The sequence below is a fragment of the Eulemur rufifrons genome, chromosome 7 (assembly GCF_041146395.1).
Source record: "Eulemur rufifrons isolate Redbay chromosome 7, OSU_ERuf_1, whole genome shotgun sequence".
In the NCBI taxonomy this organism is placed as follows: domain Eukaryota; kingdom Metazoa; phylum Chordata; class Mammalia; order Primates; family Lemuridae; genus Eulemur; species Eulemur rufifrons.
Genome location: NC_090989.1, coordinates 160889358 through 161416105, shown reverse-complemented (window position 1 = coordinate 161416105; position 526748 = coordinate 160889358). Strand labels below are relative to the sequence as shown.

The window sequence follows — 526748 nt, the reverse complement described above, 5'->3', positions numbered from 1 at the left end:
GAGACTGACTGGAGCAGAGGCCTAGAAGTAGGAAATATCGTATAAGTAGGTGTGACCTGCACTAAGAGTGTGTGAAAAAAAGTTATTGGCAAGAGATAGGACTAGAAATATAGTGAGGAAGCAGGATGTGGAGGAAATTGAATTCAAAACTCAGAAGTCTGGGTTTTGTCCCCAACAGTAGGAAACCATCTGGGATTTTCAGCAGAGGAGGATGTGATAAGATCTTGGTTTTTGAAACTTCTTGGTGATAATTACTTATCCTGTGTTGCAAAGTTACATTTTCTAGCTTGTGGAGAGTGGGTTTGTTAAGCAGAGAAAACAATGAGTTTCTTTAAGAAACTTTGATGGACCTTTTTTGGATATAGGCTGATAGGACCTATATATGACCCCCTCTAGGCATCAAACATCCTCCATAGGGGAGTGGGGGACACAGGGAAAGCCTGAGAGCCAGAGCCTTGGTGTTTCACTTTTAGATAGTCTAAGTTGCCTAGGTTTCTAATTCAACTAACTCGAGTTGATGATTTGAATTTGCTTAACCTTTGGATTAAGTTTATTTCAGATCTTGACTGTGCTTCATGTGTTGGTTTTCCATTTTACATGCAATGTCTCACTGTATCTTTCTCCATTACATACCCCACTTTCTGTAGAAAGTCTTGCTATTCAAAGTGTGGTCCTGGGACTAGCAGCATTAGCATCACTTGGGAGCTTGTCAGAAGTAAAGAGTTCTCAGGACCCACCCAGCCCCACTGAATTAGAATATACATTTTAACAAGATCCCTGATGACGTGTGTGCACATGATGTTTTAAAAAGCACTGCTCTTAAGCATCCCTTAACGAATGGCTCTTCCAGTCTCCCTTGGGAGCCCTTCAGCACCTCAAATAAATATCCAGAGTATTTGCTTTCTAAACAAACTTCTGAACAAGTCCCCTAATCACCTTCTCCAACTAGAGAGCTTTCCACACTCTATCTTCTGTATAGAAAATGTGAAACAGCGATTGCTCTGAATGTGCAGGACTTCTAAAGGTAAAATCCTTAGATCACCTGGATCGAAATAACCTAGAGGGTTTGTTAAAAATGCAGATTCCTAGCCCCCACCTTACATCTGCAGACTCTTATTCTTTTAAAAGGCCAGCAAAACACTTTTTAAAGTAACATCGATACCTACCAACCGTCAAAGAACCATCAGAGAACTCCTAGCTGCAGAAACAAATGCAGTTTCTGATCTTAACACCTCCCCTCTTCTCAGGATTGAATCCTCTTTCCAGCTCTGACTCCACTCCTTCATCCTGTACTACAGTCAGTTATTTGAAACACCCTAATTTAGTTATGACCCTTTTATTGGTGCTATTTTTGTGAAAGATCCCACACAAACACTGTTCTGGTACCTTTTTTTCAAAAGTATGCAAATAGTATTCTAGCATTTGACTTTTTATTAATTATCAGTCACCAATACACAAATGAAATGTAAATGTTCCTATCAAATAATTAAATGTTTATTTATCTTCTTCTTAGGATTTTCTTATGAAATAAAAGAGAATATTTTTCTAACATCTGATACTTTTTTTTTAAATCACTGTGTTTCCTTCCTTTCACTGATGTCTTACATCAGGCAGCCAGTTTTGTAGTCAATCCTACTGGAAAAGCACCTAGGAAGAGGAAGGAGGAAATGCCAGATATATCTTTTGTTAGTTTGTGATATTACATAGCTAAATTTGACTTTGTCATACCATTCTTCTGGGCCTGTGAGTTGGGGGGCAGTGATAAATGCTGAAACAGGCACTTGGTGGCTGTAGTTTGCTGGTCAACCTCTTTATCACTACAGACTACATCAGAGGCTCCCACTGCTGACATGAAAGTCAAGGAGAATGGGTGAGGCCGGGAGTGGTGGCTGACGCCTGTAATCCTAGCACTCTGGGAGGCCAAGGCGAGTGGATCATTTGAGTTCAGGAGTTTGAGACCAGCCTGAGCAAGAGCGAGTCCCTGTCTCTACTAAAAATAGAAGAAATTATCTGGACAGCTAAAAATACATATAGAAAAAATTAGCCGGGCATGGTGGCACATGCCTGTAGTCCCAGCTACTCGGGAGGCTGAGGCAGGAGGATCGCTTGAGCCCAGGAGTTTGCGGTTGCTGTGAGCTAGGCTGACACCACTGCAATCTAGCCTGAGCAAGAGAGTGAGACTCTGTCTCAAAAAAAAAAAAAAAAGAAAAAAGGAGAATGGGTGAAAGAATGGTAGCACTTGTCATATAGTTATTAAGAAATTAAATTACACAGTTGGAATCCACATTAATAGATATTAAATGTTAAATTAATAAAATGATACCTCTCATGAATTAAATCTAAATGAAGTCCTAATCTTAATGAAGAGGGATCAAAAGGGGGAGAGAATAGAATGTATTCCAGACTTCTGTATCCACCCTCAACAGTGTTGTTTTAGATTAAAAAATACTTTTTTCAAGAAATTAGTAAATCTAGGCCAGGCGCGGTGGCTCACGCCTGTAATCCTAGCACTCTAGGAGGCTGGGGTGGGTGGATCACTTGAGGCCAGGAGTTCAAGACCAGCCTGAGCAAGAGTGAGACCCTGTCTCTACTAAAAATAGAAAGAAATTATCTAGCCAACTAAAAATATATATAGAAAAAATTAACCGGGCATGGTGGCACATGCCTGTAGTCCCAGCTACTCGGGAGGCTGAGGCAGGAGGATTGCTTAAGCCCAGGAGTTTGAGGTTGCTGTGAGCTAGGCTGACACCACGGCACTCTAGCCCGGGCAACAGAGTGAGACTCTGTCTCCAAAAAAAAAAAGAAAAGAAATTAGTAAATCAAAAACAAAAGTTTCTTTTCTCTCTCAAAGGAGTTCAAGTCTTTAAGAGTGTTCTTTAATATATCATCTTTATGTATCCTTTCTGAACCCCCAGCAAGGTATAATCTTTCTTTTTTAGATCCTCTATAGCACTTCCTTTTAAATCTTCATTTTCCAATTCTCTTACTGATCCTTGATTTGTAGTCATATCTGGACCTCCCGTTCTTGTTCCCTTGGCCAGTTATAAATTCCCTTAGGCAGAAACTGTACATTCTCTTCTTTGTTCCTATCAACAAGTATTTATTGGATTCTCCATACTCAGCATAGTGAGGCATTCAAAAGCATAAATTATAAAACAATTAATTCAGCTTGGAAGAAAAATATTACCCATATAAAACTGTAGTAGTTACTGTAAGAATACATATGATATAATATAATATAATAGAGATATTAGTCCTAATCCTATGCAGTTCTGTCCTGGGGGATACAAAACTGCTGAAGATTTATGTGCCCAAAGCATTTGTACCCCCATAATATTCCAAAATAAAAAAAAAAAAAAAAAAAAAAAAACCACTGAAGATGTATAGGGTGCCTGGGCCCTTAGCTCAAGAAATTTAACCTTGGAACCTGTAGTAAAAGTCCCAGTGATCTAGAGAGAGTAGATGTCCCCAGCAGAGCTGCTCATACTTAAATAATCAGTGAATATCTCCAAGCCATAATGATGAAGCAAAGGCCAGCTTCTTGGTCCAGTTTTCATGGATTGCATAATTTCCAGGATCTATGTATGCTTCCAGGTGGGGAGGGCACCTGAAAATTGGTTATTACGTTAACCAGATAGATAAGGCCAGTGTCAAATTTAATTTGACTCAGAAAAATGAAATTAAAATTAAGGTAAAATAAAATGTTTTTTAAATTAAATTAATTTTTTTTTAAAGAGACGAGGTCTCACTCTTGCTCAGGCTGGTCTCAAACTCCTGAGCTCAAGCAATCCTCCCGCCTCAGTCTCACAGAGTGCTAGGATTATAGGCATGAACCACTGTGCCTGGCCCCAAATTAAATTAATTTTTTTTTAATGGGTGAAATTTCTACATGGTATTAAGTAATTCATAAGGTTACATAAATCACGGTCTTCATAGGTTGTTTTTACCTCCCAGTGTCTCTTCTTCTGATTACCCTCTCTCAATTTTCCTTTGAAACTCTCCTTACTCCATTCTGAGTCCACTTGACTCAGGCAGTGCTCTACTCCCAGTTTTGGGGGTGGAACATGTGACCCAGATCTGACCAGTTAGCACCCAGAATTCCACTTAGCACAGTGTTGGTCTAGGGATGACCAATCAAGTGAGAAAGTGAACTCCAGGAGTTGCTTAAAAATTTCCAGGAAGAATTGCTCTCTATTTTTCCTTTGAACTCGAACCTGGGCAGATATGAAGCTGGAGCTTTAAGGTGTGTCGGGGGTGGAGGGGAGAGATCACACAGATAGAGCTCAAGAATAAAGCTAACTCAATGGAAGGCAGAACTCAGAAATGGAAAGCAACAAAATCCTGATAACAGTGTTGGAACCTCCTTTGGATAGAGCACCAATAAAGGAAGATATACTCTGAAATTTTAAGTTACCTGAATCGTTAAATTTCCTTTTATTGTTTAACAAGTCCACTTGAGCTGAGTTTTTTGTCATTTGCAACCAGGGGTCCTAATTGAGTGACACATAAATTCTAAATTGTATGGTGCCTACTATAAATGTTTCCATTGAGAGGGACTAAGTAGTACAGTCAGGGTGATGCCAGTCAGGGAAGACTTTATGAATAAAATGGGGCTTGAATGAGTCAGAAAGAGATAAGGAGAAAGAAAAGTGGAAGTGAATGCTTAAAGCCTTGGGGTAGGAATGAGCACACTGGGTCTGTGGATCCCTAGGGAGAGGAAGACAAGTGTCAGGGAAGAAAGGATGGTAAATTAAGCCAGATAAGGTGTGGCTAGGTTATGCAGAGCCTTGAAACTGGGGTAAAGGAATTTAATGTGATGTGATAAGAACAAATTTGTAATTAAGGAAGATTAGATTATGATGAATGTGGTTAAGGATGAGAGAACCTGATATTAGAAAGACTGACTTTCTAAACTGATATACTAACACAGGCCCCAAGAGATACAATGGTGGGATCAGCAATGGTGAAGAAGAGATAGGTGGGATAGAAATGAGAGCTGTTTAAAGGGAAACACTTACAGCTTTTGGTGGGTATGGATAATGAAGAAGATAAGTTACATATAGGTAGATGCACCCTTTGGACATTATATGCAGGCACTTAAAACTTGGTAAAATGAATCAAAGTTAAAACACAAAAAGGGGTGGGGAATTGGGGAGAAAGAATCAAATTTCTCATCACTGTATCAGCTGAGGATTTCCTTTGTAAGTCTGTATTTCTGCAATGAACATACTATATTGAAAATCTTGATCTGTTTCTCTCCATCTTAACTGCCTCCATTCTAGTGCAAGCCATCATTGTTTCTCACCTGGATGATTGAAATTGCCTCTTATATGGTCTATCCACTTCATTGTTATCTCCTTCTCTGTACTAGGGGCTCCCAAGATCACTCCAGTTTCAATAATTTGCTAGTAAGACTCATAGGGCTCAGAATATAGTCATATGGATATGATTTATGGCAGCAAAAAGACTCAGAGAAAAATCAGCAAATGAAAAAGCACATGGGGCAAAGTTAAGAAGGAACCAGGCCCAAGCTTCCAAGGATCCTCTCCCATTGAAGTCACACAGAATGTGCTAAATTTCTTCCAGCAACAGGTTGTGATGACACAAGTGAAATGTTGACAACCAGGGAAACTTTTTAAAGACTTAGTGCCCAGGGGTTTTATGGGAGCTAGTCACATAGGCACCTTCTGCCTGGCACATACCCAAATTCCAGATTCCTCAAAGCAAATTAGGTCTTCAGCATTGTATAGTCTGAATGTTTATGTCCTCTCAAAATTCATATGTTGAAATCCTTACCCACAAGGTGACAGTATTATGAGGTGGAACCTTTGGGAGTTGGTTAGGTCATGGGGCCAGAGCCCTCAAATGGCATTAGTGCCCTCATAAAAGGGGCCCAAGAGAGACCCCTCATCCTTTCTGTGTTGTGAGGACACAGCAAGAAGGTGTCATCTATGAACCAGAGAGTGGGCCCTCACTAGACACCAGATCTACCAGTGTCTTCCTCTCGCACTTCCCAGCTTCCAAAACTGTGAGAAATAAATTTCTGTTGTTTATAAGCCATCCAATTTATGGTATTTTGTTGTAGCATCCCACATGGACCTTGGCATAAAACACATTATTTGTATAGTTTAGACACAGTAAGCCATTCTTTTCATTTAGGTGATGGGAACCCTCCCAAAATTGAAGTTCCAGCCAAGAACCAACATTGTAAGCTGGACTTTCAAAGGATAGCTATCAGATCTGCTATGTTAACTCTTCTGCATACCTTCCAACCTCTTCTTCAATCAGGAGCTAGAGAGAATCTTCTTAAAATATAAACCAGATTATATATGTTGTACTTAGACCAAAATTCAAACTCTTTGCCATGATGCACAATTTCCTGCATGACATCAACACTGAATTCTTCTCCAAACTCATCTCTTGCCACTCTACTCAGCATCACCCTTTAGCCACACTGGCCTCAAACTTTGTAGAATACTACTGACCAAAAGAACTTTCTACGATGATGAAAATGTTCTTGTATACTGCCCAGTTGCCTGCTGGTGTCCACCAACCACATGTAACTATTGAGCACTTGAAAGGTGGTTAGTGTGCCTGAGGAAATAAATTTTTAATTTTAGTTAATTTAAATTTAAATAGCCACATATGGCTAGTAGCTATCATGTTGGGCAGCTCAGTTCTAGAACACATCAAGCTTTTCCCATTTCAAGGCCTTTTGTTGTGTGGCAATTACCCTAATGCAATGGTAAACTTCAATTATACTGTCAGGAAGGCAATCCCAAAGAGCAAAGAATAGAAGGGCTTACAGACCAAATTAAAATGCTTAAATCACACACACAGCTTATTAAATCATCTTAAAATATACATCAAAAATCAAGGGGAAAGAAAAGGGGTAAATTAACACATTATTAGGAATGGGTGTGAAGCAAGATGGAAGGATCACACTACTTAAATCCTGGGTTATGCAATGTGTGTGTGTCCCACATCTCTCTGTTGCAGCAACCTTCTCTGCTGATGAACCAGAGTTGAGGTTCAAGCAAGGGGGCCCACAGAGAGAAGGTGTCCCGGGTCAGTGACACGCACTTGTTCTACCAGAAGGGCTTAGGAGGAACAAGTACACCTGGCCTACAGCTGTAGCTTGCCAATTAACCCACTGAACAACTATAGGTTTTATTTGAGCTATGGGTTTATGTTCTTTGGGCAGAAGACACAAGGACCAAAGAGTGGTTGAATTAAGACCTCATAAATATTAAGTGTTCATGTATATTTAGTGTATCCTGGTCATTAAATGTCTTGTATATATATTTAATTTGTCATGAATATTTAGTGCCTATGTGCCTCATGTATATTTATGCCTCATGAATATTACTTTGAGTTCTTTCATTTCTATCTACATTTAACACACACATGCTCTACCCATCAATTACTTACCTATACTTAACATATCTTTTGAGTTTCGTCTATCTAATTTGTTTTTTATTTTCTTCTGCAGCATAACACTATTTTCAAACAGTATCACAAATGCACGTTACACCTCTGCACACATTTCCTCTCTGTAGTGACCTTCCTCTGGCTCATCCTATAAGGAGCTCTTGTGGATCCTTTAGGTCTCAGTGGAAATGTCACCTACTCAGAGAGGTCTTCCACTATCAATGGTCTGTTATAGACTGAAACCCCCCCCCCCCCATTCTTATGTTGAAGCCCTAACCCTGTATTTGGAGATACGGCCTTCAGGGAGGTAATTAAGGTTAAATGAGGTCAGATCATAAGAGTGAGGCCCTAATCCAATAGGACTGGTGTCCTTATAAGAAGAGGAAGAGACAACAGATCTCTCTCTCTCTCCCCCATCTCTCCAGGCACAGAGGAAAGGCCATCTGAAGACATAGCAAGAAGATAGCTGTCTATAAGCCAGGAAAATAAGGATTCACCAAAAGCACAACACTGAGAGCACCTTAATCTTAGACTTCTAACCTCTAGAATTGAGAGAAAATATATTTCTGTTGTCTAAGCTACCCAGTTTGTGGTATGTTGTTATGGCAGTCTCTGACCTGTTTCTGCTCATAATATTTCTAAAACTAAATGTGTGGGGTTTTTTCTCACACCAACCAATTCTCTAACTCTCTAGATACCAATTGGATATCCAACAATTTGATTCAATCCTGACACTACCTGGAGTTAGCATCAGGTCCCACAAGTTAAAGGCTCAGTTCCACAAGGCTGCCTCCATGTCAGATGCCAGTTGTAAGTCCCCAGTTGCCACCTGCACTTCTGACCAATCAGCTATAAATCGGGGGTTCTCACTACCCACCCCGCCTCATGTTTAACAGTTTGCTAGAGTGGCTCACAGAACTCAGGGAAACACTTTATTTGCTATTACCAGTTTATTTTAAAGAATATAATGCAGTAACAGCCAAATGGAAGAGATAGATAAGGCAAAGTGGAGGGGGGTGGGAGCTTCCATGCCCACTCTGGGAGCACCACCCTACAAGCATCTTGGTGTGTTCACCAACCCAGAAGCATTCTGAACCCTATCCTTTAAAGTTTTTATGGAGGTTTCATTATGTAGGCATGATTGATTAAATCACTGGCATTGGTGATTAAGTGAATCTCCAGGGCCTCTTCTCACCCCAGAGTTGAAGGCAGGGCTAAAAGTTCCAAACCTCTAATCATGCCTTGGTCTTTCTGGAAACCAGCCCCTATCCCCAAGCTATCTAGGGGCACCTAGCTAGCAGTGATCTTATTAGCACACAAAAGACATTCTTATCACTTTGAGTGATTCCAAGGGTTTTAGGAGCTATGTGTCAGAAACCAGGGGGAGAGATCAAATGTTTATTTTTATTGTTAATGTATCACTCAGCTCTAGCAGACAATAAACCATCTACCAGATCCATCTAAAGTGGGTCTTCCCACCCCCATTTATCTGCTAAAATTTTATTTATTTCTTCACACTTATCATAATTTATTATTTTATTCATTTATTTGTTTACTTTGTTTTTACCTGTTTCCCTCAATAAATTGTAAGCTCTGTTACGGTTGCAACTGTGTGTGCTTTGCTCACTGTTGTAACCTCAGCAGGTTGTCAAAGAGTATTTGTGAATGGAACTTCAAAGCACGTATTCAAAAATGAAAGAATGAAACTTCAAAGTGCATATTAACATATGAGGAAAACATTCCTATAGGTAAGCAAGCCTGGCTCTTGAAAATTATTTGCAATGTACTTATGTCTCTGAAACCAAATTTTTTTATTGTTGGAAAATATACATAACATAAAGTTTACCATTTTAACCACTTTAAAATGTACAATTTTCTGTGGCATTAAGTACATTCACATTATTGTGCAACTGTTGCTCCTATCCGTCTCCAAAACTTTTTCATCTTCCCAAACTGAAACACTGTGTCCCCTAAAACTAATAATGCCTCTTTCCCTCCTTCCTCCAGGCCCTGACAGCCACAATTCTACTCTCTATCTCTATGAATTTTACTGCTCTAGGTACCTCATGCAAGTGGAATCATACGGTATTTGTCTTTTTGTGACTGGCTTATTTCACTTAGCGTAATGTCTTCAAGTTTCATTTATGTTGTAGCATTATCAGAATTTCATTCCTTTTTAAGGATGAATAATAATCCACTGTCTGTATATACCACATTTTTTTTTTTTTCTGGAGACAGAGTCTTGCTCTGTTGCCTTGGTAAGAGTGCTGTGCTGTCAGTCTAGCTCACAGCAACCTCAAACTCCTGGGCTCAAGCAATCCTCCTGCCTCAGCCCCCCGAGTAGCTGGGACTACAGGCATGCGCCACCATGCCCAGCTAATTATTTCTACATATTTTTAGTTGTCCATATAATTTCTTTCTATTTTTAGTAGAGACAGGGTCTCGCTCTTGCTTAGGCTGGTCTCAAACTCCTGACCTCGAGCATCCTCCCACCTCGGCCTCCCAGAGTGCTAGGATTACAGGCATGAGCCACCACGCCTGGCTTTATACCACATTTTTTTAATCCATTCATTTGTAGATGAACGTTTGGGTTGTTTCCACCTTTTGGCAATTGTAAATAAAGCTGCTGTGAACACTAGTGTACAAATATCTGTTTGAATCCCTGCTTTCACTTCTTATGAGTATATACCTAGAAGTGGGATTGCTGGATCGTATCGTAATTTCATGCTTGACATCTAAGTATTTCCTTTATTTTCTCTAGACAAAGCTCTTACTCACAACACAATTGGAATTTGCAGTATTCTAGTCTTTTGTGCAGACTGGCACTGCCTAGCTGGGAAATCAGCCAAGGAAGACTTCCTGGATTGTTTAACTTAGGTAACTCTTTTCGTTTGCACTATCAGACTCCATTAGTTGCCTAGAAAAGAGAAGAGAACAAACATGTTCTAAACAAGCTGTTTGGGATTTTTCTCAGGCAGGGTTGCTATACCTTCAAGGTTAGACTAATAAAAAACAAAAGTCAATGAGAGAAAAACCGTGACAGAAAGCCGAAGCCAAACTCTGATAATTGAGGCAGAGCCTTGGCTGTTTTTCCTCTATAAATGATAAAGAGAGGATCAATCCTATTTTAGTGTGATTTTTGAGATTCTTCATTTTTAGGTTGTGCTGAAGAAAAATTATAGTTCCAGAATCTTTCTGGTATTTTGCTTTTCTCCTAACAGAGGTAGGGTGGGGTAGTAAGAAAGAATGTTGGACTGCGTATAAGAGGTCTGGTTTCTAGTGGGATCTTGCCATGGACTTGCTGTGAGAACTAAGTCACTGGCTCTCGGAGCTGCAATTTCCTCCACCACGAGTTGAAAGAACTATTGCTTCTCCAAGAAGTCTTAACAGCCCTAATAATGTTACAGAATTATTTTTAACCTCCTCTAGATATTATTTATTATTCTCTAATTCTCAGAGAGTAGTGTATAACTTATTTACATACATGTTTTATCTGCCTTGCTAAATTGTAAGATCCTAAAAAAGAAACATTCCATTTGCTATCCCTCATGGTTTAGCACTGTATCTTTTATAAATTAAACAAATATTTGAAGGAAGGAAAGGAGAATGAATTGAGCTACCTCTTTTTGTTTTGAAGATAATTTTTCAATGAGAATTATTTCTTTTTTTGGTGAGATAAATATCCTTTTAGCTAGGTGATAATGATTATACTATAGTAATGATATTGCTCTCTATTTTGTCCAATTAAAAATAATTTGTGGATTATTTTAGAATATAAAAATCCAGAAACAATGCATTAAGTTAGTATTCTATTTTGCTGGTTTTTTTTTTTTTTTTTTTTTGTAAATAAACTCTCAGGGAAGTTTTCATATATAATGAGTCAGGACTATTTACCATGTGTAATTATATTAGTCAGGACTCTCACAGTTGCTCATGTCAGAAAACCTAGCTCAAACTGGCTTAATCAAAAAGGAACATTTATTGACTCATGTATGTGAAAATTTTAGCCTTGGCTGAATCCCGGGCTGAATGATGTCATTTGGACTTGCTCTTACTCGTTCCATTTCTTGGCTTTTTCTTTGTTGGGTCAGCTCTACCTTTGTGGCTATAAGGCTCTGAGTGCCAAGCTTACATGCTGTCCTCTCAGCAATCTTGGTGTTTGGACACTGCCTCTTTTAGAACAGTTCTAAGGACTCCCAGAGTTGAGTTGCATTGCTTGGTCATGCATGGGCATGGGGATGTGCCTGGACCCATCACTGTTCTAGCTATATGGAATACATTGATTGGCTAGGTCTGGGTTATTGCCCATGCAGAGTCCAGGGGCAGTGCTTACCTCCTTCTTAACCTCATGGACTGAGAATGTTGGGAAAGTGGCTCCCCACTGGACACCTGGGGATTCTGAAGCAGAAGGCGGCACAATGGATGACGGACGGGCAGGTATAAACAGTGGGACTCCACACAAAACTAACAATAAACAAATCCTAGTTCTGCAAGGCAATTTTTTAAATGTATAGTCATCTTTATTTTAATTCATAAATACACAAGCTTTTGTGCTAATTAGGTGAATTTTTTGTTGTTTTCAGAAACACTAGACCCCAAAGAGTTTTATTATGTGGATTATGAATATTTACATTAGAAAATAAAACCAATATGGATTTTCTTAATACAGGAGATTTAGGTTTTCACATGCTTCTGTATTCCATTCATTTTATTATGTACCTGTTGTGAAGTTATTTGGAAACTTCATTATTTACTTGAGAATGTCTTGGTGTTATTATGACAAATTTTGACCTCACAGGCACTCTGAAAGGATCTCTAGGCCTCTCAGGTCAAAGGACCATACTGTCTCAATAGACCTGCCTGTATTTGGTGCCTTCTAGAATTCCTTATAAATTTCGATGGGCACCTGGCCAACTGAGCAGCCTGTTATTCTACTAGTTCTTAAGGTGTGGTTTTATGGTGACATATGGGAATTTGTATTTTAACCAATTCCCAGATAATTCAAGTCTTTAATGCTGAAATAGCAGACTTTTCTGCTTTCCTTTGATTTACTCTAAAGGGCTGTTTTTTTAAAAGTCGTCAAAAATGCCCAAACCTCAGATTTTCAAGCCCTCCATGTTCATCTTCCAAAAATAGTATATCATTCACTTTACCAACTCTGTCTGTTAAATAAAAGACCCAAATAGGCTGGGTGCCATGGCTCACGCCTATAATCTCAGCACTTTGAGAGGCCAAGGCAGGAGGATTGCTTGATGCCAGGAGTTTGAGACCAGCCTGGGCAACAGAGCAAGGCCCCATCTAAAACAAAGAAATAAACAAAAACCCCAAAATTAAGTATTAAGTTTCAACCACCCAAAAGTCAAGGTGAGGCTCCTCTTTTCTTCCCAAATCAGAGTTATTTGTAATCCTAAGCAAATTTGAATGAAGTGAATGTAGAGTACTACTAGTCTTTCCTCAAAAGAGCAAAACTATTTTAAAGTCTGTTTTTGTACAAAAGTGATTAATTGAGAAGGCAACTCTAAATACAAAGTTGTTTCCAGCTTCTATCTACGATTTGAACTTTCTGATGTTGTTTTGTACATTGTAAAAGTTTTAATGCCAAAGCTGACTCATGTCAGTTATGAATTGCATTTGGCTCCAAATGACAGATCTAAATACAGTGCCTTAAACAGGTAAGAATTAGTTTTTGTCATATAGGAATTTCAGAGGCAGGTTGTTGCTGGCATGGGTTTGGCATATTATGGATGTGAGTGTCTTGATGCTTTCTTCTTAGTCCCAAAATGGCTTCTGGAATTTTGGCCTTCACATCCAGGTTGACAATAGGAGGAAGAAGACGAGTACAAAAGGGCAACAACTGTTTGCTTTATTTATTTATTTATTTATTTATTTATTTCTGTTTGCTTTTTAAAGAGTATAACCAGATATTCCGATTAATCAACACTTTTGCATACATCTTATCCTTCATATGGTCACGTATATGTTCAATGGAGGCTGAGAAATATAGTCTTTTAGTTGGACTCAGTGATGCCCTAAAATTAAACCAGGCTGCATTACTAAGGAGAAGGGGAATAATAGATACTGGGTGGCTATCTTGGTCAGCCTGGCTGCTATGACAAAGTATCATAGACTGGCTTAAATAACAGACATTTATGTCTCACAGTTCTGGACACTGGGAAGTCTGAATCAAGGTGCCAGCCAATTCAGCTCCATGGTGAGGGCTTTTTTCCTGGCTTACATATGGCTGCCTTCTCACTGTGTTCTTACATGGTGGAGAGTGAGCAAGCTCTATTCTCTCTTCTTCTCTTAAAAGTACACTAATCCTATCATGGACCTAGTTATCTCCCAAAGACCCCACCTCCAAATACTATCACATTGGGGTTAGGGCTTCAACACATGACTTTTGGGGGGGACACATTTAGTCTATAACATTCTACCCTTGCCCCCCCAAATTCATGTCCTTTTTGCATGCAAAAATACATTCATTCTATTCAAATAAGCCCCAAAAGTCTTATCTTTTTCCACCATCAACTCTAAAGTCTAATGTCCAAACCCTTATCTAAATATCTTCTAAACCAGATATGGATGACACTAGAGGTAGATTCAACCCGAGACAAAATTCCTCTTCGGCTATGAACTTGTGAAATCAGATAAATTATGTGCTTCCAAAATACAATGGTCACACAAGCACAGGATAGATGCAGTCATTTCCCCTCACTGATGAGGGATATGTTCCAAGACCTCCAGTGGATGCCTGAAACTGCAGCTAGTACTGAACACGATATACATTATGCTTTTTCCTGCACATACATAACTGTGATAAGTTTTAATTTATAAATGAGGCACAGTAGAGATTAATAACAACTAATATTAAAATAGGGCCGGGCGCGGTGGCTCACGCCTGTAATCCTAGCACTCTGGGAGGCCGAGGTGGGCGGATCGTTTGAGCTCAGGAGTTCGAGACCAGCCTGAGCAAGAGCGAGACCCCATCTCTACTAAAAATAGAAAGAAATTATATGGACAGCTAAAACTATAGAAAAAAATTAGCCGGGCATGGTGGCGCATGCCTGTAGTCCCAGCTACTCGGGAGGCTGAGACAGGAGGATCGCTTGAGCTCAGGAGTTTGAGGTTGCTGTGAGCTAGGCTGACGCCACGGCACTCACTCTAGCCTGGGCAACAGAGTGAGACTCTGTCTCAAAAAAAAAAAAATAAAATAAAAAAAAAATATTAAAATAGAACAATTATGACAGCACTGTTCACAATTTCACAGATAGATTTGTTCTTACTATAGATCTTAGCAACTTCAGTACATGACTTTTTTTTCTTTCCTTATTAAATCAAGAGCCTTTCCCTTTTCACTTAAAAGTAGTATTTTATGGCTTCTCTTTGGTATATCTGAATTTCCAGCATCTTGAGCTTTGGGGCCATTATTAAGTAAAATAAGTGTTAATTGAATACAAGCACTGCAATAAGGCAACAGCCTATCTGATAACCTACAAGGCTCCTAAGTGACTAATCAGCAACTAAGTGATGATTCCCTCCCCAGGCAGGACAGAGGGGCCAACTCAAGATTTCATAATGCTATTCAGAACAACGTACAGTTTAAAACTCTTATGAATCATTTATTTCCAGAACATTCCATTTAATATTTTCAGACCGCAGATGACCACAGGTAACTGAAGATGGAAAGTGAAAAAACAGATAAGGGCAGACTACTGTATTCCTATTCTAAAAGGGAGAAATTGGAAGGAAGGAAAGGATAATGGGTTTCAAGCAAGTCCAAAACCTAGCAAAGCAAATACTATTAGATATTAAGTTGTTTTTTCTTTTTCTTTTTTTTTTTTTTTGAGAATAGTCTTACTCTTTTGCCCTGGATAGAGTGCAGTGGTGTCATCATAGTTCACTGCAACCTCAGACTCCTGGGCTTAAGTGATCCTCTTGCCTCAGCCTCCCAAATAGCTGGGACTACAGGCACATGCTGATGTCCAGCTAATTTTTCAATTTTTAGTAGAGACAGGGTTTTGCTTTTGCTCAGGCTGGTCTCAAACTCCTGAGCTCAAGCAATCCTCCCACCTCGGCCTCCCAGAGTGCTAGGGTTATAGGCATAAGCCACCGTGCCCAGCCCAGATATTAAGTTTTGAGAATAATTTTCTTTGGTTTGATGCTGCTTTCCAGACCCACTGGGACATTGGTGCCAGCTCTGTGGCTCTTCTGGGTGGGGGTTGCACGCCAAAGCTTCTGGGCAGCTGCTATCTGGCCTGTTGACTCCTCTCCTGCCTCCACTTTGAATGTGAGGAGGCAGTCCTAATGATCTCTTTGGGATCATTCTTCCTTTGTCTTGAAGAATAGTGTACATTTGCAACCGAATAGCTCTATGATCTGGTCCTGTAAAATCTGAGAAGTCCAATGGCCTTCTTTAGTTTTGTCCTACCTTTAACCCCTTCAGTTCAAACTGGCAGTGTTTCTGCTGGGATGGCTGATTAGGTTTGTGGTTCACAACCATACTAATGACCTTATCAAATGGTTGTTTGGGTAGGGCGCGGTGGCTCATGCCTGTAATCCTAGCACTCTGGGAGGCCGAGGCGGGTGGATTGTTTGAGCTCAGAAGTTTGAGACCAGCCTGAGCAAGAGCGAGACCCCGTCTTTAGTAAAAAAAAATAGAAAGAAATTATCTGGACAACTAAAAATATATATAGCAAACAAAAATTAGCCAGGCATGGTGGCGCATGCCTGTAGTCCCAGCTACTTGGGAGGCTGAGGCAGAAGGATTGCTTGAGCCCAGGAGTTTGAGGTTGCTGCGAGCTAGGCTGACACCACTGCACTCTAACCTAGGCAACAGAACAAGACTCTCTCTCAAACAAACAAACAAAAACCAACACAGTTCCGCTAAGTTCTTTGCTACTTTACAACAAGGGTCATCTTTTCTCCATTGTCCAATAAGATGTTCCTCATTTCCATTTGAGACCTCACCAGAATGGCCTTTACTGTCCATATTTCTAGTAACATTCTGTTGATGATTAATTTATGTATTCTCTAAGATGATGGAAGCTTTCTCTCCAGCTCTCCTCTTTTCTTTCTGAACCCTTACCAGAATCATCACTCTTAACGTCCATATATCTAGTATGCACCTTAAAACTCTTCCAGCCCCTACACATTCCAAAGCTGCTTCCACATTTTTAGGCATTCGTTGCAGCAGCACATTACTCTCAGGACAAAATCTATACTAGTCTGGGTTCTCCAGAGAAACAGAACCAGTAGGAGATAAATACATACATTCCTCATAAGGAACTGGCTCACGTGGTTATGGAGGCTGAGAAGTCCCATGATCTGCAGTCAGCAAGCTGGAGACCCAGGAGACACCAATCTAAGTCGAAAGGCCTAAGACGTAGGAGAGCTGATGGTATAAGATCTAGTCTGAAGGCAGGAGAAGACCAATGTCCTAGCAAAAGATAGGCAGAGGGAGCAAATTTGGCCTTACTCAGGTACTTTAGTTCTGTTCAGGATTGGATTGAGGCCCACTCAGACTGGGGAGGGCAGTCTGCTTTATTCCATCTATGGATTCAAATGTTAATCTCATGCAAAAACACCCTTGCAGACATACGCAGAATAATGTTTAAACAAATATCTGGGCACCTCATGGCCCAATCAAATTGACTCATAAAATTTGTTATCACAGTCGCCTATCAGTTTCCATTACAAAGATATTATTGATAAAGTATAAGTTTATTTCACTTCTGTTTTAGCTGTTTTCTTGTTCTGAAAACAAGCTTTTAGTTACATAGATGTTACACAGATGAAATAAATGTTTAATTCCAAGCAAAAAATTTCCATCAGGATATTTTTTTATCTGCTCACATGTCTTTTTTGTTTGTTTGTTTGTTTGTTTGTATGTAGTCTGTAAAAATAGGATCATTCATTATATTTTGTTTTGTAACCCACTTTTTTCTATTTAAAATATATATTTTGAGCATTTTTCTGTTACAAAATATTAGTCTATGACATTTTTAGTGACTGTATAATAGTCTATTGAATGGATATATATTTTTTAATTAATTCCCTATTGTTGGACATTTAAGTGTTTTCCAATTTTTCACTATTACAAGCAACTCTATTAAACTCTTGTTATCTCTTAATGTTTTAATTATAAAATGAATACCTGCCCTCTCTAACTCAAAAATATAGAATTGTATAAAATAAAATGCAAAATTCTCTATTTATTCTCCAGTACTTCTATTTCCCAGCACTTCTATTCCCCATAAGGCACCCACTATTAATAGTTTACTGTATATCCTTCTGAATGTTTGTTTCCTAACTCCTTTTTTTCTTTCCCTTTTATTCTATTAAGCTATTGCCTTTGTTTTCTGCTCTTGGCATGCTGCACCTCAAGCAGTCTCTTTGCTCTTCTTATTTGCTTCTTAGTCTTGGAAACCAGACAAACAAATCTGTTAGAGTTATGTGTAAATTTAGACAAAATAATTTATGAGTGAAGGCCTTACAATTCTCTGATCAAAGAGTATGAACTTTACTGGTTACATTTTCTGTTTTGCATCTCGACTGCTATTAGGCATCTAAAACCTACTTCCTGATACTAACTGCATCAGACAGCTAAAAAAGTAACCTTCAAATGAGGGCGATGTTAGTATCTTTACTTTTCATAAGCTGAGAGTGAATTACATTTATAAAACATTTTAATGTTATCTTTTCATGTGTTCACACGATTGACCATGAAAAGAAAATTCTGTAAAATAAGAAAACAGCAGTTAAAGATACTTTTTTTTTTTTTAGTGTGTTCATTCATTCAGTAAATGTTTACTGAGTGCCTGCCATCTACCAGGCACTGCACAGATATTGGGAATGTGAAGATGAAAGAAAACAAACCTCTTCACTATTTTTTTTTAAAGCTTTCACAAATACTGCTTAGGAACACCTAATAGTGCATGTTATAGTTTCTTTGGCTGGATTCTTCCTTAAAAATTTGCATTTGAGGTAGGTTGAGTGCAGTGGTTACAACTAATTGGGCGCACAACCAGCACAGATTCTTTTTTTCCTTCTCCATTCCCACTGCTTCACTAGACTAGCCTAAAAAAAAAAAAAAAAAATCTGCCCTTTGTCTTTCAAAGATGTATAGCAGTAAACTCAGTTCTCTATTAATAACATATTGGTACTTGGGCCTCTGCTTATTTTTCTATGTGGTTTTTTTTTTTTTTTTTTTTTTTGCTACCATAGTGTAGTTATGCCCCAGTTGCCCTGGCAGCGTTTACTTTAAGTGCAAGAGGGAAGTCCCATCTAGGTGGTTATCAAGGGCATTTGGAGTCCCCACAGGACTTTTTGGTAAAACTAAGCCCAGAGACATGACATTGCAATTCATACCATTGTCTAATATTCTTTTCTTTTTTCTTTCTCTCTTTCTTTTCTTTCTTTTTTCTTTCTTACTACAAAAATTGCTGAAATGCCAGGAGTTTGGTTAGGGGTGAGTAGGGAAGTTTGGAATGTTTTTAATCCTGTGTTCAGTGTTCTTGGTAACACTAGAAGAGCAGCAGAGCCATGAATCCAGTCATGCTCTTGGCTAAAGCAGTCTACCCTGACTTAAGTGCTCCTCACATGAAAAAAGATCTAGGGCTTTAGTTGATAGTAAATGCAACCTGAGCCAGTGATGTTGCTTGGCTGCCAAAACAAGTAAATGTAATCTGAACTGGCATTAAGAGAAGGCTGATGGCTGGGGCAAGGAAGGTTATAGTCCCAGAGTACACTCTGCAATGGTCAGATCACACCTGGAGGATGGTGTTTCCCCCTGCATGTTAAAAGTGATGTTGACAAGTTGGAATATGCCCAAGTTGGGCAACAGGATAATGAATGGCCTAGCAACTACGTCCTTTGAGGAACAGTTGGAGGATCTGGGGTAGTTTACCCTGGAAACTAGAAGACATGGTGGTGTGGGATAACTATTTTCAAACATTTGCTGGGTTATCATGTAGAAGAATTGGACTCTTCTATGTAATCTCAGCAAGCACAATTTAGACCAATGGGTGTACATTACAAAGTAGCTGGTCTTGTCTCCATAAAATGAAGAATTTTCCAGCGCTTATGAACATCTAGAAAATAGCAGCTCTGAAAGGTAGTAACTTAACCTTAATAGAGGGTGCTGGAAAAGAGGCTGGCTGACTGAACATCAGAAGATTCATTAATAGGATGGGAGGTTTGGAGAAATGACCCAGTGCAAAATCCTTTGAGATTCAAAGGCTCTGATGATGAACCTTAAGAAAGAAGAAGGTGTCAGTATTTTTTTTTTCTCAGCTTCCATACAAGTATTGACTAAAGAAACTGTGTTAGAATAGATTCTACGGCAGAATATCAAAGGTATGACAGTAAAGAAAAAAAAAAGCCATAGCTACTTTGTTTTCCCTGGTGGTTATTTATTCTGTGTATAAAGGTTTAAGTGTGTTTTTTTTTTCCAAAACAGGTTACAGTGCTACAGCTCTTTTAGAATTTGTCTATCCGGTTTTCTGGTCCTCACTGGAAGACTCCTTTTAAAAAATAAAAACAAAACAAAACAAAAACAGGTTGAATAATTTTTTTTTTCACTTTAAAAAATTCTCTAGAACCTTGGTGTGCTTTCTTTGTCATGAAACTTCCGGTCCTCTTAATATCTTATTTTCACGGTACTATATTTTGACAAGATTGCCCTTAACCCAATATTATAAAGCAGCATGTCAGAAAATGGTAATTTGTGTTCATATGTTAAAGAACCAGCCCTGTGGAACAACTGGTGTTTAGAGTTCATCAATTTTTTTTTTTTTTTTTTTTTTTTTTGAGATAGTCTCACTCTGTTGCCCCAGCTAGAGTGCCGTGGCATCAGCTCACGGCAACCTCAACCTCCTGGGCTCAAGCAATCCTCCCGCCTCAGCCTCCCTAGTAGCTGGGACTACAGGCATGCGCCACTATGCCCGGCTAATTTTTCTATATATTTTTAGTTGTCCAGCTAATTTCTTTCTATTTCTTTAGTAGAGCCGGGGTCTCACTCTTGCTCAGGCTGGTCTCAAACTCCTGAGCTCAAACGATCCACCCGTCTTGGCCTCCCAGAGTGCTAGGAGAGCTCATTAATTATTAATAATAAAGTAGCATCCAGTAAAATGTGTGTATTAGGATAGCTTGGTTCTTCCCAACAGTCAGAGAGGTGAGTTAGTAATGATCATTCCCATTTAGCAATGCAGAAACTGGGTCTTGGAGCAGCTTGCCCACCATGACCATGGGTGGAGCTGGTGCTGGAATCAGACCTTTTGGCTTCCAGTCTGGTGTTCTTTCTAATACAAAAGGCTACTGTTCTTTCCTAATAGTGGATTTGGAGACTTTCTTGAATGCAGAATAAAGTTTTTGTCTTTTTTCTTTTGAGACAGAGTCTCATTCTGTTGCCCTGGGTAGAGTACAGTAGTGTCATCATAGCTCACTGCAACCTCCAACTCCTAGGCTCAGGCAATCCTCCTGCCTCAGCTTCCTGAGTAGCTGGGACTACAGGTGCGCCACATGCCTGGTTAATTTTTCTATTTTTGGTAGAGACACGGCCTTGCTTTTGCTCAGGCTGTTCTCAAACTCTTGAGCTCAAGCAGTCTTCCCGCTTTGGCCTCCCAGAGTGCTAGGATTATAGGCCTGAGCCACCACACCTGGCCCGGTTTTTGTCTCTTAACTATAGTGATTTTCTGGAGTGGGATCGCAGGTTGCTTTGGCCAAAGACTTGGCCTCTAACTTAAAATTGTGGTCCTTACATTAATCTTTTGTCCTAAAGAAAGTCTCTAGCAAACACCACTACTGATGTTTGAGGATACTTGACCATCTCCTTGAAAATAGGGATGCTAACACTTGCTCCAAACAAAAATTCTAATTTGGAGAGGACAGTGTTTGTCAAAGGGAATGGATTTAACTGGATAGTGCAACAAAATGCTTACGTGCTCAGGCTGATTCAAAAAGACCTAGGTTTAAATCTCTGTTCTACCACATCTTCATCTCACAGTGCTTCAGTTTCCTTATCTGTAAAATGGAAATAATAATGGACCTATCTTTTGGATTAGTTAAATTAGATATGATAATGAGTGTAAAAGTATGAACACTATGCTGAGTTTTTTGTGTGTTTTTTTGTTCTTGTTTAGTTTGTTTTTTTAGAGACTAGGTCTTGCTATGTTGCCCAGGCTGGAGTGCAGTGGCTATTCACAGGTGTGATTTTAGCGTACTACAGCCTCCAATTCCTGGGCTCAAGGGATCCTCGTCCCTCGGCCTGTCTCAGCCTCCCAAGTAGCTGGGACTTACAGGCACACATCACAGTGCTTGACTTATGCTGTTTTTTTTTTAAAAAAAATGTTTATTGTAAGTTATTACCAATTCTTTTTTACTCATTTTTCAATTGGGGTATTATTGTGTGTTTCCTATTTACTTTCACTATGCTGTTTATACACAGCATAGTAGGTGCTAAATAATCCTAGTCAGTAGCATCGTGCTGGACCAATAATCAGGAAACAATTCAACAGAACAAGTGCCTTCCGGTTACCCAGCACAGTGCTGATTTCTGAGAATACAAAACTGCCTGAGATCAGGCCTTTGCCCTAGTGCTCAGAGAACGTGATCCACAGGTTGCTGCAGAGGCCAACCTGAGGTGGCAGAAAGGTCTGGAGATGTGTGATTGTTAAGTGAGTCACAGACAGGCACTACAAGAAAGGTGGGAGGGGCCTCGGTGGAGAGGGAACAGCTGAGTAAAGGCATAGATCTCTTAATCAGCAGACTGCATGAGTGAACATGCATTTGAACTGGCATTTGAACTGTCATACTTGTTAGGCTAGTCATGTAACCTATCAGAACCTAATTTCCTTATCTGTAAAAAGAGATAACGTCCACTTGCGATGATGTGAGGATTCAATAACGTAATGTTCGTAAATATTTGTACTTGAACTGGGCACGTCAACTGGCATAAAGTGTTCAATAAATGTTAGCCACTGTTACCATTATGCTTTAATAACACCTTATAATAATTGTAAACGGTGTCATTCCAAGAATAATTTATTCTCTGGTCGTTAACTGAGAACGAAGGTGACAAGGATTCATAAACAACCGTTTCAGTCCTGAAGAGCTTTAAGACAAGGAGGCCAGACTTGGCTTCACGGTCCCAGACAAGCGGCAGCGTGACGTCCCCACGTCCGCGTCCCGGCCCCAGAGGACCAGTGCAGAGCCCGGCTCCCAGGGTCACGTGGCCTGCGGCCCCGCCCAGACCCAGCAGGTCCCCAGGGGCTGCGGCAACCGCGGCTGCGCCTGCGCCGAGCCGAACGCGCTCTGCGGCGCGGTCCGCGGTAGAGGCGGCGCGAACAGCAAGGGGGCGGCGGATGGCTCTGCGGGGCCCAGCGGGCTTGGGGTCCGGCTCTCGAAAGCCGTTGGACGAGGCGGTGGCGGCTGCCGAGGGGCGCGAGGCGCCGGCCCTTGTGGCTCCGGGAGCCGCGCCGGAGGACGATGAAGAGGACGATGGCCGCGGCCGGGGCCTGCTGCGCTGGGACGGCTTTTCGGCCTGGCTGCACTGCGTGTGTGTGGTGGGCTTCGACCTGGAATTGGGCCAGGCCGTGGAGGTGAGGCCCAGCCGCACCCTGTCTTCGCGCTCCGCCCCTGCGCCGGGGCGGCTCCAGCAGAGCGTGTGGCCCGCGGGCCGGCTGGCGGGCCAGGACCCCATCCGCCGCGCATCCGGGCGTGGCCGGCCTCCTCTCCGCCAGTCGGCCGGGCTGCGGTCCATAGGCAGTTCCCTTGGGAGGATCTTGGGCTGCGGTTAGGGGTGAAAAGTTCTCTCTAGGCCCCTCCTAAATCCTTGTTGATGCTCGTCTTTTTCTTTTTCTTTTTTAAACCCAGAGTCACAAGAATAAGTAAAAGGAGTAGCGACACCGGGAGAAGGCTGCAGGCAGGATGTTTGGAACTTTTTCAAGAGGGGAACAATGCCCCTAACATTTGGTGAACTATACCAAACTTGCACAACCAACTTTTTGCCCATAGATTGTTTTGGTCATTTGCAGTAACACAGAGCGTTCCACTTAGCTTGAGATGAGTCAAAATGCTCATCTCAGCATGCAATTTCTCCCTTTCTTCTTTTGTTCTTTATTTCTGTTATTTCTTGATGTTGCTTCTGGAACACTTGGCCTGAAAGCTGTCAAAGATGAAGATAGGAAAAATAGTTTGCTGTGATTCTGTCAAGTTTTATATCTTCATGGCACCTTATTGAAAGGCCTTCAAATCTTATCCATTCTTGACATTGTTTAGGGTCTTTTTTTGTAGCATAAAAGATTTCTTGTCTTTATGTGTCCAAGAAAAATCTTATCAGAAGGATGTATGTTGACGTTTTTTGTTTTGTTTTGTTTTTTGGTGTTGACAGATTTTAATGTCATTCAGAATATACTGGCCCGATTGACTAACAAAATTGGCCAGCGGCTGGTTCGTGCCAGTCCCAGCACTTTGGGAGGTGTAGGCGGGAGAATCTATGGAGTCAAGGAGTTCGGACCAGCCTGGGCAACATAGTGAGACCTCATCTTTACAAAAAATTAGTCTGACGTGGTGGCGTGGGCCTGTAGTCCCAGCGGCTGGGGAGGCTGAGGCAGGAGGATTGCTTGAGCCTGGGAGTTCAAGACTGCAGTGAACTATGATAGGGCCACTGCACTCCAGCCTGGATAACAGATCTGGACCCGTTTCAAAAAAAAAAAAGAAAGAGAGAAAATTGGCCAAGAAGGTTTTTCTTAATGTGAAGTTACTGCTTTTGTATTCAACCTGTCTTCTCGGTGTTTTGTCATAACATAATTCAGTAAACATTAAGTTTTCACTAAGATTATGGTATTATGGTAGTTGCTGGACATAAAAACATAGTATAATAATATGCTTTAACCTATATTTGTAGATGGAACAATTTAGAGGAGAACCAAGAATTAATCATAGTAGCTGAAGCTGATAGGGTAAAATGCAGTGCCTGGCACCTAGTGGCATTCAGTGAATACTTGCTGATAGAATGTGTAAATACATGAGCAGTTCTTTATTGAGGTGGGAAAAACAATCCTCAAAGACTTTGAAGAAGATATTTATAAGCCATTTATCATGTACATGTACATATTAACCTGAATTATATGTACGGCAAAATACAGTTTAACCAGAAAATATAGGATTGGGTGGTTGTAGTTGATTGCATTTTTAAATAGCTAAAGGAGATCCTTTTGGATTCTCATCATTTGGGACATTCTTTATAACATGAGTATATTTTTTGACCAAATAAACAGAATATTTAATGTAGTTGTTGTGCTGCAGAAATGTGAATCATTAAAGGACTTATTTTGAATTTCATTTGCCATAGTATATGCTACTATACAGAGTTTTCTTTGGCTCAGTATTTAACTTTTTTTGCTTCCTGGATCTTTTAAAAAATATGATGAACACCATGAACTCTTCACTAGGAAAAGGCCTACTAAGACAAAATTATCCAGCCTGAGCAAGAGTGAGACCCCATCTCTACTAAAAATAGAAAGAAATTATCTGGCCAACTAAAATATATATAGAAAAAATTAGCTGGGCATGGTGGCACATGCCTGTTGTCCCAGCTACTCGGGAGGCTGAGGCGGTAGGATCGCTTAAGCCCAGGAGTTTGAGGTTGCTGTGAGCTAGGCTGACGCCATGGCACTCACTCTAGCCCGGGCAACAAAGCAAGACTCTGTCTCAAAAAAAAAAAAAAAAGACAAAATTATGTATATGGTTCCGTGGGCTGTCAGGATTTATCTATGGACCTTCTATTCCATTGTCCCCAGATGAAGAATCACTGATTTTAGAAAATGTAGGATGAAGGTGGAGAAGATTCCCTAATAAAGGATCTAAAGAAAGATAAGCATATTAGATGAGATGCAAAACAATTTTGCTTTGTTTCCCTAAGGGAGAAATGTAGAATATTATACCTTGTCACTTTTAAAATGAAAAAAAAGGAACTCAAATTAGCAGCTAATACAAGAAAATCGTTGAGAAATATATTTCACTTTTGTATCACAGCCATATCTGTGTTTAAAATGCAGAGAAAGGGTGGCTGGAATGGGACAAGAAGGTGAGTGTAGAATTGTGTTGGAGAAGTGACATGTGGTAGCCCCAGCCCTTCAAAACCAAGGGGGCTCAAGAGAAAGATTAATTAAAGAATAGATATAAGTTTGGGCTGTAATATCCTGGAACCCACCTGTCTTATCAGAAAGACAATCATTTTTTTTGTCCTTTTTTTTTTTTTAATTCTTATTTCAGCATATTGTGGGGGTACAAAAGTTTAGGTTATGTATATTGCCCTTGCCCCTCACCTCCCCCACCCCCTGTCAGAGCTTCAAACGTGTCCATCCCCTAGACAGTGCGCATCTATACACCCATCCCTTCCCCCACCCACATCTGCCTGACACCCGATCAGTGTTATTCCTAAATGTGCTCTTAGGTGATGATCAGTGAAACCTATTTGATGGTGAGTACATGTGGTGCTTATTTTTCCATTCTTGGGATACTTCACTTAGTAGAATGGTTTCCAAGTCTTTCCAGGAAAATACAAGAGGTGCTATATCACCATTCTTTCTTATAGCTGAGTAGTACTCCATGGTATACATATACCACATTTTATTAATCCACTCATGTATTGATGGGCACTTGGGTTGTTGCCACATCTTTGCAATTGTGAATTGTGCTGCTATAAACATTCGGGTGCAGATATCTTTGTCATAGAATGTCTTTTGTTGTTTTGGGTAGATGCCCAATAATGGGATTGCTGGATCAAATGGTAGGTTTACTTGCATCTGTTTAGGGTATCTCCATATTGCAGAAAGACAATCATTGAATCTTAGAGTTGAGAAAGACTTAAGAGGCTGTTCTGCCATGACAAAGTATGCATTTGTTAGAAATCTACAAATAGTGCCACTTATTTGAGCTTAAATCCCTGCTAAAGAGATATTATAGAATATTGATCAAGAACCCAAACTCTAGAGCTGGGCTGCCTAGGTTTGAATGCATGTGACTTTGGACAAATTACTTAGGTTGTCTGAACCTTACATTCCTCTTCTTTATAACAGGATAAAAGTACCTATATCATGGCATTATTCTGAGGATTAGGTAAGTTAATGTTAGTAAAGCATTTGGAACTGTGCCTTGGACATATTAAGACCTATTTAAGTCTGTATTTGGGAAGCATTAATATTCCAGAAATTTCCTTTTTCAGCGGAGAGAAACCCCTGACTTTTGCTTTGTGAAGTTGGGCTTTAGTTTTCTCACTTGTAAAATAAAATTGAGGTACTACAATCAGTACCTTTTTTTTTAGTAGGGGAACTTTCACCCCCTTTGTAAATAAAAATCCAATATGGATCCTTAATGGCTAATCTGTTTGAAATGGGGCCTGTGTTTTGTATTTGGTTGTGGACAAAAGAAGCTAATTTAAACTAGCTTAAGCAGAAAAGGAGAACTTGCTGTAAGGACATAGAGGTGTTTCAAACTATTTAAGGCATAAACCTAGTGGGATTTCAGAAAATGTTTAGAGTCCAGAACGAAGGAAACCTTTTTGCTCTTTTTTTTGTTTTTTTGCTCTTGTTCATGCTTCATGCTCCCTGCAAACTGGCTTCCCCTGCTTCTCTGATCTCTATGGTGGGAAAGTTGCCATTTTTTCCAGCCACTTCAGTGAAAAGACTGAATTTACTCTATTCCAAATACCAGAGGAAGGTATTCAGGCCTGGTTTGGAGCAGCTTCCCACTCTGATATAATCAGCTGAAGATCTGAGTGGAAGAGGGAGTGCTTCACCTTGCATAAAATGTCTGTTGAAAGCCCTATCCTAAGTGAAGGGGACCTTAAGGAGGTTTTTTGAACTGGGAAGGTACTGAAAAAGGTGTTGACCACGGGGGTGCTTAGCTTCTTTTCCCTTGAGGTGGTTCTGGAAGCATTGCCACATAATCCAAGTGTCCACTGGAACAAGGTTTGAAATCCCCTGGATTTTACATACTTTATCACTTCCAACTTTGAAATTACCTGATTATATAGTAAAGCCTTAATTATCTGAATCCGGAATTACCACATTTATTCAAGTTTTTTTTTTTTTCTCCTGAGTGAGTAATATAACATGCTCACTGGTTGAAAACTTGACAAGAAAAGAAAATTATAAACACTAGAAAACATCACTCCTAATTCTACTAAGAGGCAATTGCCATTAATATTTCGCGTTTTTGGCCGGGCGCGGTGGCTCACGCCTGTAATCCTAGCACTCTGGGAGGCCGAGGTGGGCGGATCGTTTGAGCTCAGGAGTTCGAGACCAGCCTGAGCAAGAGCAAGACCCCATCTCTACTAAAAATAGAAAGAAATTATATGGACAGCTAAAAATATATATAGAAAAAATTAGCCGGGCATGGTGGCACATGCCTGTAGTCCCAGCTACTCGGGAGGCTGAGGCAGGAGGATCCCTTGAGCTCAGGAGTTTGAGGTTGCTAGGTGAGCTAGGCTGACGCCACGGCACTCACTCTAGCCTGGGCAACAGAGTGAGACTCTGTCTCAAAAAAATAAAATAAAATATAAAATAAAATATTTCGCATTTTTGTTAATGCTTTTTTTCCTTTATAATATAATTTTGTATCTATTGAGGATTAATTTGATTGTTAGGAACAGAAACCTTCTCAAGTAAATATAAGTAAAGGGAGATCAGTTGTAAGGATTCTGGTCTCTTGGAATCCAAGTATAGGGAGCTGAGATGAACCTGTGGGATTTGGAAAGCCCCAAGCTTTGCCTTTGTTTTTGAAGCCCTGTGGCCTTTTATCTCTGCTGCTTTTTACATGTCTGTTCCATCCTCCATGCAGAAGCTGGTTCCTTCTGCAAAGGTCTCAGTTTCTGCTCTCTCATAACTTCTGCTTGACTTTGGGTTACCATGGTACTGATTTTAGCTAAACTCTACTTTTATGGAACCAGGCTGAAGCTAATACAAATACTGGAGTATCTGATTGGCTCGGCATGGGTCAGGTGCCCCCTTTTGTTCAGTCTTCTGTGGCCTGGAGACAGGGTTGCAGTAGCAGTAGTGGCCACTTAGGCTCACTCTTGCAATAGGAGGAGGGAGTACTTCCAAAGGATGGGCTGGGCAACAATCCCCCAAACATGTCTACTATAAGAGTTTGCTTTTATTGATAAATATTTTCATAAACAGTTTTCCAGGTCATTAAGGACTCTTCATAAATATAATTTTATGGGCTATGATTTATTTAATTGTTTTCCTTAATTTGGATATTTAGTTTTCCTTTTTATACAATGTGGAGGGTTATTTGCTGCCTATACACACTTGTTGGAGATATTCTGCATCTTTGAGTGACTTTAAATCTCTTGAACTCATAGTAGGTTGATATTTCTGTAATTTGAGGTCACCTCCTGAGCCACTCTGGCCCCCAGATTTTATAAGCATTGAGGGATTGTTGATGGCTTTCTTCCTCTTGAAGGCTATGACCTATCAACTTCTTGAGCAGAATTTCAGTCTAGTGAAAAGAGCACAAGCTTTGTGTAGTCAGCACATTTTCTGGTTGTCTGACTTTCGGCCAGTTTCTTCAGCTCTCTGAATCTCATTTTGCTCTGCAATAAAATGGGAAAATAATATCCTGAGAGTGTTGCTGGAGGTACTGAGTGAGATAATGAATGTAAGAATTAATGCCTGTCATTTAAGGCATGTCCAGTATGTTAGTCCCTTTTATAGTTAGTGATTTTGCATATTTAATAATCAGTGTGGGACTGTTTTGACTATTCCATTATTTGCCTTAAATTGATATTTTTAAGATACTCATTGTATGTGAATCACCAGTATTAAAAACACTTCCTGGGAATCAAGTTTATTAGATTTCATATTGCTGATAATTTACGGTATAGAATCTTTATATGTACTTACAGTTTGTATTCCACTTCTTGCTGAAAAGAATTTCAGACCACTTAAATTATCTGTAAAAAGCAGGGCAATCTATCTTTTTTTTTGGCGGGGGGACAGGGTCCCTTTCTGTTGCCTAGGCTAGAGTGCAGTGGCGTCAAGATAGCTCACTGCAACCTCAAACTCCTAGGCTCATGTACTCTTCCTGCCTTAGCCTCCCAAGTAGCTGGGAGTACAGACAAGTGCCACCACACCTGGCCAGGGGACAATCTGTCATTAATGTATTGTATGAGTCATAGATTTCATTCTGATTACTGATCCCCCCCCCCATTTTTTATAAATTGAAAGTAAATGTTTTTTAATATTTTGGTCCATAAAATAGCTTTTTATTTGGATGGGGTATTCCAGCTCTGGTCTAGGGTGAAGAGAAACTTTTATGCGATTTTTAAAAGATCAGTTAGCAGAATTGACTGTCCTTTCTTTTACATTTCTGCTTTTTTGAATCACTGCCTGTTCTCCCTTATCCCCTACAGGGTGGAGCCTGGAATAGGCACCACAGTTTTTTCTAATCTTAGCAAAGTTTCTGCTTATTCTTTTGAGAAGGATAAAGGGAGTAGTGTGTAGGGTTGTTTGCTTTGCTTTGTTTCTTTCCCTCTTAAACTGGGTGACCCATAGCTTCAGGATTTGATCCTCACCAGGTTTACTGCTTTCATCAAAATGGGCCTTATGTGTAATTATCTGTTACTGTGCCGTCTCATTGAGCTGTTTATTCAACAGATATTTATTGGGCAACTGCCGTATTCCAGGGATTAGTATGTTCTGGAGATTATAGCCTTAATTCTCCCTCCGTGGAGCTTACCATCAATCTATCAGGGAAGGTAGGCCATTATGATAGGAGAGAGCACAGGGTACTTACAGTGGCCTTTAAATTTCCTCATGAACCAGTAGCACTTCATGGTATCTTGATATAATTCTGTGATTTGAGGGTCTAAGGCCTTAGTGACTTCTGAGCCTCTTAGGCCCCCAGATTTTATAAAGGCTTCTTTGGTATTACTAACTTCTTATTTTGTTATGAAATTATATAGTCTCAGTCTGGAGATAATCTGAGACATGCTTCTGTCCAGTTAGCACTTTCATAAATGCTTTATTTCTTTTTGTATTTACTGATGAATGACATGAAACATGGACAATTGCATCTAAGCTTTGCACTTTTTTGAGAGAAATGCTTCACTGTTCATTCCATGTTCAAACTGATCAAGTTTTCCAGTAGTGTAATTTAGCTTAGATCTTGAATGGGCTGGAGTTCAAGGCCCAGCCTATCCTGATACTGTAATGTCAGGCCATTTTTTCCAACTTTTAAAAATCAGTAAGTATTTCTATTGAAGTATAACATGCATACAAAAAAGTGCACAAACTCAAACTCTGTAGTTTGGTAAATTTTCATAAAATGAAAATACCCATAAAACTACCATATAGATCAAGAAACGGAATATTACAACTTCCCCAGAAATTTCCTTATGTCCCTATTTGGTAATGACCGTTAATCTCCCCTCTCACAAAGGGTAACCACTGTGCATATCAGCCTAGTTTTATGGTGGAATCTTAGATGAACATAAGTGGATTCTCAGAGCTTTTCTAAAGTGAATCCTACATAGCCTGACATCATAATATGACATTCAAGTATACTTTTCTCTTCTCAAAGAGTGCTTACACCCTCCGCCTCTTACTACCCAGTTTTGCCTAGTTAACTCAGTTTCACGGTTCACCTTAAATGTCACTTTTTCAGGGAAGCCTCAACCCAGCTTTTCTTTTTCCACCTTCTTTTACAAGCTATCAGCCCAGCTCTTAATGTGCTATTTTTATTTGTAACACCTAGCACAGCTAATCTTTCCTATGATGAGCCCGTGCTCTCATCCTTATCATTCTTTTTGCTTCTCCTTGTTACTTCATGCTTGTGTTTCTGATTACCCTCAGTCCACCAGGTTAGTTGTCCTGTTCTTTTTTTTTTGCATAAATTTATCTCAAGAGCTTTGTCTTTTTTAGCCCAAGGAGCTAGAATTCCTATTGCATATCATCAGTACCTTGCCAACCCAACTATGAAATCATTCCGTTTATTCTTATTGGACAGTCCAGGTAATTTCAAATCTAAAACAAAATTATGTTTTGGAGGCGGTAGAAAATGTGTGGCAAAAATATTCTTTTGTGTATATTCATTTTGTCCATATAATAAAGAGATGACTGTATACATAGAATGGTATTTTATTTTTTATAGCTTTAAACTTGATTACAGATCACATAAAGGGATTGATGTACTGGTTATCATATTAGTTCAGCTGCTGTAACAAGACCTGGATTAATACTGACTGATTAAGCATATGAGTTGTAATTTGTTTATTAGCACCTAATGTGCAAAGGATTCTATTAGATATTTTAATCAAAAGATGAGGACATGAGAATCCTTGCTCTCTAGGAATTTAACTAAAGAGATAAATAAGAGCAGACAGAAAGTGGTCCAGAGACTAAGTGAAAATTTCTTGTGGAAGGTGAAAACTGATTTGAACCTTATGGGCTACATAATTAAAAATTTAAGCTTCTATAATTTAAAAAATCACACACATTTATTCATTGAATAAAAAATTACAGAAATTACACAAAGAGGCAATAGAAATCACTTATTTCATATGCTGGATAAAATTTGATGGGCCGATTCAAAATGGTGAAGCAGTTCCTAAGCATGAGCAAGGGTAGAAGCAGGAAAGTTCAGTTGTCTTTAGAATTAATGAATAGGCTGGTCGAGGTGGCTCACGCCTATACCTAGCACTCTGGGAGGCTGAGGCGGAAAGATCTCTTGAGGTCAGGAGTTTGAGACCAGCCTGAGCAAAAGTGAGACCCCATCTCTACTAAAAATAGAAAAATCAGTCAGATGTAGTGGTGCATGCCTATAGTGCCAGCTACTCTGGAGGCTGAGGCAGGAGGATTGCTTGAGCCCAGGAGTTTGAGGTTGCTGTGAGCTAGGCTGATACTATGGCACTCTAGCCCGGGCAACACTAAGACTCTATCTCAAAAAAAAAAAAAAGAGTTAATAAATAGATCATGTACTGAAAAGGAAAAAAAGTGTGCAACACAGTAAGAATATAAATTTATATTAAGAAATATATGCATAATTTTTCTTTGAAAGATATATAAGAAAGTGTTTAATAATGATTATATTGGAGAAAGGAGACCTCAAGGTCAGTGAGAAGAGAGACATAATTTTGATTTTATACCTTTTTAAGGTTTGCATTATTAGTTGTGCCTATGTTTCCATTTTTTTAAATTCAGATATTCATATATCATAAAATTCATACTTTTGAAGTATACAATTCAGTGGTTTTTAGTATTTCACGGGATTGTGGAACTAGTGTCACTATCTAATCCAGAACATTTTTTTTTTTTTTTTTTTTTTGAGACAGAGTCTCACTCTGTTGCCCAGGCTAGAGTGAGTGCCGTGGCGTCAGCCTAGCTCACAGCAACCTCAAACTCCTGGGCTCAGGCGATCCTCCTGCCTCAGCCTCCCAAGTAGCTGGGACTACAGGCATGTGCCACCATGCCCGGCTAATTTTTTCTATATATATATTTTTTTAGCTGTCTATATAATTTCTTTCTATTTTTAGTAGAGATAGGGTCTCGCTCTTGCTCAGGCTGGTCTCGAACTCCTGAGCTCAAACGATCCGCCCACCTCGGCCTCCCAGAGTGCTAGGATTACAGGCGTGAGCCACCGCGCCCGGCCTTCCAGAACATTTTAATCACCCCAAAAAGAAACCACATACCCATTCTCTTTTCTCCCTGGCCTTTAGGAACCACTAATCTACTTTCTGTCCCTATGGATTTGCCTAATATAAATTTCATATGAGTGGAATCATTCAACATGTGGCCTTTTGTGTCTGGCTTCATTCACTTACCATAATGTTTTTTAATGTTTATCTACGTCGTAGTATGTATTAGTACTTTATTCCTTTTTATGGCTGAATAATATACCATTGTATGGCTATGTCACATTTTGTTTATTCATTTATCATTTGATGGAAATTTGGGTTGTTTCTGCTTTTTGAGTATTATGAATAATGTTACTATGAATATTCGTGTCCAATTTTTATGTGAACATATGTTTCCACTTTTCTTGGATATTTACCTAGCAGTGAAATTGTTTGGCCATTATGGTAACTCTCTGTGTAACTTTTTGAGAAACTACCAAATTGTTTTTCACCAGCAGTATATGATGGTTCCAGTTTCTCCACATCCTTGCCAACCCTTGTTATTGTCTTTCCTTTTGATACAGCCATCTTAGTGGATATCAGTGGTATCTTATTGTGTTTTTATTTGCATTTCTCTAATGACTAATGCTGCAGAGTGTCTTTTCATGTGTTTATTGGCCATTTTCTGTTTTTTTTTTTTGGAGAAATGTTTATTCAGATTCTTTGCCCAGTTTAAAATTGGATTGTCTTTTTATTGTTGCATTGTGAGAGTTATATATTCTGTATACTAGACCCTTATCAGATACGTGAATTGTGTCTTAGTTGTTCAGGCTGCTATATCAAAATACCATAAACTGGGTAGCTTATAAACAACATAAATTTATTTCTCATAGTTCTGAGGTCTGGGACATCCAATTTCAAGGCACTGGCTGATTTGGCGTTTGGTGAGGGCCCACTGTCTGGTTCATAGATGGCACCTTCTAGGTGGGTCTTCACATGTTAGTAGCGATGAGTTAGCTCTCTAGAGTCTCTTTAATAACAGTACCAATCCCAATCGTGAGGGCTCTGCCTCATGACCTAATTGCCTTCTAGAGGCCCCACCTCCTAAGACCATCACCTTGGGGTTAGGTTTCAACAAATTTTTTTTTTGTTAAAACAAAAGTTTTACATTTTCATGAAGTATAATTTATTTATGTTGTCTTTGGTTACTTATGCTTTTTGTGTCACATCTAAGAAACCATTGCCTAATCCAAGATCATAAAGATGGATTTCTATGTTTTCTTCTAAGAGCCTTATAGTTTTAGCTCTTACACTTAGGTCTTTGATTCACTTTGAGTTAATTATTGTATATACTGTTAGGTAGGGCTGTGTTTTGTTTTTATTTTTGTTTTTGAGACCAGGTCTCCTTTTTGTCACCCAAGCTGGAGTGCAGTGGTGTGATCATAGCTCACTGCAGTCCCAAACTCCTGGGCTCAAGTGATCCTCCTGCCTCAGCCACCTAACTAGTTGGGACTACTGGCACAGGCTACTGTGCTCAGCTAACTTTTAACTTTTTTGTAGAGATGAGGTCTCGGTATGTTCCTCAGGCTAGTCTTGAACTCCTGGGCTCAAGCAGTCCTGCTGTGTTGGCCTCCCAGAGTGCTGGGATTACAGGTGTGAGTCACTGTGCCAGCCCTTATTTTTTAAAAAACTTTTATTTTGGGATAATTTTAGACTTAGGTAAAAGTTGCAAAAGTAATTTACTCGGCTTCCCCTAAAGTTAACTTTGGTGATTTAAAGAACATATGGTTCATTGTTGCTGCTACTGTTGCTGCTATTCTGACAGTTGTAATTTCTCACAAATTTCTGTCCATAATCATGCTCAGCGCCCTGTGCCATCTCTTTAGCTTGCCTTTTCCTCCCAGTTGTTGCTAGGCAGTTCTGTGTTGCATTTGCAGTTCCTGTAACTCCTCACCAGAAGTGGCTGAGTTCCCTCCTTCCCAGCCTATACCTTTGATTCACTTAAGGTTAAAAATTCTTCAGCAGCGTATGTAGCCTACAATCCTTACATAGTCCTGCCTCTTCCTACTTCTTCAGGCTCACCTTGTCCCACACACACCCTAGCCCACTGGGCTTTAGCTCTTTCCACCAAGGAGGGATACTCCATCAGTGAACAACAATGGACCACTGATGTGGGAAGTACACTTTCATGTTATGGAAGCAGAAACTGAGGCGTAGATTGGGTAATGATTTCCTAGGAGGACACATCCAATTAGGGCCAAAACTGGGTTTGGTACTGTAGTGTACTTGTACTTTCCATCCTGCTCCACTGCCTCTAGGAGTTTGAAGATGAAGAGGTGTATTCATTTATTTTTGCCCAAGGTGAAAGTGAGTAAATGTGAGCTATAAGCTTTAAAGAAAAAAACTGAAGTGGAAAAGAAATAAGAAAAAGCTGAAGATTTGAGTTAAGATGGTGGAATGAGAAATAACAACAATCAAAAAGAAAGAAGGCAAAAGTTTTCATTTTTTTTTTTTGTCTGTTGCCTTCTGTGAGGGCAGGTGGGACTATATTCTAACTATGTTTCTTAGAAGATAGAAAGATGAAAGAATAGGATCTTTGCATATGGTAACCATGCCAGTTTATCGTATTTTCAAATATTTTCTTGTCTTCCCACAAACCATCTGTATTAGTCTGCTGTGACTACTATAACAAAATACCATAGATTGGGTGGCTTAAAACAACAGACTTATTTCTCTTCAGTTCTGGAGGCTGGGAGGTCCAAAATCAAGGTGCTGGTTGATTTTGTTCCCGGTGAGGGTCCTCTTCCTGACTTACAGACAACCATGTTCTTGCTGTGTCCTCACATGGTGGAGAGAAGGAGAGATCTCTCTTGTGTTTCTTCTTATAAGGGCACCAATCCCATCACGTAGGCTCTACCCTAATGACCCAATTACCTCCCATATGTCCTCATCTCCAAATACTATCCCATTGTGAGTTCTGGCTTCAATGTATGAATTTTGGGAGGACACAATTCAGTTCATAGCGCCATTCAAATACACTAAATGTTTCTGGATTTGAATCCAAACTGTATCCCTATACTGTATTTCTTACCCCCAAATTGCCTGAAAAAATCTAATCTTAAACTATTTTCATTCTCTGTTTAGAAACCAACTACCATTGTATGCCCCCCCAGGGCAATTAAATGTGTGAAGTACTCTTTATGGGTCTTTAAGAATGTATTTCTCAGAAGAAAATAGCTATTTGTCAAGGTATTTATTTGGGGGGAGGATCCCCTATTGATTTCTGATAAGCTGAAAGGACATCCTTGTTAAAATGTCAAGAAGATACTCTACAAAGCTGTATTTATTGTAGAAAAAAGTACCAAGAGAAATGATTCTAAGACTGCTAAAAGAGTTTGATATTTGGTCTAAGTGGGCTATGGCAGACAGTCCTTTCCTTTTAGGACTTATTTCCTTTAAGAATGGCTAAATGAGATGTGTTGGATTGGTTTAATGAGGTATTGAGATGAGTAACTGATTTTGACAAAAATGGCTGAATTAGCATTTAGATGGTTGGTTGGATGTTAAAGATGACATAGCAGTTTACAAAGAGTAGGATATAATTAACCCCTACCAAGTATCTCTATTTAGGGATGGAGAAGGATTATAGCTGGTAGGGGAAAGAGTTAAACTTCCCATTAATGCAATGCAGTGCAAAGCCAGGAAGAATGTTTGAGGTCTGGTGAATTAAGACCTAGTAGTACCTTCTGCTATCAAGGGAAAAATATCAATCATGATTCTTTCTGGGTTTTTTTATTATTATTATTTCAGTATATTGTGGGAGTACAAAAGTTTAGGTTACATATATTACCCTTGTCCCCCAACCCCATTTCTGTTAAAAGTGACAGAAACTTATCCCAAACTGGCATAAGAAAACAGTGTTTATTGATTCATGTTATTGCAAAGTTCATAGGTAAGCCAGACTCAAGGCACAATTGAATTTATGGTTTAAATAATGCTGTAAGGAGTTGGTTTCTATCTTTCTGCTTTGTCTTTCACTGCAGATGATTGATTAAAATAATATGAAATATGAATGGCAGGTGGAAAGAGTTATTAAAAGATAGCAGTAGGGCATTACATATCAATGGAAAATTGTCTGAAGCAAACTGTGTTGGGAAAATTTGCAATTTGCAGAAAAAAAAAATTTGAGCTCTAGCTCAGAATCAAAGAGAAAGCCTACAAAATATTAGCAGAAAATATGCAAAAACTTAATTCATTGTTTTCTAAATTTCAGTTATTCCTTGTCTTAATTGCACTATTATTTAATATCGGTTTTTAGCTGGACTCTTCCCACCTCTTTGCCCATTTTTTTTACTTAGCTGTGTCTTAAGCATTTGTAGCCATGTATGCTTTTTTTTTTTTTTTTTTTTTTTTTTTGAGACAGGGTCTTGCTCTGTCACCTGGGCTAGAGTGAGGTGGTGTCATCATAGCTTACTGTAGCCTCAATGTTCTGGGCTTAAGCAATCCTCCTGCCTCAGTCTCCCAAGTAGCTGGCACTTGGCAGACCAAGTCCCACCAGGCCCGGCTAATTTTTTTATTTTTTGTAGAGACAGGGGTCTTCTTCTTGTACAGGCCGGTCTTGAACTCCTGACCTCAAGCAATCCTCTCACTATGGCCTCCCAAAATACTAGGATTATAGATATGAGCCCTGTGCCTGGCCACATGCTCTCTTGATTTTGAGGGTTAGGTATTTTTTGCTAATACACATTAAAATATGTACAGTACATATAACTATTAAAATTAAAAAAGAGGCTTCGCATGGTGGCTCATGCCTGTAATCCCAGCACTTTGGGAGGATCATTTGAGGATCATAGGAATCTATGACCAGCCTGGACAACATAGTGAGACCCTATCTCTACAAAACAATTAAAAAAAAATTTAGCTGAGTGTGGTAGCACGTGCCTGTAGTACGTGCCTGTAGTACCAGCTCACTCAGGAGGCTGAACCAGGAGGATTGCTTGAGCCCACTAGTTGGAGGTTGCAGTGAGCTATGATCAAGTCATGGTACTCAAGTCTGGGAGAGAGAACAAGACCTTGTCTCTAAAAAAAAAAAAAAAGATAAGAAATAAAAATAAAAAGTCTATGTACCATATAATATCTTCACTGGCATGTATGCTATACCTTAGAAAATAAGGATTTAACTGGTAAGAAATTAGGAAAAGACTTTCTAAGAGTAAGAGCAGGAAGAGAAGTCAAATAGTAAAAAGTGTAGATTTTACTATATTTAAAGTTTTTTTCCATAAAAGAAGAAATCCAAAGTGCAGACTATTTACTAGGAATTTGAAAAATATATAGACTGCTGAGTCATAGTGCCTGCTATACAGGTAAGACTAAATTGTGTGTGTATGTGTGTTGGGGGCCTGACTCTCTACCTCACATGGCCTCAGCACCACCAGGTGGCTTATAAGGCACCTCTGGTATCCTGTTTGGAAATCACTGGTTTTTGCTAATTGATGGCATGAGGGAGAGGCATTACTGCCAATGCACACAAGATGCCATACATCAGTAACATATAGTGTCAGTTGACCAGTCAAAAAGTATTGAATATCTATTTTTTGTCACTGTAGTAAGTTTATTGTTCATCTCCTAAGAAGGTCCGGTTGGTCATAACATGGCGGTTGGTTGGCCTGTAGAGTGTGTGCCCTTGCGTCTGGTGTTTACTGGTGTTTGTTCTAGCAGTAGCTGCTCTGACCTAGTCCTGCTTCTCTGCAGTGGCTGTGGGGTAGGAGTTTCCCTAGAAGGTGATCGTGGTTACTACAGGCACTGACTCAACCTATCTAAGAAATTGCATAATGATTATTTAAAGAGATCAGAGGGAATTAGGGTAGCCTTTTTGGTTGGAGATGGGCCTTTTTTTTTTTTTTTTTTTTTTTGGTTACACAGAGTCTAGCTCTGTCACCTGGGCTAGAGTGTCGTAGTGTCAACCTAGCTCACAGCAACCTCAAACTCCTTGGCTCAAGTGATCCTTTTGCCTCCCAAGTAGCTGGGACGACAGGTGCATGCCACTGGGCCTGGCTGATTTTTTCTATTTTTAGTAGAGACGGGGTCTTGCTCTTGCTCAGGACTCAGGCTGGTCTCAAACTCCTGACCTCAAGTGATCCTCCCACCTCGGCTTCCCAGAGTGCTAGGATTACAGGCGTGAGCCACTGCGTCTGGCCTAGGAGATAGTCCTTGAGGTTTCTTAAACCACAGATAATTATTTTGCCTTTTCATTTTTCTTTTACTACAAAGTAGTTAGTGTTGTGTATCAATTCTTGGAATCAATAGAAAATTATTATTTCTTAAAGTAGATGCCGGCTGAAAGATTGATCAACTTTAGATTATAGGCTTCCAAAGAAAAGACTCAGTAAGCTTTGAGTTATTAGTAATTCAATTGGTAAATTATTCTTTTTTTTAATCTTTTTTTTGTTCTTTTTTCTTTGTTTTTTTCCCCTCCCTTCCCCCAGTAAACTATTCTTGATAACTCAAGATTTCACCAATCTTTTAAAGATAAAACTTTGAATGAAAATTTTTTTTACCTAATGTAAATCCTAGTCCGTTCTCCTAGCTTTATCCTTGGTTGTTAAAGTTTGTGAACTATTTCCTTTTTTTTAATTTTTAATTTTTCATTATTATGGATATATAATGTATATATTTATGGGGTACATGTGATATTTTGATATAAGCATACAATGTGTAAAAATCAAATTAGGGTAATTAGGATATCTATTATCGCAAGCATTTATCATTTCTTTATGTTAGGAACATTCCAATTCCAATCTTTTAATTATTTTGAAATATACAATAAATTATTGTTAACTATAATTGCCCTATTGTGCTACTGAACACTAGATTTTACTCCTTCTATCTAACTGTATTTTTGTACCCGTTAACAAACCCCTCTCTATCCTCCCACCCCCACCCCACTATCCTTCCCAGCCTCTGGTAACCATCATTCTACTATCTCCATGAGTTCCATTTTTTTAGCTCCCACATGTGAATGAAAACATGGGATATTTGTCTTTCTGTGCCTGGTGTGTTTCACTTAACTCAATGTCCCCGAGTTCCATCCGTGTTGCAAATGACAGAATTTCATTGTTTTTTATGGCTGAACAATATTCCATTATGTATAAATACCACATTTTCTTTATCCATTCATGTGTGAACTACTTTTTAAAGCTATTTGATCAAAGCTAAGTAATATTTTAGAAGTACCTGCTAATGCTTGTAATATGTCCAACAAAATGTAACTCTTTTCTTCCAGGTAATTTATCCTCAACATTCCAAACTTACTGACAAAGAAGTAAGTAAAAGCATTGCTCTGTATACTCTACTTTTATATTTCTATTTGTTTTTATTGGTTATGTGTGTGTGTCAGCATATATAGCTTTTGTTTTCTTTTTCAGAAAACCAATATTTGCTATTTGTCTTTTCCAGATTCAAATTCAGGTAACTATTTTTCATGTGGTGTTTGTATTGAATTTTATACTAAAAATACTGGTCCTACTCTTATTATATGAAAATTGATTGAAATTGCACATTAGAATGCAAACTCAATTTCTCAATCTGCCAAACAGATCAGTGATTTTGGTTCCTAGTTCAATGATGCCTAGTCATGTCATTGTTGATTTTAGTTGGTTCAACTCTTAAAATAACTGTTACGGTGTGATGAGGTAAATCATCCAGGAGCAATAAACTGTTGAAATAGTGAAGAGATTGAAAATGAGCGACATTGGTATGTTTGGGAGTTATGTAGTATATAGTTTACCTTCAGTTCAGAATTTGGGAGCTTGCCAGGAACTCTGTAAAAGCAGTGAGCTTAAAAAAACCAACAGAGTAAATCCAATTAGGAAGTATGGCTATCAATTATTTGCAATAGTTTGTATGGGTTAATATATGTAAAGTGCTGGGAATAGTGCTTGGTGTATAGAAAAACCATGTAAGTGTTTTGCTTATTGTTAAGCTTCGTTTTCCTGGTCTCTTTCAAATTCTCCCTTTGTTGTGTGGTCCTAATAGTTGACATATTTCAGGTTACATCTGTGTTTCACTTTCAAAACAGCTTCTTTGGCTTATAGTGACCAGGGCATTCAGCTTCTAGGGCCACACACAGTTATAACCCTATAAAGCAGAGACACTGCAGTTCTTTTTCCTTTTAATATCCTGTTAATTTAGTTCAGTTAATCTGATTTTTGGAGATTTGACATTAAATTTTTTTTTATTTATTTTTTATTTTTTTAGCATTTTTTCCTTTCTGTGTAAATGCTTCCAGAGTTTTTGCCTATACATTTAGAATTCAGCTTTGGTGTCACTCTAAGTGAAAGAAAAGTGATATCTTGGTAAATTAGATACTGCCTTTGAGAGATCCCAGTAGGACTTTTGTTCTGACCAGGAAGTGTTAGACTCCTTTAGTGTTTTTTTGGTCTATTAATGAAATAATGATAGAGAGGTCTTATAAAATTTATCCTTATTTCTTTTTTTTTTTTTTTTTTTTTTTTTTTTTGAGACAGAGTCTCACTCTGTTGCCCAGGCTAGAGTGAGTGCCGTGGCGTCAGCCTAGCTCACAGCAACCTCAAACTCCTGGGCTCAAGCAATCCTCCTGTCTCAGCCTCCCGAGTAGCTGGGACTACAGGCATGCACCACCATGCCCGGCTAATTTTTTCTATATATATTTTTAGCTGTCCATATAATTTCTTTCTATTTTTAGTAGAGATGGGGTCTCGCTCTTGCTCAGGCTGGTCTCGAACTCCTGAGCTCGAACGATCCGCCCACCTCGGCCTCCCAGAGAGCTAGGATTACAGGCGTGAGCCACCGCGCCCGGCCATAAATTTATCCTTATTTCAGTTAACATTTTCCTTATAAAATCTGCACATACAGTTCTGAATATAGTATGTTGGATTGTATTTCCAGGACTCAGGGTAAGCTGAGTTGTATGGCTTGCAGGATGAACTGACTTTCTGTGATTGAAGTCCTAGTGAATTATACTGTATACTCTTCTTTTTCTGATCATAGCTGGTTGTCATGTCTCTTATTCTTTTTTACCTCTCTACCTGAGCTTGAAGATTAGAATTGCTACCCCCAAATATACCATTTGGCATAAGGATTATTTTGAGCTGAAGGCGATTGAAAAACAGCAGATGCAAAAAGAGCCGTTTACCTTCCCTCTGTAGGCCTAAAGGCAGGACATAAATATCCCTTTGTGAAGCTGTCCCTCTTCCCCTTTCCTGTACCAGGAAGAGGAGAGGGATTCTGAATCACCAGAGAAGACTTTATCACTGGAGATAGTACAAACCTGAGTCTGTGTAAATAAAACTTACTAAAATAACCCTTATCTTTCATTAGCTTCCACCATATATATATCTACCTTCCCATAATTTATCATCCCTAGAAGCCGAAACCCTTTTTCCTTTGTCTAGTCACTTCTCTGCAGTTTATTACCCTTTGTTAAAATGGTATGTAAGCTCACAGGCCTAACCACCTCTTTGGGTGTTTACTTTTTTTCTGTGAAGCCTTCCTGTGCATGTGAAATAATTTTTTTCTCTTGTTAATCTGTTCTTTGTCAGTTTAATTCACTGGCTCCAGTTACTGAACTGGAGAGGATACAGGGAAAGTCTCCCCTACTCAAACATGAAGGCTAAGAAATTAATTCTGTGTTGTATAGATTGCCTTTTTTATGTAGTTTTATAGTTAGTCTCTGCACGTGTCATTTTCTTTTTGGAAGTTAAACTGAAGTGGAAATCTATGTAAACTAAGATGTTTTTAGTATTTTAGCATATAAATGACTTATAAATGCCTTTTTTGTACGCTGCACATCAAATGAAGTGTGGTTCATGTGACCTGAAGTGTGGTTGGTACTTACAAGTAAAATCAACAAAAGATCTTGAAAGCAGGCACCTTGCTGTCTTAACAGATGAGCATTAATCTAGACAGCAAGAGACTATGTGTTTTGTACATATTTGAAATCACTATTCTCAATGGTGGTTATCCAAATAGCTTATTTCTTTTATGTGTTTATTAAATAGAAGTTGGGATTACTGTACACACTTTGAAATGGATTTAATTTTTCCCAAAATAGCTTTTATTGCTATAGAAGGAAATCCAGACATAGTAGAGCAGTCTTTAGGAAACTCATAAATTGAAGGTTTGTTTCCATGGTAAGCACTTAAAGTAAAGCAATATTTTAGACTGTTTGAAAAACTATACAGATAAGAAAAATACTTCAGGAATTCCCAGTGGAATGGTTTGCCAAGTACCCATGACTCCCTTCCCCCGCCCCTTAGGTTCTCATAACGTTTAGAAAAACTTTGGTTCGTTTTGGGTTTCAATTTCTTTTTCCAATTGAATGACTTTTATCTTTAGGAGCCTAAGTTCAAAGTGTGTATTCCCTTTGATAAATATTTTTTCTCCTTATTGTTTACTGTTAACATCATCTGGAGGTAGGCGTTTCTGAGGCTTAAGTTGTGATGGATAATCAAGGACAGTAAACATGTCCAGAGAGAAACTCAGCATTAGTAGAGAGAGTTTGAAGTGATGGTGAATCTGAGGTATAGCTAAATCCGTGCTCTGGATGGACTTGACATGTAGAGAATATTTGTCTCAACAGATTTCTTCTCCAAAAACAACAGGGGGCATTATCATGTGCTTTACACTTTCCAATGGCTAAAGCAGTGCTTTATCTGTGTTGAAGGGCCAGTTGGAGCTTTTAAAATTTCCAACCTTTTGTGGAACAATATTTTTGTAAAATACAATTTAAATGAATTATTAGAAAAATGAAATAGGAAAAAACCAAAGACAAAAGTCCACATTGTCAAGGCAATATCAAATTGCTATGAAAGTTTCTAAATGTACATTCTCAACTTGTATATTTATTTGGCTATGGATTAGTAACAAGAGTTTGTGGATTGGCATCAGTCCATGGGATATGCTTTGAGTCTAAATTACTGCTTGGGTCTAAATTACTGCTTCTCAGCACTCCAACTCAACACTAATCACGTGGAGAGGCTGAGAGCCAAGGGAGGGGACTAGCTCTTAAATTGCCATGTTTTATTTTAATCTTACATATTCTGATTTACCCTATAGCTGTGTTTGTGCTGATATGGAAATAATATTGCAAAGTTGTCTGTTGCTTTCAGTAAGAATATTTAAGCTTTTTTCCCTCAAATCTTTGAGTGATGTATTTGGTACATTTGCCCTCTGTTTACCTTTATCTTTGCAGTATCTGTTTGAGTTGCATTGGTTAAGGCAGCTTATGGAATAATACACTGTGCCTTTGATAATTTTAAAATGGGAGGAGATCTCTTCCTGCCATGCCACATGACAGCCATGTAGGAGGAGCCATGACTAAACAGACTGGCTCCTTACTTGAATGAACTGTGTGACACAGAGGCCGGCGAGTTCAAGAACTCTGCGATCTGAAAGACCTGTTTCAGAGGGGCTTCTGTATTTTGACTGAAGAAAAGAAAATTCTGGCAGGTGTGGTGGCTCATGCCTATAATCCCAGTGCTTTGAGAGGCCTAGGTGGGAGGATCACTTGAGGCCAGGAGTTTGAGACCAGCTTGGGCAACACAGGAAGACCCCATCGGTACAAAAAACTTTAAAAAAATTAGCCAGGTGGTGCTGCACTCTTGTAGTCCCAGCTGTGAGGAAGGCTGAGGTGGGAGGATTGCTTGAGCCCAGGAGTTTGAGGTTGCTGTGAGCTAGGTTGATACCATGGTATTCTAGCCCAGGCAACAGAGTGAGACTCTGTCTCAAAAAAAAAAAAAAAAAAAAAAAAAAAGTATATTAAAAAAAAAAAAGTGTGTGTGTGTATATATATATTTTTTTCTGTAAAGATGGGTCGTGCTATGTTGCCTGGGCTGGTCTAGAACTCTTAGCTTCAAGCAGTCCTCCTTCCTCAGCCTCCCCAAATGCTGGGACTATAGGCATGAGCCACTGTGCCCAGCCTTAGTTGCTATTTAAAAAATTTAAACATACTGTCAGTTTCTATTTCCTTTCTTGAGAACATCACATATTAAATAAATATATCTGTGTGCAATAATAAGTATTAATAAAAATCTTGAGCACATTTCACAATTATTTGATGTTAATAGTTCTAAATATAGTAACTGGGAAAAATTTGAGTGACGTGTCACTTCATGTTTTTTTATAGGCTAATTTTTAGAGTATCAATGGTTTTTTGTAATTGCTGCCTGGCAGTTTAGGTAAAGTTTACATGTTTTAAGAGATGTTTTCTAAAATGATTAAAGTTTTAAAAAATTAATTTTTAATTAAAATGGTTAAAGTAGTAAGTCTGTTACTTGTGTTCTGAGTCTGTATATTGTATTTTTTTTAAAAGAACTTATTGGGAAATATGAAACATATACTAGGTGAAGAAACAGAATTTTGCAGGTACCTCAAAGCCCCCCATGCAACCTCGCAAACACTATCCCTCTTCTTCCTCCAAATGCAACCACTATCTTCTCTTATAACAATAATTCTCTTGCTTTTCTTTATACTTTGATCACCCAGCTATGTATCCCTAAACACTACAGTTTAGTTTTACCTGCTTTGAAAAAATTTATATCGATGGATTTGAACAATGTGTTCTTTTGTGTTTGGCTTCTTTTTTTTTTTTTTTTTTTTTTGAGACAGAGTCTCACTCTGTTGCCCGGGCTAGAGTGAGTGCCGTGGCTTCAGCCTAGCTCACAGCAACCTCAAACTCCTGGGCTCAAGTGATCCTCCTGCCTCAGCCTCCCGAGTAGCTGGGACTACAGGCATGCGCCACCATGCCCGGCTAATTTTTTGTATATATATATTTTAGTTGTCCATATAATTTCTTTCTATTTTTAGTAGAGACGGGGTCTCACTCTTGCTCAGGCTGGTCTCGAACTCCTGACCTCGAGCGATCCACCCGCCTCGGCCTCCCAGAGTGCTAGGATTACAGGCGTGAGCCACCGCGCCCGGCCGTGTTTGGCTTCTTTTGCTCGTTATTATGTTTGTGAGTCAACATTATATGCAGACAGAGTCCAAAAAATTTAAATTACGTTGGGGAAGTGGAATAGGGAAAATAGTAAAGAGACTAAGGAGTTAAGATGCATGTTTTACTTCTGGCTTTGCCTCTAAACCAGTAAAAATGGCTTTGAACAAGTCACTTGAACTCTTAGGATTTCATTTTTTTTCTCTTAAGACATGGCAGAATGGGTTAAAATGTTTGATAGGATTCCTTTGGGTCTAAAGTTGATGAAATTGGATAAATAAATATTACCCTAAGCTATCCTTAATTTCTTTCATTTTTGTTTTCATTAGGTTGTCTTGGAGATACCCAGTTTTGTTTTAGATTTCGACAGTCTTCTGGGAGGAGGGTGTCACTGCATTGTCTCCTGGATCAATTTGACAAAGATTTACCAGTTTACTTAAAGGTTGGAAAAGTGGTCATAGAAATGTCCATGTGAGAGTAAACCTTAAAACTCATTTATTCAGTTACCTCTGATAGCATCAGAAACATTTTGCTTTTGTTTTGTTACTATATTATGTATAGCTGGATTTCCTCAGTGAGTCTTATTCATAAGGAATCGCATGTGAATGAAAGGGACTTTGTAAAGTTACTATTCTTGAAACATAATGCCATTGTGAATTATAGAAATGGGTTAGAATGTTGAGGTAATATTCTTTCATTTGTTAATAATTCTTGTTTTAGATGTGGGAGTGGAATTTACTATATAGTAATATTAATATCATCCAGAGTTGAGGGGGTTATTCCTTGTGGTAATCGCTGTGTACTTTATAACATATAGTTGTCTCTTTGTGATGTTTTAATGAGCTTTGTTTTACAGTTATTATTTATTAAAAATTTTTAATAATTCAGATGATTTTAGAACCTGTAGGTTTTTCTCCTTGGTACTCCATGCTTACTTCTCTAACTGGATGAGGAACATTTCCATCTGGATGTCGTACCTGCACATCTAATGTGAACTTGACATTCATTGTTTGCCTGATACTAGCTTTTACAATTTACCTTCCTGGTTCCACTAATGGCAGGAACCTCTCTCTCAGCCAAGATGCTACCTGTGAAATGTCTCTTAGAGCCATCTATTCCTTTTGATGTCCTAGTATTACCACTACTAACATATTCTTCCAACTGAGGATAATAATAGCTATTATTTATTAGGGTTCTTTATGTTCTAGGGACTGTATTAATAAGCATATGTTATCTCCATTAATTCTCCCTACATTGCTCTGAGAGAGTTCCTTTTGCAGATGAGGGAATTGGGGGTTATTGAGGGTACAAAATTTGCCCAAAGACATCCACCTCTTGTTTTTTCCAACACCATACATCTTACATCGTGTTGTCAGCTAAAGTGTACATATATATTATAAAAATAAAATCTAAAATTACTACCAATTGCTTAATGAATAAAGAGCTAATGATAGTCCTATTTCCTTGTCCTCACATTTTGGACCTTTATCCTGTCCAGTTTCCAACCTTATCTTCCTTCTGTATGTGCCATATATCTGCCATATTTTAGCCAAATTGAACTGTGTGCTGTTTCCTGAGATAGCATGTATATGTCTGTCATCATGTTTTTGCTCAAACTCCTAGCCCTTTAAAACCTAGAATATCTTTGTTTAAATCAAATTCATCCTCCAGTGCCCAATTCAAAAACAGCTGCTTCCATGAAATCTTTACTCTTCCCTCTTGGCCTTCCTGTACTCCTTTGTGCTTTTTCTTGGTACCCACCCACCTATTACATAATAGTCCTTTTGTGCTTTTCTTATACCTCCTACATTGTGATCTTAAGGAACTGAGTCTTATGCATCTTTTTATTCACTTTGCACAATACCTTGTTCAAAGTAGGTGGTCAATAAATATTTAACACATTGATTGCCACGCTAGAGAAAAATTTTTTTCCCTGCAGCCACAGTGTTTTGTTATGAAAATAGAATAAAACTTTGAAAACAAAATGATCTTTTCTAATTTAATGAAGAATTTATTATTTTTTATTGTATTCTGTGCATGAGTTATATGCAACTTGAAAATAGTTCAAGTGGCTCCCAAGGTAATGAGAAGTGTGAGTCACATATGCTTCATGAGGCCCCAGGGTTAAAACTAGCATGAGTTAGATACAACTCACATGGCAGTTAATGTGTTAAGGAATAACAATCAAATAAGGATCTGAACCAAAGTTTATTTCATTAAAATATAAAACCTTTTTAAGTTTTTTGGAATGTAATTACCTTTTAAATTTTATGTTGAGGGTGGGTGTAGTGGCTCATGCCTATAATCCTAGCACTCTGGGAGGCTGAGCCAGGAGGATCACTGGAGCTCAGGAGTTTGAGGTTGTAGTGAGTTACACTTATGCTGCTGCACTCTAGCTAGGGTGACAGAGTGAGACAGTGTCTCAAAAAAAAAATTGTATGTTGATAAACATTGTAATGCTTCTTCATTATTGGGTTAAAATATAACTGGCTATATAAGATTCAGATTGTCATTTAACTCCTTTTATGTTCTATCTTGAAATTTTACATTAGGACACCTTATTTTGTTAAAAGATTGATCCCTTAGCCTTGAAAAACTCAAAATTGTAGATAGAATTTTTTAAAAACTAAATATAACATTGGGGAAAATATAGAATTTGATTGTTTCCTAATTTCAATAACTCCTATAGATACAAATAAAGAACATAAGCTGAGTAGTAAGATATACGGTGAAAAATCTGACTTTAGTACTTAGATTACAGTTATTAATATTTCATCTTTGGGCAAGTGTGAAGGTTTTTATTTGGTACTTGCTGTCATGGTTATTGTTTGTTGGTGAAAAAGCATAATTAGCACTTTGCATATACTGCATATCTTGATTTGGGTTTATAAAGGAACCTCATGCTAATATTAAAGGATGGCTATATATTTGTTACTTCTTTCATAGAAGGATCCTGCTTATTTCTATGGATATGTGTATTTCCGACAAGTTCGAGATAAAACTCTAAAAAGAGGCTACTTTCAGAAGGTAATTTTCATATACACTAATAAAAAAGTACTTTTTATATTGTGTTTAGAAAAATAGAAACTATTAGATTTTACAGTCTTTAAAGTCTTTGGTATTTTATCTTTAAACATATTAGAGTTTGTATTTTATCTTTTCTTTTTGATTATAGACACCTGTCCCTAGATGTTTAACTGCTATTGAATTTTTGCTATCTCTGTGCTAGATTCCTAACAGTAAGTTACAGTTATTGTATGGAACTCTGTCAAAAGCCAGAAGAGTCTGCTTAATTTTGACGTTTTAGACTAAGGGAAGGAATAAACAGATTATAATATTGTTATAATTAATAAAAGCCTGCACTATCTTTTTTTTTGAAGAGCCAGTGAATAAACTTTAGCAGCATTTTAGTCATTATTGTTTCCATTGTAAATGTACAATTCTTTTTCTTTCTTAAAAAAAGAAAATGAGTCTATCCTATTTGATCCCGGCTAGCAAGACACCCTTTTCCCTTTGTAACCAGAATTTGCCCTGATCACTAATTGATGCTGGATGGAAGGCTAAAGAGTGGTTTTCAAGAAAAAATTACATTTTAAAAAACCAGCATAGTTTATATCTGAAGTGATCAAACTGTAAAGTCACAATTTCTAAGTTGGTTGAACTGTAAAGTGTAATAGTCATAGGTCTTTGGCAAAAGCATCACAGTTTGCTCTTTCCTTCATAGGAATAGTTCACATGGCTAATTCCTGATAATGCTTGCTGAGGACAACAGAGTTAGCCTTTGGAAATTATCCATGACATTAGTCTGTTTATAGGAAATTTTTTTTCCTGAAGAGTAGGAAAATCTGTGAATACGCCATTATTCTCTTAAAGTGTAGTAGTAAGGTTTAACTGTTTGCATTCTGCAGCTATGGTTTTATGTTTCCTTTAACCATCCACCGTAAAAGCCTTTTTATTTCAAAATCCACACTTTTTGCTGACTTTAGCTTGTTAGAAATTGCTCATGCAAGAAATGAATGGCAAATTCAAATTACAATCATTAGGCAATTAAAAATATATTGTTTCTTTTTTCCCCCCAGTCGTTGGTTTTGATCAGCAAACTACCTTATATTCACTTTTTTCACACTGTGCTCAAACAGATAGCACCAGAGTACTTTGAAAAGAGTGAACCTTATTTGGAAGCAGGTGAGTTAAACATTGTATGAGTTGTATACCTTTATGAAGGAGTTTTAAAAATTTTACTGGAAATGAGTGATAAAAATGAAGTTGATTTCTAAAAAATCTAAAAAAAATTTAAGTAATACATAATAAGAGAGAGGTATAAAACTATTTGGCTGGCATCTTTACCTACAGATGTCATTTTTGTTATCTAATCACTTTGATGATATCTGTTTATTAGGATAATAATAAATGAATTTTCAGTTAACATGTCTAATACTCAGAGTACTGTTGAACAGAAATCCTTATGTCGCTTGATACAGATGGAAGGCCTCTGCCAGCTGGTGTGCTTTTGTAGCTAATTTTAGTAGTAATATATAAATGAATAGGAGAAATCCCTTTAAACCTATTAGTTTGTTGCTTTCAAAAAATTTAAGAACCAATTTATGTCCCAGAACACATGTATATTTCTGAGTGAAATATAAGGTGTTTTCATCACTTTTCTTTTTACCTTTTATCTTTCATTCTTCCCAGTGTCTTTTTTCTGCTTTGTAGAAAGTAGAGTTCTAATTTCTAATGCCTCGTTTTTAATACTTTAATATTTCCACATATACTAAGGAAATATTTTGTTATATTTTTCAGCTTGTAATGATGTTGATCGATGGCCTGCCCCAGTGCCAGGGAAAACATTACAACTGCCTATCATGGGGGTGGTAATGAAGGTAATATCCTATATCTCATTTGTTTCCTTTTTAAAGAACTCTGTAGGAAGTTTCCACATGGGTTTTGCTTTTTAATTTCCTAATAACATTTATTCATGTTATTGTATCACTTGTTTGTCATTAATGTGAGGTGTTACAGAGATAACAGAATTCACCTTGCTTCCCAGAACCATTAGTCACAATTTCAGGAGTCTCAGTCCCGTTGCATCCTGTAGAGTTTGCACAAGTGTGTCATTCATATGTAATACATGTGAACATAAATGCCAACTCCTAGAATTCTGTAACTCCATGGCCCTACCAGAGATGGGTGGTATGCAGAAACAGATCACTTGTAGAATCGAGTATGAATTACTAAAAATTAAAAGAAATTAGGAAAGCCATTGATTCTTAGTCTTAAATGATCTTCTTAACATGTAATGTCAAATCAGACATATTCAGGGTATTGTTCTCTATTTTTTTTTTAATGAATTAATACTTTGTTCTCAGGCTTGTATGAGTGTCATCTAAGTGCTTTGCAATTCACTCTCAAGTTGGAATTATTTTTGACAATATTTTCTCTTTAGGTGTTTTTTAGATTTTTGTAGGATGTATGTTTTTCCCTGGGAAATCATCAAAAGTAGTACTGATAGTTCTGAGTTGAAAGTTCTCATTGTTTCCTGTGAGATTTATCCAAAAGTTTGGCCAGCTTGAAAGGGTGTGTTTGGGTGTGTGTGTATTAATGAAGTGAAGATTGGAACAGTAAACAGGAAGCAGTATGAAGTTGATGTTCTTTTTCTGTTTTTTTTTAGCACATTTGCTTCTTAGTGAGTTAGTGATTTCTGTGTGTATATGGGTATGGAGACCTTGGTTCACTTACTTTCTGTGTGACTAGAAATAAATATGACCTTAGTTTTTTAATCTGACACAAATATTTTATTTTTGTAGGCTTTTAGGTGTTGCTTAGTGTACCTTTATGCAGCAAGATAGAGAACATCTGATCCCTCAGTCTTTTATCGCCAAAAATAATTTCTTTTTCTCTTTAAGGTACGGATTCCCACATGTCATGACAAGCCTGGGACAACACAAATAGTGCAGTTAACTCAGCAGGTAGTGTGGTACTGTGGTAGAATTATTCAGCACATATAGTCTCTTTAGCAGACTTTTTAAACTAGCACATCAAGAGTTTCTTGGGTTTATTATATATTTCTGAATATTACTAAAATATCCCATATATAATTTTTAATGAATTGATAATAAATTTTCTAATGTTTTTTAGAGTTTTTTTTCTTGTTATTTCTCAGTAGACACTGGAGAACTCAGAATTTATACTGCAATTGTGAGGACTATGGAAAAGTAAATATTTTTTTCAACAAGGTTTGATTCTGGCAAAACCTCCTATCTTAGGAGAATATCCAGCAGACTTCTTATTTTAGGAGACTCAGTCAAAAGGATTCTGCCTTTCATTTTTCCAAAAGCAACATCTGTTCATGGGTGGGGTTGAAGTTTTCATTTGAAATATTTTAACTGGTCTATTTAAGTGGTATAGCACTCCCATTGTTTTCTGAATTGAATAAAAATGGAGAGCAGTAGGAAAACTGATTTTCCTTGTTAGATATATCGACTAGTATTAATGGTAGTATTTCATACAGTTGTGAATTAATCTAATATCTGACTGTTGGATTAATTCTTTATCTGTGGCATCTGAGTTACTCTTGATCTTCTGCTATAATAGGGGAAATTGGTGAAACCCATTCTCTCTCTGGCTGCTCCTAGCGAAAGAGAATCTTAAAAAAGTAGACAGGGCAACATGGCTTATTGATCACGAGATAGAAATATTTTAAAAATTAATTTCTGAAAATTTTGGTGATAACTTCTCTATTATTTTTCTTTTCTATCTCTTAGGCAGACACACATATATCTGTTATTTTACCTACTGTTCATGAGGTGGATCTTTTCAGGTAAAAAATAAAAAATTTTATTAACTGCCTTTTCTTTCTTTTGCTTTATGATGTTGTTGTTAATTTATTTTAAAAATAGCCTGGCACAGTGGCTCATGCCTGTAATCTCAGCACTCTGGGAGGCCGAGGAGGGAGGATTGCTTGAGACTGGGAGTTTGAGACCAACCTGGGCAACAAAGCAAGACCCGGTCTCTACCAAAAAAAAAAAAAAATTAGCCCATCGTGGTGGGTGCTTGTAGTCCCAGCTACTCTGGAGGCTGAGGTGGGTAGATTGCTTGAGGAGTTGGAGGTTACAGTGAGCTATAATCATTCCACTGCACCTCAGCATGGGTGACAAGAGCAAGACTCTGTCTCTAAAAAACAATAACAACAACAGCAAAAGAATGTTCTTAAAGTCTGTGGGAAAAATTGGGGAAAAAATAGTCATTATGTTTTACCTTCTATAAAACAATGGTTTGTCCCTAGCTATATGTTATAAGCTTTGACAGGGAAATTTGGATATGCATTGGGTATTACATGGTAAAAACAAATTAGTTTTTGTTTTTCTGTGAGAATGATATTGTAATAATGTTAGAAAATGAACTTTTTAAAAGAGATGCATTTTAAATTATTCTGGGATGACAGGTCATGAGGTTTGTGTTTTATATTAAAACACAGATGATGTAAAAAATGGTGTGGCAAATATTAATTATTAAATCTAAGTTATATGTATATGAGGGTTCTTACATTATTCTTTATTTTTCTGTAAGTTTGAAAAATTTCAAAATGCAAAATTAAAAAACAAAAAAGAAATACTCTAGCACTTAAAAAAGAAAAAAAGGAAAAAGAAACATTACTGATCTTAAAGCAGCTAATTGGAAACTAAATTTACCTGGCTCTCCCCACAGTGGTTCTGTTGTATAGCTTGAGAAACCACTGCTATAAATGAGCAATTACTGGATACTAAAAGTTGCAAAAGACATGGATTTTTTTTTTTGGATGACTTTTAACTACATGGAATACTACTTCAAAGATTGATTAGCAGCCGGGCGCGGTGGCTCACGCCTGTAATCCTAGCACTCTGGGAGGCCGAGGTGGGCAGATCGTTTGAGCTCAGGAGTTCGAGACCAGCCTGAGCAAGAGCGAGACGCCATCTCTACTAAAAATAGAAAGAAATTATATGGACAGCTAAAAATATATATATAGAAAAAATTAGCCGGGCATGGTGGTGTATGCCTGTAGTCCCAGCTACTCGGGAGGCTGAGACAGGAGGATCGCTTGAGCTCAGGAGTTTGAGGTTGCTGTGAGCTAGGCTGACGCCACGGCACTCACTCTAGCCTGGGCAACAGAGTGAGACTCTGTCTCAAAAAAAAAAAAAAAAAAGAAAAAAAGATTGATTACCAAAAAAAATTTTTTAAGATTAGTTTTATATCCTTGATTCATTTTATATATTTGCTCCTAGCACAGCACAGTAATCCCATTTCTAGGTATTTACTCAATAAAAATGAAAGCATTTGTTTACATAAAGACCTGCATGCAAAAGTTTATATAGCATCTTAATTCGTAACAGCATAAAAGTGGACACAACACAAATGTCCATTTGGGTTGATATATAAACAGAATGTAGTACATGCATGCATATGGAATACTACTCAGCAGTAACAAAACAAAAAAAACAAGGAATTGTTGATATGTACAACAACATGGATGGCTTTCAGAAGCATTATGCTAAGTGAAAGGAGCCAGATTTTTTAAAAGATACTTACTGAATGATTCCATTTATATGATAGTCTGGAAAAGACAAAACTATAGGGACAGAAGTCAGATCAGTGTTTGCCTGGGACTGGGGGATGCACATCAACTACAAAGGGGATGAGGGAATTTTATGAGGTGATGGAACTATTTTCTGTCTTTGGTAAGGGTCAGTTTTACTGTTTGTAAATTATAAATGTGATTTAAAAACAATTTTCTTTAAAAAAACTTATATGTTATGGCATTTTTAGAATGAAAAGGGGTAGTGTCCCTCAAATAAATGAATAAATACTACCGGAAAAATATACTAAGAGAGGTGCATACTATTTATAGTTTTGATACTTGACTCATTGAGGAATAATCTGAAGAATTGGCATAGGTTATTGTTGACTATAGTCACTATAGTCACTTTCTTATGCTATCAAAATGAACACCCTTCTTACTCTGCTCAGTCTGTGACTCTCCCTACCAGGTTGACTCCCATATGGATACCCTCTTACCCCATTCAGGTTACTATTAATAAATCCCACTAGACCAGCTCTCCAAAAGGATGCCATCTCCCTGTTTGAGCTCTCAGTCCTGTCACCAGGTCACCCCCCACATGAATGCCCTCCTTATCCTACTTGTGGGCCTACATACCCCGTTCCAGTCTATTTCTCCAAGGAGACACCATCATTTCCCTGCTCTGACACTTTATGCCAGGTGGTCCCACACCATGGACAACCTCCTCAACCTACTCTGGCTCTGATACTACACACTAGGCTGCCCCTCTTATGCTTCCTGGACTCTGTCACCCCAAACCAGGTCACCCACACACAGATCTTCCTTACCACATTTGGACTCCAACAGCTCCACAGCGGGTCACCCCCTGCACTTAGATGTCCACCTTACCTTGCACAAGCTCTGATACCCACCTTCGGCCAATGTGGCTCTCTTGCCCTCGTGGCAGAGAGTCCTACCATGTTCTACTTTAGAACTGAGTTGTTTAGACAGGATTGAGTTGTTTAGGAAGGGAAAAGTAAGAACTCCTTTGCCTTATTCTTGAGTTGCTTTTTTTTTTTTTTTTTACCACTTCCTTTATATTTGTCTTCTTGCCTTTGAGTAGTTAAAATTAACTCTCCTAATTTCCATCTCACAAATTTGTTTCATATTTTTACTTAAATGTTTTGATTTTTCTTCTTTTTTTACATGTATGTGTTTTCAACTAGGTGGATTGATTATGATTTTCATAATCATAAGGTTTTTTTCTCTAACCTAGGAAAAATTGTTACCAAACCAGGAGGAAATTGCTAAATAAGTAAAAGTTACCATGTGTCTGAGGCTTAGTTATGTACTAGCAGAGTTGTGTCTTAACAGGCCTCCACCTAATTCCAGGGCTGCTGTAAAAATAGGCACCATTTCTGTAAGGGGAGTATCTGTCCAGGAAATAATTCTGTTCAGCATTAGAACTCCCCCTTGTGATTTGTTGTCATTATTCTTTAATGTTAAAAACATCACCTTTTAAATTAAGTACATCTAATAAGTACCCCTTGGAAAACTAATTTTTCTTGTTTACTTAAAAATATTTAGGATAGAAATTCAAATGTAACAAAGCACTATGGATAAAATAGATCTATCACATGGTACAACAATTTAATAATTATACACTTTTATTGTTTGTCAATTATTCTGTGTGTCAATATATTACATTTAATTTTGCAAAAATTAGAATGAGTCAAATTGATATATATACGTGAATAAAAGAGACTTAATGTCTCTGTGCATCACCATATTTTAAATGATTTTGTATATCAGATAAAGATATAAATAGCAGGAAGAATTTATATCAAAGTGAAGTTTTTAGAATGATTATGTAGGGATTTAAAAAACAGAAGCAGATAAACAAAATATTTCTACTATGTAAATACCTTTCAGGTGTTTTTGCCCAGTTTTCCTTCATAGTCAGATGCTTTGGGAGCTGGTGCTATTGGGGGAGCCCCTTGTGGTCATGGCACCGTCACCATCGGAGTCTTCAGAGACTGTACTGGCACTTGTTAAGTGAGTATATTTGGTTCCTGTTGATGATATTTGTAGCACTTTCCTATCTGTGGTTGTTTCCCCACACATTATTACATCTATCCATATAATAGCCCTGTAAGAAGGTAGTGTTTATTATGGCACCATTTAATGGATGAGAAAATTGATTCGGGCTCCGTGAGGGCTGGAAACCATGTTTTTGTTACTCTGAGTTACAAGCACATTCATTCATTACGTGAAGTCGGCCCTTGATAAATGTTAGTTGCACGAACAGTCAGTGTTTAGTCAAAGGCACGTAGCTAGTGAATGGTAGAGCCAGAATTTCACCCCATCTTCTGCCCCAAGCCCAGTGTATTCTTTCAGTATGTCATTCCACATTATATATTTCCATTTATCTTTCTAGTTCCCCGAAATGAGTTTACCATTTATCGAAATAAATAAATTATCCTTTTGGTATATACTGTTTGTATAGATGTTTCACAGTTATGGAGTAGGGCCTTTAATTTCTGTGTCCTTTGTTTTACATGTTCGTCCTGCTCCACAGCTGTATTTCTCCATTAAAGTACTTCAGTGATTTCCGACCTTATTTCACTATTCATGATAGTGAATTCAAAGAATATACTACCCGTACTCAAGCTCCGTGAGTAAACAGAATAACTTTTATTGACCAGGTATTACCTTTATAACTGAAGTTATGTAGATTTATTTTTGGTAATAAGAATTTAATTTAAATTTTGAACATATAGGCGGATTGATTTTATAAAAGGAAGGTTTGAGGAGCTGCTAGTAAAGATTTCAGATTTCAGGAGTTAGTATCTTATTTTCTTTGAGTGATTTTATTTGTGAATGGAAGCTGTGTTGTAATAAATAGCCATCAGACTGTATTTTCAATTCTACTTACGAAAAAAATCTTCCCAATCAGTAAAAAGAAAAAAATAATCTCACACTTTCCCTTTTAGTTCCTGCTCTTTTGCTCACCTTCTTTTCATAGCTAGGTTTCTAGAACAACAAAAATCTCTATTTACTGTCTCCAGTTCTTGATTGTCTGATTGCTCTTCAGTCTGCTGCAGGTTGACTTCTTCATATCCATTGACTTAGTTCTTGCCAGAGTCATCAAGACCCTTCTCACTGGCTGACCTAGTGAGCACATTTTTGCCCTATTTTTCACACCTTCTCTTTCTTGTAACATTTATGCTGCTGACCTTAAATATATTTTAATCCTTGATACTCTTCTCTCTTGGCTGTCTGGTGGTGAATCTCAGTCTCCTTTGCAGACTTCTTTTCTCTGCTAATCCCTTAAATGTTTGTACTCTCCAGTATTGTGTTCTGGGTTCTGATTTCAGACTGATAATTCTTTCTGTACTATCTTATCTGTACCCATGGCCTCTCTCAACACCCCATACTAATGACTGAAACATATCTTCCTAGCTCAGATCTCTGTGAGATCCAGACCTGTATAACCAGGAGCGTATGTCTGTGTGTGTGCGTGCGTGTGTGTGTGTGTGTGTGTGTGTGTTCAAGCAAGCACATTGCCACCTAGACATCTTAAATGCATCTGAAACTAAATATGTTCAAACTGAATTCTTTTTGTCTCCCTCTTTTCTCCCCTAAAATTATGCTTCTTTCTTTTTTTTTTATCAATGGCATTAGTTCTTACTTTGCTATTAGAAGACTAAATTGTCAAAAATTTCTCCTTAACATCCCCTACTTCAAATTTTTAAAAATTCTGTCAATTTGATATCCTAAAATATCTCTTATAACATTTTTTAAATTTTGTTTTCTATTTTTTTGAGACAATGTCTCACTCTGTCACCCTGGCTAAAGTGCAGTGGTGTTATCATAGGTCACTGCAAGCTCAAATTCCCGGGCTCAAGTGATCCTCCTGCCTCAGCCTCCCAAGTAGCTGGGACTACAGGTGGGTAGCACCATGCCCAGCTGATTTTTTCTATGTTTAATAGAGACAGGGTCTTGCTCTTGTTCAGGCTGGTCTCGAACTCCTGAGCTCAAGTGATCCTCCCGCCTTGACCTCCCAGAGATGGTAGGATTACTGGCATGAGCCACTGTGCCTGAACCAATAACATTTGTTATATTTTTTCCATATCTCCCTTCCCATCTTAGTGTCTCTAGTCTCATATCCACTGTTGCTTTTCCTCTAATCCCTGACCCCTCCTCTCCTTGTAGGGTATCTTACAAATTTTCCCACACTGATCTTTCTGCTAAGCACATTTCTTTCATGTGGCATTCATCCACATGGTTATCTAGTAGCTTCCCTTTGCCTGTAACACCTAAACCTCTTAGCATATTAACTTGGTACTGAATGATCTGGGCAGCATCTGCCCATCTACTCTCAGTTCTGACTATTCTTCCTGCTTTGTGCTTCAGGAATGCTGAGCTGTGTATAGTTCTACAGACAGACCATGATCTTACTTCATTGCTTTGCCACATACTCTTTGTTTTCCTACATCACCCATACCTCCCTTTATCCACTTGACAAAAAACTATTCATCTTTCATGTCTTCCTGTAAATATCATCTCTTTAGTGAGGCTGCCCTTCAATCCCCTGGTAGACATAGGTTCTTTTTGATTTTTGTGCATTTTATACCACCTTCATTGTCTTCTAATTTCTGGCATCATAACTGATTATGAAAACCCTTCCTCCTGTGTGCTGTTGGATGGACCATGTCTTTTCATCTTTATATGCCTAGTGCTAAACATGTTGCCTGGAATATAGTTAATACATAATGTGTTAAGTAAAGGCAAAGACAATGTGTATATTGTTTGCTGAAAAGAAATTGTAAGCTGCTATTCACTGATTTTAACGTTCATTTTTTTCTCACCTTTTTTTTGTTTTGTTTTGTTTTGTTTTCATATAGGCCTTCAGTCATATTAGGAGTAACCAATCCTTTTTTTGCTAAAACACTCCAGCACTGGCCACACATTATTCGAATAGGAGACCTTAAACCTGCAGGTAAAGTGTAAACTTGGTGTTCTGTTTTTAGTGTTCTGTAATGTTACTGAACAGGTGTATTTCTTCTACTTGGTTAGTTTGTGGTTTTTTTTTTTTTTTTTTGAGACAGAGTCTCACTCTGTTGCCTGGGCTAGAGTGCCGTGGTGTCAGCCTCGCTCACAGCAACCTCATACTCCTGGGCTTAAGCGATCCTACTGTCTCAGCCTCCCAAGTAGCTGGGACTATAGTCATGCGCCACCATGCCCGGCTAATTTTTCTATATGTATTTTTAGCTCTCCATATAATTTCTTTCTATCTTTAGTAGAGACAGGGTCTTGCTCTTGCTCAGGCTCGTCTCAAACTCCTGAGCTCCAACAATCTGCCCGCCTCGGCCTCCCAGAGTGCTAGGATTGCAGGCGTGAGCCACCGCGCCTGGCCTCCACTTGGTTAGTTTTTAATATTGATGGCAGCTTTCTTTAAGGCAATATAAATAAGGGCTTTTTGAGAAGAATATAACTTCCTGCTAAACTATGCAGATTTATATATATATAAAATCCATTGTGTTCTTCTGCTAAAAAATATACTTACAGTATCGTAAGCATTGAATAAAATGAAACCTCAAAAATTTGAGCTTTTTACATATGTATAAGCCAAATGAAACAGGGATTTCTACCACTGCTTGAATAAAACCTTATAGAAAGCTAGCATTATTCCAGACTTGACACATAATTCTTGGCTAGGTCTCAGAACAAGTATCATACATCCCTGTCACATAGGTAATGATTAAGAGAGTGGTCACAAGATTGAGTTTTCCTTTTGACCACCTTGCTCATGGTAGGAATTTAATAAATCTTCATTAGTGATTAAATGAATTCAGAAGTTAAAATTTTGTTAACCTAGATGACAATTTAGTGGTACCTCTGACATTCCTGTCTGGACATTCCTGAATTTTCCACTGAAATATTTGGGATGTGAGATATCTAAGGTTAGTTTTATTTATTTATTTATTTTTGAGACAGAGTCTCAATCTATCACCCATACTAGAGTGTTGTGGTGTCAGCCTAGCTCACAGCAACCTCAAACTGCTGGGCTCAGGTGATCCTCCTACCTCAGCCTCCTGAGTAGCTGGGACTACAGGCACGTACCACCATGCCTGGCTAATTTTTTCTATTTTTAGTAGAGATGGGGGTCTCACTCTTACTCAGGCTGGTCTCGAACTCCTGAGCTCAAGTGATCCTCCCGCCTTGGCCTCCCAGAGTGCTAGGATTGCAGGCATGAGCCACCACACCCAACCTCTAAAGTTATTTTCTAATAACTTTGTAAAGTGTTATTTTTAAAGCTTGTTCCTTCTGGTATACATAGATATTTTAAAACATTATTTAATAATATTATTTTATGTTATCCCTTCTGGCATTCACATACATCTAGATGGAGGTATTAGAGTCAGGGATAACATTTTAAATCACATTATTTACATATACTGGACACAGCCTTATGCTGAAATCCTTAGAAGCCTTATGAAATAGAGGAAAGAGCAAAGGGCTTCACCTTGGCAGTCAGAGCTGTGTGATATTAGGCAGAACAGGGCCTCCTTAAACCTCAAATTCTTCATCTGCTAGGGGGGTTAAACACAGTGCCTGATGCATGGCACTCTGTAAACATCATGATCCCCTGCCATTCCATTAGTTTCCTATTTGAGTATTAATAATAGTTCAGAGAATAGTAGTTGTTAAAGTCTTGGGTATGAGAAGATATGAGAAATTGCCTAAAATCCTAATTTAATCTTTTTTAAGTTCTTAATTTAATCTTGACATTTATTTTCATGGTTTTACTAATCTAGATTATTTGATTAATTGTAACATAGTAGACTGCTATTTAATTTCTCTTTCCGATGAAAGAAGGCTCTCTGTTAGGGATGTAGGTAGAGAAATTTTACACAAAATCATTGGTAGAGTAGCATGAAATAACTTTTCCAAAGTGGCCCACCATTTTACATTCTTAACAGCAGTGTATAAGGATTCTAGTTTCTTCACGTCCTTGCCAACATTTGATACTGTGTTTTTCATTATGACCATTCCAGTGTGTTTGAATTGCTGGTTTTAATTTTTTTCCCTAATGACTAATGATGTTGAGCATATTTTAATCTACTTATTATCATTCTTTGGTGAAATGTCTATTTAAATCTTTTGCTCATTTTTTAATTAGGTTGTCTTCTTATTATTGAGTTACAAGAGGTCTTTATATATTGTACACACAAGTCTGTTTTCAGATATAAGATTTGCAAATATTTTCTCACAGTATATGGCTTCTCTTCTCATTTTCTTAATGGTGTCTTGAAGTACAAAAGTTTTTAATTTTCAGGAAGTCTAATTTATCAATTTTTTTTTCATGGATTGGCCTTTTGGTGTTGTATCTAAGAAGTTGTTGCCTAACTCAAGGTCATAAAGATTTTCTGTGTCTTCTTGTAAAAGTTTTATTGTTTTAGTATTTGCATTTATGTCTGTGATCCACTTTGAGTTCATTTTTGTGTATGATGTGAGGTAAGAGTCTAAAATCATCTTTTTGCATGTGGATATTCAGTTGTCTTAGCACCATTTGTTGAAAAGACTGCCGTTTTATCCATTGAATTGTATTAGGAACTTTGTCAATAATCAATTGACCGTTAATGTAAGGGTGTATTTCTGGACTTCTGTTTCTGTTCCGCCGATCTACATGACTGTCTTTACACTACTACCACACTATCTTGATTACTGTAGTTTTACAGTAAGTTTCAAAATCAGGAAGTGTAAATTCTCCAACTTTGTTCTTTTTCAAAATTGTTTTCCTATTCTAGGTCTTTTGTGTTTTCATGTAAATTTAAGGATCAGTTTTGTCAATTTTTGCCGAAAAGCCAGTGGAGATTTTGATAGGGATTGTATTGAATATGTAATCGATTTTGGGGAGATTTGCTGTCTTAAAAATATTTAGTCTTCCAATCCATGAACATATAATATCTCTCCGTTTATTGAGATCTTTATTTTTTCTCAGCAATATTTTTTGTTTGTTTGTTTGAGAGAGGGTCTCACTGTGTTGCCCAGGCTACAGTGCAGTGGTGTCGTCATGGCTTACTGCAACCTCAAACTCCTGGGGTCAAGCGATCCTCCTGCCTCAGCCTTCTAAGTAGATGGGACTACAGGTGTGGGCCACCACACTCAGCTAATTTTTCTATTTTTTTGTATAGATGGGTCTTGCTATGTTGCTTGCTCAGGCTGGTCTTGAACTCTTGGCCTCAAGCTATCCTCCTCTCACTGCCTGCCAAAGAGCTAGCATGGCAGGTGTGAGCCACCACTCCCTGTCCAGTCTGCTAATATTTTGTTGAGGATTTTTGTATCTGTATCCATGAGGAATATTGGTCTGTAGTTTTGTTTTTTGTGTTGTCTTCCCAGCTAATATTCTTGCTGCTCCGAGAATCCTCTTCGGGCAGATGAAGTTACCATTTAAAAACAGGACCTAGGACAAGAAAGGGGAGAGGACAACTCTTAAACTTAATTTTCAAAATGGGGATGAGGGCATATATGGAATATTACTTATTCTTTATTTTAAGCAGCCTATCTTAGAGGAGAGATACTGTGTTCTCTGCTTATTTTTGTATCACATCAGTTATCACTTTTTCTATAGGATACAAGATGTTGTATGGGAGCATAGGCTTTATAGATCCTTAGGGGTCACTGAAGAGTAGATGCTAGAGAATGTCAGCGTCCTTACTTTGGTCTTTGTTCTGTTAGTAGAGGGGAGAGGTTGTAAGCAAAGGCACTAGGGATGTTTCATTGGTTTTGGGCAAGACCTATAGTATCTGACCATTTCAGGGACTAACTAGTAGGTCTTACATGAGCTTAGATCTTAACAGAAGTGAAAAATCTCATTAAATTTAGTATTTATGATACTTTTGCATAAATTTTTTTCTTTTATGTTAAAATATGCATGACATAAAATTTACCATTTTAACTATTTTCAAGTGTACAGTTCAGTGGCATTAAGTATATTCATGATGTTGTGTAATCATCACCACTATTCATTTCTCTAACTTATTTTTATCATCCCAAACAGAAGCTCTGTATCTATTAAATAATATATTTCTACCTTCCTCCAACCCCTAGTAACCTCTATTCTGATTCCTGTCTCTGTGAAACTTGTGTGTACTTCACATTAAATGGAATTATATAATAGTTGTCCTTTAGTGTCTGGCTTATTTTGCCCTACATATTGTTTCAAGGTTTGACCATGTTGAGCATGAATCAGAATTTCATTAAAATTGTGGTAAAATACACATAATGTATAATTTACCATCTTAATCATTTTTAAGTGTACAATTCAGTGGCATTAAGTATAATACATTCACAATGTTAAGAATGTACTTACCATCACTACTCATCCACAGAACTCTTCTTTTCATCTTGTAAAATGGAAACTCTGTACCCATTAAACAATAACTCCCAGATGCCCTGCCCTTGGCAACCACCATTCTATTTTCTGTCTCCATGAATTTGATTATTCTTGGTACCTCATGTAAGTGGAATCCTACTGTACTTGTCCTTTCGTGACTGGTTTATTTCATTTAGCATAATGTCTTCAAGATTCATCTATGTTACAACATGTGTCATAATTTCCTTCCTTTTTATATTTTTTCTTTTGTAATTGATACTTTATTGGTTGTGTTGAGGATCAATACAGACATTTCAATTTGTACACAATTCTTAACATACGTACTGAAAATCTAAAAAGCCATTTATTGTAATTCTTTATTTATTTTTTTTTTTGAGACAGAGTCTCACTCTGTTGCCCGGGCTAGAGTGAGTGCCGTGGCGTCAGTCTAGCTCACAGCAACCTCAAACTCCTGGACTTAAGCGATCCTACGGCCTCAGCCTCCCGAGTAGCTGGGACTACAGGCATGCGCCACCATGCCCGGCTAATTTTTTGTATATATATATTTTAGTTGTCCATATAATTTCTTTCTATTTTTAGTAGAGACGGGGTCTCCCTCTTGCTCAGGCTGGTCTCGAACTCCTGACCTCGAGCGATCCACCCGCCTCGGCCTCCCAGAGTGCTAGGATTACAGGCATGAGCCACCGCGCCCGGCCTGTAATTCTTTTTTAAACCAGTTATTCCAGTGACTTTCTAGCTTAAAATTTGGAGGCAAATTTTCCCTAAGAGTATATCAAGTACCAGTGTCTTCAGATGTTGATAAGCTGTATGTAAGTCCCACCAATTCACAATTTATTGTCGTATATAATACATATTCAAATTTTCGATCTTTCACAGCACATTAACAAAGTTATTGGGAAAACAGGACTACTATGACCAAAGATGTTACAGAGTATACACAATTCTGACAGGGAGAGCCATGATCAAGAAGTGGTTTTCTTTGGGAAATAATTGTACTAGAAGACAAAGATATTTTGTAAATTTAGAGGCTTGAATTATATAATCTCTAGATTGTCTTTCAGTTTTTTCATTTATACAGGAGGAAGAGCAGAGAAAAGGAGAAAGAAAGTGTGTTAAGTGTGCTCATGACACTTTTAAATGTGTATCTTAAGGCATTTTTCTTCCCTCTCTTTTCTTTTTTTGTTTTTTGTTTCAGGGACTTAAAAAAATTTTTTTATTGATACATAATTGTGCATATTCATGGAGTACATGTTATATTTTGATACAAGCATATAACATATAATAATCAAATCAAGGTAATTGGGACATGATTCACCTGAAACATTTATCATTGTTTTATGTTGGAAACATTTGAAAACTTCTAGCTGTTTTGAAATATAATAAATTATTGTTAACTATAGTTGCCCTATTGCACTATTGAACACTAGAACTTTTTCCTTCTATTTAACTGTATAACCCATTAATCAACACCTCTTCATTACCCCTTCCCACCACCCTTACCAACCTCTAGTAGCCACCGTTCTATTCACCACCTCCATGAGATCAATTTTTTTAGGTTCCATATATGAGTGTGAAAATGCAATATTTGTCTTTCTGTGCCTGGTTTATTTCATTTATAATAGTGTCCTCCAGATCCATCCATGTTTCTGCAAATGACAAAATTTCCTTCTTTTTCATGGCTAAATAATATTCCATTATGTACATATACCACATCTTCTTTATCCATTTGTCCCTTGATAAATACTTAAGCTGATTCCACATTTTAGCTATTGTGAATAATGCTGCAGTAAACGAAGAAGTGCAGATATCTTCTGGTTTCTTCCCTCTCTTTTAATTCTGCTTAAATGTAACCTCCTTTAGGAATCCTCAATAATTTTTTTACTCCTTTTTAGCTGGGACACTCTTCTGTGTCTCCATAGTGTCTTGTTTGTATTTCTGTCCTAGCATGTATATCCCTCAATATTGTCATTTCTCTTTGTCGTATTTTGCCATTAGACTGTGAGCTCCTTGATATTAGGAATTAGCTATTTGGTTCCTGTATTACCAGTATCTTACATTTACTAATATTTACTGAATCAGTGAAAACATAAGTCTGTATATCCATGACATTGCTTCTTTAACAAGTGTCTGTTTAAAGTGTTATCAGAGCGGTTGACAAAATTGGAGTATGGACTGTATTATTTTCCAGCTTTTCTGCAGGATTGAAATTGTAGTTGACCCTTGGACAACATGGGGATCATGGGTACTGACCCCCTACACAGTTGAAAATCTGCATGTAACTTTTGACTCCCCCAAAACTTAACTACTGATAGCCTATTGTTGACTGGAAGCTTTATCAATAACATGAATAGTTGATTAACACATATTCTGTATGTCATATGTATTTTTAAAATAAACTAGAGGAAAGAAAATGTTATTGGGAAAATCATAAGGAAGAGAAAATATATTTACTATTCATTAAGTAGAAGTGGGTCATCGTAAAGCTCTTCATCCTGGTTGTCTTCACATTGAGTAGGCTGAGGAGGAGGATGAGGAGGTGTTGGTCTTGCTGTCTCAGGGGTGGCTGAGGCAGAAGAAAATTTGTGTATAGTTTAAACCTGTCAACTGTATTTCAATGTAAAGAGTTTATAAAAATATCTGTTTTACCATAGTATATGCTCTTAAAGATGACAAGTGAAAATATTCCCTGTTCCTATTATCCCACCCCCATTTATATCACACTTAGCAGTTTGATCTATATAATGATTTAAACAAAGATATTTTGTAAATTTAGAGGGTTGAATTATATAATCTCTAGATTGTCTTTCAGTTTTTTGGTTTATGCAGACAGAGGGAAGGCAGAGAAAAGGAGAAGGAAAATGTGTTAGGTGTGCTCATGACAGTTTTAAGTGTGTATCTTGAGGCGTTTTTCTGCCTATTGTAAGAGTGGTTTAGTTTTAGCTTTCTTTGACCCCAAGACCAGGGCTACTACCTACACTGTGCAAGCTGTTCAACACACCAGACTGCTCAGAAGTCCTGTCCATCTGTGACTCAGAACTGTGGTTGTTGCACGCTGTCACCACTTGGTGGCAGGGTAAGTTTCTTTAATGCAAAAGCAGAATTTGGGGAGGTATCAGGGAAAAAAAACCTTGAAGAGACTGGGCACAGTGGCTCATACCTGTAATCCTACCACTCTGGGAGGCCAAGGCCAGAGGATTGCTTGAAGCCAGGAGTTTGAGACCAGCCTGAGCAAGAGTGAGACCCCCGACTCTACAAAAATAGAAAAACTAGCTGGGTGTGGTGGCACACCCCCAGTAGTCCCAGCTACTTAGAAGGCTGAGGCAGGAGAATTGCTTGAGCCTAGGAATTTGAGGTTTCAGTGACTTGTGATGATGCCACTGCACTCTAGCCAGGGCAACAGAGCAAGACTCTATCTCAAAAAACAAGCAGACAAAAACCTATGAAGACTGCATCTGCAGAATCACTTAGGAATTGCTTTCTATTTCATTTACTCTTAATGGGCATTTTATTCCTATTTGGCACATAAATTTCAATTTTCTGTATTCAGCATGTAGATTTTAAATTACATGTTGAATGACAAAAAGGGAAAAATTTAAGTATTGATATTAATGAAAGATCAAATATCCATTTTATATAATTCACATGAATTGTTTCTGTACTGTTATAATAATCCAGTATTCCCTTTATCTAGTTTTAAAATACCAGGACTGAACTCTTAAATATTAATTGATGTTAAGAAGAATGCTTTAACTGTAGCATCCCTAATTATTAATAATAAAATTCCAGTTTTCCAATGTATATGATTAGAATAATTATAAGCATCTTTATCCTGTTTCCTTCAGGTGAAATTCCTAAGCAGGTGAAAGTGAAAAAATTGAAGAACCTAAAGACTCTGGATTCTAAACCTGGTATTGACTTTTATTAATTTTTCAATATATACTTATATGGATAATTGGGTTTTTCTGTTTACCTTCTTTTCTTTACTTCTTAGGAGTTTATACCTCTTATAAGCCATATCTAAATAGAGATGAAGAGATCATAAAACAATTACAGAAGGTAATTACTTGCTTGTATTATTAATTTAAATTTTCTTGTTCAGGTATGTAATATCCAGTTAGACAATATTTGCTTTATGTACAGTAATGTGAAATGGGATCTCTCTTTTGAACCAAAGCTTCATAAAAATCAGGAGACTAAAGTAGGAGACCTTATGAGCTTGAATATTAGGGCTACAGCTGTACACGTGCTAATCTTACTGGAAACTTGGGAGTTACAGTGAAAATGTTATAGATTCTATTATCAGGTAGCTTAATATCTAACAGTGGGGGATAATTAGCATTTAAAAAAATGTAAATAGTATTAATATGCAAATATGAAATAAAGATTATCTTGTCTTCATTGTGAACTGATATTTTTAAGTACAGATTGGAACGATGTTCCCTAAGCTAAGGTGCTTATGCTTTGCTTCAAAGATTCTTTTCACAGGGTATTGCACAATGAACTTCAAATTAAATGACTTCAAGATTAAGTTATATTTTATATCAGTTATGAATACATATTTACACAGTATTTGAACTTGATAATTATCCATTGTTTTACATTCTTCACTAGAACATAGGTTCTCATTGTTCGCTCTTTTAAGGGTGTACAACAGAAACGTCCTTCTGAGGCTCAAAGCGTTATTCTCCGACGCTATTTTTTGGAACTGACACAAAGTTTCATCATTCCATTAGTAAGTTAAACAAATACATCTTTGCTTAATTTAATGATTTGTTGAAGGATATGTGAATATTTTTCTTATCCTCCAAAACCGTAAGTTATGTTTTGCCTGCCTAGTGTGTTTAGTAATTAAAAGTAGAGCCCTGGCCGGGCGTGGTGGCTCACGCCTGTAATCCTAGCACTCTGGGAGGCCGAGGTGGGCGTATCATTTGAGCTCAGGAGTTCGAGACTAGCCTGAGCAAGAGCGAGACCCCATCTCTACTAAAAATAGAAAGAAATTATATGGACAGCTAAAAATATATATAGAAAAAATTAGCCGGGCATGGTGGCACATGCCTGTAGTCCCAGCTACTCGGGAGGCTGAGGCAGGAGGATCGCTTAAGCCCAGGAGTTTGAGGTTTCTGTGAGCTAGGCTGACGCCACAGCACTCACTCTAGCCCGGGCAACAAAGCAAGACTCTGTCTCAAAAAAAAAAAAAAAAAAAAAAAAAAAGTAGAGCCCTTTGCAAGAGGCCTGGATTCTTGGTTCTAACAAAGAAGTAAGTCACTTCCTTTCTCTGACTTTCAATTTCCTTACCCGTAAAATGTGGCTGATTCCACTTTCCCTAAATACCTCTCAGGGTTTTTGTGAATCTTAAATGAATACTTGATATAAAATATTACATAATTATTGTATGCTGCACTTTAAAAGTTTGGAAGCTGGAGCATCTTTCTCTGTTACTGTTTTCTTGAGCATTATTTGATAAAATACCTATGAGACTGTAGCTCCATGATAACAGGGACCATATCTGTCTTGCTCATTATACTTTCCTCAGTCTGGCATATGGTAGCACTCAAATATTTATGGAATAAATGATTAGATGATATTTTTATTTTAAGGAATGCAGTGGAGTGTCATATCAAAATATTGGCAGTATCATGATATGGTGGTCGTAGTCTGGAGACTCCATAAAAGAAAGATTTTATATGGTTATTATTATAAAGTAATGTATCTATAAACATTATATGAGGGTAACCTGAAAATCTTAGCTGTTATATTTTGGAAAGGTATATTCATCTTGGCCTATGGCTGTCAGTTTATTTTGTTCTGTTTAAATCTGTTTGTTTAAATAAATAAACTTTACTGTAGTGCACAAGAGCATGGACTAAAGTGAAGTTAGACTAGACTTGAATTTGAGTCCAAGCTATGTTAACTTTGGTCAGGTTACTTAGCTTTCTTTTTTTTTTTTTTTTTTGAGACAGGGTCTCGCTCTGTTGCCCGGGCTAGAGTGCAGTGGCATCATCACAGCTCACTGCAACCTCAAACTCCTGGGCTTAAGTGATCCTCCTGCCTCAGCCTACTGAGTAGCTGGGACTATAGGCAGAAACCACCATGCCTGGTTAATTTTTCTATTTTTTATAGAGACAGAGTCTCACTCTTGCTCAGGCTGGTCTTAAACTCCTGGCCTCAAGCAGTCCTCCCGCCTCAGCCTCCCAAAGTGCTAGCATTATAGGCATGACCCACCATGTCCAGTCTACTTAGCTTTCTGAAGCCTCAGTTTCCCAAAAATACCTACTACATAGGAAGGTTGCAAGGATTAGAAGAGATTAGGCATGTAAAATGTTGAATACATATTCTGGCACATAGTTACTAAATGAGGTTAATTATTATCATTAAAAATATGTAGTTCCTTGTATTATCCAAGATTTAGTTAAATTTTTATTGAAAATCTGACTTCCCAATTTGATCTAAATTTAGCTATGCCTGTTTAGGGGAGTGATGAAGTTTTTGCTGTCCATTGAAAGAGGCTATGATGAAAAACATCCTTTTTTTTTTAAAGACAGGGTCTCACTGTGTTGCTCAGGCTGGAGTGCAGTGGTATGACCATGGCTCACAGCAACCTCAAATTCCTGGGCTCAAGTGATCCTCTCATCTCAGCCTCCTGAGCAGCTGGGACTATAGGTGTTCGCCACCATGCCTGGCTAATTTTTATGTTTTTTGTAGAGACGGGGTCTCACTGTGTTGCCCAGGCTGCTCTTGAACTCCTGGGCTCAAGTGATGCTCCTGCCTCGGCCTCCCAAAGTGCTGGGATTACAGGTGTGAGCCACCACACCCTGCCCCATCTCTTTTCAAAAGGTCTGTTTAAATATTTTTGAAGGCACTCTGGGTAGAAACACCAAACTTGTATTAACTTTTTTTCTTTATTTAGGAAAGATACGTGGCAAGTTTGATGCCCTTGCAGAAAAGTATTTCTCCATGGAAGGTATGAATATATTCAAATAAATTTCTATTTGAGTTCTTTAACTGTAGTTAACTTCTGTGAATGTATCCATTTCTAATTTCCAAATGTAGTATATCCTGTTTTCTAGAGTCCACCCCCGTTAAGACAGTTTCTTCCAGAAGAATTTATGAAAACACTTGAGAAAACGGGACCTCAGCTAACCTCTAGAATAAAAGGCGATTGGATTGGACTTTACCGGTTAGTCTTTTTTTCTTCTTTTCACCCATCTCTAGTGCTTTATTTAAAAACAAATCAGGCCGGGCGCGGTGGCTCACGCCTGTAATCCTGGCACTCTGGGAGGCCAAGGCAGAAGGATTGCTTGAGGTCAGGAGTTCAAGACCAGCCTGAGCAAGAGCGAGACCCCGTCTCTATTAAAAATAGAAAGAAATTATATGGACAGCTAAAAATATATATATAGAAAAATTAGCTGGCATGGTGGTGCATGCCTGTAGTCCCAGCTACTCGGGAGACTGAGGCAGAAGGATTGCCTGAGCCCAGGAGTTTGAGGTTGCTGTGAGCTAGGCACTCTAGCCCGGGCAACAGAGAGAGACTCTGTCTCAAAAAAAAAAAAATAAAATAAAAATAAAAACAAATCAAAACAAAAAACTGGATTTATACTTAGATTATTTTTTTAAATGCCATTTTGTGACGTGCTTCTGAGCTATAGATGGGAAAGGTATTGAGGAGAAGGAAATAAATCAGAATCAAACTTTGCTTTTTAAAATTTATTTTTATAGGCATTTCCTAAAGTCTCCAAATTTTGATGGCTGGTTTAAGGCCCGGCGGAAGGAAATGACCCAAAAGTTGGAGGCACTTCATCTAGAAGCTCTTTGTGAAGAGGTTAGAAAACTGCATGTTTGTGTGATAATTAACAGCTGTTGAAAATATAGTTATTCTTTTTTTCTTTTTTCTTTTTCTCTTTAATTTTATTTGCTCATAAAGGAAGCAAACCTAAGGATAGTTATTTTTAGAGGTTGAAGATTATACCCATATCCACTTCTTTATAAATAGTAACTATTCTAGATCATATCCTATGTGCCAGGACTGTATAGGTGCTTTAAATGGATCATCTCTTAATCTTTACAACAGTTCATTGAGGCAGGCACATTGTGAACTGCATTATGGGACCCCTGCAGCTTAGAAGTTAAAGGACTTGCCTCACATCACATCCCTGCTAAGTAGTGCAGTCAGCAGTGTGCTGGAGTCCACTTGTATTAGCTCTTAAGAACTGATTGTGTTGTGCATCTATCTCTTCCCAGCTCTGCCTTCAGGGACCTCAGGTTGGTATCTTGAAGTTGCCTGTAGTAGGATTATTACACCACAAAAATTGGCAAAACTACAAACCAGAGATCTTTTCTGGAGAACTGGTTGTTAAATATTTACCAACAATACTGGATGGAATCAGGATTCAAATCCAAGCAGTCTGACTCCAGATCTTTTCTAGTATGACTTATTCACCTTTTCTAGTTAGTATTAGGATTTTTTTTATGTGTTTGGACTTACTTTTCATAAGTAGTTTAAATCAAACTACTTGTTGGTGAAAATATAAAAGATAGTCTCATTTTCATTGGTCTTTACCTTTAAGTATTCAGATGAGCCAGCTTCAATGTCAACTTTCTTATCATAAACTCTCAGTGACTATGGCTTTGAGAAAAGGAATATGATGAAAGCAATTACAACATAAGCTCAGGAAGATGCAAAGTTTATATCCAATGGACATTCGTGTTTGGTTATCTTGATTTGTTAGCTAATATTCCTTATAAATTACTTATCCACTACTTAGTGGGGGTGGAGGTTAGTATTACAGTTTGAGTTACAATCTTATTTTTCTTACTTGATCTAAAAGGGCTACTTCAGAAAGGAATTTTCTTACATTTAAAATTTTTTTTTCATTTTTAACTATTATGGGTACATAATAGCTGTATTTACATTTTGTGTTACTTCCAAATATTAGACAATTGTTTTGGCTAACATCAAAAATTACCGAATTAACAGTTATTAGAGTATCATGAGAATTATTCTTGCACTATAATCCTGTATCTGGGTTAAATACCTTATTCTCCTTTTCCTTTCCTGTCCTTCCTTCGTAGTAGCCTTGCCTATTGAAATAGAGAAATTTGAATATTATTTTGAGTACTTGCTGATTTGGGATTTGCTTATTGTTCTAGGACTTACTTCTCTGGATCCAGAAACACACAGAAGTAGAAACAGTAGACCTTGTACTGAAGCTGAAAAATAAGCTGGTATGTAGCCAAAACAGCCAAAGAGTAAGTTGACTTTTCTTGTGAAGGTATTTTCTTCTCATTTGAGCTAACAATCCATGATGTATCACAGAAGTAACTTTTTGAATGAGAGGACTTGAGGTTGGTCAGTTGATGGTATTTAATAAATTTCACTGAAAATACTTGGTTACTCAAGCAGATCATAATGATGCCATGCCATTCCAAAGTTATTTACATGAAATCTAATGATCTCTACAAAAACATTGTCACTTACATTTCTAGGTATTCTTTATAAATGTACATAGCAACCTTTTATTGAGCTCAGCAATGTATTGCTTAAATGGAATGTTCTTTGCTTTTTTAGTTTCTGTATATTCTGGTCTAAGACTGAAAGTTTCCAAATAGATCTTTAAAACTGCTTATTTAAAGAATATACTATATTAATACAGATTCCAATAAATGCTACTAAATGCTCCTTATGTAGTTGCAGGCTGATCGAGAGTGTTTACCTGTGAAACCTGACACTGTGGAAAAGTTACGGACACATATAGATGCAATTATCTTAGCATTGCCAGAAGATCTGCAAGGCATACTACTCAAAACGGGCATGACATGATATTTGCCAGGACTTTCCCAGCCAGAAAGGATTGTGCACCATGAAGCATAATGGCATTTCAACCAGACGCACAAAGGCGGTCTCTCAGTGGCAGAAGAGTGGAAAATAGCCGTGAATGCTAGATACAGGGTGGAAAGACTGTATTGTGTAAACAGACCTTTTTAGTGCATTATTTTTAAAAATGGATATATGTTGTGGTTCCACTTTAATACTGAAACACCGAAAGGCATTTCTATATTTTTAATCATGTTCTAAAGTGCTCTTATGAGAGACCTGTGGAGCCATCAGTATTAGTGATTCCATACTGCAGTGCTGGCATTGCAGATATTTTTTTAAATTGGTGCTGTTTTGCCCAATCATGTTAAAACTCAGGGGGATATAAAAATAACATTCACACTGGCTATCTTCTTAAGAAGGAAAAGACTGAACTGTCCAACTGTAGTTAGAAATAATTGATGCTTATGTAGTGCCTTCTGTTGTCCTACATGTTTCACAAAGTCCAGCTGCTAGTCTTAAAGCTTTTTATTAGCTTGATTATGATATGTAGTTTTATAAGGCATTCTTTCAAGTGATCATTGCTTAAAAATGCTTCTTGCTATCCATTGTGTTTATTAGTAGGCATGGTGGGATTTTTTTCAATTGTCATGTAGGTTTTCATTTCACTATTGTCTTTTTTTTAAACGTGTATATTTAATATATACATAAGAGACACCCTGGGAATGAGTAGTTCTTGACATTTCACTATTTTTCTTTACCATTTTGAAAATGTTATGTATCAGTTTCTCCAAAGGCAAGAAGGCATCTAGTATTAATTACTGAAGAGTTTATTTCTCTTACTCTTTACTAATTGGGCCTGTTTAAATTAATTAGCTTGAGTGTTTTTCATAGACATCCTAATTATAACCTCATAATCAGCTATATTTTCAACTGAACTATTCTTATTTCAAAGGTATTCATAAATCCTATGTGATAGTTATTTGAGTGATTGTAAGGTTGATTTCCAGCACTGTATGTTTGGTAGTGTTTTTTTCCCCCAAATGAATGTTTCACAGAACCCTTTCCTTATTGTTGTTTGACCTGGGAACTTTTGCCTGAATCACTGCTATAGCTAGTTTTTTGTTGTTCTTGTTCTTGTTTGTTTCTGTTTTAAACTATACAACCTTGCCAAAAATAGAAGAATGTGATTTGGTAGATTAAGGTTGTTTGGTTTGTGTTTGAGTAAGAGTGTCTTGCAGACACCACTATTTAAAATAGGCACACGTGGTACATAGTACGTATATGTTAATAGCTGTGTCTTAAATTACCTTCTAAATAACCAAATTTAGTTGTATGTATTTGTAAAAGAAATGGCTTCAGAAGCTATCTCTTGTTCTTTACTGATATAACTCCTAAGGGCATTCCTGACCCAAGAAAGGCTCCTTGTGTTTGTAACTGGTCTAATACCCAAGTGTGCCCTTTTCTCATGGATACAGTCTCTTGAAGCTTACCTCAAAGTCATAGAGAGAATATGGCATTTGAAAGAAATCACTTGCCTTGGATCATATGAGTTATTTTGTGAAACAACAGTTGACCTTTCAGAAAAGGGCCAACTACTTTTATATGCTAAAGTATTTCATAATTTTCTGGGAAACCTTATTTAGGTATAAATGGTCATCTTATTATTTTTCAAAAAGGTATATTTTAATAATATTACAATTTATATACCGTTTGTGACCAGAATTTGAAAGCTGTGTCATATCAAGGATCTTTTAAATTATACCACTATAGGATGTGTCATTTCAAGTTTATTTTGCACAGCTAAAGAGTAGCAAAAGATGCCAATTAGCATGATAATGGTGTCTTCATATTTACTTTATTTAACTGAAACCTAACACATGTTGAAAACCATATCATACTTACCTGGTTTATCTTCTAATTTCAAATTATGTACTTGTAAAAATAATGTAAAGTTGTATTGGGAACCTGAGAAAGACTGTCTGGTAACTTAATTCTTTTGTGTGATTTTCAGATGTTTTATATTTTTTTTCTTGAGAAGATTTTGTTAATATCTAAACCCTGCCATTTAATGTTTTATCTCCACCAGCATCAGAAGGAATCACTGCTTTATGTGTGTTGCGTAATGCCTAGTGCCTTCTATTTACAGTGAGAAAGAGGTTTTGTGAAGGCATTTATGGTCATTACCAAAAATTGAATTAAAGGCCTTGGATTTTAAAGCATTGGATGGATATCTTGTATTATTTCTGAGTGGGGTTGGAATGCTTGAAAAAAATGCATCGTTAATGAAACTATGCATTATGAGATTCTTTTTAATTTTCTGACAGTTTTTTATTTTTTTAAGAAATTCAAATGAAAACCTTCTATAAACTTCACTATAAACAGGTGAATAGTCCAGTTTAGTAATAGATCAGTTAAGTGATTTGATATCCTTCCTAGTTGAGCATTGATTTTATGAAATGTTTTGATAAAAATATTTTAGCTTAATGTTAAGTATCATTAGATTCTCCTTCATTTGCTACCTTTTTAAATCTTAAATCTCAAACTACTTTTATTTCTTCCTCTTCCTTTTTAAAAGCTGCAAGTATATTATATTATTCTTTAGATTTTATTTGTTAATAAAAAGAAAATACATTGGATGTTACTCCTTTTTGAAGTTACTGGATAATATCCTTTAAGATATAGTACAAAATATTTTAGTACATTTAAAAGAGATGCCATTAACTGGGCGAGGTAGCTCATTTCTATAATCCCATCACCTTGGGAGGCCAAAGTGGGAGGATTGCTTGAGGCTAGGAGTTCGAGGCCAGCCTGGGCAACAGAGTGAGACCCTGTCTCTAAAAATATAAAAAATAAATAAAAGAGATAACATTAATGCTTTTTGAATGGCTTAAACAGAATTATTTGCTAATAATTCTGGAAGCTAGAAATCCAAGATCAAAGTGTCAGCAGGGTAAGTCTCATTCTGAGGCCCTCTCCTGGCTTGTTAATGGCTATCAGAGATGCCATTGAAATTGTCTTTTTGTTTTCATTTACTTATAGCTTAATTTGTTTTGTTTTGTTTTGAGACAGAGTCTCACTCTGTTGCCCGGGCTAGAGTGCCGTGGCATCAGCCTAGCTCACAGCAACCTTAAACTCCTGGGCTAGAGCAATCCTTCTGCCTCAGCCTCCCGAGTAGCTGGGACTACAGTCATGCACCACCATGCCCGGCTAAGTTTTTCTATATGTATTTTTAGTTGTCCAGAGAATTTCTTTCTATTTTTAGTAGAGATGGGGTCTCACTCTTGCTCAGGCTGGTCTTGAACTCTTGACCTCGACATATCCTCACGCCATTACAGGCGTGAGCCACAGCGCCCGGCATAATTCGTTTGTTTTTATAACATCTGGATTTTACTAACTTTATCCTTTTCCCCATAACTTGGGGAAAAAAATGTAAATACTTTCTAATATTCTCCAAAAGCAGCTGAAGAAGGCAAAAAGTTATCATTATGGATGAATGTCTTTTAAATAAAAAAATATATATTAACTCATAATAATGACTAAGGTATAAATAACTTGATATCCCTTCATATATCCAAGACATATTACTTATATGCCATTTATAACTTGGTTAAATTATAGTTTTTTATTATATAAATAGAGATTAGCATTTGTTATAAAAATAAGGCTCCTAGAATTTTTTTCCAATTATACTTTCCTGTATATATGAAATAGATGAAACAATTTGATACAAGATATACAGAATTATGATTCCTAAAATTTATTCTACATCTAACTAATTTTTTTTTTTTTTTTTTTTTTTTTTTTTTTTTTTGAGACAGAGTCTCACTTTGTTGCCCAGGCTAGAGTGAGTGCCGTGGCGTCAGCTTAGCTCACAGCAACCTCAGACTCCGCGGCTTAAGCGATCCTACTGCCTCAGCCTCCCGAGTAGCTGGGACTACAGGCATGCGCCACCATGCCCGGCTAATTTTTTTCTATAGTTTTAGCTGTCCATATAATTTCTTTCTATTTTTAGTAGAGATGGCATCTCGCTCTTGCTCAGGCTGGTCTCGAACTCCTGAGCTCAAACGATCCACCCGCCTCAGCCTCCCAGAGTGCTAGGATTACAGGCGTGAGCCACCGCGCCCGGCCTACATCTAACTAATTTTTTAATAAACAAGTTTTAAATCAGTGATTGGTTAATGAAATAGGTTTATGATATTTATTTTGCAGTAAAACATTGCCCATCTCATGTACAGATGTTAAGCAAAAAAATGTGGTAATGGAGTTCTGCTATATCATATTCTCCAGTGTCACTTTTGGACTTCTGAATACCAGCCTTTCTCTGATACCCATTACTTGAATGCCATTCCATGCCTTTCTACAAATTAAGATTATTGTTGTGTAATAATCTTAGGTCTCATTCCATTTTACTAGCTCCATCCCTAGGCTTGGGTTCTGTTTGTTTTTGCTTCTCCATTCTTGTCATCATTAGGCTATTTCTGTCTTAGCCGTTAGAAAGCTCAACTTCATGGATCCTTCATGTTTTTGCCTGTCCCTCACGTTTTTCCATATTTGTCAGTATATTCATATTCACATTGCAGTATAAATTGCTTCTAGATTAATCGAAGTGCTTTTGGAAAATAGTGACTTTATGTTCCAGAATTACCACTTCTTATTAAGTGAATGGATTTTTATACTTCAGTAAGAAACTGTTGAAATGATTGATTTTCATTTAATGAAATGGGTAAATATTTTTATAGTTAGAGGCTCTGGTGGTAGAACCCAACAGATTGTATTTTATAAATATAGCTTTACTGAAGTATAATATACATACAACAAACTGAATATATTTAAAGTGTACAATTTGATAAATTTTGAATATACCCGTAAAACCATTATCACAGCCAAGATAATGAACATATTTGTCAACCCCCAGAATTTCCTTACGCCCTTTGGCACTCCTTCCTGCCTCCCCCAAGCAACCACTGATGTTTTCTTGTCACTGTAGATTACTTGGTATTTTCTAGAGTTTTATACTATTGGCATTATACAATACGTACTTCTTTTTTCACTAAGCATAATGATTTTGAGATAGATTCATGTTGTATATATCAATAGTTCATTTCCTTTTTACTGCTGAATAGTATTCTATTAAATGGATATACATTTTTTATCAATTCACGTGTTGATAGACATTTGGATTGTTTCTAGTTTTTGGCTATTACAGATATAGCTGCTATGAACATTCATGTACAAGTCTTTGTATGGACGTATATATTTCTCTTGGGTAAATATGTAGAAGTGGTATAAGTGGGATGACTGGGTCATATGGTAAGTGAATGTTTAACTTTTTAAGAAACTGCCAACTGTTTTCCAAAGTAATTGCATATACTATTTTGTAGTAGAGAGTGAAAGTTCCAGTTTTTCCACATCCTAGCTAACATTTGATACATATAATGAGCTTTTATAATTTTAGCCATTTTAAAAGATTCATATTGGTATCTCAATAGGATTTTAATTTAGTTTTGCCTAAGGACCTATGATGCTGAGCATCTTTTTATGTGCTTATTAGCCATTTCTTTATCTACTTTGGTAAAGTGCTCAAATATTGTTTTGCTCCTTTTTTAAATTGGGTTGTTTAATTTCTTTACAGCTATGTTTTAAGAATGCTCTGTATGTTCTGGATACAAATTCTTTTTCAAGTACATGCATTGCAAAGATTTTCCACCTCCTCCCCCAACAAGTTTGTGACTTTTAAGAAAAATTATTTATTTATTTATTTATTTTTTGAGACAAGGTCTCCCTCTGTCACCCCCTGCTAGAGTGCAGTGGTGTCATCATAGCTTACTGCAACCTCAAACTCCTGGGCTCAAGCGATCTTCCTGCCTCAGGCTCCTGAGTAGCTGAGACTATCAGTGCACACCACCATGCCCAGCTAATTTGTTCTATTTTTGGTAGAGACGGGGTCTCCCTCTTACTCGGGCTGGTCTCAAACTCCTGACCTCAAGTGATCCTCCCGCCTCTGCATTCCAGAGTGCTAGGATTACTGGCATGAGCCACTGCACCTGGCCTTAAAAATATTTTTTTTAACAGTGTCTTTTGAAAAGCAGAAGTTTTTACTTTTGATGAAGTTCAGTTTGTCCATTTGTTCTTTTTTTTTTTTTTTTTTTTTTTGAGACAGAGTCTCACTCTGTTGCCCAGGCTAGAGTGAGTGCCGTGGCGTCAGCCTAGCTCACAGCAACCTCAGACTCCTGAGCTCAAGGGATCCTCCTGTCTCAGCCTCCCGAGTAGCTGGGACTACAGGCATGCACCACCATGCCCGGCTAATTTTTTCTATATATATTTTTAGCTGTCCATATAATTTCTTTCTATTTTTAGTAGAGATGGCATCTCGCTCTTGCTCAGGCTGGTCTCGAACTCCTGAGCTCAAACGATCCGCCCACCTCGGCCTCCCAGAGTGCTAGGATTACAGGCGTGAGCCACCACGCCCGGCCTGTCCATTTGTTCTTTTAAGTGTTGTGCTCTAACCCAAAGTCACAAAGATTTTCTCCTGTGTTTTCTTCTAGAAGTTTTATATTTCTAGGTTTTGCATTTAGCTTAATAAGCCATTTGGAATTTATTTTAGTATGTGTGTGAAGTATGGTTCTACGGTGGGTTTTTTTGTTTTGTTTACTGCATAGGAATATCGAATTGTTTCAGCAACATTTGTTGAAAGGTTATTTTTTGCCAAAAATCAGTTGCATTGCCTTTGCACCTTTGTCAAAATTCAGTTATCCATATATATCTGGGTTTACTTTTATACTTCCTATTCTGTTCCACTGGTATATATGTCTATCTTTATGCCACTATCACACTGCTTGATTACTATAATTTTATTTTGAAATTAGATAGTGTTAGCCTTCCAACTGCGTCCTTTTTAAAGGTTGTTTTGCCTGCTTAAGTCCTTTACATTTCCATGTGAATTCTAGAATCAGCTTGTGAATTTCTACACAAATTCCTGTGGGATTTTGATTGGGATTGCATTGAATCTATTGATGAGTTTGAGGGGGAATTGACATTTTAGTAATTTTAAGTCTTCTGAACAATAAACAAAGTATATCTTTCCATTTATTTATGTCTTTAATTTCTCTAAGCAATATTTTGTAGTTTTGGGGGCACAAGTCTTTCATATTTTCTGTCAGATTTATCCCTAAGCCTATCATATTTTTGATGTTGTAAATGATATTTTTAAAAATTTAATTTTTAATTTGCAGTTTTTCATTAAAAAAATCCAGTTCAAAAATACTGGTACTGTATGTAAAATATAGTTGATTTTTGTGTACCAATCTTGTGTCCTACAATCTTGCTATACTCATTTATTGGTTCTATTAGACTTTTTCGAAGATTCCATCAGATTTTTTTACATAGAAGATCATGCCATTTGTGAATAAAGACTGCTTTACTTCTTTCCAATGTAGATAACTTTTATTTATTTTTTCTAGCCTGATTGCATTAGCTAGAACCTGCAATGCAAGTATTGCACAGCACTGGTAAGAGTAGACAGACATCCCCTCCCTGTTTTGTTCCAAATCTTAAAAGGAAAGCATTCAGTTTTTCAGCATTAAGTATGATATTAGTTGTAGGTTTTTTTGTAAATATCCTTTACCAAGTTGATATAGTCGCTTTCTATTTCTAGTTTGCTAAGAGTTTTTTTAATCAGGAATGGGCTTTGGATTTTGTTAAATACTTTGTTTTTAACAAATGTATTCAATTGGTTAAGTGTATTTAACAATGTATTCAATTGGTTAAATGTATTTAAAAAATGTATTCAATTGGTTAAATGTATTTATTTAATTTGTTAAATGTATTTAACAAGTATATGTGTTAAAATACATTTAACATGTGTATAACATATTTAACAAATTATATGTATTTGACAAGTTTGTTAAATTCTGCTTCTATTGAGATGATCATATAGTTTTTAGTTTGTGAGTATGATTTGTTAACATTAATTGGTTTTTTGATGTTAAACCAACTGTTCCTGAGATTAACGTTACTTAGTCTTCGTGTGTTATCCTTTTAATACAATTTTGGATTTGATTTGCTAAAATTTTGTTTAGACTTTTTGCATCTATTTTCATGAGGCATATTGGTTTGTAGTTTTTTTGGTAATGTCTTTAGTTTTGGTATCAGGCTTCATAGAATAAGTTGGAAGTTTGTGTCAAGTTGGTATTATTTCTTTCCTACAGGTTTGGTAGAATTCACCAGTGAAGCCATTCGTACCTGGAATTTTTTTGTGGAATGGTATTTAACTACACTTTCCATTTTTATAAATAATATAGAGATACAAGGCTATTAAGGTTGTCTGTTTTTTTAATGAGCTTTGGTAGCTTGTCTTTTAAGAAATTTGTCCATTTCATCTAAGTTGTCAAATTTATGGATATAAAATTATTCATAATATTCCCTCATTACTCTTTTAATATCTGTAGAGCCTGTAGTTATGTAACATCTCTCACCCTTGATACTGGAGGCTTACCAGTTTTGTTAATATTCTCAAAAAAACAGGTTTTGATTATATTGATTTTCTATATTTTTCTGTTACATAGGGGTGGGCGGGGGAGTGTCTCAATCTTACTCCAGCTGATCTGGAACTCTTGACCTTAGGCATTCCTCCCACCTTGGCCTCCCAGAGTGCTACTATTACAGGACTGAGCCATCACTCTTGGCCAGATTTTGTCTTTCTGTCTTTCCTTCCTTCCTTCCTTCTGTTTACTTTGGTTTTAATTTTCTCTTCTCTCTCTTTTTTTTTTTTTAGTTACTCAAGTTAGACATTGAAGTTGTTGACATGAGACCATTCTTCTTTTCTAATACAGGATTTTAGTACTATAAATTTCCCCCTAAGTTCTTTTTTAGTGGCATCCTACAAAATCTAATATGTTCTATCTATATTTATTTTCATTCAGTTCAAAATACTTTATAATTCCTTTTTGGTTTCTTTGATCTATGGGTCAAAGAAGGATGTTACTTACTTTCCAAATATTTGGGGATTTTTCAAAAATCTTTTTTGCTGTTGATCTCTAATTTTATTTTAATATGGTCTGAGAACATACTTGGTATGATTTGAATCCTTTCAGAGTTACAATTTGTTTTATGGCCCAGAATATGGTTTATCTTGGTAAATGTTCCCGGTATATTTGAGGACAATGTGTATTATGCTGCTGTTGGATGGAGTGTTTTATGAATGTCAGTTAGGTCAAGTTGGCTGCCTGATAGTGTTGTTCACATCCTTGCTGATTTTGTGCCTACTTGTTCTACCAATTATTAAGAGAGAGCTATGGAAATCTCTTTATTATAAATGTAATTATCGATTTGTGTATTCTTTGCTCCAAAATCAACTTTGTGTGATACTAATAGAACTCTTCTAGCTCTCTTTTGACTAATGTTATTATGGTATATCTTTTCCATGCTTATCCTCTTAACTTATTTGTGTCTTTAATTTAAAATGTTTTCTTGTAGGCAGCATAGAGGTTGTTCTTGCTTTTTTATCCAGTCTGACAATTTTTTCCTTTTAATTGGTATGTTTATGCCATTTCAATTAGTGTGATTATTGATATGGTTAGGTTTGAGTCTGTTTATCTTGCTATTTGTTTTCTATTTGTCTCATCTGCTCTTTGTTCTCTTTTTCCTTTTTACTGACATCTTTCAAATTAATAGAATATTTTTTATGATCTCAGTTTATCTCCTTTGAACAATTATTAGGTCTAATTCTGTTTCATTATTGTAGTGGTTACTTAAAGGTATATAGTATACATTTTTAACTTAGTCTACTTTCAAGTGAAACTATACCACTTCATATATAGAATAAGAACCTTACAATATTTTCATTTTTTCAAGTCTTTATGATATTATTGCCTACAAATTTTACTTTTATATATGTTATAAATCCTACAATATTATTGTTTAAACAGTCAATCATCTTTTTTGATGGTTTTTTGTTTTTTGAGACAGGGTCTTGCTCTGTTGCCTGGGCTAGAGTGCAGGGGTGTCACCGTAGCTCACGACAACTTCAAACTCCTGGGCTCAAGAGATCTTCTTGCCTCAGTCTCCCAAGTAGCTGGGACTACAGGCACAAGCCACCATGGTCTGCTAATTTTTTAATTTTTTGTAGAGATGGGTTCTCACTCTTGCTCAGGCTGGTCTCGAACTCCTGACCTCAAGCAATCCTCCCACCTCAGCCTCCCAAAGTGCTGGGGTTACAGGCATGAGCCACTGCCCCTGGGATAAAGTTTTAAACAAGAAAAAATTCTTACATATAAACTCTTTTTTTTTTTTTTTTTGAGACAGGGTCTCATTCTATTGCTGATAAAAAATAATGTTTAGAGAATGTGAACTTCAAACAGCAGTGATGAAGGAGCTCAAAATACTTTACAGAGGTTAGAAGGAGATGGCAAAAATTATACTGTTGTGCAATGAATAAGTGGACTAAAACAATTCAATCAGTGGTGTAGAAAACAAAGCGAGTGACATGGATTAAATTGTTGAGAAGATTAAATGGGATGATGTATGTTAATAAGCACAATGCCTGGCATATGGTAAATACTCAATAACCATTTATCACTGCTATTAATATTAAATGTTAGTGCTATTTATAGAATACATCCTCTCAAATGCTTTGGAAAGTTCAAAGGAAGTGATATGGTTTCCTTAATAAGCTTGCATTCTAATGGGACATAACAATCAGTAAAAATAGTCAGTCATCCCTTAGTGTCCATGGGAGATTGGTTCCAGGACCCCTGCAGATACCAAAATCCACAAATTCTCAAGGCCTTTAGAGTTGGTCCTCTATCCCTAGGTTCTGCATCTGCAGTTGGTTAAATCTATAGATTTGGAACCCGCGGATACTGAGGGCCAGCTGTACATTGTTAAACCCAAGGGACTTGAACATAAATACTGCATATATATTTGTGACTGAAAAGATCTCATTAAGAAAAATAATAAGAGATGAGGAAAACATAATACTTAGTGTTGTGTGTTGTTTATGAGCACATGCTTTCGAGTCCAGGCAACCTTGTAACACCTTTCTCAAAGTAGTCAGGATTCAATGAAGTATAGTACTTGGGACATGGTAATTGATCAATAAATAACAATTTTTCTTGTGGGGCTCAATTTCTTCATTTCTAAAAATAGTGTAGTGATTAAGAGTGTTAACATCAGAAGAAATGGTTCCTTTTCCCATTCCACTGCTTTTAGCTGTGTGACCTTGGAGAGGTTACTCAATATCTCTGACCCTGATTATTTTTATCTGTACAATAGAGATATTCTAATCCACCATTAACATCCTGTTTTATAACCTACATTAGCTACTTCTTTAGCATGCATATTCTTTTTTTTCCCCAAAATATTAAGGGAGTACAAATGTTTTTATTACATGGATACGTTGTACATATAATGCTGAAGTCGGGGCTTTCAGTGTGCCTGCCACCAGGACAGTGTTTATTGTACCCAATAGGTAAGTTTTTATCCCTCACACCGCATCCAGCCTCACCCATTTGTAGTTTCCACTGTCCTTTACGTCTCTTTGTGCTTGTGTGTACCCATTGTTTAGCTCCCACTTATTAGTGAGAACGTAAGGTGTTTGTTTTTCCATTCCTGATATATTTCACTTAGGATAATGGTCTCCAGTACCATCTAAGTTGCTGCAAATGACATTGTTTCATTCCTTTTTATGGCTAAATATAATAGTATTCTATGGTGTGTGTGTGTGTGATAAAAATGATTTCTTTTCCTTTGGGTAGATACCCAGTAGTGGAACTGTTGGATTAAATGGTAGGTCTACTTTTAGTTCTTTCAGGAATCTCCATACTGTCTTCCATAGACTAGTTTACAGTCTCACCAACAGTGTATAAGCGTACCTTTCTCTCTGCATCCACATCACCATCTGTTGTTTTTTGACTTCTTTTTTTTTTGAGACAGTCTCACTCTGTTGCCTGGGCTAGAGTGCCCTGTCATCAGCCTAGCTCACAGCAACCTCAAACTCCTGGGCTCAAGCAATCCTACTGCCTTAGCCTCCCAATAGCTGGGACTACAAACATGCGCCACCATGCTCGGCTAATTTTTTCTATATATTTTTAGTTGTACAGCTGATTTCTTTCTAGTTTTTTAATAGAGATGGAGTCTCACTCTTGCTCAGGCTGGTCTTGAACTCCTGAGCGCAAAGGATCCACCCGCCTCAGCCTCCCAGAGTGCTAAGATTACAGGCTGAGCCACAGCGCCTGGCCTGTTTTTTGACTTTTTAATAATGGCCATTCTGACAGGGGTAAGATGGTATCTCATTGTGGTTTTAATTTGCATTTCCCTGATGATTAGTGATGTTGAGCATTTTTTCATATGTTTGTTGGCCATTTGTCTATCTTCTTCTGTTTGTGTCTTTTGTCCATTTTTTGATGGGGTTTGTTTTTTTTCTTGCTGTTTTAAGTGCTTTGTAGATTCTGGATATTAGTCCTTTGTCAAATGTATAGTTCATGAATATTTTCTCCCATTTGGTAGGTTGCCTGTTTACTCTGTTGATTGTTTCCTTTGCTGTGCAGAAGCTTTTTAATTAATTCCCGTTTATTTTTTTGCTGCTATATATGCCTTTGGGGTCTCAGTCATAAATTCTTTGTCTAGGCTGATGTCTAGAAGAGTTTTTCCTATATTTTCTTCTAGAATTTTTAGTCTCGTGCCTTACATTGAAGTCTTTTTTTTTTTTAGACAGAGTGTCGCTTTGTTGCCCTGGCTAGAGTGAGTGCCGTGGCGTCAGCCTAGCTCACAGCAACCTCAAACTCCTGGGCTTAAGTGATCCTACTGCCTCAGCCTCCCGAATAGCTGGGACTACAGGCATGTGCCACCGTGCCCGGCTAATTTTTTTTTATATATATATTTTTAGCTGTCCAGATAATTTCTTTCTATTTTTAGTAGAGACGGGGGGGGGGGGGGTCTCACTCTTGCTCAGGCTGGTCTCGAACTCCTGACCTCGAGCGATCCACCCACTTCGGCCTTCCAGAGTGCTAGGATTACAGGCGTGAGCCACCGCGCCCAGCCTACATTGAAGTCTTTAATTCATCTTGAAATAATTTTTGTATATGGCAAGAGATATGGGTCCTGTTTCATTCTTCTGCATATATGGCCATTCAATTGTCCCAGTACCAATTATTGTATAGGGTGTCCTTCCCCAGTGTATGTTTTTGTTTGCTTTGTTGAACATCAGTTAGCCATAGCTATATGGTTTTATTTCTGGGTTCTCTATTCTGTTGCATTGGTCCCTGTCTCTCCATTTTTATACCAGTACGATACTATTTTGGTTACTATAGCCTTGTAGTATAATTCAAAGTCAGGTAATGTGATGCCTCCAGATTTGTTCTTTTTGCTTAAGATTGCTTTGGGTATTTGGGCTCTTTTTTGGTTCCAAATGAAGCTGGATTATCTTTTCTAGATCTGTGAAATAAGACATTGGTATTTTGATGGGAATTGCATTGAATCTGTAAATTGCTTTGGGAAGAATGGACATTTTAACAATGTTGATTCTACCAATTCATGAGCATGGGATGTTTTTCCATTCGTGTCATCTACAATTTCTTTCATCAGTGCTTCAGAGTTCTCCTTATAGAGATCTTTCACCTCCTTGGTTAAGTCTATTCCTAAGTATTTTATTTTCTTTGTAGCTGTTGTAAATGGTATTAAGTCCTTGATTTGACTCTCAGCTTGACTGTTTTTAGTATATAAAATGCTACTGATTTGTGTACATTAATTTTGTAACCTGAGACTTTGCTGAATTTGTTTATCAACTCTAGGCATCTTTTGGTGGAGTCTTTAGGGTTTTCTAGATACAGGAATATATCATCACACAGGGATAGTTTGGCCTCCTCTTTCCGATTTGGATGCTTGCTCTTTCTCTTTCCTGCTTGCTCTGGCTAGGACTTCCAATACTATGTTGAATAGAAGTGGTGACAATGGGCATCCTTGTCTTGTTCCAGTTCTTAGGGTGAATACCTTCAACTTTTCCCCATTCAATATGATGTTGGCTGTGGGTTTGTCTTTATGGCTTTTATAATTTTGATATATGTTCCTTCTATGCCTAGTTTGTTAAGAGTTTTTATAATGAAAATGTGCTGCTGGATTTTATCAAATGCTTTTTCTGCATCAATTGAGGTAATCAATCATACGGTCTTTGTTTTTGCTTCTGTTTATGTGGTAAATCACATTTATTGATTTGCATATGTTAAACCATTCTTAGCATGCATAATCTTAAGTGGAAATCTGAAAAATCTATTTTGACATATATAAATTTTTCTTTGTTTGGTTTAGGGTTTAAAGGCTAGAGATAGAGAACAGAATTCTTCCATTTATTTTGCCTAAGTAACTTAACTAAACAAAACATGGATTAAAATTTAGAAGTTATGGGGAGGAAGATCCATATAATTTGGGTTTTCTTTCTTTTTTTTTAAATTTTTAAAATAAATTTTAAATCACCAGGCTCCACCCTGCCAGTTCCAAGAGTCTGGGTGGACCCTGGAGGCTCATCTTGATGAATCAGATCTGGACTCAGTTTGCAGGGTGCTGGGACCTCAGGCAGAAGCAAGCAGTAACTCTAGTCTTCAGGGCTTTGGAGGGGGTCCATATAATTTGTCTTGAGAAATTTAGGAAGTCGATTTGAGAAGACCCTCAGAATCAGGCGAACATTATTTTAAGAAATTCTATATAAAACTCAAAACTGTTCTAAACACAATATCCCTGAAAAAGGGGGGGGGGAACCCTCAAAACTGACATAAAGGCTACTGAAAGGATACAAGAACGTCTTTTGTCTAGCAAGCTTCCAAAATGCAGTTTTAAGGTACACAACTGTTAGGCAACTCTACATGTATTTCCAGTACAAAGGAGGGTGCTTTTGTTCTTCTCAAGGTAGATGTAGTCTTAAATTCCACTTAAATTAAATTCTAGTAAATATGTGGATCTCTCAGGTAATTGCATGGACTTGAAGTTATTGAAAAATTAAATAGTGTAGTATTTCACACCAAAAATTAATACACGTTTATATTAGAGTGCTTAAAGGGTTTGAAAGTCTGAATGCAGAGAACCAATTTTGTTTTCCTTTTGCATTTCCCTGGTGTTCTTTAAATGTATATTTAATTGCACTTAAATTTAATTTCACCTTAAGAATACAAATGTTATTACTGGAATATTTGGAAATTAAAAAAAAAAAAGAGTAAACCCATTGTTGGCATTACTACTACAATGACTTCACCTTATAGATCTACCTGAGTAAAGAAGTTTTTGCTTTTGATTGCCTAGAGTCACTCCTCAGAAAGGACAGTCTCTGAAGGGTAGTTCTACCAAAGGGAGATTTACTCAGCAAGCCTTTAACTATCCAAAACAGCTTACTCTCCTTGAAAGTTTACAGGTTTTTCTTATTCAACCCCATTCTGTAGAAATGCACCAGTTGAAATAACTACATAACTGAATAGGACAGCACTTTTAGGAAAATGGACTAAATCTTTATCCTGGCAATGTGTCTAATTATCATTGTTGTGAATTTAAACAATTTTAGCAAAGCAAAAGCAAAATTGGAGTATTTTGGGTTAGTGGCTAGCAAAAGAAAGAAACAGAAGATTTAAAAATTTCATTTTTTAAAAAATTGTTTCCAGTTTTCTGTTACTAGTAATGCTATAATGAACACTGAACATCTTAGAAGTACAGCCTAGCAAACTTGAGGGAAATTTTTCTTGCCATAAATTCCTAGAAGTAGAATTTTTGGATCAAAGAGCATGCACATTTAACAATTTGATAAACAGTTAAATAAGTTATTTTACATGCATACAAAGGAATTCAGCTGGTAAAAAGAATGAGTTAAATCTTTAAATACTGATATTTTTAAATGTCCACAATATATTAAACTGAAAAAGGAATTGCTTACCAGTATAAAATCCCATTAACATTTATATGGACAGTAGTATTTCAGAGAGGAAAATCTGGAGAAACATATGTCAAACTAACAGTGGTTAATTCATTCGTCAAATTTGAAGATTATTTTTTAAATTACACAAGTACAGTAATGCAGGAATAAATTCATCTTATAAAATAAATAGATACAAAAACACAGACTCCAATGTTCATAGCAGATTCATTACAGCCCAAAACTTTAAATAACCCAAAGTCCATCAATTGGTGAATGGATAAACAAAGTGTAGCATACAATGGAATATTAACATTAATAGTACTTGTTAATAAAAAAGAACTTCAGATACACTCAATAACATGGATAAATCTCAAGATCATTATGCTAGGAGAAAGAAGCCAGACAAAAGGCAAAACTATAGTGACAAGAGATCAGTGACTGGCCAGGGGCTGGAGGTGAGGGGAGAAGACGACAAAGGAGCATGAGGGAACTTTCGGGGGTAATAGGAATGTTTGCCATCATGATTATGATGGTAGTGACACTACTGTATACATTTGTTAAAAATTCATGAAATTGTATGCTTAAAACTGGTGAATTTTATTGCTGTAAATTATATCTCAATAAAGTGGACTTTAAAAAGTACAGACAAGCTCTCCTTAGACTACCACTCCAAAACTAGGTTCCCTCACTCCCTGTGAAGGCTCCCTCCTTGCTCCACACAGTTACCACCAACTACCAAACTACCATTGCTGCAAGTGAATTCTACTTAATTTTTTTTTTTTTGAGAGGTGTCTCATTCTGTTGTCCAGGGAGGGGAGGGAGTGCAGTGGCAGTGAGCTATGCCCCTGGTCTCAAGCCATGGTCCCACTTCAGCCTCCTGAGTAGCTGCGACTACAGGCACTCGGCCACCACACCTAGCTAATTTTAAAGTTATTTTTTATGGAGACCGGCGGGGGTCGAGGGTAGTGGGTGGAGGCATCTCACTATTTTGCCCAGTCTGGTCTCAAACTCCTGAACTCAGGCGATTCTCCTGTTCCAGCCTCTCAAAGTGCTGGGCTGGGCCCCGCCTACTTCAAGTGCTTCTTCTGCACTTACACACACACACACACCCCTCCAGGGGTAAAATCTCTCCCCCCCCATATATATATATATATATATATATATATTTTTTTTTTTTTTTTTAAAAGAGTCTCACTTTCTTGCCCCACCTAGAGTGCAGTGGCATCATGATAGCTCACTGCACCTTCAACTCCTGGGCTCAAGCGATCCTCCTGCCTCAGCCTCCCATGCAGCTGCGACTACAGGTGCACATCACCACGCTGGGCTGAGTTTTCTATTTTTAGTGGAGACGTAGTCTCACTCTTGCTCAGGCTGGTCTCCAACTCCGGAGCTCAAGCAATCCTCCCGCCTCGGCCTCCCAGAGTGCTAGGATTACAGGCATGAGCCACCCTGGCCGGCCAGTAATCTATATTTTTAGATTACTTTACAGTACGTACTATTTGGCGCTTTTCCACTTTTCTTTAGAATATATAGTTCTATATCATTCTAACTCCTTATAGTATTCCATAGTATGGATATACCATAGTTTACTCAATCATCCTCCTATCACTCAACCATATTTATTTTTTCTGCGTGCCAAGTTCAAGGAATACAATGGAATATAAAACGAACTAGTTTTCTGCTTTCCTAGTGTTTTCAGACAAATCTGGAAGGGGAAGCGGGTTGTCAAATATAGTAACATTAAATGTGAAATTGTAACTACGAAGGGAGGTTATGATGCTTTGAGGCTAAGTATAGGGAGATTTATCTAGTCATCAGGTCGAGTATTTTCCAAGGCATCTGAGAGGTGGGTGAACATGGTTTAACTAGAGTAAGGGTGAGGGATGCGGTAGCTACTAATCCTAAACTACAGCAACAGTGTGGCAGAAGAAATACGCAGAAGGTGGCGAAAATTATGAGGGCCCTGCTTTTCAATACTTTTTTTTTTTTTGAAAAAAAAAATACCTTATTTTATAAACAGTAAAGCAAGATCATAAATATTTTTAAAGTGAGGAGGCTTTCCACTTCCTCGACGTAAGGAATATATATATCTTTCAAGCTGCTTCTAGGAGAGAAAAAGTGCAAGAAAAGCAAGACTACCTCGTTGACTTCTATTAACAAAGCAATGGCCAGTGAAAGTGTGTTGTAGCTCTCCTGTCTTCACACATTATTAGGGATCTTCAGCTTGACCTGGCGTAGGGGTCTAAGTGTCTTAGGCCTAGCTCCTTAATAGGTTGCCACAATTTCTCCGACCACACGTTGTCTTTTAACCACTTTTGTCCACAGAGGGCAGGGCGGGTCTTCATTTCTGTACTGCGGCAAGCGTCTGGTCCCGTCCGTGAAAAGGGGTAAGTTCACGGGACCAGGGAATCCCCAACGCGCGTAGCGTTAACAAGTAGACGAGGTTCACCGTCCTAACCCATAATGCACAGCTCGACTTCCCGGAAGCAAAGACTACAGCCCCAAGGAGGAATCCATCCGGGCGGAAGCGTCTCTCTTTGAGTCTGATTGGAAGTGACGAAGCGAGGTATTGTGGGACTTTGTCGGTCTTCCAGTACGCATGTGCCAACGCCCAAAGGTGGTGGCGACGACAGAAACACGTCAGCAAAACTGGCCAATCTCCTGCGTGCGCAAGCGCCGTGGCTCAGGCAGCACCGGAAGCACGGGGGGATGGGGCGGCGGTGACGCGATTTTGTCCGCGTTGGAGGGGCCGGGCCGCTGCCGGAGTCGCCGCGGCCGTCGCGTGACGTGGCACAGCAGGAGCCTTAAGGCCAAACCCGGAGCTGCCGCGCCAGTCGCCTAGTAGGTCCTCGTCCCGCTAATTACTGTCCTGGAGTTTTATCCGACACACCGGCCAGCGAGACGTCCCTGCTGTCCTCTTTCTTTCTCAGCTCTTTCTCTTTCCTCTCCTTCAGTTTGCCGGGAGCGTGAAGAGAGAAGGCCTGGGGACGCCCCAAACCCCTTCTGCCCATCGCAAGTGCCACTACCGCCATGGGCCTCACCATCTCCTCTCTCTTCTCCCGCCTCTTCGGCAAGAAGCAGATGCGCATTTTGATGGGTGAGTGAGTGGCCCTAGTGGAGATCCGGGGAAGGCCAGGTCTCTGTGCTTGGGGCGGCCTCCGGGCCTGTTTTTTTCCTCTGCGGGCCGTGGTGGGGGAGGGGCGGCCGGTTGTGGGTCAAGAGGACTCTTTAAGGGGAAACAATGGAGCGAAGGGTGAACCATCGCCCGGTATCTGTCGCCCAACGAGGCAGGAACAGGGGCCTCGGGCAAGATTTCCTCTTCCTGGACTTCGCTTTCTCTCTTTTATCTTATTGAAAGCTGGACAAGATTGGGCGGAGATACGGGGAAAGCGAAGTCAGAAGTGAACACTGGAGAGGGCCATTCTGAGGGTGCGCTCTGCATCCCCTCTTCCCAGGGTGTGGGCAGCGGTTGGGAGGGAGGGACAGCGACTCCAGCTTTTCGCCTCCCCTTTTCCGCTTCATGTACACACTCTGCACACTGCTTTGGTATGTGAGCGAGTGGCCTCTGAGAGCCCGGAGCCGCCCGGGGGCAGGAAGTGACCAGGCCCTGTGCCGTGGCCAGGGAGCACCCAAGGTTTCCGAAGAGTCGGAGTCCTTACGCTCAATTTGCTAAACTTTGCCTCTCATTGGATTAGGCTGCGTTTTTTTCCGTTCTTCTTTTTTAATAAGTTCATTCTTCGAAAATTGAGTTTATTTTGTCTCTGTTTCTTTTGGCTGCTTTCAAGAATTTTAAATATATTTGGTTTATTCTCTTTGGTTTTCAAACTAAGTTTTATCTAGCTTGCTCAATGTTTAATGCAAAAAACTTTTAGAAAACAATTTTTTTTAAATCTGATAAGTTTTTAGTAACTGGACTAAACATGATGCTTAATTTTAGGGTAGCTTTGTTAAATAGTGACTACAAAATTGTTTTTTTGAAATTTTCTTTTTTTAGAAAATGGGCATTTGAAAAACTGCTTTTCTGGGGCCGTTTTTTGCTCAGCTGAGGGAGAAGGGCTGTCACTCAGGTGATGTAAGCAACCCCTCCCCGTAGTACTGTGAGTTGTCTCTACATCACAGTGGAGCTCTGTGGACTTGTATAATGCTAAAAGAAGCCGCTCTAACTTTGAACATTGAAACTTGTTGGTTCATTAGTGTTTTGGGAGGGGTGTTACTTTTGAGTTTTACTACCATCGAAAAGTTTTCAAAAACAAGCTTCTGTACTATTTGAAGATACGAAGAATGAGAGTATACATACTTGGTTCCTGTTTTACTTTCTTGTTAATTCAGCCTTCTTACAATTCATAAAATAATTGTTCATGATTCACTCATAAAGGTAAATCAGTGTTTGTCTCTTTCAAAGTATCCGAGATTTTCTTTGTGAAGAGGACAGAGAATTACTTTAGGAAGGCAAGCATATTATTTAAACTCTAAGTGGCTGAAAATTAGTAGTCTAAAAACAGATTGGAAGTCAATGGGAGGACTTTGTGATAAATGAATTTCCAACCTGTCGTTAAAGGGTTAACCGGTATATGGTTGTGTTCCAGAAAATGTAGTATATTGGTCTTATTACTTAAGATTTATCATAAATGAATTGCTGTTTTTCATTTCCTTAGTCTTGTGATTGCTAAAAGTATGTGTTGGAGCCTGGTGAGGTGACTTGTCCCAGCACTTTGAGTGGCTGAGGGAGTTCGAGATCAGCCTGGGCAATGTAGCAAGACCCCATCTCTATAGTAAAATAAAAAAGCTGGACATGGTGGTGAATGCATGTAGTCCCAGCTACTTAGGAGGCTGAGGCAGGAGGATTGCTTGAGCCCAGGAGTTTGAGGTTACAGTGAGATATGATTGTGCCTCTGCATTCCATCCTGGGCGATAGGACCAGACCCTGTCTCTTTTCAAAAAAAGTGTTGGGGTGGGGGGAGGAAAGGTAGAATTATGCTGGAAACACTTTCCTATGTTGACTATATTAGGGAGGCGTTTCCCTCCCCCCAGATAATGATTGGAAGAAAATGGAAGAGGAAAAGTATTTAACTTTCTGCGTTTGTGCAGGGGATTGAAGTCATGGGAGTTATTCATTTTATTTCAGATTTTTTATTACTTGGGTTTGCTATTCTTGTTTTGTACTTTAATTTTGGGATAATCAGTTTTCCTGGATTTAAAACACTTCAGTCAAAGTCAACTTTTATGGTAACTCATCAAAGAAAGTAGCAACAGATGAGGGAAATATGTGCATGAACAGGAAAAAGGATGATTTGGAAGTTTGATAATTCTTAAATTTTTCTGTCTGCCTTTATGAGTGATTCTATAAATAATCACTTTTAAAATATCTGCCCCATTCAACTGTTAGAATTATCAGTTAATGTTTTTTCATATTACATCAGTGTGCTGCTTTTTCTTTGATAATGCTTAGATAAAATTCATGCCTTCTTGAGTCAGTGGCTTTTTTAGACTTTACATTTTAAAGTGTATTAAGAGATAGCAGCTAATGTGTCTGGTTTGCCAAACTGTTCTAGAGAAGTTTTTAATTCCATTCCTACAGTAGCCACTCTCCCAAAAGTAAAAGTTCAAGTAATTTTGAAAGGTGTTTGAAAGTTAATTTGTAGTTAACTGTAATAAAATAAAAAGCCAATACAGTGTATGAAATTTAATGTCATTTGAACTGTTGATTGACAGGAATTATGTAGTAGTTATTTATAAGGGGGAATTATTCATGTGAATTATATTGCCCAAGTTAGAAAGCAATGTCTTCTGCATTATTCTATTTTAAGTCTAGTGTCTATACTTTGATCCGTGATAACATGTAATTTTGGTAAATGAATTCCTAAATTATGTTTATATCCAAAAGTGTTGTACATAGGAATTACTCTAATCTCTTTACTTTGAATTTTTGCGTTCTTGCCTGTTGAAAAGCTGAAAAGGTATTGCTTTCTAAAAGTTTCCTAACAGCAGTGTAGTTGTGTATTGCCTTGTATGTAACTGTGGTTTTTGGGAACCAGGGAGGTTCAGGAGAAAGGATCCTGTATTTGCCAATTTAAAAAATATTGCCAGTATTTAATAAGTGAGGCTTCAAGCTAAAGAGTGGTATTTCATATGTGTTCTTTCTTTTTGACTTAGCATATTACAAGCATTTTTTCAGGTCTTTTGTTCAAAATGTAATTGCCAGCCTTTTTTAAAAAATGGCCTTCTGATTAGTTATGTGAATATAGGGAACAACTGAAAAGGCAAAAATCTTTAGTTTTGTGCCACTGGAAGTTGATAGATGCAGCCATCCTTAGATGTATGTGCCTTTTTGCATTATATTACAAAGTATGGCTGTGGGGACTGCTAATTTGCTGCTAATTAACTCATTGATAAAAGTGCACATGTTCCTTCCTGATCTCTTGGTTAGAAGCAAAACCTAAGCTCATTATAATTTTTCCACATACCTGATAGTTTCAGTTTCCATTTCTGTTTGGATGGTCAAGCCTCTGAGGAATTAGATAGATAAAATATTAAGATACACTGTGTCCACCAGAAATACCTAAAGGCAGGATGACTGTATATAAATACTGTTAGAGATCTCTGGCATCAGAACTAGGTTTTTTTGTTTTGCTTTGTTTTAATTTTTTAAAAAATTGATATGCAATTCATCTACCATGAAGTTTACCCCTTTCACACCCCCCCCCTTTTCTTTTTGTGGCAGTGTCTCTCTTGGTTGCCCAGGCTCAATACAGTGGCATCATCACAGCTCACCGCAACCTCAAACTCTTGGGCTCAAGTGATCCTCCTGCCTCAGCCTCCCGAGTAGCTGGAACTACAGGCACAGTAGGCATGGTGCCACCACATCCAGCTAATTTCCTTTTTTTTTTTTTTTTTGAGATGGGGTCCTGCTGTGTTGCCCAGGCTGGTCTCAAACTCCCGTCTCAGCCTCCCAAAGTGCTAGGATTACAGTCGTGAGCCACCATGCCCAGCCACGTTTACCTCTTTAAAGTGAACAATTCATTGGTTTTTAGTATATTCATAGCTGTGTAACCATCACCATTGTCTAATTCCAGAATAGTTTCATCATCCCCAAAAGAAACCTTATACCCATCAGCTATCACTCCCATTCCTCCTGCTCCCCATCCTCTAGCAGTTATTAATACTAATCTACTTTCTGTTTCTATGGGTTTGTCTATTAGGGATATTTCATGTAATGGAATCATATAATATGTGGTCTTTTGTGTCTGCTTTTTTCACTTGGCATGATGTTTTCAAAGTTCATTCATATTATAGCATATATCAGTACTTTATTGCTTTTGACGGCCAAATAGTAATTCTATTGTTTGGATAAATCACATTTTGATCATCCATTCATTAGTTGATAGAAATTTGGTTGTCTCTACTTTTTGGGTCTAATGAGTAACGCTACTGTGAACATTCATGAACAAGTTTTTATGTGGGCATATGTTTTTAATTCTCGAGTAAATACCTAGGAGTGGAATTGTGTCATAGTAACTGTGTTTAACATTTGGAGGGAAAAAGGTAACATTTTGAGGAACTGACATAACTTTTCCAAAGCAGCTTCACCATTTTACATTCCTGCTAGCTGTGTATGAGAGTTCTAATTTCTCCACAAGACCTCGGTTTTTTTGTTTGTTTGTTTGTTTGTTTGTTTTGAGACAGAGTCTCACTCTGTTGCCCAGGCTAGAGTGCCATGGCATCAGCCTAGCTCACAGCAACCTCAAACTCTTGGGCTCAAGGATCCTCTTGCCTCAGCCTCCCAAGTAGCTGGGACTATAGGCATGCGCCACCGTGCCTGGCTAATTTTTCTCTATATATTTTTAGCGGTCCATATAATTTCTTTCTATTTTTAGTAGAGATGGGGTCTCGCTCTTGCTCAGGGTGGTCTCGAACTCCTGAGCTCAAACAATTCACCCGCCTCGGCCTCCCAGAGTGCTAGGATTACAGGCATGAGCCACCGCGCCTGGCCGGACCGTGGTTTTTTAATATCTGTTCTAGACTTTTGTGATTCTGGGGACATTTTCTGAACATTACATGGTTCATCTGAAAAATGGAAGGTTATTTTGGGGATTAAATTACAAAGGTGTATGGAATCACCTAGTATTGTGCTTGGAATACTGTAAGCACTCAGTTTCAAATTAATTTTATCACATGGCAGAAAAGGCAAGAAAAAATATTTTTAAAATTATTATTCAAAGAGAAGAGAAGCTTAAAAAAAGAAAATATTATGAAGGTGCATTTCAAACTTGTAGAAAATTTGATAAAGGAAAACATGAAGAAAAATTTTATCCATCTGAAAATATACTTTTCTTTTTCTAGTCTTTTTCTTTTCTGCATTTTTTTCCTCAAAGTTGACATAATTGGATTTAACTCTATAACTTAAAATACAAGTATTTCTTGCTGCCATAATTTGGTAGACATGCTTTTTAATAAGATTGGCAAAGATTTTTTTGAGGTAGTTTTGCTGCTGCTATATTAGCACTTTGGTCAAAGTGCTTGGTCTATTTAAGGAGGACAAGTAATTCCTGTATATCTTTCAGTACAGTGACTTGTTTATGGAGGTGGAAGGGTGGGAAAACATTGCTGGGCTATACAGATAAGTCTTATCTAACTCTTGGCTTACATTTATACAATATTATTTTGGATACAACTGCAAAAGATACTTTCTATGTGACTGTGAGCCATTAAACTATTGTCTTGTAATTTTTATTTAAAAAATAATTTGTGGATGCTTATGGTTGCATTATTCCCTTTTTTAATGAAAGTAATACATGTTTGTTGGGTAAAAAAAATTCTAACAGAGCATTAGAAGACACTATTAAATATACATACACGCAGGCATAAAACTTATTAAAAGAAATTTGGATTATCTCCGTGGTTTTCTGTAACTTAAAATAAGTATGTAATCATGAGTTGTCTTGAATTTCTTCCGTTCTTTGTCAGTATTTTTGGATTTTCATTGTTTTTAAAGGGTGGTAAAAGGTCTGATTGGATCTCCAATGAGAACTGGCAGGTGCCAGTCTTCAAAACTTGACTCATAATTTTTTTATTTTTTCTAGTTAACATTTCAGTGTCAGTTATGACTTGGCTTAATCGTATTTAGATGTAGTTAAAGGTGAATTTTGGTTTACTTAAAAATCAATCAGAATCACCAAAAGAGGTTATATGTTCTCGAGGGACTTAGCTTTGTAGAACAATTTAAAGATCTGGTTGTGTTTTGCCACCCTCCCTTTGTTTTCTGTATTTTTACTGAAGATGCCAAACTTCAAGGTAGCTACTTTTTTGTGTTTTTTAGAATTATGTTTTCTGACCTTTTTGATACTATTCTATACTCAAAAAATAAAACACTTGTGTAACAGCTGGTTTTTCTTATGTCCATGAATGAGGGCTGGGGTGAACTGATCACTCTGACTAGTAAGTATTTCGGGTAAGAGTAAACTTGCATCCCTGTATGAAGAAGTGAGTAACAGGTTTTGATTATCTTAAAGCTACCCTAGTTGGGTACGGAGTAGAAAGGGTTGTTATAGGATAGAAAGTATTGCCTGTAGCTCTCAGTTCTGTTTTGGACTAACTGATAAAAGTTAAACTTACTTGCATAGGAATGTAAATTAGATAAGTGATATGATTTCAGTTCTTTTTAACTTATTAGCATTGCTTTCATGTGTGAAGTCATGCTTTGGTTTAAATATTAAGAAAATGTCCTTGCTTAAATCAATATTCCATTGAATTGATTTTAAAGATTTGCGATAAGATAAAATCCAGGTGGCCAAATGTGATGTACTTAGAACAATGATATATTCAATGTGGTTATTAGATATTGATCTTTTATTTATGAGGGCTTTCACAAACAATGTGGAATATACAGATTTTGAGAGATTTATACTTACAATCGGTTACTTTGCTTTCATTATTATAAGGGGACTAGGACATAGTTATACAGGTATATTTTTTCCCTATAGCATCAAGATCTTTTACCTAAAATTTACTCTGTAAATAAAAGGAAAATTAAGTTTACAAATCTTAGGATAATTCTTTATTCACTTGTTCTCATATGTTCTGATTCAGCTTCTAATTTGTGTTTTTAAAAATGGTGTTAGGCCAGGGCCGTGGTTCAGGCCTGTAATCCTAGCACTTTGGGAGGTTGAGGTGGCAGGATAGCTTGAGGCCAGGAGTTTGAGACCAGCCTGAGGAACATAGTGAGACCTCATCTTTACTGAAAATAGAAAAAAGTTAGCCGGGGGTGAGCGCCTGAAGTCCCGGCTGCTCAGGAGGCTAAGGCAGGAGGATCACTCCCTCCCACCCCCCACCCTCTCAACCCAGCTTTTCGGTGACTCTGGGAAGAACGAGGAATAGAAGGAGGATCACTTGATCCCCCAGGAGTTTGAGATTGCAGTGAGCTATGAGGATGCCACTACACTCAAGCCTGGGAAACGAAACAACAAAATGGTGGTAGTTCATAGAATTAATAAGGATTTGAATTGGAAGAGATCTTAGATTATCTGATCCAATCCCTTTGTTTTATGACTAATTTCTCTGGCCTCAGTGTCCTAATGTGACCTGTTTAAAGGCATTTAGCTAGTTTGTGGCAAAGCTAGAGCTTAGAGCCTGAGTCAGCCACATACTCTTTTCTTTTCACTGCTACATGCTGTCTGTCTAGGTCTAGAAAGAAAAACGGAAAGGACTTCTGTAGGAAGTATTGATTTTGTGTGGGAATCAAAAATAAGATAATTTCATTTCTAACTCACATTTGTGCCTTGAGCAGTCAACTTTTACTTTCAAACTCTAAATATATTGTATAATTAATTATTTCTTGGTGTGTGCTTTGGGTCTATATTTTAAATTTATAATGTCTTCTAGTTGGATTGGATGCTGCTGGCAAGACAACAATTCTGTATAAACTGAAGTTGGGGGAGATAGTTACCACCATTCCTACCATTGGTAAGAAAGTTTATAGATAACTTTAATTTATAGATACCATAATGATATATTGTAAAGTGAAATACAATACAGTCTAATTTTGAAACTTTTTGTTAAGCTTGTTGATTGTCTTAATAGGACTTTTAAACTATTCTAAGAATTTCACAATAAAGAAGTTTATTTTCTTAGTGATACTTTATTTTGCACCACAGTCATTTTTGTCTTCCTTTGTAGGTTTTAATGTGGAAACAGTAGAATATAAGAACATTTGTTTCACAGTATGGGATGTTGGTGGTCAAGATAAAATTAGGCCTCTCTGGAGGCATTACTTCCAGAATACCCAGGTAAGGAATGCTATGTGTTCTTAAAACTTTTCTTTATGGATTTCATGCTCTGAAGTTTACATTAATATCTAATATTTGCTTGGATGTTGGTGTGTACTATGTGAGTTGGCATTCTTCTTATCTCTACTTCTGTATTCTTCAGTGGACTCTTACTCATGCCTCAGGCTAAATTATCTAGGGTGGAAGAGTTAATGTAGCTACCACAGTAAGATTTTGGGGTGGGATGGGTATCAGCATAATTTTCAAGAATGAATTTGGGGCCAGGCATGGTGGCTCGTGCCTGCAATCCTAGCACTTTGGGAGGCCATGGTGGGAGGACTGTTTGAGGTCAGGATTTTGAGATCAACCTGAGCAAGAGTGAGACCCTGTCACTACAAAAAATGGAAAAATTAGCTGAGCATGGTGGTAAGTGCCTGTAGTCCCAGCTACTTGGGAGGCTGAGGTAGTAGGATTGCTTGAAGCCAGGAGTTTTGAGGTTGCAGTAAGCCATGATGACACTACTGCAATCTGGCCAGGGGGTACAGAGCGAGACCGTTTCAAATTAAAAAAACATAAATAGGCCGGGCGCGGTGGCTCACGCCTGTAATCCTAGCACTCTGGGAGGCCGAGGTGGGCGGATCGTTTGAGCTCAGGAGTTCGAGACCAGCCTGAGCAAGAGCAAGACCCCATCTCTACTAAAAATAGAAAGAAATTATATGGACAGCTAAAAATATATATAGAAAAAATTAGCCGGGCATGGTGGTGCATGCCTGTAGTCCCAGCTACTTGGGAGGCAGAGGCAGGAGGATCGCTTGAGCCCGGGAGTTTGAGGTTGCTGTGAGCTAGGCTGACGCCACGGCACTCACTCTAGCCTGGGCAACAGAGTGAGACTCTGTCTCAAAAAAAAAAAAAAAAACCATAAATAAATTAGGCTTCTCATTGATAGTTTTTTTGGTTTCGTTCTTTGTTTAGAAAGTAAGGTCAAACTTTCGGACATTGTAGTTTCGAATGAATGTATTAAGACAATTGGTATTCCTTCATTTAGCCCAATTAGGCGTTTATTTTATTGAAAATACATTAATCTGCTGTGTTGATTTGTAAGGTATTTTAATATTACCATATAGTATATATATAATACTGACATGGGAAAGACCTTAGTAATCCTGTAGAGCAAAAGTTCTCAAGTTTGGCTTCACATTAGAATCACCTGGGAAGCTCTAAAAATCCTAAAGCCCTAATCGTGGCCCAAGACCCCTTGAATCAGAATCTTTGGGGATGTAATCCAGGTATCAGTAGTGTTTCTTAAACTTTAGTGTGCCTATCAATCACCTGCATATTTGTTAAAAATACAGATTGATTTAGGAGGACTTGGCTAAGGTCTGAGATTCTGTATTTGGGTGGTGTTGAAGCTGCTGATTTGGGATCTTACAACAGCAGCACTGTTGATATTTTGGGCTAGATCGTTCATTGTTTGTTGGGGATGGGAAGGGCTCTCTGTTGCCATGTAGGATGTTTAGCAGCATCCTTGTCCTCTACATAGTGGATGCCAGTAGCAACACCCCCCAACCTACTTGTGACAACCAAAAATGTCTCCACACCTACAAAGTATCCCCTGGGGACAGAACTGCTCCCTGCTGAGAAGTACTAGTCTAACCCTCTTATATAAGAGGAAACTTGGAATGACTTATCCAAGAGTGGAGAGTTTATTCTTGTTTTCCCTTTCTGTTTAATCTGGTCCCAACTCTTGCCTTTTCTACTACACAAGGGATTTCTCATCTGCTTTCTTTACTGCTTAAGTTGATTGATAAGTTTTTTTAAGTAAATTGTGATATTATAAGCACTTTATATGTTTATGATAAGCAATGTCATCTTGTTCTCCAACTCTTAAAACATTGCATACAAGTGAGGTATATTGCCACCACGTTGCAGTGAATACCCTAGGTAAAGCTTATACCATAGCTAACCTGGCTGGCACAACCAGTTTTAAGTAGTATGTCATGTTAAATAAGTGGTACGCTTTTTTTATTTAAAAATGAGAATGTTTATGTTCATTAATGAAGATGTGGCTAGAAAAGATATTTCATGTAGAGGTACATGCTTAAAAAAAACTTTATTATGGACAACCGGTAGGTTGAATATGTCTTAAACAAAATGCTTGGGACTAGAAATGTTTCGGATATGGGATTTTGGAATATTTGCATTATACTTACCCAGTTGAGCCCAAATTTGAAAATCTGAAATCTAAAATGCTCTAATGAACATAATGTTGGTATACAGAAGGTTTTGTATTTTGGAGCATGTCAGATTTTAGATTTTCAGATTAGGGATAATCCTGTCTACACAAAAGTAGAGAGGATAGCATAATAAACTCCCATATATCTATTATGTAACTTTAGTTATTAAGATATAGCCAATGTTTGGCCGGGCGTGGTGGCTCACGCCTGTAATCCTAGCACTCTGGGAGGCCGAGGCGGGTGGATCGCTCAAGGTCAGGAGTTCGAGACCAGCCTGAGCAAGAGCAAGACCCCGTCTCTACTAAAAAAATAGAAAGAAATTATATGGACAACTAAAAATATATATAGAAAAAATTAGCCAGGCATGGTGGCGCATGCCTGTAGTCCCAGCTACTCGGGAGGCTGAGGCAGCAGGATTGCTTAAGCCCAGGAGTTTGAGGTTGCTGTGAGCTAGGCTGACGCCACGGCACTCACTCTAGCCCGGGCAACAGAGCCAGACTCTGTCTCAAAAAAAAAAAAAGATATAGCCAATGTTTAATTGATACTCATCTCTAATGTGCTTGGGCATTTCATTTAGGGACTATGTTCTAGAAGTAGACTTAGATATGAAATAAAACCTTGCTAATTCTTAAGCCTTGTAATTCTTGGCCAAGAGTAACCCTGATCTTATCCCTAGATATGTTTAGAATGCTTTGTAATTTGCTTTAAGTTCTAAATTTGAGATTAGACCCATTCCTGGCTTATTTGGACCACCTTAGAATTAAAAGTCCAAGTACTACTTCCTAGGGAGCTCATGCCTGCTGGAGCAAGCTTTATGTGTCACTTGATGTAATCACAGCCAAGCTTTTAGCTTGCTTTCCAGCATTCCTGATCAGTTCTTCTAGCTATAAAATTTAAAAGAAGCTAATTTTACCTGTAACCATGTTTCTAACTTGTGTTAATCCAGAGCACAGTGTGTAGAAAATTCCTCTTCATTAGATAATTATAGTTAGTTTGCTATTGTAAATAATTAAGACAATATTTGGCTTTTTAACAAATTTTACAGTAGCTGGGCTTTAGAATTCTAGTCTCTACAATCTTGATTCTAGGCTGTTTCAGGAAGAGAACAACTTAGAATTTATTCCTAAAATAATTCTCCCTCTCAGTGTTACTTTGGCACTGATAGTGTTATTTACATTTTAAAACAGAATAAAAATGGAGTGTTTGTAGTCATATAAAATTAGATCTCTTTTAGAGGCATTACCTCTTCTAGAGGGTAGGTTCTAAAAAGGAGTAGCTTTTGAAATAGGGAAAGGAGACATAGATTTGCTAAATGCCTGCGATGAGCTAGGAACAAAGATAGATCCTTTATACCCCTATGTTTACATTTAATCTTTAGCAGGCTTATAAAGTTAGTGGTATTGTTTTTATTTTACAGAAGAGGCACATTCAAGGATTAGGTAATACATGTAACAAGTAGTGCTGAGAATTTGGGTCTGTATTCCCACCACACTATATTGACTTCCAAAACACCAAAAGTTTTTTCAAAGGATGGGATGTTTCCAACAGAGATAAAGGAAATGGACTTGAAATTTGCTAGACCAAAGGAAATTGTCATTTAACGACAGTGGCCCAATATAAGTGTTAGGTGTTGCTGCAGAGTCCAGTACTATGGTAATGCAAGGGGATAAGTAGAAAATGATGCAGGATAGTCCTTTGCCCTCACTGGATTCAATCTATTTACTTACATAAATTAATAAGGCAGGGCAATCTGATAAGTGACAAATGATCAAAAATACTTTTTAGGGGTTAGGGTTGTAGGAAGAAGAATATTTAAAATCACTTTAGTGTAATAGGAATAGATTTTTAACAAAGCTATAAAATTAATCTGCCCCCCCTCTTCTAGCTGATGATTTTATACTTTCCCACTTGAAAGTTCTTAGGAAAGTCCTAATTAATTGCTTCCCAATTTTGTTTCTTTTATGGTGTAGGATTCTAATATTTGTGAGTATGTTTAAGAATTGTTACTACCTTCCTTTTTGTTAAGGATTTCTTACTTGATCAAGTGAATCTTGAGTTTTTCTTGGTACATTTTAAGACTTCCTTCTGATTCTAGAATCAGGCAGGCAGCATTCTGGAGCAAGGCTACTTTTTTCTTTTTCCTTCCATGATGAAGCATATAAAAACTACTGTATCATTCCCCTCATTTTACTCCCCCCCCCTTTTAAATACTTTGTACGTGCCTTTGAGTGAATAAGCTAATTCATGATTGTTTAGGATCTTTGATTTATTCTTTTTCCTTTTGTACCCACTTTGTAGCTGTTTGCTAATAATAACTTACTTGCACTTAAATGTGGGAGTGCAGAGGGAAGTGGGGAAAAGGATAAAATTTATTCTTAGGGTAGTTGAGAAAGGTGATCAGTTGGTTAAGAGTAAGATTTTTTTTAGATTTGAAATTAACACTAATAAGTTAAAATCACAAATAGTACTCAAATCAATTTTCAATATTAGAGCCCTGAGTTTTGGGTTTTGGTGGGGTTTTTTTGCTTATTTGTTTTTATTTTATAATAATGAGACATTTTCTTCCTAGCAGCTAACCCTTGATGCCATTTTGCTGCCTATACTTGTTTCATATTTAGTGTATCTTTTAACTGTTATAATGTATTGAAACAATTTTTCCCCAGGGTCTTATTTTTGTGGTAGATAGCAATGATCGTGAAAGAATTCAGGAAGGAGCAGAAGAGCTGCAGAAAATGGTAAGAATATACTTAAAATTCATCATTTTCAAGATGTGTTTTTCTAGGTGACAGTGGTGGTGTTTTAGTGGTTGGTACTTGCACAAATGAATTTTTTTGGCGCTAGAAAGAACCTTGAGAAACTATATTATCCATGGGTTCTTAAGAATGCACACCAACATCTCTTGCAGCACTTTCTTAAAAACACATGGAAGAATGCCGGGCGCGGTGGCTCATGCCTGTAATCCTAGCACTGGGAGGCTGAGGCGGGTGAATTGTTTGAGCTCAGGAGTTCGAGACCAGCCTGAGCAGAGTGAGACCCCATCTCTACTAAAAATAGAAAGAAATTGTATGGACAGCTAAAAATATATATAGAAAAAATTAGCCGGGCATGGTGGCTCATGCCTGTAGTGTCAGCTACTTGGGAGGCTGAGGCAGGAGGATCACTTGAGCCCAGGAGTTTGAGGTTGCTGTGAGCTAGGCTGATGCCATGGCACTCTAGTCTGGGCAACAGAGTGAGACTCTGTCTCACAAAAAAAAAAAAAAAAAAAAAAAAAAAAGGGAAGAGTAGCTACTTCAGTAAGTTGAGAGGAAGGTGCAGCTTGTTTTTAGAGTGCTTCCTAGATAATTTTGATGCATATCTCTGGTTGAGGATATCTGATTTAGTTCAGTCCCTTATTTTACAGATATGAAATCTATAGTTTTGAAGCAGTTTTGACATAGAAATACTGATTCAAATCCTTTGTTCTCAAGGTCATCAGTTTCAATTTTCTGTATGCTGTGCCTGTAATTTCTTCAGAAATGTTTTGTAATAGCAACCAGGATAAAGGATTCCTTCTGGAAATAGGGGCAATTTGGTTGACAGTGCCATTTTAGCCTTGCCATATATCAGATTAATGTTTTCATGTATTAATATTATTAAATACCCTGGAAAAACCCCAGCTACTCAGGAGACTGAGGCAGGAGGATTGTTTGAGCCTAGGAATTGAAGGCTGCAGTGATCTGTGATTGTGCCAGCTGTGATTGTGTTTATGGCAAACTTGTAGCCATAAAGTATTTGCTGAAATGAAATCTTAATTCTCATTTATTGCTCCTGGAGTGCAGTTTGTAAAACTATGGTGCCAGTATATGTGTAACTAATTCACTGGTGGCTTTTTGCCTAACGAGTAAAATGTCACCAATATCCGCTCTTTTTTTAAAAACAGCTTTATTGAGATACACTTCACATAACATAAATTTTGGTATACACAGTTGCACAACCGTCATCACAATCTACTATTAGAAAATTTGCATCACCCCCCAAAAAAATCCTGGAACCATTAGCAGTCACTCCCCATTCCCTCCCTCCCCTACATCACACTCCCAGCCCCTGACAATTGCTAATTTACTTTCTGTCTCTATACAGTCACCTATTCTGGACATTCATATAAATGGAATCATACAATATGTGGTCTTTTGTGAGTGGCTTCTTTCACTTAGCACAAATTTTCAAGGTTCATCCATGTTGTATCATGTATCAGTACTTACTCCCACCAGCTTCTATTTTTGGTACTCTTTGTATTTTTCATTATACTGCTAATGCCCAAATAATTGTGTTGTTGTCACATTGTTGTCTGATCCAACTGACTAGAAAGGATAAAAGTCCAAAAATATCTTCTGAGTACTTTTGCTACTAAGTACCATAAAATCCTGCCATAAACACTTTATTCCCATACGTGTTTCTTGCTTTTGTCAGGCCTAACTATGGATAATTGTGAAGGCTGGAGTGGTTTTCCTTAATGAAGTGGTAGGATGATTGACTTAAAAAAGGTTTGCTTTACTTGAAGGCATATGATTGTTTGCTCTGGATTTAAAAACCGATGGATATGAGATTTAAGTTGTAAGAGTACCTGAACTTTATTTGGAGAAATTTGGTTGATGTTTAATAATATGTTTAATTATTTAATGTTGAATAAAGGGTACATATAGGAAGACCGTATTTTAGTTGATTGCAATAATTGGATTCCAGTTTGGGAGTTGTTAATGTCTTAGCTTTTATTTCCAGCTTCAGGAAGATGAATTGAAAGATGCGGTGCTGCTGCTTTTTGCAAACAAACAGGATTTGCCAAATGCCATGGCCATCAGTGAAATGACAGATAAATTAGGTCTTCAGTCTCTTCGTAACAGAACAGTAAGTGTTTGCAGGTTGATATTAACCTCCTTACTGTCGGTTATTAGGAGAATTGTTTAAGTTAGTATTTAGTATAAACATTTATTATCCCCTTTGAACAGATGAGCCCATTATTTATTTAAAAATATGGTAATATACTCTCTTGCTTATAAAAAAAATCAGCTCTTTCAGGCTTTTTTTCAAACCTTTATAAATTTTCATTTTGTTTTACTTTAAAGTACATTGATGTCTTCTCTGTTTAACTTTTAATATATCTTAAGGATCCAAAAGATATAGGAAACTACTGTAGGAGAATTAGACTATCTAAAGATTATTGATATTCTTAATTTTGTATCTTTTAAATAGCTTTACAACAAATATTTTATAATTTGGTTTTCTTCTTAAGGATCCAGTATTTAAGTTTTGAAGTTATTTTGAATATAAGATCGTAAGAAATTTTCTACTTGCTCTCAAATAGCTTATTTTAGATCAGTGAGGTATTAGCAAAACGTGATATACTATTTTATATATGAAGATGAGTATCACAAACTATTAGTGTCATGTGCTGTATAGTAATTTTGCATTTACTTGTAAACAAGGCAAATATTGTACTGTGGCAAAAACAAAAACCGTTGCAATTGCATTTACTTGTAAACAAGGCAAATATTGTACTTTGGCAAAAACAAAAACCGTTGCCTGTTTGAGATTTCCCAGGCTGATTTAAACAAGATAAAATGTAAAGGATCCAAGTTTTCCAGGCTGTGAAGGTATGAATTCATGCCTTTCCCCAGCCCTCCTATGTTACTTACTGAGGTTGGGTAGTCAAATAAGTAGTGACAACATGGTATTCCTTCAGTGGCCTTGCATCATTAAAGCAGGGTTGTTTTTTGAAGGCAAAATAAAACTGGTCAAAAAGATGATTAATAAAAATAAAGTATCTCAACAGTAAATTGCTTTGTAGGTTTCCTTCTTGATGGTTGTAACTTTTCATTGCATTTCATACAGTTACTGGAAATAAGATTCATTACCGTTTTTTAAAAAGCTGGAACTTTTTGAAATGCATGAGACTTAAGATAGTGAAATTATCTGAAAAGTTTAATCAGCAAACCCTACTCTTTCAAAAATAGGCCTCTTCTACTTTGAACTTAGTTTTATGGGAAACAAGAGGGTTATAAAAACCCAGTGGGTAGTTTACTAGTAATTTGTTCATGAATCTTTTCTCCCGATTAAGTGGTGGAAAGTGGACTAAATCTAATGAATAGGTAGGTAGAAGTAGCTTTAAATATGGGGTAGTTTTGTGAGAAGACTCCTAATGTAAAGGGTAGATAATTTTTTCTTTCCGAAAGCACAGTTTTAAGAAAAGGGGTAGATAATTTTGAGTCATCTTTATAGTTACTGAGATCATTAAATATAGAATCGATCATTTGTGTGATATAATATTTTACCATGTTTACATTTATTCCTGTGATTTTATATATTAAATTTTTTCTTTTTTCTTACATGTTTATAATTGCTGACTTGTAATACCATCGGACATTTGGGAGAAATATTTAATTTTTTGATTAAGAACACTCAAACATTGTGGCTGTATATATTGTCTTATGTTAATCAAGTATTTTCTTGTCCTTTCTTTACAGTGGTATGTTCAAGCCACTTGTGCTACACAAGGAACTGGTCTGTATGAGGGACTTGACTGGCTGTCAAATGAGCTTTCAAAACGTTAAATGAAACTGGATATCTAACCAAGGACATGTTTGATAGAATTGGTCTAGGCTTGTTACAACAAAATTAGTTTGCATCTTGGTTATTAAACAGTATCTGGGACTGGTTTGGGCAGAATATTACAGAGTTGAAACTTATTTTGTTGCCAATTATTGTTTACCAAGTATAATGTTGCTATTTAGCAATATGCTTGGTTTTAAAGAAATTCTCCTTGGGAAAAAAGTGTCCTCTTTTAATTTTACTTCCCTTTTTAGCCTAAATGCCTGGACATAGCTATGGTGAAACCTTTAAAGAAATCCGTTTTGAATGTTTTTTTGAGCCCACAACAAATAATGTTTTAAAGTTATCCCCTTGCTACTTTACTGATACCTTTATCATTCCTGGGACAGTCTGCTGATTTAAAAATGTAGCATTCCATTTGTATTTATTTCTCTCCCTTGCCAAAAAGATTTTCTAATACTGCTTGTACCAGCCAGGGAAATGCTCCAAAACACTATTCAGCTCTCTTGCACTGAGGAACTTACTTTTTCTCCCATGTTGACTCCTGGCCTCCATCAGCCAAACTTACCTTTGTGTAGTTTGGATTTGATAGCTAATTAGTTCTGTGCTGGTTGCAAAGAGTTCATATTGAGATGGTTTTTAATACTCAGCAGATTGTCTTCCTTTATGTTGTATCTTTTTTACGTTGCATGTTGCTTTTGGTATCACCCTGACTCTTTGCCCAGTATATGATAGTTCTGCTGATGTTTTATTGTTTATTGGTGAACATATCTTCATTAAGAGTTTTTGGAAAACTCATCAAATTCAATGAATACATTTTTCTTCATAACTCATTTGGAATTATTCCTAATAAAATGATAAAACATAATTGTGTGTGTTCTTTTTGAGTCTTGAAGGTATTTGAAATGGATTTTCTTATGTAGGAGAGTTGATTTGCATATTTTACATACTATGAACAATAATACAGATCCCAGTGGGTTTACTAATTGTTTAAATTGGAAATGAAATATGGGTTGTTATGTGTATAACAGTGTAGAGCAACATCAAAAACTTAGTTTTCTTTGATAAGATACTACTTTTTTTCTATAAAATACTATTTTGATGCTGTAAATTTCTGAGGTGAGATCAAGAGTAAAAGGCTGTAATAAAATGAACTGCCCACAAAGCATGTATGCATGTGTGTGTTTTACAGCTAACATTAGTTAAAAAAAAAATTCAAGTGCAGTTTGCGTGGCAGCTTACAAGGACTGTTAGTGATGTTACTCTATTTCAAAGAACTAAGTTCACAAGCAATTCCCCCCTCTCCCCCCCTCCCCCGTGTCATCCTTGTGCAGGGGCCATGCTAATCTTCTCTGTATCGTTCCAATTTTAGTATATGTGCTGCCAAAGCGAGCACAAGCAATTTTTTTTTTTTAACATCACAAATTTAGAACTTCAATAGAAAGCTGCACATAACTATTTTATCAATAAGGCAATAAAGGTATACCTTATTAACTACATCTATTAAGTTATAGACTCAACTTGATAATTTTGAATAACTTAGTTTTTGTCTATAATGTTTTATGTATTTTATAAACCTTGCTTTTTTATGATTCTTAATGGCTTGTATAGATTCAGTTAATTTTATGGATTGAAGATTTATTTCTAAAACCAAATGCATGCTTATTAAAAAGTATTTTTAATTGTTAAATCCACTAGATTAAGCAAAAAGAAATTAGAATTAATCAGTTGATGATTATTAAAAACAGTTTACGGGGATAAAGAATGTGTTTAGTTTGTATCACTTGATGTAAGTGCATCTTTCCTAGCCTACTGGATGAATTCTCCCTTCCTTCCAAATAAGGTCTTATTTCTTGGATAAAGCTAAAATACGGTATATAGTATGTGTAGTTTTATAGGGTATCAACTAGGAAATACACAACTTCAAAAAATTCAGTGTTTACAGTTAAGTTACTAAGACTTTTTTTTTTTTTTTCCTTTTCTAAACACTAATTAAGTCAGAAGTGCGTTCTCTAAAGAGGGACACCATATAATTTTTGGGATAGAAGGCAGCTGTTAGGGTACTACCAAATAACTGCATTAAGAAACTAAAATTGCCTAATTTTCACTAAATGGGTTAAAAAAGATTTGCAGAATTGCCAATTTTTTTTCAAAGAAAGCATTACCTTGGCAACTTCGCAGATGTTTTTTTACCGCCTAGAAATTACTTTTTCTTCAGTCCTGATAGTATTAGTTTTTTTTTAAGTCGAGAAAGTTCCATTTTTTTCAAATGGAAGTGATTAAACGCTTTCCAAGAAAGTATTGAGAGATAACCCCTAGAATGTCTTCCCTGTTTTATGCAAACTTACAAAAAGCACTACTACTGTCTTTATTTATAGAAGTACTCTTATGAAATATTTGACACTCAAGATTGGATGCTATTTGCTCAAATGTTAAACTTAGTGTTGGTCAATCAATGAGAGGTCTCTGTGGTGCCCCTATTATACAGAACAGTTGTTTATACCCCTACAATAAAAAGTATTCTGTCAAATAATTGTTGAATAATGTTAACAGAGAAACTGAAGAGGAATTGTGATTCCCTTAAAGACTCTCTGGCAGCATCAGAGTTGATAGTACCATTATCTATTCTCTATCCCCCTTTCCAATAAGCTTTTTTTTTTTTTTTTTTTGGTCCATCATACTCCCCATTGTCATTTGTCTAGCTTTACCAGCTGCTTTTTTATGATGTGATATCTTTGATACTTTGTTAAAGATTTCAATTTCCATGGATTTTCTGCCTTTACATATTCTGTTGATGATAAAACTTAAGTGAGATATTATCCTAGTCATGGCAGAGTATCAGTGTCTCATCGGAGACTTCCGGTTTACTTCAGTGTAGATACAAAATTATACATAATTATTTTCAAGTCACTGGGAATAAACTTTCTTAAATGTGGAATTTCTGGTTCCTTGTCATGGAGTTTTGAATGTGACTTCTGAGTTGTCATTGAAAACAAGTGCTTATACTTTCTGGTGGCCTACTGGATGTTTCAATAATACAAATAGTGGTTACCAACTATGGTAGAATTAACATGAAAACTAAGAGCAAATGGTGTATCTGCAAGTACATTATCTGAAGATCTGATGATACAGGGCAAGTTACAGAACTAGCTCTTGAGTCTGATTACCTACTGAGAATATGATTAGAAATAATCTACCAGCAGTTTACTTTTCCTAAGGACCAACAGAATTAGTGTTGGGATAGTACTGGCACACCGGGAACTCACTCTTTCTAGCCAACATTTATTTATATAATCAGCTTAGTTATTTTTAGGAAGATGTTAGGAATGAAATCTTGGCATGACATGCTTAATCTCATTAAGATCATCTAATCATTAAGCTTTAAAGACTACATTAGTATAAAATTGGACTGGACTCTAAAATTTACTCTTGAGGCTGGGCATGGTGGCTCAGGCCTGTAATCTTAGCTCTCTGGGAGGCCGAGGCAGGAGGATTGCTTGAGCTCAGGAGTTTGAGACCACCCTGAGCAAGAGTGAGACCCCGTCTCTACCAAAAATAGAAAAATCAGCCAGGTGTTGTGCACCTGTAGTACCAGCTACTCTGGAGGCTGAGGCAAGACGATCACTTGAGCCCAGGAGTTTGAGGTTGCAGTGAGCTAAGATGATGCCACTGGACTCTACTCAGAGCCACAGAGCGAGACTGTCTCAAAAAAATAAAATTTACTCTTGAGAGTTATTTAAGCTCAAGCATCTTCTTGATATATTTCTACTAGTATGTATGTTGTGACATTGTATTCAGGTGCCACTACTGAAAGGTTACTTGGTGACTGCTGTTCCTGTGTTACTTTTGGACAGATACCCTTTATAATTATTTCCACAAACCATATAAAATGGTTAAGTGGTTGAATTCTGTTAATAATAGAATTCAAAGATTGTGAGAAGTGAATAGCAAAAGCAATCATCTGGTCTAATGCAGGGAATAATTAAGGTAGGTGTATTAGTGGATGCCTGCTAGGTCATTTGTGTGTTAAAGGACAGGTTCCTTCCTGACTTTGTCAGTGCTTTCTACACTATTCTAATGGTATGTGTGCCTTCAATCTCACTGGGCGTGTAAGTACTCAGTGTTGAGGGGCCTAGCCCTGCCATTTGCAGGAGAGCTGGCTCAGGAACTCGCCAGACTTAAGTTACAATGGTTCATTTTTTAGACTGGGTTGAATGCCATTCAACTGAAAGGGATGTATTAAGCACAGACTGAGCAAGGCTTGCCTCCTGGATGGCCCTGAAGAAGCAATGGATAGTGATTTTTTTTTTTTTTAAAGGAGGGGTGGGTCAACAACACCTCATTTTAAAATGGGCAAATGATTTGAATAGATATTTCTCCAAAGATACATAGTCAATGAGCACATGAAATGATGCTCAGTGTCATGAACCATCAGAGAAATGCAAATCAAAACCACAATGAGATGCTGCTTCACACTAGAATGTCTATAATAAAAAAGATGATGAGGATGGAGAGAATTTGGAACACTCATTGCTGGAGGGAGTGCGAAATAGTGCAACTGCTTTTGATAATAGTCTGCCAGGTTAAACAGCTCCCATATGACCCAACAGTTCCACTCGTGTGTCTATGCCCAAGAGAAATGAAAACGAATCCACTCAAAAAATTGTACGCTGGCCGGGCGCGGTGGCTCACGCCTGTAATCCTAGCACTCTGGGAGGCCGAGGTGGGCGGATCGTTTGAGCTCAGGAGTTCGAGACCAGCCTGAGCAAGAGCGAGACCCCATCTCTACTAAAAATAGAAAGAAATTATATGGACAGCTAAAAATATATATAGAAAAAAAATTAGCCGGGCATGGTGGTGCATGCCTGTAGTCCCAGCTACTCGGGAGGCTGAGGCAGGAGGATCGCTTGAGCTCAGGAGTTTGAGGTTGCTGTGAGCTAGGCTGACGCCACGGCACTCACTCTAGCCTGGGCAACAGAGTGAGACTGTCTCAAAAAAAAAAAAAAAAAAAAGGTTTAAAAAAAAAAATTGTACACAAATGTTTATAATAGCCTTATTCATAGAAGTCAAAAAGTGAAGCAATCCAGATGCCCATCAACTGATGAATGGATTGATGTGGTATATCCATACAATGGAATATTCATCATACAAATGAAGTACTGATACATAGCTACAACATAGAAGGAACTTAAAAATATCCTAAGTGAAAGAAGCCAGTCATAAAACACTACATAATTATATGATGCCATTTATTTGAAATGTCCAGGATAGGCAAATCCATAGTGACAGACAGTAGGTGAGTGGCTGCCAGGAGCTAGGGGAAATGGGGAGTGACTGCTATGGGGTATGAGGTTTCCTTCCAAGGCCAGTCCTCAACTGATTTGACATACAGTGGCAAAAAGCCCTTAAAGAGAAAAACATCAATTTAGGACTGAAGAGCAAAAGCATCGGACTTCCATTTAGGATGAAGAAAAAGGACAGAAGCCAGGAAGCAAAAGGCCAGATTTCTCTAGGTATATGATAAAAAGACATGAAAGGGCCGGGCGTGGTGGCTCACGCCTGTAATCCTAGCACTCTGGGAGGCCGAGGCGGGTGGATCGCTCGAGATCAGGAGTTTGAGACCAGCCTGAGCAAGAGCGAGACCTCGTCTCTACTAAAAGTAGAGAGAAATTATCTGGCCAACTAAAACATATATAGAAAAAATTAGCCGGACATGGTGGCACATGCCTGTAGTCCCAGCTACTCGGGAGGCTGAGGCAGTAGGATCGCTTAAGCCCAGGAGTTTGAGGTTGCTGTGAGCTAGGCTGACGCCACGGCACTCACTCTAGCCCTGGCAACAAAACGAGACTCTGTCTCAAAAAAAAAAAAAAAAAAAAAAAAAAAATTCTACAGCTTGAATAGAAATATCTTTTCTTGGTTTAAGATAGACAAAACACTATACTTAACCCGGCTTTTAATGAAAAAGGCTAGTTTTATTTCTAAGTGATTTTATCACTGAATATACCATTTCTCCAAATTATTCCACAGGGGTTATATGCAATACTTTTTTTTCTTTTTTCTTTTTTTTTTTTTTTTTTTGAGACAGAGTCTCACTCTGTTGCCCAGGCTAGAGTGCTGTGGCATCAGCCTAGCTCACAGCAACCTCAAACTCCTGGGCTCAAGCAGTCCTCCTGCCTCAGCCTCCCGAGTAGCTGGGACTACAGGCGTGTGCCACCAGGCCCGGCTAATTTTTTCTATATATATTTTTAGCTGTCCAGATAATTTCTTTCTATTTTTAGTAGAGACGGGGTATTGATCTTGCTCAGGCTGGTCTGGAACTCCTGACCTGGAGCCATCCGACCGCCTCAGCCTCCCAGAGTGCTAGGATTACAGGTGTGAGCCACCATGCCTGGCCTGAAATACTTTTAAAAGTGTGTATATTATCCAATATAAGAAAGCCAACTAAATAAAGCCTAACCAATTCTCTACTGAAGAATATTCAATATGTTAAGTACGTAAACAGTATGAAACTAACGAAAGTGCAGCCTAGCAATAATTCAATACACTAAGGAAATGGCCCATTTGAAATGCTCCTGACAACTCATCAGTTAAACTCACAAGAGATAAGCTATAGATGCATCACACTCAAATAAAAGAGACACCACTACCAGAGACCCCATGCCTCCAAGATTCACTACCTTCTGAGAGACTGGAGAAACAGTGGGCTTGTGAGCCCTTAGAGGACCTAAAGTTACTCTTCCACAAAAAAAAAAAAAAAAAAAAAAAAGAGTAACATAAGGTTATATGCCCCATACATCTTATTTGTTCCTTGGAAACTTTTGTTTGCCTGGCGGCCAGACAACTCTAGGTAAGATTTCTCAAGCTATTGCCTCCTCCACTAACCTGTCTCACTGCTGGGTTTGTCATCCTAAACCTCGTTCAGTACAAGAGCATTCTGACCCTATAGTTGTCCCAGTATGCAATTTCTCTAATGTATCCCCTGTACATTAAACGTAAGGCTGTCTCTTGGATCACCTACAAGAGTATGATTAATAACTCTGTACTCAGAGGTCCCATGTTTCTTATCCAGCCCCTCATCAGACATTGTGTACCAGGTAACAGTAGGGACCCATAGTCTAATAAGTACACTTTATACTAGGCAATTGGTCTCTCTAAATTGACCACCTATTATAAAAATTCAACTGTTAGAGTCTTTTCAACACTCTCTTTGAATTATCTTATTAACAAATATTTTAACCCCTCATATAAGGATCATGAAACCACTATCTATATCATAGTATGCCAACAAAAATATAATCCCAAGGCTTGGGGAGATTAACAGCCTGCCAACTCCCAGAAAAAAAAGATCAACTCCCTTATACAGATCCTTGGTTTAAAAACATAACCTTAATATTACCTAAAATGATTCCATAAACTTTCGAACAAAAACAGGTACTTTTTATACATCTCTTAAATATACTTTAGACTGTGGAGATCAGGAAAAAAAAAACAAACAAACTCCTTAGACTTAAGGATTGCTAGACATGGGAGATACTTGTTTATTAAGACTCCTGGCTGGGTGCAGTGGCTCACGCCTGTAATCCTAGCACTTTGGGAGGCCAAGGTGGGTGGATCGCTCAAGGTCAGGAGTTCGAGACCAGCCTGAGCAAGAGTGAGACCCCCGTCTCTACTAAAAATAGAAAGAAATTATCTGGACAGCTAAAAATATATATAGAAAAAATTAGCCGGGCCTGGTGGCACATGCCTGTAGTCCCAGCTACTTGGAAGGCTGAGGCAGGAGGATAGCTTGATTCCCGGAGTTTGAGGTTGCTGTGAGCTAGGCTGACGCCACGGCACTCTAGCCCAGGAAACAGAGTGAGACTCTGTCTCAAAAAAAAAAAAAAAAAAAAAAGACTCCTCACCACTCCCTTCTCAGTCCATAACAGATCTAAAGTTACTCATTAGACCAGTTCCCTAAAATTGTTTTCACAAATAACTAGAAAAATTTTAGACAGAAACTCCATCTCGGCCGGGTGCGGTGGCTCACGCCTGTAATCCTAGCACTCTGGGAGGCCGAGGTGGGCGGATCGTTTGAGCTCAGGAGTTCGAGACCAGCCTGAGCAAGAGCGAGACCCCATCTCTACTAAAAATAGAAAGAAATTATATGGACAGCTAAAAATATATATATCAAAAAAATTAGCCGGGCATGGTGGCGCATGCCTGTAGTCCCAACTACTCAGGAGGCTGAGGCAGGAGGATCCCTTGAGCTCAGGAGTTTGAGGTTGCTGTGAGCTAGGCTGACGCCACGGCACTCACTCTAGCCTGGGCAACAAAGTGAGACTCTGTCTCAAAAAAAAAAAAAAAAGAAAAAAAAAAAAGAAACTCCATCTCGGGAATAGTATCTCCCAAGGGAAATCCCAGACAGAGAAGATTACTTTTTATGTACACCCTACTTACTACCCTGGTGGGAAATAACAGCTCATTAACATGTACTCCACAACCTAACCATAACCTTAAAAATGATCACAAATAAAGCTACAATAACAAAATCTTTAGACTCTTTAACTTGAATGGTTCTTGATAATCACATTATTCTTGACTATATTTTAACAAAACAAATATGTTTGTATTATAACTACATCTTCATGCTACACTTACATAACTACCTCCACAAAAGTAAAAATACCTGTTGATAAAATTAGACAACAAACTTCATGGTTACAACAGGTTAACAGAGATGATCTAAAAATAAAAATTAGGGCCGGGTGTGATGGCTCATGCCTGTAATCCCAGCTACTCTGGAAGCTGAGGCAGAAGGACTGCTTGAGCCCAGGAGTTTGAGGTTGCTGTGAGCTGTGAGTGACAAAGTGAGACTGTCTCAACAACAACAATAAAGTGGGTTCGAGTGGCGCTATAGTAGTAGGGGATGGGCTGGGAGCTCTGTTTCTGGTGGCAGGGACTGGGGAAGAGGCGGCAATGTCATGTCCAGCCACGAAGGTGGCAGCCCCTGAAACAGCCCAAGGAGCAGGCCAAGGAGATGGATGAGGAAGGTAAGGCGCTCAAGCAGAAACAAAAAGAGGAGCAGAAGAAACTCAAGGAGCTAAAAACGAACGCCACGAAGAAGGGCCCCACTGGTCACAGGTGGAATTAAGACATTTGGCAAAAAGTAAGCTATTCCTTCCTTGTGCCTGAGGTGATGGTGACCCTTGATTCCTATTTAAACATCTGTATTCCCTGCCATAACATCTTTTGCCACCTATAGCTAAAATGCAGTGTTGTCTTCAAGCCTATTGTACATTTAAGAATAAACTTTTGAAAAAAAAGTGAACAGATAGTATTTCAGGATTACTTTACTGTTTATATATTAATATAAAATTAAATTTTAGCATGTCTTAAATATGACTCAATACACTGAAGATGGCCAACTTGCAAAGCAATTAATTTTTTCCCATATTCTTATAATTTTTAATGTCATACTGGCTCAATATATTTTTTTAAATTTATTTTTAAAGCTTATCTTGAATTTAGAGTTTTCTTTTCAAAATCTATAATTTTTTTAATAAATAGAGTTTGGTCTTTTTTTATAATTATGCATCATAACTTGATAAGTTATATTCAGCCACGGCCATTTGTTTCTCAGGAGTTAGTATTACTATTTAGGCATTCTTGCTATCTGCTACTCTGTGTACCTAAATTGGGATTTAAAAGTGGTAGGTAAGCCAATGTCAGTAAGCAAGTTTATTCTCTGAAACAAATCACTGAAGTAGACCCATATTTTAAAAATGACCTTTTCTGGGACTTGAGTATGAGTGAAAAAAAAGAAGAAAAAAAAAAAAAAAGAAAATATTGACCTTTTTTAGGCTTAGACTTCTTATTCTTTCTAATTTATTAATATTTACACTCAAGGGCTTTGGTATTTTTATAATGTTTCTCTTGCAAAATCTTTTCAAAAGCAGCATTGAGACTGACCTTCCCAACTTGATATAAGCTTGTAAAAGTAAGAAAGAAATTGCTGAAGATGGGATCTCTGGAAAAAAAACAGAGGGGGTTGGTTAATCCATTGTGAGTAATCTAGCTCATGATTGCAACACTAATTAGGCCAAACAAGTTAAAAATGCATTGGCAGATACCATTTCACACCCACTAGAATGATTATGATTTTTTAAATGGAAAATAAGTTGGTGAGGATGTAGAGAAATTGGAATCCTTGTACATCACTGAGGGAATGTAAAATGGTGCAGCCACTGTGGAAAAGTTAGGCAGTTTCCCAAAAAGTTAAATAGAATTACCATACGGCCAAGCAAGCTACTCTTAAATACGTACTCAAAGGAATTGAAAGCAGATGTTGAAACAAAAACTTCTACATAAACATTCATAGCAGCACTAGTCACAGTAGCCAAAAAATGGCAGCATCCCTACAGTAAAATCCTCTTCAGAGTATGTAGATTAAAAAAAAAAGGCAACAACCTGAATGTCCATTTAGATAAACAAAATGGAGTATATACATGCAGTGGCATATTATTCAGCCCTAAAGAGGGATGAAGTACTAATACATACATGGATGAACCTTGAAATCATCCTAAGTGAAAGAAGCCAGACACAAAGACCATATATCGTGTGATTCCATTTATATGAAATGTCTAAAATAGTTAAATCTATAGAGGCAGAAAGCAGATTAGCAGTTGCCAGGGGCCAGTGGAAGAAGGAAATGGGGAGTGACTGCTCAATGGCTACAGGGTATAGTAATGAGTATGTTTGAGTGATGAAATTGTTTTGGAACCAGATCACATTGTGAATGTACTAGATGTAACTGAATTATACACTTTAAAATGGTTAATCTTAGGTGAATTTTCTCTCAATTTTAAAAGTCATCCAAGTTAGAGCTGGAACCCATTCTACTAAGTGAAGTATCCCAAAAATGGAAAAATGAGCATCATATATACTTACCATCAAATTGGTTTTAACTGATCAACAGTTAAGTGCACATATAGTAGTAACATTCATCGGGTGAGGCAGATGGGAGCGGGGAGAAGGGAATGGGTACACACACACCTAATGGGTGCAGTGCGCACTGTCCAGGGGATGGACACGCTTGAAGCTCTGACTCGGGTGGGGCAAGGGCAATATACGTAACCTAAACATTTGTACCCCCATAATATGCCGAAATAAAAAAAAAATTAAAAAAAGAAACCTCAAAAAAAAAAAAGTCATCCAGGTTAATACAGCTCTAATATCTTCAATATTAAAGTGGGACCACAGAACTTTAATATTATCCCTATCACTTAAAGTTCTTAAAATTGTTTCCTCCCCCAGAATGAAATCTAGTTTCCTTCATTATATTGACCAAATTATTAAAATTATCAAAACATGTAAATATTTTTGAATTGTGTTGAGAAAATTGTTGGTGATAATATTTCAGAGACAATATTGTCCCTAATGAGTTGTTATGTGGGTATTGTGATAAATAATGCAGAATTTTATCTTTCATTACATGTGAATTTTGGATTTATCCCAGTCAAACTAGAGGGAGCTTCTGCCTTTATTTCATAGCTAGAGAATATGATATATAAAGATGTCAATTCCACCACGGAGATTTTTCCCACAGTAGTGTTCTTTGACCTTCTCTCCCTTGTATTATGTTCCTCAGAGATCTCCAGACTGAAACCAGCATATTCTGATGAGATCATCTTAGTACTCTCAGAAAAGTCACCACACCCAGTGAAATTCTTGGAAATTTGAAACAATCAATTTTAGTATTCAGAATTTTACAAAGAATGCTCATTACAGCCAGAAATGATTTGCTAATGAATTATGAATTATCAGCATACATGTTTGCTGTAGTTGGCAACTGTGCAAGAGTTCATTTTAACAGAAAACATGTTCTGAAAGATTCTCACTCATTTATAACCAATACAAAATTATGGAATGTTAATTCCTACAATAAGAACTTGTGACATCATAAAATGTGGGTTATCAGAGAAAAGTTATGCCAAGTGTGGTGGGACACACCTATAATCCCAGCATTTTGGAAGGCTGAGGTGGGAGGATCGCTTAAGGCCAGGAGTTTGAAACCAGCCTGGACGACATAGTGAGAGCTCATCTCTGCAAAAACACAAAGTTGCTATCCTTCCCTTATTTTATTAAAATTAAATATACTATTTATCCAAATGTAACAGAAAAATGCAATCATAAAGGCAGCTTTAAACACAAACATTTTTGAATAACACTTTATTCTAACTTATAAGTTTAAGGAAACACTGGTATGCTATTTATACATTTTCTCAGTGTTCCCTACATTTGGACTCCAATCATTCTAATATATCTGTATGCTGGAGATTTGACCAGAGTATATGGCACTTCACAATAACATTCTATATCCTAATATTCAGAAATGCCTGTATACAATCTGATTGTAGTGTTTTGTCAGCAAAGATCAAATGGAATGTTTGATAAGTGCTTAGTTTTTCTGACCAGAGTTTAATCTAGCTAGCCATGGTATTAATATGGAACACCATATCTTTTCATGGGCATGAGTAATTATGTCACATTATAGTTTTTTCTTTTAAAATGTTTCTCAACTTTTTGCTGAGAATTTTTTTCTCCCAAGTAACTATAAGGGTCCTGTCAACATGTTTGTTTGAAAGCAGACTGAAAACATTTTAAAAAGGAAGAAAATATATTTTGCAAAAAAATCAATTTTGGTTTTAATATTTATGTATTTGTAAACTGTTAAAATGCTCTAAAAATGTTATTTAGGAAGGCACAATTTGATAGCATCAATTTTTTATTCATAACTTTTTCTAAGCAAGATCTCAAGAAATTGCCACCTTAATTTTTCCCTTCAAGTAATTTAAATACTTCAAGATTAGATCTGATACACAAGTAAAACGCTTTCATTCTCAAACTAAGTGTTAATGATACATTTGATAGTGAACAGAATATGAAAATACAGACTACTTTATCAAAAGACAATTATTAGGATATTGGGTTCAGAGATTAAAGAATTTGAAACAAGGGCTTTCATGACTGGAGAAAATCAAAGTTCTTCTTGAGGTGGGTGGGCTTTTAATACCTGAGCTAGAAATTAAGTGCAGAAATATGAATCAACACTAGTTATCCCAAACACCAAAAAAGCAACAGCGAAAGCATTATAAATAATGTATGGTGATAACTGAGTTAGTTAAGATCAGTTACCACTCTAGGCTAGACACTAATACAACTGCTTCATATTTAAGTTTTCTTTTACAATACTTATATAAATTATATATACACAATGTTGTCCTGTAACTCAAACTATAATGCTCATGTCTATAAAGAATAGTTTTTTATTTCGGAGATGCTCAAAATTTCCACTACTCCCCTTTTTCCTGTTTATAAAAAACCAGCAATTTCAAAAATACGTCTAAGCATAGAAATGCTCAATGGTTCACCCAAAATTTCAAGCCCATATCTGTAGGTAGTTTCTCATAAAGTAATATGTTGTGCTGTATTACTCTGATATTTGGTCAAATACCCTGTTGATTTATGAACGTTTTTCTTAGGCAAGAGTAATCAATGACATACAATGGGATCAAGTTGAACATGTTGCTACTCACTTTCTATACTAAATTGTGCTTGCATTCTAAAAATTAAAATGAACTGCAGTAAGAATGAGAATATAGATTATGTCCATTTGTACCATACACTAAAACTAAAATCCTAAAAATCAGAGAATGAAAATACCTTGTTAGTTGAAAAATGAAGGATAAGACGCAATACCACGTGATAGTATATTTTAATCTTTTGTTAAAGCTCTGAAATTGTAGTAAATTGCTAACCAAATTGAGGTAGAGGTAGACCCTAATGTTATTCTTTCCATGTGTCAGAACTTAGGTCTCTCACCTTAACTTATATGCATCTTCCCCTAATTATATAAACATGATTCAATTTGGAATGTAATGTTATAAAAGAAAAATAAGATCATTCAAATGGTACTTAAAAAATTCTTAATTACTAGCTAAAAAAAAACACTTATAAAAATGTACACAATAATTCAATTTTCTTCTCAAGCAAGTCATAAATGTTTTCCTCCAAGTGTAGGGGGGGAAAAAAGCAAAGATAAACTATGATGCAAACATTATGAACAGTTTCATAATAAAGGCATCTGGAGCATAACTAGTAGGGTATGAACATTTTCCCTTAGTGTCTAATTTTCCCCTTTGACCGTTCATAATCTTTGATTCATATTAAATTTTCTGCTAAAGTAACTTCCTTTTCACATCTAAAACAACTTCCATTAAACACAAATCTATTTCCATTTTAAATCACATACAAAACAAATCTATCTCCATTTTAAATCACATACAAACAAATCTATTTCCATTTTAAATCACATACAAGCGCTATGTGATCAGAGGGATGGGAAACACTAGGTAAGGCCTGGTGGGTGGTAACTTCTTCGTGACTGGGTAAAGGAATCACCTGTTCAACCTCCAAAGCATTTAAGTCAATGAAAATGTAATCTAGACATCCATGAAAGCCACCAACATAATTTGTGTAAGCAGGTTCACCACAAGCACTTTTCAGTTTGAAGAAATGCGTAAGAGACATGTTGCATCTTTCCTCTTCCCCATTGGAAGACCAGTCTTCATGATCCTCTGGAATGCTTCCATTGATGACAAAATGATACATTCCTGTTGATGGCGTACTATTAAAGTCCCCACAAAATATAACTGGTATGCCAGGATACAGATCACACGAGACATGTCTAATGTGAGCCAAGGCTACTGCCATTTGAATGAGACGAATGTACCCACCTATGAATATAAAAAACATTAATGTAAGTACTTTTTAAAGTTGTCTTTAAGTAAAAAAAGAAAAGAAAAAACTCAAACTACAGTCTTTGGGTGACATTCAAGACATATACTTGTGTAAAACAGGTTTAACAATCTTAAGTCATGTTGAAGTCACTTGTGAAACCAAATTAAACCTACCTTTTGGATGCCAGTAGAGATGGGTATTAGCAACACATATCTTTTTAGAAGAGTCCTTTGTAGACTGAAGAACTGAAACCTAAAAAAAAAAAAAAAAAAAAAAAAGGAAAGTGCCAGGAGTGCAGCTGGTACCTGCCAATCTCCTGAATGTTTTTATCTACGACTATGTGAACTAACATTTTATTCCATATCCTCCCCTTGACAAAGGAAGACTGAAATTACAAAATTTGATTTGTTATTTAAATTTTAGGATCTACACGAACAGGATTCAGTGTCACATGTTTTAATAACATGTCCAACATATAAAGCTAGTATAAAAATAATACATTTTACATGACAAAATTAAGGTTGGAGACTGTTTTCAAGCAGTTTAGTGCAGGCTTTGGAGTCAGGGAGACCTAGGTTTGAATACTCATTTTTACCATTTACAGCAGTGTGACCTGGAGAGAGACACTTTTCTAAACCAGTTTCATGCTGGTAAAGAGACAACAGGGTGGGCATGGTGCCTCATGCCTATACTCCTAGCACTTTGGGAGGCCAAGGCAGAAGGACTGCCTGAGGTCAGGAGTTTGAGAGCAGCCTGGGCAAAACAGCCAGACCTGGTCTCTACAGAAAAACAGAAAAATTAGCCGGGCATGGTGGCACATGCCTGTAGTCCCTGCTACTCGGGAGGCTGAGGCAGGAGAATCACTTGAGCCCAGGAGTTTGAGGTTGCAGTGAGCTAAGATCAGCCACTGCACTCTAGCCTGGGCAATAGAGGGAGACCCTATCTCTCAAAGAAAAAAAAGAGGAATATCGGGATTACTGTGAAGATTAAATGACCCAATAATAAATAACTAGCTGATACTGACGGAGCACTTCATAAAATACACCAGGCACTTAAATTTTAAGTACTTTAAAAATGTGTCAGGACAGTGCTTGGAACGTAGTAAAGACTATTAGCTATTACTATTATTTTTATATTTAGCATGCGTTCCTCTCGCTAGAGTATAAATACTAGGAAAGTCCCTGCTTGCTTTGTTCAGGGCAACCTGCAGCATGTGTGGTAGGCACACCAGAGGTGTTCAAAAAATACTTGCTGAATGAATGAAGACTAAATTTTTGTGCTGAAGATACTAGAGCAAACACCTTTCAACAAAGTCTGGATAGCTTTATCTCATTATCCTCATCCTCCTCCGCCCCCCCTTCCAGGCCCGTAAAAATGGGCTAGCATGTGAAAAGATAGGGGTAGCTACTTTACCTGAAGCACAGAAGATCTCTGGAGCACTCTCACCTGCGCCCATGGGTACAAAACTAGTTTCTCCAGCAGTTCTTTGTGAAGGGGGTCGGACTTCAGGGCCTCGTGGAAAGAAATGTCATGCTGGCTAAGGAGGCTGAACTTAGACTTTCGGTAGAAAGTAGCCAGGCCTTCGTGCTGCTTGATTCGAAACACGCCCTCTAGCCCAAAGGCCTCGAGGGCGGGTGCCAAGCTGTCAGAAAACACATCCCGGTCAACTTCCTGCAAACAGATGACGTCGGCGTTGTAGCCAGTGAGCTCCTTCTGGATAAGGTTCTGGCGGTAGTCGAGCTCCAGGGCGTAAGGGGCACAGTATGGGTACAAGACTGTCCGTGAGAACTCAGTCTGAGCGTACGTGTCTGCCAAGATGTTGTAGGAGACAGTGCGGATGAGAGCGTCCTCTGTCACCTTCTTAGTGTAGAGATGCCGGTGGTCAAAAGTGCAGGTGCCAGGCCCGGCTTCCACCGGACACACACTTACCCTCTCCCGGCTCGGCCCGAAGCGCTGTCCATTGCCTGGGGTGCAATGAAGCAAGAGACGTAGTCCGATGTCGGCATTAGACGGGATGTAGACGCGCTCGTCCACACCTGTCTCGATCCAAGTAGAAGAGGGCAAGGAAGGAGACAACGACGAGGGGCCACTGGCCTCAGACTCCGCCGCTCCGGGCTTGGCTTCCTTGTACCAGCGGAAGAGGGAGCAGGCGGGATCCCCAAATTCTAGGCTGAGCTTGGGGAACACGGGGAAGCCCGCCATGATGTAGCGCGGCAACTGCAGCTCGGTGAAGGCGGGCGGGTTGCGCTCCACTTTGTACTTGACATCGCCTATCTGCAACACCGCGCCGTCCTGCCAAGCGTCCACATTGAGCACGTCCTCAGCCACTGCCTCCTCCCGGTAGTACAGCTTCACCACGGGCTCGCAGGCTGTAGCCGACTCGGGCCCAGGCCCAGCACAGGCCGCACCGCCACTTGCGTTCGGCCGGTTCTTCCTGCTCTTCTTGGCGGCGGCGGCCTTAGCGTGGCCCTTGATGGCGTTCGTGGCGATCCGGCTGAGAGCCCTACCCACAGGCTCGCTCTGGTCGCGCTGCATGTTCTTGTGGCTGCCGTCGGCCAGCGCGAATGATAGGCTTAGCTTGGGCTCCGAGGGCACACAGCGCACTATAGCACGCTCCATCGCACCCGCCGCCGTCTCAGTCGCCGCTTCGGCCCGGCTGCGCTGCTCCACCGCTATCCGGACTCCACGAAGCGCTGCGCGGACGCCTGGGAGCCTCCACATGAAACTGGTGGCCCAGCGGGTGACAAGACCAGATGCCGCCGGCTTTGGGACTCATTTATACTCAGCGACTTCCGTCGAGAGAAGAGAGGGCGTGCAGTGCTTCCGCTACGCACTTTCGCCACGCCCACTTAGCTGCTCTTTCTGTGGCCATTAGTGTCTCTAGTTCCTCGCGGATTAATTTTTATCTCCAAACTCGGTCAGAATGAGGGAGAAGTGAAGAAAATATAAAGGTCCAGAGGGAAATACCAGACTCCATGATTTTGTCGAAAGTGCAGGCTGGGGGCGGGGAGGGAAGGTGCACCAAAACGGAAGTGGCTGGGGCGGTGTCACCTGTTCCGCCGCGTTGGAGAAGGCGGGCGCCTCGAGGGAGGCGCTCTCTCTGCCCGCCGGGGTTGGACTACGCGAGGGTGTGAGGAACTCCACCCGCATGGCCAGCTTAACTGGGCGTGGAAGGCGATCTCTCATTTCCTCGCTACAGCTTTGCCGACCCTGCTCGCCCTTTTCCGAGGTGTGGTGGGTTCGCTTCAGGCTGGGCCAGCGCCTGTTCGCCGAGCTGAGCCTGTGTGGTAATTAATAACGAATATGTAGTAACTCCCATTCAGGGAGCGCTGACTATGCCAAAAACGCTACACATACTGTTTTATTTAAGCCCCACAGTTACTCTGAGGTAGGTCCCTTTATCCGCACTTGGCAGATGTGAGATCCAGAGAGATTAGGTCATCTGCTTAAGGTCACACAGATAGCTAGCAAATTGGCAGAAACAAATAGTACTGACAAGCCACTGAAAGCTGTTAATTTTTAATTATTAAAGAGATAGGGAGATCCTATTTAGAGTTGCCAGATTTAGTAAATGAAAATAAAATATTTCTATTTCTTTTAAATACCCTGAAGCACGAATAAACTTGTTTTGGTTGTAGACCTTGTGAAATCCAGTGTGATTGCAGCACAGTGAGCCCAGAGGAGAGTAGCAGGCGGGAAAGATAGTTGTCCACCAGATTGCGTAGTGAAGTTGTGGGTTTTCTTCTTTTTAAAATTGTTATTTTATTTTTATTTTTAAGACTAGTCAAGTGCAGTGGTGACAAGGGGAGGAAGAGAACAAAGTGGATTTTCTTCTAAGTAAAAGGACCATTAGAGTTGTTTTGCTTCCAATCATGGAGAAGTTTTAACTTTCATTTTCCTCAAAGGGAAAAAACTAAAAATACTTACTTTAATTGTAGGAAAAAAGATTTTGATATTGCAATTCCATATAATTTTGTTTCAAAATTTTCATAGAGCCTTAATAACTCAGGAAAACTTTTCATAATTGTAAAAAACTTTTTGTAAAACTTTTTGTTTTATTCTAATAACTCTTTTCTTTTAAAGTGAAGATATAATTCACATACCATAAAATTCACTGTTTTAAAATGTGTAGTTCAGTGGCTTCTATTCATCATACTATTTAACTTTAGAACTTTCCCATCACCCTAAAAGAAACCCTATGCCCCTGTTGACCTAAAGGAAAACACTTAGGCAAATTTAATGTAAGTAGAGAGTTTATTTGGGCCAAGTTTAAGGACTGCAATCTGGGAGCATAGGTTCAAGTTGCTCTGAGGTTTTTAAAGGAATAGAAATGTCCTGCTGGATGAAAGGCAGGCTTGGCTTGTGGCTCACAGTTAATGAGTCTGTTTAATTGAAGGCTGGAAATTGCTTAGCCTAAATCAATAGCTTTGTTAAGAAGAATGGGTAACTGAAAAATATAAATCTTTACTGTATTCTCTTAAGATCTCATGCATGATATATGTCCTTCTTTATGGTTTAATGATTTCTTGCTTTTGATTGATATCAGAATGGAAACTTCAGTACCTGCTTTTGTATGAGAAAAATTTCTTTAACTTGATTTATGTTTCTTTAACTTTAGCTTGATGGATGAGATTGTTTTGTTAAGAGAAATAAATACTAGTGAGGAGAGTGTGAGGAGCTCAGGTCGAGGCTCTTGGTCTGGAGAAGCCTTGAGTCCCCAACCCCACCCTTTCTCTTCTGTTGTCTCTTTTTCCTTATTCCTGCGCAATGCCCTGTCTTCAACCCTGTTGGCTGGGGAATTCCTGGCACTTTACCTCTGTTACAAGGGTAGTAAAGTCTGATGATAGGTGTTTTTTTTTTAGACAGAGTCTCACTCTGTTGCCCGGGCTAGAGTGAGTGCCATGATGTCAGCCTAGCTCACAGCAACCTCAAACTCCTGGGCTCAAGCGATCCTCCTGCCTCAGCCTCCCGAGTAGCTGGAACTACAGGCATGAGCCACCATGCCCAGCTAATTTTTTCTATATATATTTTTAGTTGGCCAGATAATTTCTTTCTATTTTTAGTAGAGACGAGGTCTTGCTCTTGCTCAGGCTGGTCTCGAACTCCTGAGCTCGAGCGATCCACCCACCTTGGCCTGCTGGAGTGCTAGGATTTGTAATCCTAGCCACTGTGCCCAGCCTGATGATAGATATTTTAAGAAGATAACCCTGGGCCGTGTGTGGTGGCTCATGCCTATAATCCTAGCACTCTGGAAGGGTGAGGCAGGAGAATCACTTGAGCTCAGGAATTCAAGACCAGACTGAGCAAGAGTGAGACCTCGTCTGTACTAAAAATAGAAAAATTAGCCGGGCACTGTGGTGTGCGCCTGGAGTCCCAGTTTCTCGGGAGGCTGAGGCAGGAGGATCGCCTTAGCCCGTGAGTTTGAGGTTGCTGTAAGCTAGGCTGATGCCACGGCACTCTAGCCTGGGCAACAGAGCAAGATTCTATAAGTAAATAAGTAAAGTAAGCAAGTAAATAAAAAAAAGAAAAATAACCCTGGGCTAGTACAGTGGTTCATGCCTGTAAACCCAGCTGCTTGAATCCAGGAGTTTGAGGCTGCAGAGAGCTATGATTTTGCCACTGCTCTCCAGCCTGGGTGACAGAGTAAGACCTTGTTTCTACAATGATAATAATAATTATTTAAAAAATAAATAAAAAGATAACTCTGGCTTTAGGATAGACAGTGGATTGATTATAACAGGGCAGGAGTGAAAACAGAGGAAGGACTCGGGAGCAGCTGAACAAATGGTAGGGCATTTAAAGAGGGGAAGAAGTATGGGGGAGAAAAACAAGAGTTTGTCTAGACCATATTAAATGTGGCATGTTTATTAGGTTGCAGGGAGTCATTCCTCGTGTCCATAGGCAGTTGGATACAAGTCTGAATATGGGGTTAAGACCTGCTCTTAACATTCAAGGAGTCCAGGGGCAAGTATACAAACGGAGACCCATACTCCATTTAAAGTATTAATAAAAATAACAAGCTTTTAAATAAAATGTGTTCCATTCTCCTACCTTGAGAAGTTTACCTTCGAGATGACCCGAAAGGCTGGGTGAATTTGGGAATCCTGTACTCCTTAGAGTTCCGAGCCATAACATATATCTTGAGGAGAGTTAGTCCTCAACTCTTGGCCATACCCCTTATCTTTCTACCCCTGCTTCTTTCTTGTACTTTGAGAGGCTTCATGTGGATCTGTGTGGACACCCAGCCTGAATGTCCAAGCTTCATCCAAATACAACTGTCCTCTGGTCAGCCCTTGGGCCTTGAGAAAGACTACATAGGCTCTGTGTAGGCATGTCTTTTTGGCCTTATGGCCACCTCACCTTCTGGCCCACCAGTCAGAGGAGGGCCAGAGCAAGAACCATAGGGCAGAGGACCCTATCATGTGGACTCCTGGGTGAGATCTCTAGGGAGAGATTGAGGTAGGAAAGTGATCAAGACCTTCAGCCCGCCAACATTTAGAAGTCAGGAAGAGGTAAAAGAGACAAAAGTGTGTAGTTTCATGAGGGAAAGGATTTTGTATCTGTTTTGTTCACTGCTGACTCTCCAGTATAGACAAGCCCTGACTTAATATTTTTAAAATCCATACCCTATGTCCCTGGGTGGGCTTAAACTACCAACTTTCAGTTAATAGCTGAACGCGCTAGCCAATGCACTACAGAGACAAGGCCAAGATTTTTAGACTTTACCATGGTGTGTGAAAGCAATATGCATTCAGTAGATACTATCTTTTGGAAACCCATACAACCATTCTGTTTTTTACTTTCAGTACAGTATTCAATAAATTATGTGAGATATTTAACAATTCATTATAAAATAAGTTTTGTGTTAGATGATTTTGTCCAGTTGTAAGCTAGTGTTCTGAGCACATTTAAGATAGGCTAGGCTAAGCTATGATGCTTGATAGATTAGGTGTATTAAATGTATTTTTGACTTACGATATTTTTAATTTACAGTAGGTTTATCAGAATGTAACCCCATCGTAAGTCCAGGGGCATCTAAATTTAGAAAAGTCCTAGTATAGGATACGTATTCCTTGAATGAATGACAGGAGACTGAGAAGAAATAGACAATTATTGAGACAAGGAGGATTGCCAAGGAAGAAAGGAATTTTGAATATGTCTTGCACAGAGAATGGGAGAAGTAAATGAGTAAATGAGAAGTGTAGCTGCTCTGAAAGCCAAATGAAGCAAGTATTTCGAGAAACAGAGTGATGTTGTATTGAATGCTATTGTAATTAACATTCTTTGACCTTTGAAGCCTTTGTGCAAAAAAAAATATTCTGTGATTAACTGAAGAAAAAAACCTTGACAATTCAAAGAACAAATTGAGAAGACAATAAATGATCTATCTGTATCCACTTCCCTTTTTCGACAACTAGGATGTTTATTGGGTAATGTAATGATAAGCCGTACCTTTTCCTGGTTTACCATGAGAAAGATAAACTTTTTGAACTGTGTTCTAAAAGATGGATGCCTGCACAAGGATGACACGCAGACTTGTTAAATATTCCGTATTTTATTAAAAAAAGAAAAAAAGGATGAATTTTGCAGTCTTCTGAAATTTCTACTCCTGTCCTCCCCTCCCCTTAACCCAACCATAGGCAAGATAGGATACTGTTGTTATGTATGTAGTCCAGGGCTACATTACAAGAATAAATCATTAACATATTTCAGCTAACTCCCCTAAGGTAGGAAGGAAACTCTCAATACTCTCGTAACTGTCTCCATGAACCCCTGTATGTTTGGGTTTTTTTTGTTTTTGAGACAGAGTCTCACTCTGTCACCCCGGGTAGAGTGCAGTGGCATCATCACAGCTCACGCAAATCTCAAACACCTGGGCTCAAGGGATCCTACTGCCTCAGCCTCCCTAATAGGGCCACCAAGCCCAGCTAATTTTTTTTAATTTTTGGTAGAGATGGAGAGGGGAGAGTCTCCCTCTTGCTCAGGCTGGTCTTGAACTCCTGACTTCAAAGGATCCTCCTGCCTGGGCCTCCCAGAGTGGTATGTTTTTGATAATCCTTTCCCTTAACTAACAACTTGACTCTTTGAGTTGTTTCCCAGAAATGATATACTCAAACTCATGGCCTCAAGCAGTCCTCTGGCCTGGCCTCGACCTCCCAACCCAAAATGCTAGCCATGAACGACTACACCCAGTCTAAAGTGATGGATTTTCTACAAGACAAAGGAGTACATTTTCTGACGTCCCCAGGGCAGACTCCCAACACCAAGGTTCACCAACACCCACAACCTGCCCCCAATGCAAGTAGCCCCTTATGAGACACACCAGGACCTGCCCCAAGGCATATGGCTCCTCCTTTAACAGCTCATCCAATCCCTTAGAGAAACAGATTTCAGGCAACTTCTCCCATTGTCCCTGTGAGACGTGTTCAAAATTCCTTTCCTTCCTTGGCAATTCTCCTTGTCTCAATAATTGTGACTTTTGTGTGAACAACTGGATCTACACCAAAACCCCTTTACAGCTTTAACAACACTCCAGTTTATAAGACCCACATTAGGAAATATGAATTTTGAGGGGGTTTTTATTGTTATCCCCAGCGTTTTCCTTCAAGCAACCTTGTGGAACTTAATCTTAAATTAGCCTATTTAATGAAAGCTCTATAGAAAATGTGACTTTCCTTTAGACAAATGGATCTAATTTAACCCTATGGCAGAGTGTTAATCCTGGTTTTGAGACATGGCTTAAAGTGTATCACTTTTTTTTTTTTTTTGGTATTTTAATATATTTGGAAAGAAATAAACATACCCACAGTGAAAAAAAGTATCCTTCTGTTAGGTAGATAGCAAGGAATACTAGGTCTCCTACGGATGAAAATGGGTGCTGTTGTGGTTCACCCCTCAGTGGGCTTTCAGGGAGACTTATGGGAGATTCTCATGGGCAGTAAGATTCAGGTCATATTAATATAATTCCCAACTGCCCAGTCAAAGTGGTTCCATAGTGATGTCTGAGCTGTGAGGGAGGTCCCAATCCAGACATTATAAAACAAGACCTAGACCATAACCAAGCCCTTTTTGCTCTCATTTTGCTGTGATGGGCTCCGGTCCTCATCTGTGGGGAATGTATCTTGCTCTTGCTCTGTAATTCTATCTTGCTCCACATCAATAAATTTCACTTCATGCTTGCCTTACTTTGTCATGTCTGGTCATTCTTTGGCCATGAGCACACCAAGAACTGAGAACAGAGAGCAAGATTGCCAAATCTGACACTTCCTACCCCTGGCAAATTATCTGATAAAGGATTTGTATCCACAATATATAAAAAACTTGTACCTCTCAACGATAAAAAGTTAAAAATAATCCAGTTTTTAAACGGACAAAAGGTTTGTATAGGCATTTCACCAAAAAAGATATATTGGGTCTGGATTGCTTGAGGTCAGGAGTTTGAGACCAGCCTGGGCAATATAGCCAGACCCTGTCTCTACAAAAAAATAAAATATTAGCTGGGCATGCTGGCACATATCTGTAGTCCCAGCTACTCAGTAGGCTGAGGCTGGAGGATCGCTTGAAGCCAGGAGTTTGAGGTTACAGTGAGCTATTATCAGGCCACTGCACTCTGTTCTGGGTGATAGAGGGAGAACTTATCTCTAAAAATGAAAGAAGGAAGAAAAAATATATTAATGGCTAATGAACACACTAAAAGATGCTCAACATTATTAATCATTAGGGAAATGCAAATTAACCACAGATAATACAATATATACCCACTAGAATGATTATAATAAAAAAGACAATACTAGATGTTTGAAAGGGTGTGAAGAAATTGGGAGGAATGTAAAATCTTGGAAAACAATTTGGCAGTTTGTTAAAAATAGACTTAACCATTTAACCCTGTGTTGGTGCTCAGAAACTGATACCCCCCAAAATGGTGCTTTATACATGCTGAATTGATAAAGGAGCCTCAAAGTCTCTCTCACTTCTCCCTAGCCACCATCTCTCCCAACCCATAGGATAAAGTTGTTCTCTGAAGTTTCTTATCTGCCAAAAAGTCTGGATCTACCAAAGAATAAAACAATTACCTCTGGTCCCATCCTTAAGCTTTTATTAACTGAACCCATATCATATGAAGGAAGTCTAAAGTCTGTCAACAAATGTGGACAAATTTTTGTCACAGACTATTGTCTGCTCTGTGGGCCCAACAGACTTTGCCCTAGATCATTGTACGTTCTTCAGGTCCATTGAATTCTCCCTAGTAATCATTTATTGCCTCTCAACAGATATCCTCTTCTTCCTCCTCCCATAACCTGTTTTGCTAGGATCCAAGTCCCCTATTTCTTTAACTTGAAGATGGTATGTAAGTTCCTATACCCCATTAAGGGGTTGGGTCTTCATTCTGAAGGTTTTGGTGTATGCAAATAAATTTGTATGCCTTTTCTCCAATAAATCTTCTGTGAGTTGATTTTTCAGCGAACCTTCAGAGAGCCAAGAGTCCCTTGGTCCCTACACCTGCAATGAAGTTTCTCTGTTTCTCTCCACGAGAAATGAAAACGTATGTTCATCCAAAGACTTGTACACAAGTGTTCATGGCAGCACTATTTATAATAGCCAAAAACTGTTCAGTAAAAATAGAATGTAAAAGAAAAAAAGAAAAAAAACCCATAATAGCTGAAACTGGAAGCAATCCAAATGACCATCATCTGGTAAATGGATCAACCCAATGTAACATAGTCATCTGATGGAATATTATGAAGCAATAAAGAGAAATGAACTTTTGTTATTAACATATACTACACATGGATGAACCTCAAATGAACATTATAATTCATTGACGATAATGATTTTTTTTCAGGAAAGCAGATTTTATTGACAGCAAATAGATATAATGTATGGAAATTTGAGAATCATCATATAATTTATAATCTCTTTTAATCCTAAAGTCCTAAGGTTCGAGTAAAATGTGGTGTTTTCTATTTAGCCTACCACTTTGTCTGCTTAATTATCAAGTTTAAAAATACAACAAAAATTTCTACAGATTCACAGTACTATTCCAGAATAGATTTTATCTCTTCGTACCTTCTACCTAATCAATCAAGAAGAATTCTTTGTAGAAAGTGTCGATTCCAAATAATCCCCAGGAACAAGTCATCAGCACACCAATTAGACTGGCTTTGCAACACCACAGCCTGCAGTTGCCATGTGTTGCCAATAAACAATAAACAGATAACCGCCACAAAGGGAGAAGGCACTGCCAATCAGAACTCCGAAGGCTAACCACAAAAGCAGGCAGGAATCTGGAAGAAATTCCTAAAAAGCCAAGCAGGTCAGGCACAGTAGAGCAGGGTCTTTAATCCTCTGAAACTTCCTGGGCTAGTTGGGGAGGAACTGGCGTATTTCGTAGATTTAGGAGTGGAAAGTTGGCTGCTGGGAGTTCCATTAACTGAAGCTGGTGATTTGCTGCGTCGAGAGGGCCCAGGGCTTTTGGATACAGAATACTTAACAGCTGAGGATCTAGAATAAGACTTAAGGACATCGCATTCACTGTGATCCAGGACAAAGTCATCTTGGGCATAACGGAATTTTTCAGGTCCACATGCAATAAAAACATCACCAAAAACGTCTTGCGGACAAGTAACTTGCTTTCCGTCCAGGGTATAGAGCCTCTTGACTACTCCTGAGTCTAGTTCAGTGGCTTCGGTGATATCTGTTAAACTCTGTTCAAAGGAATGAGCAGTCTTTTTACTCAGAAGGATCTGCACAGCTTTTCTAGGCTTCACTCCACTTCGAATCACAGTCACTAATTTGAGTTTGATGAAATCTTTCCTTTCTTTTACTTCGCTTTTCACAGAAGAGGCAGCAGCCAGGGCTCATGTTGTCCCACTCTTGATGTTTACAGACCAGTTCGGATTAACATTTTTGGTGTAATCAACTTCACGATACGGTTCGTTGGATGCACACACGTAACTCTGACCTTCCTGGTCACTCGTCCAGGCTGGTGACCTTCCGGCTGCCGTCGATGGTATAGGTGGTGCAGACGCCCTGGGGCAGGTTCACATTGTCGCACGGGGAGCGGGTGAGCTCTAGGAGGAGCACGGTCGCTGAGATGGCAAGCACCAGGCCCTTGAAGTAGCGGTCCCCGTTCCGGTAGAAGCACGCCTTCTTGGCCTCCGAGCCGAGGGCCTGCAGGGTCCCTGTGCGGTAGAAGCTGCGGTGGGCACTGTGCGCCGGGTGGGGATGAGTCCATCGGTTCCCCTTAGGGCCCGAGCTGCTGCTGCCCCCAGAGGAGTTGGGAGCCCCTCTCCGCGACCCCGGCCGCGGCCTTTTGTCTCGTTCCTCAAAGTGCTTCAGTTCAATGCTTCTGGTGCTGGCCATCGTGGCTGCTCCAAGGGCTTCCCACAAAAAAAGTGATGCAGGCAGACTAGTGCCAGTGCGAGAACCCGTGCAGGCAGGTCTGACTGTGAGGGCCCTTAAAGCGCCGGGACACCTGGCTCTGGCATCTCGCCCTCTCCTTGCAGGTGTGGCCGATGAGCCGCGGAGGCGCCGGCCCGCCCGCGCCCGCAGCTAAAAGGGGCTGCAGCGGGGAGCTGCCCAGAGCGTTGTTCCACGTGGCTTGCTGCGAGCCTCCCGCCTGCCTGGGAGCCCCACGCCCCCCCAAGCACCTCCTTCACCGGCCATGCCTCGCAACTCCCGCTCGGGAGCTTGCCGGGAGAGGCAAAATTGGGCCGCCCGAGGCTTGCGCCGGGCCGGCGGGCGCATGCAAAGCTCAGACGCCCGGCGCGGCTCGCGTCCGCCCTGCGCTCCCGGGAGCGCCGCGGGTAAGGAAGGGAGAGGAGGAGGAGGGGCGGAAGCATGGGAGAGGCGCCGCGGCCCGTTGGGGCGTCGCGCCCCGGCCCTGCCCCCGGGCAGTGCCCGCCGTTTCGGGCTGAGAGGGTCGGGCCGGGCCGCTTCCTCCCACAGAGCCCAGCCCTAGCGGGAAATAATGCGGCCCGCCTGCCACGCAGCCGGCGGCCCAGCCCACCCGCGAGCATCCGCGCGCAGGCCCGACTCCGCCGCCGCCGGTCGGGGGGTCAGGGCTGGAGGGGGCTTCCTTCTCCCCAGGCATGCCAAAACCGCGGAGAGGGGTGCGGTGGGAGGGGAAGGAGGGGGCCGGAGCGCTCCGACGACAATGATTCTTAATGAAGACTAAGTGAAAGAAGCCAGACACAAAAGACTACGTAATGTATGATTCCATTTAGGTGAAATTGCCAGAAATTGCAAATGTATAGAGACCAAAAGCAGATCAGTGGTTGTCTGGGGCTGGAGGTGGGATCAGGGATTTACTGTCCAAGGGGACTTTCTGGAGTGATGGAAATATTTAGAACTGGATCTTGGTAACATGACTCTATACATTTATTTTGAAATCACTGAATTGTGTACTTAAAATAGTGAATTTTGATCACATCAAGCTAAAAACCTTCTGCACAACAAAAGAAACAATCAACAAAGTGAAGAGAACCCACCGAATGGGAGAAATATTTGCCAACTACCCATCTGCAGAGGGATTAATAACCAGACTATGTAAGGACCTCCAACAACTCAATAGGAAAAAAAAATCCAATTTTAAAATGGGTAAAAGATCTGAATAACAATTTCTCAAAAGAAGACCTGCAAATGGCCAACAGGTATATGAAAAATTGTTCAACATCACTAATCATCAGAGAAATGCAAATCAAAAAACCTCAGTGAGATATCATCTCACCTCAGTTAAAATGAGTTTTAGTCAAAAGACAGGCAACAACAAATGCTAGCAAGGGTGTGGAGAAAGGGACTCATTTACACTGTTGGTGGGAATATAAATTAGTACAGCCACTATGGAGAACAGTGTGGAGGTTCCTCAAAACACTAAAAATAGAACTACTACGTTATTGTAAGGTTTTTTGGATGGTCTGTGCTAGAGAAAGAAAGACGAGCAGAGTTGAAAGGGATAAGCAACAAGGCTTTATTGGAGCGCTCCCGGGCGAGAGTAAGGGCTCCCAAGAGGGTCCCGGGAAAGAGGGGCCCGAGAAGTCGAGTCACCCAGAAGTTTTGAGTGGGCTTATATATGTTTTTAGGGCTGGGGGATGGGAGTTTCTTTGGTGAGAAGATTTTTGGTGCAAAAAGTTAGGAATTTCTTTGTTGCAGTTTTAGGGCGGGTATTGAGAAATAGGAGGGGCTGGTGGTATGTGTGGACTCCAGGAACCGAGACCCTTATCAGGATAACCATCCAGGTGTGGTTATTGTTTAGCTTAGCTGGGCCTAGCAGGCATTGTTTTCATCAGGTCTCATGGGCTGCTTCTTTTTTTTCATTAGGGAGGGGAGGGGTGCCTGCCACCAGCCTTACATTCTGGCCTTTTAGTGATAATAGGGGCCCCCGAGGTCTTTCTGGCTACTTCCTGCTTTTGAGGGGCATAGTGAGGGCTATGGGTCGGAGTCAGCTGGTGGAGGGATGACTGGAAGGGGAGAGTAGGGATGAAGAAGCATCTGATTTACTGCCACTCTGGATAATTCTTGTAGGCGACGTTGGAGATACTGTAAAAGACAGGGGGCAAAGAGAAAGATTAGACAAATGATGATAATGGGTTCTATTAATGGCAATAGCCAGGTAGCTAAAGGGTACTGCCTCCGGCTGAAAGAAGATATATTTTGATGGCGGGAGTTGTGTAGGTCTTCGCTCAGAGTGTTGAGTTTATTTATATTCTGCTCTACAAAGCTGGACTCATTGACATAGTAGTAGCATTCCTCCTGAAGGAAGATGCAGGTCCCTCCTTTTTCAGCTGCCAGTAGATCTAACGCTCTTCGGTTTTGGAGAGCGACCTGAGCCAGCGAAGTTAGTTGTCCCTGTAGTGAGGCCAATGAAGTTGATGTGGTCTCCAGAGCAAGCTGTAGGCCATCTGCAATATCTTGGGCAGAAATGACACTGTGGCCTAGGGCACCTCCTGCGAGCCCTGAGGCCGCGATGAAGGACGCCAGGCTGAGACCTACCATGGCAGCAAAAAGATGACTCGTTTCGGGCAGGGCCCTGGGAGAAGCCACCCGAATTCAGACTCACTGTATAGAGTTAATTGAGGGACCACCATGACAGGGAAACAAGGACCGGGGTGGATGAATTGACGCAGCAGGTGAGCGTTCCGTTGCACCAGAAGAACTGTCCCGGAGCAGAAGAGGTGGTCGTGGCCACAGTATGGTTAGTAAGGCAGCGTCCATGAAGTTGTAGGTTGGGATCAGTGAGGGAGGTGAGATAGCACACGTGATCTGTGTAAGGTTGCCCTGTAGGCTCAGGCTCCCAAAGAGGTATGTGAGTGAGCAGAGTGGAATAGGGAGGAGCTGGTGTGGGAGTTGTTTGGGGGTTCAAATAGTTCAGAGGGACAGTGGCCAATAATGGTCGCTTAAGGAAAGCACAAAGAAAGCAGTGGGAGATATCAGAGACCATCTCTGAATAATTTAGACAGGCAAGGGTATGTTGAATAATGTCCAGCCAGGAGGAAAGAGGAGGGGGTTGAGGATGGGGAGAAAGCTGTCCTGCTAGAGTTTGTTCTGCTTGAAGAATATTGGTAGATATTTGAACCTGCGTCTGTTGGGCCAGGACATATTCACGGCTGATGTAAAGGGCTCCCAGCGGGGCACCATTGCCCCCCCCCCCCTGGCTTTTGAGGAATAGAGTCCTGCCTCTACTCCAGCTACCCAACGTGAGTCCCAAGGGTCTTTCCCTCCCTAAAGAAAAAGAAGTCCACAAGACCTTTCCAAACTAACTGCTGGGCCCAGCTAAGTTAAAGAATAACCACACCTGGATATTCACCCAGATAAGAGAAGTCTCGGTTCCTGGAATCCGTACGTACCACCAGCCCCTCCTAGTTCTCAGTACCCACCCTAAAACCATAACAGAAATTTCCTAATTTTTTGAGCCAAAAATCTTCCCACCAAAGAAACCCCCATCCACCAGCCCTAAAAACATATAAGCCCACTCAAAACTTCTGGGCAATGCGACTTCTCAGTCCCCCCTCTCTCGGGACCCATGAGCCTCGCCCGGGCCCCTCTCTTGGGACCCATTACCCTCGCCTTTCTACTCTGCTCGTCTTTCTTTCTCTGGCACCGACCGTCCAAAAACCTTACACTTATTATCTAGCAATCCCACTGCTGGGTATATATTCAAAAGAAAGGAAATCAATATATCAAAGAGATATCTATATACCCATGTTTATTGCAGCACTATTCACAGTTGCCAAGATATGGAATCAATCTAGTGTCCATCAATGGATGAATGGATAAAGAAAATTTGGTACATATACATAATGCAATATTATTCAGCCATAAAAAAGAATGAAATCCTGTCATTTGCAACAATGTAGGGAGAACTGGAGGACATTATGTTAAGTGAAATTAGCCAGGCACAGAAAGACAAATTTCACATGTTCTCACTCATGTGGGAGCTAAAGATAAAAAAAAATAAAAAAAAAAAAATGGAGCTCATGGAGATAGAGTAGAATGATGGTTACCAGAGGCTAGGAAAGGTAGCGGGATTGGGGGATAAAGTGGGGATGATTAATGGGTACAAAATACAGTTAGAATAAATAACATCTAGCATTCAGTAGCACAATAGAGTGACTATAGTTAACAACTTATTGTATATTTTAAAATAACTAAAAGAATGAAATTTGAATGTTCCTAACACAAAGAAATCATATACTTAAGGTGATGGATATCCCAATTACCTTGAATTGATCATTACACATTGTATGCCGGTATCAAAACACCACATGTACCCATAATAATTAAAAATGTAAAAAATATATATGCATGGGTGTGTATGGATTTATTACAAGGAATTGGCTTATGCAATTGTGGGATCTGGTTAAGCAACCATAAGGTCTGTAGGGCAGTATATCTGTCAGGAAGGAAAGATCTAGAGAGGGGAGAGCAATTGTAGATCCAGCTGATGTTTGGAGTCTGACTCAGGGCAAGCCTACACCTTTTTAAAGGGATTTCCACTGACTGAATCAGGCCCACCCAGGATAATCTCCCTAGATTAATGTCAATTGACTAGACTTAAATTATATCTGCAAAATCTCTTTACAGCAGCACTAGATTAGTGTTTGATGGAATAACTGGGGGAAGGTGAGTTTATCATACAATATTGCTGCCTTCTTTTTAGTTCTTGTTTAGCCTAACCAAATCTATATTTTAAAAAAAAACTGTGGTATACTCATACAAGTGTCTTGTTTTTTGCAGAAAGATTGTTAGCTTCTACAAACTACCGAGAGTTTTATTTACTCATCTCACTGAAATAACATTTTTAGAGCACCTGCTGTGTGCCAGACACAATAGTGTAGGCTTTACTCTCTCTTTTTCATTTTTGTAGAGACAGGGGTCTTGTTATGTTGCCCAGGCTGGTCTCAAACTCTTGGCCTCAAGCAGTCCTCCCACCTTGGTCTCCCAAAGTGTTGGGATTACAGGCGTCAGTCATGTGCCTGGCCTGTATTCTCATTAAAACAAAAAAATTCTTTACATGGTGACTAGCACATAAAAGGTACTCAAACATTTGTTGAATGAATATGCTATTAATACACCAGCAGGATTTATTTAATACTGTCCCCCCAATTTTACTTAGGCACATAGTATTCATATAGGCTGTTGTCATTTAGATGTAGTATACAGTACACAGCTTCAAATGGCAAAATTTCACATTTCTGTCTTCTAGCATACTCAGAAAGTTCACACAACTTAATCTGTTTGATTTTGCCAAGGATCTCCTGAAGGTGCTGTATAAACAAATAGCAAATATGGAAGCAAGATAAATTATGTTGCTGATTAGTTATAATATTTATAGGAAGTCACCAGGGGATACTTGAAGATTTGATTCTCCTCTGAGAGTGAGTGTTTGCATAAATCTATTTATTTTCCAACGGTTCCAATTTCCGGTCTTGCAGTTTACCACAATTTGAAGATCCTGATATCCTGGACCCCTTCCCAGGGCAGGCAGTACGGCAAAAAAAAAAAAAAAATCTCATTCACCCACACTCCATTTACTTGAATAATAAATTATTGTTGTGACAGGTAATCCTAATCTGTCGCAGCTCAGCAACTACCTCTCCAGGCAACCTTCAACCAGCCCTTCCGGCTGCGACCGACCACAGTTTCCATGGCGACGACTTTGTTTCTACACGGTCGGCAACCGCCCTTCTCCGGCTACTCACTCGGGAGCTGGTGGGATTCCGGCGGTTTCATCCCTCCTTATCCGCCTTTCTTCCGCCAGAGGAGGAGCTCTGAATGTTTCCCTCTCTGAAACAATCAGAACAATCAGGTACTTGTTGTCTACTTTTCGGGCTCCTTCTCAGGGCAGGTATCTCAAATTGAGTGCCAGCAGAAATACTCTCTTTCGAGGCAGGAATCTCCAAATCCTGTAGGAATTCGCGGCAAATGTAGTTGTTGCCATAGTTAAATTGTTGAGCATTTTCATGACATTTTTAGATTTGCTGTGCATTTAAGTATGCCCATTTTTGCTTCATCATAGCATCACTTTCTAGGAAAGTAGCAAGACTAAGTTACAAAACTGATGTTTAAGAGTATTAATGATGTTAATAATCTCCCTTTTTTGGGAGGGAGATTATCCGTGAACAACTGGATTTTGTTGTTCTTGTGGATTGCTTCTAGGGAAAAATTTGAACTTACAATTTTAGAGCTCTGTAAGGATATTTAGAGAGCATCTAATTCAGTTCCTTAATTTCATCCAGTAGGAAACTGAAGTCCTAAAGGGGAGTGACTGGCTCATTTCTTCACAGCAAGTGGGTTGTGTGAATTCCTGCTCACTTATCTCAACTGCCATTCTTTAGACTAATACCACCTTTGGGAGGAAGATCTAAAAAGGTTCAGAATTTTATTTTTGGTATTGTTATGTAAGATATGTTATAAATATATCGAGGCTTGCTTTTACAATAATGGCTTTATGGACTCTTTAGGGGACCAAGATGTCAGATCCAAACAAAGCTGCCATTGCAGCAGCAAAGGAGGCTCTGAACTTGAAGTTACCCCCCATTGTTCAACTCCCAGAAAACATAGGTGTTGACACACCAGCACAAAGTAAGTTGCTAAACTACAGAAGATCGAAGGAGGAGCAGAAGAAAATTAATCAGTTAGTGTAAGTAGCGTATTAGTAAATAATTCTTGCTTGGAATTCAAGTGAAGTGGTTAGTATTCATATTCTCATAAAAAATTTTTTAACTGTGCTAGGTTATTCGTGGACAAAATACTGTCTTCAAGTTAATTAGAAAAGCGATTGAAAAGTAATCATAATGATAGCACATATTACACACTACTGACTCTCTCAGACATTGTTCTTATCACTTTTCCTGTACTTCTCAGAATAACCCTTTGAGGGTAGGTACTATTTTTTTTAACATGTTTCACAGAAAAGTAAAGGTAAGTATTACACTATTGTTATCTCTATTTTTTAGATGAGTAAAGTGAGGTACAGAGAAGTTAAGTAACTTGCCCAAGATCACACAGCTGGAGTTTGGACGCAGTTGTCTGGTGCTAAAGTTCACATACTTTAAGCATCACACTATTGCTCCTCTCAATATATTATAACCATGCTGGTCCCTAAAAGTAAAACCAAGTAATTGGACCTGTACAAATAGCATTGCATTTGAATAAATACTTAATAAAATATCTTGAAACCACTTGTATTTAAATTTTTTCTACACGAAAGAGAACATAGTTCAACATTCTGCTCACCCTGCCCTCCGCCATTTATCGGAAATTAAAACTAATTTAGGTACCAGCTACAAAAGGCTGTGATAAGGATAGTTCAGTTCCATTTAACATTTACTGAGAATTTCCCAGACACCGGACTCTGCTGGGATCTGGGGATAAATAAGAGGAAAAAGATAGGAATCTCATTTACAAAATCCCAACCCAATACTAAACTATAAAATGGGAAATTTCTCTCTGGTGAGTTCCTGTTTCACTTTCTTCATTCTCTTTCCCTTTGTGGTCAGCCTCATTTAAAAACATTTTTGCAACTAAGTTTTACTATTACTTCATTGATGATCATATTGTTGCCAATTTAATAGTTTAAAGTTTTGCTAATTTTACTTATAATTAAATTGGTCTATTAATCATATAACTTCTTTAGATTTACATTTTTTGTTAGTCCATCAATGATTTACTCATATTTAAATTTAAATATATAAGCTATATTAACTAATATCAGTACATATACTATTAGAGATCTTTTACCCCCTTCATTCCTAAGACTCAATGTTTTAGTAGACTTAGAGAGTAGAGAAGGGAGTTCGCTAGGATTTATATATTATTCTTACATCAAAATATATACACATATATTTTGAGACAGGGTCTTTTTTTTTTTTTTTTTTTAATGTGAGACAGAGTCTCACTCTGTTGCCTGGGCTAGAGGGCCATGGTATCAGCCTAGCTCACAGCAACCTCAATCTCCTGGGCTCAAGAGATCCTACTGCCTCAGCCTCCTGAGTAGCTGGGACTACAGGCATGCACCACCATGTCCAGCTTATTTTTTATATATATTTTTAGTTGTCCAGATAATTTCTTTCCATTTTTTAGTAGAGACAGGGTCTCGTTCTTGCTCAGGCTGGTCTTGAACTCCTGAGCTCAAACGATCCACCCGCCTCGACCTCCCAGAGTGCTAAGATTACAGCGTGAGCCACCTCTCCCAGCCGGAGATGGGGTCTTGCTTCTTTCACCTAGGCTGGAGTGCAGTGGTGTGATCACAGCTCACTGCAGCCTCCAACTCCTGGGCTCAAACAATCCTCTTGGTTCAGCCTCCGGAGTAGCTGGGACTACAGGTGCGCGCCTCCACACCCGGCTAATTTTTTTTTTGCTTTTGTAGAGATGGGGTCTTACCGTATTGACCAGGCTAGTCTTGAGTTTCTGGCCTCAAGTAATCCTCCTGCCTTGGCTTCCCAAAGCACTGAGATTACAGGTGTGAGCCACTGTGCCCAGCCTCGGTCATTTAAATAAATATGAGAAAAGCACTCTAGCAAAGGGGATAGTAAGCATGAAAGCCCTGAAATATGAATTCTTTTAATGCACTTTAGGATTGATAAAGGCCAATGTCACTAAAGTATAATGAGCCTGGGGAAGAGTATCAGGTGAAGATGGAGAAGAAAGTGGGAGCAGATTGTTCTGGGCCTTGTAGGCCATGATAAGGAATTCAGATTTTTATTTTAAGTGCAGTGGAAGCTATTGAAGTGTTTTAAACAGGTAACTGACATAAAATCTGATTTACATTTGAAAGCTATCACACTGGCTAGTAAGAATAGACTGAGGTAGAGGGGAAGAGGGCAAGAGTAGAAGGACATAAGGAGACCAGATAGGATGCTATTATAGTAGCAGAGATGAAAACTTATTGTGGTTTGGTTAAGGCTGGAGATGGTGGAGGGGGAGAGAGGTAGATTTACAAGGGATATGTTTTAGAGCCAGAATCAATAGGATTTGCTCTTGGATTGGCTTTGGTAGCTAGGTGGATGGTAGTGTCATTTGTAGAGAATTGGAAATCCAGGAGATGGGAATAAGAAACAGTAGTTCTCTTTTGGAGTCGACATGCCTATGTTTAATAACATTTAAGGGGAAATATGTTCACTGGCAGTTGGATATATGAGAGAAGAAGTCTAGGCTGAAGATAACAAACTTGGGAGTCACCAGCATGTAGATGGTTTTTAAAGCTATGGGGAAATAGTTGAAATCACTGAGAGAGAGAAGGGGAGAGGAAGAGAAATAATTGAGAAAAGTGAAGGCCTAGAGCTAAGGTTTTAGGAATTATTAAAATCAGATGTTATGTGGGGAAGGGTCAACCTACAAATAAATTGCATAAATATGACCAATAAGGCAGAAGGAAAAGGAGAAGAGCAGTGTGTCATAAGCAGAGAGAGCAGAATGTGTTATATACAACATATCGTTGTTTATTTTCTTAGTTGTCTTTCTTCTTCACTTTATTCTGACATGCTTAAGGAGGGAGATCGCACAGTGTCTGGCATGTTATTGTTGGCGAGTGAATGAGTGAGTGAATGAATTCTTAAGGAAGAACCTTATCTTGTGCTTTATACAGATCTGTAAGTATTACAGTACCACTTTCATTTGGGCGCTTAATAAAAAAATACTGACTCAGGCCGGGCGCGGTGGCTCACGCCTGTAATCCTAGCACTCTGGGAGGCCGAGGTGGGCGGATCATTTGAGCTCAGGAGTTCGAGACCAGCCTGAGCAAGAGCGAGACCCCATCTCTACTAAAAATAGAAAGAAATTATATGGACAGCTAAAAATATATATAGAAAAAATTAGCCGGGCATGGTGGTGCATGCCTGTAGTCCCAGCCACTCGGGAGGCTGAGACAGGAGGATCGCTTGAGCTCAGGAGTTTGAGGTTGCTGTGAGCTAGGCTGACGCCATGGCACTCACTCTAGCCTGGGCAACAGAGTGAGACTCTGTCTCAAAAAAAAAAAAAAAAAAAAATACTGACTCAAAATTACCTGAAGCATAGTGCTGTATTAATACTGATGTTAGAACTGCTGTATTTTTCTTTGGGAAAAATACATTTGGAATTAAAGGTTTTTATATTGGAGACACATTTCTGGATGGCCACGGAGTTTAGGATTCTGCATCCCCTTGATACCTCTTCCTGTTAGGTGATAGGAATGCAGACTACTCTTTTTCAAAGGTAAGGTGAGTTCTGTGGATAGAGTTCCAGGGGTGAGGTAGTATGTAAGGAATTGTGGGCAGGACTGGGCCCCCTGCTAGGACCAGTCCTTGGGAATGCTTGGCTACACCAATATCATTTTATAGCTTTCCAGTGTCCCTGGAGTGAGCCTGATTTACTTCCTTGACAGCTACCTCCTTTCATGATTTAAGCTGGTGTTTCTCACCTTTACTGCAATTGGTGTCTTACATAGTATTTTGGAATTATCTAGTTTTTCTTTCTTTATTTGTTTTTAACTGTTAATATGCAAAGCAAAAACAGACAGGGAGTGAAAAGGCTTACTCTTATGTTCTTTCCAGCTCTTTTTATTTATAGCCAGTAGGAGAAAGCACACTCCAGAAATTGCTATTATAGTAAAGGGTGGCATTTATGTATAAAAAGCTCAAGGAAGTTAGACATAATTATGTTGGGATAATTATAGTGCAAGACTGCCTATGACTAGTGCCAACCAACATACCAAAGTATAAGGCAAATTCCTGAAAAGTAGCAATCCCTGAAAGCTAGACTGTTCAGGGAGATATGATACATGAGGGAAAGTCTGGCCTCGTCTTGAAGATTAACAAAGAAAAGAAGGAGGAAGATATTTCAGGCACAATGTTTTCTACTCCATGTGAAAAAGTCTTAGGAATTTCAGTTTAGTACAGGCTCAGTAAGATTCAACAGGGAAATGAGGCTACTTAAAAAATGCTAATTCAGTTTTAGGCTACTTTAATAAATGTAGAATGTCTACAATATAGGAGAGAAAATTTTCACTCCGCACCGGTCCAACAACATCTAGAATTCTGGGATCACACTTTAAGAGAGATATTGACAGACCAGAATAGATACAGAGGTGTCTTAATCCGTTTTCTGTTGCTATAACTGAATACCATAGACTAGGTATTTATAAAGAATAGAGGTTTAGTTAGCTTATAGTTCTGGAGCCTGAGAAGTCCAAGAGCATGGTGCTGGCATCTGGTGAGGGCCTTCTTGCTATGTCATAACATGGCAGAGGGCATCACATGGTGAGAGGGTGAGAGAGCCAGAGAGCTCGCTTTTATAATGAGTCTACTGTTGTGATAATGAACCCCACTCCTGTGATAGTGACGTTAATTCAGTCATTAAAACAGAGCCCTCATTAATCCATTAATCCATTCATGAGGACAGAGGGGTTAAGTTTCTAACACGTGAACTTGGGGGACATATTCAAACCATAGGAAGAGGAGAATGAGGAAATTTGAAACTGCATAAACTTCCTTGGTGAGAGTGTAGGCTCTGGTATCAGTCAGGCCTGAGTTCATATTAGTCAGGTGACTATTAGTCATGTGAATTTGGGAAGTTATGTGATTTTACTTATCTTCATGTTCCTATCTGTAAAATGGAGATAAAATAGTGCTTAACTCTTAGGATTGTGGTGAGAGTTAAATCCATGCATGTTAATGCCTAGAACATAATAAGCTCACCATAAACAGTAACTCTTATTGATAGGAATAGTTGAAGGAACTGGATGGGTTTTCCTAGATTTTGGAAGGGTAACATGGAAGAAGATGACTTTTTCTGTGTAGCTCCAGAGAATAGAAGTTTACAAGGATACAGCTCAATATAAAAAATTTATTCCTAAGAATATGAGTCAGTGGACAATAAATTGGGGTCCCTCAGAAAGTAATGATTGCCATTTTCCCCAACCCCTTGCCCAAAGTACCATGGGTACAACTGATACTGTTGAGAGCATTCATGTATCAGGTAAAGGTACTGAACTAGACATGTGAGATATTTTCCAAATTATGATCATTCCTTCAAAAGATATTTATTGAGCTCCTACACCTTGATGGAGACTATCTAAGTAGTGTGGATAGAGCAGTGAGCAAAACAAACACGGTCCTTGTCTTTATGCAAATTACCAGTGTATTTATGGCTCCAGTGGCCACCCTTTCCTTGAAATTCCTTTTGGTTCTCCTCTTACCTCTCTGACTGTGTCTGCTTTGCTTCTTCAATTGTTTTTCCCCATTCCTGTCATACTTGGCATCCTCCAATTTTCTTTCTGAGGTCTCTTTACTTTTCCTTGTATACTTCTTTGGCCATCGCTCCCAATCTATTTAGCCTTTATAAACTATTAGATTTGTTTTCATAAAAATGTTTCCATGCAAATGAACTCTCAGTGACTGTGTATTGACTTCTCTATTAAATAAAAAAGCCATTGACGCCCTTAGCTGGATGTTTCAACTCACTTCTCCAAACATATCTCCAGCTGGTCCTGTAACCTTTGGGCAAATTGGACAACCCCTGCTCCCCATTTTCCACTTTGACCCTTACCTTGCTTCCAATTTTTCAGGTTCTTTGTTTTTTCAGATCCCAGGAAAACCACATTTTCCCTGAAATCCTCTTCTTCATTTCAAGCTTGTTGCAAATGCTAACACGTATGTATGTATGTCCTTCACAGGTAGTCCCAGGTGGAAGTGAACTTGTCCCTCCTCTGAACTACCAGGGTGCTCAATATGGCACTCTGTTTTGTTCTTCCTACCCAATCAGTATATAAATTCCTTGAGATTTGTTGCTGCTATATTTTAATAGCACCTAGTATTGTGACTTGCATAATGTACATTCAATAAATATTTGCTCACAGATGAATGGGTTATACAATAGGATTATATAACTTAATTTAAAGAGAAAATTATATTTTATGTATGTCAAAATCCATAAAAAGTTTTGAAGGTAAAACTGTTTATTGAGCACCTACTGTCTGCTAGTTACTGTTCTAGGCATTGAGAATAATGGAAACTAATAAAACAGTCTACAAAATATACTGTATCAAACGAGGGTAAGTGCTATGAAGCAAGATAAGTGAGGATAAAAGGGATAGTGAAGGAAGTGCTACTTAATATGGGGGTAAGGGGAGTCTTCTCTGACAGGGTGGTATCTGAACAGAGATAAAACATATAAGGGCCCACTATACATCAGAGTTAATTTTTATGCTGTCAGTAAGTTATAACTGAAAAAAATTGATTTTTATTTTTAGTCTCACCCTTTTATATTACACATGAATAATTTAAAAATAAGGCCAGGCGTGGTGGCTCACACCTGTAATCCCAGTGCTTTGGGAGGCTAGAGCAGGAGGATCACTGGAGCCTGGGAATTTGAGGTTACAAGGACCTGTGATCACCTCACTGCACTCCAGCCTGGGTGACTGAGTCTATCTCTAAAAAAATAAATTAATTTAAAAAATTTAAAAAAAATCAAGGTCTCATTGATAATGTCTGTCGGTATTTGTTTCTCATAGAAAATTCAGTAAGATCAGTCTTGAATATCTCTTCTTCTAGTATAGTTGGAAGCATGTTCAACTTTTAATGTTTTAATAATATATGCTAATGTTATCTTCAAAAGAATCATCCATTTTTCTAACTATAAATTTCAGAGTTGATGAGGCCAAAATAAATTTAGACAGGACACTGGATAAAAGAATACCTCCATTACCAGAGGTCGATTATCCTCCAACTGTAAGTTTATGTTTTCCCTTTAAAATATTTATCGTTATAACATTTTAATTCTCAATTAAGTCAATCTCAATATAACTAATATTTTAAAAAATAATAGATACATTTTAAAGTATATTTTTACTTTAAAAAATTGAATGAATTTAAATCATTTCACCTTAACTTAATTATGTCTTGTTTGTTTGCTTTTGACAGATGACCAGTGAAATTAAAAAAAAAGGAGTGAGTTGAAATTTTATATTTCTTGTTTTGAAAATGTTCAAAGAAATTATTATAAAATTGTTCCTTCTAAGACTACCTGCTAAGTCCTGTTCTAGAAAAGAAAGAAATTTTAGAAACTGAGATTTCAATTTTCTCTGCCCAAGGGAACGAACATGTCTTGGTTGATAATATGGGTTTTAAAAATTCTACTTTTGTTGCTATTCATTATTTGAGGGTTAATTGTGTACATTTTTTGGGTCTTATTCCAGACAACTGAAAAATATATTCAAGTTATAAAGGAAATGCATCTCCCTTTTCTTTTAGGGCAATGATTGCTTATTCTAATATTAATTATCTATTTCCTATTACATAAAATTATATATTAAATTATCTATTTCCTAGTTGAGGCTAGGAATTGCTTCTTAATCAAAAACTATGGCACTGAGTACCAATAGTAAGTAAGTATTCGATAGATGATTGATGAATGAATAAATATAAACACTTATGTTCAGTAAAATATAATAGCTGTCATGATAGAAGTATGAAGAGACTACAGGCTGGGTGTGGTGGCTCATGCCTGTAATCCTAGCATTCTGGAAAGGCAAGGCGGGAGGATTGCTTGAACCTAGGAGTTTGAGGTTGCTGTGAGCTAGGCTGACACCACAGCACTGTAGCCCAGGCAACAGAGTGAGACTCTGTCTCAAAAAAAAAAAAGAGAGAGAGAGAGACTACAGTGAGGGTATAAAGTAAGAAGTTTTCAAGAAAGATTTTGAAAGTACATAGTTTGATTCAGAAAAGACAGCGTTTTGCGAAGGAAGATTGCATACTTTAATTCTAAGGGTCAAACATATTTTTATTTTGGGAGATGAAATGGTTAAAAAGAGGTGTAAGTTAAAGATACATAATTTAAATTTCCTGTCCTTATATGGTCATGTAATAATTTTATTCAAGCCTAGTTTTTTCAATATAATATTTCAGAGCTTGACCCTGACCTGCTTTATAGAACTACTGTAGTTTTGGGGGGATTGAAAAATATCTTCTTTGTCTGTAATTAATTCATTTATTCATGAATGCTTAATAGATATTTACTATTTACTTGGTCCTATGGTAGATGCTGAAGACTGATAAATAAGATGGGCACATAAACCCTTATGGAGCCTCTACTCTAATGGAGAAGATGTGTAATAATCGAGTAAACAAACAAAATATTGTTCATTTTTTATTTTATTTATTAAATAAAATTGTGACAAGTACTATGAAGGAAATACAGGGTAATATGATAGTGACTGGTAAGGAAGTGGGCCCATATTAGGCAGGTGGTCAGAGAAGACATCCCTGAGTTGGTGATGTTTGTGGAGGCCTGAATGGAAGAAAGGAGCCAGCCACAGAGAGACCTGGGGTTGAGAATTCCCCAACAGAGGGAACTGAAAGAATCAGGATCCTCAGCTTGACTAGAGCATACTGATTGAGTTTATGAGGGTATAAAGGGAACTGGAAGAGGAAGTTAGGAGCCAGATCATGAGGGCCTTGTTAGGCTATTGTAAGAAGTTTGGATTTTACCCAAAGTGACAATGAGAAGTCACTGGAGGATTCTAGCCATGGGAATATTATAACGATTTACTTTTAATGATAAAAAGTTACCTTGACAATGATGTTAAAAAACCCACTTAGATGCTTCAGAAAATGGATTGTGGCCAGGGCAAGAGTGAAAGGAAGGAAGAACCAGTTAGTTATAGAAGACAACATATAGGTAAGAGATAATTGTAGTTTAAACTAGAGTGATAGCAATAGAGCTAGAGAGAAATTGTTAAACTCGGGATATCTTTTGGATGTAGACCTGACAGGACTTGCTGACAGATTGGATGTGGAGGGTGAAGAAAAGAGGAACCAAGGATAACTCTTAGGATTTGGGCCCAATTTCACAGGGTAATTGGTGGTGCTGATTATTAAGATCATCTAGAGAGAAACGGAAGAGAAAGAGGCAGAGAGGACCAGGTTCATTACTAGACAGAGGTCAGGCCATTGATGTATGAGGGATTGGGGACCATCACAAGACTTCTAAGACTAAGCTGTATCTTAATGGAGGGACATAGAAAATGATCCTTTGGAAGAATTTTGAAGTGAGCAACTATTGATAATTTAAAAAAATTAAAAGTAGGAGACAAAAGAAAAATGTCCATCTCGTCTGCTCATTTAAACAATCTTTTTATTTTGGAATAATTTTAAACTTTCAGAAAAATTACAAGAGGAATACAAAGAATTCCCCTGTATACTTTATCAGTTCCCATAATATTAATATCTTTGCTTGATACAATGATTACTGTGGTTGTTGAATTTTAAGTCCAGGCTAAGAAACAAAAAAAGATCAAATGTTGTCTTTTTTTTTTTTTGAGACAGAGTCTGGCTCTGTTGCCTTGGCTAGAGTGCCGTGGCGTCAGCCTAGCTCACAGCAACCTCAAACTCCTGGGCTCAAGCAATCTTCTGCCTCAGCCTCCCAAGTAGTTGGGACTACAGGCATGTGCCACCATGCCTGGCTAATTTTTCCTATATATGCATTTTTAGTTGTCCAGCTAATTTCTTTCTATTTTTTTAGTAGAGATGGGGGTCTCATTCTTGCTCAGGCTGGTCTCGAACTCCTGACCTCGAGTGATCCTCCCGCTTCGGCCTCCCAGAGTGCTAGGATTACAGGCATGAGCCACCATGCCTGGCCCTCATTTGCTTTTTTTAAATTTTTTTTATGCCAAGTCTGTCAGAGACTAAGAGACTACTCAGTCTTATGGGCAAATTTATGAAATTATACTACCATTGTACTAGAATATAATCTCCAAGAGAATATAGGCTTTGTCTGTTTTGTTCACTACTATATACTCAGCATTTATTTATTTATTTTAGAGACAGGGTTTCACTCTGTGGCCCAGGCTGGGCTGCCATGGCCTAGTCATAGCTCGCTGTAATTTTGAATTCCTGGGCTCAAGCGATCCTCTTGCCTCAGCCTTTCAAGTAGCTGGGACTATCACTCGTGGCTAATTTTAAAATTATTTTTGTAGAGACACAGGTCTCACTATATTTCCCAGGCTGGTCTTGAACTCTTGGCCTCAAGTGATTCTCCCACTTCAGCTTCCCAAAGTGTTGGGTTTATAGGCATGAGCCACCTCGCCCACCCTACCCAGCATTCAGAACAATGAATATTTGTTGAATTAGTGAATTTATTTTGAATGAAGAAATAATAAGTTAGACAAAGAACCTTTGTTTTGCCTTGGGAAAATGAAGAATATGTTAATATTTATACTAAGAACATTAATTTGGCAAGAACTCATTATAAATAAAGAAAAGGATAAAATGTTTTTTTGTAAGGCATACTTTTGGACACAATGTTTTTATTCTGAAAACACGTCATTTTTCAGATTTTTTTTTTTCTTTTGAGACAGAGTCTCGCCCTGTTGCCCCAGGTAGAATGCAGTGGCATCAGCCTAGCTCGCAGCAACCTCATAGTCCTGGGCTCAAGCGATCCTCCTATCTCAGCCGCCCGAGTAGCTGGGACTACAGGCACACATTGTAACGCCTGGCTAATTTTTCTATTTTTAGTAGAGATGAAGTCTTGCTCTTGCTCAGCCTGGTCTCGAACTCCTGAGCTCAAGAGATCCTCCTGCCTTGGCCTCCCAGAGTGCTAGGATTATAGGCATGAGCTGATACACCTGGCTGCAGGATATTTTTATTCTGAAAAGAATGTTGTCTTAGGAAGAGAACGCTCAGGAATTATACTGAAATGCCACAATCATGCAAAACTTTTAATTTTTTCTTATTATGTTCTCAGTTCAACTATATTTATATGAAGCAATGTGTAGAAAGTAGTCCTATAGTACCTATTCAGCAGGAATGGCTGGATCACATGTTAAGGCTGATACCTGAGTCTTTAAAAGAAGGGAAGAAAAGAGAAGAACTCCTTGAAAGCCTCATAAATGAGGTGTCAAATGACTTTGAAAACAGCATGAAGAGATATTTGGGTAAGTAGCATTTAATACATGCCAAGCTTGTTTTACCTTTGCTCCCTCTCCTCAATTGAATCAAAAGTAAAAATAAGCAAAATGAATAGAGAACATTCTTTATTTAAACTATGTATTTATTAGATATGATTTTTATTTAAAGTTTTTATTTTAAGCCTATAATCTAGTCAAAGTCTTTGTAACTTAAGGGCACTTCTTGGGTTTTTTTTGGTGTTTATTAGCTAATAAATTTTTGGGGTTTTTTTTGTTTTTTTTTTTGGGTGACTGGGTCTCACTCTGTTGTCCAGGCTAGAGTGCAGAGTGCGGTGGTGTTATCATAGCTTACTGCAGCCTCAAACTCCCGGTCTAAAGTCATCCTCCTACCTCTTGAGTTCAAGACCAGCCTGGGCAACATAGGGAGACCTTCGTCTCTACAAAAAATAAAAAAATATATTAGCCAGGAGTGGTGACATGCCCCTGTAGTCTCAGCTACTCCAGAAGCTGAGGCAGGAGGATCCTTGAGCCCAGGAGTTTGAGATTGCTGTGAGCTATGGTCTTACCACTATACTCCAGCCTTGGCAACAGAGTGGGTCCCTGTCTCTGAAAAAAAAAGTTAGAAACTTTGATATGAATAGGTCTTACAAAGATTTTCAAGAAGTATTAACACATACATGTATTTTAGTGCAGAGTGTTCTTGTGAAACCGACAGTTAAATGGCTTGAAGATGAAGGAGGACCTTTACCTGAATCCCCTGTGTGAGTAAATTATTTTAAAAACAGTACTTCATATAGTTTTTGATACAGATTAAAAATAAACTGATCTTACATTCAAGTCTACAATTGTGAAGCTCAAAGGTATTCTGAACACATTTAAAAAATAGTACTATTGTTTTTTCCCCAAAGGTATCCTCACCATGCTTGTCTAAGTTCTGTATATGTAACTAGGGGGACTGTTAGGAATGTATAGCTCAACTTGGGCTTAAGTAAGCTTTGGCGTGTGCCAGACAGAGTTCTCCATTCTTCTCCCCAGTCCTAAAGACTGTGTTCTTTCATCTCTACCTGGGATAACTGAGCCAGAGCACACTGGAATTTAGCAGGGCACTCAGGCCTGACCCATCAGTCTGCCTTAGGCACAAATTCTTTGTTCTCTCTGAAGATAATGCACTTTGGAAATCTTAATATGTTTGTATTAAATGTATATATCCCAAGGCTCCTGTTGCTGACCAGTTAGTTCTCTCTTCTCAATCTCCAGTTTTCTCACTTTAATACTAATTCCATGTATAAACATTACTTCCTAAAAATTGAGGGTGTCTTGTTTTAATCATGTTTGATATGGTGTTTTGCTTTTCCAGAGGCCTAGATTATTCTAATCCCTGGCATTCTAGCTACGTGCAGGCAAGAAATCAAATATTATCTAATTTGCACATTGTTCATCCAACTATGAAAATGTTACTGGACCTTGGTTATACAACATTTGCTGATACAGTTTTGCTGAACTTAACAGGAATTAGGTAAAAATCCTGTGTTTATTAACATTTAAAATTTGAATGTCTCCTTACTTGAGTCTATATTTTTTGACTGTGTAATTTTTTTAAACTGATTCATAAATCTTCAGAACTTTTCTTTAGGTTTTAGAATTTAAAAAATTTATCTTGTTTCAACAATTGTGTATCAAGACAAATATGTATCATTTGCTTCAAATCATTTTTCTTTTTTTCATAAATAGAGCTAAAGGCCCAATGGATTGTGAATCACTGAGAACTGATCTATCAATACAAGCTAGAAAGGCAGAAGAGAAGTTAATGAATACATGGTATCCAAAGGTTATAAGTATCTTTACCAAGAAGGAGGCACTAGAAGGCATTAAACCTGAAAAATCGGATGCATTTTATAACTGTGTTTCCACACTTATGTCAAATCAGGTAATACGTGTTACATATACTAAATGATAATGTTATCAGAATTAGTTCAGCATTTTATTTTTTTGTCTTTTTTTAGAAGTCTTCCTAGAACAGATAGTTCAGTATTTTAAATAAGATTTTATTTAAACATAGTGCTAAGTAGTATTTTGAAATAAATTAAGAAAAATATTTCTACTATAATTTTATTTAAATAAGTTTAGCAGAAAAATACTGATTTTTCTGAAGCAATCTAAAATAGGAAGAATGTCTCCAAGTATATGTCAGTATTATGACTGATTACTTGGCTCATGCCAAGCTTATAAGCTAATTGTAGTTTTTTGGAGTTATGTTAACAAAAGAACTATCCTAGTAACATATTTTTAAACTTATTAAATTCCAAGTTGATTAATTCTCATATTGTTTTTTGTAAAATCTTGGTTTAAGATGTTATTTATCAGAGGCCAGGCCTGGTGGCTCACGCCTGTAATCCTAGCACTTTAGGAGGCCGAGGTAGGAGGATTGCTTGAGCTCAGGAGTTTGAGACAAGCCTGAGCAAAAGTGAGACCCTGTCTCTAAAAAAAAAAAAAAAAAAGTTATTAATCATCTTTAAATGACAAATAGAGAATATTAATTTTATGCAATTATATTTATGGTCTCCTCAAATTTTTATAATTGTACACATACAAATCTAAAAAAATAATTTTGAATAAAAACTTTCCTTTTTGGTGAAGATCTCTAATGATTCCATGAATTTTGCTTTGCATGTTTAAAAGGATAACATATATATTTAATATCTAGTATGTAAAATTATAACTCATATAATACATGGTTTCCTTTCTACTTTTAACCCTTAAGAGAACTATGATTATTTGATAAAAGTAAAGAGATGAGGAAGGAACATCTTGAAGATCATTTAGATTCTCATTTGTGGGCTGGGCTAAATATCCAACAATTGATTCTACATAAGAAAGCATTATTCATACGTTAGAAACTCACTGTGCATATTTCGAAGTTCCAGTGGCTTCACCTTCACCTAGTGGTGTATGTGCTAGAAATCTGGCTCTTCAGGAAAAAAAAAAAAACACCCTGATTTGTAGTGTTTGCCAATTTCTGTGGTGTAAATATTTCCACCAAATGGATTTTAAGCTTCTAAGGGTTTAACAACTGGTTCACGAAATTCTTGAACATTTAACAATTGGCTCTTCAGACAATAAGACCTAGCTGTAGCACACCACTACATGTTACCCCATTACAAACTTAGCTTTAGCTGTCAGACCTACCCTACCTCTGGTCTTCACCATATTATTTAGTCTTTCGGAATGTTTTCTGTACCAGGGACAGAATTGCTAAAGAATGGGAAAAATTCTGAGTTGCCATTTTAAAATTGTTGATATTCTATTAAAAAATTAAGGGTTGCCTGTATCGTTCTATTTATTGTGTTAGACTACATTTATTAAGAATATATTGTACTGGCCGGGCGCGGTGGCTCACGCCTGTAATCCTAGCACTCTGGGAGGCCGAGGTGGGCGGATCGTTTGAGCTCAGGAGTTCGAGACCAGCCTGAGCAAGAGCGAGACCCCATCTCTACTAAAAATAGAAAGAAATTATATGGACAGCTAAAAATATATATAGAAAAAATTAGCCGGGCATGGTGGTGCATGCCTGTAGTCCCAGCTACTCGGGAGGCTGAGGCAGGAGGATCCCTTGAGCTCAGGAGTTTGAGGTTGCTGTGAGCTAGGCTGATGCCACGGCACTCACTCTAGCCTGGGCAACAGAGTGAGACTCTGTCTCAAAAAAAAAAAAAAAAAAAAAAAAAAAAGAATATATTGTACTGCAAGAAATAATGTATACATTATGAGGACATACTGTATCTAACAAGATATACTGTTAGACTCTTTTATTCTGTAAAATTAAATTGTTATTAATGATAAAAAAGAATATGTTGTACTGAATGAAGATAATTTTCAGGATTAAATGGATTGATAGAATGACTTACTTAGTTATAATCAGCTATAGACAATTATAATCAGTTCACTGATTTTAGTTAAGGGTTGAATTTATACTTTTTAAAGTAATAGTAATGTATGATATCATGCAGCTAAAGGATCTTTTGAAGAGAACTGTAGAAGGATTTGTAAAACTCTTTGACCCACAAGATCAACAAGGGCTGCCAATATTTAAGATGGAATTGACATTTGATGATGACAAAATGGAATTTTATCCTACTATTCTAGATTTGGAAGATGTTGTTCTGAGTATAGTAGAGCGAATAGGTGAAACTCTGCAGGTATTACACCGTTCTTACCCATTGGGTTTCTTTATATGGCTCTTTTTCAGACTTAAATTATTTGAGTTTTGAGTCAAATCTTTATAAAGTGTATATGTACATAAAATGTTACACCTCTTTGTTTTATTTTCCTCCCTCAAGTTACTTTAAATTAGAAGATGTTTTCTCTTTGAAAAATCTCCTAGCCAGAGATGACATTTTCCTTCTTAGAACCTTTCTTGTAGTAATGGATTGATATTTTTGTGTATGTTTACTCTCGTCTACTGATGCAATTCATATTTGTTCTTTCTAGAGCTTTCTAGTAAAATCACTTTGACATTACTCAATAAATATTTGTTGAATGATAGAAAACTAATCCAACTTAAATTTTACATTAGACTACAAACTATGCAATCTTGAATCATTATTTTGCATCAGATTATTTTTTCTTGGACAGTTGAAGTCTGAAAAGAATGTTTTAAAACATTATAGTTATAAGATCTTCATTTAGATTAATTGCACAGTTAGATATTTATTGCATATATTATTATTTTTATTTGTGTTAGAATGTCCAAACAATACCTTCTTGGCTATCAGGAACTTCAACACCTGTAAATCTTGACACAGAACTTCCTGAACACGTGTTACAATGGGCTCTCAGTACACTGAAAGCGGTGGTACGTCAGAACTTAGAAGGTGCAAGAAAACATTATGAGACCTACGGTATGTATGACATATATAATATTATACCTTTTTTCCATCATTTTGTTTTTATGAGAATTTGGTCGGATATTTTGTTGTCTAGGGCTTTCATGAAAGAGCAAAGAGATCCAGATGTTAGTATAGGCATGGCTTTGGGCAGAGTCAAGGATCGAACCCAAGAAATTTTGTTGTCTAGTCCAAAGGGTGAATGTTAACTGGAGCAGGATAATAAAGTTAAAAGGTAGAAAGATGTTGGAATAAGAATAGGAGATGTTGGAATAAAGTCAAAAGTTAAAAAGAAAAGATTTAGAATAAATCAAGGGTTAAAGGAAGGTAATTTCTGGGAATAGTTTTGCAGAGCCTGCAGCTCAGTTTTATTGGTCTATAGTCTACTCAAGTGTTGGTCAGGTCAGGATGGATAGTTGTTATTTGACACTCTATTAAGCAACATCTATTAAGTGGTGTATCTGTACCTCTGAGTTATTTTAGGAGCCTCAAATATCCTATTACCTTTATTTTAAAATATCTATTTATCTTGGTTTGCTAAATGTTTTATTTTATTCTACCTATTTCCTTAAAATATAGTAAACTATGTATGTGAACACTCTATTAATAATAGTATTTAATTGAGTTACTCCATTCCATGATCATATGAAAAAAGCACTATCTTTTTAAAAGGTTGTTATTGATATTTTAATTAGATTATTATTTTTCAGTTGAAAAATATAATTGGCTCCTTGACGGGACTGCAGTTAAGACGATAGAGACTTTTCAAGCAGAAGATCATACTTTTGATGAATATACAGAGGTAAGTGGTAATTCTGTTTTTTATTAATGCCTTTTGCATTTTTAAATAAAATTAGGATTTTTTATTCTATAAAATAAATGCTTAAATCGAGTAGAATTTCTTATTCAAAACTTCATTTTAGTAAAACTCATTGGCTCACTTCATAATTTCTGCAGTCATTTATTTACTCATTCATTGATTCAATGAAAATTTCCTCATCACATTCAGATACCTAGCAAGATGTTGATGATGTGACAATAAATGATATATAAACGCTGTCCTTAGGAGTTTCATATTTGGCCTGGAAACCTAACAGAGAAATAACTATAATATATTGGGATACATACTGGAATGGAGATATAGATAAAATGTGGGAACACAGAAAGAGAATGATTGCTTTTACTTTGGGAAATTGGTGAAGGGTTCATGCAAAGCATGAAAAGTGAGCCAGGCTTTGAGGTAGGTATTTATAGGTGGAGAAGGGAGGGAATATAGCATGAACAAAGACCAAAAATGTTCTAAGATGTTCAGAGAACATCAAATAAACCAAAATAGCTAAAGAATAGGTAACAGAAATATAGTAAATGGCAGATTTAGAATATGATGAAGTTGGAAGTATATGTTGGAGCCACACGGGAAAGTCCTTTGGTATCTTTGGTCAAGAGTTTATACTTCGTTTTGAAGGTTTTTAGCCGTGGTAGTAATATATTTGGATCTCAGTTTTAGAAAGATAATTCTGGTAGCAGTGGGGAAAAGCAATTGAATGAGAAAATCTATCTCCTCAAGGGACCTTATTCTATTCATTAAGACTAGGCTTATTATTTCTTCATCTTCTCCCTTTATGTTGACTGTTTAGATTTTATTTTTAATGTGCAATTTATAAATTTTAATTTTTCTAATTTTTTGTTATGAAAATTTTAAACATACAGAGAAGTTGAAGGAATTTTACAAAGCACACCACTTAGATTCTAGCATTTTACTATATTTGCTTAATCACATATTTATCAATTCATTTCTTTTTTCATCTTTTATTAATTTAAAGAACAATTAAATTTAAAAATCAACTTTATTGAATTTTAGTTTACCTACAATAAAATTCACCCATTTTAATTGTACAGTTATATTAGTTTTGACAAACTTACACAACCATGTAACCATCATCCGAATCAAGAAATAGAACATTTTTACCACCTCTAGAAGTTTCCTTGTACACTGTCCTGGTCAATTCTCTCTAACCCTGACCTCAGTCAACTGCTGACATGCTTTCTGTTACTATAGATTAGATTTTTCTTTTCTAAGGTTTCATATAAATAGAATCATATATGTGTACTCTTTTGCATCTGATTTCTTTTATTAGCATAACTTTTTTTGAGATTTATCTATGTTGTGTGTATCAGTGGTTCAATCCTTTTATTGCAGAGTAGTATTTCACTGTATAGATACATGATTTGTTTATCCATTCACCATTTGATGGACCTTTGGGTTGTTTCCAGTTTTTGGCTATTATGAGTAAAGTTACTAAATTTTCTTTTCTTTTTTTTTTTTTTTGAGACAGAGTCTCACTCTGTTGCCCAGGCTAGAGTGAGTGCCGTGGCGTCAGCCTAGCTCACAGCATACACTTGTATGAACTTGTATATTAGTTCTAAAAGTTTTTTAGTGCATATCATAGGATTTTCTGTGTACAAGATAATTTCATCTGTGAATATAGTTTAATTCCCCCTTTCCAATTTGGATGCCTTTTATTTCTTTTTCTTGCCTTCTTTACTTGCCCTGGCTAGAGGGTAAAGTGGTGAAAGCAGACATACCTATCATGTTTGATCTTAGGAGGAAAGCATCCAGTTTTTCACCATTAAGTATGATGTTAGCTGTGAGTTTTTCATAGATGCTCTTTTTAAGGTTGAGAAAGTTCCCTTCTGTTCTTTGTTTGTTGAATGTTTTTATCATGAAAAGGTGTTGGATTTTGTCAAATGCTTTTTATGCATCTATTGAGATGATTGTGTGGTTTTTGCGTTTTATTCTTTTGAGATGGATGTACTACATTAATTCATTTTTGGATGTTTAACCAACTGTGCCTTCCTGAGATAATTCCACTTTGTCATGGTGTATAATTATTTTTGTATGTTGCTAGATTTTGTTTGCTGGTATTCTGCTGAGGCTTTTTGCATATGGACTATAGTTTTCTGTTCTTGTGATATAACTGTTTCTGTTTTGGCAGAATTATTCTCACTTTATTTCTGGAGAAGTTTGATCAGATGCAATAACACTGATTCCAGGCAAGGACAGGGGGCCTGGGTACCCCTGAAGCAACCAGTATCCTGTGACCCAAGGTGTCCCCCAGACCTGGGTTACCCTTCAGTTATAGTCATTATTATTATTTTTTAGCTCCAACCTTCTAGCATTCAATCAGTTACAGTTAAATATAGAGAGAAAGATCTCTCCCGGGAGACTTTAGGGAAGGGTCTTTTTCCTGTACCTGTCCTCTCCACAAATAGGAATCTGAACACAGGCCATTTACAGTATTAACATCCACCAAACCAACAAATACTACAGCCAGCTCTTCCCTGAGGAAGGAGGCCAAAGAGGTTGTGAATATATGTGTGTGTATGGGGTAGAGGGAGTTTGTCTGTTTTTTATTTCAGGGAAACACTGGCCTCAAAATTTGACTTTGGAATTGCTCCCTCGTCTTCCATTTATTTTTGAGGAGTAATTGGTATTAATTCTTTAAATGTTTGATAGAATTAATTGGTGAAGATATCTTGGTTTTGATTTTGTGGGTAGTTTTTTTGATTATTAATTTAATTTATTCACTTGTTACAGGTCTATTCAGATAATTTATTTCTTATTGAGTCAATTTCAGTAGACTATGTCTTTGTAGGAATTTGAATATTTCATCTAGTTATCTAATGTATTGGCATATTATTGTTCACAGTATTCCTTTATAATCCTTTATATTTCTGTGAGGATGCTGGTAATGTCCCCTCTTTTATTTTTAATTCTAGTAATTTGTGTCATTTCCTTTTTTCTTGGTCAATGCAGTTAAAAGTTTGTTGATCTTTAAAAGAAACAGCTTTAGGTTTCATTGATTTTTCTCTATTACTTTGAAATATTCTGTTTAATTTCCACTCTAATTGTTATTATTTCCTTCATTCTGCTTGCTTTAGTTTTAGTATACTCTTCTTCTTTCCAGTGTCTTCAGGTGGAAATTCAGGTTATTGATTTAAGAACTTTTATTTATTTATTTATTTATTTAGAGACAGAGTCTCACTCCATTGCCCGGGTTAGAGTGCTATGGTGTCAGTCTAGCTCACATCAACCTCAAAATCCTGGGATCAAGTGATCCTCCTGTCTCAACTTCCCAAGTAGCTGGGACTACAGGCGTGAGCCACTATGTCCAGCTAATTTTTTCTATTTTTAGTTGCCTGGCTAATTTTTGTTTCTACTTTTAGTAGAGATGGAGTCTTGCTCTTGCTCAGCCTGGTCTCGAACTCTTGACCTCAGCGATCCTCCTGCCTCAGGCTCCCAGAGTGCTAGGATTACAGGCATGCGCTCCCGCACCCGGTCAAACTTTCTTCTTAATATAGGCATTTATCACTTTGTATTTTCATCTAAGCACTGTTTTAGCTGCATCTCATAAATTTTCGTCTGTTGTGTCTTCATTTTCATTTATCTCAAAATATTTCTTGATTTCCCCTTGAATTTCTTTTCACCCATTGGCTATTTAGGACCGTACTGTTTACTTTCTACATATTTGTAAGTTTCCCATTTTTTTTTTCTGTTATCGATTTCTAGTTTCATGTCATTGTGGTTGGAGAACACACTTTGTACTATTTTTATTGTACTAAATTTACTAAGGTTTGTTTTATGCTCTAGTATATGGTCTGTCTTGGAGAATGTTTCATGTGTACTTCAGAAGAGTGTATTGCTGTTGGGTGAAGTAATCTCTATGTCTTTTTAGTTTAGGTAGTTTATAGTGTTGTTTATTGTGTTGTTTATAGTGTTGTTCTTTGTTGATCTTCTGCCTGGTTCTATCCATTATTGATAGTGGAATATTGAAGTCTTCAACTATTGTATAACTGTCTTTTTTTATTTTGCTTCATTTCTGTCATTTATTATGTTCTGTTAGGTGCAAATATGTATCTAAATGTCATATCTTCCTAATGGATAGAACCTTGTATTATTTTAAAATGTTTCTCTTTATCTATGGTAAAATTTTAAAGTCTATTTTTTAAAAGTCTACTTTTTCTGATGATAGCATAGGCATACAGGGTTTCTTGTGGTTGCTGTTTGTATGATACATCTTTTTCCAGGCCAGGCACCGTGGCTCATGCCTGCAATCCCAGCACTATAGGAGGCTGAGGTGGGAGGATTGCTTGAGGTCAGGAGTTTGAGACCAGCCTGGGCAACATAGTGAGACTCCGTCTCTAAAAGAAAAAAAAAGGAAAAAAAAGAAAGAAAAATTATCCAGATGTAGTGGTGTGCACATATAGTGCCAGTTACTTGGGAGTCTGAGGCGTGAGGATGACTTGAGCCCAGGAGTTTGAGGCTACAGTGGGCTATGATCATGCCATTGAACTCCAGCCTGGGTGACTGAGCAAGACCCTGTCTCTAAAAAAAAAAAAAAAAGAAAGAAAATATCCTTTCCATTCATTTACCTTCCATCTATTTGTAATTTGTATCTTTTAAATCTAAAGTGTGTCTCCTGTAGATAGCATATAAGTGAATCTTTTTGTTTTTTACTTTGTTTTGTTTTTAAATCCTGTTTGATAATTTCTTTCTTTTATTTGGATTGTTGAATCATTTAATCATTTTTTTTCTTTTTTTTTTAGATATAGGGTCTTGCTCTGTCATGCAGGTTGGAGTACAGTGGCTCAATCATAGCTCACTGTAACTTTGAATTACTGGGATCAAGCAATTCTCCTGCCTTAGTTTCCCCAGTTGCTGGCACTGCAAATGTGCTCCACCACACCTGTACACCTGGCTAATTTTTTTGTGGAGACAGGGTGTCCCTATGTTGTCCAGGCTGGCCTTGAACTCCTGGCCTCAAGTGATCCTCTCACTCCAGCCTCCCAAAGTGCTTGGATTATAGGCGTTAGCCACTGCACCTGGCTTAATGTTAATCTTTTTTTTTTTTGAGACAGAGTCTTGCTCTGTCACCCTGGCTAGAGTGCAGTTGTGTCATGATAGCTCATTGCAACCTCAAACTCCTGGGCTCAAGGGATCCTCCTGTCTCAGCCTCCCCAGTAGCTGGGACTACAGGCACATGCCACCATGCCCAGTTAATTTTTCTAGTTTTTGTAGAGACGGGGTCTTGATCTTGTTCCGGCTGGTCTTGAACTCCTGGCCTCAAGTGTTCCTCCCACTTTGGCCTCCCAGAGTGCTAGGATTGCAGGCGTGAACCACCACACCATGCCCTTAATGTTAATCTTAATAGAGTTGGATTTACATCTATCATTTAACTGTTTGTTTTCTATGTGTCATTTTGTTCCTCTCTTCCTTCTTTTTTGGTTTCTTTTGCATTGAGTTATTTTCTAATAAGGAATCTAAATTCCTTTAATAATTTTTTTTTTTTTTTTTTTTTTTGAGACAGAGTCTCACTCTGTTGCCCAGGCTAGAGTGAGTGCCATGGCGTCAGCCTAGCTCACAGCAACCTCAAACTCCTGAGCTCAAGCGATCCCCTGTCTCAGCCTCCCGAGTAGCTGGGACTACAGGCATGCGCCACCATGCCCGGCTAATTTTTTCTATATATATTTTTAGCTGTCCATATAATTTCTTTCTATTTTTAGTAGAGGTGGGGTCTCGCTCTTGCTCAGGCTGGTCTCGAACTCCTGAGCTCAAAGGATCCGCCCACCTCGGCCTCCCAGAGTGCTAGGATTACAGGCGTGAGCCACTGCGCCCGGCCCCTTTAATAATTTTTTAAAAGTTTTTTTTTTAGTGTTTACTCTAGGGTTTTTCATAGGCATCTAACTTAAACAGCTTCAGGTTTCTGCTACCTTGCTTGATTCCAGTAAGTTATATAAATATTACTCCCAAACCTTTTCCCTCCTTTTTGTGGTGTTCTTGTTATACATATTTCATATATTAATGTTAAAAAACCAACAATACATTGTTATAATTATTACTTTGCTGTCTATAGTCCTCTCCTTAGCCCAATACAGCTTTGTTTTTACCTTTTCCTTTGTACTTTCCTTTGGCAAGTATGTTTCAAATATGGTATATTTCTATATGTTATGAGCTGAACAATACATTATATGCATATTACTTTATATAACTCTTTTTCAAATTAGTTAAGAGAAAAAAGAGAAAAATATGCCTTTACACTGTCTTTTATCATTGCATAATTTACTTTATTAGTGCTCTTTGTTTTTTCCTGTGCATTTGAATTATCACCTAGAGTTACTTGCTTTCAACCTGAAGAAACCTTGTTAGTATTTCTTACAAGTGGGTCTGCTGGCAACGAATTCTTTCAGTTTTTGTTTATCTGGGAATGTTTTTTTTTTACTTTCATTTTTGAATTATGGCTTTGCTGAATGTAATATTCTTGGTTGACAGTTTATTACTCTTGCTGCTTCAAGATTATTCTTGTAAGGTTGGGGGGAGCCGTATAGCCCCCTCCCCTGCTACAAACCCCTCTGCCCTAAGCAGTGAGTCAGGTCCACTTTTCCGCTTGAACAAGCACCTGTCCTCACCAAAGCCCAGCCACGTCCTGTGACTGGCAGCACACCCAACCCCCACGCTGTCTACCCAACCCTGGAGACATCCTGCTTACTGAGAACTTGATAATCCACTTGAATAAGCACCTAAAAAGCAACTCACCCTCCACTTATGCCCCTCACCACATATAAATACTCTTTTTTGTTTGTTTGTTTGTTTTTTGTTCTTTTCTTTTTTTCTTATTTAACTCGAAGCATTTAGCTGGAACACATATAAATACTCTTGCCTCAGTCCCAGACAACTGCTGATTCTCGAGTCCCTGGAATCTCCTGGGACCTGGGAACCTCGCCCGGGTCCCTCTCTTGGGACCTGTTACCCTCACCCTGGAGTGCTCCAATAAAGCCTCTTTGCTTAACCCTTTCAACTCTGCTCGTCTTTTTTTCTCTGGTGCTGACCATCCCAAAACCTTACAATTCTGTGTCTGTTTCTGAATTTCTTTGCATTCATCTAGTTGAGTTCTTTGAGCTGTCTGTATGCATAGCCTAGTATTTTTCCATAAATTTGGAAAATTTTCAACCATTATGTCCTCAAATATTTTTTCTACTTCTTTCTTCTTATGATAGTCCCATTATAAATATGTTGATACACTTAATCATTTCCCACATCTATCTAAGGATCTGTTGTTTTCTTCTTTCTTTTTTTCCCCTACATTCTTTGGATTGCATAATGTCTATCAATTTATCTTCAAGTTTGCCAGTTCTTTCCTCTTTTGATTAAAATGTGTTGCATTGTAGTGAAGTTTTCATTTCAGTTGTTGTTTTTTTCAGTTGCAGAATTTCCATTTGGTTCTTAAAAAAAAAAAACTTCTAGCTTTTTATTAATAGTCTCTATTTGATGAGACATTATCATCAGACCTTCCTTTAATTTAAGCATGATATCCTTCAATTTTTTTGAACATTTTTAAATGGCTACTTTGAAGATTTTTTCCCTCATAAATATGATTCTGTTTGCTCTCACAAGCAGTTTCTGTTGTCTGCTTTTTTCGCAAGATATGGGTCCTACTTTCCTATTTCTTTATATGCCGCGTTATATGTTGTTGGAATCTGAACCTTTGTTTGTTTATTTGTTTAGTGACTCTGGGTGAATTATTTTAGTAATGTCTATTCCCCTCCTCCCACTCTAGTGTTGAGCCTCTGACATTGCTCCTTAGGGAACCACAGCTTTGGGTATTCCCACAGTCATCCTGGAGTGACAGTGGTTTCAACAGGGCTCTCTTTTCTCTTTTCTTGGCCACGCGTAGCTGTTAGACTCCTAATTGTTGGCTGATTGCTCTATTGTTTTTGTTTTGTTTTGTTTTGGAGATAGGGTCTTGTTCTCTTGCCCAGGCTAGAGTGCAGTGGCATCATCATAGCCCACTGCAACCTCCAACTCCTGGGCTCAAGCAGTCCTCCTGCCTCAGCATCCTGAGTATCTGGGACTACAGGCTTGAGCCACCGTGCACAGCTAATTTTTCTATTTTTTGTAGAGATGGGGTCTCACTCTTGCTCAGGCTGGTCTCCAACTCTTGGCCTCAAGCAATCCTTCTGCCTCGGCCTCCCAAAGTGCTAGGATTACAGTGCTCTACTGTTCTAAACAATTCTCTGGTGGTATAAATTGCTCTGTTGGTTAATTTAATCAAATCCAAGCTCCCTTGATGGATCAGTTCCTGAGGTCAGTGTTTGATATTTTTTCTGGCCCCAGGAGGGTTCTTCCCAGCATTCTCTTTACCTGGCTGTCTCCCACAAACAAGCCTGCTTCTTTAACAAATCCCTGAATCTCCTCACAACTTCCTTCCACCAGAACTTCCAGTTTTTGAGGACACCCTTAGGCTTGAACTTCTCCGTGCTTTATTGCAAACTAAGTCAATTTCTTTGGGAAAATATTAGGAACTATTTATTTTATGACTTGCTTCTCCTCTACTCCCAGGCAAAATCTCTAAGCCAGTGTTCTGGAACTAGAAGTGGGAATAGTGACATGTTTTTCTCGAGGGACACTCCCACTTTAGGAGCTGAACACTCAATAGAGTGGGGGACAGGAAGTAGCCTGAGGTCATTTTGGCCTGCTTCTCTTGGTCTGGAACCACCACTTTACTAGCCAGGGTAAGTGTGATGGTGTACCCAGTATGCTCAGTGGCAGTATATCCAAGGAAGAGCCTCTGTTTTATGAGTGGGGGATGAGTGAAACAAGGGGGCCCCTACCTCCTAATTACACTCACCCAGAACTTAGCTTCAGCAACAAGTAATTAAGCCCTCCAGCTGGAAGCTTGGGGGAGAGTGAGCCCTTTGTTCTTGAGTACACTAGTCTTGAGTGCACTTTCTTACTGACTGATCTGGGAAGGGTAGAGAAGAAGTGGTTTAGGTTCATTTTTCTTACCATAGATTTTCTTAAATAGATGCTGCTTATTTATTTATTTAATTTATTCTTATTTCAGCATATTGTGGGGGTACAAAAGTTTAGGTTACGTATATTGCCCTTGGACCACGCCCCCCCCCACCCCCAAGTCAGAGCTTCAAGCATGTCCATCCCCTGGACAGTGCGCATGGCACTCAGTATGTATGTATACACCCATCCCTTCCCCCACCCACATCTGCCTGACACCCGATCAATGTTATTTAAATAGATGCTTCTTTATTTTTCATATACCCTTATGACCATTTCCAGAGGCATTAAATCCTTGTTTTTAAAATATTTGTCACTATTTTCACTGGGGAGCAGGTCTACAGAGCTGCCCATGTTGTCATGCTGGAAGTCTCTCCTGGGTTTCTTTGTGTAATGTCTTTTTTATCTGGCTGCTTTTAAGATTTTCTTTTTGTTACTGTTTATTTGATTGGGAAGCATTTTGGTATTGTTTCTTTTATATTTCTTCTGAATGAGGTTTGTTGAGATTCTTAGGTCTGTGGGTTTATAGTTCTAATTAAACTTGGAAAATATTCAGACATTATTTCTTTGATTTTTTTCCCATTGGTCCCCATCTTATTCCCATTCTGGAATTCCAATTACATATATATTAGACTGTTTGATATTATTCCAGAGGTTACTGAAGGCTCTGTTCAGAGCTTTCAGTTTTTTTCTCTTTATGCTTCATTTTGGATGGATTCTTTGCATCATTTTAAGTACATTAATTCTTTCTTCTCTGATACTAAGCTGTTGTTACTCATACTAAGTAAAATTTTCTTTCAGATACTGTGTTTCCCTATCTTTGGTAAATTTTATTTTCTCCTTATTATATTCATATTTTCCTTTATTTTCTTGAACATATTGAGCATATTTCTAGGAGGTTACTGGGAGGCTATTTTGCATCATTTTGGCCCACCTTCTAGTGCTTTTTGATTTTTTCCCAACACTGCTGCATTTTAGCAGCCTTGTACTTACTTTGTTAGATTTATTCCCAAATATTTTATTTTTTGAAGCTATTGTAAATGGAATTGTTTTCTGAATTTCAGTTTTGGGTTGTTCATTTTTAGTGTCTAGAAATATAATTGGTTTTTGTATCTTGGTCTTCTATCCTGCAGCCTTGCCAAACTCCTTTATTATTTCTCATATTTATATGTGTGCGTGTATGTGCGTGTGTGTGTGTATTTCTTAGGATTTTCTATATACAGTATCATGCCATTTGCAATAGGAATTGTCTTACTTCATTTCTAACCTGAATGCCTTTTATTTTTCTTGCCTAATTGCCTGGGCTAGTACTTCTAGTACAATGTTGAATAAAAGTGGTGATTGTAGATATCTTTATCTTGTTCTTGATCTTAGAGGGAAATGCTAATTTTTTTTCTATTAGGTATGATGTTAGTTATAGATTTTTCCTAGATATGCCTTATCAAGTTGAGGATGTTCTCTTCTATTCCTAGCATAAGTGTTTTTATCATGAAAGACGGTGGGCTTTTATTAAAGCTTTTTCTGCATCTATTGAGATGATTATGTATTTTTTCTAATATGTGTATGTTTTACCATATTTGGTATTTGTGTTCATGAAACTATATTATGAATTCATAAATACATAAGTACCTCTACAAAATCAGAGATGATATACAGTCATCCATTTGTAGTTGTGGGGGATCAATTCTAGGAAACCCCCCCACCACATATATCAAGATCTGTGGATGCTCGAGTCCCTTATATAAAATGGTGTAGTATTTATATATAACTTCTACACATCCGTCCATATACTTTAAATCATCTCTAAAATTATTTATAATACCTAATACAATGTAAGTGCTATGTAAATAGTTATTATACCATATTGGTTTTTTTCTTTTTTTCTCTTTTTTTGTTTTTTTTTTATATTGGTTTTTATTTGAATTATTTTTTATTGTTGTATTGTTATTTTGTATTATTATTATTATTTTATTTTAAGGCAAGCACAAGGTGAAGTTTATTGAGTAAAGTAAGATATGTTCACCATAATGAACAGGAGGGCCTATTATTAATTGTTAGTATTTTCAACGTGTCATTGGTTGAATCTATTGATGTGGAACCCATGGATATGAAGGCCAACTGTATTCTCGTTTCTTTGTGTTTTACCATATATCTCAATGCAGTGCCACACAGAGAATAGTCACAATAAATGTTCTGTGAGCTAACAACTAATTTTTTTGTTTGTTTAACTGTAACTTATTGTGCCTATAGTGCCTATAAGCCCTAAATATCTAGAGCAAATATACGTTTCAGTAGATTTCAGAATGATTATTACCTTAGGTCTAGTATTTTGCTGTGGCATTTTCTATAATTTTGTAATAATTTCAGTATAGTTTTATGACTACTTAAAAATTTTATGTTTAATAGTATGTCCTTGCATTTCTTTGTCAATTTCTAATATTCTGTAATGGTTAGTATGCCTATTTGGGGGGAAATCTAAAAATTATGAACTATGACATCTACACAGATGAATTTATGTGATGCTTGTGATTTGTGTAAAAAACAGAACAGGGCAGGGAAGTAATAATGGGAATAGAGAAAAAAAAGATTGGCCATGAATTGCTAATTGTTGAAGCCATATCATGGGTACATTTTGTCTACTTTTGTATATTTAAAATGTTCCTTTAAAAAGAATAATATAATTGTGAAAAATAACATACAGAAAAATATATAAAGCATATATGTAAAGATTGATAGGTAATTATAACTTAGGTAGTAATAACCAGGTAGGTTAAGAATTAGAACTTTGCTGTACCCCAGAAGCCACCATTTGGCTCTCCCCAAATTATAACTTTCTCCCATCTTTATTGGTAACTATTATCCTAACATTGCTTGCTTTCCTTTATAGTTTTACCACCTATGTATATATCCTTCCTAGTTTAGTTTTGCCCATGATAATTTTATATGAAAGATATCATAGTATATATTGTTTTGTATTTTTCTTCTTTCATAATTGTGAAATTATGCTAATTTTTAAAAATTATCCCAGAGTCTGGCTATTAAGAAGTTGATATAAATTCTAATATCTTGTATCTTTGGCATAGCAGAACGCAGTATTTCTCTCCATCGCGATTATCTTGACCAAAACCAAAAAATTCCTTATATTTCTTTTCCTAACGATTGAATTAAAATCTTTAGTGAGGCATCAGTGATGGCAAAAGTGGATATTTATCAGCTATACACATTGTCACATCATATAAGTTTATTTCTAAACAGAGAGAAATGGGTTGACTCTGGGGATAGTTTTAAAAAATAATTATTGAGGGAAATTTTACCTTGTGATATGTTCAGATTTTGATGTTATAAATGACATTGTACTGAATATTTACTTGTAAATTGGCAAATTCCTTTGTGAAAGGATAGGTGAAAAAAAGGTTTATGCAATAAAAAATTTTAGTCACTTAGCAAAAGGAAATGAGTTTGCATTTGTATAATTATGAAGTTCAACACAATACACTACTATCAAATCACTGATGAATTAGAAAATTCTAAGCATTTTTTTAAACATCTTTTTTTAAGTTTATAGAAAAATTTTTCAGTCTTGCTTCAGAAATAATGCTTTTGCCTCAGTGGATTCATTACCCTATGGTGCGTTTGGATTGTGAAGATTTGAAGACAGGCCTAACAAATAAAGCAAAAGCCTTTGCAAACATATTATTAAATGACATAGCTTCAAAATATAGAAAAGAAAATGAATGGTAAGTAGAATTAATTCCCAAACTCAGAATTATAGGACTAAAAAATATTTTTCTAATATAACTTGTTTAAAAACAAAAAATTAAAATATATAAGTACTTACAACTTTTCCTCCATAGCTGCTTCCTGTGGTACCTTTGTAGTTCCATTAGACTGAGTTCTTTTTGTTTGATACTGTTTGAGACTAGTTTTTAAGGCAACCCAAGATTTTGTTTTTAAATTGAAATAAAACAGGCTGCATAATAATGAAAAGATTATAGATGCTCTGTGATATTGGCCAGATCTGGGATCATGCCTGACCTCAGTATTTACTTGTTGTATCACCTAGCTTTTTTTCTTATCTGTAAAATAGAGACAGTAATACTTCCTTTGCAGGATAGCTATAAAATTGGACTCATATTTAGTGGACTGCTAGCTAGTTGTGTCACGCAGATGTGTTTTACTCGTTTCACGCTGTTTTCTTTTGTTTAAACAAATTTTGGATTTGCTATCAACATTTTAAAATTAGAAGTTCATACACACACACACACACACACACACATGCACACACACTTACATGCCCTTCATATTTCTTACTTTTCTTAAAAATTGGGAAGACTGGGCCTGTAGTGGTAAATGAAGCTAAGAAGCAACTTTTCTCTTTAGACAGGGAATGTGTACTGTGATTTGTTCACCCAGTGCTCCAGCAACTCATCATCCAGTTTTTATCTAACTCATTTGTTACGTGCGTGGCCCCAAAAGAATCTGAGTTTGTAACTTCTATAAAGATTAAAACTGATGTATGTACAGCACCTATCACAATTCCTGGCACATAGTTAGTTATTATGTTTGTTTTCCCAGAAGCAAAGTGAAAAATATTATATTCTTTGGAATCAGAAAGACCTGAATTTGAATCCTAACTGTGCCATTAACTAGTTCTATAACTCTTGGCAAGTTACTTAATTTCCCTGAGCCTCAATTTCCTACTGTGTTAACTATGAAAAATCACACCTTCCTTGCAGGACTAATATTAAGATCACAAATAGCACCTGTAAAGCATATAGCTCCTTGCCCGGCATAGAATAGGCACCTAATAAATATTTTTAAATGAATAAACACACATATGACTGTCAGAGAGTCAGGGTTTATCAGGCCTGCTTTTTATAAAAGTGTGCTACATAAAGAGACATCAAAGAAATTAAAGTATTAGATCCTGTCCCTTTCTTAAGAGTTTTAACCATCCTCATGAGTGAGATCAACGACAAAAGTTATTTATGTTTAATATAACTTTTTTTTTGGTCTTTATTTTTATAATACCTGTAGTTTTTCTGAAAAATTTTATTGCTTCCAAAAAAATAACTATATTTTATTATAAAAGCATGATATATTAGCAGCTGAAAATTTGTCCAGTTTTCTCCACCTGGTTCATTGTTTAATTCATTCCTGTTTAAATTTCATACTTGAGATAGATAACATCAAAGGAGGAAATGTGTGCCACTAGGTTAAGTACAAGGTCACTAAAAGAGTAATTTGCTTGCTTTACAGTTTAGTTTGGCATCTGTTTGGACCACCTTGCTGTCATAGTTTTGTCTGCTTTGTTTTCTTTCTTTTTTTTTTTTTTTGAGACAGAGTCTCACTCTGTTGCCCAGGCTAGAGTGAGTGCCATGGCGTCAGCCTAGCTCACAGCAACCTTAAACTCCTGGGCTCAAGCGATCCTCCTCTCTCAGCCTCCCGAGTAGCTGGGACTACAGGCATGCACCACCATGCCTGGCTAATTTTTTCTATATATATATATTTTAGCTGTCCATATAATTTCTTTCTATTTTTAGTAGAGATGGGGTCTCGCTCTTGCTCAGGCTGGTCTCGAACTCCTGAGCTCAAACGATCCGCCCACCTCGGCCTCCCAGAGTGCTAGGATTACAGGCGTGAGCCACCGTGCCCGGCCCTGCTTTGTTTTCTTTTGCTGAAGTCTCTCTCCCCAAGGGACTCAGATCCCCAGGAGGATCATCTGTCTTTTTGCAGTATCCACATTAATGCTCTCCTCCTATATTTCCAATAATCAAGACTTTATAGACTGGGCGCAGTGGCTCACGCCTGTAATCCTAGCACTCTGGGAGGCCGAGGCGGGAAGATCATTTGAGCTCAGGAATTCGAGACCAGCCTGAGCAAGAGCGAGACCCTGTCTCTACTAAAAAAATATAGAAAGAAATTAGCTGGACAACTAAAAATATATATAGAAAAAATTAGCTGGGCATGGTGGTGCATGCCTGTAGTCCCAGCTACTCAGGAGGCTGAGGCAGGAGGATTGCTTGAGCCCAGGAGTTTGAGGTTGCTGTGAGCTAGGCTGACACCACGGCACTCTAGCCTGGGCAACAGAGCGAGACTCTGTCTCAAAAAAAAAAAAAAAAAAAAAAAGAGAGACTTTACTATAAAGTAAAATCTTTATGACCTGAGTCCTGCTCCCCTCTCTAACTTCATACTAGGTCTTCTTCCTTGTATTCATTCGTATTGACCTGTTTGCCATTCCTAAAGTATGCCAAGCTTATTGCCACCTCTAGGGCCACTGTCCTCGATGTTTTTTTTTCTTCCTGGAAGCTCTCTTCATATTTGCATGACTTACTTTTTTTCTTCTCTCACCTTGAATATCACCTCTCTAGCAAGACCTTCCCTGACAGTGGCCCCTTCCCTACCCGCCATCATTCTTTTTACCTTTACCTTGCTTTATTTTTCTTTATAGTACTTTTTACTACTTGACGTATTAATATATATTGTGTGCTTCTGTCTCTCTCCTCAGCTTGAATGTAAGCTTTATAAGGACAAGTTCTTGTTTGCTACTATATCTACAATGCTTAGAACTTTGCTTAGGAAAGTATAGGCACTCAACTATTTTTTAAATGAATGAATGACTAAGTATAATTTCTCACATATTTTCCCAAATTTCTGAACTAAAATTTATTATGAACTAAAATTTATTTTTAAAATCACTTACCTCTTTTATACTTTGTTTTTACATTTTGACATTGTGTTTCCTGATATTTCTGGGAATAGCATGATAATATAGATATTTTAAGATATAGGAAAAATATTCTATGAACTGTAGCTATAGTTGAATAGTGACTATAAGGATATCTAGGTTTATACTTACATATATGGGATAGTCTAAGAGAGTCATTGATTTTTAAAAAGTATGTATAAGAGTTTGATCTTTTTATATTGCTATACTGTCATGTTTCACAAGTTTCACAATTCATAATTAAACTAATGATTATATTAATGATTATAGTTACCAGTAAATAAGAGTATCCTATATGCTAGGCCCTGTACATTCATTATTGCATGACAGCAATCCAGCAAGATGAATGTTAACAGCTTCATTTTGCAGATACGGAAACTTAACCTCAGAGATTTGTGTGAAGTTCACAAAGTTGGTAGCAGCTCAGGCAGGATTCAGATTTAGGGCTGCATGATCTAAAGTATTTTCTGTGCTACCCTGCTTATTCGAGTATTCAAGAGGGTTGAAGAGATCACTAAAAAAAATTTAAATATGCCATAACGTCATCTGAAAAGATTACTGTAATTTTATAGATTTTATTGATATATCATGTATACTGAGTTATATCAGATAAGCTTAGACATTTTCAGATATCTTAGTGAATTAACCAATTATTTTTAGGATATCACAATTCTTGTTTTATAATAATCATATCAACACATCTATTGAGTATATCACATTAATTACCATAAGCATAATAAACTAGAGTATTGTGTCAGTATTTGCAGTGAATTTGAAGCAATTAAAGAGCATGCATTAAAAGTCCCTGAGACGACAGAAGAGATGATGGATCTGATAGCTTATATAGATAAAGCCCAGACTACAGGTATTGGAGAGTTGATTTCAAGGATCAAGGTAAGAAACTTTTAATTTACATATTTTGAACAGTTTTTTTTCATTGTGAAATATAGTATACGTATTGAAGATGTATAAAACATATAGTTAAACAAATAGCTATAACATGAGCACGTATGTTGCCGCCACCCAGGTCAAGTAATAGGCTATTGCCAGCACCCAGAAGGCCTCTGCATATAACTTTCTGATCACAGTTCTTCTCTCCCTCTCGCCCTTCCTTCTCTAGAGGTTTCCACTTAATTTTTACAGTAGTCATATCTTTTATTTTCTTTAGTTTCACCAACTGTGTGTGTATCCTTAAACAATATAGGTTTTAAAAAATATTTTTTTCAAGGGGTGGGTATTAGGAAAAAAATTTAAAAATATAGATTTTCTTTTATAGTGTCTACATTTAATACTGTGCTTATGCCTTCCCCAGCTCAAGGTTATATATGTATTCACCTATATTGTACTCTCATTCTTTGTTTAAAAACCTTTTAAAAATGAGGAACAACACATGTACCTAAATTGCATAAAACATAAATTGTACAATTTCAAATATTATAAAGTAAACAGGCAGTAATTACCACTCAGGGAAAGAAATGGAACCTTGCCAACACCCTAGAAGCTCATCATAGTCCCCTTTTTCTGGGTATTGGCACTATCTTGACTTTTATGGTAATTACTTCTTTGCTGTTCCTGATAGCTGTATAATCTAAATATGCATTTCTAATCAATATAGTTAATTTTTGTCTGATTTTGACCTTTATGTAAAGGGAATCATATGGTTTATATATTTTTTTGCATCTCGTCAGCATTATGTTAGCAGTGTCCCTGTTCCTTAACTTTAGGAAGTTTAGGAACTAGATTGCTATCTAGTATTCCATTCCACATTGTATACGATTTGTTTTTTAAAGTTTATTGTTCTGGATATTTGGTGGTTTGTACTTTTGCTATTATTAGCAGTGCTTCTGGAAACATTTCTGTACATGTATCCTGGTGCATGTATTCATTCATTTCTCCTAAGTGTCATTGGATATGCTCTTCTTCGTCTTTACTAAGGAAGGCAAAATTCTCTTCCAAAACAGTTCTAATTTCATGCTCCTTTTGGCAGTGTACAAGAGTTCCTATTAGTTTTCATCCTTTCCTATACTTACTATTTTGAGATAGTTTAAATTTTGCCATTCTGTTGCATGAAGGTTATCATATTTTCAATTTGTATTTTCCTAAAAACCAATGAATTTGAGCACTTTTCATATGCTTAGTGGCTACTTGGAGTTCCTCTTTTGTGAAATGCTAATGTGTCTTTTGCCCATTTTTCTTTTGGATATGTATCTTTTTCTTATTGATTTGTGGTTGTTGAAAAAGTTGTGGTAAAATAAACATAACATAAAATTTACTATTTCAACCATTTTTTAAAAAATTGCTTAGATTTTTAAAAAATTTCAACAGATTTAAGGGATACAAGTGGTTTTTTGATACATGGATGAATTGTATTATGTATCACATAGTGATGAAGTCAAAGCTTTTAGTGTACCTGTCCCCTGAATAGGATGCATTGTGCCTGAATAGGATGCATTGTACCTGATTGAGAATTTTGGTCCCTCACTTTACTCCTGCCCTCCCCACTTCAAAGTTTCCAAAGTCCATTATACCACTCTGTATGACCACGTATACCCATCGTTCAACTCCCACTTATAAGTGAGTGTATGTGGTATTGGTTTTCCTGTTCCTGAGATACTTCACTTAGAATAATGGTTTCCAGTTCCATCTAAGTTACTGCAAAAGACATTACTTCATTTTTTATGGCTGAGTAATATTCCATGGTATAACATTTTCTTTTTTCCACTCATCAGGTGATGAGCACTTAGGTTGATTCCATATCTTTGCAATTTGAATGGTGCCGTGATAAACATATGAGTGCTAGTGTCTTTTAGATATGATGACTTCTTTTCCTTTGGGTAGATCCCCACTAGTAGGATTGCTAGATCGAATGGTAGGTCTACTCTTAGTTCTTTGAGGAATCTCTGTACTGTTTTTCATGGAGGTTGTACAAATTTACATTCTCACCAACAGTGAATAAGCGTTTCCTTTTTATTGCATCTGCACCAACATCTATTGTTTTTTGACTTATTAATACTGGCCATTCTGACAGGGGTAAGATGGTATCTCATTGTGGTTTTCTTTTTCCTTTTCTTTCTTTCCTTTTTTTTTTTTTTGAGACAAAGTCTCACTCTGTTGCTCAGGCTACAGTACAGTGGTGTCAGCATAGCTCACTGCAACCTCAAACTCCTGGGCTCAAGTGAATTTTCTGCCTCAGCCTCCCGAGTAGCTGAAACTACAGGTTTGCACCACCATGCCTGGCTAATTTTTATGTTTTTTTCTAGAGATGGGGTCTCACTGTGTTGTTCAGGCTGGTCTCAAACTTCGGGCCTCAAGCAATCCCCCTGCCTTGCCCTCCCAAAGTGCTAGGATTATAGGCATGAACCACAATGCCTGGCCTTAGATTTTCTTTGTTTTTGATGACCTTGACAGTTTTGAGGAATACCCATCAGGTATATTGCAGGATGACTCTCTGTGGAATTTGTCTGAGGTTGTTCCTCATGGTTAGACTAGGGTATGGGTTTTTGGGATGGTAATCACAGAGGTAAAGTTCCATTTTTATCACTTCACAGCAAAAGTATATACAATCAACATGACTTATCACTGTTGATATTGGCCTTGATCACCTGGCTGAAGTAGTACTTGTCAGGTCTTTCCATTTTTTTTTTCTCCCCTCTTCCATTCTACAATTTTTGGAGGAAATCACTATATGCAGCCCCTAATTAAGAAGTGAGAAGTTATGTTTCCGCTCCTTTAGAATGGAGAATCTGCATAATTTATTTGGAATTCTTCTGCATTGGAGATTTGTCTCTTTTCTGCCACTTATTAGTTTATTCATTTCTTTATATCAGTATGGATTCATGGATATCTGGGCTATAATATAAAATTTATTTTTATATACTAATTTAATACCCATCATTCTCAATTTTTCTTTAAAATTTTCTATTTTAAAATTTTAACTTTACAAATGTTTATATATTTTTAATTTCCCCTCTTAATTTTAACAGTTTATCTGAAGATTATTTTGGAGTATCTACATGTACCATCATATAACTTGCAAATAATTACAATTTTGTTTTGTCCTCATCAAACTGTACACATTTACAAAACTTTGTTTATTTTCTTTGCTACAATGAACTGGCTGGGACCTCTAGTACAATGTCTAGTAGCAGTGGGTGAGGGCAGACTTCTCTTTATCCCCACTTTGAAAGGAAAGTTTTCAAGATTTCACTATTATGTATGACATTTCTTATAGATTTTTTATAGTTACCTTTACCAGATTAATGAGTTCCCTTCTATTGCTGATGTACTACCAGGTTTTTTAAAAAAAAAATTATCGTGAGTGGAAGTTGAATTTTATTAAATACCTTTTGTGCATCTATTTAGGTGATCGTTGCTTTTTCTCTTTTAATCTATTAATATAATGAATTACATGGATGAATTTTTATTTTTAAGTTTTATTTCTATATGCATTGCATATATGTATATAACGTATAGAATGTACAAAATACACATATATATATAGAATGTGAAATCAAAAACCTTAAATTAGCCTCTGAATTTGTATTTCAATTCTTAAAAATGACAGTACTACAGCACAGCATATGGATCAATGAAAGCTATAGGGGGTAAAAATATTCAACTTCTCTACGAAGATAAATCTATTGTTTAAATGTTTTTTCTTTTGCCACTCATACCAAACTTTTCTGGACTATTGCTGTATGCTAAGTAGGCAAAAAAGGTGGTGATATCACTGAAGATTCAAAACAAAACAAAAGATACTAAAATCTTTGTCACTAAGGTTCTAAAATAAAAAAAAAAACCATAAGAATAAAAGAATTTAAAATTCTTTAAAATCAAAGTTTAAAGCATTGCTGAACATTTAATCACTTTTTTCAGTCATATACAAGAAGGACCAAGACTACCTTTTTGTTAAGTCAACTACAAGTGAAAACTTTTAGGAAATTTTATTTCTAGTATAAAAGTATACAATTGTGTGGCATGAAGCCAAATAAATAGCACTATAGCTATTGAAATACTCACGTGATTTGGGCAATATATAAAATATCAATTAATAATCTGAGTCAAATTGACATTTGAAACAGTATTAGAGATGATTGTTGGTTCATCTCTTTTTCATAATGCCATAGATTTTTCTATATGATGTGTTATATCTGAAGTTTCTTTTGTAGGAATCCAAACGTCAAATGAGCTATTTTTTAGATGTTTTTCTATTTTCTCAAGAAGACTTAGCTTTAAATGCAACTGTCCTCATGTGGCCTAAGAAAATTAATCCAATCTTTGATGAAAATGATGAGGTGAATATACTTTCAGTAGATATTTTTGTATTCTGACATTTTAAGCAAGTGTTCACATTTAATTTCCATCCTTACTTGCCTTCTACCTTTAAACATAACTGTGTGTGTCAATGTGAGTTTGAGGCTGGCAACATTTATGGCCCTGTAGGTTTAGCACAAGCTATTAGGCTTAACTCATAAGGTCTGGTGAGTAGTGGGGCTGATATTAAAAGTTAGAGCTATTATATAAATTCATAATCCTAAGGACTGCACTAAGTACTTTCCATTTATTAAATCATTTAATACTCATAAAAATCACAAGTACTCCCATTTCTCCTGTTTTATAGATTTAAAAAATGAGACTCAGAGAAGTTAAGTAACTTGTTCAGTATCACAGAGATAAGAGGTAGTAGACTCAGACTGAATATATTTCAGATTTTGAAGAAGTCCTGATGTAAACTGGTTTATCCTAAATTGGGGGGTAAGATATTATAGTAATGAAAAGCATGGGCTTCAATCAGACAAACCACATTTTGACTTTTATGCTTTTGCAAACTTGGACATGCATCTTGACTTCCATAAGCCTCAATTTCTTCATCTCTGAAATGAGGATAATAAAAATAATACCCGTGGTAAAGTAGGTAAGATGTTTAATAGTTCTTAATACATGGCATGTGCTCAGTAAATGGTAGTTTTTATTATTATCCTAGAATCTGTTAAATAATTAAAGCATCTAATTGATAAATAAGATTTATGAAAGTCACTTTTGAGATCTAGGGAAATTTTTCTGTGTGGTCTCTTATTCTTTGCATTTTTATGTCAATCATTATAGACGACATTTTATTTTTGTACTCCTTTTTACTTCTCTAATGTTTTTTTATTACTATACAAAACATTTAGATTTCTGATTTGGTGACTCTTTGTGATAGAATAACTAACATATTAAATTGTCTTTTAAAAAGCTCATCGAGAATGCTAAACGTAAAAAAGAAAATGAACTAATAGCCAAGAGAGAGAAACTGATTTTGGAAATAGAAAAGGAATCACGCCGCATGGAAGAATTTACAGAATTTGCAGAGCTGGAACGCATGCAACAGGTCTGATAAATATAGAGGGCAATAGTTATGGCCAGCTCATGGAATAATATAGGACACATTAACATAAATTTAAAAATATAGAAAAATATGCTTACTATGGGAAACAAAGACCTAATTCTTATGCCTGGAACAAGAACTATCTATGTTATCTTTTTTGTGACTCAGTTTTCTACCTGTGGAGTAGACATCATCATACTTTTTGCTCTCTATCATAGTTATGTTGTGAAGTTAATGTTTAAAGTTGCTGTATAAATTCAAGGACATAGCCTATGTATTATCATGTGATCTTATTTTTAGAATATTACTTGGATATTTCTTGAGGTAAAAAATTATTTGTTTTCAGTATGTGACAGATGTAAGACAACTACAGAAACGTATTCAGGAATCTGAAGAAGCAGTTCAGTTTATTAATAAGGAAGAGGAACTTTTCAAATGGGAATTGACAAAATATCCTGAACTGGATAAATTAAAAGTTAACATTGAGCCCTATCAGAAGTTTTTTAATTTTGTTTTGAAGTGGCAACGATCAGAAAAACGGTAATTTCTGGTGGTGTAATAAAAATTAAGCAAATGGTATAAAAGAATTTGTAAAATTCAAATTGATTTTCTTTTTTGGTTAAATGTTTAAAAGTAGGATATATCTGTCCATTTGAGAAAGAACCAAATATATAGGAGAAGCATCCAATCCTGCTAAGGTACCACTTACCCTTAGTAATACAATAGCTGAGATCCTTTTGTTGTTCATAAGCGCGATGATTGGGTTTTCATGCTCACACGTGAGATATACCTTCCTCAAACCTTGGTACAATGTTGGCACGTTACCCATTTGACATGAAAAAACATGTATATGTAATATTTGAATTGTCATTTGGGTTTTCCAGAGTCAATTCATTTTTATTCAATTAATTTAACTAATGTTTACACCAAAAATTAGAAGTATGGGGTCAAATCTGCCTTTTATTTGGATACTGTTAGTCACTCATTTGTAATATGATACATATTTTAGCACATGTAGCATAGCTAAAATGATTTTAGTCCTTTCTGCCATCAGCTCTACGTGTGTGTGACTGAGAAAAACTGTTAACAGTTCTTGCCCTCATTTGTCTCTTTTATAAAAATGAAGGGCCTAGCCTAAAGAATCTCTAAGACCCCTTCAAACTCTAAAAGTTTGAGTTTAATAATGTTTTTTCTTTCACTTCAGGTGGATGGATGGAGGGTTTTTGGACCTCAATGGGGAAAGCATGGAAGCTGATGTAGAAGAGTTTTCCCGAGAAATTTTTAAGACACTGAAATTTTTCCAAACGAAGCACAAGAAAGAATTACAAGAAAAAAGAAAGACAACAAGAAAGCGATCTTTTGAAGAAGAGAAAACTGAAGAAGAACCAAAAGATAATCCTACTATTACTATGTGTGCTACAGTAATGGAGCAGATTAAAGTTTTTAAGGTATAAACATATTTAATGACATTTTAATACCATAGATACCTTCTCAACTTTCTGTTGCCTCATATATAAATTATAAAACCCATCCTCTGGTCTCACACTTTTAACAGTAGTCTAGTTGTGTGTCAAATGTGTTTGGTCAGTATCCAGACAATCTCATCCCCAGTGGGCATCTGACCAAGGGTGAACCAATCCTAATGCACCATCTTTCTGGCCGTGGTAATCAGTTCAGGGAGAAGCATGGACCCAAACTGGGCCCATGAGAGTTCTCCCTACACAACTGGGCTTGGGAAAGGAAGCCTCTTTTTCTCCACTCACAAGCTATAAAGATAGGAGTTGTGAGCTCCCTGTAGCCATGGAATAGCTGGTTTGAGAGAACATTGATACTTAAAGAAAAGAGGAAATAAAAGGAGACCTGATTGTGCTCACTCCCTGGGCCCCAGAATCCAGAGCCTTGAGACATTTATCTTGGCTTTGTCTCACTTTGAACTTGCAACATAATAGTGTCTTCCTTCTGCCCCCACTTTTTTTTCCCTCTTTGGATAATAAATTGGGTCTCTGTCACTTGTAATCAAAGGAATGGGGCCAAGTGAAGGTATTGAGGAGAAATAATCAGAAAAATAGTAAGATTTTTAAATCTTCTTCTATGCCTCAGCCTCTTGGTCAAGCTCTGACTCACTCCCAACTTCTGTTCTAGGCCTGGTTATTGTGAAAGGGCTCAGTGATTAGTTTTGGGAGGAAGTGGTAAAGGCAAAGAAAGGGGACTTTATTCTTCTCATCTTTTGAATAATATCTTTTTGCATCTTTTTAAAAATTTTTAAATTTATTCTTATGTTATTCAGAGATGTGGTCTCGCTCTGTCACCCAGGCTGGAGTGCAATGGTGCAATCAGAGCTCACTGCAGCCTCTAACTCCTAGGCTCAAGTGATCCTCCTATTTCAGCATCCCCCCCTCCCCCCGAGTAGCTAAGAATACAGGCGTGCATCATAATGCCTGGCTAATTTTTAGATTTTTTATGGAATGACAAGGTCTTGCTATGTTGCCTAGGCTGGTCTTGAACTCCTGGCCTCAAGGGATCTTCCCAACTCAGTCTCCCAAAGTGCTGGGATTATAGATGTGAGCCACTATGCCCAGCCCTGAGATTTAAGAATTACTCAAGAATGCTCTGATGGAGCTATTTCCACCCCCAAGTGCTAATGAAGAGAAATAGATTTGGAAGCAAAACCAAATCTCATTCGTTTGGGATTTTGGTACAGACTTCCACCCATTCATGATGTATGTGTGTATGCATGTGTGTGTATTTGTAACTATGTATTATATTATATTATTGATATCTATTTCTACATATAGTATATATAAAAAATTTGAATTTCTAAAATAATACCACAGTTTTAATTGCCATACTTTTATCATATACTTTAGTATCTTACAAACCCGTTTACCCTTCCTTCCTTTTTGCTCTTATAATTTTCCTGGCTATTTTTACATGCTTATTTTTGCAGATGACCTTAGAATCATTTTGTTAGTTTCTCTCTCCCTCCAAATTGAATTGAGATTTTGATTATACTCATATAAATATATTCAATAATTTGAAGAAATGTAATCCTTATACTATCAGGACTTCATCTATATATACATCTGTGTGTAGAAGCAAATGACTGACTCATTATTGTTAATATTTTCACCATTAGGAAAATATCCCTACTGTCTCCATTCTGTGCAATCCAGGAATGAGAGCTCGTCACTGGAAACAGATGTCAGAAATTGTAGGCTATGACTTGACTCCAGACTCTGGAACTACACTGAGAAAAGTTTTAAAATTAAACCTTACCCCATACTTGGAACAATTTGAAGTGATAAGTGCAGGTGCAAGTAAGGTAAACATAAAGATTGTCTCAAATGCTTTATTGGATGAGTTTGTTAATCAAGTAACCATTGTTTTTGTTGTGGTTAAATGTGTATAGTATTGGATAGCAGTGGGAGGAGATGGGAGAAATTGATAGCAGACCATTCTTTTTTTTCCCACAAAATGTGTGCTTATTTGTCCTAAATCTAGACTAGAAATAATCCCCTTGACCTTTTCTTAATTCTGCCATATTCTAGTATAGTTGGATGATATGCTAGTGTTGATACATAATTTTTCCATTGAGAATACTGGGTGGATATATGTATGGCATGTGATATGTGAGTATTATAAATAAGTATGGCCCTAGAGGAAGGATTCTTGAAATATGTAGATTACAGGCTGCCTTCAGAAAGGCCACTTCAAAGAAAGTAAGTCTAGGAGGCATTTTATTATGATGTCTTTTTTTTTTTTTTTTTTTTTTTGAGACAGCATCTCGCTCTGTCACCCGGGGCCAGAGTACAGTGGTGTCATCATAGCTTACTACAACTTGAAACTCCTATGCTCCAGCAATTCTCCTACCTCAGCCTCCTGAGTAGCTGAGACTATAGGCATGTGCCACCACACCGGGCTAGTTTTTCTATTTTTTGTAGAGATGGGGTCTTGCTCTTGCCCAGGCTGGTCTCGAACTCCTGGCCTCAACCAGTCCTCCTGCCTTGGCTTCCCAGAGTGCTAGGATTACAGGCGTGAACCACCACATCTGGCCCTCGATGTCCATTTTAATGCTAATAGCAGTGATTTTCATAGCAAGTTAATTTTTTAAAACTATGTAAACATTCTTCTTAGGAATTTTTGCATTGTTTTAAAAAACCATTCTAACTTAAAAAAATTATACCGTAGTCACAGATTATCCTAAGGAAATGGTAATGTAATATATCATATGCTTACTGAATGAATTTACTAGGGAAAGTCAATATAATAAATAAGATCCTTCACTATCCTATTCTCTCTCTCTTTTTTTTTTAAATTGGAAAAAGACATATAAATTTATTTAACATGTATACATGGGGAGAATCACAGAGTGATTGCTCCTATCCCATTCTTTCTTCATTCCTCCCTTTCAGGAATTTTCATTAGAGAAAGCCATGTGTACAATGATAGGAACTTGGGATGATATTGCTTTTCATATAAGTCTATATCGTGATACTGGAGTCTGTATTCTTTCTTCAGTGGATGAGATTCAAGCCATCCTTGATGATCAAATTATAAAAACTCAGACAATGAGAGGCTCACCTTTCATCAAACCATTTGAAAAAGAGATCAAGGTATGTTAAATATGATAGTCAGCTCTTGGTCATTTATAAAAATTGCAATCTTATTACATATATGTTCTCATGGAAATAAGTGAGTATGTTGGATGGCTTTTTATTATAAGTGTTTATTCAAATCATAGACCTATACCCTTGATATTTTATCTGGTGAAATATAAGAACAGATACTCAAAAATTACTATAGAAATGTATAGAACAGAACTGATATACTAATGATTATGAAAAGAAAAATTATGCTTTATTAAAATCTTCTCCAATGACAGTGATAGACTTGAAAGGAAAAGGGTTGGTATTATTTATTCTAACTTTATAAGGCCTAGACTGTTTTTTGTTTGTTTTTTTGTTTTCTTTTTCTTTTCTTTTTTTTTTTTTTTTTTTGAGACAGGTCTCACTCTGTCATTCTGGGTAGAGTGCAGTGGCGTCATCATAGCTCACTGCAACCTCAAACTCTGGGCTCAAGGGATCCTCCTGCCTCAGCCTTCTGAGTAGTTGGGACTACAGGTACACCCCACCAGGCCTGGCTAATTTTTTAATCATTTTTTTTTTTTTTTTTGAGACAGAGTCTCGCTTTGTTGCCCGGGCTAGAGTGAGTGCCGTGGCGTCAGCCTAGCTCACAGCAACCTCAAACTCCTGGACTTAAGTGATCCTACTGCCTCAGCCTCCCGAGTAGCTGGGACTACAGGCATGCGCCACCATGCCCGGCTAATTTTTTGTATATATATATATTTTAGTTGTCCATATAATTTCTTTCTATTTTTAGTAGAGACGGGGTCTCACTCTTGCTCAGGCTGGTCTCGAACTCCTGACCTCGAGCGATCCACCCGCCTCGGCCTCCCAGAGTGCTAGGATTACAGGCGTGAGCCACCGCGCCCAGCCCTGGCTAATTTTTAAAATTATTTTCTGTAGAGACAGGGTCTCGCTCTTGCTAAGGCTGGTCTTGAACTCCTGACCTCAAGTGATCCTCCTGTCTCGGCCTCCCAGAGTGCTAGGATTATGGGTGTGAGCCACCATGTCTAGCCTCCTAGACTATTTTATGTTGCATTCTTGCAATGTGTAGCAAAGTTCTCTATACCATATTTTAATTATACTTGTTAACAGCTAGCTTGTGGGTCTTTCAGAATAATGATTTATTGTCCACTTGAGAAAAACAAATGATATTTGAGGCTCCAAGATTATTTCATATCTTTATAGTTGATGTAGGTAAATGTAGAAAGCAAACAAATTATGATAACTAATAGCTTCCTAGGTATTATCAAAGTTCTAACTGGAGATTATATAAATTGAGGAAAGACAAACAACTAGATGTTTTTAGCCTGATAGTGATTGATTTCTAATTACATGCCAGTTACTGCTCTAGGAATTTTACATTTATTAACCCATTTGATCTCCACCACAGACCTTCAAAGTAGGCACTGTTATTGTCTGTATTCATAAATAAGGAAACCAAGGCATAGGAAGATAGGTAATTTGCCCAAGTTCATCTAGTTAATAAATGACAAACCAAGGCAGTCTGGCTTTAATTTGAGCATAAATAGTGCTTTATAAAATGTCTTGGCTATTATTATTTGGAAAAAAACAGAGCAATGTTTTCTTAAGAGGACATAAAGCTGGACATTTTCCCATGAATCAGGCTAACCCAGCCTTTCTTTCCTTCTCCTCTCCCTCTCCCTCCCTCTCTCCCTCTCTCTCTCTCTCTCTCCCTCCCTCCTCTCTCTCTCCTCTCTTTCTTCTTTCTTTCTTTCCCTTTATTTTCTTCCTCTCTTTCCTCTCTTTCTCTCTTTCTTTTCTTCCTCTTTTCTCTCCTCTCCTCTCCTCTCCTCTTCTCTCTTCTCTTTTTTTCTTCTTTTTTCTTTCTCTTTTCTTTTTTGAAGAGATAGGGTCTGGCTCTGTCACTCGGCTGGAGTGCAGTGGTGCGATCATAGTTCACTGTAACATCGAACTCCTAGGCTCAAGCGATCTTCCTGCCCTCAGCCTCCAGAGTAGCTAGGACTACAGGTGTGCACCACCATGCCTGGCTAATTTTTTTTATTTTTTGTAGAGATGAGGTGTTGCTATGTTGCTCACGCTTGTCTCGAACTCCTGGCCTCAAGAGATTCTTCTGCCTCATCCTTTCCAAGTGCTAGGATTACAGGTGTGAGCTACTGCACCTGGCCTGGCCTAATTTGACATATAAAACCTTAGGCCATACATTTTATTTATTTATTTATTTATTTTTTTTTTGAGACAGAGTCTCACTCTGTTGCCCAGGCTAGAGTGAGTGCCGTGGCGTCAGCCTAGCTCACAGCAACCTCAAACTCCTGGGCTCAAGCAATCCTCCTGTCTCAGCCTCCCGAGTAGCTGGGACTACAGGCATGCACCACCATGCCCGGCTAATTTTTTCTATATATATTTTTAGCTGTCCATATAATTTCTTTCTATTTTTAGTAGAGATGGGGTCTCGCTCTTGCTCAGGCTGGTCTCGAACTCCTGAGCTCAAACGATCCGCCCACCTCGGCCTCCCAGAGTGCTAGGATTACAGGCGTGAGCCACCGCGCCCGGGGCCATACATTTTAGAACCAAAGAGAGAGATTATAAGAATGGTCTTCAGCTAATGAAATGTCTTGTCAACTCTAGGGGATCTATGAGAGTAAGGAGGCTTATTTTATTTTATTTTTCATTTCATTTCATTTTTCTCCAAATTGTGGTGATGTAGAGCAAGATTTCTTAACCCAGCACTGTTGGTATTTTGGGCTCTATAATTCTTTGTTATTGGGGCTGTCTTGTATATTGTAGGATGTTTAGCTGCATCTCTGGCCTCTACCCACTAGATACTAGTAGTGTCCTTCTCCTATCAGTTGTGACAACTCAAAATACCTTCAGACATTGTCAAATGTTCCCTGGAGTGGAAGGCAAAATTGCCCATGGTTGATAACCACTGGCGTAGAGCAGGATATATTCTTGGAGGCGTTTGGGACTTGGGACGATTCACTTAGAGATTAGGAAATTGGTATAACTAACTTTTCAGTTATTTCTAATTGTGAGTTCTAATTATTTAGGAATACCTCAGACCTCCTAGAATTTTTCTAAGCCTTATGTGAGACACCCATAAGTGCCCTTAAGCTGTAAGCTGTTTTGCGTTGATTTAAAAATAACAGTAAATTTTAAATATATTTTCATTGCTATAATTTATAGCTTTTCTTTAAGAACTGGAATTTAGTACAGTATGCTTTTCATTAAGGCCTGGGAGGACCGTTTGATTCGAATACAAGAAACAATTGATGAATGGTTAAAAGTGCAAGCTCAGTGGCTGTACTTGGAGCCCATCTTTTGTTCTGAGGATATCATGCAACAGATGCCGGAAGAAGGGCGTCAGTTTCAGACAGTAGACAGACATTGGAGGGATATCATGAAGTTTTGTGCAAAAGATCCAAAGGTGAAGGTTTATTTTCTCTCTTATAGTAGGTGAACCTTTATTTTTGAATATTAAAGAAAGCATTTGACTTTTTCCCCTGATTATAAAAATCAAACCTGCTCATTGTACATAAACTGTAAAGTTCAGAAACATGTAAGAAAGCATACAAGTATTAAAATAATTTTACTTTTCAATTGATAAGATACACTACTTGTAACTCTTTAGTTTATAGTGGAGCTGCTTCAAATGTACATTTAATTCACTCGACTTCTGCTATATATACTCACTGCTCCCCTCGTCACAAAATACATAGACAAATAAAATAAAACAGGGAGAGTGGGAACAAGAGAGAGAGAGAGAGACAGAGAATGAATAATCAGTGACCCTATGTGCTGGAGGAGTGACAGGGAAAAGAGAATCTGCTGCTCTCTGAGTTGGTCTCAATTCCTGTGTGTCTCTTGTAGTGAGTATAGCACCTTGTTGAGCGGGATCTAACATTGAAAGACAGACTATGTGTTTTTCATACACACAGTACATGTAGTCCATAGATGTACATCCACTTTTTAATTTGGTATTCAACTTAAGAAATAACAATTTATTCTAATGCTAGATGAAAAACTACCTGTGCTAGACTTACTGAGAATAAGTAGTGCACTGAAATTTATGAGTTTTAAGGATTTTGCCATACCTGTTGATTTTAGAATCTTTGTGCAACTTGATTTCTTACAGATCAGAGGTCAGCAAATTTTTTTTTGCCAGGGGCCAGACAGTAAATATTTTAGGCTTTGCAAGACATAGGTCTTTTTTGCAACTATTCAATTCTGCTGTCATTGTAGTGAGAAAGCAACCATAGGTAACATGTAAATGAATGGATGTTTCTATGCGACAATAAAACTTTTTTATGGACACTGACATTTTCATATGTCATGAAATATTATTCTTCTTTTGATTTTTTTAACTTTCTGAGAGTGTAAAAATAATTCTTAGCTCGTGGGCCATACAAAAACTGGTAGCAGGCTTGGATTTGGCCTGCAGGTTGTAGTCTGCCAACTCCTGCTATAGATGGCTGAGTTTATGGTTGATGGTTGTAAAAGAAAGAATTAAATTACACACCAACCTAACAGACTCTTCTCACATTATTCAAAATAATATAGAAGAAATGAAAATATGCATGACAGTCATATCTTCTCATTTGTAGCTAGTGTCTTTGGATAAGAATATTTATGATTTATTGAATTTTAGTAGTTTTTACATTACAAAAATATTTCACTGCAAAGTTCATAAACCTTTTGACATTTTAACGTTTAAAAATTTTGACATACAATATAGATTAATATAATATTTATATCTTATGATTATATCTAGAATATAGTGCTGACCTTAACAAACATGTCTCTTTTAGGTTCTTGCTGCTACGTCTTTAACAGGTTTATTGGAAAAACTGCAGAACTGTAATGAACTTTTGGAGAAAATCATGAAAGGGCTGAATGCATATCTTGAAAAGAAGCGTCTTTTCTTCCCTCGGTATGATGGATAATCAATTGTGCTATAATTAAGAGCATTTTCTGATGTGTGGTGAATTGTAACTAAAGCTCTGCTATTTGCATGTTTTCCCCTAGTTTTTTCTTCTTATCTAACGATGAAATGTTAGAGATTTTGTCAGAGACCAAAGATCCACTTAGAGTTCAGCCTCACTTAAAAAAATGCTTTGAGGGCATTGCTAAGTTGGAGTTCCTTCCCAATCTGGACATTAAGGCCATGTACAGCTCCGAAGGTGAGCGAGTGGAGCTGATCGCACTCATCTCCACGGCGGCAGCACGGGGTGCTGTGGAAAAGTGGCTCATTCAAGTGGAAGACCTAATGCTCCGGAGTATTCACGATGTGATTGCTGCAGCCAGACTGGTGTGTTTCCTAGGATTCAATGTATCCCCCATATTCTGTAAATGCTTTGTCTTAGGAAGTTTTGAATGGGTACCAGTCAATTAACACTTAACAATTCTAACCATTTTAAACCATTTGTTATTTTTTTAACTTCTTTTTTTTGTTTCTAACATTATTATTAAAATAGCAATGTTAGTACAATTGATAATAATGTATGATTAAGTATTATAAAAGAAAAAAGGTGTTATGAGAGAGAATAATAAGAGGTATATCATTTAGAGTGGAGGAAGCTCCAATGATAAGCTTTTAGTGGAAGTGATGTTGAAACTGAAACCCAAAGGGTAAGTAGGAATTGACCAGGTAAAGAGCAAACGAGAGGGCATCTAGATGTCCTGCGTAAAAGGCCCTGGGATCAGAAAGAACTTGGGATTTTGAAAACCTAAAAGAAGACAGCTGTGTCTGTAGTAGAGAAAGCAAAGTGGAAAATAAAGTCAGATGAGGTTGGAAAGGCAGGCAGTTAGGAGTTTGTATTTTATATTAAATGCAATGGAAGATCATTAAAGTATTTTAATCAGGGGAGGGTTATAATCTGATTTGTATTTTTATACCACTATGGCTATGGTATAAAGAATGGGTTAGTGGGAGTGTGAAAACAAGAAGGCAAATTAGGATATTCTTGTATCAGTCCAGATGAAAGCTGATGTGGGCTGGTACTAGGCAAAGTGGCAGAAGGTATGGAGCGAAGTAGACAGATCAGAATAGATTTTGTAGTTAACTTCAACGGGTTGAATTGATTGTAGAGTGCGAGGAAGGCTAGGTCTCAAAAATCACTTTTAGGTGCCTGATTTGAGCATATCGGTGGCATTTACTCTAGGGGATGCCTGGTGGAGAAGCAGGTTTGTGGAGGCTTAGGGGAAGATCAAAAGTTCAATTTTAGAAATGCTGATGAGCTGGCCTAGTGGATATGTTTAGTAGGCAGACAATTATGCCCTTTAGTACATGCTGATCTATAGGACAGTTCTCAGACATGAGTATTAAATGCATGATTTAGTTTACTTACTGCTTTTTACACTTAAATAACTACTTAAAAACCCCAAATGAGATGAACAAACATTAAAGGAGGATATATAATCAATTTGAAAGACATATAACACCTCAGTACTACATGTATCTAACTTTTGCTAATCCAATTAACCTAATCTTGAATGATAAACTTCAGTACCTTTCTGCCTTTAGGACCACAAAAGAGCAGTTATGTAGTAGAATAGTTTTAAAAGACATTGAAGCCTTATATCCAGCAATTCATTGTATATGAGTGAGGCATCTTTTTCATTTCACCAAGATCTGTACGAAGCTCCTTTTCTTGTGGTGGCTATTCTGTTCAGCTTCAGTGTTCCTGCAGATAAATCTTGACTTTTTCTTTCCTTTTGCTATTTGTGATTCCAAACAAACTAAAAACATAGGAAAGAATCAACATTGTCCATGAAAGTATTTCCTTACTCAGCATAGAAATTTACCTTCTACGTACCTAGGAATGGCTCTCAGTCACCATTTATCCTTCTTTGAAGCATAGGTTAGTCATTTGCATTTATTTCTAAATATTGCCAATAAGAAGAATTTTATAATGATATATATTTATATCCTATGTTTAACATTCTTATATCTAAGATGGTATAATTGTATTAAAATTATAGTTTCCATTGGCATCAATCTCAAAATTCATTCTGCAGGTTTTTTTCAATTTTTTATTTGGGTCTGCTATTATTTAAAAAGATTTAAACCTCCTCCCAGTAAATCCATTAAATGCATCTTGAGTATAAAATGCTAGAAACAAATGAAAGTATGCTTTGAACTACAAAGCATAGATTGTTCAAGTGTATGTAATTGAACAAATATATAATTGTTTAAATTATATACCCTAGTTGCACAAGTTTTTAGAAAAGCTATGGATAAATAATACAAGGGTTCCAACTACTAATATAACCACATTTTCTACTACATTTTATAGTCTCCCCCTCAATTAAATCTTAGCATCAATGTACATAGTCAATTTGACTCATTTTTTTTAAAGCTTACTAAAACCTTTACATTTCATTATAATAGAAGTAATATGTATTCTACATCAAAAACTTGACAACTCCGCACAGCAAAGGGGCATAAAAATCCAATAGAAATCAGCTTCCAGAAGAATGAAGAATTAAATCTGTCCAGACATAATCCATTATTAACATGTTGCTCATCTTTCCATTTCTTAAATAAACGAATATTTCAAAAATATAATCATAATTTATAATACTTTTTAGGTCTTTTCAGTAGTCATCTAAAAATTTTCATGTCTATATGATATTCTAGCCTATCAGTGTAGCAAATATTTCACTTCTGTATTATTAGACATTTAGCTATTTTTTTCTCGTGCAATCTTTTAAAGTCAGAAATTCATTTAAATTATTCAGGCTTATCCAGAATCTGCAAGAAGAGACTGGGTTCGAGAGTGGCCTGGCCAAGTTGTACTTTGTGTTTCTCAAATGTTCTGGACTTCTGAGACACAGGAAGTTATAAGTGGTGGGCCACAGGTAAAGCATTTTTGATATAAACAACCACATTCTTTTCTCCATTCCATGTATTTTAGTTTGTCTATTCTTTGCAAAGGCATTACCGCCTTCAATTTCTATATATAGACTTGAAATTATTCAACTCTTTGAAAATTATTTTTAATATTTTACTAGGCTTAGACAAAAATCACTCTATTCCATAATTCATTTCTGTATTGAAATAGATTATGAAGTCAGAATTGTTTTGTAAAAGAGTAAATATATAAAATGCATGTTTTAAGTGCTATATAACATCAGTTAGATTGCCCTTTTATGTTTTAGGGATTAAGGAAGTACTATAAGGAACTTCAGAATCAACTAAATGATATTGTAGAGCTGGTAAGAGGAAAATTGTCTAAGCAGACCAGGATCACTCTGGGGGCTTTGGTTACTATTGATGTTCATGCTAGAGATGTAGTCATGGACATGATTGAAACAGGTATGTGACCTTTTCTTTAATATTTGAAATAAAGTATTGATAGCTTCTAGAAACAAAGATATATGTTTTTCTCTCTCAACAGAAATTTTTTACATCATCTTTTTTCTATAAATTGGAAAATATGAATTATTTTAATATTTGCCATTATAAAAGATGAAAAATATCTATTTTTCAAATTATTTCTGTTTAAGGATCATGTATCTTATTTTACTTTATTCTTTTTAGGTGTCTCACATGATACAGATTTCCAGTGGCTTGCTCAGCTTCGATATTATTGGGAATATGATAATGCTCGAGTTCGTATCATTAATTGCAATGTAAAATATGCTTATGAATATCTTGGTAACTCACCTCGCCTTGTCATTACTCCTCTAACTGACAGGTGTTATAGAACATTGGTATGTATTTCCATTATTTTAATTCACACATTGAAGATTACTTTTTGGTGTGGTGTCATATTTTCTGATCCAAATTTGATATGACTATCCTTATTTATTTTCTTATCTGCAATAGTTGAATACAGTTATCCCTTTCTAATCCCAGATTCTCTTTATGTGAAATTATAGTAATGTATTTACTTCTGGGTGCTTCTGTAGCATACAAGCATGTTTGATTTCTATTCTGTGAAAGTTATGAGTCACTCCCATTGGAGATAATTAAAAAAAGGAAAGTGTTGCTAATATAGTGACAAACCCAGAGCTTTGGAAAATGGTATCAATTTTTGCAGTGGAGTCCTGGGAAAGGTGACGGGAAGTTGAGGAAAGTACATTTGGGCCTTAGAACTCCAAATTAGTGCTGTTGACTAGGAGGGAGAGAGCTGAAATGTAGGGGGATGGTACTGAGGTCTGTGCTTGGTTGGGAAGCTACGGAAATAGAGCTTTGATTATAAAAACCCTCGGAATATGGTTGTCAGATAAAATACAGGACTTCCAGGTAAATTTGAATTTCAAACAAACATACAATAATTTCTTAGTATGAGTATTTCCCAAATATTTCATGGGACATATTTATACTAATAAATTATTCATTGTTTTTCTGAAATTTAAATTTAATGTAAGCATTCTGTATTTTATCTGCTACATCTGGCAACCTATCTGGGGCTTGAGGAGGAGCACCAAGAAACACCACTCTACCCCTGCTGAGTAAGTAAAATAAAAGCGTCTTCTACTGAGTTCTTTAGAAGCAGAGATGAATTGGGGATTCTTGTGCAAATGCTATTAAGAAATGTTCTCAGTAAAAACCTGTGAGGAAATGAGCACAGCAGGATAGGTCAGGGAAGAAGCTAAGCAAAGATACGGGTGTATATTCATAGCCTGATCTCAGGGGGAGCTTTGGAGCATGAACAGGCACCACAGTTAACTCAATTGAAGGCAATGGCTTTTGTGCCCCTTTATTGCCATTGGCTAAGGGTCACCCCTGGAGCAGGGATATGAGTAAGCTTTCAGGTATTTGCTGTTCAGGTAGCTCCTATTACTTGAGGGCAATGCTTAGGAGAAAAGAGCAGCTGTGGGCTATTCCCAGCTGGCAAAGCAATTAGGGGATGAATACAATGGCCTGGTAAATGAGATCTGAGTAGGGCACCAATGGGTCTAGAAAATAAAAGGTTTCACCAAACTTATTTTCTCAGGAAGCTACCTGAGGGCAGGGACCACTTCTTTACTCTAGTGATGAACAAGGACATAGTTATCCCTAAATATCTGTTGAGCAGATGAATCTCAAGCTTCTATCGTATCTAGTACCTCAGTGAAGTCAGAGCTGTGATACGCTTGCAAGGTGGAATCTAACAACTTTGAGTTGTAAAATCAGAATCACGTTAAACACTTGAATGCAATATTAGATGCAGAGAAAAACTGTTTAGGTTGAAACTTATTAGGTGCTCAGCAGGGCTGGAGGAAGAATTCTCACACAGAGTTTAGGACAGAAGGAAGTACAAAGTTTATTTTCCTGAGAAAGAAAGAGAAAGAGAGAGAGAGAGAGAAGGAGGGAGTGACCATGGCACACAAAGAAAGGAGTGAAAATGCCAGGCAGCTGAGGGAAAGTTGCTTGCCGTTTTAAAGGGTAAAAATGACTTTTTTTCTTTGCTTCAGCAGACTGATAATAGAAGCAGCTGTGAAATGCCAGGGAGTTCTTTATTTCTTTTTCTTTCTCTGTGAGGCTGGGTTGTCTGCGTCCTTGAAATCTGTTTTTTTGGCAGATCTGAGACAGAGCTGGAGCAGGGAGTTTGTACTCCTACTGTCCACTTAGGGCTCTTCAAAGCTGAGAAAATGAAATGCTTACAGAGAAGGAGTTAGGTCACAGGTGTTTTAATTAAATAAAGGATAGTTGTGCTGTGAGTTTATTTCCCTTACTTTCTGTTAGATAGGTTATTTTCCTCTGTTAGATAGTTTATTAGTAAGGCCATCTTTCAAAAAGTTTCCTAGTATATTCACTATCCATAATGAAGGGAACATATTTATGAGCATTGTCTTGAAATTGTAAAGAAGGGAGAACCTAGGGTTTTCAGCAGTCAAGTTAATGGACATTAACAGTGTAGCATTCATCATAAATTTAAAATGGGTGAAATATAACTGATATTGTAACAGTTCAAGCTCATACCGCTTGCTGCACGACAGCCAATAAGTTGAGAGGCCAGGTGTTTGGGCAACTTTTATTCAGAAAGCCAGCAAACTGAAAAGATGGCTGACTAGTGTCCTAAAGAACCATCTTAAGTAAATATGCACTTTAGGTTCCTTTTTATGTTAAGCAAACGGGGGTTGCAAGAGATGACAGAGGACCATAAACATCTGAGCATCAGCGAAGGTCCAAGGAGGTTGTGAAACTTCTTTGTTCTTGGTCAGTTAACTTTGGATGACAGATCAGATCACAATGTTCCTATAAATCTTTAACCTGGGGTTGTTACTTGTGTACCTACTTTCCTTATCTCCCTGGGAGTTAGTTGTGGGAAAGGGATGGTTACCATCTTTCTTCTAGAGTTGAACTATAAACTAAATTTTTCTTATAACTATCTGGCCTGTGGGCAGAGCTAAGCAGAAGCTTTTAACCTAACGGATGTTACTGTAGGGGGTCAGAAGCAAATGGAGCTAGTTAGGCTAAGCCTCCCTTCCACTGTTAAAATACTGCTTTTATCTTCGGTTATCAACCACACAACAAAATAAAACAAAAAATTGCCTTTAATTAGTTATCTCAATTGTTCTTTTTTTGATAAATGTAAAAATATGTATCATTTTCATAGGTCCATTTATTTTGTTTTATTTTATTTTTTTTCCTCATGAAAATGGGATGGAAAGGTCCATTTATTTTTTTAGATACACTTTTTTTAAAGAGCAGTTTTAGGTTCACAGCAAAATTAAGCAGAAAGTACAAGAGTTCCATTATTCCCCCTGCTCCCCTGCATGCACAACCTTGGTCTGCCAACCCTATTTTTTTCTACAAGAAGTTTCACAAACTCCCATGGTGGTTTTCATGAAACAAACTCAGAGAGAGCTGACTGTAATTTATATGCTTCTAAAAATTTCCAGCCACTGTTCCAGTCCTTGTTGGGGCCCAGAAATAATTCAGATACTGCTGATACTACCCTTAAGGAGCTTGAAGATTAATTGATGAGAAAAAGAATATATGTCATTAACTGTAATACAAGGTAGAAACAGATACTACTGGTAAGAGCAGTATAGAACAGTGCTATGGGAATATAGAATATGAAGAACATACCAAGAGTAGAAGACAATAGCCACGCAAATTGTAGACAAAATTATATAGTAGGTCATCTGTTTTTCTTCTACATGATGGATGCCATTTCTAGCACTCACATTCAAGCATTTACCCTCTTTGCAACAAGCCTCTACAACCATCTCCACAACTGCTTCTAATCAAAACCTTTCTGAACTAATTTTACTCCCTCAAGGCTAGATTCTCTTTGTTTTTATTTTTTATTTTTTCTTGAGACAGAGTCTTGCTCTGTTGCCCGGGCTAGAGTGAGTGCCGTGGCGTCAGCCTCGCTCACAGCAACCTCAAACTCCTGGGCTCAAGCAGTCCTCCTGCTTCAGCCTCCTGAGTACCTGAGATTACAGGTGCGTGTCACCACACCCAGCTAATTTTTTCTATTTTTAGTAGAGACGGGGTCTCTGCTCTTGGCTCAGGCTGGTCTCAAACTCCTGGGCTCAAGCGATCCTCCCACCTTGGCCTCCCAGAGTGCTAGGATTACAGGCATGAGCCACCTGACCCGACATCTCTTTGTTTTTAAAGGCAAATGGGATACACATGAGGTATTAGAAGACAATGAGATTTTGATGTATTTTCATTTTTTTTGAACTTTACAAACTGCTTTTTCTTTGTGAAGCTAGAAAATTTTGTGCTGAAAATTAACTGAACAATATAATTATATAACTGCTTCTCTGAAGCTACAAAAATGACTAAATCCATTTGGTAAGCAATTGTCTAAGTTATTTTTTTCATTTAAGCATGAGTTTCATTTTATATATATTTTTCGTTTCAGATAGGTGCCTTCTACTTAAACCTTGGAGGTGCCCCAGAGGGGCCAGCAGGCACTGGAAAAACTGAAACCACCAAGGACTTGGCTAAAGCTCTTGCTGTGCAGTGCGTGGTGTTCAACTGTTCAGATGGGCTAGATTATATAGCGATGGGAAAGGTAGTCAAACTGCTGAATTGATAATATTAAATATTACACACAGCTAGGTCTAACTGTATAAACTTAAGCAAACTCATGTTTAAGCATTATTTGAATTTGCTTTGAACATTACTTGAGCTTCGGTTTTAGGAGTAAAGACTTTTTTTTATCCTTGGGGCTTTTATTAAGTTTAACTTTCAATTTGACTTAAATGAGTATATATTTATTTTAAGAGATGATACTCTTTCCTAAGAAAAGTCACCTCCTTTTCCCCTTGTCTTTAGTTTTTTAAAGGATTGGCTTCTTCTGGTGCTTGGGCTTGCTTTGATGAATTTAATCGAATTGAGTTGGAAGTGTTGTCAGTGGTAGCTCAACAGATCCTTTGTATTCAGAGAGCCATTCAACAGAAGCTGGAAGTGTTTACTTTTGAAGGGACAGAACTGAAGCTCAATCCAAATTGTTTTGTAGCTATTACCATGAATCCTGGCTATGCAGGACGTTCTGAATTGCCAGACAACCTAAAGGTAATATTTTTTAACAGTGTAAGTTTGTTAATCAAAAATAACAGCATAATTCATTCAAATTTTCTAATTTTTCACATATGTTTATAATTTCTTTTACCTTTGCCATTTTCTATAAGGTAAACCTCCAAAAACTTTTCTAGACATCCAAAAAAATAAGAAGTACATAAAAATATTAAAGTACTACTGAAAAAATTACAGAGTTTAGGAAAAGGTGCTGCATTTGGTGAATAAACTTGAATATTAATGGAATATTTCCTGTATTATCATTTCAGCTTAAAAACAGCTTCATTTATGTAAATAACATATTTCACTCATTATATGCTTCAGGTTCTTTTTAGAACAGTGGCTATGATGGTTCCAAACTATGCTCTTATAGCAGAAATCTCCCTCTACTCGTATGGATTTTTGAATGCAAAACCTCTGTCTGTGAAGATAGTAATGACCTACAGGCTTTGCTCAGAGCAGCTGTCGTCGCAGTTTCATTATGACTATGGAATGCGAGCAGTCAAAGCAGTTTTAGTGGCTGCCGGAAACCTAAAACTAAAATATCCAGATGAAAATGAAGATATACTTGTAAGTATTTAAATATATATATGTTGTGAAAGTTTCAGTAGAAAGATAATTTTTTTTAGTGAGGTGGATCAGAAATTACAAATAGGCAATGGAGAGGGTTGTTGCTTCAAGTCTTTTCATGTGGGGTTAAAATGACAGTTTTTGTGTTATTTATTATACTTTTTATGATTATGAAGACTTTTTGGCATGATAAGCATAGTATTGGCTTTTTATTATGGGGATTCCATGGAGCAATGTAAAATAAACTTTGACATTTGGCCAGGGGTTTGGGGTGGGGTCAGGAGGGGGAAGTAGGGACATAAATGGTGGCAATTAATTTATATTGTACTTTTTGGGTGATTTTAGCTTCTTCGATCAATTAAAGACGTAAATGAACCAAAGTTTTTATCACATGATATACCTTTATTTAATGGAATAACTAGTGACTTATTTCCTGGTATTAAACTTCCTGAAGCTGACTATCATGTAAGTAAACCCATTGAGAATGACTTATTCTGCACAATAAATTCATCTGATGACTCAATTGTTTACCAGGTTTTATTAAATGAAATTATTCTGTTTGGAGGATAATTGCCCATTTTAATTAATGGGGGTAAGTAAATGTTGGTACCTCCTATTATATGATAACAGGGTTAACCTGTTAATATTCAGGTTAAAGATGATCTTCTTTGTAAGAGAGTAAATATTTTATTTCCTGCCTTGTTATTTATACTTACTAGTATGCATGCTATAATTCTTACTGTTGTGTATTTCATTAGGTATAAATCAAAGTAGTAAAACATCCTGTAGTTAACATAATAAGGTTCTGTTTCTCAAATTTAAGTAATATACTGCCTTCTTTTTTTTTTTTAAAAAGGAAACAGTCCCTTACCCCTACTCCACACACACACATGAATGGTAACTGTGGGTGGTAATGGATGTGTTAATTAGTTTGATTGTGGTAATCATTATACAATGTATATGTATATCAAATTATCTTGTTTATCTTGAGTATATATCATTTTTGTCAATTTAAATATTTTTTTAATTATTATGGGTACATGTTATATATATATTTATAGGGTACACGTGACGTTTTGATACTGGCATACAATGTGAATTAAATAAGGGTAATTGGGGTATCTATCACCTCAGGCATTTATCATTTCTTTGTGGTAGGAACATTCCAATTCTTTTAGTTATTTTAAAGTATACCCTAACTTATTGTTGATTATAGCCACTTTGTTGCACCGTCAAATATTATCCATTGTATCTATCTATATTTTTGTGCCCATTAACCAACCCCATTTTATTCCCCCCTACCCACTACCCTTCCTGGCCTCTGGTAACCATCATTCTACTCTCTATCTCCATGATATTAATTGTTTTTAATATTTAGCTCACACATATGAGTGAAAACATATGAGATTTGTTATTCTGTGCTTGACTTGTTTTACTTAACATAATGTTCTCCAGTTCAATCCATGTTACTGCAAACAATAGCAGGATTTCATTCTTTTTAATGGGTATATAATATTCCATTGGGTATATGTACCACAATTTCTTTTTTTTGTTGTTTTTTTTTGAGGCACAGTCTCATTCTTGCCTGGGCTAGAGTGCCATGGTGTCAGCCTAGCTCACAGCAACCTCAAACTCCTGGGCTCAAGCAATCCTTCTGCCTCAGCCTCTCTAGTAGCTGGGACTACAGTCATGTGCCACCATGCCCAACTAATTTTTTCTATATATTTCTAGTTGTCTGGCTAATTTCTTTCTATTTTTAGTACAGATGGGGTCTCATTCTTGCTCAGGCTGGTCTCGAACTCCTGACCTCAAGTGATCCTCCCACATCAGCCTCCCAGAGTGCTAGGATTACAAGTGTGAGCCACCACACCTGGCCTGAAATTTAGTTTCTTTAGATTTATTTGTATCCAAAGCACTCATATGTCTTTAAAATTTTGCAATTTTTTAATGTTTCTATGTTTATTTCTAGTTACTGTAGTGTGAAGGATTACCTGTCCTGTTCTTTTATGTCCTAACCCAAAGTGGAATTCTGGGAAACACTGCTGAAAGGACTCGTTGTCATGCAGCATACACACAATGCTATGATGCTGTGATCATTAATAACTTATATTGGGAAATATTAATATATTAAAAGTATTTTAAGTCTATTTGTTCTTCCCCTTAATTTGAAAAAAATAAAGCTTTAAAAAATAATTTATCAATATAGGAAGATACATTTTTACATGTAAATTTTGTAAATAAAAGGTCTATGTTTATAAGACATATATGACATGATTTAAAATACCATTTTATAAAAATGAATTTTTCTTTTATTTCAGGAATTTTTGGAATGTGCTCATGAAGCCTGCAATGTACATAATCTTCAGCCTGTTAAATTTTTTCTTGAAAAAATGATTCAGACATATGAAATGATGATTGTTAGACATGGGTAAGATTATAGATTGTTGGCTATAGTTAAATGTCATTTTTAAATTAAACTGTTAAAGCAACTATAATTGATGAACAAAAGACTCAGCAAACTTTGTATGCTAGGTATGCTAGGGAGCAAACAACCCCTCTCTTCCCAGTGGCTTAAAAAGCAAAGGTTTATTTCTTTCTCATATAATTTTTTTTTTTTTTTTTTTTTTTTTTTTTTTTTTGAGACAGAGTCTTGCTCTCTTGCCCTGGGAAGAGTGCAGTGGCGTCATCATAGCTCACAGCAACCTCAAACTCCTGGGCTCAAGTGATCCTCCTGCCTCAGCCTCCACAGCCGTGACTAATTTTTCTATTTTTAGTAGAGATGGGGTCTCACTCTTGCTCAGGCTGGTCTCGAACTCCTGAGCTCAAGCGATCCTCCTGCCTCAGCCTCCCAGAGTGCTAGGATTACAGGCATGAGCCACCATGCCCAGCCCAAAGGTTTTAAAAGTCTAATCTTTTGCCTCATTCAATCCTACATTTCCCTGAATTTCTGGATTCCCTCTATTCTTTTTCATTCCTGCTTACAAACTGGCTATTCCACCCCCCACCTCTTTCTTAAATGCAGTCATTAGCTGCCATTATATACTAATAGCATTGTTTACTATACTTTCCCCCTAAAACTCCAGTTTTGTTAGTTATATTATCTGTCTTCCAGGTTATCTCAAGGGATAAATTTAGGAGATGTTTCATCATTGCATAACAATGATTGCCAATCTTTTAGGCTCTGATAACAGTTCATTTGCTACCCACAACCTGACTTCTATGCCAATGCCACAGATTTTGGTCTTTTTTTTATTAATATTATGCCAAGCACACTTCTAGGTACCAAACTAAGATTTATTTCTCCCTCACACTGTGTGTCCATTATAGGTTAGCAGGGAAGCTCTGCTCATCATAATCACTCAGGGTCTCAGGCTGTTGGAGTAGGTACCATCCCAAAATTGTGGGTCAGAGCTGTGCCAAAGGGAAAAAAGGGCTCTGTAAGATCTCCCGGTAGCGATTATCTACCCCTGCTTGGAAGTAATCCCCATCATCTCCCTTTTATTACTCTTGGTTAGAACTAGTTACCTAGTCTTTCCACAAGAGGGCCAGGAACCCTATATGTGCCAGGAGGCAGGAGATCCAGAAATATTTGGCAAAGAGCACTAAACTAATAGCATAGCAAGTGAAGACGTTAGAAACAAAAATCTTCCCCAGTCCTCTTCTTTGGGGACCTCAAGTCTCAGCTTTTAAAAAGTATACAGATATTAGGTTTTCATTGTCATTTAGAGACTTTTTATTATATTCCCTTTTAGAGAAAATGACATTAATGTGGAAAATTTGATTTTGAGTTAATCATTGCAGAAGTTAAATGTGTTTTCCTCATGTCTGAGAAAAATTCATATAATTTCAAAAATGTGTAGTAATTATCACAGAGTAAAGTTTTATATAGTAGTATAATTTATGTTTTTAAAAGAATCTTATTGTATTATTACTTCTTTTCTTACATAGTTTTATGTTAGTAGGAGAGCCTTTTGCTGCCAAGACAAAAGTTCTGCATGTGCTGGCAGATACCCTAACTCTTATGAATGAGCGTGGCTACGGAGAGGAAGAAAAGGTCATTTATAGGACTGTAAACCCTAAAGCCATTACTATGGGCCAACTTTTTGGACAGTTTGACCCAGTGTCTCATGAGGTAATCTACAACACAAACATTCTCAACTCTCTTATTGACAGTGCATATTAAACCAAGAAATTTGTAGTGTTTTCATAGTTTCACTGCTAAATCCAATTTTATGAAGGGAATTTTCCAACTCTTCCTTTTTTTCCTCAGTGGACTGATGGTATTGTGGCTAACACTTTTAGGGAATTTGCCTTATCAGAAACACCTGACCGGAAATGGGTTGTATTTGATGGTCCTATTGATACTTTGTGGATAGAGAGCATGAACACAGTATTGGATGATAATAAAAAGGTAAATTATCATTTATTAAAAGCAAAGCAGATTTAGACATGATTGAGTAATTTTATGTATTCACCAACTAACCAACTAGGACTATATATTTAGAATAAAGGATGCACCAAGTGGAATAGATTTATTAATATAAATGATCTTTTCAGTGAAAATTGTGCTATAGTAAGCCCTTTGCTTATTTTTTTGTAAAATGAAAGTGTATTGTATTAAAATTACTAATGTTAGCAGGAAGGCATAGTAATCTACTAGGTAAGAATAAGTTGTTAAGTGAATGTCAGTCTTATGGTTTCTTAATTTTAATATTTTGGGGGAAAATAAAAAGTCCTCATTCCTTTTGAAAACATTGAATACTTCAGTGCTTATATGTAGTATATTACCCTAGAAGTTGTGAGATGTATGAAAGAATTAGAAAGTAAAAATTTTCTAATATTTGTTTTAATTAAGAGACAACATACATAAAGTATAAAATGTGCACTAGTTTTACATGTAGATTCTATGATTTTTTTAAACATATATGTACACTCACATAACCATCACCCAGATAAAGATGCATAAAATATCCTGCACCCTACAAAGTTCACTCATGTTCCTTGCCGGTCTGTACACCCTCCTCCAGAGATAATCACTATTCAGACAGACTTCTGTGATAAATTACTTTTACCAGTTCTTGAATTTCATGTGAATGGAATCATACTCTTTAGTGCTTTTCTTTTTTGATCCATATATCTATGATATTCATGTTGTTGTAGTTTCATTTTATTTATTAATTATTTTTATGTCTGTATTAGTACTCTAGTGTGTGAATATAGCATAATTTATTTCCATACTTACGTGAAATGACTACACTAATAAGGAAGCATCATTTAATTAGCATTCAGACTATACTATAATACCTTATCATGGGTGGTTGGTCACTTATTCTTTCATTCATTCATTCATTAATATTGATTGAACTGAGGATGGAAACTAAACAGACAAAAAGCAGTGATGATTCAGAAGAGAGGGGTTAATCGGTAGAGTGAAGTCCAGGAACTCAGAGCCAAGTGGCAGCATTGTCTCATATTGGAAGTATGAAAGGATAGTTATAGATATAAGTGAATGTATGGATTTGATAGTGGAAATTTGAAGACAAATCCTTTTGATGACTTCTCTTTTCTTAGTTAAGTGATAGGCCTTGGTTCTTTGCAGACTTGAGGAGAAAGGAAGAGGTTTAAATTAGCCATATAGAAAATGGAAAAGAGAGCTACCTAGGAAAACATAGAAGCACATCTGGGTAGCAGTGAGACCCTGATTGAGTTGAAGACCATGAATTATTAGTAGTAGTCATGGTCTGTCTTTGTAAGATATTCTCTACCAGTCTAAGCAACTAAGCAACTTGGGTGCAGATGTAGGTAATGTTGTAATCCTGGAAATACAGTAAGACTTTAAAGATATTGGCATGAGGGATGGTAGAAGCATTGGACCATAGAACAGAAGCTGCCTAATGAATGAAGTGAAAACAGCAGGGATGTGAAAGTCCCTGTGAAAATGAAGAGCAAGTATAGTAGGAGACGATGAGTGGGAGATCTGGATGGATCGCAGGCTGTGGGCAGAGGCTGACATGCTTGAATTTAATATTTCAAAATTGTGTATTGTTCCAGGAGAGAAGGTCCTGGATATATAAAGTGGATGGCTGGAGTGGAGCAAGGGAAAAATAAGTGAAGACAAGGTGGTCAAGGATCTGGGAGGCTTCCCAGTTGAGATTCTCATCCTCATAAACACTGAATCAGGCCAAAGTTGTGGTAGAAAAAAAAGAGACTGGGCCCACATGCCAAAGGCTTTAACTAATGAGGGGGGAATCCTTGGGTGCTGGTGGGTTACAGCAAAAAGCAGGGGTTATCAAAGAAACAAGGGTTGTACATGAGGGTGAAGTACAAGTAGGTGGGGAACAACATGGGGGAGTGAGGAGAATACTGACTCTACCTCCCGAATTTGTGGCAAGTAGGAGAATGTCCACTGAAATGATCTGGCAGAAGAGTAAAAGTATTCTATACCAGCAATGTCAAGTAGAATTTTTTGCGATGCTAGAAATATCTGCACTGCCTGATGAGGTAGCCACATGTGGCTACTGAGCATTTGAAGTGCGGCTTACTGCAATTGAAGAGCTGAGTTTTAAATTTTACTTAATTTTAATTAGTCACGCTTGAAGGTACTGACTCGGGGAGGGAGGGGTGCGAGGAGGGGATGGGTGTATACCTACATGATGAGTGCAATGCGCACTGTCTGGGGAATGGACACGCCTGGAGCTCTGACTTGGGGGGATAGGCGGTACATGGGCAACGTATGTAACTTGAACTTTTGTACCCCCCATAATAAGCTGAAATTAAAAATAAATAAATAAATTAAATAAAATATTACAGGTAAAAAAAATCTTAATTAGTCAAAATTAAATACAAATAGCCACATATGCCTAGTGGCTACCATATTGGACGATTCAGCTCTAGATCACTGATTTATTTTACAGCTAAGAAATTGAATCCAAAAATGTTAAAGCCCGCATTGTTGACATGTAACTGGATAGGGGCAAAACCGGAACTAGAGTAATGGTTGTAGAAACAGAGAGGAAACACTGAAAAATAAATATAGAGGAAGAATTTAAAAGACTTAGTTAATTTGGAGTATCAGTATTCAATATAATTATTAATATTATTAAAAGTTAATTTTAGTTTCAAAGGTATGAGCCAAGGAGATTTAAAAGGTAGGATGGCTTTAATAATAACAGACAAGATAGGAATTTGACAGGATGTAGTTGATAAATTCAGTTTTTGATATCTTTGAGGAAAGAGGAAATATTTCAGATCAAAAGAGACCAAGGAGACATAACAAACTCAATGTGTGGTCCTTGATTGAATTTTTGTTTGAATATATCAGTTGAAAAGACATTACTGGTACAACTGTGGAAATTTGAGTACTGACTGTTAGATGACATTAAGGAATTATTGTTCATTTTGTTAGGTATGATAATTGTGAGGTTTTTTGGATGGTCAGCACCAGAGAAAGAAAGACGAGTAGAGTTGAAAGGGTTAAGTAAAGAGGCTTTATTGGAGTGTTCCAGGGTGAGGGTAAGGGATCCCAAGCAAGGGATCCAGGCGAGGTTCTCAAGACCCGGGAGGGACTAGGGAAGTCGCAGTCGTCTGGGACTGAGGCAAGGGTATTTATATGCGGTGAGGGGCATAAGTGGAAGGGGGCTTGCTTTTTAGGTGCTTGTTTAAGTGGATTATCAAGTTCTTAGTAAGCAGGATGCCTCTGGGGCTGCAACAGGATGTCTCCAGGGTCGGGCAGACAGCGTGGGGGCTGGGTGTGCTGCCAGTCACAGGATGTGGCTGGGCTTGGTGAGGCCAGGTGTTTGTTCAAACAGAAAAGTGGAGCTGACTTACTGTTTAGGGCAGAGGGGTTTGTAGCAGGGGAGGGGGCTACAGGGCGCCCCACCAACCTTACAATAATGTTATTGTGGTTATATAGGAAATATCCTTATTTTGTAGGCACATTGACATTTGGATGTGAAATGCTATGGTGTCCATATGCTCTTTAAAATATTTTTTAAAAAAGACAATGCCAATGTGGCAAAATGTTATTGATTAAATCTAGGAGATGGCTGTATGAGTACTCATTATGCTATTCTCTATTTTCTAATTTTTAATTAATAAAAAAGCCTATGGCAACTTTATAAATTCTGGAGTATTTCATATACTTTTATTAATAATAAGAACTGACATTTATATAGGATTTTATAGTTTTTGGACTTTGTCTTATAGTATGCCTTCCCCCACTTCTTTGAGAGAGATATTACCCCTGTTTTATGGATGAAGAGACTGAGACTTAGAGATGTTACATATTTGCATACCAGTAATAATTGACTGAGCTAGACCTAGAATTAAGATTACTGGCTTCCATTCTAATACTTATTCCATTATATCACAGGAGATACTTTATCTTAGAATAGCTTTTTATCTGAGAAGTTTGAAATGTTTTTAAAATAAATGTTTAAAAAATCATTGCCTTTAGCTTTGCCTTATGAGTGGAGAAATCATTCAAATGTCCCCTCAAATGAGCCTCATCTTTGAAACAATGGATCTTTCCCAGGCCTCAGTAAGTTCATAATTTAATGTAAGTGTAGTTTGTTTGTTTGTTCATTCATTTGTCCATGTATTTAGTCAATAATTATATAATATTTTATAATGTGATGTGTCCTAAAATGGGTTAGGCAGTGGGAATACAAAGATGAATAAGACACAGGGTGTGCTTGTTTAGGGAGGATGAAAAGAATGCTAATAAATAATCTCAGTGCGCAGTACATGTAAGTGCTTTAAGAGTGTGGAGAGCAGTGAGCACCTATGAGGGGAATGGACAGAGGAGGACCGTGGAAGGTGTTTGATCTGATTTTGAAGAAGATGTAAGGCTTCTCCAGGGAGATTGGCTGGGCCTGGGCATTCAAATCATGACAAGATAATGCATAAAGACATGGAGCCATGATAAGTTTGGGAGCTAAACTGCAAATAGTTTTCTGTATGGGGAATGTCTAGTATGTATGAGGCTGCAGAGGTAGAAGGGCCTTTTAAGTCATGCCAAGAAGTAGTTGATAATTGCCAGCTACCATTGGTATAAAAGCAACAGTAGAAAAAGAAAACTTGTCTTTTTTTCTCTAGCCCGCCACTGTAAGCCGTTGTGGCATGATTTATTTGGAGCCCTCACAGTTAGGATGGAAGCCGCTTGTGTCTTCATGGTTGAATTCACTGAAAGGACCTCTACATGTACCAGAACATCAAGCTCTTCTGGGAGAACTTTTTAACTGGTTAATACCGCCCTCTTTAATGTTTCGTAAGAAAAACTGCAAGGTATTGTTATAATTCTCTGACCTACTCAGGTTTCTTTAGTTTCCAATCAACTTGACTGAGTATAAAGTCACAATGGTAGGGTGAATAACTAAAACCAGTTTTTCCTTACACATTTATATATCCACCTTTGGTTTTATATTGCTCAAGTTGCAGCTAAATAACCCAGAAGTTAAAATTAAACTTACTCTAGTTAAAATATTTTTATAAAACCAGCATCTAAAGCTTTAAAACTACGAATTACTTTCCATTCCATATTTTAAAAATATTTTAAATTTGTGCCTTTAACACATTAACTGCCATGTGAGTTGTATTTAACTCACGCTAGTTTTGAGCCTGAGGCCTCGTGAAGCATGTGTCACTCACATGTCTCTTCACCTTGGGAACTATTTTTCTTTTGTTTCTTTTTTTTTCCTTTCTTCTTTTAGACTTGTTCTTGCAGAGAACTATTTTTCAAGTTGCATATTAATTCATGCACAGAAAACAATGTGACAAATTTTTCATGAAATTAGAAAGGATCATTTTATTTTCAAAATTTTTATTCTATTTTTGTAATAAAACACTGTGGCCCCAAGGAAAAAAATTTTTTTCTAGTGTGGCAATCAATATGTTAAAAACTCACTTGTATATATAGTTTAGTTTTTTTTTTCCTTGAGACAGGATCTCACTTTGTTGCCTGGGCTGGGATTAGGACATGAAAATATATTTTTGGGGACCACTATTCAACCATCACCACCACCATAAACACACACACACACACAGGTGTGCGTGCACATTGGTAACTTACATATAAATAATATATTGATATGGAGAGGGCAAAGAGATATTCAGTAGATTTCTTATCTTAAAGTATTATTTTAGGGATAAAAAAATTACGCTGCATAAAAGAAAAAAACGAACAATTTCACTTTATGAAGATTTTTTTATAGTGTCTTCATAGGGAAAATATACAGGTAAAGTCTGCAAAAGTTTTTTAGTTTTAAAGCTCTAATACTTATTTGTTGTAAATAATACAAAATAGGCTCCATCTTTCTAGGTAATGGGTAGTGGATTTTCTTCTCCTAATTCATTCTCATATTTTCTACATCCATTCAGTTCCCAGGATCTGTTGATTTTCCCACCTTGATAACTTTTATATCTGTCCTCTCCTCACTACCCCGTTCCTCCAACCACCGCCTCACCCACCCTTCCTGTTATAGTACCACAGTTCTGACCTTCACTGTTTCCTACCTGAATCAATATAATGGAGTCGCTCTGGTCTAGTCTACATCCTGCTACTAGAATGAAGATCCCAAAACATAAATTCATTAGGTTTACTCCTGTACTTAAAACCCTCCATTGGAACCCTCTTCCTTTTACAATTAAATCCTTAACACAGATTATAAAGCTTTTCAGGTCCTAACTACTGCTTCTCAAGCCTTATTTTTTGCCATTCATCCTTTATACTCTACTTTCACATCCTACAGAATTCTGTTAATAATCTGTGTCTGCTCACATCTCCATTTCTTTGTATATGTAGCTTCGCTTGGCAAACTTAAATTTTCCTTCCAAATTCAGCTTAGCTATTGCTTCTTCTGGGAAGACATCCTTGACTTATCTCTCTCCCATTTCCCTCCCTCCTTGTCCCCACTCTGATCTGGGCTAATTGTTAATCCCAAGTACTCTAATAGCCTCTTTGTACCCTAAGACTTTCTCTGTCTTATCATTATTACACCGTATTATTTTTGTTTATTTAATTTTAGTATCTCTCCTTTTCAGGGATTATGTCTTTTATTTCCATATCTCCTAGCTTGGTATATAGGTATAATGTGTTTTTCATAAATGTCTGTTGAATGAATAAATGAGTGAATGGCTGGTGGAGACTTCATTTCTGCTATCCTTAGAACATTACTTATTCTCTTACAGTAGCTAGTTTTCATTTGTCAGAGAATTTAGAATAAGAATGTTATGTACAATTGTATAATATAATACAAACTAAAATATTTGAGAAATATTTTTATCATGCCTACTTAAATTATTTAAGTTTAAATGTTATAAAGACCTTCTGAAAACCATGTATGCTCTTATCAGTTTTAAAAAATAAAGTACTTATCTTCTTTTATTTTCCAAATAAGATGAAAATTAAGAAAAGTTTGAGAAGGAATTGGATGAAACTTTAAAAATAAAATAAAATTTAAAAAAAGAAAGTTAAGAGAAGTGTCTTATTCTTTTCACTTTGCAGGAACTGGTCACTACAAGCAATAGCAATGTGGTTGTATCTCTCACACGTCTCTTTGAAGTCCTGCTCTGTGATGTGGTAGAAAATGATCCTACTAGCAAGCACATCCGTGTTTGGATTATGGTTGGTTTTATACGTAATGTGGTTTTTAATTACTCAATAAAATATGCTTCTGGCAAATTATATTTGTATTGAGAAAGACATTACAAGATTCAAAGCTGATTTTTGGTGAGCTTGGACAGAATATTTATCCTCACCTGATATTCTGATATTAAAAAGTACTTTAAAGAAAGTAAATTATGTCAGAATGAACCAAAACTACTCTATTATTTATGAAATACCATAATTTGATAAACACTTAATAAAGTGTTAATATTAAACCAATTTGGACTTTAGGTGAATTGACTTTGTCTTAATGTTAGCCAGCATGTAGGCAACCTACAAGCTACCTGTGAAAGACTAGGAGCAGGCATCCAGCCAGCTAGGTGGAGTGTTGTAGGCAGAGTCCATGGAGGACTTAGGTAGGGAGAAGTCAGTAGTCCTGGTTAGCTAAAGTCTAGAGGTCAGAGAAGGCCAGAGATCGTGGCACTAGTGAGCAGAAATCATCAAAGGGAGCCAAAGGAAAGAGGTTTTTTTGCTTTTTCCTGGTTTATGTTCCTTTCCCTACCTAGTACTTTATTCCTAAAAAATGCCTTGATCCCCGCCTCTCCTCTTGTACTCTTGGCAATAGCATTTCTCTCCCATTGTTTTCTCTTTATCATGCTGCGGCAAAAATCTTCTACTTCAGAAGTCTCATATTCCAGGGTTCCCTGCTTGGCATAACCTCTTCCTTTCTTCCTCCTTTTTTACCTTTATATCTCTCCATTTTAGACGAAATTGAACAGACATGTTTGAAGTATAATTTCTTTATCACATTTTGTCTGTAGGTTTGGAACTACCCTTCACAGGACTGGTTTTAAATATTCTTCCATACCTATCAGTGTTACCTCTTATAAAATAAAAGTATCCTAGGACTAGCTTATCTATATAACCTTCAAGTTATCTATTTACTGAAAGTTTTCATTCTGTTGGTAAACCTAAACTCCCAGCTTTTTCAAATGGTTTGAGAAACACTTTTAGAAACTTAATATAGGTTGATACCTGATTGAAGTTTTTCTCTTAAAATATATTTGATTTAGTTTTTGACTAAAAAATGCATGTTAACATATTATATGTACTAATCTGTATCATTTCTCACTTATAATATGTCTTGGAGATTGTTCCATATTGGTACTTACACAGTGACCTTCTTTTTTAACAGCTGCATGTATTTCAGTGTATGTAACATAATCCAACTAAGCAGAGCCCTATTGAGGAACATTTGGGCTGCTTCTGATCTTTTGCTATTACAAATAGTGCTGCAGTGAATATTCTTATACATAGATCATTTTCAAAGGTGGAAATATATTTGAGCATAAACTACTAAAAGAGAAATTCCTAGGTCATTGGTATGGGCACTTTAAATTGTGACAGCTATTGCCAGAGAAATGACCCTTTATGTGGCTTAGCTGTCTTCCATTCCACTTTGTTTATACACATGACCTTTTCCAAGTAGGTTGAGCAGGCCCTTAATGTGCTAACTTTTGCTTAAGTTTGTCTTTAAATTTCTTCAAAAATAATTACTATAAGTTAAAATTTTTTTCCCACCAACAGGCTTGCTTTATATTCTCTTTGATTTGGTCTATTGGAGGAAGTTGTGATACAGACAGTCGTGTTATGTTTGATAATTTCATACGATTAATCATACTGGGAAGAGATGATGAAAACCCATTGCCAGCCTCTGTGGGTAAATGGGAATGCCATTTTGATGAGAAAGGCCTGGTCTATGACTACATGTATGAGGTATGACATAAAAATAAGACATAAAACACAAAGCCTTGGATCTTCAGACAGATCTCCTGGGTTTTTTCATCCTAGAGTTATTTTGACTCCTGTGGTGAGCTTTTTAGTCCTTTCTCTTTAGTTTCTCCTCTTATAACCTGTTGGCAGTATAAATAAATCTGCTTTAGTAATATAATTTCATATTTAAATTAAATCTATGTTCCACTTTATAAAAGAATTCCCCAAAACAGTTTTTAAACAGCAAGCATTTGAATAATCATTTGGTTCATATGAATTTTATTTCATAACTCATGAGATTTGGATAGACCCTTAATTATAATTTTACCTAAATCTCAAGTTTTATAGATAAAGAAGCAAACCTAGAAAGGTTTGTGGCCAGCAGAGCCAGGACTTGAAGTGTTCTCCTGACTTAACAGTATAAGGCTCTTTCCCCAAAACCATGCTAACACAGAATTTTAAGACTATGACCAAAAAGAGTTTCATCTTCTTTAGTCATAGTGGGGAAGTCAATAAAGTAATCTCTAAAAGTGAAAAATCAAGAGATGATAACACAAGCATATGCTTTAAGAATTGAAAGTTGGTGGGGGTGGGAAGGAGGGGATGGGTAAATTCATACCTTTGGGTACAGTGCACACTGTCTGGGTGATGGGCACATTTATAACTTTGACTCAAACGGTACAAAAGCAATTTATGTAACCAAAACGTTTGTACCCCCATAATATTCTGAAATAAAATTAAAAAAAAAAAAAGAATGGAAAAGCAAAAACCACGTGAACTCACTACTAAATTGGAACTAATATATCAACACTCGTGCACGTATGGTAGTAAAATTCAATGCAAATCAAACAGGTGGAAGGAAAGGAAGGGATGGGTGAATTCACACCTAATGGGTACAATGCACATCATCTGGGTTGTGGAAACATTATAACTTTGACTCAATCTGTACAAAAGCAATTCATGTAACCAAAACGTTTGTACCCCCATAATATTCTGAAATAGAAAAAAATAGATTAAAAAATAAAAGAATTGAAAGTAAATACCAAAATATCCAGCTTAAAGATGTAAACGTGGTTGCCCCCAAGGAGGGGAAAATGAGAGTAGGGAAATGTTTTTCTTAACCTTGTAAAACTGGCTCTAAAATATGTACATATATAATTTGGATAAGAATAAAAGCCAAAACTTTAAAAACTACGAATACAAATTACTGAGGGGGCAGGGTGAGGATTGGGAGGCACTCAGAGGGGTCAGGATAGCAGCTATTTAGACAGTGGTTCAGAAGAATTTAAATATCGGAACAATCAGCCATGCTGATATGTCCTGGCTGAATATTAGCTGGGATCAAAATGCCAAAGAGAATAATTTTAGAGAAACAATTATAAAGATTTCATGTGATATTTTGTTTTTAGTTTATTTTAAAATATAAAAGAGTGAATATCCCAATTACCCTGATTTGATTAATTCATATTATATGCTTGTATCAAAATACCACGTGTACCTTATAAAGATATACAACTATTATGGGCCGGGCGCGGTGGCTCACGCCTGTAATCCTAGCACTCTGGGAGGCCGAGGTGGGCGGATCGTTTGAGCTCAGGAGTTCGAGACCAGCCTGAGCAAGAGCAAGACCCCATCTCTACTAAAAATAGAAAGAAATTATATGGACAGCTAAAAATATATATAGAAAAAATTAGCCGGGCATGGTGGCGCATGCCTGTAGTCCCAGCTACTCGGGAGGCTGAGAAAGGAGGATCCCTTGAGCTCAGGAGTTTGAGGTTGCTGTGAGCTAGGCTGACGCCACGGCACTCACTCTAGCCCGGGCAACAGAGTGAGACTCTGTCTCAAAAAAAAAAAAAAAAAAAAAGATATACAACTATTATGTACCCATAATAATTAAAAATAAAAATAAATAAGATATAAAAAAGTGAAGCCAAAATCCAGGAAATTGTAACTTGAGGTACATTAGAGTGGCTTTCAAATAAATACTTGATATATGCAAAAAAATATCCTTAAGGCATTTGGGGAAGATTAGAGTGTTAAGAAGACATAAAGACAAAAGTGTCTGAAATTTTGGTTATGTTGAATTTGTGATAAAGTTTCATTATATTCTTCAGATTATCATTATAAAGGAAAATTTTTTTTTTTAATATTTTTTTCTTTTCTTTTCTTTTTTTTTTTTTTTTTTTTTTTTTGAGACAGAGTCTCACTCTGTTGCCCAGGCTAGAGTGAGTGCCGTGGCATCAGCCTAGCTCACAGCAACCTCAAACTCCTGGGCTCAAGGGATCCTCCTGTCTCAGCCTCCCGAGTAGCTGGGACTACAGGCATGCACCACCATGCCCGGCTAATTTTTTCTATATATATTTTTAGCTGTCCATATATAATTTCTTTCTATTTTTTAGTAGAGATGGGGTCTCGCTCTTGCTCAGGCTGGTCTCGAACTCCTGAGCTCAAACGATCCGCCCACCTCGGCCTCCCAGAGTGCTAGGATTACAGGCGTGAGCCACCGCACCCGGCCCAGGAAAATTGATCTAAAGGAAAATATATATTTCTTGAGTAGTAGATTCATGGATGCTGATTTTATTAATCTGCTTTATGACTTAAAATATGTTTCATACATTCAGGTATATTAATCTAATGTTTCATAAAAGGGAAAAGACTAAAGTTTTAAAAAGCTAATATAACAGTGTAAATGTTGAAAAGAACCTTTCAGATATAATAAATGCATGCTTATAATATTTGAAAATTTATATTCTCTTATAGTTGAAAAACAGAGGTCGCTGGCTTCATTGGAATGAATTAATTAAAAGTACTCATTTAGGAGGTAAACATGTCAAGATTCAAGACATCATAGTCCCTACTATGGATACAATTAGATACACATTTCTCATGGATTTGAGTATTACCTATGCAAAGTAAGGAACTCTGCTAAAAACATGATTTTTAAATGTAACAGTGCCATTCTAATAGGATTATAGAAACTTTCGAAGTAAACTTTAAGGCCATCCATTTTCAAATAACTGAGACCTTGGGGTTCCAATTGACATGTTGAAGGTGACATCTATTGCTGTTGACAAATCTGGAATCCAGGTTTCCTGTTGCCCACTCTGAAACCCTTGCCATCATTCTTTGTTGCCTTATAAGCCACCTTGTATTTCTATTTGTCTCAGCAGACTGAAAGTCAGTTGCGGTGTTGTTGTTAAACAGTTATGCATTCTTCTTTACAGTTCAGTGTGGTCCTGAGATATCAAACGAACCATGACCTTTATTCTCCCATTACGCTGAGCATTTTTCATTTATGTTCTTTGCCAGTTCTGGATCCCATAATTTAAGATAAATATTAAAAACTCAGACTTAAATCAGAAGAGTACATCAAAAAAGAGTACATGAAGGCCGGGCGCGGTGGCTCACGCCTGTAATCCTAGCACTCTGGGAGGCCAAGGCGGGTGGATCGCTCAAGGTCAGGAGTTCGAGACCAGCCTGAGCAAGAGCGAGACCCCGTCTCTACTAAAAAAAAAAAAAAAAAAAAAACAGAAAGAAATTATCTGGCCAACTAAAATATATATAGAAATAATAGCCGGGCATGGTGGCACATGCCTGTAGTCCCAGCTACTTGGGAGGCTGAGGCGGTAGGATCGCTTAAGCCCAGGAGTTTGAGGTTGCTGTGAGCTAGGCTGATGCCACGGCACTCACTCTAGCCTGGGCAACAAAGCGAGACTCTGTCTCAAAAAAAAAAGAGTACATGAAACTGACCAAAAGTTTAAACATGTACTGTATGCATATTTATACCAACTTTCTTAATAACATTTTATAGTTATTTTTCTTTTAAAACAGGCATAATTTATCACAATATTATTTAAACTAGACAAGTTTATATTTTGTTTTCTTGATAAAGAACCTATTTCCGAGTGCATTTTGTGAACAATTTATCTTATTTTTTTAGCTATTAGGGACAATTATTTTATCCCTATTTTGTATCTATAGTCGCATTTTTGCACTGAGAGGCTAATATTAAAAATTTTCTTAGGCAAGGAAGGCAATTGCCAATTCTGGGAAATGACTAGTAGTACATGAGTTTTTTTGTGCCAAGAACCACTGTCAGAACAATATTTTTATTTATTTTTTAAATAATACTTTTAAATGAATGGGTTCAAACATAGAATCACAAAAGAAACCACTTATTTATTGAAATACATTTATTAAAATATTTAATATAGTATATGTGCTTCTCTAGTGACACATTAAACAATAAGATCTATCTATGGGTCTGATGACTATAATAATTTTGAAGAAGTAATGGAAATGAGTGATATTTTTGAGATACTGTACCAATTGTTATGATTAGGATAACATCTATGATTTCTACTGGTGACAAAGACACAGGTACTGTTCATACAATTGCTACATTTTAGTTGAGGATAGCAAAGCTAAAGGTATAATGTTTTTGTCATCTAAGTTCACAGATTCTCTCAATTCTAAGAATTTCTTCAGTTGGTCCATGGATCCCAAGTTAAGAACAGCATTTTATTTATTAAAATCATTTTAATAAATAGCTTTTCATAAAGTGAGTGTTAGACTGGAACTCGTAGATGAATTCTCAGGGATCACTCTAATTCTAAAAGACCTTTAACTTTGTGATAATGATAATTTATAAAATTAATGTTAGCATAATTTGGCTTAGTTAGATGACCTCTTAGAACTGAATACTGCTACTCAGTTTCAATGCGGGAACAAGTTATCACTCACAATGACAGTATTTTATTTTTAATGCAGCATTTCTCAAAGTGGGATTCCCCAGAGTTTTGTGAACATATGATTATTTTACTCATATGATTATTTTCCCCTTAAAATTAGTTATGATCACTCAAGCATGGGAAACCCTGCTTGAAGCCTCACTGAGTGGCAAATTCTTTAGAGTTTGCTTTTAGATGAGTATTTTCAGTTAGTAACTGAATAGATTTAAAAATGCTATTAACAAGTTTTCATAACTGTTAGCTTTAGAATTCACTGTCATTCCATCTCTCACAAAAACTTTGTTATCGAGATAACCGTGAAACAGCCTAAACCTATCTTATTGTTGTCATCTTATTATTCTATTCCACACCGCCAGCCCCATGTCTGGACCCCAGCTAAAAAGTACAAACACAGCCCTTTTCCGAGGAGACAAACTTTGACTTTCTTTTCTGAAAAATTAAGCATGTTACTACATGTTTTATTATTGTCTTTGTATATCATGTTACATCTGTTCAAATAATAGTTTATTACTATTAATGTCTCTGCAACATTAATCAAAAATGTATGGCAATCTTTACATTTATGAAGTCTTTCATGAAGCAATAATGACAGATAAAAATACGAGTTTTTAGATAAAGATGATTTATTATTTAAGTTTTTAACTAACTCCAGGCTCCTTTAGTAGGGATGTATTCTGACTTTTTTCCATTTTGAATGATATATTCATTGTTTTCATAAAGGCCACTGCTTCTTGTGGGTCCAACGGGTACAGGAAAATCAGTGTATGTGAAGGATAAGCTAATGAATCACTTGGAAAAGGACCGGTACTTTCCTTTTTATGTCAATTTCTCTGCGCGGACCAGTGCCAATCAGGTTCAGGTTAGTTTAAAGACAGAAACGTGGGTCTATAATTATTGATTTTTTTGCCTTATTTGATGTGTTTAAATTGTATATTAAATAAGAAACTGTGTAAATCTTCTATGAATTTAAATAAAATTTAAAAACTTTTATTTGTGGGGTTTTGAAATTAAGTTTTAATGATAAAAGTAAGTTTTGAAATTAAGTTTTAATGACAAGAAATTTAAGAGAAAATTTTTACACTAATACTGGATTATTGAGCTTTGTCACCCCCCTTTTTTTTAAGCCTAAGAAGCAGCAACAATTGATTTCTTAACTATAGAAAGGAGTATAGGAAAAAGACACACACATGCGCGCGCGCGCACACACACACACACACACACACACACACACACGAGGTGGGGTGAGTGGTGGGGGACCCAAGAAGAAATGAGAGAATTTCCAGTTGCTCTTTCTAGACTTTCCTGGATGGTCCTTACGGGCATCTGCTACTCACTGGGTCTTTCAAACCATGGACTATTGTGTGACCATCTGTGACAGGAGCCATGTAGCCGTGCATCCCACCGTTGGCCTCCAGGTGTGCCAAGATGAAATTACTTCCTGAAACCTTTTCCAATTGCCACTTTTATCATCTATTCCTAAATTTCTGCCTATCCATTCTCTCTTGACCTCATTCTTGTTGTTTGACGCCTCTAGAATTCCCTTAACTTCAAAATCTTACAAATTCAGAACTTCTTCACTGCTTGTGAAGCTTTATTTGAATGAAAACAATAATTTTGGTTTTTTTCTTTTTGCAACGGACAAGTGAGTTCCAAAAATATCAGAAATAAAAGAAAACATCCACATTTATATCAGCTATAAAAAGTTAAGTGTTGTAAAGATTAGTGCTTTTAAATATTAAGTAAGTTAAAGTTAATAGATATGTTGGTGTATCCAATGAGGAAAATATTATAGAAATATCTATGTGTGTACAATACAAAAATAATATATTAATATATATGTATGTAACAATTATGAGTCCATAAAAGATTTTAATAAATGTTCTTCAAATGATATTGAGTATGAAGTTTAGTATCACCCTAAATATGAATAAATAAAAATAAATAAGCACACATAATGCTGCTTGGCATTATTTCCTTACAAAGACTTGTATACTTTTTTTTTCTGGTATTAAATATGTCCTTTTATGTTAAATTAATCATTGATACATTAAGCAAATAGTAACAGTTACTAATAAAAATCCCATGATTTCTGGCACCATAGCTTGTTTTTCTTGTTGATACTGATTTAACATAAGTAATGATAATTTTATAATTCAATTATAGGTAAATATACCACTTTTCCTTCTTTACATTTTAGAACATCATTATGGCTAGATTAGATAAAAGACGCAAAGGAGTTTTTGGACCCCCTATGGGAAAGAAGTGTATAATTTTTATAGATGATATGAATATGCCTGCATTGGAGAAATATGGAGCTCAACCTCCTATTGAATTGTTACGACAGCTTTTTGACTGTGGACATTGGTAAGTATTTAATTCAAGTCTCAATGAGCCATGCTGAAGTCATATCTCATTGTATTTGTTTGTTTTCTTATTTCAGCTTGTTATTGGGGTACAAATGTTTAGGTTCCGTATATTGCCCTTGTCCCCCTCCCCCCCCGTCAGAGCTTCAAGCGTGTCCATCCCCCAGATGGTGCGCATCGCACTCATTATGTATGTATACATCCATCCCCTCCTCCCCCCTCCCATCTGCCCGACACCCGATAAATGTTATTTCTATGTGTGCACTTAAGTGTTGATCAGTGAAACCAATTTGATGGTGAGTACATGTGGTGCTTATATTTCCATTCTTGGGATACTTCACTTAGTAGAATGGATTCCAGCTCTATCCAGGAAAATACAAGAGGTGTTATATCACCATTCTTTCTTATAGCTGAGTAGTACTCCATGGTATACATATACCACATTTTATTAATCCGCTCACGTATTGATGGGCACTTGGGTTGTTTCAACATCTTCGCAATTGTGAATTGTGCTGCTATAAACATTTGAGTGCAGATGTCTTTTTTATAGAATTTCTTTTGTTCTTTTGGGTAGATGCCCAGTAATGGGATTGCTGGATCATATGGTAGATCTACTTGTATCTCTTTAAGGTATCTCCATATTGCTTTCCACAGGGGTTGCACTAGTTTGCAGTCCCATCAGCAGTGTATGAGTATTCCTATTTCTCCACATCCATGCCAACATTTATTGTTTTGGGACTTTTTTAAAAAGGCCATTCTCACTGGAGATAAGTGATATCTCATTGTGGTTTTGATTTGCATTTCCCTGATGATTAGAGATGTTGAGCATTTTTTCATATGGTTGTTGGCCATTGTTCTGTCTTCTTTTGAAAAGTTTCTGTTCATGTCCTTTGCCCACTTTTTGATAGGGTTGTTTGATTTTTTTCTTGCTGTTTTCCCTGAGTTCTAAAGGGATTGTAGTTATCAGCCCTTTATCAGAGGTGTAGCATGCGAAAAATTTTCTCCCATTCTGTAGGTTGTCTGTTTACTCTCGTGACAGTTTCTTTGGCTGTGCAGAAGCTCTTTAATTTGATCAGGTCCCATTTATTTATTTTTGTTGCTGCTGTGATTGCCTTTGGAGTCACCACTTCTATTCAACATAGTGTTGGAAGTCCTTGCTACAGCAATTAGACAAGAGAGCGGAATTAAGGACGTCCAGATGGGGGCAGAAGAGATCAAATTCTCACTCTTTGCTGATGATATGATATTATATCTAGAAAACCCCAAGGATTCAACCAAGAGATTCTGAAATTGATAAATGAATTCAGTAAAGTCTCAGGATACAAAATCAATACACACAAATTGGAGGCATTCATATATGCCAATAACAGTCAAACTGAGAACCAAATCAAAGACTCAATACCCTTCACAATAGCAACAAAGAAAATAAAGCACCTAGGAATATATTTAACTAAGGAGGTAAAAGACCTCTATAGGGAGAACTATGAAACATTGAGGAAGGAAATAGCAGAGGACGTAAACAGGTGGAAAACCATACCATGCTCATAGGTCGGCAGAATCAACATTGTTAAAATGCCTATGCTACCCAAAGTGATCTACAGATTCAATGCAATCACTATTAAAATACCAACACCATTTTTCACAGATATGGAAAACATAATTTTACGCTTCGTATGGAACCAGAGAATACCTCGTATAGCAAAAGCAATCCTAGTCAATAAAAACAAAATGGGAGGCATCAATTTACCAGACTTCAAACTATACTGCAAGGCTATAGTAATTAAAACAGTTTAGTACTGGCACAAGAACAGGGACATTGACCAGTGAAACAGAACTGAGAACCCAGATATAAAACCATCCTCATATAGCCATCTAATCTTTGACAAAGCAGACAAAAACATACACTGGAGAAAAGAATCCTTATTCAATAAATGGTGCTGGGAAAACTGGATAGCCACATGTAGAAGACTGAAACAGAATCCACACCTTTCACCTCTCACAAAAATCAACTCATGGTGGGTAACAGACTTAAACCTAAGGTGTGAAACTATTAGAATTCTGGAAGAAAATGTTGGAAAAACTGTTGTAGACATTGGCCTAGGCAAAGAATTTATGAGGAAGACCCCAAAGCCAATCATATCTCATTTTATATTTTAGTTTTTCAAAGCAAAATAATATATTTTTCAAGATATTTAGGGGAAAAATAGTTGCTCAGATTCTCCTAAACAGAAATCTTCAGAAGGCCTTTAGATATTAGATATTTGTTTATTTTGATATTTAGATATTAGAATATCTTTTTTAAAACTATTTTTAGAGGAGTTTTAGGTTCATAGTAAATTAAGAGGAAGATACAGAGATTTCCCATATAGCCCCTGTCCCCACAGATGTATAACCTCCCCCATTATCAACATCCCACAAGATTGGTACATTTGTTATAATTGATGAGCCTACCTTGACACATCATAATTACCCAAAATCCATAGTTTACTTTAGGGTTTGCTTTTCATGTTGTACATTTCATGAGTTTGGAAAAATGTTTAATGACATGTATCCATCATTATAATATCATACAGAGTATTTTCACTGCTGTAAAAATCTTGGGTGTTCTGTCTTTTAGTTCCTCCCCACACTCCAACCCCTGGCAACCACTGATCTTTTACTGTCTTCATAGTTTAGCCTTTTCCAGAATGTCATATAGTTGGAAGCATACAGTATGAATCTTTTCAGATTGGCTTCTTTCACTTAGTAAATATACGTTTGCATTTTCTCCGCGCCTTTTCGTGATTTGATAGCTCTTTTCTTTTTTTTTTAGCATTGAATAACATTCCATTGGCTGGATATATTGCAGTTAACTAATCTATTCATCTACTCAAGGACATCTTGGTTGTTTCCAAGTTTGGGCAATTATGAATCAAGCTGCTATAAACATTCATGTATAAGTTTTGTGTGGACATAAGTTTTCAATTTCTTTGAGTAAATACCAAGGAACACAATTGCTGGATAATATGAAAAGAATATGTTTGGTTTTGTAAGAAACCACCAAACCATCTTCCAAAATAGTGGTACCATTTTTCATTCCTATCAGGAATTGAAGAGAATTAGTTTTGCTCCACATCCTCTCTAGTATTTGGCGTTGTCAGTGTTTCAGATTCTTAAGGTCTTTTGCCTATTTTTTAATTGGGTTGTTGGCTTTCTTGTTCAGTTTCAAAGAGTTCTTCATACATTTTGGATATACAAATGTGTCTTTTTGTAATTCTCCCAGTCTGTGGCCTGTTTTCTTTTGACATTGTCTTTCGCAGAGCAAAAGTTTTTTAACGTCCATCTTCTCAGTTATTTCTTTCATGGGTGATGCCTTTGGTGTTGTATCTAAAAAAGTCATCATTCATACCCAAGGTCAGCTAGGTTTACTCCTATGTTATTTTCTATCGGTTTTATAGTGTTGCCCTTAATATTTAGGTCTGTGATCCATTTTGAGTTAATTGTTGTAAAGGGTGTAAGGTCTGAGCTAGATTTTGTTTTTTTGCATGTGGATGTCCAGTTGTTCTAGCAACATTTGTTGAAAAGACTATCTTTGCTCTATAGTATATTGCCTTTTGCTCCTTGTCAAAGAGCAGATGACTATATTTATGTGGGTCTATTTTGGGGCTCTCCATTCTGTTCCATTGATCTATTTGTCTATACTTTTGCCAATACCACATAGTTTTGATTAAAAACAATTAAAGCTTTATAGTAAGCTTTAAATTTTGGTAGTATTAGTCCTTTGACTTCATTCTCCTCCTTCAATATTGTGTTGACTGTTGTGGCTCTTTTGCCTCTCCACATAAACTTTAGAATCAGCTTGTTGATATCCAAAAAAAAAAAACTTGCTGGGATTTAGATTGGCATAGAATTAATTCTATAGATCAAATTTGGAAGAACTGTCATCTTTACAATGTTGAGTCTTCCTGTCTATAAACATGAAATGTCTCTCCATTTATTCAATACTTTGATTTAGTTCATCAGTGTTTTGTAGTTTTCCTCATACAGCTCTTGTATATATTTTGTTAGATTTATCCGTAAGTATTCCTTTTTTTTTGAGTGCTATAGTAAATGGTGTTGTGTGCTTTTAATTTCAAATTCCATTTGTTCATGGCTGATATATAAGAAAGTGATTGATTTTTGTATATTAGCCTTTTATTCTGCAAACTTTATAAGTCATCCATAAAGGTTGGAATCAACTTCTTCCAAACTTCTGTTAATGTCGATATTTTCATCTTCTCCCATGAACCACAAATGTTCTTAATGGCATGTAGAATGGTGAATCCTTTCTAGAAGGTTTTCAGTATACTTTGCCCAAATGCATCAGAGGAATCCCTATCTATGGCAACTATAGCGTTGTGAAATGTATTTCCTAAATAGTAAGACTTGAAAGTCAAAATTACTTCTTGATCCATGGGCTGCAGAATGGATGTTGTGTTAGCAGGCATGAAAACAACATTAATCTCCTTGTACATCTCCATCAGAGCTCTTGAGTAACCAAGTACATTGTCAGTGAGCAGTAATATTTTGAAAGGAATCTTTTTTTCTGAGTAGCAGATCTCAACAGTGGGTTTAAAATATTCAGTAAACCATGCTGTGAACAGATGTGCTATCATCTAGAGTTTATTGGTCTGTTTATAGAGAGCACAGGCAAAGTGTATTTAGCATAATTCATAGGGCCCTAGAATTTTTGGAATGATAAGTGAGTATTGGCTTCAACTTAAAGTTAACAGCTGCATTAGGCCCTAACAAGAGAATCAGCCTGTCCTTTGAAACTTTTAAGCCAGGCATTGACTTCTCCTCTCTAGCTAGGAAAGTCCTAGATGGCATCTTCTTCCAATGGAAGACTGTTTCATCTACACTGGAAGTCTTTTGTTTAGTGTAGCCACCTTTATCAATGATCTTAGCTAGTTCTTCTGGATAACTTGCTACAGTTTCTACTTGCACTTGCTGCTTCACCTTGTACGTTTATGTTATAGAGATGGCTTCTTTGCTTAAACTTTATGAACCAACCTCTGTTAGCTTCAAACTTTTCTTCTGAGGATTCCTTACCTCTCAGCCTTAATAGAATTGAAGAGAATTAGAACGTTGCTCTGGATTAGGCTTTCACTTAAGGAAATGCTGTTGCTGATTTGATCTTCTATCCGGACGACTCAAACTTTCTCCATGTCAGCAATAGGCTGTTTCACTTTTTTATCATTTGTGTGTTCACTGAAGTAGCACTTTTAATTTCCTTCAATAACTTTTCCTTTGCATACACAACTTGGCTATTTAGTGCAAGAGGCCTAGCTTTTGGCCAATCTTGGCTTTCGTCATACCTTTATCACTAAGCTTAATCATTTCTAGCTTTTGATTTCAAGCAAGATATTCGGCTCTGCCTTTCACTTCAACACTTAGAGGCCATTGAAATTGGCCTAATTTCAATATTGTTGTGTCTTAGGGAATAAGGAGGCCCAAAGATAGGGAGAGAGACAGGGGAACAGCTGGTCGGTGGAGCCATCAGAACACACACATTTATCAATTAAATTTGCCACTTTATATGAGTCCAGTTTGTGGTGCCCCAAAATAGTTATAATAGTAACATCAAAGATCACTGATCACAGATCACCATGACAGGTATAGTAATAATGAAAAAGTTAAAAATATTGCAAGAATTACTAAAATGTGACACAGACACAAGGTGAGCACACGCTATTGGAAAATGGCACTGGTATACTTGCTCCACACAGGGTTGCCACAACCCTCAGTGCATAAGAAACACAGTATCTGCAAGGCACAATGAAGCACAGCTCAATAAAATGAAGTATGCCTGTACTTTTCAACTATTATTTTCAATTATTGAAAATAATTTACAGATCACATCTTTCAAAGTACCATTCCCCCAGGGTTGAGAATTTGTGGGTAGCCTCCAATGTAAGTAACTATAATTAGCACCCTATGTTTCTGCTATGTTTAACTCTCTATATTTTCTGTGACCATTTGGGACTACCATATTTTTGACAGCAGTTTCCACTCCTCCCGCACCAATTTTCTGGTAATGAGGTTAGTTTCTAACATGTAAGATATAGTTAGTATCTTTTAGTTTGGATTAATAATTCTTTATTCCTTCTCTCTCTTTTTTTTTTAGAGAAAGGGTCTTTGTGTATCACCCAGGTTGGAGTGCAGTGGTGCTATCAGAGCTCACTGTAACCTCAAACTCCTGGTCCCAAGTAATCCTCTTGCCTCAGCCTCCTGAGTAGCTTGGACTACTGGCATGTGCCACCACATCTGGCTAATTTTCTTTTGTTTTTTGTAGAGATAGGGTCTTGCTATGTTGCCCAGGCTGGTCTCATTCTCCTGGCCTCAAGTGATCCTCCTGCTTCAGCCTCACAAAGTGCTGGGATTACATGTGTGGGCCACTGCGCTGACCCCATTTCCTTCTCTTAAATGTACTTTCCTGTTCCTCAATATGCTGTGATTTTTATCTAAAGACAAGAGTAGACCAATATCAAAGCTATGTCATGTTTTAGAGATACAATTTTGTTATTACTACAGTCCCTTGGAATCCTTCCTCCAGGAAATAAACTCAGTCAATAGTGTATTCCCTATTCCTCAGTGATATTTTCTATACACATGTACTTTTTATTTTTAAAAATAGGCTCATATTACATGTAATGTTCTACAAATTATTTGTACTTAAATATTTATCTTGAACATCTTTTCATATCAGTGCATATTTGTCTGTCTCATTCATTTTATTGGCTTTTAATATTATTTAGTTGTGTGGATCTTGCTATTAATATTTAATATAATTTATTTAGCCAGTTTCCTATTGATGATTATTAGATTTTTGCCAAAAGACAAATCAGGCCAGGCACACTGGCTCATGCCTATAATCCTAGCACTCTGAGAGGCTAAGGCGGATGGATTGCTCAAGGTCAGGAGTTCGAGACTAGCCTGAGCAAGAGCGAGACCCCATCTGTACTAAAAATACAAAGAAATTAGCTGGACAACTAAAAATATATAGAAAAAATTAGCCGGGCATGGTGGCGCATGCCTGTAGTCCCAGCTACTTGGGAGGCTGAGGCAGGAGGATCACTTGAGCCCAGGAGTTTGAGGTTGCTGTGAGCTAGGCTGATGCCACGGCACTGTAGCCTGGGCAACAGAGCAAGACTTTGTCTCCAAAAAAAAAAAAAAAAAACGACAAATCATCTTTACATACTCCTAGTATACTCTTACACTAAGGAATGACTATATAAATTTCACCTAAGCCCTTCTTTTTTTTTTTTTTTTTTGTAAAAGAGCTTCAGTATTAAAGTACTTAATGGCCTGTTGAAAATAGCAACATTTTTACTGAGTGGTTCCAACTAAATTGTGTCATTTCATACACCTGTCTGATTAAAACTCCTTTGTAGCTTTATTATTCCATAATGGGTCCCTTTCTATATAACAAAATGTTCAGGTGCTATTTGGGCATTCTTTTATTGTTACTATTATTTATTTAGACATTCTTATCTGCTCCGAAGATAAGGTTTGAGATGACAAAAAGAAAATCAAGACTTTGCTATAGCTAGAGTGACTATATAATTTATTGCTCAAATTGGGACATTTCCGAGATTAAAAGGGAAATGTTATTAATAATTACTCCAGGGCAACAAGCACAAGCTAGAATTGTCCTAGGTAAAATGGGATATATGGTCACCCTACCTATAATCAACTACAAATACAATTGATCACTCATTTGTGTTTCTGGATTTGAAATAAGAAAGAAAAAGTGCAGTGGCTCACACCTCTAATCCTAGCACTTTGGGAGGCTGAGGCAGGAGGATCGCTTGAGCCCAGTTTGAGGTTGCAGTGAGCTATGATGATGCCACTGCACTCTAGCCCAAAAAACAAAGAGAGACACTGTCTCAAAAAAGAGAAAGAAAGAAAGAGAGAGAAAGGGAGAGAGAGAAGGAAGGAAGGAAGGAAGGAAGGAAGGAGAGAAAAGAAAGAAAAGAAGAGTGGAGGGTCAAATTGGAAGGAAGAATAGAAGGAAAGAAAGGGAAGGGCCCAAAGAAGAGTCGTCCCAGATACCCAGAATCTGGGCAACAGTATCAGTGTCACTGAAGGGAGAAATAGAATTCTGCTTTAAAAAAAAAAAATTGGGCCGGGTGCGGTGGCTCACGCCTGTAATCCTAGCACTCTGGGAGGCCGAGGCGGGTGGATCGCTCAAGGTCAGGAGTTCGAGACCAGCCTGAGCAAGAACGAGACCCCCGTCTCTACTAAAAATAGAAAGAAATTATCTGGCCAACTAAAATATATATAGAAAAAATTAGCCGGGCATGGTGGCACATGCCTGTAGTCCCAGCTACTCAAGAGGCTGAGGCAGGAGGATTGCTTAAGCCCAGGAGTTTGAGGTTGCTGTGAGCTAGGCTGATGCCACGGCACTCACTCTAGCCCGGGCAACAAAGCGAGACTCTGTCTCAAAAAAAAAAAAAAAAAAAAAAAAAATTGAAACATTATCTGAAGTTCTTTCAGAGAAGCTAAAATCAGATTAAATTTCTAGGGAGATTAAATTTCTAGGGATATTTCATTTCATCTTAATGTCTTTCTAACAGATTGTTTAAAATTTTTTTATGTGTTTTTCAAGGTATGACCTTAAGGACACAAGTAAAATTACTTTGGTTGACGTAGAACTGATTGCTGCAATGGGCCCTCCAGGTGGTGGAAGAAATCCGGTCACTCCCCGTTTTATTCGACATTTCAACGTCTGCGGTATTAATCCTTTCAGTGATGAAACTATGATCCGAATCTTCTCATCGATTGTGGCATTCTACCTTAGGACTCGTGAATTTTCTCCAGAGTACTTTATAACTGGCAACCAGATAGTCAGTGGGACGATGGAGGTGAGCAAACAATGCAATGTGAAATGTCTTAGTATGACATATTTCCCTCATTTGGCCCTTACTTTTAAAAATTTTTTAAACATTTTTTTTCCCCATAGCCATTTACTTTGGTCTTTAGTATCAGAGAAATTTTTCAGAAGACTAGAGAATAGATAAATTCACAGGCTTTGAAATTAGGGAATATAACAGGGGTTGAGCCTTCACTGCTATTTACTAGCTAAATGACCTTGAGCAAGTAATTTGACCTTCCAGAGGCTTTATTTATTTATTTTTTTTTTTTGAGACAGAGTCTCACTCTGTTGCCCGGGCTAGAGTGAGTTCCGTGGCGTCAGCCTAGCTCACAGCAACCTCAAACTCCTGGGCTCAAGCGATCCTCCTGCCTCAGCCTCCCGAGTAGCTGGGACTACAGGCATGCACCACCATGCCCGGCTAATTTTTTGTATATATATATTTTAGTTGTCCATATAATTTCTTTCTATTTTTAGTAGAGACGGGGTCTCACTCTTGCTCAGGCTGGTCTTGAACTCCTGACCTTGAGCGATCCACCCGCCTCGGCCTCCCAGAGTGCTAGGATTACAGGCGTGAGCCACCGCGCCCGGCCAGGCTTTGTTTTTTAATCATTAAAATGGGATATAATACCTATTTCACAAGGCTGGTATAAGAAAATCATTCCAGAACCAGAAACTGCCGTATCATAGGTATATCCCTGATTGTTAGCTTCCTACTCTGATATTTGTCAGTTTTCTCTACTTCCCTCCCATTCTTCATGCTTGTCTTTAAAAAAAAAAAATTCAGCATATAATAAAAATATACTGCATTTCCATATTATAGTCAATTAAGACATAGGAAGAAGGGGGAGAGAGAGAATTAAGGGAGAGAAAGGAAGGGAGAGAATGAATTTATTTGTTTTGAAGTCAGTGGTAGTAAAGAGAAAATGATTTCATCCTCTTCATTTGGAATGCTTCAGAGTGAGTTATCTAATTGCATTTTCTACTAAAGTTTTCTACTATTTAACTCCAGGTCATTCACCTTTAAATGAAACAACCTAAGAACTGGGAAGTGAAAGTATGTCACTTCCTGGGCTTAGACGGAATCAGATAATATTACGTTCCCTCAACTTTATAATGCCTGGTTGAGCACTCTAAATCAAAATAAACATTTATTATACCATGCTAGGCTTAGGACTATACAATTTTTCCAGCCAATGTAATCTGATAGAATAAATAAAATATTTTGTATAATATACCATTTGTTACATGACTTTGCTGATTATAAGCATTTTATTTTTGCTTTGTTGCCTTTTTCATATTCAGGTATATAAACGATCCATGGAAAATCTCTTGCCTACGCCCACAAAATCTCATTATACTTTCAACCTGCGTGATTTTTCGCGTGTTATCCGGGGCTGCTTACTCATTGAAAGAGAGGCTGTGGAGAGCAAGCACACTATGATCCGGCTCTTTGTGCATGAGGTCCTCCGAGTGTTTTATGATCGCCTTATTAATGATGATGATCGAAACTGGCTGTTCAGATTAACCAAAACTGTTATAAAGGACCATTTTAAAGATTCATTTGATAGTATCTTTTCACATTTGAGGAAAGAGAATGCACCAGTGAGTATATTAAGTGATGACAAACATATCAAGTTAAAATAGTATTAACAGCATGAATTGTCACCATCAATTAACTTAGCTTTTAAAAATATTATTGCTTTTAATGAACATACTTTTTAGCTTTCCTCATAGATAGGTGCTTATTTTGATATTTTCTTCAGAGGAATGTATGTAACATACAAATTTTTTAAAGAATAAAACTTTGTATGCCAGGGACTAAATGATATAATAGATGTAAAGTGCTTGACATGGTGACCATCCCTAGTAACTACTCAATAAGCAGGAGTCCTCCAGAATGACTTCTCCAGCTTCTAGGAAAAAAACAACAGAACTTACAATGATAGGAAAAAAGCTTACTTTTCTTTTTATTTCCCAAGGATATAATTTTAGATATTAATTTTACAAACATATTTACTACCCTAATGTTTAAAAGAATTATCTAATTATCCAATTAATAATCATTCCATAACATTGACAAAATAGAATTTTGTACATTTTCTTTTATCTACTTTAGAAAAAATTTTAGATTTTGTTATTTGTTGATTTCCTTTCTATAGGTAACTGAAGAGGACTTAAGGAATCTCATGTTTGGTGACTATATGAATCCCGACCTTGAAGGAGATGATAGAGTTTATATTGAAATTCCAAATATTCATAATTTCAGTGATATTGTGGATCAATGCTTAGATGAATATAACCAAACTCACAAAACAAGAATGAATCTTGTCATTTTTAGGTACCTATATTTGGTATTGACATTTGAAATTGCTATCTTTAAAAATTTATTATGAAGAGTTTAAAATGTACAAAAAGGTATAGAGAAACACACAGTGAATAACCTATTACCCACCATTCAGCTTAAGACATAAAATATTAGCAACTTATTTAAGTGCCCCGTTGTAGCCACCCTCCCTTACTGCATCCTCCATCATAACCTGTAGTAGTAAAAAGAAACTTGTGTTTCTTTGGACTTTTACTTATACACATGTATGTTATGTTCCTAAACATACATGCACAGTCTTATTTTGCATCTTTTAAAACTGCATATAAATGATACAATACTGGGTGTCGTCTTCTACAAGTTGGTTTATTCCATATTGTTTGTGAGAGTCACAAAACAATGAATATTTACTACTATATTAATTCTATCATATAATTATACCACAGTGTAGCCATTCTTCTGAGATAAACTTCTAGGTTTTGCTCTTATAAAAAATGCTTTGAAAATTCATGTGCATGTCTCCTTGGGTACATGTGTGAGAATTTCTCTAGGCTATTTTCCTAGAAGTGGGATTATTGTGTCATGGTATAGAAGCATGTTTAACTTTACTATTAAATAAATTTTGCCAAAATATCTTCAAAAATTATTATTACTTTTGAGAGCTTCCATTGTTCTTCACTCCTGCCAGCACTTAGGATTGCAGGACTTTATAAGTTTTCCCAGTGTAAGGAGAGTGGAATGTTATCTCATTGTAGTTTTAATTTTAATTCTCATAATTACTAGTGAGGCTAAATGTTTTTTCTGAATTTGTAATTTTATAGACAACTAGTTTCCTATTTCTTACATACAAATCTTTTTTTTTTTTTGTTTTTTGTTTTTTGTTTTTTTTTTTTTTTTTTGAGACAGAGTCTCACTCTGTTGCCCAGGCTAGAGTGAGTGCCGTGGCGTCAGCCTAGCTCACAGCAACCTCAAACTCCTGAGCTCAAGCGATCCTCCTGTCTCAGCCTCCCGAGTAGCTGGGACTACAGGCATGCACCACCATGCCCGGCTAATTTTTTTTCTATATATATTTTTAGCTGTCCATATAATTTCTTTCTATTTTTAGTAGAGATGGGGTCTCGCTCTTGCTCAGGCTGGTCTCGAACTTCTGAGCTCAAACGATCCGCCCACCTCGGCCTCCCAGAGTGCTAGGATTACAGGCGTGAGCCACCGCGCCCGGCCCCAAATCTTAATATTAAGAGATTGAAGAAATGTATTTAATAAAAGCAGTAATGTACTGCTAGTTTAGCAGCTAAGATTTCATTTTATTTGTATCACTTATATATCAAATTGCCTGAATTTGAACTTTTAGTTTTCCTCCATATCAAATGATACAATTGTAACTGCCTTTGAAAAATCACGCTTTTTGGTGATAAGCTGTTTAAAATTGGGATAGTAACATATGGGACAACAAAGGCACATTCTTCTAAGAAAACAAAACAATAGTTACATGTAAATATACATTTACATTTCTATTGTCCTGTTTAATAAGATTGTTATTTTGTGGTAGGTATGTTTTGGAACATTTATCAAGAATATGTCGAGTTCTAAAGCAGTCTGGTGGAAATGCTTTGCTTGTTGGACTTGGAGGGAGCGGTCGTCAGTCTTTAACTCGTCTGGCTACATCCATGGCAAAAATGCAGATTTTCCAGCCAGAAATTTCTAAGAGCTATGGTATGAATGAGTGGAGAGAGGATATGAAGGTAAAATTATGAAGAAACTTAGTGTCTAAAATGATAGCGGTGCATTCTTTTGTCTTTAAAGAGAGAACCAGCCTGTGTAGCTGTGTACTGAAGACCTAGGTGGTAAAGATAATAATACTATCCATAGAGCACCTACTGTGTGTGCTGAACACTGTTCTTAGTGCTTTACCTGCATGATTTCGTTGTATAGGTACAATAATGCAATGCAGCAAGTGGGCTGTCTCTGTGTTTTACTGATGAGACCACTGAAGCTGAGGGAAATGTGATGTACAACAGAGCAAGGCTTTCTAACTCCAGTCTTGTCCGCTACAGTATTCCACTGCTGCTGCTTTTTAAAAAATTGATACATAACATTTGTACTATTTATGGGATACATGTGATATTTTGATACATGCATAGAATGTGTAATGATTAAGTTAGGGTATCTAGGATATCCATCACCTAGAACATTTATAATTCTTTTCTGTTGGGAACATTTCAAATCTTCTCTTCTAGCTATTTTGAAAAGTATAATGCATTGTTGTTTTTTTTTTTTTTTTGAGACAGAGTCTCACTCTGTTGCCCAGGCTAGAGTGAGTGCCGTGGCGTCAGCCTAGCTCACAGCAACCTCAAACTCCTGAGCTCAAGCGATCCTCCTGTCTCAGCCTCCCGAGTAGCTGGGACTACAGGCATGCACCACCATGCCCGGCTAATTTTTTCAATATATATTTTTAGCTGTCCATATAATTTCTTTCTATTTTTAGTAGAGGTGGGGTCTCGCTCTTGCTCAGGCTGGTCTCGAACTCCTGAGCTCAAACGATCCGCCCACCTCGGCCTCCCAGAGTGCTAGGATTACAGGCGTGAGCCACCACGCCCGGCCTGCATTGTTGTTAACGATAGCCTACTGTGCTGTCAAAAACTGGAACTTATTCTTTCTAACTGTGTTTGTACCCATTAACCTACCACTCTTCATCCTCCTCCTCACATCCCTTTCCCAGCCTCTGGTAACTGTCATTCTACTTTTGACTTCCATAAGATCAACTTTTTTAGTACCCACATATGAGTGAGAACGTGTAGTATTTGTCTTTCTGTGCCTGGTTTATGCCTCTGACTATATCTTTATTCTAGTTCAGGGAGGACTTTCTTCAGATAAATATATGATTTCCAGCAGACTGTTAAATATGAACCTCATGATGATGATGATAATGATAATGTCATTAATGTTGTCTTAATAGTTTCTTCAAAGCTGTGTTACTATCCCAGTAACCAACAGAATAATGGAGTGCATACATGGGGCTTCATCCTCTTGTATCTAGGGGTCTGCAGTCTGCAACAGAGAGACGATCCAAAGTGAAAAAAGGAAGGGAGTTTTTGCTGAACTTCTTTCACTTTCACTGACTCTTACATACTAAATTTCTACATCCTAAAAGTTACCATAGAGAAATGGGTTTTTCTTGACTACTTGAAGATGGAAATGGTAGAATCCAAGCTGACATCACATAAGTCTACGTAGACATGAAAGAAAAAAAAAATCACATTTTCTTTGTTTTCTTTTTTTTAGACAAGGTCTTGCTCTGTTGCCTGGGCTAGAGTGCAGTGGCGTCAGCCTAGCTCACAAAAACCTCCAATTCCTGAGCTCAAGTGATCTTCTTCCCTCAGCCTTCTGAGGAGCTGGGACTACAGGCATGCACTACTACCATGCCTGGTTAATTTTCTTCTTCTTCTTCTTCTTCTTTTTTTTTTTTTTTTTATTGTACAGATGGTATCTTACTATTGCCCAGGCTGGTCTTGAACTCCTGGGCTTAAGCAATCCTCTGCCCTTCGCCTTTCAAAGTGCTAGAATTAACAGGTGTGAGCCACCATACCAGACATCCATTGTTTTTATTTTATGTTCATACTTTTGAGGAAAGCTTGTGATATATTTACTACCAAATAAACTAATAGACTTAGAAAGCAACATACTTCATGTACTATTTCATAGTAGCAAGAGCATGGACTTTGAAATCAGATAGACTCAGTTTTAATTTCTGCTTTGCATGATTTGTTAGCTATGTTATCATGGGTGTGTTACTAAATCTTTCTGTACTTTAGTTTCTAGGAACTTACCTATTTCTTCTAGGTTATCCAATTTGTTGGCACATAATTGTTCATAGTATTCTCCTGTAATCCTCTTTATTTCTGCCATCAGAAAATGTAATACTTTTTTTCTTCCAAATTTCTGATTTTAGTTATTTGAGTCTTCTCTCTTTTTTTCTTAATCTAGCTAAGGTTTTGTCAATGTTATCGATTTTTTAAAAAAAAAAAAAACAGTTTCATTGATTTTTTTTCTATTGCTTTTCTGTTCTCCATTTCATTTATCTCTGTTCTAATCTTTATTATGTACTTCCTTCTGCTAGCTTTTGATTTAGTTTATTCTTCTTTTTCTAGTTCCTCAAAGTGTCAAGTTAAGTTGTTGATTTGAGATCTTTTTTCTTTTTTAGTGTTTACAGCTATACACTTCCCTCTTGGCACTGCTTTTACTGCATCCCATGAACTTCTGTGTGTTGTGGTTTAGTTTTCATTTGTCTAAACATATTTTCTAATTTCTCTTATGATTTCTTCTTTGACCCACTAGTTGTTTAAGAGTGTGTTGTTAATTTCTATGTATTTGTGAATTTTCCAGTTTTCCTTCTGCTATTGATTTCTGATTTTGTTCCATTTTGATCAGAAAAGATACTTTCTATGATTTCAATTTGTTAAGACTTGTTTTGTGGCCTAACGTGGTCTATCCTAGATAATGTTTCACGTGCACTTGAGAAGAATGTGTGTTCTGCTGCTGTTAGGTAGAGTGTTCTATATATATCTGTTAGGTCCAATTGGTCTACAGTGGTGTTCAAGTCCTCTATTTCTTTATTGATCTTATATCTGGTCCCTTATTGAAAATGGAGTATTGAAGTTTCTTACTATTACAGTCAACCCCCCTTATCTGTGGTTTTGCTTTCTGCAGTTTTAGTTACCCACAGTCAACCATAGTCCAAAAATAGGTGAGTACAGTACAGTAAGATATTTTGAGAGAGAGACCACATTCATATAACTTCTTTACAATATATTGTTGTAATTATTCTATTTTACTATTAGTTATTATTGCTAATGTCTTATGTGTCTAATTTATAAATTAAGCTTTATCATAGGTATGTATAGGAAAAAATATAGTATATATAGAGTTCAGTATTATCTGCAGTTTTGGGCATCCACTAGGGGTCTTGGAATGAATCCCCCATGGGTAAGGGAGGGGCTACTGTATTGTGTTGCTATCCCTTTCTTCCTTCAGTTCTGTCAAAGTTTGCTCCATATATTTAGGAGATAGGTGGTTGGGTACATGAATATTCATACAGTTTACCCTTGAACAACACAGGGCTTGGGTCACCAACCCCTCATGCAGTTGAAAATCCATGTATAACTTCTGACTCCCCCAAAACTTAACTATGAATAGCCTACTGTTGACCAGAAACCTTACTGATAATATAGTTGATTAATACATATTTTGTATGTTATATGTATTCATACTATATTCTTACATAAGCTAGAGAAAAGAAAATGTTATTAACACAATAACTGCCATGTGAGTTGTATTTAACTCATGCTAGTTTTGAGCCTGGGGCCTCGTGAGGCATGTATAACTCACACGTTCTTCACCTTGGGAACCACAAGAATTATTTTTCAGGTTGCATATAACTTATGCACAGAAAATAATAAAAAATAACAGATTTTTCATTAAATGAGAAAGGACCATTTTGTTTTTGAAGTTTTTATTCTATTTTCACAATAAAACACTGTTGTCCCAAGGAAAAAAATTTTTTTTCTAGTGTGGCAGTCAGTGTGTTAAGTCACCCAGTCTATGGTATTTTGTTATGGAAGCCTCAATATACTAGGACAGTATAGAAAATCTGAACTATATTTTGCCTTTGGAAATATTCTTGTTATTTTTTTAATTCATGAGTTGTAAGACTGTCCTTTATATGCGTAGTGAGATGAAACAATTATTATAGGTGTCCATATTTATATAGAGCATTAAAAATACTGAATTTATAACTACCCACCTCAAAGTACGTTAAACCTAAACAGTTTCTATGAATTTATTTTAAAAGATAAGGCTTGAATAAGAGGACTGATTTTTAAGGTTTAACACATTAACTGCCATATGAGTTGTATTTAACTAACACTAGTTTTGAGCCCAGGGCCTCATGAAGCACATGTAACTCACACATCTCTTTACCTTGGGAGTGGCAAGAACTATTTTTCAAGTTGCATATAACTCACGCACAGAAAACAACAAAAATAACAAATTTTTCATTATATTAGAAGGGATCATTTTGTTTTTGAAGTTTTTATTCTATTTTTGTAATAAAACACCATGGCTCCAAGGAAAAATTCTTTTTCTAGTGTGGTAGTCAATGTGTTAAGAAAGTCATAAGGAAGAGAAAATATATTTACTATTCATTAAGTCAAAGTGGAGCATCATAAATGTCTTCATCCGCGTCGTCTTCACGTTGAGAAGGCTGAAGAGGTGAAGGAAAAGATGATGTTGGTCTTGCTGTCTCAGGGGTGGCAGAGGCAGAAAAAAATCTACATATAACTGAACCCACATAGTTCAAACCTGTTTTGTTCAAAGGTCAACTCTAATTGTTATATCTTCCCGGTGAATTGGCCCATTTATCATTATATAATGTCCTTTGTCTTGTTCTGGTTTTTGACTTAAAGTCTATTTTATCTAATGTTAGTATAGCCATCTGCTCTCTTTTAGTTACCATTTGCTTGGAATATCTTTTTCCATCCTTATTTTCAGCCTATGTGTGTCCTTGGGTCTTGTAGGCAGCATAATGTTGGATCTGTTTTTTTATCCATTCAGCCACTCAATATCTTTTGATTGAAGAATTTAATCCATTTACATTTTAAGTGATTACTGATAGGGAAGGATTTATTATTGCCATTTTGATATTTGTTTTCTGTGTGTTTTGTGGCTTCTTTGTTTCTTTTTCTTTTGTCTTTTTTTTTTTTTTTTTTGAGACAGTGTCTCACTCTGTCTAGAGTGCAGTGGTGTCATCATAGCTCACAGCAAACTCAAACTCCTAGCTCAAGTGATCCACTTGCCTCAGCCTCCCAAGTAGCTGGGACTACAGGTGTACACCACCACACCTGGCTAATTTTTGTATTTTTTGTGGAGAGGGGGTCTCACTCTTGCTCAGACTGGTCTTGAACTCCTGGCTTCAAGCAATCCTCCTGCCTTGGCCTCCCAAAATGCTAGGATTAGAGGCATGAGCCACTGTGCCTGGCCACTTCTTTGTTTCTTATTTTCTGTCTTACTGCCTTTTGTGTTTTGTTGATTTTTATTTGTAGTGACATGCTTTGATTCATTTCTTATTTCTTTTTGTGTATATTCTGTATTTTCTTTGTGGTTACCATTGCTATTGCGTTAAACAACTTAAAGTTATAGCAATCTATTTTAAACTGATTACAACCTAACTTCAATTGCATACAGAAATTTTATACCTTTATAGCTCTACCCCTTCCCCACATTGTTATTAATGTCACAAATTATATCTTTATATATTTATATACCAATTAACATGGATTTATAGGGTTTTTGTTTGCATGCTTTTGTCTTTTAGAATTAAAGGTAGATTTATGCTCCAAAATTACAGTAAAACAGATTCTCTATTTATCCATATATTTACCTTTACTGGAGAACTTTATACTTTTGCATGGCTTCATGTTGCTGTCTAATGCCTTTTGTTTCAACTTGAAGGATTGCCGTTAGCATATCTTGTAGGGTACATCTAGTGGTAATGATCTCAGTGTTTGTCTGGAAAGGTCTTAATTCCACCTTCACTTTTGTAAGGCAGTTTTGCCAGAGACAGTATTCTTGGTTGACAGATTATTGTTTTTCTTTCAGCACTTTGCATATGTCACCCCATTTCCTTCTGGTCTATAAGGTTTCTAATGAGAAATTCACTGACAGTCTTATGAAAGCTCCCTTGTGCATGAAAAGTTACTTTTCTCTTGCTACTTTCAAGATTTTTTTCTTTGTCTTTGACTTTTGACAGTTTGATTATAATGTTTCTCAATATGGGTCTCTTTGAGTTCATCCTAGTTGAAATTCATTTAGCTTCTTGAATTTTTATGTCCATTTTTTTCCCCTCAGATTTGGGGAGTTTTCAGCTATTATTTCTTCACATAAGCTATCTCCTTCTCTCTCTCTCTCTCTCTCTCTCTCTCTTATAATTTTGGGATTCCCATAATGCATATATTTATCCACATGATGACATCCTATAGCCCGTCAGGCTCACTTCACTTTTCTTTATTCTTTTTTATTTTTTTTTCCTTTGGATCAATGATTTCAAATAACTTTTATTCAAGTTAGCTGACTCTTTATTCTGTCTGATCAAGTCTAATTTTGAACACCTCTAGTAAATTTTTCAGTTTAGTTGTATTTCTCAGCTCTAGAATTTCTATTTGGTTGTATTTTATAGTTTCTATCTCTTTGTTACTATTCTCATTTTGTTCATGTATTGTTTTCCTGATTTAGCTTATTTGCCTATCTGTATTCCCTTCTAGCTCATTGAGCATCATTAAGGTAGTTATTTTAAGTTCTTTGTCTGTCAGTTTATGGGTCTTCATTTACTTACGGTTGGTTTCTAAAGCTTCATTTTATTTCTTTGATTGGGCCATGTTTCCCTGTTTCTTTGCAACCCTTGTGATCTTTTGTTCATAATTGACTATTTGAAAGACAACTACTGCCCCCAGTCTTTATGATTAGCCTCATGCAGGGGAAGACCTTCACCAATCAACCTGGCTAGAGGTTCTGGGATCTCTCAGACCTTTTCTGGGGATGGGTCTTCTTTGAGGTTATGTATGTGCTTTTATTCTAGAATGTATGAATGCTTTTAAATGTTCCTGTTTTTTCTCAGGAGCTTTGGTTTCTGTTGTATTCTTCTGTCTTGAATCTCTTCCTCCCCCTGAAGCCTGCCTGTGGAATTGCAGAGTTTCTGCCACTCTAAACAACCAGGGTACTCACCTCTTTTTTCAGTGGTCTCCAACCTGGTATCCAAACTATGCCAGTGTATGTTACACCCCAATCCAAGTGAGACACCCCCCGATAAGCCAGAATGCTGTACTCAAGTTCAACTCTATTCCTTCTGACCTGAGGAAGGAGCCAGGATTTGGATGGTATTCTCCAGGTCTCACCACACTATGCCAAGTTTGGGGAGGGGCTAGGGTAAGAAAAATGCTAGGTCCTCACTTACTGTTCTGTGAATAGTTCCTTCTCTTGTTTATGCTCTCTCCTGGGTGCTGCAGCCACTTAACTAGTCTCTAGATCTCTCACAAAAGCATTTTGTTCTGTATATTGCTAATTCAGTGTCTCCATGGGAGAATGAGAGCCTGGAGGTTCCTAGTTTGTCATCTTGTTGATGTTATAATACTTCCTAGATTATTCATTTGTATAAGTTAGATCACACCACTTATTTCATGATTATGATATAATGTATGTAAGGTTCTTTGTAATACTCCTCACTTATAATTAGTATTTTGAAAATGTTAATTCTTCCTATTTGGAAATAGTTGTGCACATTGTATGTTTGAATATGACTTTTAAATACAGTGATGCTCATGGAAATAAATTAAATATGTTCATATTATATTTTTCTATTTATTTTGAGATAATATTAATTGTAAAACCAAATGATTAGATATAATACTTCTTATAAAACTAGATTCCCTAGTTTTGATGACAAAAAATTATTTCTAGGAACAAAACAGCCTACATATTGGAAGATGACTTGAATGGGAAAAGGGTATAGTTTTGTACAATATAAAAATTCACCATTTATTTTATAGAGTGATAATATTAATTATAGTTAATATTTAATGATTTAAAGTTTATGATTTTTACAAAAAAGAAGTTTAAAAAATAACTTGCAGTAGTCATAATGCTATTTTCATTATGAACTATAACCAGTTTTATGCTCACAGATGTTTAATGACCCACTTTCCAGGGTTTGGGGTTAGGGAGACCTTATTTGTAGCATTTGCCAATTTTCATGGTATAAAAATTCCCACCATGGCTGATTTAAAGCTACCAACGTGAAGTCACTGAAAATAGAGTTGAAAAAACATATGCATGGAATACCATTACATGGTGTTTTACTATATAGATTCAATAGATTTAAATGATTTCCAGGCCATAGATAATAGTAAATATAATAAAATAGGACATGATGAGATTTAAATATTTATTACCTTTATTTTTAATATCCCTATGTTTTTATATAATTAGAAGTTTATATAATTTAATTTTTAATCCTGGTTGTGTTTAACAAGCTGCCACAAGTTCCTGAAATTTTAACAATCAGTTTTAACAAGTCTGTACAAGTCAGCTCCAGCACACTCCTGAGCCCATATCTTTACATTAGTTGAAAACCTTAGTTGCCATTGACCCAAGAAACCCCAGCTCAAACTAGTTTAAGCAAAAAAAAAAGTTCTTGGCTTATAAGACCGAACTATCCATAGGTAGATAGGCTTTTGACATAGCTGAATTTAGGGGCTCAAATTATGTCCTTAGTAATTACTCTTTCTATCTCCTGGCACTACTCTCCTCCATTTGGCTTCCTTTTCCAGCAGGCTCATCCCATGAGGCTGCAAGTAGTTTAGATTACTGGCCTTTACATATTCTATCTCAGAATGACAAGGATTCTTTCTTTAAGTCCATCTCAGTCCCTGAAGTAAGACTATGATTGGGGCCTACTTAAATCACATGTCTTCCTCTGAATTAATGATTATGCCCAGGGGTTTGGGGAAACTCTGACCAGTTTGTGTCTCCCACCTAGGGAATGGGAGAAATGGAAGCCCCAATGGACAGCCGCACCAGAAGTGGGGAGAGGTACTGCCCTAAAATCAAGGTGGTGTTATCAAAAGAAGGGGAAAAGGAGGGAAAGCAAAACCAGCAGATGTCCACCACATTCTGCTTATAAGTATATTTTTATTTTAAGAATCTGTTAAGGAATGCAGGCATGAGGGGCCAGAGGACAGTCTTTCTAATCACAGACACTCAGATTAAAGAAGAAGCTTTTCTGGAGGATATTGACAGTGTACTCAACACTGGAGAAGTGCCTAACATTTTTGCAGCGGATGAAAAACAAGAAGTGATGGAGGTAAATGCTTTTGAGGGAGTGCTGCTTTCAGCACAGGGAATTTCTTATCTTGAAACCTTTTCTCTGTTCTTTAGGATAAATATAGCTTGTGCAGATGATTTTTGTAATAAAAAATTTTAAGCATATTAGTTTCATCATTTTTGGTGAATTTTAAATTGCTTGTACTATAGTTATGAGACAGAATTTTTATTTTATAATTCCCATCTTCATAATCATGGCAGTTTGTTTCACCTGTTTAATGTTATTTAGCATGTGTTATGAGGGATTAGAGATTTTAAAATCGCCTCATAGGGTTACATTGGTATAAGAAAACATGACTTTAATGCTACTTGATTAGCCTTACCACTGGTTAGTAAATTTTCAAGTCTTAATAAAGCTACTTGTCTTACAGTTCTGATATATTTGAAAGTCAGGCTTTGTGATTTAATAAAAAAAAAATACAATTTTGAAGTGCCTGCTACTGTCAGATGTCACGTACTTTGACCCCCATTTCTAAGACCTTCCCACACAAAATCTCTGCTAGCAATTTCCCCCTTTCTTATCACAATAACTACTTTTACCCAGAAATATATCACTTACACAGGGATATTTCATTGCCAACCTCCAGTGATAGTATCTGGAGTGAAATGGACTCGCCCTCGTACTTCAAGCACTCCTCTTTTCTTTTCTATGGAATGGGAACAACAACCCTCCTACATAGGGTTGTTGTGAGGTCTGAGAATCAAACAAAATAAAGCATTTATGTAGTGCCAGGCACTTAGAAAGCCCTCAGTAAATGGTACGTTACAGGTTCATGGCCTGTGGTAGGGAAGGAAAAAAGAAAAAAGATCCAACAAGTTCTTTGCTTTTATCTGGGATATGTCAGGGATGTGGTCAAGGCTGCTGACTAATGGAGATTTTCTTAACTCATAGGAGAAATTCATCCTCTATACTCCTATCCAAGGAATAGTTACCTTTGGGGAGTGGGATTTCCTGAGTTTTGCTAGGCTTTCCAGCTTGCTTTAGGTATCATCTCTTTTCTTCCCATCATTTTGCTACCAAATGTTTCCATTGTTTCAGTATTTCTACTTTATATTTGCATGTTTTATATCTATTTTTTTTTAAGTTAACAAAGGGGGATCATATTCTACATACTATTGCACAGCTTGTTTTGGTTTCATTTAGTTTATCTTGCTGATCTTCCCATACCACATACCTAGATATGCCTCATTATTTTAAATAGTTGTTTAAAATTCCAGTATGGGGATGTTTTACATTTTTAACCAGTTCTTTACTGCTGGCCACTTTAGTTGTTTCCATTTTTTTCTCTTAAAAATGTCCTGTACATATACCTTGGTGAACTTTTGTGATTATCTTAATAAAGTGAATTTTGGGCAGATATTTATTTTTAAATTATAGATTTATGGAGTTGGAAGAGGTTGTCTAAGTATAAACTATATCAAAGACATTCTATTGATATGAAGACCAAAATTTAAAAGATATTTACAGGAAGTAATAAAACTTCTTCATATTCTAATATCTGCTAATCTCATTATCAGCTCATCTATTTTTATTTATGAGGGTTTTTTTTCTGATATTCCCTAGGGTGTTCGCCCAGTAGCCCAGGCTGGCAATAAACATGGTGAACTCAGTCCCTTAGCCCTGTTTGCTTTCTTTGTGAATCGCTGCAAAGATAATCTTCATGTTGTAGTGGCCTTTAGCCCCATTGGAGATGCCTTTCGAAATCGCTTGAGACAGTTCCCATCCCTCATCAACTGCTGTACCATTGACTGGTTTCAGGTTTGTAATTTTTTGTGGGGAGCGGGCAACTAACTCTTCTGAAATTTTACTGAAATTTATTTAAACTTCGTTAACATACATTCAGCAAGTGTTTCTTTATCACTTACTAGAATGACAGGCATAAATGCTCAGCAGGAGGGACTGAGAAGACTACATGATCCCCGCAGGGAGTTTACACTCTGGACTGGGAGACAGAAAAGGCAATGTGTAGTCATAGTGATATAAAAGAGACATAATGTTGGTACGCAAAAGGTACACATATGAAGACAGTGAATTTTTGAAGTATAAAGATGAATTAGTTATGTAGAGAAGTTAGGAACCACTAGATTTATATGTAAAGAAATTTATTAGAAGAATTTATTATGAGAAACTTATTATAAGGAACTGCATGATTATGGAGCTGACAAGTCCCAAGATCTGCAGTTGGCAGCTGGAGACCCAGGAGAACCAAGGGTGTAGTTCCAGTCTGAAGGCAGCAGCTCAAAACCCAGGAAGAGCCTATTCAGTTCAGGTCTGAAGGCAGAAAAAAAAACCTAGTATCCCAGCTTGAAGGCAGTCAGACAAGAGGAATTCCCTTTTATTTGGGGGAGCATTTTTTTGTTCTATTAAGACCTTCAACTGATTGCATGAGGCCCACTGACATTAGTGAGGGCAATCTGCTTTACTCAGTCTGTCAATTTAAATGTTAAACTGATGCAAGGGTGAGGAGAGCATGGCTCATTTGGGCAACTGTGAATAGTTTGGCATAGCTGACTGGCAATGAGGGCAGTGGGAGTTGGGTTGGAGCTTTGGGTGGGTGCCAGGTTATAAAGAGATTTGTAAGGTATTCCTAGGAATTTCGTTTTATCCCAAAGGTATCACAGCAGCATTAACTTATTTTTAGCTAATCTATATTTTAGGAAAAAACGAAAAACACTTAGAGGCTGTATGGTGAATGAATTGGAGTGGGACAAACCAAGAGACAGGAAGACCAATGGGGCAACAATTTCAATCATGCTGGCAGCAAGTGATGAAGGCCACTGCCTCACTTAACCTTAAGACAAATTGCCACTTGTGTAAGCCCATTAAGTATTGTCCTCTTGAGAATAGTTCATGGTACCTTCTATTTAATTGTTTTATTCCCAATAGAATGTAAACTGTACATAGACCCTGTACAGTTCTTTTAAAAATTAATTTCTGGTACTAATTTGTTTGATTGCTTTTTGTGTATTCATTATCAATTGAATGTTTGAAAAACTAATTCTGCCCTTTTGAGGATTATACATACGTTTTGGCTAGTGGATGTTTTTGTGTTCAGACAACAATAAAACCTATGTGAAATACTTTTGCTTTATGCAAACTGTATCTTAATATTGCTTCCAGTAAGTGGCCAAAACCCAGGTATTAGGGAGATAGAGACTGTGTCAGAGAAACTGATGGCATTGTTTGGTCCTGGGTCCATGAAATTCAAGAAGTGAGTGTAAACTACTCTATGTCATGTAGTCAGAAAGACACTCTCTAGTCTCCAAAGTAGGATACATACTTACTAGGGGTGCCAAAACAATTCCGAAGATTTTGCAATTTATGAAATGTTTGTGTATGAAATATTTCATGTAGATCAACATTGACACCCTGTCTCAGTTTGTAAGGCAGATGGCCATGTGTCATAGGTGGTATGCAAAGTACTCTGAGGGATTTAAGCAATGAAATGAAAATTAGAGCTATAATGCAAGCCTAAGTGGACAGTAAAAGAATGGCATTTTTCTTTTTCTTATTTTTAGTCATGGCCTGAAGATGCTCTTGAACTTGTAGCTGTGAAATTCTTAGAAACACTGGAGCTTACTGCGGCTGAACGACGAGAAATAGTTCCAATCTGTAAACACTTCCACACCTCTATTATGGATCTTTCAGAAAGGTAATATTAATAAATTTAAAAATGACAATGTTGCCTTGTATTTTAAAGCATCTCTTTTTATGGAAGTCCAAATTTTTAATATGAGTTCTATGTCTTCTAAATCTTTCTGATCATTTAGTTAAGACCCTCAGCCTACAAGAAACAGAAAACTACTTGATCTAGCTTTAACAAAAGGGGAGGATTCACTATAAAGATACAAAGGTGTCTCACAAAGCTTAAGGGGAAGAATACAGCTGGATCTCAGAAGTGGCTGGAGTTAGAAAGGCATCAGAAACCCCAAAATGCTTTTTCTGTTTCTCATCCCTGCTTCTCTCTGGGCATCCATTTTCTTCTTTCCCTTTGTAGACTGAATGTTTTACTTCCCAGTGCATTTGGAGGAAACTGGCTGCCTCTCAGCTTTCAAGTTTACTTCTTGCAGTTCCAACTGTAGGTAGAGACTAAACTGGCTGTTTCTAGCTCCCTATTCTAAATTTATTCCAAAATGCGATTAGCCTCATTTGTGTCAAGTGTCCAACCCTGGTCTGAACAGGTATGGTTAGGAGGCCAAGTTTCATAGGCCAAACATCACTGTGGAGTCACTGGGTGGAAATTCTCAGAGAATGGAAGCTGGTTGGTGAGTTGTAGATACCTCCAAAGTGTCTGTCTTACCTCTGTTCATCTCTGAGGTCCTCATTTCAGAGATGGGTAAATCTAAGTGCTCATGGTATATTGCCTATCCAGAGGTATGGCTGTATGAAGCCAGCCAGCATGATTGGCTTGGCCAGTAGCACCAAGCAGGGTAGTTGGTATATTTACCACAGAACATCATTACTTCCATTGTTTCCATGTGTATGTAAAACGGTTTTGTATTCTGGCCATATCCCATTTAGCCAACATGGGACGTTCCATGTGCAAGGAATGATGCTTGCTATCCTATCTGCAATCCGCTTTCCTACCATACTTGCCTGACTTACACAATATCTTAGGTCCCTTACAAAGTTAGATCCTCCTGGCTTATGAAACATGCAAAAAAAAAAAAAAAGCCTAGTATCTTTCTTGCTGTAGTTTACCTTTTATAGACATCGTTATTGATTTGTGCTTTTTAAATATATCATTGCTATTTGATATTCTGCAGGGTGAAATTAGGATGTGGTTATATGTAGAATTCTAGAGTCTTATAACATTCAAGTACTCAACAGCTTCTGCATAAAACTTAACCTTTATTCTTAATATTTGTTGTTAATGGTATGTTGAATTTACCTCTTTGTGATGTACATTACTTATAGTGAGATATGTTATCTGTCTCTCTTTCAGATTCTTGCAAGAGTTAGGACGACATAACTATGTTACTGCTACGTCTTATCTTGAACTTATTGGCTCATTTCGACAGCTTTTGACTAAAAAGCGACATGCTGTCATGAAAGCAAAGCAACGATACGTAAATGGGCTTGACAAATTAGCTTTTGCTGAGTCTCAGGTAAACTGGAGGAGCTACTCAAAATGGCATTATATACTGGGAAATATAAGAAATAATAACAAGAGCTACAATTTATTTATAATATGTTACATACCAGGCTCCATGTTATGTACTTCATATGCATTCCTTCAATTATTCCTCATAGCAACTCCATGGGGTAGACGCTTTTATGATCCTTATTTTTCAGATGAGTACAGTAAGTTTTAGAGAAGTTCAATAAGTTGCCCAGACCACCTAGACTCAAAAACATGCTGTTTTATTTTTAATTTAATTTAATTTAATTTTTAATTAATTTTTTGGCATTTGAGAGAATATAATAAGTCTAGGTTTCCTTTTATTGTAACAGCTGGTTAAATATAAGATTTGAGGTTTTTTTAGTTAACAAGTGCTAGCAATACTTATTAGTGTTATTTCAATATAAGTAATGGAGGTTTGGTTGGTTCATCTTTGCATTGCATACCATGCACATAGTATAACAGGGATGCCCTGAGCTGCTGCCTTCTCTTCTATCTGCATTTCTGCCATGGCAACTGCATGTTCCCACTGCCCTGTCATATACTCTAGGAAGGTAAAGTCTTTTGTGAAGCAAACTTGTCCACACTCTCATGATTTTGTTTATCATGCTAAGAACTTTCATGTTAATCATGCAAGGAATTTTCTGTTTGGTTTCAGTAATAATTATAGCAATGGAAACTTAATGACAAATTATCTATTTAGGTTGGTGAAATGCAAATTGAGCTTGTTCAATTACAGCCCAAATTGGAGGAAGCTAAAATTGAAAATGCACATATGATGCAGGTAAAGTATCCTGAATATTTTTTATTGATGTCAAAGAACAATTGAAATATATAAAATTGGCCTTGAAGATAAGCCCTAACTTTTTGCCACTAGAGTTTAAGAACTTTACCCTTTTCTATTGACTGGCTGTCTCATTGGGTCCCATGTGAGTTCTGTCTTTTTTTTTTGAGACAGATTCTTGTTCTGTTGCCCTGGCTAGAATACAGTGGCATCATCATAGTTCACAACAACCTCAAACTCCTGGGCTCAAGCAATCCCCCTGCCTCAGCTTCCTGAGTAGCTGGGACTAAAGGCGCTCACCACCACGCCGGGCTAATTTTTTTATTTTTAACAGAGACAGGGTCTCGCTGTTGCTCAGGCTGGTCTTGAACTCCTGATCTCCAGCAATCCTACTGCCTTGGCCTCCCAGAGTGCTAGGATTACAGCAATAAGCCACCATGCCTGGCCAAGTTCTGTCATTTTTAAAGGGAGGTGGTAAGCCCATTTCCAAATTAGGTCACATAGATTTGCATTTCTCCTCATTTTGTTCTAGACCCCTCTATCCTTCAAAATGATATGTTGGATTCCATAATTTTTGAATATTCTTTTATCTGTAGTATTAAAACAATAGGATGTTTGAGAAATTGTCTCTATTTTTTCTTTCTCTCTTTTCTTTAGGTTATTGAGATAGAGTCTGCCCAAGTGGAAGCAAAAAGAAAGTTTGTGAAATTAGATGAAGTGTTTGCCAGCGGGAAGGCTGAAGAAGCCCAAGCTCTCAAAAATGAGTGTGAAAGTGACCTAGCTGAGGCAATTCCGGCCTTGGAAGCAGCTCTGTCTGCCCTGGATACGCTTAAGGCAAGTGTTTGAATTAGCTACCTGTGTTTCATCAACAAAGGCAAACTGTGTACAGGTACTTGGTTAATTAGGTATGATTCTATTTCAGTGGGTGATATTATATTGTTTTTGTTCAGTCAGGTGAAACTTGCCTCTTAACAGTTCTTCTTTGATATATTGTACTTTTTATATATTTATAATTTTCATTTGGGATATTCCAGTGGGAATGGGATGAACAGGCTCTAAGAGGCCAAAATGGTTCTGTACATGGACCAGGAGGTGTATGTTAAATAGAGTGCGGAGCTACATTTCTGCAGCCTCCTGGACATGCATGCACAGAAAAACTTAAAGATTGTTTCCAGTACAGCTGTGAGTGGCACCTGACTGCACCACACTGTATTGTATGACTTTTCTTAGGGTCTTTAGGCAAGACCAGGACAACTTCACCAAGCAGAGCAGGAGAGACAGCATCTGGTGACGAGGGACACCCCGTGTAGTTCGTGGCTCAGGATATTCAGATCCCATTCTTTGCTTTCTTTCCAAATCAACGTCCTAACTTTCATGTCAGACTGTGAACTCAACCATGGGTAATTCAGCATCTCACAGGGTAAAACTCTGATTTTCACTTACACCAGCCTTGTAGTTATAAGACAAGAGATTATTTTAGGGCATTTATAGAAACTTCCTAATATTCTCCCTATGCCATGAACCAGAAATTTAAAACCCTGAGCTTATTTCTTTCTGTATGCTCTCTGGCACATTTAATATCACAGGCTACCCCATGATATTTCCTCATTCTCTCCTTAGAGGTTAATCATAGCAGCCACTTAGTCTGACAAAGCCTTGTTTTTAGGAAGCATCCATTCTAGGCGACCATGAGCATTAATTTAACTGTTTTATCACTGTATTCCGCAAACATTTGGAAACCATTAGTCTTAATCTGTGCTAAATTCTCTTTTGCTAATTCTTTCATAACCATGCAAAGTAAAAAAAAAAAAATTACAATTTCAAATAAAAAGCAGTGCTTTTATGACGATGTCCTGTTTCTTTGTTTTTGTTTTTGTTTAGCCGGCCGACATTACAATTGTGAAATCAATGAAGAATCCTCCATCTGGCGTTAAACTAGTTATGGCTGCTATTTGTGTCATGAAAGATATAAAACCAGAAAAAATTTCAGATCCTTCAGGGACTGGAGGCAAGGTAATAACTGGACACAGATTTAAATCATATTCATGAATGTACAGAACTTTTTCAGCAACTATCATCCCAGTAAATATCAACAGTACCCAACCGAAGGAAGAAAAACTGTTTTCCAGATTGAATGGATTCAGAATAAACTATGGAAAACACTGTCTTTATGTATTTTAGGGTAAAGCTAAGGCAGTATAGGGTCAGAAAAATGTGGTTCCAGTTGCTTCTATCTCCTTTTCTGTCTGTGCAGGAATTTCTATCGTCTTACGGTTGGAATGAACAAACACTGATGTACCTGCACTTTTCCAGCTAACATTCTTGAGAATGTGATACATAACACATAGGTGTTATTTCTGAGCATCCAAAAAATTCTGAGAGTTAAGCAGTATAGTGATGTTGTTTTTAATGAAAGCGTGTGCCCTGGAGCCAAAATGTTTGTATTCAGAAATCCTGACCCTGTTAGCAGCGTGACCTTGGACAAGGTGCTTAACCTTTGTGAGATTCTGAAAAAGAAAAAAAAAAAAAAAAAGTAATCATAATGCTTACCTGACAAAGTTAATGTGAGGATTAGATTAGTTAATACTTATGTACAAAGCCTCACAAATAGCTCACAATAAATGTTAGCTGTCATTATAATTATTATTTAAGGATATATCTGTTAAAAAAGGAAGGCATAGTATCTATCCTAAACTAAATTTACAAACTTATTTTCGTCTCAGGTTTTTACAATACCTAGGTTTGAATTCCTGAATTGTCTAGCTGGTCTCAGCATTAAAGAAAAAATAAAAATAAGTAAAAAAAAGAATTCCTGAACTGAAGAATTGGGTTGGGGTTTTTTGGTCCTTCTGTCCTTCACTGAGATAATAATAAATAAGTAGGCTCTTACTTTATCAAGTTATTCTCATTTACACACACACACACACACACACACACGCTGTCAAATTTCTGGAAGTAATAAAAGAATGTTCAGGTAGTTTTCCAACATCTTTTACCAGCATAAGTAGTATATGCTTTACCCTGTAACTGGTAAAACAGTGTGCAATCTTTGACTTTCTGCTTTCTCTTCTATTTCACTTGGAGAACCTGGGTGGGTAGGGAGGTTGGCTTTAAGAAAAATGTTTGCTACTTTTCTTATTCAAAAGAGTCAAATAATAAGAAAAATAAAAATTGAAGTAATAATTTATTTTCTTATATGAAACTATTTTGATGTTTATGCAAGCTGCTTAAGTTTTCAAAAGAAATAATCACATCATTTTCCTTTCAATGTTTAATTTTTATTATAATAAATCCAAACTATAAGTTCATGTCCATATTTAAAATATTTTGTATATTTAACATGTTCTTAGGGAGAGGAATCTTAATTTCCAAGGAGATGTAAGTTGATATTTTGAAAGTATATGAACATTTTCTCTGGGTAATATGTCTTAAAATGTTTTTACGTCAAGCATCTTTAATTGTACATTTAATAAGTTTTCATAAATTTTATTTATAGATCTTAGATTACTGGGGACCTAGCAAAAAACTTCTGGGAGATATGAATTTCTTAAGAGATTTGAAAGAGTATGACAAGGACAACATTCCAGTGAGTTGCATTGGATTTCTCTCTATAAATGTGACTTTGTCAAGATGTATAAGACCTTGTAACATTATGCAGTATTTTATAAAACATAAGTTGATAGTCCATTTTTAGGATTAATATAATTAATAAGAGGATATTACATTTATTATTGGCTATATTTTGAATTCTCATGGTACATAAAACCACTCCTCTTTCAGATAATTAGAAAGTTATTTAAGTTACAGTGGCTCATGCCTATATTCCTAGAACTTTGGCAGGCCAAGGCAGGAGGATCACTTGAGCCCAGGAATTTGAGACCAGCCTGAGCAACATAGCAAAAACCTGTCTCTACAAAATATTTTTTAAAATTTTGCCAGACATGGTGGCATGTACCTGTAGTCCCAGCTACTCAGGAGGCTGAGGCAGGAGGATCACTTAAGCTCAGGAGTCGGAGGTTGCAGTGAGCTGTGATCACGCCGCTGCACTCCAACCTAGGCAAGAAAGTGAGACCTTGTCTCAAAAAAAAAAGAAAAAAAAGAGAAAGTTATTTATTAAATTACTGTTCTAGTGGATTATTGACTTGAAAGAGTTCTCTAAATGTCTTCTTGTAATAAATAGTTTATTGTACTAAGAAATCTGATGCACAAATTTATGTAAGGTTAAAAAAAGTATTGTACATTCTTTTCCATCCAAATTCTTATTTATTAATTAATGTTTATGGATCTTAAAGTCAGCTAACTTAAAACAAAGAAAAAAGAGACAAATTATTTAAAATCTCAAAATATTAAAAAAGACAAATAAATGTTTAATTGTTCTTTTCCCTTGTTTCCATTTGTCCTCTCAATCTACAAGTCTTAATATTTTTGGAAGAAACATCTTGCCTCAGGCCGGGTATGGTGGCTCACACCTATAATCTAGCACTTTGGGAGGCCAAGGCCAGAGGATTGCTTGAGGCCAGGAATTCAAGACTAGCCTGGGCAACATAGCGAGACCCCATCTCTACCAAAAAATTTTAAAAACAAACAAACAAAATCTTCCCTCGATATCTGTAACAAATTTGCATATTTTGTTCACAAATATGACTTGGGTTTCTGCTACAATTATATTTGTTTTAAAACCATCTCAAAATACTGATTTTGGTTTTTAAAGACAACATAACTGTTTTATACAATTGTTTTTATTATATATGGTTATTTTTTCATCTTATGATTATGTGATCTGTGTTGAAATTTTAAAATCTAAATCTTTGTTGTATAGGTGAATGTCATGCAGAAGATTCGTGGTGAATACTTAACGAACCCTGAATTTGACCCCCCTAAGGTTGCTAAAGCTTCTTCTGCAGCTGAGGGTCTGTGTAAGTGGATCATGGCTATGGAGGTGTATGACAGAGTTGCAAAGGTATTTTGAAGATTAGCACAATATTTTCTACTAAAATATTCTCAGAAATTAAAATTTATGCACATGTTTACTAGTTAAGAAGTTTCTCAAAGTGACCCCAGGGAGAAGCTGTGCTACTGCAGCATGTCATCAGCTACTGATTGCACACCTAGCAGATGAAGTGAATATGTGAGTGTGACATAAGCTGGTGGGTGGGGCTGGTGTGGGTGGTAGTGCTGCAGGAGCAGGGATGATCAGTGGAATTGGCCAGACTGACTTATAGCTGTAGGGACCTGGGGCAAAGAATTAGAATTTGATGAGGGGAGAAGAGAAGAGAAGCAAAGAAAAATCCACAACATCAAGGGCAAAGTGGCAGATTCAAAGGATCAGAAGTGAGATGATCCAGTTAAGAGGCAGAGCATGGACAGATCCCCTAAAAGAACGGCCTGCATTCATTGGGAACCTTTTATGGAATACCCGCCAAGTTCCTGAGAGAGCAGAGAATGGTTAAGAGCATTTTGTAAATTTGGCTAGCAAAGCACTGGGGTAATACAGGCCTTAACTCTCTGTAGCTTATAGAATTCTACTCAGGGAAGCAGGAAATAAAAATAAAAAGGCAGAGGAAAATATGTGGTGGCATGTGTTTAAGACAACCTCAGAGGATAGAATGAATGATCAGGCTGTGACAATTGGCACGATCTTCCTAAACGAGATGCAATGTGCGCCTGTAGAAAGGTAGGGACTCCGTTAGTTTCAGGGGAGTAGACCTGTATAAACCTGTTAAAGAAATAAAATTAATTTTATCTTGGATGTCCTTCCATGGAACCTCTTGTCCCATCACACAGTAGTCTCGTGGCAGCTCTGTTGGCTCTCAGCTCAGCTATTTTCCACATGTCTCACAGGGCATGTGGAATCTTCTGGATTGTTTCTACAAAGCAGAGAAGCCAAGACACTCACTCAGGCTCTTTCCTGCCTTCCCTCTCTGTACTGCCACACTGCCATTTCTATTGTGATGCAGCTGCCCCATGTTGACATAGGAGGAGGGTGAAGTGGAGATATCCACTAATGTCTCCTCTGAACTCAAAAGTAGAAAAGGGAGCTTCCCACTTACTATCTACTTATTTAACACATCTTCCTTCGGGATTTCAGCCCAGATGAGAGAAAGCAGGACATCTGGTGTCTGATACCTTGCTCTCTCTGTCTTCCCTCTGTGCTTTCAGCTGCATTCATGGCAATTTACCAGAAGGGTTAGGTCTAGCCTCTTTCCAACTGGCACAAACTCTCTTTGGTCACTTTCTAAATTCTTTGTACCAAGGGCTAGTACATTCAGTGATCAAGGTGGCCAAACCTCATTCTTGATATGCTAATGAGTATAACAAAGAAGAACTTTAGAAAATTTCTTTTCTCTCGATAAAGTGTGACTTTTCAAGATTTGTTGAAGAAAATTCAATTTTGTTAGTGAAACTGAACATCAAGGATTTCTTTCTTTATATTTCTGCCATCACAGTCTTAATCCTAGGAAGGCAGATGTCTGCTTCCATCTGACTGGGAAGATCACCGACTTGGAAAGAAAAAAAAAAAAACTGTCAAAACCAAAAACACATTCATGTATTTAAACATATTATTTCTCTCTGTTTTTTGACAACAGTTGGTGGCTCCTTATTACTATTTTGAGACATCTTGTTATATATTGTGACATTTCTGCTGTATATTGTGACATTTGGTTAGTCCAGAATAATTTATCCATTTTATTGATAACAGTTTGCTAGTCCAGATGATTTATATATTTTATAAAATATATAGGTGTGTTTTACTATATTTGTGTGTAAAAATATGGTATAAGATTTAAGGCAAAATGTTCACTTTGTATAATTTATTATTATAATGCATTTCTAATCCGTGATATCTAAAAAGCAATTATATAGACGTCAGTTTTATATAGTACACATCACATCTGCTCATATTATTCCCAAACAGGTAGTGGCGCCTAAGAAAGCTCGATTAACAGAAGCTCAGAAGTCCTTAGCTGAGACGATGGAGGTTTTGAATGAGAAGAGAGCAGAATTGGCAGAAGTAGAACATCATTTGGAAAATTTACAAAAGATATTTCTTGAGAAAACGGAGGAAAAGGCTGCTTTAGAAGACCAGGTGAAACTCTGTGCTAAGAAACTTGAAAGAGCCTCACAACTAATTGGAGGACTGGGTGGAGAAAAATCAAGGTCAGATTTCTACTCATTTTAACAAAATTTAAGAATGTTAAGTTTGAATATGTGGCTGGTTGAGAATGTAGAACATTCTACAAAGCACCTGGTCAGGCCTGTCTAAATAGAAATATCAATGTTGAGGATGGTGTTTGCAACTTGCTTTCAAATGGTTAAAAACAGGGGGGGCGGTGCGCAAATAAGGCAAATGATAGCAATTTTTGAATAAGTGATGAGTATGCAATTGTTTGTTATACAATTCTTTCCAATTTTATGTATGTTCAAACTTTTTTGCAATAAAATGTTTGGGGGAAGTAGTGGATGTATGGCTCACTTGGTTAAATTTTATTTCAAAGAAGATATACCTGGATTGATCTAACAAAAACAGTAAGTTTTATTTTAATCTGTTTACTTGAACTGGACAGCTAGCTATTTCATTTATTGATTGTATTTGTTGAGTGAATAGCATGGTCAGAAGATACTTTGTAGTGCAGATTAAATAGTTATGGAATATATCTTTTTATTGTAAGGATTTTATTGAATTGAAAAGATACCTACCTTAGCAATAGTATGTCAGCTTCTGTACAACTTAAATGTAATTTTTGGTACTTAATTGCAAATGTCCCTGTGTTTTACAGTCTAACAGTAAACACTGATGTAAATAGCAGGGCCACTAGACCAAGTCATTCTGGAGAAAATTTTTAGGCAAAATGCTGATGTTTTGTTTGTATGTTTCTGGTTATTCTGAAAAGCTGAGTCCTGCAAAAAATGCCTAGTATTTTAATAATGAAAAGAAGATTGTCATTTGTATAACATGGAAGTGTATGACAGCATGTTAGAGGTAGAAGGGCTCCAAGCTTCTCATTTTACAGATAAGCAAGTGCCCAAAATTTTATAGCTTTTTGCTACAGAATTGGACTAGAAGCCCCTTGTCCTTTCAATTACTGTCTTCCATCATTCTCTAATGTGAATCTGTTTTGCCTTTGCTTTATCATATAGATGGGCTCAAGCTGCAGGTGATCTTCAGATAACATATGAAAATTTAACTGGTGATGTCTTGGTAGCAGCAGGAGTAATAGCCTACCTTGGCGCTTTCACTTCCGGCTTTCGACAAACGTGTATACAAGATTGGAGCATGTTGTGCAAGGTAGTGGTTTTACATTTTGTAAGTTTTGTTTTAGAACATTTGAAGTATATTTGGGGTATGTTGGGGGAAAGGATGATAATAAGGACAGAGAAAAGAAAAACTAACTAAAAATATGGAATCTTTCTTTTTTTTTTGCTTCTAGTTTGATCAGTAAAATCCTTCCACAGTCCAAATTTTAATTCAGTTTTTTTCTGTTCCCTTGAGTTATTAAATAGTATCTAATAACAATTAGATCAATATTTTAATTAAAATTTTTTTCCATTAGCAAAATGAAACAAAACATCAGATTTTTGTTTATTTCTTACAGGAGAAAAAAATTCCATGTTCAGAAGAGTTCTTGTTGAGTAGGACCTTGGGTGATCCAGTAAAAATTAGAGCTTGGAATATTGCTGGATTACCAACAGATACATTCTCCATAGATAACGGAGTAATTGTTAATAACTCTAGGCGTTGGTAAGAAACAAAAAGTATTTATTTTTTCCATTGTTTTATTTGAAAGTCTTCAAATATATAGAAAAGTTGAAAGAATTTTACAATAAGCACCAATATAGCTACCACCTCCTAGATTCTGCAATTAAAATTTTATTCTTTCTGCTTTATCACATGTCTGTCCATCCCTCTATCAATCCATCAAACCATTTGTTGTGCATTTTTTTTGTAAATTGCAGACATGGAAATACTTCCCTCCAAATACTTCAGCATCCATATCACTAACTAAAGTTTAATATTTTTTTTGTTTTTACTTTTGAGGTAAAATTTACAAACAATGAAATACATGAAACTTAAATATACCATTCAATGAGTTCTAACAAAAGTATATACCTGCACAACCCAAACCTCTCTCAAGATACAGAACATGATTGCAGCCCAGGAAATTCCCTCATGTCCCTTTTCAGTAAATCTCCACTCTTACCCCACCCCTGGAATTCATTATTCTGATTATTTCCCACCATAGGTTAGTTTTGCATAGGTTATTTTTGCATGAGTTAGTTCTATAATTTCATAGAAATAGAATCATACTGCATGTAGTCTTTTGTGTAAGGCTTCTTCCATTCAGCATAATTTTTTTGAAATTCATCCATATTCTTGCATACATTTGGTACTATGTTGCTATTTTTTCTTGCTAAGTAATATTTCGTTGCATGAATATATCACTGTTTATGCATTCTATTGATGGACAACTGGGCTATTTCTAGGTATTTATTTTAACTAGGTATTTCTACCCATTTTCAAGATGCTATTGCTTGATAATTTATACAGTTTAATGGATAGCGTTTTCAATTGCTATCATTGATAATCTGATAACTATAAAAACTTTTCAAATGGACTTTATTGTTACCTTTTTATCTATACTACTTTGAAAAACTTGGAAAATTAATCTGAGAAATAGTTTTCTACAGTGGTTTTTGTTATCTAATTTTAAAAGTCTTTTCATGGAACCATATCTCAGATGGATATGTCAAGCTCGTATATTCATCAGGTACTATTATAAGTGCCCTATATCCTCATAACATCCTCTTAGATATTATTATCCTATTTTACAGACGAAGAAATTGAGGCCTAGAATGATTTAGCAATTTCAAATTTAGTAAGATAACTGAGCTAATAAATGGTGGAATCAGAATTTGAAGCCAAGCAATCTTAACTTGCAACTCTTTGCTCTTAAGTACTATGCTAGAATGAAATGTGGGAAAAAATATTATGCTCACAGCCTTTAAAACCATAATGGGAATTTCTTTCTTCTTTTGAAATGTGAGATAAATTAAAGATATAAGGACATCTAACATCCTGAAAATTTGAGTTATTGCTTGTTTTATATTCTTTGGAAACCTTGCTGGAAACCTCAAAACATCTAAGTCTCCTTTATATTGATGTATTGTTTTAATAAAATAAGGATATATATAATCATGTTTTGATTGGTTTTCCATTCAAAATTTTACTTGAGAGTTAACATCCTTAGGTTGAAACATCTAAGCAATGAGCAAAATTTAATATAATCTGGAAAAAAGTATATTTTAGCTACTCAAAAGATGTATTCTATGGTAGAGTAAGGACTATTCTATTTAACCGAATAGTGGACCCCCGAGTTTTTGTTAATTCTGTTTTAGGACCCATTTCCATGTGTTTGGTGACCATTCAGATTTTTTAAATTGCAGTTTAGAAAACGCTGTTGGGATATCTGTAAGCTTTAACTGATATTCAGGGAAGCCAGAGGTTTCAGGGTAGTATATAATTTGAAGAAAACAATCTGCCATTTCTGGCAGAAAGCTGACTGTTTTAATAAAGTGACATTCCAATGAAGTTACCCTTTCTACCTATTATTTTTGGACTAGCTGGTCAGCAGGTCATGGACTGGGTAAGTTTTGGAGTATGCGCCTTCATCCTTATAGCCCAAACTCCACTTCTTGCCAGTTGGGCCCAGTACGATCATCTGTGGCTATCCTTGACACCAATAGGCTTGGTGCTGGGCACTTTGGAAGGCCGAGGCGGGAGGATCGCTTGAGCCCAGGACTTTGAGACCAGCCTGGGCAACATAGTGAGACTCTGTCTCTACAAAAAATTTAAAACATTGTCCGGGCAAGGTGGCTCACGCCTGCAGTCCCAGCTACTCAGGAGGCTGAGGCAAGAGGATCCCTTGAGCCTAGGATTGAGGTTACAGTGAGCAATGATCTGGCCACTGCACTCCAACCTGGGTGACAGAGTGAGACCTTGTCTCTAAAATCAATTTTTAAATAAAAAATAAAAGAAAAAATTGGCTACAGAGGCTTAGTCTCCTCTCTGTGCCTCCTGACAGCAAAACCTAGCAATATAACTAATGCTCGTGCTTTCAGTTACTCACTTTAAACTATCTTAAGGGTATCTCAGAGAAAAGATGGGCCAACAGCCCTCTCTGGAAAGTAAAAATGAGAAACCATTGGCAATTGAGGCAATTCTCTCTCTCTCTCCCCCCCCCCACCACCCCACCCCCACCACAGGCGGTAGAATTTATGTTCTGTGTCATTCTCTGTGCAGCTGCTTCATGAATCTGTCTCTGAAGATATTTATGCTGGCTCTGTTCCTCTGTGCACATGCCCACTCACTAAGGAAGCCTCAGTTCCTGGGTTCAAAAACCACATCAGTTGAATGATAGATTAACCTGAACCATCGAGTCCAAACTCTAATTTCTGTAAAGAAAATCTGCTTGGTCTAGCTGGGGACAAATATCTATCTTAGGTCTAGTGACCTATAGCTGGGGTATAGGTGGCGTATAAGCCATTACAGTAACAAACATGGGTATTGGAGGCCAGGAGTGTAGTTCTCAGAAAAAGAACTGTGAGCTGAGAAAGTGGTATACTTTTTTCACAGAGTTAGGACTCTTGCTTTCTTTCATTTGCATTATTGGACACCATGAAATGTAAGACTCTAGTTATATTTATTTTTTTATAATGATAACCATTTACCCCAGCACTGTATATTGAGTTATTCATCATTTCCTCACTGATTTGTAATGCTACCTTTGTCCTTTTAGTGTTTTTTGTTTTGTTTTGGGTTTTTTTTTTTTTTTTTTTGTGAGGACTTGTGAATTGGCCTGAAAAGACTATTTTTCTTCTTACTTTTAATCAGAGTATTTAAATCTTTTAGACTTAATGGAATTATTTAAATTTAAATCTACTATCTTGCTAGTCTTTTCTATTTGTCTCATCTGTTCTTTGTTCCTTTTATTTTTTTTTTTCTACTTGGATTTGGATTAATTGAACTTTTTAGGATTCCATTTTATCTTCACTATTGGCTTATTGGTTATACACTCCCTGTTTTTAGTGTTTGCTGTAGTGTTTACAATATCCATCTTTAGTTTAGACGGAATCCCTTCAAAAAATTGTATACTACTATTCATATAGTATAAGAATCTTTCAACAGTATAATTCTAATATTTCCTATCTATTGTGCTGTTGTATATTTCACTTTTTCATATACCATAAAATCCCATAATACATTGTTATAAATTTTGCTATAGACAGTAATTTATCTTTTAGAGTGATTAAATATAAGAAAAAAAGTCTTTTATGTTTACCTTCACTTATTCCCATTTTTGGACCTCTTCATTTCTTTGTGTTTCTGTCTAGTTTTACATTTCTTCTGCCTGAAGAATGTCATTTAATGCTTCCTGTGTACAGGTCTGCTGGCAATGAATTCACTCAGCTTTTTTCTTTTCTTAGTCTAAAAAATTTTTTTTAAAAATTGATATATAATTAATTGTATCAACTGATTTAGTTTTGTACGTATTTTGGGGATAAATGTGGTATTTTGATACATGTATGCAACGTTTAATGATCAAATGAGGGTAATTGGGATATTAATCACCTCAATCATTTATCTTTTCTTTGTGTTGGGAACATTCCAATTCTTCTCTTCTAGCTATTTTGAACTATACAATAAATTACTGTTAACTATAGTCACCCTACTGTACTATTGAACACTGGATCTTATTTCTTCTATCTAACTGTATTTCTGTACCCATTAACCAGCCTTGAAAAAAATCTTTATTTCATCTTCAGTTTGAAAGATATTTTTTGCTGGGTTTGAGATTCTGGGTTGATAGTTGTTTTTGTTTACGTTTTATTTTCCTTTTAAGATGTCACTCCATTTCTTCTGGCTTGCACAGTCTGATGAGAAATCTACTCTGAGCTTATTTTAGTTCCTCTTATATAATGTATCTTTTTTTTCTTCTGGCAACCTTCAGATTTTTTTCTATCTTTAGTTTTTAGCAGTTTGATGTGTCCAGGTGTTTTATGCATGTATGTGCGTGCGTGTGTGTGTGTGTGTGTGTGTGTGCTTTCATCTTGATATTTATACTGATTGAGGTTCTCTAAACTGAGATCTACCTCATTTTCTCCATCTTCTCTGAGATTTCAGTGACACGCTAATAAGTCTGTTTGATACTGTCCTGTAGCTATTTGATGCCTGGTCTGCTTTTTCTTTTTCTTTCTTTTTTCTTTTTCTTTTTTTTTTTTTTTTTTTTAGTTTTTTTATGCTTGTCACTTTTTTTTTTTTTTTGTTGAGACAGAGTCTCACTTTGTTGCCCAGGCTAGAGTGAGTGCCGTGGCATCAGCTTAGCTCACAGCAACCTTAGACTCCTCGGCTTAAGCGATCCTACTGCCTCAGCCTCCCGAGTAGCTGGACTACAGGCATGCACCACTATGCCCGGCTAATTTTTTCTATATATAGATTTTTAGTTGTCCATATAATGTCTTTCTATTTTTAGTAGAGACGGGGTCTCGCTCTTGCTCAGGCTGGTCTCGAACTCCTGACCTTGAGCGATCCACCCGCCTCGGCCTCCCAGAGTGCTAGGATTACAGGCGTGAGCCACCGCGCCCAGCCGATGCTTGTCACTTTTATTGATACATATTTTAAATGATTATGGGGGTACATATGATATTTTGTTACATGCATAGAATGTGCCTTGATCAAGTCAGGGTATTAGGGGTATCCATCACCTTGAGTATTTATCATTTATGTGTGTTGAGAACTTTTCAGGTCCTCCCTTCTAGCTACTTTGAAATGTATAATCTGTTGTTGTTAACTATAGTCACCCTACTCTACTGTTGAAATTAGAACTTAAAAATATGGAATGCTTCATGGATTCATGTGTCATCCTTGTACAGGGGCCATAGCCATGCTATTCTTCTCTCAATCATTCCAATTTTAGTATATGTGCTGCCAAAGCAATATCTGCTGTTACCACTTTTTTCTTTTTGTCAGTCTAATTTTGCTTAACCTATCTTAATAACTATATTAACTGATTCTCTCCTCAATTGTGTTGAATCTACCCACAGCTTACGAAAGGAATTCTTTAGATTTGACATATTTTTTCTTTCTAGTATTTCCATTTAACTCTTTCTTATAGTTTCCATCTTTCTGCTGAAGACCGTCTCTTTAGGCATGTTGTCCACCTTTTCTACTAACTCTTTTTAGCATTTTTTTTTTTTTTTTTTTTGAGACAGAGTCTCATTCTGTTGCCCAGGCTAGAGTGAGTGCCGTGGCGTTAGCCTAGCTCACAGCAACCTCAAACTCCTGAGCTCAAGCGATCCTCCTGTCTCAGCCTCCCGAGTAGCTGGGACTACAGGCATGCGCCACCATGCCCGGCTAATTTTTTCTATATATATTTTTAGCTGTCCATATAATTTCTTTCTATTTTTAGTAGAGATGGGGTCTCGCTCTTGCTCAGGCTGGTCTCGAACTCCTGAGCTCAAACGATCCGCCCACCTCGGCCTCCCAGAGTGCTAGGATTACAGGCGTGAGCCACCGCGCCCGGCCTCTTTTTAGCATTTTCATTATAGTTATTATTTTAAATTCTTGTCTATTTCCAACAGTTGTGTCATCTCTGAGTCTGTTTCTGTTGGTTTCATTGTCACTTGGGAATGTTTTGGTGTTTTTTCTTGCTTATTAGTGTATCTTAAATATTTGACTGAATGCTGGATATCATGGGTCTAACAATAGATGTGAACTAAATGGCATTTATTCTTGGAAATGGGCATGCTTCTTTTTCTGTCATATCACTGGGTTTTGTTGTTGCTATGCTAAAGTTTAGGGGACCAGAGGTTTCAAATTTATCTAGCTATGGGTCCTAGCTTAGAATGGCGGCTTGGGTTCTGGAATGTTTTTCTCAGTGTAGAGTTTTACCTTCAGCTTTCAACCATTCCTGAATACTTATGTCATAGAGAAAGTCTTTCTTTACATTTTTCCTCTTCCTCTGCATGTAGATTGCCCCTCTTTCCTATTCCAGCAAATTCTGCCTTCTAGCTATAGTTGGTCTTGAGCAAGAGTTTCCTAGTCCTCTCCTAGGAGAGATCTCTACTTGGTAACGGTTGATAAAGTTATAATGTTTTGGCCCAGACATTTTCCTGCCTCTCCCCTAGGGGTTGAGTTCTTCTTTTGCTCTTCCCTCAGCTGCAATGTGTGTTTTGCTTTTACTTCTTCCAGGATTCCTAGGAGTATTACTTGCCAAATATATTGTAATATTCTAGCTTGGAGTTTCCTCAGTCACATGGATAGTATAAATTTATACCCTAAACCTATATGAGACATAGACCATAGCCACAGTTTCTCGGGGGACACTTTTTCTCAGCCAGAGATTCAAAACATTTCCTCAGAAATCAAAACATTTCCTTCTTGTCTCCTTATGCATAGGGTTGGAACTTTTCTATCCATGATTTAACTAAGCTTTTGTAGGTTTCACCTTAATGCAGGGATGTCAGTTTCAGCCTCCTGCTGCATATGGACCCAGTGAGCCCTTAGGTTATCAGATTGACACTCTCCCCAAGTCTAGCTGTCAGTTCAGCCCACACACTTACTGTTCTGGATTTCAGTTTTGTCTCTTTCTGGCACCTATAATTTTCTACATTTATGTGTTATGTGTGTCTATATGTATCTTTTAAATGCATGCCTCAATTCACTATGTAATTAAAATAATGTCCTATTTTACCCATCAGTAGTAGGTAGAAGAAGGACTTTTAGGTTATATAGCCTGTCATGCTGTTGGGACCATAGTTTATAATTGTTCAATCATTGTGCTTGCTCTTCGTGATTTCTGGAAATTTGTCTGTTTATAATATTGTGGAATGTTTGAGAGCAGTTCAGACTCTGGTGTCCAGATATTTGGGTTCAAATTTTTCTCTATCACTTTCTGTATTGAGATTTTGGTAACTTACTGAACCTTTTAGCCTCAGTAGCACCATCTGTAAATGGAGATAACTCCTACCTCATAGAAATGTTGTGAGAAAGCACTTAGCACGTGGTAAGTGCTCAGTAAAGCTTAATTTTTATAATTATCTTCCAATACCTCATTTTAGTGTTAAAATTCTAGTGTTATCTTAAGTTCTGATTTTGCTAATGTTTTAACCATGATGAAAGTACTCACTGTGCTCCATTTTTTAGCATTTAATACATCACTCTGGCTACTTAATAGCAAAGCTTATTTTCTCCCAAATTACCACCTCTGTCAGAAATATAGATGGATACTTCTGCTTTATTCAGACTGCCCAAAGATCTCAAATGTAGACTAGTATCATTTTTATACCTAAAGTAAGGTATATTTAGAATAAAATACCATGGCATGGCCTCATCTCTATAATGAACACAATAACCCAATTTCACATAAGATTATATTAAGTAGGAATTAGATTTCTTTTAGAGTAGACAAGAAGCTCTAATTATTGGATTGCCAAGAACATTGATTACCATTAGAATGTTAATTTATAGACATTGTTACTTTTTGCAAAGGAATGAACAAATACTATATTTTTCCAATAATAAAGATATGTAAGGAAGGAAAAAATGCCCTTTTAAAGAGGGGCTTGGAAGGTACTAAAAACATCTAGTCTGATTACTAGGCAATTTTTAAGCAGTTGTATGCAAAGATAACTTTCTCGTTTGCAGAACACCGTTTCTCTGTTTGCTGTGGTAGGAAAAGTAGATTTTATCTTGTGATTGGACCTTTTTGTTGTTCAGGTAGGATTTCAGCACAATTTGAGCTGAGAAAGAAAACAACCAGTCAGCTAGTTTTGTCTTTTGGAAAAGAAATAAAATAAAAGAACAGAGTTATCTGGGAGTAGATTAAAGAGTTTATTCATAGGCAAAGGGAAAGGAGATTTTAGCCCTAGAAGCAGTTGTAATAGAAAAAGGATGTCTGAGAAAGCTGAAGGCACGTGGGACAAAAACTCTCCTTTCTTTGCTGTACTTTTTAAAGAAAATTTAATGGACTATACTGAATACAAAAGAAACCTAGAACAATCAGCATCATCCCTGAGGGAAGGGGAAAGCACATCATATTTTAAATATCTGAACAATGAATCATATATTCTTGTACACAAAGTCTTTACTGTACTAACTTAGAAAAAAACTGCTAAATAGATCTCAAATATATACTCTACTTGGACACTTAGTTTGTGGTTCTATTCATAACTTGAGAAAATCCTTGATAGGATAGTGGTTCTCTTGTTTTAAATTTGTATCAAATACTTTATAGTATTATTTTTCATATTATGTTAGCAAATGTCATGTATTAAAGTTACCATGAAGACAGTGTGTTATATTGGAAAGAGCAGAGCGCTCACAGGTTCACAGGGTCTTACTTTGCCTAACGCTGAACTAGTTATGGAACCTTGGAACCTTGGGTACAGTACTCCCTGAGACTGAATTTCTTTATTTGAAAAATAAATGAGAATGAAACTTCTCACAGGATTTTTTGAATATTAATCTTGATAATGTATGTAAAATACTTTGTACAAATTGATGGTGATGTTTATTATTTAAATTACATAACTTTAAAGAAATCTCAACATTTATGTATTCCTCTCAGAATTTTTCTCATTATATTTTAGGCCTTTAATGATTGACCCCCAAGGTCAAGCCAATAAGTGGATCAAAAACTCTGAGAAAGAAAATCAGCTTAGTGTTATTAAGCTATCAGATTCAGACTATATGAGAACATTGGAAAACTGTATTCAGTTTGGAACTCCACTTCTGTTAGAAAATGTTGGTGAAGAACTGGATCCATCTTTGGAGCCTTTGCTACTTAAACAAACTTTTAAACAAGGTATAAGGCAATTAATATTAGTTGGTAGAACTGAAAGATGATTGGATTATCCTTGAATCATGAGAGAAAACCTCTATGTAAATTTAATAATAATGTATATAACTCAGAATTTCTGGGTAGTGGTTATGAGTGAAAGGAAATTTGGAACAAGCTATCAGGAATGAACTTTGGTCGAGTGTTCTAAAATAAATACAATACCTTGTTCTCTCTTCATTGTCTTAACACTGTACTGTTATCTAGACTGTTATTCTTAGAGAACATAAAGAAGTTGAAGCCAGCCCAAAATTCCTTTATCTTGTGACCACTGACCACACAAAGTCCTTTATTATGAATAGTGATGGTGAATGTGGGCCAGAGTTGAGTTTAGGTGAACACTGTCCACCTTAGATCTTTCTGCTTATAGCAATTTTGTCTCTGCCCAGCACTGGTACTGTTAAGAGCTTTAGTCATATACAAATATTAATATTTTGGAACTATGATTGAAAATTGATTGAGGAAGAAAGCTCAAAAGAAATCTTGATTTACCAAGCTTCATGATATCCAGAGAAAATGTCCTATATTATCCCAGAATGAGGCCTGCTATATAATTGCTTATTTGCTGCTTTGTCTGTGATTTTGACATACCTGTTTTCTACTTCAAATTGCTTTAGGACCCTTGTAACCTAGGCAAGGCCTTAGAAGTACATAGGGAGAGGGGCTAGGTAACTGACTCACTTACTATGCATTTGTTTTCTGAACTATAGGTGGCATTGATTGTATCAGACTTGGTGAAGTCATTATTGAGTATTCCATAGATTTCAAATTTTATATTACCACAAAACTGAGAAATCCACACTATATGCCAGAGCTGGCCACAAAGGTGTCTTTGCTCAATTTCATGATAACTCCAGAAGGACTTGAAGATCAATTACTAGGTATTGTTGTTGCAAAGGAGAGGTATGTATTTTCTTAGATGCTTCCAGATGGTTTAGAGAGGAATATTTGTAGGCCATTAATACTTTTGTTTTGTGATTATTTTGAGACTTCATCAAATTTTATATTATAAGTTAAATAATCATATAATACTTTAAAACAGCCATTCTGTAACAAGTAAGTTATAAACCAACCATGTCATGTTGGGCTTTTAGTATGAGTAGTAGGATTCAGGTTACATGCCATGACTATCTGATTGTTTGAGCCAGAAATTTCACCCCTAGGAATATGTGCTATCGACATAATCAGAAATGCATTCATTCTTATGTATATAGGATGTTAATTAAATAACAAATGCTTAGTATAAGAAAGAAAAAGCAGCATATAAAACTATATACAGTATAGATAATATTTTGTAAAAAATTAATGGATGGATATATACCTTATATATATAAAAAGATTTTGGGCCAGGCATGGTGGCTCATGCCTATAGTCCTAGAAACTTGGGAAGCTGAGGCTAGGGGATCGCTTGAGCCCAGGAAGTTGAGGCTGCAGTGAGCTAGGATGAAGTCACTGCATTCCAACCTGAGTGACACAGCAAGACCCTCCATCTTAAAAAAAAAAAAAAAAAAAAAGATTGGGAAGGAATACACCAGAATGTTAACAGTGATTATCCCTGTGGTGATAAGATTATAGGTAATTTTTGTTGTTTTCTTCATACTTTATGTATTTTTCCATTACTAGTATATATTATTTTTTAAATGAGAAAAAATATTATGAGACCCAGAAGGGCTATTAGTAAAGAATTTCTTCAAGAAGGAAATCTTGTATTCCACTTGAAGCTTAATGTAACATTATCAAGTGGTCTATTAAATGAAATCAAATTGAAAGTAAAAATAAATAACTATGAGACAGTTTTGTTACTTCCAATGTTTAAAATCCTACTTGTATAGTATCCAAGACAGAATCATGTCATAACATATTCTTTTACATGGTGGATTGTGTTATTTTGCAGTTTCATCTCATCTTTGTTTATTAAGATGTGTCTATTTTGCCTTTCACTTAAAGTTGTATGACCAGTCATCCTTTCTATGTTTGCTATTATGTTAATAGAAGATATAATGAAAATGAGACTTACTGATGACAAAACCAAGAAACAGATAAGAAGTTTCAGACTCTGAGTCTCTTCTGCAGTTCTTATTCTCACATAACCTGCTACACCATATAGATCAATCTAACATATTCTTAGACTTACTGTGGCACGTGTTATTGCCACATTTTACATATGTACAATTTATGCTCTTTTTTCGCTTGAATTTCTCAAATTGTTATTTGTATGGAAGTATTTTTCCCTTAAAATTAAGATGAAGAGTTTAGTCACCATAGTTTGTATTACGTGTCTACAGAGTTATTCAAATGTCTATGAAATTGTGATACATAATATTTAGATATAAATTTACATGAAAGACTACAAATTTAGACTAAATATTTCTATCTTTTTAGGCCAGAATTAGAAGAGGAACGAAATGCTCTTATTCTTCAGTCTGCAGCTAATAAGAAACAGCTAAAAGAAATAGAGACAAAAATTTTAGAAACATTATCATCTTCAGAAGGGAATATTTTAGAAGATGAAAGTGCAATTAAAGTCTTAGACTCTGCCAAAATGATGTCCAATGAGATAACAAAGAAACAGCAGGTGAAAAAAGAATCTTAGAAATCTTTTGGTTCTTAAGTTTCTAATTTGCCTCCAGTCCCTGAGGAAAGTGCTATAATAGGCTTACTAGACAAGAAAAAGAATTGATAAAATACCAAAACATAGAAACTAATTTTAAACTTGTAAGAGAATATCTTACTGTTAAATTATTCAAAACCTGTTCTGATCTATATGGTATCTATACACAGAAGAAATAAATTTAGAATAAAAGTTTAAAATATATATTTATAATTATTGGATAGGTAAGACAGACTAGTTGGGCTCATTCAAGTTTTAGTTGACTCTTCTCCTAAAAATTGAATTTAAGAACTTGTCTTAACCTCTGTTCCAGTTGGAGTTTGAGGTGTGTGGAGATAGTTTCTGGTTGATTGGACAATAAGAGGTTCTAGGAATGAATAGAGATGTTGTTCTGACATTACCTTGTCATTTGTTTGTCAAGGAGAGAGGTATGAATGAGTGTTTAGGGTGGGGGAAGGGAGACAAGTAGTTTACAGGCAATAACGCATTTATTGCAAATTCATCTAACATGACCAAATGATATTTTATGTTACTTATCTTTTTATAGAATCATACTGTGTTATAGGTGGAAGAGACAGCTATCGGTTATCTTTTGCACTTCATTGTTGAGAAAACTAGGTCCCAGAAAGGTTAGCTGAAGCCCAAGTTGACACAATTCAATGGTGTTGCAGAATGACTTCTGTAGGCTAACTGTACTAATCTTCAGATTTTTCGGTCCTCCTTAGCCCACCCAGTGAATTAAGTACTCCTTCACTTTGGGATAAGTAAAACATAAAAGGAAACCTAAACAGAGATTGCAGTAATCTCTCAGTATCTCTCCACCACCACCACCCTTCTCCCCAGTTTATCAGTTGTGTAAATTAGATTTAGTTTTGCATGAATGTGATGGTAATGACTCTTTCTTGTCAGGAGTACTTTTGTTTTTGTTTTTTCATCTCAGGAGCGCCAAAGGAGTAGAGTCTTAGAGTAATATTCTATGGCAACCTCCCATCTGGGACCATAGCTAAGATATTCTGTAGTGTCTCCCTTCCCAATTCCTGTCCATCAGAGAAAAACAAGTTTCTCATTGTCCCCTCAGCATACTGGTTTTCAAAGGAGAGAGAATAAGGAGCATTTATTGACTTATTTCCTATGTTTTTTTTAAGAGACAATGTCTCGCTCTGTCACCCAGGCTAGAGTGCAGTGGTGCGATCATAGCTTATTGCAACTTCAAATTCCCAGGATCAAGTGATCTTCCTGGTTCAGCCTCCTGAGTGGCTGAGACTACGGGGGTCACCCCGCAGCCACCACACCCAGCCTTGGCTTATTTCCTATTAAGACTCAAGGAGACGGCCGGGCGCGGTGGCTCACGCCTGTAATTCTAGCATTCTGGGAGGCCGAGGCGGGAGGATCACTTGAGGTCAGGAGTTCGAAACCAGCCTGAGCAAGAGCGAGACCCCGTCTCTACTAAAAATAGAAAGAAATTATATGGACAACTAAAAATATATAGAGAAAAAATTAGCCGGGCGTGGTGGCGCATGCCTGTAGTCCCAGCTACTTGGAAGGCTGAGGCATAGGGATTGCTTAAGCCCAGGAGTTTGAGGTTGCTGTGAGCTAGGCTGATGCCACGGCACTCTAGCCTGGGCAACAAAGTGAGACTCTGTTTCAAAAAAAAAAAAAAGACTCAAGGAGTGGCTGGACACGTGGCTCATGCCTGGAATCCTAGCACTCTGAGAGGCCCAGGAGGGAGGATCACTTGAGGTCAGGAGTTTGAGACCAGCCTGAACAAGAGCGAGATCCCATCTCTACAAAAGTAGAATAAATTAGCTGGCTCTGGTGGTGCACACCTGCAGTCCTAGCTACTAGGGAGGCTGAGGCAGGAGGATCGCTTGAGCCCAGGAGTTTGAGGTTGCAGTGAGCTATGATCATGACGTAGTACTGTACCCGGGGCAACAGGGCAAGAATCTGTCTCAAAAAAAAAAAAAAAAAGACTCAAGGAGAAAGGGAGATATATAAGTGTTTATTGGTTCAAGGACTTTATCTTACAATGAGAGAGAGAAATTTAATAAATCATATCTTTCTGACTGGGTCCCATCAATCATTACAATCCCATCAATCATTACAAACATAGTTTTAAATTTATTATACATTTTGATCCAAAATATACTCTGTATCTGGCCCTGACTTCTATTCTTCTACCTTTCCTCCACCCACCTAATGTAGGAAAAACCATCTTAAGAGGAAGGCTCCCCCACATAATCTAAAGCCTGTTTTTCCCTTTTATCCCAACCCACAAGATTAAACAAACACAAATAAAATTGTAAGCATTTGTTCTTTAGATTTCAAAGATTATCCCTACCCCCAACTCCATTGGTTTCCTGACTGAAGTTTAGTCTTTTTGATTCTTAGAAAATATAATATTTATAAATATCATAGACCACAGAATTTTTACTAACAATGAATTATGCTCTTTTAACATCTTAACAAATACTCTCAGTGTTTATTTCTTGGAAAATGTCTTGTTCTTTGATTTTAGGCCATTCGTTGTAAATAATTTTAAAATGTATTTATATTTATTTCTCAAGTCTAGCGTTTCATACGAAGGATCCAAGTTTGGCAAACATTGTTTATAAATATACTGTAGATCAAGCCATGGAACATGATTAAATTGTTATTTACTCTTTAAAAATAATAATATTTGCTGTTTGTTTTTGCTTACTCTTGCTATTGGTGGCAAAATGGCCTTTGAGATGAAAAATCAAGGCTTAAATAACAGAAAGTTTAAATGGGAATACTAAAATTATGCTTTTTTATGTAAAATATCATTAGTTCCCATTGTTGATAACTGTTTTACTTATTTATAGTTGAGACAGGTTGAAAATTTACTTTTCATTCATTTATGGTTATACAATATAATTTTGAGGAAAATTTGTTGGCAAGGAACAGAAATCCACTCAAATTAGTTAAAAATACAAAGACACAAGGGAATATTTTATTTTCCCAATTACAGGATGTACATCCAAGCTTCAAGGATTAATGGAAAACATTAAATTTCTGTGCTTTCTGTCTTTCCTCCTATTTCTGGGGCTCTGTGGTCCTTCTGTGCTTCTCTCTATTTCATCTGAGGACCAATTTCTTCTGTAAAACTTTTGTATTTGTTCCTTCATACACTCATCTAGCATGTAGAAACCAAAATGTAGAAAAGGTCCCACTCTCTTTTAGCACTAATGCCCAATACCACCTGACTTCAGTTTCTGAGGCCCTTAAAGCTTTAATTCTCCAGGGAAAATTTTGATTAGCTTATCTTGGATCATCCCTGCCTCCTGATTGAATCAGCTACAAATAGGATTCAATATAAATATGACTACGTAGGCATACTCATTCATCAGAGTCTGTAGATAGCATTACCAAAGGAGGGAGAGTGACTTGGAACAGTGCTTGAAATATTTTGCCTATAGAATGTCAACCTATCAGATTGAGTTGTCAGTTGAAGAGCTATTATATTGGAGAAAATTTTTCTTTTTGGGTTGAATATCTACAGTCCTATCAAGTTAGAAAAGTTAAACATCTGAGAAACTAGTTGGGGGAAAAAAGTATTCTTATATGTAAAATCATCAGCCAACAAATAATTTTGAGTACCTACTTTGCTGGACTTTGGGCTGGCTTCTGGCACATGTGTTAACACCTTAAGCATATATACGTGCACACTTGCTCTCCCGCTCTCTCTTCCTCTCCCTTCCCTCTCTCTTACCTATTAAAGTAAAATGGGTTGAATGACTACAGTAGACACATGTCAGAGGCAAAGAATAAGCCAAAATTAACAGCTCTGGTATTTCTCAAATAAGAAAGAGATGGTCAGTGGTTAAACCTTTCATCTGTAAAGCTTAAGGGTTTATTTTTTTTTCTTTTTTCCTCTCTTGTTCCCTGTATCTCTCCTTCCCTTTCCTTGATCCCTGATTCTTTCCCTTTCCCCCTTTCCCTCCCTCCCTCCCTCCCCTCCTTCCTTCCTTCCTTCCTACCTTCCTTCCTTTTTAGTATGATAAAGCCCTCTCTTGTAAACTGCTTAAATTAGGTTTATATAATTTTGTCATTGAGTTAGAGGGTATTTTTTAATTTAAACGTAATTATATGAAAAGTACATAGTTAAAATACACTCCTTGTCTTGTAATCTTGCCTTTTCTCTTCACCTAGATTGCGGAAAAAACAGAAATCAAAATAGCAGAGTCTCGAGAAGGCTATAGGCCCATCGCTAAACATTCGTCGGTATTATTCTTTAGCATTGCAGATCTGGCTAACATTGATCCCATGTACCAGTACTCTCTCACTTGGTTTGTGAACCTTTATATCAACTCTATTCATGACAGGTAAACACTCTCTACCTTCATTCGTCTTCCCTAGGTTGGATTTTCACAATCCCTTCCTTTTAAAAAATATAACCTTTTTTCTTATTATTTATATAATATGTATTCATTATGGAATATTAAAATATGTAAAAGTGAAAAGAAATAAGGAAGGGAAGAAAGAAAAGAATTAAAGCCTTCTCTCTATTTTAAGTTGTTTCACTCCTACTCAAGATTTAGGCTTAGAAGGATTAGCTTCAGTTCTTTTTATTCCTCTATTTTAAATATTCAGTAAGGCACAGGACTATTTTGCTGGCAACTCTAGTTTATCTTTCTACAGGCTTCAAGTCCCTAAAAGGTTTCAGTCCCACATTTGTAATAGTTTGCTAGATATTTTCACTTTAATCAATTAATGAATAGACATAGATTTTGGAGTCAGTCTAGAGTTGGGGATTATGTCTCAGTTCTGCCACATACTAGCTACATGACTACAGGCAAGTCACTTCACCTTTTGGTAATTGCCTCAGTTTTCCTTATCTATAAAATAGGGATAATAATAGTACCTACCTTTTAGGGTTATTATGAGAATTAAATAAGATAATATTTGTAAAGTGCTTATAACAATGTCTGGTACTTAGTTAACTGCTGTACTTGTTAAGTAAAATAAAAATAAGATTTGAGCCTATCATGTGTACTATAAGAAATTTCTTTTTATGTAGGTTCTTGGTACAACACTCTCTCTTAAGTAATTGCAATCCCTAAACTTTCCCAGTTGGGATTTGGAATTTGAATTTACACAACCCACATGATGGAGGAAATTCAAACTGAAGAATTGACATAAATGTCAATAAACAGGTTTTGGCAAGGATATGGAGTAATTGGAACCTTCATACAACCGTTGGTGGGATTTTAAAATAGTGTAGCCACTTTGAAAGTTCCTCAAAATATTAAACATAGGTTTGCCATATGATCCAGCAATTCCACTCTGGGTGTATACCCAAGAGAATTGAATGCATCTGTTCTCAGAAAAATTTGAAGTTTTTTATTTGTTTTTGGACATAAAATACTGTATTCAAAATTTACTTGGGTTAGGTTTTCTGTTAAGTCATGTTACTTATTTTTCTTAGTTTTGTTTGACGATATATTTTTCTTTTTTTTTTAACCTTTTAGTAACAAATCCAAAATTTTGGAAAAGCGCCTACGATATCTAAATGACCACTTCACATACAATTTATATTGTAACATATGCCGATCACTATTTGAGAAGGACAAGCTGTTATTTTCCTTTTTATTGTGCGCCAACCTTCTTCTGTAAGTTACTTGCCTTTTCTTAATTTACTTATTTTAAAAACCTACTTGGAAAATCTAACCTGTAAATATGGCTTCTCGGAGAAGGCTTTGCTTAATTTACGATTTTACTTGTGTATTTCACCAATAACAATGGCTTCCACAATAGTATTAGTGTATTGATGTTTATTTGATTTTTAAAATTTATATAACACTCCCCGTTCTAGTTTATTTGCTATTGTTGCCATCTATTTTAATATTCTCTATAGTTTAAACTCTATATTTATTATTTATAAAATAAATCTTCATTTAAATTTACCCACCTATTTACCTTTTCTTGCTGCTATTCATTCCTTTCTTCAAGTTTCCATGTAAAATCTGTTTTGTTCTGCCTGAAAAATGCTTTTTAGTCTTTCATTTAGTACTAACATGTATCTACTGGTCATGAATTCTCTTATTTCTCATGCGTGAAAATATCTTTATTTTGCATTCATTCTTCAAGTGTATTTTTGCTAGGTATAGAAGCTGCTTTTGGCCGGCCGTGGTGGCTCATGCCTGTAATCCTAGCACTCTGGGAGGCTGAGATGGGAGGATCGCTTGAGGCCAGGAGTTTGAGGTTGCAGTGAGCTATGATGATGCCACTGCACTCTAGCCTGGGGGACAGAGTGAGACCAATTGTCTCAAAAAAAGAATTTGCTTTAGGCACTTTGGAACTATTCATTGTTCTCTAGCTTCCGTTGTTTTGAGTTCTTCTTACGAAAATAAGGTGTCTTTTATCTTAGGTTGTTTTTAAAGTTTTATCTTTTTTCCTTAGTTTTTAGAGGTGTTAGTATTATATGCTTAGATGCACTTTAATACTCTTTTTAATTGACGTATAACATACATACAGAAAAATAATCAAAGCCTACGTGTCAATTTGATGAAAGATTATAATGAATAAGCCCATATAATTATTAACTAACCAAGAAATAGAAAGTACCAGTATCCCCAGAGCCCCCTTTGTACTCTTTCTCAATCTCTGCTAGTCTCTGCTTCCTCCCCAGAGGTAACCATCATACTAACTTCTAATAGTGTATTTTTCTTTTGATTTATCCTGCTTGGGATTCATAGGCATTCTTGAATCTGTGACTTAATATCAACTGTTCTGGAAAATAGTTATAATTTTTTCAAATGTTCCTTCTGCTTCATTCTCCTTCTCTTTTCTAGTTACACATATTTTAGACTTTCTCATGTATTCCCTATGTCTCTCATCCTCTCTTCTATAATTTCTGTCCCTTTGACTCTCAAAGCTTTATTCTTCTAGTTCAATAATTCTCTCTCAGGTGTATCTAATCTGCTACTAAATCCATCCATTTAATTTTAAAATTAAATATTGTAAAAATATGGAAATACATGTATATTTTTCTTATTTTCCTTCCTTCCACAAAGATAATACACTGTAGATGCTCTTTTGCATTTTTTCTATTAATAATATACAGTGGAAGTCACTTGATAGAGTTCTCCTTTATTCTTTTTGTTCAGCTTTGTTGAGGTATAATTTACATACCATGTAATCCACTCATTGTAAGAATACAGTTAGGTGACTTTTAGTACATTTATCCAGTTGAGCAACCATCACCAAAATCCAATTTTAGAACATTTCCATTACCTCAAAAAGTTACCTTGTACCCATTTAGCCAGTTTCTGCTCCCACTCCCAGTCCCAGGTGACCACCAATCTGCTTTCTGTCTCATAGTTTGTCTATTCTAGAAATTTTACGAATGAGACTTATTTGTATAGCCAAGAATATGGTCTATCTTTGTAAGTTTTCTGTGTGCTCTTGAAAGAATGTATATTTTGGTGTTTTGAGGTGTAATGTGCTATAAATGTCAAGTAGGTCATGCTGGTCTATAAGTCTCCTATATCCTTATTGATTTTCTACTTTTTCAATCAATTATTGAAGTGTTCAAATCTCTAATTATAGGGATTTCTCTTTGCAGTTCTATCAATTTTGGTTTGTGTTATGGTGCTCTGTTATTATTAATAGATGTATAAATCTTTAGGATTATTATGTCCTCTTGATAAATTGACTAGACCCTTTTTGTACCTAGTAATATCTTTTGCTCTGAAACCTCCTTTTTCTAATATTATTTTAGCCCCTCCAGCTTTCTTTTGATTAGTGTTAACATGGTATATATTTTTCTATCCTTTTACTTCTAACTTATTTGTATTTTTCATATTATACTATGTTTCTCCAGAATGTAATTGTCTTGCTTGTTTTATCCAAGCTTATAATCACTGCCTTTTAATGAGATTGATTAAACGATTTACATTTAATGTGATAATAGATATGCTCCTTTTAAATCTACCATCTTACAATTTGTTTTTTCTGTTTTGCCTGTTTTTTATTCCACATTTTCTCATTTTCTGCTTTTCTTTGAATTGAGTATTTTCTATGATTCCAATTTTTCTCTTTTGTTGATTTATTAGCTATAATTTCTTGTTCTATTGTTTTAGTGATTTCTTTATGGTTATAGTATACGTTTTTAACTTATCACAGTCTATCTTCAGTTAAAATTATACCATCTTATATATATAGTATAAGAAGTGTAATTTTATTATACTTTGATAGTATGCTGTAAGTATACTTCTCGTCTTTCATATATATGTGAAGTATAAGAAGTATGATAAAATTATACTACTTTATACATATATGAAGTATAAGAACTTACAACATCTTTCCATTTTCCCCCCAGCCTTGTTTTATTTTTGTTGTATATTTTACTTATTACAAAAGTGTTATAAACTCCAGAGCATTGTCATTACTTAGCTCTAAATAGTCAATTGTCCCTTTAACAGGGACCTAAATAATAAGAAAAAAGTCTTTTATGTTTACCCATATAGTTACCATTTCTGGTGCTCTTTATTCTTTTGTGTATATCTAGATTTCCATCTACCTGAAACTTCCTTTAACGTTTCCTTTTAGTGTAGGTCTATTTGTATGAATCATTTCAATTTCTGTACACCTGAAAAAGAAATCAGTAAATTTTTATCTCAGTTTTCATATTTTTTATCTTTAGAAGTTGCATTTGGTCTTTTTAATGTTGTCTATTTCTCTCTTCATTATGTCATGTTTTGCTTTAACTCCTTCAGCATTTTATAAATAACTCTTTTAACAGTCTTGTCTGCTAATTGTATTATCTCTTTCACTTCTATGTCTATCTGTTGACTGTTTTTTCTGCTGGTTATGGACATTGTGAATTTTATATTGGTAAATGCTTGAAATTTTGTATTCCTTTAAAGAGCTTTAGATTTCACTTTTTCAGGCAGTTAAACTACTACTGTATTAGCTTGATCTTTTCAAGACTTGTGTTTAAGCTTTCTTATGGCAGTTTTAGAGTAGCCTTTTTTTTTTTTTTTTTTTTTTTTTTGAGACAGAGTCTCACTCTGTTGCCCAGGCTGGAGTGAGTGCCGTGGCGTCAGCCTAGCTCACAGCAACCTCAAACTCCTGGGCTTAAGCAATCCTCCTGTCTCAGCCTCCCGAGTAGCTGGGACTACAGGCATGCACCACCATGCCCGGCTAACTTTTTCTATATATATTTTTAGCTGTCCATATAATTTCTTTCTATTTTTAGTAGAGATGGGGTCTCACTCTTGCTCAGGCTGGTCTCGAACTCCTGAGCTCAAACGATCCGCCCACCTCGGCCTCCCAGAGTGCTAGGATTACAGGCGTGAGCCACCGCGCCCGGCCTAGAGTAGCCTTTAGTCTATTGCTATGTTAGCTTCACTACTAAGGCGATCCTCTTATGTCATCACTGAATTCCTTAGGTGTTCAACAAAGACTCAATTCTTGTTGGCATGAAATAATATCTCCCAGTCCTGTGTGATCTCTGGGAGCTATTCACTTTACAGATCCTCAAACATTCTTGGCTTGGACTCCTAGAGTTTTACCCTATTCATGCATGCCTTAGTACAGTCATGTGCCACATAACAATATTTCAAATGACCTGCATATGTGGTGATTGTTCCATAAGATTATAATACCGTATTTTTACACTTTCTTTTCTATGTTTAGATATGTTTAGATACACAAATATTAATACTTAACATTATGTTACAATTGCCTACAGTATTCAGTACAGTAACATACTGTATAGGTTTGTAGCCTAGGAATAACAGGCTATGCCATATAGCCTAGGTGTGCAGTACGCTATACCATCTAGATGAAATCACCTGATGATGCATTTCTTTGAACATATCCCCATCAATAAGTGATGCATGACTGTATTTATCAGTAGAATCAAGAGAACACCTAAGCAGATGTTTGGAGCTCCTTTTCCATTCCTCTCTCTCCTCTCTGGTATTCTGCCCACCAAGTCCAGCCACCTCAGACTTCCTTAACTCTAGTCTTTCTCTCTTCAATTTAGCAATACAGCTGAGCTCCCATTTTGATCACCTGTCTGCTCTGGAGTCTGGAAGGTGCCTCTAGGCAGACAGCTGAGGCAACCATAGGAGTCACCTTATTCATCTCTCTTCCCTCAAGGACCACGGTCCTGCACTGGCTATTGTACACTTTCCAAAAACAGTAGTTTCATTAACTTTGTCCAGTTTTCTAATAGTTTACAGCAGGACGGTAAGTACAGTCCTGGTTATCCCATCCAGGATATAAAAGCAGAAGTTGATGTCATTCAGTCTTAAAATCAACAATTTTGTAACAGTCCTTATTTGGGGCATACAGGGCAAAGAAAGAGATTGACTACCAGGAACTGATGTTTCTTTTGACTGGAGGAGTAAGTCTTAAGAGTGCTGAGAAAAATCCTGATCCGAGTTGGCTGCAAGATAAAAGCTGGGAGGAAATTTGTCGTGCAAGTGAATTTCCTGCCTTTAAAGGACTCAGGTAATTGTTCAAATTTGATGATTTAGCCTTGAATAGTGATGGGTAAATTTGTTCTGTAATCTAGTGATTTTTAAATGGTTCTATAGTTGTCTTGTTTCTTCCCCTTGTTCAACAATCTCTTTTTAAATTTTTCCCGGTGAAAAGAATAACTATTAAACTCTTTTCCATTAGGACGCATTTTTGTGAATACATATCTGAATGGCAGGAACTCTATAACAGTAAAGAGCCACACAATGCTAAATTTCCAGAACCAATGGATAAGAGGCTAAATGAACTACAGAAAATAATAATTCTTCGGTGCTTAAGACCTGATAAGGTAAAAGACAAATGTGTTCTATTTGAGACCAAGATAATTTGCCACTTATGAAGTATCAGTTTTAAAGTTGCTGTCATTTGGTTCTTTAACTGTCATTTCAGATACTCGAAGGGGTTGATTATCCTGCTTAGGGTTCATTGAGCTCCTTGGGTCTGTGGGTTTATTATTTTCCTCAATTTGGGAATATTTTTGGTCATTATTTCTTTAAATATTTTTTGCCACCCCAAGAAGGATTTCAAGTACATATACATTAGAGTGCATAATATTATGCCATAAGTGACTGATACTCTGTTAATTATTTTTTGATCTTTTGTATTTCTGTGCATCAGTTTGGATAGTTTCTGTTGTTATATTTGCTGATTTCTTCTTTTGTAGTATCTCATCTGCTATTAATCCCATCCAATTAGTTTTTTATTTCAGTAATTACATATTTAATCTCTAGAAATTTTGTTTGGTTCTTTTTTTATATATTCTCTTTCTTTTTTCACTCTGTTCATATTTTCCTTTAAATACTTGAACACAGTTACAACAACTATTTTTAAATCCTTGACTGTTAATTCCATCATTTCTGGATCTGTTTCTATTGACTGATTTTACTCTTGATTATAAATTATATTTTCCTGCTTCTTGGCATGTCCAGTAATGTTTGGTTGTTGGACATTGAGAATTTTATATTGTTGATGGATTGGATTTTGTTATTTTTCTATGAAGATTGTTGAATTTTGTCCTGCTAGTTCAGGGTTCAACAAACAATACCTGTGGGCCAAATCCAGCCCATGACCTCTTTTTTTCAGCTCATGAACTGAGAATGTTTTTTTACATTTCTAAAGGATTGTTTTAAAAAGAATAATAATATGCAGCAAAAACTGTGTATGTCCCACAAAGTCTAAAATATTTACCCTCTGGCCCTCTATAGAAAGTTTGTCAGCCCTTGTGTCTATGTAGTTAAATTACTTAAGTTTGAATTGTTCCTTTCGAAGATCATTTTTAAGATTTGTTAGGCGGTATAGTGGTGCATGCCTGTAGTCCTAGCTACTTTTGGGAGGCTGAGGTGGGAGGATTGCTTGAGGCTGCAGTGAAGTATGATGGCCACTACACTCTAGCCTGGATGACAGAGTGAGACTCTGTCTCTAAAAAAAAAAAAAAAAAATTGTTAGATGTGAGGGCCGGTCTAGAATAACCCTTATTCAAGGCATAGTTTAGTGCCACTACTGAAGTGCCACCCTTCTGGGGCCTTTTACTGAATGCCCCAAGTGATCACTAAGGTCTGTCTACTGTGGCTATTGAGAACTTGAATGAGTTCCCTGGCTCACAGCTCCTCAATTGCTCTTTCTCTGGCCTCATGCATGCACACCATAGTATTCAGCAAAGATTCAAAGGCCCTGTTAGGCAGATTTCTGAACTTACTTTCTGAATAGTTCTCTCTTAATTGGAACTCTGCAACTTCCAGCAGCCTTGGCCTCTTTGAACTCTTTTTCCTGTCTTCCCACCTCAGCATCACTGTGTTGCTCTGCTTTCCATCACTCTCCCTGTTCCACAGTCTAGAACATATTTCCAAGAAGAAAGCTGAGAGAATAAAAGGGTTCACTTTGTTTTCTTTTTCTCAGGGATCACAGTCTTGTACCACCTATTGCCCAATGTCCGAAAATTGTTGTTTCATTCATTTTGCCCATTTTTTAGTTGTTTACGGTGGGATGGTAAATGTGGTCCCTATAACTACATCCTGGCTAAAAGCAGAAGATGGTGGAAAATCTTGTACATGTCACAATTTTATTAGTTCAAACATGCATGAAAATCTTTCTACAGGTGAGATAAGTAGGCTGACTTCTGCATAATTCTCCTTACTCTAACTCCCAAAGACCTTTGTTTATTGTTAAAACTTACCTCATTCCTTCCTACCTGATAGTTGTGTGTGTGTGTATATATTAATATATCTGTCTTCCACTCTCACTAGACATAAGTTCCTTGACGCCCAGAATAATGCTTTATTCACTATTTTATCACCAGTAGCCTCCCTTGTTCATGGAAAACTGAGAAATGAACAGCTTTGCATCTGGGAAACACCTGCCTATTTGCACTCCACAGAATGGCTCCCTGATGGGCAACGGAAATGTTAAAAACTACATGTGGGGTTATTGCTCTGTCTGCCATGCTTGGAAGCCTATGCTTACATACCATAGCGCTTACTCCACTAGATTATATAATAATTGTCTGCTTATTTGTTGGGGTCTCCCACTAGACTGTGATTTTCTTAAGGTTCAAGTACATGTCTTACTTTGTTCTATATCTCCTGGACTCAGAGCAATGCCTGGCAGATGGCAGAAGCTCAATAAATGTCTATGAATTAAGTTGAGTTGAATTGAACTAAATTGAATTGAGCTTATATTATTCAGGGTTCTCTAGAGAAATATTACAAAAGTGGAGGGATATTTATTGACTGATTGAAAGGAATTGGGCTGTGCGTGCGCGGTGGCTCATGCCTGTAATCCTAGCATTCTGGGAGGCTGAGGCGGGTGGATCGCTCGAGGTCAGGAGTTCGGGACCAGCCTGAGCAAGAGCGAGACCCTGTTGCTACTAAAAATAGAAATAAATTATCTGGCCAACTAAAAATATATATAGAAAAAATTAGCCGGGCATGGTGGCGCATGCCTGTAGTCCCAGCTACTTGGGAGGCTGAGGCAGGAGGATCGCTTAAGCCCAGGAATTTGAGGTTGCTGTGAGCTAGGCTGACGCCATGGCACTCACTCTAGCCCGGGTAACAGAGCGAGACTCTGTCTCAAAAAAAAAAAAAAAAAAAAAAAAAAAAAAAGAAATAAAAGAAAAGAAAGGAATTGGCTCATGTGATTGTGGAGGCTGGCAAGTCTGCACAATAGGCTGGCAGGCTGGAATCCCAGGGAAGAATTAATGTTGCAGATCAAGTCCAAAAGCAGTTTGCTAGCAAAAGTTCCACGTTCTCAGCAGAAATCAGGCTTTTTCTCCTAAGGTTTTCAACTGATTGGATGAGGCCCACCCACATTATGGAGGAGAGTAATCTGCTTTACTCAAAGTCTATTTATTTAACACATTGACTGCCACACTAGAAAAAAATTTTTTCCTTGGGGCCATGGTATTTTGTTACAAAAATAAAATAAAAACTTTGAAAACAAAATGATCCTTTCTAATTTAATGAAAAATTTGTTATTTTTTATTGTTTTCTGTGCATGAGTTATATGCAACTTGAAAAATAGTTCACGTGGCTCCCAATGTGAAGAGACGTGTGAGTAACATATGCTTCACGAGGCCCTGGGCTCAAAACTAGTAAGAGTTAAATACAACTCACACAGCAGTTAATGTGTTAAATATTAATCTCATCTAAAAAATACCTGCACAGCAACATGTAGATGACTATTTGACCAAATATCTGGGTATTATGGCCTCACAGACCATCTTTGGCTCATCTGTATAACACTGTGATAGGTAAAAAATATCTAAGTATAGTTATAATTTATATTTTTTATGAGTATTAGGGTATAGACTAAGGTGCTGTAACAAAGAGATCTGAAATACAGTGGCTCAAATAAAATAGAAGTTAATTTCTCTCTCTCCTAGCAGCCCAGAGGCAAATGATTAGGGCTGACAGGACAGCTCAGTTCTTGAGATCATCCAGAAACTCATGCTCTGAGTGTGGTCTCTCTCATGCCTACAGTGTGGTCCTCATCAGCGAGATTGAAGCTGGCTGTGAACACTGTTGAAGAGGGAAAGAAAGTGTGGAAAGCAAACAGTTTCCTTATAAAAATATGATCTGGAAGTTCCATATATAATTTCTACTTGTATATCCCTCCAGCCAAAACTTAGTCACATGGCCACATTAGCTGCAAGAAATGTTGGGAAAACTTAAGATTCTATTACCAAAAAGAGACAAAGAAGTGGGACAATTTGTAGTCTCTGCTATACTGAATGAGGTTGAGCATATTTTAATATGTTTAAGATCTATTTCTACTTCATTTTCTGTAAACAGTTCATCTCCGTTGCCCATTTCACTTTTGGATTGTTGGTCTTGCCCTATCGATTTATAGACATTGTTATATATCAGAAAAATTAGTGCTTTGTTTATGATATGCTACATGCTTTTCTTGACCATTAGACTCAAATTTTATTCCCTGTTTTTTTTAAATAATAAATCTATTATGTGAAATAAAAATTACTCTAACGATCATATCTTCTCTCTTCAATAGATAGCCCCAGCTATAACAAATTATGTAACTGACAAATTAGGGAAAAAGTTTGTAGAGCCTCCACCATTTGATTTGACAAAGAGTTACTTGGATTCAAATTGCACCATTCCTTTAATTTTTGTGCTATCTCCAGGAGCAGATCCTATGGCCAGTAAGTGACTATACTGTAAACTTTTAAGAAATTATAAATAAAACATCTTGCTCAATACCCATTTCTTATGTGATTACAAATCAGTTAGTAAATCTAGTATTTATAGGGAAAGGTAACTAGAATTTTCTATGATAAAACACCTATACATATGGCATATTTTATAATTTTAGAGTAAGTAGTGTGACCATATTTTTGTGCTCTTCATAGGTCTGCTGAAATTTGCAAATGATAAATCTATGTCTGGAAATAAGTTTCAAGCTATTTCACTGGGTCAGGGACAAGGACCAGTTGCAACAAAAATGATAAGAGCTGCAGTAGAAGAAGGAACTTGGGTTTGTCTACAGAATTGTCACCTTGCAGTCTCTTGGATGCCCATGTTGGAAAAAATATGTGAAGAGTTTAATTCTGAAACCTGTAGCTCAACCTTTAGGCTTTGGCTCACAAGCTATCCATCTCCAAAAGTATGTTTTTTTCCTGTAGAGTTCAGTACATTTATTTAGCTATCTGTTACACTGTATATCTTAACCAAATTTTAGATGCTTAACCTTAAGAGGTTTTAAAAATATTTCTGTAGTTCTCCATTATACCTATATTTTTAATCCACTAGTGTGTGGATTTTTAGAGCCTGAGCCTATTACCTTGTGTAATGCTTTCTATTTATTTTGTCTTAGTTCCCAGTAACAATTCTACAGAATGGAGTAAAAATGACTAATGAACCTCCCACGGGTCTTCGGCTAAATCTCCTTCAGTCATATCTCACTGATCCAGTTTCTGATCCTGAGTTTTTCAAGGGATGCCAGGGAAAGGAACTGGTAATATTCATCTTTTGGAACTTTTAAAATGTATTTTTATAGTGATCAAATATGGAAATGTAAAATTTTTATTTAATAATTTTTTATACTTTAAGCATACCCTACAAGACAGAAATTATGCTTATCTTGTTCATCATTTTATTCCCAATGGTTTCTGTTCTGCTTCCCATATAGTAGACATTAAAATAAATATTTTTTGAATGAAATGAATATATCTTACTTTGTAAACCAATGCCCAACAGTATTTTTTATTAAGACCCGAAAGTAGAAATCTATTTTCACATCATTTATTTATTCTTTCAACAAATATGTGTGCTGGACACTCTCCTAGATACTAGATATAAAGGCAATGAGAACAAAATAGACACATAAAGAAATCTGCCTTCATGGAACTTAAATTCTGGGGGAATGATGCTTTAGCATATTAATAATGCTTTTTGGTATATCCATCTAAAACAGTTTTATACAGGGTATTGAGGAGTTTAGGGGTCACAATAAATAGCACTCATTTCCCTGCCTGAATTCTTACTAATTGAGAAAAAAAATCTAAACATATGAGAACCAAATTATAACCTTAATTATTGATAGAGGCTAGGCTGGAAGATGTAACATATCTATAACCAAAGTGGTTTCATATTACTGAACCCAGAATTAAGAAGATTTATCCACCCAGAGGAATAAAGGAAAACTCAATTTCCTGCAGGAAGCTCACTTCTAAGAGAGAAAAGGGAGAAGCAAAGCCTATCTGGTTAATTTTCCCCAAATTTATCAGTCAGATAGGCCCCTCCCCTGTCTTACAGTGAGTGAGTACAAGGACGGAGAAAAATCAGGAGTGTTATATTAATTGAGGCCTCCCCACATGGGAGGAAATATTACTGGGGAAAAATCATCCCCCTGCCATCATCCCAACATATACTACTTGCCGTATTTGCCTATTTGAGCTTGAAAAAAAATTATATTGAAGGTAAAATAAAGAACAGAATTCTTTGAAAGTCAGCTAGTTTCCCTCTGCCTAATGATACTTCTGTGTTCCCCTAGTTCTACACAGTAATTTCGTTTGTAACTCTGGGAGAAAGGGAATATTTTGGGGTTTGGGCTAGAAAGAGAGCTTAGTAGAATGGAGAAGGTACTATGGTTTCTGATCCCCATCCAGAGTTTGAGCCCCTGCAATTAGAGGTGAAGGCCAGAAACAGAGAAGGGAAGCTTTGAAAGATTTTAAGCACAAGCAGAACTAATTTGGAGTCAGATGACTCAAATAAAAATGGTGCTGAGTTGGAGAAGACACACTCTGGCTCCTTCTATATTACAACACTGAGCAAGCAACACTGGCACCTTAAGTATTGGGATTTGTGGAACATCTGAAGTTAGCACCCTTGCCATGTATCATCATGTTTATGATGAACAGTGGCAATGAGTAAGGCTTCATCAAGCAACTTCTCTGGTGGCACAACAAATGGAAGCTGGTGTAAGAGAAGAAAAAGAGTGTAAATGGCCTATGACGTGGGGTCTCAATGTGCATCATATTCTCCTGGAGGGCTTGTTCAAACACCTCTTGCGGGGCCTCACCCCCAGAGTTTCTGATTCAGAGGTCTGGGATGGGGCGTTAGAATTTACAGTTCTAACAAATTCCCAGGTGATATTGATGCAGCTGGTCCTGGAATCACACTTTGAAAACCACTGCCTTAGGGTTTCTGCAGATGACTGTTTTGTAGATACATAAGAAACTCCACTGGAGGCTCCCAGAAATAGCTGGGATGCCCTTTGATAAAGCTAATTTTGACAATTCAGTCAGCAATAATTTCAACTGTCATTGTTTGCTATTAAAAGTAAACAGATCTTTATAGTCACAGGTTGTTGATATCTTGGGCATTTGAATTATCTAGCAATGATATTAGTTATTTGTTGGTTTGTATATCTGTCTCCTATAAGCGGTTGTATTCTCCTTAAGGGCAGGCATACATTTCTGTGTCTTCATTCATTCATTCATTCAATGTACATTTATTGAACACCTACTAGGTGCAAGGCATTATTCTAGGACCTGGTAATATCGCAATGAACATATAAACGTATAAAAACATATAAAAATCCTTGACTTTGTGGAGCTTACATTTTAGTTGAAGGAAACCTGTGGAAGGCAAGCTCAATCATAATACCCATAAACCTGGGGGACTTCTAAAGCTAAAAATGTCAGCGTCCCACTCCTGGGATTCTGACTCACTAAATTTGAAGTGGAGGCTCAAAGAATTGGTATAAATACAGCACATCATACACCAGGACTAAGTGGGATTTACCCTGGGATGCAAAGATGATTCAACTTATAAAAATCAATTAATGTGATACACATTAACAAAATGAAGGATAAAAATTACATGATCGTCTCAATAGATGCAGAAAAAGCCTATGACAAAATTCAATACTCATTCATAATAAAAACTCTCAACAAACTAGGAAAAGAACCAAATTATGTCAACATAATGAAAGCAAATATGAAAAGTCCACTCCACAGCTAATATACTCAACAATGAAAAACTGAAAGCTTGTCCTTTGTGATCAGGAACAAGGCAAGGATGGCCACCCCTTTCCCTTGTATTCATCAGAGATGGGAAGTCGTAGCTGGAACAATTAGACAAGAAAAAGAAGCAAAAGGCATCCAAATCAGGACAGATGTAAAGTCTCTGTTTGCAGATGTAAATTAAGTAATTGCTCTCATTACCAAAGGTTCTTCTGCTATTATATATTTCATCACAGCATTCACCTAGATATTTAAAATATGCTTTGATTTATTTACAACATTTCAAGAATACATCTAATCAGTAAAGCATAGTGTACTTACATTTTAATATTAAAGAAATAGTTTCGGCTGGGCATGGTGGCTCAACGCCGGTAATCCTAGCACTCTGGGAGGCCAAACTGGGTGGATCATTTGAGCTCAGGAGTTCGAGACCAGCCTGAGCAAGAGTGAGACCCCGTCTCTATTAAAAATAGAAAGAAATTATATGGACACCTAAAATATATATAGAAAAATTAGCCGGGCATGGTGGCGCATGCCTGTAGTCCCAGCTACTCGGGAGGCTGAGGCAGGAGGATCGCTTTGAGCCCAGGAACTTGAGGTTGCAGTGAGCTATTATGATGCCACTACACTCTAGCCTGGGTGACAGAGTGAGACTCTGTCTCAAAAAAAAAAAAAAGAAAAAAAAGAAAAAGATTTCCAAATGGAAAGTCACAAAGTCAGGGATTATGTATTGTGATTTATTCATATCGTAATGATTAATCATTCCTCTGCACTTGTAGTCTCAAGTATATACCAGCAAGTCTAGAGAATAACATTCAAATATTTAAGTTGTAAATGTCTATTATTTACAACTAGTCAATGTCTAGTATTATTGGCCAATAGTTTGGTAAAATGGTAACATTTTTGCATTTTAATAAAATTTAATATTGTAGTTTATCTAGCTTTGGAGATGTGAATTAAGTCATAAGATGAACACTTTTTACAGTTAAGCATTATTTTAGATAGCATCATTTTAAAATAGAAGTTTGTAGGGATAGATGCTCATAAAATCTTGTAATGGAAAAAAAAATTGCCTTTATTTTACTGATAGAAATCTGATCAGAATTTTTTCTTGTATAATTTTTATATTAAAGGCATGGGAGAAGTTACTATTTGGAGTTTGCTTTTTTCATGCCCTTGTGCAAGAGAGAAAGAAATTTGGTCCTCTTGGTTGGAATATTCCATATGGATTTAATGAATCAGACTTGCGCATCAGTATCCGACAATTACAGGTAAAATTAGAAAGAAATTAACATTTGTAAAGGATCACTATTTACCAGGTCTTACGCAAGTCTCTTTGCTTAGAATAACTGATCCAGTTGTCCCAACACCAATAATAGGTGGGCAGATAGTAACAGCTATGGTTATGAAGCACTATCTCTGTCTAGATTCTTTCTGCTGCAAGTGATGAAAAACCTGATTCAAACTGGCTTAAACCATAATGAAACTTATTCTCTCATATAAAAAGGAGAGTCAGAGGAAAGACAAGCTCTGGGGTTGGTTGATTCAGCAACACAACGGTGTTCTCATCAAGGACCCTGGTTCTTTCTGTCTTTTTGCAGTGCCACCCTCAGTGGTAGCTTTATATAGGTCCTCACTATCTTCTCTCCTCCTCTACTTAGTCAATTCTACAATTTAGGTCTATCAATCAACAGAAAGAGCCTGTCTACTTTAAGCAGAAAAGTAATTTATTGAAAAGAAATTGAGTTGCTCAAAGAATCACAAAGATGTCTGGAGAGCCAAGCTCAGAGGAAAGTATCTAGAGTCATGTGCAGAATCACACCATGTCTGGTAAGGGCAGCATCTCTACCTTTGTTGAATATTAGACACCACAGCTTGCATAGCTGCCACGTAGACTCTAGTCTACTGCAGGGCCTCTGATGCCAAGACCATATTCAAAGAGACTCTTTGCTGTTCCTGCCTCTTTGTACCCTAATCCCCCCAGTTAGTCTCAGGTGGATGGAGCTTAGAAGCCAAGCCAGGTCACAGGTGTAGGCTTTAGCTGTAACGGAGCTTGGGAAAGTGAGGGGCTGGCTTTTCATACAACCATAGGAGATTAATATTTTTCTGCTTCTTTGCTGTTCTGAAGTACCTTTATGAAATGGGGCCTCATGAAGGGAAAAGGGAGACATTGATAAAGCCCAATTATATGCTGTTAGATTTCAGTCAGGTAGGTTTTTGTAAGGCTATAATTATTTAATCATGTTTATACTAAACTTTAAAATAAAAAATTACAACAGATGATTTTTATAAAAATTATTGATATTTTATCAACTCTTTAAAAAATATCAGAGCACAAACCTTAACTGGAATAAATCTGTCAATTTGAAAATCCTTTTAACAATTGTTGAAATTGTTGTGTATGGAATTGTAAATACATGATGAAATGACATTGATTTTAAACATTGGCTTTTGAGACCAATTTAGTTGGTACAGACTAAGCTTGAAGAACATTTTGCTAAAACCATCATAATGCACGTAATCAATCAACTGAGAATTTTTCCATCTTCTGGCTGGGCCCCGGCCTGAAACTTCCAGTGTCATCAACCTTTCTAGCCCCAACATTGGAAACTGCAAGCATTGACTGGATCCATCTTTCATACCTTTAGGGACTGGAAACATGAGAAGGGATTAATCTTTAAACCATCTTCACCTGGTCGTACCCGTAGGCTCCCACTCCGTAGAAAGGCAAATAAGAAAACTGATGGCTAAGTGGATAGACAACTAGGGAATGAGTTTTTGGTCTCCACTTCTTGCATATTTAACATTAAATTTTCTTGGGGTCTCTTCCTTCGATTTTGGGGAGGGAGGAGACCCAGTTGAACATACCTTCTCCTCCCCCAAAGAGAGGAAGGGGAGAAACTTTCCTCTTTTCACAAATAACTCATTCTCAAAAAAAGAGGACCTTGGGCCAAGCGTGGTGGCTCATGCCTGTAATCCTAGCACTCTGGGAGGCCAAGGTGGGAGGATCCTTTGGGCTCAGGAGTTCGAGACCAGCCTGAGCAACAGTGAGACCCCGTCTCTACTAAAAAAAATAGGAAGAAATTAGCTGGACAACTAAAAATATGTAGAAAAAATTAGCTGGGCGTGGTGGCACATGCCTGTAGTCCCAGCTACTTGGAAGGCTGAGGCATAGGGATTGCTTAAGCACAGGAGTTTGAGGTTGCTGTGAGCTGGGCTGACTCCACGGCACTTTAGCGCGGACAACAGAGTGAGACTCTGTCTCAAAAAAAAAAAAAAAAAAAAGATGACTTCCTTTTTTCTCAGCCCCCTCTCATATCTCTTGACATTTTTCTTCCTTCTGAAAACATGGGAATCTCAGACAAAGAATTAGGCCTTCTTTTAACTTGGCTCTGGAGAATTTAGAAATATTTTTTCTCAGTTGTACACCAGTTCTTTTATTTTTTTTTCCTTTGGCTCCTCTCATTTGCTGAAATGTACACCATTTCTGCTATAATTCCTGCACTATTCGGTAACCTTCACGGACAGGAAAAGCTCTCAGTCTGTAACTTATACCATCCCAGTACACATACTACCAAAAATTCCTGTATATTAGAAAATGTATGGGATCTGGAACTGGAAGAAATAAATTCAGGCCTTCATATTGCTTCACATTTTCCAGACTCCATTTCCTACTCCACAGAGTTAGTGGGAGATGAATAAGACAATGTAAATGCTATGCAAATAGTAGTTTTTATTACTATTATCATAATAATAAGGAAATTAGAAATGATATGTATTGTCTACCAGTAGAACTGTGTCATAGTGTGTGAATGAGGCTCTGGCACTAAAGTTTGAAATTTGCCTTGTTTTTCTCACATTGTAAGAGGTGCCCTAAACCAGGCTTCTGGTTCTCAGCCTTGACACCATCGGCATTTTGGGACAGACAGTTTTTCACTGTGGGCAGCGGTCCTGTGCATTGTGTAGCAGCATCCTGGACCTCTACCCAATAGATGTCAGTAGCACCCCACCCCCTACCACAGTTGTGACTATCTAAATTATCTCCAGACATTGCCACATGTACCCTTGGGGACAAAACTGACCCCGGTTGAGAGCCAGTGCCCTAAAACAAGGTTTATCCAAATTCATATGAAAAAGACTTGGTAATTTCCATGTCATCTTTTTTGTATTAAATGTTTTTCTCATTACAGAAACAATATACATTTATTTCAGAAAAATTAGAGACGCAGATAAGCAAAGTAACTTAAAATAAAACACTAGCAATCTCAGCCACCCAAAGATAGCCCATGAATTCTTTCAACCCTTCTAGATACAGAGATAGATAAATAATTTACTGTCATCTTGAAATGGAAATGAAGTGAAAGACTTTTTTTTTTGCCTGCCGTCCTGGAATGCTAGTGAAAGACTTTAAAACTTTTCTTGTTTCATTTCCTTTGTTTCAGTTATTTATAAATGAATATGATACAATTCCATTTGAAGCTATATCTTATCTGACCGGGGAGTGTAATTATGGAGGAAGGGTGACAGATGATTGGGACAGACGTCTCCTGTTAACCATGCTGGCTGACTTTTATAATTCACACATAATTGAAAACCCTCATTATAAGTTTTCTCCTAGTGGAAGCTATTTTGCACCTCCCAAAGGCACTTATGAGGACTACATTGAATTCATTAAGGTAACTGATGTCACTGGAAAATAGGGTTATATTTATGTGTGATTTTTCTAAAAGCAAATGGTGAAATGTTCCCCTCTAATGTATAGGTTTAGACAAGTATTACAGTTTCAATCAACTTTCAATATCCTTATTTCCTAGTAATTACTGAAAATTGGAAAAGTTTGAGTCTTTTGTTATTTGCTATTTAGCTGATTTTTAACCCTTTTTTAGTCTGCGCACGTCTGCCTTATTACTTAATGTATTGTAGGGGAGGAAAAACCTTTGCTCTTACCCTCTTATGTTCAGTGGTTGGGCTTGCCAATTAAACCAACAAAAAACAGATTAGCAGGAGAAAAGGCATATAATTTGTATCAAAATAACTATTTTTATGTGCACTGGGGCTTTGCAGAAAAGAAGTGAAAACCAAATGAAGCAGTTATACTTGGACATTTACCATGTTAGCAAAGGGAGATAAATTGTGGAGAAGTAACTAGACAAATGAAAGGGGGTTTGTGAGTCTACGGATGGTAAAGGGGTAATGAATTCTAGGAAAGTGATTAGAAAATATATGGGGGAAACTAATGGAATATAAGGGTTACTCTAGTAAGGTCTGTTTAAGCAGATTCATCTCTGTGCCAGCTCTCTGTCTCTGGTGATAAGGGTCACTCTCCTCATCCTAGTACAGGAGAGGGGGAAATTTATGCCACAGTCACAAAGAAAAATTTATATCCTGCTTTTAGGCAGATAGGGGAGGGCATAGAACTCTTTCTATATCTGTTGATTCTTAATTGCCCCCCACTCAAAATAATCCTTGTACCAAAGTGGCATATTTTGGGAAGGAATATCCTGATCCCCTTCAGTATCCCGTAAAAATGTCATGCATGCTTAATCTACTTTCTGGTAGAAACTTCCCTTTACTCAACACCCTGAGATATTTGGATTGCATGAAAATGTTGACATCTCCAAAGATCTTCAACAAACAAAAATCCTCTTTGAGTCATTGCTGCTCACCCAAGGAGGCTCCAAACAGACAGGAGCCTCAGGAAGTACTGACCAGATTCTATTAGAAATTACCAAAGATATTCTCAACAAGGTAATGTTTAGCTAAAATTATGTTGCTTTTAATATAATATAAATAGAAATGGTACTGAAATGACAATTCGAAAACTTCATATACCAGCATTGTAACCTTGAGCAAGATATTTTGCCGCTTTAAGCATTAGCCTCCAAATCTGTTAAGTGGTGATAATAGAACCTATTGCATAAGGTTTTTGAGAACATTAAAGAGATCATGAATTTAAAGTGGTTTGCAAAATACCTGGCACATAGTAAGTTCTTAGTAACTACAGTTGTGGAGGAGCTAATGTACATATGATTTATTATTATATCTAAAAAAAAAAAAAGGTAAAGGGCCTACTTTTAAAAAATAGAGGAAATGTTCTGAATTTGCTGGTTCAGGGAGAGAATGGTTTTTAACCTAGACCTGAGGAAGGTCAAGTATAGATTAGATCTAGACACAGGTAAGATCGGTGCTAAGTCAGCTGCTACAGCCTTTTCTTTTCCTAATGCAGTCCAGTGTGCTTAGCCCTTCTAAGTAAAGTGGAATGGCGCTCCCTAGTCTCACCTTTTCTCTGTAAGTCTTAAATTCAGTAAGGAACTATTAAGGTGTACTTTTAAAAGATTATGGTCTTAAGCACAGATGTTCACAACTCCCTTCCAAGGTAAGTACTATAATTATCCCCAGATTTCAGTGTCAGGCACTCTAACAGAGCAGAACCTGGCCCTAGTCCACATGCCTTCAAAGCCATGACTGCGCCACTAGTTTGCCCTCACACCATTCCCTAAGGGGAGCCTTCTCAGCGGAGGCCTGGCTGTGGCCACTGGGGGAGGGGGGAGAGAAGCACTGCCCGAGCTGTGAGCAAAAGCCAACTAGCATGCTCCAGCCCCAACTCCTGTACTGCTTCTGCCATAGTGCCTCTTCTCACCCCTGGCCCTGCTGCTTCTGTGGTTTATCACTGTGGGGAAAGGTTCTGGCCCTCGCAGAATGGTGGCTCTTACAAGATCCCTAACAAGGTACCTGGCAGAGGCATTTGGGACATATATGGGGCAAGGGAGTTGTCTGAGCCAAGGGGCCCTTGAATGACAACACCTATGTGACTTAGAAGAATTCTTTTGTAGTAGCCAGGGACTATCACCTGGGACAGTGTAGGCAGCTCAACCTTCTTAGTTTAGGACTTCCCTGATTGGGAAACTCCTTTGCCCCTTTGGAAGTATGAATTCCAATGTCTTGAGACTTGATCGTCAGTCCCAAAGTTCCCTTCATCACTGCTCCTTAAGTGTCTCTGAGGTGCCTCGTAGAAATCAGGCACTCAATGGCCTTCTCTCCTGCTGTGTCCTAGAACCCTGCTACATTTACACAGATTAATCATTTGACAGTGGGGTAAGCGAAGCTATTTGGAGCCAGTTGATAACTGATTAGAAATAAATATAAAACAGTTATGAAATCAGTTTTATGAATGGAAATCAGTTTTGTGAATGGAAAATAAGATTCAACTTACTAAAAGAAATTAGACAGCTTTTCAGAAATATATATCTTTTGCAAAGTGCTCTAGTAGTTAAGAACATGGGGCTTAGAGTCAGAGACTTGTGGATTAAACAGACCATTTTTAGCTGTGTGCCCTTGGACCAGTTACTTAAATTCTCTGTCTGCAACTGTCTTTATCTGTAAAATGAAAGGAGTAATGAACACCTAAGATTTTATGGAAAGGATTAAATAAGATAATATGTGCAAAACAGCACAGTGGCTCACACATAGTAATACCCTAATGTTAGCTATTATTAATATTATAGCTGAGTGAAGCTAATTATTCATTCTGAGAGTAATTTGTGATCTTCAAAATCTATTCTTTTAGCTCCCTTATGATTTTGACATTGAAGCAGCACTGATGAAGTATCCTGTGAGATATGAAGAGAGTATGAATACTGTGTTAGTACAAGAAATGGAGAGATTTAACAAGTAAGAGTCTATATCCCCAGTGATTCAGAAGGCAACCAGCTAAAGTCGATAAAAAGCTACAATGGTTTCAAATTGAAAACTTCAAGAAAAGATTATCAAAACCTGTCATTTCTTTAGAATTTTCCCCTTTCTGCTCCATAAGAGAGGATATCTTTTTAATGTAAAAATAAAAGGAGATCTGTTCTTACTGGTTAAAAATAGTCATTAATTACAATTTCTTACCCATCTGTTACTATTTTCAGGATTAAAGACAGAGTAAGTGTTAACTAGGCCTATGTATAATTGTATTTTTTATCATTGTTCTTTGACCTGACACATATATACCCCTGTTTCCTTACTGAGTCCAATCCAATCAATCTAAGTTGAATAGGTACCCCATGATAACAAACCAATTATTTGCTTTGAATTTTTTAATTGAATTTTCTTCAATTTAATGCAGGCTTAAGGAATGGAGAATTGTTCTGGTTATGAATTTTCTGTAGAGTTTCCAAGTTTATGTTGGTTTCCAGACTTGTTGACATTTTAAAATAAATATAATAAAACACCCGATGCCTTAATTCAGTATTTCTTATACAAAAATAATATTTATTTATATATAATAACATGCTATCTCTCAGCTGCTTAGGCTTCTGGCCTAAAATCCTCATTATAAGTATATTTATTATATTCTTAGCAGTCTGGGCCTAAGTAGGAAGCAAAGTATTTGCAAATGTATAAATGAGTATACAGTTTATGTTTTAATGCAGTGTTTCCCTAGTTTGCATAGCACTTTTATAACTTTTTTCATATTTTCATGTCACTCATAATATTGTTTACTTAATATTGTTCCTTAAATAATTCTCTGCTTAAATGAGCCAGGTCCTAAGCAAAAATAGCCAGTAAGCAAAAATTTTGATATGCCAGTTATATTACATTCTATATTTTAAAATATGTATGTAATAAGTAAAATGAAAAATGTTCACACATGTGTCACCTAAAATTACCTCACATCCCATGAAATGGGAGGTGAACACTGTTTGGGAAACACTCCCATAAAGCTGTGAATGAGATTCCTGCTATCCTCCTTCTGGAAAGACTGTATGTTGATATTTATTACCATATATATGCTGATGACATAATTTCTTTCATTGCAGCTTAATTAGAACTATACGTAAAACTCTACTGGACCTTGAAAAGGCTATTAAGGGCGTGGTTGTAATGGATTCTGCATTGGAGGCTCTCTCTGGCAGCTTACTTATTGGAAAGGTTCCAGAAATATGGGCCAAACGATCATACCCAAGTCTTAAACCCCTAGGAAGTTACATCACAGATTTTCTAGCCCGGTTGAAGTTTTTACAGGTAAAACGTTGGTTTTATAAACATACATAAACACACACACACACACACAATTTTTTTTGTATGTTTTTGGTTGATTGGGGCAATATTAGTAATGGGCTGTGATCACCTGAATGTCTCTGAGTTGAATGGAATGCGATTAGTAGTTCCATGGTAATCTAACCAAAATTTTAGAATATTGAATAAGACACACATTTCAAAGTACTGAGTGAAAAATTAAAATTTCACATTACCCAAACCCAAGTAGTATGTGACATTTACATATTTCCAGATTCTATGTTTATTGTTCTAGGAGACCACAGTTTAATGTTGTCTCATGATTTTAATACCGATAGTAAACCACCAAAAAAGCAAAGCTTGGATTTATCAATAATTAGCTGTTGTCTTAAAACTGCCTGTTAGCCTCTTACGTCATCAAACCAGGAAAAAGATGCGTACTTGGAGCCCCCTCACCCTCCTGCGCTCATAAACACGAGGCAAGACGCTGCTTTTCCCTCTCAGCTCCACCGCTTGCTCCCACCCTATGGTTGATGTTTATGCAGGAGTACGGGGTGGGGAGAATCCCAAAAATATTTTTTGGAAATTCACATAGGTATATGATCTTTCAGTGTTCAGTTGTCTTTTTATTAAAATACAAAAGTTTTGTTTCACTGCATAAGCTAATCATATAATAGCCAGTGCTTATGAGAACCTGAAGAAACAGGCTTTCTCATATATGCCTTTAAATTTTTTGTTATTCTTATAGGTCCACCATATCTTGTTGTTTCAATTTGACTTTCTTTGATTACCAGTGAGCCTGTGCTGCTTTTGTTACGTGTGTTTTCCATTTGTATTTTCTTCTGTGAATTGCCTATTCATATCCTAGGCCCATTTTTCTTTTGTGTTATTTTTTAATTTGTAGAAGCCTTTTTTTTTTTTTTTTTTTGAGACAGAGTCTCACTCTGTTGCCCAGGCTAGAGTGAGTGCCGTGGCGTCAGCCTAGCTCACAGCAACCTCAAACTCCTGGGCTCAAGCGATCCTCCTGTCTCAGCCTCCCGAGTAGCTGGGACTACAGGCATGCACCACCATGCACGGCTAATTTTTTCTATATATATATTTTAGCTGTCCATATAATTTCTTTCTATTTTTAGTAGAGATGGGGTCTCGCTCTTGCTCAGGCTAGTCTCGAACTCCTGAGCTCAAACGATCCGCCCACCTCGGCCTCCCAGAGTGCTAGGATTACAGGCATGAGCCACCGCGCCCGGCCAATTTGTAGAAGCCTTTTATGTAGATTATGTGTGTAACAAAAGAAACAGTACAGAATAGAATACAGAATACAGAATAGAAAGGGTTTCTACCATTGGCCTCTTACCCTTAGAGAAGCTGGTTTACAGTTTTTCATCATCTTTCTTTCTCCTGGACTCTTCTTCACCTCCTAATGGTTCTTAGAGTTAACAATTAAGCAAATTAGTCATCTGAATTTTCTATGCTTTCCTCATTTCTCTCTCCCCATTCATCCTGTTCATTTCTGTCTTAGTTCAGGCTGCTATACCAAAGTAAAATAGACTGGATAACTTTTATTTATTTATTTATTTTTGAGACAGAGTCTCACTCTGTTGCCTGGGCTAGAGTGCCGTGGCATTAGCCTCGCTCACAGCAACCTCACATTCCTGGGTTCAAGCAATCCTCCTGCCTCAGCCTCCCAAGTAGCTAGGACTATAGCCATGCACCACCACATCTGGCCAATTTTTTCTATTTTTAGTAGAGACAGGGTCTCGCTCTTGCTCAGGCTGGGACCTCACTCAATCCTCCCACCTCGGCCTACCAGAGTGCTAGGATTACAGGCGTGAGGCACCAGGCCTAGCCTAGACTGGATAACTTAACAGACATTTATTTCTCACAGTTCTGGAGGCTGGGAAGTCTAAGACCAGGGTACCAGCATGGTCAGGTTCTTGGTGAGGGCCCTTCTGGTTCACAGATGAGAGGGAGAAAAAGAGAGAGACAGAGACAGAAATATTTCTCCTATTTCTTCTTAGAAGGGCACTAATCCCATCATGAAGGCTCCATCCTAATGACCTAATTACCTCCCAAGAGTCCCATTTCCAAATACCATCATCTTGGAGATTAGGGTTTCAACCTATGAATTTTGGAGGAAAACGTTCAGTCCATAGCATCTTCCCTTTCTCCTTCCTGTACCTTTTTAAAAAAAGCTTTTTGCATACTGCCTAAGATCCCAGTATAAATCCTGATCTAACGCTTACTATCTTTGTGACTTTGAACAGGTTACCCATCTTTCTGCACCCCAGTTTCCTTGTCTGTAAAATGGGAGGAATAATACTTAACTTACTATCATTTTATAGACTACATGAGGTGATGCATGTACTAAGCACTTAGTAAATGGTAGCTAATTGGCCACAGACACTAATAACATTCTTGGCTAAATGAAGCCCTAGTTGAGCAAGAGAGTTTTCTGTACATTTGCCTTCTGTGTTCTTACAGCTTTCTTGTGCATGGTGCTGATTCTGCTGGCTTTTGCCCTTGTCAGACTCCATCTCTTTCTCTACTTCTTCTTGATCTGCTAGTGTGTACTGTTGCAACATCTCTAGCAGCACTGTGTTCTCTTGCTCCTAGGGAGCAAAGCTGACTTCTTCCCATAGTGTACCCCTTGCTCAGAGACAGAGTTCATTTCATTGACTCATCGGTTCATTGAACAAATATGAACTGAGAACCCACTTTATTCAAAGCACCTTGTTGTGTGCTCTGTGAAGGTAAGATGATTACAACATGAGTCCTGCCTTCAAGCTGCCAGTAGCCTACAAGGAAACAAGCTATGTATCTAAAGAAAATTAACACAGTATGGTAAGAGCCATAAAAGACCAACATGTAAAATGCTCTGGGAGTTCAAAGAAAGGAGAGAGTTCTTTGGGCTCAGGCAAGCAGAGTTTGTTTCATGGGTGAGGTAGCATTTGAGCTGGGTCTAAAGGATGAATGGTTTTGGATACTGCAAAGAAAGGAAAAGGACTTAGAGATAGCTGTATAACTATGGGATAAAGGGCATTGTGTTATTTAGGGTTGATTCCATTGTAGGTAACAAAAATTTTGACATAAGCAAAAGGAAAATTTGTTCCCTCATGTAACTAGAAAGTCCAGGGGTGGCTTGGGGTAGGATTTGACCTGGGGTGCCAACATGGGTACCTTGTCCTGGCTTCCTGCACTTCATCTCTTGGCTGCATTTCCTTTGGGTTATCTCCATTCTCAGTTAGGTTCTTGTCTGATACTAGCAAGATAGCAACAGCAACTCTAGCTTCACATCTGCACAACTTCAGATAGCTGAGAGTGAATCTTTCCCCCAAAGTCCCAGCAAGAGTTTCTGCATCTTTCGCTTTGATTGGGTCACATGTCCATTCCTGAATCTATCACTATGACTGGAGGTCTGATTGGCCAGGCAGGAATCACATGCCCACCCCAGGAGGCGAGGTGGAATTCTACCACCAGAAGTGCTTAGAGTGGAGGAGGGTTTGTCCTCCAGAGGAAAAGAAGGAGAGTATCATATTAAGATAGGCAGGAAAAACAACAGATGTCCAGTCAGCACAGAAGAGACCAGCAGATAGTCCTGTCTGATTAAAATATAGGATGCTCAAAGGGAAGTAAAAAAGATATAGAGCTGAAAATACAATTTGGGGCCTGATTGTGAAGTATCTTGCATAGGAGACTAAGAGGCTTAAGCTTTAATTTGGTGGGGTCACTGTAGAATTTGGTAGGTCCCTAAAGAATTATGCAAGATGCTAAATCGGATCCAAACTGTGCACAGTGAGGTATATTCTGGCAGCATTCTTCTAGACATATTGAACAGAGAGGGAAGAAGCAAGAAGATGGTACACACTGGTACAGAAATAAGACCATGAATATCTGAACTGGAGTGGGGCAGTGGGTGTAGAGACAGGGATTTAAGGGGTTAAATAACTGGAACCAGCATATGGGGGCTACAGTTAGACCATGTGTCAGATGTCTAAAGATAGTTGCTTTTGAGTGGGATAAGTAATATAATAAATTCCCAAACACTTTACATGTGGCTTTTTGCACATGTACAGATTTGAATCTTTCAAACTGTGTTTCATTCAGGTTAACACTCAAATTATTTTGAATTTTCCAAGAAGAATAACTAGAAGGGAAAAGAGGGAGGAGGACCAAGCTAAGCTGGGTGTTTGATGTCAGGAAAGAGAGTCTTGCGATGGAAAGTGTGGGCAACATAGACGAAAAATAGAACCAGGAATTGTACATCAGATGGCACTTGTATAAATTTTAAAATGGACATAATGTATTTTGTTTTCCCTTTGTAGGTCTGGTATAATTCAGGGAAACCTTGTGTGTTTTGGCTCTCAGGCTTCTTTTTCACCCAAGCCTTTTTAACTGGAGCTATGCAGAACTATGCCAGAAAATATACCACCCCTATTGATTTACTAGGATATGAATTTGAGGTACAGTAACTCCTTAAACTCAACAGTGTATCACTATATCAAGTCATACATTTAAGTAGAATTTCTATATTATAACCTAATATAAGGAATTTTACTTCTTTTCATTCTTTGTTCCATGAAGAAACTATATATTTGTCTTGCTATCCCTACGATAGAACTTTTATATATTTCAATGTTTGATTTAATTAATTCAGTGCTGTTCTGTTTTAGCAAAAATTGATATGAGGTACAGTAAAAACTGATAAAATGCTTCGAAAAAAGCCATACTATACATTTTTACATTCTGTGGCGGAAAGTAAATTGAGTTTAACAAGCTATTACATGGTAGAGTTTCCCTGAATGTGTTCTGAATATTTAGCTAATGTTTTCTTTATGAGACTAAGTTGTCTGGAGAGGGATGCTTACTAGTATATGCCTCTCCCTTCAGGTTATTCCTTATGATACATCTGACAAGGCACCAGAAGATGGCGTTTTCATCCACGGATTGTATCTTGATGGAGCACGCTGGGACAGAGAAAGGTCAGTAGTTGCAAAGACCTTTTCAACTGTAGCTGAATCATGGATGAGTGGTCTGCTGCTTTTTTATTTTTAAACCAAAAGGCCTTCTCTAGGAAAGAAGGCAAGTAATAAATAATATCAGAATTCTTACCTAAATCATTACTCAGGATAGGGCAATTGATGACTGATTATTTTTAGGTCCTGAATAATTTTTGGTTAATATTTCCACAGTCTTATTAGTAGAAAAGTTAGCCAAAATTATTTACCTGCTGCTTCTGTTTTATAAGTTACCTTCCATTTTGGAATGTGTAGGACTGCCTCACTTTTTAAACCATTTATAGTTAGTTATAATAAAGTTACTGTTTCTGTTAGTGAATGGAAAACCTTTTCTTACATTTTGATAAGATAATAAATATTTAGAATAAATATTGAATTTCCACTCTTAGGAAACGAAGCAATGCTATTTCCATTTAAAATATATAAGCATGGGAGAGAAGGAGAGAAAATGTTTCCCTTGGAGCTCTGGTCTTTAACAGTCCATTTATAGGCATAATCCTCTATCTCCAGAGCCAGGGTTAGACTTGCCCCCAGGGGAGCACTAACGACTGAGGAAGGAAAAATCACATAAGAAGAAGCAATAAGGCAGTCCGACAGAAATAGCTCCATATGGTGTTATGAGGGGACTCAACTGCACATAATTCATTTTATTATTTCTATCTCTTTTGTTTTTTCATCACTTTACAGCCGTTGTTCTTAACTCAATTTGCCTTATATATATATATTCGTCTTCTTCCTTCCTTCCTTCCAACCAACCACCCAACAATGTAGCATAGTGAAAAGAAACTAGATTTTCTAGATAGGCAGATCTATGTTTGAATCCTGACGCAGGCACTTAAGAGCTATATAACTGTGAGGAAAGTACTCAGTGACTCTGAGCCTCCAATCTTTATCTGTGAAATAGGAATAGGAATGGGGACAGGATCATTTGTGAGGATCAAATGTGATAGCATAGTGTCTGCCTCCGGGATGGTACTTAAAAATTGGCAGGGCTGGGCATGGTGACTCACACCTGTAATCCCAGCACTTGGAGAGGCTAAGGTGGATGATCCCTTGAGCCTAGGAGTTTGAGACCAGCCTGAGCAACATAGTAAGACCCCATCTATGCAAAAGATTTTCAAAAAATTAGCCGGGTGTGGTGGTGTGTGAGTGTAGTCCCAGATACTTGGGAGGCTGAGGCAGGAGGATTGCTTGAGCCCGGGAGTTGAAGGTTGCAGTGAGCTGTGATCACACCACTTCACTCCAGCCTGGGAGATGCAGTAAGACCCTGTTTCTTAAAAAAAAAAGATAAAAATCGGTAGGCACTGATATTTGTCCACTGTTTTACACTTTGCCATTCCATAATTTTCTTTTGTTTACCTCAATTCTTCATTGCTACTTCTTCATTTTCTTTTTTCACATTTCTTTTCCTCTATATCTCTGGTCCTTATATTAAAAGCCAAGTAGCAATCTCTTCTTAGAAGCAAATTTCATAAGTTATTTCTAATAATTTCTGTCAATTTCTTTTTACAGTGGATTGCTTGCTGAACAATATCCCAAACTTCTGTTTGACCTGATGCCCATCATATGGATAAAACCAAGTAAATATTCTTTTAACAAAATTTTTTTTGAGTTTTAGGGAGAATAATGTTAGATATTATTAATTGCTCCTCCAAATAAGTTTGTGCTCCAACTTTTTAGGATTTTAGCTCAATTATAATAAACATTGGTGGACTATTTACATTATTTACATTGGAAATATATTATTCTCCCTTTTTTGTGTGTGGCACTTAGACTATTTTTGTAATATCTCTCTGCCTCTTTATGCTCTTAGCCCATGGGAGGTACCATTCTCTTTATCCCTCTCCCCACCCACTTCTACAAGGGGTTTCAAAGATCCTATAGCTGCCCAGCCATGTTTTGATTCTGGACTCCTTTTGCACGCTGCCCAGAGGCACAGATAGGCTTCACACAGTCTCCAGCTAGTGACTAGCATTTTCTGGGTGTAAGAAACCCCCAGGCCTAGGAGCCAGCCTGGTGCCCCAACGCGTAGCTATTGCAAGCCACATAGCGTGGAGGCCTCTTTCCCCCCTGTGGAGAAGCCACTTGCTCCTTCCCTCCTTTTGCCATCCTAATTTTTCCACAAGTCTGAAAAAATGAGGCTCATTCTTTTGTTTTCTCTTCCCTAAATTTTTTATTCTTAAATAACAATAAATGAAAGCATTTACAAATCATCCAGAATCATCACCTAACCCTATGAAATATTTTCATTATTAATGTGGTTCAATTATAGCTATGAGAAATGTAACCTGAGTTTAGAAAGACTCCTAACATCTCATATCTGGCTTTTTGGGGTTGCACATAGATTCTTTTTGTGAATTGGTAAGAGTTGGTGTGTTTTTCTTATTAATAACCTGCTCAAAACAAATAGAAACTTCAGCTTCTTCTAATTTATGGATTTCTTGTATTAGAGTTCTAAGCGATTGTGTTTCTCCTTTCAGTTCTCCCCCATTACCTTTACTGTATTTTATTCCCTCTTCCCTACCCTCTCCTTCTCTTACTCCTTCCCTCCCAAGTCCCTCTTTAGTTCCTTCATGCCTGCTAAGAGATCAGAACTTAAAAAATCAATTCCTGTCTTCGACACCTAGAATCATGCATCATGTGCAATCACTCACCTTGTTTCACAAACATATTATACCAAACTTTCAACAAACTTTAAAAACCTTTAAATATCATAATAATGATCTTAGATTCAGTACTGGCCATTTTATATGCAAGATAAATAGTTGTTCTTCTAGTACCTAGAATAATTGTTTTCTCTTTATCAAATGAATGTATTTCTTTTTTTTCAAGCTGAAAAGTCTCTTATTATAAAGTCGGATGCCTATGTCTGTCCCCTGTATAAGACAAGTGAGCGGAAAGGAACTCTTTCTACTACAGGACATTCTACTAACTTTGTCATTGCAATGTTGTTAAAAACAGACCAACCCACTCAACACTGGATCAAACGTGGGGTTGCTTTGCTTTGTCAATTGGATGACTAAACTGGACAAATTTAGAAAACATCTGAAAGAAGTAAAAAAAAGTATATTGTCTTCACTTACTTAAAAATATATATATATTACAAAATGAAGTATCTTGATGTTGTTCTTTTAAATGGTCTTTGGAATGGTCTTTGCATTGTTCTTCTCCTTGATATACCACTCTTGTTTGGAATATGACCTTCTATATGGATTCTTTTGAGATTACAGCCAGACTCTACCTGTGTGTGGAAGAAAAATGTGAAAAGAAGTGTTTGTTGGAAGCATATGAAAAATCTTTGAAGGTTTTATTTAGTTTCTTTTTTAAGTTTGATATGTATGTGAAAAAAAGATTTGAGTGATTAAATAAAATTCAACTAATATCAGAAATTATCTCTTTTACAAGTTAAGTCATTTGTTCAGCTTCAGTAATAGTTTACTTTTCATTCACCTACCTGAAGGAATTATGCACAAACATTTCAAATACATAAATTAAGAAACTGTAAATAAGGAAAATATTAAAAACAACTACGTAACTAAACCCCTTATTTCATACTTTTAAGACCTTAGTTCCATGGCTCACAGTACCCCTGTGACTAGGAAAGGAAACACAAAGCAGTGAAGTTGACTCACAGAGGCAGTCAGGTGGCTGGAGAGCACCCCTAACTCTATACCTGACGTGACATTGTGCACCTTGGCATTTGCTGCATATTTAATTGGAAATGTCAAAGTGGTCCCTTTGCTATTTTTAGTGTATATTAACGATTTTAAAATGTTTCAACAAAACAAAGTTTTAGTCAAAATTTTATTGTCTTGTGTAGAGTTAATTCCTTCTTTAGGATTCCAAGGACACGTAAGGCCACAGTTGTGTAGCACATGGAAAATACAGGTACAGCTACCCAGTGAATCTGGACTGTTGGGACAGTCACTTTTGATAATTCAGTCCGAGCAAAATGTTTGGCCTCTCGTAAGTGGAAAATTGATTCTGGTTTGCAGTGGCTATGCACGTGAGTCTTAAGAGAATGAATTCTCTTTGCATGGCCAGCCCCTTGCTAAAGCATTTTATGCCAGGAATAAAATATTTAATCTTTAAATTTGATGAATTACAGCAGTGAAGAAAAGAGATCGTGTTTCCAAAGAGAGCTAACCCACATGTAAAAAACAAGGAGAATGTGCCAGACTGTCTTATGATCAAGTATTTATAGTAAAGCTATTAATGGAATGGTCACTACAGGGGAGTGGAGATCCTAAATAGAAATGAAAATTCTGAGGCTTACATGTGCTAGTCCTTAACAGTGAAAACTTCAGTGCTGTCCTAAAGGATATAACAAAAGGTAAACGAGTCTTTCATATGTGATGAAACCTATTTTATGCTAAAACTGAAAATGTTCTTTTAAAGCCATTTAGATATTGTCTAATAAAATACATTTGTTTTTGCTACTGCTATTCCTATTATATGTTGTATTACACGAGTACATTTATTCCTATAACATGTTTACTAAGTAAAATATTATTTTCAGCGGAACACTCTGAAGATATTTTGGGTGAGTGCTACAATCACTGAGAAAAACTCACAAGGCAAGTCTAAAATACATCAATATGAGCATTATCAATGTTACAATGGCACTGATCTAAGTCTTATATGAAAGGTTGTTTTTCCTGAATAAGCTTTAAGTAAATGGCTACTTATGGAAACTTCTAATTTATGTTGAATCTATGGCAGTTCAGAGAACTTGTTGTAAATTTAGGGAAAATTTTTTAAATGAATATTTTGTTTTCTAAATTTTGTATTTTCTTCATTTATCAAGCCTATCAATTTTCTAATTTTCTGCATTTCATTTATAATTTTAAGCAATTGATAATCTTTTCACAACTGGAAAATGTTTTTAATTCATTCTGATTTTAAAGTAAACTTGTCAGCGTTTCACATGGATAATTACACCAGTGATGAAGACTTAGAGGATGATTTCGACACTCAGTTCATCATTCAACAGAGTTTACAGGATATTTACGAGCCAGGAACAACACAACGTGCACCTGAGGATGAGAGGTAATGGTTTCCTCATTGGCAATGTATGAAGTACTGTATTCAACAGCTGAGACTTGTCATTAGCTTAACCCTAGTGTTGTGACAAAAACAGGAGAGAGGGTCGGAATGCAAGGAACTGTCATTTAAATATATATCAGACATGATGTTTGATGAGACAGGAAAAATCTGGAAAGAATTCAGAATTTAATTAGGCAGTTAAAAAAATAGTTGAAGGAGGTAAGCAGCAAATCTGGGTGAGGAGATGCAGACTAGGTATCAGAAGGAAGAAATAAATGAGGCTATGAAGGGCTAGAGAAGAAAGGTCTGATACATCTTGTCTTTAGGGAGCTAAAGAAATGCATAAATCCAACCAAGACACATAGAAAGTTATTTTCAACATTAGTGGGGTAGGTGGGGATGGGGTCCAGACTTTGATCTACTCAAATCAAAAGGTGGAATTATGTAAACTTAAACCCAGGAGAGATTACCCCCTCCTGAAGGTGTGGATTCAGAGTTCTGTTACGGTAACAGTAGAAAAGGACCGGTGGGTCCCTCCATGGTGTAAGAATGGCCCTGGCTATAGGCAGTCAAGCACACCTGGTCGAACACTCCCTGTGATCTGCAGCCTCAAGCCCTTGAGGTGGGAACCATGGTTTTTACTGGGGTGATAAACCCAGTTTGCTTGGGATGGTGATCTCTATTTGCCTGCTTGAGGTAAAACAGGATAAATGTCTTTTAACCCTGGGAGATTTTATAATTAAATATAGATTGCTCTACGTACTTGCCAGGGGATAAAAAAAATGTTAAAAAAGAAAATATAAATAAATAGAGAGATGATGAAGTACATCAATCCTGTGGTATTTTTTTAATGAAACAAACTCATGGAGTGATCACTTTTATGTTAAGCACTTCATAAATATTAATTCATTTAAATTCTAATTCTCATTACTTCTCTGTGAGGTAGGTACTACTATTATTCCCGTTTAGAGGTGAGGAAACTGAGGCACAGAAAAGTTAAGTGACTTACCCAAGGCCACAGGGCTAGTAAATGAAGAGCCAGGCAGTCTGACTCCAGAGTCTGTGCTCTAAACCACACACTAGTCCTATACTTTTGTGTTAAAAACTCACACCATGACTGTCTACTATTTTTTAAATAATTTTTGCTAGAATTACTGACATTACAGGATGGCCATTAAATTTTACCATGCAATAATGTGACATTTCATTCCCAGGCAGGTTTGATTCAGTTCAGCAAACACTGACTGGGGGCTTATTGCGATCCAGGCCCTCACACAGTCCTTGCCCTAAAGCAGCTGACAGTCTATTGAGAGAAGACAGACATGGGAAACATTTTACAATATTTTACATTTTGCAAATAGAAGTATTTCTAGTAAGCCTCAGTCATTGCCTCATGTGAGAGTTCATCCCTGATTAACTATTACTGCCTTCACCCTTTCCCTTTGATCTTTGTCAGATACCTTAGTTTTTGCCTCTGTTTTGGAATTACATATGTATTTTTTTCTATGCAGCTTCCATTCCTTTTTGAGCGCTGACTGTAAGAAGATAGTTGAAACAATAGAGACAGTTAAGTACTCTTCCTATTCTATCTCCTTTAACTGCAGTAAGATGTGATGGTGACAACTGGCCGCATTTCCCTTGAAGCTCCAGAAGCCTTGGAGCAGGTTTTTCCAAATGCGGAACACTATGGGGGTCCCCAGCTGACTGCCAAGAGTCTGATGTGGCCTTTCTGGGAGAAAATATGTCAACACAACTTAGCAAAGAGCTCCAGGGTTCCTCATAGAGGGAGCTGTTCTTCTGTATGTGACAAGACACCGGGGATGGGTGTTCACAGGCCCAGGTCGTATGGAATGCTAGATGGCAGGCCTTACTGGCTGTCCTATGCCTTTGGAATTTGTCTTTCTTAAAAGGTGGTGCTAGAATTCTGTTGTCTCACACACTAAATCTGGTGGTGGAATTCAGAGGCAACATTGGCTGCCTGGTATGTGTGCCAAAAGTGAATCTGTTCTCATTTGACTTGTTAATAGGTAAGGCAGATGCATTGTCACACTTAACCAAGTACCATTCTGCTTTTGATGAAGCAGATGAGATCGGCTGGCTTCCTTTGCATAGGGCTGCAGTGCAAATAAATAGGAATGTTTTGGAAATCACCCTAAAAGGTAAACTCCCTTTTACTCTTCTTCATGATTCTAAGAAATAAATTTAAAATGTATTCCTATATCTTAACCTGTGTGCTATTTCAGCTTCAAAACCCAGCACCTGGGAGCAAACAACCCACAATGGTGAAACACCACTTTTTTTGGCCATCAGTAATTGCCTCTTAGAAAATGCCAGTTTTCTTCTTCTGAATGGCTGCAATCCGAATGCTAAGAATTTCGAAGGCAATTCTCCTCTTCTTACAGGTAATGAACACCTTGTCTCTGCAGAAGAGTCGGGGGCTCTGAGTCTCCTTCATGCCCACAGGTTTCAAAGGCAGCTTTTGGGAGGGACATAGTTGGAGCACTGTCCCTCTGGTCCCAATGGACCAGCTTTTTGACCCTCAAAAAGCTTTCTGTAGGCTGCCTGTGAGGTGCCTAAGGCAAAATCTCTGCCCAATTGAGAGCAGCTCATCTTGCGTGGTGCCTTCCTCAAACCAGTTCACTCTGGTGTGAGACATAAGAGGACAGCAAAGTTACCCCGTGGAGCGTGGCTATAGGCAGCTGAAATGGGAGGATTGGTGGAAAATGATTAAGAAGCAGGTAGTCAGATCTCTAGACACTCCTCCCCGCCCCCAGTAGAATTCTGGAGGTTTATTCTCTCCATAGCTTAAATGGAGAGTCTCTGGACCAGAGGATTTAAGGCGAGGGTGGGAGGACTAAACTGAAAATACTGAAGGAATTAAGCAAACATAGGCTGAGACCACCCAGCCCTCCCCAACTCCAGCTACCCAGAAAGCTGGCAGCCAGCCCCTGACCCTCTATGAGGAGGCTTCTCTGGAAAATTTGACCAGCACAAGAAGAAAGATCTAAAGATAATGACTTTGGGAGTTTGCCAATAAATGGCTCAAACGTTATCAACCTATAGTTAAGCCCACAACCCATGAGCCCCATCCACTGTTTAGAATTTCCAATCAGCTTGTTAGTCCCCAACTCTTTTTTTTTTTTTTTTTTTTGAGACAGAGTCTTGCTCTGTTGCCCGGGCTAGAGTGCCGTGGCATCAGCCTAGCTCACAACAACCTCAAGTTCCTGGGCTCAAGCAATCCTCCTGCCTCAGCCTCCCGAGTAGCTGGGACTACAGGCATGCGCCACCATGCCCGGCTAATTTTTTCTATATATATTTTTAATTGTCCATATAATTTCTTTCTATTTTTAGTAGAGACGGGGTCTCAATCTTGCTCAGGCTGGTCTCGAATGCCTGGGCTCAAATGATCCTCCTGCCTCAGCCTCCTAGAGTGCTAGGACTACAGGCGTGAGCCACCACGCCCGGCCTAGTCCCCAATTCTTAATCATGAGCAGAGAGCCAAAGGGTGTCTGAGGAAAGTCTTCAACAGATAAGCAACTTGGAGGAAACAGATTATTTGGGGAAAATAAAAATGTAAAGTGAAATTATTATTAATTTCTTCAGAAATTAATGAAATAGGAACAGGATACTAAAAAAAAAAAAAATACCAAAACAAAAAGATGTTCTTTAAAAACTCATAACGATACTGGAAGTTGAAGTTTAGGGAAGCTTCCAGAAAAAGATAAGAAATGGAAAATAGGAAAGAAAAGAAATTTAAAAATTAGAAGGACGACCCAAGAGGAACAACATGTGAATGATGGAAATGACTGAGAGAACAGACAAGGTGGAGGCAATACATTACCAATGAAATAAGTCAAGAAAATGATTTCCTAAAATGAAGGACCTGTGTTTCCAGAATGAAAGGGCACACTAAGTGGCAGCTGAATGAAATGCAAATGACCCAGCACCCTTAGCACTTTGTTTCCAGTCTCAGGGCAATTAGAGCACTTTCTATGGCACATTGTAAATAGTTATAGGCAGAATTCATATTGATTCAGCGCCCTGGCATCTAGCAAGATTCCTTACACACGTTTAGTGCCAATAATTAGTTAATGAATAGTGAGATGGATAAATTCAGGTGTTTTAGGATCTTGAGGGACTAAGGATCATCATCCAAATGTGAATTAACAGTATAAATGCAGAAAAGCCAGTTAGTAGAGAATTTGTTAACAAAATGTGGTTAAAAATCATTTCTATAAACTTAATATTAGAAATAAATGCAAGGATAGATATGAAAATATTAACAAAAATCATTTCAAAGAAGTAGGATTATGGGTCATTTTCTGCATATATATTCTAAGTTCATTGAACATGAACCCATTTTATCATAACAAAAAAAGCATAAAAAGCTTTAAAAAAAAGACACAGCCACCAGGGACAAAAAGAAGTTTCTACAAACTTCCTAAGAGAAGGGGGAAAACAAAGGGATACATCATATACAAAAGATGACAAAACAGAATGGTTTTAGACTTCTCAATGGTAAAACTAAAAGCGTGAATAAATTGGTGGAGAATAGTTTTACAAATTCTGAGAGAAAATTGTGTCCAACTTAAATTTCTATATTTAGCCAAACTATCAAATCTGACGGTAGATTAAAGACATGGAAGACATATATTTTCAGACATAGGTGATCTCAAAAAATTCATCTTTCACATCGCCTTCTTAGGAAGCTACCAATATGGAAGTAAACTAGAAAAACAAAAGCTCGGGATCCAGGAACCAGGAGATCCAACCCAGGTGGTAGGCAAATAAGATCCCAGAGATGATGGGAACAGCGATCCTAGGGTGATGATACGTTACTAAGCACTGAAGTCCAGACTGGAACAGGTCAGGAGGCCCCAGGGAGAGGCCTTTCCTTCTTCAAGATCATGATGGGATAGGAATGAATATCTTTTCTTTTTTTTCTTTTTGAGACAGAGTCTTGCTTTGTTGCCCAGGCTAGAGTGAGTGCCTTGGCGTCAGCCTAGCTCACAGCAACCTCAAACTTCTGGGCTCAAGCGATCCTACTGCCTCAGCCTCCCGAGTAGCTGGGACTACAGGCATGCGCCACCATGCCCGACTAATTTTTTTTTTTTTCTTCTATATATATTTTTCAGTTGGCCAGATAATTTCTTTTTTTTTTTTTTTTTTTTTTTTTTTGAGACAGAGTCTCACTCTGTTGCCCAGGCTAGAGTGAGTGCCGTGGCGTCAGCCTAGCTCACAGCAACCTCAAACTCCTGAGCTCAAGCAATCCTCCTGTCTCAGCCTCCCGCGTAGCTGGGACTACAGGCATGCACCACCATGCCTGGCTAATTTTTTCTCTATATATTTTTTAGCTGTCCATATAATTTCTTTCTATTTTTAGTAGAGATGGGGTCTCGCTCTTGCTCAGGCTGGTCTCGAACTCCTGAGCTCAAACGATCCGCCCACCTCGGCCTCCCAGAGTGCTAGGATTACAGGCGTGAGCCACCGCGCCCGGCCGGCCAGATAATTTCTTTCTATTTTTAGTAGAGATGGGGTCTCGCTCTTGCTCAGGCTGGTCTCGAACTCCTGACCTCGAGCGATCCACCCGCCTCAGCCTCCCAGAGTGCTAGGATTACAGGCGTGAGCCACTGCGCCCGGCCAGGAATGAATATCTTGAAAGGAGATTTAGACAGTTTAGAGAGTTTGGGGTTGAATTAATGATAAGCAAATTGAAAACTAAGCAAATGAAATGTAAGACAAGTATGAACTCTAGAGAAAACAAAAAGATGTGCAGAAAAGGAAATATAATTACAGTCCAGCTTTGAATAGCAAACATAATAAGGTAAACACAATATTTCTCTAACAAAAATTACACTATAAAAACATTAGAAGGATAGTTGGATGAAAAATGTGTATGTGTGGTAGGGACAGAAGGAGAAAAGAAAGTTAAATCTTCATTTTTTCATGGTGAGAAGTCATTAAGTTATACCAAAACCAAAAACTCAAAAAATAGCAATACAAGAAGTTTATTTAAAAAAAAAATGTTGGCCGGGCGCGGTGGCTCAGCCTGTAATCCTAGCACTCTGGGAGGCCGAGGTGGGCGGATCGTTTGAGCTCAGGAGTTCGAGACCAGCCTGAGCAAGAGCGATACCCCATCTCTACTAAAAATAGAAAGAAATTATATGGACAGCTAAAAATATATATAGAAAAAATTAGCCGGGCATGGTGGCGCATGCCTGTAGTCCCAGCTACTCGGGAGGCTGAGACAGGAGGATCGCTTGAGCTCAGGAGTTTGAGGTTGCTGTGAGCTAGGCTGACGCCACGGCACTCACTCTAGCCGGGGCAACAGAGTGAGACTCTGTCTCAAAAAAAAAAAAAAAGTTAATATCAAAGAATCTGCTAAAAGCTGCCTCTGGAGAAGAAGAAAAAGGCTAGGGAAACAGTAGTGGACTTTACAGTAACTGACTTTTTAAATTCTGCATATATATAACTTTTATCATAACAAAAACTAAAGATTAAAAAGAGAACAGCAACAGAGTACTGCCAAAAATTGGGATTTGGAATGCCTTCATGGTTTGTCTCAAGATGCTCTCTAAGGCTTTACATTTGCAGAAAAAACACCAAGAAGAGCCCTCTCTGAGAAAGCACTCAAACTATATAGCATAATACCATATAGTGAAGAGAACTCTGGATCAGGTCTAACCTCTCTAAACCTGTTTCCCCGTCTATAAGGTTGGGATAATAGCAGTATTTATCTTGTGTGTGTAAAAGTCACCTATGTAAAAAACATGAGGCTGTGAAGCCTGTCATAACAATGATGGTGGAAAGAACTGGTTTTCCTCTCTTGACTTCTGCCTGTTCAGCAGGTCAAAAGATTCCATTTTTGTGGTAACTGAACAGCATGTCCCCATTGATAGATCAAGGAAAATGCTGGGTCAAAGTTAAGCAAGTTTAGGCTTGCTTAACTTAAGATTTCTCAGAGGCTTCAATATACCAATGTACAAAATGAATCTTGAAGAGGGTGTTAGAATATACAGCATTCCCAAGTCTTTTATTGTATTTTTTCTTTAATGACAGAATCATTTTCTTCACTAAGAACCTCCAGGGGCTTTCTGCACAATAGGTTTGGGAAACAGAGGCCAAAACCATTTTCTACGGCCTCAGCCACTCACCCAAACATGCATATTTAAATTACGTTTTAGTAATTTGCTGAGGTAGGTTCTGTTGCTGTTTTGTTTTTCCTCTTTTAAAGCATCTACAAGCATTTCCAGGACTGTATTGAGTATTTAAGTTCCCATTTTCTTGAGAAAATAAAGATGGTAAATAAAAATTTTGTATGTTTGTGTTTCAACCACATAAGCTGCCAGTGAATAATCAGCACATTGTCCACAGTAGCAGACAATGAATGGTCATGGCTTACAGAAAAACAGCCCACTGATGGAAAACATTATTGATATTATTTGACGTATGCCTTATTTTACAATTTGTTTCCTAAACATGGAGTGCTGGGGCAGGTGGGGGGTGGGTAGGGAGAACTGCTTAAGAAAGCTTGAGGGACAACAGCCAATAGGATACTCCAGCCTCCACTTCCCGTTGAACATAATGCCCACCTCCCTTCTCATTCATTTCCCAGCTGTTCTGCGTGACTCGTACGACATGGCTTCCTTGCTGATCAGCCACGGAGCAGATGTCAATCTGCGGTGTGCCAACGAGAGGACAGCTCTCCATGAAGCAGCCAAACTGGGCAGACAAGACATGGTGAAGCTTATGCTGGCTTCTGGGGCGCACATTGACCCGCAGAGCTCCTACGGATTCACTCCTCTTGCTCTAGCTGCTCAAAACGGGCACACGGAAATCATGGAAATGTTACTGCAGAAAGGCAAGATTTTCTGTATGGTCCCAACCTGCCAAGGGATAATGTGATCCAAGTGTTCAACAGAAGTTAACGTTTTCATTAAGCCTAATATAAATGTTTGATAAAACTTTGTGTTAATATTGACTATTGAAAAGCCTAAAATAGAGATTGAATTTCTTATTGGGTGTGATATAATTTCCCTAAAATTACTAAGATGCAGGTTACTCTTTTACTTAGTGTTTCCTCACCATGCTAAGAGGATGTTTTTTGTTTTTTTTTTTAACTTTTTTTATGTTGTGTTTTTCTAGAATCATAAAATCAAAGATCCTGCAACATCCTCTACATGTTACCTCTGCTTAGGCTATCATGAGGCAGTTTAATTTGTCATCAAATGGCTTTAGATGTTAGGACATTCTTCCTGATTTTTTTCTCTTTGGGTCTTAGTTCTTCTCTCTAGTAATAACCAAAATGCCAAGAGAGGAGGAAGGCAACTTATAATTACTGAGCACTTTCTAAGCAACAGGTATTAAGCTATCCATGATGCCTTATAATCCTTTAAAAACTCTGTGAGGGACGTACCATCCTCATTGTGCACTTGAGAGAGTGAGGGTCAGAGATGGTACCAGTTGCAGGACTTCCCTTCACATATGCCCCCTCCCCTGCCCCCAGCACCATAGCCACGGCCATTTTAGATCCTATTTCACTGGTAGGGATCCTTGGCTTAGAACTTTGGCATTTATTGTCATGGAGGAGACCGCCATTGATGACACTGTTAGATGAAGCACTGTAGTATCTAAAGTTTTAATTCAAAGAAGCAAACTTTTACCAAGATTTAATAAAGTCCCAATATTAGAATTATCTTCGTTAGTCTCCTCCTTATGTCTAGAAGCCTATTTCATTCTTTAACAATACATGGACCTGATTTCCAATATTCTAGATGGCAGGAACCCCTATACTTAAGAACAACCTTGTACTTTTTAGACTTACCTAAATCTTTCCTATCGTATGGGAAAGGCTGGTTTCCAATCAAAGGCCATAAGACATTTTACGTAAGATGTTTTAAATGAGCAGTATAAGAGATGTCCAGCATCATTAGCTGGAAAAACAAAAGTAAACACGGGCTCTTTCGACTTTGAGGAAAGAGTAACCTTTTGCATAGAAGAGAAGAGAGGCAACAGATGTTAAATCCTCTAATCTTCAAAGAAACCAGCATGGGTTGACTTCAGTGAGGTCAGTGAGTGAGCATTTCCTCTAAGTGATCTCCTTACAAAAAGTAATTTGCACAAAGTGACATAGATAGTAAATGGCAGGGCCAGCATTTGAAGCCGCATCTGCCTGATTCCAAATTATATTATTTTACCGCCCTGCACTGCTGGAGTGGCAACATGGCATCGTAGAAATAAACCCCGAGTCTGTAATACCTGTGTACAAATCCTGACTACCTTGCTTACTAGTTGTGCTTCTTTGGGGAAGTCACGTAAACTCAATGAGCCTTAGTTTCTTCATCTTTAAAATGAGGATATTAGCATCTACTTTGGGGGGTGTTGTGAAGTCTGGAAATTATTATGCACATAAAGGAACCAGCACATAGTGAGCACTTAATAAATGGAGGCTTATTAGGTTTTATTTGCACATTCTAGGAATGGGGTTTTGGGGCAGCCACTGTACCTGATGACTCTGGAGTCTGTCCTAGCTCATGGGGCTATTTGGAACCTTATATCTTTTTTATATGAGCTACGAATGTGCCCAGAATGCTCTCTTCAATTTTTGTCCATCCAAATGCTACTTTTTCTTCATAGCCCATTTTGCTGAGAAGCCTTCCACAACTCCTTTCTCCTTCCTTCACCTCCCAGCTCCCCTTAAAAACCCAGCCCTAGATCGTCTAGAAGACATTTTGCCTGTGTTTGTACTCTCACTATCCACACCACTCTCATGACACTTAGTATGCAGGGTACAGTTTGAGCATCCCTAATCAGAAAATCCAAAATCCAAAATGTTCCAAAAGCCAAAACTTTTTTGAACAGCGACCTGACACTCAAAGGAAATGCTCCTTGGAGCAGTTCAGCTTTCAGATTTCTGGATTAGGGATGCTAAATCAGTATGTGTATGCAAATATTCAAAAATCTGAAAAAAATCCAAAATCTGAAATACTTCTGGTCCCAGACATTTTGAATAAGGGATACTCAAGCTGTATTACAATTTATCTTTTTAACTATCAGCAGTCCCCCATCAGTTAAAAATAATTACAGTGTCTCTTACTATGAACAGTCCTCTAAGAACAAGTTAGAACAAATGCCCATTTCAACCAAAACAGCATCATCAGATGGTGTAGTGATATAGTTCAACAGATTTATTAGTACCATCCTGTATGTAGGAGTGCTGAGATCAGGCGGCTTTTGTAGGCTGGTCTAGAAGTAAAACTACCTTTTATCAAAGTATTTCTACTAGTTTTCAAGTTCCAAACAACTTATAAAATTACTCTGAAAGCCAACCTGCTTGTAATTTAGAAACTGCTTGTGCCATTTTTTTTGTCCCCATCTAGTTTATAAGCTGCTTGAGAGCAAGAGGTCATATTTTATTTCTTTGATTCTTAGTGCTTTGCTAGAGTAGGCGCTCACTAATTGCTTTTTGGTGGTAGTGATATATTTTTTTAATTGCTTGAGCAATACAGTGGAAAAGAATTTTTGCATAACATGACTCTTTATCCTCTTAGGAGCTAATGCTCATGGTCAGGCCTCTGATTGTTCTTCCATCTTACTTGAAGCCGCTAGTGGAGGAAATCCAGACTCCGTGACTCTCTTGCTAGGGTATGGAGCTGATGCCAACATCCCTAAGAGCTCAGGCCACCTGCCCATTCATGTGGCAGCTGACAGAGGCCACTTATTGTAAGTTCCATTACATTATTGTAAATAATAGAAATAGTAATAGCTACCTTTTATTTTGAGCCACTACTAGGAAATTTATATTCTTTTTCTCTGATCCTACAACTAAACACCCCTTTTAAAGATAAGAAACTCTTGACTGGCTAGAAAGTAGTAAAGCCAAGCATCCTCTGAAGAGATATAAAACTTTTATTATCAGGTCCTCAGGCAACATGGGAAGCCTCTGGTCTCAAATGACTGGGCTAATTCTGAGTTTTATAAACTAAACAGTAGTTTCATTTGATTTTACTTGGTATCTGAGCTTTCGAATGAAGGAATTATGCTTATTTGTTGGGGGTTCTAAATACCAGCTGATACTAATACCATCCAGTGTTAATATAAAGCAATCATAAACAGGTTAACGTTACATCTTAACAAAACTATTTTGAAATGCACTTTGAAATTCTTTTTCAGAGCTCTAAAGATACTGATTCCAGTTACAGATCTTGCTGCCATTAAGCAGAGTGGGATCAGTCCACTTCACTGCGCGGCAGCGGGAGCACACCCTCAGTGCCTGGAGCTTCTCATCCAGGCTGGGTTTGATGTGAATTTCATGCTAGATCAGAGGATTCGCAAACACTACGATGACCAAAGGAAGTCAGCGTTGTATTTTGCTGTATCAAATGGTGACCTTTCTTCAGTTAAGCTCCTTCTGAGTGCTGGAGCTCTGCCTAATCAAGACCCAGTTAACTGCCTCCAGATTGCCCTCAGGATGGGCAACTATGAGCTGATAAGTCTGCTGCTAAGACACGGGGCCAATGTCAACTACGTCTGCAGAGTTAATCCTTTACATTTCCCATCAGCACTGCAATACACACTGAAAGATGAAGTCATGCTCAGGATGCTGTTGAATTATGGGTATGACACAGAGCGATGTTTTGATTGTCCTCATGGGGACAAAGTTCATCCTTCCTGTACTTTTGAAGGCTGGACATCTACAGTTATCAAAGATACTAAGGTAAGCCCTCAGCATTGGCTGCATTGCCTTACAGTCATCATCTGTGGCCCTGAAACTCTAGCAATAAATAGACTCCATCCACTCTCTCCAGAAGCTCATGGTTAGAAAGATTGTAGAATAGATACATGATAAAATAATTATAATACGATAAAATAAACACAATAGAAAGATGTAAAAAGTACAGAAATAGTTCAGAGGAAAAATTGATTTAACTCTACCTAGCACTGTCAGGAAGTTTCATAAATGAAGCAATATTTGAGCAAGGTTTTGAAGAATGAATGCAGTTTTAAATACCAGTTATACTTTTTCTTTGAATGAGTTATCTAACTAAAATGCTTTTGGGTTCCCAATACCTGTACCCCTAGGTTTGGCTATTTCTTTGGGCTCTAACATTTGATTGAATGGTTTCCTTTGGTCACATTTCCAATGAAAGAAGAATCACTATCAATACAGTTGACCACCGCTCCCTTTTGAGACATTTTTCCTTCTTGGCTTTCATCACACCACACAATCCTAGTTTTCCCTTGCCTAGACGGTCACTTCTGTTTTCCCCAACTTGAGCTCTTCCCCCGGCTTTTCAAATGGTTGCCACTCTTCAGGTCTCATTTCAAGTGTCACCTCCCCAAAGAAGCCCTTCCCTGTCCACCTTGTCTGAGGTAGTTTCCTTCCCCAATCATTCTCTTATCATGCTGTCCATTTCTTTTATAGCATTTATCTCTTTCTAAAATTATCATTTTAATATTTTACTGATTGTGCCTCCCCCACAAATACATGAACATAAGCTCTTGTTCATCACTGTCCTCAGCTTACAAATCTGTGCTTAGCACATAATAGATGCTCTATAAATACTTGAATCCATATTATCAAAATTTGGAAATAGAAATGAAATGGTGAATTGGAAAAAGTACTTTGAATTGTGAAAAGTGAAAGCCAAAATATTTTAATATTATATGATTTATTATTTTTAGGTGATTAATGTAGGACTTACTTTCCACATCATTAGTCTGGTATTAGGCATATATCATCTTTCATCATTTCCTAACTGTTCATATAGATTTCCTATCTGGGTATCTTGTCTAAGAGCATATTAATTACTTAAAGGTAGAAACTGTTCTATCCCTCATGTATCAAGGTAGGATTCAGTTATGAATGATAGAAAACCCCAAAATAAGAGTAGCTTTAACAAGATGGCTCATTCCCCTCTCATATAAAGGCAGGAAGTAAATAGCCTTCTAATTGGAGAGCTTCATATTCACACAAGAAACTCGTATCCACACTCCAGCCAACAAGAAGGCAGGCAGGAGGCAGCACGCCCCTTACTCAAGGACATTCTGGGAGTTGCTCACACTTCCACTTACATCTCATTGGCTAGAACTTAGGTGGTCACACCTAGCTGCAAGTGAAGCTGGAAAGGTCACCTTTATTTCACACAGCCACATGACCAATCAAATGGGTTAACAGATAATATGTGACATTCTCTGTGACACCCCTATTACATCTTATATAGTTTTGAAGGCAAAGCAGTACATATTTTTCCAAATATTAGAGCTAAGGCTAAGAGATTTTCTTGCTCAAGACCATAGTTTATAAATGAGGAATTTGAGATCTTGTTTGCCAACTCTGATTTTAGTGTTCTTTTGATTACTATGTTTAACCACAGATACTTTCTGCTGTTCATTTATTTTCATACTTCTGATTTTTTTACCCCTCAGTTCTGTGAAGTAATAACTTTATCGTGGCTGCAACATCTCTCTGGAAATGTTGTTCGAGTGATGCTTGATTATGTTGATCAAGTTCGGATCTGTTCAAAGTTGAAAGCTGTGCTCCAAAAACAGGGGCTGTGGTCAGAAATACATTTCATCTTAAGTGAGTCTATTTCTTGTAGAAAACTTTCACCAAAATACTAATTATATTCTCATTTTTTTTTTAGAACACTCTTCTATTCTAGTTAAAAGCTTGACCTAAAGAAACCAAAAAAATACTATTCCTATCTTAAAAATTTTTACTAACTACACTTAATTTGTACTTATTACCTTTTCCCAGGATGATAAAATCTGTTAGGTAACTACTTATTACATAGGTAGGTAATACTTTTATCCCAATCCACCTAAACCATGGCTCTGAAGGAACACTATAGACACAGAAATTAAAAGCTATGAAATGGCAATAAAAACAAGGGATGAGAAAAAGCTAAGAGCTAAGTCTGTAGAGGGTATCAAATGATCCTTCTCCAACCCAAATTATTTCAAAGTAGTACTTAAGTCAAATTAAAAATTTCTTTCATCTGGCTGGCCATGGTGGCTCATGCCTGTAATCCTAGCACTCTGGGAGACCGAGGCAGGAAGATCGTTTGAGCTCAGGAGTTCAAGACCAGCCTGAGCAAGAGCGAGACCCCATCTCTACTGAAAAAAAAAATAGAAAGAAATTAGCTGGACAACTAAAAATATACAGAAAAAATTAGCCGGGCATGGTGGTGCATGCCTGTAGTCCCAGCTACTTGGGAGGCTGAGGCAGGAGGATCGCTTGAGCCCAGGAGTTTGAGGTTGCTGTGAGCTAGGCTGATGCCACAGCACTCTAGCCCCGGGCAACAGAGCGAGACTCTTCTCTTAAAAAAAAAAAAAAAAAAAGGAATTTCTTTCATCTCACTTCCTCCTGGGTGATCTTCAGTTTTTAGCCTGCCCCTGAGGAAAAGGGGAGCAAGTGGGGCCTAATACATGCAGATTTAAGGACTTTAGGTCTCACAGGCCATACCCACAATTGATGCCAGTCTTTGGACTCTAACTTGACATAGCTCTGAAATCGTATCTACAACAAGGGTTGCAATGAGAACTGAAAAGCTATTTATTTCCCTATCGACTTTCCCATTTAGTCACAACAAATGAAATGTATCAAATGCATTTACTAACTAAACCCTAAGATCACTAAAAACTAAAGCAATTTTTTTTTCCTTTTGGATAATGTGCCTATTTCTTTCATTTTAGCAAATCCTCGCTCCCTACAACATTTGTGCCGCCTGAAGATCCGGAAGTGCATGGGACGTTTACATTTGCGCTGCCCTGTCTTCATGTCATTTCTTCCATTACCCAATCGTTTAAAAGCATATATCCTTTACAAAGAATATGACCTTTATGAACAAGGAATTTTTACAGGAACGTGGTAATCAAACCATTCTAGAGGAAAAGGTATAATTCTGATTCTGTATTTCTTAAAATTTGACTTGTTACATAAGATTCACATTTTTTGCTTTACCTAGCAACTAAAATCTCAGTGCAGCCTACATTCTTTAAAAAGTTGCTGAGCCGGGTGTGTTGGCATGCACCTATCTGTAGTCCCAGCTACTGGGGAGGCTAAAGTGGGAGGCGCACTCGAGGCCAGGAGTTCAAGGCTGTATTGTGCTATGATGGTACCTGTGAATAGCCATGCACTCCAGCCTGCGCAAAATAGTGAGATTCCATTTCTTAAAAAAAAAAAAAGAAAAGGTGCTCTGAACATAGCCTCTCAATATATAAATGCCTAGCATTGTAAAAAGCAGTTTTAAAAAAATAAAGCCCAAATAAAAATTTCGATTAACTGAAATGTGCCAGCTCTATGTCGATCCTATATTAAATGTATGAATCCAATTTCTATGTGCTCAAAATAATAGATGCCACCTCTAACAATTCAAGATAATTCTTAACAGTATCTTTGTTATAGAGAAGTACATATATAATACAGTAGTCTCCTCTTATCCTTAGGGGATCTTTCCAAGACCCCCAATGGATGCCTGAAATTGTGTATAATACCCTATATCCCTACATATACTATGTTTTTTCCTATATAGTTATGTATCACATAACAATGTTTTGGTCAACTGCATATGCACTGGTAGTCCCATAAGATTATATAATACTGTATTTTTATTGTACCTTTTCTATGTTTAGATATACAAATATCACGTTATAATTGTCTACAGTATTCAGTACAGTCACATGCTATACAGGCTTATAGCCTAGGAGCAATAGGCTATACCCTATAGCCTAAATGTGCAGGAAGCTATACCATCTAGGTTTGTGTAAGTACACTCTATGATGTTCCCACAATGATGAAATTGCCTGACACCACATTTCTCATAATGTATCCCCATCTTTAAGCCTGTTGTTACACAACACATGACTGTACATACATACTGTATGTTGAAGATATGCTGGACAAAGAAATGATTCACTTCCCAAGTGGGATGGAGCGGGATGGCAAGAGATTTCATCATGCTACTCAGAACAGCATGCAATTTAAAACTTATGAGTAGTTTATTCCTGGAATTTTCCATTTAATATTTTAGGACAGTGGTTGACCCTGGGTAACTGAAACTGCTTGGAAAGTAAAACCATGGATAAGGGGAACTACTGTATGTTTTAGTGGTTGCACTGAATATATTTTGACCCCAGTACATGACCTAGAAGTTAGCTATTCTTGTACAAAAGTCCCAATGCCAGCTTAGTGTCTGATACCATTTCCTTGTACAGTTAAGTACAGAGGTGGGGTAATTCAGTTAATTGAAACAGAACCTTCAAGTGAAATTTCATTATTAATAGGAAACGTGTCCCTTCTTTCCACAAAACCGTTTATTGATTAATGTGATCAGTAGAATGGGAATTAAAAGTGTTTTCAAATGGATGCTGGCTTATGGTTTCTGTACTGAACCTAACCTGGTACTGGCCATGGAGGGGCTCACTGATAGCAGTTATAAGACGTTAGTGTAAATTTTTATTTCTATATATTCTATGTTTCATGTAAGTACAGGTTTCTACACGTGGAAAGAGAGGAGAGAAACTGAGATGTTCATTTAGGCAGCGTCTCAGCATGGACAACAGAAAGGTAGGATGATGTAGTCCATTTCACCACGGCCCAGTCAGCTAATAGCTTTGATGTTCCATGTGTAGTCTCAGTGAATTTTTTTTTAGCAGTAAATCATCCATTTTAGGGAAACTGACCCTATATGATTTCTTTCTGACACAGGGATTCATGGCTATGTAGACTACTTCAGTAGGGACACACTTAAAATTCTTTTTACAGTTTACATTAAAAAATCTGTAAAACTAGCTGACATGAATAGCTTTTTTTTTTTAATCGAATTGTGGTATGTTCTTGTGAGTGAGTAGTAGAATATATATAAGTGAATATATATTTAGGATATATGTGCACTTAGATAAATTACATAATTCTAAAGTTAATTTCACCTACTCCCTGGATCTTCTAAAAGTATATATATATTTCTATAAAATTCAAAACAAATTAGAATACAAACTCCCCAGAGAAGAAAAGAACTAAGTGCTATAAGAAACTATAAAGAGCACACAGGATTAATATGCACTAGTCTTAAAACTACAGATCTAAGCTACTTAAACTGTATACACAATAACCTGCCCCTTTAAATTGAAGGAATTTCTTTGAGTAGGACCAGACAGTAGCAAGTGTACATCGTCTGTAACACGTCTGGGGTAATTATTGATGTCTCTTGAAGTCTCTTTACTTTGCTAAAAGAAAAAAGAAGTCACCAGTGATGAATTTGTTTGCTTCAATAACAAACTTTTCCCAATAAGTGACAATTTCTTTTTTCATTCTAGCTGTTGTGAAATTGTAATGGGACTAGATGTGTAATTTAACAATTAAAAAAAGTCCAATAGTTTTACAAATATCTGAAATTACTTGGAGAAATAAAATTCAGAGTATATATCAAATACTTCATACAAAAAGACTGTACAAAAATCATGGACTTTATTATACATTAAAAAATCTTCTAACAGCATATTTCCTGAAGCCTTGTCAGCAAATACTTATTTTGACAAAAATGAAAAAATAAGTTTTCCGCCCCGCATGTATACCATGATCACATAAAATTGAGTTCTTCAAATCCAATTCTAAAGCAAAATGTTGCATGATTTTTAATTGTACATTGCAATGATTAATAGTATCAGTGAAATAAGAACCAATTCACTTACATTACAAAATCACCAAATATACAAAGCAATTTTGCACATTAGTTATAACTTAATTCCCAGTTCTCATATTAACTGAAGTAAATCACATATGAGTGCAGCCACAAGAGATTGGTTAAAAAGTATAATATGGTTCCAGTTTCAAATGTTTATGCAATATTAATTAAAGTAGGAGAACAAAATTTCGTGGAAGAGTAAACCAAACTTGCTAAAAATAAAATGAAGGGCTTGCTTGGTACAATTGGTGTGTTTAAATATTTAAAATACATTCTGAATGCTAGGAGGTTGTTGTCAAAACCAACATTAATATTTTCATTTTATTTATGTGGCGGAAGCTTTTGCAATATACTAGCTCTTAGGGTCTGTCAGCATGTCTAATAAGATTCAAATTTTAAATACTGTGCTTCCTAAATATAACTCAAAATTAACCCAGATGCCTTTACCACATAAGATGTTATAGTACCTCGGATGCACATCTTACTGTCCTTTTCCCAAGCATAATGTGGAGCCTGAGGATTCTTTTGAAATTAAACATAAACTAATCATTGTAGATGTGGCAAAAACTATACTAGCTTTGGGGACTCTGTTCGAGGTAATAGTTTCAGTCTCTTGTTAGCAAGTTTTCAAAAATTTTAAAGGAAGAAGGAATAACTGGTTTCCTACCAACTGACTTCATTACCATAGTTACAAAAGTACTGTTCATATAGGTAGCAGAATGCATAGCAGAATTAGGTAGGCTTTTAAAAAAGCTGTTTGTTAATTTCTAAAAACCGTTAAGTGTAAATCTGAATTTGAGAAAAGATATCTCCAAATCTAATCACCATCAAAGCATCCCAGAGCTAGAAGAGATTTCACAGGAGGATAACAAGATCAGCTTTAACATTAGGCAGAAACCCATGGGCAGCCTTCTTTAATAACAGGAAGAGCTTATTGAAGTTGATACTTAAATATCTGCAGTAATGGAATAGTTCATACAGTTCAATAGTAATAGAACAAAAGTTGAATCATCTAAAATTGTTAAAATCCACTCATGACTTCTACTGGGCATTGGAATGCATTTTGGTCTGACCTATGGACATGGAGACATGGGTATGTCATCATGGAAATTCCTATGGAAACATAACTTAAAAGAACAAGTCTGTCCAGCATCCCTAAGTCTGCCAGTACCCTTAACTCTAAGCCTACACTTTGACCCAGAGTGCTAATAAAGGGTAGCACTTTGCTACCATGCAAAGCACGAGCAAAATGCCTCCTAATGATGACCACCTTCCTTACAGGGCAACAGATTTTATCTGAACTCAGTGAGGTGACAACTTGTATACACAAAAGATTTAGTGAAACAGAAAGCTTACTAATCTCAAAAAGGTCTTAAAAGCAGGACTTGCCATGACTAAGTGCCGACAACAGACGAAATTCCAAATTTCAACTTCAACAAAAGGAATGATATACTATTGTGAAAGCATTCCCTTTGGTAAGCACAAAATAAAGTATTTCATAAATTTCTACTTTTTTACTATATATTTTGGTAACATAAGGCGTCAAAGAGTATTAAATAATGATTATTTCCATTTGGCACATGGACAAAAAGAATATCATGATCCTATATATAATTATCTATCCCATTCCTACAGAAAACAATGTACATACACAGTGTGAAACAATCGAGTTATGTTTTGAGAACTAAAACAGATGACATTTCTAATTCAGAACTAAGAAAAAAAACTGTGTATCAAAGTTTCCCTTGTGAAATTAGTCTTAGTGGCTAACCTCTTGAAAATTTATAAATGTATGACTATGTAAAATACTTTACTCAATATATTTAACTTGTATATATAGATACTTTTTCATGTGAAACACATGAATGTGATTTCTATCAGCAATGTTAAAAATGTGATTAAAGAAAAAGAAATCAAGATTTGACACAGAAGATAGACAGTATAGAAATATTTTAACCTTGGCACCAGGCTAAAATCCTTCCTTGGTCAAATTCTCCTACACTGTACCAGGCATTCAATTTCTTTTCAATCTTTCATGGAACTGGACCTGTTATTCATTTAAAGAGTTAGAAGTACTTAGAATAATTAGTGCAAATTACTCTATTCTCATACATTAGTTATTTGCCTTTGTGGGTATAAAGTGGTGATTCAGTACTTTATCAAAACATGGGATTATGAAAATACTGGGAATATCAGTCTGAAATTTAAAAGATTAGATTTTCTAAACTAAACTCTGAGAATTTTTACTTTAAGCATGAAACATAATTGTTATAGAATTTCTTTTGAAATGTCACTTGATTTTCAATAAAAACTATTTCACATAATGCAGAAAATACAATGTATCATCCTGTTACAACATCCTTACACATCAATCCTAATCTAAAATGTATCTGAACAACAAAAAATCTTTTAATAAATTCCAAAATCTTATTTTTAACCATTACTGCTCTGCAGCAATAATTGAAGTCCCAACCTGAGAACTAAGAGTGTGATAATAAAATGCCAAGGGCTGTATCAATCTTGAACTGAATACACTTAAGCATCTTTCCTAATAGCATCAGGTATAGTACATCAGAGAAATGTGAGCAATCTAAGCAAGTGCCCTGAAATCCATAGTACCATCTGCCACAATTTGAAACCTTAAGTGTAAAATCTCGGTTCTAATTATTTTACAAAAGTTCTATTGCACATTTAATATTGTTAAAATATCTGCAAACCTGTAGAATTCTCTGTATAAAGGGTTTTAAACTTATTCAGCTGAAGGCTTCCTCATTGCCAACAAAACGTTCCTAATGAAAGAGAGAGCATATCCATGAACATCTGAGCCTGAAGGATAAATAATTTACGGTCACAGCCAATTACAATGCAAGATAAAAAGTTCACAGTTTGAAGAAAAAAAATGGTTGAGCAAATATAACTCCTCAGCAATCTACTGCAGAGATGAACAGGTTTCTTTTAGACATGTGGAATTTAATGTTAATGCATAGTATATTATGTTTAAGGGGGAAAAAATCAATGCAAACCTAAGTCATCAAGTTCAGTCTTATTTTTTAAAATGAAGCTAAAACAAGTAAATATAAAGCTTAGTCTCCTCCTTGATATTTCAACATAGTTGTTACCTTATGCCATTTCACCACAGAAATTGTCAAATTCCAAGGGGGGAAATATGAATCAAAAAGCAAAGGTAAGTTTATGCTTCTGATTCTCTCTTCTTTCCTTCTTCTCCCAAATCACTCTCTTCTGACTGACTACTGCTAAGGACAACAAACTGCCCCTCACTACCAGCTTGGTTTGGTCTACTGGAAGCAGCTATCAACCGACTTTGTTCTTCCAAGTCCTAGTGGAAAAGAGAAAAGAAACTAAGTTAATTGTCTGAAGTCAAATGGAAAACTATGCAGTTAAAATACATACTTGAGAGCCACTTCAATCCTTCTGTCAAAAATACAGATTTATAATTTTGATGAGAAGAAAGGCCACATCCAACCAATGTAACACCAAAGTGAATTCTGACGCCATTCTAGAAATCTTACCAAAGCCAACATTCAAACTAAAATCTCTGGAGTGTGTTCCTTTTTCTTTTTTACGGCTAACCACCAAATCCAGGCCATCATCATCTCTCACTATACACTACAGTAAAAGCCTTATAAGGGATCACCCCACATCCCTTCCTTTCCCCTTCTGAGGACTCTTCTGCATTCCTGTCCAGTTCATCTTGCTAAATCAGGTGTCACCTTCCCTCAGTCCATTCTAGCCTATCAAGAAAGCCTGACTTCAGTGTCATCTTTGCCACTTTCCTCTTCTTTGTCCACATATCCAATCAATTGCCAATTCATACTGATCTGTTCGAAGTATCCCACAACTGTCTTCTCTTTTCTATTCCTACTGTCAATGCCACAACCCGTAACAGACTCTTAATAATCTCCTCATGGATCACCTATCAAATGCATTCTCCAGGTTTTGCTCTGAAATGTGTCTAGCATGAAATTCCTATTGGATGGACAATGATTTGACACTCCTGGCAGCATTAATATATGTATTTTTATTATATACATATATAAGTATATAATTTATATTATACATAATCATAATATTTATTATAGATAATGTAATTATATAACATATTATATATGTTATATATATAATTATGATGAATTATATAACATATTATATATATACACACATATAGCCCTCTAGGGGGAAAAAGTATGTTTTCCCCCTGGAGGGCAAAATGGCTTTCAATAATGGCAGTTAAGTCTGTATAGCCTCTGAAAAGAACAACTTTGACAGAGAGAGCCCTCACTGATATATGAAAGTTCTGGTATGTTTGCTAAACAGTAAGTCATACTACATGTCAATATAACTATAATGTAAACGTCACATCAGAAAACAGATGTTACCCTTTTCTGCCATGCTATGAATCATCTGGTTATGGAGTGGCTGAGCAAGCAGAAACCTTTCACTTGGAAATTCACATCTGAAAGTCACAGTGCTGAATTAAGTTTTCACAAACACCATATAAAGAGAAGCTCCAGACATTAAGACTGCATACCTTTTCAATCTGTTTTTGTTTACTGAGTTCTTTCTGTTGCTTCTCTTTTACTCTTTCTATTTCTTTTTGTTTTTCTGATGCCCTACGATCCTAAAGAACAGATGAATAAAACTAATAAATTAAATATGAAATAACTTTAAATTTTAGACATTTCAATTAATATTTCTTTTGTAACCTTTGAATTTTTTTTGCATTTATATATGAGAAAGCATATCAACACAGTTTACATTCTATGGTAGACAGTTATCCAAAGTCTAAATGCTGTATCAGCAATAGCATCCACTATTAATCTTGCTTAGTAAAATCATTTTATCTACTTGCTAACATGAAAGAGCTTATATTATTATACCACTTTAGTTACCATTCTTGGAAAATCAAGCATCTCAGATTCTTACCAGTTCAGCATGCAGAGCTATCTGTTTTGCCAATCCAACAGAATCACAAATCTAAAATGACAAAAAGTATGTTCTCAGGCAGTTCTTACATCAAAGCAATAATTTCAAGTATTCAAATATCTGATATAACTAGTCATAATACATTGCTTCAAACAAAAGCTAACTTAAGAATGCTCCAGCCCCCAAACCAAGCCTTTGTATGTTTTCTTCAGGGTCTGTGAGCTTTCATGGCTGACTCTCACCCACTTTATGTACCCTACTTCTTGTTATCTCAGATTCTTTACTGATATAGTAAGGCCTGCAAACAGTGACATTATCAGCTGCTCCAAGCTGAAAACATCTGAAAATGGCTGATTATGGGAATATATTCCATTTCCAGGATAAGTTAATGAAGCTAAAAGATAGTACCAGCTATCAGTGGCCAGGGAGGCACGAGTCTGAGTCAGAAGGCCCAACCCAGCAGCCTGGCTCTCTTCAGAGCAACATGCTTTGGTCAAGCAGCTCAGGAGAACTAGGCAAAATCTGGGCGTTTTTTCCAGAAATCTCAGTCAGAATTACATAAGAATTTAATCCTGTAATTTTTAATTAATAGTAATTTTAATTAGTAAGAATTTAATTGTTATTAAATCTTAGTGAGAATCACTTAGTGATTATGATTAAGTATTTAACATCAGAAACATTTTGAAAAGCCATGTACCTTTTCCCCTTCATTGTTTGACTCAAATATATAGCAGACTGATGACAGATTACTTTCACTTCTCCCTCCTGATGTCCGAAGAACAAATCCAAAAAGGCGCTTATTCTCCTGGTGTGTAGCATACAAAACTACACAGGGTAATGGAAACTGCCACAGAAAACATCAGAAGCAAACATGAGATCTTTCAAACCATTACGACAGCACTTATATATGACAAACTAACATGCTAAATTCTAAAATTATCATAAATATTAAAGCCAATTTTTTTTAACAGACTGGTAATCCAAGAACAATGTCATATTTGTTTTGGATAACCAAGCAGAACAAGAGGGTGTTAAATACTGAATTTGTTTTATTAGTCAACACATTTTACAAAGTCAAATTCAGTAACAAAAATGGTCTTTTTAATAAATAGAAACACACACACACTTGCAGCTATTTGCAATAGATAATTATAAAATACTCTCAATCATGTTCACCTTTTAATTGCTACTGTTCTTTGGTGTGTATGATACATGCTTCCTAACTGAGAGGTAAACACTATCGCACAAAATTGTGTTATTTTAAGTTACATGGAATGTTCAATTATAACTTTTTGGAGATGGCCATAGATTTAACTGTAACAGGCTAAAGGCCAATCATAATTGCTACTACCATACCTGAACATAGAGGATCAGGATTATGATCAAGTTGTAAGATGTGTATATGCACAAAGCTTAAATCTGTAGAACTCACCGTGAGCCTTGTAACTTGTGTCTGTGGATCAATTAACCTACAATAATAATTAAAAATTTGGAAAACAAATTTTAATTAGGCTGAAATTATGTAACTGTTTTTGTACAGTTTTTTTAGGGAGGGGTTATTACTTACTTTAAACAGTCACAAGTGACTAATAAATGTGATTCTGTCATACGAAAGATGTTATGGATGGCCCGGGCAGCTAAGATTTGGCGCATTGTTTCATAAACAACATCTGGATGGTCATCTGATTTCACCTCCATAGAACCAAGGAACCGGACAATAAATAATTGATGAAGAATAGAATCTATAACAGAACAAGATATGTTATGTATTTCTAAGTCCCACATTTATTTTCCAAAAGAATAAAATATGCTGCCTCCTTTTAGATTTCCCAGTGAAAAATTCAACCTAAAGGGGAGGTATTTAGAAATAACTCCTAACTGCAGTGTTCAAATTACAGGAAAATTAAGGTCTCAAATTCAAATAGCAAAGGGTAGTGCTTCAACAATTGGTGTTTCGGGGTAAAAAGAATTCTTTGCACTATTACTGCTTTTCTGTCAGTTTGAAATTATATTAAATAGATACAAGGAAAAAGAAAAAATAAGTTATGCTCCAGTACTAGAATTTAAACATCAGCTGTTAGGAAAAGCTTAAAGGATATCTTATGCATTGAGAATTTGACTATGAAGTCAAAAGTATGATATTCTATAATTCTCTGTAATTCTGTATGAGTAACAATATCTTAAGTCAGATTAAGTTCTGTTGTTTCAAGTGTACTACGAGTAAATAGAGAAAACTTTGAAGTTAACATTAAAATTGAGCATAGTAGGAGAGCAAATGTAAACAACAAATTCTTCACAGAGTTTACTACTGAGAAGCAGTTCTAAAATACTGCACATCTGTTTTACCTTCAGTTTCAGATTTTGTATTTCCTCCAGATTCTCCAAATGGATTTGTACGCCTGAAAAGTTGAGAAAAAAATATGAACATATGGTCAGTTACATGGAAGAAATCTAATTATTGAAACCAAAGTTAAAATGAAGAGTCACAAAACTTTGTACATACATTTTAGAAAGAAAAACTCTTAAAATGGTCCATCCTGGTAAGGAACACCACTGATGACCAAATTACTATGATGATGGCTTCTGCCCTCACACATTGAGTTAACAGGCTGCACCCAATGTTGCTACATTTTAGAAGTTTAGCCACACACAACAAAAATCAACTAAACCATTGTTGCAAAAGTTCTTGAATTTAAATAAGCTAGCACAGAGGAACACTGACTTAGCTCCAATCTCAGCTGCTTGAGAAAAATGCCAGGGATTTCCCAGGATTGTAAAAATCTCTTCTTAGGTTCTCTAAGTACAAGTTGCAAGTCAACTATGATGATTTGAACATTTTCTAGTTTTAAACCTATATTTCTTAAGGTATGAGTAACAATGCAAGAAGAAAAGTGAACTGAAGGTGGAAGCTACCTCCCTCCTTAGTGTGCATGGCTTATGGTACACCCACAGTGAAGGAAGAAAAGTACAATTCAAAGTAGGTTTTGGAAGCAAACAAAGCGAAATGGTTCTAAAATAACGTTGGCATTAAGATTAACAGGAAATTAATCTCTTTATACATGTCTGATCTATTATATCAAATGCTAAGCATATTTTTATAAATGCAATCAAATGCAAATTACTTTTCCTGGGTCACAGCCATGTATATCCAAATTAGCATATTATCAATTTATTAGGTGTCCAACCTACTTAATAAATGATTTGCCTTAAATCATGTTTCCTTAATCTACACCCAAAGAAAAATTTTAACTGCTTTGACAAGAATATTCCTTACTATATAAATAAAAGATGACTCATTAATAATTCATAACAGTGATAATGTTTTAGTAACTTCCTAAAGATTTCTTATTCTGGTATAATATTTTCTAATATACTTATAGCTTTTATTATGTTAATATTATAAACTTATATTTTAAACTTATGTTTAAAATACTGTCATGACCTAAAGACAGAACTATCAACTTATCCAAGAAATAGACATGATTAAGAAATTCAGAAGTAAATATTTTTGAAACTAAATTATCTTAACTCCTTTAATTGAGGCAAAAGACTTAAAGAAAAATCTGCATGATTCTTCCCTAACAAAGTTATGTTAGGTAATTAAACAAAAAAACTATAACATAGCTGATGCACTTGATATGTAAGAGCTGACTCTCAAATGTAGAAATGGAATCATAAACTTTACAGACCATAGCACAACGTCCCCACCTGCCTCCCTGGCCAGAGGCTTTTGCTTGGCCAGGTTGATCTTCAGACACAGGAGAAATTATGTCAAATTGTATCGGGGTGTCTGGGGCAACAAGAGAATCTAGAGAGAGGGCAGCCAAATTTGTGGACTCAGATCCTAAGGATCCTGAACTGCTGGTTCGAGCTGTCGGTGGCCGAGATTGCCTAAGAACAAAGGAAAACAAGAAGGCACTGCATTTAGTTTTTTCTTTTGGAAATCAAATACTTAAACTATGAAAAAAGAAAACACAGTATTATAATTCAATGAGAAGAGTAAAACAAGTTTCAATAAAAACAAATCCCAAATCATAGCTATTTATTTAATAGCAGACTTTTTTCTTTCCAATTATTAAACTCAAAAACATAAATCACCTCAACCTAGAGATTTAGTTGGAAACACTAGGAAAATCTGAAATAATTATTTATTTAGCACCCTACTGGCAAATTTACCATTTTGAAAATATACTTTCTCTGTTCAAGGAACCATTTGGTACTAATATAAGCAGTACTGCTAAAATCAAAGTGCTCACCAACACTTTAAATAGCCTGTATAGTTCTTTAAATAGCTCCCAGTGTGGTAACTCACCCTGCTGGCCGAAGGCTCTCATGCCTCTGCTGGAAAGATGGGGAAGGAGTGACAGCTTCTAGAGCTGACTGATTTACTCGTGCAGCAGTTTCCTATTTTGATTATTTTTTTTAAAAAAGGACTAATATTAGTAAAGTAAGAAAACCAAAACTTTGAATATAACTCTGAATTGTTAGAATGCTTTTGAGTTCACTTAAAATACAAATTAGAGCTACTAAAGTAGTTCCACATTCTCTCATCTCAATATTAAGGAATATAATTAACTTCACAACATTATAAACTTAAGTTTCCTCTTGCTTCCTTTAATCTAGAAAAACATCTGATTATTTTCTACTAATATAGATAATTATTCTAAATCATTTTTCATTAAATTTTTAAAGAAAAGATTGTTTTTTCTTTAAATTTTTAGCTACTAGATATTTTGGATTAAGGTTTGTATTGCTAGCATTCGGCACTGTGCCTGGCACAGATGTTTGTTGAATAAAGAAATTTAGAAGGAGTAGGAAATATTCACAAAACATGAAAGTTAGTATAACTATGCTGGTAAAGTTTTCATAATTTTTCCAGAATATATTTATGCTCAGAAATATCTATATATTTATTAATTTATAAAGTTATGGATATTTTTAGACCAAAATTTGAAAGAAAGCTTTCCATTAGAAATATTTTAGACTTATTGTTTTATTTAAAAGACTGGCTGAATAAAAATGGTACTTAAAGATCTGTTTTATTGTACATATAGTTAATATTACCCTTCTGTACACTCAAAAATGGTTAAGATGATAAATTTGGTTTTTACCATAATTTTAAAAATGGTCTTTAAATTAGAAAAAATAATTGCAAAACAGTTTTGTATTTCTATGCCTTACAGTTAGCAAAAATACCAATACAATGCCACAAATTGATCAAAATTTCTATTCTCATTAATACAGATAAAACAATTCTGGATAACCTGGAAAATACTAACTAAAAATTAGAGTTCTGATAATTGTTAGGAAAAGATTGTAAGTATGAACTAGTCAAACCCAAACATTGTATTCCCTATGTATTTCCTGGGTGATAATTTAATTTGCATTTTAATTTTATTTTTTGTTTTTCCCAAGTAACCTTACAAAAAAGAAAAGCTAGACTGGCAGATCAAGTTACTAAAAGCAAAAACTTTCCCTATAGTTTGTAATGATTTTTCTAAGATTAAACTTATAATTTATTATAATAATATATAATTATATATTTTCATATAACTCATTATTATAAAACTAACAAACTACTAATATTCTGAATGTCATGAGATTTTTGTTTCTTTAGTTTAAAACTTCCCCCTAGGCATCTAAATCATTTTTCTTGGCAGGTACCTCAAAGTCATTAAGATAGAAACAGAATAACTCTTCTTTTCCAAATTATTCTTCTCTTTCCTTGGGTTAAAACCTGGAAGTCATCTTTATCTTATCTCTTTCATCCTACACATCAAGCAGTTACTAAACTAGTCTAGACCCTCCTGTCTAATCCACCATCACATCAACAGCAGTTTAAGATTTAGAAGAGCGAGGGCCTCCCAAAGAAATTAGCCTTCTCGGCCTCACCTGAAATCATCAGCCCCTGCCCAGCCCTGGGAGTTGCCAGGGTTCATAGCACAGTCAGGCCCACCAAGACTGCTCTTGTTGTAGGGCCAAGTGTTTTGCCAAGTATACTACAATCTGGGCCCACTTGATTCCTTCCAGAATTCTCTGTACTTCTGGGTTCTCCCTGAATGTTTGGACTGTACCTATGGCTATGTCTACACTGCAGGGTTCATCTGTTTTGATATCCTTGCTTTCAAGGTATAATTTGTAAAACTGGAAGTTCAAGCTACATCAACCTAGACATACTGAATCATAATATGCATTTTTACAAGATCCCCAAGTGATCTGTATGTACATTTCAGTTTTCTATTATTCTTTACCAAGACCTTTAACTCTAATTACATCACTCATTTCATAAACATACCATTTATGCTTTTGTTTTTTTTTTCTTATTGGCAGTGTCTCTTCTTTTCCTCAAAACTCAAACAAATCATACCCAGCTCAGGTTTCTACCATCTCCACAGAGCTTCATCTAAAGCTAAAGTGCACACTGATCCTAACATTCTCAAAACTGAAACCATTACCATATGCTTTCAGTTCCATCCTGTTTTATCTGAAATGTTACTTAAAGTTTTAGTTTTGTTTCCCCATACAGATAGGCTCCTGGAAGGCAGAGGCCATGGCTTATTTTTCTCCTATATTTTCCTTCTCCACATGCTCAACAGAGTTAAACAGTCAATACCCAGTAAATATTTGTTGGTTGACTGATTTCAGTACCTTTCGAAATTATTGTTCTAAGAAGATCGCTCATTACATATATGGTACATTAAAGCTAACTATTCCAGATTAAATTAAAAAAATGACAGAACTTGAGAAATTATGACTTAATAAAAGCATGTAAGCCACAGAATTCAATTTTGCTAGATCTGGGTGACAAAATAAAAATATTACCTCCGGATTTTCACTTAAGTATATTTGTTTAGATATGTTGTTTATTGTACAGATCCACTGCAAGAGAATAGAAAAATATAATTAATAATTTTTATCTACAAAGTTTCTCTTCTAAAGGTAAAAGATGTTCAATATTCAATTGAAATAGAAGTTTCATTAGAATTAACACATAATCTTCCTTGTAAGACATCTTATAAGGAAGGTACATATATAAGAGAACATTCAGTAGTGTTAGTAATTATTTAAACATATGCATACATACAAGAGAACATTTAGCAGATTTATTATTTAAAGATCCAAAATTTATTTCATACAAGGAAATAAAAATATAGCAATCATACTAAATTACAATGTAATAGTCTATACTTATCTTCTTATAACACTTTCCCCCATAATCCCCACCAAACAAGACAGTCTGCACTCAGGTATTGTAATTAACACCAATGAAAAAAAGTTAAGAGATAAATATATTCCTGGTGAATATATTCTACCTACCTCCCTTCTTTCAAGTTTATGAATAATTAGCATAGAAAACATTCTCTTCTGCACATCTTCTACTTCACTCTCAAGGATTCCAGTGGCTGATGAACCTCACTAAACTAAACAAATATTTTGTTTGGTAAACCATGCAGAGAGCAGAGAGACATTTGTTTCTGTTCCTCAGAGACCAAAATCAAATTTTAATATTAACTTTTTTCCACAAGAAGTAATAAAGGTAGATCTCTGCAGAATTTCCAACTTTGTCTTTTGCCAACACAATTATAACACCAGATAAAAAGGCTCAAAATCGAGCTAAGGTATATTTTCGTGGAAGAATATTTCTCAAGACAAAGTTTTTGAAGCATCAGTTCTTGCTAGTCCCTTACCTTCCATATTTGGTGTACCAGTAGTAAAAATGGAGCTAAAAATAAAAGACTCACGAGGAAGAACAGACACTCCCAAATTTTTGTTTTCCTGTCTTTCATTTCCCCAAAGTTTTAAGCTTTAGTTGCTTCCTGCCGTGCCACATCTGCTGCCACTATGTTCTTACTGCAGCAGATAGTGTCTCAGAGGGTTAGTGAGAGAAGGGAATAAATTAAACTGTCGTCCCATGATACTGACAGCCTGCCAGATGGCAGCAGTCACAAGGTCATTTCTGAATTGGAGCTTTTAAGATAGCAGAGAGATGATCACTAAGGTCTACCAGCTATAAAATTTTGTGAGAAACTTAAGATTGTTGCTTGAGGACAATAGACTTTTATAAAAAAGGATTTTTAATTAACTAGGATTTTCCAAAATTTTCACAATGAATATGTGTGTTGTTATCAGAAAAGTATTTTTAAATGTTGCTGAAGAAAATAACTAAATAAAATTTTACCTCTTCATGGTCTTTTTTACTCTCTGCTTGCAAAATTGAAGATCTGGAAAAAAAGAAGTTTGAGCCTCAATTCTTTTTAAAAGTATTTTGAACATCATCTGAGAGAACTTTTTATCTTTAATGGTATCAGTATATATAAAAACCAATCAGTATTAAAAAACAAAAACAAAACACAGCCAACAGTATCTTAGGAAAATGAGACCACCATAGGCACCAAGACTCATACTTTAACTAACAGCTCTGATTTTGGCTATCTATGCCAAATGTATCAAAGGAAACACGTACTAATCCACTGAAGACAGACCACAATAAAGGTACACTTCAACAACTAAGACAATGCACTTCAACTTCTGTACTTATCATATATATTTCAAATACAAATCATTGATCCTAATAGAAAAAACTTTACTTCGTTATTTCTCCTTTAATAGGGTTAAATAAAAAATTTCAGTATATTAATCACTAATGTAGTAATACTTAGCTTTCCTATAGCTGTTAATATTTTATAAGGTAGAGAAAAAAATTCTGACTAATTTTGCATCACACCAGAAATATGAAATGAGAAATCACGTTAAGCATTAGCCAAAAAACTGAAAATATAAAAATATAAGTATTTGTAGTAAAATATTAACAATTTGGTAATTCTGATAAATGAACACAGGGACATCTAGTGTGATAAGTGAAACACAGTATTGGCATTCATTATATATCATATAAAAGGAGAATGAAATAAGGCCATCCCAGCACTTTGGGAAGCCAAGGTAGGAGGATCACTTAAGGCCAGGAGTTCAAGAAAAGCCTGGGTAACATGGGGAGACTCATCTCTACAAAAAATTTTTTTAAAAATTAGGTGGGTATGATGGCATGCACCTGTAGTCCCAGCTACTTGGGAGGCTGAGACAGGAGAATTGCCTGAGTCCAGGAGTCTGAGGCTGCAGTGAGCTATGATCTCACCATTGTACTCCTGGGAAACAGAGATTCTGTCAAAAAAAAAGTAATATGAAATTTTGAAATTTGGTATTTTCAAATTTGATATTTGAAATTTGAAATTTTGGTAAAAGATAGTGAGCATAATATCTTTCTTTAAGGGGCAAAGTTCAAGTTTGTTTATTTATTTCTATAGTATCTTAATGTACATAAATATAGGGGAAAAATGACTTTCAAGGGTACCCAGAGGCTGCTTCTGAATATTATGAAAGTTCAAAGGTTAAAAACAATATTTTAATTAAGTAGATGGAAAAAACTGCAGATAGCCTAAAAATCTATCATTAGGAAAATGTTTAAATTGTAATATATGTCCCTTAAATAGATTATAATGCAGCCACTATGAAATGTTTTTAGTAAGTGTACAGATCCAAATTATATACACAATATTTCTTCAACTATTTAAAAAATGTACTTAAAGCTAGAAGGCAACAGATCAAAAAGTTAATTGTTGCTTCTGGTTAATGAGATTATAGGTTTTTTTCATACTCCTTTTTATATTTTTCTATGCTCTTTGAAAATTTGTTCTAAATGCTAAAGATTCTCATTTAATGCAAAGGTAATAGAAATTTTTCAAAATGGCATTATAAACATTAATGAACAAAATAATATCAAATATTTGATTAACATTTAAAAATAACACTATTGTTAGCACTTACTATATGTTAGGCACATTGTATATATTAGATTTCTATTCCTCGTAACAATTTACCAAGTAAGGATTACAACTCCCCTACCTACGTTTTATATGTAGAAAAATGGAGCTCAGAGGGGTCAAGTCACTTGTTTAAGTCCACACAGTAAGTAATGGATCCAGAATGTGAACTTTCTGATCCCAGGATTGGGATTCTTTCCATTAACCTGTGCTATCTTCCCTATAATATACAGGATTTTTGGTTCCAGCCTCTTAACATGAAATCACAGGTCTTCATCATATGACCTTGCTTTGACAACCTCAAAACATTAAGATACCATCTAGCCAATTCAGAAACAAAAATTCAACACATTTCTACAAGATTAAGAAGCAAATTATCTTAGTATGTAAGTCTGGAGTATCTATAACATTTCTGAACAAAAAGGAATTATCCTACATTTCAATAGTTTAAAATATGACAGACATTATTAATAGTAGAAAAAAATACTAACTTTTTTCCATCAAAAGAGGTGATCTGAAAACAGTATCGCCTGTCTTCACAATCCACAGCCATCACTGAACAGTTGTCTATGTCCATGGCCAGGCCTCCTGCTACATCCCCACGGGCCTGACTCATTAAGTTTCCACCCTGTGTGAAGTAAAACTGTCTGTCCCAGGTAGATGACACCAAGCCTGTTTTACTAAACAAAGAAAGCACATTCATGCTTTAATAATGACACACCTGAAATCTCCTTATCATCAGCCAGACACAAGATAAAGCTTGTTATAAGAAATAGCTTGCAAAAAGGCAGCAAGGTACCAAGAAAATATAAATATGTTTTTCAGTCCCTAAAATAAATTCATGTATGTTGACTCACTTGTGTGAATGTATGCCGTTTCCAAAACAAGGCTGGAAATTATCAAATTGCAGCTGCTATAGTGATAATCCATAAAACAAGGGTTATAGTTCAACTTCCAAGGGATAAATTCAAAACAAAAAAATTTATTTGACTCCTAGGGTTAACCTGCTTCATCCTATTGTCAGGTGAAAACTAAAATTTGACTTGATGCTGTAATTACCTATATTTTAAGGTATGATAAATGATATTTAATAGCATTCACATGTTATGAGAGACTTATTTAAACTCAAGTTGGTTTCACTTTTATAATTCTAAATTACTCAAATATCTAGGTAGAATTTTACTTCTGAAAAGTATACATGTACCTTATCTGTCAAAAAGGTTACATTAATGCTAACACTACTAAAAAGGTTCAACCTTTAGTAAAATCAAGACAATCTGGCAGACAGTATCAGTTATTTATTATATTCACTTGGCATTGCCTTACATGATATACAGCATGTGAAAGTAATAGTAGTTTTCTTACTTTCTAGCATTAAGGTATCCAGCCTTTCGGGTTAAGTTTCGATTAACAGGAAATTTGGTGGGGTCTGGGTCAGGCATATATAAAGGGTCACTGGCTACTTCCAAATCTTCTATTGTCTGTTGCATGGTCTCTACATCACTGTCCATTTCCCTGCGAACACTAACACAGAAAACAGATTATTTACTACCAACCACAACTGACAAAACTCCTTAGCAATCACGTTTACCTGTATTATTTGTTTTGTATATATTTTCTTAAACAGAGACACAGTGGCAGGGGTGCTTAAAGTAACGCGAATACGTTTTGAAATAGCTTTACATTTTATTTGAAATTTAGATATTTTGGAAACAATACTAAATTCAAAAACTAAAAAAGCAGCTGGGTGCAGTAGCTCGAACTTGTAATCCTAGCACATTGGGAGGCTGAGGTGGGAGTTGCTTGAGGCCAGGAGTTTGAGACCCTTTCTTAAAAAAAAAAAAAAAAACAATAGAAAAATTAGCTGGGTGTGGTGGCATTTACCTGTAGTCCCAGCTACTCAGGAGGGAAGTTGAGGCAGGTGGCTTGCTTGAGCCCAGGGGTTTGAGGCTGCAGTGAGCTATGATCGTACCACTGCACTCTAGCCCAGGTAACAGAGCAAGACTTTCTCAAAACAAACAAACAAAAAAACTAATAAAACCACACTGAATGCCTGACTTTGGAGGAATTTTCAAACTGCTTTGTCCTGTGCCTTTACAACAACAATCATTCTCATCTCTCTCCATGCCTCAGCCTGGCCACATCACTGCTCAGCCTTTTGAACTTTATGATAACAGCTTTCTCTCCTTCTGTAAGTTTCATGGCTTGGAAACAGGATTTATTTAGTAATCTCCCATCTAACCCTCACGATTTAGAGTTTAAGGATAATTTCACTTATGGATAATTACTATTAAGTGTCTGCTATATTCAGACACAAAACTGATTTGACAGTGTTATGAAATTGAGTTCACATTCTATGGAAAAAATAGTGAAAAAACCAAGAAGCAATCATGGCAGATATTAAATATTTTTAAATTATGGCATTTAGCTGTTAACTTATCATTTATGTCATTTCATTTTCAGTTTTAAAGAAAAAAATACTTACTTCTGTACACTTGTTCCAATATTAGCTAAAAATTCTTCCAGTTGTTCACTGAGATTTTCAGAACCCATCTTAAAGAAACTTATCTGGGTTGGGAGGAGTGAGGGGTTGAACAACACAAACACACATTAAAAAATACTTAAAGTAAATCATATAAACAATCTCTAAGATACATGGTTAAGTAAAAAAGAAGATTATTTCCATTTGTGTAAAAGTAAGTTGTAGTTTGTGACTTCTACTGGGCATGAAGCCACTGAGGAAGCTAGACTTAAATTCCACCGTATATCCTTTTATATTTTTTGAATCTAACAAATAATATATATGTATAATAATTTTAATTGGAAAATAAATTTTAAAGCATTTCAAATAAATTATACAGATAAACTATTTCATGTTTACTATAAAGATAAGTTTTATATCTGATATACTAAGTATAGTAAGTACTCTTTTACCTGTGGGAATATTCAAATTTCTTCAAACTCTTGATTTTTAAGGGACTAATATCTTATGTTATCCAAAACTTAATTTTCTAGCCTCCTTCCTAATGTATACCTCTTTGGGCACTTTGCAGTTCATCTATTATTTTTAACTCAGGCAGTACACAAGGAACGTAGGAAAAAAAATTCAAACTTGTCCATTCTCTTTCAAATCTATTATGAAGCAAGAGTGAGTAAAAGCTCCAGCAAGAGGTGTAACTCTGAAATTCATTTAGCTTTCGTTCATTACCCCCAATTTTGGTGAACAAGATCTAAATACAAGGTACATGGTTTCATTGACCCTAAAATATTTGAAATCTTCATCTGCAAGGAAAACCATTCTTCCTAACTTCCCTAAAATAGTACTCTAATGATATTTTTAAAAATTACTTTTTAAAGCATAAACATGAGCAAGGATATTGACAAAAGTTTGTAATATCTTTTATATTTAATGTAAATATCAAGCTTGATCTAAAGATCCACAGTTACAATCCACAACATAGTACGGTATTTACCTGAGCTTGCATGTACCCAAGTAGAGGTTCTAACAATGCTATTTTTTTCTTGTACTGAAGGGTATTTAATGCACAAAAATAATGCATCATGGTCTGGTGTTGTTTCTTTCTGGAAGTGTACACGTCTTCTGTTACTTCATATTTCACCTTTGAATGAAAAGATTAAAAATACTATTATTTACTTAATTTTGAATTATTTTCAGTAGAGGCTGTAGGGAAATGCCTACCCAAGGAAAATGGCATATCATGAGCAATTGAGCATAACTTTCCTGTTTTCTGATCTATTAGAAACCTTCAACATATTGGTTAAGCTGATTTTCTTGTTTTACTAGCAACCACATCATTTATACAATGCATATGAAAAACAGAATTCTGTACATAACTGAAAATGATATAGTATCTAAACTGAAAATGGCAGAGAAAGCCTGCCACGTGGAGAAAAGGCAGACAACTGTTTACTACTGGCTTAGCCATTAGTCCTTGACCTCAGTCAGGTCACAGCACACCACTCTCCCTCCTGGTTCTCTTCATGCCATTCTTCCTCTCTTGTACTTGCTTGTCTTCCTTTATTCATACTTAAACTATGTGTGATCTCCTGAGTTCTTTTATTCAGTCAACAAATATTTATTAAGCACCTATTATGCAATATGCACTAGGCTCTTCTGTCTTCCTGATTCCCTTAGAATTCCTCATCAAGTAACAAGAACATTCCGATATACCAATGCCTCAATGACCACAGATTTTTATCTCCTGCCCTTCACTCTCCCAAGTGCCAGAGGAAACATATCTCCAGCTGGGTTCTTTATATGTAAGTTTATGTGCTAGAAGTGAACAAAACTGAAGACAGTATCTTCCCCACAAAACCTCCTCTTCTACTTTGTTTCTTAGCTCTCTTAATGACTCTAGGATCCATTCAGTCACCAAAGAAATCTAGGTCTCATTTTTTATTCCTTCTCCTACCATAAGTCTTGTCAATTCAATTTGTGAAATATCTCCCGAAGTGTTCCTTCCTCACCACTTTCAATTAGTAACCTTAGCTGAGACCTTCATTATGTCTTTGCAAACTATTCTAATACCTTTTCATTGGATTACCTTTAGCCTTGTCCCCTTCATATTCTCATTAGTATTTTTGTCCTATAACACAATTGCATGGTGTTATTTGCCTACTTAGAATCCTTTGGTGGCTGCCCACTCCTTCTAACACAAATTTCAAGGCCATTAATATAGTAATCTGGCCCCAGACTACTTCCTTGTCATTTGTGCCATACCTCCCCAAATACATCCTATGTTCCAGACACACTGAAATGATTATCTTCCATCATCGTCATCATAATTATTGCTAGAATTTACTGAAAACTTGCCATAAGCCAGGTACTCTGCATACATTACCTCATTTAATCTTCACAATAATTGAGTTCTTTTGATAAATAAAAAACCAGGCTTGGAATTAAGTAAGTGTAATCTCAGGCAAGTAAGTGGCAGAGCTAGAGCCAGTGCTCTTAACCTTTACACTCTCTCAATCCCATCATGCACTTCCAGCAAAGGCTATTTTTCTCTCAGAACGCCCTCTCTCCAATCCCAAACCAGTGTAGCTTCAATGCAAATGTCACCTCCTAAAAGTATAATCTTTCCCAATTCACCAAAGTTAACTGCTGCCCTCTCTGTGCTCTCTCAGGATTTTATTAAAACCTCTATTATTGCATTTAACTAATAATAGAGTTAATCCATGCCTTCTCTTCATCCTTTTACTCCTGCACCCAGTCCAGCTGCATGCCTTCACATAGCAAGCCCTCAATAAATGTGGAGTATCCACCCCTTGAGGGCAGGAGTGGAGCCTACTCACATTGTTCCCCCAAGGTACTCAACATACGGCTTGACATATAATAGATGCTCAATAAATTTTTAAAATAAAATTAAATTGGTGAAAGAATGTTTTTTTAAAAATACTTGGAACAGCCAGAGGCAATGTAAAATGCACCAAATTTTATATCTAGGGCCTTTAACTACTTCTTTAAGGCCAAGTGACTAATGTAGATCCCAAAATGTATATATTTTATCAATACTTGTACCAACAAGTATTCTGTGAACTAAAATTAGAAATGAAAAGCAGATTTTTGTACTCCATTTTGTGTATGAAACATCCCCTTTATTGTCACAGTAGCTGTTGCATAGTAACTCCTACCCAATTATGGATTCTAATAAGTAGTCACTGTGTCTCTACCACCAGCCGCAGCCAACGCTACAGGCACCAGTACTCAGGCACAGAGATCACCTCACTCAGAAGGATCTAGTAAGGCCTACAGATGAAGCCCTGGATTAGGCTCTGGAGAGAGACATGATCTTAAAGAATATCCAGGTGAACTGGTTAATATTCTGTTCTTTGATCTCTACTTGAATGCATTTCTTCTCAACTATAGTGTCATATTTTTGTATTTCACTCCTTGAAGAAATATCAAAAGATATATGTTCCCTGTAAATGAGGAGGGCCTCATAACAGAATTTCATTGAATTATGTGTGCAACAATTCAACTTTTCAGCTACTGTATCTCAGAAGACATTTTTGAACACATATGCATGTTCAAACAGAACAAATGCAATGCCATCAAAATACAAAGCAGGAGACAGTAAAACTACAAGGCATCAATTACATTTTTAAAATAGTTATGTTTACTTATAACATCAGATCTTGGCAGAAGAAAAATATTTTGTTTAAATAGATTAATGATTATAAGAAAGGTTTTGAACAGCTAGAGGGAAAGAATAAACTAAGAGCAATACAGCAAAACATACAAAGTAACTGCTGGCTCTATTTTTAAACAGGAAAAACTAGACCCTCTAATGCAATAATTGTTAATTGTGATCCTGAAGGACTAAAGATGTATCACACCTTGTCATTTTCTCTCTTTTTTGACAATCGGCTGTATTTGTTAATTGCAGCATCATGATCTAGAAAACAGAAATGAGTGTTAACAACAGTACAACAGTACTTTGCAAAACCTATAAATGCTTTAAATGGTCTTCACATGTGCATCTTTCTGCAAATGTACTAATGCAAGATAAGAATTCCTTACCAACTACATGATTATTGCACTCAAATTTTCCCCATAGCCAAATTTTCCCTAAATTATGTATCTACTTACCAAATTGGTTAAAAAAAATTAATTGCAAGAAAACTACAATGCACTAAAAGTTTTTTAAAGTATTTTTTTAGTATAAAAATAGCAAATGGGGTGAGGCATGCTGGTGCGCACATGTGGTCCCAATTATTCATTCAGGAGACTAAGACAGGAGGACTGCTTGAGCCCAAGAGTTCAAGATTGTCGTGAGCTATGATCACACCTGGGACAAGCCACCACACTCTAGGCTGGGCAACATAGTGAGAGCCTATCTCTAAAAAAAAAAAAAAAAAAAAAAAAAAAAAAAGCAAATGCTCATTAAAAAAAATTGAAATATAAGAAAAACAAGGAGGCCGGGCGCGGTGGCTCACGCCTGTAATCCTAGCACTCTGGGAGGCCGAGGTGGGCGGATCGTTTGAGCTCAGGAGTTCGAGACCAGCCTGAGCAAGAGCGAGACCCCACCTCTACTAAAAATAGAAAGAAATTATATGGACAGCTAAAAATATATATAGAAAAAATTAGCCGGGCATGGTGGCGCATGCCTGTAGTCCCAGCTACTCGGGAGGCTGAGGCAGTAGGATCGCTTGAGCCCAGGAGTTTGAGGTTGCTGTGAGCTAGGCTGACGCCACGGCACTCACTCTAGCCTGGGCAACAGAGTGAGACTCTGTCTCAAAAAAATAAATAAATAAATAAATTATTAAAAAAAAAAAAAAAAAAAAAAAGAAAAACAAGGAAGATAAAATATTACATCATCTCCCTAAGTATTATGAAGATAGTAAACTGTAAGATTGATTTACTTGCCTTTAAAATTTTTCTTGTAATCGTAACAGTGTACTTTAAGTAGTAATGTGATTTAAACAATGTTCACTTATATATTTAATCAGGTGCATTCTTTGTTACAAAGAATCTGGCAATGGATATGCACTGAAATATGCAACATTACAAGAAATAAGTGTGCAAAGTATTCAGGGCTTACCATTACTCGCAATCTGAAATACTTCCTTTAATGTTAGTATTTCTGAAAAAGTTGAAGAATAATTTAAGTTTAGCATATTTATGAAATACATTTGTTTAGAAAATAACTGCCAGTTAAACTGTAATTAAAACTCTAAATAATATTTCATCCTTTAACATTCAAGGTGAAACAGTTACTCTGTATTTCAGCTAGTCTATGGACCATTTCCTATCATTAGCAAGAGTTACACCACTAGCAAATCTACTTGCTACAACTAAGGAATATGACACAAAAACAAATTTTAAAACCCATTGTAAATGCTAAGATATGCAATATTTTGATTTAGTGCCAGAATCTAACTTATTAATTCATTTTTGATATATAACTCTAATAAGCACAAATGCTGAATGAGAAGCATTTTATTAACATTATGCCATTCATTCCCTTTACACTGTGAGAAAAGAGATCTTGTTTCTTGACTTTATAAATGATCATTTTTGAAGATCATGAGCACAATTATTAACTCCATCTCTAAAGTATATTTTTCTCTATTTCATGTATACTTTAAGTACTTCACCATTCACTGATACATTAGTTCAATGTTTTTATCCTGTCTACGTATTGTGGAAATAAGTCTATATGGCTGAGATTATAAATTATGAAAAAGCAAAGCCAATTCCATAAAACTCTCATTGTGTATCACCTAGTAGTTCTAAATGGGTAAAAAAACCAAAAAACTACTAAGTTGCAAGTTGTTACATGTGACTACCTCTCACCACTTCAGCCCATACACACACCTCTATACTCTGTACCACTATCCTAATTAAGGCCTTGGTCATACCTCACTGGACTCCCACAACTTCCTAATCCAGTCTCCTTGACACCAAATCCACTCTATTCCATACTCCAAAAACAAAGAGATTGTGTCTTTCTGCTCCTTAAAAACTCCCATAACCTTCTCCTTTGCTCATAAACTCAAGTCTAACCTCTTTGTCATGATCCAGGCCCATCTATAATCTATTTCTAGATTCATCTCCTGTCTTACCCTGAAACATTCATCATTGCAGCCACATTGAATTTCTTGTTATTCTCTATGTATCTCTGCAATCCATACTGTTGTTCACTCTAGTCCCTCCAACAGAACAATGACTCTCTTCTAGCAAATTCCTCTTCATTGTTCAATGTTCATGTCACATCCTTGGTGAAGCCTTTCTCACCCTCTCCTAAGAGCACCCACAGTACCTTGCTCATTCCCTAATTATAAGAGACATGGTGTCATAACTATGTGCTTACTCATCTCCTTCTCTACGATTTCTCCAGGGAAAGGATATCTTATCCAAATCAATATTTCTCAGTATCTAGTTTGACACCCAGCAGGAGCCCCTATAAAATGTTTGATAACTGTTTAAAGTGGCACAGGCTGTGGTCAGAATAGAGTAATCAGAACTGCATAAGCACTGATCTTCTGACAGCTGATGAAAGTAAATATAAGCTTGAATTCAATACCTTTCAGATCTCTTTCTTTAAACTGCGTAATGGGGAACATCATGGCATCAGCAAGTTGAGTTGAAAGTACTGCATGACAAGAGCTAAGCTAGAAAAAGAAAGACCAAAAAGTTCAAATAACTAACTATACAGAGACATTCAGCTAGTGTTACATAAATTAAACAAAATCTAGTAAAAAAAGGCTTTGATAAATTTTATGTAAGAAAACACTAAAAATTTCGATACAAAACATTATATGGTACAAAAAATTTCCACTTAAAACTCTTAGAAGAAAACAAAGAATAATCTTGGATTTGGCAATGGTTTCTTAGATATGACAGCAAAAGCACAAGGAACAAAAGAAAATATAAACTGGACATCATCAAAATTTTGTGCATCAAATGATACTATCAATAAAGTAAAAAGGCAACTCACAGAATGGGAGAAGATATTTGCCAATCACATATCCAATAAGGAACTAGTATCTAGAATAAAGAACTCTTAAAACTCAATAATAAAAAGACAAATAACCCAACTAAAAAACGGGCAAAGGATCTGAAACACTTCTTCAAAGATAAACATATGGCCAGTAACCACATGAAAAGATGCTTAATATCATTAGCCATCAAGAAAATAGAAATCAAAACCACAATGAGATACCATTTCACACCCACTTAGATGCCTATAATAAAAAAAAAAAAGAAAAGAACAATTATTGGGAAAGATGTGGAAAAACTAGAACCCTCTTACATTGTTGGTGGGAATGTAAAATGGTACAGGCACTATAGAAAACAGTTTGGTGGTTCCTCATCTAAAAGTTAAACATAAAATTATGCAATCTCAGTCCTGGGTACATACTCAAAAAATCTTAAAACTGGTGTTCAAAAAAACAAACTTTTATATGAATGCTCATAGCATCATTATTCAAATTAGCCAAAAGATGCAATCAATCCAAACATCCACCAATAGATGAATAAACAAAATGTAGTATATATCCATACAATGAACTTTCATTTAGCCAAAAAAGAATGAAGTACTGATGCATATTACAACATGAATGAACCATAAATACATCATGCTAGTGAAGGAAGACAGACACAAAAGTCCACAAATTATATGAGTTTATTTATATGAAATATCCAAAATAGGCAAATCCATAGAGACATAAAGCAGATTAGTGGTTGCCAGGGCCTGGAGGGAGCAGGGAGGTAGAAGTGACTGCTTAATGGGTACAAGGTTTCCTTTGGGATGATGAATGTTCTGGTAATAGACAGTGGTGATGGTTGCACAACATTGTGAATGTACTAAATGTCATGAGTGGCAAATTTTGTTATATGTATTTTACCACAATTTTTTTTAAAAATGAAAAAAGTTCTATTTTCTACAAGTACTATTTCTTTACCTTGATTTCCTAGGATAACATTTTGTTATAATGAGCTATTCAAGTATTTCAAAATATTACTTTTCCAGTTAAAAGTACTAAAATAGACAAAACTATCTAATGGTTCATGTGAAAAGAAGCAGTTTCCCTGCAACAGTAGAGAACAGTTAATGGATTCTCCACACATCTCTCACTATCCTCTTTCTCCTACCTTCCAGGTCTTTTTTTTTTTTTTAAATGATTTGTTAGGATGACTGGTTTGAGAAATTAAGGGTTGATTTTGGGCTAGCTGGAGTGGCTCATGCCTATAATCCCAGCACTTTGGTATGCCAAGCCCAGAGGATCACTTCAGACCAGGAGTTTGAGACCAGCTGGGGCAACATAGTGAGACCCCCCCATCTCTAAAAAAAAAAAAAAAAAATTAGCTGGGCCTGGTGGCACACACCTATAGTCCTAGCTACTCGGGGGCCTGAGGCAGGAGATCTCTTGAGCCCAGGAGTTTGAGGTTACAGCGAGCTATGATCATGCCACTGCACACCAGCCTGAGCAACAGAGGGAGATCCTATCACTAAAAAAGTAAAAGATTAAAAAAAAAAAAGATCGAATGGTATCTGGAGTAGGAGTAGAGAAAACACATCTATATGTTTATTCCTGGAAAATAATTTCCTTTCATCAGGTAAAGAAAGTATTGTTTTTATGAGCCAGCCGTCAGGGCCTTATGAAAATAAAGCCCTTCTATAGCAATCTTTGTAATATTACTCATAAAATAATCAAAGTTACCAGTAAAAGCTACACATCTTGAGTAACTAATTATAAGACCACTTATTCAAACAAAATAAAATAAACACTTACTTCATCTATAACTTTTGAAAACTGTTGTAATGTAGAGCTCATAACTTCATCATCACCCCCCAATGGAAAACGCTGAAAAGTGAGAAACAGAGATAAGGTGGAGGTTCAGTGCTATATGTCTTCTGTGAATGACAACATTGTAATTTACATTTTTAAATAACCTCAGAAAACTTCTAAAATTTTGAATAAGCTCTAAAAATGTCATTAATAAAACAGCATAATTTATGTAATTAATAAACATTAGTTACGATGGTTGCTAAGTAACCAATTAACATGGTATATTGGAAGGCATACCATACTGGGAGTACAAAGATTTGGTGGTTAGCTCCAGTTCCTCCTATAACCAACAGTGTAACTTTGAGTAAGCCCCAGTTTCTTCATTTGTAAAGAGAAGAGAGGTAAATTATAGAGCCTCTGTATCTAGCATTAAATCATTAAAAGTATCTCAAAGTAAATGCCATAGTGAAATTTAATGGCATAACCTGTGAACTCAAAAAAGTTTAAAAATTCTTGATAAGAACATGTATCACTGCATATTTTAAATTATGCTTTTAAAATTCTAATATACGATACCTGTTTTTCATATTCTTTCAAAAGTTTTGAAGTCAGGTGTGTTGCTGCACTTAATTCATTCTATGGAAAAAGATTAACATTCAAATTAGCACAATATTACTGATTAAGAAAAAAGTTTTTGTTGAAGATACCTAGGCCACTTTTATTTAATATCAGTTAATATAAATACTATATAGTATGCTTTTTAAAACCTCATTAAATCACTGGAAAGAGAACTACCATTAAAGAACTTTAAAAAGAAATTCAAACCAGGAAACAGACACTTATGTAAAGGAATTCAGCAGTGTTCTAGGTATGTGCTTTTTTTTTTTTTGCTAATAAAACTTAAGCATTAAACTATTTTAAAGCTAGAAGTAAACTGACATAACCTTAGCAAAATCTTTAGAGTCTACACTGATGACTGATTATGCCTCTCTAGATACTAATGCTAGACTATAATGACTGTTTAATAACATAAAACCAAAATGTGGTTGATTAGTCACACAACGTAGCAACAAAGCCATATGAAAGAGATTTTTTTTAATTCTAAAGTTTTTTTCAGAATGACAAAAATAATATTTCTTTTACATGTTCATTGACTATCTCTGTGGTCAGAAATCAAAGACTGGGAGACCTATCACAAGGAAAAAATAAACAACTATCATAACTTTTCAAGTACATAATGAAAATGTGAATCCAGAAAGGGGAGAAAATGAGAAGGGAAAAAAAAAAAAATAAAAATCAAACTTGTACACTTAATTAATCCCAAAGAAAGTATTATCATAGAACCCAGGCTGCTGTTAAAGCTTATGATTAAGTTACCCAAATATAACCTCAAATTTTATGCCTGGTCAACAAGAAAATCTAGTCATACCCTTCTTAAATTCATCTCCTTGTACTCCAGAGCTACATCTAATTTTTATTACCTTCTTCTAACTAGATAGAGGCAGACTACTTGCAAATCCTCTACTCAAAAAGGAGAAGTGTTCCATAATATCAAAAGTATGATTAGGGGAAATACTAACTGACAATATGGGGTCCTCAGTCAAATCTTAGGCAAAGATCACTACTATCAGTGAGTTTCAGTAAGAAAGCTCTTACTGCATTTGGGGAGGATGGGCAGAAGCTTCAATCTTCATCAACTCTGTAGTGATACAAACTACACTAATAATTGAAATGTAAACTCTGTAATACAAAATACTTAATGATCATTCATCCATTCAACAAAGATTTATTACTATGAGCCCAGGATAGGGCTAAACATCAGTAAATAAGACAAACACTATCTCTATCCTCCTGGGGCTTAAAGATTCATTTTTGAATAACAGTATTGAGTTAGCTCTTAGCTTTTTACCTGTGCATCATAGATTCGATGCATAGCTTGATATAATTGGTTCATATAGTTGGAAATAGCTGTAGCATCTTCTTCAAATACACCCAGTAAAGACCTTGTCTGTATAAAATAAAAGCAATAAGTTTATGTAAATCATTGTATAAATCAGACAGAAAAACATTTTTTCCTAAAGGAAGCAAAAATTCTGAGTTTCAGTCTATTTTCTCTCCTTTGATAGCAATGCTAAGAAGTCAGGGTATTTTGTTTTGTTTCACTTCACTAAAGCAGAGGTATTTTCCAACTATGTCATACAAACTTTAGAAGGAACAGAGGTATATTTTTGTAATTAAAAATTCTATATCTAAACAAAAAATCAACAGAAGCATTCAAAGTTAAATTAATAGCATTCTACATATATTTTTTGGTTTTTTTCATGTATTATAAATATCTTAAATGTCTTATTCCAAGATAACTTAGTATGATTATTTCTCTTCTTCCATGGTCTCTCTTAGTAGTGCCAAACCCCTCCATGTCCTAATCTAAAATAATACCACAGTACCCTCCCCAGCATGGCCAACTTTTCAGCCTAGCTTTTTCTGAGTGCAAAATCTGGGTTTTTTTTCTTCTTCTTCTTCTTCATACATTTCTATATTGTTTGACTTTTGTTTTGTTTTGTTTTTACTATGAACATGTAAAAATTATCTTCATTTTAAGAGGGAAAAAATTGTCAATATGTGTTAAGAATATCAATAAAAATTATCAAAGATAAGGAAACTCAGAGGCAAGGTACTCTCACTATTTTATAGTCCAAAGGCAGGGGAAGAATTAAAATACCAACTACTACTGGAGATAACTGCAGTTTAAAATCCAAAACATGACTTTGTATTTTTATTCCAAAAATAATTTATGCCTCTGCCTTAGGAGTTTTTTTTTTTTTTTAAATCAACTTATTTTTTAGCTTCCTATTTTCAGAAGAGGAAGCAAATCAATATAGTATAAGGGAAAAACAAAAAGACACAAGATCATTACGCCAATATATGAAGTCCTCATTTTAAGTCCTCTGCTTCCCCAGGCCTCAGAGATTTGGATTTGACAGAATTTCTTTCACTCCAGTACTCCACTCCAATTCCCTATAGTGCTATTTTTAGAAGTTTTAAGAAAGCATCAGGAAATCTTGTTTGGTTAGTGACATTCTTAAGAAAAACCTGCCACATAATTTTATTTTTTTCCTAAAAATGGGTAATTCCAATTTAAGGAATTACACAAAACAGGGTTGAAACAAGTTCCCTACTTGAAGCTACCAACATCAAGTTCAGCATTGTATATTTACTGTTCATTTAAAGTTAGCAGCTTACAAAAATAGAATCAATATGGTACCATTTCATTGAATCTATGATGGTATGCATTGTAAGATACACGATTTTTATATATGTTCTACTAAAACAAAACAATGCTGGCAATTAAGCTATGATTTAAGATTTATCTTATGTCTTAAAATTCTTACCTTATATTTACAGAAATAAACCTTCAGATAGAATTTTATCTTGTATATCTTTCATGTAAACATAAAAAGGAAAATACAAGCAGCATAAATTTAATATATTTCTAAAACTTCACATTCAGAGTTCAACTCTAATGAATCACTTTTCAACTCAAGAGTCATCATTATCAATGTTTTCTCATACATTATTATTCTCTATGCCCAGAGGAGGTTACAAATATTTCTTAGAAGTGATCCACTTTTGTCCCTAATATTTTCTTCTAAGCCATTGACTCATCCAGCAAGTTTTGATGGCAGTGCTTGACATCTCACCAGGTATCAAAGGAAAGTTTTCAGGCAAAGCAGGACTGGTATTCCTTTCTCAAATGGTTCTTAATTGATTCATTGGCTGAACACAGAAAGGCTACACTTGGCCTGTATGCTCAGAGAAAAAACCAAGTATGTACATTTGTAGGCAATACCAATTACACTACAACTGCCATCTGGCTGATAGCAATTGTTAAAATACCATCAACTCTAAGGAAAATCCCAATCAGAGATATTAAAACATGGGGGGGAAATGCACGTCTCATACTCTATGAGTATTTCATATTATGCAAAGAAAGATACCTACATTTGGGACTGGGGTTTATCTTCACTGTTTTATCAAGGATGGATAATCATTAAGATGTTTATCTATTAATACACATAAAATCAATTATTTTTTAAAGATCATACCTGTTCTTAGTAATTAACAAGTTTAATTTTGATTCTGATTTTCAAGACAATATATAAACATGGACAAAGCATCTAGTGTAGGCTTAGGATTTTCTGCCTCAACAGATAGAGATCTTTTACAGAATCGTGTGGTTTGGGCAAGATAATTCTAAAGATTTTGACCAGCTGGATTTGGACTTGCAAATTTCCCCTATTTCAATAGTTACTATATATCAAAACTAAAAAAGGAAAACTATAATTAAGGATAGTCTTCCATGACTCCAATGCTCTAATTTTTTTACATAGCAACTGGCAGGCCACTTAGGATCAAATGATCTAATAAAAACTTATCAGGAGCTTTAAAAGTTTTCATATCCTTTGTTACTCTACATCTTTGGACTCTATACTAGATAAAATAGTCCAAACTGAGAAAAATTTATACCCAAAAGCATTAATCTCAACCCTATTTATAAAAACAAAACTTTGAGAAAACTCTAAAAGTCCAATGATGGGTTAATTGTTAAGTCAGTTAAGGAAATGTGCTGTCTTTAATTTTTTTTATTGAGAATGTAAAAACATGTGAAGATATTTAAGCTATAATGTTATGTTAAAAGCACGCCCAGGTGCTTACGCCTGTGGTCCCAACTACTCAGAAGGCTCAGGTGGGAGGATGGTTTGAGCCCAGGAGTTCGAGGTTGCAGTGAGCTACGATGATGCCACTGCACTCCATCCTGGGCAAAGGAGCAAGACCTGTCTCTTAAAAAAAAAAAAAAAGTAAAATAAAATTGTTACGCACAATATAACCTCGATTACATTAAAATATGTATAAGAAAAAAAGATTAAAGAAAGCAAACTGTTATTAGGGTTTGCTGCTGGGTGCCCGATAGATGTATATATTTGTATGTGTACCCTTTCCTCTACCTTCCAATTATTCTGAACCAGCAACTAGTATTTTGTATAATCAGGGTCCAAAATAGAAACATTCCCTGTCTACAATAACCGAGGTTCAAAGAAGTTGAGGAACTTGCCCTAAAGCAAAAGGCACTAAGTGGCAGTGAAGATTAAAACCCTTGCCTTCTCAATCCCAGATCCAAGGCTTTCCATCCTGCCACAGGTTCTGCCTAAGAATCCCCTCCAAGTCTCTACCCTTCCTAAATCCCAAGTGTCCCAAGTTTTCCAAATGAATTTTACCTATTTCAACTGCCTCTACAAACGGGAAGAGAATCAATGTAGCCAGCTTGATGGTGCACACCTGTAATCCCAGCTACTAGGGAGGCTGACGGGGAAGGATTGCTTCAGGACAGGAGTCTGAGGCTGTAGTGCACTATGATAATGCCTGTGAATAGTCACTACACTCCAGCCTGGGCAACACAGCAAGACTCTCATCTCAAAAAAACAAACAAAAAATTATTGTGAAACTGATACTAATATGATGCATGCTTGTCCAAAGGAGAAAAAAAACCCTAATTCTCAAATTGTAAACTAATTCTGTGAAAAGCTCAAGAAATTAATCAGATGAGTCAGTTTATCTCTGCCTCAGAAGTCATCGCTAGGGCACTGTGCAATCCATTCTGAGCTGTTTATAGCTTTTATGAGCTATAAAAAACAAGCCAGGTAAGAGAAGAAAGGTAAGGCAACCTGTTGAGTATTACATAATAAAAAAGTAAAATGGCAAAATGCACCTGACCAATACATCCCACAAAGCTTTTGCAAATCACCTGAAACAAATATACTTTTTAACTTTATACTAGGGAAATCATTAAGAAAAATTTGAACCAGCTATACGGCAGTCAAGATAAACCAAAATGTGGGTTTCTCTTTTTGTCAGTATAAGCTGATAAGAGTACATTACCAGTAGACAACTGGCGTATGAAGATAACTTTCAGAATGAAAAAGAACAAATCAATTCTACAATCAGAGCCCCATTTCAACTTGAAAATTAAGACTGGCACAAAATCCATGGCAGAAGTGCCATCCAGGAAAGGGGGATCTAGACTTTTCCTTCCTTTCTTCTTTGGGGGCCATATTAATCTGTAAAGACACATGAAGTATTTCTAAATATTAACTGTATTTCTAACGAAAATACTCCAGAAATTTTTCATTCTAAGTGATATCCAACCAGCAACATCGTCTTAAATCGTTTCAATTAGTGTAAAAGACAGGCTTAGAGATGAAGTTTCTCTATGCATATTGCAGCCCTCCACCAACATCTTTTTTAATATAGCTTCAGTAGTGAAAAAATAGCTTCAGTATTGAAAAAATATCAAATGGTTACATTTTCCAAAACTGTCTTAAGCTAGAACCACCATACCAGTATCATCTCCAACGCACAAAACACAGAACACAGGGCTTTTATTTTGATGAGTTTATTAGGGCCGAGTCTGCAGCGAGCGGCGCCGCAGTTGTGGAGCCGTGAAGGCACGCACCGTCCATCACATGCCGTGCACAGCCCGAGTGACAGCGGCCACAGTCACGGCCACGACACGGGCACACTGGGCAGGGAGAGCGGACGCAGGCTCCAGGACCCGTCACGGGCTTCGCCAACAGCTCTCCACACCCTTCAGCATCTCTCGAAGAAAAACTATGCATTTCCTTCCCTACCTTGCTGAGCCTCGGAAATCATTAGACTACCGGGTTTTCTCCCCTTCTGCATTTTCTCCGAAGAGGTTTTCGGGGAGAAAATTCCACGACCGGGATTTATCACCTCATATCACGGTGATAAAAAACAGCACCTTTCGTCAAATAAAAGGAGACCCGCGCGCGTACGTGACCCCCGGGCCCACGAACGCGGCTGGGACTCCGTCCGCGGCCCTCGGCCCAGCAGCGCGGGCCCACGCGGGCCTGAGGCGGCAGGCCCGGCCTGGGCGGCTCGGGGCGCGGCCCGCGACGGGCGGGAGCACCTGGGCGGCGGAGGCGCCCACCTAGGCCGGGCCGGGCACCTGCGGTGGCCCAGGCCTGGGGTCGGCCCACCGAGGTCTCCCTCGTCGCCAGCCACCCCCCGCGCCTCACCTGCGGGCTGTCCTCCAGCGTCTCCTCGATGGGCAGCTTGTCGATCCCCGGCATCGTGGCGGAGGGAGGGCGGCGGCAGGAGACGCAGCGGCCGCCCACAGCTCCCCGCGCCGGCCCGCCCGCAGCAGCTGACCCGGGCCAGCCCTCTCTTGCAGGCGCGACAGCGGTCCCCGCCCGCACAGCCCTTGCCAGGCGCTGAGCGTCCGCGCGGGAAATCCCGCCCTCTCGGCCTCACTGCCCCGCCTCCCGGAGCGCCCATTGGCTCGTGGCGACGCCCGTCAGCGCTGCGGAGCTGGTCGGGAGGTTCCTTCTCGGCGCCCGGCTCTACAGCAAACGCAGGACGCCGAGGCGTTGGGGGTAGTGGCCGAGACCGCGCTGTCTGCTTTGGGCTAGCGCCTTCCTAGCGCGCGCGCGTTTGGATGTAAGTCGTAGGGGACTGTCTCCATGGTTTGCCGGTGCGGGCAACCAGAGCCTCCAGTGAGGACCACACTGGGGAATTTGGGGAGGTTTTACTTCTCCCGTAACATATTTCATCAGAGACCTTGGGAAAGCCCTACTGCTGGCGCCTTTCTTTAGTTTCCTCAAATTATAACCTTCTCAGCCCTGCCCGAAGCATCCAGTCTTAGTCCCCTCCAGCAAAATGGTGCTGGCTAACTCAGATGTCTAAGAGCCTAAATTGTGTCATTAACAGGGCTTTCTGGAAAATTCGTGGACCATAGACTCGAAATTATTTTTTTGGTCACTTGGATATCAGTATATCCAGTTAAAAACACGTGAGTTTGTTCCCAGTTCATCAGTTTTTACCCGACCTTTCAAGATCAGTCCTTCAGTACTGACGCTGCAAATTCTGGCTTCCATATTTCTTTTCAATCACAATGGCAAACGTCTTTTCAAAATCAGGATACACTGGTTAATTATGTTGGTAACTGATTAGCATTTCTGTTCCATCAAAACTTTTGGAAAAGGCTTTAAATAGCTTCTTCACCTCCTAATTTTATTAATACAATAAAGCGAAGCTCAAAGAAGTTGGGGAATTTGACCGGATGTGGGTTAGAATCCAGTCTTTCCTCCTGCGTCTTCATCCTTTCCCAATCTCACACTGCTTCGTTTATGTCTCTGGAGAGTTATAACAAGCTTTTATCTGCGTACAAAGAAAATAGCAAAATAACCAAATAACAAAATAGCTGTCTTCTGAAAATCTAGCCATTAATCCCACTAATCCATTCTGTTTCCATTCCAGAAATATGAGAGATGCTAAGTAAAGATTATTAGCTGCCTGGTTCCACAGATACGTTGGAACAAATCCAGATACAGTGGAACAAATCCAAATATAGTAACAGGAATGGAAGTTACATACTTTAAACTAAAATACTAGATTTTCTCATGGTGTCTTAAAGGAAAAATAAAGTTATGTTTTCAAAGTTTGATCAGGTAGACTTGCATTGTATGTAGTTTTATAGAATTATCTTTAGTGTTATAATCTTTAAATAAAAGCTCTCCTCTTAGATTGTTTGTCAACTAGTCACTCTCTTGAGGAGTTCTTTAGTTTTTGAGAAAGTTGATTTGGAGTCAGTTCTTATAATGTATTAAGGGTTCCCAGTTGTGTTATGGGTCCTTTATCCTTGATATCTCTTTTCTACTCTGCCAGCACAAGCACCATGCAACCAGGCTGTAAAGAAGGAATACTTTCAAGGTAAGTGAGCTTCTTGGTTGAACTGTGATTTAGATGTTAAAAACAGGAGAAGAAAGGTAATGACAACTGATAAGAATCAGGAGTAAGTGACAAGTGAAAAGGAAGTATAAGAAAGAAGAGTAATTATATGATGTAACTGAGGAGGAGTTACTCAATTAACTTGGCCAAACCAAATAATTCTAATGAAAAATTCTATTAGGTATCTGAATTATCTGGGTGTGGTATTATCATCAAATTAAATGGATTCCTTCTTTGTATATTATGTGCATCTAAACTATTTCTGTAAAGGATTCTCCAAAGGCTATTACATTACCAGAGAGAGGCAAGGAATTCTTGCCAGGCTTAGCTCGTTAAAAACAAAACAAAAACAGGTTAATATTCAGTGGAGGCGGGAGGTAAGTTTAATCAAATTATAAAACTAGAAGGAATCTAGTTTTAACCTTCTATTTGGATCCTCTAGCTTTAGGCCACAACTATATACCCTATTCATCCAAAAATAGCTGTATTTCCTATTTTAAAACATCTCCAAAGCTGCTTTGGGGCATAGTCCCCTTTGATAACCAGTTTAAGTTTAATCAGCCTAAGTTTTGTACAGTTGACCAAACTCAGTTCATTTTAAGCCAATTTCCTTTTATACAGGAAATGAGGCTTGTTCAGAGAATGCCTCAGGGGTTACTGGAGACTCATGTGTGGGTAGTGTAGTAAAAACTTTGGGCAGCTGGTTAATTTTATGGAAGGAAAGTCAGGATTAAACTACATCCACCAAAGACTTCTTTGAGATGTTTCACACGTATAATTCATTGAGACGTTTCACGTATATAATTTACAACAAAAGGACATACAATCTTGTAAAGAGATTTGTTAATTATTAGTCTCCTAAAATTATGTTTGATCTTCTTATAATTAGGTTTTTACATGATACTCCTTGAAGTCTGGTCTGTGGTCTGTAATAGGAAAGAATCCAAAAACCCAAATGACGCTTCTGCTTTACTTTTAAAAATTATCCCTTTAGGTCAGTGGTTTCCAAACTTATGCACACATAAAAATCATCCTGGGAGGTTGTTAGGATACAGATTCCTGATCCCTGCTGGAAGATTTTGATGGAGTATGTCAGAAGTAGGGCTGAGAATCTCCCCCAGATAAGTCTGAAGCAGGTAATCCTCAAATCACGTGTTGAAAAACTATCCAAGATAGAGAATGACCATTTCCCCTTCCCAAATAACCTTGTATTTTAGAAAATTTAAAGAATCAGACATTTAGAAAAAGAATTCTAGGTTCTAGCTGAGAATGGTAAGAGAGACATCATTTCCAGGCAAGAAAGAGCCTGGAAACCACCTACTCACAAATATCCTCTGAAAGACTCCATCAATCTGAAATTTTGGGGAATTCATGCTCCTTTTAAGAACATAATGTACAATGCAAATAATTCTGAAGGTTACCTAATAAATCACTCCTTAGTGGGACTAACTTTAACAGATAATTCAGTTATTTCTTTAACATCCAGCTGAGAAAAAGCAAATTCAAGAGATAGGTATATTAATTGATAATTTAAAACTTGATTCAATTTATCTATTTTAAAACATTAGAACCAGTAGTAGAGTAGGGGGAAGCTTTGGGCAATTGAAGAATAGAACGAAAAATTCTGAGGAGTGGGTTACAAAAACAAGTAGAAGGGCAGAAAAGACCAACTGGTTCTTTACTGTGCCGCTGCAAACCATGATCTCAGTGGTCATGGCTTTGATCTTAACGTTGCTTTTGCTCATTGCCACAGCATCCTTAGAATGCAGGGCAAATTCTGTAGCTTCTACTTTTTTAATTGTAAAGAAAATAAAACCTTATTTCTAGGATAATTGTATATGCTTTTGCTTCTTTTGTGGTTGCCCTGATTCTTTTTTGGAAGAAGAGGACATTAATAAATTAACTTCTTTGATGAGGCCAAGAACTTTTGACACAAAGCGGCATCATTCCCACTTCTGTGGGGAGGTATTACAGATGAGAGCATGGATGTAAACTCTTGGGCATGGGCTATGGAGGCAGCCCACCTGGCTTTGTTTGAGTACTGGCTCCACTGTTTACTAGCTCTGTGACTTTAGTCAAGTTTCTTAACTTCTCTGTGTCTCCATTCCATCATCTGAAAAATGAGGCTTAATTTTTCAGATAAACTTACATTATAGGGTTGTTAATATGATTAATGAGCTTTCAGAGTAGTGCCTAGCACAATAAGCATTCAGTAAAAATTAGCTAATTATCCTTTTCATTATTTACTTTTAAGGCAGCTTTCATTTTCTGCATTTTTCCCTCTTTATCATACCTAAAGAAGCAAGTATTTTCTTTTTTTTTTATTTCAGCTTATTATGTGGGTACAAAAGTTTAGGTTATATATATTTCCCAATCCCCCCCCCCACCCCGAGTCAGAGCTTCAAACGTGTCCATTCCCCAGACAGTGTGCATTGCACCCATTATGTAGGTATATACCCATCCCCTCCCCTCCTACATCTGCCCGACACCCAATTGGTGTTATTCCCAAATGTGCACTTAGGTGATAATCAGGGAAACCAGTTTGCTGGTGAGTACATGTGGTGCTTATTTTTCCATTCTTGGGATACTTCACTTAGTATAATGGGTTCCAACTTAAAGAAGCAAGTATTTTCTAAATCAGAAGATTGTGTTTATTATCTTAGACATTCCTGATGCTATTTTAAACAATATTACCATTGCCCTTGCTAATGTTTTATCACTTTAATTTAGGGGCTTTTGAGGCCAAAACCAAAACTTAAAAATCAATAAATATGTATTTTGGTATTCTGGAGAAAAGGTGTACCAAAACAGCAAGCACTATTACCATATTGAGTTTTTTTGTTTGTTTTTTTGGTGGGAGCTGGAGCTAGGGAGGTAGAAGTTTCCCAGGTTTAAAAGGTCGAAGCCTTCATCACACTCCTATCCCTATAGGAATTCTGGAAGGAACAGACAAGTCAGTGGAGAAGAAATTGCTCTTAGAGAAGTCATTATGTCCCATGACTGTTTAATCATTGAAAACATTTTAATTTTTGCAGAACCACAGAGGGCAGTAAAAAACAGTAACTGAGAATTGATTAAATCAGTACTATTAATATTTATCCCATGGCTAATGCAAATAAGACTCTCAGGGTATTTTGTTTTGTTTTGTTTCGTTTTTTGAGACAGAGTCTCACTCTGTTGCCCAGGCTAGAGTGCCATGGCGTCAGCCTAGCTCACAGCAACCTCAAACTCCTGGGCTCAAGCAATCCTTCTGCCTCTGCCTCCCAAGTAGCTGGGACTACAGGCATGCGCCACCATGCCCAGCTAATTTTTTCTGTATATATTTTTAGTTGTCCAGCTAATTTCTTTCTATTTTTAGTAGAGACGGGGGTCTCGCTCTTGCTCAGGCTGGTCTCGAACTCCTGAACTCAAGCAATCCTCCTGCCTCGGCCTCCCAGAGTGTTAGGATTACAGGCGTGAGCCATATGGCGCCGGGCCTGACTCTCAGGGTTTAATCAGCACATCCTTCCATGAACACTAGATGGCGCCACTAATTTAATTTTGTGATTCAAACTACCCCAGGGAATGACTGTCTCCATTTCACAAATATTTATTGAATAATGAACAAATCATTACAAATCCCTGCCCTTGTGGAGCTACAGTTTAGTAGGTGTGGTGAGGAGAAAGCCAAACAATAAAATATAAACATAGTAAGTAGTATTGGAAGTACAGTATATTAGAAGGTGGTAAATGCTATGGAAAATGAAGCAGGTAAAACAGTAGGGGGCAGCTGCAATTTTAAGTAGCCTTTTCAGGGTGGACTTCATTGAGAAGGTAACATCTGAACAAAAACTTAAAGGTGTCTCAGGAGTGAACCATGGGGACATCTGAGGAGAGAGCATTCCAGGAAGAGGGACCACCAGGGCAGAGGCGTAAGCTCTAAGGCAGGACTGGCAGGAGAAGAGGGAGCCTGGAGAGAGCCTGAGCAGTAGGGGGAGAGGAGGCCAGATCATGCAAAGCCTTGCAGCCTACTGCGAGTACTTTGGCTTTACCTTGACTTTGGACAATAACACCTTTAACAGAGGTGGTGATTTGAAAGAAGTGTTGGGGAATCTGAATGAATTAGTGATATAAGATATCATGAACTACTGGCAAAAATTAACATTGTGTTGAGTAAACTCAGGAGTTTATGAAATACATTGATTCAAAGGAAAAAATTGCATCAGTGAATTGGCTAAATCACACTGACCATACAGGACATAAAGCAATGTCTTAATAACAGAAGACAATGTTTTAATCTAAAAATGAGTATATAGCTTTTCCTCTTCCTTTCCTGAATACCAATTTATCCTAAAGCCATTAGGTGGGGCCAGGTGAACTAGGAGCCTGTGCAGGGTGGGGAAGCCATGGGGACCCACAGGAGGGTGTTGAGTCCAACCTGGGTACGGAGGACATCCTCACAGAGGAGGTGCCTGGTGTGGGGTGTCAGAGCTTGTGCAAGGTAAAGAAGGCATCTGCATGGGGAGTGTCAGCACAAGAAGGGTAAAGAGGGCATTTTGGCAGACAGAGGCAGGATGTTGGGACAAAAGTCAGGTGAGGAGGGCATCTGCCTGAGAGGGCAGTTGGAGCCCAAGCCTGAGGACCTTTTGTAAGGCAGGGGACAGGGGGGAACCGGATGCAGGATTTCAGAACCCAAGGGGTGAGGAAAGTGTCCACCAAGGAGGGCAGCCTGGTGCAGGGTCCCAGAGCCTGCATCTAAGAGCATCCACATAGAGAGGGGCTGGGGCTGGAATGTCAGAGCCCAAGCAGGGAGAGAAGGGCTTTGGCCCACGGGGAGCACCCAGCACTAGCACAGGGTATTGGTGGGGCAAGGAAGGCTTCTGTGTAGCCCAGACGAGGTGTCAGAGCTCAATGAGGAAAGAAGGCATCTCTACAGGTAGGGGATGGTGACAATGGAAGTTTGGTTCCGTACATGGATAGATCAAATAAGTATATTGAAGATAATGGAAACCAGGTTTCTCACTGTCAAAGGGAATTGCAAACATGGAAAAGAAGAAAGTTAAAATGAACCCTGTGGTGCTGGGATTGGAATTAGAGGTATCCATGTGAACTCAGATTTCAGTAAATGTATAGGAATAAATATAGATGTAAATGTGTGCATGTATCACATACATACATTTCTTAGTTCTTTCATTGAGAGAACCTGGGAGCAGAGATACTGCAATAGCAATGAACACACATAAAGCCCAGATCTTGGCTTCCAAACACCATTCTCCATTAAAAAGAACCAGGGCTTCTTGGAGAAATGGCTGACCCTAGGGCTTACAGCATGAAAAGAACAAGGTGTGGCTGGAACATCTTCTTGTGCCAGAAAGTAGAAAATGCTCAAAAATTATGTGTCAAAGGACACAGAAGTCAGCTTGAAGGGGCCTTCCATTGGCATCTGAGCATCACAATAAACAATGAGATTATAACCCATTAAATAAAATAGGGCCGGGCGCGGTGGCTCACGCCTGTAATCCTAGCACTCTGGGAGGCCGAGGCGGGTGGATCGCTCGAGGTCAGGAGTTCGAGACCAGCCTGAGCAAGAGTGAGACCCCGTCTCTACTAAAAATAGAAAGACATTATATGGACAACTAAAAATCTATATAGAAAAAATTAGCCGGGCATAGTGGTGCATGCCTGTAGTCCCAGCTACTCGGGAGGCTGAGGCAGTAGGATCGCTTAAGCCGAGGAGTCTGAGGTTGCTGTGAGCTAGGCTGACGCCACGGCACTCACTCTAGCCTGGGCAACAAAGTGAGACTCTGTCTCAACAAAAAATAAATAAATAAATAAATAAATAAATAAAATAGGAAACAATGAGTCCATACTGATATAAAGGAATGAATAAAAAGAAAATTTGATGAGAAACAGAATATTTATAGAGGTTTACAGTACCTCCTCCACAAAATACTATATAATGAAGAAGAAAAGAGTAAATACAGTGGAGAAGCCTGGCAGACACCATCTAAATCAAATGCTCAAAGGTAAATATTATTAGCAATGGGACAAATCACAGTCTGTGCTGCCTGGTCGGAAATAATAAGAACACAGCATCACTTATGTGACATTCCTGCCAAAGATGCTCAACCTAAACCTAATCATGAGGAAACATCAGATGACTTTAAATGACGGACATTCTACATTCTACAAAGTAACTGACTGTAATCTTCAAAAAAGGTCAAGGTCATGAAGGTAAAGGAAATACTGAGGACCTCTTGCTGATCAGTTAAGACTTAAGAGACACTATTGAAGGCAATGTGTGTTTCTGAACTGGACTCTTGCTGTAAAGGACGTTATTTGGGACAATTGGTGAAACTTGAATGGGGCTAGGTGATTGGATTGTAGTAATGTGATCAATGTAAATTTTCTAACTTTGATGGTTTTATTGTGATTGTGTAGGAGGAAGTCCTTGTTTTCAGGAAAAACACTAAAGTATTCAGGGGCAATGGAGCCTCATGTCAGCAGCTACTCTCAAATAGTTGGAGAGAGGAAAGTTTTTTGTACTAGCAACCTTTATGTAAGTTTGAGATTGTTTCAAAATTAAATAGAACACATTAAAAATCAAAATGAAAACCGATACATAACCGTAATCATGAATTAGAATAGTTAATATGATATATTACTAAATTGTTTATTTCCCTTAAAATTTTTCTGTTTTTGAAGAGAGATTACTAAATAACTGGGGGGGTGTCCTGGCTATAGAAGAGAAGAGATTGTGGGTCCTGGAAGGGGATGAGACCTCTGCACACTCAAAGTAAAATATTCCAAAAATCATTTCTGCTCTTCTCTGCCCCCGCTGTGCAAACAGTATCCACTTTTATGAGGACCTAGACACCGCCAAGAATTCTCAGTTAGTACCTCCATAGAAGAATCCAGTGGTAACCATCACAGCTGCCTTACTTGATTACAAGCTTTTAGAAATATATATTTATTGTAAAATAACTCTAGTGATATGTGAATTGCTGGATTTCTGAAATAATGTTATTTGCAGTGTCTTCTAGTACTAAAATGAACTCATTTAGATTATATGTGTGAGTTGTATGACAATAATATTTACTCTTCTAGACAAAGTTGTTTCCTAAAGTACTTTTAGAATCTTTGCATTCTGCCAGTTTTCACTAAAATTTTACCATCTCATTCTGAAAACTTTATTGTAATTCTGAAGTAATTCAATTTGCCAAATACTTGCTCATTTGTTTATGTAATTAGAAATATAAGTTGCATAGTGTTTTGATTGATAAACCCTTTCCTCTATATTCCCTTCTTAGGTAATGATACAATCATTCACCTGGTCATCTAAGCTAGAAATAAGGGAATCCAGTTAACTTCCTTCCTCTCCCTCCCCTCAGCGGACATATAAGTGCATACACATCCCTACCCCTGATTGGCCTTAAGTTATGTTACTTTTCTCTGACCTTTTCTTGAAACATCCCTGCCTCAAGACATCTCTGAAAAGCCTTCATTCATGATGTTGATAAAGATAATAAATAATAGTAGTTTATATAATGTCTATTAGTGTCAGGCACTATTCCAAGGGCTTTACAGATACTATCCCATTTGATCCTCAATTAGGTGCTATAATTATCCTATTTTATTGCAGAAGAAACAGGCCCAGAGAGACTAAGTATATGCCCAAAGTCACATAGCTAAGAAGAGATGGAGCTGGAATTTAGACCCAGATAATCTGACATCAGGATTGGGCTCTTAACCACTCTTCAGTTCTACTCTGTCTCACTCAAGCAGGTTTGGGCCATTTTCTGTTTAGCCTCTTGTGCCTGTGTCTTTATTTTCTTATAATGTCATTGTGTATATACTTACTGGTGTTCCTAGAAAATTAAGACAATTTTATTATTTACATTTACAAAAAGTAGAGAGAATAATGAATCCATGCACACTCACCCCCTAATTCAATACTTATTAAAATTTTGCAATATTTGCTTCAATTATCTCTTTCTCGGTTTTCTTTCTGTTTTCCTGAAGTATTTTAAAGCACAACCCAGACATCATGAAATTTCACCTGTAAATACTTAAGTAGAATACCGTTTAAAGGACATTTTTCTACTTAACCATAATCACATCATACCTAATAAAATTAACATTCATTACTATCCTCCTGATCATGAGTTTCTTGAGGGCAGAATGATTTCAACTCTATATTCTGAGTACCTAGTGCATTCCCTGGTATATGCTGTTGTTTAATAAATGTTATGATTCAAATGGTTTAAAACCGTAACATTTATCCCCCAGAAACAATGTTCTGAATAACTATCAGCTTCTTGGATTAACTGACAACTCATATTTAATCTACAGTGATTAGATTAAATGGCACTAAAGTCGAGGCCTGAGCCCTTTGGAGCCCTAAATCCTAAACTATTTTATCTTTGAATGTGGAGTCTGGAGCTCAGCCCTGGATTTTCTTGTTCCCACTGTCCATCTGGGGAGACCATAAGAACAAGGGCTAGACTGGGTGGGAGTGTTGATTGGTAAAAATTACTTAGAAGGAAATATGGCAGCATCCACCAAAAAATAATATGCTCTTCAAAGAAATCTTTCCATGGAAATATGACTGCGTGTGTGCTAACATGTATGTAGAAAGTGTTCATTGCCATGTTTGTTATAATAAAAATTGGAGACATGTGTGCTTGTTATCAGGGGTATAGTTCAATAAATTATGATTTATCCACTGGATGTAGTGACAAACAGCTGTTGAAGAAAGAGGTAAAGCCATACATGCTGACACACTGTGTGTGTGTCACTATGGAAGAGGGGACCACACTACAGAATACATGTCTGATTCCATGTGGATAAAAATATGTATGTGTGCATCCTCCTATTAATGTCAAGGTATTTTAAAAAGACAGGCAGGAAAAGCACTGAATTGTTAGTAGTGGGAGCCAGTAAGTTGGGGAGGTGAAAAGGGATAGACATGAAGGAGACTATCATATTTTACTCTGTGTACTGCAGTACCAAATGAATCTTTTAAAAATGAAAATGCATTTATGTTTTGGATGATTTTATATCAAATTTTTATTTATTTATTTATTTATTTTTTTTGAGGCAGAGTCTTGCTTTGTTGCCCGGGCTAGAATGAGTGCCGTGGCGTCAGCCTAGCTTACAGCAACCTCAAACTCCTGGGCTTAAGCAATCCTACTGCCTCAGCCTCCCGAGTAGCTGGGACTACAGGCATGCGCCACCATGCCCGGCTAATTTTTTCTATATATATTTTAGTTGGCCAGATAATTTCTTTCTATTTTTAGTAGAGACGAGGTCTCGCTCTTGCTCAGGCTGGTCTCGAACTCCTGACCTTGAGCGATCCACCCGCCTCGGCCTCCCAGAGTGCTAGGATTACAGGCGTGAGCCACCGCGCCCGGCCTATATCAAATTTTTAAATGAGGGGCTATACGTACGCAAGACACAATACTGTATATAATTTTTATTTATTTATTTATTTTTTTGAGACAGTATCTCACTCTGTCGCCCAGGTTAGAGTGCGGTGGGGTCAGGCTAGGTCACAACAACTTCAAACTCCTGCGCTCAAGCAATCCTCCTGTGTCAGCCTCCCAAGTAGCTGGGACTACAGGCGCAAGCCACCACACCCGGCTAATTTTTTTTGTTTCTATTTTTAGTTGCCCAGCTAATTTTTTTCTATTTTTAGTAGAGACAGGGTCTCGCTGTTGCTCAGGCTGGTCTCGAACTCCTGAGCTCAAGCAATCCACCTGCCTAGGCCTCCCACAGTGCTAGGTTTATAGGCGTGAGCCACTGCGCCCGGCCACAATACTGTATACAATTTTAACTGATTTGAAAATGAAAAATATGGAACTTTACTCTTTTGAGGCTGAAATTTTTTTAAATGTTATAAATAAAGTGAACTTATTCAACAAACCCTTATTTAACATTTCCTGTATGACAGGCACTGTGCTGGGTGCAGAGAGAGAGAGAAGTGTGTATGAAACAGTCCCAACTCTCCTGAACCTCGGAATCACTGGGAAAGATACTGTCTCTAGGAACAACAATAGCAGATGAGGGTCACAGGAACTACAACAGATATGAATTGTTAACATGACTCTTACTAAATTTTAGTTACAGAATGCCATAATGTCTTCTAATTTGTGGATTGCCCTGGAGTGGTACATACATAGTTCACAGAAAACTGGAGTTGTCTTACACATTAAAAAGCAATGGCAAGAATAGTAAACCCTATTTAAGTAAACTTAAATACTAAACAATTATTAATTGTTACGCAGTAGTGTAATAATTAAATTCCATGTCAGGTTTCAAATGTCATCTCTTGCTAGTTCCCATCCATTCATTTATTCACTTATTCAACAACTCTTTGTTGAATGTCTGCCTTGGCATTGTGCTAGGAAACATTGAAGATATTGCAGTAAAAAATAAACTTGCATTTTAGAAAACATTTTATTTTTTTTTTTTTTGAGACAGAGTCTCACTTTGTTGCCCTGGCTAGAGTGAGTGCCGTGGCGTCAGCCTAGCTCACAGCAACCTCAAACTCCTGGGCTTAAGCGATCCTACTGCCTCAGCCTCCCGAGTGGCTGGGACTACAGACATGCACCACCATGCCCGGCTAATTTTTTCTCTATATATTTTTAGTTGTCCATATAATTTCTTTCTATTTTTAGTAGAGACGGGGTCTCGCTCTTGCTCAGGCTGGTCTCGAACTCTTGACCTCGAGCGATCCACCCGCCTCGGCCTCCCAGAGTGCTAGGATTACAGGCGTGAGCCACCGCGCCCGGCCTAGAAAACATTTTAACATTTAAAAATACTGGGCCCTGGCACGATGGCCCACGCCTGTAATCCTAACACTCTGGGAGGCTGAGGTGGGAGGATTGCTTGAGGTCAGGAGTCCAGGACCAGCCTGAGCAAGAGTGAGACTCCCTCTCTACTAAAAATAGAAAAAAAATAGCCAGGTATGGTGGCGCATGCCTGTAGCTCCGGCTACTCAGGAGGCTGAGGCAGGAGGATCCCTTGGGCCCAGGAGTTTGAGGTTGCAGTGAGCTGTGATGACACCACTGCAAAATACTGAAAGTCTCAAATCAGTGTGATTCCTATGCAGAGTTTAAGAGGCACATGTCATTAAAGCTTTGCTTATTGCATTTCTTTCTTATTATGCTGACAGCATAATAATTGTATAGCTGGTTTACAGAAATCTCTGCCAAAACACCTAAGACTTTGGACATTTGTCCCAATGTTAGATATTTGAGTCTTAATCCAGATACACAATTTAAAAATAAATTGTTACCCAAACCTGGGTGGATTTCCAAGTTACTAAAACAAGACAAAACATAAACCTCTCAGTTTTTACTTTATTTTGTACCTATAGATGTTTAAAATATGGACTTTCAACTTTATTATTCCTAAAATCTCTTCAATGTCCATATATCAGACAGTCTTTTATTTCTCATTTCAAAATAAGTGTTGAAAGATAGTGAGGTTATATCATATGCAAGGTTTTCACTTATTTTTCTTAATTGATCAGTACACTTTGATATTTATACTGTGAGATCTTCAGTGAAGATGCCCCAGTGCCTGTTAATTGGTAAAGTCAATACAACAGGGGATTTGGAGACAAAATGTAAGTCAAGGCTCAGCTACTTGCTAGTTAGTGACTTCTGTATATTGCAACTGTATTCAGTTTCTGTTTTATCAGCTATAAAATAGTAGAGGATTTGTGAGAAGATTAAACATGCCAAAATGCTCTAGAAGCTGTAAAGCACTATGGATATTTGATGTTTGCATTACTGTAATATTGTGGCAGATAGGTGGCATTTATTTAATATTAGAAACCAACAGTAGACATTATATTAACAGTGAAACACCATTCTCATGTCAGAAACAAAACAAGGATGTGTTGACTTTTACTGAAATCAGGAGCCATTTTTTGAGCAGAATCGTGACATAAGAGACTTCTGTTTTTAAATGATCCTCTGGCTGCTGTGTTGATAGAAGACCACAGGGGCTCACAGGTGGAAGCAGAGGCCACTAGAGATGCTGCCGCAGCCATCCTTCTCCTTGACCCTTTTCCCTTTCTTGGCTCTGCTGCTGTGTCTCCAGATTTTTCTCCTGCCTTACCAGCTGCTCCTTCCCCAGCACCATTTCTGCCTCAACCTCCAAATGTTGGAGCACCCTAGATGTGGTCCTGAGACCCTTCTTGTACCTAGCACCATTCACTGAGTGATCTTGTACAAACCTATGGCTTTTAAGACCATCTCTTTGCAGGTCGTGCACTAACGCAGAGCTTCAGCACTGAGCTTCTACTGACATATCCAACAGCGACTTGCTATCTGCACTAGAGCTCTTCATTTCTTCCCAAAACTTTCCTCCCCTAGCCCAGGCTTCCACACCCCAGTAAATGGCACTGTATTTGCTCAAGCCAAAAAACAGTCATTGTTAATGCCTCCTTTTTGTTTACCTCCATATCTAATCCATCAGCAAGACATGTTCTTCTACCCCTGAATCAAAGAGCAGTTTCCTCCAGAATGCTGTGAATTAACCTCAAAATCCTCAGTGGCTTAAACAATGAATATTTTTCTCACTCACAGAACTACAGAACTGCAGGTCAGTGGGTATTTGGCTGAGTTTAGCTGGGCTTTGCTGACTTGGTTGGCTGCAGGGTGGAGTGGGGTCTGATGCAGTCCATATGTGTCCATTCTGGGGCTCAGGCTGAAGGACAGCAGCTACCCTAGGGATGATCTCATGGTGATGACAGAAGCCCAAGAGGGCAGACCAGTCATGCTGGCATATTCTGCTCACATAACTTTCTATTGGCTAAAGCCAGTCACACAGACAAACCCAAAGTGAAGAGGTAGAAAGTACACTGTGTCTGCCATGAAGCCACAGCAAGGGGATAGGGATTGGAGAATTGGGACCAAGTGTTCAATTATTCAATCTCCCACAAACTCTTGATGAATTGCACCTCTCTCCAAACCCACTGTTACCCTTTTGTCCAAGGACCATCATCTCTTGCCCCTAAAGAATTGTCTGTATCATCACTACCATATCCTTCACACCTAGAACAATGCCTACCACATAGTGTATGCTCAGTAAATATGTGTTGAATAAATAACTCCCAACTTATCTCTCTGGTTACACTCATTCCCCTCTAATCCCTTTCCATAGAACAGCCAGAGTAAGGTTTTAAAAACATGAATGCTATCATGTCAGTCCCAGCTTAAAACCCTACCCTGGCTTCTCTTTGCACTGGAACTCCTTCTGGTGGCCTTTACGAAGTCCATCCGGTTGTCCAGCCTGGCCTGGTTCCCCAAATGCATCTGGGAGCCAGGCTAACTCCACTCCAGCAACTTCCTTCTTCAACTCAGATATTGCGCTTGCTTTTCAGTTGCAAGAACTTTGTATTTGCTCTTCCTTCTGACTGCAATGCTTTCCTTCAGGCTCTTGGCATGCTGGCTTGCTCATTCTGAGCTTCAGCTAAAGTGTCACCTACCTTGACAGGCCTTCCTCCACGACCACCGCCCACTGTACTTAGTGACCCTTCCCCATTATGCCGCCTCACTGACTGGCACCTTGTTTACTCCTTCCAGTGTATTTATGGCTCTCTGAAATTACCATGTTTTGTTCTTCACTGATCTCTAGCACCTATAGATAGTGTGTGGCACATATGAAGTGCCTTAAAAATATCTGTTGAGTGAATTATGAGAAAATGTTGTCCACACACTTTTAGAGAATTCTTTTTTCCTGCCTTTTATTTTCATCTAGTCATCCGTATTTAAATAGGATTCTGTAAATCCAAATAAAATCAAATCAAGCTGAATAAAAATATTGGAATGTACTTGTTAATATAGAAGAAATTGGGAACTGGAGTTGCTTCAGCATGTGCTGTGACATCCTTGTGCCATGAGCCTGAGACACCAATCTGTGGCAGTGAGGGTCTCAGTGAGGCCTGCCCTGACATCTGCCCGCACCCCAAGCTGCTGCACTGATGATCTATCTTACCTGGCTCATCTCTTTCCTTTTCCCATTCTTTTCCCTGACAGACTAGATAATTTACTTATAATTACGGTTTGTTCCCTGCCGCCACCCTCCCCCCAACCTTGCACCACTTGTGAAGGCAAAATTCCTATTCTATTTTTTCTGGTCCTGAGTCTGAGCTCAACCAATTGTGGAAGGAAGGAAGGAATGTCCAAGGGACAGAAAGAAATCTGGGAAGGTCCTGAGTGCTTGCTCTGCCTCCTAGTCTTCCCAGATTAAAGTCACCTCTCAATATTAAATACAACATCTCCATGAAGTATAAATGCTTACTGGTTTATTCATCCTCAGAATGGTTTCACATGTATATTTATAAACCTATTTATTCTTCTGTGTGCCTGTTGATGTTTTGTGTGAGAGATCCTTTGTTCAGCTGAGAGCTCGCATAAGGAGGGATTTAGCTTAACATTGTGGGATCATGATAGGATACAATCTGATGAAGTTGAGCTCCATCCTGTAGAGGCTATTTCCTCTGTGAGTGGAGACTGCTTTTCCTCTTCCCTGAAGAAAAGTCTGGCAGTTGTTTAAAGCTGAGCCCTTAAATTTATCTTCAGAAAGGTACTAGAAGAAGAGGAGGAGCAGAGTACAAGAACTACAAGTATTATACCTTTTGCGGTGGCGGAGCGGGGGTAGCCACTTCAAAATCCTCCCCAATTAGCAGTTCTACTTTATTTTTAATTTCAAGTTTTTTTAAGGATTGTGAAATTAAAATATTTTGTTCTTGGTTATTTTTCACAAGCTTTATCATCTTCTTAAGCCCCCTGCCCCCTGTCCTATCCCTCAAAAGATCAACACGGGGAAATTTTTCTTTACAAAGTAAGCTATGTTCTTTTTGAAACAAATGTGGTAGGGAGAGAAATTACTCTCCTTAAATAGCCTTGCTTTTAAATTGCTTGGAGGTGTTTACATATGAATCTTCACATAATTGTGGCTCTCTCATTTAAAAGAAAAGATGAAGGAAAGGAATTAGCCCATTAATTATTTAAAATACTTGGTGCAACTGTTCCTATGTATTAATCCAGGCACTTGGAAGACAATTACACTCAGTGTTAATAACGTTGCCAACCTTTTCCAGGATGCTGCACTCCAAATACCATTGTGTTTTCATTGACAACATTCACCATTACATATGCATGTGAAAAACAGGCATTTTCATCAGAATTACTGTAATAGCATTAAGAGATTATTATTTTTTCCAATTTCCTTGAACGAAAATTCACTTAAATTAGATTATTTATTACTTGATTGCTCTCCTGTCTTGCCTGTATGTTTAGGTAACTGGAGTCCGTGAAAGTATAAACTTCAGAATAAAAGGCATGATTTTATACATTAATGATTTCAAATAAAAGAAGAGTGCTACGTTTGTGCATCACTTCTTTCGAGAAAGTTAAGTCTGTGTTCTGCTTAGGAGAGATAACACTTTTTGTCCCTGTAGGTGGCCCCCCTGGTGTAGCCATTAGTTGCTAATTACTTGCAAACAAATAAACAATTAACTCCTTAAGCTGCTGGCTGGGCAAGTGTTCATTGACATGCTAAAACTTTCTAAGACAGGATTTTAATTAGTGACGTTCTAAATCCAGCCCCCTTGTCAGCGGAGCTATAAGGTGAACTGGAGGAAGATCTCAGCCCTGTACACGTGGGGCAGAGCCAGCAGAGAGGCCAGCGCCGTCGCTCTGTGCAGCCCACGAGAGGATGTCTCCCAGCCTTCAGGAAGGTGCTCGACTTGGGGAAAGCAAACCCTCACCCTGCTCCTTTTCAATTGAGAGCATCTTAGGACTGGACCAGAAGAAAGACTGTGTTCCATCAGTGAAACCCCACAGGCCCTGGGCAGACACCTGCAGCACGTCAGGTATGCCACAGCTTAATTTTTTAAACTCCTTGTTATTTCATTGCAGTGTTTAATTTGGCCTTTATTTCATACTACATAGAGAGAAACTGCAGTTTCATTCAATTACATAACTGAAGCATCTAGGACTTTTAACACCTCCAGCTGAGTCCTATGGGAAATAAAAAGAGTATCAGCCTAAGATCCAAGTGGACATAAAGTTCACACACAGGAAATGCCAACAACCTGCTTCTACTTCAGAGGATGTGTGTGTGTGTGTGTGTTTGTCACACCAGATATTTGAAATCTATTTTCAATGAAAAATAAATGACATTTAGAGATCAAAAGGCAGGTTTACCAAGGCAGGATCTTCATTTTTGTATGGTTTTTGGTTTTTGGTTGATGAGGGGGCAGTTCTCTTGTGAAACCCAGAAGAATTCCAATAGGAAGTTAAAGACAAGTTCCAGAGATTACTTCTTATGGAATTTTGGGGAACACAGAATTGGCCATATAAGATAAGGTTTATTTTTCTGTTTTCAGGGAAAGATGGTAACCTGTGTTTACATGTCCCGAGTCTTCCCAATGGGATCGCATTCCCTTGCATCGTGGATCACCCAATGCCAGAAGAAAGAGCTTTGAAATATGAAAATTACTTTTCAGCCTCAGAAAGACTGTCTTTGAAAAGAGAATTGAGTTGGTATAGAGGCCGAAGACCCAGAACTGCTTTTACTCAAAACCAGGTGGGAAGTTTTTCCATCCAATAATGATAATACAAAGGCTTTAACTGACACCCTGTTGAGCAAAAGCCCATTCGTTTTGGGATCTCAGTTTAGAAGCTTTATTAATGAAACAATAGACTATCATATTTTAACAATTTCTAGATAATCATTTTTAAAAAGGCTTTCAGATTAATTGCCAAAGATTTAAATGCAGTTATTTTGCTATAAAAGTTAAAGCGCATTTTCGGGACATACTGAAGATCAACATTTTAAAGAATTATTTCCTTATTCTTAGATTGAAGTGTTGGAAAATGTCTTTAGAGTAAACTGCTATCCTGGCATTGATATCAGAGAAGACTTAGCCCGAAAATTGAATCTAGAGGAAGATAGAATCCAGGTAATTTTCAAATTTAGTTGTTACTCATGCTGATTGAAATATTAAGAATAATAAAATAATGTTTCTGAGACCTATTTTATTTTTCCTTAATTTTAGATTTGGTTCCAAAATCGGCGTGCAAAGCTGAAAAGGTCCCATAGAGAATCACAGTTTATAATGGCGAAAAAAAATTTCAACACAAACTTCCTGGAATAGATAGAAAATTAAACATGTGAAATTATCTTCTAATTGCAGAGCATGACAAATAAATGGAAATATCAAGTGTTGAAAATGTGATTTTTTTTCTTTCCTGCATTTAATCTGAATATTCTCATTTTTTTCTGAAAATATATTGTAAATAATTACTATTATAGCATGGTACATATTCTATTTGGGCACTTTTAGTTACAATAAAGACTTTTCATATATTTTTTAATAAACATTTTCAGAAAAGATGGCTATTTTTTAAGTGAGCGAAGTTAATCTAATAAATTAGTTTGCTAAAATCAATAAACTCATGACTAAGTGATTCTACAAGATTCCATCTACAAAGTATTTGAAGTAAAATAATCTGAAGAACAAAGGTGCAATATGTTTCAATTAAGTTCCTCCAACCACATTTTGAAGCATGATTATGCTTAACTGTATTGTACAATATGATTTATTTTTGAATCTTCAGTTTCTCTTGATTTATGGCATAAAGCAGTGAGAAATTTCTCACCATATATCAAAACAAATCGATATAGCATGCTAGTTTCAAGTTTTTTTAAAAGCAAATTCATTATGCAAGTGGAAATATAAAAGCATCAGCTGTTATATTTATACCATTGGTATTGCATTGTACAAAATAAGCTGCAAATAAACGCAAAGTTAAAAATAGTTTTCTAGTTTATTTAATGCTGTGCTTTATTTTCATTCACTAAAGGGATAATGGTCATCTGGTTTATATCAACCCCAGTTTAATGATTTCCAATCAATTGTATATGTTGTTACAATATTACATTGACTGAGAAGGTAGGATAACTGATCTGCCTTTTCTAAGTGCTCTGACATAATCACTAAATAGTGAGGACACTTTCTAAGTGACAAAAACTATGTGTTTTCATTTCCCATTTTCTCATTGTACCTGCCAATTAAAGATGGGAATAGGGTAAGATGTATGACAAGAAGGGAGTCCTCTCCACTGGAAATCTGGCTATTTGTTTTCCAGTTAATGGAAGTCTTAAGTGGGTGTTGTTTTTTTTTTGAAATATCAGCTTGAGGATTGTGACTTTGTCCACTGGAAGCCATATTTCACCTGTGTCCTTTTGGATTGAATTCTCCGTTGCTTCCCTTTTCTTTTTTTTGCTTTTCTGCTGTTCTTTATCTCTTCCAGTGATGACCAGAGTGGAAGGTTCTCAATGAATTCTTAAATTTATAACCACTATTCTTTTCTGGAATTTTTTTTTTTTTTTACATGTAAAGAACTAGAGGGAGTTTGTGTATTATTTCTGAGGAAAAGCAGCATGACTCAGATTTTACAGCTCTTTAAAATCGTTTACTGAGAGTCCATTTGGGGTAGGGAGCTCTGTGTCCCAACAACCGGTCAGCAGTAAGCTCTGTTTATTCCCACTATTGCTGAGATGGAGGGGGGGGGGAAGGGGAGGAGAAGATGGATAGCAGGGCAGTTAACAGGGAGACCAGAGGCATTAAATGTTTTCCAAGAAAGACTGGGCCACTTGTTCCAGTATAAAGAACTGCTTCCATTAATAAAATCTGAAGCACTATTTATGAAATACATTAATCAAAATTTATACAACAGGAGCTTTCTTTGCTTTCTAGTAGGTTCCTATGAAATTATATTAAGTTGCAGGACTGGAAGTCACCAGGAGCAGGCCTTGAGGGAGTGGGTTGGAGGGGAATGTGTCATGCCATAGGTAAGCTTCTATTTTAATCCTGACAGTTATATGTACATACTGTGAACAATTTAAGCAGCACAGAAACAGAGTAAAATTTCCCTCAAATCTCATCCTTCAGAGATAACCATCATTAAACATTTTTATAGACCTTTTTGTGCATCATAGAAACATCTATGTGTATATATATGTGTACATGCACACATGTATTTGTTGTTTTTGCTGCTGTTACTTTTTTTAATGTGATCACACTTGACATTTTGTTCTTCATCTTTTCCTACTTCTTTCCATGTCAGAATTCTAGCTGTCTCCTTAATGTCTGCTTAGTTTAGCACAAGATTTCAAGTCTTGTCATAATAAGAAACTATTAATATTAACATTAATATTTACACATTTTTGAAGTAGTACTTTTCATAAGTTTTTTCAAAGAGTAATCATAATTTATCTAGAATTTATCTAAAATTAAACCTAACCCCCAAATCCCTGAGGAGTGTGAGGATTCTGTAAAAATTATAGAATCTAGAAAACAGGCTGGGCAAGGTGGCTCACGCCTGTAATCCTAGTAGTCTGGGAGGCCGAGGCAAGTGGATTGTTTGAGCTCAGGAATTCGAGACCAGCCTGAGCAAGAGCGAGACCCCGTCTCTACTACAAAAAAGTAGAAAGAAATTAGCTATACAACTAAAAATATATATAGAAAAATTAGCGGGGCATGGTGGCGCATGCCTGTAGTCTCAGCTACTTGGGAGGCTGAGGCAGAAGGATTGCTTGAGCCCAGGAGTTTGAGGTTGCTGTGAGCTAGGCTGATGCCACGGCACTCTAGCCCAGGCAACAAAGTGAGACTCTGTCTCAAAAACAAAAAAAAAAAAAGAAAGAAAACAATGAAACAGCAACACAGACATTGATCAACAACTAATAATGCACTTACTTTTCTTAAAATATAAAAACTGGACACCTGCCTTCGACAACAGGAACATCAAGTCTGATATATTCTGGTGAAATCCCCTCTGGGCAGCATTATACCTGCCTGTAGTCATTAAACTGGACTTTACATGCTTAATGGTTCTATGTAAAATAACCCTAAACATCAAGGCTACATGTGCTACCTAATTCTCACGGGAAAAGGCATTTTCTGTAACTTCACTTGTCTACAGATTTGAAATCTAAAAAGCATCAAGGCTCTTTGGCATTCTACCCTCAGCAGATTATAATAGATCAACAGCTTTCACACTGAAAAAAACTATTAAAAAAATAAAAACTGGTCACACCTATAAAAAAAAGTCTTGATGAGAAAATATCATTATCTCGATATTTTCCAGCAACAATTTTATATAACTGATTTATGTGGTGCTAAAATTCAATTTTATTTATAATGGAAATAGTGTTTATATCTGAAGTTATATATTTATAACTAAAATATAGAAATACTATATTTATATATGGAAATATTACATTTATACCAAACAAATAACACTTAGAAGTCAGAAAAATTACAATAATACCTAAAATTTTAATATTAAAGAAATGACTATAAATGTAACATGTACATATTTTATATTTTTTGATACTAATAACAATATCAGTTCTATTACAACTTTTATGAAGCAAGTTCATAATATATAAGAATATTCAAGAAGCAAGATAATTAACAAGATCACTAGTATATTTCCCCTTTCAAATCACTTTCAAAAACCTAAAAGATAAAGGCTGATCTCGTTAAAGGATATAATGAGTCCATAATATTTTTGGAATTACAATTGCTAGTAATTTGGAGAAAATATTATATTCAGGGGGAAAAATTGGACTTTAACTTTGAGGAAAAATCAAGGAAAATGAAAATGGAAATAAAAACCCAAGATAGAATTATCTTTCTTGCAAAACACACAGGCTCTAATCCACAGCTTATCTCTACTCCTGGTAATTCTAGGCCTTTGTCTCCATTAATGCCCAGGACAAGGTGAACAGTAGTAACAAATCAAACTAATGCAAGTCAGGCTAATACCTGGAGCGTCTCTGTTATCTGAGGACTGCCTAAATAAGGTTATTTGGTCTCCCATAATGGCATTTGTCCTTTGTGAAGCCAGCCAGACACAGCCAATCACTAAAGAGTGCTGCTGGAAACAATGGCTGTGTGTGTTGGTGGTCAACTTTTAGTTAATCAGTGTTAATAGCCGCTTTCACCTCCTGCATTTTATCACACAGCACATGAATGGCATAATCCCCCATTACTGAACCAAAGGTAGCATCAACTGAGCCTTGGGCCTCCTTCTAGAGGCAGGGAGTTGGGGAGCTGGTCCATTTGCCTAAAGTGGAACCCAAATCACAGTCTAATAAATAGTGACCACTGTCTCCACTTTTTATTATCCCATAAGAATAAAAACCCTCTCCATATGCCTATGGCTAAATTTAATGCTCATTTTGCCTGTCCTGACTCCTGCTGAGGCACCAGCCCACAGCAGCCAAGGCAGCTTTTGGTGGCTCTCACCACTCTACACTCTTCCCATTTTCCTCTTTCTTATTTTCTTTTTAACACCCTTTTGCTTTTCCCTTGCTAATGCTTTGGCAAGCTTGTTGGTGTTGACAGGCATTATTGGGTCCCGCAAATGAACCTCCGGCCTAAAAAGTGTATTGCTTACCTTCTGTCTGGTGTCACCAACATTTAAGAACTTAGAGTTTGCTCTCTTCCTCCAGGTCTCCTAGGATGGCCTAGTGGATCATCTCCTTTAATTAGTATTTTATGACAAGGTAATTTCAGTGAAGTAAATGACACCATAGCTTATGTCCTGTTTACCATGTTATAAGCTTGCAAATACCCATGCACCTGAGTAGCTGCTGCCCCTTTAATCTGACCTGTCATCTGGAGCCAAGCCTCTCCACATTTTTGCCAAACCCTAGTGGACCCCCAGACCTGTGGGTGAGTTTTCAACTGCTAGTTTAAAGACTTGTAAAAACAGTATTATTGCAGCAACACAGGGTCCTAGAGTTTTCCTTACTGATGTGTATCAGTTCTTTATGTAGTAAGCATTTGATTCCCATATTTTGGCTCATAATTTCTTAACATCTGCTTTTTAATTTTGTGATTTTTACATGCAGAAATTTAAGTATTTGTAAGTCAAATTTCAGTCTTTTCCTTTGTGATTTTTTTCCCACTGTTTATTTGACACCTTCCCATTCTTATCATCAGCTTTATTATCTTGATAGCTTATCTCTATGATGTATACACCTTTATTACGTGTTTTGTCCTATCAGTTTCCTTTTGCATAATGAATAGAATAACTAGAACCAGCCTCTTTACCAAAGTCATAAAGGTAAAAGATGATTATACTAATAATAAAACAACAATACTACCATTTATTAAGTGCCAACTATAAACTAAATGTTTATGTCCCCTCAAAATTCATATGTTCTACTTGAGAGGCTGAGGTGGAAGGATCACTTGAGCCTAGGAGTTGAGACCAGCCTGGACAACACAGCAAGATCCCATCTCTAAAAAAAATAATAAATAAAAAATAAAGGCTGGGTATGGTGGCTCATGCCTATAATCCTAGCACTCTGGGAGGCCAAGGTGGGAGGATTGCTTGAGGCCAGGAGTTCGAAACCAGCCTGAGCAACAGTGAGAGCCCTGTCTCTATATAAAATAGAAAAATTAGCTGGGGCAACAGAGCGAGACAGTCTCTCAAAAATAAATAAATAAATAAAACTTTTTAAAAAATTCATATGTTGAAACCTAATCCCCAATATTATAGTATTTGGAGGTGGGGCTTTTCAGGAGTGATTAAATCATGAGGGTAGAGCCCTCATAAATGAGACTAGTGCCTTTATAAAAGGCATGCCCGAGAGCTCCCTCACCCCTTTCACCATGCGAGGACACGGCAGGGAGACAGCCGTCTGTGTACCAGGAAGTAGGCCCTCTTCAGACACCAAATCTGCCTAAGCTTTAATCTTGAACTTCCCATCCTCCAGAATGATGAGAAATAAATTTCTGTTGCTTATAAGACGAGTCTATGGTGCTTTTCTTCTGGCAGCCTCAACAGACTAGGACAGTGTCCACCATGAGTTGCGCAATATGGTGCTTCATGTGAATTGTCTCATTTAACTTTCAGAATGGCTCTGCAAGGTGAATATTTCAACCCACTTGATAAATAACCTAGCCTCAGATATTTTTATGATGATGACTTATTATCCCCATTTACAGATGAACAAATTGAGTGACACAGAGAGACTAAATAACTTGATCAGGGCCACACAGCTGAAGCGGCTTAACCAAAATTCAGACCAAGTGCCAACTCCAAAGTTGCCTCTCCCCACTAAGCCTCCCAGAATGTGGAGTCACCAGCTGTGATGCCAATACCTAGAAGAGTGCACTGAATTTTTCTTTTCTTCCTTCCTTTCTTTTTGTGGGGGCAGGGGAGTAGAGGGATGGGAGTAGAGGTCTGAGTGTTTGATGCCTAAAGTAGTCAAATTCTCTTAAGTTCCAAGAATATTTTAGAAATAATATGTTCTATGTAAGTGGTATTTTGTTTATTTTTACTTTTTATTTTTTTAAACATTTCATTGTCAGTATTCAGTAGATGGTATTTTGGCTAGAGAATATGTGCATTCTTGTCTGTCTAAATACTAAAACTTGTAAGTGAGATTTAACATTGACTAGATTTAAGTCCTTTTCTCCAAAAGTTGTCATCAGAAATTTGTAGAAATCCAATGTACTCATTCATCTAGAAGATGCCAGTATTCCACTTATAATGATTCTTATTTACACAATACATGCATATTATTTGCACAGTTGACTTTTCAGATGTAAAATATTGAATCAAAAAGAAGCAGGTTATAGAATATGCATACTATATCATCTTTTTTTTTATTTTTTTTTTATTTCATCTTGTTATATCATCTATTGATAAAAGTAAACTAAAATAACTGTAAGTGTGTTTGAATGCAGGGACAAAGTCTGGAAGGATATATAATAAATTATTGAAACTGTAACAAGTGATTATTATGGGGAGGGCATTAAGCAGAGGACAAAAGGGCAGCTATCTGCTATAGCATAGGGTGAGGAGCAGGGGCTCTGAAGAGAGGATTGTTAAAATCACTACCAGAAAGACAAAGTCCATAAAATGCAAATCAAAACAGCAATGAAATACCACTTCATACACCCTAGGATGGCTATAAGACAGTAACAAGTATTAGCAAGGATGTAAATAAATTGGAATCCTTGTACATTTCTGGTAGGAATGTAGACTGGTGAAGCCACTTTGGAAATAGTTTGTCCGTTCCTCAAAAAGTTAAACATAGATTTACCATGTGGTCCAGCAATTCCACTCCTCAGTATATTATCAGTGAAACTGAAAACATACGTACACCAATGTTCAACATTATTCATAATATCTCAAAATGGAAACAACCCAAATGACCATCAACTGATGAATAGATAAATAAATGTGGTATATCCATACAGTGAAATATTATTCAGCCATAAAAAGGAACACATACTACAATATGGATGAACCTTGAAAACATTATGCCAAGTAGAAGCAGCCAGCTACAACAGGTTACATATAGTATGATGCCATTTATATGAACTGTCCAGAGTAGGCAAATCATAGAGATAGAAAGTAGATTAGTGGTTGTCAGGGACAGAAGGCAGAGATGGGGAGTGACTGCTTGTAGTTATGGGGTTTTGGGGAGATTGATGAAAATGTTCTAGAATTAGATGTGATGGTGGCACAACCTTGTGAATATATATATATTACTCAGTGTTCTCCAGAGGAACAGAAACAACAGGAGGTGTATGTATATACCTAGAGAGAGATTTTAAGGAATTATCTTACACAATTGTGGAGGTCTGGCAAGTCCAAAATCTGATGTGAGCAGCCAACAGGCTAGAAACTCAGGAAAGACTTGAAGTTCAAGGTCAAAAGCAGTCAGGCTGGAGAACCAAGAAGAGCCAATGGTACTGTTCAAGACCCATGCTGGCAGAATTCGCTCTTGCTTGAAGAGTGTCAGTCTTTTGTTCTATTTAGGCCTTCAACTGATTGGATGAGGCCCACCCACAACATGGAGGGTAATCTGCTTTACTCAAAGTCCACTGATTTAAATGTTAATCTCATCCAAAACACCCTCATAGAAACATCCAGAATAATGTGTGACCAAATATCTGGGAACTGTGGCCCCGCCAAATTGACACATAAAATTAACCATCACAATACACTAAAAATCACTGAATTATATACTTTTAAAGAATGAATTTTATGGTATGTAAATTATAGCTCAAAAAAAATTTTTTTTAAAAAGGGAATGCCCACCTTAAACATGAAAGTGTCTTGGTAGAGCAAAGCACTGATGACAGGAAAGGGATGAAAAAGTGTACACGGGCAGCCTTGGTAGAGGCAGAGGCAACGCCTCTCGGGAGAAGAGGGTAAGAAGGAAGGAGAGGTGCCGTTTGGAGACACAGGGTAAGGGGGTAAAGAAGCAAGAGGAGAAATTTAGGATTCTGCAGCACAAAAGGAAAGCAAGAATATCTATGTTAGTTGTATTGATTTCCTTATTTTGACACCTATATTGTGGTTATATAGAAAATGTCTCTATTTGAAGGAAATATACATTAAGTATTTGAGGTGATTAGGGTTACAAATTGGCAACTTACTTTCAAATGGTTCGAGGAAAAATGTTCTTTGTGTTGTACTTGCAACTTTTCCATAAGTTTGATATTGTTTAAATACAAAAAGCCTCTTTTTTTTTTTTTTTGCCTAGAAATTTTAAAACCTTCTATTAAACAACTCTTAGTGGAAGGAGAAAAACAAACTGATATTATAGAATTTCTAAAAAATAGTGATAATGAAATATGGATCAGAATCTATGGAATACATATAAAGCAGGGATGAGAGTAAAATTCATACCCCTAACTACATATGTGAATAAAAATGAGAGAGTGGGAAGAAAAGAAATTCCAAACTCAAGAAGTTAGAAGAGAATTATAGAATGTGCCAAACAACAACAAAAGAGCAAAAGGATGGAGACAATACAGATAAAAACAGAAATCAGTGGATAGAGAATGGGAAAATAGTGTATCCGAGTAAGTCAAAACTCTGAATTTTTGGAAAAATTAACAAAATAAACAACCCACTTGCTGACTTAATAGAAAGGATGGAAAACACAAATTTTTGAAATAAGAAATGATACAGCAATAGCAAGTTAAATAGAAGAAATGTTTTAAATCATTAAGAGACTATTTTGTAGACCTTTAAGCAAAACATTCAAAAACCTAGAAAAAATGTTGAATTTCCTTCTTAGAAAAACCCCTAGAGTTTACAAAATTTGATTCCTTTAGTGATGGAAATCTTAAATAGACCAATTTCTGTGGAAGAAACAGAGAAAATTATCAAGGAGCTTTAATATTCTATATAAAAGCACCAACTCCAGATTATTTCACAGGGAAATTCTACCAAACCTTCAAACACCAGGTGGTCCCAATGCTTTATAAATGATTCCAGAATATTGCAAATGAAAGAAAACTTCAAAATTATTTTTATGCAGCAAGTACAAGCATTGGTAACTGAACCTAATGAAGTTGATTTTAAGAAGAAAAGAAAATCACAAAGCCATTATCACTTATGAATACTGCTGCAAAAATACTAATCAAAATATTAGCAAACAGAATCCAATACAATGTTAAGAAAATAATACACTATGACCAAATAGGATTTATTCCAGGAATGCAAAATTGGTTCAATGTTAGAAATCTATTAATATAATATACCATATTAATAAATTATAGGAGAAAAATCATATGCTTATCTCCAAAGATCTTGAAAAAACTTTTGACAGAATTTCACATCTATTTTTGTTAAAAGTACAGATTGATGGATATTTTCTTAACATAAATATTTTACTTCATGACTAGAGACATTGCCACAAAGATCAGGAACAAGGTAAGTATGTCCCTATCTCCATTACCAAAAATACCAACAAAGTTCTTGTAAAGCTAGAAAGTTAATGCTAAAGTTCATATGGAAAAATAACGAAGAACAATAGAAAGGAAAACACAAAAGAGAAAATCTACTACCGGGGACTAGCCCTATCAGACCTTAAAACACGCTATAAAATCCTTATAATTTTAAAAATATATCATTGGCAGATGAATAGACAAACAGATCCATGGAATAGGACAGAAAATTCAGATGTAGACCCAGATACATATAGAAATTTAGTAAATAAAATCACACAGGCAAAGATGGCCTTTTATTTATTTATTTATTTATTGTTTTGAGATAGGCTCTCACTCTGTTGCCCAGGCTGGAATGGAGTGCTGTGGCCTGATCATAGCTCACTGCAGCCTCAAACTGCTGGACTCAAGTGATCCTCTGGCCCTGGACTCTCAAAGGGCTGGGATTACAGGTATGAGCCACTGCACCCAGCCCAAAGATGGCCTTTTAAATAAATGGTATTAGGACAACTAGATTGCCATTTGGGGGGAAAAAAATAGATCTATGCTTCATGCCATGCACAAATGAATTAGAGATCTAAGTGTTAAAACCACAAAAATACTAGAAGAGGCTTGGCGCAGTGTCTCACATCTGTAATCCTAGCACTTTGGGAGGCTGAGGCAGGAGGATTACTTGAGCCCAAGTCTTCGAGGCTGCAGTGAGTTATGATCACGCCACTGCACTCCAGCCCAGGCAACAGAGCAAGATCCTGTCTCTGAAAAAAAAAAAAAAAAGTAGTACGAGGAAACATCAGTAGTCAATTTCTTTATAAGATTCAATAAAGGAAAAGATTGATAAATCTAGTTACAGAAAAATAAAAACTTTTTTCATGGTTAAAAAATAAGCAAAGTGGCCAGGTGCAATGGCTCAGGACTGTAATCCTAGCACTCTGGGAGGCTGAGGTGGGAGGATCACTTGAGCTCAGGAGTTCAAGAATAGCCTGAACAAGAATGAGACCCATCTCTACTAAAAATAGAAAAATTAGCCGGGCGGCACACTCCTATAGTCCCAACTACTCAGGAGGCTGAGGCAGGAGGATCACTTAAGCGCAGGAGTTGGAGGTTGCAGTGAGCTACAATGATGTCACGGCACTCTACCCAGGGTGACAGAGTAAGACTATGTCTCAAAGAAAAAAAGCAAAGTAAAAGATTTAAAACTAGGAGAAATATTTACAATATATATCATAGATAAATAACTAATATCCATAATATATAAAGAATTATTAAATATTTAAAGATAAAAATGACCCAAAATCCAATAAAAAATGGACAAAAGAGAGGAACAAGAAATTAACCAAAAATACATTTTAATATGAACCTTAAAGATACAAAAAGATGTTAAGTTCACTTAAAATAAGAGAAATGTATATTAAAACTGTACTGAGAGACTTCTGGTTCTAGTTAAGATGGGATAAGCACACTATCATTTCTTTGCTCTCAGAGTGAAATAATCCTTCACTCTAACCAGAGGAACTATGGCACAAAGAGTGTAGCAGAATCCCCATTGCTTTTTTTCCTCCCTATCCTCCCACTGTTTGACCCGAGAATAGTCACAGGAATGCACAGCAGAGAGGGAAGACTGAATCCCTGGCTTTCCAGAGGGCCAGGGTTGAGAGAGGGTGTGACCAGGAGAATGTGGGGGAGATCATAGAAAGGAGGGAAAAGGTAATCTTATAAAGTTGAGAACAAACTCCCCAGCTAAAAGACTTAAAAGAAAGGTCTCAAATTAATAATCTAACCTTCCACCTTAAGAAAATCAAGAAAGAAGAGCATAATACATTCAGAATAAGCAGAAGAAAGATAATAAAGAGAAGACCAGAAAAAGCATAGAGAAAAATCAATGAAACAAAAGCTGAGTCTTTGAAAATATCAATAAAATTGATAAACCTCTAGCCAGACTGACAAAAAAGAGAAGATACAAGTCACTGACATCAGAAATGAAAGAGGGGCTATAACTATAGACCCATCAATATTAAAAGAATAATAGGGAATACTATAAAAAACTCTACACACAAAAATTCACTAGCTTAGAAAAAATAGATCAAATCTGTAAACTACTAAAATTCACCTGAGGAGAAACAGATAATCTTTTTCTTTTTTTTTTTTTTTTTCTTTTTGAGACAGAGTCTTGCTCTGTCACTCCAGCTACAGTGCAGTGGCATCATTATAGCTCACTGCAACCTCAAACTCCTGGACTCAAGTGATCCTCCTGCCTCAGCCTTCTGAGCAGCTGGGACTACAGACATGAGCCACCTCAACTGGCTAATATTTCTATTTTTAGTAGACACGGGTTCTCACTCTTGGTCGGGCTGATCTTGAACTCCTGAGCTCAAGTGATCCTCCTGCCCTGGCCTCCCAGAGTGTTAGGGTTACAAATGTGAGCCACTGCACCCAGCCCAGATAACTTTAATCATCCTATATTCATTAAAGAAATTTGAAATAATAATTTTAAACCTCTGACAAGGGAAACTCCAGACCCAGATGGTTTCACTAGCAAATTCTAACATTTAAAGAGGAAATAACATCAATTCTACATAATCTCTTCCGGAAAACAGAAGAGAAGGAACAGTCCCCTATTCATGTTAAGAGGCTTATAATACCCTGATATCAAAATTAAACAAAGATTGTAAAAGGAAAAAAAAACTAGAATCCAATTTCCTTCATTAACATAGATGCTAAAATCCTCAACAAAATATTAGTAAATAAAATCTGGCAATACAAAAAAAGAATAACACATCATCACCAAGTGGGATTTAGTTGGGGAAATACAGGGCTGGTTTAATATTTGAAAATCAATCAATGTTATCCATCATATTAATAGTCTGAAGAAGATAAACCACATTATTATATCAACTGATGCTGAAAAGGGAACTTTCTTAACATCTACAAAACATTTACGAAAAACCCTAAAGCTAACATTATATTTAATGGTGAAAGACCAAATGCTCTTCCCCTAAGATTGGGAACAAGGCAATATCCACTCTCATCGCTCCTATTCAGTGTTGTATTTGCAGTCCTAGCCAGTAAAATAAGGCAAAAAAAGAAAAAAATGCATAAAGATTAGAAAGGAAGAAATAAAACTATCCCTATTCACACCAACATGATTATCTATGTTGAAAATCCCAAGACATCTACAAAATGTTCATAGAATTAGTGAGTTTAGCAAGGTTGGTGATGCAAAGTCAACATAGAAAACTCAATCATATTTTTTGCTGTCTTTTTTTTTTTTTTTTTTTTTTTTGAGACAGAGTCTCGCTTTGTTGCCCAGGCTAGAGTGAGTGCCGTGGCGTCAGCCTAGCTCACAGCAACCTCAAACTCCTGGACTTAAGCGATCCTACTGCCTCAGCCTCCCGAGTAGCTGGGACTACAGGCATGTGCCACCATGCCCGGCTAATTTTTTGTATATATATATATTTTAGTTGTCCATATAATTTCTTTCTATTTTTAGTAGAGACGGGGTCTCGCTCTTGCTCAGGCTGGTCTTGAACTCCTGACCTCGAGCGATCCACCCGCCTCGGCCTCCCAGAGTGCTAGATTACAGGCGTGAGCCACCGCGCCCAGCCTCAATCGTATTTTTATATACCAGCAATGAACAATTGGAAACTGAAATTTTAAAAAAATAGCTCCCTCCCTTCCCCAATGAACACTTAATTATAACTAACAAAGCATGTACAGGATATAAAACCATAAAAGACTAATGAAAGAAATCAAACATGACCTAAATAGAGAGACATACTATAATTCAGTGATTGGAAGACTCAACATGGCTAAGATGTCAGTCCTCTCCAAAGTTATGTGTAAATTTAACACAATTCCCATCAAAATCCCAGCAGGATTTTTTGTATAAAAAAGCTGTTTTCAAAATACATATCAAAAGGCAAAGGAACTAGAATAGACACAATTTTGAAAAATAAGAGCAAATGTGGAAAAATCCTACTACCTGATTTTAAGACTTACTATAATGCTATTGTAATCAAAGCAGTATGATATTAGTGACCAGATAGACACCTATCAATGTAACAGAAGAGAGCTGGGTTTCTCAATCTTTGCACTATTGACATTTGGGTTAGATTACTTTTTTTGTCACGAGGGGCTATCCTGTTCATAGGATGTTTAGCAACATCCCTGGCCTCTATCCATCCCCTCGGTACCAGTAACACCCTGCTCCCCAAGTTGTCACAACCCAAACTGACTCCAGACCTTCCAAATATCCCCTGGGTGGCAAAATCCCTGAAGTTGAGAACCACTGGAATAGAGCATTCAGAAACAGACCCACACAAATGTGGTCCATTGATTTTTGACAAAGGGGCACAGGAGAAAGGACAGTTTATTCAACAAATGGAGTTTGAACAATTGGGCATCCATATGTTTTTTAAAAAAGTGCCTTGACCTAAACCTTACACCTTATACCAGAATTGACTCAAAAGAGATCATAGATCTAAATGTAAAGTGTAAAATTATAAAACTTTTAGACTAAAACATAGGAGAAAACCTTTGTGACCTTGCTTAAGCAGAGTTTTAGATAGGACAAAAAATTATAATCTATAAAAGAAAAAAATGATAAATTGGATTTTGCTACAATATAAAACTTTTTTCTGTGAAAGATACTATTAATAGAACTGCAGGCCAGGCGCGGTGGCTCACGCCTGTAATCCTAGCACTCTGGGAGGCCGAGGTGGGAGGATGGTTTGAGCTCAGGAGTTCGAGACCAGCCTGAGCAAGAGCGAGATCCCGCCTCTACTAAAAATAGAAAGAAATATGGGCAGCTAAAAATATATAGAGAGAAAAAATTAGCCGGGCATGGTGGCGCATGCCTGTAGTCCCAGCTATTCGGGAGGCTGAGGCAGAAGGATTGCTTGAGCCCAGGAGTCTGAGGCTGCTTGCTGTGAGCTAGGCTGATACCAGGGCACTCTAGCCTGGGCAACAGAATGAGACTCTGTCTCAAAAAAAAAACAAAAAAAAAAAAACTGCAGACTAGAAAATATTTACCAGTCATTTATCTGACAAAGAACTTGAATTCAGAATATATACAGTGTAGAACTTTCAAAACACAACCATAAGAAAATAAGCCCAATAAATATGAACAAAACATTTGAATAGACACTTCATTAAAAAAGATATACAGATGACAAATAAATGAAAAGATGCCCAACATTGTTAACCATTAGGTAAATGCAAATTAAACCACAATGAAATAGCACCACATACCTATTAGAATGGCTAGGGAGAAGTGAGGGGAGAAGCTGACAATAACAAGTGCAGACAAGAATGTGGAACAACCAGAACTCTCATCTATTGCTGGAGGGAATGCAAAATGGCATGGCCATTCTGGAAAGCAGTTTAGCAGTTTCTTATAAAGTTAAACATATGTTTACCATGTGACTCAGCAATCCCGCTTCTAGGTATTTACCTTAAAAACTGTACACAGATGTTTATAGCAGTTTCATTCGTAAGCAGTAAAAACTGGAAACGATGAGTGAGTGGGTACACAAACTGTCAAGCATCCATACAGTGGGATGCTGCTCAATGATAAAGACAAACTCTTGGTACACGTGATGACAGGGGTGAATCTCAAAGTACGCTGAGTGAAGGAAGCAAATCTCAAAGGTTACATTCTGCATGATTCTATCTATGTGACACTGGACAAGTCACAGCTATGGGGGTGGAGAATGGATCAGTGGCGGCCAGGGTTTATGAGTGCGGAGAGTGTCTGGCAAAAAGGAAGCTGCTCACAAAGCAGAGAGGCAGGACAAAAATTTTTTTAAAAAAGGGGCAGCAGCATGAGGGAATTTTGGAGGGTGATGGAGCTTGTTGTTTTGTATCCTGACTGTGGTTACATGAATCTATACAACTGTTAAAATTCATGGAACTGTTTCACTGTATATACATTTTTTAAAAACTGCACAGAGATACAATTTCTTACCTGTCAGATTAACAAAAATTTAAGAATTTGATAAAGCCTTCAGCTATCGAGGCTGTGGGGAAACAGGTACTCTCGTATGTTGCTGGTGGGTATGCAAATTGCTAAAACTCCTATGAAGGGAAATCTAATAACATCTAGCAAAAACTACATTATGTTATGTGTTTAATTTTTGAACCAGCAATACAACTTCTAGGGATTTACTCTAAAGAAACCTATCTATCAATACAAAACTTCTTATGCATAAGATTATTCACTGAAGCATATATGTAATTACAAAATATTAGAAAAACCTAGTACATAGGAGAGTAGTTGAGTAAACCCCAGTACAGCCACGTGATGGGAAACTACACAGCCTATGAACTGGTTAGGAGTGGTGTCCAGGATAGACATTATCAAGTGAACAAAGAAAAGTGCTAAAAAGTATCGACAGTGTGAAAAGGAGAAATAAGAAAACAAGCTGTGTGCAGTGGCGTGAGCCTGTAGTGTTGGCTAGTGAGGAAGCTGAGACAGGAAGATAGCTTGAGCCCAGGAGTTCAAGGCTGCAGTGAGCTATGATCGTGCCATTGCACTCCAGCCTGGGTGACAGAGCGATAGATATATCTGCTTATTTCAGAAAAGATATACACAGGAAAGCAAAGGCAGAGCATGAGAATGGTTACCTTCAGGGGCCAGGGATGTGTGGTGGGATGGGAGCATAGGAAGGGGGGTACGCTTGCCTGCACGCAGCACCACTGTGTAGTTTGACTCTCAGAACTGTATTAGTGTTTCACATACTCAAAATTTTAAAGGATGAAGGAAAAAAAAAATCCCTTAAATTTGAATGTAGGCAAAAATAATGAACTTGATGTTAATTCAAATGAATAGGGTAAACACGTGAAAGTAGGGCAGGGTGGGGGAGAACCAACCCAAGTAAGTAACTTTGGCACACTGTGTTTTGACTATATACCTCCAGACTAAAGATAAAGAATTCTAAGCAAATGTTGAACTCCAATTAATAGGCCTGCTTTTTGTATGGTATGGATTAGCAGTTCTGAAACTATTTTCTGTGTATTACAGGTTTTGAGCAAGTAAGCACATATGTTGAGGGTAGCGGGAGGCGGGTTTCTCCCTGCTGGGAAGGGAGTTGCAAGTAGGAAAAGGAAGGAGACCGGGATGCACACTGTGGTGTTGGGTTGGAATTGGAGGCGTCAGTGTGGACTCGTGGCACATGACAGCAGCATGTCTGGGGGATCGAGACTGTGACACTCCAACACACGGGAACGGCTTCTGAGAGCTGTGAGTGGCAGGCTCATGCCTAGCCCTGTGCTTACCGAAGCCCCATACCCTTCAGGACTGTAACTGCCCATCTACATTCTGAGCACGGCTTCACTATTAAATTACAAAGGCGAGTTCCTGCCAATAGCACATTTTTTATTTTGAGACTTGGAACAATAACAAAACAAAGTCTAAGGCCTGTGCATTAGTCAGGCCTCTTTCTGTTGCAAGAGAAGACGCTGCGCTCAAACTAATTGAAACAGCAAGGGGATTTTTAGGGCCCATCGCTGAAAGAGGAGGGATGGATCTCGCTTCAGGTCTCTCTGGATCTGGAGCTCAAATGATGTCGTTAGAGCTCCCACGCTGTCTCTGCGCCTCTCAGCTTTCTCCGCTGGGTGGGCACGTGGAATCGGACAGCACAAGCTCATCTCTGGCTGGCAGCCCTCCCCCACTCCCCACCCAGAGCTGCAGGGAGGCCGGGAGGGGTTCCTAAAAGAATGCACAGGGAGGAGAGGCTGACAAAACAGTAATGACTGTCCACTGCTTGTCCTTGCCACAGGCTCTTTGTAAAGTTCAGTCTTCTGTTTACCTTTATCACCTGCCTACCAGGCAGGAATACATAAATTCCTCAAAAATAAAAACAAAACAAAACAAAAAAACTACCCAAACTACTTTGCTTCATGCCAGGCTCCTCTGAGGGGCTGTGAGCCCCCACGGGCAGACCCGGGCCTATCATCTCTGGTGTCCTCCCTGCCTCCACCCCCATGCCGGAGCCTAGCACAGGAACCTGCCTTTAGTACCTTCCAAAGGGGGCCCTTAATTTGACCCTGATAATTTGTTTGTCCTCTGTGGGCCTTCCAGGGTGCACTAGTTCTCGGTAGTAAATATCTGAGACAGGTGTCTGAATATATCTGCTTCAGAATTCTTCCTGGCCCAGTCCCTAAACCCCACCTTAAAGGAAAGGCTGATTTGTTATAGATATTTTATGTTTCACTTAAGAATAGAGGACAAAATAATGCTCACCCCTAAAAATCTCTCTAGCTAAAATTTGGGTCATTCCGGCCTTTGGTGGAGGAACTCTGAGACCTTGAAACCCCACCGTTCTGTGAGCCAGCACACCCGGGTCCTCCTTGAGGAACATCTTGGCCCAGAGGACCTACCTTGTCTCGCAAGGGGCTGAAAGAGAGTAACTGTGCTCCAGGTATCTGTCGAAAGTTTGTTCTTGAACTCCCTGCCCTTACATACTCATCAAAACCTGGGATTCTGAACCAAGAGTGTGCATGAGCATGATGAGAAGCACATATTGAAAATGGATCCCAGCCCTGGAGACTGAGGAGTGGGCAGACCATGCAAGGAGCTGAGGGAAAGGCATTGAGAAGAGCAAGTATGAAAGCCCTAAGGCAGGAAAGAGTATTCCAGAAACTGTCAGCAAAGTGAGCAAAAGGAAAACGGGCAGGGGAAGGAGAAAGAGCCAGAACAGGCAGGGCCTGGAGTGGGATAAGGAGATTGGGATTTGACCTAAGTGCAACTGGAAGCCGCTGAGGGTCTTACGGGGGAGAATGATGGATCCGATTTTCATTTTGAGAAAATCATGTCACGGTCTTGTCCATGGCTGGACTTTAAAGTGTTTCTCCAGTTCTTGGGCTCCTGGCTTGGAGGAACCGCAAGCCTTGGCCCACGCAATGGAGAGAGAAGACAGACATTCAGCAAGTATGCGTGAGGAATTTATTGTAAGGAAAGTTTAAGGGTGCAAAGCGAAAGTACATTTCCTAAGGGGAAATGGGTCTGTGTGAGTGGAGAAGACACTGTCTTCTTCTATGTTTTTCCTTTTATACGCGCTAGGAGTGTACGTTGATGTAAAGGTCAGTTATAATGACTTATGACTATATGTCACAGGTTTTGGGGTCTGAATTGTTCCAGGTATGGACATAACTTAAAGGTTATGTTCCAGACATTCCTTTCTCCTATATGAGGGATGGGGAAAGTCGCCGTTTATGGTGTTTTTCTATCTTCTGATTGGTGGTCACTCTTCCATGGTCTAATTACCCCATTCTTTAGACTGAAATAACTGTTTTCCCTGGTTATTTTTCTGTAACTATTTCCTTCTTATTGTTTTTCTTTGACTGTTTCCTCCTTCTTGTTTTTCTCCTCCTTTCATTCCATTATCTCTTGTTTTTCCATCCCTAACAATCACTGTGGCTGTTCTGTACAGAACAGATTATCACAGGGCGAGAAGGTAGGCAGGAGGACCAGACAGGAGACTTCTGTATCGGTGCAGGCCGAAGGGAGGGCGGCCCGGCAGGGGAGTGGATTGAAGCTGGACAACCACGGAATCTGTGGGATTTTGAGCGCGAACCTCGGTCCTGGCACATTTTATTGTTCCTGTTCTCCTTTTCTTCTGTTGCAGTTATTTTATCCCTTACCCCTCCCCACCTTTTGTTGTTGTTCCAAAATGAAAATGTTCCTTTTATTGTGAAAATAATATATTCTCAATATTCAAAATTTAAACAATATAGGAAAGTCAATAGAAGAAATGCATCGCCAGCGATCCTACCACCCCGAGCCACTGCTATCCTTTCGGACCTTCTCTACACGAGGACACATGCATTTTGCACGTGTACAATTTTTTCTTTGCTGTTTGTACAAATTTCTAAGTCAAAAAGTGACCTTCAAAAGGAATAGCTTTGAGTCTATATGGTCAGAAAACACAAGTAATTTTCCTAAAAGGCAGGAGAGGGGCTAGGGGATTTAAAAATTAAAATACGCTCCAAACAGAGAAGCTAGAAATGAGTGGGGTAATTTCCTCCCAGAAGGGAATGTGACACCTGGGCAAAATTCCGTTGTTTATTTTGCATGGTCTTAACCCGAGCTGCACAAAAACCAGAAAGTAGTGGCAGGAAGTGCCTTCCTGTGTCCCCATGTGAGGCCTCTAGATGTCTCAGGATTAGCCAAGAATCCTCCGAGCAGCTTGCCCGAAACACTAATTGTCTTTGTGTCTCTGTCTCTGATTAGTGGCTTAGTCAGCTTTTTGGCTCATTATCATCTTAATCTTTTTTTTTTAATGTAATAAGGCTAAGACTCTAGTTTTATTTTTTTTTTCATTCTCCCCCAGGGGAAAATAATTTAAGTACAGACTTGAAAGTATTTATATACTCTCTATCTTTAGTAGTGTATTTAATAACCTCAGTGTGAGAACAGTAAGTCTCCTTTCTAACCTCAGTAACGAAACGGTTGAAATAGAAAGCAAGGGCCTCGGAGGACCTGAACTCCATCCTCAGCCTTCAATTGTGCTCCTCACGTGGAACACCCCGTAGCTCAGCAAAGAAAAGCATCAAAGCAGACAATGTATATCGGGGGAAGTGGGGTTTTACGTCTCAGTGCTCGAATGTGATAAAGCAGGAATAGTCACTGCAGAAGGCAGGTGGTGGGTGTATGGTGTTCACTGTAGACCTAGATTCTAGATTATTGCTTTACTTACACTGCTTGGTTTTATTAGCAGATGACAAGCCTTAGTTGGCAGGCAACTTATGGAAAAGGATTCTCACATTTTGTGAGGGGCAGGAAAAGGGCTTCTTGTCATTTTCCAGAATTTTCTATAGGAAGGAGATACTGATAGTGAGTATTTGAGTGTGTCCACCCACTCCCACAATAGGTTGTAGTCCCTTTTCTAGGGTTTTGAGATCTAATTAATGTAGTAAAAATTGTTTGTTTGTTTTTAATTACACAAATAATGTATAAACACATTAACAATGAAAAAATGAACACATTACAGATAAAAGTTCCTTTTGAGACCTTTCCCCCCAAACCCCCAGACTCCCCCTTCAATGAAACCGCTTTTCTTCTGTTTGATATGCATGCTTCCAAATCTTTTTCTTATTGATTTTTGTACATGTACATATGCTCACATAAAATATGTGGCATTGTTTTATAGTTCTATTTATCTGTTGGTTTTTCATAAATGATATCATATCATATTTATCATTCTATAATTAGCTTTTTTCTCCACTCAATGGTATGTTTTGGAGCTTTTTCTAAGCTCCTCATAGCTCTACCTTATTGAAACAAACAAAGCTGTTGTGCAGTGTGCCAGGTTGGCTATTCCATAGTGTGTTTTTACCCATTTCCCTCTTGCTAGACATTGAGATTGTTTCTGCTGTTGTTGTTTGTCCCACCATTAAAAATAATGTTACCCCTATGGGCCATATATTTGTCCCCAGGTATATATATGTTGAAACCCTAATCCCCAAGGTGATGGTATCGGGGGTGGAGCTTTTAGGAGGTGATTAGGTCATGAGGGCAGAGCCCTCATGAATGGGATTAATACCCTTATAAAAGAGGGCTTCAGAGAGCTCCCTTTTCCCTTCTGCCATCTTTAGACACAGCAAGAAGGTGCCTTCTATGAACCAGGAAATGGGCCCTCACTGGACACTAAATCTGCTGGCACTTTGGTCCTGGACATCCTCACCTCCAGAGCGAGCTGTAAGCAATAAATTTCTGTCGCTATGAAGCCACCCCATTTATGATATTTTGTTACAGCAGCCTGAATAGACTAAAACAGTTACAGGAAACAACTTTATACACATTTACCTGTGCACAAATGTGATTTCTTTCTGAGGTTAAATATCAAAAGGTAGAATTGTTGTGTGGCAGAAATTAGAGATTATTCGTATGTTTTATTTTAATAGAAATGGCCAGTTCTATGGTCCTCCAATGTGACTTTCAGTGGTCAACTCCAGTAAATACTTCTTTTTATTAAGCTTTGGAATGTACTCACCCTGGGCTCCAAACAAAGCAAGGAACAACAACCTAAGTCTTTGCCCCCTGGGAAGGCTTAAGACTAATCTTTAGGTCTCCCATACACAAATTGGTTAAAACATAGGGTTAATAAAATGCAAAAGAGTATCTGTAGTGTAAAGAAAGGGATATAAGAAAATATACTTGTACCTGCTTATTTGTGCAAATGAAATCCAGTAGGGATCATCTACCCACTTACAGAGCGTGAGTGGATGGGGATGAGATGGAAGGAGGGAGGGAATGGGAGCCTGGTACTGGGAATGAGGGGCACAGCACTTCTCTGAGCAGACCTTTTTATGTAGCTGTGGCTCTTACACTCATGGCAATGCTTCACACATTCTCAAAATAAGTAGATAATTAAAATCAACCAGGATGAGAAGAGAACCCTCAATGGAACACCAACGCCAATGGATCTCAGTGTATTTCTCACCTACCTCCTCCAGTACAGCTGGTTATGAATAAGGTAAGAAAAGACCTAAACTAAGTGACTCTGGAAAACAATATTTTGACTAGATACTATAAGACTAAAGATGGAAAGGAACTGTGCTCAAAGATTGCAGTTTAGTTAGTAGATTTGTTTTTCTCTATGGCTCTCACAGGGGAATGAGTTAGAATTGCTAAAACTACTTTACGTGGAGACTAGCCTGGGTCCAATCAGATGACAGAAACCACACAGTAATTTGAGCAGGGAATTATAATATTAACTATAACAAGGAATTGGAGAAATGAGGCACTGAGTAGTAAGAAGTGGAGAGAATGCTAAAGAACATAAGAATAGCATAGCATATTGGCCGGGCGCGGTGGCTCACGCCTGTAATCCTAGCACTCTGGGAGGCTGAGGTGGGCGGATCGTTTGAGCTCAGGAGTTCGAGACCAGCCTGAGCAAGAGCGAGACCCCACCTCTACTAAAAATAGAAAGAAATTATATGGACAGCTAAAAATATATATAGAAAAAATTAGCCGGGCATGGTGGCGCATGCCTGTAGTCCCAGCTACTCGGGAGGCTGAGACAGGAGGATCGCTTGAGCTCAGGAGTTTGAGGTTGCTGTGAGCTAGGCTGACGCCACGGCACTCACTCCAGCCTGGGCAACAGAGTGAGACTCTGTCTCAAAAAAAAAAAAAAAAAAAAAAAAAAAAAAAGAATAGCATAGCATAGAAGGAGCAGCCATTGCCTAGGCCTGAGTGAGACAACACAGAAGAGTGCCCTCCCCCAGGGCAGAGATCCGGACCCTGTTGGAGGGAGCATAGCCACGCCTCACCAAATGGCAAAGAAGCTGCTGTGGTGCCTCGATGTCAGACCTTGCCAGAAATCCACCTGCTGGGGAAAGCTGTTCATGGGAAGGTGGCACAGGAGGCACCTCTGCTATGAAACTGCTCAGAAGCGGTGCCAGAGGAAGCTGCTGGCCGCTGGCACTTTTGGCTGCTGGGCACTGCAGGAGCCACTTGCTATGAGAACCTGGCACTGGGGAAGCTGTCCATGTAGCAGGAGTCAAACACTGGAGAAGCTGCCAGAAAAGCTGGGTGCTGGAGAAGCAGCCCACACTGCAGGAGCCTGCTGGAAAGAACACATCAAACCAGGTTTCTTGCTGCCTCCTCAATGCCTCTCCATCACCCTCTGCTGACAGAGTTTAACATAGAGCTAGCTGACAAAGGAAAATACTTCAATGGACCAGCTCCAGTTTTTGTATATCAGGTAATGAAGGATGAATTTGTATCTGAGAGGCCATAAATTGATAACTGGTAGAGTCCCCTTAGGCTACTCACCTTCCATAAGCTCTCTTCAAACATTTGAATCTTTATACAACAAAATTCTGCCTAACAAGATACAGCCATTCATTTTAGCAGTGAAGATGTTCCATGCTCTTCCCAAAATGAGACATACAGTCCTAACATCATTGTATCCATTCTTGGTTGTTTTAATTACTCCTTATAGTCAGTAACAGTCCCACTGAATATTCTGTTACCTAAAGACTAAACTATAACATTAACTTCAGCAATTTGCATCCAAAGTAAGAATGGAGAAAGGAGAAAATGATTAACATAGACAACCACATATATAAAACAAGCAAATAGAATATAGTTTCTTTTATTGGTCATAAGACATAATTAATGTCTATGACTTCCTTCTCCCACCACCCATTCAGTATTTCCCTCACCTCAGCTAGAACCTTAGCTGGTTGGGGTTCTTTACCTGGTATACTGGTAATTCCCCAAAACTCTGAGAACTCAACTGAGTACCTGCCTTTTTTTGTTGTTGTTGTTTCTGTAGCATTCTTTTCTTTTCTGTTCTTTTTTTAGAGACAGCATCTCACTCTGTCAGCCAGGCTGGAGTGCAGTGCACGGTCATAGCTCACTGCAGCCTCAAACTCCTGACCTCCAGGGATCCTCCCTCCTCAGTCCTGGGTCATTGGGATTACAGATGTGAGCCACAGCTTCTGGCTGGTTCCTCTAGTTTTCCATTAACCTTTACTGTTGGGCATGGAAGTACTAAGAAGTGCCCTGGAGAATCCCCAAGTTCCAAACACAGTCTTTCTTGCCCTCATTGTGTAGCAACATCCCAATTTACCCTTTGTAATAGGGACCAATCACTCCAGCCAGTAGAGTAATACCTTTCAGCGGCACAAAGAGTCCAAAACAGCTATGTGGCAGTCTTGTCTTTCAATATAATGGTTCATTTAAATATTTTCCTTTGTCAGCTAGCTCTATGTTAAACTCTGTCAGTAGAGGGTGATGGAGAGGCATTGTAGGAGGAAGGAGGAAAACCTGGTTTGGGGTGTTCCAGCAGGCTCCTGCAGTGCGGGCTGCTTCTCCAGCACCCAGCTACTGTAGCATGGGTGGCTTTTCTAGCACCCATGGGTTCCCTTGGGTATTAAGACTTCAAACCAGCAGAGTTCAAAGTTGCTGGGAAAGGAAGCAAAAAAAGTTTAGTAGGTATAACAGTGAGAGAAGTCACTCCCACCTCCACCCCCTGGTTCATGGATCTATTTATTCTGGCTAAGGAGGAGACAGCACCATATATGATCTCTAATTCAAAGCATGTACTGCATCCCATAAGATAGAACCCATCCTTTCGGGGCATTGTCTCCCAAATGGCACCATAACTGAGGCTTCAGTAAACTATTTCAACTTTTAATTAGGCCAGCCACCTCAGGGTGACGGGGAATGTAATAAGATTGATTAATTTCATGAGCCTGAGTCTACCGTTACGCTTCCTTTGCTGTGCAATGAATCTTGATCACATGCAATGATTTCAGGAATGTCATAGTGTTGGATAAGGTATTCCGTATGTCCACAACAATATGGTGATTCTGGCAGAAGCTAATAAGGCAATATATCGTGAATAATGAAAGCCAGTGTTCTCATTGTAGAAGAAAGAAGTGACAAATAAGGAAAGGGGAAGGCTGGATTGGACCTATGGTGTTGGATTAGAATTGAATTCATTAATATGAACTCATGGTTTTATTTGTGTGTGTGTGTGTGTGTGTGTGTGTGTGTTAGTATACATACATATATTTCCTAGCTCTGTCTGCTGAGAGCGCCTAGGAACAATGACACCCCAGTTCCCAGGTCTTGATTTCTAAATACGATTCTCCAGAGATCCTTATAGAAATGATTCTAATATGGGGACAGGAAAAATACAAGGTGATCCTGGTGCATTTTGTGTACCAGTAGGTAAGGACATACTCAAAAAATTGTAGGGGCATATAGAAAGGACACAGGAGCCATCTTGAAGGACCTCTCAATGGCCAAAGTGGAAAGAATTTGACCAACAAATTAAATAATGATAGTACTGGAATAAAACCCACAAAATAAAATATTCATGGCTTCATGCTGATATGAATAATTGACTAAATAAATTAACGGTATAAAAGGGACAGGAGAATTCTCCTTACAGAATTCCAATTAATAAATGTAGAGGGAAATAGAAAAATCACCATTAGAACAGGACTTTTTGCATGCAAGATCCACTCACAGATGCTAAAATTAGCAAACAAAACTTTGAGTAGTAACGGTATATTTGTACCATCTAAAAGTATCTCCACCAAGATATGAATTAATTACAAGGGGACATAGTAATTTTGCAGTGGAGAAACCTAGTAGCCACTATCTTAACCTAATGATCAGAAGTATAGAAGACGTGGTGACATCATGTACTCTTCATATGATACATAACATTGTTTTTCTGGCATTCTTACCAAAATTTCATAACTTTAGTCCAGTCATGAAAAAACAACAGATGAATCCAAATTAAGGGACACTTTTGAGTATTTTTTATAAGGTCAGAAAAGACGAAGAAAGACTGAAGAACTTTCATAGATTAAAGGAGAACAAAGGAGACATGACAACTAAGTGCAATGTGGGATTCTGGATTGGATCCTGGAACCAGAGAAAGGACATTAGTGGACCCTTGATACGATGTGGTGAAGTGACACTTTACTTCTGTGACCTTGCTCTCAAAAATCCAAAACCTGCCAGGCCCAGTGGCTCACACCTATAATCCTAGCACTTTGGGAGGCCAAAGCGGGACTGCTTGAGCTTAGGAGTCTGAGACCAGCCTGAGCAAGAGCGAGACCCTGTCTCTACCAAAAATAGAAAAAAATTAGCTGGGCATAGTGGTGTGCGCCTGTGGTCCCAGCTACTCAGGAGGCTGAGGCAGGAGGATCGCTTGAGCCCAGGAGTTTGAAGCTGCAGTGAGCTACGATGATGCCACTGCACTCTAGCCAGGGCAACAGAGTGAGACTCTGTCTCCAAAAAAAAAAAAAAAAAAAATCCAAACCCTAATAAGCGGTGGCCTAGGTTGTAGTGCACTATGATCGCAGCTGTGAATAGCCACTGCACTCCAGCCTGGGCAACAGAGTGAGATCCTATCTCTAATGGGACAATAGTGGGAAGACTGGTGAAATTCCAATAAGGTCTGTAGATTACTTGGTAGTATATTAATTTTACATTTCTAGTTTCGATAGTTGTGCTATGGTTATACTACAAAAGGTTAACATCAGGGAAAGCTGGGTGGAGGGTATATGGGTAATTTTTTAGCTATTTTTGCAACATTTCTATGAGTTAAAAATTATTTCAAAGACACATTTTTTTTTTTTTAATGAGCTTGTAATGTTGCCAGTTTTTTAAAAAAGGAACCCAATCTATGTCCTTGCATACGGTTCTCAACATTGGCCTGGACACTATCTGTGCATACTTTTAAAGGTACAAACTATGTCCAGAGTATCCAATGTACATATGGCTCAGTTTTATGGAGAGCAGTTTGGAAGTCATGAAAAAGCTGGAAGAGCAACCACGGCAGTAAATGAGACCGCCTGGAGGGTCCTTGGGAAACACTGTGAGACATTACATAATGGCAGCCAGCAGCAGTGGAAGAATTTATTTTAGGTTTCCAGTTTAAATATATGCATGTTTAAGTGAGCTGAGGAAGGCCAGTGGAAGTCATCATCTGACCCTCCAATGAAGGCAGGGGTGAACCATTCTCCTCACGCTCCTCTCATCCCTACCCCCGGCTGTGCAAACCTGCAGGGCATTACACCTGTCCCAGATGGATCCTCACGGCAGCTCCTGCAGAAGAAGCCAGTGGCCTGGCCCCAGCATTTTTTTGTTGCTGGCGTGAAGCTTGTCTTCTCTTGCTCATGAACTTGGCTCAACATCTTGCTCTGCCGCTGTTTTTGCAATCTGTAATCCTTGCTCCACCTCTAGAAAAATTTAGTTTAGCTTTAGAAAGTTTAGAATGTCCTATGGGACAGCCTTGGGTTGGGCTAGAGACCAGAGCCACTGTGCATTGCATATTTTCACAAGCAAGGGGTGCTGGTTGGCCCTCCACCTGCAATGGAAGTGCACTCTAGAAAGCTCTGACCCACCCGGCTGCTGCCTGATGTTTGTAAGTATGCAAGTTATTCACTGTGAGGATTATTCCCCACTGGGATTAACTCTGGAGGAGTAGAGAAGACACTCCTGCAACTGCAAAATGAGATACAGTGTGTCTCTTCCTCCCCTCTGTCCTCTTTTCCTCTGAAACCTCTCCCTGTCTCCCAGGTACTCCCGCAGCTCTGTTCCCTGCTGCCTGCCCTGACCTAGTCTCTACTAAAACTGCAGGGCTGGGGCTTCAGCAAATACTTTGAAACTCTTTTTTCCCTTGGCTTCCTCTTGGTTTTCCTCCTGTCTCTCTGAACTCTCCTGTGGTCCATTTTCTCTGGCTTCTCTTTTTACCTAAGCCTTTAAAACCAAGAGTGTGAAGAGAGGAAGATTTGAGTTCATAATGCAGCACAGTCTCCAAATGGCTGCATGTCATTGGGCAAACCAGGGAAACTCGCTGAGCCTCAGATCCTTCATCTGGTAAATAGAACTCAGGTGTCTTGAAGAATGAACTCCCAGAGGGCAAGGATATCATGACCTTGATCACGTTCTTTTCCAGTCCCTTGCACAGTGCCTGGCATACAATAGGCAATCAATAAATGCTTGCTAAATGAACAGTTGAATATAAACGTGCTAGTTGTTACGATTATGCATTCATTACATCACAAGCCATATCATGTAGATTCGTGATGGTATTGGAGAAAACAAAAAACAATTAATCTAGCATTGAAAGGTGAATGGAGAGCAGAAAATTTGCAAAATAAAATGGCCAAGAGTTGGCACATTGCTCCAGGTTGTTTATCAACCACATTTCATGTAAGTGCCTCAATGGGCCTCTTCCGTCTTGATATATGTGACCTGTCTGGGATCTTTGTCTGTGGATGTCGATTACCCAGTTTAAGTCCTAACCTGCTAACATAGCATATCTATATTCCTTAAGAATAGTTTTAGAGGAGCCAGGAAAAGATTCCATTTTAAAGTTTCAAACAAACTGAAAAAAGGCATTTGGAAGAAACAAAGAAAACTTCAATGGAACTACTCTTCAGAGAGATAAGAGAAAGAATTCCTCTTCCTTTAAGCAAGAACAGGATGCTCTGCAACAACTAAATGGGAAAGAGCTGCTCTTGTCTATTAAGAAATACAATAATTGAAATAAAAATTTATTTTTTTTGAAGATTCACTTGAAATGTTTTAAACTATGGAATGAAGTAACTAAGAAATGGAAAGTAGTTGATAACGATAAGAAAATTAGAGGACAAATTTTAGGATACCTGTCATCCAACTCAAGATTTCCAGAAAGAGAGTGAGCAGAGGAAAAGGAGAGGGGGAAAATGTCAAAGAAATACTCAAAAGAACTCCCCAGAACTCAAGGACATGCATCTCCAAAATGAAGGTTCACAATGAATGAAAAGATTCATTCCTGTGAAACTGCAGGACAGGAGGGATAAAAAGAGCAGCCTAAAAACTGAGAGAGAGAGAGAGAGAGAGAGAACTTCCAAAGGATCAGGACTAAAAATGCCCTTAGACTTCTAAACTGCAATAACCTTGGGAACTGAAACATAGAGGAGCAAAGCCTTCAACATTCCAATGGAAAATTACTGTCAACATAAAATTCAGTACTCAGGCAAATTATTAATCACCAGTGATGTTACTAAAGATATTTTTTTAGACATGCAAGCTCTCCCATACCTCTTCTAATGGAGGATCTGCCCCACCAAAATGAAGGAGAAACCCCAGAGACAAGAGACCTAGAAAACAGGACCAATACAAGAGAAGAGGGAATGACAGCTGAGCAGTCAGACCAAGCCCGCCCAGGGCAGGAGCATCAGGACGCAGTGGGAGCTCTGCTGGGACTGAGAGAAAAGCTTTGGACCACAAGGAGAGTTGTATGGGAAGAGTTAACAAGCCTGGTATATAAAACAAAGCAAGTGCTTATCTTTTTAAAAACTTACAGGTAAAATATTTTTTAAAAAGGTAAATACCAACTCTACACATACACACGCGCGCACACACACACACACACACACACACGAAAGCTCAAAAAGTTGTAACAAGAAAGGAAATACTATCATCAAACACTAATGCCTTAAAGGTGAATTATGTTTACATGGTCACAATTATATAAACATTGAACCTTGATTTAATTAAAATTATATCAGGATCCCATCAGAAACAGCTCTTAAATGGGATAATTTGAGGAGAATTTCATAAAAGAGACTTCATGGGCAAGGTGAAAAGAAACTGTATGAAGGAGGCTGCAGTATCAGTAAGGGGGGCATTACCCCATCCACACCCAGGCCTGAGGAGGCAAGCAGGGAGCAGCTGTCAGAAGCTGGAGAGAGGGCTAAACAGAGAGGGTGCCTAGTGGCAGAGTCAGGGATGCAGCCCCACAGCAACCGAAAGGGGAGGCACCTGGGGACTTAAATACCTCTATTCACTTTCCTCCCCCAGTTGCCTGTCTGTGCCCCACATTGGCCCAACTGACCAGAAGGCTTATTGATATGGTCTGTACAGGTCCGAGTGGTCTGGAAGAGTTAAGGGAATACATCCAGCACAAAACTTAATGGGTGGACAGAAGAAGGGAATTTAAAGACAGCTCAATTTTCACAGGTCATGAAGAGCTGGAAGTTAGGAGCTAATATCTAAACTGGTCAGTGAAGAAATAGCAAGATCAGCATGCCAGGCACGGAGGCTCATGCCTGTAATCCTAGCACTTTGGGAGGCAGAGGCAGGAGGATTGCTTGACGCCAGGAGTTCGAGACCAGCCTGAGCTTGAGCAAGACCCAGTCTCTACAAAAAATACAAAAATTAGCCAGGGGTGATGGCGCGAGCTTACAGTCCCAACTACTCAGGAGGCTGAAGCAGGAGGATTCCTTGAGCCCAGGAGTTCAAAGCTGAAGTGAACTATGATGGTGCCATTGTACCACAGCCTAGGTGACAGAGTGAGACTGTATCTCTTAAAAAAAATTCTGCCAGAAAAATAAAATTCATAATCAACAATAGCTGCAACATGACAACTAAGGAAAGAATATCTAGAAAGATAAAATTCATAATAAAAATATGCTGGCTAAATGTTGGGCAATATCCTGTGCTCAGCACTTAGAATACAGGAACCTTTTCAAAATATAATCCCAGTCGTACTCTAAACCTCAGAGGCTGCTGGCTACTTTCAGGTTCAAACCAGCACATAAAGTCCTGCCTGCCTGCCCCTGCAGTTCTCTCCAACTCACCTTGTACCATTTCCCCACACCTGACTGCTCTCCAACCACACTAACCTGTTTCAGTTCCTTGAAGCTCCCTACTGCCCCAGGGCCTTTGCACATGCTGTTCCTTCTGCCCAGAACACTCCTCTCTCTGCTCCCCTCCCCTTTGCCCAGGTAACCTCTTATACTTAAAATCTCAGCTCAGGCATCACTTCTTCAAAAACAACCCATCTATTTGTAATTCTCCCCCGGTCATGTGGCTGAGTGATGCCAGTGTCCTCCATGGTATGCTTATTTGTGGGTTCTGTGACAGCTGTGACAGTGTCCTGTTGTTCACACTCATCCCCAGCTCCTGGCATAACGCCTGACGTGATGCAGGGACTCCATGAGTACTCGTTGAATGAATGCATGAATGAGTGGTAAACAGGATATGGTCCATAGCCTTCCAGTGCAGATCCAAAACAGCGTGTTATCTCCTGCAGACAGAGGCGGCCACCTCCCCAGCTCCTGTCTGGGTTCCAGCTGCTCCCGGGCCTGGCTGCGTCAACTCCTGGTCCACCACCTGCAACAGGCAGTAATGTTCACGCACCCTCTTAGCCATTTGCTTACTTCAGATTCTCAAAAACCCGCTGAGGTCTGCATCCTCATCATTCTCAAATTGCCGCTGAGAAAAATGACATCCAGGGAGGTTGACTTGCCCAAAGTCACATGATTACTGGGATTTCGATATTTGACGCTGTATTCTTACAGCTTCTTGGATTTCCCCGAAAACTTAGCAGCAGCTAGCGCCAGGTAACAGCAGAGCGCTTGCACCTGTCCTGGGAGCTTTGTCCTCAAAAGACTTGCATTTGCTTGGGCGCAATGCGGGGTCGGACCTGGCTTTGGGGGGGGCGGTGGAAGTTGGGGCGGGGTGTCTCCGACCCGGACTGCGCGCGCCCCCTCGCGGTCACCGTGGAGACGAGCCGCCCCGTGCTTCATTTCCCCTTGGAAAAGAAATGGGAAGTGGCGGTGGGCGGGTGAATTCGGTGGACTGGCCGAGGCGCGCACCTCCCCAGCACTTTGGGGTCCGCGTCCTGGGATTCCGGGGAGCGAGGTTGGGTCGTCTGCCCTAGGTCTTCCGCCCGCCCCGCCCTGGGTCTCTAGGCAGTCCCCAGGGCGCCAAGGCTGTGGCTCTGGCGCCCGAGGCAGAAGAATCTGGAGAAGTCAGCTGAGTCCGGCGCCTCCCGTCCCAGGCAGGATGATCTGCGCCTGGTCTGAACCTCAGCTCTGTGACCGCGGGCAGACTTCCCCTCGCTGAGGCTTCCCCATCTATGAAGTGGGGACAATGACACCTACCCCACTGGAGCCAAGACTGCCGGGGGACCTCTAACTGCCATCCAGGCAGTCTTGTGGCGCTCGGACAGAGCGGGGCGCTCGCAGGCGGGTGCCAGGTCTCCACAGACTGCTCCCCCACCAAGCCTGGGAAACCTCGCCCCTCATCCTACTGGGAGACTGGGGTCAGGGTGGAGGGGACACCCTTTACCTTTAAAGTCTTGATTAGTACAGAAAACATATACTCGTTTATCACAATACTGAAAATAAATTAGAATTTCGGCCCACTGCTTCTAACACTGTTCATTAAAATAGTCTTTCGTTATTCTCAGCGAACAATGATTCATGACACAAATTGTTTCCACCATTATTTTATCCTTCCTTATGTTTCATAGGATAATTTGACCCCCAACAAAATCCAATCCTTGTGTTAGGTTTTTTCTTATCTGGTTAGGTTCTAGGTAGATTGGGGAAATATATGTGCACTTTAGTCAACAGCTTATTTTAAGGTGATTTTATCTGTTTAATCCACAGCTTTATTCCAAACAGGGAAGTGGTGACAGTTTCTTGTCCAGTGATGTGTGCCAGACAGTGCCAGGCACTAGGGCAGAGAAGTGAATCAGACACGGGTGGTGAGGGGTGGCCCAAAGTGTGGCTGCACCGCAGACAATCCTGGCCTTGGAGAGTGAGACCAGGTGTTGTATTTGGGGAAGGTTTCCCGGGCTCATCCTCTGGTCACCTACAGAGCTGGGTTCTAGTGTGGCCTGGAGGAAACTGTGGTCCATGGAGGCCATGTGGGGGCCTGGTCCCCTCATTTTATCTCAGCTTCCAGGACAGAGCCCCACCCCCTGCAACCTAACAGATATTCTGAAGGGTCAGGATAAAAAGAGGGAATGGGAGGAAGAGAATCAATGGAAAAGACCAGAATGAGGAGGATGTTGCCAAATGCCAATTTATTACCTTAATTTCCTGACGAAATTTTAGCCTTTGATGTATGTGGGTCCCCTCTCACTCCTACACATGCTTGTGGCCCTCCTGGAAGGCAAATACGAGGGCTAGTCAGTCCCTGGTCCTGGGGGATGTCACTCTAACCATGTTTTGGACGACACATAGGACGTTTCCTTTTTGTGTTCTCCATACCTGCTTAGAAAAGTTTGAGCACACTCTGAACACATCGGCATGTTTTCAGAGATTGTCAGTTGCCAGAGTCTGCAGGGAGCTGTGGACGGAAGGGAATTCAATAGTGGGTGGTTGTGAAGACAGAAAGGGAGCAGGAGTGTGGCTCTGCCTTCCCTGTCATGCAATCACATGGTGATGTGAATAGAACCCAGTGAGAAACACTCCCCTCTCCTCAAGGCCCTCCTTAAGGTTCTCCCTCTATTATAAGCTCCCAGTACTGCTCATTTTCCGGAGTCCAATTCCTGAATGAAAGAAGAGTACAAATGGTCAAGAAATGGGAATATAGCCCACCTCATTAGTAACCAGAGAATCCAATTAAGATGGCAATGAGATAATAAGCAGTTTGACAATTTTAAATGTGCATAATCCATCAAACCTGATTCTAGGAATGTATCCTAAGAAAACAGTCAAATAAATGAGGCAAGATAAGTATGAGGATATTTTTGAATCACTGATTATAACAGATGTCCCTTAGCATGGGACTGGTTAATAAATTATGGAGCATATCTAGGATGGAACGTCATATAGATTAAGGAGCTGGTAGTCTCATGGTTTCCTTGGTGTTTCACCAACACCCTGGTGGTCCTGACCTCATCTCAGGCCCCGGCACCCTTGACTCTCATGGCTAAACCCTGGACATCCACTGCTGTGTGGGTTGAGAATGACCCAGAGAGGGGTACCAAGAGTGTGAGGGAGAGTGGGGAGATCACCAAACCAGCAGCTCCCCCAGAGGAGAAATGTGCTTCCTGCCGTCTATCCAGAGAATCAGCCTTCCGGTGGATCCTGGCTCTTCTGGATGACCAAAGATGGTGTGGTACCTGCTGTCACTGGGTCTCGCTGAATATCCAGGCAATGAGATAAAAAAACAAAACATTTCTGTCCAGCTGTGTACATGGACAGGAAATCCCAACATCTGGGCCTTGTGGTGGATGATGCTATTGTTTGGGGAACCCAGCACCAATTCTCCCTTTGGCAAAAATGCCAGTTTTCCTTTAGGCAACCCCTCTTTCACATTTCAGCCTTTGTGGTCTCAGTAAGTCTGGCTCTACTCTGTGGTTCCAGGAATAGCTACTTTGGAGCCAATCCCCAGGACTTCTGCTGGCATTACCAGGAAGAGTCCTATTCCTCCACGGGGGTAGCATTTAAAGCTGGGGCCACCTCTGCCTCTGTGGAGGGTTTAGGTATAAAGGTGTGGGCAGGTGTGTGGAGCCACTAGGGAAAGTGCAAGAATCCTGTGTTAGCAGCAGCTGAGCTCAGGCCAGGCCAGATAAGGAGAGTGAGGGGATTCTGGGCCCTGGAGGGGGAGTCATGTAGAGGAGGCTGCCTTCTTGGATGGACAAAGGCAACAGTCTCCAAGGGTTGCTGAGGTAAGCAGACCAGGATGAGGTCGAGGGGGCAGATCAGTGTAGCTGCAGCCAGGCAGTGAAGGCAAAGTGGGAAGAGATGATGTGGGAAAGGAGGAGGTCAGTGTGGATTTTATTCTAAATGGCCTTTGCACAAAAGCCACCACGGAATAATTTTAATCAGAAATTAGTGGTCTAACCTTTTTGGAAGATCGCTCTGGGTCCAGGGTGGAGAAATATATTTGTACATAGGGGTAAAATCAGAAGCAGAAAAAGCCCCTAGGAAGCTGTTGTGGAGGAGGAAGTGGTGTCCTAGATGAGGGAGGGGGCAGTGGAGAGAAACAAAGTGGTGGAGTTTGGGTGCACAAATACAAAGCAAGGGGTGGGAGGAGCGTGGAGAAAAATGTATAGCTTTGGCTACTCCACTTCTCAGAGCCTTGGCTTCCTCTCCCAAATGGAAATCATACCCATTTCATGAGGGTGAGTTTGACAAGTGTGATGGTTGAGAGTATTGTTTTTAGTTAAATCTGGATTTGAATGTCAGGTCTGGCAGGTACTGTTGTGTGACCTTATGTTAGTTAATTTAGATCGTAGCATTTATGGAGCACTTGCTATGTGTCAGCCAACAGAGTTCTCCCCAGACTAGGGTACTTACTCTCATTCTAGCTTACAGGTGAGGGAACAGTATTGTGGAGATAGCAAGGTGTTAGTCCAAGGTGCTAGTAGTAAACGTGGAGGATTTCTCTAACTGCCACGTGACCCTAACTTTTCTGCGCCTAAAACTAGGACAATAATAATACTGAGACTTCCCTCTGTGGCTGGGAGGGTACAAAAAGGGGCCTGGCACATAGCAAGTGCTTATTAAATTATTATTATTAAAATTAATGTTATATTCTTTGTATTTTCCCGAGTTTTTGCATGGAGTAGGCATCATGTGGATAAATTTTTTGGATTTAAAAAAAAGATTCCTTAGATGAAGGGGAAAAAACTGCGGAGGCCATAGTCTCAGCGATTGCCTGAGGCCGTGACCCGAGGGGCGTGGCCCAGGGGGGCAGGGCCAAGACTGGAGAGGAGGGTCCAGGAAGCAAGAACGGATGGTAGGGGCGGGGTTAGGGGGAGGGGCGGGGCGCGGGCTAGCGACGCATGCTCGGTGCGGCCCGCTCCACTGCCGCCGCCGCCAGCGCCACCGCCCACTCGGGGCTGGCCAGCGGCGGGCGGCCGGGGCTCAGAGTAGGGCCCGGCTGGGCGAGTGCACGGCCATGGCCCCGTGGCTGCAACTGTGCTCTGTCTTCTTCACGGTCAACGCCTGCCTTAATGGCTCGCAGCTGGCTGTGGCCGCGGGAGGCTCCGGCCGCACGCGGGTTGCCGACACCTGTGGCTGGAGGGTAAGGCGAGGACGGCGGGTTTTTCGCAGTCCCCAAACTCGCGGGGGCCCGAGGGTCGCGCCGCGAGGCAGGGACGCAGCGCGCACAGGTGCCTGCGGGCGGGCGAGTCTGCGCCGACCTGTCCGCTGTCCGCGGAGTCCGCAGCGGCACTGGGATCCCCGCAGCTCCTCCCGCCCATCCTCCCTCCTTCCCTCCCGGGGAGCGTGTCTGCCGGCCCCGGCTGGGATGAAAGGGGCTGCGCGACCCCCGGCTTTGTGTTGTTAATGAGGCGCGGCCGCCGGCCGGGGTCCGATTCTGCCGGCCAGCGAGAGGGGGCGGCTGGCGGCGGGGCTGGGGGAGGGCGCCCCACCCTTTGTTCTGGGCCCGGGACCTCCTTGGCCCCAGGGCTGCGCGTATCTGGGCTGGAATCCCCCGAGCTGTCCGGACGTGGGGTGGGGTGCGCTTTGGAGCGGGAGTCGGGGTCTTCTCCCGGACCTCCATTCCACAGCTCTGCCAAGGCTCGGGCGGCCAGAGAGGGGATCCGGAGCGCTGGGGAGGGATGCGCCCCCCTCTCGTGGTCGCTTTGTTCCCTCTCGGCCGGGCAGTCACCCCACTCTCACCTCACCTCACCTCCGACTTCCTGAGAAACTGCTTCCCCGTTCAGCTTTTCGTCTCCTTAATGGTCTCACGGATGATGCCCGCCTCCCCGCGCCCCTTGAGTTGGGGATATTTTTCCGCCGAAGGGCAGAGTGAGTTTGTCACCTCGGTCAGGTGCCCGAGAGGACTGGAGAGTTGCCCAGACTTTCACCGTGTGCTTGGAGCCCTCTCCCTGGAACCGAGCGCTCCTTTGACACTGCGCGATGTGAGCGGGGACGCTGCCTTTCACTCTCGGGGGCCCCCACTTGGTCTCTGGGGCCCAGGACCGGGAGATCCCGCCTGCCCGTGCCTCCCACCGAGGCCAGGGCGGGCCGGCGTCTGGGCATTCACAGCCTTAGAGAAAGCAGGCTTTGCGCACAGGCAGCAGGGGCACGACCTTGGCTCTGCTTCTGGATAGCCATGAGCCTCAATTTCTTCATTTAGAAAACGGGGATTTACTGCTGGGATGAGGGATGGGTATGGGGTAGTTGGCTTAGGCCAACATTGACTCACCTCTCCTGGGAGGCTCTAAACAGCCTCAGCACAGTTCAGACCTAGGACATGACACCTCCTTAGGGGCACAGGCTGGTGCTCCAGCTCACTTGCCTCACATTCAGAGAAACGGTGCAGAGAGCCAGGTATGAGCCAGGCAGCTGGGTTGTCTTCAGACCCAAACGGGTACACCCTAGACAGTTATTACCCCTGCCCCATCTCCCTCTCAGTAGTGAGTGTAACCTTAGGCTCTGTCACTCCTTCCTAGTTGAGTAAAGCATCGCATTTTCTTACTCTTTTCCATTTTAGTAAAACATCACTACTCTTGTTATATTTTTACAATTTTTAATAGATACCAGGTTTCCTCAAGGCTATCTTACGGTGACTTACGGATCCTGCTAAAATTTTGGATCTAGACTGATGTTGCCTTTTGAATAACTAACAGCACCACAGGCATTTTATTCTGAGTTTTCCTGTGAAAACTCAGCATTGATGTATCAGTCCAGTTTGCTGTTTTTCTGCAGTTGCCAAGGTGGCTTCATATGGCAGTGCACAAAACTTAAGAAGTTTTAATGCTGTGGGTATGGTATTGCTCCAAAACAGCCAAGCTGGTGATTTTGTTCTTCCTAGGTGAGGGAATGTGTTCTCCTCCCCAACCCTGCACCCCCACAGAATTAATGGTGGCCCTGTCCCAGTCACCTCACACTCTTGCTCACCTTCCTCTACCACAACACCCAGTTGGGAGTGACTTTCTCAACAGCTTCTGCCTTGGCCCCACCCAGTCCTTTCCTTGGGTAGCTTCATCTCCTCCTGAGATGAGAATAGAGGCCTCTGGGCCATGTCTCAGATTCCAGGCTCTTCCCAACCTGATACCTGGCTCCTTCTCTCCTGGACTTGCTTCTTGGTGCATCTGATTGGCGCCACTTACCTGCTTTGCATACTCACCCTTTCCAGCCTCAGCCCCTCTTACCATGCTCTCTAGCTCCTAATGCCCTTTATGCTTCCAAGGCGTGCTTTTCCCTCCTCCTAGGATGCCTTTTCCTCCCCTGAGAATCCCCTGCTTAGACTAAGACTCAGCTCAAGTGATGCCTCCTCAGGGAAGCCCTCCCTGAATGCCATGCCCTTGCTTTGCCTTCTCATGCAGGTCCTTGTACTTTGGTTCTCACCAGACTGCATTGTCAGTATTTGTTCATTCTATGTTTTCAGACTAGTTTCTTTGGACAGGCACTGAACCTCATCTTGGTGGCCTCAGAGTCCAGAGCCCTGTAAATCTTGGCTGAACCCAATTAGACTCGGCTGTCTTCTTGCTAAATCCTGTTTTAAGTGGTAGATTTTAAGAAGTGGGGGGAGAGATCAGAGCACCAAGCTCCAGTGTCTTCTCTGCAGCATGCCTTTGCACATGTGGTTCCTGCCTGTGTTTCTTCTCTTTACACCTCCTTGGGTTCCTTTCTCAGCTTCAGCATCACTTTCTGCAGGAAGCCTTCCCTGCCCACACCTTCCTAGGTAACATCTCCCAGAAGTTGCTCTGTCAAGGGCCAGCCAGTAAGTACAAGAGTGAGCAGAGTATTTGATTCATATCTGGGTCCCCTATCATATAGTAGGTACTCAGTCTGTAGATGTTGGCTTCAGGTCTGAGGTTGCTTACAGTCTAGCTGGGGCTATAGGAACATATAAGAATAAGGGTCAATTATAAGTGATGCAAACCAGAGAGGGCTTCCTTTGGGTCTGGGTCACACTCAGAACCTAAGAAGGGGACAGCACTGTGCAGAGATGAGCCCCAAAGGAGCGGCAGGATTTGGGTGCAGGAGAGGAGCTGAGCAAATGACTACTTTGATCTCTAGGAAGCATTTGTTCCAGGAACCCCTGCTCCTGCAGGAGTGTGTATTTTCCCAGGACTTGCAAGGTGACTGCAGCTAGCCATCTCTCTGCAGCTTTGCTAACAGACCCTTTGGGGCTGCTCTCAGAGGAGCCAGGAGCTGGCCTGGTTTAAGTGGTCAGGTTTCACAACCTCCCCATTATTAGTGGGGCAATTAAGAGGCTGATACCATCTTGAACACAGCTCAGTGTTTTAGAAATGAGTCGTGGGCACACTTCCTCAACTACTTAAAAAAAGTTCTCTTAGGGCCCTTGCCAGCTAAAGTTGCTCTTTGAGTAATAAATACTGTTTTCCCAAAGAAGTAATAATTTGTAAAACCTCCAGAAGAGCCGACACCGTCATTTACACTGGCTCTTAACTCTTGCTCCTCTATAGTGGAATGGATGGATAATTTTAATTATATCAGTCCCTTGCACTGAGGTTCCCCCTCCCTTTGTCTTGCTGGTTGAGAAGCCTATTTATGGAATGAGGAGTTAGGAATCTACTGCCACAGGTTTTTATTTAGTGCCTTTTCCTGCAGTGGGGGAGGAGGGGACATTTCTTGCCTCCTTACCTAAATGGGGTACATCCTCTCTGTTCTATTATCCCTGAAACACAATTCCTATCGCCCCTAAAAAAAGGCTGCTCCTTCAGGAATTTGGGAAGCCAGGATGCTGGCATTGTCTTTACAACGAAGTGCAAGTTTCCCATTTAAGGCAAATACTTCATCTCAAAAGGTAGGAAAGAATAGGGTGGTACTTGGAAAAAAAGAAGTTCCAGCTGGTTAAAATTTAGGTTCCTGATAAAAGTCCAATCCAAGAATTCTCCTTGGCTGCGGGCCCAGGCATGTTTATTTGATTCTGAATTGGATGCATTTTCATTCACTTGCAGCCTATGACTCCCAAGCCTGCATCTGGTCTGCCTGTCTTGTTGGCCATGTTGTCCCTGTTACAGATGCTCTCATGTCCCTTACAGAATTCTTGGTTAAAAATTACTTAACCCTGGTTGATACGTTTTTCAGAGACATGTTTGTGTAAGAAGTGCAAGGCTTTCTTCCAGCCCATCTTGCCTAGTTAATTGGGAACCCTCTGGCCCCTATCCATCTTTCTCGAGCACCCCTCCCTTCTCTCCCTACCCCCATCCATCCAACCAACCCGGGACCCCCTGCAGCACCTGGGGCATTGTGCTCCGTATTGATTTGGGGATACAGCTCCGTGACTAAGACCAGCAGCCACCCTTGCCGAATTCTGCCTGTTGCACCGTTTCCTTCCAAGCATGGTTTCTCAAAGTGACAAACAGGGATTTCCGTATCAGAATTGCCTTGGGAGCTTGTTAAAAAATGCAGATTCAAGGCTATTGGGACCACAATGGGTCTGAGATGGTTCCCAGGAATTGGCATTTGAACAAGTTCCTCTGAGGATTCTGATGTTATATCAAGGACGAGACCTTTTGTTTTGAGAGATAAGGACTTCCACAATCAGAAGGGTGAGAGAAGACACATTCTAGACATTTAAAATCAGAGTTTGGCTTTAAATTTATTTCCCTGGCCTTGGAGTCAATGTGGGAACCTTGTCAGAGCCCTGACCAATAAAAGAAGTCTGGCTGGCTGAGGGTGTGAGGGGGCATTGGGAGCCAGTCGGGCAGGGCACTCTGGTTTGGGTGGGTGCCTCTGGCGTGGGGCCGAAGAGGAGGCCTGGAGTGAAGGGGACTTGACACGTCCACTGGGTTCCTCCCAGAACAGCTGGGTTTGTCTGGAAAACAGTCTCAGGAAGGAGTAGGGCAGGATCCAAATCAGATTCTCGGCAGTTCAGACCTTACAAACAGCTTCCCTACAAAGGAAAGAACTGCTAATGCTTTTTTAAGTCTTTATTTTAAGTTGAGTATTTTTCTTGCTTCATTTGGCGTAAAGTGTGTTGGTTTTTCTTTTTTCTCTCTCTCTTTTTCTTTTTTAAAAGCTTTCAAGCCCCTTTTCCTCCTCTGCCCCTGAACTTTTCACATATAGTGCCCCAGCAGATGGGTCCACCCCATCAACAATTTTATTGTCCTGTTTTGTTCCCCACTGCCTCTTATGCCTGTCTCTGATGGATGGGTTTTCAGGCTTCTGGAAGCTTGGGCACGCCCCCCACCCCACCCCATTTGTAAGAGCATGGGGTGAGGCAGGGGCTCAGGTACCTCCAGATGCTTAACAGGCTGGTGAGGGGGACACCCTTGGAGCAGACCATTCTCCTGCCACCCAGCCAGATCTTTCCATTTCGAATCTCTCCCCAAATTTGGAGGGTCTCCTTGCCCTCAGCAAGCCCAGGGGCTGTCTATGCTGGTGCCACAGGCGCCGAACTTGCCCAGCCAGTGGGAGGCATTGTCCTTCTCGGCTGTGTTTGTCTTGGCTGCCTGGATGTTCTGAATGGGCTTGACACACGATTAGGTGACTGATGGCCCCCGCAACACATTGTCTCCTCCGGGGCCCAGGGCCTTTGAAGCTCTTCCCGGTGGGAAGTAAAGAGACTATTTGCTCTATTAAAATGCCTTGGTATTTCCTCTGTTTAACCACAGGCCACTTCCCCTCTGCCACTCTAAACCCGGCAGGGCCACTGCCTGATTGAAAAGACACAAGCTCTCAAGTGATCACATCCTATTGAAACAGATAGTCTTACTGCAGATTAAAGCTAGGGCAAGTTTGGAAGAAACAAATCCAAGGGGGAAATCTTTGAGGTGGCTCCTTATCTTGCTCAAAATTTAGCCTGTTGACATAATTCACACTTGAAGTTCTGGGTACTTTTTTTTTTTTTTTTTTTAAAGAAGGAATGCCTAAATTGTAAATTGAAATCAGTGGGTGTTTTATCTACCGTAGCAGGTTAAAGCAATTTGAACAATGGTTTTTTTCATTGTGTGAGTTGGAAACTGTGGTGTCTGGGAAGGGCATGATATCTGTCATAGAAAAACCATACTTGACTTGTTTATCTGCTTGCAGATTCTGTTTGGTCTCATGTTCTTAGAAGTCTAAGTAAGAAGTTTGTAGCTTAAATAATACTAAGAATATCTCCGGGGAGACTCCCGCATCCTTTCCTAAACAATATCTTAAGAGAAGGTTTAATTAATAACACCGGGCAGGAATCTAAAAACTGAACAATTTTAAAAATTACCTATATATAATAACAAAAACTGAAAATTGAAACTCCGTCTGTACACCTTGAAGGAGCTTAAAAAATAACTGTTGTTACTTTCTAATAGAGATTATTATTTTAACGTTTGCAACTCCATTGTTCAAAGTATCCATGATAAAAATGGCTTCCCTTTTCTTTGGTTCCTTGTTTGGAAATGTTGGGGGAAGGTGGATGTAGCTAATTAAGGCTACAACATTTAAAGGGGGGATTTAATAAGTACCATCTGTCCTCAACAAATCACTGGGTGGATGACAAAATAAAGCTGTGATGTGAACACACATGTAATTCTCTTCTAAAACGGAAGTTGGCCCATAAATTTTCTGATTTAATAGTGTAAATGAAAGCTACCTCTACTGTGCATATTTAAGAAGCATTTGTTTTATAGTAAATGTAATGGTAAAATGTCTTATTTGCATATGGCTAGTACCTTAAAAGTTGAAAGGGCAATAGATTACAAGTATTTTTGGGAGCTTAATAAATTGTAATTTTATCGTATCTTTCTTCATTCCAAACCTGATCTAATAGACATTAATCATGAGGCTTTTCATTAAAATTACTATATTGTAGGGAAGCTTGTTTGAACTTACCAGAAAAGCCATATAAAATTGAAGCATCAACTTTGAAAAGGGAATGGAAATTGATAGCATTAATTAAAATGTTTAGATGGATATTTACATTTCACATATTAAATAAATACTTCAAATGAATCCTTTTGAAAGCATGAGGGATTAGGCTTTAAATATAACTTTTTTCATATTTAAAAAGTATTCACTTAAAAACTAAGAGTTTTTCCAAGCGTTCTGTTTTGTCAGTTTTGTAGGTCCCCCTCCTGCCTTCCTTTGACTAGTAACCCTTTAAAAAACGCTGGCTGTGGCCCCAGACTTCTGTTCTGAGATGGACTGTTTTACTCGACAGTGGGATGGTTAATGGGATAAAGGGAGGGTTTCCTTGGAACGAAGAGGTACATTTTCCTGAGACAGGCCGTATGGTTTAGAAACCCTTTCCCTGTGGTTTTATTCTGTCCAGGTGATTTCTGGTTTCTCCTCTCCTGAAACGGCTCCCCTTTTAACTAAGGAAAATGCAATGCAATGCAATGTAGACCAAATGTAGAAGCAGTTAGCCTGAGCGTGGTCCCTATCGAGTGACAGTTTATGGCTCCTTCCTCTGGAGTGTGCACATTTGCTCTGGGTGGGGCACAGGTACTCACACAGTTAGGATTTATTGTAACTGCTTAATATCTGAAGTTCAGAAAAGACTTACTTGGAGCGAGGAGGCAAGAGACAGTGTTTTTGAGCAGCTAGTCTGTCATGTCATGGTGGCTTGACACAGGGGAAAGACAAATGGGAGTAGGACCAGGCCCCCATCCACAGTGGTTCCCCATCCAGGCAGGGAGAAAGACAGAGGAATGGGGGCTTGGATGACAAGAAGGTGCGGGAAGGACTCTGAGGCCACCGTACAGAGAACTCCCTGTCCTCTCTGTACGCTTCCCTACTGCTTACAGAGAAACACAAACCACGCTTCCTGCTGCTCCTCCGTCTAGAATTGCCTGTGTGAAAAGCAATTTGATGACAAGTGAGTGCCTGAGCCTCTGCCTGGAGGCGGCCTTAGGAACTCTGCCTTTTAAGCCCATGTCTCAGTTGGTTCCCACTAACTCTGGCTTCTTGATCTGCCTCAGTTTCCATGGTTTGTAGGAGGTCCTCCTCCCTGTGAGGCTTCTCCACACTGCCCCCCAACCTCCCCATGTGCCACAAAGCCTGTATTTAATAAAGTCAGACCGACTCCATCATCCCTCCTGATTTGGTGAGAATGTGTCCAGCCATGTTTGCAGCCATGTGGTGAGGAAAAAACAGAAATTTGATTTCTTTATGAACAAGAAGTTGAATTTGAATGGTTCATGGGAGGCTTAGAGGAAAGGATGGAGATGGTTTGAAGAAGACAAGACTCACCGAAGGGACATTGAGCAAGGCCTTGCCGGTGAGTGGAACCTGGAGGTGGGGGGACAGTTTGGGCAGAAAGCAAGGTGTGGGCGAAGCTGGAGGAGGGGACTCATTGGCAGGGGGCAGTAGGCTGCAGATGCAGGCACCAGATCACAGCGCACCCTGAAGCTCGCCTGCGTGTGCCCTGTCAGGAGTGGGGAGGCCCAGAAGGTTTCTCCAGCAGGTGAACAGCCTGATCAGAGGGACACGCCACAGCCATCCCTTCGTTCAGTGACTGTGTGGTGCTTTCTGTGTGTTAGACCTGATTTCTGGAGCTTACATTTTACTATGGGAGACAAATGATAATAAAATACCAGACGTGGCCACCCTATTTAAAATAACAGCCTGCTGCTCGCTCTGTCCTCTTTTCAGGTTTTCCTCTATAGAGTTTTTCACACGAGACATACGTAGTATTTTCTTGTCTATGTGTTGTCTGTCTCCCCCATTGCAATGTCAGCTAAGTGATGTGTCTGTTGAGCAACTGTAATAAAAATTTCCTCTGAAATTGTGTTTTCTTAACATTGACTAATCATGTGGCATTAGGTGCTGAGAGTAGCATAAAAAATGTACTCGATTTATTCATTCACGCTGCAGATCGTTGACACTCCTGCCAGGGGCCACATACTAGCTAGAGGCTGGGAGTGACAGAGGGGGTGAGTGGGAGCCACGCCTGGGAGGGTATTGTTTGGGGGGATGTTGGGAGTGCCAATGTTACCCTACATTGTGCATGAGAAAAGTGTAAAAAGTCACCGCTAATCGCTAGCTAAGCACATCCTGACTTTGTCCTTTCTGAAATGATGTGAGCCACACAAATCTCAGTCGTCAGTAGCCCTCGGTTTTTATGAAAACGATCTTTTTTAACAGAGGTACAGGCCTCATTTTTGTTTCATTCCCTTCTGGTTGTGCACGCATTGCATTTTCTGAAGTCACTTGAAGGTCCATCCAGAATCAAAGATGCTCTTTGCCTCCTTTCCGGGGCTGTGGATTTGCTGGCCAGCTGTGGTAATGAGTTTTTGCCCGGCTTTGATTTTCATGCCTTGCCTCCCTGTGGGAGGAACTAGATATTTCTGATCTTACCTCTGCTCATATTCAGATCCAGCCAAGCAATCAGTGACTTCCCGGGCTTTTTTGTGGGAGACTGTGGGAAAAGTCCTGGTTGGCTGGCTATGAATTAATGAAATCCTTAGAAGTCTTCACTAAAGATAGCTCCTGTGGTTTAAAAAAATGGCATTGCCTTTTTAATTTGAGAAAGAGGTCATGGAGTTTTACCAAAATTAAGCAGAAAAAATGTAACATCTGGTTGTCTGGCTGAAGACGGCATTAGGGCCTCAGGAGCTGTGGGTTCCCAGTGTTCATTGTGCCCAAGGTGACTGTCACCAGGCCCCTTATAAGGTTACTCTAGATAGGCTGCCTCTCATTGTTCTCCTCCCTGAGTTTTAAAGTCATTGAGGGACAAATTCTACCTCCCACATCTTTTCGCTTGAGCACATTTCACATCTACTGAGCTTTCTTCTTTTTACTTAAAGGGTCACACTTTTTTTTTTTAAAAAAAGCGCATGGTTTTCTAGTTGGTCAAGATGAGTGCAATCATTTCTTTCATCTCATTAAATAAGGAGTGGGATAGATAGTAGGAGAGAATTTGGGCAGAAGGCAGGGGACTTAAGAGTTCTAAAACGTTCTCAAGTTAGTAGTAATTCTGATAAGAAGAGAGGGAAAATGACAAATTGCTGGAGGAGAGTTTTAGGGAAAAGCATACAGGGGATTTTATAGTGACCTATGACTTGTAAAGGCAGAGACATCAGTGTCTTAAATGTCTGCTTGTGTGCACACCCCTCCCGCCAGCCAAGTGAATAACAAGTCATGTTATTAGGTTTTTTAAAATTAATTTATTGTTTATCTTGGGCCTCGTCTATATTTAGATTATATAATTTTCCTTTTAAAATGTTAGTAATATTTTGGGGCATAAATTTTCTGAAACTAAAAAGGAAGATGAAGTTGTTGACAGTCACCTATGCCTGGAGCTTCCTTATCACTGTACTTTTTCTCCCACACTTTGTATTCTGAAAGTTTTCCAACCTATAGAAAGGTTGAAAGAACAGTAAAATGAACACCCATTTCCCCTTTGCTCAGAGTCACCAGTTCTTGACATTCTGCCACACTTACCTCAGTTGTCCTTTTAATGTCCTTAATGATTTCTTTCTGAGTCATGTACCAGGAGGAAGACAAGGATCTCTCATTGCTTTTCAATGTCTTCTCTCTCCAGTCTCCTTTAATCTAGAACAATTCCTCCACCTGTTTTTTCGGCCTTTATAACCTACACATTCTGAAGAGTCAAGGTCACTTGTGTCCACAGTCCCTTGGTTTGGATTTTTGATTGTTTCCTCATGATTAGGATCAAGTTAAATATTTTGGCAAGATCCCTCTAAAGGTGATACTGTGACTTGTTGTATTTTAGATATCAGCTGGTAACAAATGTGGATACAGTTTTAGCAACAAGAAAAATTTGTTTTTTCTGCTGGACTTTGTTGTACGTAGATATCTTTCTACTAGTAGAACCCAGTTTAGTCTTGTTTATTTGTCTTTTAAAACATGCAGCATTTTACATTAAGGCTTCCCTTTTACTTTATTGGGGGTCTAAAGAATGTGCAGGGTGTCATTTGTGCTATCCTGTAATAAACTCTTTCCTTAAAGACTATTTGAAATCAACTATGCTCTCTCAAAATTAGGAGTACTGTTTCTCAAGAATGCTTAAGGCTTTTGCTATTCACAAGGGCTTGTTGCATACGGTTGTAGATGTTGCCCTCAGCGACTGGGAATGAGTTCCCATTAAAGACCTCTATTTGGCCGGGGCAGGTTTACGGTTGAGTGCTTCCTCACACCAAAATCCAGCCATTTCTTTCCTTTGTGTTAAGAAAACATTGAACTTTATTTCCAGTAAAGGCCACTTCACTCAAAACATGTCCTCAAAGTCAGTTTCCAGCCTTTTAGCTCTGTGATTGCATGTTGCCTAAATTATTTTATTAGAGTTCCTTAGAGACAGTTTCATTAGTTTAACTGGAATTATTATCTTCTACCTAATTACATGGCTTTTCTTTCTTTTCTTTCACTCCACCCCAGATTTAAGGGCCAAGACATGTAAAGTTAATATTGGTCATTTTTCAAACTAAGTTAAAATGTCAAAAAGCGACAAGTTGTTATTCTTACAGGGTACCAGGGAAACGACAGAGACAAAACCTCCATCTTTTATTCATAAGTCCAGAGAGACTGCAAGGGCGCAGGCGGGCCTGTGTGCCCGGCATTTGTTCAGCTTTCAGGACCAGGCCTCCTCCCCTGCTGGCCATGAAATGTCATGCCGAGAGGTAATAGTGGGACATTCAGCATCCAGAGAATGGTCCCCAGAGGTTCAACTTTGCTTTTCATTTTCTTTTCTGGCACCAAGTCTGCAGCCCCCTCTGTGGCCTGACAGTGAAAGGCCAGAAAGCAGCGATTTGGATGCTGGCAGGGATGGGGTGCAGCCCTCGCCCAGCAAGCCGGGGCTCCTGTGCTGGAATGCATGTTGGACACAAAGGCCGGGAGGAGGTGGCAGCTTGCCTTTGCTTAGTCTAGTTTGCTCTGGTCACAGGAGAGAGAGCTCTTGTTTCCATGGCTATGCTACCTTTAGTTTTGGTAGAAGAGGGTGTGCAGGGTGCTTTTGATTTCAGCGATCACTGGGGGTTAACCATTTCCGTGTCGAGGGAGGCATTGGGGACAGAGTGCTGAAGCTGTGCAACTCCCTAGGCTCTGATGGTTTCTTTGGATGAGGAAAAATCAGGCAGCATTTGCTAAGTAAGCCTAGAATTTTATTTAGAACAGTGGGTTTTGATTGGGGGTGTTTTGGGGGAATTTCTGGAGACATTTTGGGTTGTCACATCTGGGATGGGGTGGTAGCGGCATTCAGTGGGAAGAGCCCTGGGATGCTGCTAAGTATCCTAAAATGTACAAGTCAGCCCTCCACGATAAAGAATTATCTGACCCAACATGTCTGTAGCACTGAAGTTGAAAACCCTGAATTAGGGGTCCCATCTTTGCATCTGGATTTCTCAGCCCACTTAGCCTCATAACACTTTTCAGCTTCCTTTCTGTTTCACAGAAGCTGCTAGTTCTATAAATCTGCGCTCAGGATGAATTTTCATTAAAGTCTCCAAGACATATGATTAAACTATTGTGGTGCTGCTTGAAGATATGCCCTGAATGCAACTACTATTTTAAATGCAAAAGAAGATTTTTTTTTTCTTTTGCCATAATTTGATCAAAGTAGCATAACCTGTGCCTCTGTTTTTGTTACTCACTGATGGTCTGTGGATAACATTACATTTTTTCAGCATGAAACCCAACACTTCAAATCCCTAAAGCAGTCTCAAATTTATGGATAATAAAAGCATTTATTGTACTGGATGTCATCTGTTATATCACTCTGGGGCTAGAAACTGGCAAGCAGTGGACAGGAAATATTTTCATTTCAAATCGCTTCAATCTTATGGTCTAGGGGCAAAAGTGTCTGATTTCAGGAAAGCCGCAGTGAATAGCATAGTAATGAATGCATTTTTAGTTGATTAAGCAGGCATTCTCTCCCTTTCAAACAATCTTCCCTCTTTGGCTTGGAGGGGCTAAATAAACATGTGATCTTAAATGATAGCATTTCTTGTTTTGGGTCTTGCCTTTTCTTGGATCATCTTAAACTTTTCAAAGTGTTTTCCAGGAATGCTCAACAAAGCAGGAGCAAGCCAGGGGAGAATGGCTAGACTTAAGTTTTGACCCTCTTTGTAATTGTTTACTTTCTTAGCAGAGGAGGTTTTCTGAGATGATGCTGACTCTTCTGAATTCCCCTTTAAAAATGGAATTTGGTACCTCACCCTTGGGGATCATGAATTTAGGAGCGTTTCTGGTTTTTTTCTGTTTTTAAAAATGTCTGCAATTTTTTTTTGTAATTTGAGTCCTGATCTTCCACATCCATCAAGTAAACAGGGTGAGGAGAGTTCCATCCCGAGGAAATCCTGTGTCGTGGGCCTGTGTCCAGGGCAGCGTGCCTTTCGTCCTGGCCGCCCGGTGCCTTTGAACATGTTATCTAAGTCATCACTTCCCAGAAAGCCGCAGAGGTAGACAGTTATTTCTGATGTGGTTCCTTTTTTTCCAGATGAGGATTCCATGACACAAAGAGCCAGGAAGGGATTACGATGAGAGGCCACGTGACTCGGAGAGTCCTCTCTCCACCAGAAACCAGAGCCGCAGAGTTCTTACCCTGCCGGTGCCCCCAGCAGTCGGGCTTGCCCTGCCTCCCGAGCACCCCGGCTGAGATGGACGTCTGCCATGTGCAACAAAGCAACTAATGGGGGGGTGGAAAGAGAGCCAGACTAGATACCAGATAGCACTTTGCAAATAATTAAATTAAACTCGGATTAGGCATTTACCCCAAAGGTTCCCAAACCTGGCTGAATACCAGAATCACCTGAGGAACATTCTTGGGGTGTTGGGGGGAGATTCTGGGGCTCATCCCAGACCTGCTTAAGTGGGATTTCCAGGGGAAGGCCAGGAATCTTGAGTTTTTAAAAAAAGCTGCCAGATCAGTGGTTGCCAGGGGTTGGGGGAGATGGGGGGGGTGGCATTTGACTATAGGGGGGCAGTAAAGGGAATTTTGGGGGATGATGGGACTGTATGCTGATTGTGGTAGTGGTACACAGGTGTATATGTGTGTGTAAATGTGTGGAACTGTACACCAAAAGAAGCCATCAATTTTACTGTGTGTAAATTTAAAAAAATATGCTACTCAGGTGAAACTGACTTATCTAGGTACCAGATGAGGTGGCAGATGGTACCTGGTGACAGCTGGGAAGAGAATGTCCAGCAGTGAGAGAATGTCACCTGGACTCGCAGAGGCCAGCGTGGGAAGGTGCTGAATTCTCTAACCTGGGCTGTCCAGTAGAACTTTCTGTGACAATCAACATGTTCTTCCCTACACTGTCCAATTCAGTAACCATTAACTACTTGTGGCTATTGAGCACTTGAAATGTGGCCTGCACAACTGAGAAACTAAATTTTTAATTTTATTTAAACTCAGTTTAAATTTAAGTAGCCACACGTGGCTAGAGGCTATCCTATTGGACAGCTTGCCCTCAGAGACAGCCATTGTGATACCATGGGGCTCTGGTTCTGTGCCAGATGAACCCAGTGGTAGATTCTTGAGGGACAAAAGTAAGTCATCCCAAGCACAGGGCAGAATAGGAACACGGGTAGGACTTGCCTACGTGATTAGTAAGTGCAGAGTAAGAGGAACCTTGGATGAAGATCAACCTGGGATCCATCCAGGCAGAGGACAGTCCTACCAAGTGGAGGAATCTGCCTTTTCTTCTCCAAAGGTGGTACCATCTTTGGCCCAGTTCTTTATTCGACTTTCCAACCTTGTTCATCTCAAAAGATGCAGAGGCTGGTTAGGATGCTCTTTGTTTGTTCTTCTATTCTTACGCAGTGATAGGACATACGGGAAGCCATTGGATGGTCCAGGGGAGCCATGTGCAGAGAGGGTGGAGGTGTATCTGTGGCCTGGCTAGGGGTACGCCGGGCTCACCTGCCTCTGTGGCCAGACTGTGGTGAAGAACCTGCGTGGTCATGTTCTGTTCCTTTTTGGGGAATGAGATCACGTAAAAATGGCAATTAGGCATAAACTTCCCAATTTATGCATTGAGCACATGGCCTCCATCTTGGCTTGTGTTCAAGATGCTCTTAAACTTACCTCCCCCGCCCCCCATGGATTTACGTTATCTTAAATACTGTTACTTTTCCAAATGTGTTATAAAAGAGTGAGATTCAGAGAGTGTGGACTTTTATTAGAACAAACCAAACGGTGGCAGAAATAATGTTTCAATTTGTAAACCTATTTGTTCTTAAATAAATTTGCCAAATGGCTAACAAAAAATTTCATGAGCTATGGACCTATAACTAAGGAGGTTTTGTTAATCTGATTTAAAAATAGAACTGCCTTGAAAGCCTAAAAGGGGGGAAGAGGCTTTAAAATTAGTGGGCCTATTCCTTTATTTATTTTTTTCTTTATTTTTTACATGAAAACTTTACATTTTTGGATCAAGAAGAGAAGGACGTTCTGAATCATAGCATCTTTAAAGAGGGTTTCCTTGTGTTGCCTGCACACATTGGTAACTTCAACCGAATAAGAAAAGTGGAGCTTAATGAGCATTAAATACCAACTCTTCCACTCTTGAACACGCAAACACATCTTGCTGCAGAGCTGCAGTCACTGTATTGATTTTATTTGTTTATGGTTATTTTTTATTTACATTTGTTTTCCAAAGGTAATTCCATGTATTGATGTAGTTCACAGACATGTCACTTGTGGTGGCCATATGGTATTTTCATGTTGTATGCTCCCCTTTTTGCCAGCCCTCTTCCCCCACTGAGGAGGCATTTGGGCTGTTTCCAAGTTATTGCTGCTATAAACTGCTAGGAACATCTTCATACAGGTTGGCTTCCTGCCTGGCCCCCTTGCCATTTTGGTTTATTTCTTTAGCATATATGTCCCAAAAGTGGAATTATTGAGTCAAAGGATTTGTAGCTGTTATTACATACACGTTTACCAGAAGTTAGTTGGGATACTTTTTAATTGTGCTTCTTGCTTTGTTTACCTGTGTTCCCACATGTTTACAAGCTTGCCCTGTATACTGACTGAGCCAATTTACTGGTAAGAATTGTGTTTTGAGAAGAGGGTGGGTTTGATCCATAAACCCATCTCTACCATTTGCTACCATTTATTGTGACCTTGGGCAGATTTCTTTCTGAGCCTGTTTCTTCATCTGTAAAGTGGGTTAATAATGGTTCATCTCCCAGGGTTGTTTTGAGACTTAAGTGAGATACTGTCTTTGAAATATTTAGCTTTGTGCCTGGTCAAATATCATAGTGACTGCTTAGGTGACTGGTGGCAGTCTTTGTTATAGCAGAATATGTGTATTCATTCTTCTACATCCTAAAAGTATTGACATTTATAATTTTTATTTACTCTTTGTTATTTTGGTGGTACTTTATACTTTTTTGATTCTGGATTTATTAGAGAAGGACTGAATCTACCTGGTGATTTATCTTCAGAGTATGTTTTAGTGCAATTAAGTCTAGTAGTATTCAAGCTAAGTGTGGATGAAATGTTGCTTAGTAGACAGCATTAAGGAAGATGTTTAATGAATAAAATAAGAATTATTGGCTTGGTGTAGTGGCTCACACCTGTAATCCTAGTTCTTTGAGAGACTGAAGTGGGAGGATTGCTTAAGGTAATGAGTTCAAGATCAGCCTGAGCAACATAGTAGGACTCCATCTCTACAAAAAATTTTTAAAAAATTAGCCTGCATGGTGGCACATGCCTACAGTCCCAGCTATTTAGGAGGCTGAGACAGGAGGATCGCTTAAGCCCATGAGTCTGAGGGTGCAGTGAGCTATGATGGTGCCACTGTACTCTAGCCCAGGCAACAGAGCTGGACCCTGTTTTGAAAAAGATGTATTAATTGAGTGAGTCTTCTTGACATAACAGCATTTTATGAAAATAATTGAATCTAAGTATTATCATGGGGATTCTGTTTATGCCACTGATTTGGCCATCAAACCTTTGTGTATATGTATATTTTCCAAGGTCAACTTTGGATTGGTTACACATTTCCCATAAATAGAATATAAATCAATCAGGTTTTACTAGAGTTTTAAGAAAATCCAGATCTTGGGCTGGAAGCCACTCTGTTAGATGTTGATGTCAGTGTGACATGTGAGCATCCTAGGTTGACCAGCTGCTTGTGACTGTGGACAGGGCAGGAGACCCTCTGGATGTTAGGTTCCTCACCTGTAAAATGGATAGTCAGACTAGAATTATTCTTAAGACTTTAACTGTTGGCCTGGCATGGTGGCCCATGCCTGTAATCCCAGCACTTTGTGAGGCCTAGAGGGGAGGATCACTTGAGGCCAGGAATTCGAGACCAGCCTGGGCAACATAGCAAGACCCCAACTCTAACAACAACAAAAAAAATTAGCGGGGTGTGGTGGCATTTACCTCTAGTCCCAGCTACTTAGGAGGCTGAGACAGGAGGATTGCTTAGCTCTGGAGTTCAAAGTTGGGGTAAGCTGTGATCTAGCCAATACACTCACCTGGGCAACAAGCAAGATCTTGTCAAAAAAAAAAAAAAAGACTTTAACTGTTATTTTTATTGAAGTAACTTGAACCTTTAATTTGGAGGCTATAATTGTCCTATTCTGCCTACTCTATGTCCTTATGGAGTTGGCCACTTCTTTTGCCACCTAGACTCCTGTCTCTTGCACCTGGGTGTCTGTTTTTGATCTCTCTTGAGAAAGAACACCCAACCTGTGGCCATTGTTGCAGCTCTTTCTTTAATTAAAGGGAAGTATTTGTCCTCCACATAGATTTTGATTTTTTTTTTTTTAAATTGAGACATCACACAGTAGTAATATTCTCCAGGGATTAGGGGAGTGGGGTCGGGGGGGAGGTGGGGGGCAAACTCACAACTAATGGTTGTGGTGGTGTGCATTGTAGAGGGGAAGGGCAAGCCTCTAAACCTCACTTGAGTGAGGCAAAGACATAAAATGTAACCAAAACGTTTGTATCCTCATAATATCCTGAAATTAAAAAAAATAAAAAATTGAGGCATAGCTTTATTTTTCACAAAGCATGGCCCATCAGCTCTGCAGGTCCTATTGACATGCCTGTGCTGGTACATACACGGGGGTGCCCAGCATCTCCACCTGCCCCCGTCCTTGTCACCTCATGTGTGCTCGTCCTGCAAGTTTACACAGCCAGAGGCCCCGAGCATCTCCCAGTTTTTAACACTGACACTACTGTTGATTGTTTCAACCCATTTAGTCTTCTGGGCCAGGAGCTTTTAGGGCCCAATCAATCACTGAATCCATAAACAAGGGCACAGCCTCAGACTCCCCGTGAGCTCTGAATCAGTCAGGGTGTTGACAGCCCTGGAGGCCTGGACCCTTCTGTCAACAGCTGTCTAGGTTGGAGAGGATTTGGGGTATTGTGCTACGTGGTGGCATGGGAAGGGCAGCCACAGATAAAAATTGATCAGAAATAAGTAGTTTGATAGATAATCTGCATGTGGGTAATTGCACAACTGAGTAGTTAGTTTTTAATATCTCCCTGGCCGCATTTACACCAAGCTGTTATCTTACTGGGAAAGCTAGAGATTAGAACAGTGAACACGTACACACATACCTACCCCTTCCTTACTCGTTTTTGAAAATGAGTCTTTCCTTCGAACCCCAGTATGAAGCAGGTGAGAGTCCAGCAGCTCTGCTTGAAGGGAGTGGGGAGAAGGACCCTGACTAATCCCCATCCCACCCACAGGCCCTTGCCCCTGCCTCAGGGATTGCCATCCCTTGGGCTTCCCTCTGGGTCCAAGAACCTCATCCTGAGTAATCATCCACCTGTCCTGGTTGCAGTGGCATTGCTTTAGTGGGTCCCCTGGGGAGGTCCCTAGATATGATAAGAACATTTCTGGGAGAGCCCTGTAAGTCTGGGGCTACCCTTAACACTGTGGTCCCTAACCCCTGGGCTGTGGACCATTACTAGTCCATGGCCTGAGCTCTGGCCCCCGGCTCCTCCCCATCCATGGAAAAATTATCTTCCATGAAACCGGTCCCTGGTGCCAAAAAGGTTGGGGACTTCTGCCTTAACAGACCAGATTGAAGATCCTGGACTTAGAGAGAATGGGTGGGTGGCCTTAAAGGGGCCAGCTAGAGAGAGAAGATAAAAGCAGAGACATGCTTTAAGAAGATAAGGTGAAGGCTTGAGCTGGCATCCTCTGCTGGGCAGAAGAGGAGGCAAGAATGCCGGATAGGCTACCAGGAAGAGGAACACCCCCAGAAGGTCTGTGACACAAGCCAGAGGGGGAAGAGATGATGGGCAGCTGGGGAAGAGGTCACCCATTCAGAGACCAAAAGGGCAACCTCGTGTGATAGCAGGGCCTCAGCTCCAGGACACCAACAAGGCTGACTTGATGAAGAGCCTTATCTCCAGGGGTCACGCCCTCTGGAAGCTCTGAGCTTAGACAGGAGTGATGACAAGTTGTCCTGGGAATGGATTGGGCAGTTTTAAACTGGCGCCTCCACCTGCAGCAGTTGCAGAGCAGTGTCTTAATCCTCCGCAGAAAGGACTGAGATGTGCGAGGCATGTGCAGCTTGTACCTCTGAATACTCTCACCCCAAATAAAGTGTGGTTGTGAACACCTTCCCAGAACCTTTACCCCATACCGCAGTACTTGGAGATTCCTCTTCTGTGGCTTATGCCTTGAAGTCTTCTGCCAGGAGAAAGCCGGGCACACTGGCCAGTCCTTTACACTTGCAGGAGCCTTTGAGGGTCTCCCAGTGCCACCAGCTGGTCACTCGCTGAATGAGCATTCATGTCCTTAGGTGGCAGGGGCTGGACTGCTGCTAAGAGGACAGGAGAGAAGGAAGGGAAGAAGAGAGAGTGGTTTTCTCGGAGGCCACTCATTGCTGGGAGCTCTTCCCCTCCTTATGCCCTGAGCTGATCGAAGCTTCAGCCACCTTCACAGAAAGTTCTTGGCTCTGGGTGAGAACATCTTGACATGGGCTTCGTATCTGTGGAAACTAAAAAAGGAGATAAATGGCAGGGACGCTTTCACTTACTGCGATGTGCCTCCTGCCCCTGTAGATACAGAAATATTTAGTGCAAATGAGTGGCTTGAGTTATAATGCCGGGTTCCAATTTGGAAATGTGAAGCCACCACTTCCAGGAGGTGCCCTCTCGTCCAGTCTTGACTCAGCCAACCCTGGAGTGTCTCTTCCACCTGGATGTCACTGCCCTGGGCACATGGCCCCCGCCTAGCCCTGGACTCCCACATCCTGGATGCTCTATGAAGAAGGGCTGGATCACCCTAATGAGTACAGATACACACGTTTAGGGCTTTTTGGTAAAGGGGTTTATGTGGGGTCAGCATTTTCTGGAGCATGGGAAGCCCAGGAGATTTGTGACTTGGCAAGTCTGTGTGTAAGCACAGCCTCCCAGCCCCCTGCCTACTTCTGGGAGGGTTACTGGCAGCCTTCAGGGACAGACTGCTCATCCTGGAGATCAGGGAAGCAGTAGGAGGGCGCTCCCAGGGCTGGCTCTTCCGATGGGGTCCCTGTTTTTACCCTCAGGGTACTGATGAGGCTGACCTTTGTCAAAATTGTCCAGGTAGAGTGGAAATAAGGTCCCTCTAGTCCTGAGACAGTTGTGTGCCTGTGCAAACAAAACACTTCAAAAAGGATCCGCCCCTGCCCCCATCCTGGTGTAAGGTGGCGGAAGGAAGCAGTGGCTGACAGCAGAGTTAAACAAACTTTAAGGTAGGTCAAATTTTTGACATACCATTTTCCTCTGCCGTACCAGCAGCTGCTCTCCACTTTGAAAGGGGGCTTAGCTGCTCGTATAAACTTTGGTTTGTGATAATGTAAACTATTATTAGGATTATCTTTTTATTCATAATATATGCCTGACTCTCTGTCTACCTTATTTATGCTCTGTTTGAAACACTCATTTACCTTCAATACCCCGGAGCCAGCGTCAGCCCTTCTGAAAATGAAGGAGAACTTTATAACAGACTATCTATTTAAATCTCTCTGTGGTTAAAAATGACTCTGGGAGTGAAATCATTGGATTGAGGAAGCTTCAAATCTCAGCAAAGCTTCTAGGTTAAAACTGGGAGGTGATGTTGACTAAACATTACAGTTAAAATTTTTTTTTTTTTTTTTTTTTTTGCTGAAGGTTTGTCCCAAGGGTGGTTGTGTTCATACAGAAATGCTTGCTTCTCACTTGAGAATTTTTGACCTTCAGGGTGTCCTGCTTGCTGCCCCCATTTCATCACCGCCTGGTAGAACCATTTGCCACTAAGACTCAGGCTGGCGACCTGCGGCCAGCCATGCCCTGCCTCCCTGCCAGGAGGAGGAGGGTTCTGCCTCAGGTGCTCCTGCCTTGTTTGTCAGTGGAGACCGGGTTAGTGTGCGGGCCAAGAAAAACCAATAACCTTTTCAATTTTTAATAAAATGTCTCTCCCACCCTTTGTTTCTCCCTCCACGCCTCCCCAAAAGAAAGAACAGACTGAATTTTTAAGCACATCTGGACACTGTTTTTTGTAAAACTCTTACCCTGAATTCCCAGAAGGAATGTATTGGCTCTCATTTTTCCAAGCAAAAACTGAAACGATTCCTTTGTTTATAAGTACTGTGCTTGCATATTTTAATAAAACAGTAGAGAGAGCAATTGCATTGATTAGAGAATCCTTAGCCAGGAAAAATGTTGTCCTTTATGCCTCTCTTGAAGTCTTTGAGAGGTGCTAAAAAAGTTTATGGTTGGTTATTTTTGGTGGGGGTGGGAAGGGGAGGAGTAGGGGCTCTGTGTGTCCCTCTTTGAAATTACTTTTTCTGCTTTCTGTGGCTGTAAGAGGATTCATACTTCTTGTCCATCTCTTTTCCTTTCTCTATTATGCAGTGCCCTCTTGGTGAACATCGTGTAGATAAAATCAGATGACACTGTTCCAGATCTGAGAGCCCAAAGCAATGGAAGATGGAATCCCTCTCTCCCTTATCAAATAGTGTTTGTTTTTCTCTGAGGTGATTCTTCTAGAAGCCTACTGTTGCGAAAAAAATGAGGTTGATCTTCCATTAATACCAGTCTACTAGGATTTGGCATGGAGTTCTTTTAGTATGGGGAGAATTGCAAGAGATTTAACGAGTGTCAAGCTTTTAAAGATGAGATACAGAAGGATTTGCTGTTTTGGGGAACTTGTTAAGACAACATGGTTCTGTTCAAACTGGTGGTTGCAGAAGTTCTCCTTTTTTATGTCCTTAAAAATTATGTTTAGGAATTGAAGTTGTACTTTCAGAAAGACATCAATGTAGTATAGTTAAGTTACGAGGGCCATAGCTCTGCTACTACCCAATAAATGTTCATTAGTGATAACCATTTAACCAGTGTAATAGTACACTGGTTAATAGCCAAAAGGCTAAGATCGATAACTACTTCCCCTAGACCTGTTCTGGGTGTCTGGAGATAAACTCTAGAGGTATACTATTCCTATAGGCCTCATCTCAGAGATTAATCAAATTTCAGCTTTTCCTCCCTATTTTGGGGGAGGAAGGGTGTTAGCCATGACACCAACAGTGACCCACCAAGCTTGTCAGTGCTACGGATGTACATCTGTCACATGGTGGCAAGTGTTGGATAATGTCCCAAACAGGCTGGTCTGAAAATTAATGCTTGTATTAGTGCCCTCATGCAGAAATGTACCATATTCATGAGTTTTGGACAAAAAGGGTTTACCTGCATTGATTCCCAATTTGATAACTTTGAGTCATACTGATAATGTGCTAGCTAATCTTTTTGAACTTTTATTTCTCTTTGAGTTCTGGGAAATTGCTAATTATTCTGAATGCTAGCTTAGACCAGCTGGTTAGGAGGAGTGTTTGGTAAAAAAAAAAAAAAAAAAAAATGACCTGATTTAGAACTAGTAGTTTAGTGTTGGTTGCCTCTACATTTTCCAGATAGCATTGTTTCAAAAACTGCAAAAAGGTGTTATTTTTTTTTTTTTTTTTTTTGAGACAGAGTCTCACTCTGTTGCCCGGGCTAGAGTGAGTGCCGTGGCGTCAGCCTAGCTCACAGCAACCTCAAACTCCTGAGCTCAAGCGATCCTCCTGTCTCAGCCTCCCGAGTAGCTGGGACTACAGGCATGCGCCACCATGCCCGGCTAATTTTTTCTATATATATTTTTAGCTGTCCATATAATTTCTTTCTATTTTTAGTAGAGGTGGGGTCTCGCTCTTGCTCAGGCTGGTCTCGAACTCCTGAGCTCAAACGATCCGCCCACCTCGGCCTCCCAGAGTGCTAGGATTACAGGCGTGAGCCACCGCGCCCGGCCAAAAAGGTGTTATTATTTTAACAGTGGATCAAACTGTAAAGCGCTAAGCAGATCTTGGGGGACAGCGTGACTTGGTTCCCTCTGTTCTTCTCCATAACATGGGAGACTAGAGAGCTGTCCTGGCAGGACTGTGAGTTCTGACCGCAGCTTTTCCTCCATGGTGCTGCGCTCGGTACCTGCACACAGAAGCCTGACAGCAAACCACAGTCTTTTCACTACCTTTTCCCAGTACCAGTGGCAGATGTGTGTGTGTGTGTGTGTGTGTGTGTGTTTAATGTTTTCAAACATATAAAAACATTTTATTTAGACAGTCCTTATAATATGCTTTCTACTTTTCCTATAAAATCAGGAGGTGAGTCTGAATAGCAGCAAAAAAAAAAAAAATAGGAATTAACACGGAGGAGCTATTTTAAATGATCCATCACTATAATTATTTGCTCAGAGATTTGTGTAATCAAAAAGGTGGTTTTCATGTTGAAAACACCCACCTGACATTCTTTTACCTGTAACCTATTTAGTGTTCTACACTTTAATTCTATTTCATTCTCCTCCTACCTTACCAACATTTTTCAATTTTCTTTTCTTCCTCATATGCCCTAACTATAGGTAGCCCCACAAAGCCCAATTCCTGTTTTTTGTTATTTTTTAGTACCTTCTATTAATTTTTATGCCTCCTATGAATTCGTCCATCTGTCCTTACGGTTCTGTAGCATGATTTCATGCATGACCTTCTGCCTTCTAATGCTATACCCTGCCCCCTGCAAATATATGGGATTATACCAAGATCCTGTAGTCACCTCACTTTCACTCAGTTTTTTTCTGATTGCCCTTTAAAAAAAAGATCCTCTTTCCTGAGTATTCTCTTTATTACCTTAAAATCACTATCTTCCAAATTCCTCATTTAGGAGCCTGCAAGTCATCTTTGAATATTTCATTATCACATCTGTATTGTACTTGTCACCATGTCCTGCCATTTTTGTCCTTAAAAAGGCCTCTCAGACCTGTCCTCTCATCATCCTCCATGCCACTGCCATCCCCATCACCTTACGTGTGGACTGCTGCAATTGCTTCCTGTCTGATCTACCCAGCTGCAGTCTTCTCCCTTCCTAATTCTTCTGCAAATGTAGCCCCAACATGGTTTTGTTATCACTACTTTCATGGTTTAGTTTCCTTTTTTTTTTAACTTTCTTTTTTTTTTTAACTGTGGTAAAATATATATAACATGCAATTTACCATTAAATTTTTTTAATTTTAAAAATTTTAAATTATTAAGGGTACATAATAGTTGTATGTCTTTATATGGTTCATGTGACATTTTGATACAGGAATATAATGTGAATTAATCAAATCAGAGTAATTGAGGTATCCATCACCTCAGGCACTTATCATTTCTTTGTGTTAGGAACATTCCAACTCCACTCTTTTAGTTATTTTTAAGTATATCCTAACTTGTTGAGTATAGTCACTTGTGCTATCAAATATTGTTCATACTATCTAACTATATTTTTACACCCATTAACCATCCCTACTTTATCCTCCTCTCCCCGCTACCCTTCCCAGCCTCTGGTAACCATCATTCTACTCTCTGTCTCTATGGGATCAATATTGTTTTTAATATTTAGCTCCCACATATGAGTGAGAACTTGCAAGATCTGTCTTTCTGTTCTTGGCTTATTTCACTTGACATAATATTCTGTAGTTCCATCCATGTTGTTGTAAATGGCAGTATTTTATTCTTTTTTGTGGCTATATAATATTCCATTGTGTCTGTGCACCACAATTTCTCTATCCATTTGTCCAGTGATGGGCACTTAGGTTGATTCCAAATCTAGGCTATCATGAATAGTGCTGTAAAAAACATGGGAGAAAATTTTATCATTTTAACCATTTTTTTAAGTGTACAGTTCAAAGGTATTGAATAAATTCACAGTTTTGTGCAACCATCACCATCCATCTCTAGAACTTTCTCATCATCCTAAATGGAAACTCCATACCCATTAAAAAGTAACTCTCCACCGGGCATGGCGCCTGTAATCCTAGCACTCTGGGAGGTGGAAGTGGGAGGATCGCTTGAGGTCAGGAGTTTGAGGTTGCTGTGAGCTAGGCTGACGCCACAGCACTCTAGCCTGGTCAACAGAGCGAGACTCTGTCTCAAAAAAAAAAAAAGTAAGTCTCCATTCTCCTCACCCCACAACCCCTGGCAAGCACTATTCTACCTTCTGTCTCTATAAATTTAACTGTTCTAAATACCTCATATAAATGGAATCATACAGTATCTATCCTTTTGTGCCAATGTAAGATTTTTAAAGATTATATTTAGTGATCCTGATCTGTAGGGATTTTGACCAAGGGTTGGTAAAAGCTAACCAAGCGCCTTTGCTTCTGAGTCTTCTCCTTGCCTCTTCAGTATTTAGTAAGCTCTACCTGGGAGCATGGCACTGAGTTCCCTACTACAGACAGGAAAGTCAAGGTGTGTAGGAGCAACAAGGGAAAAGTAGAGAGATGCTGACAGGCCTGTGTGGCACTCACCTCATAAAAGTGAATGATAGTTTTTATCATGGAGGGAAGACAGGCAACAATTAGAAATGGGTGGTGACCAGGACTCACCTTCCTCCTCCTTCCATCTTCACTAGGGGCAGGGAATCAGGCCCATGAGACCCCAGCTCCATTCTTTTCTGTTTTGTCAGTGCCACCTCGGATCTGATCTCCAGGCCCTAGGGTTTGACTCATCCCTTTGATTCAGTTCTCTGGTCCTTTTGGTTCATCTTTTGATGCTATTGTTTTATTGCCTCTTTCTTCTCTCCCCACGGCCCCCCAACCCCCCAGCCCATTGCCACCTTGGCTTGCATCAGAGACCCTTCCCCTGAGCTGCTGTCTGCCAAACCCAGGCTTGTACTCACACCTGTAAAGACCACTCTGGGTTTTGCCCGGCTCCAGCATGTGCCACCTGCAAAGCTGAGCCCACTTGTCCATCCCAGCCCTATGGTGCCCATCTTTTCAGGCCAGTTGTGGGTGTCTAACACAGAAGGGATGAGGGTGTTAGTCAGTTACTCCGGGGTTGCTGGGAGCATTTGTTCTGGATGACAAGGAGGAGTAGGAGTAGCGGCCATTCACTGAATGCTCCCCCTATGCCGGGCACCAGGCAGTGCAGTTGGTTACTCCTGCCCATGGGTCTGCGTCTGCTTGAAACAGTCTTCCCTCCCCCTCCCCCATCCCCATCCCAAAGCTTCACACACCTCAGGACCTAGCTAGAGGCCTCCTCTATTGAAGACACTTCTCCGGCTGGCCTGCCTTGGTTCAACTGTCTCTTCTCTGAAATTCTATTACACTTGGAGCTCAATTGCTTAACTCACCCCTTTCATCCTATAAAACTTATAAAGTATAACTTTATCTACTGTAGTTTCATGTCTTTTGTCTTTGCTTTCCAAAATGAATTATAACCTCCTGGAGGCAGGGGTCATCTTTAGCCTTATTCTCAATCACTCAAAATGGCCTTCCCAAATGCAAGAGCATATTTCAAGCTCTTGAGACATCGGGTTGATAAATCCTGGGGCATTTGCTGAGCTTTTTCATGAATAAATGAGCAGGAGAGAACCTCAAGCTATAGTTAACTATTGATTTTAGACCAGGATAAGCTTTTGAGGCAGAGATCATTTCTTCTCCTTCGATGCCCAGGCTACACCAATGTTGTAAGTCTAGTCACAAAGTGGAATTTACAGTTTTTACCAGTGAATTTGTTTTATCTCCCCAGCTTGTTCTGTAGAATCAACCCACACTGGTGTTTTCTCAGCCGCCTGACTCTCTGGAAAGAGTTGCAGCTCCTAGGTTTCCTCACGGCTGTAATGTGATTACCGTGCAGGAGGGAGGAGGACATTGTCAGTCTGCTTCCTGGATTTGCCAGTTTCCCTTTTAATTTTACACAGTTCTGTTATTCACATGAGACCAGCCAGCTAATCATAAAATCCCCTAAATTTATGTAATTTTAAAGAAACATACAGGATAAATTATAGTAATTTGGTTACACTGCAGAACAGCATTTAGGATACCCACGTAGATGACAACCTACTGAAATAGCCACGTGTGTGCACTGTGTGAGTAGCCTTGTCCCTACATCTGTCCTGCTGCCTTTTCCATGTACACAGCTGGCGTCAGAGCAGGTGAAAGGGCCTGTTTTACTACTTCCTAATAATGATGCTTTTCCTTTCTAAAGAATGATGGGTGATTAGAGCTGACCGGGCCCTTTGAAAGAATTTGGCCTAGTGGTCCCCTCACCTCATTAAGCTCTTTTTTTATTTCTGCCAAAAGGAACTGCATTTATTGATGGCTGGTGGAGATTTATCAGAACAAATGTTGCATTTTATTTTATTTTATTTTATTTATTTTTTTGAGACAGAGTCTCGCTCTGTTGTCCAGGCTAGAGTGCTGTGGCGTCAGCCTAGTTCACAGCAACCTCAAACTCCTGGGCTCAAGCAATCCTCCTGCCTCAGCCTCCCGAGTAGCTGGGACTACAGGCATGTGCCACCATGCCCAGCTGATTTTTTCTATATATATTTTTAGCTGTCCAGATCATTTCTTTCTATTTTTAGTAGAGACAGGGTCTCGCTCTTGCTCAGGCTGGTCTTGAACTCCTGACCTCAAGCGATCCTCCCGCCTTGGCCTCCCAGAGTGCTAGGATTACAGGCGTGAGCCACCGCGCCTGGCCAGAACAAATGTTGCATGTATTGGGTTATAATTCCTGTCAAGTCACAGTCCCTGTGCTGCATGCAACAGAGTGGAAGAGTCTTCTTCAAAATCATTGGAGGGGAGGAGTGGGAGAATTTTCATATTCTTTTTTGTACTTAGATTTCTTTTGCCTTGAACTTGTATTTATAAAAGTAATAAAGCCCTCTTCCAATGAAAAGCCTATAGTTCTAGAAACTTGAAAACCCACTCTTAAGGAATCTGTTTGAGAAGTACCACTGAGTCCTACCCCATCATGGGCAGTTAGGGAGACTCAGGCAGGAAATGGTACATCCCAGCCTGGCCACCTCCCGGCCTCCTACCCATGGAGTCCTGAACCGGCTGTGCCTGTGTGGCTTTTCCTACCCCTCTTGGGAACTTGCTGGCTGTGGGTCCCTAGAAGCAGTGCTGCTCGCCTGACAGCTTGGCCTCACGTTGACCTGGCTCCCCATTCTTAGTTCAAAATCATTTGAGCCGGAACCTTTGGACTGCCCTTTATTTTTTTTTCCCAAATACTTAATCACTGCTTTTAATTTTTCTGGTAAGCCTCTGCTTCATGCTAACATCATGACAAATGTTAAAGGCCTTTAACTTATTTCCACCATATTGCTTTGATTTTATAAACATTTCTCCATGGGAAGCCTAATGAAGGGGACGAGATGCATGGGTTTCTTCCTGTTGATAGGTGAAGGAAGAAGGTTGTGTGTGCCATTTGCTTGCCTCAGCCTTATAGGAGAGGAGCAGGAACTCACCACCAGGGACACTTCATCAGGGGAGGAAATATGCCCCTACCTGCTGTTCCATTTGCTTTGTCTGCCTCATAACGAATTTGCTTTGTATTAGTAACCGACCTCTCTGTACCAATCCATGCCAGAAACCCTTGGAGTGGGAGTTCAGGGAGAGCTTAATTCCTGGGAACGCTGCACTGCCTCCGTTACCCACAAGGAACATTTATCTAAACCTAAACTCCACCAAGACATTGATACTTCATTTTTACATCATTCTTCACCCTCCTTCTCAGAATGACATCTTAGCTGTTCAAGGAAATTAAAACAAAGCTGAATACTTCTTGGAAAGCGTTATTATTTCCTGGCCCAAATATCACACAGTGATTTAATTGGTGTGTCATTGTGTGTGTTTGCATGTGTGTGTGTGCTTTAATGGGAATTCCATGTGGTATCATTGGGAAATTAGGAAAGAGAGTCTTCTAGATTTATTGCTTATAGTTGAAGGGCAGACTGCTGGCTTCCATCCAAGAAGTCAGGAGATGTTCAGTTACAAGGATCATTAGTGTTTGAATATATCCTTCCCATTGCCTACTATTTTAAAATTAGTTTGGCAAAAAGGTAAAAGTCAGAACCAATAGTGAAATTTTTTTTAGCTTTTGAAACTTATAATGTTCATCAGAATAAACTTGTGGGAGACTTGGCATCACATAAGTGATGGTGGCCTTTGCCTTATACCAGCATTTTAGGTTTGAAGCTGAATGAGTTTTGCTATGGCTAGAGTAGGAGTCAACACCATAGATTACTCTTCATTTTGGAAAGTTGGAGTTTTAGATTATAATCTATAGTGGCTCTTGGGCAAATATTTTATTTTATTTTTTTTTTTTTTTTTTTTTTTTTTTTTTTTTTGAGACAGAGTCTCACTCTGTTGCCCAGGCTAGAGTGAGTGCCGTGGCGTCAGCCTAGCTCACAGCAACCTCAAACTCCTGGGCTCAAGCGATCCTCCTGTCTCAGCCTCCCGAGTAGCTGGGACTACAGGCATGCACCACCATGCCCGGCTAATTTTTTCTATATATATTTTTAGCTGTCCATATAATTTCTTTCTATTTTTAGTAGAGATGGGGTCTCGCTCTTGCTCAGGCTGGTCTCGAACTCCTGAGCTCAAACGATCCGCCCACCTCGGCCTCCCAGAGAGCTAGGATTACAGGCGTGAGCCACCGCGCCCGGCCAAATATTTTAAAATATATCCAAAACCTAACCCGATTTTGTGTGTAGACCACAAACACCATATTCTGCAAAGGCAGTTGAGCAGCAGTGGGAAAAATCAGCTGTCTTCATCTCCTGTATACCATGAGTATTTTCCTCCACATTCAGTGATGAAAAAAAAAAGAGAAAGAGACTAAGAATTAGCTACATTGTAGTTAACTTTTTTTTTTTTTTTAGCTTGACTCAGTGAAACTGACTTGACTGCAGACATGAATGTTGTCATCTGGGATCTGAAAAGTGGTAGACACCTCTCTCTTAATGGGCCCATGTGTTCAACAGCATAAATAGTTGCCTTTTATGTTGCTACTTTGTAAAGTTGATGAGTCCCAACATCTTGAACAAAGTGTTCAATTAGTGAGTTGTAAAAAATACTGCCTATAAAGGATTACAGTTGGGCGGCATTAATCCAAGAGTCTATTTAAAACTGAGAGTTTACCTTAACCACTTACCTCCCCCATTTGAATTTTGTTTTTAATCACCAAAGTAAAACTGTTCTCTGTCATTCAATACACCTGGTTTTAAGCCGTCAAGCTATTGTGGAAACAAGGGCAGGGGGAGGCCTATGTGGGTTTCAGTAGTTCAAAACCCCCCTGAAATACTGTGTGCAAATGTGTGTGTATGCATGCAAATTCTCAAACATCTGTGCCCCCAGATAAAAAGCTGAGACTCCCTGAAATGAGAGATAAATGAGAGGATGTTAGTGATTTGGGCCCTGGAGGTGATAGTATTGCTGAGAGAAGGATGATGATGGTAGGATTGAAGCTATATAGCACCTCACACTCACCTCATTTTCAAATGTGAGCAGTGTTTGAAAGCCTGGAGATATCACTCAAACCTTCAGCAAGTCCCTACATCTTGAGGCCATGAGCTCATGTGAATGGACTGCGCCTGTGCTGAGCACTTTCACCTTTGCTTATTTCACCCTAGTCAGTGCAGGAGAAGTGACACAGCCCTCCTAACCAGTGGGCACTCAACCAAATGAGAAGTGCATGCTTGTAGCAGGGCTCCGTGAGATCAGGTTTGGAGGCCCTTTCTGCAGAAAGGCAGTGCCGCTCTGTTGCTCCCTCAGCACTGAGACTTGCTATTTCTCCCAAGCAACTCACATTCCCACAACTGGGGAGAACCAAGACAGTTGAGAATTGCCTCCAGAGTGGTGGGCTGGAGGAACGGCGGAGGTGGGAGGGGGCTAGCGGGGGTCGGGGAGGAGAAGCTTGTTCACATGCTTGTTAACATTTGAGGGTCTCTGACAAAGGAAGTCTAATGCCCTGCCCCGGTCAGCAGGCGATTGCCCCCCAGGAGGCCCCGTTGTGCACAGGAAGTCAGACACTAATGATGTTAGTGAGGAGACAAAGGCGCCCCGGCCCGGGAAGGGCCTAATTGCTGTGTCCGGCTCCCAGGCAGCCGGCCTCAAGCTGGAGGGGGCTGGGCAGGATGCGCTAAGTGTTAACACCTGGAGCCGGCGCTGCTGACTTCCTGGGTTTTTTTTCTTTTCTTTCTTTTTCTTTTTTTGGCTGTTTGGCTGGGCGTGTGCGCACTCAGACACACAAGCACTCACAAACCCTGGCTGCACTCTGGGGGACACTTCAGGATGTGGTATCTGGGAGACTAGATGGAAATGGTTTGATCAGGAGGTCACACTATGATTCAATGTCACCTTTGAACCAGGGCAGGGCCTTTGGTGTCAGTTGCTTCATCTCTGGGCTGGCTGATTCCCTTCCTCACCCCCAGGACGTCTTCTGGGAAAGGCCAGACCTTGCGGAGAGAGGTAGCTACATATTAGAAGGGTCATTCTGGCTTTAGCTTGGAATATTCTAGTCAGAACTTATGGGAGAATGCTCCCCAGGAACAGAAAGATGAGGCTGTAAACCAGCTGGGGTCCTAGAGAGGTGGGAATATGGCAGGGTAAGGGGTGATGGGGGCACCCGCCAGCACCCAGGGGAGGTTGTGATATGTATGTGAATATCTGAATCCACTCGGGGCAGGGGAGGGTTGTCAGTTGGGGGTTTGCATCCCAGGGGAGTGCAGAAGCCAAGATGCACCCCTTTAATTTCTAAGTGAGGTCTCTGGATTCTTTGTGTCTGAAATAGCTTTGCACCTGGGGCCTATGAAGCCCTCAGAGGCCCTTGGGTGGCCTTCAGGAGCTCTGGGAACCCCCCCTCCCAAAATTGTGTAAGAAATGTTTCTGAGGGAAATTCAGTAAGGAATGTTTTTCCCAGGATTCTCCCCAGACGGTTCTAGGAACGTTTTCCCCTTAACAACAACAGGGTCATCAATAATTAAAAGTGTGGCTCATGCCTGTAATCCTAGCACTCTGGGAGGCCGAGGTGGGAGGATCACTTGAGCTTAGCAGTTCGAGACCAGCCTGAGCAAGAGTGAGACCCCGTCTCCACTAAAAATAGAAAGAAATTAGCAAAAACAACTAAAAATAGAAAAAATTAGCCAGGCATGGTGGTGCATGCCTGTAGTCCCAGCTACTCAGGAGGCTGAGGCAGGAGGATCACTTGAGCCCAGGAGTTTGAGGTTGCTGTGAGCTAGGCTTATGCCACGGCACTCTGGCCCAGGCAAGAGAGTGAGACTCTGTCTCAAAAAAAAAAAAAAAAAAAAAAAATTGATTAAAAAAAATAATAATAATTAAAAGTGATGGTGCCCTGCCTTGGCCAGTAGTCCTGCAGGGGTAGGATTAGAGGCTCAGTTCCTGCAAGGACAAGGCTGAGCCTGGGGTCCTCCTGTGGGCCACCAATGGCAGGCAACTTTGAACACAGGTTGACTCACTTGGATTTTTGCAGCTAGAGAACGGGAGAGTTTAAAAAGAATGCTTGAAGCTTGTCTCCTTCCTAGAGAAAGGAGGGGAAAGCCACAAATTTTGAAAAAGGGTCTAATGCTGACTTGCTGCTTCCCACTGTTAATGTTAAGGAGGTTTTTCTGTCTAAGACCACCATGTGGACAGAGTTAATTGGCTGACGGAAGGGTTGCCTTGTTTTCTAGCATATCCTGTCATGTTTCCATTAGCATCGAAACTTAAAACGGTGCCTTCCATAATTTCCGAATATTCGAAATCCACCTTGAAGGAAGCACGGGCGTGGGGCTTGCCGGGGACCTGTTGGGGTGGAGGAGGGTGGGTCCCCATGGCAACATCACAATCCCCCATTTCTGCAGGCATTTGTGCTGTAAAAGCAGAATTCCAGATGTGACACAGTGTTTAGAGACTCAGTCCTGGGGCCTCGGAAGCGGTGGTATTTGAAGTCGGCACAATTCGGTGCATGGCTCTCTGTGTGGTCCTAAGGCTTTTTATTAGTAGTTGTGTTTTGATCTGAACATTTCCTCCCAGTTTAGGCATAACAATCATGTTTATAGCTTCAAGTTTTCCTCTATTGTCTAATCACTATTTTGCCCTCGTTAGGAAGAGACTTTCTTGGGCTTCTGGAGTGAAGTCTTTGTAACTGTTCCTTTCACAGCTAAATGAGTGAGCCGGTAGCTGATTTGCTGGGTGGGTATTTGGGTGGTTGGTTGTTTGCTTCCCTTTGTACCCAGTATTTACGGAAAGCCTGCTAATCTGTGTCTGTGAGTTGTCTGTGTATGCTTTTCGAGCTACAGATGGGTGGACTGTTACCTTAAAGATGCCAGTTCCCCAACATGCGGTTCTCATTTGAGCGCATGGGAGTGGCGTGTGAAGGGGAGGGGAAAGCCTGGCTCTCTGTCCAGAGGCATGTTTTATAGCTTGCCTTTGACGTTTTCAGAACTGGGAAAATGGAACAATCCTGTCTATTTGTGAGTATCAGCCACGGGAGAACATGCAGCCTGGATCCTTAACAGACTCATTGGAAAAAGTACTTGGGCTTTTGCTTTGTGAAAACCAAAGGAGGCTGCAGAACTTTGGTTTGTTTTGAAACACAGGAAGAAAGTCACCTTTTGTGTATATAGGGGGTTGTGTGTGTGTGTGTGTGTGTGTGTTGCTGTCTCTGGGCTTTAACTGCACAGGTATGTTCCAGCAGCAGAACAGTAAGAAAATTATAAAGTCACAAGTGGGGAAGGACATTTTAAAACACATGAAATTCTGTGTAGGCCACTGTCATTTAGTGAAGTTGCTGTCTGAAAAACAACTCATATAAATGTCCTAACACATCTTTATCTTTAATGAATGGATTGGGGGGTGGGTGGAGGGGTGGGCTAGTGAAAAGAAACTTGGATGAACACTGGAGCTTTCAGTTTGATAAGCAGGACACATGGTAACTTGGCATAGGTCGGCGCCACGTTAGAGCTCAGAAACAATTGTCCCTTCAGCTTTCCTTTGGGGAGCATGAAATTAGGAACATGTGTGTGCTGATTAGCAACATGTCAGAGATGAATCATGATTATGGCTTTGGTCTGGTGCACAGGCCATGCTCTGGAGTAGCGATTTCCTACCTCCCCGAGCAAATCTCTTTAATTAGCTTAAGAACGCTGGGTCTTTTGGGGCCGATATGGTAATTGCTGGTGGGAACCCAGCAGCACCCCCCACCCCCAAGCTTGTGTGTTCCTTGCTACACATCCAACACCTCATCTTTCCAAGGCATCCTTCACTATCCTTCACTTCTGAAGTTGTTTGGAGAGAGAGAGAGAGAGAGAAAACAGCTCCCGGGAATGTGGAGGGAATATCTTGAATAGATCCAGGCCCAGGCTGGCTTTGTGATTTATTTTCCTTGTGTTTTGGGTAAGCCAGCATTCTCCTCAGCTTACATCACCTGGGGCTTCTCTGCCTTTGCCGACTTTTTTTTTTTTTTTCCCCAAGGTTTGTACTGAAGTAAGTGGGGTCTGTCTTTGGCTTACGAAACCACCTGAACTGGCGCAGTCAAGGGGCTGCAGGTTCTGCCTCCTGCTCTCCCCAGGTCTGTTGGTCACAGGCAAAGGCGTCAGTCCTGTTGTACAACTTAAGCCTCACAGAGCTGTCTGCTAGAATATCTTTTTATCTTATTGACACACTGCAAACCCAAGATGGAGAAAATGGTATGGAAAAGTAGAAAGTATAACTTGGCCTTAGTTTTAGGCAGTTACTAGGTGTACCTTTTAAAAACCCATCCTCTCTCAGTTCTTTCTGATGAATGCTCTTATTTAAATTTTCACCCAAACTCTGCTCACAAAAACATTTACTGGCTTTCTGAAAGTCCTTAATTGATTTGAAAGCAGTCTTGTGTGGGCCTCACCATTTGGCCTGCTATATTTAGCACAGTTCTTTTCAAAATGCATTTTTCCAAAATGGCAGTTAAACTGTCTTGGAGGTAAATTGGAAATATTGTTCTGGGAAGTTGGTGTCTTCACACGGCTTAGAATCCCCAGGAGCCCTCAGGAAATTGGCTGTCTGGTCACCCTCGCGGCTGCTCCTGGCGGCTGCACGTGGGATCCCACTCCGTGGCCGTCTTTGTGTCCAGGCCTTTGCTTCTTTGCCATATGGCTGGAGCATGGTGTGGGTTTTTGCTTTTTGAATTTTATTCCTTTAGAACACTTAAGGGTTATCCTCTCCTCCCTTCCTGAGTAGAAGATGTTTTCTCCATTATGCTTCCATTTGCTGCTTCCGTCCCTGCTGGTCCCTGCTGACCATAGAGCGCCAACCAAAGGAATTTCATAGCGGAGCTCCAGGCACCTGGAGCTTGCTTCTGGCCCGCTTTGGAACAAATTAAAAGCTACCCGTTAGTGAAGCAAATGGGGGTGGTTAATTAACTAAGAATGTGGCACCCTGAGGCCATAGCTTTGGCATTTATAGTTTTTAAGTAAGAGGTAACAAACAAGTATTTTTAATCATCAGCTCATTAAATATCAAAACAGTGTAGTAGCTAAAAGCTTGGGATTGTTTCCTGAAGGACATTTTACAAAGCTGTTGACCAGCTTTGTTAGTTGCCTTATCTGTTTTCTCTTAGTGTGGGCCCTGAAAATCACTGTGTAGCACCCAGCTGAGTTCTTGGTGTGTATTACCTGGCTTAATCATGCATTCGTTTACTCAGGCAGAAAATAAATATTTATCAAGGGCTGACTGTGTGCCAGGTCTAGGACCATGGGGCAGGGCTTTTGGAGGCTGCCCTCCTGGCAGTCTGTCATCAGTCTCTCCTCCTCTAATCCAACTTGTGCACCTACTAGAAATGGAGCTACTGGGCCACCCACCTCCCACTGTGACCATCAGTAGAACACACTCCCAGTCTGGTGGTCAGTGCCTTCTGCCACTTTGCCCTGACCTGTCTGTCTGCCTCGTCTCCTGCAATCCTCTAGAGTTCTGGATGTTGGAGACAGATCATACCTGGGACATGCACCTCCTGAAAGCTTTCCTGGGTCTCCCTCATGTATCTCCTTGTAACTTGCCCTGCAGTACGACACTCACCTTGTTTGTTGAGGTGGGAGTCTTCTCAGGAAGGATGACACAAACATTTCTGAGTTTGTTGTGTGTCAAATGCTGTGCAAGTACTTGATATATATCATGTCATGCAGCCCCCACACCAGTCCTTTCCAGAAAGTTTTATTCAAACGCTTTATAGCTCAGGATGGTTCAGAAACTTGCCCAGGACCACACAGCTGGAAAGGGGGTGATTTGAACACACATCTGTGGAACTCCAAAATCCATTTTCTTAACCATTCCTCTACTGCAGGTAAGCCCCAGGCCAGCCCACAGAAGCCTGTTTCTGGGGTGGCAGGCTCTGAAGCCACAGCTCCAAGGGATCAGCGTCTGCCTGAAGCCGGGGCTGGGGGAAAGTGCAGTGACAAGCTGACAGTTCTAGATGGGTGTGACATCGAAATCTATTAATATTTCGTCCACATTGCAGCTGAAATTATACAAGTATATATTAGCTTTCAGTTGCTGCTGTAATTACCACAAACTTAATGGCTCAAAATGACACAGATTTATTATGTTATAGTTCGGGAAGTCAGAAGTGCAATATAGATCTTATGTGGCTAACGTCAAAGTGTTGTCAGGGTCTGGAGGCTCAGGGGAGAACCCCTCCTTCCCTTTTCCAGCCTCTGGAGGCTGCCCGCGTTCCTCAGCTCATCAGCCCCTCCTTCTTCCATCTTCAGAGCCAGCCCTGTAGCATCTTCAGTCATCTGTCTGTCTTCTGCCTCCTTCGTCACTTTGCCCCTTCTGACTCTGACCCTTCTGTCTCCCTTTTATGAGGACACTTGTGATCACTTTGGTCCCATCTGGATAACCCAGACTATTCTCCCCATCTCAGGACCCTTAAACTTAATCACATCTGCGTGGTCCCTTTTGCTGTGTAAAATAGCATAGTGACAGGTTCAGGGGACTAGGATGTGGACATGTTTGGGGGGCTATCGTTCTGTCTACCACAAAGTGTGAAGAAAACAGGGGTACTATGGGCTATCCTGGCACACTGGTTTCTGAGGGCATCACTGGGTGTGAGCCAAGGACAGCCCCATAGAGCACCTGTCATGCATGTGTGAGAAGCTGTGCTCTCAAGCACTTCCAGGAGTAAAAGGTCTTTAAAGTGCATATAAGAACTGGTACCTGGGATGGTGTCTCTTGCATCTAAGCTCCATGACCAGGCTTGGATGGTCATAGAGTCTTTTGGTTTCAGATTTTCTTTGGAATTGGAGTGACCATTTTGCATCTATATCCACTGAAGTGCTATGCTGTTCAAATTGTGGGATGCATTACTGTGCTCCCATCAAGTGAGCATGCAGGCAGACTGATGTGTCAGGAACACAGTATGACAGGGGCAGGCAGCCCACCAGGGGACTGAGACCTGCATGATAGGTATGCTCCATAGGGGATGTGGTGAGAAGAAAAGGGGATTCTGGGAAAGCAGGAGTGCCAGAGAACATGTTCTGAGCATAACTGCAGTGCCCAAGGGGTTTGGAAGGTGGAGAAGGGAGTGCTGGGAGGGATCACATCAGGAGTGGTCTAGGGAGGACAGGGAACCAGTGAAGGGCTTAGAGTAGGGGAGTGAGAGCATATATACATGTTTGAAGATCACGTTGGTGGTCAAGCCCCTGGAGGTCAGGATCTGGGTCTGGTTCATAACTGAGTGCCCAGCCCTGTGGGGCTTAGGCCAAGGTGGAATGCTCTGTGAGGAGTGAATGTGCGCTACATGTGAGCCTCACCATCCTTCAAGGCAAGCTCACTGGGCCCTCCTCTGAACAGCTCCACACACATCACAGAGACTTTATTTGGAGGGATTTAGGTTCTTGCATGCATGATATAGCACATCTCATGGTCTTGGGCTCCTTTCCACAATGCATTGGCCATTGCGAGTGCCTAATACACAATCTGTTAAAAACATGTTGCAATGGAAATACGGAGGAAACAAACCAACAAACAAAATATAGGGGGAAGCTGACCAAGTCCCACAAGTAAGGTGATTGGTCACTAGAGTCCCTATGTACCTTGCAGCTATTAAATGGAGTATGTTTCCTTTTTGAAAAGTTCCTCTTCTACATGGCTTTATGTGATCCTCCTCAAACCCTCCTCCTAGAGGAAAGCCACACAAATTGTTTTTAAAAGACAGTTGAGGAAACCCAGGCCCAGTGGAGTAGAGCTTGCCCTTGGTCACCAGGTGGAGGATGTGGGTTGTGATGCTTACTTTGGCCTCTAGATTATGTTTTTTTTTTTTGAGACAGAGTCTCACTCTGTTGCCTGGGTTAGAGTGAGTGCCATGGCGTCAGCCTAGCTCACAGCAACCTCAAACTCCTGGGCTCAAGTGATCCTCCTGCCTCAGCCTCCCGAGTAGCTGGGACTACAGGCATGTGCCACCATGCCCGGCTAATTTTTTCTATATATATATTTTAGTTGGCCAGATAATTTCTTCCTATTTTTTTAGTAGAGACAGGGTCTCGCTCTTGCTCAGGCTGGTCTCGAACTCCTGACCTCGAGCCATCCACCCGCCTCGGCCTCCCAGAGTGCTAGGATTACAGGTTGAGCCACCATGCCTGGCTTAGATTATGTTTGTTTCCCTCCCATGACGCTGCTGTTTTTCCTCTCTTTTCTAGCCCAGTTATCCTTCCCTCTTTTAGGCTTCTGGCACTTGTCTTCCTTACCCTTCATTCATCCTTACTCGGGGGCTGCCTTGCAGCATTTCATATCTTGCATGTTTATTTATGGCTGCTCTTTCACCCTAGATACATGTACCTTGTCTTGCTCTCTAAACTAGGCATTCTTGGAGGGCCAGGGATTGATCCGAGATTTGTCTGTATGCCTTAGGTGTGATCCATGTAGCTAGTTAACTCTTTGAAAGGATGAGCATCATGCTGCTTCATTCCACAAGGTCAGGGACAGTGGCTGTTTTGTTTGCCACCTAGCATAATTTGTCTAGCTCATAGTATTAATAGATGATGAGTGGGTTTATATCCTAGGAGTTTGTAAGGCAGCAGAAGGATACTGTTTGGAGGTCTTGAGCTTTTGTCTTGGGCAGAGACCAAAGGTTGTGGGGGATTGGATTGTCTCTTTCCTGGTCTCTTGCCTGGTTATATTACTCTGGTCTTCGCCATTTGGAGGTTGGACAGCCTCTAGTTCCACAGACTGTGACCTTATCCCTAAGGAGTTATGGACACTCTCAGGATTTTAATAAGGTAGCAATGCATTCCAAAGTGTTTCAGTTTGGGTGAGAAATTCTGTAATCTTGTGTATGTGGGGAAGAGAGGATGGAAGGAGGAAAGCTGGAGAAGGAAGGTGAACTAGGAAGAAAGGGAGCTCCAGTAGATTGTGGGCTGGTGCACCACGTTGATTTAGGTTTTGTATTACTGCTTATTCCTTACTTTAGAACAGTGGTCCCCAGCGTTTTTGGCACCAGGGGCCAGTTTCATAGAAGGCAATTTTTCCACGGACCAGGGTTGGGGAGGTATGGAGCTCAGGTGGTAATGCATGTCCCATTTCCTAATGGACCATGGACGGGTACTGGGCCAGGGCCTGGGGATTGGGGACCACAGCTTGAGAGAGAGAGAGAGAGAGAGAGAGAGAATATGAATGTGTGTCCATGTGCCTCTTTCTGCACAGCTGTGCTTTCCCAAAGCCCAAGTACATCTGAGCTAAGGGATACAGTTTCAGTGGGCGTGCCTGGCTTCAGGATAAGCAGTGTGAACATGCCTGTAGCATCTGGATGTGATGGGGTTGTGGTCTGAAACCCTGGGCTCCATCAGAAGTGTTCTCCACATTGTGTCTCAGTGTAACAATTGCCCATTAAATACCAGGCTGCCAACATATGGTTTTCCCCAACATCCTCCTTGTTAAATGGAAACTTAAGCTGTGTGGTTAGGATATTTTCACATCATTTAGCATGTCAGAATTAACATATTTTGGAGAATTCTGCACTTAATACAGCACATTTGCAGATTATTTCAGAAACAGATAAATCAGACTCAGAAGATCTGTAGCTGCTCTTTCCCATGATGGGTAAGTGGTAGGTTAGGAAAAGGCAGGTCAACGAGAGGAATTCGGTGCTCCCTCTGTGGGTGCTGTAATGAGAGTGGGAAGTCTGGCGGAGTTGTTAGCACTGCTATTAAGAGTGCAGATGGCTAACGGCCACATCACCCAAGAGTTAAGAGTTAGACCTTTTCAAGTCTTTATTCTTTTATGACCCACCCTATGTATTCCAAGCATAGGTATGGATGCAGTGAAGAATTTTCTCATTAAAAGTAACGGCTTATTCCCACACTCATTCCCAGTCTTGGAATGAGAAACTGGTTTCCTTAGACTGGAGGAATTGCCGATCTGTCTTGGCTTAATAGAGCTTGCAGATGAGGGCGTCTGGAGTAGGCAAATTTTATAACCAATCAGTGCTCAAAGTAGATCTAACTGGATGGGCTCCAGCTGGCAGCTCTTGGTCCCTCTCCCAATTTTACTGTTAATGAATTATTATTTAACCCCTAAACAGAACAGCCTGCTTCTCTTGTCTTAGGCAAGTGAACACTCATGATCCCAGTGGCCCGGCAGTTAGGAATCTCCCGGGCTGGAGGGAGTTTGGTGTCAGAGGGCCATGGAGCAGGCAGAAAGAGTGGTGGGTGGTGTTCAGGGACTGGCATGACCCTGGGTCTCAGCAATTCTGCGTGCATTTGGACTCCATGGGGATCTGTACTGGAAAAGCAAATTGGCTTCACTCTGCATCATGTTCTCGTTTTCCCACAGGGAGTGGGGCCGGCTAGCAGAAACAGTGGGCTGCACAACATCACCTTCAGATATGACAGTAAGTAACTGGCTCGCCTGCTGAAGAATGGGGCCCTTTCAGTAACCTAAGGCTTACACAGTCATGCTTAATCAAGGACACTGCAGGTCTTGGGGTTGAGGAATTTTCTGAACCTGTTCAGGTTTGTCAACAGAGCTAAAGCAGCTCAGTCTCAATTAAGCCACTCAAGTATTTAGAATCTTGAACAGTCAAGTGTCTTCCATGGTGTTCAGAAAAGTTATGTACATAGCCCTTCCCAGAGTTCCTCGGGACTTAGCCACATCCTTAAGAACAAATGCAGATGCCAGGAGGGCCAAGCAGGGGACAAATAAACAAAGCTGCCCACGTGCAGGATGCCAGGGAATGGTAGGGGCTGTGGCAAACTGGATAGCCCATGTCTGGTCTGAAGGGAGCATTGACTCCTTGGTTCTAGCTTGTTGTAGCCTTGAAGAAATCCTGCTAAATGTAGCCAATTGTGATTTCCAAGAATAGTGGACAATCTGTACTTTTTGTGTGAACTTTATTTTTTTTTGTGGGAGGGGGGGTGTCTCACTATATCACCCAGGCTCCTCTCAAACTCCTGGGTTCAAGCAATTCTCCCTCTTCAGCCTCCCAAGTAGCTGGGACTATAGGCATGTGCCACTGCACCCAGCTCTGTGTGAACATTTCTAATGTTGGCAGTTATTTAAAAATTTTCACAGACACAGAGCGGGTCAAGTGAATCTGGGTCCCAGATTAGCACAGTGGTCTCCAGTTGGCCATTTCTGACTTAGGCCTGAGTTCCAACCCCAATTCCCCACCTACCAGCTGTGTGAGCCATGGCAGGTCATTTGGCTTCTCCAAGCTTCAGTTTTCTCTTATCAAATAAAGATTAGTTTCCTTCTCCCAGCATCATATTGAGGCTTAAATGAGATAATGCTTATAGCTGCTCAACTTGGTAGCTGGCCTGCAGTGTATACTCAATAATTGATGTCTATTAATATTAGAAGTCAGCCCAACTGGAATTTGAATACAAGCACCATTTTTTGCCCTTTCTCTCAAGAAAGTGTGACTTTTTCTGCTTGAATTGATTTCTAAGCCAGGGGCGGGGGTGCTTTTTCTGTTTAAACATATAGGATCCCTTCTAAGCAGCTACTTTCATTCAGAAGAAGGTAGTTGTATAGAATTGTGAGCATTTTAGCCTTAGGAGCCATAATTTATAAGTAAAAATGAGAAGAGCGAGCTTGACTCATATTTATTGACTCCTGACATCTGATGTAGCTCTTGGACATGGTTATGAGTCAATGTAAGTAAGTGGCTTAGGTCATATTGAGGCCTCTGGAATAATCACTGCCACAGCAGGGTTTTGGAGGTCATGGATACAATCTAACAATTTTAAGATACAAATATGTGTGTCAGATTCACACCCACAGTTGCTGGCCCTGGGTATTTTAGGTTAGCCAGTGAGGACTTAGACATGAAACTCAGACATTTCACATGAGTGGTATGTGCATGTTCTGGGTAAATGCTGGGATGGTAATGAAAGATTTGCACGTCCATGACACTTGATTCAGCTAAGTAAAGATGTGTAAGGAGGGATCTTTCTTTGAGTTAGAAAGTTAATTTCTAATATATGTTCTTGGTTCTGGCAGATCTTGTATTACATTCAAGAGTTCAAAATTTTCCGGTCAGCTGCAAACTAGCATTTGGATATCTAATTTAATATGGGGTTAGTGAAAGAGGATCTTTACCTGTAAAACTTAAAAAGTTTTTATCTTATTATTTTCTTCACAATGCTAAATATTTGGCCCACATGCCTATGCCTGCTGTAGTCATAACTTTCTTTTTAATTAGAATTTAATTCACAGCTCACACTGACTCCTGAAATGTTTGAAGCTCAGTTGCATTTTGGCAAATGTCATTCAGGCATAAAGTTTTTGCAACCAGAATCCAAAACTTTAGACTTGCTAATAATTGGATCCAGACTGTGTTAAAAAAAAAAAAAAAAAACTTATTGTTTTCTATTGAAAAAGATATTTCTTTCTTCCACAAAGAAGTTCGTGTTATTGCTCAGTTGACTGGTTACTAGTTCTGAAATAGCTAAGAGCCAATTACTAAGTTTGAAATAGCTAAGAGCCAATTACTGAGTTTTCACCAGAATTACTAAACTACAAAATCTTATTTTGCTATTCCTTTATCATTTAATGTTATAAAGGAAGAAAATGTCTTGCCATTAAGTCAAAACTGGATTTCCCAAGCCTCCTGGCCTCCTTTGGCCTTGTATTCATGTTTTTCCTGTAGGCTCTGAGGTGATATGCCTGAGTCAGTTATAATAAATTTTCTTAATTCTTAGAATTTATATTTGCATAATTGTATCTACAGAAACCCCAAGGATATTAATGTTGGCATTGGGAATGAGCAAAGAAGAAAACCTGATTTGCTATTGTTCATGCATCTTTTCAGAGCTGTTTGAGTTAAAAGTTTCTCCTTTATTATAGACCTCAGTAAATAAAAATATTTGAACTTTACAAGTATGATATGATCTTGTCTTTTTTTATATTGAGAAGCTAGTCTCAACCAGGAGTTTTGCAGGTTGAACATCCCTGACTCAGAGCTTATGTTAAGAGTAATAAGCTCGTGCTGATGATAGAATAGCAAGAGCCCTGGGTCAGCCATCAGAGGCTGCTTTCTGGTCCTCACCCTGGGCTGGGGAGCAGGGGGCTCCTAAGCCACCTAACTGATTTCTCATGGCTGCAACTTCCTCATTTGTACAATGGGGTTGTTAAACCAGATGTTTAAATTTTTTTTTTCTTATTTTAAAATTCTCTTCTGCATCCAGAGCACACATGTTGATAGCTTTGAGAGTGAATTTTCATCAGAAGTAAAATTTGGTTTTCTCAATTATTAACATCCTTTCAAAAGAAGTAAAATTGAAATGTAAATGCGACTGTTTTTTGAAGCAGATGGAGTTTAGAAGAAGACAGTGTGCCTAATGTAGTTAGGCAAGAAAGCAAGACAGAAGGCAGCGTGGAGGATGGAGTTTTAAAGGGGGGGTTCATTTTCATGTCTGTTTGTTATACTTGAGTAAGAAATTTAAGGCTGGGCGCGGTGGCTCACTCCTGTAATCCTAGCACTCTGGGAGGCTGAGGCAGGAGGATCGCTAGAGATCAGGAGTTCGAGAGCAGCCTGAGCAAGAGCGAGACCCCGTCTCTACTAAAAATAGGAAGAAATGATCTGGACAGCTAAAAATATATATAGAAAAAAAATTAGCCAGGCATGGTGGCACATGCCTGTAGTCCCAGCTACCTGGGAGGCTGAGGCAGAAGGATTGCTTGAACCCAGGAGTTTGAGGTTGCTGTGAGCTAGGCTGACGCCATGGCACTCTAGCCTGGGCAACAGAGCGAGACTCTGTCTCAAAAAAAAAAAAAAAAAAAAGAATAAGAAAGAAAGAAATTTAAAAGAAGGAATATTATGTGCTTGTTAAAACAGGTTTGGCAGGGTAGCCATTAGAATGTTTATAGCACCTCTGTGTGGTGAGAGGTTATGAATGACTTTTACATTTTTCTTACATTCTTTTCATGGTTTTCAAATGTCTCTAATGAACAGTTTTAGTCATAAAAATAGGAAATGTGCAGTACAGTTTAAAGGGTGCAGCAGACTCCCTGAGCTTCTTAGCAAATGTCCTGGAATGCTTCACCTCAAAGAAAAACTCCCTGACTTCAGAGGGGTAATGGGCAGGTTTGGACGTTTGATGACACTGATGACCCTTTGCAGCAGGTACTGAAAGAGGGTATTCAGGTTTAATCACTGGGAAAGAAGTGGAGAAGCAGCAGTGGAAGAATTGCCAGTGGTGTCTGCTGGGGATGGCTGATGGTTCCCGCTGCAAGAGTGGCTAGAACAGCTCACCACGGCCATTCCCTGAAGTCACAGCCCAATTCTGACAGGAGGCTTCTGGCAGCTTTTAGGAAATGTGCAGATTTGGAGAGCGTATTTAGCAATACTAGGTGGCACAGCTGCTCACATGGGCTACATTGACAGGTGGCAGCGAATAATGTTCTCAGACAAAATCAAAGATTGATGTGGTTTTTGTTTTTTGAGCTATGTGGGGCCCTTTGGATTAAGTGGGGATTGTGGGGGTCCTTGATGACACATAGTGTTTTGGAACAACAGTTTTACCTTTGAACTATGCCAGTTAACATCCTTGTCATTCGGTCACTAAGTTAGTACCTTGCACAGATACTAACGGGCTTGTTTCAGAGTCTTAACTGTGAATCACTTGCCCCTGGAGTCACATCCCAAGGTTAGCTCCTTTCCCCTAATCACCTTGCCCTCTAGGTTTCTTCTAAAAACAAAGCCCAGATTATTTAGCCATTGTTTTTGTTTCAAATCACTCTTCAATGCTGAAAACTGGCTGAATTGATATAAATAATTATTGATTTAGGTAAAATGTCATAAGAGTGAAAAAAAAGTGCCAAATACACACACAAAATTCCACACTGTGTATGACCCTCCCAGCACTGTTCTGGAATTTCACTTGGGGGGGGGTGGGTGGTGATGGTGGAGCTGTAAATAAATCCCTCTGTAGCATCCCATGGTTTCCCAAGCAGTAGTCAACCTTTGATGTCATATTTAGGCTTTTAAGGTACATGGTGTTAAACAGAATGGGTTTGGCCGCCTTTAGACAGGCTCTGTGTAATTTGAGATGAACCTGAAAATAAAAACAAAATTTTTAATTTAACTGTTCTTGTTCTCCCAACTCTCTAGACTGTACCACCTACTTGAACCCAGTGGGGAAGCACGTGATTGCCGACGCCCAGAACATCACCATCAGCCAGTATGCTTGCCATGACCAAGTGGCAGTCACCATTCTTTGGTCGCCAGGGGCCCTCGGTGAGTGGTTGAAAGCTGAGTCCACCACGGTGGGTAGTGCCCAGTGCAAGAGTCCCAGTTGTGATGGCCTCCAGAGGCCAGGCAGGTCTTGATGTGAGTGAAGCTTATGTAGAATTGGGCACAGACACACTTTGTACTTTGTCCCACACTTGCTAGGCATACACATGGCCTGAAGCTGTCCACACACACCTCCCTCTTTTGTTTCCTTGACTATTATTGAGAGAAATGTAGGTTTGAAAAATAATAGTGTGTGAGTGACAAATAGCACTGAGGCCTTGGCCTCTCTGTCTCCAGCAGTAGTCAGGGGTGGGTGGGCGGCAGTGCCAAGGGAGTCTGTGGCCCACCTAAGGGTGTAATGGCTTCAACATCCAGCATTAGCTGTCTCCATGGACACCCAGATATACAGGCCCACCAATGGCACATGTTGTGACTTTTAAGGAAAATCCAGGTTTTTATGAGAAACCATGAAATCAATGAATTTTTAAATGTTGGCAACTAATTGAATTTTTTTTTTTTTTTTTTTTTTTTTTGAGACAGAGTCTCACTCTGTTGCCCAGGCTAGAGTGCCGTGGCGTCAGCCTAGCTCACAGCAACCTCAAACTCCTGAGCCCAAGCAATTCTCCTGCCTCAGCCTCCCGAGTAGCTGGGACTACAGGCATGTGCCACCATGCCCGGCTAACTTTATATATATATGTATATTTTTAGTTGTCCATATAATTTGTTTCTATTTTTAGTAGAGACGGGGTCTCGCTCTTGCTCAGGCTGGTCTCGAACTCCTGAGCTCAAACGATCTACCTGCCTCGGCCTCCCAGAGTGGTAGGATTACAGGCGTCAGCCACTGCGCCCGGCCTGAATTTTTATTTAAACTTTGTGGGCAAAAAAAAAAAAAAAAAAAACAAAAAAAAACACCAAACAAACAAACCAAAGCAAAGAAACAGAAAAAAGCAAACCCACATTATCTGTCCAGATTCAGGTTGGGGCTACACTGTTTGTCTTCTTGAGCAAATCGAGGACATACAGGAGAGGGCAGGTTAGTCAAGTGGGAAACATGGGAAGGGACCGTTTGTTCGGATGGGCCTGGGTTTGAACCCAGAATCAACCTTTCACACAAGGCATTGAAGCCTCGCTGAGCCTCAGCTTCCCCGTCTGTGACGTGGAGGTGAGAACTGCCTCATGGTTACAGACACACGGTACATTTCCCGAGAGAGTCTCAAAGAATAGTGGCTGTTGTCGCCATCATCAGAGCCTGGTTCTCTGGCCTGCCCCTTTGACATCTTACCCAATGGGAACTTGATCTTACACGGTTTTTAAAACCTGGCCAAGGGAGAAGTAAAGTTTGAATTTCTTAATCTGAACAGGCTAAGTCTCAGAAGAACCGGATTGCAGGAGGGCCGAACGCAGGGAGGAGGAGGATGGAGCAGCCCTGTGGCCTGAACCACTTCTCCACATAAATACTTCTGGGTCTGAACCCAGTGGGTTTTCCAAAAATAATATTATCTTAACATTTAAAGATAAAAAACATTCTCTGTAGATGAAAGGGAAGTGGTCATTCCATGTATGGCTTAAATGGTTAAGGGTTGGTCTGACGAATCGCAGGCTCCCTGCTTAGAGTGAAGGTGAGCAGTGGGAACTGGCTGTCGGAGAACTGGCATGTGGACCGGGGAGGGCAGAAGCTGTGCTTTTCCTGGACGATGCTTTCTGTATGGGTGGGGGTGGCTCGACAGGTTCTATCAGGTTCTATCAGGTCCTATCAAGGAAACTTCTTAGAAAGTAGAAAAGCGTGTGAGTAAAGAGCACTGGCTGAGAGCCAGACACTTCTGGGGTTGAATCTCACCTCTGCCATTTCATTCCCACGTGACCCCGGGCAAGTCATTAGCTTCCGTACACCTTAGTTTCCTCCTCTCTAAAATGGGGGATAATACCTTCCTCCTATGTTTGTTGGGAGGATTTAATGAGTTTAAATGATGGGGGAGAGAACAAATAATAAGTTCCTTCATGGGAAGCTGCTCAGTAAAATTGCTAATCATTATATAGCTACAAGATGTTAATATTACATAGTATTTTGATACAGCACAATGATAAAGGAACACCATTTGCTGCCCCTACCCCCACCCTCAGATTTGACATTGTGGTTTTCAGGCTAGTCCTTTAAAAATAAGAACAAGAACCACAAGAGCTGATGAATTTTTATGTAATTGTGAGATGTATAGCTGTTAATCATATTAATCACTTGGCTTTTGTTAAACAGTAGTTTGCATAAATTACATTGCATAAATTAAATCTTAGTATAAATAGTAATGATTTATTCAAAATTGTTTTTTTCCTTAATCTCAAAAGGCAAGTTCCTGGGAGATCTACGACATAGTTGTTGTTCTAAAGACTTTGTATCCCGTCACCATGTCTGAATCTCAGGCTGTCCTGTCCCACGGGAAGCTTTGTAATTGAAATACGACATGGCAGAGTCAGTACCTGTCCACTGTAGCCCTCAGAACCCCTAAAATGTGAAACTCTAATTGTGGCTCCTCTGCCCTACTCACCGTGAAATATGTGTTTTTCACCAAATAATTATAGGATTGGAGAACCTATTCGAAAGAGAAAAAGATTTTCCTGGCCTTTACCACCAATAAATTTCCCACCTGGTTAATTGCATCCTGTGTAATTACTTTTGCCCTGGGAGAGGAAGGATTGAAAATGTCTCCTTGTCTAGTGTTCAGAAAGAATGTGAAATCGATATCTCGCCAATTGAGGCCGCCTTTGGAGATCTCCAGCTGCAGTTGGACCACTCCAGTCTCCATGGGATACAGAGCTCTGGTGCTGGCTCTTGTGGCCATCAGAGCTTAATCCTTTTGAAAGCATCTAGTCGGACGTGCAGTGGGGGAAGCTCAGGTGGCGGGAGGCTGGGCCGGCGCTTTTCAGCAGCGCTGTGGGTGTCTCAGAACCTTGTGAGGATTGTATGAAGAGCACACACTGGGCAGCCCTCGGGTGTCGGCCTTTCAGGCGTGATTAGAGCAAGAACCGCTTTGTAAATCACATAGGCATTCCCCTAAGCTATTTAATCTCAAGCTTCAGAACCCCTTGGGTGCAGACAAACACTTTGTTGGGAATTTTGTACGTTGCTCAGTGAAACATGCCAAAGAATATAGAGCTCAAACTTAAAGTGGAAACTTGGTTTAGGGGATTCCCTAGTGAACACTGGGAATTATCATCAGCTGAATGTACCCTGTTTAATGACCTAGAAATTATATATTCCACTGTAGACTTTTATGAACGATTGTAACTTGAGTCTAAGTATTTGAACCCTAATGCCACAGAGGCAATGGATATTTGTGAAATGGTTGGCTTGATTAAAGATTAATTAATTAGTAATGGTGGGACAGAGAAAATCACCTGGTCTGTATTGGAGGAATTCAGGGTATGTGTATTTTCCTTTCTATAGACTCAGATACCCTGACCACAGTAAGAATTCCTTTAACTCTGGTGTATAGGTAGAGAGCACGGTAATCTTAGAGAAAGGAAAGTGTGTTGAGAAGTAATTAGATTCGCTTTTAAAAAAAAACCATTCTGTTTTGCTTAGGCATCGAATTCCTGAAAGGATTTCGGGTAATACTGGAGGAGCTGAAGTCGGAGGGAAGACAGTGCCAACAACTGATTCTAAAGGACCCGAAGCAGCTCAACAGTAGCTTCAAAAGAACTGTAAGTCGCACTCGGGGAATGTACTCCTGAAGACGTGCTATTGTTCTGGGGGTCTGAATGGTCTATTGAAAGTCTGAAATTGGAGAAGGAGGGGCGGTGGGGTCCACTCCTCCCACCAAGGTGGGCGAGAATGGTGTGGCAACACCGTGCGCCTGCTCAGCCTCCCAGGAAAACTCTTCAGCACCTCTCTGTGGTAAACATACCTCCCGGGTTACCCGAGCAGCGATCCTGGAAGGTGTCTCTGTGCTCTGCAGTGTATGTGGCTCACCCTGCCCTCCAGCTCTCAGGTTTAGACTAATAAGCTGTGGCTTCCTTGCCAAAGAGCAGATAGCACTGCCCATCCTCATGGTTAGGGATCCGAACCTAAACTTGGTCCAGAAAATAGACCTGACTTCCTGCCTCCCTGGGGCATGTCCTGCAGCTCTGGAATTGTGTCGGGGTGACAGCTGGGGTAGGAGCAAAGATCTCATGTGTAGGTGGAGGGGCGGGTAATTTCTCCATGATGTCATGTGTGTTTTTGTTTCCTTTTAGGGAATGGAATCTCAACCTTTCCTGAATATGAAATTTGAAACGGATTACTTTGTAAAGGTCGTACCTTTTCCTTCCATTAAAAATGAAAGCAATTACCACCCTTTCTTCTTCAGAACCCGTGGTAAGTATGCTCTTTCCTGCCTGGTTCCCATGAGGAGACTTTTCTGCTGCTTTTAATGATTTTTCGGAGATATATTCAAGAGCACACCAAATACTGGCATGAAACAAGCATGACAAGGAGAAAAGCACCCAGAAAAAGTATCCAGAAAAGCACTTTTTAGAATTAAGGTTAGGCCCATGACTGTTAACCTCACCAGAGATACGCACTCCTGGCTTGTTCTAAAACAGACTCCACGGTAGAGTTTTTGAGGATGCTGTGACCCACCATTACGATAGCAATGTATCGCCAGGTATGGTGGCACGCACCTGTGGTCCCAGCTACTTAGAAGGCTGAGACAGGAGGATCACTTGAGCCCAGGAGTTTGGGAGGAGCCTGGGTGATATAGCAAGACTGCCATCTCAAAAATAAAACAAAAACAAAAGCCATGTATCAAAACAATTTGATTAAGGTAAAAAACAGGCACAAAAAGTATAAGTTGATTTTGGGGTAAAAGGTAGGAGCATGAAATGATTCCATCTTTTACCTGTCCTCAGGAGGGTGGCCTGTCATTTTCAGGACTAGTTTAACAAAATTAAGCAATATCCCTGAGACCACTTCTTCTAGAAAGTTTTATTTATTCATTTAACATCTGTGTGCCAGGCCCTATTCTAAATGCTTTCCAAATATTAACTCAGTTTACCTCTGTGCAACCCTACAAAGAATTTGATCTTACCATCCTCACTTACTAGATGTGGAATCATGCACAGAGAGGTTGAAGGGCTTGCTAGGAGTTGGGATCTGAACTCCAGAAGTCTGGCTCTGGAGTCCACATGCTCAACCACCAGCCATGCTGGGTTCCCAGTTGCTCACCTTTTTCCTCTGTTGTATACGTGGTGTGTCTTTAATCTCCCTGAATCACTTCTTTCAAACTTGGTGGCTGGCCACCCTGAGACCTGCAGCAGCTCCCTCTTGTCTTCCCTGGTCAGTCTTTCTGTCTGGCATTCCAGGCTTTGGATGGTCAGCTGCCAGTCCTATCTGGCATTCCCTCCTTTATGATTTGGTTGTAGCCCTCATCTACTGTGATGTTTTTGTTCTCAACTCCAGCCTACATCAGTGTTTCCCTTTGCAGAATTCTGACTATGGTGGTTTTCTATACATCAAAGTTATTTTATAATAATTGGTCTCATTTCTTAGTTAAAATAAGATTCCATAGGGCAAAGACCATGTATATGTCTCATGTCTTGATGCCTTGTGTATACTAACCAGATAGAGGATTCAAAGACTGTGTTTATGAAAACCTTGCCTAAATCAAAATTAGCATAATGCAAGATGAAGTTCTCCCATTGGAATTGAATTGATGTGCCTGTCTCGGGGAGAGGTGGAGGCAGGGATGTGTTCCTGGAATGCAGATATTTATCACTATTTCAGTGCACTGTGGCTTTGATGCTGCCTTCAATTTTCTTGGTATTTTATGGACACTTCCCAAAAACTCTCCCTGGGTTAGCAGCGTGGCATATTGGACTAGTTTTCTGGCCTCTCTCATTTTGTTTTTATTGTGTTTAAATTCTGTTTCAAAGCTACTGGCTTTGGTACCTGGTTTTCAGTGCTGACACTACTTCTTAGTAGATGCCTGTACGTCATTTTTAGAATCCATTAAAAGGATTTTAAATTAGAATGCTAGTAAAACTTAAGATAATCCTGCAGCAATTAACAGGGCCACTCTGAAGTTCTGTTATGCCTAGACACCTCTACAGTGGGGCAGAGGCTGGCATCAGTTCTATTCACAGCTAAAACAGAGCCTACGTGTGACCGTAGTGTGAACGTAGTTCTACTCCTCTTAGCCACCAACCAGCCTTGAAATTATGTAATACTTGACAAGCTTTTAAAATCTGGGTGACTTTACACTGTTTCCATTTATGTGGCATAAAGTGAACTGCATTAATATTTTTATATTGTACCATTTAAATTTTCATATGCTGCAACAGCACTATAGTGAAAATTATTGTTGAATTGATGTATTTTATACCTTTTCTAGCATTATGCAGCACAGCATCTTTATTATTGAATGGTTGGACAAGGAAAGTGTCAAACTGTTCTAAAACTAAAAATATGTGTCTCTCTTAATAGCCTGCGACCTGTTGTTACAGCCGGACAACCTGGCTTGTAAACCCTGTAAGTACAGCTGTTTTTATCTATCAAGTCTCATGGTGTTGGGGCAGCCTCTGGGTGCTCATTCTGGGGTCCTATCTCCTCCCAGTCTGGAAGCCTCGGAATCTGAACATCACCCAGCACGGTTTGGACATGCAGGTGTCCTTTGACCATGCACCACACAACTTTGGCTTCCGTTTCTTCTATCTTCACTACAAGCTCAAGCATGAAGGATCTTTCAAGAGAAAGATGTGTAAGCAGGTGAGCTGCTGGGTGTGCATAAGGGAACAGTGCATGCTTTAAAGTGCCCCCGGGCCACTGGAATTTGGGTGGCTCAATGTGAGCATTAGGCTTTGTTGGCTCTCAGTGGTCAACAGATGGTCCAGCATGTTATCACTGGGTACATCTCAGGGCCATCTTGCTGTTGGCCTTCACTCCCTAGCTATCTACACCCCAGTCGTCCCAGCGGTGATGTAGCCTGGTAAAAGTATTGCCAAGGAATCAAAAAGAATGAAGTGTTTCTTGTTTGTTCTTCTGTATTTTAAACATTCATCAGGTGCTCACTGTGGCAGGCCCTGAGCTTTATGGTCCTTGAATCCTTACCACTCTGTGAAACAGAGTGGTCATCCCCTTTTACAGATGGGGAACCTAAGGCTCAGGGAAGTCACCTGGCTTGCTCAAGGCCACACAGCTACTAAGTAGGAAAACCAGATCTAGGAGCCAAGCTGCTAGCAAGTCAGTGGCCACTGATTTTATAAGCAGGTCAAGGTTAAGAAGAAACTCAGTAACCGAGTTCTTAAACTGGGGCTGTCAGAGGAGTGGGAAAAATTTCATAGAAGTTCACAGGACTGCCAGATCGCCCCCTGTGAGCACCAAGAGAGGTTTTGGTTATAGTGGCAAAGCCTGGCACCTTCCTACACATGATCCTGTGTATGCTGGGTTCTGTCATAGGTTTGCTTTCCTGCTGGTTCTCACCTCTGTCATTGACCATCTTTGACCTTCTGCCCATGTTAAAATTATGGCAAATAAAATACGTACAAACACAGACTAGTAATTTCTTTCCCCACCCTTTTATTAAGTAAAGGTTATTTGAACTAGTTTCTTTGTCTTGGAACCAAATATTCCTGCTGAGGGTGCCACCAGCTAAGCACAGACTATGACAGGGATCCTGAGCTCTCCTAGGCCTTTTATCAAAATGAATTTCAGACAACACATGACAGATAAACACAGCTGCTTTCTAATCACATCTTCTAAAAACTATAGTTGAAATTGGTGCCGAGTCTCCTTCAGCTTTGGGGGAGAAGAAGTGTCCTGATGACCTTGTTCCAAGAGGTGAGTTTTTTAAATTGTTCTTTGCCTTTTTGCAGGAGCAAAATACAGAGACAACCAGCTGCCTCCTTCCAAATGTTTCTCCAGGGGATTATATAATTGAGGTATGTATAACTTAGGAAAACCCTATTATTAATTCTACAGAATGAACCCAGTTCATGTAGAATTCCAACTGTTTGCAACACTGAAATCTCAAGCCATTAAAGGTGTGCACAGTTGTATTTTTATATGGTTCTTAGCATGCTTTTAAAAAAAGTTTATATATAATTGACTTTTGATCTTTTCATTAAATATTTTAAATAAATATTTTTATGTAACCACATAGTCCATATATAATCATGGTTTAAAATCTATGTATCGGCCGGGCACAGTGGCTCATGCCTGTAATCCTAGCTATTTGGGAGGCCTGACAGGAGAAACCCTTGAGGCCAGGAGTTTGAAACTAGCCTGAGCAACATAGTGAGAACCTGTCTCTGCAAAAAATAGAAAAAAAAAAATTAGCTGAGTATGGTGGTGCATGCCTGTAGTCCCAGCTACTCAGGAGGCTGAGGCAGGAGGATCGCTTGAGCCCAGCAGTTTGAGGTTGCAGTGAGCTATGATGATGCCACTGTACTCCAGCCTGGCAAACAGAGCAAGACCCCGTCTCAAAAAAACAAATACTAGAATAAAATCTATGTAGCGAGGTCCTTCATACTATAAAGATATATTTTCCAAATTTTAGCTTAAAATTTTTTGTTTTAGTATTAAAACAGCAAAATAAAAGTTACGCCTATTACATCTATCTATACTTCTCTAGAGTTTGTGCTGCTGTTCTATGTAAATGTATAGGATTTCTAAACACTACTTCAAAGAGCTTGTGAATGAAATTTCTTTTCTTTTTTAAAATTACTTTTCCAGAACCAAATTGGTACTACAAAAAATGAGTAAAAGGAAAATAGAAAAAGAAATTAATGATTTGTCCGTAGCCCCACTATTCAAGGACAACAAACATGTCTTAACGTCTTGGTAGAAACACCTAGTTCTGGCATTCCTCAGTAGCAGCAGTATGTGGTTTTGGACTGACACGCCTTCATAGAGCATTAATGAAGGCCCAGTAAAATCAGTGGTAGGAAGCCAGTTTAATTGAAAATTGTTAGAATGTGGGACTTGCCAGCTGAGTTCTTTAATAAATAGCCTTTTGATTCATGAACGGAAACATGATGAAGCTTAAAGTTTTGAGCTGGTAAAGCAGAGATGAACCTGCATGTACTTAATGCCTAGTCTAGGCCTGGCCAGTGATGACAGGCACCAACAGCTCTCTTTTCCCTCTGTCATTCTCCTATACTTGCCCCCCGTCCGGCCACGTCCCCCACTGCCCACTGATGGAAAAATGAATGAAATCAGCATTTCTTCCCCTTACCCGCTAGACATAATTTGTTGAGACGCTATGACTTAAAAGAAATAATACAGCATCCTCTCTTTTGCAGCTGGTGGATGACACTAATACAACAAGAAAAGTGGTGCATTACGCCTTAAAGCCAGGTAGGTATTTTTTTGTTGTTTGAAATTTTGGCTCTAGACTACCATAGACCAAGCTATCTGATACTTTCTATACTTCATGGTTTACAAAAACAAAACTAAATCCAGCTTCTCTCTCTTAAATGATGTTCCATCAAATCTGACTTTCATTCCACTCTAATGTAGATGCCTGGAAGATCAAAGCCAGTGTGGTGTGTGTAGCTGGGACTAAATAAATACTCAATTGTCCTCTGAAGAAAAGTGGTGGGAGGGGAGGTTTCCTTAGGCAAAATTTCCACTCAAAGGTATTTAATGTCCCAGCAGACTCTTAACTGTTGAATTGTTCTCTACAACCCTTTAAAAATGAACTGTTGAATCCTTTTATAATCACCAAATCGCACTAGAGAAAGGTGGTTGTGGGGTCCTAGAACCTGTTATGCAGCTTATGTTTAAAAAGGAAAAAAAGTTGTTTCTCTTTGAACCTGTTACATTGCTTATGTTTAAAAACTTTCCCTTTGAAATTTCCCAGTGCATTCCCCATGGGCTGGGCCCATCAGAGCTGTGGCCATCACTGTGCCTCTGGTCGTAATATCAGCATTCGCAACGCTCTTCACTGTGATGTGCCGCAAGAAGCAACAAGGTATCTCTTTGTGTGCCATGTCCCCCCACACAAGGGGCAGATCGTGGGTCGCTGCCAATAGAGAGGGAGACTGCAAGTATGTGGTTCCTCCAGGTTGGTGTCTCGGAAGCCTCTTAGGTCCTAGTCAGTTCCCTGCGTATTGTAGTTCCCAGAATCAAACTAATTTGGCTTTTAGCCTCGGAGCCACTAAAAGGACAGGCATAATTCTATTCTCAGACTCAGTATAATAAATTCAAGGGCAGAAAGAAAGTCTAAACCATGAGTAAGGTTATAAGTAGCACTTGATCACTTATAAAAGGTGTCATGAGAGAGCTTCTGGGGAGATGGACATGATCCATATCTTGGTCTGGGTGGCAACTACACAGGTGTATACTTACATAAAAATTCACTGAGATGTACACTTAGGATTTACGCACTTTACCTTTGTAAACCATACTCTAATAAAAACTTTGTTTTTTAAAGGTCAGCTTTGCCAGTGCTTAATTGGTCTAGTAGGCACACTTGGCTGCTAACCAGGTTGGCCCCTGCAGCATTTCTTGGCTTGTCCAAGGTCAATTTCAGGTCAAGAACAATTTGTGACCATTTGGTGCTCCACTGCAGAAATCAGCTGTCCCATTCCCAGCAATGACTCAAGGGGCTGATGGGGTTGGGTGCTGGGACTGTTCTAGGTAGACATGTCAACTGTTCTTTCTCGAAGATAGCATTGGGTTCCAAGTCTTAGGGAGCAGGACAAAGCGTTGCTTATAAGTATAAACACTATCTTATTTTCCAATTTAGAAAATATATATTCACATTTAGATGAAGAGAGCTCTGAGTCCTCTACCTACACTGCAGCACTCCCCAGAGAGAGGCTCCGGCCGAGGCCGAAGGTCTTTCTTTGCTATTCCAGTAAAGATGGCCAGAATCACATGAATGTCGTCCAGTGCTTCGCCTACTTCCTCCAGGACTTCTGCGGCTGTGAGGTGCGGAATCGAAAGTCTCTTCTCTTACCCTGGGCAGGACACTTGCTCTGTACTGTCTCCCCACGGCCTTCTCTTCTCCTCCAGGCCTGCTTCAGTGACATCTGCCCTTGACCAGTACCACAGCTTCCAAATTGGGGACAGTCTTGTCAGTCTTTCAGTCTGACCTACCCATAAGCAGCACTAAATGTTTTATGACACTTAGTTCTAACCCTGACACATTCCTGCTCAAAAGCCTTGAGTAACACCCACCTGGATGGAGTTTTGTAAGCATTAAAAAGACCAGCAGCTGCCATGGGAACATAAAGCCAGGTTGAAGGGGGTTGTGTAAGACATCATGGAAGAGCATATTCGGGACAGAAGCCCCACTGGAGGGTCGAAGAGAGAATGGCAAGTAGAGCAGTGAGTTGACCCAATTCCTTTGGGGGAGCTTTGTTAAGAAGGGGAATGGAGAATGGGGTTGCCACTGGAGGGGATCGTGGGGTCCTGGCAGGAATGGTTAACAAAGGGCTCTGTGAGGCTGTTTGATCATTGACTAGAACGAGCCATGGAAAAGGAGAAACTGGTGATGCAGGAGAGGGCAGTGGCTGGAGAGAAGCAGGAGGTGGGAGGACCCCCAGAAGACAATAATGTGTCAGGGGCTCAAATTGTCTTCTCTGGTTTCTTTGCTGTTCTCTTGAGTTGAGCTATTAATATGTAGTTTTTCTATAATGTCACAGTGGTCATTTTTAGAGTGAAGTCTGAAGCTCTCGTGGAAGGCACATCCTATTTCTTACAAACGCAAGATTTGTACAATAACTGTGTAATTAGAAGTTATTTGTAATTTCAAACTGCCCACTGGCCTGTTTCTCAGAATCTCTCCATGTGGAGAGGATGCCCTCTGGTGTCAGTACAATGTACTTACAAGGCCGGGGCCCAGGTTCCCCCTGCAGGAAAGCTCTGCTGAAAAACAAGGGCAGACTAGCTGGTGGCACAGTCTTCAGATATCACAAACAACCCAGTTTGCTCTACTTTGCAGATAATTAGCCTCTGGGGAAAACAGTCTCCCAATTATGATTGTAATGTTTACTGTAGAAAATTTGGAAACTAGAAAAGGATGACAAATAAAAAATCACCTGTAATCCCAACCTGGAGAAAGAAGAACCACACTTAATGCATGTCCATCCAGTCTTTTTCTGCATAGGTGAACTAACATAAACATTTGCATTTTAGGCAGATTTGAATGTTTTTCTTCTGTCTCTTCACTTAACAATTTTCTACATCATTATTAATAGTAGTCTAAAATTGCAATTTAAAATAACTACATGATCATCAATAATGACTCACCAGAACTGAGTTACTCCAAACTGTTAAATATCTCAGTAGTTCAATACTGCCCTATTTCTGATGATTTCCCAAGAATAGATGCCTAGAAATGGAATTACTGGATCAAAGACAGGAACATTTAAAAAATACTTGGTGTATGCTCCCAGTTAGTTTTAGCATGTGTAATATTAGCAAGAATTAAGGAAAGTATAAGACAATTAAGGATTATTTTCAACAAGTGATGGATGTTGGGGCTTTTTTCCCTTCCCTTTGGTAATGTCTTAGAGCAGAAGAGTACAACAAAGTCATTTCAGAATGCCCTTCTCCTGTAAGAGACTGTGGCTACTTTTATTGGTCATAGCCACTGGGGATTAGTTTCTGAACTACAGAAAGGAAGACACCAACACAATTGACGTTTTCAGCAGAATCAGATGAAAGTGGTCTGAGAAGGTGAAGCCCTGTGAGGGGCCATGCATGCCTGGTTTTCTTTCCACTGTCAGGGCCGCCGCCCCCCTCCCCCCACCCCCCGCCCCAACCTCCTTACCAGACCCCCCTTGGAGGTAAATGCCTTGTCTGTCAGAGGCCTTATAGAGATGTGACCCTACAGGCCTCTATGAAGCCATGGAGGTTGGTTCACTCACTCCCAAGTAAGTGAACCAGAATGGCCGTGTTACTGCAGTTCACTACCTTTTTCCACAGCTGTTGACCAACTGGTAGACAGTATAGCTGACCGTGGGGCTGTGAGAGTGGCCAGGGAGGTCCTCTTTGTCAGTCATGCTCTCTGGACATGAGTCACTTATCATTGTGGGTGACTGTGGCATCCAGGCCTGGGTCCTATCTCTAGCCCACTTAGAGGTCATTCATCCACGTCCTCTTCTCAGAGCCTGCCAGCCTTCTCTCCAGGATCTGCCCCTCCCTTCCAGGCAGCCTCACTTACCAGGTACACCAACCCCAATTCCTCTGTGTTCTGTGCTCTCCACCACACTGTAGGTTCCTTGAAGATGTCCTGTGTAGTGTGTGACTCAGGCAAGTTGCCAAAAGCTCTGTGTTTCTGTCTTCTCACTTGTACGACAGGAGTGGGAATGATCCCAAATGATGCTAAAATGAGCTGATGGGTGGCAAGTCCTTGCAGAAGGACTGGGGTATGACCATCATCCACAGAACCTTAGCTGTTCCTTGGTACCAGGTAATGTGGAGCTTAAACATAGCTGTGCTACTAATGGTTAAGGGACAGATGATGCAACCTCCTCTGACATTTCTGTTCTTGTTACCTGCTTCTCCAGACTCTTCCTGGGCGTTTTGTACAAGTGAGTGAGGTGCCTTCTCTTCCCAGGTGGCTCTGGACCTGTGGGAAGACTTCAACCTCTGTAGAGAAGGGCAGAGAGAATGGGTCATCCAGAAGATCCAGGAGTCCCAGTTCATCATTGTGGTTTGTTCCAAAGGCATGAAGTACTTTGTGGATAAGAAGAACTACAAACACAAAGGAGGCAGCCGAGGCTCAGGGAAAGGGGAGCTCTTCTTGGTGGCGGTGGCGGCCATTGCTGAAAAGCTCCGCCAGGCCAAGCAGAGTTCATCCGCGGCACTCAGCAAGTTCATCGCCGTCTACTTTGATTATTCCTGTGAGGGAGATGTCCCTGGCGTCCTGGACCTAAGCACCAAATACAAACTCATGGACAATCTTCCCCAGCTCTGTTCTCACCTGCACTCCCGAGACCACAGTCTCCAGGAGCCAGGGCAGCAGCCAGGACCCGGCAGCAGAAGGAACTACTTCCGGAGCAAGTCAGGCAGGTCCCTGTATGTCGCCATTTGCAACATGCACCAGTTTATCGACGAGGAGCCCGACTGGTTCGAAAAACAGTTCGTTCCATTCCATCCTCCCCCACTGCGCTGCCGGGAGCCAGTCCTGGAGAAGTTTGATTCCGGCTTGGTTTTAAACGACGTCATGTGCAAACCAGGGCCCGAGAGTGATTTCTGCCTTAAGGCTGAGGCGTCTGCCCTTGGGGTGACTGGGCCAGCCGACTTGAACCCAGAGAGTCAGCACATGGGCCTGGACGAAGACGCCGAGGCCCGGCCCACCCCTGATGGTGGCGCTGCCCTGCAGCCCCTGCTGCACATGGTGAAAGCCGGCAGCCCCTCAGACATGCCGCGGGACTCGGGCATCTACGACTCCTCTGTGCCTTCGTCGGAGCTGTCTCTGCCGCTGATAGAGGGACTCTCAACGGACCAGACAGAAACGTCTTCCCTGACGGAGAGCGTGTCCTCCTCTTCAGGCCTGGGTAAGATGCCATGGGGTCTGGTTACTGACACAGGGCGTTGCCTTTAGCTACTTAAGAAATCCCTCAAAGCGTTTTTCTAATTTTGGTGCCAATTTATTAAGCGGCGAAACCTGATGGGAACACAGCTCCTTTGATAGTTTTGATTCATCCCAGGTGATATGAATACTCACACGTTTGAGTTGCAGAAATGCTCTAAATTACGGTGAGTTGCCGAGACTGTGAGGGGTGTTATGAAACACACAGAATGTGCATTTTATCACCTTTATAAACTCCAAACCCATTGGTCCCCAAGGGTCTTGGATAAGGGTCTGTGGACCTGTCTCTTTGTTGGGACCCGCAGTGTTCAGCCCTCCCCCAGTTGTCTTTAAAGCTGTAGGCGTTGAGCTTGCGGTTCATGGGCATGGTATTCTCTCCATCCTAGCCCAGCGCAGGGCCCCAGTTAGGAGGGCCCACTTCCCCAGGGGGCCCCAGCAGGATGCCATCTCAGGGTGCTCCTTACCAGGCTTGTAACTAATTGGAGTCATGCATGCAAACCCTTGACCCTCAAGGAAGGTCTCTTTCTTCCTCAACTAAAGGAACTAGAGCGTGTTAGGAGGATGAGACCGCCCCTCATCTTGAGCTGGTTGGGATGCTTGCCTCCTTTGTGCAAAGCCCATACTCCAAACTCAGATCCAGCCACGTTCTGGCACGAACACGTGGCCCAGTGAAATGCAATGACTGTGTGACTCTGTCCTTTCTTCTCTCCTTAGGTGAGGAGGAGCCTCCTGCCCTTCCTTCTAAGCTCCTTGCCTCTGGGGCGTGCAAAGCAGAACTTGGTTGCCGCAGCTACACTGATGAACTCCACGCGGTTGCCCCTTTGTAACGAAATGAAAGAGTCTAAGCATTGCCACTTTAGCTGCCACCTCTCTCTGGTTCCCCAGTTCATCTCTGGTTGCATGGCCCACTTGGAGCTGAGGTCTCATGCAATGATATTTGGAGTGGAAATTCTGGCCAGTACTTGCTCCCTCTTGTCCCAACCCTCTACAGGCAAAGTCTCCAATTTTCTAAAACCATATGGAGCTTTGAAAGGCGTGTCCATAAGGTCTGACAACAGTTTGCCATGTTAGGTCAGTCCTGGGATCAGAGCTGGTTCCGGGAGACAGGGAGGAAGCATGTATAGAGGAATAGGGGGATATCTGCACTCATCATTCAGACCTCACTGAGCTCCACAAACTTTGCCTGTTTGCTGTTGGCTACTTTGATTTGAAATGCTTTGTGGAAAAAGCACTTTTAATGTCACTACAGCCACAGAAATCAAGTGCCAGTCTATCTGGAACTCGTAGATGATGTTCCTGCCCATTTTTGATGCAGAACTTATGACGCCATGGGTGTTAAATAAGCTTTGAGTCAAAGATCAAGAAAGTGACTGAATATACAGTCACCTTTTATAAAAGGAGTCTCTGTGTATTACTGGGTGGCATAGCTGCTAAAGTGGGCAGGGCCAGGCTGACCATCTTGACCATTCCATCTGCAATGGGTTGGTCAACGTGTAGAAGAAGGCCCTCCTCAGCTCTTGGTCTGAGGAGGCGTCTTCTTGCATCATGTGGGGGCCAGATCTGCCTGCCATTTCCCTGGGTTACATTTACTGTGCTGCATCTCAGATGTTGCTTTCTGGAAGTTTATTTTTAAGAAACTACCCAGCTGGGCTGTATTATTGGAAGTTGCAGTTTGTGCTTTGGTTGGCCTTCTGGTCTAAAGCTGTGTCCTGAATATTAAAGATTAGAATTCACTGAAATACAGCAGGGCGTGGAGGTGGTGGCCAGTTAGTCTGCTGAACTGGTTTTGACTAATGACAGACCTCTTTTTAAGAAGGTAGAAAAGAGGGAACTATTGTAAAAGTAAATGTTCTGTTTTTATGAATGACTTCTCTACAGAATTCCTCTTTCCAAGGAGAAAACAACTGTTCATATCCTGTGTATTGATTAGCGTGTGTGTAATGAATGATGTCTTGGTCTCCCCTGTGGAAACCCTTCTTCTCCCCATGCCCTGGAATGGGTATGAGCATCTTTCTCCACCTTTTTCATGGGTGATGTTAGATTTTGGCACCCTGTTTTCTTAGTGTTCAGCCTGGGGACCCTAGTTTCCACGCCTTCATCAGATAAGTCCAACATTAAAGGGGATGCTTAGAAACATCCTGAAAGGGCTGGGGGGTAGGAATAGGGCAGGACTTTCCCTTCCAAGCACATGCTCGGCAGGTGGTGAAGGGAGGGCTTGCACCCCTGCTGGAAAGGAGAAGTTTGTGTGTATTTTTGATGCAAATGTCATACTCCCTGTTCTGTAAAGGCAGCTGGCAGCTTCTTGGGAGAAGAACGTGCTCGTCTGTTCTCTGGCATCAAGTTTCCTGCAGCTGCTCTGAGAGAGAGACAGGGAGCTGCAAGACTGTCTCCTCATAAAAAACCAGGCATCTCAGAGGAGAGATGTTTCATGTTGTCAGCGTGGAATCTGGGATGAGCACACAGCTCCTGCCCACACATGACTGCCCTGCCGTTTCATCGTTAGGCATATGGTCAGTCCAAACTTAATAACTTAGGAAAATTCACTTGGAACATTATCAGAGAGTTTTTTTACTGAGGCCAAAAAATGTTTTGCCCCAGAGGAATTATTAGGAGCTGCTTTTGGGGTAGCTATTCAGCTTTGCTTATGAAATGAGCATCTCTGAGAAAGTGGCCCAGGAGCAGCATGGAAGACCGGGAGGGGAAGCACTCACTGGGCTCTAAGGCTGTGGAGCAGAGAGCTTGCTACATGGACGCACTTGTTATAAAAATGGAAGGGAAGAAGGGTCCAAAAATCAAGTCATGTTTTAGTTTGGATTTAGGGTTTGGGTACTTATTTTGAAATATTAACGTTTCTGATCTGTAAAATCAAACTCTAGTATACCAAGTAATGGAATGACCGTGTGATTGCCTAACACAGAAAAAGTTGAGAAGTCAAACTTCCTGGTTTTGCTTCATTAGTTTCTCTTTTTTCACTCTCCCCATTATGCTAGGAATGGAAGTAGCTGCAGATTAAGGCAAAACATGTTTTAAACATAGCTGCATTTTTTTGACTCAGATTGTCCCAGACAGTGGAAATGATAAGAAAAAGTTTCTACCAAGTCACAGGTTTTTAGATATAGAAGCAAGAAATAGAATATAGGGATCATCTCAATGAAAGGCCTTGATCCTGAGAGTAAAAGGCTTGTGTGGATAAATTAGACGCTGTCATCAGGAAAGGAGACCAGGGTAAGTCCAGGGTTCCAGGAAAACCAAGAAGTAGTTAAAAGTAGGGAGCCAGTAGTTCATCTTAATTCACCCATGTCCTACAGAAAGGACTTAGCATCTGGTGTAGTCAGCCTTGCTGGGAGAGTGATCAGGGGTATTTAAAGCCCAGGTACAGGTGTGATTTTCTCTCAAGAGATTGGCTACAAGCAACAGGGACCACCTCTACAGGCCCATCCCAGCCACACAAGGTGTAGAAGTTCCTCTAGAAGGCTGGATATTGGGCCTTTCAGGCACACTGATCTCCAGAAAGAATCAGAAGTCATTCCAGTCCAGGCCCAGGTATTCAGGTGGTGACCCAGCCAGGTAATAGTATTTTGAGCCAAAAATGAGATCAGACCATAAAGTCAGGAGACAGAGTTTTTGGTTGACACATTAGCAATAAATAAAGATAGTCCCAGACCAGAAGTTCAATAAAATGTCTTTAGCAATGATATCATTGGAATCAATGTGTAGTAAGTTATGGATATATAAGTTCCTGTATGTTTCTCTGTCAAAATTTAGTCTTACAATTTCATAGCCACAAGTATCTCTTTGTTAATACCAACCTGTAGTCTCAGGTCTCCTGATTTAAGTGCAAATAAATAGGAATGCTGTCCGTCTAAAAATGTGGGGTTGCATGATTTTCAGAGCCTTTTCTTCAGAGATGAGCATTTTTTCCTTTAAAAGAAGCAAAGTGGGACAAACATACTTTATTCCTGAAGGAGAATTAACACACCCTCCTCCCAGAAGAAAGAAAACTGCAGTCCCCACCAACCTTACCACTAATTTGGCTTCCCTAAGGAAAGAGAAATTACTCTTTGTCTTTATTGGAGAGAGGTGGACATGCCAATATAAAGGTTACTTAGCAGATCCTGTGTCTTCAGGAGGAGCCAGTGTAGCAGCCCAGGTGTAAGGAAAACAGCTGTGATGATAAATGGCAATGACATGCCTTCTCAGTGTCAGCAATAGGGAGTGATGTGGACTGTGGCAAACCGAGGAGCTCCTATTCCATGTACAGGGGCAAGCTATTGTGGCCATGCACTATTTCCTATCCCATTTTTTGAAGAGAAGCTGAGAATCTGGAGTTTTATATGAAAAATGCTGATTTTTAAAATATTGGCAACTAAGTTAAAAAAAAATTTAAGTGAATTCAAGTACACATGGATGCACTTGACTGGGTCCATTGGCTACCAGTTTGCTAGATTTCTAAGATTTGAAATGAAAGGCATCCATTGTAATTACAGATGTCAGGTGCCACAAAAAAAAATGCTATTGCTAAATGCAGCCAGTAGCTGGATCGGCTTCTTTCCCCTCTTTCTCCCCCAAAGAAATTTGATGTGATTCTGAATGCATTTGAAATGTTTTGATTTCTTCTTTATATTTCATGACAACTTAGAAGAAAGTCAAGCCAGTTGTTAATTTCAAAAAAAAAAAAAAAAAAAAAAAATCAGATTTCTGTCAGTTTAAAAAATACGATGCTTGGAACAATTTCATTTGAACTCCACAACATAAAAGGCCTTATTTATAGTTTTAGCTCTTAGCATAATCATTTTTTAGATGGTGTGCAATTCTAAGCTTAGGCCAAGACGTAATTAGGAAAGCAGGCATTTGTAGGGAATAAGACAAGGAATCTCCTAGCGTCCACTAGAGCCAGATATTTACATTGCCGTCTGTTTTAAGTGATCTGTGAATTGACTCTGTTTTGGAGGTGTGAAACAGTATACAGAGAAAAGCTTTTCCTGATGTTGCGATAGCAGGAGTCCAAATGGGGTGTTGGGTCATCCTTGCCATATCACCTCCTTTCCAGGCTGAGGGTGAAAATAAACAAAAGGAAGTCTGACTGTAAGCCAATAGCTTTGATTCTGATTTCAGAGTTTGTGGGCTAGGAGAAAGTTTAGATTATCTAGCATGTTCTCCCCCTGGTGTCAGACAGGGCTGGGCCTGAATTATTCCAGACATATGGCTGTAGATGGGATTCTGGATTTTCAGAGAAGGAGATTCTATAACCTACCCTGCTGATCAGATAATTCTTTGTATGTCTTATAGAAATTCAAACCGGCTTTCTTTTGTTTGGCGTGGAGTGGAGAAAGAACAGCTGGTCGCCTTCCATGTATTTGAAAACCACAGTGAAGTCATCCCCCTGGTGTTTTTATTTCAGTGATAAATAATTCCACCCACTTAAACCATTCTTTATAGCTCTTGTTTTCCAGGGGCTTAATAATTTTCACTGCTATTCTATTTCTTGGCTTCACACTCAGTTTAGTTGCCCAAATAGAATGTTGGTGCCTTATTCACATTGGTGCCTTGTGAAGGCCAAGCTCAGGGTGGGGATTACGGGGAAATTCTCATGCCCAGCTCCTTTTACTACTTAAAAATATAATAGCACTTTTAAAAATGGTATGTCGCCTATGTTCATTTTGAGAATTTGACTGCCACGTGGTTTTTTTTTTCTTGGTGATAGTCCTCTATCATGTCTTGTGGGTTTTTCTCCTGAGATCAAACACTTGGTGCTTATTCATGATGTAGTTAATGTTATTCTTGAGCTTTGAGATACTCTTTTAAGACCAGCTCTTACCTTCTGAGTGGCAGCTACCCCTCCCCCCCAATTTTAGATTCTATTTTTACATATCTCTAGACATCACCTTTATTTCATGACTCACAATATTATTAAATGGTGCAGACTTTGGTTAAACCACTAGTGAGGTGATAGCAGCAGTTGCTAAGGATCACCTCCCCATTGCTGTTTGAGAGCTAATTTGCAAACACATTTGAATCCCCCAGCAGAGGACCTCTGGGGAATTTTAGCCAATTGTCTTCCCTCCTGCTCCTTGGTTCCTCCTTGAAATTCATCTGGGACTATAGACACCTCCAGGACCTTTTCTGTGTTCTACTCACAATTGACCAAGCACTGTTTTGCACAATCAGAATTTTGACAACAGCAAACCATTCTAACTGTCTATTTGATGTTTGTATCAAAATTTCAGTCAAGAAGATTCAAAGAGGCAATCTTCTGTTTGTACGTGATGTAGAAAAAATGAACTGTTCTAATTGTTAGACAAAAAATTGCCATTGGATTACACTAATATGTGCTTGTCTCTTATTTTAAAAGTTTGGTTTTTTCTCTCAAGAAAAAAAGCATGGTGAATCTGGACAGCAACAAAAGCTTTTGTAAAAACCAAATGTGTTCATTTAGAGAGTAACTTTTGTTTTCACTGTTAGTTAAAAAAAAATTTTTTTTTCTTCACTGCAGAAGCTCCCTGTTACTATGTCCTAGGGGGGAAAAGCCTGTGGAATATGGTGGATATTGATGTCCTTGTCTTTATTTCATCTTTAAATTTTTCCTTTTTGGGATTTGGTAGAATGGTGAGCACTGACAGACTGTAGCAGTGTGCTGTATTTTTACATTGAAAATGTTAATGACTTATTTGGTTTGTACATACCTGTAAATAGGTGATAGTATATCACAGCTGACATTTGCAAAATGTTTTTGTACCTTAGAATTTCTGCATCAAATAAAATGTTTTAAGATTGCAGTGGTTTATTATTTTAGAACATCTTTGCTGTTTTCTGGCTAGCTAGGGTTCCTAGCACAGTTTTCGGAGGGTTCTGCCTCAGGATGGGGCGGCGAGGGTGGCCAGTGTTTTTTGCCTACTAGAGAACAGGACGCTGCTGCCCTTGACTGTTCACAGCGGCCTCCACGGGCAGTGGTCTGTTACCTGTGTGGTGTCAGGAGGCCTCCCTGCTGCTACAGGGCTACTTACATGAAGAAGAAATTTGACTCTCAGATCAAATCAACTTTCTTTTTAGAAGTTTGAAAAAAGCCACTGAAACTTGGGAGCCACACACAGATTTCTTGTCATTGAAACAGCAAAAGATGCCTGCTCATTCTTGCAGCAGACGTTCTCCCTCACCTGTGTGCTCTGTGCTCTGTGAGTTAATTTCTTGGTGCCCATCAACTTCAGGGTCGGTTCCCAGCTCTGCTACTGTCAGCGTGACCCTGTGACTGTAAGACTCTGGTCCTTAGCTCCTCATCCATAGAACGGGCCAGTCAAAGGCCCTACTTCAGAGGGTGGCGAATTAATCCGAGTGATGAATATGAAGTGCTACTAGCACAGTACCCGGCACATAGTCAGTGCTCAGTAAAAGACAAGTGTCCACCAGAGGACAAGGAGTGTTAACAAATAGCAAGGACACAGAAAATAAGCTTTTGGTCATTGCCTGAAAAGGATATAGTCTAAATTTTGGGTCTTGGGAGCGGGATAGGTTTTAAAAATTGCATTTTCCTTGTTTCCTTGTTCCTTCTCATGCTTCCCCGTGATGTTAGTGTGCGGAGGTCCTGCGACCTGCCCTGTTTGGGGAGCGCGAGGAAAGAGGAGGAGTGGTAACATGCGGCTCTGAGGGAAGCACTGTTGGTTGCTGAGAAGAGGCAATTCTGACAAATTGCTGCCTCCTAACCTTGGTATATCCTTCATTTTCCTTGTTCATATTCACCTAGGATACTTGTCGTTTCGCCTGTTGGTGTCTTCTTTCCCATGCTCTCTGTCATTTCTCCTTATTTCTGGGATTGCTACTTAGCACTTGCTTTCTACTCATAATCTCATTTGCCTTCCTGGCTACACTGTGAGGTGGGTAATCTCCCTGTCTCCATTTTACAGATGCAGAAACCAGGGCTCAGAGAGGCTGTAACCAATCATGATCCCACACCTGGCTAGGAAGCGATAATTGCCGGCCTCTGAACGTTAGCATGGCTGGTTCCTGCTCTAAGTACACGTCGTGTCTTTTCTCACCACAACCCCATACAGAAGGTACTATCAGCACCCTCAGTTTTTAGATTCTGAGGCCCAGGAATTCGGTAGCTTTGCCAAGGGCACAAACAAGGAATGGGCAGCACTGGGATTGAAGCAGCATCACTCCTGATCAGTAGGTTGCACTGTCTCTTGGTGCAATTTAAGGGGAAAGGAGAACGTTGAATCGCAAGTTATGGTGATTTGCTTTCTTTCTCAATGCAAATATTGAGAGTAAATCTGGTTCAGAGGTGAAGCACATGGGTCTCCATTTGAAGACTCTAATTAAGCAGATGCCGCAATAAGTGAATTCCTCTTTCCTTTTCTTTTGTTAAAATAAAAGTTATACCTACTACTTTATATTTAAAAAAATCCTCTTTGGGCAGCATCAGAAGCCTGAATTTTTACCATAGCATTGGAAAGCAGAATCTGTTTTTACAGCTGTTCAGGGTTCTTGCAGTCCCCAACATCTGTGGGCCTTGCCACCGGTTTTGCTTTGTTTTAGAAATGCCAACTTCAGAGCAGCAAAGACCAGCTTCCTCTTGCAGACTTTAATAAGAAAAAAAAATGTCATTTTGTTTTAGTTAAATACGAAACTACAGGTGATAAGCTAAGCAGGTGGATAAAGGAGGAGACAGAAAATACATCTTTGTGGTCCTGAGCGTAGTGGGTCTACAGTAGATGTCTGTTTCCCACTCCTTACCCCCAACATAGCCCATCCTTGCTGTCCCTGGGAACAAAATCAGAAGCAGTCCAAGAACAGGGTAGGGAGAGGAGGCAGTGAAGGGGAGGGATGGACACAGACATGGCGTAAGGACTTTCTGCAATGAGACAAAATTCAAATGGCTTTCTGGGGATTAAGGAAAAGTAATGCAAGATCAGTGAGCTTGGCTCCTTAGCCTCTTTCTGGATCAGATCTTGCACCATCTTTCACATTTATAGATGATACAACCTCCTTACAACATTTATCCCAAAGTGTGTGCTGAGGACACAGGACACAGTAATGGACAAGGTGCACACATGATCCCTTCCCTCCTGTTTCCTCCTCTTTCCATGTATGGAATTGTGAACAAATCACTTAAATGTTCTGGCCTCAGTTTCTTCAATTGCAAGATGGGATTAATACTGACCACACAGGGTTATTGTGGGGATTAATGAGATGGGCTATATAAAGCACCCAATGCCATGCTTGGCAAGTGCCAGGCGCTTGGTAAATAATAGCTATTATTATTCTATGGAAGAGCAGGTCTCAGGCTCTTTGGAGGCCATCTGGAGATGGGTGGGAGACAGTTCCATACCCACAAGGACGTTTAGCCCAAGGACTTTGCCAGGTGCTAAGTTAAATCATCTTCATCCCCTAAGAGAAGAGGATGGGTCCCCACCTAGCTGTTTTGGTGGTGGTCCAGGAAGGAAGGGGTGGGGGGCTGAAGAGGGGAAAGGTGCTCTTAGCAAAATCAATTCTGGGGTGCTTAATAGTTGACTACACACCTTGAGATCTGCTAATGTTCCATTCACCAGACTCCTTTTCCCTGGTTCCTTTCAGCCCTGATAGAGACACATTTTTCTGGACTTGCTGCTGCAAGATCCCTGTGCCAGGCAGATGGCTATGCCCTGCTCTGGATGTGAACAAAGACAGGGATTGTTTCTCAAACCAACTATCAGTGTGAGGTCAGGGGAATTTTCTAATTTTTAGAAGTTGGCAGGGGGTGGCGGGGGCTGGAGATCAAATAATAGTCCTCCAGGATGAGACAGCTCTGCTTGGTCTTTTCTACTCTGGCTGGTCAGAGACATTTCAGGGGGTGGCAGGAGTCAGCTTCAAGACAAACCACAGATGTTTCCCACCAGGCTGGGCCAGACCAGGAGAAACTTGCAGCAAAGAAAGGCAGGAGCATGCCTGGGAGCCAGATGCAAATACAGTCAGATCCTGCCTTCGGTTCTGTATTGTTGAAGGTAGATGTTCTTTAGTATCCTGCATGTGTGTGTACAATTGTGTATTATTATTTATGAGATGATAATGATGATGATGATTAGCATTGTGATTACAGTGAGGGCTCTCGTCTCAGGCATCCTGAACTTAGATCTCAGTCTGCCACTTTCTGTGTACCCTGGGCAGGTGGTTTGCTGTGTTTAGGACTTAGTTTCCCCATCTAGAAAATGAGTAATAATTTAGTAACTAACAGGGTTGTTGTGAGGTTTGAACGAGAGGCTAGGTGAAATTCTGGGCACAGCCAGGCACATGGTGAGCCCCATTCCTGTGGGATGTGTCACCAAGGGCAGGTTACAGGGTGTACAGTTATAAAGTAGGATTCCCCGCAAAAGACTCCCTCAGCCCTGGCCTGGCTAGCTGATGACGTGGCTAACTGAAGTGGAATTCCTCTCATCCAAGTACTAACCAGGTCCGACCCTGCTTAGCTTCTGAGATCAGACAAGATCAGGTGCATTCAGGGTGGTATGGTCATAGACTGAAGTGGAATTCCTGTTTCCTGGAGGTCTTGGTTCAGCAGGGCAGCTGGGAATGGCTTTCCAGGGAGATGGGTACTTGATCAAATGTCACTCTGCTTAAAACCACCAGTGGCCCTGGAAGTGAACACCAAAATTCTATGTGGCCCCTTTGCTGACCTCTCCTCTTCATGTCCCTTTCTTCTCTCTGACCATACCAGTCATTTTGGGGATTCCTCACTTCTGTATTCCTGCCCCAGGGCCTTTGCATATGCTGTTTCTTCTGCCTGAATCGCCCTCTCTCAGTCTCCATTCCTCCTTTGCCATGGAACCTTCCCTGACCACTGTCCACCCCCAGTCTAGATCTGACATGTGTCTTCAGGAGCACTTATCTCAGGTGTAATTATGGGACAGACTCTCTTGCCCACTAGAGTGCTGCTCCTTGAGGGCAGGTTATATTCCTTGCAGAGGCCTTCTGTCTGGGCTGGACTCAGATTCTAATGCTATAAGCAGCTTGGGACCCCAGCCCTAACACTGAATAGTCACTGGAGCAAGTCACCTCATCTCCCTGGTTCTCAGTTTCCTCACCTGTCAGGTGGGGGTAAAAAAAAAAAACGCATCTACCTCATAGAGTTTTTGTGAGGGTAAAGCAAGCAGAGAGGTTAGCCCACCCGGTGCCTGGCATGTGGCAAGGGCTCAAAAACGTTAATTTTCTTTTTTCTTTTGAGACGGGGTCTTGCTCTGTCACCCAAGCTAGAGTGCAGTCTTGTTATCATAGCTCACTGCAACCGCAAACTCCTGGCCTTAAGTGATCCTCCTGCCTCAGCCTTCCAAAGTGCTAGGATTACAGGCGTGAGCCACCGTGCCTGGCCACGTTAATGTTTGTCTCAGCTGTCATCAAAAAATAAGCAGTAACAGTCACTAGTAAGTTAAAAAAGGTTTCCTGAAGGAGAAAGATTTCCCTACTTTACAAATTGGGATAAGGCTTCCATCCACTTACGAGGATCCCCAGAGTGGAGAACCACTGGGCTGTCCCACGTAGTTCCCCCTGAATGGCTCATGTTGTCTCAAGGTTTCACCCCTGTGGGTCCTGTCTCCAGACTGGATGACAGATTCCTGTAGGCACAGGTTAGGTAGAGATATGGCTGTATTAGAATCACTCCTGTGTGTTGGACCTGCTACTGTGCCAAGCACCGTGCCATTGCCTGTGCTCTCCTCACCCTCCCAACAGAGCATTGGAGTTTAGGGTAACATCCCACCTCTGAGATGAGGCTCAGGTTGGATTTGAAGCAGATATGTCCTACTCCACTGCCTGTCTTTCCTCTCCACCATTCAACTTTGCTCCTCAGGTTTTCCTCTAACCCAGGTTATGAGAGCAGAAGGGACTTGCTTCCAAAGAAGCCTTTTATTAGCACTTGCAGATCATTGCTTAGGCCTGAACAATAAAACTAACACCTTAATCCTTCCACAGAAGTCACCACCCCTGGGTGAAGACCACACCAAGTTAGTGTTGCTTCATCAACTGGATGTTCCATACCTTTCAAATACCAAAAAAGTGGGGGAAGTGGAGTATGGCTGCAAGCAGAGAGTTGAATGTCTCTTCTAGTAATTCCACTGCTAGGGTTTGATTTTTAGGAAATAAGCAGAAATGTGTGTCAAAGTTTATTTGTGCAAAGGTTTCATCACCAAGCGTTATCCTGATACTGAAAAGAGGAACAAACCAAGTCAGTGGGGATTGATTGTAAGAAGAGGGCACATTCATACAACAGACCAAGGGGCTGTTAACAATCATGTTGTAGAATATTTCATGGCAAAGGAAAAAGTCCACAATATGTTAAATGAAAAATAAAGGAAATAAATTTAACAGTGGCTAAATCTGGGTGGGTGATTGTGGGTGGGTTTTAGCTTATTCTTTATATCTCTTTTCTACATTGTTTTACAGTAAGCGGTGTTGCATAAGCAGTGGGTTTTAAATGTACAGTCACACGCAACAGCCGATCAGCAAGGGTTAAGGTACAGGGTGGGCACTAGGTGTCTGGGGCTGGTGGTCTCAGTGTTCGCCCTTGACCCTGGCCATGCCTTCTTGTGCCGGTTGCCTCCCTCAACTGTGCCAGCCAGCCCCTTGCCCCAGGCCCTGGCAGTTGCTTTCCCACCTGGTGTCAGTCACAGCTCATATCTGCCCCTCCACGTGGGGGTCTCCTGCAGGCACCCTGGCTTTCCCAATTGATGCGTTCGTGAAGTAACTGCCCTGCCCCATCCTGCCTTGCAGTGAGGGGAGGCAGAGCTGAACTCAAGAGTGGGCCCTCACGAATGAGCTATTTCAAGGAGAAAAGGTGGCTGATCGTTGGTGTTTTCTGGCCTCTTCACCAGTGTCCAAACTCTGTGGCTAGACCCTCCCCCCCCCCCATTTCCTGCCTATCCCCTCTCCAGCCCCACAAAGGACTGTTTTTGGGTGTATCCTCTCTTCCCCCAACAGATTCCCAACCTGTGGCCGGGAACCAAGTCCTCCTGCCCTCCCCAAGCCAGCAGCAGGGCCAAGCATGGTGAGGGTGGGAGGAGCTGGGGAGATGCACATATAAACCCTGTGGGATTAAATTGCTGGGTTGCTGGTCTACACATCCTGCTTGTAGATGTGTTCTGCTTTCTGGAAACCCTGAATTGTAAAACAGAGGAAGTCAAGGAGTTTGCCTTTAGTAGTAATAAAAAGGCACATTGCGTTTGGCTCTGTACAGGAGACTCACCCTCTGCATCCATTCCTCACTCAGCAGCCAGCATGGTGTCTCCAAACCAGGCCTCTGCCTGAATCTTTCAGTGGACAAGGTCTGGTATCTGGCCATCAAGGCCCCTCTAGCCTTGTTCTCCCAGCTCCCCTCTCTGTGGGCTCCACACCGCCTGTCCTCTCACTCTTTCCCTTGCCCGGTCCCCTGTCTTGTCAGGGCTCAGCCCAGGCCCCCTTTCCCACAAGAGGCCTCCCTCTGTCCGGGCCAGCACTTCTCCCAGGTGTCTGTCACCACATCCTGCTCCCTTCCTGCCTGGTGTGGGGTCTGACTGTCTCTCCCTCATCAGCTCATGAGCTCCATGAGGTCAGGGACCATGTCTGTCTTGGTGGCAGTCACCGCTGTTCCCTAGAACCTGGCACAGTGTGTGGCATGTAGTAGATGCTCAAATAATTGTTAAATTGACCCTATGCAAAGAAACTTTTCTCTTTGACAAGACTACCTGGGTAGAACACCAGGTGTCAGCTTATGGGTCTGAGCTCTGGGTTAATGAGGGAGTGGAAGCTCTTTGCTTAATACTTAATGAATTTAATGACCTAATAAACACAGCTGGTTGTAGTAGGGATCTTCCACAGTCTGGAGGAGGGAGAATAATGAAAGGAGTTCTTGGGGAAAGGTTGAGGACTAGGGGTCTGGGTATAGGTTTTACTCTTGGAAATGGAGTACTGGGGAGAGTGTGTTCCCTAAACAGGTCATGAGACACTTGGTCTGGGGTCAAGGAGCCCCCTTGAAGCTGTAACGGAATGAAGTTGCAGCTGTTGGAATGAAAGTTGATTTGCTCAAGACACTTGATTTCTGGCCCCAAACGTGGGCTGCTGGCCAGGAAGGGGCTACCCAGTACTTCAAGGACAAGCATTTACAACAAAAGGCAGAGGTTGCTGTGAAGAAAGTCTTAGCTGGACCAGAGCAAGTCCTGAACACCCTGTGCTGGTCATGGGGGCCCAGACGGGAAGATCTACATCCCAGAGGCTGCTGTCAGGACAGGTGGCCTCCAGGGAGCTCTCAATCCCCACCGCGCTCCTCGACCTAGCAAGACCCTTAGCACCTTGGGCAGATGCTCCTTCCTCCGTAAACAGGGCCAGACTGTGAACCTCAGGGTCTCTCCTCTGACCTGGGGGCTGGCTTCACTTCTCTAAGCTCCAATTGCTTCACCTGAGAAGTGGGCTCGTACAGGCCCTACACCTCGTAAGTTCGTTGTGAATGTTAAATTCGATCAAGTACCTAAAATGCACGGCTGCCACATGGAAGCAACTGATGAATTTTTGATTTTTTAGCATCACGGTTTACACTTTCTTAAGAGCCCAGTAACTACATTTTAGGGCATTCTTTATTCCTGATTTTAGGAAGTGCAGAGGACAGTAAGCGTTAATCTGTTGAATAACTGAATGAATGCGAGAAATAGTTTTATTCAGATGCTCACGTTTATTTCCTCACGGATGACCCGGGCCTCTCACCGTCAAGCTCAGCGTCCACCTATAAACTGCAATTACTGAGAACCTGCTGGACGCCAGGGTTCGCGCCGCTTGTGGCTCATCATTCTCACCTCCACTGTCGAGGAAAGTGAGGTTTGGGCAAGATCTGACACGCCCAGTGTCAGCCGAGCTGCGGGGGTGGGGGCTCCTCGCGCAGGCTCTGGGCTTGGCCCGCTAGGGCAGCCATTGCCAGCCCTGGCACGAGAGTCGCCAAAGTCCTCTCCCGCTGGGATACCTGTCCCTTGACCAGCCCTCGGGGTCTGCGGCGCGTTCTCGGCTGGGGGAGCGGGAGCGAGGGACGGGCTGCACACCGCCACTCAGACTCAGTGGATTCTCTCCACCGTTATCTGCTTTAGGTGGCGGGGGATATCCTGGGGACCCCAGTCCCCGTCTCCTCCTAGCCTTCCCGTAGACCCGAGCAGGGCGTGGGGAGCCGGGGTGAGGAGAGGTGGCCGGGTGTGGCTGCGTCCAAGTCCTGCGCCACCCGGTTCAGGAGCCCGCGGGGGTCCCCGGCCCGCCTCCCGCCCACGTGGCCGGCCCGGCCTCCCCGCCCTCGGCCCCGCCCCGCCCCGGGGAGCCGCCCCCGCAGCCGCCGCCGCCGCCACTACCACCACCGCGGCTGCCGTGGTGCGCTCTCCAGCCTGGCCGGGCCGAGCCAGCGCTGGGCACCGAGGTGAGTGCGGGCGGGTACCCGGGAACCCCTGCCCTCCGTCCCCTTGTCCCCCGCTACATCCTCCCTGGCGGGACACCCCAGCTAGATCCCCGCGGCGGGAACTTCTTCCGGGCTGGATCCTTCCTTGCCTTAACCCATCACCCCCGAGCTGGACCCCCACCCACCTCTGAGTTCCTCCCGCCCGAGTCGCGGTGCTCGCGGCTGGCCCTGTGCGCCTCCTGGTCCGGGGCACACGGAGCGCACCCGGACGCCCTGGGCGCCTGTGCGCGGCGCAGGTGGGCAGTGGCACCGCCAGCCCAGACCAGCCGCCGCTCCTGCTGGAGACCCTGACTTGGGTCCCCTGGTAGCCTATTGGGCGAAAATTCCCGGAGCCACTTCCGGGGAGGGAGGCGCCACCTGTCCTGGGGCGCGCCCCTTTCCCTCAACTTTTTTCTCCAGCCTGGCGGAGCACCGGCAGGCCGGCGTCGCGGCTGGCGCTGCTGGCGGTGGCTCACTGGGCCCCCGGTCACTTCGCTGTGGGGGAGTCCGGCTCTGAGCCCTCGGAGCAGCGGGCGCGTCCCCGCCCGCCCGGGCCCTTGTGCCGGCGGCTGCGTCTTTTAAACTGAGCGACCAGACGACGGTCCTAAGACGGGAGGCGAGGGTGGCAGACGTCGAGGGGTTAAGGCGAACGTTGGTGCCTCGTAGCCATAGACGGGTGAGCATTTTCTGAGGGGGGACTTGACCGAGCCGAGTGGAAATCAGTTCCCCTGGGCTTTGCCGTGGAGGAGAGCTGCCCTCGCACCGTCAGCGGCCTCATCTTGGGCTTGAACGTGGCGGAAACAGCAGCTTGTTCCTAGAGGACTGGGCTTGCTGGATTTATTGCCTGGACCAGGCTGGGTTCCAGCACTGGGCACGGATGTGAGAACTGCCAAACAGTGGTGGTCCTGAATGCGCCGGCAGAAACTTGCTTTCAAGCATTTCGTGCACCACCCGGGGATAACAGCTTTCTTCCCTGGGGTGTGGAAAAGGAGAGCTTCGCTGTGTCTTTGTCTTAGCTGTGTAGTCTTGGGCAAGTTACTTCACTTAAGTATGCCTCAGATTCCTTATCTGTAAAATGGGGATGACAATAGTGCAAACCTTAAAACGGTTGTATAAGGTTAAAGTGCTTAAAATAGTGGCTGGTACAAGGTAAATTGTGTGTGCGTTAGCTGCTCTTGTTATTATTGCTGGCATCTAAGAGTGCATCCACGTCCCTGCCTTCTTAATGAGGTGGGTGTGCAGACTCCTGCTCTTTCCCCTTCTGCTAGGGGTCTGTCATTATTTGTGCAGTAGCTGTGGTTGCCCCCGTCTGCACTGGAAAACCTGGGCTTTGCAGTAACAGCTTTGCAGTAACAGGCTTGTGCATAGTGTATCTCAGAACGTGGGATTAGAGATGACCTTTGTCAAGGACACTCCTGGGAAGTGGGGTCTTGAACCTTTTCTGGAAGTTTGGGGGTGTGACTGGATGTTTGCTTCTCGGGGGTGGAGTGGGAGGTAGAGTGGATGAGGTTTCACTTGATTCCTTTAGGCCTGCGGCCCAGGACAGGCTGACATCTAATGTCTAAGTGTAGGAGTCTAAGGGTCCATGGGTCTGATCTTGTCCCCTTCTCTCCCATTCAATCACCTCCAGCAGATTATTGCTTTCATCATTATAGTCTCCCTGGACTGTACCCATTTAGTTTCTTTCTTCGTGAACTCCACAGACTGGAGTTCTGAATCTGGGGCCCTGGGAACCTCTTGAAATGTACATGAAATACTCAGAGCACAGGTGTGTATTTTTCCAGGGGCTTCCCCTTACATTGCATTCTCCAAGAGGCCTGTATTCCACAAAAATAGACTTTGAACTGCTGGTAGGGAGGTACAAGTTCTTACCCCCTGTCCAGGGAAGGCCCCAGTTTTTATGGAGCTGAGATGGTGCACATGTCTTCCTTTGTGCCCTCACTCAGAACACACTCTCCTGTGGAAAATTCATGTCTGTCTTGATTTTGTTAATTAATTGGGAGAAGGAAAAGGCAGGCTGTGAGGTTAGGGACTGTCGGCCTGGGGTGGGGCCTTTAGGATGGGATACAATTCATGAAAATTTGAGTTCCAGTTGTCAGGAGACTTCTCAGGGCCTTTGCACTTGCTGTTTCCTGTAGCAAGCACACTCTTCCACCACTTCTTCTTGTGTCTGGCACTTTCTTGCCCTTCAGCTCTGATGTCTCCGCTGCAGAGATGGTTTTTCTGATTACTCTGTCCAAAGCAGCCCCTTCCTGCACCTGTTTCTGTCACATTCTCCCACTGTATTTTATTCCTGGAGCTTACCTGAAATGATCTTATTCGTGTATTTATTTATGGGTTCATTGTCTGCATCTACCCGGGAGAATGTAGGATCCAAGAGGGCAGAGGTGCTGCCCTGTTCACCACTGAACCCTAGCCCCTGACACACAGCACATGCTCGACAAGTATTCCAGAGTGACAGAATGCGTGGACACGCACTGAGTGAAGTGAGCTGAGACTGGAGAGTGTTAAGAGTAGTGAGACACAAAGGCATTGGCCACTAGGCAGGAGCTCAGGGTTGGAAGTGGTCATTAAGGTCACATAGTTCCACCTCCATTTTAAATCACCTCTGTAACTTCTCTTCCTAGCTATTGCTTAACCCGAGCTTGGATTCTCTGGGAACTTATCACCTCCTGAGACAATCTGTTCCATTAGAGGAAAGATGTGGGGGGCAGAGAACCAGATATAGCCCCTATATCTGGTTCTGAAGTGTGTGGCCTCCTGCATGCCACCATTCCGGTCCTTCTGGTCTGCTTTGCATCCCAACCATCCTTCATCCATGGATCCCTCCCAGAGAGCTTTCTCTACTTCTCTGCCATCACTAAGGTTTCTGAGCCCCTGACCAGAACTCAGGATGCTACTGAGTCATGTCACCAGAGGGGGCCTGAGGCAAAGCTGTATCAAGCTAAAAGGCCATTGCCAATTTAGAAACCTTTAAGGTCAAGTTCTGTGTTGTTCGGGCCTCTGTTACTGCATTGGATTGGGGATGGGGGCTCTTTTTCTTTCACTCTTTTGTTCTTTTCATGAATCATTCCTTAATCAATTTATTAATGTGGCCTTAGCTATACATTAAAACAAATTAATCTTTGGACCCCCTTTTTTTTTTCTTTTCTTTTCTTTTTTTTTTTTTGAGACAGGGTCTTGCTTTGTCTCCTGGGCTAAAGTGCTATAGCATCATTGTAGCTCACAGCAACCTCAAACTCCTGGGCTCAAGTAATCCTTCTGCCTCAGCCTCCCGAGTAGCTGGGACTACAGGCGCGTGCCACAGTGCCTGGCTATTTTTTGTAGAGACAGGGTCTTGCTCTTGCTCAGGCTGGTCTTAAAATCCTGGCCTCAATCAATCCTCCTGCTTCACCCTCCCAAAGTGCTTGAATTACAGGCATGAGCCACTGCACCTGGCCTGGACCCATTTTCTTAATGGTTTGTTCATCTTCTTCTCTGATTCGTATCACCTTGCATGTACAGGTTGAAACTCAAGTGAAAATGAGATGTTTTGTTAATTGATTCTAGTTTATTGAGTTAGTTCAAGTTTCTTCATGGGTTATGACCAGCACAGTGGGTGGAATGGGGTCTGCGGTGGAGAGGTTTGGTGACAAGCTTTGCTTTCTTCTTCACTTTGGTGAAAGTTATTCATTCAGTTATGAAAATGGGTACACACTGTTTTCTTTAGGAACAAAAGAGAACCAGGAAAGACTGTTCTTAACTGAGGTCATATCTACACATGAGCCTCTTAGCTCAGCTCATTTATTTCATTTATTCAAGAAACAATCTTGGAGGGAGGGCACTGCCCTGGTGCTGACCACACAGCAGTCAAGAAAACTGACAGCCTTGTTGAGTTTACATCCCAGCGGTGGAGATGGACAGTAGTCAGCTAGATCTGTAATATGATGTTGGGGAGAAGGGACAGCGTAATGGAAATGAAACTGGGTAAGGGGGTCCAGAGTGATGGGATGGAGGCAGAGGTGGCTTTGGTCAGAGTAGGTCTCTGAGAAGGTGGCATTCAAGCAGAAACCCAGATGAATGAGGGAGTGGCCTTGTGGATAGCTGGGGGAAGACCATTCCATGCATTTGCAGTCCAAGGTTGTGGCCAAACTCCCAGTGTGGCCAGGCAGCTCTTGAGCCCTGAACTCGGTCTATCTGACTGCAGAGGGGGGAAGGGAAGTGAGGCAGTGTGGGCGGAAACTTTCCTCCTCTCCCTCAGGTCCCAGCAAGTGGCTGGAGGAAGATCTTGGCATTGTGTGCTCTGATGGCTGATACCGTCCTTTATGGAGTGGGGACCTGAGAAGTGATGTTTTCTGAAGCTGCCACCTGGGGAATGAGCATGAGCCGAGGGGCACTGCTGGAGTTGTAAGCCTACACACAGTAGGACTTACCTCACCCCACCTGTCCTGGCCATGGACTCCTTCCTCTTTTGTGTCATTTGATTACATCCACCTCATCACCTAGAGGGAATCACTGGGAGGGAAAGTAGTTACTCAGCAGGGCTTTGATGGGAAAAATGAAGAGATGAAAATGTATAGGATTGGGGACCAGGAGCTGTATGCTTCCCACTCTCTCCATTGATTGATTGATTGATCAATTGCTATTACTTAATATAGTGTAAGATTCCTGGGGGTTAAGAATATGAGATCTAGATTGTGTGACCTTGTGCTGTAACTTAACCTTTCTGAGTCTTGGTTTCTTCATCTGTGATATTGAAGAAGAGGTGTGACAGGGAGGCTTCTTGGAAAAATTGACATCTAAGAAGATACAGAAAGGGATGGCTTCCCTAGTAGGGGTGGGGGTAGGCGATGGAAGGAAGAAAGCCCAGATAAAGAGTTGCCAGGAGCTGAGATGATGCAAGATTCTCACTGAGTGTCTGTGTGTGTGTGTGTGTGTTGGGGTATACTGTGGAGAGGGAAGTGACCTAGCGCCTTCAATAAATGCTGGTTGATTTGACATCTGTACCCTGTACTATTGGGCTGTGCACCTCCATCCTCATCCAGTCTCTGCAACCGTCCTATGGCACAGATCCTCTTATCCCATCTTCCAAATCAGGAAATTAAGGTGTGGAGTTATGAATAACTTATTCACAACTCTACCCCGCTGTATCAGGAGAGTTGGAGGTGAGGAGGGTCTTCCCAGATTTATTTGGGATGCAGTGATGTCAACAAAGATGGCTGTTTCTAAACATCTCTGACAGGCCCCGCTTTGGTGCACACCCCCACGAAATGTCAGCTCTGGGAGGGCAGAGGCTGCTCCTGTCTGAACACCTGCACCCTTGCGTAATACCGGCACACAACAAGGGCCTGTTGGGATGTTAGGTGGATGCCCCAGGGCCTCTGCGTGGCCACAGAACAAGGCTGGACGAGGTCATTGCCTTCATTTCCCAGGTGTCTCCTGACTTTTCCAAGGTGGGACCCACAAGTTGGGGCAGAACTGGACGTGGGGCCCAAGTCAAAACCAGAATGCTCGGGAAAGGGAGGTGGGGCACTTGGCCAGATCTGGAGCAGGACAGAGGAGGCCCCGAGGGGTGTGCAGCACCCTTGCAACCTGGCTGCTTCAGCTCGCTGTTCTGATTCATCTGCAGCCACCCTCCCACCCCTAGTCACCCACTGGACGCTCTGACAGGCTGAACCCCACAGTCCCACAGACACCCCAGAGTCTTTCCGACTTTCACATTTTTGTTCCACTGTCCCCACCACTTGGCATGCTCTTTCACGCTTGTCCACTTTCAGAATTTTCCACACTGCACAACTGCAGTGGCCTTCTCCCTCTTTCCTTCCCTTTTGGCTAGAGAAACAAATGCTCTTTTACACTAGAAGTCCTGACTATATTCTTACTATGCACAAATGTAAACATGTCAGAAGTTGTAGAGTAAAAACTGAAATTCCACCTCCCCCATCCCAGGCTTGCTTCCAGAGAGAATGTTTGTGATCAGCTGGACAGAGATGTCTCTTGTGTTTATGTACAGGTGGGTGTACCTGCGAGAATCTTTAATAACCAACATGATGGGCTCATTTGTATGTATTGCTCACCATCTAATTTTTTTCCATTTATTAATAGTTATGTCCAAGAGTGCTTTCTCTGTCCACATATATTTCTCCTCTTTTTTTTTTTTTTTTTCTTTTTACTTGCCCTGGCTCTCCCCCTCCCCAGAGAAGAGTATACAAAATTGTATGGACATATGTTTTCATTTCTCTTGAATATATATACCTAGCAGTGGACTAGCTGGGTCATATGGTAACTCTATATTTAACAGTTTGAGGAACTGCCAAACTGTTTTCCAAGGTGGCTGCACCATTTTACAGTCCCACCAGCAGTGTATGAGGGTTCCAGTTTCCCCACATCCTCATCAACACTTGTTATTTTCCATCTTTTTGATTATTGACATCCTAGTGGGTATGACGTGGTATCTCATTATAATTTTGATTTGCATTTCCCTGATGGCTAATGATGTTGAGCATCTTTTTATGTGCTTATTGGCCATTTGTGTATCTTCTTTGGAGAAATGTGTATTGGAATCTTGTCCATTTTTAAATTGGGTTATGTATCTTTTTATTATTGAGCTGTAAGAATGCTTTATCTATTCTGCATTCAGTCCCTTATCAGATATATGATTTTCAATTTTTTTCTCATTCTGGGTGTTATCTTTTCACTTTCTTGATGGTGTCCTTCGAAGTGCAAGGTTTTAATTTTGATGAAGTCCAATTTTTCTTGTGTTGCTTTTGCCTTTGGTGTCATACCTACAAAAACTTTACCTTATCCAAGGTCACGAAGATTTATACCTATGTTTTGTTTTAAGAGTTTTATAGTTTTAGCTTTTAGTTTAGGTCTTTGATATATTTGAGTTAATTTTTGCATAAGGTGTGAGGTAGGGGTGCAACGTCATTCATTTTTTTTCTAATTAAAATTTTTTTTTTTTTTTTTTTTTTTTTAGAGGCAGAGTCTCACTCTGTTGCCGAGGCTGGAGTGCAGTAACATAATCATAACTCACTGTAACCTCAAACTCCTGAGCTCAAGGTATCCTCCCACCTCAGCCTCCCCAGTAGCTAGGACTACAAGTATGTACCACCATGCCTGGTTAATTTGTTTTGTTTTGGTTTTTTTGTAGAGGCAAGGTCTCACTATGTTGCTCAGGCTGGTCTTGAACTCCTGGCCTCAAGCGATCCTCCCACTTTGGCCTCCCAAAGTGCTGGGATTACAGGCATGGCCCACCACTCCTGGCCCCAACTTCATTCTTTTGCATGTGAAATCCTGTTGTCCCAGCACCATTTGTTAAAAAGACTATTCTTCCCCATTGAATCATCTTGACACTCTCATCAAAAATCAATTGACCGTAAATGTAAATGTTTATTCTTACACTCTCAAGTCTATTCCGTTCTTTTGTTTGGCTATCCTTATACCAGTATTGCCGTCTATACTGTCTTGATGACTATAGCTTTGTAGTAAGTTTTGAAATCAGGAAATCTGAGTCCTCTAACTTTGTCCTTCTTTTTCAATATTGTTTTGGCTATTCCGGGTCCCCCTATGAATTTTAGGATTGGCTCCTGTCAAGTTTTGTGAAAAGGCAGCTGAAATTTTGATAGGGGTTGTGTTGACTTTGTAGATCTCTTCGGAAGTTTCACCATTTTAACAGTATTAAGTCTGGAACCTGGAGTACTTTTTACTGACTGCATCACCCACTCAGTACCCCCCTTGTCATTGAGTCTGCTCAGGAGATTCTCCAAGGCCCATCTATCAAGCTCACAGACAAACAATCCAGGGACATACGTGCATGACTCTTTTCCTTGTTGAGAAAAGTGACATAGTGTTCTGTAGTGTCTGATTTAAGGCTGGAGACTTTGGATAAAACACTTAACTCCTGAATTTGTGAAATGGGGGTGCCTCTGGCATTGGTCACACATATGGTGGAATTGGCTTCCCTTCATGCTGAAGGTGGGACGGACATTCCTGAGATGCTCCCACAGCACCCTGCCTCCATGCCTCGAGAAGTGTGGTGGGGGCGGGGACCCCACAGTCCTGGAGGCACCAAGTAGTGATAGGAGTATTGGAGCCAGGCTCCATTTTAACTTGTTATATCTATTCCATGAAGAGATAAGATTTCATTTGAGGAAAGGATTCTGCTGCTAAAACAATTTTTGTTCCCCCCCCACCCCAATTCACTGGCATCATAGTTTGAAGAATGGAATAAAAATAAGAAAGGAATAAGATTACATATTAAAACTTTAGTTTATACCCCTACACATACTTGTGTGTTTCAGATGTAATGCTTTGGCACAAATCCATGATTTTATTTTATTTTTTTTAGACAGAGTCTCATTCTGTTGTCCAGGCTAGAGTGCTGTGGTGTCAGCCTAGCTCACAGCAACCTCAAACTACTGGGCTCAAGCGATCCTCCTGTCTCAATGTCCTGAGTAGCTGGGACTACAGGCATGTGCCACCATGCCCGGCTAATTTTTTCCATATATTTTTAGTTGTTCAGCTAATTTCTTTCTATTTTTAATAGAGATGGGGGTCTCACTCTTGTGCAGGCTGGTCTCGAACTCCTGAGCTCAAACGATCCACCTGCCTCGGCCTGCCAGAGTGCTAGGATTACAGGCGTGAGCCACCGTGCCCAGCCACAAATCCATGATTTTATCCTCAAGGAAGAAGACATAAAAAGTGAAGTGCCTATATTTGTATCACTAGGAAGCTTATTTTCCAAACTTAAGGGCCAACCTGGGAAACTACATGTGAAACTTCAAATCCATGCATATCTCGGCTTATTCTCAGCTAGGGTGAGGAGTTTCCATTTTAAAGACAAACTGTGTGTGCCTGTGTGTGTGTGTGTGTTTGTTTGGAGTTATCTCTGTTGTTTTCAAAAAAGCAGTTTATTTTTTATTTTTATTTTTTTAAAGGCAGTTTAGAAAAGCTTTAATTTGGGCTGAGTTTTTAGTTTGTTTCTGAGGGAAGGGGAGTTATATGCAATAGTGATTGTTTTGAGATCTTCAAAATCTAAGATCCTTTGGCTTAGCAGATTCCCTTTATGTAAGCCGTTAGAACAGGCAATTCATAGGGATTTTCTTTTCCTCCTTTATCGAGTGGTGTGCGCTTATGTGTGTGCGCATGGAAAGTTAGGGGAAAAACACGATGATATAACCTAACCCCAAAACAAGGAAGCATGTTACAGAGTTGAGGTTTGGCGCTTCGTCTCTTAGCCCAGTCTCAATAGGTGCAGCTTAGCTGACCTTGCGTAACCTTTCTCTATGACACATCTCTCAAGGGGTTGGGGAGGACTGTTTCTCTCCAGCATGGCTTTAATTGTACAAAAGCCCTGGGCAGTCTTGCAAACTCAAGTGGTTTTCTTAACAGATCACTCACATTTCTTGTGTTCTGGGCTGGGCAGGGCCTCACTAATCCTTGGCCAGCATTTGTGAGTCAGAAAATATTTAAATGACCGCCTGAGTCTTTTGGAGGAGAGAGAGTTGGCAAGTTAATTTAGGGAGGGGCAGTGACTTAAACAGCACTGCGGTAAATGAGTGGCAGAATTGATAAATGTGTTAGCAGCTCTATTTTATTATGATAAAAAGTGAACATATTATCTTTTTGAGTGAGATAACAATGATGATTCTACCACATTTTATTGAGCATTTAGTATATGGTGGAGTCTGGTAGCTTTCACATGTTTTTGACTGTGACCCACTGTAAAAAATAAACAGGCTATAACCTGATGTGCGTGTGTGTATGTGCATGTGCACATATCTGAAATTGACTGGTGAAAACAGTACTTATCCTATGTATATGTCTAGTGTCCTTTGATAATTCTTTTCCGTATTAGTCTACCTTTGCTTTTTTTTTAAAAAAAAATGATGGTTGTGCAATCCACTGAATTTATTTCACTAGTGGATCAAAACCTACTGTTTAAAAAACACTGTGTAGTTTTTCCAGTATGTGCTTTACATATATTATTTCATTTAGTCCTCACAACAACCTCAAGGAGTGGGTGTTATTATCCCCGTTTGATAGATGGAGAAACTGAGGCACTGAGAGGTGGCTTGCCCAGGTTCACAATGCCAGTAAGTGGTGGAGCCAGGATTTGAACCCAGAAAGGCTAAGTCCTGTTAAGAGTTCATGGTACCAATCCAGGTCACATACCTATCTCCTAATAGCTGCGGTCCCCAACCCCCAGGCTGCAGACGGGTACTGCTCCCTGGCCTGTTAGGAACTGGGTGCACAGCAGGAGGTGAACAGCAGGTGAGCCGTGAAGCTTCATCTTTATTTACAGTTGCTCCCCATCACTCACATCACCACCTGAGCTCCATCACCTGTCAGATCAGCGGCAGCATTAGATTCTCATGTGAGTGGGAACCCTACTGTAAACTGCACAGAAGAGGGATCTAGGTTGTGTGCTTCTTATGAGACTCTAAGAATGATCTGATGATCTGAGATAGAGCGAGGTGGTGATTCTAGCGCTGGGGAGCGCCGGCTGCAGTGTAACAAGTGTAATGCTCTTGAATCATCCCGAAACGGTCCCCCCTACCTCCAGTCTGTGGAAAAATTGTCCTCCATGAAACTGGTCCCTGGTGCCAAAAAGGTTGGGAACCGCTGTCCTGTAGCAATTAAGGAATAGGGTATAATTTAATATCCTAATGCGTTGTTATATATTGAAAAAATAGCCACAAAGAGGATACAAAATTAATAACAAATGTTTGACCTAAAGTTGCATTCAAAAACAAATGTATCCACCATGACGGCTTTGATCAATATATAGACAAATGTTATTCTTCCTGGATTGCTGTGTTTTGTGGGTTTTTTGTTTTTGTTTATCTTTTTAGTCATCTGGTGACTTGAAATTTCATGCAAGTACAGGTCCTTAGGGAAAATTTCTGATGGAAAATCACTTGATTTGGGTGTGTATTAGTCAGGGCTTGGAGAGAAACAGAACCAACAGGATGTATATCAATCAATCATCTATCTATTGAGAGGTTTGTGTTAAGGGATTGGCTCGTGTGATTGTGGAGGTGTGGTGAGTCCAAAATCTGCAAGGAAGGCTGGCAGGCTGGAGACCCAGCAGGCGGGAGTGGCAGCTCAGTCCAAAGGCAGTGTGCTGGCAGAATCCCTTCTTGCTTGGAGAGGTCAGTCTTTTCCTACTAAGGCTTTTAACTGATTGGACGAAGCCCACCCACATTATGGAGAGTAATCTGCTTTCCTCTGTCTACTGATTTAAATATTAATCTCATCTTAAAAATACTTTCTTTGAAACATCTAGAATAATGTTTGACTAAATATCTGGTCGCTGTGGTCTAGCTAAATTGACACATGAAATTAACCATCACAAAGGGTGGGTAAGGTACTGTCTGAAGTTGTTCAGAAGAAAGGAAAAAGGTAGTGGTTCAAAGCCACAGTGTGATATTGTTACAGACAGGAAGACATTTCAGAAAGAACTTCCTCCCCAATGAGTGACTGCAAAATAAGCCCCTCTCTGGTTCTCTTGCTTTATAGGGGGACAGCATGGGTTGGCAGATTGGGGGTGTGGGTACAGATTTTCTTGCTCTGAGTTGAAAGGTTTTTTTCTTACATTTCACTGGGAGTTCATTGCCCTAAGTATATAAAATAAGTCACTTTTCTGCAGCTAATGGGTGCATGCTCACTGGATTTAGCTGTAGGGGGCTGTGTGTGCTAGTGCGGCATTTGCGTCTCAGCCAAAATGTGGATGACCTTACCTCTCCTGTGCCACAAGCTACCATACAGCTGTGGTGACCCGTAAGTAACTGGCCATACAAACTATTGCTATCTGGGGCTGTCTGGGCGGGAACTCAGCCTGGATGAGAACATGGTATTCAAAAGACATTAAACATTTACTATAATTTTTATTTTATTTTATTTTATTTTTGAGATATAATTCATAAAATTGACCACTTTGAAGTGTGTAATCAGTAGTTTTCAGCACATTCATAAGATGGTGCCACCATTATCACTATCTAATTCCAGAACATTTTCATTACCCCAAAATATAGCTTTTATTTTGCAAGTAATTTAAACATTTAAAAACATTGTCTACTGGATCAGTCCCATCAGCAAACAAACATGCTATTATTCCTCCCAACTTGGAAGCCAAAACAACAAAACCTTCTCTTCATCCCACTTCTCCCTCCAATTATGTACCTATTTCTCGTTAGTATAGAGCAAAACTTCTTGAAAGAATTGTCTGGACTTGCTGATTCTAATTTTTTTTTTCCTTCCATTGCCTCTCCCTTTAAAAAAAATTGTGATAAAATACACACAACATAAAATTTACCAATGTGAATATTTTTAAGTGTACAGGTCAGTAGTGTTAAGTTTACTCACATTGTTGTGCAACCAACCTGCAGAACTTTTCATCCTGTGAGACTGGAACTCTGTACACATTAAATAGTAAGTCCCTGTTCCCCCTCCTTTGAGTCCCAGGCAACCACCACTCTACTTTCTGTCTCTAGGAATTGCACTGCTCTAGATACTTCATATGAGTGGAATCATATAGTATTTGTGCTTTTGTGACAGGCTCATATCATTCAGCATAATTTCTTCAAGGTTCATCCATGCTGCAGCATGTGTCAGAATTTTCTTCTTTAAGGCTGAATAATATTCCATTGTATGTATATACCACATTTTGCTTATCCATTCATCTGTCATGGACACTGGGTGCTTCTACCTTTTGCTACTATGAATAATGCTGTCATCCCATTCTCTTTTGAACGCATCATTTCAACTGGGCTTGGCTTCCCCTATCCCCTTTCCAGACGTCCCTTGCTGAGGTCTCCTCTGACTGCCATGTTGTTCATCCCAATGTCCCCTTCTCTGTCTTCCAGGACACCTCACTCTTCTGATCCTCTTCCCACATCTTAATTAACTAGAACTCCATCTTTCTAGTTGCTCACCCCAAAGCCTGGGGTGTCATCTTGACTCTTATATCTCCTACCCCTACAGTTATCAGAAGACCCCACTGTGTATACTTTGAAAATATACCTAGAGTGACCAGCCTGGGCAACGTAGTGAAACCCCATCTATTTATAAAATTGAAAAAAATTATCCAGGTGTAGTGGCACATGCCTGTAGTCCTAGCTACTTGGGAGGCTAGGGCAGGAGATTCACTTGAGCCCAGGAGTTGGAGGCTGCAGTGAGCTATGATGATGCTATTGCACTCCAGCATATGCAAAAGAATGAAACCCTGTCTCTAGGCCAGGCGTGGTGGCTCACGCCTGTAATCCTAGCACTCTGGGAGGCCGAGGCAGGTAGATCGTTTGAGCTCAGGAGTTTGAGAGCAAGAACAAGACCCTGTCTCTACTAAAAATAGAAAGAAATTAGATGGACAACTAAAGATATAGAAAAAATTAGCTGGGCATGATGGCACATGCCTGTAGTCCCAGCTACTTGGGACACTGAGGCAGGAGGATTGCTTGAGCTCAGGAGTTTGAGGTTGCTGTGGGCTAGACTGACGCCACGGCACTCTAGCCTGGGCAACAGAGTGAGACTCTGTCTCAAAAAAAAAAAAAGAAACCCTGTCTCTAAAAAAAAAAAGGAAAAAATACGTATATATATTCACACACACACACATATATGCATACACCTACAGCATGGCCACTGCTCACTGCCCTTGGCCAGGCCATTCTCCCCTCTCATCTGAATGACTTTGGTCTTCCAGCCTCTGTCCTTATCACTTTTCAGCTTGTTCTCAACTCAAAGCCAGAGGGATCCTTTTAAAGGGTTGGGTAGATCACTACTCCTCTGCTCAAAACCCTCCAGCAGTTCTCACCACAAAGCCAAAGCCCTTACATTGGCTACAAGGCCTCAAGAGATTTGGCTGTGTTTCCTCTCCCCGACTCCGATCTTAGTTTGTTCTTCCCCTTATGACCTGACTCCAGCCACATCTACCTCAATGCCGGTCCTCTGCACCTCAGGGGTTTTGCACTTGCTCTTCCCACTGCCTGAAATGCTTTTCTCCCAAAGTCTGTGTGGCTTGGTCCCTCACTTCCTTCAGCCTTCCCTGGCCATCGTGTCTAAACTATTACCACTACATCCAAAACTGCCCTCTGCCTTCCCTGCTTTACTTTTTCTCATTGCTACCATCGTTATCCAATATAAGGTGTACTTTGCTCATTTATCTTGTTTGATATCAGCATCCCCCAATAGAATGTAAATTCATTCCACAAGGGCAGGGATTTTTGTCCTGTTTTGTTCCCTACCATATCCCCCCAGCACCTCGAGTGGCACAGACAGTAAATGTTTGTTGGTCAATAAAGTTTGGTAAATATAGATAAAAAGTCATCTATGATTCTTCCATCCTGATATAATTCTTGACAGCATTTTTTCTTACCTATAAATTATTACATACATGTATATATGTGTGAGTGTGTATAGAGAGAGAGTCTTGTCTTTCCCATCAGATATTCCTGCATAAGCCTTTTTCTTTTTCTAAGTTGCTACATAGTCTTCATGCTTATTGCTTTTAAATAGCTACATAACCTGAGGTGATAGATGCCCCAGTTACCCTGATTTGATTAATTCACATTGTATGCCTGTATCAAAACATCACATGTACCCTATCAAGATATATAGCTGTTTTGTTTGCATAATAACTAAAAATGAAAATGTTTTAAAAAATAAAGCATATTGTTTAATTGTTATACTTTTCAATCTGTGATATCATTTGGATATCATAGTTGAGATAGTAGTCATGATAATTTTTAAAATTAAAGAAGCCAGCTGGGTTAGCGGGATCCTGGCCGCCAGCATGGCCCAACTCTTTGGGAAAAAAAAAAAAAAATTAAGGTTAACAAGTTTTTTTCCAGAAAAAAATAAATGGCTACATAATGTTTCACTGAATGAGTAGATGTGGCGACTTTATTTAACCTTGTTTTGTGCAGTACTAGTTTTTGCTGTTGTAGATTACGCGGCAGCGCCTTTGCTGGGCATTTGCCTGCCCCTCCCTCCCCTGGTGGGGGGCTGTGGCCAGGCTGGGCCTATCCTGTTCCCCTCCCCCCGGCTGTGGTGGCCAGTCCAGGGATGGATGCAGGCCCAGCCATGCCAGGCCGTGGGCTTCCTCAGGGTCATCCTAACTCGTTCAGAAGTGACAGAGACAGCGCTCGGAAGCACCCAGGTCCAGGACAGTGGGGACGGGCCCAGAGTGTGGAGCAGCGAGAGCATGGGGGGAGACCTGGGCACATTGTCTCTGGATCCAGTCACTTGCCTGCTGGGGCTGCTCCAAGGACCTACCATCAAACCCCCTTTTCCTCCCATCTAGCTGGAGCTGGATTTCTCACTGCGAGGCGTGAGTCTAGACTAATCCCATCAGGTGGAGCATCCCTGCCCTACTCCCTTTCTTTAGTTATTCCTTTGTGCAGAGCAAGGAAAGATGTTGAAGCCTTACTGAAGGGTTGTTCAGGACAGAAGATGCCTCTAGGCAGAGTGGCACCATTTCTTTGTCACAACTGGGGAAACAATCTAAAACCGTCACCCTGCCTGGGTTCAGATGCTGGCACTGCCATCTGAGAGGGGGAACCTCTCTAACCTCAGGTTCTTTGTCTGTAACATGGGGATGAAAATGTTAATAAGCCTACCCCACCTCAGGGAGTTGTGGTGAGGACTAAATGAGTTGATAAACAAAAGTTCTTAGAACAGCGTGCAACACAGATGAGAGCGTGCTCACTGAGCGTTAGCTGTGGTGGCTGCTGTGGTTATGATGTCAGAATCCTAAAAGTGCAGCAGGACTTAAACGTAGAATTACCGTATGATCCAGCAACTCAACTTCTGGGTATACACCCAAAGACTTAAAAGCGGGGACTGAAACAGATACTTGCATTCCCGTGTTCATAGCAGCATTATTCACGATAGCCGAAAGGTAGAAACAACCCAAATGTCTATCGACAGATGAATGGGTGCACAAAATGTGGTCTACACATGCAGTGGAATGTTATTCAGCCTTAAAAAAAGAAGGAATTTCTGCCCCATGCTACAACATGGATGAAAACATTATGTTAAGTGAAAAAAGCCAATCCCAGAAGGACAAATATTATATTATTATATTATTCCACTTATATGAGGTACCTAGTAGAGTCAAGCTGAGAGACAGAAAGTACAATAGAGGTTTCCAGGGGCTGGGGGAGCAGAGGGGAGAATGAGGAGTTATTGGTTAATGGGTACAGTGTTTCTGTTTGGGATGATGACAAAGTTCTGGAAATGGATAGTGATGATGGCTCGATGTCACCAAATTGCACCCTTAAAAGTGGTTAAGTTTTATGTTATGTATATTTTACAATTAAAAAAGGTATAAGAGTACTTAGAGGGTGGGAATGGGTGTGAATACTATAGTGACTCTCCTGGACTTTTTTTTTTTAAGAGATGGGGGTCTCACTATGTTGCCCAGACTGGTCTTCAACTCCTGGCCTCAAGTGAAATCCTCCTGCCTTGGCCTCCCGAAGTGCTAGGATTACAGGTGTGAGCCTGACCTTCTCCTGGACTTCTTTATAGATTGAAGTTAAATCAAAATGGAGCACACTGTGAAACAACAGGCACAGGTCAAAAAAGAATTGGTGTTGGTGGGGAAGTGATAAACTACCCACAAGACACCAGAGGCTCCCTGTAAGGTCCGATACTGCAGGCTGGGATCTGGCGCTGCAGGGTCGGGAAGGGCAGGGAGAGATGAGGGAAAAGGTGAGTGTGCAGCAGAGTTTTCTTAGTGACACTGTGGGCAGGGCAGGCCAGACTGGGTCTGATGGGCCCGGCCTAGGACTGGAGCCCATGTGAGTCACAGCTCGACTCCCAGGGAACAAAGGGATAAGGCAGGGAGGGGCTGGGCTGTGACTCAGAGGCCACCACTCCATGTGCTTCCTCTAGGTAGCCCCTCCCCCATTCCCTGATTCTGGCTCCCCCTGTGGGGTGGGAGCAGGTGTACCCACTTCCTGTGTAGGCCCTTGGCAGGGCTCCCCTGCGGAACCTAGAGTTGTTTTGCAGCTCTTCTTTAAAAACACAAATAGCAGCTACATTGATTGAGCACTTCCTGTATACAGGCCCTGGTCTCAGTTCATCTTCTTTAAGCCTCCTACTATCTCCCTATCAGGTAGTCTTGTCAGTCCGACTTTACAGAAGAGGAAATGGGCGTACAGGGTGGAGCAACTTGCCTAAGGCCGCACAGGAGCCAGATATGAACCTGTCACTGATTCAGGAGCCTGGACTTGTAACCATGAACACATGTGGAAGGATAGACTCCAAAATGTGACTTATCTCTAGGTCATAGGCTTAAAGACAAGGCTTAAAAACTTTTTTCCTTATGCTTATGAAAAAAGTTAGAAAGTACAGGTAATAAATGTTTTACAACAAAAAAGACACGTTTAAATATGATTGCATTTTAGCATTTCAGGTTGTTATTTTTATGCATATCTTTGGGATCTTGAAGAGTGGATGACATTCAACAGACCTATTGAGTATGAGTATCACTCCTTGTGCTGGACACTGGGAGTGTCATAGTTTACGACAGTTTTGTCCAATGTATGTAAAACTGTGATGGCATTTCAAAAAGACAAGGTTCATTTGGAGCATGGTACCATAAATATTAAAATAGTTAAAGTAGGTGTCATGTAGAGCGCCCCTTGAGGGAGCAAGCGGTAATGCTCATTTCCATACTCTGTAAAAGGCCACATGCCTTGTTTTATGGAACGAAACTTACTCTTTCAGGATTTTTATTTGAAAGAGATTGTGGGAAATATGTAACCTGCCCTTGCTTTACAGTCATTTCTTGATGAATTCATTCCATATTACTTAAGTATGAACTGAGTGATATGAGGCCAGAGTTTGCTTCAGTGGGTGGGATATGAAAGAAACAAGATTAGGAATGAGTTGACCATTGAAGTTGTATGATGTATGGCACATGGGGCACATTATATTCTTTCTACTTTTTTATGTGTTTAAACTTTTATGTTTAAAAAAGCACACGAGTGCGTGCGTGTGTATGTGTGTGCGTGTGTGTGCATGTGTGTGCATGTGTGTGCATATGTGTGCATGTGAGAGAGAGACTTACTCTGGGCCAGGCCCCTAGGGGCCAGGGAGGCTCAGACTCTACCCTTCTGGAGTCAACAGACAGACTCACTCAGGAAACAGATAATAATCAAATAGTCACATGAATGCAAGTAAAATTATAGCTGGGATAAGTGCTGGGAAATCATGAGCAGAGATGCAAAATCCTGCAGGGTGGACCCCTTGCTACCCAGGATTGGAGAGGGACTAAGAGTCCTCAGCTTGAGGTAGCACCAAGGGGATAAATAGAGTGATGGTCTTCTTGTGTTCAGACCTAAAGGAGAAAATTGACAGGGGCAGGTGTGTGTGTGTATGTGTGTGTGTGTGTGTCTGCCTGCACCATCAAGGCCAAGAGGAGACTTTGTAGTTTTTTGCCTGCTTTAACTATGATGTGATAGGAAAATTTCAAGGTAGACCAGTTGACTGGGTGCCCTTCAACTACATGATGAACTTTTGTTGTGCATCAGCCTCATAGAGGATTTTATGGTGCATGTTCGAGATGATAACTGAGTTCTAACAGAATCCTTCAATAGCTTCTGATTTTGCTTAGAAAAAAATACAAATTTTTTCCTACCTTCACTGACATGTCCTTCCACTCCTTGCCATGCCTTCTGGTCTTATGGATCCCAAACGCTTTCCTTTCTCAGCCTGGGACTATACCATTCCTCCTTTCCAGAATGCTTTTACCGCTTCTCTTCTCAGGGCCAACTCCCCCCCATTTAGAGGTTTTGACTCAAATGTTAAAGGGAGGCTCTCCCTGAGCACTTCTCCCTGCTTACTTTCTTTTCTCCATTTTTTACTGGTCTCTTCCCCAGACTGCGAACATGGTGACAATAGGGGCTTTGTCTGCTCACATTCTGTGGCCTCCCTAACTCCCAGCACAGAGAGGCACGTGGTGCTCAGCAGGTCTGATAGCCAGGTGCTGTCTTACGTGGTCCCTATGCATATTCCTACTTAATCATTTTGCACTTTAAAAGTATTTTGACCCATGTGCAATTGTCAAAATGGACTTATGAAAAGTTGTGGAAGCTCTATATAAGATGGGAGTGCTTTGTACATAGTTTGTGTCCTGAAATGCTCTCAAACAGTAGGGACACATGCGTCTGAATTCTGCTGGGCTTCAGGGGGCAAGGTGGAATCAGATGTTTCTGGGGGCTCCAGATAAAGGACTTGGGTGTCAGGGAAGCTGAATTTTCCTCTGGGGGTGACAGAGATCGGTCCTTTTTTGTGTGCCTGGTTTGCGGTCACAGCCGACAGAACTTTACCCCAAAAGTATACCTCAGCCACCCCTACCTCACACTGTACACAAAAATAATTCAAGATGGATTGAGAACCTAAATGTGAAAGTAGCTTCTAGAAGATAATAGAGAAGAATATCTGCATGAGATTAGGTTAGGCACAGATTTCTTAAGCAAGACACAAAAAGTGCTATCATACAGGCAAATGCTTATAAATCAGACTTCATTAAAAATAAGAACTTATCATCAAAAGACACCATTAAGAGAGTGAAAAGGCAAGCTACAGTCTGGGAAAAGATATTTGAAATATGTATGTTCAATAAAGGATTTATATCCACAATATAAAGAACTTCTACAAACCAATAAGAAATAGACAACCCAATTTAAAAAACAGATAAAAGACCTGAGCAAGCATATCCCCAAAGAGAATATCCAAATGACCAATAAACATTTGGAAAGATACTTAACCTCAGTACTCACCAGAGAAATGAACATTTGACTACCATGAGATACTACAATATACCCACCAGAATGGCTAAAATTGAAGACTCACAATCAAAGTGTTGGTAAAGATATGGTGCGACTGGAACTCACACACAGTGCTAGTGGGAGTATGAATTGGTATAACCACTCTGGAAAATTGTTTTGATTGTATCTACCAAAACTAAACATGCCTACCTGTGCTGTAGCAATTCCACTCTTAGGTGTATACTCAAGAGAAGTGAATGCATATGGACACCAAAAGACTCATGCATAAATGTTTACAGCAGCTTTATTCACAGTTACCAAAAAGTAGAAACAACCCAAATGCCCATCAACAGCCAAATGGATAAGCAAATTTGGCATCTCCATGCAATGGAATACACTCAGCAACGAGAAAGAAGGAACTACTGCTGCACGCAATAGCATGGGTCAAACTCATGACACAGGGATGAATGAAAGACAGGGACAAAGAGGCCTTGCGGTGTGATTCCGTTTATATACAGTTCAAATACAAGCAAACTAATCCATGCTGCTGGAAGTCATGATAGTGCTTAGCTTTGGGTAGGGCATTAACTGGGAAGAGGAACGAGGAAGCCTTCTTTCTAGAGGGCTGGACATGTTTTATATTTTGATTTGGTTGGTAATCATACAGGAGTATAAATATCTAAAGATGTTATTGAGTTGTACACTTCGGGTTTGTGCAGTTTATGTATGTTGCAAGCTGCTTTACTGGTGTGTACATTGGAACAAACAAGAACACACAGAAGCTGTTTTTAGAGTCAGAGAAAGGTGGGGAGGTGAAGCAAAGGAGGTAGGGCAGGCTGGAGGGGAAGGCGAGGTGGAGCGCTGGTGAGAGGCCCATGTTCTTCCTGTCAGGCAGCTCCTCCCTGCCCTGATGCTGGCAGTGGCGATTGCTCCTGTGTGTCCCTCCCTGCCCTCGCCTACCTTGCGCGAGGCTTGTGAGCACTAGCTGTCACCGGTCCTGGCATGAGTCTTACTTTGAAGAGAGGATGAGCTTGAAAGGGAGGGTGGCCTTTCCTAATTCTGGTGCTGTTTAAAGAAGGGGTGCCTCTATTTGGTGCTTCCAGAATTTTCTCTGCTTGGATTCCCTAGGGAAGGAACCTGCCTGGTGGCCAGCTTTACATGAAGCCAAGGATTAAATGGTGGTGGCTGGTTTTCCTGGGTAGGGTAGAGGGACCCAGGGAGGAGGGCAAAGCTGCATCTGTTTGCCTGGGCACATCACCTTCACCCACACCCCGGGCTGATCCTCAACAAGAAATTAAAGCCTGTTATGTATGTAGGTGGCCCGGGGTGACCCTGTCAGTGTGCTGGGGCACATCTCCTGGCTGAATGGACACTGGTGCCCTGGGGGTGGTTTGTGCTCTGGTGCTCGGGTGCTCTTGCTGGGTGTCTTTCTGACAGGAGGACATGCTTCATTTCCAGGCCTACGTGCTGGCTGCCTTGTGACAGCGCAAGTGCCGTGGTTGTGGATCTGAGTGCAAGCGTGGTGTGGCCTTTTATTTATTTATGTCGTTGTGTCCCGCCATGTTCCGTAGACGTTTTAAGCCACTTTTTCAGAGAAGATGAGGAAGGTGCAGGCGTTAAGAATGCAGGCTCTGGAGCCAGAATGCCTGGGTTCTCAGGCACAGCATTGTGCCAGGGACGGGGGCAGCTAACGCACACGTGTGTGGGCGTGAGAGGCACAGGAACGAGAACAGCACACTGGCTGGTGGCCTTGGGCATGGCATGCCTCAGTTTCCTTATTGGATGATTGGGGATAAACCTGGACATGAGGGTAGTTAACAGTACTACCCCTTGGGCTGTTGCGTGGATTTAGTGAGGTAAGTGCTGTAAAGCACTCAGAAGAGTGCCTGGCGCACAGTCAGTGCTTGAGCACCCACGGTAGTGGTGGCGGTGACGGTGACGGGCGGACGCTTGGGTGCACTAGGATAATACAGTGCTTCAGTACCCACAGTGCGCCTGGGAGTCAGCATGTGCAAAGCACCCAGAGCGGTACCTGCACACGTGGGGGTTCAGTAATATTCGCTGGCATTATTATTTTTATTATCCCATCATCTGACCTGTATCCACAGTTACAGAACCAAAAAAACCACTTTTTTTGTTTGTTTTTTTAAGTTTGGTGCAAACTCATTTAATGACCAAACCTGACCTGAGTTAATAGAAAGCTGTTCATAGTACGTAGCAGAAGTAGTTACAGTCAGCAGCAGTGGTATTTATGGATTGGATTTTGGGGTACTGCGCCTGACCCTGCTGGGGTTTTGCGTAGCATACGGTACGTACTGCATATTACCCTTGTAAAATGCGAGCAGACGATGAATTCTGAGACAGGTCCAGCTCTAAGAGTTGGGAATAGGGGTTGCGGGCTTGTCTGCCATAATTCATTCTCCACATGGCCATTTTGGCCATTTCTCACTTTTGCTAATAGGAAAGGATGCCGCAGTGAGTGCCCTTCAATAGACTTGAATTGCTGGGTCAGCGGACGCACACATGTAACATTTTGGTAGTTATTGACAGATTGCGTTTTGAAGAGATGAGAAACATTGACAGCTCCACCAATAGTGTGTGAATGCGAATTTGATTGTATTATTCTCCTGCTTTTGAGAGCCTCCCCGGCTGCCCGTGGTTGCCCGTGGGTGTCGGTGGTTGGTCCACAGCCATCTGTGGCCTGTGGGCTCAGATCCTTGCTTCTTTCTGTGGTGTTCACAGCCTTCCCTTCCCAGTCTGGGCCCACCCTGTCTGCCCAGCCTCTAACTATGGTGGCCTTTCCCTCGCCACCATACTTGGACCTCAAACCAGCTGTAGCATCCCTTGGTCAGTCAACAACCCAGACAACTTTCCCTCCTCGCCCCCTCCCTGTCCCTCAGTACACAGATACACACACTCCCACTGTGTGTCCTTGGGCCCAGCCATGGGCAGGATAGTGCTGTCCCTGCTCTGTGGCCTTGCCTTCTGGGGGAAGCAGGGGACCCAACTTAGTTCCCACAGGCCTGGTAGGTTGCTAAAGGGCTCTGAGCTGAGAAGAGTTCAGAATGAAAGGGAATAGCACCCAGGCAGAGGGGACAACCTGTGGGAAGGCCCCGAGGCAAACTTGGGAGGAAGATTTGTATTTTTAGAACCGCGGTAAGCCCTTGTAGAGGTTTAAGCCAGGGAGTGACTTGGCTGGCTGGGCTTGTATTTCAGTACCGCAGGTGGTAACGGAGAGGCGTGGGCAGTGGAGCTGGAGAGAAGGGAGTGGAGCGAGCAAGACAGGCCTGTGTTGCTGCCTGGAGCTTGGGGTAAGATGAGAGAAGGATTGAGGACACTTCTCAGGTCTCTGGATTCAAAATCTGGTGGATAGAGGTGTCCTGAGCTTGGGATTCAGGTGGAGAGGGGGTGAGAGTGGAACGAGCAAGTGTTCCAGCTGCCAGGGTTCAAATGCTCCCTGAGCTCCGCTGCCCTCATCTGTAAGACGGGGATTGGAGTAGTGCCCCGACAGGGGCGTGGTGACTGCGAACAGCACTGGCAGTGGTCAAGGGGTGCACGTAGTGGGTGCGGGGAGGTGCAAAGCTTTCCCTCCTTGTGCCGTGAAGCCACCCTCAGCTCCCCAGACTTCATTTCTCTGTTGGAATTGCCTCCCTGGCCATCAGTTTCTGATTTCTCTTCATGTCAGACTTTGCTTTTGTTTTTCCCACTGGATTCTGAGCCCCTCAGAACTCCAATCCCAGGCGGTAGAGCCGAGACATCTGCATTTGTGAGAAGTTCCGCAGGTGATCCCAGCTGCTTGGAACATCCAGCTTCCCCGTAGGGCAGGAGCTGTGTCTTTTCAGAGCCAGATACAGGGGTGACCCTGGAATGAATGAACCAGCAACAACTGTATGGCTGTGTGTCTCCCACAGATAAGCTTAGCAGGCTGGACGGATCCAGTATCCAGAGCAGCTCAGCGCTGGGCTGGCTGCCTCAGCCATATGGGAGGGAATCTTTAAAGTGCAGCTTCTCAGGCCCAGCCTTGGCCATTCTGACTTAAAAGGCCTGAGCTGGGCTGAGCAAGATTCTGTGCTTGGATGATTCTGCCCTGCTGTGTCAGGACACCTGTAGGCTCTGAAGGCTGTCGGTCCTCCTGGCTCTGACATTCTCGTCCTCAGCCACAGGCACTGGCAGGTCCTGCCTTGCTGAGAGAGGTGCCAGGTCATCAGGTGGGGTTTCTGGGTAGTGGCAGTAGCTGCTCCCCTCCTGCAATCAGCAGGCGTTAAAATACCAGGGTGGTGCTGAACTTGAGTGTCTCTCTGCTGCCAGCAGTGATTATACAAGGGCAAATATCTTTATCACAGATGATATTCCAACAACTTGGGGGCCCATGTCCCCAAATTAGCTTTGGTTTGTGGTCTGGTTCTCCCTGCCAGCCTCTCGGGAGTGGGGCAGAGGGGAACAGCTGCTCCCACCCGACAGAGCAGGGCTCAAGTGCCAGGCTTTGCCTCCAGAAGCATCTGCCCATTTCCATTGTCTGCCCCTCCTTGGATACAGGGGAATGATTATAACCAAACAGAAAGGTCCTTCCTTCACCCTATCTCCCTGCCTCCTGCAAATTTCCGGACAGGTTTTGTAGAAGTTGTACTCTGGCTCTTGATATGTGCAAATCTGCTGAGTGATAGAGGTCCCATCGGGGGTAATTCTCCTCCACCCAAGCAGTCAGTGAAGGTTTGGTAGCTGGCAGAATGGAGGCTGATGCTGGACATGTGACTTGGCTGGCTGAGCTCCAGGATGCTCGTTCCTCATTATTTCTTGTGTGTGTTGTGGGCGTATGTCTCTTGGACAAGAGCAGAGGGATCTGGAATCCTTCAGGGGATCCTGCAAGGCAGATCCAGGTCTTGGCACCCAAAGTCAGTGGGGGCCGGGGGGCTGCTGGAAGAGTAGGGTGGGGCCTGGGTGGGCTGAAGGCCTGTGCATGTCTCAACCAACAGGAAGGGGCTGAAGTGTGCAAAGGCTCATCTAAGGTTACTGTCACGCAAGTCATTTTCCTCGTGACTGTGGCTGGAACAGCTCGTTTACTGCCTCCTGAGATCTCCGTGCCTGTACAGTCTTGCCTTCTGGGTGCGTCTGTAGTCGTTCCTCCTGGGTATTTTTATATTCTCTGGAAGTGTCTTTTCCCCACCCCCCTTCTTCTCATCCTCCTGCGTGCTCAGGATCCCAGATCCTAGAGGTTTCAGATTCTATCTCCCGGTCCTTTAACTCAGCTGCCCTGGGGTCTCCTCTCTGACATCCAACTCCCCAGATCTACTGCACTGAATACAACATTGACTCTACAACTTGCTCTCCGAGCGAGGGACCTCCAACAAGCTGTTCAACCTCTCTGAGAGACCCTCTGCTTTCTCGTCTTTTTAGTTTGTTTTTGTAGAGGACAAAGGGACACTAACCCTTGTAAGGCACTCTGCTGGGCTCTTTGCTTGCATTGTTTCATTGGATCCCCACAGTAGCCCCACAAGTTAGACACCATTACAACCCCCATTTCACAGTCGGGGAAACTGAGGCACAGAGAAGTCCTTTCCAAGGTTTCATAGCTGTTAAGTGGCAGAGGTCAAATTAGAGCCTTAATGGTCTAACTTTGGAACCCAAGGCCTCCACTGGTTATCTATATTATAAATGTTTTTACAATATAGATATTTTAGGAGCCTATGTAAAAGCATGTCATCATGCAATTATGGTGTCTTGGAATTACATACCTCTTGCATTTAATTTATGCAAATAAAACTAGGGTATCTGAGAAAATAGACAACCATTTATTAATAATCCCACTGTTCCACTTAATGAGCATATGTTCTGGAGAATTCAGAGGGTTGGGGGCAATGAACCCATGAGTCCGCCAAACTGGCCCCACATCCCAAGTGCTTCAACTAGTGTGGGGCAGCCTTGTATCTGAGTCTGGAGGTTACAGGTCTGTGTTTTCCTTTGGTTCTAGCAACCGACAGTACCTGCAGTGCAGGTGAATACACAGCCACCTGCTCCAGCGCCAGTGGCGGGGGTGGGGCGGGGCAGGGGAGTAGACAGGTTGGTCTCCTCCAGGGAGGGGAATAGCTCTCTAAGATGCACCTTCCTGAGGGGTTTTCCAGGGGAATTTTGAACTTTGCAGGATTTCCCCACTAACTTTAGAATTTGCCCTCCAGTGTCAGAAGCCTGATATTGGTCCTCCCCTTTGCAGGGTCTTTCTCAGCCAACACTTGGGGTCAGAGCAAAGAGATGGAGCTAAGATTGAGCCAGAGTTTTATTTTGTAGAGATGTCAGGCTGCATATTTACTCAGGTGCCGGAACCAGTGAGATATTGGAAGTTTGGGAGGTCTGGACCAAGGAGTCAGACAGACCCAGCTGTTCAGTCCCCGTTGTCCAGTTCCAGCTGCTGGACCTTGGCCAAGCTGCTTAAGCTACAGCAGGGGTGGGGAACCTTGTCATGTTGGAAGGATGCATTGATTTAGCTGTAATCAAATAAGGCCGCATTCAAGAAACTTCAGGTAGATATATTTAAAAATGTACATTACTTTGTAAAACTCTCACTACTATGTACTTACTAATTTCAAAAAATGAAAACTGTTAATTTTAAAATTAACTAACCTTTTAATGACTTTGTTGTGTCTCCTTTTTGTTGGAAAGCATTTGACTATTTGGTTGCACCCTGGAGGTCCGCTGTTGCAGTTGATCCTCTAGATGGGTATCCGTCATTTGACCTTAAGGGTGTTTTGATTTGGGTTTAGTAGGAGAATGTAGATTTACAGCAATAAGTGGTTGAAAAGCAAGAAAGCATCTTTTTGGCATGTTGCCAAAGGCTTGGGTTTTTCTACTGCATTTCCCCATATTTCAACTGGATCTTTCTTTGCATCAAACAATGACTTTAAAATGTCATCTCCTGAGAGCTCAATTAATTCCATCTGTAGTTCTTTAGGTGCCTTTGTGATATCAACTAGGTGAGGCTGAAATGCTAATTTGAGTGTGATGTCATGATTATCAAAGTCAGTGAATATTTCATTGTATTCTCCAATTAATAGGCCTGTAACAGCTGCGTATTCTTCAAATGGTTTGCACATGTCATTCTACTCATCAATGACCTTTGCCAACTGGGGAAAATATTCATCTGAAATTTCCCTTTGAAGAAGTGTTTTGAAAAGAGATAGCTTTTTTCAAAATACTTGGAGATTTTGCCACATATCTTATATAGACTTTAGTTTTACCTTGTAAAGAAATATTCAAGTCGTTTTTATTTGACATGATATCACACAGAAATGCTGCATTCCTATAGAAATCTTCTTTCAATAATTCACATTGCTGATTCTGTTCTTCATAAAATTCAACTATCTGTTCTTACAGAGATAAAATTTTGACTAAGACCTGTCCCTGAGACAGCCAATGCACTTTAGGATGATATAGCAAATCCACATTGAATACCTCATCCTTCAACTTTAGCATGTTATAAAACTGATGATGCCCTGTTGCATTTGCAAGAATATAGTTAACAATACTTATAACTTCTTGCAAAGTGTCACTTAAAATAGTATCTTTAGCACAGAGATTTTGCTGATACAAGATGCAATGAAAAGAAATGAGAGCATCTGGATCTGTTAATACTTTTTTTATCTGTGCAAGAAACCCTTCATGTTTTCCTGTCATGGAAGGTGCACCATCTGTACATACACTCACTAAATTTACCAAATTCAGTTCAGCTTAACGACATTTATCTTGAAAGTTGTTGAAGATATCTATTCCTTGTGTTCTGTTTGCAAGAGTGCCCAAAGCAAATAACTCTTTGTAGCAAAGAAAATCTTCTGTTATGACCCAAATAAAGTATAAAACTTTCACCAAGACAGTAGTATGAGTTGATTCATCAAAAGCAATTGAATAATACACACTTTCATTTTGAAATATTGCATGAAGTTGTTCTGTTAAGTTGAAGGCTAATTTATGCTGCCAATCAGTATGGTTCTCCTTGAAAGAGGCAGTTGTTCATATTTTGAAATGTTATCAGGGTCTAAGCATCCTACAACTTTGACAATGCATACTTTCACAATTTCTACACCACTGAATGTCTTCCCTTTTTTCCCGAGTATATAAGCTACTTTATAAATTGCTTCAGTGGCATCATCTCCAGGTCTCATTGCTGCTGGAAAGAATTGTCTTTTGCTTTTGCTTTTCATCTTTTATTTTCTGCAATACAAACTTTCTTGCCTCTCCCTCTAATTTAAAATATTTGTGGACCTTATGAGTGTTATAATGCTGCTGATGAGCACTGAATTTCTTCAATGTTGAAATATTGCAGTATCACAAAGCAAGCAAATCATCTTCTCCTTAGCAGAAAAAAGATATAATGATATTGCAATTCCAAATCCTCATTAAAAAAATGTTTTCTTCCTTCAACGTTCTCTTGGTCGTCTTTGACATGATGGGCTGTTAAGCAGACAGAATTAAGAAATACTGTCAAGCCGTGCAGCTATTCACAAATTCCACTTCACATAGAAACACAGTGTACCACTGTCAAAAGCTGATAACAGACTGGCGTACTTGACCCCCATAAACTCTCTCTAACCAGCCTCGTGCAGTAGTGGCACCAGTCCGGCGGGGGATGCTAGAACTAAATCATGAGTGTAGCAGCTGTCCATTTAGCCTTTATGGCTTACTAATGTTCTAATTGTGCCAGTTAATCTGGGAGGATTATTTTGTTGAAACTTATTTTATTCTTTGGAATTTTAAATATGTTCATTTAAAAAATAAAATAAAAATATAAAAGATGAAGAAAAATGTATTAATAAAAATAAAAAGGTTTGTTCTATAAAATTTGGATTCAGTCAAAAGGCTGCACTTGAGGAGCTAGAAGGCCACGTGTGGCCTTAAGGCCACAGGTTCCCCACCCCTGAGCTAGAGTTTGCTTCCTTCTGTACAATAAGGGGAACAATGTGCATATCTTGTATAACTTTGTAGGTAGAGAGCAGGTCCTTGATATACCTTGATATGTCTTGATCATCCATTCCCCTTAACTAGAGCCCCATAGAGTTCAGTGAATTTTAAATTGTCTCCAAGTGGCCAGGTAGGTACAATTTCATGAAACATTATTTATAATTGAACTTCTAATTGAGCTCACATTTTTGTTTTGTTTTGTTTTGTTTTACTTTGGCTGCATTTTGAAGCACTCTGTGGGCATGAGGTGTGCTGTACCTAAGCATTTGTCCTTGCATGTGATGAAGGACGGTGAAGCAAAACAGACTGCCGTCCTGGAGCTGAGTCAGTGAGCATGTTGTGTGTGGATTCCGTGAAGCTCATTTAAACAAATAACCTGGATGGTGAAGGACCCAGTCAGAAAACCTTTCTCTGTCCAAGGGATCCAGTTTTAATGCCAATGAGAAAAATTGACATGAGACCATTTCTAGGGCCATTTTGCAGGTGTGCCATTTTCCTTTTGGACCTCTGTTTAGGGGGACAAGTGTCCTTGGATTTTATGCTTATGCCCCAGTTCTCCTACTCACTAGCTCTAAGGGCAAGTCTGTGCTCTCTGTGCCTCGGTTTCCTCCTCTGAGAGGAGATAAGAGTCCCTGACAATGTTGCTGAGAGGGCCAAGCATTTGAAGCCCTCAGCAGGGTGCCTGGCACATGAGAAGACCTCTGTCACCATTGCCTGTGTGAGGAGGAGGAGGACAGTGGTGACAACTGATGACCTGTTGCTGGGTCCATGTCCATCTTACAGCAAGCAGCACAGAATGGGGGACCCCAGTCTGCTGTGACCACTGTGTCTTACTCCCCCCTACCTTTGGGTCCTCTGTGAATCCATAAGCATGCTTCTGTCCAGCAACAAAAATGTACTGAAGACATTATTGGAGAGACCTAGAAAGAGGCAGGCAGGTGATAGTAGTTTTATATAAAGCAAGGTTTTTTTAAAATTTTTTTTCATTGCATTGGAACTATTTTGTAGTATGAGAATTTACCCAAGAACCCTAGCATATCCATCATATGAGAGATGAGATGATCTGGTCGAAATTGGAACAGCTTTTGGCCTAAGCACAGGCATCCTAGAGCTAGGCGGGGGTTGGCTGCCGGTGGTATCCCCACCAAGCACCCTATTCTGGGATCTGGGATCCGATCCTCTACTGGGAAGACTGGAGACTTGTGATGTGAGGACTGACCTAACCTCCTCTCCAGCCCTCCGCAAATGAGCATGCAGTGCGGGCCTTTACAGATGCACTGAGAATGGAACTGTTACTCAGCCTTTCTGTGTAATTAAGCCGCAAGGAGAGCCAAACACTGCACCCGAAGGCTGCCTGGCGGGGGTGGAGTTGGAAATACTTGTTGCAGCAGGCATTAGCCTGTGGCATACATTACACCATTGGGGCATCTTGACATTGTGTTTAGAAATTTAGGACCTCAAGTCCTTGTGTCCCCAGCATACATCTTCCTTTAGGGGACAGTGACTTGTGGGCTTGGGTGGGTACTGTGTGGTTTTGCTTCTTGGAGCCTTCTTCTTTCTGTGATTCTGAGATGGCCAACCCCCCATGAGAACAACTTTATTTCTTCGGCTGTGTGGTGATGCCACCACGGTGTTCTTCTTCTGCAGTAGATTTGTACTATCTTTCATTAGAGTGGAGAAGTGCACAATTTGCTGTCTTTGCTCATTCGTTCGATGCACTCAGAGTTAGGGAGCCACAAACCCAGTGCACTTGGGGAGACACACATGCATGCGTTAGTGAGATCGGGTGAGGGAGGTGTGCAGCAGCAGCACCAGGGAGGTACCAAAGCCCGTCTTGAGGGCACTCGGGGAAAGCCCTTGGGGGGCGAGAGTGGCTGAGCTTACAGAATGTCCCTCAGAGGGTGGTCGTGGGATCTCATTTCCAACTTCTTGCCCAACAATCCCCCATGACCTCTGCAGTGTTTGGCGTCCAGGAAGGATGGAGTAGAAATACAAACACAAGTAGATAGCACTAACTATTGAGTATGTCCTCTTGGCTAAACACTCAACGTAGATGATCTTATTTAATCCACAGGTGCCCAACCCACTGAGAAGAGTCCATGGTGCCCCAGCCCTCCTTATACTTCCCCTCACACCGCGCTTCACTCTTGTGATCTCTCTCTGCTCCTTGCCATTACTCATGTGGTGCCCTTTACCCAGAGCAGCCCTGGCTCATTGGCCTGGCAGGCTCTTATTCACCCTTCAAAACTCAGCCCAGGCACCACCTCTTCCAAGAAGCCCTCCACGCTTCCCTCAGGCTGACTTGGTGCTCCTCCCCTTGTAACTGTACATCCCTCCACTGCTGCTTTATCATGTTGTACTGTAATCGTCAGTGTTTTTTTTTTTTTTTAAACTTTGAAACAATTTTAGTAAGCCCAACATGTATAAATGCTTTTTTGTTGCTGTTGTGCCTGTAAAAATGCTAGTGGTACTGATGTAACTGCAGCCTGTTTTAACCTCCAACCAGTCTGTGTCCCTCTTCAGAGGTAGCCATTTAAAAATAACATTGGGGTTGTGTCTTCTAAACTTTCAAAAATATATTTACATACATATAGTATGGTACTGGGAAATGTTTAACAACCAGCTCTTGGGGACAGGTTGGGAAGGAGGGGAACCATGATTTGCAGCATTTTCTGATCTCCATGGTGTAAAACTCCCACCCTGGCCGATGTCAAGGCACCAACCCAACGTGACTGAACAGAGTTGGAGAGAGTCACACTGTGGCTCTCTCAAGCTGATATGGGCTGGCTCTAGTACACCACTGCTTCAAATAGCTAAAGTCTAGGAATATCTGGGGTTTTTTTGTCTTTGTTTTTTAGAAATATCATACTTTAGGTCCTATTCTTGCTTTTCCCCCCATAATGTTAGGTCGAGCTGTGTTCCCCATGAGATCTGTCTTGTCATTTTAACTGTTGCATAGTATTCTACACCGAGCAGTCATTTATTTCCCCAATGCCCTATTGATGGATATTTTGGTCATTTTCCCCAGGACATGTCTCCTCAATAGTCTGTGCGTTCCTGGAGCACAGGAACTTTTCATCTGTACCCGTGCAGGGGCTTCGAGACCACCCGTGGGAGGACTAAGGGTGATAAGTGGGTACTTGGAGACAATGCCAAGCTGGCACAGATGCTGCTGTGTCCACACCAGACAGAGCACTGTTGGTAGCTGACCCAATGGCTCGGCTGCCCTGGTCATTATCTCTGGTTCAGTTGAGTGGCCACAGTCACCCTCGGGGGTGGTGGCCTTGTTTTTAGCCAAGAGCTCTGGGTCATGTTTGTTGGCCATTGGGGAGGTGAGGTCATCTGGGGCAGGTGGCTTGGGACCTTGTGGTTCCAACCCAAGTTGTCCAATCAGCCTTTAGCTCTGACGTTGGCTCTGGCCCTGAGATTGGCAGACAGTGAGAAAAAATGTATCCAGCTCTCTCCCTGCTCTGATAAAAGCCTGGAGGACAAACCCTGACTGTTGTTTGCTGATAAATGTTTATAAAGCCCCTGAGTGCCAAGCATGATGCAGCGCAAGGAGGACGTGGAACTTTTGCAAATCTTCCCGGAGGGCGTGTCCTCTTTTGTGATCTGAAGATTAAAAGTTCTTATTTAGTGAAGAATTTTGATTTGGTATTTATGTATTTATGAAGGTTTTTTTTTCTTACTATATATATTTTTTGGTGATCAAGCACGTGAAAGTGTTTATTACGCACCAACTATATGCCTAATCCCCCCTGTTAGGGTGGGATTGTTATGAGAGCAGAGTGGGGTCTGACTTAAGAGCGTGGGCTCTGGAATCAGATTGTGTGGGTTCAAATCCTTCCCTTCCTGCGACAAGCTTTGGGACCTTGAGCAAGGTAATTAGCCATTCCATGCCTCAGTTTCCTCCTATTCAAAAGAGGGGTCATGATAGCACCCACTTCATAGGGTGGGGGAAGAGGAAATGAGATAATGGGTGAGGAACACTGTTGTTATTAGTAGTAATTATTAATTAGCATTAGAAGTTCATGTGTAGTCAGAATTAGGAGGAGAATGGAATGGAATGTGCAAGACCTTGAGACATTCTGTTTTTGAGATGTTGGCTGTCTGGGAAGACAAGACTAGGCCTTTGATACTATTAGTAATTAATATGTGACAGTTGTAATTAAATCCAAACCATGTGGTCTGTATTTCAGGTCCTACAGAAGTTGGTGGTGAGGGGAGCTCCTGGGAGGAGATGGGGCTCACAGATGGGGCCCACGGGGGTGAGCGGTGGGTGAAGGGGTGAGGGACAGACCGAGGAGGGCGCCGTGCGGCAGTGTCAGTCCCTGGTCAGCTCCAGATCAGTCTGGTGGGCAGCGGTTGGCAGGGTGGCGGGTGTCAAGAAGCTCAGCTGGGGTCTGCTTCATCCAGACATGAAATGACACAGGCCTGTGGAGAGGAAATGGGCTGAAAGAGGCAGAGCTGGTTTTTAGGGCTTCTTACTGAAGCACAGCGTACCCACAGAGAAGGGCGTGGATCCTAACTGTACAGCTTGATGGACTTTTACTAACGGAAGGCGCCCAGATGAAGAAACAGAACGGCCCAGAAGCCCCCTCATGCCCTCTTCCAGCCACTACTTCCCCACTACCACCACCATCCTGACCGCTAACGGCCTGAGATAGTTTGGCCTGTTGTGCTTTCTGCAGACAGACTTGTACAGCGCACACTCTTGTGTTTGGCGTCTTTGCTCATCATTGCTTGTGAGAGTCACCCTCGTTGGCACATGTAGTTGCAGGTCATCTGTTCTCATTGTTGAGTCACCTCCGTTGATGCACTCATGCTACTCTTGGTGAGCACTTGGGTAGCTTCCAGTTTGGGGCTTGTGGTAGTTCACCTAGCGGCCCCACGAAAGATGTCCATGACCTAATCCATGGTCGCAGGTATCATTTGCTGGTAATACCTGGGACCATGTTACCTTCCATGGCAAAAGGGACTTTGCAGAGGTGATGAAGTCAAGGATCTTAACATGAGATTATTCTAGTTTACCTGGAGGGACCAACGTAGTCACAAGGATCCTTATAAGAGGGAAGTAAGAGGGTCAGGTTCAGAGAATGAGGTGTGATGACTAAAGCAGAGGTGAGAAAAGAGAGATTTGAAAATGCCACGTTGCTGGCTCTGAATTTGGAAGAAGGAGCCACAAGCTAAGGAAACAAAGTGTCCCCTAGAAGCTGGAACAGGTGAGGGAACGGATTCTCTCCTAAAGCCTCCGGAAGGAATGCTGTCCTGCCAACCCTTTTGAGACCCACTTCTGATCTCCAGAACTGTGAGAGGAGAAATTGGTATTGTTTTAAGTCATTAAGTTTGTGGTAATTTGTTACAGAAGCAATAGGAAACTACTATAGGGCAGTTATGCATAGTGCTACCGAGCACATTCTAGAACATGTCTCTCAGCACACACAGTTTTATCTAGGAGCAAATGCAAGTTGACTCGATATTGTCACAGTCTTCTGAGGTGGTTGGGCCAATTTATGCTCCCAGCAGCAGCTGTGTGAGAGTTCTGGTTGCTTCACATCCTCACCAACACTCGGTGCTTCCTGGGAAGAGATATTTTTAAATGAAAAATCGACAGGACTTGCTGTCCAATGCACCCAGTTGTGCCTTACAGGAGGCTGGCGCTTGGCAAATGCTGGTCAGTGCTGATCCAGCCAGGTGAGGAGAGGAATGAGGGATGGGGGCACCCGAGTTTCCAGCTGGGAGACCCAGAACTCCTCTTCCATGCAGGTGACTGGGGTGGGAAATACTGATGAATTTTAGATTAACACAGAACTTTCCACCTGAAGAGTTAGAACAGCACTTATCTCATCTTTGTAACTTTCTGATTAACCAAGGCGAGTGGTGGGTATTGTGTGGTGGGGAAAAAGCCATGCTATTTGGTCAGGTGCTCAGAGTTTGAAAACTGCCCTTATTTCAGTGCTATGACCGTAAGCAAGTCACAACTTCTTGGAGCTCCGGTTTTGCCGTCTGTAAAATGGGTGTGATCCTGGCTTCCCTGCGTGGCTGCGGGTCTATGAGAGGAGCCTCTGTGTGAGAGCCCCGGGTTCCCTGCCTATAAATAGGCAGCCCCCCAACAACTGTATTAAGCACATAAATCCTTTCTACAGGAGTTGGCAACCCTGGTTCAGAGTGTTCAGGGAGCCGAGCAGCTGCCTTGAGAGGGATGTGAGAATGTCACCTGCCTGGTTGGCTTCCAGGGCGAGTGAGGTCAGGCTCATGAACAACCCTTCCAGAGCCTCATCGAGACACTGTTTCCCACCACCCCATTCCTGAAATTGCTTTTGAAATTATTTGTTCATTCATCCATTCAACCATTACCGAGCCTCACTACACACCTTATAATACAGTCGTTAGGAACACAGACTCCCAGGTCAAATGCCTGGTTCAAGTCTCAGCTTTTCCTGTCTGTGTGGCCTTTGCCAAATCTGAACTTAGTGTCCAGTTTCCTGATTCTCAAAGTGAAACAGTAACAGTCTCTGTCTCCCGCGGCTGGTGTAAGAACTCAATCAGATAATCCGTGTCAGTGCCTGGCCCTAGGGCGTCTCTCGGTGCTGGGGAATGAGACGGCTGCCCCCAATCCCTGCCCCTCGCCACGGGCTGAAGGGTGATAGCTTATCTGTGGCTGTCTACAGAATAAATACCTTTTCCAGTACTGGGAGAGAAGAACCTAAAGCCCTGGCCTACAACTAGCCAGTGGCCCCTCCAGGGCAGGCTCTGATCTATCATGGCTCCTTGGGAAATGCGGCTTCCAGGAGAGTCCCGTTGTTGGCATCATTTTGAGATGTAGGTGTAAAGTCCCCAGCAGCAGTTACTGTGCTGCAGAAGAGCTTGTGACACTGATCAAACTGGGCTTCCAGGCCAAAATGAGGTGGGTTGAGGTGTTCACCATCTGTAGTAGTGATGCAGTGGCACCTTCGGGACTCTGCACTCAGGTCCCACCACCCTCCCATCTCTCCTTCGTCCAGGATCCACATCTTCAGCGTCGCCTTATTCCGGCCTCTCCGCAATGCACATGCTTCAGCTGATGAAGTTAGCCCTGATGGAAGCCAGAGCAGTGGCCCCACACAGGGATCTAGATGCTAAAAATATCTGGTGGTATGCTCTTTGCAAGTGAAAGAGCAGTGTTGGAGGCAGTAGCTGGGGATTCTCTCCAGTGCTGACTCTGTCCAATGCCTTTGGGTGCAGGGGCCTCTAGTATCTGGTCCTGCTTATCTGGATCTGAGAGTTTATCCAAACGGTGCTTTAATCTGGGAGAAGGCCAGACCCATGGTATGGGCAGATAGGGGAGGACAGGTTGGAGATGTGGCCAGGTAGGCCTGCAATGCTTAGCAGCCAAAGCAGTAGATGCAGCAGTGCTGGGCCATAAAGACAGCACCAGCTTAGATGATCACGGGGGTGGGGGGGGTGCCAAAATTACCCTGAATCCCCCATGCCTGGGAGACGCTGGTTTGGAGACCAACACACGATCCCTCAATATGATCTGCATAGCCAGTTCTTCTAGAGTTGAAACTGATGCCTGTTTCTTTGGTTAACACCAAAGAAAGTAGCTGGTTTATGTTTGGGGCCATGTTGTACAGAAAGAATCTACCTTTTTTTTTTTTTTTTTTTTTTTTAGAGGCAGGGTCTCGCTCTGTCACCCAGGCTGGAAGGCTGGAGTGCAGTGGTGTCATGATAGCTCACTCCAGACTCAAACTCTTGGGCTCAAGCGATCCTCCTGCATCAGCCTCCCAAATAGCTGGGACTGCAGGTGCTCGCCACCATGCCTGGCTAGTTTTAAAATTTTTTTTGTAGAGACGGTGTCTCACTATGTTGCCCTGGCTGATCTCGAACTCCTGCCCTCCAGGGCCTGCCTCAGCCTCCCAAAGCACTGGGATTACAGGTGTGAGCCCAGCTGAGAATCTATCTTTGATGCTAGAGAGTGGTGAAGAATGTAGTATCCAAGAATGAGGAGGGAGCCTCAGAGTTATGGCTTGGACTCACCCTGGGGCAAATGCTCAGGGGGGGGAATAGTGGGAGGAACCTGCCACACCACTGCAGTGTTCTCTCTCTCTGGCTTTGCCTCTCTGCCTCCCTCATCGCTCTCACCCTCTGTTGCTCCTGAGCACATCAGCTTGAATCCTTAACTGTGGGTATCAGGTACATTTGGGTGGTGGTTTACCATCCCAAGTAGACATTTTTTTGCTGTGAAACTCACACGTTATACTCATAGATACCCACTGTGCTCCTCATTTTGTGCCAAGTGCCCTGCTCTTGAGTGTCTCCACATTAGAAGACAGTAGTACATGCTTATCAAGGTCTCCCCATTCATCAAATACTGATTGAGTACTTACCATGCACCAGAGCCTCATGAAATTGCATGTAGTTTTACTGAAATTTTGACCAAAAATAATGTGACCTCACCTGTCCCTATAGACATAGTATGTCCCAAGCTCCAAATAACCAAACCCACCCTCAATAGGGCCCCCTGAGACTATTTAATCATGGTCCCAACTGAGATGATGATTAACAAGCCATAAACACGGGGCCCAATAAAACAATCACTTAAAGAACAAAGAAATTTCTCTGTAAGGTAGTAGTAGTGAAAGGGGTGGCTGGGCTCTTTGCAGTCCGTCACAGACCCAGGCGCCATCTATCTTGTTGGTCTAGCATTCCTAGTGCATTGTCGTCATCTGCATGGTCAGAGCTGGGTTCCAGACAGTGGGAAGGGTGGATGAGGCATGCCCATGTCCTAAGGCCTAGACTGGGAAGTGGCACACATCACTTCCTCTCACGTTCCTCTGGGAACT

General features: G+C 39.2%; 9 protein-coding genes, 4 non-coding genes and 1 pseudogene across 14 annotated transcripts; 8 read left to right on the top strand and 6 right to left on the bottom strand.

Annotated features, from left to right (window-relative positions):
• The first annotated feature begins 19892 nt into the window (after window positions 1-19892).
• On the top strand, window positions 19893-19954 carry LOC138388937 (U7 small nuclear RNA). Its single transcript, XR_011234392.1, has one exon. It is a non-coding gene; the product is annotated as a U7 small nuclear RNA (small nuclear RNA).
• A 2795-nt stretch (window positions 19955-22749) lies between these two features.
• On the top strand, window positions 22750-74305 carry DENND6A (DENN domain containing 6A). Its single transcript, XM_069473735.1, has 20 exons — window positions 22750-23027; window positions 40332-40370; window positions 40474-40516; window positions 46349-46461; window positions 48966-49046; window positions 50099-50204; window positions 50820-50899; window positions 51923-51985; window positions 52781-52836; window positions 56482-56604; window positions 57128-57223; window positions 59457-59551; window positions 67795-67860; window positions 67944-68008; window positions 68595-68684; window positions 70860-70913; window positions 71020-71129; window positions 71669-71771; window positions 73100-73174; window positions 73638-74305. Exons 1-20 carry the CDS (start codon window positions 22791-22793, stop codon window positions 73767-73769), a joined length of 1827 nt encoding a protein of 608 aa, XP_069329836.1. The 5' UTR covers window positions 22750-22790; the 3' UTR covers window positions 73770-74305.
• An 18052-nt stretch (window positions 74306-92357) lies between these two features.
• On the top strand, window positions 92358-109856 carry ARF4 (ARF GTPase 4). The gene is made up of 7 exons (XM_069473734.1): window positions 92358-92496; window positions 92610-92752; window positions 100534-100614; window positions 100828-100937; window positions 105814-105885; window positions 107909-108034; window positions 109651-109856. The coding sequence occupies exons 2-7, from the start codon at window positions 92686-92688 to the stop codon at window positions 109735-109737; spliced, it is 543 nt and encodes a 180-aa protein (XP_069329835.1). The 5' UTR covers window positions 92358-92496; window positions 92610-92685; the 3' UTR covers window positions 109738-109856.
• A 1166-nt stretch (window positions 109857-111022) lies between these two features.
• On the bottom strand, window positions 111023-111131 carry LOC138388811 (U6 spliceosomal RNA). The gene has a single exon (XR_011234297.1). It is a non-coding gene; the product is annotated as a U6 spliceosomal RNA (small nuclear RNA).
• A 12637-nt stretch (window positions 111132-123768) lies between these two features.
• Window positions 123769-127269, bottom strand: PDE12 (phosphodiesterase 12). Its single transcript, XM_069473733.1, has 3 exons — window positions 125927-127269; window positions 124687-124765; window positions 123769-124509 (listed from the first exon to the last, which is right to left on the bottom strand). The coding sequence occupies exons 1-3, from the start codon at window positions 127232-127234 to the stop codon at window positions 124067-124069; spliced, it is 1830 nt and encodes a 609-aa protein (XP_069329834.1). The 5' UTR covers window positions 127235-127269; the 3' UTR covers window positions 123769-124066.
• Window positions 127270-135828: 8559 nt separating this feature from the next.
• On the bottom strand, window positions 135829-136965 carry LOC138385849 (serine/threonine-protein kinase DCLK2 pseudogene; annotated as a pseudogene).
• A 6519-nt stretch (window positions 136966-143484) lies between these two features.
• DNAH12 (dynein axonemal heavy chain 12) lies at window positions 143485-305938 on the top strand. The gene is made up of 73 exons (XM_069473730.1): window positions 143485-143654; window positions 150636-150717; window positions 150910-150936; window positions 154730-154919; window positions 155581-155653; window positions 156250-156408; window positions 156624-156819; window positions 158897-159085; window positions 159631-159787; window positions 160483-160574; window positions 173181-173359; window positions 177108-177243; window positions 181518-181643; window positions 182585-182719; window positions 183063-183256; window positions 183921-184164; window positions 185853-186038; window positions 187129-187329; window positions 190553-190747; window positions 192129-192250; window positions 192346-192628; window positions 195061-195180; window positions 195481-195637; window positions 195863-196035; window positions 200130-200282; window positions 200546-200785; window positions 201113-201358; window positions 201704-201823; window positions 203677-203786; window positions 205307-205490; window positions 205629-205769; window positions 209814-209897; window positions 210455-210643; window positions 212862-212981; window positions 214551-214739; window positions 217497-217648; window positions 220208-220346; window positions 221685-221851; window positions 230480-230735; window positions 232049-232348; window positions 232906-233084; window positions 234619-234811; window positions 243817-243978; window positions 245563-245757; window positions 247518-247651; window positions 248945-249107; window positions 249825-249905; window positions 250563-250739; window positions 251787-251918; window positions 253402-253491; window positions 254725-254865; window positions 256822-257063; window positions 258045-258192; window positions 258500-258645; window positions 267552-267766; window positions 268510-268702; window positions 270182-270374; window positions 274581-274753; window positions 275900-276040; window positions 280734-280892; window positions 281064-281208; window positions 285423-285573; window positions 285781-286034; window positions 286245-286385; window positions 290031-290168; window positions 293340-293573; window positions 294457-294645; window positions 296465-296568; window positions 297702-297906; window positions 302223-302360; window positions 302788-302879; window positions 304428-304495; window positions 305748-305938. The coding sequence occupies exons 1-73, from the start codon at window positions 143485-143487 to the stop codon at window positions 305936-305938; spliced, it is 11883 nt and encodes a 3960-aa protein (XP_069329831.1).
• Window positions 183448-183551, top strand: LOC138388620 (small nucleolar RNA U13). The gene has a single exon (XR_011234156.1). It is a non-coding gene; the product is annotated as a small nucleolar RNA U13 (small nucleolar RNA).
• LOC138388851 (U6 spliceosomal RNA) lies at window positions 263790-263898 on the bottom strand. The gene has a single exon (XR_011234329.1). It is a non-coding gene; the product is annotated as a U6 spliceosomal RNA (small nuclear RNA).
• A 1904-nt stretch (window positions 305939-307842) lies between the features above and the next one.
• Window positions 307843-322837, top strand: ASB14 (ankyrin repeat and SOCS box containing 14). Its single transcript, XM_069473728.1, has 10 exons — window positions 307843-307964; window positions 309473-309527; window position 309733; window positions 309989-310120; window positions 310205-310363; window positions 315577-315822; window positions 318512-318683; window positions 319134-319677; window positions 321390-321543; window positions 322659-322837. Exons 1-10 carry the CDS (start codon window positions 307843-307845, stop codon window positions 322835-322837), a joined length of 1764 nt encoding a protein of 587 aa, XP_069329829.1.
• A 5325-nt stretch (window positions 322838-328162) lies between these two features.
• APPL1 (adaptor protein, phosphotyrosine interacting with PH domain and leucine zipper 1) lies at window positions 328163-358890 on the bottom strand. The gene is made up of 22 exons (XM_069473727.1): window positions 358764-358890; window positions 353579-353677; window positions 352246-352305; window positions 351673-351744; window positions 349461-349548; window positions 347976-348017; window positions 346771-346829; window positions 343884-344030; window positions 342896-342978; window positions 341776-341934; window positions 340902-341090; window positions 338772-338814; window positions 337415-337471; window positions 334905-334996; window positions 334301-334483; window positions 332939-332991; window positions 332160-332334; window positions 332025-332061; window positions 331290-331436; window positions 330593-330643; window positions 330198-330287; window positions 328163-328985 (listed from the first exon to the last, which is right to left on the bottom strand). Exons 1-22 carry the CDS (start codon window positions 358815-358817, stop codon window positions 328839-328841), a joined length of 2127 nt encoding a protein of 708 aa, XP_069329828.1. The 5' UTR covers window positions 358818-358890; the 3' UTR covers window positions 328163-328838.
• A 243-nt stretch (window positions 358891-359133) lies between these two features.
• On the top strand, window positions 359134-377999 carry HESX1 (HESX homeobox 1). Of its 2 annotated transcripts, XM_069473731.1 has the most exons (6): window positions 359134-359184; window positions 360412-360456; window positions 376077-376345; window positions 376862-377061; window positions 377336-377437; window positions 377534-377999. In XM_069473731.1, exons 3-6 carry the CDS (start codon window positions 376189-376191, stop codon window positions 377630-377632), a joined length of 558 nt encoding a protein of 185 aa, XP_069329832.1. In that variant the 5' UTR covers window positions 359134-359184; window positions 360412-360456; window positions 376077-376188; the 3' UTR covers window positions 377633-377999. The 2 variants fall into 2 exon arrangements, with proteins under 2 accessions (XP_069329832.1, XP_069329833.1); XM_069473732.1 differs by lacking the exons at window positions 359134-359184; window positions 360412-360456 and having other exon boundaries at window positions 375991-376345.
• Window positions 378000-413384: 35385 nt separating this feature from the next.
• IL17RD (interleukin 17 receptor D) lies at window positions 413385-474644 on the top strand. Its single transcript, XM_069473726.1, has 13 exons — window positions 413385-413540; window positions 454399-454456; window positions 459179-459304; window positions 462879-462997; window positions 463529-463649; window positions 465756-465800; window positions 465886-466037; window positions 467144-467209; window positions 468572-468626; window positions 469132-469242; window positions 470020-470204; window positions 472840-473782; window positions 474532-474644. The coding sequence occupies exons 1-13, from the start codon at window positions 413415-413417 to the stop codon at window positions 474642-474644; spliced, it is 2220 nt and encodes a 739-aa protein (XP_069329827.1). The 5' UTR covers window positions 413385-413414.
• A 19386-nt stretch (window positions 474645-494030) lies between these two features.
• SPATA12 (spermatogenesis associated 12) lies at window positions 494031-495251 on the bottom strand. The gene is given in 8 exon segments (XM_069472050.1): window positions 494031-494170; window positions 494173-494208; window positions 494211-494268; window positions 494271-494339; window positions 494342-494548; window positions 494550-494657; window positions 494659-494680; window positions 495226-495251. Coding segments are annotated over 8 exon segments (666 nt in total).
• Between the last annotated feature and the right edge of the window lie 31497 nt (window positions 495252-526748).

Coding starts and splice junctions, on each gene's coding strand:
- DNAH12 (XM_069473730.1), top strand. CDS start 143,485: ATGTCAGATCCAAACAAAGCTGCCATTGCAGCAGCAAAGGAGGCTCTG. Junction 220,347..221,684: donor CCAGTGCCAATCAGGTTCAG/GTTAGTTTAAAG, acceptor TTTACATTTTAG/AACATCATTATGGCTAGATT. Junction 249,108..249,824: donor TAGCTTTTGCTGAGTCTCAG/GTAAACTGGAGG, acceptor TTATCTATTTAG/GTTGGTGAAATGCAAATTGA.
- HESX1 (XM_069473731.1), top strand. CDS start 376,189: ATGTCTCCCAGCCTTCAGGAAGGTGCTCGACTTGGGGAAAGCAAACCC. Junction 376,346..376,861: donor AGACACCTGCAGCACGTCAG/GTATGCCACAGC, acceptor TTCTGTTTTCAG/GGAAAGATGGTAACCTGTGT. Junction 377,438..377,533: donor TAGAGGAAGATAGAATCCAG/GTAATTTTCAAA, acceptor CCTTAATTTTAG/ATTTGGTTCCAAAATCGGCG.
- IL17RD (XM_069473726.1), top strand. CDS start 413,415: ATGGCCCCGTGGCTGCAACTGTGCTCTGTCTTCTTCACGGTCAACGCC. Junction 459,305..462,878: donor TTGGTCGCCAGGGGCCCTCG/GTGAGTGGTTGA, acceptor TGTTTTGCTTAG/GCATCGAATTCCTGAAAGGA. Junction 466,038..467,143: donor AGAGAAAGATGTGTAAGCAG/GTGAGCTGCTGG, acceptor GCCTTTTTGCAG/GAGCAAAATACAGAGACAAC.
- PDE12 (XM_069473733.1), bottom strand. CDS start 127,234: ATGTGGAGGCTCCCAGGCGTCCGCGCAGCGCTTCGTGGAGTCCGGATA. Junction 124,766..125,926: donor AGAGATCTTCTGTGCTTCAG/GTAAAGTAGCTA, acceptor TTTTTTTTTTAG/GTTTCAGTTCTTCAGTCTAC. Junction 124,510..124,686: donor TCTCTACTGGCATCCAAAAG/GTAGGTTTAATT, acceptor TTATATTCATAG/GTGGGTACATTCGTCTCATT.
- ASB14 (XM_069473728.1), top strand. CDS start 307,843: ATGGATAATTACACCAGTGATGAAGACTTAGAGGATGATTTCGACACT. Junction 307,965..309,472: donor CGTGCACCTGAGGATGAGAG/GTAATGGTTTCC, acceptor TTTTCTATGCAG/CTTCCATTCCTTTTTGAGCG. Junction 315,823..318,511: donor GGAAATGTTACTGCAGAAAG/GCAAGATTTTCT, acceptor TTATCCTCTTAG/GAGCTAATGCTCATGGTCAG.
- ARF4 (XM_069473734.1), top strand. CDS start 92,686: ATGGGCCTCACCATCTCCTCTCTCTTCTCCCGCCTCTTCGGCAAGAAG. Junction 105,886..107,908: donor CAGAAGAGCTGCAGAAAATG/GTAAGAATATAC, acceptor TTTTATTTCCAG/CTTCAGGAAGATGAATTGAA. Junction 108,035..109,650: donor AGTCTCTTCGTAACAGAACA/GTAAGTGTTTGC, acceptor CTTTCTTTACAG/TGGTATGTTCAAGCCACTTG.
- APPL1 (XM_069473727.1), bottom strand. CDS start 358,817: ATGCCGGGGATCGACAAGCTGCCCATCGAGGAGACGCTGGAGGACAGC. Junction 337,472..338,771: donor GTAAAAAAGACCATGAAGAG/GTAAAATTTTAT, acceptor ATTCTCTTGCAG/TGGATCTGTACAATAAACAA. Junction 332,062..332,159: donor GTCACTTGTGACTGTTTAAA/GTAAGTAATAAC, acceptor TTATTATTGTAG/GTTAATTGATCCACAGACAC.
- DENND6A (XM_069473735.1), top strand. CDS start 22,791: ATGGCTCTGCGGGGCCCAGCGGGCTTGGGGTCCGGCTCTCGAAAGCCG. Junction 23,028..40,331: donor AATTGGGCCAGGCCGTGGAG/GTGAGGCCCAGC, acceptor CTTTTCTTCCAG/GTAATTTATCCTCAACATTC. Junction 71,130..71,668: donor GATTGGATTGGACTTTACCG/GTTAGTCTTTTT, acceptor TTATTTTTATAG/GCATTTCCTAAAGTCTCCAA.